Source organism: Eurosta solidaginis, chromosome 1 (assembly GCF_040869045.1).
Source record: "Eurosta solidaginis isolate ZX-2024a chromosome 1, ASM4086904v1, whole genome shotgun sequence".
NCBI classification, from domain to species: domain Eukaryota; kingdom Metazoa; phylum Arthropoda; class Insecta; order Diptera; family Tephritidae; genus Eurosta; species Eurosta solidaginis.
This window is the reverse complement of record NC_090319.1, coordinates 66,691,573-67,268,288: the sequence shown is the minus strand read 5'-3', so window position 1 is coordinate 67,268,288 and position 576,716 is coordinate 66,691,573. Positions and strand designations below refer to the sequence as shown.

At 35.8% G+C, this 576,716-nt stretch overlaps 6 protein-coding genes across 15 annotated transcripts in view; 1 reads left to right on the top strand and 5 right to left on the bottom strand.

The window, feature by feature from the left end:
* The window catches only part of LOC137236828 (maternal protein pumilio-like), a 278,454-nt gene extending 39,940 nt beyond the window's left edge, over positions 1-238,514 (bottom strand). The window contains exons 1-8 of the mRNA XM_067759860.1: positions 238,439-238,514; positions 215,457-216,049; positions 202,372-203,307; positions 107,622-107,854; positions 105,373-105,508; positions 105,066-105,184; positions 74,946-75,186; positions 74,753-74,845 (exon numbers count right to left, since the gene is read on the bottom strand). Coding sequence (XP_067615961.1) covers positions 74,753-74,845; positions 74,946-75,186; positions 105,066-105,184; positions 105,373-105,508; positions 107,622-107,854; positions 202,372-203,307; positions 215,457-216,049; positions 238,439-238,514 — 2,427 coding nt within the window. The remainder of the gene's footprint in view (positions 1-74,752; positions 74,846-74,945; positions 75,187-105,065; positions 105,185-105,372; positions 105,509-107,621; positions 107,855-202,371; positions 203,308-215,456; positions 216,050-238,438) is intronic.
* LOC137243312 (collagenase-like) lies at positions 46,025-47,458 on the top strand. Its single transcript, XM_067770955.1, has 2 exons — positions 46,025-46,326; positions 46,458-47,458. The coding sequence occupies exons 1-2, from the start codon at positions 46,058-46,060 to the stop codon at positions 47,017-47,019; spliced, it is 831 nt and encodes a 276-aa protein (XP_067627056.1). The 5' UTR covers positions 46,025-46,057; the 3' UTR covers positions 47,020-47,458.
* A 6,042-nt stretch (positions 238,515-244,556) lies between the features above and the next one.
* On the bottom strand, positions 244,557-251,197 carry LOC137243265 (chromosomal protein D1-like). Its single transcript, XM_067770813.1, has 3 exons — positions 250,830-251,197; positions 245,148-245,445; positions 244,557-245,090 (listed from the first exon to the last, which is right to left on the bottom strand). The coding sequence occupies exons 1-3, from the start codon at positions 251,100-251,102 to the stop codon at positions 244,735-244,737; spliced, it is 927 nt and encodes a 308-aa protein (XP_067626914.1). The 5' UTR covers positions 251,103-251,197; the 3' UTR covers positions 244,557-244,734.
* A 3,218-nt stretch (positions 251,198-254,415) lies between these two features.
* LOC137234262 (nucleolin-like) lies at positions 254,416-256,409 on the bottom strand. Of its 2 annotated transcripts, none has more exons than XM_067757869.1 (3): positions 256,274-256,409; positions 255,551-256,211; positions 254,416-255,460 (listed from the first exon to the last, which is right to left on the bottom strand). In XM_067757869.1, exons 2-3 carry the CDS (start codon positions 256,020-256,022, stop codon positions 255,156-255,158), a joined length of 777 nt encoding a protein of 258 aa, XP_067613970.1. In that variant the 5' UTR covers positions 256,023-256,211; positions 256,274-256,409; the 3' UTR covers positions 254,416-255,155. The 2 variants fall into 2 exon arrangements, with proteins under 2 accessions (XP_067613970.1, XP_067613979.1); XM_067757878.1 differs by having other exon boundaries at positions 255,551-256,228; positions 256,274-256,395.
* Positions 256,410-281,144: 24,735 nt separating this feature from the next.
* Positions 281,145-551,026, bottom strand: E2f1 (E2F transcription factor 1). 9 transcript variants are annotated; one of them, XM_067757839.1, is made up of 10 exons: positions 550,284-550,618; positions 529,428-530,078; positions 525,555-525,754; positions 473,636-473,668; positions 381,254-381,281; positions 301,350-302,807; positions 300,348-301,244; positions 290,359-290,572; positions 289,351-290,274; positions 281,145-282,055 (listed from the first exon to the last, which is right to left on the bottom strand). In XM_067757839.1, the coding sequence occupies exons 6-10, from the start codon at positions 301,917-301,919 to the stop codon at positions 281,943-281,945; spliced, it is 2,718 nt and encodes a 905-aa protein (XP_067613940.1). In that variant the 5' UTR covers positions 301,920-302,807; positions 381,254-381,281; positions 473,636-473,668; positions 525,555-525,754; positions 529,428-530,078; positions 550,284-550,618; the 3' UTR covers positions 281,145-281,942. The 9 variants fall into 9 exon arrangements, with proteins under 9 accessions (XP_067613940.1, XP_067613944.1, XP_067613924.1 ...); XM_067757843.1 differs by lacking the exons at positions 525,555-525,754; positions 550,284-550,618 and adding an exon at positions 550,877-551,026; XM_067757823.1 differs by lacking the exon at positions 525,555-525,754.
* A 21,853-nt stretch (positions 551,027-572,879) lies between these two features.
* Positions 572,880-573,814, bottom strand: Archease (protein archease). Its single transcript, XM_067757862.1, has 3 exons — positions 573,614-573,814; positions 573,510-573,534; positions 572,880-573,451 (listed from the first exon to the last, which is right to left on the bottom strand). The coding sequence occupies exons 1-3, from the start codon at positions 573,666-573,668 to the stop codon at positions 573,061-573,063; spliced, it is 471 nt and encodes a 156-aa protein (XP_067613963.1). The 5' UTR covers positions 573,669-573,814; the 3' UTR covers positions 572,880-573,060.
* Between the last annotated feature and the right edge of the window lie 2,902 nt (positions 573,815-576,716).

Genomic DNA, 576,716 nt, shown 5'->3' with positions numbered 1-576,716 from the left:
TGACAGTTTCTAAAGCGAATACGAAAAAAGCAGTGGCAATTTTTAACAAAAAATTTTTTTATTTTGAATAATTTAAGAAAAAACTTCTCATTTAATTCAAACTATAAAAATAATACCAAAAACGTTTTCAAGAAAATTCGAAAAAAAAATTTTGCGAAAGTTTCGAAATTTTTTTTAAAGGTTTCCGAAGCTTTTTGAGAATTAAGTTTTTTAGATCAATCAATTTTAGGCTAACTAGGTCTCTCAAAATTACCATTAATTTTTGACAATAGCTTTTCGCACTCGATTTTCTTCTTATCTTTTTCTTGTTCAGTTATTTTTTAATATATTTCTTTTATATGTATTTAATTAGCGAGATTTGTTCATATTGCTTTATACAATGGTTTTTGTAATTGATATTAGAGAAAAATTGTAAGTTTACAAACGGCGATGGTTACTAGGACATGTTTCTGAATTTCACTTCTTCATCAGCTAGCTTTTCGGGAGCTGAGCGTTGAACTCGAATCTCCAACATTCATATCAGTGCAAGCCTTTAGCTGCTAAGCCATATGAATGTCCCGTTGTTCGCTGTACAATTGGTCTCTAAGAGTTGCCTTTTTTGTTTATATTCCTTTTGATCACCATGCAGGCACCTACACTCTGTATGTAGTTTATTCCTAATGGTGTGGATATGATTTTTAGGCGCGCTTTTGTAAGCTTAGGAACATTTGTTCGGATTTTTACAGTATTTGTTTTTAATACTTCCGCTGTTACTATTATATCAATATGATCATATGTATTTAATTAGCGAGCTTTGCTCATATTGCTTTATACAATGGTTTTTATAATTGATATTAGAGAAAAATTGTAAGTTTACAAACGGCGATGGTTACTAGGACATGTTTCCATGCTAGCTGATGAAGAAGTGAAATTTAGAAACATGTCCTAGTAACCATCGCCGTTTGTAAACTTACAATTTTTCTATATTTCTTTTATTTAGTGTATTTTCTCGTATTTTTTTTTTTTTTTTTGTATTAAATTATTTTTTTTTTTTTTTATTATATTTAATTTTTTTTATATTTTATTTATTTCTCCAATTTTTTTTATTACTAAAAATTTTACATTTATTGTAATTTTTTACTTATTCTTTTTTTGTTATTCTTATATACATTTCTAAATCTATTTTATTTAGTTTCTTTCTTTTTTATTTTATTATTATTATTATTTTATTTTTCCTTTTATTATTGACTAGCAAACCTTCCCTCCTTCTGTTGTTTAGTATAAAATAAAAATATTTTAGATATAAGCGCAACAATTTCTCGCTTTCTACATCATTCTCTTCTTTTTTCTTTTCCTCTTGCACGTACTGTCACTGTTTCTCTTTTACCTTTCATAGCCCTATGCTTTGGGCGCTTTTTAACCCCTTGCTTTTCCGATTTGCTTTTCCGGTATGCTTGTTGAATGGCGTCCAACCTGCGGAAGTGAGCATTGTGTGCTATGAGGAGGAATATTGTTCTTGTTGTAACGATAAGGACGCTTCCGAAGGTTTTGGGGAGAGCTATCAATGTCATTTAGATAAAATAAATAATAGTAAATAATAAGAAAATAAAAACAAAATACAATTTTTCAAATTGAGAAAAATTAAAAATAACAATAATTATCATTAGAAAAAAATTCTTGTTCTGGCCTTGAGCTCGAATCGAACCTTGAATCAGTAAATAATATATAAAAAAATATAGATCCGGCACGTTCCGGTAACAAGCATTATTAAGGTACTAGCCCGAACATTTCGGGAACGATTAATATGACCCCATTGAAGCTTTTGGGCCATCCTGCCCCTCACCCCCTAGTTTCATGAGGAAGTTGGGGTCGCCCGAGTCGCGCCTGCTACATAAGTGTATGATACCTGCATGTTTGTAACAGGAGTCGCCTAGCGTAGGTGAGGTTGGCAATTGAGTTTGGAAGCTGTGAATTGCTATTATCAAACCCCTTAATTACAACTTAAATCTCTTCGGTTTACACTTCCGGTACAATATCAATCTATAAGCATCTTTAAAAGATAGGAGAATATATTTTTCGTCACCGGCCTGGAATATGGGTATCACTTAATGCATTCTGGGCGATATTGAAGGTTCCATTGAATTCATACCCTATATTATCTTATATTGGACTACGGCATTTGTAACGCTGGTTTTTAGAATAGCAACCACGAGTCGCTGACATGTACTGTCCTGTACTACTGGTACTGTTAGTACTACACTCCACTACGGTGCAAAACAGTATAGTACAGTATGATACAGTACATTATATTACAGAACAGTGAAGTACAGTATATTGCGGTACAGTACAGTTCATTATAGTGCCGAGCGGTATTTTAAAGGGCATTATGATACAGTTCAGTACATTACAATATAGTATAGTACGGTACTGACAATACAGCACGGAACATTAGAGTACATAACAATATGAACCCATACAGTACAATACATTATATTGCAGTACGGCACAATCGAAAATAGAACAGTACGGTGCAGTATATTGCGATACACTGCAGGATAGTAAAGTATATTTTATTAAAATGAACGAAATAAGGCGGGAAAATACGATACGACGGCAGTGCCTCCAACTGAACGATCTAGTCACTCAATCACTCAGCGGAAAAAAATATAACTCGAATATGAGTATATTGCATTAAAAACCACCCTATGAAAAACACATTATTTGGATCTTGTTGGTGTAAATTAAGGTCAATATCTCTTGTAAATGTAAGATTTTTGAAACATAAATCACCCACCCTTTTCGGTAACCTTTTCGTTTGTTACCTATATCGTAAAAACATATTTAGGCGTAACCCTAAATCCACATTTTAGCTTATATCCCGTAAGTATAATGTTTGTTAAAACCCTCATTAGCATCGTTCGCCCCATACGCTAGACTTAGTTATATCGGATTAGGTACCTACATAGGTGCTCGGGACTCAGTGAGTGTTAGCTGACAATATTCATATTCCAAACTTAATATCGAATTATAATAGCAGCATATTTCAAAATACTGCAACCGCATTTACTTTATCTATTGAAATCAAACTTTATTTATGCAAGACTCTCGTACCTACATTTATTAAGAATTTCCCTTGAAATACATAATAACTTAAACATTACTTAACCAAAAAGCGTCCATAATAATACAAACATTGAAACACAGATATTTCAAAATATCTATAGCTCATTTGCTCAATTTGAAACGAAAATTGATTTCGATTTCGCAAAATTGATTTAATGTATTACAAATATACTTAAATTATGATATCCAGCCAAATGTAACTAACTTTGTACAAAAAGGTACAAAATAATTCCATTAAAGCTATGCAACAGTAAACATTTTTTCTCGAACATAACAAATTTGCTAATTTTATTCATTAAAATGTTTTTTATAACAAAATTTATGCTCTATTAAACTAATCCATAAAAAAAAACATGTATAGCACTCGGGCGGCGGTAGCGCACCACTACCACACGACTTTGTCTAATAAAAAGCAGGCGGAAAAAATTGGATTTAAAGCTGAAAAAACCAATGCAATTCAAACATAAAAAGACATAATAACAACAAAAATAGCAAATAAATAAATAGCAAAAGCAAATACATATATAAAAACATAATTGCACATCGAACCAGATTAAACACGAGCACAATTTATTTAAAATAATTTTTTTTTTCAGGGAGCGTAATTGTTAGGAGTTCTTAAGTTATTTAAGTATAATTTTCAATTAAAAAGCCAAACCAAAAATATATGTATAGTCTTAACTTAAACAAAAAAAACTGAATTTAAATTTTTTTATTTTCGAAAATACAACCGTTTTCGAAAAAACTTAAAAATTCTAGAAAATTTAATGAAGATTTCGAACTCATAAAATTTTGCCAATTTAATCCTCTTTTTTTGTTTATTTTCGATAATTAAAGAAAAAACAGCTACGTATTTCGCAACTCCAAACTATTCAAAAAAAAAAGTTTCAAAACCGCGCTCGAAAAATTTTGAAAAGTCGAAAGAATTTTACGAAAATTTCCAACTTTTTATTTGAAGTTTTCTGAATTTTTTTTTAGTATTCAAGTTTATAGCCGAATAAATAGCCGTATTTTTTAAACATACATATATACATCTACATTTGCGGGTAAAAAATGCCTATCATCGCTTAGATAATGTTTAGGAGACACATCTAGCGGCAATTATTGAAGCCTCGCGGCAGTGGTTTAACAACTCGCTACAAAACGGGTTGTGCTTAATAGCGAAGACACGCACCTTTGTTGTTCATAGTGTATAACCAATAGCTGAATCCGTTGCGATCGTGGACGCATATACATACTTTTTGGTAATATAAGTGGAGAATAGTGTAAAGATAAAATGGAGAGACACAATTCAGTTGCAACTGAGTATAATGCATACGGAAATTTAGCAGTACTTATTTTTTTGCGCTACAATTTCATAAGTGTAGATAAAGTTATGTACTTAGCAATCCATATAAAGCTTAAGTGCATATATATATACATGTAAAAAAAAAAAACACAGCTAATATTAGTCTAAAATACTGCATGGTCAGAAAAATTCAGAAAACTGTTAATAAAGGGATGGGACTCTGCCAATTACCTAGGAGTAATGTTGGATCGGAAACTATCGTGGAAGGAAAACGCTCAGGAGCGTTTGAGGAAAGCAACGGTGGCGCTGTACAGCTGTAGGGGAGCTGTTGCACGAAGATGGGGACTATCGTTGGATATTACCCTGTGGCTGTACACTGCTGTGGTTAGACCAATCCTTCTATACGGGGCTTTGGTCTGATGGACGAGCTTAGATACAAAATCGAACCTACGAGTATTACAGAAGGTACAAAGAAGTGCTCTACTCTGCGTGGCGGGCGCTCTACGCACCACCACTGCGGAGGCTCTGGATACTCTTTTTAATGTGTTGCCAACAGATTTAATGGCCAAGCAATGTCCGGCCTTTTCTGCTCTACGGCTGCGGGAGATATCCGGCTGGAGAGATAATGTGGTTGGCCATGCAACCATCCTTAAGAATCTGGATTCGCCTTCGTCGGACTATTGCGATCCGACTGCATTTTTCGATATGAAGTACGAGGTTGTTATCCCGGATAGGGATTATTGGTCAAAGGAGCCGCCGGACCTGAGCGATAGGCTGCAGATTTATACTGACGGCTCCAAAGTGGATAAAAAGGTGAGCAGCGGGGTCTTGCACCTCAACTACGGTGAAACATATCCTTTAGCCTACCCGATCATTGCAGCGTCTTCCAGGCGGAGGTGGCTGATATAAAGGAACCGTTGATCACCAGAGGAATGCTGTTCCGGGCTGTAATAAAATTTGTATTTACTCTGACAGCCAGGCCTCTTGGATCGGTCACATGTAAGTCCAGGACAGTGGAGAAGTGCCGCAAATCTCTTAACGATATCGCGGAGCAAACTTCCCTCAGTCTGGTATGGGTGCCTGGACACTCGGAAATACCGGGTAATAAGATGGCTGACGAACTTGCAAGAGGAGTCACATCCGTTCCGTTTTCGTCGTCCTGGAAGGGATTGAGCATGCCACTCACTACCTGTAAACTCACTTTGAAAGGAATTTTCCTTAGGGAAGCGGGTGTGAGATGGATCAATCACGTATTCTGCTACCACACTATATCTCTGGTGATTGGACTTATAACTGGCCACAGGAAGCATGCACAACGGCTGGTTGCTCCTTATAATGATTACTGCAGGAGCTGCAAATACGAAGAGGAAATAGAAACAGTCAAGCATTTTGTGTACGACTGTCCTGCGCTTTGGCGCAAGAGGAACGAATCTCTGGGATTTCCCTTCTTTGACGATCTTTGTGATCTGGATAAGTTGGAACCTAAGAAATTCCTGACATTTGCTGAATCGACCTGTTGGTTTAAGTAGGGAAGAGATCCACGTAGGGAAGAGATCCACGTAGTGTTACAATGGGACTTTTTGGGCGTAAGTGCACTGGTGCTCGCACCGGTGGCCACTCTAACCTAACCTAAAAAGGGATCGACATTTTCTCGAATTTTTTATTTTTTTGAAAAAGTTTTTGAGATTGGTTTTTATAAGATTTGCTACGAAATTCATAGAACTTTCTCACTAAATTGCCGAAAATAAATAAGAACTTAATTGACGAAATTTGGTCAAACTTACTACTGAGATTTTCGTCTTCGTGTTATTTCTAAAGTAAAATCAGCACATCGCACAAATTGTCGAAGCAGCCCTTCAATATTTCGAAGTCTGTAACTTTTTCATTGGAACTATACAAACAATCAATATTAACGATCCCTGCTTTTTTCCATTGCATATTTTTCTAATCCAGACAGCGTGGCGTTAATGTAAAAACAATCAAATGCACTCAACGATGTGATATACAACGAGGAGTGTATCGATGCCTCAACGACAGACTAACCAAATGCATTTGATGGTCTGCCTATAGTTTTGTTGTTTTATTATTTTTTTTTTTTGTAACTTTTTTTGTAGTTATTGAATTTTTTAATTATCTTGCAAGTGAAACCAATAATTAAAACAAATATTGCATTGAAACTACATTTAAAAGAGCTACAAATGGTGATTTGATTATGAAAACAAAAAATTGGCAATTCGTTTGGTTTTGAAGTGAAATTTGTTGTGATTTTGGTTTGAGTGCGGTCAATTGGAGATATAAAAACATATCAGCATTGATTGCAATTGGTGTTGAGCGGATTAGAGCTATTGTTTATAACAATTGAACAGTGATATGATGGAAAAAAATTTAAACAAATTTCAAATTGTATTTATACAATAATTTGTTCGTACGTATTCAATAACTCGCCGAGCTATACACTAACTAGACTGCAGCAAAACTTCATAAACTTATTGCTTGCACCTGAGGAAAGGATATAGGCATAGTTAAATTATTTTAAAATATGGAGAAATTATATTTCGCATTTCCATTTCCCAAAACTATCCAATATGCCTAATTTGAGAACATATTCTTTATTAATTTGTATAGCATAACTTGAATTGCCCTAACCGCAATATCTTTCGGGGAACTTTTCCTCCGAATACTGCATGGCTAATGAAACAAACGAAAGAAAAATGTTCATAGTGTAAGTCACTTAAACAGATACTTTTTAGACTTTTTTGAACCGAGCTTTTTTAAACAGGTAATTTTTCAGAGCCAGGTACTGTTTAGAAGTGGTAACTTTTTTGAACCAGGTTCCTTTCTAGAACCGGGTACTTTTTTGAAACATGTCCTTTTTCGAGCCTAGCACTTTTTGGAACAAGGTACTTATTTAGAACCGGGTCCTTCTTTACCGGAGGCTTCTTTACAACCGGGAACTTCTTTAGAACCGGATACTTTTTTGAACCAGGTAGTATTGGCCAATAATCTTTGGTCACCGTTTCGAATAAATACGGGATTTGGTGAAAACATGCGGAATACCAATTATCAATAATGTGACGAATATTAGTAAGACTAAGTGATACTCACATCACTCATCTGATACTAAGTAAATAAAATTTAAGAGAAAAATGAAACATCGCGACAGTTACGAGCACAGACTTGAACATGATATTGGCTGCAATATCTGCACAAACATCGACAGTAACATCAATGTCGTCGCAAATTGGAAGAACAGAAGACATATATCTTGGATGATGGAATCACAGGAGACACGTATTGCAATGTCGTCAGAAATAACATCGAAGATTGAAGCACAAGAAACGCGTATTTCAGAAATGTCGACACAGATTACATCTAAGATGGAAACACAGAAGAACAGAAGACATATATGGCTGAGCAGTTGAAAGTATAAGAAACTCACATATCCTCGCAACTGTCAGAAAAGGAAGCAAGGGTATCATCAAAAATGGAAGCGCAGGATTCAAAAATCGCTCAATTTCAGGCAGAAGTCGATGATTTGAAGGGTCGTATGGAACAGTTACAACTAAATCGCCCAGCTGTTTCAGCGAGTAATCCAAAGGTAAAGACACCATCCTTTGACGGTTCTGTTCCTTTTCAAGTCTTTAAGCTACAGTTTGAGAAGACCGCAGCAGTGAGCCACTGGAATGCTGAAGATAAAGTTGCAGCTCTGTTCGTGGCATTGATAGGGCCTGCCGCGGAAATCTTACAGACTATTCCAGAGTATGAACTGAACAGTTATGACGCATTGATGACTGCTGTATAACGAAGGTACGGAAGCGAACACAGGAAACAGATATATCAAATAGAACTGCAAAACCGCTACCAAAAAGCTAATGAGACTTTGCAAGAGTTTGCTGCGGATGTTGAAAGGTTGGCTCATTTGGCAAATGCGGACGCACCCGTGGAGTACACCGAGAGGGTAAAAATCCAGAATTTTATAAATGGCATACGGGACGTAGAACCGAGGCGAGCGACATATGCAAACCCAAAACCCACATTCGCAGAAACGGTATTCAATGCACTGACTCAGGAAACAGCGTCACTTTTGACTAAGCCCGCATACAAAGCTTTTCGCGTGGAAGTGGAAAGGCCAGACTGGGTAGACACAATTTTGGAAGCATTAAAAGGAACGCAGCAGAAAAACGATGGTGCCGTCAAATGCTTTAAATATGGCAAGCCACGGCACATTGCACGTTATTGCAGTACCAATCCTAACAGTTCCAGCAATGTGGGTGGCCGTATACGCAGAGCTGAAGGAGATGAGCAAATCTCCAAATCCACTCAATCGTTAAACTAAAGCGAGTCAGCCGCAAGGGGCGACAGCTGGCTCCCTCAATTGAATGCCCCATAATCTCTATCTCGCAAATTGGAAGAAGGTTAAGCAGTCCTCCGAAACCGGTTTTTCTTTAAAGCAACTTTGACAAGGGATGACGGTAAATCGACCCAACGCACATCCTATCATATACTGTCGAAAAATCAACCGAGTAATTTTTCAGAAGCGGGTACTTTTTTACTTTTTTGGCCGTTTTTTTTTTTAACAGTAACTTTTTCAGAACCAGGTAATTTTTCAGAACTGCATACTTTTTAGAAGTGGAACTTTTTTGAACCAGGTTAATTTTTAGAACCGGGTACTTTTTTGAAACATGTACTTTTTTTGAGCCTAGTACTTTTTGGAACAAAGTAATTATTTAGAACCGGGTACTTTTTTTTAACAGGTACCTTTTTATAACCGTGAACTTCTTCAGAATCGGATACTTTTTTGAACCGGGTAGTATTGGTCATTAAGGGAAAACATGCGGCATACCAATTATTTATAACATTTTAAAGTTTGTTACTCGTTTCAGAAATCAGATGACAGAACGAAAAATTACACTGAGGATGGCACAACGTCGACACCGGTTTGTATTTAAACCAAATTTGACAAGGGATGACGGAAAATCGACCCAACATACATACATCACTTATCTATCCTGTCGGAAAATCAGCAAAAGAAAATTAATCAGTTAAAAAAGCATCGAAACGCGTAGGAGTATAAAAAATCTGTGGTTTTTGTATTCTGTATGTCTTCCAAAAATCGCCTTTAAAAAATTATTATAATTTTTTTTTTTTTTTCAAGCGAATAACAATCAAATCAAAATAGAATAATTGAAAGCAAACTTTCAGGAAAATAGAGGGGTCAGTTTTGATCCGATCTGTTGAGATATTAGCTGGATAGTGAGGGAGATAAGGGGAGAGGTAGAAATATAAGTCGAGAAAGGGACAAAAGTAAGATTAATTTCAGAGATAAAGGTGCCGGCAAAGGTTAAAGTAGACACAGAGTTAAAGGTAAAGATATTTGTGTATTAGGTTGTACAAAAACAATAAAATTTCATAAAATTTAGTTCTATTCTATTGACATTATTATGTTTTCTCTCTTAACTCTTCGCTATTTATCCAAGTAAGTGTAAATGATTAATTGAATAATTTGTAAATAATTTCAAAAGTGCATTCATTATGCTGAAGTTGTGTTTGCTAACAACAAACAAAAACAAAACAAATTTGTTGTCATTTATTTATTATCTTACGAAATTGTTTTAGTTTGTATTTACTTTAAATCGCGTTAAGCAGAGCAAACAACTTCAGCTTTAGCGCTCCCGACTCAACTACTGTGGTGGTGCTCTCCTGAATGCAAGCCAGCGCGATCCTGCGAAAGGCAATAATAATTGCTTCATTAAAAAGTTTTTAGTGCACAAAATTTGTTTGTAAATAAAAGTGGGCAAATGACAAAAAAGTGAAGAATAATGCGATGACAGAAAAGTAAGCGAAATGATTGAAGAAGTAATGCAAAAATTTGTATTGCCGCGTCGGGTATTTGTGGGGGGCAAAGCTCAGCTGGTGTCGGTGGTGTCATATACAATTGAAATACAAATTAATTAAAACATTTCCGTGCATTAAGGTTAAGCGTTTGCGATTACTGAATAAAGTGCCGTTTCGAATTGCTGATGACAAACAAAATAAAGTTGGTTAATGATTTTGGGAATGGCTTAACTGAAAGGCGGTGCGGGTGAGGCGAGGGGTAAGACGAGCGACAAGCAAGTTGTGGGTGACAGTTGCTAAGTAATTCTTTAACCTGATTTGTAGTAACGCAAGTGATAAGCGGAGGCACGTGTTGGTGATGAGCACCGAAGTTTAAAAAAACCAAGTATTTGTAGACAATACCAGCCGAACGAGGGTTGCGTGTTTTAGGCTGAAATAAGCAAAGAACTCAAAACTTGATGTTGACCTGGAAAATAGCGAGCTTTTACTTTCCATACGACACTACCATTTGGCTGTTGTATATCCTAAAGTAGGCTTTTGCAAATAATGTCAATAATCTGATATATTAATGCAAAATAAAGTTGCAATGATGAAGGAAGATCAAAAGTATCAGTGGTAGTTAGGATCGTAAGCTATTTTTTGCCGCTATCGAATTTTGGAAAGAAATTGGCGGAAAATTCGAAAGGTAGGTTAGACGCGTTCTTGGAGAGCCTCTAGACGCCTTAAGGCGGACAACAAAACGATTAAGGTGAACATTCGCTAGGAGCAGGCAACTTGTTATTAGTGCGAGGAAAAGGGCACGAAGTAGAGAGAATAAAAGCGTCCTCTCACTCAATACGGAAGCAGGCGGGCCTGCAAGGCTCTATATACTAGGTCGAAGACAGTTCGCTGACAAAAACCGGCAACCGGCTAGCGAATGAAAGAACTTTGGGGCGAAATGAAACCTGCAAGTCAGAAAAAGGGAAATAGCGGTGATATGCCAATAACAGAGGCGATGTATGAAGTGGATGATACGCCAAAAGGAAGTAATATCAATACTTCGGCATTCTCGGTGAAGTCAGTGAAAGGCCCGGCTGTCCCCCAGAGGATGGATGGTGTGGTGAAATATTCCCTGACTGTAGGGCTCATTAATCATATCAATTATTTTGAGTAGATATCAACAAGATGTAGATCTGTAGAAAATAAGCATGATAGCTTCACCTTCGGGATGTTGTGGAGCGAACTGAGTAAACCGCCGTCATCTTTCAATTTAGTGAGGTGGTACCATTGGGTTAAGCTGATAGGATGCAACAATGTTGCGCGCTTCAGATTTTGTTGTAGCGAAAAAATACCCCCTAATATAAGGATTTTATGTGCTTTTTGCGGCAGGCATGCCTACTGCAATAATAATCCCAGTATCTTCACCCACTATGGGGATAATGGCTAGATGGAGTAGCTCTAAACCTACTACGACAAACGTACAAGGTACCATATGTGGTGATGTTGGAGAATGCCCTGCTACCGATATGCCGCGACGCGATAGGAAGGTACTTAGCATAGCACGGCCTACGGAGGATGATCAGAACTTCAAATTCCGACATTAAGTCGAGGAGGCAAGTAGGCGGCGTAGGCGCAACGACGAATGTGTTGGAGGGGCAAACAGTTCAATGAAGCTGTGGATCGCTCAAATAAATTTTCAAATCACAGCTCTTCAGAAGGATACGTTTGACTCTATCGCAAAAAGGGAGTGCGCAAAATAAAGTTTTTCGCTATTTTCTTCCACTAACATGTCTGGTAATTTCAAAGAAGCTTTTCCTGTATTGGGAGCGCGGCGAACTGAGAATCAGGATTTTAACCATTTCATTGTGTTGGAACAGGCGTTTTTGGTTATGGGGTTATCAGATAATCGATAACTCAACCCGTTGTTGTTATTGTAGCGATAAGGTTGCTCCCCGAAGGCTTTGGGGAGTGTTATCGATGTGATGGTCCTTTGCCGGATACAGATCCGGTACGCTCCGGTACCACAGCACCATTAAGGTGCTGGCCCGACCATCTCGGGAACGATTTATGTGGCCACATTAAACCTTCAGGCCATACCCTCCCTCCCCAACCCCCAGTTCCATAAGGAGCTTAGCGTCGCCAGAGCCTCGTCTGTTAGTGAAACAGGATTCGCCGCGGATAGGTGAGGTTGACAATTGGGTTTGGAGAAGCTATATGTTGCGCTGGCAACCTGCAGGGTTGCGCTACACAGCCCCTTGAATCTGGTATTTTAGTCGCCTCTTACGACAGGCATACCTACCGCGGGTATATTCTGACCCCCTAACCCGCTGGGGGAACCCGTTCATTGTACATAGTAGGAACTTTTCTGATAACTTTTCGTTCGAGATCTCAGCAAGCAAATGGTCTACAACTCGTCAGGTAAGTAAAAATAAACGCAGTTTCTACTGTTGGTTGATACCTGATCGAGTTGTTGAGAAGCTAAAGTGAGACCAACAAATAGCTTTACACTTGTATATTATAATGCATATTTCATTCGTTTCCAACATTCTCAACTGGTTTATGAAATTTACGATATACAAAGTTTTTCGATGACAAGCTGAACCCGACAAAGCTCTAGACCTACTTCGGTTTGAGAAATATTTTGGGTTTTTCATTGCAGAAATCCTCTTTGGGGGTTACAAAAACTAAGTAACCGAAAACTACTTAAAGCTTAATATTTCTTCTTATTCTTTTTGTAGGGATAAAGACACTACCCGAAGGAGAGTCTTGTTGATGTTTATGGTGCTTTGCCGAATGTAGATCGAGTACGTTGCAGTGTAACAAGCACCCTTTGGGTACACGACCGACCATCTCGGTGACGGTTTAATATAACTACGTTGAACTTTCTAGGTCATCCCACCCATGAGGAACTTGGTCGCCAGAGCCTATTTGTTATAGGATTCGCCTCGGGTAAGCAAGGTCACCAAAAATCAAATGTAGTTTTTCATAGCCACGATTTGTTAAAAAAGAAAAAAAGTATGAGTACTTGCTTTAATTCATATTGATTATGTTCCATTAGAATATTTTTTTATTGTTCTCCCAATTTGCAAACATCGTAATATGAATTTAATTAAGATAGAAAGTGCGATTTAACGAATTTAAGGGTGTGTTAACACTATTATGCAGCAAAAATAAAAGACAATTTTGAAAGTTTAAATATCCGCATAAAGTTTGTAGACTGTTTAAGTGTAAAAATGGCGTTGCTACATTGAAACTTTGGTGACACACAACTGTCACGCTGACTTTTTTTTTAGTGCAGTTGATGGCTTAAAACTATTTCGTACTGCCGCATTTTATTACCTAGAAAATTGCTATTGAGAACACCCAGTTGGAAATTTTGTAGAAAACTGGTATAACGCTCTAATTTTGGGAGCCACTTTTTATTTTTCAACCATACGACTGGGAAAGAGATGGGGAAGCTTTCTGGTGCGGACACTGTAGCATTGACAAACTATAAAAGGCGGCGTTCCAGCCAGGCACGATGTTCTATTTATAGTAGATGCATCGTATGCATGAATTTGTACACTGAAAGAAATGGTGCTAATAAAATCAACAAATCGGTTATGTTGTTCTTGACTTAACGGAGATTCGGTGAAATTGATCAAATTACGGTTAATTCGACCGAGTTCTTTTTCAAACGAACAAATTAGTTTAGTCATTTCAACAGAAGAGAAATTGTCGCTCTTAAGATAACAAAATTCTGTAAAATTGACAGATTCCTGGTCAATCTATTTGATTTTTCTGTTAACACAACTGATCTCACTGGTCATTTCAACAGCGATAAAGTCAATACATGAGCGAATTTCAAAGAGAATTTTACGCTCACTGCGCTCTATACTTTGTACTTATGACGATGGTGCCACTTGTTTAAAAAAAAATACCAAAATAAGAAAACCACCACATCGAAAAAACACACAAAATGGGAAAACAACAAAAAATTAGTTTTTCAGTTATCAATACAAAACGAAAAACCCTTTTTTGAATTTACTGTGCAAAAAATTATGAGATACCGGGACACCTATTTATAGGGTACAATTTCGCAACTTCTCCTCCAAGCGAAATGCAGAACTGCACCCTCTTGTTGCAAAAGTTTTGTTTGAACGAACAGGAACAGTTTTTACGAATTTTATCTCACGCAAACGAATTGAATAATATATAAAAAAAAACTTTTTTAATGTTGATGTTTCCGACAACATAAAAGTTTGAGTTGTTTTGGAATCGTTACAACTTAAAGTGTTACGAAAATTAAACTTGCCGAATTATATGTAAAGTTACTCCAGTGGTGAATTACCTTCTAGCGATTTAATTCTTTACTTTTCTACAACTTACAAGTTCTCTATTTAAAATGTTATGTCAAACATTTATACAAGTTTTGTTCGAAAGAATCAAGTGTGGCAACTAAATGCGCAAGAAGAAATTGAGAATGAGCTGAGCTCCAGCTGAAAGAATTTCTATTTCTATTTGCAAAGCGAAGTACAAAACTATAAATTAAATAAATTATAAAATATTGTTACGAATGTTGGCGGCACTAAGGGGTACTGTCCTCTCTAGGCCGATGCTAAGCAGTGACGTGAATTCACATCAATAAGTCAATCATTATGTCTACACATACGCGTGCACGCGGCGCAGAAGCAACGCACAAGCACATGCATATATCTTATCTGAAATGCTCCTAAAGGTATGCAATTGTGATTGTGGAAGTGTCCCTCACACATACAAGCGCATGCTGCTGTTATACAACCCACAACGTAAAAAAGGTTTGTCCCCGAAATTGCAGTGTAATTGGGAAGGCCCATACAAAGTTGTAAAACGGATCAACGATGTAGTGTACCGCATACAATCCATCGGTAAACCACGAACCAAAATGAAAGTGGTCCATTTGGAAAGGCTGGCAACGTTTAGGTCGAGAGATTTGTCTGATCGGGACGATCAGACTTAGGTGGAGGGCAGTGTTACGAATGTTGGCGGCACTAAGGGGTACTGCCATCTCTAGGCCGATGCTAACCAGTAACGTGAATTCACATCAATAAGTCAATCATTATGTCTACACATGCGCGTGCACGCGGCGGAGAAGCAACGCACAAGCACATGCAGATATCTTAACTGAAATGCTCCTAAAGGTATGCAATTGTGATTGTGGAAGTGTCGCTCACACATACAAGCGCATGGGATATGAGAGAAGCTATAAAAATTATACATCTGTAGTTGTAGCTGATAAATTTATAACTAGTAAGTTCTAGAATTAGAAAAGCCTAGAAATATGCAACGAAGAGGTCGGACAGTATAAAAGGGCGACAACAGTGGAGGCTAGAGATCAGTTTCATTTAAGCTATCAGTCAGTTTGGTTATTAAGCAAGCTAGTTACAAAGTATAGGTGTTATTGTGAAGTACTTTAATAAAGGCCATTTTTCCATTATTCAATATTGGAGTTATTTATTCAACAGTTTAGCGATACGAACGTTAGCAGAAGATTGCAAATAAGGGGAATTGCAGTAAATTCGTTACAATATAAAATTTGGTGAAAGTGCGTTTAATAAAACAAAATAATAGTGTATAATGTTTAACATGTGCCAGCATATTTGATGTAAGCCCAATTAACGTTCGGTTAGTAAGTGCCACCGTGGTGTGATGGTAGCGTTCTCCTCCTGCCACACCGTAAGCAACATCAAAATTTTAGAAATTTTTAAATTAGAAGAAATTTTTTCTAAGCGGGGTCGCCCCTCGGCAGTGTTTGGCAAGCGCTCCGAGAGTATTTCTGCCATGAAAAGCTCTCAGTAAAAACTCATCTGCCGTGCAGTTGTAGGTCTCGTCGGCCAATTTGTAGGGAAAATCAAGAGGAACACGACGTAAATTGGAAGAGAAGCTGTCGTACAAAGCTGTCGCAACAACTTTTTTTTTTTTTTTTGTTCATTTGACTACTAAAACGGTCAACTACGAATCAGTGCAATGCGCAGTTGATTCAACATTTGTTGAGGTGCATAAAAATTAACAGAAATTTCGGTTGAATTGACCCGTATTTCGGTTGACTTTACCAGTCTTTTTCTTTCAGTGTAGTAGTATTGCTGACGCAACATGTTGTTCTTTGACAGATGAGTGGAACGAACCGATGATAATAAATCGACAAAATTTCATGTTCTGTGCCGTACACATCCTAAAAGTATGCAGCACTTTTGAGCGTTGCGTTATTCTTTCATATTATTTGTATCAATTATTTTTTACTTTTCAATTTTAGGGCATATTGTGAATTAAAGCTAAAAAAAAATCCTTTTACTCTCAAATACGGCCACCTAAAGGTTTAATGAAATTTTTCCTTTTGGGTATATTGCTTTTTTAAGTTTCGCAAAGGCAATTTTGTAACATATTGTTCGGCGTTAAATGTAGCGCGAAAATAGTATTTTAGCGCCGGAATTGTTTCAATACTGGCAATAAATGCATGTGTAAAATGTAGACTTTTTTATTTTTTTATTTTGAATATTAAAAGGGTAGTGCTTTATGGCGTGTGACATGCTTTTTTTTTATAACATGTTTAGGCCCTTTTATGGTAGGGGAACGCAGGAAAGGCTAGGCGGAAATATGTTTTATACTTCTATTTTATGTTTCGCAAAAAGAGTTGGAGAGCTTAAACAGAGGATTTGCTAAATTTGATAAATGCTGTAGTCACGTTGAAACACTACTTGGATATAAGTAAAGAGAGAAAGTTTCCTTAGGTGGCAATCGATCCGCGATTGGAATCGAGGAAGCGTAATTCATACCGACTAAGAGTACAACTGACATTTTAAGTTTATTTAATGTTCCTTGTTATGGTTTAAAATTTACTTTTTAGTAATTTATTTTTTAGCCCCTTTCTTGTGAATTTCGCCATGAGCTTTTTTTAAATCAAATTTTTTTCTTTTTAATTCAATTTATTTTTTTAAATTTGTTTTCTTTTTAATTTTATTTATTTTTTATATTTTTTTATTAATTTAATTTTTTTATATTTAATTTTTTAAATTTAATTTTTATTTAACTTTATTTTTGTTTATAATTAAATTTTTTTATAAATTTATTTTTTTTTTATGTTTTTTTATAATTTCATTTTTTTATGTTTTTTTTATTATTTTTTTATAAAATTTACTTTTTATTTTTTTTTTTTCATTTCATGTATTTTTTAAAATTTTTTTTTCCTTGACTTGTTTCTGAAATTAAAAAAAAATATTTAAGAAATATTCTTTTTTTTATATATAAAGAAATGTTTCCTTTTAATTTCGGAAGCTTCAAAATATTTTAGTTATTCGCTTTTTTCATTCTGTTTACTTTTTTGTATTTTTGCGTTACTTAAGTTTTTTTTTTTTAATTTTTTTGCAAATTTTTTTCCATTTCAATTTAATTTAATTTTTGTTTTTTTTTTTAATTAATAATTTTGTTTTATTTTTATTTTTTTTACTTCGTTTATATTAGTTTCGTTTGTGGTTTTTCCAGCAATTTCCATACAAAATTGGAGAATCTTGCAAGCCATTTTTGAGCAACTTCCCGGGGAGGTAGAGTCATGAAACTTGGAACACATATCACAGAACCCGATGACAATTAACCATAAGGGAAAACAATTTTCGCTAGATGGTCCAGGTATCGTGAAAATTCTAAAACAAAAAAAAAAACATCCCAACTTCAAAATTTTGCTTTCGAGTTCCGAACTTTCCGATAACCTAGTGAACTGAAACTTTGAACATAGCTTCGGGGGTTTTGCTACGTTGTAATATTTAGGATATACGAGTTTTCTAGATGTGACCGATCGATATATTTAGAAAGCCCATTTTCAAAATGTGGAATCTTGAGAAAGAGTTATTTGAGTAGCTTCCCGTAGAGCCAGATCCTTGAAACTAATAACGTACTTCAGAACCCGATGACAATGCGGAAAAATTCAAAAAATCTTTTGCTTTTGAGTTTTCAGGAACTTATTTGGTTGAATCACTTAGTATAAAATAGTTTTCTAGATGAAACAGGGATCGAGATTTTTAGAAATATTTAGAAAGTCTGCAAAGCCCTTACTCGAGTCTATTATAAATTGAACATGAGTGAATGACTTTTGTATTTATATATTCTCAACCAATTTAAATTAGTTATGAAAACAAATTTGTTTTTCCAATTAAGTTGAATTTTCATATAACAATAAGATCCGCATAGTCCTTCTTTAGCTAATAGAAGACGAAACCTTCCAAACACACGCTTTGCATAAAGGCATGCTAATTTTGATAAAAGCAACTTAGTACTTATATTTAGTAAGCATACACTTAGCCCCAAAAGTATCTGCACGTGTGTTGATTGTTTATGCTTGTTTCAAACGAATCTAGACAAATAACTGCATTTACAACGGAAATGAATAAGAAAATAGGTTCTTAGCAATTTTAACGCCCTTTGATTGTACTAAGAAAATTGGGCTTGTGCTAGTTCACATAAAGATGGTTGCCACTTTGTATCATTTTGAACCAAATTGGTACTTTTAGCAAATATGCAAATGGTTCTTTTTGGGAAGTAATATCTTTTGCGAAAGAAAAATATTAAACTGCGGCAAACGTTGTCGAAAAGTAGAAGAGAAGTCGCCATTAAATAATGGTAGCTTCTCTGTGCAAAATGTTTGCCACTTTGTATAATTTTGACGAAGTTTGGTTCTTCTTGCGAAATAGGAGAAATATTGAACTGTGAGGAATGTTGTTGAATAATGCGAAAGAGGTCGCTATTAGGGCAAGGGAACAAACGAACGACGATCGTGAGCCAACTATAAGAAGCTGCTGTAGCAGCCATAAAACGCCAACCTTTTCTAGTTTCTATTAGTAGCCACATTGTTTTCTTTTTCTGAAGCTTTATTGGAACCTTCTGATTTCATTTCTGTAAATGTTAAAATGACATTACTCTAGTTAAGAACTAATGGTCTCCGGTGCTGTTAATCGGAATGCTCATGAATGAGCAAGAATTGTTGGTGCACCCGCATAGAAAAAAGTTTTGCAAAAAGAGTCCGAAATTACTCCGAGTCTGTATTTCGTGATTCTTTATTCAAACGAATTTTGATCGCTTTTGGAGCTGTTTGTTTTTTGGTTAGCCGAGTGGACACCTTCGGAATCCTAAATGAGTAAAAAAAAATTTCAACGCGGACGCACTGTGAGTGGCCATAAAGAGTTCGAAACTACTCCGAAACCTGTGCATTTGGTGTTATGTGACACTGTTGAAATGAACTTTGGAGACATTTTGGAGTCATATTGCAACCCTTTTCTAGACATCGATTCAAAACTTTTCGGACTCTTTTTATACTCTATTGTGATAGTTTTTGGAGTCTTTTTAGAGCCATTATGGTTTTCAACCTTTAAATCGTTGACAAACGTTCAAAGTAAAGAGAATCTGTTTACGCTACATTAGGCTCAACAATAAATAAAAAACAAGTAAGGAAGGTTAAGTTCGGGTGTAACCGAACATTACATACTCAGTTGAGAGCTATGGTGACAACATAAGGGAAAATAACCATGTAGGAAAATGAACGGAGGGAAACCCTGGAATGTGTTTGTATGACATGCGTATCAAATGAAAGGCATTAAAGAGTATTTTATGAGGGAGTGGGCCATAGTTCTATAGGTGGACGCCATTTAGGGATATAGCCATAAAGGTGGATCAGGGTTGACTCTAGAATGCGTTTGTACGATATGGGTATCAAATGAAAGGTGTTAATGAGTATTTTAAAAGGGAGTAATCCTTAGTTCCATAGGTGGACGCCGTTTCGAGATATCGCCATAAAGGTGGACCAGGGGTGACCCTAGAATTTGTTTGTACAATATGGGCATCAAACGAATGGTGTTAATGAGTATTTTAAAAGGGAGTGGGCCTTAGTTCTATAGGTGGATGCTGTTTCGAAATATCGCCATAAAAGTGGACCAGGGGTGACTCTAGAATGTGTTTGTACGATATGGGTATCAAATTAAAGGTATTAATGAGGGTTTTAAAAGCGAGTGGTGGTTGTTGTATAGGTGGTCGCCTTTTCGAGATATCGCCATAAAGGTGGACCAGGGGTGACTCTAGAATGCTTATGTACGATATGGGTATCAAATGAAAGGTGTTAATGAGTATTTAAAAGGGAGTAATCCTTAGTTCCATAGGTGGACGCCGTTTCGAGATATCGCCATAAAGGTGGAGCAGGGGTGACCCTAGAATTTGTTTGTACAATATGGGTATCAAAAGAAAGGTGTTAATGAGTATTTTAAAAGGGAGTAATTCTTAGTTCCATAGGTGGACGCCGTTTCGAGATATCGCCATAAAGGTGGACCAGGATGACCCTAGAATTTGTTTGTACAATATGGGTATCAAAAGAAAGGTGTTAATGAGTATTTTAAAAGGGAGTAATCCTTAGTTCCATAGGTGGACGCCGTTTCGAGATATCGCAATAAAGGTGGACCAGGGGTGACCCTAGAATTTGTTTGTACAATACGGGTATCAAAAGAAAGGTGTTAATGAGTATTTTAAAAGGGAGTAATTCTTAGTTCTATAGGTGGACGCCGTTTCGAAATATCGCCAAAAACGTGGACCAGGGGTGACTCTAGAATGTGTTTGTACGATATGGGTATCAAATTAAAGGTATTAATGAGGGTTTTAAAAGGGAGTGGTGGTTGTTGTATAGGTGGTCGCATTTTCGAGATATCGCCATAAAGGTGGACCAGGGGTGACCCTAGAATTTCTTTGTACAATATGGGTATCAAAAGAAAAGTGTTAATGAGTATTTTAAAAGGTAGTAATCCTTAGTTCCATAGGTGGACGCCGTTTCGAGATATCGCCATAAAAGTGGAGCAGGGGTGACCCTAGAATTTGTTTGTGCGATATGGGTATCAAATGAAAGGTGTTAATGAGTATTTTTAAAAGGGAGTGGGCCTTCGTTCTATAGGTGTTCGCCTTTTCGAGATATCGCCATAAAGGTGGACCAGGAGTGACTCTAGAATTTGTCTGTACGATACGGGCATCAAATGAAAGGTGTTAATGAGTAGTTTAAAAGGGAGTGGGCCTTAGTTCTATAGGTGGACGCCTTTTCGAGATATCGCTATAAAGGTGGACCAGGGGTGACTCTAGAATGAGTTTGTACGATATGGGTATCAAATTAAAGGCATTAATGAGAGTTTTAAAAGGGAGTGGTGGTAGTTGTATATGTGAAGGCGTTTTCCAGATATCGACCAAAATGTGGACCAGGGTGACCCAGAACATTATCTGTTGGATACCGCTAATTTATTTATATATGTAATACCTGCCAAGATTTTAAGGGTTTTTTATTTCGCCCTGCAGAACTTTTTCATTTTCTGCTACATAATATGGTAGGTGTCACAACCATTTTATAAAGTTTTTTCTAAAGTTATATTTCGCGTCAATAAAACAATCCAATTACCTTACCATGTTTCATCCCTTTTTTCATATTTGGTATAGAATTATGGCATTTTTTTCATTTTTCGTAATTTTCGATATCGAAAAAGTGGGCGTGGTCATAGTCGGATTTCGTTCGTTTTTCATACCAAGATAAAGTGAGTTCTAGTAAACACGTGAACTAAGTTCATTAAAGATATGTCGATTTTTGCTCAAGTTATCGTGTTAACGGCCATGCGGAAGGACAGACGGACGACTGTGTATAAAAACTGGGCGTGGCATCAACCGATTCCGCCCATTTTCACAGAAAACAGTTAACGTCATAAAATCTATGCCCGTACCAAATTTCAAAAGGATTGGTTAATTTTTGTTCGACTTATGGCGTTAAAAGTATCCCAGACAAATTAAATGAAAAAGGGCGGAGCCACGCCCATTTTGAAATTTTCTTTTATTTTTGTTTTTTGTTGCACCACATCATTACTGGAGTTGAATCTTGACATAATTTACTTATATACTGTAAAGATATTAAATTTTTTGTTAAAATTTTACTTTAAAAAAAAATTTTTTTAAAGTGGGCGTGGTCCTTCTTCGATTTTGCTAATTTTTTTTAAGCGTACATATAGTAATAGGAGTAACGTTCCTGCCAAATTTCATCATGATATCTTCAACGACTGCCAAATTACAGCTTGCAAAAGTTTTAAATTACCTTCTTTTAAAAGTGGGCGGTGCCACGCCCATTGTCCAAAATTTTACTAATTTTCTATTCTGCGTCATAAGTTCAACTCATCTACCAAGTTTCGTCGCTTTATCTGTCTTTTGTAATGAATTATCGCACTTTTTCGGTTTTTCGAAATTTTCGATATCGAAAAAGTGGGCGTTGTTATAGTCCGATATCGTTCATTTTAAATAGCGATCTGAGATGAGTGCTCAGGAACCGACATACCAAATTTCATCAAGGTACCTCAAAATTTACTCAAGTTATCGTGTTAACGGACGGACGGACGGACATGGCTCAATCAAATTTTTTTTCGATCCTGATTATTTTGATATATGGAAGTCTATATCTATCTCTGCTCAACTGAGTATAATAAAATAAAAAGGGGATCGAAAATGGGTCTAAATCATTTCCATAACAAGACTCTGTAAACCCTCATAATGAATGTCTTTACGAAATAGCACTCCAAAGTAGCTCATATAAAAATCTTTTTTTTGTTAATATATTTATTTCAGAGCACTCCGGTTTTTAGTTAGTCGGGAATAGATACGTCAAAATGGGGCTAATTTCAATCATTTTGTTTCTTGTTACCAACATTTTGGTCCAAATAATTTTTTGGTATGGCAACCTTGCTCTTTTATACATCCTTTGCTTGTGCTAACCTATGGTTTTTAGACATATGTATTTGCTTTTCTCGACTTTGTGGTTATTATTACATTATACAATAGCGTCATTTATGTGCACTTTTCTCAGACCTAAGAAACAACATTGGCATGCTTTTCAATAAAAACATATATTTACATACATACAGCAGCGAACAAGATAATAGCAGTGGCGATTTTGATCAAATTTCGTCAATTAAATTCTGCTTCTGAAGGTATATTATTAGGCCAATAAACAAATACCCCTGATGATGCTAAAGAGTTATTAGCGAAAGGTTGGGTTAGAAAAGTGGAATAATATTTTATTTCGCACTTTAATAAAAATTTGGACCGGAAAAGCCTAATAATATACCTTCATATTCAAAAAGAACTGGTCGGAAATACATAAAATTCTGCTTTTTTTAAGTCTTCGGTATTTTAAGAAAAATACTTCTATTAATTGTAAAACTGGAACAATGCAAATCCAGTCTCTAAAATGTTTTCGAAATATTACGAAAATTTTCTGAAAATTTCAATTTCTTGTTTGGAATTCTCGGAATTTTTTGAGTAGATAGTTTTGTAGACCAATCAATTTTCGTCCTACAAAGTACAACTTATACGTCTCTCAAAATTCGAATTGATTTCGGAGATTTTTTTTTCGGAAGGGTGTTTGTCCTCCATACAAAGTCTGAACTTTTTTTTATAAAAATAAGAAAATCGGAAATACCCTTCGGAATAAAAATGTCAAAAACCAGTGCGAGTTTTAATAGATCTAAAACTAGTACTTTGTTAGTCTAAAATAGATTGGGGTACAAAACGGCATACTCGAAAAAATGCAGAAAACTCTAAATGGGAAGTTCGAAATTTTCATAAAAATATTACGAATTTTGGAAATTTTTCGAAAACGTTTTTGATATTGGTTTGCATAGTTTCAGGTAAAAAATTTACTCAAGTTTCTTTTTAAATTATGGAAAATAAAAATCAGTCATTTAATTGACAATATTTGATCAAAATTGCAACCGTTATTTTCGTGCTCGCTGCTGTATGTGCCTTTATCTAGAAATCTTTCTATGCTTAAACTGTTTTTTCTCATGCGCTCAATGTCCTAGTAGGCGTTAGCAAATCTTTTTTTCTTGTTTTTCTTAAACATCTTTTTCTTTATCCATATTATTTTTGCACCCTCGTTAGCGTTATTATTATGAACATTGATATGTATTTTTTGTGACTTGAATGTGCGGTGACAAGTGACATATTCGCGATAGATAATACTTTTTCGTCGTCAACAATATGCTCGTGGTTTTCATTAAAATTTTGCTTGATATTTTTCATAGAAAAAAAACGAATGAATGATACTTGCTACGTGTACTTCGTATAACTAAGAAGAATGACAATTTATAAAGGAATCCTTTTTTTCACATTGTGTTTATGTAATGCACGTTTTTTATACTTTTCGTTTTCAATATTGTAATGTGAGCGTGCTGAATGAATAAAGTAGGACCTTTTTAATATTTGGGTTGTCGCGAAGCTTAATAAGCCTTTTCATCAGCCAAAGAAATAAATTGTGCAACGTGCTGCTGTTTGACACTTTTCAATCAAAGTTATGACTTTTTATTGCTATTGTTGTGGCTATCCCTTTGAAATTTGTGGGAAGTCTTACAAATTGACGCTTTTATTACAAAATTTTAATTTGAGCAGCATATTTAATATTTTTCTTTTTTCTCAAGCTTTTTCAGATAACTTGAGTGGATGATAAACCTTTTGTTATAATTTCCTTTATTTTAATATGACATAACTATTTTGAAAATAGGTCGCGACCTGTTATCTGTAGGAGCTTGAAGAAGTTTGTGTCGTATTAGATGCCTAACTTAGGGAAGATTTTCGATGTTAACCTCGTCAGGAATGGTAATCATGTTATCTTTATAAAAAAAACCACTAAAAACAAGCAATTTAAACAGAAAACAAAAAACTAAACACACATAAAAACAAATACAAAAAATATAAAAACAAACAAATAAAAACAAAAAACTAAAAGCAACAAAAAAAAAAAAACAAATCAAAAAACTAAAAACAAAAAACTAAAACTCAAAAAATAATTAAAACTAAAAACTAAAAACAAAAAAGCTAAGACAAAAAAATAAAAAAAAAAAAAAAAACTAAAAACAAAAAACTAACAGCAAAAAAGCCAAACAAAAATCTAAAAACAAACTAACTAATATACAAAAAAACAAACAGCTAAAACAAAAAACTAAAAACAAATAAGAAACTAAAAACTAAAAAAATTAAAAACAAAAAGCCCAAAACAAAAAAAAACTTAAAACAGCACAAAAATATAATAAATTACTAACAAAAAAAATAAAAACGAAAAACAGTAAAAAATAGAATAAAACAACTAAAAACAAAGAACTAAAAGCAAAAAACTATAAACCAAAAAAATAAATAAAAATTGTTTAAGAAACAAATATAAAAAAAATCAATTTCGCTCTGGGTACCTCAAACCGACACCATCATTTTCTAGAAAACAAAAACGAAGACAAAAATTGGTGCCCTGTCGAAGGTGGAGAAGTTGGCTTTAGCTTTAAATTACTAATTAACTTAAAGAGAACGCGCACCCTCCGCTGGGAAAAAAAGTGTAGGTGTGGCGACCATGTTTTGCCCATTCAATAGGAAGGAGATATGTTGTCCTGCTGTCGACGTTGAACCCTTTCTATTAGACTAGATAAAAAATATCATAACTGCATTCGCCATGGCATCAAAATTATGCTTGGCGACTTTAAAGCCCGCGTGGGCAAGGAACGCGGTATTTGGTCCTACAGTCGAGAAATTCAGTCTCACGGCCATAAAATTCCCCAACTGGTTGAGATTAATCGACATCACCGCGAGTTATGAAAAAAAATGCACCAAGCTGATTCTTGATCGAAGAACACGAAACCAAAATGATAACTTGGTCAACGACGGAAGACATAGCACCTGTGCGCAGGAAGTGCGTGATCCATATATTGACTCGGAGTACTGTGGAGTAGAAAATGCGCGCAGTGACACAGGGAAAGTTTGCCGTAGACACGCTCACGAAGTAGACAGCTAATGATTGCTCCACTTGGGTCTCACACTTGCACACTGAGAGCAATGTTCGACCTGACGATGTAACCGAGCAGAATGAGCTTATTTCTCTCCAGCAAGTGCAGGGGCTTAGATTATTCCTGCCGTTAGGCTTGTCAGTCGTAATACGCGACTAAAGTCGACAGACCCGAAGGCCCTTGTCAAAGGGCCACCCACATTCGTAACACTCCCTAAGCCAACGTACCGCCGCTGCGAAATTACAGAATTCCAGTGAGCTGAAAAAAAAATAACTGATATGATGAAAAGTTGCACAAAAGGGTTCACGCCTCGTACGAATGCTACAGTGTATTGTTGTGATGCGAAGAAGGCACCCAACCCGACTTTTCCTCCTTCGTAGAGAGAAATACCGAAAGTGAGACCAAACGGCCTCTTAGTCGCCTCTTACGACAGGCATACCTACCGCGGGTATATTCTAACCCCCTAACCCGCTAGGGGAGTCAGGCACTCGCAAGTAAGAGTGGAGCACTTTTCTCACAGTCAGCTCGCCGAGGCATGTAGCTTCTGCACAACTTTAGCATGGCTGGGAGTCTCTTCGTGTTCCCGATTGATCTCAGCTATCACTAAAAGCCTGCTTTGCTATGCAAAGCTACAAGGTTCACGTTTTCAAGCGCAGCTTCCAAGACGATTATTAAAAAACGCAATCTTTGTAATCTCGTCGGTATAGTTTCCCTCCTATCGCACTGTCCTGTTTTGCTTAGAACTTAGTACTTTTTCACTTCAAGTTGCCTTCAGAACTACTTACTGCATTTAAATCCCACTTGTTATGTGCTCAGTCTGGTTAACCTGATATTGTTTTTCTTTTCATATCCACTTTTAGTGACTTTTAGATGAAGTGTAGATGTGTTTATGGTCAAAAACTGTTTTAGTACTAAAATTTGTTGGATTTCTTAGCTTTCTTTAGTCTTCTTCAGACTAAGAGTTAATATCAAAATTGAGCAAAAAATGTCTAGGTTATTTGCAATTGAGCCGAGTCGTCATCGTCTAACAACAACAAAAATAAACAGTAAAGTTTCAATAACTTTAGCAAACTTATGACCAAACACACATGGATTCGCTTCCCTGTGTATGTTTGTTTGTATGTTGATGTTTGCAAGTTTTGAGTTTCCTTTCGGCACTTTGCTTTAGCCATGAATGCACTTAAATACTAAGCGACTTTAGTTAAAGTAAATCTGTATGTACAAAAGTTCAAATTGTTGCTAATGATAAAGTTGTGCGTGTTGAAAGCTTAGGAAGAGTGAACAGCGTTAAGAAAGTTTTTTAATAGTTTGAAATATAAACTCGTTAAAATTTCTAGGGGCTAATATAAGTTATATTGGCTTCCGGGCGTTTAGTGGTCTGTTTGTATGTGTTTGTATGGTTTGAAATACAGCTATTAATAAAAACATTACAAACATTGCGGTATACAATATTTTCGAAGGAGCGGAGAAAGCTCTAAGCGCTCAAGCAAAGTAGACTCGTGTGCGGGAAAACACCTTGCGAATAAAATTATTGAGACAACTGGGGTCTGGGATACAAAATATTAGTAACTTGAAGGAAGGGAAAAATAACAAAAAAAAAAAAAAAACATTGTAGGTCTTTTTTTTAACCAACTATTCCGTGAGGATGAGTACAGCAGCGAACTCGAAAATTGCAGTGGAAATTTTCGTCAATTAAAAAAAAATTTTTGTATTTTCAATAATTTAAGAAAAACTTTCTATGAATTTTGTAACTGAAACTATCTCAAAAACGTTTTCGAAAAATTCGAAATTTCGAGATTACGAAATTTCCACTGTTATTTTTTTGATCGCAACTGTACGAGAAGGCCACAATATAGAACCATTTACCGTTTCGAGTCTGTTTCCTTTCCCGGTTTTGGTTTTAGTTCCCATCTCTAGTTCGGTTCCGATTTCGGTTATAGTTCCACTCCCGGCCCGGTTTTGCTTTCATTTTAGACCGATTATGATTTGGGCTTGGATGCGGTTTTTGCCCACTGGGCACGCTCTACCCTGTCGGAAAACTCATGAACCTCCTTCAGAAGCAAGTTCTCATGGCAACCATATTAAAAGTGAGAGAGACGTCACCTCTACTGTATAGTTTCATCCAAAATATATGCCAAAGCTGAGGTTTTAGACACAGTGAATAAGCAGAGACAGCATACCACGCAAAGTCGATAAATATGCGGATGAAAAATGATTTGAACTCAGCCAGGTAGGACTATATATTTGGCGCAGTAAAACGTTCCTTCAAGCTTTCAAGACAAACCAATATTTGTTATACATATTGAGGGACTACCAGGAAGCCCGTAACTAACATAAGTAACAACGCTCTGTGAAAGGAGGGTGAAGATAAAAGGTCACCTTCTCAGAAAACCTTCGAGGAGCCAACGAAAACGCTACAAATTGCCGGGAGGGGACTTACTTGTTTTATCCGACTCTGAACGGCATCTGCAAGGCAGAAGAATTTTCACTGAGAGCTTTGCATGACACTCGGAGTGCTTGCCAAACACTGCCCAAGGGCGACCGCGCTTAGGAAAATATTTCTTCTAATTCAAAAAACGTGTTTCTAAAATTTTGATGTTGCTTTGTCCACCGCGGCCGCCGAATCGCATGATTATTCCAGCATATATCAGCTGGGACATAGAATGGTAAAAGAAGAAGACTCAAACTGCGTTTCCATGCACATTTAGTAGTAGTAGTTCCATCGAGGGATATCACTTTGTTTAACAGCAAATAAGGATAGAAGAGATGCATGACGATCTACCCTCGGCCAGTTTCATCCATTAGATGACCTGCGGAAGCCAGAAGTGGGATACGCTCAGAAAATACATGAGGCACATACTTCTCACCAAACGATAAGATGTTTGCTTAGGTAATTAACATGCCAATTGCTGTCGCAGTCGCAGAAAATTTAAAGGGTGTGGAAATTTAGTGTTAAATGGACACGCTTTCAAAAGAGAAGAGAGTCATAAAAAGGGAGAGTCTGGCTGCAAAATCCTCTCTAACCGACGCTTAGCATACCTGTTTATACATGAAGCATTTCAGCATTTTTGGTATCCCCACCTTTATCTCAGACAGGACAGACAAGCCGTAAGCTTAAGTTGCCTGCTCACCGCAGCGTCTTCGAAGCGGAGGTTGACGCGACTAAGGATGCCTTAAATGGAATGCTGTCGGCGGCTACTGCGGTTAGAAAATATAACATTTACTATGAAATCTGAGCGGTCATTAAAGCCCCATTTTTTAATAGTGGTGCGATCGAGCATGCTGCTGGAGTGCCTGACTTTGCTTGCTGTGGCGTCGAACTATTTGAATATTATAATAATCTGAGATCCGTGACATAGCAATGTACCTGGAAACTGGCATGCGGATCTCCTAGCGCGCATGACAACAAGTGAATATAGATCGCTGTAAAAAAACGGTGTGCCTGTGGCCTGCTACTCTATAGATATGCCTCGAGTCAACTTAGCAAAGGCTAGATAGACAGTACCTCTTACAGGGTAGCGAAATCCTTTTAACCGGAAGTGAATAGCAAATGTTCAACTGAAATTATTGGGTTCACCCAAGAGTCATCCAGTCCAATACGTACGTACTGAGGCGCCCTCTTGCTTTAGCTGCATAGAGAAAGACTACTGAAGTTCATCGAGACAGTTCATGCTTGACTATCCAGCTTTTGCTAGAACTAGGCGGAAGTATTTCGGCTAAGATCACTAGGATTTCCGAAGGGCTTATCCAACTATTTCGTTGACACGTGATGGTTCTCTAAATATCTTTAGCTTACGTGACCATCTTAATATATAAAAATATAAAAAGCACGTGCCACTATGTTTGTTCCCGATGGACTCCTAAACTACTGAACCGATTTTGAATTTGTTTTACACCCCGTGTGTAGTACTATCTAACTTGAAATATAGGGTAGGGTCTGAGTTTATAATCGCAATATTATTTTATTACAAATTTTTTTATTTGTATATACGTAATAATAAAATGTTACGTATACGCACCGGCACTCACATTTTCAGGTGGTGCGGATATACTTCCATGTAATTGGTTGGTGTTTAATTAAACAACGTGCTTATCAATAAAAAATATTATAGCGAATGATATCAAGTATAGCACATCACCAGACCCGCCGAGAAGGTGGGAGGATTAGGCCCGGGCCCGGGGTTTCTGAGGGAGCCCGCGATTTAGAGGTACTATGACATTTTAATTCAGGAGAGTCTTTAGTTGTTCCTGTGCAATTTTTAAGCCGAATTTCAAAAGCAACGAAAATCTGCATTTCGTTTTAATATTATAGTGAAGTGTGCAAAATAAAAATCTATATATATAAAAAGAAAAGCTCAAACGTGTGTCAGTTGGTCGCCGGTGTTTGAAGAGATGCGTCGGTCGCTTTTGTTCAAACTTTCATACAAGTTGCGTAAACCTCACGCGGTGGTTACTACATAGGTTTGGTTGCGATCGACGTACAGGGTCTCGAGATATAGGCCAAAACGTGGGCCAGTGAATGCTTAGACAGTGTTTATACAATATGGATATCAAATGAAAGCTGTTGATGAGTGCTTTAGTACAGAGTAATATATTATCCAGAGACGGACTGGGACTGGGATTAGGACTAGGACTGGGACTGAGACTCGGAGTGGGACTGGGACTGGAATAAAATACATACCACCCTCTGGGACAGGCAATAAGGGAAGAATGAGAAGAAATTGAGAGAAGAGAAAAGAGAAGGAGAAGGAGATTGAGAAAGAGATAGAATGAGACGAAGATGGAGATAGATGAAGCGAAAAAGACGGAGGGAGGAGTGAATAAAAGGATTAGGAAAAAGTGAAGAGGGGGGAGGGCAGAGTCAGACGGAAAAAGCTTATTAAAATGTATGCAGATAGGCCAAATTTAGGGCAAAACAACGTCTGCCGGGTCTTCTAGTTATCTTATGTGATATCACAACGGATCTTCATGTTGAACGAAGTGAGCTTACCCGCCGGAATGGCTACAATTCAATCTAACTTAACCTACATAAAGCATTGCCTCCTGTCACAGCACCTATAAATAAGTTGTATAGCCTTCATTTTGAAAGATTGAAATAATGGAGCACAGTAAGAGAAATGTAATTTAATATACACTCCATCCATTTTCCATCTTTAATGGCGATCGGAATATCATAAACCTAGTCGAATTCATTGTCCTACTTGTCTTTATGTCTCCTCTTGCCACTTTAACAAAAGCCGTTTTCTATCCTTTTATTCTTTAAATTTTTTATTACTTTTCCTGTTTTTCTCATATTGTCTCGTTAATGTAGAATTTTTTTTTTATCACTTAACATTGCCTCTTCCGCATTGCATTAACACTCCGTGCTAAGCGAGGGAGAGCTGCCTAATTGTATTATCAAACACTATTAAAATGGCTATAAAAGCTTTTTCTAAATGCCATAAATGACATTTTTTCTCGGTACTTTTTTCACAATTTTATGTAGGTGTATGTTTAATAGTTTATCGGTAACCCATTAGAGCTTTGCCAGTTATTGTATGTAGTTGCGCCTGAAAGGAATTCGAGTATGCTTTGTATGTGCTTTTTGGCGCTAAAGTGGATGTGTGAAGTGTGGAATAATGACTATCGTAAGAAATGGTTGACAAGTTGTTGGAGGCGAAGGAAAAATTCTTTGATATGAAAGATTGCGAACTACTTCAACAATGACAACACGACATAGAGGCTTGCTCTCAGCAACCTCAGTCCTTTTTTTTGCACGTATATACATATGCACTTAAACTTTATATGGATGTAGATGTGTATACATGTTTAAAAAACCCGGCTATCATTTACAAGTTAGAAGCTAATACAATATTTCTAAGTACTCGATAGTTACGCATAACCCAGGAAATCTTAAATGCCTTTCAATATTGGCATTATCATATTTCAGCAATCTTTGATTAGCTCTGCTCCAAAGGAGCGCTCACAAATATTTTATTTTATTAATAGTTTGCATAGGGTGAATGGTATATTAATGAAATTTGTGTCTGTAAAAACAGGCTTTGGCTGCCCGTGTACTTTTCCCTGTGCTTTAGAAAAGATATGTAGTACATTCCGGTTAGAACCAGTTTCCAATTAACGTACAGGACAAAGCTGACTTCATTACTTGACTGCCGCTTAATATATACATACCTAAAGATAAATGTCTGTTTACAGATTTTTCTTTTACTTCCCGAGATTATCTAAAAGCCATCACGAAATAGTCCAGAAATGATGCTGGGATATCTCCAAAATAATACCGAAAACAATCCAGTGATATTAAAATAGTTACCAATTGATCATGAAAAATATCCCGAAACGATCTCGAACTTTGCCCCCAAGAAGGTCTGTGACTCATCCCAAAACGATCCCGAAATAATCTCGAAAATCATACCATAATGGCCAAGCGATAGTTGCGAAAAGATTAAAAACAATTACGGATTCATACGAGATTTTCAAAGAATGATACCGAACACGTACCAGACACTATCTCGAAAATAATCTTGAAATTATGCTAAAAACAGTTCTATAACTATTCAGAAATTATCACAAGTAGTTCCCAAGAAATCCTTAAACAATCCCGATATAATGTCTAAGTTATCTCGAAAGGATCCCGTAATAGTCAAAAATTATAGAAATAGTCACTGCTTGATCCAAATATCTTTTGAAACAAAATCCAGAAAAGTACTACAGTGATATCGAAACGACCGGAATTCGTCCAAAAATTATCCCGAAAACCTTCCAGAAATAGTGCCTGATTGATCCCAAAACTATCCCGAATAAAATCCAGAAATGGTTCCAAAATAGTCCCAAAGTTATCGTGAAAACAGCTCCGAAATAGTACAAAAATTATTCCAAAATCAATCACGAAACAACCTCCAGCTGATCGAAGAACCATTCCTGAAGTAATCCTTAAAGGACATGAAAATATTCCCAAAATAGTACAGAAATTATCCTGATATCGAAACGAGCGGAAATATTCCAAAAAGTCCCTGATTGTTTCAAAAATAGTACCGAACAAAGCCAGAAAAGGTTCCGAGATAGTTCCAAAATGATCCGTAAAATAAACCAGAAACTCTCTAAGAAATGGTCACGAAACCTTCCTAAAGTTATCCGGAAATTACATAAGGATAGTCACAAAATTATACAGAAATGATAGCGAAATAACATCAATAACAATGATCTCGAAAAAAATTCCGAATTCATCCTAAAATTATCAAATTTAAAAAAAAAATTTCCCAAAAACAGTGTTGATGTGCTGTCGAAATAGTCTCGAAATCATCACTAAAATATAACGTAATTATTTCGAAGTCTGCCAGTAATCAAATGATTCCGAAATAGTTTCCATATATCTAGTAACGGAATGATGCTTAAACAATACCGCAATGGTGTCACTGCTAACTTTTCAAACAAAAATTAACCAATTACAAGCAAAAATGTTCCTGAAAATACGGGTACCGTTGCGCATACGCAACATCATTTTTTTTTTTTCTCTTTTTTTCATTATTTGGTATAAAAGAAGTTGCATACATCCAATCATACAAGTGAAGCTAACATTTGCGAGTTAAAAAGACTCAAGAGCTATAACGACTTACCCACGGCTTTTCTGGGTAGGGGGAAAGTTTAGAGTTTCACTCCTCACTTTATTTAAAATTTGTCTGTCCCCTTTTCAAAAATTGCCACTGAATTAGTTTAATATGAGCAATATTTTTAATCAAAACCAATATTCTTTGTTTTAAAAGTAAAAATACTACTTTCCAAAGGCATAGGACTGGTCCCTATTATAAAAATATATAGGTTGTAGATCCGAGGAGTCGGAGGAACTGGAGGAGTCGAATTAATTCCTAACAAGGACGCTTATGACTGCGTATAACAAAGCTTGCCCTCTAAGAAGATTCAGAGGAAAAGCAAAGCCGCCATGGTGGAGCAATGAGCTGAGTCTTCTAAGAAGACAGGTAAAATAAATGTTTAAACTCGCAAAGACCGCGGAAAGCGAAGCGTGTCGGGACGAGTACAGGGATCTACTGAGGATCTACAAGCGTGAAATTACCAGGGCGAAGAGAAACTCATGGAAAAGTTTCTGTACGGACATAGAGTGCTCCAGTGAAACAGCACGGTTGAAAAAAGTCCTAGCAAAGGGAAACATAGTCCAGGGACTAATAAAGAAAGAGAACGGGGAATGGTCACGTGATAGTGAGGAATCCCTTGAGGTGCTTCTCGATACACATTTCCCATCGGGAGACGGTTTAGAAGAACCAGCAGACATCACTCACACTTCGATCACGGAGCTAGTGGTGCCGGGCTTGGTGACCGATACCAAGATCGAGTGGGCAGTGAAGACGTTTTCTAAGTTTAAATCGCCGGGCCCAGATGGTATATTCCCGGCCATGCTACAAGTCTCAAGTAGGGCGGTCGTGGAATGGCTTAAAATAATATTCGATGGGTGCATAAGACTGAATCATGTACCGCACTCTTGGAGAACTGCTCGTGTAGCTTTTCTACCAAAGGCGGGGAAGATCGATCACGTGTATCCCAAAGACTATAGACCCATCAGCTTAACATCATTTCTGCTCAAAACCTTTGAGAGGCTGATAGATGTGTACATAAAGTCCAACGTGGATGAAAAGCTGCTCTCCACAACACAGCATGCGTACACCAAAGGCAAGTCGGTAGACACCGCATTGCATAGGGTGGTAATAAGCATAGAGAAATCCCTGGAATATAAGGAGTATGCTCTAGGAGTCTTCTTGGACATTGCCGGGGATTTCAATAATGTTGCAAAATGGGCGATTATGGATGGTCTTAATTACATTAAAGTACATCCTGCCTTAATCAGATGGATCGGCTGCATGTTAAATTGCAGAAAGATTACATCACAATGGGGATTGTACGAGGCCACGAAATCAGTGCACAGGGGCACGCCGCAGGGAGGGGTGCTATCACCTCTGCTGTGGACACTGGTCATCAACCAACTGCTCAGGCAATTCGATGAGGGACCCGTAAAACTTACGGCTTACGCAGATGACGTTGCAATTGTCATAAGTGAAAAATGCCTTCCAACGATTAGTTCTTTGATGGATCGGGCGCTTCGGGATATTCATACCTGGGCATCTAATGTCGGGCTGAAAGTCAATGCGGAGAAGACGGATATGGTCTTGTTTACAAAGAGGTACAATGTCCCAAATTGGACCAGGCCTAAGTTAGGAGCGGTGACCTTACAGGAGAAACCTTGCACAAAATATCTAGGAATCATCCTAGACAGTAAGCTGTCATGGAAGCTCAACGTGGAGGAGAGGGTCAAGAAGGCCTCAACGGCACTCTATGCATGTAAAAGAATGCTGGGGTGTACGTGGGGCCTATCGCCCTCTCTTTCTCATTGGGTTTTTACAGCGATTGTAAGCCCTATTATATACTATGGAGTTCTTGTTTGGTGGAAAGCCACACAAAAAACAACATACCTCAAAAAATTAGAGGGGGTATGCAGACTATCGATGCTTTGCATTACGGGAGCCCTGAAAACAACCCCGACGGCTGCACTGTATGCCATTCTGCACATTCCACCTGTAGACCTGGTAGCAAAGAACAAAGCGTTAACGACCGCAACCAGGCTCGATGCTTCGGGGCAGCTTGAGCGCCGACCATATGGCCATAGTAGTATAGCGTCCTCAGTCACAAGACGAACAGACTACATGATTCCCTACCTGCACTTTGAGGGAGATCTTAAGGCCACAATAGAGGTGGACGGTTGGCGCAAGGGTGCGCAAATGGCGGACGAGGCGATACATGTGTACACCGATGGTTCCAAAATAGTGGAAGGAGTAGGGTCTGCGGTATACTGCGCTGATCCGGAATTAAGCAGATCCTACAGGCTGCCGGATTACTGTAGCGTTTTCCAAGCGGAAATATTAGCCGTAACCAAAGCAGTAGAAACCCTGGAAGAGAATAGCTTAAGCTGCAACCGTGTTAACTTTTATATTGACAGTCAAGCAGCAATTAAGGCAATAATCTCGCATAGCACAGCATCTAAATGCGTGTTAGAGTGCAAGCAGTCTCTGGAGAGAATCGGGACAGGGAGAAGCATACATCTATATTGGGTCCCAGGGCATATGGGAATAGATGGGAATGAAAAAGCGGACGAATTAGCTAAAAAGGGCGCATCCCTTGAAGCTTGCTCCGTAGACGTCCCAATTAGATTGGGCGAGATTAAGCGAAGGCGAGAGGTGCACATGATCGACCAAGCAGAAAAGGCGTGGGTTCAAGCGCGGGGATGTTAAGTGTCGAAGATTATGTGTGGGTCTTACAACCTTAGACTAACACAGTTGCTTCTATCATTAAAAAGAGAGGACTGTAGCCTCATGACGGGTATTCTGACTGGACACTGCCTTCTGGCGTCACATACCTTTAAATTAGGATTGGTCAGTGATAGCAGGTGTAGGAAGTGCGGGTTCGAGGAGGAAACGATTGAGCACGTTCTGTGCTCGTGCCCTGCACTTGCCAGGCTAAGACTCCAGCTATTAGGAGTGATACAGCTGTCAGATCTAGAAGCAGCAAGTGGCTTAAGTCCTAGGAAGCTTCTAGTATTTGCCAAGAGGACGGAGTTATTTTATAACATAGGTCCTGGTTTTTGATAGGGTTTTTCAGTTTGGTCGTTAAAACAAACTTCTGGTAACACTACGGACTCAATCAGTCTATGTGAGGTCCTCATGGACCGGCCAGTTAAACCTACCTACCTAGATCCGAACAACCGTTCTAAGGTACTTGAGTACCATAAACGGTACAAACAAAAAATTTAAAAACAACTGAGTGGTTTAGCCACCCCCTTTTCTAAACATGTATGTATAACCAGTAAATTTCTTCAGCCTATTGCCGATCAGTTTGCCAAATTCCATTCAAATTCATCCAGCCGTTCTGCGGTGATTGAGTACAGACAACTCAAGATCCTCTCAGCATTAATTTGAAACTTAGAAGCGTACTTTTACAACCTTTTTTCGACACAGTCTACTATAGTCATCATTATTTGTCGGTTAACCGCCTATGCCATTTTGGCCCTTTCGTAATAAGTCACGCCATCTAAGCCTATTTCGCGGTATATAATGCCAATTGAAATTTCACACTTAATTCAGAGGTCGATGACACGATACAAAAAGATTCGCAAGGGGGCGAACGGGATGTGATATTTAGAAAATCGTACGAAACGGAGGTAATTGTGGGATTTATTTTTATGTATGTTCTCATTGAGCTACAACTGTAAAACTTCACAGATAGGATAAGACGCCGAGAAAATTTAAGAAAAGGAGAGAAAAATTCCGTTAGGTTCCGCACAGAGCGACATATTTAGATACGAATTTGGAAATTTGGTGTTTTGATTTTAAAGTAACTTTTCATTGAGCTACAAACATGAAACCTCAGAGACAGGTTAAGACACAGTGGCAAAGGAACACGAGGAAAAAATGCTGTTAGGTGGCGCACTGATCAAAAAAATTAGATAATAATCTGGAAATTTGAAACCGAGTTTTAAGTAACTTCTCGATGAGCTAGAGGCTAAAAATTTAGAGCTTAATTCAGAGGTCGATGACAGCCGATGACACAATACAAAAAGTTTTGCTAGGGGGCGCACGGACGATATTTAGAAAAATCAAACGTGTGACGCCTACCATATTTATTAGAAGAAAATGAAAAAGTTCTGCAGGGTGAAATCAAAAGCCCTTGGAATCATAGCAGGAATACTGTTCGTGGTATTACATATATAAATAGATTAGCGGTACCCGACAGATGATGATCTAGGTCACCCCGGTCCACATTTTGGTCGATATCTCGAAAACGCCTTCACGTATACAACTCTCCCATTAAAAACCATCATTAATACCTTTAATTTGATACCCATATCGTACAAACACATTCTAGGGTCACCCCTGATCCACTTTTATGGCGATATCTCTAAAAGGCGTCCATCTATAGAACTATGGCCCACTCCCTTTTAAAATACTCTTTAATACCTTCCATTTGATACCCATGTCATACAAACACATTCTAGGGTTACCCTAAGTTCATTTTCCTACATGGTGATTTTCCCTTATTTTGTCTCTAAAGCGCTCAGCTGAGTATGTAATGTTCGGTTACACCCGAACTTAGCCTTCCTTACTTGTTGATTGGTATCTTTGGACCACACCAATGCTGGGCTTACTTGAAGTGCCCCAGATTTGGATGCCATGTGACCAAACGGGTTTTAGCATTGTTTTATAAAGCAGAATTTTATTTTGCAGACTACATTGAGATTTTGGGCCAAGCAACCAGTACATCTTTCTTGTTTTAATTTTGAGCTGTAAACTCTTGGCTTTGATGTGTTCACGCCAAGTAAGTCTCTTATCTAAGGGCAGACCCAAGTACTTATGACTAGTTGATCGAGGAATTATCGTTTGATTAAGGCTGACAGTGGAGCAATCTTCTTTCCTCAGTGTGACGGTAACTTGGACTGATTTCGAAGCATTTACTGAAATGTTCCAATTTGTAAGCCAGGATTGTAATTTGTTTAACTGCGTTTGTGCAATTTCGGCAGCTTCGATATCAGAGTGAGAGGAAGATAGTATAGCTGCGTCATCTGCGTAAGTGGCAACTGTTAGAATAGTTTCGTCTTTTATTGGCATATCTGCGGTGAATATTGTGTAGTGTTGGACCCTATACACTACCTTGCGGAACTCCATCATTTATCTCATAAATCTCTGAAACCGCATCTTGAATTTTAACATATAAATGTCTGTAACTTATGTAGGATCTGAGAAAGAGATAGAGCAGGGTGGTCAATATCTTTTTAATTTTGTACAACAGTCCAGAGTGCCAAACCCTGTCAAAGGCTTGGTGAATGTCTAGAAAGATACCACAACAATAGTTCTTTTTTCTCCAATGCTACTAAGAATAGTTTTAGCCACACAATGGCATTGTTCTGGAGTTCCGTGCATCTGTCTAAAGCCAAATTGATGATCTGGTAAAATTGATTGACGTTCCAATTCTGGCATTAATCTTCGAAGAAATATTCTTTCGAGTATTTTCGAGAAAATTGACAGCAAACTTATTGGTCTGTACGAGAATAACTCGTTTTCAGGCTTATTTGGCTTTGGTATCATTATTATTTCAGCACATTTCCACTGTGTTGGGAAATGGCTAAGCCTAAAGCTACAGTTAAAGGTTAATACTAAGAACAGTATGCATTTTTTTGGAAGTTGTTTGATTGTCGATGTATCAATATTATCATGGCTTGGAGATTTTGAACTTTTTTCCTTGAAATTTCTGCCTGAACCTCCGAGACTTTTACGGAGGGTATGGGTGTATCCATTGGACACGGGCAGGGGATGAACGCTTCGACACTCCGACGGTGGCTGTTACTGTTAAGACCAAATGGCTTGTGCTTTCCTTTCGTTTGATCTGCACCATACATTGTTGACGTCTTTTACGGGGATATGTCTCACGTGAGGTCGTTTTAAGTATTTAGTGGCCTTCCAGATGCTGTACTCATCGTTTTTTTTTGTATCAACATTCCTCAGATATTCTCCAATAGCCTCATCTTTCACCGCAGCCAATTTGGATTTAAGTTCTTTGGTTGCTTTGATAAGAGCTGTTTTGTCATTTGGGTTCCCAGTATTTTGCCAGATTCTCCGAAGCCTTCTTTTATTTTTTACCAGCTCAGATACTATATCTGAGTAGGGTAGCTTGTTTCTCGATGGTTGGAAAATTTTATTGCTATCATGAGTGAAGCTAAGAAAGCGGCTTTATGTATTTTATTGGTAAAGTTCTCTACAGCATCATCTAAGTCTCTTTTTGAGTTTATTTCCATATTAAGGTTTATGTGCGATCCTAGCCAAGTTTTGAACAAATTTATGTTAGATCCTTTATGTAAAATACGTTGCTTCCGACTACTGACTAAAGCAGGCATGTTGAAATTTATGATGAGAGCAAAGTGGTCTGAGCTGAGGTCATCAGTGTTGTCTATCTCGAGAAGACGATTCCAGAATATACCGCAAAGTCAATTATTCATTCTTATTATTCTTCATATCTTATTGCCAGCCCCAGAGGGTGGTATGTATTTTGTTCCAGTCCCATTCCGAGTCTCAGTCCCAGTCCCACTCCGAGTCTCAGTCTCAGTCCCAGTCCTAATCCCAGTCCCAGTCCGTCTCTGGTTTACTTCCCGGAAAAAAGCATCGTAAATACTAATATAGGCAAATTTATATACCAAATTTCAGGCAAATCGAATAGGACGTATGTAAATATGTATGTGGGTATTATTAATTCATGACTTTATTTCGGATTCGCATGCATATTTATCAGTTTTGCCAGATTGATGAGACTAAATCGAATATCACAATGAAAATTACTTAAAAGCTCTCAGCAACAGCTTTCATTTGATATCCAAAATACACACACATTCTAGGTGTATCCGGGTCCATGTTTTGGCCTATATCTCGAGACCCTAGTGACCCGGTATCAAAGTACTCATTATATAAACCATCCCCGTGGAAAAATTCATATATATACCAATTTTCATAATAATCGGTCCAGTAGTTTTTGAGTTAATCGATGACATACATACAAACATTCATTTTTATATATATAGATATATGGCTAAACCGATTTGGGATTTCAAAATCAACTAACCAACATCTCTCCTTCCTGTATCTTTCCTAAAAATTTCATGGCAATCTTTCTATCCGTTCTCGAGTTATGGAGTGACAATCAAAATGTACACTTATTTTTATATATATAGATAGATATGACCGGTCTCTACGATTTTTTCAGAAATAGTATGTCCCATATATAAAAGCATCTAGTAAATTTTGAGCTTCTGTCAGATAAATTCAGGAAGATATTAATACAAAACATCTTTTCTGAAAAATCGGTTATATGGAGGATATATGCTATAGTGGTCCGAAGGGCTCGGTTCCGACAAATGTCTGATCGGAATGAAATACAAACCCACTCACTAAATTTCATCAAGATATCTCAAATCAACTTAGGTCGTCATCCTGATCATTTCGGTACACTTATTGGTGGGTCCATCTCTTCTCCTTTATGGACTTACAATTTTGATATTCGTGACAAACTAAATATACCATTGCATGAAAGCTAGAATAATAAAGAATAAACTTTTAAGTTGACTCGGCCGGGACTTAAACTTATGACATTCGGTGCGAAAGGGGGATAACTCTACCACCACACCACTGCGACTTGCTGCTCACATCTACCGAAAAGTGTGAACACTGCATTAAATTTTTGTGTGTGCATATACATGTACATATATGTTATGAAAATAATTGCCTGCTATATTCAAATCTGACATAAATATTTGCAAAAAAAACCTTTAAAAATTATTTTACGAGTATGTTCAGATCTTAAAAATTTGACGCAGAATTGAAAAAATTGCAATTTTATTTTTTGTTGGAGGAAATTTGTACAAGGTACCATTGTCTAATTTTCAGCTGTGCTTAAGTAAATATTTCCCGAGTTCAAGTGACTGTTATTAATTGTTGAATTTATGTCTACATTGCAAGTTTCATGAGTTAAGATATTATAAACCTTATATTTGACGTTTTTATACCTTTCATGAATATGAATTGGTATATTTAGTGTCACGAATCTCAAAATTGTAAGTATTTACAAATGACGCGATAGACCCATCAATAAGTATACCGAAATGATCAGGATGACGAGCTGAGTTAATTTAGCCATGTACATCTGTGCGTCCGTCCGTTTGTTTGTGTTTGAATGCAAACTAGTCCCTCAGTTTTTGAGATATCTCAATGAAATTTGGCGAGCTAGTATATTTGGGTGGCCCATTAGTCATTTGTCGAAACTTACCAGATCGGACCACTATAGCATATATCCAGCATACACTATAGCATATATCCCATATTCAAATAATAGGGTTTTTGTCATTTGTTTCTCTTTTTAACTGCTAGAAGGCTGAAGCTTCACAGGATGTTTACATATAAGGCATACATTGTTTTTTTTAATGTGTTAGATCGGTCATATATATAATATATATCTCATACAACCGATTGTTCAGACAGGAGGTTTAACAAAATTTCTTCTTCATGTTAACCGCTAAAAGCTTCAAATTTTCCCAGACGCTCACAAAATACAGCATATGTTATTGCCTGAAAAAATCATTAATATCGTTCATATTGTAACGAATTTAGTGCAATTCCGCTTATTTGCAACCTTCTGCTAACGTTCGAAAAACTAAACTGTTGAATAAATAACTCCAATATTCAATAATGCAAAATGGTCTTTATTAGACTACTTTCACAATAACACTTCTACTGCTCAACAGATAGCGTGCTTAAATCAAACTAATTACTGCTTACTCAGCTTTAAGTCCTTTTATACTCTGTGATGTCTCGTTCGTATACTTCTAGGCGTTTCTATTTCTAAACTTTACTACTTGTTTACCAGCTATAAATTTCTCAGCTATAACTACAGATGCGCGATTACTATAGCTTCTCCCATAGTCACATGCGCGTGTATATGTGACTGATACTTCCACCGATGATTGCCTACTTTTGGGAGTATCTCAGATATATGCATGTGTTTGTGCGTTTCTCTCCGCAGCTTGTATGGACATATGTACAGACATAATGATTGATTTGTTGATGTGCATACACGTCACTGCTTAGTATCGGCTTAGAGATGATATTATCCCTTAGTGTTGCTAATATTCGTCACAATATATATATTATACATACAATAAAACCGATTGTGCAGATAAAGGTTTTAACGTAATTTCTTCCCCATTTTAACAGCTAGAAGCTTGAAATTTCCCAGCATGTTTACAATAAGGCATACATTGAAAAAATCACTGAAAAAAAATCACACTGAAAAAATCGTTAAAATCAGTCCTATATATAGTATATATCGCATACAACTGATTGTGATTTTGTGAATTTTTTAAAATGCAACACATTGTTGTTCAGCTCCATTCATCAAAGTTATGGCACAGCCGAATACAGTTTCGTCCTTACATGTTTTTTATTAATATAGAAAGAGATATTAAGACCACGTCAGTAGTTTAAACTGTTTATAAATATTTTAAACATACAAAAAGCTTCGAAAGTAACACGTATATTTTCACATGTTTCACAAAGCAAACACATTTCCCAGTCGTGTGAACACTGGCAAGATACCCAGATCATTTTACCACGTCACTTATGAAGTCTTTCGGGCGAGTTTTCTCAAGGCATTTAGTTTATAATGTTGGGGATATTGAGAAAAAGTATACCCTAAAGTCTGCACTGTGTGACTGGATGCCATTGTTGTAAGCGCAAGGCGTGATATTTCTTAAGGTCTTTAGTTTGGAGCGTGTGGCTGAACGCCACCTCCAGTAACAGGTCAATATAGAAAGGGCATATAATGTGTATAGACGGGGATCGCCCCTGCTATATCGGATATCAGAATTCTCATCCCTAGCGGCAGACCTCCAAGGCTACAGGATTCTGAATATCCTTTTTGATTATTTTTATACTCAGTTGAGAAAAGCTTTCAGAGCATAAAAATTTTGTCCCTATAATGGTACCTTCTGATGGCAGTAACTTATCGAGATAGATGAGTGATGAGCACACATACACATTTACAAAATGAGAATGTGGTAAAATCTTCGACATACCTGAAAAAAATTTTATTCTTAATACCGAAGTGTTTTGGGATTTGAAATAACGACTTTAGCTTTACCATTTAAGACTGAAAAGGTAAGTTCGAAACAAGAACAAAAACATCACTAGGCGCCCACATAAACAACTATCCAGCGATTAAAGCAGCAACAACAACGTAATTTCTGACTTAGATGCTGGCTGAGTTTGGTTGAACTGGCCGGTCAATAAAAACTCCTCATAGTTTGAAAGTGTCCATAGTGTTACCAGAATTTGTTTGACGACCAAACGGAAAAAACCCCAAGTAGGCAACAGGACTTATGCTAAGATATAACTCCGTCCCTTTGGCAAATACTCAAAGTTTCTACAATCCAGCTTAATAGCTGCTTTGAGATCTGGCGATTCTGTCGCCTCTAGTAACTGGAGCCTTGACCTCTCGAGCGCATGACACACAGAACGTGCTCAATTGTTTCTTCCTGCAGTTCGCCCTTCCTACATCTGCTTTTAGTGACGAAGCCTAACTTATATGCTTAGTATGCCAGTCGAGAGCATTAAGTCTTGTCTCCTTAGAGATATGAGCAACATTGCGAGTCTAACGTCGTATGATCTGGACATGATATTAGATATTTTGAGGCCCATGTTTCAGTCCACGCTTTTCCTGCTTGGTTAGATGGTCAACGTCGAACAAATTATTAAACCAAATGCAATAATATCGTGTTCAAGTATATGTGATAAAGTGGATTCAGATGATGTAGAACGATTTGGTTCATCCATTTTAAATTTAAATACAAAAAGCTGTAAAGAAAAAATGTATTTCCATAAGAAATTTGTTAAAAATGATAATATATCAGTTAAAATTTCATTTTAGGCTAATTTCTCATAATTTAAGCCTGATATCTCTACTAAAATTCAAAAACACTATAGATATTAATACAGATTCTGAAATGTACGTAAAATACCTTTAAAGTAAGCCCAATATGATATTTTTCCTATAATTCCATCAGAAGCTATGAAGATTTTTTGGCCAAACCCTACATTCATATGACAAAATATTGTTACGAATATTAGCAAAACTAAGGAGTTCTGCCATCTCTAGGCCGATGCTAAGCAGTGACGTGAATTCACATCAATAATTCAATCATTATGTATCTACATAAACGAATCAATAATGGCGTCTACACATATGTACGTATACGAGCAGCGGAGATGCAATGCACAAACACATGCATATATCTTATCTGAGTTGTCACAAGAGAGGGCAATAATTTGTGCAAGTATTACTCAAATGAGAAATTATACATCTGTAGTTGTAGCTGAGAAATTTATAACTAAGTAAAATTCTGGAAGCGCCTAGAAGATGCCACGAGGAAATCACAGCGGAAGCATCAGCGGTAGAGGCGCTACGGGCAGTTTCGATTAAGACGCTATCTAGCAGTATTATTTTGAAAGTCAGTTTCATTTAAGCTATCAGTTTGGTTATTAAGCCAGCTAGTTGCAAAGTATAAGTGTTATTGTGAAGTACTTTAATAAAGGCCATTTTTCCATTATTCAATATTTGAGTTATTTATTCAACAGTTTAGTGATACGAACTTAGCAAAAGGGCAAATAAGAGGATTTGCAAGTAAATTCGTTACAATATCTATTTTGCCAAACGGGGGGACTCTAAATCGGACTTAGAGCTATGGTGTCTTCAGCAATTTTTCTTAGAATCGTCTGTAGATTGCGTTTTTGCTATACTCCTGATGGAAAAAAAATTTTACCAGCTCTAATGCTAGATAACTTGCAGCTCCAAGTGAATAGATCTCTCACACACACATGTAGTCATACGCCGTAGTTGTTACTCACACATACACACGCATATAGCTCAATTACCAAGCAGGAGATATAACTGTTCTAGAAATCGAAACGTCTAGACCTTAGTAGAAATATGCGGACGAGGCAACAGAGAGACTAAAAGCAGCGAAAGCCGAGGAATAAGCAGTTTGATTTAAACACGCTGTTGTGAAGTACGTGATATTGAAGTATAATTGTACTATTCCCAAATTAGACTAAATAAACACCATATCGCAATACTGAATATTAGAGTAATTTATTCGGAATTTCGCAAAATTCGTTACAATATATAAGATCAATATTCTGTTAAGAGTTAAGTTGAAAAGTTAAAATCTATCCGAAGTATCCATAATCGATAGAAGATAAAGATCTCGCTTGTTGCGCAGCCAAATACCCATATAATGTGAATTGCCGAAATATATACATTTATGACAAAATATTGCAAACTATCCCATAGTACGCTATTGAACTATACTACAAATAAACCAAAACAGCCTATGCTTTAGTCAGTATAGATTTGCTTGAGCAGCAGCAATATGAAATTGGTGATAGCTTTGTCGCTCCTACTATGTATCGCCTCGGCGTTTGAAAATCGGGCATCTAGAAGTACACTACGTGAACGCTTGGGGTCTATGGTGCAAAAGGTAGATGTAAGTCCACGTATAACAAATGGTCAAACGGCTGCTGCTAATGAAATTCCTTATCAAGCTGGTTTGGCGTTATTTGATGGTGAAAATGAGTACTTTTGTGGTGGATCTCTAATAAGCAAAATATGGGTGCTGACTGCTGCTCATTGTACCTTAAAGTAAGTTTTGAATATATGTACTGTATGTTTTAAGGTATGAGGCAATTGGCGAAAAGAAAAATTAATAAGTTAATCACCCAACAACGTACTGTCCATACGCAATTAAATCTAGTCAATCCTTTCAATTTCAGTGCTGTTCGTGGGATCGTATACTTAGGCAGCATCTATCCTTCACATTCCATTGTAGAGCTGCATGTGAACGAACGTGACATTAATTGTCATCCGCAATACAATGTGGAAGCTCCTATAAATGATATAGCTTTGATCAAAATTCCATCTGTAACATATTCAGCTGCCATTCAACGGGTGCGCCTACCAAAATGTGCTTCAAGCTATTCCAATTACGTTGATGAAACTGTAGTGGCTTCTGGATGGGGTGATACCTCTGATACATCCTCATCGGATTCACCTGTATTACAGTTTGGCAGTATGAAAGTGATCTCGAACGAAGAATGTGCTAGAGAATATCCTGATATTAATACCGGAATATTGTGTACTTCCACTGTCAATCGTATTGGAAACTGTGATGGTGATTCTGGTGGTCCATTGGTGTTGGCATCTTCAAACATACAAATTGGTATTATAGGTTTTCATTCACAGCAGGGATGTGAAGCTGGTTTACCAGCTGGACATACTCGTATCACTTCCTACTTGGGTTGGATTCAAGGAATTACGCGGCTTAGGTTTAATTAAAAAAAGTGCTTTTGTTTCTAAAACATATTGACCTCAAATTATTAATTATAAGGATGAGTCAACACGGCATCCTTGCATATATATCTGCATTCTCGGCACAACTAAAAAAGTCAAATTTTTCTCGAAATTGAAGCACTTAGTGCGCGATAGCTTCTAAAACAAGTGACCAGTCCTCAACATAATGCGGACGTCGATTAGAACGTTTTATATTTTAATGGTATCATTCATACTTTATATGAATGGTATGTGTCCGAACGTAATTGTTCATACGATCAATCAATGCAAGCCTGGATCCCCATAAAGAACCAAAGCCTTTGCATAACAAAATGTCATGTTACTTCAAATTATATAAGAAGATTGGTTTACATTCGGATTACCTTCCTTATGCTAAACTGCATCATAAGTATTTTGAACTTAATAAAAAGTGCTTTTAAGCTTACTTCTGTAAAATGAGAACGAAAATTATTTGCAACACGTTTTATGGTTTGTAAATTCTAAAGGAGGACGAAGGGTTTTCCTTACGCTATGAAATTTCAAGATAACATCTCTTACTATTCCGTTTAGGCTGCTTCACCTGGGAAATATCCTTATAAACTGCATTCAAATAACTCAATCTCTGCACCACATATACGACCTTAAGACATTTTATTGCAACTTCGTTATATCCGAATATAAGATAAGATTGTATAAAATGTGTAATATATAGAGAAGAGATGTGCGTAAGCCTAATTTTCGATAAATATAAAATAAAAAATCGCTAATCTACGTTTTTTTGTTGTGTACATACGATAGCTATGACCATGAATCACCACTTATCTATACAATATATGACGCAAGTATTTGATTAAATTTGAAGCTTGTTAAGTGGGGCAGAATTTACGAAACTTCTCGTTTGAACAATCAGTTGTATTGGATATATATATATCACCGGTCTCTACGATTTTTTAAGAAAACAGTATGTCCCATATATAAAAGCATTTAGTAAATTTTGAGCTTCTGTCTGATAAATTCAGGAAGATATTACAAAAAGCCTCTTTTCTGAAAAATCGGTTATATGGATGTTATATGCTATAGTGGTCCGATCGGCTCGGTTCCGACAAATGTCTGAGCGGAATGAAATACAAACCCGCTCACCAAATTTCATCAAGATATCTCAAATCAACTTAGATCGTCATCCTGATCATCTCGGTATACTTATTGATGGACTTACAATTTTGATATTCGTGACAAACTAAATATACCATTGCATGAAAGCTAGAATAATAAAGAAAAAACTTTTAAGTTGACTCGGCCGGGACTTAAACTTAGGACATTCGGTGCGAAAGGCGGATAACGCTTCCACCACGCCACTGCGACTTGCTGCTCACATCTACCGAAAAGTGTGAACACTGCATTAAATTTTTGTGTGTGCATATACATGTACATATATGTTATGAAAATAATTGCCTGCTATATTCAAATCTGACATAAGTATTTACAAAAAAAAGCCTTTAAAAGTTATTTTACGAGTATGTTCAGATCTTAAAAATTTAACGCAGAATTGAAAAAATTGCAATTTTAATTTTTGTTAAAGGCAAATTTGTACAAGATACCATTGTCTAATTTCCAGCTGTGCTTAAATAAATATTTTCACGAGTTCAAGTGATGGTTATTAATTGTTGAATTTATGTCTACATAGCAAGTTTCATGAGTTATGATATTTTAAACCTTATAATTGACGTTTTTATACCTTTCATGAAAATGAATTGGTGTATTTAGTTTGTCGCGAATCTCAAAATTGTAAGTCTTTACAAATGACGCGATAGACCCATCAATAAGTATACCGAAATGAACAGGATGGCGAGCTGAGTTAATTTAGCCATGTCCGTCTGTCCGTCCGTCTGTCTGTCTGTTTGTTTGAATGCAAACTAGTCCCTCATTTTTTGAGATATCTCGATGAAATTTGGTGAGCTGGTATATTTGGGTGACCAATTAATCATTTGTCAGATCGGACGACTATAGCATATATCCAACATACACTATATCATATATCCCACATTGAAATAATAGGGTTTTTGTCATTTATTTCACTTTTTAACTGCTAGAAGACTGAAGCTTCACAAGATGTTTACATATAAGGCATATATTGTTTTTGTTTTAATGTGTTGGTCATATATATCATATTGTAATGAGTTTACTGCTATTTCCCTTATTTGCAATCTTCTGCTAACGTTCGAATCACTGAACTGTTGAATAAATAACTCCACTATTCAATAATGCAAAATGGGTTTTAATAAAGTACTTCCAAAATAACACTACTATTTCTCGCCAGATAGCGTCTTACATCAAACTGATTGTCGTGCTTCTACTGTTGCTGCCTTTTATACTCTGTGGTTTCTCGTTTGCATACTTCTAGGCTCTTCCAGAATTTACTTACTTACTGCTATATTATTATAACTACAGATGCACGTGTATAGCTTCTCATATGCGCGTGTATTTGTGAGCGACACTTCCACAATTATAATTGCATACTTTTGGGAGCATCTCAGATAAGATATATGAATCGATTTGTGCGTCTCTTCTCCGCTGCTCGTATGGACATATGGGTAGACATAATGATTGATGTAATGATGTGCATACAAGTCACTACTTAGCATCGGCTTAGAGATGATAGTTTCCTTTAGTGTTGCTAATATTCGTCACAATATATATCTCATACAACCGATTGTTCAGACAGGAGGTTTAACAAAATTTCTTCTCCATGTTAACCGCTAAAAGCTTCAAATTTTCCCAGACGCTCACAAATACAGCATATGTTACTGCCTGAAAAAAATCATTAATATCGATCATATATATATTATACATACAGTAAAACCGATTGTTCAGATGAAGGGTGTAACGTAATTTCTTCCCCATTTTAACAGCTAGAAGCTTGAAATTTCCCAGCATGTTTAGAATAAGGCATACATTGTTGTCTGTAAAATAGTTAAGATCGGTCCTATATATAGTATATATCCCATACAACTGTTTGTTCAGATTTTGTGAATTTTTTAAAATTCAACACATTATTGTTCAGCTCCATTCATCAAAGTTATAGCGCAGCCGAACACATTTCCGCCCTTACATGTTTTTTATTAATATAGAAAGAAATATTAAGTAAGACCACGTCAGTAGTTTGAACTTTTTATCAATTTTTTAAACATACAAAAAGCTTCGAAAGTAACACGTTTCACATGTTTCACAAAGCAAACACATTTCCCAGTCGTGTGAACACTGGCAAGGTACCCAGATCATTTTACCACGCCACTTATGAAGTCTTTCTGGCGAGTTTTCTCAAGGCACTTACGGTATAATGTTGGGGATATTGAGAAAAAGTATACCCTAAAGTCTGCACTGTGTGACTGGATGCCATTGTTGTAAGCGCAAGGCGTGATATTTCTTAAGGTCTTTAGTTTGAAACGTGTGGCTGGACCAGTAACAGGTCAATATACAATGTGTATAGACGGGGATCGCCCCTGCTATATCGGATATCAGAATTCTCATCCCTAGCGGCAGACCTGCAAGGCTACAGGATTCTGAATATCCTTTTTGATTATTTTTATACTCAGTTGAGAAAAGCTTTCAGAGTATAAAAATTGTTTCCCTATAATGGTACCTTCTGATGGCAGTAACTTATCGAGATAGATGAGTGATGAGCACACATATACATTTACAATATGATAATGTGGTAAAATCTTCGCCATGCCTGAAAAAAATTTGAATTCTTGATACCGAAGTGTTTTGGCATTTGAAATAACGACTTTAGCTTTACCATTTAAGACTGAAAAGGTAAGTTCGAAACAAGAACCAAAAACATCACTAGGCGGACACATAAACAACTATTCAGCGATTAAAGCAGCAACAACAACGTAATTTCTGACTTAGATGCTGGTTGGGTTAGGTTGAACTGGCCGGTCAATAAAGACTCCCCATAGTTTGAAAGTGTTCATAGTGTTACCAGAATTTGTTTGACGACCAAAAGGAAAACCCTCAAGTAGGCAACAGGACTTATGCTAAGGAATAACTTCGTCCCTTTGGCAAATACTCAAAGTTTCTACAACCCAGCTTAATTGCTGCTTCGAGATATAGCAATTCTGTAGCCTCTAGTAGCTGGAGCCTTGACCTCTCCAGCGCATGACACACAGAACGTGCTCAATTGTTTCTTCCTGCAGTTCGCCCTTCCTACATCTGCTTTTACTGACGAAGCCTAACTTATATGCTTAGTATGCCAGTCGTGAGCATTAAGTCTTGTCTTCTTAGAGATATGCGCAACTTTGTGAGTCCAACGCCGTAGGATTTGCACATGATATTAGATATTTTGATAATGTACCAAATATTTCAATGTAGTAGCAACGTACTTTGGGGAAGCGAAATGTTCCAAAAAAAGTTCAAATGTACCATGATTTTCATCACTGAGGTACATACATACATGACAAAATGATCAGAGTGAAAAAAATTCACTAAGCCACGTCCATCCGTCTATCCAACAAAGAACAAAATCGGTAATGCGGCAAGCGAGCCCCTTTTGCCGCCAATTTGTAATGCATCTTTTAGTCGACAAGGTTAGACGTAGTGCCAACAGATGGGTACATCAACACAAATAACGACGTGCCAGCCCCCGCAGAGGTTGAAGAAGTCATTTAAAAGGCCAAGTCCACTGAATAAATAAGCCAAGACGATTTAGCCATGCCAGTGCTGAAACGTCTTAGCGATAACGGAGTAAGCTATCTAACGCACGTTTCCAACATTTCGTTGGAGACCTTTATCATTCCGGAACAATGGAAAATTGCAAGGATAGTTCCACTAGTAAAGCCTGGAAAACCACCTATCGAAGGTGAGTCATATCATCCGATAGCACTCCTATCGCCAGTAATAAAGGCGAAACCGCCCTTTTCCGCCATTTCACTGCGAATCTTCGCTTAGCGGCCCATCAGCATGGCTTCCGCAAAATTCATAGCGCTACCACAGAGCTAAACGCCATAAACACTCAAATAAATTACGGATTGAACCAGGGAAAAAGCTCATCAGTTCGTCTGCGCAGTTTGTGTTCATAAAAAAATTTAAATTTCATAAAAATGAAAATTAGGAATAAATAAAAATAAAATATAAAAATTTTTAAGCAATTCCTTTATATATGTAAATGGACAAAAATCAGCGCAAAATGTCTCCTTATATAAAGACATATTCTTGCTAAACTTTCATTTTTAAAATTTGGCATAAAAATTGCAAAAATGTTTATGAGAAGTAAAAATAAAATGGATTGCAAAGTTGGTAGGAAAGGAGATATTATTAGTCAATCAATTGCGCTCCACCTTTATATTGTGACGAATATTAGCAACACTAAGGGATACTATCATCTCTAAGCCGATACTAAGCAGTCACTTGTATCTACATAAACGAATCAACATATGTACGTACACGCACAGGAGAGAAACGCACAAACGCATGCATATATCTTATCTGAGATGCTCACAAAAGCAGGCAATCATTTGTGCAAGTATCGCTCACATATTCACGCGTATATGAGAAGCTATAACGTGCATCTGTAGTTATAGCTGGTAATTTTATAGCTGGTAACTAAGTTAAATTCTAGAAACGCCTAGAAGTATGCGAACGAGGAAATCGAAGAGTATAAAAGAGCGCAAGCTGAGCAATCATGGATTCAGTTTGATTTGAGCACGCTATCCGTTGAGAAGTAGAAGTGTTATTGTGAATGTGGTCTAATAAAGATCATTTTTCATTACTGAATATTGGAGTTATTTATTCAACAGCTTAGTGATTCGAAGGTTAGCAGAAGGTTGCAAATAAGCAGAATTTCCCTAAATTCGTTACAATATTATTACTTCTCATAAATATTTTTGCAATTTCTATGTCAAAATTTAAAAATCAAGTTTAGCAAGAATATGGGTTTATATAATGAGACGTTTTTCGCTGATTTTTGTCCATTTATATAAAGGAAGTGCTTAAAATTTTTTTTATTTTTTTTTTTATTTTACTTTCGAAAAGCTAGTGCTGAAATAAAACCTAATACGATTTACATAACAATCCACAATGCATGCATGACTAAAACTACAAACCGATTATGAAATTATTAAAATTGTAGATTAACTAAATTATTGCAATTCCAACTACAATAACTACGAAGATATATTTACATTTTAGTAAATATTTGTGTATAAAGTTTAAATATTACTTCTGCTTACTGCCAGGGCTGCCGGAATTGGTACCTTCGTACCAAAACTGTTACTTTAAAAACGATTTGGTACGTTGGTACGTTGTTTTTGATTTTGGTACTTTTCCCTAGAAAGTGATTATTTACTTATTTTAATCTATTTTTTCATATACTACTTTTATTAGTCAATTAGAAGTACTGAGATGTAAACCGGAACGTCAACCATTTAAATCGGCAACACTGTCAAAGTTATCGCAAAGCATATTTGAGAACATACAAAGTTTTTTCTTGTTTGTTGATACATAAAAATAACCAAATAAAATTAAAATAAAATAAGAAAATAAGAAATACATAAATAAATAATTCTAACCTGTATACAAGTTTCGTTATGTTACGGCTAAATTACTTCAACACTTCTAACATCACTTATTTTCTAACATCACATATGTATGTGTGTATGTATGTATATACCCAAAAAACATATTGGTCAATTCTCAGTTTGAGATACATTTGAGAATCAGTCCATTTCTTACATTACAGATGTTAATTTTCAAATGTTAATTTTCAAACGCATTTCAAATAAGCGTTGATAGCATTCTCAAGCTGAAATTGAGAACTTTTGGATTCTCAACGTTTTCTCAAACGAGAATAAAGCGGAACGAAATGGAATTCACTGTTGTGCCACTTTCGGTAAGCAAATTTATTATTTGCCTCACTTCACTTTTAACTCGTTTAGATATATGCAGAATGTAGTACAATATCACTTAATATTATTAAAATGTATAAATACTTCCTTATTTTTTCACTTTATGTCCCACTTCACCCAATAAAATCGCTTGTATACATTTCCAACTAAAGTATGCAAATTATAGAATGGGGTTCATGAACACTTATTATGTACTTAAAAATTTAGACACATTGATGCAAAAAGTATTCACATTATTATTAATGAAAATATTCCATGATATCGAGGGCTTTCAACCAGAATGGAACGAAATGCATGTATATCTCAAACCATTCTCAAGTTGAAGAACAACGTTTAAGAAAAATTTGAGAGAATGTTTAGCTTCAAATGATTAATAGTGCTGAATATTAAACTTAGAGTTAATATATTCTCAAACATTTGAGAGAAACAAATTTTCAAGTAAGTCTCAAATTATTCTCAAGTTGAAGATCGACGTTTGAGAATCAATGTTTTTCTCAAAGTTAGGTTAGGTTTATTTGGCCGGTCCATGAGGACCTCACATAGACTGATTGAGTCCGTAGTGTTACCAAAAGTTTGTTTTAACGACCAAACTGAAAACCCCTATGAAAACCCAGGACCTATTTTATAAAATAACTCCGCCCTCTTGGCAAATACTAGAAGCTTCCTAGGACTTAAACCACTTTCTGCTTCTGTATCTGACAGCTGTATCACTCCTAATAGCTGGAGTCTTAGCCTGGCACGTGCAGGGCACGAGCCCAGGACGTGCTCGATCGTTTCCTCCTCCTACCCGCACTTCCTACATCTGCTATCACTGACCAAGCCTAATTTAAAGGCATGTGACGCCAGAAGGCAGTGTCCAGTCAGAATACCCGTCATGAGTCTACAGTCCTCTCTTTTTAATAATAGAAGCAACTTTGTTAGTCTAAGGTTGTAAGACCTACACATAATCTTCGACACTTTACAGCCCCGCGCTTGAACCCACGCCTTTCCCGCTTGGTCGATCATGTGCACCTCTCTCCTTCGCTTAATCTCGCCCAGTCTAATTGGAACGTCTTCGTCCGCTTTTTCATTCCCATCTATTCCCATATACCCTGGGACCCAATATAGATGGATGCTTCTCCCTGTCCCAATTCTCTCCAGAGACATATTACACTCTAACACGCATTTAGATGCTGTGCTATGTGAGATTATTGCCTTAATTGCTGCTTGACTGTAAATATAAAAGTTTAATGTTTTTCTCAAACATTTGAGATTTTTGTTTTCAGTGTTTGTTGGGTATGTTTGTGCATAATACACACTCTTACTTTTATATCATTCACTCGCTTTGATAAATATGTATTTCACTTTATTCTAACCACAATGTACACATATTTTCGTTTAATAAACCAAGTTCCTTTAGCCAAATTGCTAACTAATCCCATCTTATTTTTTTTTTTGTGGTTGCAGAAACATATTTGCAAATCTGTGTACGAGTTTGTGGTCTTTTACAGAATTATTGCAGCTGCTGCACAGTTGAAAGCTCATGCTTCACAAATTGTGGTACTCGAATTAAAGTTTTGTACACATTTCTTGAAGTGCTGCTTATTTACTTTATACTTACATGTGTGCATTTTTTTAATACAGGTTCACCCCTTCAAATGGTAATAGAATTATAAAAAGCATGACATTTAAATTTTGGTAGCGACAGTTGTATCGCAGAGGTTCAGCTTACACTATAAAGACCAAATCAGGACCAAAATTTACGTGCAATATCTCCGATAAAGATAGGAAGTAGTTTTATATTTCTTGATTCTTCGTGTCGAAATCTGAACGTTGACCCATTTGCGCCACATCACATCACATTCACACTTGCCATTACGCAATACAATGAGCAACAGCGTTAACTCAAAAATTTGTTACGATATTATTCCGCAAAGTATCAGGTTAGGTTGAAATGGCCGGTCCATTAGGACCTCACATAGACCGAATGAGTCCGTAGTGTTATCAGAAGTTTTTTTTAACGACCAAATTAAAAACCCCTATCAGGGCCAGGGTGTATGTTATAAAATAACTCAGCCTCTTGGCAAATATAATCTTTCTAGAATCTATCTACGCTTCTAGATCTGACAGCTGTATCACTCCTAATGGCTGGAGTATTAGCATGGCAAGCACAAAACGTGTTCGATCGCTTCCTCCACCAACCCGCACTTCCTACATCTGCTATCACTGACCAAGCCTAATTTAAAGGCATGTGAAGCCCGAAGGCAGTGTCCAGTCAGAATACCCATCATGAATCCACAGTCGTATATTTTTAATGATAGCAATAACTTTGTTAGTCCAAGGTTGTGTGTGAGACCTCCAAATGATCTTCGACAACCCCAAGTACACCCCAGCATTCTTTTACATCCAGCCGTCGAAGAGAGAGTGAATCTTCCACATTGAAAACTTACTGTCTAGAATTATTCCTAGATATTTTGTGCAAGGTTTCTACTGCAGGGTCCAATTCGGGACCTTGTACCTCTTAGTAAACAAGACCATATCCGTATTCTCTGTAGAGGCTGTCAACCGGACACTAGATTCCCAGGTATGTATATCCCGATGCGCCCGATCCATTAATGAGCTAATCGTCGGAAGGCACTTTCCACTTGTGACAATTGCAACGTTCTCTGCGTGAGCCGTAAGTTAGACGAGTCTCTCATCGAACCACCTGAGCAACTGGTTGATCGCAGAAATGTATTGACATTAAAATTTCTAAAAGGCAGTAAGTCTACTTTACCGCCAATGTGTGAAAAAATTAAAAGGAGCACAATGCAAATTAGAAGAGCAGCTCGGCTTAAAATCTCTTCGGATGTTATCGCGCCTTGTATTTATCTATTTTCACATATGTCCTGAAACTTCTTTATTTCAATTTTTATTTTTATTCTTTTTTAAATTTTTTATTTTCTTTTCTATTCTTCCTTTATTTCTATTTCGTTATTTTTTGTTACTTTCTAAACTTGCTTTGGGCTTTCTTTTAATTTATTTTACTTTTTGAATTTTAAATTACAATTTTTTATTTTCTTCGATTTTTTTAGTATTTTTTTAGGGAAGTTTTATGTTTTCTTATAGATATTTCTAATTTTTCTGTTTTTTTTTTTATTTAGTTTATTTTTCATTATATTTTTAGTTTTTTGATATTTTTAATTCTTTTTTTTATTTTTTTGAACTTTATTTAACTTCTTTTTGATTTTTGAATTTTTATTTTATTTTTTACTTTTTTTATTTACTAAAGAAATGTCAGTCAAAATGAGTTTATTTTTATTATTTGCCATCATTTTTTCTGTTCTAATAATTTTCAACAATTTATAAATTTTGCAGTTTTTATTTTTATTCTTTTTAATTTTTTATACTTTTTTATTTTCTTTTCTATTCTTGTTTCATTTCCATTTCATTATTTTTTGTTACTTTCTAAAATTTTTTGGGGTTTCTTTTATTTATTTTATGTTTTTTTTTTTGAAGTTTTTGTTTTCTTATATCTATTTCTAATTTTTCTGTTTTTTATTTAGTTTATTTTTCATAGTTTTATTTTTTGTAAATTTTTTTATTATTCTCGCTATTTTTTCTACTTTTTTTAACTCCTTTTTGATTTTTGAATTTTTTATATTCTTTTTTACTTTTTTTTATTTACTAAAGCACTTTGTTCCATTTCATAGGCACGCATGCCAAATTTTTCTCTTCTGCTTTGAAACGTATAGTACGAAAACCGCGCTGCTCCACACACACATTACCGCTTTGTATGAAGCATTGTTGCCAATGCTTTCTGTCTCGCTGTGATCGCAGAAGAGTTTTTCTCCTCATTCAATGCGCAACTTTCTAGTAGACAGACAAGTCGTGGCAAGTCGCATTAAAAATGTTTAATATCAAATGTTAGTTGTTGATAATAAAAAGGGGAGGAGCAAAATGCATGGTGCGCCGTACAGAAATTGCGCGTGCAACAAAATTTTTTGGCAAACGCCATTATAATACATGCCATGCTAATTAATTTAATGAGCTCGGTAGTAAGGAGAGGGAAAATTTTGTTCTAAGGCTCAAGAGCAAGTTTAACCTAATAGGTCCCAATAATGAAAGGAACAGGAGTAGGGAAATTAAGGCAGCATCGTATATGGTCGCTATAACTTTATCAAAAAAATGCCGTCCATATTCAGACGGAATATTTTTTAAAGACCTCTGTAACAATATTTTTCAATTATTTGGCAAATAAGGAGAAGAGTTTGGAAAATTATTTGATAAGATTTCACTTTCGAAGCAAAGTATGATTCGCAGAATGGAAAAAGTAAGTAGGTATATTTATTCCAGTGTTATGAGGAAATTGCAGGATAGCTTATATTTTTCTATATGTATGGACGAAACTACCGACATTTCAAGTACAAGCCAACTTGCAATTTATGTGAAGACAGTACATAAAAATTTTGAAATTCATGAGGATTTTCTATGTCTTGTTTCAATGCACAGCCACATAAATGGTAACACCTTGTGGGAAGCAGTAAATACCTAAGTATTCAATAACGTGGACAAAAATAAAAATAAATAAACTGAGTGCAGTATGTACTGACGGTGCTAAAAGGTTATGACAGGGAGGGATAAAAGGTTTGTTGGGTTTTTACGAAAAAAAATAATGTTAATGCTCCTGACTTCCATTGCGTAATACATCAACACGCTTTATTTTCGAAGCATCTTAATATGATGAATGCAATGGACTTTGCAATAAAAGTAATTAATAGAATAAAGGGAGGACACAACGCATTGACGAACAGAAAATTTAAAGAATTTTTAGCAGAGGTTGAAGTAGATTACGCAGATTTGCTTTTGTTTACTAACGTTCGCTGGCTAAGTCGCGGGCGAAGTTTGCAACGACTTTTCGATTTACGGGAAGAAGTTATTCAATATTTGCAACAAAGCCTAGCAGAAAACTGCGCAGAAATGATTTCACACTTGAAGAACTACAGTTATGCTTAATGAATTTAATGTAATTTTACAAGGTAAAACAAACATATTTTGGTCTGGTTTCTGCAACAAATCAATTTGGTCATAAGCTCAGACTGTTAAAAAAATTAAATTCTTAACAAAAGTTTTACATTTTTACCAAGAGCATCAAAAGTATTTGCGGAACTTCTAATTCAAAATAAATTAACAGAGTTTGTAGAAATTATTGATACCTTGATTCAAAAATTTTCTGAAACATTTATTAATTTCTATATTATCAAAAATGCAATAGATCTTCACGACAATCCATTAACATGCAATATTGAAAATTACAGTCAAGAAATTCAACAAGAACTGGACTAAACAAGAACACAGGACTAAAGTTTTGGAAAAAAGTAAGCGATGTGTCTTATTCAAAAATAAGGTCTGAAATACTAAAACTATATTCAATGTTTGGTACCACGTATAATTGCGAAGTCCTTTTTTCTTTTTTAAAAATAATGAAGTCTAAATATAGACATAATTTAATGGATAACCACTTAGAAGATATCTTAGGAATTAATAGATACGAAAATGATATAAATAATGAAGAACTTAAAATGAATTAAAAAATATTTAAATAAAAAAAATGTAAGGCGCGTTAACCTCCGAAGAGATCTAAGGCCGAGCTTCTCTTTAAATAAGAATTAATTTTTTATTTTCCTTAATTGCAAAAAATTTATTTAACGAATTTAGTTCCTAAAAATGAACAACTTTAACTCCAAAAGGCCGTTTAAACTTCGGTAAATATTTATTTCTTTATTATTAACTTGTTGTTGTTTTTTTGTTGATTCTCAAAGCTAAAAATAACAAAACGGGTTTATCGATTGCTTGTTGACAGTTGGCTCAGCGTATCGTTTCCCCAGAACACTCAACTGACGTTCCAAATTCCACTCAACTGTTTGCAACATATAAAAATCCCTTTGTAATCAATTCAAATTCAAATATTAGGCTATTAATCAATAAAATTTCACCATTACTACTAATATTTAAAAGCCCATTTTTCCTTCCACAATTAAACCATCACTTTTTCGATTTCAATACGTTGGCAACATTGATTTTTTAGACGCGTGAGCGACTTGTTCTCTTCAGTCTCGCATTGTCCAGCATAACCGCAATATGTGATTGTATGTATTTTGGCCGTAGCTGTACTAAAGGAATGCCAGTCAAAATGTGTTTATTTTTTTATTATTGGACATCATTTTTTCTGTTTCGTTGACATTTTGAATTTTTGATCGTCATATTTAGGTTCTTGAACATTCGTTAATTTTTTTCCAAAGCAGAAAAAATTTTGAAGCTGTAGAAAAAGAACCCCTAGTATTTTGTTATTTGTATTATTTTTCTTATTTTTTATTTATTTATTGATTTTTTTTTATTGGTTTTTTATTTATTTTTTTTATATTTGTTTTTTATTTATTTTTTAATTGTTTTTTATTGATGTATTTACTTATTTTTTTTTTTTTTTGTATTCTTGAAAATATATTGCTTTTAATTATTTAAAAAAAAAGTTTTCATTACTTATCACCCTATTTCCAAATATTTTATTTTATTTTTTTTTATTTTAAATGATGTATTGTTATTAAAACCTAACTTTATTTTTACATATTTCTTTATGTGAAATCGTTATTTAGCTTTCGCCACCAATAACAAATCAGACATAATTTCAATAAGAGAGTGCTTTGCTAGCCTGAGGCCTCTGGAAGTCGCCCCGAACGGCGTTTTTTGTATGCTTTGTGATATTTGAGAGCCACATTAAGGAAAACACTTCGTGTTTCGCACATATCCGAAGTCGCCTGAGAAAAAGTTAGCTTGCACGATGATAGCTTTCCTTTGCAATTTAAAGCCGTTTAACTTTCAAATCGTTTCCTGGCTTTCTACGGCTAAGAAGTAATGACTTTTGTCCATTGAGAGAAATCTATAAATTGCACGCATTTACTTTAGTGAATTTAAGCATTTGAAGGTTGAATGCGATCATAATGAGCTGGGATGATACAAATATTTTCCCTTTTATCCTCACGTATAAAATATTTCTGGCACTAAAAACGAATTTGACTTTTAACAATATTTATATCTTAATTTGTTATTGATGACATTAGCAAATCGCGTTTGACTGCCCACCATTTATTATTGGCCAAATTTATGAGCGTCTGAGGCTAAACAAGCAAACTGTTGCATACTTAGAGGCGTTGATCATATGTGAAGCTCCAAGCAGACTTCGACACGGAGTTAGTAAGTAGCCAGAAGGCAGGCTGCTGAACAAACACTTTCACGCTTGCTGTCGTGATAAATTGGCAAGCGAAAAATGGAAGAATTTGCCAAACCTTACAAAATCACATCACATTACAAGTCAAAGTGTAGAGAATGTAAAAATGAGGATAACTTCAATACAACAAGTTGTGGAAAAAGAGGATAAATACATATGAATGTAGTTTGCAAACAAACAAGTCAAATGGACGACTGCCAAGATCAGAGTGGGGGTAGATTATAGTAAATACGATATGCTTGCTGCAATAGACAATTGGCTTTGTTGTGCTGGAATCAAAATATTGATTTTCAATTTATGAATACAACGCACAGAGAAGTTCATATGCAAGAGACAATAAACAGAAAAATAAGTTCTGTTGAACAGTGTGTCTCAAACTTTTCTTAGTCTGCGGGCATTACTGAGTTTGAGAAAGTCTGCACAGCAACTCATCCACGCTGACGCTCTCCGAAAATTGGATATTCCTCAAAAATTTCACATTTCAGGAGAGCTATCCATGAAACATCCCTTAGGTTAGGTAACAGAAAATAGTACATTAAATTACTGTCGAATTTCGTCAATTAAATTTTTTTTTTTTTCGATATTTGAAGAAAAAATTGCTATGAATTTCGTAGCTCAGTAAGCAGATCGATTCCAAAAAATTTAATTTTTTTATTTTCGATTTTTAAGAAAATTCTATTATGAATTTTGTAACAAGAACTATGGAAACACTTTCCAGAACTTTTTCGAAAAAATTCGAAAATTCTAGAAAATTTCGAACTTTTTATTAGGAGTTCTCTAAATTTTATTTTTTTTGGTATGCAGTTTTTAGCGTAATCAGTTATAGTCCAAAAAAGTACAAGTTATACGTCTCTCAAAATTCGCGTTGATTTTGAAAAAAAAAATTTTTTGGGTAGGTGTTTTAGATTTTTCTCCATACAAAGTGTGAACTTTTTTGAAGAAAATCTGAAACACCCTCCGGAATAAAATTATCACAAATCAGAGACCTACAACTTTTACTTTGTTAGACTAAAATTAATTGGGCGACGAAACTGGATACTCAAAAAAATTCAGAAAACTCCAAATAAAAAGTTCGAAGTTTTCCTAAAATGTTCTAGAATTTTCTATTTTTTCGATAACGTTTTGAAAAGCGTTTTCCATAGTTTTGGTTACAAAATTCATAAAAGATTTTTCTTAAAAAAATTACAGTTTGATTGCCGTAGTTTGACAAAACGTGCCACTGCTACTTTTCTATTCGCTGCTGCAGATATATTTTCAGCCACCGACATCACCGAAAGGACCATCTAAGCAACAATTGGGAAACCCTGCACTAATGTATTTATGTTGAACTCCAAAATCTAAAATTTGGCAAAAGTACAAAAATGCATTGCCAAAGGCAAAAAGAACGGACCCAATAAGTATGCAAGTGTGGAGAATATTGAATCGGCGCCAAATAAATGTTTAAAGGACCTAAAGGTGGCATACAGGCGGGCTGAAAATTTGTAATGAAAGAGTGTGAGCTAAAAGTACACATACAATTTGAAGTATGTTGCATTTAAATAGAAAGGAAAGGAAAACTAGAAAACTAAAAGGCATTGAAAAGCAATTTTGCGGTTAATAAATCCGATTTCCACTGGTAATAAATTGTGCAAAGGCGTCATGCAGCATACATTTACGGACCAAAAAGATGCAAACATGACAAATGGAAAGGTTCAAGAATTTCAAACACTGAATGGAACAGGCTTAATGCACATCGAAAAGAAATATGCTTATGCAGATGCTTATGTCTTTGCGTGTATGTGCATATGTGTTAGAGGAAAAAGAAATTTAAATGGGAAATTTGGAAAACGAAATGAATTGCCTGAACATAGAACACAACAAAAAACTGAATACATTTCAACTAAAGCAATGACCAAACACTTGCCTAATGATGTCAAGCCAGTGCGTTTGACGCCAGTGCGTTTAACGTTTGTGCATTTCTAAATAAAAGGCAAAGTTCTCACGAGAATATCACAATGAAAGGAAAGCAACCTGGTGTCGATTGTATCAGACACTTTTCTTTTCGAACTGGATAGAGTACGGAAATTTTTTGCATTCGAATTAAAGGATAATGCGAGAGTAATGACAAAAACGGCGGCCACCGTGGTGTGATGGTAGCTTGCTCCGCCTACCACACCGTATACCCCGGGCAAAGCAACATCAAAATTTTAGAAATAAGGTTTTTCAATTAGAAGAAAATTTTTCTAAGCGGGTTCGCCCCTCGGCAGTGTTTGGCAAGCGCTCCGGGTGTATTTCTGCCATGAAAAGCTCTCAGTGAAAACTCATCTGCCTTGCAGATGCCGTTCGGAGTCGGCATAAAACATGTAGGTCCCGTCCGGCCGATTTGTAGGGAAAATCAAGAGGAGCACGACGCAAATTGGAAGAGAAGTTCGGCCTTAGATCTCTTCGGAGGTTATCGCGCCTTACATTTATTTTTTTTTTAATGGTAAAAAACCAAGGCTGTTCAAAAATTTGTATATTGAAGTGCAAATCACAATACATTTAAAATTTATATGTACACTGAAACTTTTTTAAATTGAAAAAAAAAATTATTTTAAATATTTAAAGAATTTTGATGGTTCCCTTAATGAATAAATTTTGGATTAAAATTTTTCTAAGTGCTACAATATTTTTGAAACATTTTTTGTTGCAAATTTGTTAGTGTTAATTTGAATATCAATCATACCGAAGTGCTTTTCCTTTGCACTTGTATATGAAATTCAGGCACTTTCATATGAATCGAATTTATGTATATGTGAGGACAAATGGGAGTGCTATGAAAGTTTTTTTATACCTTTCATGAAAATGAAATGGTATATTAATTTCGTCACGAAACCCAAAATTGTAAGTCCTTAAAGGAAAATAGATAGACCCACCATTAAGTATACCGAAATAATCAGGATGAAGAGCTGAGTTGATTTAGCCATGCCCGTCTGTCAGTATGTCTGTTTGTATGCAAACTAGTCCCTCAATGTTTGAGATATCTTGATAAAATTTGGTGAGCGGGTGTATTTGAGTGTCCGATTAGACATTTATCGGAACCGGCCGGATCGGACCACTATAGCATATATCCTCCATACAACCGATTTTTCAAAAAAAAAAAAAGAGGATTTTTGTCATATCTTACTCAATTTAACAGATTGAAGCTTCAAACATCACCACATAATTTCGTATATTGCACATATTGTTGCCTGAAAAAATTGATGAGATCGGGTCGTATATATAGTATGGGGGATATACCGATTGTTCAGATAAGAAACTTTTCGTAATTACTGCCCTATTTTAAGAGCTAGAGGGTTCAAATTTCACCAAATGCTTACGTATGTAGCATATATTGTTGTCTGAAAAAATCATTGAGATCGGTGGTATACATAGTATATATCTCATACAACCGATTGTTCAGATAAGAAACTTTGCGCAATTTCTGCCCCGTTTTAACAGTTAGAAGCTTCAAATTTCACCAAATGCTGACGTATATAGCATATATTGTTGTCTGAAAAAATCATAGAGATCGGTGGTATATATATTATATACCCCATATAAACTGTAATTTTTGCCCTTTTTTTACGGCTAGAAGCTTCAAAATTCATCAAATTTCATCAAATAGTTTCGTTTACGTCATATATTGTTGAAATACGTGATTCGTAGTCATAGTTTTTACACGCAGACCACAAAAAACCTGAAACTATGCATCCTCACACAAAGTACCTACCTGTTTTTTATTTTATATTTATCTTAAAAATCGTTTAGATATGTTCAAATTTCACCAAATGCTTACGTGTATAGCATATATTGTTGTCTGAGAAAATCATAGATACCGGTGGTATATATAGTATATATCCCATACAACCGATTGTTCAGATAAGAAACTTTGCGCAACTTCTGCCCCGTTTTAACAGTTAGAAGCTTCAAATTTCACCAAATGCTGACGTATATAGCATATATTGTTGTCTGAAAAAATCATAGAGATCGGTGGTATATATAGTATATACCCCATATAAACTGTAATTTTTGCCCTTTTTTTACGGCTAGAAGCTTCAAAATTCATCAAATTTCATCAAATAGTTTCGTTTACGTCATATATTGTTGAAATACGTGATTCGTAGTCATAGTTTTTACACGCAGACCACAAAAAACCTGAAACTTTGCATCCTCACACAAAGTACCTACCTGGTTTTTATTTTATATTTATCTTAAAAATCGTTTAGGTATGTAGATCTGTTCACTATATATTTCTTATCTTATACATCCGATTATTCGGAGAATACGAACGGGATAAGATTATTGTTCAGCCCCATTCATGAAGGGTATGAAGTCTTCGGCACAGCCGAAGACAGTCCCGTTCTTACTTGTTTTATATTCAAAGTGTGAATTTGTATATGTATCTTTTCTTTAGGGCAAAACAAAAACATAAGTGCTATAAATGTATAGGTGGTGAGCAGCTCTCGTAAAAACAAACAGAAATCCGTAAAATTTAAAACTCAACGCAAAATTTGTATTACAATTAAAATCTTTGAAAGTTTTTCGACATCAAAATGTCAATCTTCGAAAAATTACAAAATATTTTTAACATTTCTTTGAGTTCTTATGCGGTCTACACATAATTCATTTTCTAGAAATTTTTCCAATTTCGAAGATTTTCAAATTTTGTAAAGCCTCGAAGCGTACTAAGAAATAATTTCGAGTTCTTTCGATATGACATTTATATATTTTGAATTGCGGAAAATCTCAATACGTTCTTATTAAATCACCTTGTAGTAAAATTAACCTAGGGTAACCCTGGAATGTGTTTGTATAACATGTGTATCAAATGGAAGGTATTAAAAAGTATTTTAAGAGGGAGTGGGCCATAGTTCTATAGATGGACGCCATTTAGGGATATCGCCATAACGGTGGACCAGGCCTGACTCTAGAATTTGTTTGTACGATATTGGTATCAAATGAAAAGTCTTAATGAGTATTTTAAAAGGAAGTGGGCCCTAGTTCTATAGGTGGACATCTTTTCGGAATATCGTTATAAAGGTGGACCAGGGAATCTAGAATGCGTTTGTACAATATTGGTATCAAAGGAAAGGTGTTAATGAGTATTTTAAAAGGGAGTGGTGGTAGTTGTATATGTGAAGGCGGTTTCGAGATATCGACCAAAATGTGGACCAGGGTGACCCAGAACATCATCTGTCGGGTACCGCTAATTTATTTATATATGTAATACCACGAACAGTTATCCTTCCAAGATTCCAAGGGCTTTTGATTTCGCCCTGCAAAACTTTTTCATTTTCTTCTACTTAATATGGTAGGTATCACACCAATTTAACAAAGTATTTTTCTGAAGTTGAGTCAATAAACCAATCAAATTACCATGTTTCATCCCTTTTTTCATATTTGGTATAGAATTATGGCATTTTTTTCATTTTTAGTAATTTTCGATATCGAAAAAGTGGGCGTGGTCATAGTCGGATTTCGGCCATTTTTTACACCAATATAAAGTGAGTTCAGATAAGTACGTGAACTGAGTTTAGTAAAGATATATCGATTTTTGCTCAAGTTATCGTGTTAACGGCCGAGCGGAAGGACAGACGGTCGACTGTGTATAAAAACTGGGCGTGGCTTCAACTGATTTCGCCCTTTTTCACAGAAAACAGTTATCGTCCTAGAATCTAAGCCTCTACCAAATTTCAAAAGGATTGGTAATGTTTTGTTCAACTTATGGCATTAAAAGTATCCTAGATAAATTAAATGAAAAAGGGCGGAGCCACGCCCATTTTGAAAATTTCTTTTATTTTTGTATTTGTTGCACCATATCATTACTGGAGTTGAATGTTGACATAATTTACTTATATACTGTAAAGATATTAAATTGTCTATTAAAATTTGACTTTAAAAATTTTTGTTTTAAAAAGTGGGCGTGGTCGTTCTCCGATTTTGCTAATTTTTATTAAGCATGCATATAGTAATAAGAGTAACGTTCCTGATGATTTTGATATATGGAAGTCTATATCTATCTCGATTCCTTTATACCTGTACAACCAACCGTTATCAAAGTTAATATACTCTGTGAGCTCTGCTTAACTGAGTATAAAAATTGTTTAATCCGATTTTAGAGAAAATCTGTTGTACATAAATCTTTTCGAACGCTGCCAAAACTCAGGGAAAACTTAAAAAAATGCTAAACAAAACTTGTTCGGTATCAACTTTTTTTCTACTTTTCGATATTGAATGTTTTAAAAATTTAACCTTATCAGCATTTGAATTCTCATAAATTATCTAAACGAAACTCTTTCGCTATCAAATGTTTCCAAAATTCAAAAAACTTTAAGTAATTTTTATTAAAATATTTGTTTCCTTCCTGTGCACCAGAACCTATTTAAGAGAAACTTTTTCGATATCGAATTTTTCGAAAATTCAGAAAAATTCAAGACATGCCTATTCAAGTTTTGTAGCTCTTTTGGAGTACCAGAATCTATTTACAGAAGATTTTTCGAAATCTAATGTTTTTTCAACAAATTCAGAGCCCAAACTATTATTACAGATTTTTAATAAAGAGCAGAACGATATTCTCCAGAATATTAAAAAAAAAATTTTTGATATCGAATATATCCAAAATTTATTCAGAAAACCTCAAAAAGTTTTTAATGAAATTTTTGACCTCTCCCTTTGCACAAAAAACCCCTTTTCAAAATTTTTTTAAATTATCGAATGATACGAAAACTTTAACATTTTTTGAATTTGAATTAATCATTTATGAATTTCTAAAAAAAAATCAGCAAAACTAAATATATTTATTAAAATTTTTTAATCATCGATTTAATCGCATTTGCGCAAATTTCTTTAACGAACACTTTTCGATATCGAAACTTTCGAACATTTAAAAGCCCAAAACTATCTTATTTTATTGTTTTTTGTTTTTAGAAAAAAAAATCTATTTTCATAAACCGTTTTCAATTCGAAAGTTTAAAAAAATTAAAAAATCTACTCCCTATGCTTCACAATTGTTTTTTCTCTATATATTTCTTTCCTCCATCTCTCTCTATTTCTCCATCTTTATCTTTCATTGTTTGTTTGTTCTCGCTACTTTTTTTCTCTTCATCTATCTATATTTCGCCTGTTTTGTATTTCCCTATTTCTTTCTCTCTCCCTCTTTGTTTTTTCTTTTCCTTCACCCCTTCTTTACCTATTTATTTATCCATACCTTCTTTTTTTTCTCTCTCCCTTTTAAATCTATATCTCTTGCTCCCTTTTCTCCTTATCTCTACCCCTCTGTCTATGTGTTTGTTATTGCTGTTGTAGCGATAGACACTCCCCGAAGGTTTTGAGGAGTGTTATCGAGGTTGGTAGTCCTTTGATCCGGTACGTTCCGGTAACAAGCACCATTAAGGTACCAGCCCGAGCATCTCGGGAACGATTTAATATGACCACATAGAACCTTCTAGGAACTAGGAGCTGCCATAGCCCCGGCTGCTAAAGAAACAGGATTCGCGACGGCTAGGTGAGGTTGACTATTGGGTTGGAAAAGCTATAAATTGCGCTGGTAATTCTTTGAAAGGGTTGCGGTACAAAACCCCTTGAATCATTCGGATATTTTGGTCGCCTCTAACGACAGACATATTTACCTGCCGCGGGTATATTCTTAGCTCCCTCTGTCTATAATTTTCCCTCGTTTTCTGCTATTTTTTTTTCGGCGGCCACCGTGGTGTGATGGTAGCGTGCTCCGCCTACCACACCGTATGCCCTGGGTTCACACCCCGGGCAAAGCAACATCAAAAATTTTAGAAATAAGGTTTTTCAATTAGAAGAAAATTTTTCTAAGCGGCGACAGTGTTTGGCAAGCGCTCCGAGTGTATTTCTGCCATGAAAAGCTCTCAGTGAAAACTCATCTGCCTTGCAGATGCCGTTCGGAGTCGGCATAAAACATGCAGGTCCCGTCCGGCCAATTTGTAGGGAAAACCAAGAGGAGCACGACGACAAATAGGAAGAGAAGCTCGGCCTCAGATCTCTTCGGAGGTTATCGCGCCTTACATTTATTTTATTTAAATTTTTTTTATCTTTCTCTGTTATACTATCTCCTTTTTATTATTATCCTTTGTCTCTATCTCCCTTTTACTTTTTTCTCTCCTTCGTCCCTTTTTTACCCAACTCTCTTTCACTATAATTCCTCCGTCGACCTTTCTTTCTCCACATTATCCTTTTTTCTATCACTCTCCCTTTTCAGTCGTTATATCGTACTCCCCTTCTTTCTCTACCTCGCTACCTCTTCGTCTCTTAATTTATCGTCCCTTGCCATTCCCCATCATTTTATTTAATTTTTTTCTCTTTAAATATTTTTGTCGATATCTCTTTCCATCATACAAACTTTGAAGGCGATGTGACTTCGCTTTTCTCTTACTCTTACTCAAACCACTCTGTTAAAAAAAAAAACCGACTCGTTCTCCTTCTCCCTCCGTTTGCACAGCTTTCTGTTTTCTATTTCCAGCCTATATATGCCCTCTCTATCAGTTCCTGGATTTCCTATTTGCATCTGTGTTATGTGCTTTGAACAGCTGAGTTGAATGGATTTCCTAGCACCACCTTTTATTAAAGCTTGCAAATTTTTTAAGTTCAAATTTATTGCTGCTCTGATCCCTGAGAGAAAAATTAAACAAAAAAGTATAGACCTTCACACTATCACATTGAATGAGCATTGCATTTGCGATACAAACAATTAAATTTCTGAACCAGAAACAAAATTGACATTAACGGAGAAATACTAGTGGGGAACGCACAAACAGCAATGAAGGAGTATTACCAACAATTAAGCTACCAAACGAACCAAAGCAGTTTGGTACTCGTCTGTTGGGATGTATGGGGACATACACACATATGTAATGAATGGCAGCGCAACTGGTTGACCTAAAAAGTCCAAAAGTTAGAAGGATGTACAAAGTATACAAATACATAATTTGCAAAGGCTCCCAATGAAAGAGCTAGATATGTATGTATGTAATCGCTGCAATGCATTAAAGTACCGTCATTTGTTGGACATTAACAGAAATAGGCAGCACTTGTAATGCACACAAACTTCAGTCGACATTTAACTTACTTACTTGCATAAGCAGAAGGACTTCACTCTCTTCAAATATGCACTTAACCATTCAGGGAATGGGTGGCCGGTCAACCCATTGCTATTGACTGAAATAAATGTTTAAGTGCAAGAAGAAATTAAAGATAAATTTGTTTGGCCGAATTAAGCTCACAATTACCTACTTCTACTCTTCTACTAATTTCAGTAATAGGCTATTATGGAGGAGTGGCGAAAAAGTAATAAAGCAAAGCGCCTAAAAGTATACCTCTTTACAGCTTTTTGCTAGATACAATGGGATGTTTTTAAATTAGTCCCTTTGATCGATGGAGCCGATAATAATTGACTTACTGCGGGAAACCTTACCTACAAAGGCCGTCAAGAAAGGAGAAAACCACTATTACCGAATCACAACTTGTCCCAACCTCCTTACTCTTATGGCAAGACTCGTTGCAGTTACGCATGTGTGTATGGTTAGCGGTAACCGCGCTCAAAGTTAAAATTTAGTGCGTATATTGGGTACGACCTAAGTTTTCTTGTTTCGTCTTATCAGGCATCTTGCTGGATCTTATTTAGTTGCAGTATATCCTGGACAGTGTATCGACGACGTAGACCCCACATACTCCCAACTTTACTTCATTCCTATTTAGATCAAGCAGCACATTACTTAGTGCATTTTTGGCCCATCCCGCAAATGTTGCGGTGTACTCCAGGCCTTTGGAAAGAATTGGATCCGTTTTTATTTTTTTTTATGTGGATATCTATTAGGCTTTCCACAATCTTTATTAATGTAAAGAATGTGAGACTTTTGGCTTTAAAGTGTTCGCTGTCCTCCTCCGGTTTTATGGAATATAAGTCAGAGTGATTATCGCATTTTAGTCACTTAGCAGCCATAAGATCACGCAGTTCCGCAGCATCACCGATATGATGCGGTCAGGGCCTGATGATTGAGATGCAGTTAGATGTTGTTGGCTACAAATCTTAAATTCTCACGAAAAACAATTGGATCCATGATACCCTCCGGGTGCTGGGAGTAACTCAAAAAGTTCAAATTACGTGACCTGCTGCTGTATCCGCGTTGTTGGTGTTGTAGCAATTAACGCACTTTCTGATGTACATAGCTCTACTGCATTGCGAACGATTGAATATGACCACTTCGACCTTTAAATCCATCCACCATTTCTTAAGTAATGATCTCGGTTGATAATTGCCTTCGGAAAAGCTGTGAAGTTATAAAACTACATATTGTGTCTCAAAACCCCTTGAGACCCTCTGGGTTTGTCTTCTCACAAAGTGGCTGTTGTAGTATTTTTTGAACTCAATTTTACTCAATGTTGAGGACTATCGGATGTTCTCTGTTAATGAGCAGCAGGACTGCCAAGATATAGTCTCCGACTTTCTTACTTTTCTTTTGTAATATTAAAGCGCATCTTTGAATGTCTGTCTTACTATCATTCTAAGCTCTCTAGATTTTGCGTTCCACCAAGCAGGGAATTTCTTCTTAAGAATGCTTGACGGGGTGGAGGTTGTTAGGGCTTGCTTAAATTTTCCCACTATACAGTCTAGCCTTTGAGGGCTGTGATAGCAGAGTTGGAGTCACTTATCAGTGTAGACAGTTTCATCAGTCTAACGAATTTGTATTGATTAGTTCTCCTTAAGTTTCTGTAGCGATGAAACTGGCCAATGCTAAAATATTTTCTGTAAGATTTTGTACTTCCTCCCATCCTTAAAAGCCAGTACTACCTTGTGAAATATTTTGGGAAAATTTTGAGCAACGTAACATCCAGACGGGAAGGCGACAGCTGTTTAGATGATACCTTATGTAAATAGTTGCAAAACTTTTTCTCTAGAGGATGGGACTCGAAAGCCCCACTTCTGCGGTTATCGATCTATTTACAAAAGTACTCCACCAAAGCCACCTAGTATTGTTGGTCAACTTTATCTCTATTGACTTCTGTTACATATATTTGTACCTAGTCGAAATGATGCGTAGAGAGAAGTTTATTTGAAACAAGGGAGGAGGAGGTAAACAGTGTGTAAGGAAGGGGCTTGCATACTGGGAAAGATAGCGAGATGAAGGGGGCTCAAGGAAGAACGAAGACGATTAAGTAGCATAACGGGGAGCGAGAGAAGCAATCAATAGCGAGAGAAAACTTAAAAAGGAGAGGGGGATGGTAAGGAGGAGAATCAAAAACACCCTTCGGAAAACCAATTGTCAAGAATCATTGCGGGTTGCGGGAGGCCTACCACTTGAACTTCGTAAGACTAAGACTCGTTGGACTCAAAAACTGCTTACTCAAAAAACTCAAAATAATAAGTTTGAAAGTTTTATAAAGTTTGCTTGAATTTTCTAATTTTTTTCGAAACGTTTTTGAGATTGGTTTGCATAGTTTCAATTATACACATTTAGCATAAGAATTTAATTAACCTGATTCGATAAATTGTCCCTGCTATTTTTCTGTTCGCGCCTAGTTACTAAAAATCACATGAAACAGAGAAGTTAATTCGACTATAGAGAGAATGGAGTTAGAGGCGTAGGTTTCACATGTAAATTGAAAAGATGGTTGGTGTCATGTGGGAACACGCCGCATGCAGGACATACATTACATATGGCGGAGTGTATTCTGGCCAAGTAAGAGTTTAACCTGCTACAGTATCCAGAAAGACATTGGACTCGCGTCTTCCGTGGTAGTGTGCTTTCTTCTTCTGCAAGAGTAGGATATTGTATATCGATAACAGGATTCACCGGGCGCGCCATGGCAAATGTGTTTACCGATTCGGTGTGAATTGTGCCGAGCGCCTCCTTACTCTTGTGTGGATCAAACGGCCGTGTTCGCAGGTGCCGGATCTCATCCAAGTGATTATGAAGATGTTCTCTTAACCTTCTTGGAGGCGGGGCTAGATCGAGCAGTTGTTTGCTAGTGTCCCGATTTGTGACAATTCAGCCAAAACTGCCGGTTCCGCATTTCGTTATACTCTTTAATGTCCGCCGCCCGATTATGACGAAGTTAGAATAGCAATAACCAGATTGAAAAACAAGGCCGTGGGCGCTGATGGATTGCCTGCGGAGCTATTCAAGTACGACGGCGAGGAGTTGGTAAGGCGCATGCAGCAGCTTCTTAGCAAAATATGGGCGGACGAGTGCATACCCGACGATTGGAACCTAAGTGTTCTTTGCCCAGTCCACAAGAAGGGGGATACTGCAAAATGCACCAACTATAGTGGAATCAGCCTTCTTAATATCACATATAAGTTTCTTTCAAGTGTATTGTGCGAAATATTGAAGCCCACCGTGAACCGGCTGATTGGAACTTATCAGTGCGGCTTCAGACCTGGTAAATCTACCATCGACCAGATTTTCACATTGCGCCAAATCTTGAAAAAAAAAAAAAACGTGAAAAGAGAATCGACTTTAAAGACGTCTTCCACAGCACGAAAAGCAGCTGCCTATATGCGGCTATGTCTGAATTTGGTTTCCCCGCAAAAATTATACGGCTGTGCAAAATGACGTTGAGCAACACCATCAGCTTAGTCAGAATTGGAAAGGACCTCTCCGAGCCGTTCGAAACTAAACGAGTTTTCAGACAGGGTGACCCCCTATCGTGCGATTTCTTTAATTTGATGCGTACGCGTCCTGCTATATGGGGCAGAAGCATGGACCATGACAACAGCAGATGAAGCGGCTTTGGGAGGGTTCGAGAGAAAAGTTCTTCGAAAAATGTATGGACCTCTGCGCGTTGGCGATGGCGAGTACCGAAGAAGATTTAATGATGAGCTGTGCGAGCTATACGCAGACATCAACATAGTCCAGCGAATTAAAACGCAGCGGCCGCGTTGGCTAGGCCATGTTATGCGAATGAAAGATGATGATCCGGCCAAGAAAGTGTTTCTATTGGAACCCGCCTATGGAAGCAGAGGTAGAGGGCGGCCCCCACTCCTTTGGAAGGACCAGGTGGTGTGACCAATTGGCGCCGGTTGGCGGAGCGAAGGAGCAACTGGCGCGCCTTGTTGGATGGCCATAGTCGTTTAGACGGTTAAGCGCCAATTAAGTAAGTAAGTACTTTAATTTTGAGATCTTTGTCCTCACTATGTAGGTGATTTTCAGGGGTTATAAGGAGACAACCCATGGCAGTTCTGATTGCAGCATTTTGACAGGCCTGCAGCCTTTTCCAGTACGTTTTTTAAGGCCAGGTGATCAAACTGTTGACGGGTAGCATATGAGCGGCCGGCCAATTGCTTTGTACGTGGTTAGGAACGTTTCTTAATCTTTTCCGCAATTGCTGCCGGCAAGCGGCTTTGTACTTTAGATACAATTTCGGTGGCATGCGTCTTGCAGGTGAGAGTATTATCGAAAGTTACCCCTAAGATCTATGTACCGGAACGACTCGGGATTTTTTTTTATCGACAATGGCCTACCATTTCAGTGTAACTCCATTTAATTTCTTGCGTCCCTTACACAAATCAATTCTTCTAGTTTACATTGACATTTTTATTTTTAATATACTAAATATCGACACTTACCTGTACATCAAAATTTGGTGGTTGTTGCTGCAATAAATTACCAGGAGATTCAATCTGATTTGGTCCTTGTTGCTGATGATTCATCATGGGACTCTAAATAATAGAGAAAACGGTATGTAATTAAATTTCGTTAAGACTTTTAATTTTCTATATGTTTTAAATAAAATTTTAATTTTAAGCGTTTTTTATTTACCTGCGCCATTTGCATGCCTCCAACCCCGTTCATTACTGGTGGTTGTAGTTGACCCATTTGCATTTGATGCGGCGGATACGAATTCATTTGATTGCCCGGTCCACCTTGATGGTCCATGGAACCGAGCATATGATTAAAAGGATGTGTTGGGAAACCACCATGTTGATTTGGGTCGAGTAGTGTGGGTGGACGTGGCAGCGTTTCTTCGGCTGGTGATGGTTGACGTGAGCCAGGTGTACGACTAGAAAAACAAAATGGGAATGATTTAAAAGGTTTATCTTAATCAAAATTTTAAAAAATTAAGACATTCAAATTTTTATGCAGCCCAATTAAGTGGTGAAAAAGTATAATTTTTCACCATATCTCAATCAAGTTATATAGCATTAGACCAGTTACCAGTTATCAATTGAGTTTTGAAGCCAACGAACAAATTTTTACATTAAATCAGTTTGATAGCCACTGCAAAGCAATCGTAATGAAAATTTAGCGATGACTTAAACCGTTAGTACTAAACTGCATTTATTTGGGACGATTTGCTGTTGGCTGTTGTGTTCCACTCTTCCAGCAGCTTCCAAACCGTGTTTGGGACAAAGCAACAATTTGTGCCATGGCTTTTGAACTGCAATTTGTTTTTTGGTATGGTGTATTAAATTGTTTGTGACTTTAGACTAAAGCAGAAATGGATATGGTGGATAAACTCAATGAACAGTAAAGCAAAGGTGTTTATTCTCAGCACAAACTCAAAAGCTATCCAACAAAGAGTTCTGAAGGAAGAAAGCTAAAAGTTTTAACTGATTCTAGACGTTATCTCCATACCCATAAACCTGTCCGTCCATCTTCCTGAGTAGGCTAGTATCTTCCAAGCGGTCGTTCTGGGTATAGAGGTCCTCTCGGAGGGCTCGATGAAATGAAGCAAGGTTTGCATTTTTGCAGTTAGTCAAGCTGCCGACGTGACGCTTAACTCCCCACTCACTTCGGCTAAGAGCGTCAGCAGCTACGAGCGGTCGCTTCATGTCGCGGGTTACTTCTAAATCATCACGCAAATATGGGTTCCAAGATAGAGGGTTTATTGACAACGAGAAGGCAGACGAACTTGTAAAGGCAATAGCGCTGCTAGATGTAGCGGAGGTGGTCGAGATGCACCATTCACTCACAACAATCAAACAAACGAACAAAAAAATAGCAGATACTAGGAGGTAGCGGTCTCCAATTGGTACTCCTCGGTTAATTGCATGGTAACCAAGCAATCTTGGCCAACTTACGATAGTAGGAGAACTGAGGAATTGCTAAATAGTTCAAGGAATATTGCTCGCTTGTCATACATTCTAAGAAAAGGCACAGCTCTAGCACACACTTTAAAACCATAGGCAGTTATGTACTGTCGGAACTTTAGAAAGTTGCTAAAAGCTCCGTAAAAGATATCATCAGATTCATTGACTGAACGAAATGGTTTGAACGGAGGTCGAACTAGCCCTTGCTTAAATCAGCAGCGACTGGTTCCAGGTGAAAGAGCATCATAATAGCGCTCCGTGCGCTTGTTCTTATGGATTTACCGAGTTTTTTAGACCCAATGTCGGACATCATCACTTCAAACCTCTTAAGGTTGAAATGAAACTCCATAGTTTTCTTATAAACTCTTAGAAATTTAGATATCAACACAACCGACACGATGCTTTCGAAAAACCTTTCCTATTAAACTGATTGAAGCAAAATAAAGTTCTAACGGTCGAAACTTCTCCTAATTGAGTATCTTCTGGTTAAAACATCGTACGCACTCTCCTTGCTCTAGCTCAAATTTCTCATCAGGTGTCCATGACGCCTAAAAACGACTCGTACATATTCACACTCTGTTTATTAACCAATTTTCCTTCAAAACCCCAAACGCACATCTCCTTCGGTTGGCTGAAGTTCCACTCAGGAGGAAATGCATTAAGAAGTCTACTAGCTGTTAGCTATAAATTCAGACTAATATTTGATCTGCAAACAAGATTTTCTGGCACAAACATACGTGCCTGACATACTAGAACGCCATTCGTCTGTTTGGAGTATTGTCTAACGACAGTTGGGTTTACAAACGACAGGGACTAGATTTCGCTTCCTCAGCATAATTTAGTAAGGTGAAACTATATGTGTCCATAATGTTTCCAGAATATTGTTTCCCGACCACATTGGAAAGCACCATCAAGAACCAGGGTTTATATATGTTCTGAAACAACTCCGATATCATGGCCAACACTTAAAGATTTCATGGAACTACCCTTGGAGATCTGATAGCTGGTAGGTACTTCACTGGCGAGACCTGTACATGAACACATATCGTTCCCAACCATTTTTTCCTGCAGCCCGCACACACGCTGTCACTATCGGGATATAATTTATAAGTAATTACGCCCTTCCTGAGCCGGCAATCACACCTTTAGTGATAAGAGTAACTTTGTTAGTCTAATATTGTAAGACTTGCATTGCGCTTTATTACACGTCTTTTCTGGTTGATTCATCTTGAGCAGCTCGTGCCTCCTTTTTATCTCCGTCATTTTGGATGGGTGGCCGACGGTCAATCTCTCTTTCATTTACACCTATTCCCATGTTACCGACCACCCAGTATTGATGTAAGTTAACATTACAGTACACCTCCACTACTTTGGTCACGTCTGACTCCTGAAGGACACTACAGTGATCTGGCAGCACATACCCACACCCTGTCCTTTCGGAAACATCGCTGTTGTTGCCTTAAGAATTAGTTTGGGGAGGGCTTTGGGTATTTATGGTCTTTTATCGGATATAGTCCGGTATGATCAGGTAAGAACTAAGCCGACCGTCCCTGGAACGATTTGATATGACGCTATACTAACCATGGATGCAAGGTCTTAGGGTTGAGAATTATTCTAGATATTTTGAACTATGTGCTCCCTTGTCCAAATTGAGAAGTCGGATCCCAGGTATTTATATCCCTAAGCGCCCTATTCATCAGACAGCTAATTGATGACAGGGATTTGCTACATGCCGTGAATTTGACCGATGCATCGTCGAACCGCCCTAAGAGTTGACGGACGACCAGTGTACACAGCAGTGGCGACTGTAACTCTTGCGCCCAATCAAATGCGTCATATTGACCCCATTTCGAAGTTATCTTTCGGGAACTCAACATGCAGACGATCCAACTCTTCAAAGAGGGATGTGCTATAATGAAATTAAGGCTTTAGTTTATCACACGTTTGATTGTAAGCCCCAGAAAAATCTTAGAAGATACCTAAGGCGTACGCCTTGTTGTCCAGGGCTCTCTACAGTACAGAGTATATCGACTTGCTTTTGGGTGTACGTGTGCTGTTCTGATGAAAACAGTCTTTGTCTATATACGATTTTATAGGCACATATATTGGACTCTTAAGGGTTTTGAGTAGTAACATATTATATGATCATTTTCACCATTATTTGTACCATGACAGGGAATATGCCATCTGGACGCGGTGCTTTAGACCTGGCAGAAGTTTTACCGACCATTCGAGTTTGCTATTCGTAGTCAACACTGGCAATAATCGTTCCGAGATCGGAATGTAAGCACTATCTGTCGACTCCTTCGCATCATTTCCTAGTGGATAACGTGCATCTAAAAACGCCTTAATGGACTTCTACTGATGCCCATTCCTCATTCTTCTTCTTTATCTGTCCATCATCTATTTCGTTCCCAGATAGGAATTTCCCAAATCTTGCTATTCCCCAAGAGCATTCGATGTTTGCACCGATATTTTAAAATAAGAATCCCTTTCCTATGCCTTTTTTTTAGATGCTCAGCAGATCTATATTCGTTCTACCGCTCCTCGTAGTGCACGAACTTTGTCAGTTTTTTAACAATTTTCGTTGCTTGAGCATATCTACTGTTAAGTAGAATATCACCCTATTTGTTCTAGTTGTTGTATTAACGATAGACACTCCTCGAAGGTTTTGGGGAGTGTTATCGAAGTTGGTAGTCGGTGGTTGCCGGATATACATAGATCCGGTACGATCCGGTACAACGCAGTTGAGCCACTTCCCCAACCCTCTCGGGAACGATTAATATGACCACGTTAAACCCTCTAGGCCATACATCCCCCCACCCCTAGTTCCATGAGGAACTTGGGGTCGCCAGAGCCTCGCCTGCTATATATGTGGTTGATACATTCATATTTGTAACAGAATTCCCCTCGCGTAGGTGAGGTTGACAATTGGGTTGCCGAAGCTGTGAAGCTTTTGTATTGCTCTTATCAACCCCTTGATAATCACCATAGTTTTTTCTTTTCATGGCGTTTGATCAACATTTTCTCACTGACATATGAATTTTACATTCAGCGCTCGTTCAGCAAAACAATATGCCCAATACTTTACAGAATCGAATGAAAATTTAAAGTGTAAATTTTGTGTGCAAATGAGTTTTCAATAAGTGTACATTTTTCAGTTTTTCATAGTTAGGGAATTGACACCCAGATTCTATATAATCGGCGTTCAAGCAAGTCACTAAATCCTTTCCAGCATTTTTGAATTAATAACATCAGACATTCTCAAAAAGGAAAAAATTTCGACAGCAAACCCCATGAAGTGTATTGCAGCATGTAAAGCTGGTTGCATACTTGGGACTCAATCATCAAGTCACGTGCCAACCGTTTGACAATCTAAAGTCATCAAACCATTTTGGACTTAGTGATGCATGTGTACACAGATGGTTCCGAAGTAGTGGAAGGAGTAGGGTCTGCGGTATACTGTGCTGATCCGGAACCAAAGTAGTAGAAACACTGGAAGAGAATAGCTTAAACTGCAACCGTATTAACTGTTATATTGACAGTCAAGCAGGAATTACGGCAATAATCTCGCATAGCACAGCATCTAAAAGTGTGTTAGAGTGTAAGCAATCTCTGGAAAGAATCGGAAGAATCGGAGAAGCATACATCTATATTGAGTCCCAGGGCATATGGGAATAGATGGGAATGACAAAGCAGATGAACTAGCTAAAAAGGGCGCATCCCTTGAAGCTTGCTCCGTAGACGTCCCAATTAGATTGGGCGAGATTGAGAGAAGGCAAGAGTTGCAATGATCGACCAAGGCGTGGATCCAAGCGCTGGGCTGCAAAGTGTCGAAAATCATGTGTAGGTCTTACAACCTTAGACTAACAAAGTTACTGCTATCATTAAAGGGAGAGGACTGTAGACTCATGACAGGTATTCTGACTGGACGCTCTGGCGTCACATGCCTTTAAATTAGGTTTGGACAGTGATAGCAGATGTAGGAAGTGCGGGTTGGAGGCGGAAACGAAAGAGCACATTCTGTGCTCGTGCCCTGCGCTTGCCAGACTAAGAATCCAGCTATTAGGAGTGATACAGCTGTCAGATCTAGAAGCAGCCAGTGGCTGAAGTCCGAGAAAGCTTCTGGTGTTTGAAAAGAGGAAGGAGTTATTTTATAACATAGGTCCTGGTTTTTATAGGGTTTTTCAGTTTGGTCGTTAAAACAAACTTCTGGTAACACTACCGACCCATTCAGTCTATGTAAGGTCCTCATGGAACGCAGTTCAACCTAACCTAACCTAACGTTTGTACCATTTTTGTAAGATATAACTGACCTAACCTAAGCATTTGCAAATTGAAAAGTTACTTATTAATGACATTCAAAATAGATTTGTCTTTGTTGTGTGAGAACACTCGCTGCACACGTTTGTATGGTAATTTATCATTTATTGAGCTGACACTCAACGTGTGCTTAGTAACCGCAGCGTCACGAATGTGCGCTATTCACATTACATGTGTAATGTATTAGAGCAACAAGCGACGACAGTAAAACATTACTTTTATTTACTTTCAAATTAGAAAACTTGAATCCCTCCTCTAATTATGACGAAGTCAGAATAGCAATAACCAGATTAAAAAACAACAAGGCCGTGGGCGCTGATATATTGCCTGTGGAGCTACTCAAATACAGTGGCGAGGAGTGATAAGGCGCATGCATCAGCTTCTTTGCAAAATATGGTCGGACGAGTGCATGCCCGACGATTGGAATCTAAGTATTCTTTGCCCCGTGAATCGGCTCATTGGACCTTGTGGCTTCAGGCCTGGTAAATCTACCATCGACCAGATTTTCACAATGCGCCAAATCTTGTGGAAAAAAAGGCGAAAAAAGAATTGGCACACATCGCCTCTTCGTCGATTTTAAAGCCGCCTTCGACAGCACGAAAAGGAGCTGCCTATATGGCGCTATGTCTGAGTTTGGTTTCCCTGCAAAACTATACATCAGTGCAAAATAACGTTGAGCAACACCATCAGCTCAGACAGAATTGGAAAGGACCTCTCCGAGCCGTTGGAAACTAAACGAGGTTTCAGACAGGGTAACTCTCTATCGTGCGATTCTTTAATTTGAAGCTAAAGAAAATCAAAATGCAGAACTAAACCGCGCTAGAACAATATACTATAAAAGCGTGCAATTATTGGCGTATGCTGATGACATTTATATCGTCGGCGTGAACACCCGCGCCGAAAGTTCTGCTCACTCCAAATTGGAAAAAGAAGCAGAAAATATGTGTTTGATGGTGAATGAGGGCAAAACGAAATACCTGCTGTCATCGAGCAAAGAGTCAGCGCATATGCGCCTTGGCAATCACGCTACTGTTGGCAGCCATAATTTAAAAATAGTAAAAGACTTCGTTTATTTGGTTACCAGCATTTGCACTAACAACAACATCAGCTCTGAAATCCAGCGAAGAATCACTCTTGCCAATAAATGCTACTTTGGACTAGGTAGGCAATTGAAAAGTGAAGTCCTCTCTCGGCAAACGAAAATCATGCTTTACAAGTCACTTATCATACCCGTCCTGCCATATGGTGCAGGGGCATGCAGACAGAGAGCGGAGAGCGACTTAAACTCCCTTGGTGTGACCAATTGGCGCCAGTTGACGAGGCGACGGACGCGCCTTGTTTGATGGCCATAACCGTTTAAACGTTTAAGTAAGTAATATGCGGTATCGACAACATGTGAAACTCAGCGCTCGCGACAGAAAGGGAACGACCTACGATTATATTGAACGGTATAAAAATTATATCCGAATTTCCCCACTCTTTGCATAAAGTTTTTAAACTTGTTAACATGAAGTTGTCCCCGATATTATCAAAAAAAAAAGAATATTATAAATATATTACATATATTTGGCAGAAAAAAAACACACTGCATTTACTACGCCAGCACACAATAGACTTAAGAAACAAACTTGCTGCTGCTGACCAAGCGCTTTTATTTCAGCAAACAAAAACATTGCATTGCTTCACCAACGCAAAAATAGCCACAATATGAAAAACGTACGCAATAAATACTAAATTTTGAAAAATTCAATTAGTAAGTATGCACAACACTGGAAACAATTTTGAGTAAATTTATAAAGCATTTGAAATTTGTATTTAAATGCCAAAGCAACAAACGCCGCACTACGACAAGGTAATAGTGGCGTCAATCATTCATTCATTATTTTACTTTAGCCTTAAAGTAAATAAAAAACAACACAAATCAGCTATGACTAAGTACACTGAGACAAACATACATACATACATACATTTAGATATCTACCCACAACCGCTGCAATTGTCTGCTCTAGCGCGTTACATTCACTTTGATGTTTATTTTTACTCCTATTTGTTTATTTATTATATTTTTGCATTCGTTTTCTCTCATTTATTTGCTTTCTTCCTACTCTTGCTTGTCTGTCATCTGCGCTGTTAGACGTTGTTTTGGACTCGTTTTTTCTTCCCGCCTTTTTTATCGCAATTAATGCGGGCTGGTGCAGCAAACTTTTGTGTGTTTTACTTTCCATGCACTGTGGTCAATTTGTCTTCGATTGCGGCACGAAATTTAATGTTTAAATTAAATAGAGCGGGTTTTTTGTTATTTCGTATCGAATGAGATCTCTAATTCAATTGAAATTGATTTTTCTTTTTCTAAATCTATTTTCCTTAACTTACTTAGCTCTGTTTTGTAGTAATATTTTTGAATTTCTTTTAGTTTTGAATTTGTTGTTTCTGATTTTCGAAATAAATAAATAAATACAATTCGTGAAAGTCTATTAGATGGGACGCAGCACCATTAACACAACAACAGCAATTATATATAAACAGCCGGTACTATCCGCTAATTTATTGCACCTTTTAGGACCACCTCTTTCAAAAAAATTACTAAATGTACAAAATTACCTGGAAAAAATGTTATTAAATAAAAATTTAAATATAATAATTAACTTTGAAAAGTAATTATCAAAAAAGGAAATTAAAAAGAATAAAACAAAATTAAAAAAAGTAGTAATAAAAAAATAGTAGTAATAAAAATAATACTAACACTAATATCAAAAATTATAAATGGGAAAAAACAAAAATAATTTCATTTAATTAATAGAACATAAAAATTTTAAAATTTAAATAAAGTAAAAGAAATAATAACTAAAATATTAAAGCACTTAATATAAATATAAAGAAAAAAATCTAAAATTTATTTTAAAAAAATCAGTCTAAAAAAATTAATAAAAAAGAAACATAATAAATATGTAAATAATAATATAAAAGAAATAACAACAAAATTATAAGAACAACAAAAAAATTATATTAAAATAATAATAAATAACATATCAAAAGCTCCATTAATAGACAATAAAAAAAGAAAATAATAATAAGCAGTTAAAAAAATAAATGTAAGACGCGATAACCTCCGAAGAGATCTAAGGCCGAGCTTCTCTTCCAATTTGCGTCGTGCTGCTCTTGATTTTCCCTACAAATCGGCCGGACGGGACCTACATGTTTTATGCCGACTCCGAACGGCATCTGCAAGGCAGATGAGTTTTCACTGAGAGCAGAAATACACCCGAAGCGCTTGCCAAACACTGCCGAGGGGCGACCCCGCTTAGGAAAATTTTCTTCTAATTGAAAAAACTTGTTTCTAAATTTTTGATGGTGCTTTGCCCAGGGTGTGAACCCAGGGCATACGGTGTGGTAGGCGGAGCACGCTACCATCACACCACGGTGGCCGCCAATAATAAGCAGTTAATAATATTATAAATAAGTACAAAAAAACATATCAATAATACTAAAAAACTTAAAGAAAAAATTAAGAACAAAAACAATTGTAAAAAAATTTAAATAACAAACATTTATAAATGAACAAGTGAAGGTGTCTAAGTTCGGGTGTAACCGAACATTATATACTCAGTGTGAGCTTCTATTGCACATTTAATTTCAGATAAATTACTTTTCTACATAACACGTGGCACCGCCCGTTTAAAAAAAACGTCTCCCCATTTCCTCTTACAATTATAACTTGATAAGTGAAATATCATTGATTCAAAACTTTTTTTTGTTAAGTTATAGCTAAATATTCTAGTCTACGACCCTTTTAAACTTCTTTTATATCTAAGTTGCCGTGGTCTTTAACCGATCCCGTCCATTTTTACTAGAAACATTTTCTGCTATAAGGAAAATATGTGTACACAATTTCATTACGATCCGTTAATTTTTCTTCGAGTTATGACACCCTATTCGTAATAGAGTTAACTTAATCATCAATCTGATTTAATTGCTTAGCAGCTGATGAGTGACTTTTATCATTATTTAAACTTTTCAACACTTTTCAAGGTTTTGGCTTAATTAGTCGCATAAACTTTAAGAACTAAGAGCCCAAGTGTAAAGGTATGTTGACCTTCAAATCGTGTTAAAAATGTGATTAAAAAAATATGTTAAAATAAGATCTTTGGAAATCATAAATTTAATAGCATACCAACAACAACAATAAAAAACGTAAAAAAGGCGACCTAAACCGCAGTATTGGTCATTATCTGATAGCAGTCAAAGGCATAAATGAAATTGTATAACAAGAAAACGAAATAAGATAGTAATAATAAGGTGTATCTAGCAAAAAAAAAAGGTGAAGCGTAAAAGCAGCATAAAATAGGTCGCCTGAAAATAAAAGTTGATATACAAAAATCAAAAGTTGAAAAAAAAGACATAAAAAGGCCAAAAGAAGTCCAAAACAAAAAAGTTTAAATTCAAAGAAAAAAAAGCGTAGTTCACAGCACACACAAAAGTAGTTTCACTTTTTGATAGACAATAAAGGCACAAATCGTGAGGATAAAAGCGCACAGTAGCAGACGGAAGAAATTGGCAACAGAAGAGTTGGTTGGTATGTAGTTGAGTTGATTTACTTTGGTTGCCGAGCCTATTGAGGCGAAAACGCGCGCCAACACACGCACATATTCACACAAACACCTTTAAACGGTGACCCAATAAAAGCCCCAACCAGCTAAAAAGCAAATTAACAAAGAAATTTGAATCAAGCTCGTACGTGGGTCAGGCTCAAAGAGCAAAAAAGAAGACGAAGTAAAAATTGCAGGAAATAAAATTTAAGCTAAAACTTGAAATCGAAATTTTTGAAACTAGAGCAATAAAGAAAAAAGAAGGCATAAATTAAATGTATTGATTTTTTTTTGAAATGGTATTCATCCACTGGAAAATTGCTATTTCGAAATGATCTACGATTAATGTTGAAGATATTTGTAAAAAAAAAAATCACAGAAACTCTATTTGGACACGATTTTCTATGCTCTAAGAAATTCAGGTTAATATTTCAATTGGTCGAAAAACTTATGAAATATCCTAGCAATAAATAACAAAAAAAGTATTTGCATAACACAGCATTGAAAGAAAGTCCATAAAGGCCGAAACACAGTACCGACGAAGAACGAATTTTTCCCCGTGTAACGGCAGCCAAATTAGCTAATGTTCTAATAACGATTTATTCGTTCAACAGATTTGTATTAATAAACAGAGGGATGATGTATCCTAGTATTTTATGTAAAAAGAGAGTGGGCCTCTTCTTCACTTTGTTAATGTTTTCTTTTTTTCGGTTTTTTATTATTAGCTTAATGTGGAAATGTGCTAAGTCAACTTTTACAAATTTTACAGGAGACGAAAAAAATGAATAACTTTTGAAATAACCTTTTTTCAAAACTGTGAATGAGGATACCTTAATTGCAATGCTTTTGAGTGTAGAGGCTTTGAAAAAGATAAATAAAAATCATGTATGCCAACGCAGCTACTATTTTATGACTTAGCACAATTTCCGCACTCATAACAAATTTTTTCTCCTGAATTAGCACTTGATTGAAATAAAACACTAAAACTATATATTTCACAAAAAAATACTATTTATTTGCCAAACTATTTCTAACGGTTCTGATCTGGACTCTTTTTGCCGGATGGTGCGCAGACAATAATTTATATTTAAATTCAAAAAAATGCTGTGTTGTGTCTTATTCCAAAAAGACAACTGCCACATACTTTATCTACTAACTAAATACTAAATCTCTTAATCGTTGTCAAAGGAGTAAATACTTGAGTGTAATTTTTAACCCCAAACTCTCTTTTTCTAGTACCATTGACTTCGCTGTTTCAAAATTTGTTGCAATGGTTGGGTTCAGTAGACGTAACACCAATGACTTTAAGGAGCCTATGACGTTGAAGGCACTTTATATATCCTTGGTCAGAAGTCATCTTGAATATTGCTCAATAATATGGAGTTCCTTTCTATGAATATAACTGCTATAAAATTGAGAAAGTTCAAATTTTTTTTTACAAAAATTGCTTTACGTATGCTTCACTGGTCAGACGGCCTCCCATCATATACCAGCAGGTGCAAATTGCTTGGTCCTCAGGCTTTGCGTGACAGAACAACTTGAATCTCACTCATGCTTGCCTATAGTGTAATAAACGTTAGCACGAATTGCTCTGATTTATCTAATTTATTCATTCCATATATTCCAATGCGTGATCTTCGGCATAATAGATTATTTATCTAAATAACTAATAAAACGAATTATGCTATGAATGAACCCATAACTAGGACTATACATCTAGCAAATCGATTCAGTAGTGTTCTTAATTTTAATAACAGCTTATATAAGTTTAAGCTTGAATTGTTTTCTCTTTTTAACTAGTCTGTAAGAAAGCATGTAGTTATCGACATGTAAGAATTGAAGTAGATTATGGTCAGCGCAAAGCATTTATTTATGGTTGAATCCAATTTCAAGGGGTTGTGTAGGCAACCCTCTCATGGCGTTCCTAGGTCAATATATATGTAGCTTCTCCAACCCAATTGCCAACCCCACCTACCCGTGGCGAATTCTGTTTCATTGACAGCCGAGGCTCTGGCGATCCCAAGTTCCTCATGGAACTAGGGGGTGGTGAGGACGGGATGGCCTAGAAGGTTTAATGTAGTCATACAAATCGTTCCCGAGATGGTCGGACTAGTACCTTAATAGTGCTTTGTTACCGGAACGTGCCGGATCTATATGCAGCAAAGGACCATCAACATCGTCCCAAAGCCTTCGGGGAGTGTCTTTATCGTTAATAAAACAACAACAACAAAGCATGTACTTTTAGACGGAATGAATTAAATAAGTAAATAAAATGCGCGCACAAAGAAATGCCTAGTAATTCAGATTGATATTATTGACTGGTTGACTTGGCACATTTTTTTTGAACAGTGGACGACTTATCACATTTACACATCACTACAAACGGCACGTAAAAATTGAAAATTAAAATATTTTTTCTTGTGATATAAAATATAATTTTTCAAAAAAAGTGACTTAGCACATTTTCACATTAAGCTAACGTTATATTTTTTTGTTAACTTTTTTATTTCATCGAAATTTTAAATTTCTTTTTTATTATTTATTTTTTTTTTTTAATTTTTGGTATTTTTTTTTCTTATATTTTTTTATTCTTGATATATTTTTTTCTTACAATATTTTTCAATTTGAGCTATATTTTTTCAATTTGAGCTTTATTTTTTTAATTTCAGTAATATTTTTTTTTTCACTTTTTTAAAGATTTTTTAATAAGCGGTGAGTGCCTTTATTGCTTATTATTAATGTATGAAAAAAATTCTTTAAGTCAATTTCTCTGTCCGTCGCAAATTATTAAACATTTTAAGAAGTTTTTAATTTTTGTGATAGTTTTTTAATTTTTTTAATAATTTTATATTTTTAATGTACATTATATATATATGTTTTATTTTTAATGTACATTTATTATTGTTTTTGTTATTTTCCCTGTGGTTTCGTTAGTTTATGACGTTAATGTTGCTTTTATATACCTTTTTGTTTTATTTACTATAATTTTTTTTTATTTAGTTATTATAAAATAAAAAAAAAATGTAAGGCGCGATAACCTCCGAAGAGATCTAAGGCCGAGCTTCTCTTCCAATTTGCGTCGTGCTCCTCTTGATTCTCCCTACAAATTGGCCGGACGGGACCTACATGTTTCATGCCGACTCCGAGCGGTATCTGCAAGGCAGATGAGTTTTCACTGAGAGCTTTTCATGGCAGAAATATACCCGGAGCGCTTGCCAAACACTGCCGAGGGGCGACCCCGCTTAGCAAAATTTTCTTCTAATTGAAAACCTTATTTCTAAAATTTTGATGTTGCTTTGCCCGGGGCGTGAACCCAGGGCATACGGTGTGGTAGGCGGAGCACGCTACCATCACACCACGGTGGCCGCCATTATTATAATTTCTTTTTATTATTTTTTAATATTATTTATTTTGTTTGTTTTTAATTAGTCGTAATCTTTATTTATAGAATAAACTTTAGCTGTTTAATAAATTTAGTTTTTATATTTCTTTTTAATTTTTGATTAAATTTTTTTTTTACTGTTTTTTGATTTTTTTTAAACAAATTTATTTTTTGTATCATTATTTGATTTTTTTATATTATTATTTAATTTTTTATTTTTTATATTTTCTTCATATGACTTTTTGTTTCTTTATTTATTTATTATTTTCAATTACTTCCTAATACATTTTTTCTTAATATTTTTACATCCTTTTTAACTGAGTCACATCTTTGTACTCTTTTAAATTTATTTCCGTATTTATTTCCATTTTTTAATTTATTGCTTATTTGAAAACTTTTACTTATATTATTTTTTTAATAAAATATATTTATATATTCCGCTTAATATCTTTTTTTTATTAACTTCATATTCACTTTTTATTTGTTTTTCATTAAATATATTTTTTTTTATCATTTAATTTTTTCTTATCTTTTAATTAATTTCATCTTTTTTATTTTTAATTCATTTCATTTTTTAATGTTTATATATTTTCTCAATATTTTATTTTTAAAAATATTTGCTAAGCTTTATTTAATTTTCCCTATTTTTTCATATTTTTAATTTTTGTTTTGCTATCGTCATGATTTTATTTCTCAAATTTTTCTTTATTGGGTTTCTAAGCGCATTTACATACAAGTTTTTTTATTAGTGTTTAGGAATAGTTAAACTTTTGTTTCTATTGAAATATTTTTTTTTTGGATATTCGTCGGTAATTTTTTCTTATTATTTATTTGTCTCAAAAAAGTTGGTCCAGTCAATCACTGAGCACATATGTGTTGTCACAAGCAATAATCGCCTAATCGATACCAATGGATTCTACGCTCTATCTCCGACTCTTACGATGGACCGTTAAATGATTGGGTTAAGAATGGAGGTGAAAAGTACGAAGCAAACATTAACATCAATTACTGCCAGTCGATTTCAATTTTCGTTAACTCTGCCAACTTTATAAAAAAGAAGTTCTCCAAACTCATAATTTCTCGCCAATTCAGTCCCCTCAAAATCGCATATAAGGTTCGTCGTTATTATGTTTCGGCCTTTAGAAAAAAGCATATGCATACCAACGAAATTAACTGTAGCAATAAATCCGGCAACAAGTATGTAAATGCTGAGCTGGTGGCAAATGCGGTTAAACTTTTGTGACCAAACTGCAAAATTATATATGTATGTATCTATATAAAACATTCATATAAATTATATGGCCAACAAAATACATATAAATTGAAATGAATGGATAAAAGCAGTCAACCGGTTCTGAAATTACATTTAACATTGAATTATGTGGATGCAATGATGAAATGCAATCACAAAATGACCGCAACTTAGCGACGTAAATATTAATGATGAATGAGTTGAATAAAACTTTATTGTTGCAATTGGTGTTGAAGTTGACACAATTTGCAAACGAGCTGTCATTTACATGAATTTAAATTATATTAAATAAATAATTAGATGAAATGTTTTGATTACGCTTTTTCTTTGTATGCAGTCTATGAAACCATGTTATTTAGACCTATGAGAAAAATGTTGTCATATCGTCTTAATGGAGTACATACTTAATAAAATAAAAACCTTCGTTTAACATGTCATCGCCATATTGCCAGAAGCATGAATGTTTATTTTTACAAAATATTCAATATTGCATTAAAAGCCCCAGTACAATGAAATGAAATTTTTTACGAATTTTTCAAAAAGATTTTTTTTTTTTGGTTTTTGTTTTTTTTTTTTTTTTTTTTTTGTGTGACATATTGACGCTTCTGGTAGGTCACGTATAGCCACATGCTGTTTAATACCTTTTCCGTTTTCTTGTTTTTCTTTTTTTAATTATTTATTTTTTATTTTTTTGTTTTTATTTTACTTTTTAAGTTTTTTTTTAATTGGTTTTACTGTTTTGTTTTTGCATTCTTTCCTAATTTCAGTTTCACCCTATTATCACACTCTCGCACAATTTGAGACATTCCGTCTTTACGTTAGTTTGTACAAATTGTGCTTTTTGTTATTGTACCACTTTTCTTCACCGCAGAAAATTTTTTTGTCTACTATATTTAGTTTTTGTTTACTTTTCTTGCTTTAATTTTTTTTATTTTACTTTTTTTATTTATCTTTTTTTATTTGACATTTTTTAAACATTTATTAAATTTTTTTTATTTTGCATTTTTTATTTTACTTATTTTAACTAACTTTTATTTACTTTTTTCATTTTACATTTTTTATTTTACTTATTTTATTTTACCTTTTTTTATTTTACCTTTTTTTATTTTACTTATTTTATTTCACCTTTTTTATTTTTACTTTTTTCTCCTTTTGTTTTACTTTTTTATACCTTTTTAATTTTACTTTTTTAAGCTTTTTTAATTCTTTTCATATCACTTTTTTATTTTTTTACTAATTCCTATTTTTATTTTTATATTTTTTTTATTTTCTATTTTAATTCATTGTGTTTTTATTTATTTTCAATTTTTACTAATTTTATTTTTTATTTAACTTTTCCTTTTGTTTCACTTTTTTATTTTTATTTTTTATTCAATTTTTAATTTTTTTATTTAATTTTTAATTTTTTATTTAATTTTTAATTTTTTATTTAATTTTTAATTTTTTTATTTTCATTTTTGTTTGTTTATTTAGTGTTTTTTATTTTTTGATTTAACCTTTTTATTTAGTTTTTTATTTTCTTACTTGACCTTTTATTTTTTTTTTTATTTTTTATTTTGGATTTAACTTTTTTATTTTTTTTTTATTTACTTTTTCCATTTTTTTTATTTACTTTTTTTCTATTTTTTTTTTTTTTTTTGTTATTTTATTATAATTTATTTATTTTCTGTTTTTATATATTACCTACTTTTATTTTTATTTATTTTTTATTTATTTTCATTCTATTTTCATTTTACTTTTGTATTTTATTTTATATTTCTTATTATTACTTTTTTTCTAATTTTTAAATTTTATTTTTTATTTTACTTTTGCTTCGTTTTCATTTTACTTTTAATTTTGGTCATTCGAAAATTCGACGCCCTACAGCTTGTGAACCTACATTAAAAGACTGGCTCTTACGATGCATGCTCTTTAGCTAGACATTCAGTTCAACAACTTAGGCTAGTAGGCAAAAAGGGGGATGTAATTTAGTTCAAAAGCGCCCATGTTTACATTTTGCATTTTTTGATAACTTTAACATTTTTTAATATTTTTTTTATTTCACTTGTTTTAGTTTTTCTTGATTGCATATTTCTTCTTAATTTTTTCTCCACTTTCAGTTTTTTTATTTGTTTTTTAACTTTTTTTTCATAATTTTTGTTATTATTATATTTTTATTACTATTATTTTTTATTTATTATATTTTTACTTATGTTATTAATTTTTTATTTTTTTTTTATATGATTATTTTTTTTATTATTATTATTTTATTATTATTATTTTATTATTACTATTTTTTCTATTATTGTTATTTCTAATGTTTTGTTTTTGTATGTGTTGAAACTTTTCTCATTTTTTTATTTTTGGTTTTCCTTAATACATTTTTTTCTAGTTTATTTTTCGAATTTGCTAAAATTTTTATTTTTTTCCTTAAATCTTTTTTGTTCCTTTTTATTAATTTTATATACTTCTAAATTACATTTAATTTGTATTTCGGCTTTTATTGTTAAATCCTCAATATTTGACTTTTGAATGTTCTCGAACTAGAAATAAGTCTTAGGAATTTTCTGAGAAAATAGTTACTCGCTCCCTTACTTATACCAAAATCCTTCGGCAAACATATATTTCGGCGCGCAAACATACTTTTTAATATAAAGAGTGCCACAGAAAGAACTCGCTGTTATACCCTTTGCCCCTCACTAGGGTAGGCACCTTGTCGTTGGTGTGAGGGCTTAGCCGAACTCCATAGCGCCCGACTATGAGGCGGAGCTGTTTAGGACTGACATCTACGCCGTTTCGCCTCATAGGAGGGCGGCGGGATGTCGGTGACCAAGAACTGCCAACCCACTAATCCAGGGTGTTATGCGGACCGTGCCTATTGGACGATTTGCAGCCAGGGGATAAATTCGGCTGTATTCGAACGGAGCCTTCCCGATACCGGGCCATCTCGGGAAGTATTTATGGCCTTACCGCAGTAAGGGGCGCTGCTGTGGCGGACGGTTCTTTCCCCGTATATAATACTGGACCGCTGAGCCCGCCTTGTCGGGCAGGTGGTCGTACGACCAAGATGAACAACTCATTACCTGAATGTAATAAGGAGGATGTAAAGAGGAGGACTGAGCCGCAATCCAAGGACGACAAATACGAATTAAGCGATGCGTCGGACTCGGGGAGCGAGAGTAGTGCTGATTCAATGAACTCCGTGTTGGAGAAGCACACAAATGAAAACGGAGTAGAAGAGTGGAGAAGGGTACGGAGCAGAGGAAGTAAAAGAGCTCTCTCGCAGTACCGTGCAGCACTAAGAATTGTACAACGCTTGGGAGCAGTGGTCGACCCAACAGAAGTGGAGATCGAGCGCTTGGAATGGGCCCATGAAGCGGTAGAAGTAGGTCGAAGGCAGTTCAAAAGGTTTTGCTGCGAGAAACCCTCGGTTCTGCAACCGGTACGAGGAGGAAGAAGCGTCGAATGGCAGAATGAAGAGGCAACGTTCGGCAGAAGGCGACAAGCCTGCTTTCAAGAGGCAGAAAGGACCCAGTCCTAGAGCCGCGAGGCAGGGCAGTCGCATAGACAAGACAAGTAGGCCCAAAGCTGTAAGACAGATGGGTTCCAATAGCGAGGTAGCAACTACCTCGAAAGCTGCCAGTCAGAGGGAAGTTCCAACTACGGAAGTAGGAGATAAGCCAAAGGGAGATAACGCTAAGACTCCGGCTTTCTCGGAGGCGCTAAAGGGAGTTAACGCGAAGACTCCGGTGTTCTCGGAGGTTCTAAAGGGAGATAACACTAAGACTCCTGCTTTTCCCGAGAAGATGAGTGATGTGGCAAAGCAGTCACTGACTGTGGCGCTGGTTGATCGTAGCAGTCCGTTCGGACAAATGACTACTGAAAGGTGGAGATCTGTGGAAAGGGAGCTTATTAGCTTAATGCTTAAGATGATGCGGGAACAACCAAGTAAGCCCTTTCCAACCTTTGATTCGGGGGGATGGTATAATGGTGTGAAGATGATAGCGTGCGACAACAATGCGAGCTTGCGGTGGCTGGAGGAAGTCGTTCCAAACCTCCAAAGGCAAGGCACGAACGCGCGGTTTGAGGTGGTGGATAAAGCGCAAATCCCCACGGTACCAAAAGTTAAGGTATGGATACCATGCGTGATGAAGTCGGAGGATACACTGCGACTTCTGCAGAATCAGAATCCGAACATACCGACACAGGATTGGAAGGTACTTACTGTATCTCGGCCTACCGAGGATGGTCAGTTCTACATCTTCCAAATAAACAAGCAGGCGGAGGATATTTTGTACACGCAGCTTGGCAAAATGTCCTTTGGCACTGGCAAAATTTACATGCGACTCAGGAAAAGAAGTCCCGAGGATAAAAATCCTAACACGCTGGAAGTGGGCGAAGTCGAAAAGGACCTCAGAAGCCTAAGGGAAAAAAGACAGGTGGAGGTCCCCGACGTCACCACGAACGTGCTAGAAGAGGACCAACCGCTAAATGGTGCTGTGACTCGCACAGAGGAACACACGGCACAACATTCACGAGGGGCTGAAGGGGGCCTCGAATACTCTAAACCAAAAGGGCAAGAGGAGGACGACGACGTCAAGACGAAGGTGCTGGAGGGGGACAAACAGCCCAATGGTGCTGCGAGTCCTACAGATAAACCTCCAACACAGTAAAGTGGCGTCGAGCGAACTCCTCCTAACCCTTGAGGAGGGTTCGTTTGACGTGGCGCTGATCCAGGAGCCGTGGCTCTCATCGGGAGGAAAGGTTTCTGGACTTAGCGCGCGCGGGTTTGGCGTTTACTACGCACAAACGGAAGGACGGGTGCGAGCTGTAGTAATGGTAAGGAAACAGCTGCATTCATATATGCTGCCTAATTACACCACCGAGGATCTCGTAGCGGTGGCCGTTGAGCAAAAGAATAAGCAGGCATTTATCCTGGCGTCCTGCTACATGGCCCATGCTGCGGAGGTTCCACCGATGGAGTGCAAAAGGCTAGTACAGGAGGAAGGGCGCAAAGGGCGGTTGGTCATAGGCGCAGATGCAAATGCGCACCACAATGCGTGGGGAGGAGCAGATACGAACGAGAGAGGCGAATCTCTATTTTGTTACATCCTGCAAACCAATTTGCAGATAGCCAACAGGGGAAATGTTCCTACATACATTGGTCCAACATCCAGCAATGTTCTGGATATTACATTGAGCTCCGAGCGTGATATATCAAGGTATGATTGGATGGTTCTCGATAGACCATCCTTCTCCGACCATGCGTATATAAGCTTCAGCATCCCACTAAAGAGGGTAGAGAAGGGAGGAACCTTTAGAAACCCTAGGGCAACGAATTGGACTAAATTCCAGAAACATGTAGAAACGAAACTGGGATAACCCAAAGAGGTTGCTAATGTAGAGGAACTGGAGGAGTCGAATGAATTCCTAACAAGGACGCTTATGACTGCGTATAACAAAGCTTGCCCTCTAAGAAGATTCAGAGGAAAAACAAAGCCGCCATGGTGGAGCAATGAGCTGAGTCTTCTAAGAAGACAGGTAAAAGAAATGTTTAAACTCGCAAAGACCGCGGAAAGCGAAGCGTGTCGGGACGAGTACAGGGATCTACTGAGGATCTACAAGCGTGAAATTACCAGGGCGAAGAGAAACTCATGGAAAAGTTTCTGTACGGACATAGAGTGCTCCAGTGAAACAGCACGGTTGAAAAAAGTCCTAGCAAAGGGAAACATAGTCCAGGGACTAATAAAGAAAGAGAACGGGGAATGGTCACGTGATAGTGAGGAATCCCTTGAGGTGCTTCTCGATACACATTTCCCATCGGGAGACGGTTTAGAAGAACCAGCAGACATCACTCACACTTCGATCACGGAGCTTGTGGTGCCGGGCTTGGTGACCGATACCAAGATCGAGTGGGCAGTGAAGACGTTTTCTAAGTTTAAATCGCCGGGCCCAGATGGTATATTCCCGGCCATGCTACAATTCTCAAGCAGGGCGGTCGTGGAATGGCTTAAAATAATATTCGATGGGTGCATAAGACTGAATCATGTTCCGCACTCTTGGAGAACTGCTCGTGTAGCTTTTCTACCAAAGGCGGGGAAGATCGGTCACGTGTATCCCAAAGACTATAGACCCATTAGCTTAACATCATTTCTGCTCAAAACCTTTGAGAGGCTGATAGATGTGTACATAAAGTCCAACGTGGATGGAAAGCTGCTCTCCACAACACAGCATGCGTACACCAAAGGCAAGTCGGTAGACACCGCATTGCATAGGGTGGTAATAAGCATAGAGAAATCCCTGGAATATAAGGAGTATGCTCTAGGAGTATTCTTGGACATTGCCGGGGCTTTCAATAATGTTGCAAAATGGGCGATTATGGATGGTCTTAATTACATTAAAGTACATCCTGCCTTAATCAGATGGATCGGCTGCATGTTAAATTGCAGAAAGATTACATCACAATGGGGATTGTACGAGGCCACGAAATCAGTGGACAGGGGCACGCCGCAGGGAGGGGTGCTATCACCTCTGCTGTGGACACTGGTCATCAACCAACTGCTCAGGCAATTCGATGAGGGACCCGTAAAACTTACGGCTTACGCAGATGACGTTGCAATTGTCATAAGTGGAAAATGCCTTCCAACGATTAGTTCTTTGATGGATCGGGCGCTTCGGGATATTCATACCTGGGCATCTAATGTCGGGCTGAAAGTCAATGCGGAGAAGACGGATATGGTCTTGTTTACAAAGAGGTACAAGGTCCCAAATGGGCCAGGCCTAAGTTAGGAGCGGTGACCTTACAGGAGAAACCTTGCACAAAATATCTAGGAATCATCCTAGACAGTAAGCTGTCATGGAAGCTCAACGTGGAGGAGAGGGTCAAGAAGGCCTCAACGGCACTCTATGCATGTAAAAGAATGCTGGGGTGTACGTGGGGCCTATCGCCCTCTCTTTCTCATTGGGTTTTTACAGCGATTGTAAGCCCTATTCTATACTATGGAGTTCTTGTTTGGTGGAAAGCCACACAAAAAACAACATACCTCAAAAAATTAGAGGGGGTATGCAGACTATCGATGCTTTGCATTACGGGAGCCCTGAAAACAACCCCGACGGCTGCACTGTATGCCATTCTGCACATTCCACCTGTAGACCTGGTAGCAAAGAACAAAGCATTAACGACCGCAACCAGGCTCGGTGCTTCGGGGCAGCTTGAGCGCCGACCATATGGCCATAGTAGTATAGCGTCCTCAGTCACAAGACGAACAGACTACATGATTCCCTACCTGCACTTTGAGGGAGATCTTAAGGCCACAATAGAGATGGACGGTTGGCGCAAGGGTGCGCAAATGGCGGACGAGGCGATACATGTGTACACCGATGGTTCCAAAATAGTGGAAGGAGTAGGGTCTGCGGTATACTGCGCTGATCCGGAATTAAGCAGATCCTACAGGCTGCCGGATTACTGTAGCGTTTTCCAAGCGGAAATATTAGCCGTAACCAAAGCAGTAGAAACCCTGGAAGAGAATAGCTTAAGCTGCAACCGTGTTAACTTTTATATTGACAGTCAAGCAGCAATTAAGGCAATAATCTCGCATAGCACAGCATCTAAATGCGTGTTAGAGTGTAAGCAGTCTCTGGAGAGAATCGGGACAGGGAGAAGCATACATCTATATTGGGTCCCAGGGCATATGGGAATAGATGGGAATGAAAAAGCGGACGAATTAGCTAAAAAGGGCGCATCCCTTGAAGCTTGCTCCGTAGACGTCCCAATTAGATTGGGCAAGATTAAGCGAAGGCGAGAGGTGCACATGATCGACCAAGCAGAAAAGGCGTGGGTTCAAGCGCGGGGCTGTAAAGTGTCGAAGATTATGTGTAGGTCTTACAACCTTAGACTAACACAGTTGCTTCTATCATTAAAAAGAGAGGACTGTAGACTCATGACGGGTATTCTGACTGGACACTGCCTTCTGGCGTCACATGCCTTTAAATTAGGCTTGGTCGGTGATAGCAGGTGTAGGAAGTGCGGGTTGGAGGAGGAAACGATCGAGCACGTTCTGTGCTCGTGCCCTGCACTTGCCAGGCTAAGACTCCAGCTATTAGGAGTGATACAGCTGTCAGATCTAGAAGCAGCAAGTGGCTTAAGTCCTAGGAAGCTTCTAGTATTTGCCAAGAGGACGGAGTTATTTTATAACATAGGTCCTGGTTTTTGATAGGGTTTTTCAGTTTGGTCGTTAAAACAAACTTCTGGTAACACTACGGACTCAATCAGTCTATGTGAGGTCCTCATGGACCGGCCAGTTCAACCTACCTATACCCTTTGCATTTATTGATGTTGTTTTGGTCCATTTAGCATTACGAACTCATTTTTATAGCTAAAACACACTCAGCAGTCGCTAGGCCAAGTTCAGGCAAACATTAATTTGGCGGCAATGAAAATAAGGGTAATTACATGGGTAACAAAAAATTTAATTGAGACCAAGTCAAAAAGTAAAAATAAAAGAAATAAAAAATGAAATAATTATGTATAGCAGTGTACTAAAAAGTCATGTATCGACACAGTGAAAAACTGCTGGGAAAACAAAAGCATGTGGTGCAGCTGAAAAAATAATGTATGTAATACTGCGCCGACGTAGTAACACAAACAATAACAAAAACAACGAAAGCACATAATCGCAAAACTAGCTACATAAGTTGACAACAACAAAATCGCAAACGATAATAAACAGTCACAGCGAGAAGCTGGACAGCAGACAAACAAAAGCACAGCCGAACAAACAAATTGACACACAACTACAATAAATGCTACACAGGCAACTATAAACGCCTATTTGCTTTACTTACAAAGCTACCAACCGTTGTGCAACGCTGCACGTTTAATTTTTGTATACCCAGTTGTACTAGATGTTCCTTTCGTTCTCGAAAATGACAAAGTGTGCAGTGCAAGTTGCTAAGGGCGAGTGTCTGTATATATTGCGGTGATTTTTGAGACGGAAATCTGTGACTGTGATATCTCAGTTGTAGTGATTTTTATCTTTTGCTGGATCTGAACAGTGATACATGAGCAATATGATATAAATCGCTGTTTACAAACATGTTTACCAATAGGCCCAATTAGCATGGGTAGTAGACCGACTTTGAAGCCGCAAACGGTGCAGTCGCAATTTACAGCTCCATCTATTACTATTTATCTCCAAGGGTTAACGGGCTTAGAATATAGCCGCAGCAGGTATGCCTGTCGTTGGAGGCGACTAAAATACCCAAATGATTCAAGGGGTTGTCAGCGCAATTTATAGCTCATCCAAACCATTTTTCAACCTCACCTAACCATGACGAGTCTTGTTTCCTTCGCAGCCGAGGCTCTGGCAAGGGTCATGGCACTGGGGGGGTGGGTTCGTTTACCAAACTACTTGAGAGGGTAGACAGAGTATCAATGATTGTGATGATGCCCTGCAACAAGGCTTAAGGCCTCGGGCTAGGGAGCTAAGAATATACCGGCAACAGGTATGCCTGTCGTAGGAGGCGACCAAACTGAGTAGCCAAGTGATTCAAGGGGTTGTGTAGCGCAACCCTTTCAGCTTCTCCAACCCAATTGCCAACCTCACCTATCAATGGTGAATCCTGTTTCTTTAGCAGCCGAGGTTCTGGCGACCCCAAGTTCCTCATGGATCTAGGGGGAGAAGCGCGCAATGACCTAGGAGGTTTCATGTGGTTATACTAAATCGTTCCGGAGATGGCCGGGCCTTAATGATGCTTGTTACCGAACGAGGCGCATATGATATCACAGTCATTGAGTCGCGGCCATATCTTCAAAGCTGTTGCTGCTACTAATTATAATGTGCCAGTCACTGTGACGAATCCGCAAATTCCTTAAAATATTGCCAGCTCTAAAGCGCAATCTTTTGTATTGTCAGCCAGCCCCGTGAATGCAGAACTTATGGCGTTAATCAATGAATACCAGGGATTTTACGCCTATGCGGCTGAGTTCTGCTTCTCGAACTATCATTTTTGGTAACAAAGGAATTGGAGCAACTTTACGAAGTTATCTAATCAGAACATGTCGCTTCTCTTTTTTTAGTCCTCTGCAAGAATTGGCGCATATTGCCAAATCCTGTCGATTGTGGTGCAGTCAGCTTATTGAAGGCAACGCTGTTATTCCCGTAAAACGCTTCATTGAACGTTGAGTGTGAGATTAGAAAGACTGTTTCCACAATTTTTTGCAGTGGGAAGTTATGGATTGCTCAAAGCATTCTCAATATTTCGGCGGCTAACACTTATTTCCCCCTTGTCTTATAATTGTTGAGCTGGGATATTGCCATTCTTACTTCGTCTTAGACGGGTGGTGGAATGTATCTTACGTTGTCGCCGATTGAGGTAGCTGGTACTTTTTCATAAAATTTCGGGGCATAATTTTTGTCAGCCAACATCTGAAGTTTCGCGTGATCCAATTAGGAACATTTTTCCCCTCTTGCGTCACGACACGAAAATTTTTCCGTAAACAGCGTTTTCCGAGGCGGAGCGACATTTCTCACCATAATACTTCTTCTTCCGGGCTCACTCGCACCATACATTTTGGAGAAAAAATCGCTCTCAGAGAGCTGAGTAGGAATATTGTCAGCTGTCTGTACTATTACGCATTACGTATGGTAGGCATTTTGTAAGAGCTAATCGTGTTGGGATCTAAAAAGCAATATGCTTTGGAGTTTTTTTTTTTTTAATAACTCGACAAATCGCTTCAAAAAAGAAGTTGACTCATAACGCACTACTGGGTATATAAAGTTCAATATCAATAATAGTTGTTATTGTTTTTCTTTTATATACATATGTAGCGATTGTTATTACAACATCAGCAATGGGTAAATGGATGTAATAGTCGTATGGTCGGAATTGCAACTAAAACTGGTTCGTTTGCATGTTTGTAGGCTTGAAAACTTATTCAATAGCTGGGCGGTTGGGAAAGTGGTGGTGTGTTGAAAACTCTGTATTGCGACATCAACAGCTACAACAATAACAACCATAATTATAGAGCAGACCGATAGTGCATTTAGCGCCTTTGTGAGAGCGATTGTTGCATGTATTGCAAAATGTGGCTGACTGTCTGGACTAGATGAGAGACAGTACCAAGAACCTTGAAGAAACCAGTTTGCAGTTCTAATGTCAATGCCATTGCTTTGCGCACCAACCCGGTAGACGATGATGTAGTAACAACAACAGCATCAGCAGTAAAAAGTTAACGTGTGGCAATTGCAGTGAAGCAAGTCGAATAAGACAGGTAAAATAAGTAAGAACAAAAACATTAGAAAAATACCAAAGACTTGAAGACAATAAAGACAGTCAGTGCTGCAAAAGAAAAGCAACGAATTGCAGTAAAAAAAAACTAAAAATAAAAAAATGAATGCATAATGCAAACATTTTGCGATGATTTGTGAAAATTGCGAGAAGCAATCTTAAGCAGTCAGTCAGTCAGTCAGTCAATCATGCAGTGAAGCTGACAGTTTTAGTACCTGTCAGATTATAGATTTCTACACAGCCGTCACTGGCTATATTGCCGTTACACAAGTAAAACGCATGTGTTGGTATTTTCAGGTAAATATGTGTAAACAAACTATCAAGCACATGAATTTGAAAACTTGGGAAATTAAAAGAAATCCAATACTTTTTACATTGTTAAAAAAAAACAAGTTCATGATAACATTTGGGTTTTTATACACTTGAAACTTTAAATTTTTTTATTTTTTACTTAAGTTTCTTTTATTTTATTTTATAATTTTTTTACTATAATTTTTAATTTATTTTTTAATATTTTATTTTTTTTTATTATTTTTGTTTTTTTTTTTTTTTTATCTTGTACTTTTGCAAATTTTTTAATTGAATCTTTTATTTTTTTTTTTATCTTTTATTTTTTGTTAATTTTTACAACAAAGTTTTTTTTTACTTTTTGCTAATTTTTAAAGTCGGTATTTTTTATTTTTTTTCTGCGTTTATATTCTTTTTTCTCAAACATTTCTTGCTTTTTTCAATTTTTTTTTATGTTACATACCATTTTTATTGTTTTACTTGCGTTTATTTCAGTAATATATTAGATTTACTTTATTTTGATTAAATTGTACTATCGGAAATATTATTATTCTATTCCTATTTTTAATTATGCCTTATATTTGTTTTTACTTTAGATTTTTTTATTTACTTTATTTCATTTCATTTAATTTTTTTCCATTTATTAACTTTTGTTGTTTTGTCAAATTTTTTGTTATTTTTTGTTTTTGTGTTACGTTTTTCTTTATTTATTTATATATTTTTTTAAATATATATATTTTTTCATTTTATCGAAGCTTTTATTTTAAATTTTTTTCAATGTCTTTTAGTGTGGAATTCCAGATTTTTATTGTAAAAAAATTTCGGGCGAATAATTTTTTCTTAATCATCCGGAAGATTTATTTTGATGTTATTCTACTTGTCTTCTTTGTTTTATTATTGTTGTTGGCGTTTTTTTTTTTTTTTTTGTGGAGAATTATTTAGCATATATCTTTTTAATTTTTGTATTTCTTTTTTTATTTTACTTTTATTTAAAAAAAAAATTTATTTAATCTTTTCACTTTTTTTTAGTTTTTTTTTTACTTTATGTTAATCATTTTTATTTTCTTTTACTGTTTTGTTAATTAACTTTAAACTAGTTTTTAATACCTAAATTTTTTTAGTACAATTAATGTAAGAAAACAGTTTGGTAATTTTTTTAAATTGTATTTATTTTGTATACTTTTACCGCTTTATTCATAAAATTGGCTTAAAAAAAGGTGTACAACTAAAAATTTATATAGAAGTAATTTTAAAAAGCATTACGAACATTTTGTATTTTTTATAAATATATGCATTATTTTAAATTTTTATCATTTGAAACTTATTTTATATAGTTTTCTTAAATTTATTTTTTATTACTGGTTATTTTATATTGTTTTTTATTTCAGTTTTTTTTTTAACCCTTTTTAATGTAAATTTTTTTTATCTAGCTATTGTTTTATTTTATGTTCTTTTAATAATAAACAACTATATTTTTTTATTTTTCTTCACTTCAAATTTTTTTACTATTTTATATATATTTTTTTTTTTTACTTTTTATACTCAGCGTGCTTTTCAAAATGGGCGTGGCACCGCCCACTTGTGATAAAATCAAAACCTATCGTTACAACATTCGGCAGAGAGGTTGCCTTTACGATAAGGAATGCTTTGAAGAAAAATTAACGAAATCGGTTAAGGACCACGCCCAATTTTATATAAAAGATTTTTAAAAGGGTCGTGGACGAATAAAATAAGCTATATATTTACAAAAACAATAAAGCTTTCGTTCAACAAAATCGATGGACTAATACAAAAGTTATAAGCATTCAAGTAAATATATCCATTTAATACTTCAGTACCCTACTGGTACATATGTGTTAGTATTCGCTAACTAACTGATATACGAATACTAACTACCAGCAGGGTACTTAAGTATTAAATGGATATATTTACTTGAATGCTTATAACTTTTGTATTACTCCACCGATTTTGTTGAATGAAAGCTTTTTTTTTTTTTTGTAATAAAACAGAGCTTCTAGAAAAAAATAAATATGCAAAAAAATAAAAAGTTTTCGAGATCCTTCATCGCAAAGTACACATTTTTTTATATTTTCACAAAAAAAAAATTGAAAAAATCCGTAATGATTGTTCGTTATCTTTGAATCTGCAGGGTCTAGCAAAAAGTGTTGTATGCACAGGTTATAGCAAATTTTATTACCTTTTAAAAGCTTCAACCCGTTTTGGAATTGCTCAATTCTTTCTTGAGATAATATATGATTAAGTGGAGCCATTTTTTTTTTTTTTTTTTTTTTTTTTTGGAAAAACGGTAATTCGTAAATATCTCAAAAACTTTACCATAGAATTAAAAATAACCTTGATTTTCGGGATGAGGAGGTGATTTTACATAGGAGATATATAACTTAGCAAAAAATAGTTTTGAATCACTGATATTTCACTTATCAAGTTTTATTGTAAGAGGAAATGGGGAGACATTTGTTTTTAAACGGGCGGTGCCACGTGTTATCTAGAAAAGTAATTTATCTTAAAAGAAATGTACAATTGAAGCTCACGATGAGTATGTAATGTTCGGTTGCACCCGAACTTAGACACCTTTACTTGTTTTATTTTATTTTACCTAAATCTTTTTAATCTTTTTTAATTTTTTGCTTCTATTTCATAAGTTTTGTTTTTCAATTTTTTGTTATTCTATTTAAATTCTTTTATTTCTATTTTTATTTCCTTTTCCTATTCTTTTTATTTAATTTTTTTTTTTTTTTTAATTTTATAATTTTTGGTTATTTTGTTTCGTATTTAATTTTTTCATTTCAATTAACATTTTTGTTTTTAACTTTCTATTTTACATCCTTTATTTTATTTGATTTTGCTCTATTTTTATTTTTTAGTATAAATTTCGTTTCTAAATTCTTTGTTGTAATTCTTGACTAATTACAAAATTTCACACAATATTCACAACATTCTCGCAAAACTTTGAAGAGGCACATTAGCATTCAGCACATTAAAATGAAAATTGAATATGTATTGTAGCAGACACATGCAATAAAAATCAAAAGTAAACAGACTACAGCAGCTGTCAAATTAAAATGCAACATAGCAAATAGATTCAAAAACAAAATAACAATACGAAAACAAAACACAAAGTCAGTAAACAAAAACAAGAGAAAACGGATATTATAGCAACAAACAACCGCAAAGGGAATCTGGCATCGCTGTTTTGTTCGGTTGTTAAGGTCTTCTCATTTCTCCGACGTCATCCATCCCCGACTTCCTATTCAACATTTACAGACAATCGCACCCTTTCACACATATTGCATATTTGTAAATTTGCACGCATAAACCTATTTACATGCGTATTACATTGTATTGCTTCCTGATCCATTTAAGGTGAATCTTACAACAACACAAAATAACCACGAGACGAACAAAAGTAACCACAAAAACTACTTTGTTACGGTTGTGTGTGAAAGAAAAAACAATTTGAAATTTAAACCTAGGTGGCTTTAGTTTGTTTCTCAAATTATAATAGCATCTGACATGGATGTGAAATGTGAAAGCAATCAGTGACAAAAAACTACTTTAGTGATATTTTCTTTTTCACTCTAAAAGTATGAAATATCGTTGTACACCCCTATCATGTATCAATCAAAGCACTATTGGGAATATCACTGTAATTTAATTTAAGCATACTCCCTTAAACGGAGTATAGCATATTTAAATAAAATATAGTATATCTGTGTTTTAATGAGTACTCACTTAAATCCTTTGTCATCATCAATGCCATTGACGACACCATTTGTATTTGAAACTTGGTCATCTTTCTTTAAACCGTTTGTGTCAAACGGAGAATTGGCTTTTTCCTTTTCGTCATGTGGCTGAAAGAATGAAAAAAAAAATTAGTTTTAAAAGTTTTGAAGTTGTTATCAAAAATACAAGCGGGACAGAACGAAACTAGGAAACCGTTGCAGGAAAAATATGAGAAAAGAGGGGAAAAAGAGAATGAGTTCCAAAATCGGCAATTCAAGTTTCATTATATTTTTCTGAGTGTACTTTCCAAACATACCTTATCATTGTCGTCAAATTTCAGACTTCGCAAACGTGGCTCCAAACTGGAAAGTGGGCTCTCTTTGTTGGTCGGTGAGCCTCCCAAAACATATTCAACCATTTTAACACCCAAACCACTGGTGGAATCACGTGGGCTGAAATGAAAGACATAAAAGTAAGTATACAGATTCCATAGTTCATTTTAAGTGAAAAAATAGCAGTAGTAGTTAATATATTTCATCAATACTTTTCATTTTTTATTTCATTTCAATTTTTAATTTTTTTAATTTTATTTAAATTATTTTTTAGTTTATTTGTTTTATAATTCTCTTATAAACTTTTTTTGGGGTTCTAAAGTCTCGTAACAACAGTGTGAGGATCCCTTCTGCTCTTGAAGGACTACGTTATAAACCCTCACTGGTCTAGGCAACAGTCTTTTCGTATAGCGAGAAGACTACTCACAATATCATATCTGTTCCTTGCGCAGGTCATCACGTGAATGAGTCTATATTTCATCAAATGTATATCCAACTCTTCTAAGTTGTACCATGGCGTTGTTGTTGTTGTTACTGTAGTGTCCTGAATGTGGGCAGTCCTTTGTCGGAAATGAACCCGGTAAGCTTCAATAATAGCACTTTCTCGTACTCCCACTACTGTCGCGAACACGGGTTTTAACCACTCGAGTCTTCGGACCATTGGATTTTAGTCGGCAATATTCTTAACTTCGTAATCCGCTGTGACATGCAGTTTTCTATTTTCATTGACACCTTTTACTGTTTAGCTGCAGCAGTCGGCATACTAAATAGTACTCGAAAGGGTCACCTTTACTTCCCCCCTAGGTACTGCAACGCTAAGTGGGACCTAGTTTCGGCAGGGTGTGCCTGGACCTTGTTCTGTTGTTTCTTCCCTGGCCGCATTGGCGGGGGCTTTACCACCGGTGATCCCAGCACCTTTGAACTCATTTCTCTTCTCGCTCCAAGCCGCTGCACCGCACGATTTCCATTCGCCGTTTTAGATGCCGTGTTTAACTTTACATGAGAAAGGAGGTTACTCGAGGGTGAAGTCCTTTGAGAGTCTGTGTACAGAGCTAGAGTCCAGTCTGAGTCAGGAGCTACCTCTACTGAGCCTAAACCAACTTAATGGTGATGTCACTTCGACGTATTTGAGAACCTGCTAAGGTTATTTAGACTTTCAACCGTTTCGATAAGGTGTCACCCCTGACCTATAAGATGGTAGAACACGCCAAATCAATGCCAGCTAATAGCAATCTTTTATAAACAGATTTCCTATCTGGATTTTACTGGACGCGATTCTGGGGACGCACAGTGCAAGTGCAGTCTTAGTGTTTATGCCCCTAGATTTGTCATTCGGGTTATTATTTAACATCCTTTTATAAGTTTTAGTTTTTTATGATAAACTTTACAGCTTAAATTTTTAAACTTAGCTAGGTATATTAAACTAAATTCCTTTTAGTTTTTGTTTCAATTTCCTTATAGTATTTTTTAGTTTTATTTTATTTTAAAATTTTTTTCCCCATTTTTATAATTTTATTTTTATTTTTTTAATTTCTTATTCTTTTGTAATTATGTATTTGTGTTTTCCAACTCTTTTTTGTTATTTTTTTAATTTGTAACTGTTTATATTATTTATCCACATTTATTTCTTTATTTTATTTTTTACGTTTTTATTTTTTATTTCTTTATTTTTTTTTTATATATCTTACTTTTTTATTTATTTATTTCAATTATAGTCCCCCCTTTTTATTTTAATTTTAATTTTTTTAGTCCTTTATTTTCATTTTTATTTTTTTAATACTTTATTTTTACTTCTATAATTCATAATTTTTAAGATTTTTTTTATTTTTAAGTTCGTCAAAAATTTTATTTACATTTTTGCCATTTTAATTCCTCTTCTATTCTTTTTTCTTAATTCTGAATATTTTCTTACTCATTTTCTTTATAGTGTAATACTTAAAATTTTTTTTTTGTTCATTTGTTTTGTTTGTGGTTCACTTCATGTTTTATTTTATTTTATAATTTTGTTGTCCTTTTATTTTTTTTTTTATTATTATTATTGTATTTAAATTTTTTAAATTTCATTCAATTATTTATTTTAATTTATTTTCTTATATTTATTTATTGTAATTTAAAATACATAAAAATCTTAATATTTTAAACATGATTTTAGTAACAGTATTTTTGGTATATTTAAATTTTTTTTTCTCTGCTCAAATCTAAGTTTTCTTAAATAAACGTCGCTTTTACTCACCTAAGTATGCCCGCGTTGTTGTTGGCATTCATATCTGGTGCTTGCGGAAAGGTGCGTGGGCGTGGTGGTGCCAATATATTTTCGCCTTGTGTTGACCATGTTGAATCTTTCCAAACTGGATGATCTCCTACACCGGGTATATGTAATGGATTTAGTGGACCACCGGTAACGCCCGATGTGGTACCCTTGCCATCGGATTTCTCCCATAGCTTTTTGGCAGTGGATGTGGTGATCTGAAAAAGACAAAATAATAAAAGAAATAAATTAGTTAGATTTTTGAGAGAGTGTGCATAACAATTACTGAATACAAAAGGTCATTTTTTAATAAGGTCACACCCAAACGAACTTGTTATTTAAAAATACATATTGAAATTTGTATTATAACACACCCTGTATATACAGTTGAACTATTTTATACTTTTTCCGCTTTTCCGGCATTTTTACATCCATTATAATCGTCATCGGCCCTAATCGTTATTTGCTTTGGAAAGACCAACAATATCTAATGCACTTAATATTTGATTTCCCTTTGCCGGATGCATCCAGCTTTTGCATGCAGCACATTCAGTCGGTTCGGTAGGTCGGTCAGTCAGTCAATTCGTACATCCATTGATAAAGTTATTCAATTCATGGAAGTTCCGCCCTTTTGCTCTACAAAATTAAAGTATTTGCAACTACACAAAAGTGCATACAAACATACACACAAACATAGAATTTCATTCTCAAATCTATTTCGATTTAATTGTTGTACTACTTCTTCTTTTAACTTTTTATTTTATTTATTTTTGTTGATCTCAAAGCTTGACCCGCTTGCAATTTATGGCGCATAGAATGACAGTTAAAGTAGAATTGGTGAAAAGAAAACGTTTCAATATTAAACGTAGAACTTTCGCAAAGCCCATCAGCATACAATAAAAAATGCTTTCGTAGGCATGAGAGCCTCGCAATGCATTTGAAGAATAAAAAAATTTTAGTTTTCGAAATTTGCAAAATATACAAAGAACAAATGTAAAGACTAATTACGCGTTGTTTGTTAGTTGTTTTCATCCCCTGTTTCGTGTTTTGCTAACTTCTATCATCTTCATTGCTAGCGATTGTACGCGTAATGTGTGCAATGACCCCCATCTAAAGTGGAAGTTGTTGAAATAATTAAGATAGTATTTTGGATAGCCTATTAAGTAAACGTAAAGGGTTATTTAGTTCCCAGACTAGAGGGTTAAAATTTGATAGAGATGAGGCTTTGCTTGATGTTTCTAACTAGATATTTTTTTTCATACAGCTCCTCAGAACTTGCATTCGTTATATCTTTCAAACAAAACTGAAAAATATTTTTCAAAGTTTTGGGAACTACAAGCTGAGCATTATTTTTATGTCACTTCTTTGTACAGATGTATGTAGAGTTGAAATCCTAGTGCTCGCGCTTAGTTGTAAAATCAGAAAAGCTTGTAGGATTATGCAAGATGATGCTGGGAGGTTTTGAGGTACATTTTTTAAGTATCACACCTTAATTAAAACAAATTAAAAACTTGCCGAAGTTTACAAGATATTTATATATGTATTTTGAAATATCCGGAATCTCAATATCCGGGCAGATAACCCAACATATGGTTGATAAAAGTACCTACCGAAGGCAACTTGCAATGCAGAACCTCTTTGTGAGAAATGAAATATCAAATCATTGTCCATGATCATGGCTTTTTCACGTTTTTATACTCAGCGTGCTTTGCACACAGAGTATATTAACTTTGATTGGATAACGGTTGATTGTACAGGTATAAAGGAATCGAGATAGATAAAGACTTCCATATATCAAAATCATCAGTATCGAAAAAAAAATTGATTGAGCCATGTCCGCCCGTCCGTTAGCATGATAACTTGAGTAAATATTGAGATATCTTCACCAAATTTGGTACACTAGCTTATCTGGACCCAGGATGGATTGGTATTAAAAATGAGTGAAATCGGATGATAACCGCGCCCACTTTTTATATATGTGACCCGGTCTATGAAAAGGTGGCTTATGACTCAAAAAAGGAATTGCGAGAAACAGCTGTTAAAGATAAACCATGCATTTCTTCAGGACGTTTGTGCTCCTCTTTTTTTTTGAGTCATAAGCCACCTTTTCATAGACCGGGTCACATATATAGAATTTTGGAAAACATAAAAACCTGATAATTTAGTAAATAAAACTTTTTTTAAAATGGGCGTGGCACCGCCCACTTGTGATAAAATCAATTTTACAAATATTATTAATCATAAATCAAAAACCGTTAAGCCTATCGTAACAAAATTCGGCGAAGCGGTTGCCTTTACTATAAGGAATGCCTTGAAGAAAAATTAACGAAATCGGTTAAGGACCACGCCCACTTTTATATAAAAGATTTTTAAAAAGGGCGTGGACGAATAAAATAAGCTATATCTTTGCTTGCAAAAAAGAGCTTTATATCAATGGTATTTCATTTCCCAACTGGAGTTATAACAGTAAATAGGAAAAACTACAAATTTTAAAAAATGGGCGTGGCACCGCCCCTTTTATGACTAAGCAATTTTCTATGTTTCGGGAGCCATAACTCGAAGAAAAATTAACGGATCATAATGAAATTGTGTACACACATTTTCCTTATAGCAGAAAATATTTCCATGAAAAATGGACGAGATCGGTTAAAGACCACGCCCACTTTTATATAAAAGATTTTTAAAAGGGTCGTAGACGAATAAAATAAGCTATATCATAGCGAAAAAGAGCTTTGTGTCAATAGAATTTTACTATCTAAATTGAATTATAACATTAAATTGGAAAACACTAAAATTTTTGAAAATGGGTGTGGCACCGCCCCTTTTATGACTAAGCAATTTTCTATGTTTCGGGAGCCATAACTCGAAGAAAAATTAACACATCGTAATGAAATTGTGTACACACATTTTCCTTATAGCAGAAAATATTTCTAGTAAAAATGGACGGGATCGGTTAAAGACCACGGCAAATTAGATATAAAACAAGTTTAAAAGGGTCGTAGACTAGAATAATTAGCTATAACTTAGCAAGAAATAGTTTTTAATCAATGATATTTCACTTATCAAGTTTTGCCGTAAGAGGAAATGGGGAGAAGTTCACGCTGAGTATATAATGTTCGGTTACACCCGAACTTGGGCCGAACTTAGACACCTTTACTTGTTTTTTATTGTTTTACTATTCGTCTGGAAATGTCGGTACAAAAATTTCCGAATTTAGTATCAATTAATTTTTCTGTTTTTCTTTATTTTCTTTTTTGTCTAATTTTTAAATTTTTTCTTATATTTTCTTTTTTATATTTTCTGTTTTATATTTTCTGTTTTATATTTTCTTAATTTAAAATTTGTTTAGATATATATATTTTTCGGATTTTGTGGTATTTTTTATATTTATTTTGTTTTATATTTCTTGTAATATTTTCCTTTTTTTATTATATCTTTTTTTTTTGTTTTTTTTTTTTTTGAATTTTGAATTTTTTAAATTTTTTCTTTATTATTTATTTATTGTTTGTTTCCTTTCCTTTATGGAAATATATATGTATTTATTTCTGATTATATATATATTTTTTAATTCTTTTTATTAATTTCTTATTTCCTGACTACTATTTTTTGCTTCCATTTTATTTTTTCTTATTTTTTATTTCACAACTTTTAACATTTTATTTCTTCTCTTAAATTTTTTTATTTGTTCTCTTTACTATTTTTTATATTATTTGTTTATTTTATTTTTATTCCCGATTTAAATTTAATTTTCCCCCTTTTTAGTTTTTCCTTTCCTTTTTCATTTATTCATTCTCTTTTTTCCTTTTCCTATTTTTTTATTAATTAAATTTGTTGAGCTGAAAGGCCGCGGTTAATGAATAAAACTTTCTTTTTGGTTTGTTTTATATTCATATATTTTTTATTTTGGTCGATATTTCGACTTCAATCTAGAGTCATTATCAAGGACATATGGACATGTATGATCGACATGTCTCTAATGAACTGCAATAGTTAAGGCTATTAAATTTTATCAAAAAAAAAATCATTTTATTTTTTTTGTCCTTGTTTTTTGTAATTTTTCATTTCTTATTTCTTTTTATTTTTATTTTTTCTATTTCCATTTCTCTTTTATTCTCCACGTGTTTCTTTTTTTGTATATTTATATTTTTTATATCCATTTCTTATATTTTTATTTCCTTTTTTTTGTTTTTGGTTTTTTATGAATTTTTTTAATTTTATTCTTAACTTTTACAAGAACAAAATAAATTTTTTTAGTTTTTTTCGAATTCCTTGGTTTTAATTTTTTATTAAATCTTTTGTTTTATATTTTTTTTACCTTACTGTTTTGTTTTTATTCTTTTATGTATATTTTTTTTTTCTTAAAATCTGGTTTTTTGGTTTGTTTTCTTTTTATCTTCCATTTCAGTTTTTGCTTAATTATTCTTTTCTTTTTTTAATTTGTTTAAAATGTCATTAGTACAGTGTATTTATTTATATAATTCAATTCCTTTTTACATAACAGTTCGGTTTGTTTTTTTTTTTTTTTCAGCTTTTTATTCTTATATTTTAAATAATTTAATTGCATCTAATACCAACTTTTTTTTGGATTTAATTCTATGTTCAATTCAAGTTTTTATAATTGCTGACAATTCTTAGGAACAAAAAGCGAGGTAAACATTGGGGTTGATACTGCAAAAATGTGTAACTATTTGCCAATATCATTAAATATCTGTAACCATTTTATATTTCCTGTTATTTTTCCAAAAAAAAAAAAAAAAAAAAAACAAAAAGTTACGTTTAGCAGTTTAAGAGATAAGCGCTTTGTTGGGCATGGACAATTTTGTACAAACTAGGGATGTTATGGAACTTCGTTTTTGATACCGAAAGATCGGAAGTTACAATTGATTCAGACTACTGATTTCGATTTTAATGTCGGTAGTTAGATTTGGTAGGGCAGGCATATTAGGCTTGAATTAGGACGCACGGTGTGAATGAAGAGGCGAAATTAAATGTAAATCGACTACTTAATAGAATACGTTTGACGTTTTGATGTTAGGGTGTTCTTGAACCGAAGTCTGAGATGGGGCGTTTGTGAAATAAATTCGCAGATAAGGAGTTATTCAAAGACTTTATGAGATAGGGCGTTTTCGAAACAGCAGCCAAGATAGGCTGATACCAGCAGTCCAAACGGAAAGGTTTGGCCTTCCAGGGAGTCTTCTAAGTGGGCTTTATACTGCTTGATCTCTTACGTATGGAAACGCGACTGAGAAATCGACCAGAAAATTCAATGGAATAAACGGAACTTTCGACGCATACGAAAAATGACCGATTCCTGTAAATTCCGTAATATCCCTAGTACCTACATAGTACATAAGTACTAGACGAACTACCTGACAAAAGGACAGAACAAGCATCATAGATAACTGAAAAGCACAGAGCAAACACAATGGTACCACAGTAACTTCAGCGCATAGTAACCGCGTCGGGAGACAATCAAATTTTAATCTCGAAAGTTAAGTTGTTAAAACAGCAAAAAATTTAACAAAAACAGAGGCATAGCATAGCATGTAATGAGTCCGTCGTGACACAATGCATGCGCAGGAACTACGCTGAATGTCGCTCTCTCTGCTCAGGTGCTACGAGGCGGTAGGTATGGAGTGGAGGGTAAAAAAAATGTGGTAAGATTCTTTTACTATATACGCCGAAAAGACTTTTGTTGAAATGTTAATCGGTATATGTATTGCACTGTTGGTTGCTGCCCAGTCAGCCCAAGCAACTACCATTTAAGCCATCAAATCATCTGCCACCACAAGCCCATCAACAACGCTGGTTAGTAAATCACATTTACTTATCGTCATGCTGGGCGAGTGACCGAACTACGATACATATACAAAGATATTTCTTGGTGTGTGTATGTGTGTGTTAAGACGTTAAACCCCTCACTAAAACAGTAAGAACAACAGATGTGAAAATGTACATTTACGCGGATTGCGGAAGAAGTTGAAGTGACAAATGTGATAAGTGTGTGCGAGTTAGGCGAGGTGAGAAGAATCCAAATCAGTGTAAAAACAACAAAACTTTCAATTGAGGTACGAGCGCCAAATGGAATAGAAATGTAAATGTTGTTGCATGCCACATGACAATAATCGAGTTTTAAAAGGTTTGGTTGATATTTCGCCGTGCCATTTCAACATAAATGAAGAAAAATATCTCCAGTCCGCAATGTGTACGGAAATAAATGGAGATTCGTAGAAGTTTTTTTGTTGAGTTGGTATTTGCCGTCTTTCAGTGAGTTTTACAGCTCCGGCTCGCGCTCAATTCTCACAGGAATGCTCTGGATCATTGAGAGACTTGAGAAGCAGATGTCGTGAAATTTTCGCACACGTGAAATGTGATAGGCAGATGTCGCCGCTGTTTTTCATTTAACTCATACGGCGAAAGGCTAAGCAGCGACATCTATTTTTGAAATAGTATGTATATTAAAGGCCGCGTTCCCAGCCTAAAAAGAAGTAATTAACAAATTATCTGGCTCACAAATTGAACCAGACTTCTATCTGGATTTATCTGGCTCAAATCGTTGTTGTTGCATTTATATGCAAAATTATTTATCTGGCTCAGGATTTTGCCACCGGATGATAGCTATTATGTCCGTGTAGGAAGATGCAATTTATTGAGGTTAATGTTAATGGTTTTTATACTCAGCTGAGCAGAGCTCACAGAGTAAATTAACTTTGATCGCACAACGGTAATCCAACGGCATAAACTAATCGAGATAGATATAGACTTCTATATATCAAAATGATCTGGGCGAAAAAAGAAATTCATTTAGCCATGTCAGTCCGTCCATCCGTACGTCCGTCCGTCCGTCCGTAAACACGATAACTTGAGTAAATTTTGAGCTATCTTCATAAAATTTGGTATGTAGGTTCCTGGGATATCGAAAATTTCGAAAAACCGAAAAAGTGCGATAATTTATTACCAAAGATGCCTAAAGCGATGAAACTTGGTAGGTGGGTTGAACTTATGACGCAGAATAGGAAATTCGTAAAATTTTGGACAAACGGTGTGGCACCGCCCACTTTTAAAAGAAGGTAATTTCAAAGTTTTGCAAGCTGTAATTTGGCAGTCGTTGAATATATCATGATGAAATTAGGCAGGAACGTTACTCCTATTACTATATGTGTGCTAAGTAAAAATTAGCAAAACCGGATTACGAAGACGCCCACTTTTAAAAAAAAAAATTGTTTAAGTCAAATTTTAACAAAAAATTTAATATCTTTACAGTATATAAGTAAATTATGTCAACATTCAACTCCAGTAATGATACGGTGCAACAGAATACAAAAATAAAAGAAAATTTCAAAATGGGCGTGGCTACGCCCTTTTTCATTTAATTCGTCTAGAATACTTTTAATGCCATAAGTCGAACAAAAATTTACCAATCCTTGTGAAATTTGGTAGGGACATAGATTCTATGACGATAACTGTTTTCTGTGAAAATGGGCGAAATTGGTTGAAGCCACGCCCAGTTTTTATACACATTCGTCCGCCTGTCCTTCCGCTCGGCCGTTAACACGATAACTTGAGCAAAAATTGATATATCTTTACTAAACTCAGTTCACGTAATTATCTGAACTCACTTTATCTTGGTATAAAAAATGGCCGCAATCGGACTGTGAGCACGCCCACTTTTTCGATATCGAAAATTACGAAAAATTAAAAAAATGTCATAATTCTATACCAAATACGAAAAAAGGGATGAGACATGGTAATTGGATTGGTTTATTGACGCAAAATATAACTTTAGAAAAGACTTTGTAAAATGGGTGTGTATTAAGTAGAAGAAAATGAAAAAGTTTTGCAGGGAGAAATCAAACGCCCTTAATCTTGGCAAGAATACTGTTCGTGGTATTACATATATAAATAAATTAGCGGTACCCGACAGATGATGTTCTGGGTCACCCTGGTCCACATTTTGGTTGATATTTCGAAAACGCCTTCACATATACAACTAAGGGCCACTCCCTTTTAAAACCCTCATTAATACCTTTAATTTGATACCCATATCGTACAAACGCATTCTAGTGTCACCTCCGGTCCCCCTTATGGCGATATCCCGAAAAGGCGTCCACCTATAGAACTAAGGCCCACTCCCTTTTAAAATACTCATTAACACCTTTCGTTTGATACCCATATCGTACAAACACATTCTAGAGTCACCCCTGGTCCACTTTTATGGCGATATCTCGAAAAGGCGCCCACCTATAGCACTAAGGCCCAGTCCCTTTTAAAATACTCATTAGCACCTTTCATTTGATACCCATATCGTACAAACACATTCTAGTGTCACCTCTGGTCCACCTTTATGGCGATATCTCGAAAAGGCGTCCACCTATAGCACTAAGGCCCACTCCCTTTTAAAATACTCATTAGCACCTTTCATTTGATACCCATATCGTACAACACACATTCTAGAGTCACCTCTGGTCCACCTTTATGAGGATATCCTGAAATGGCGTCCAGCTATAAAACTATGGCCCACTCCCTTTTAAAATACTCTTTAATACCTTTCATTTGAAACCCATGTCATACAAACACATTCCAGGGTTACCCTAGGTTAATTTTGCTAAATGGTGATTTTCCCTTATTTTGTCTCCAAAGCTCTCAGCTGAGTATGTAATGTTCGTTTACACCCGAACTTAGCCTTCCTTACTTGTTTTTTTTTTGTTTTTGGATTTTCTGTCAAAGTTGGAAAGATTTCGTCATTCCTTTTCAAATTTGGTTTGGTGACTTATTGGTTTAAGTGTTGTGCCATCTTCAGTGACATATTGTCTCAACACGAGGATGGCATAACGCAGAAACCAGCTTTTCTTTAAAAAAAAAAATGTAAAGTGATGCCGGTTATTGATCCAGCATTCCAGCAGCGAAAAGAAAAAAGGCGGTTTTTATCAGGTTTCCTCAATTAAATTTTTTTGTGTTATTTTATAAAAAAAAATTAATGAAGTCCTTCGTATGCATGAAAATCTGAAACACACTTCGGGGAAAAAATCAGTGTAAATTTTGAGAGACTTATAAGCTATAAATTAGCTGCGTTTTTTATTACGTGCATATACGTCTGCACTTAAACTTTGTATAGACTGGTAAGTGCACAACTTTATCCACACTTATGAAATAGGCTTTAAAAAATCAGTACTTCCAAGTTTCATTATGCAGTTTTTATCGACTTTATTAATGTTTTGCCATCCCTAATAAAAAAACGAAATGTCAACAGAGGAAATGTAAGTAGTTCTATTGTTTTGGCATTTGCGGGGCAGTGCGGACAAATGTTTTATTGGGCTATGCGCAATTGTTGATGAGCGTTTTTTTAGTCGCAAATGTAGATGTACATATATACATGTAAAAAAAAAACACGCCTATTGTTAGACTAAAACTAATCGAGCTAGTAAACTTTAACTCTCGAAAAATAAAAATAAAAGTAAAACTGGCGAAAACTGATACACATATATGCATGGAGGACAACAGAAAATATGACGGCAATAAAGAGTGCATACGACCTTATATAAACCTCAGATATATATGTATGTAGCCAAATCCAATAAGAGATACAAAAACGAAAAATAAATAAGCAACTGTTTGAGAAAGCAGCAGTACCGCCGTGGTGTGATGGTAGCGCGTTCCGCCATCCACACCGAAGATCCTGGGTTCACACCCCGGGCAAAGTAACATCAAAATTTTAGAAACAACATTGGTCCCGTCCCACCAATTTGTAGGAAAAATCAAGGGGAACACGACGCAAATGGGAAGAGAAGCTCGGCCTAAAATATCTTCGGAGGTTATCGCGCCTTACATTTATTTGTTTTTGTTTGAGAAAGCAGAAGCCAAATCGTAACGTCCGTAATCGTATAACTCGTTACATAAAAACATGATTTTCGGATTATGACATACGTGAACGTACTACTTCGGTCGTAATTTTGGATCGCAACATATGTGACGAGTGATTGAACGTACACGTCACGTTCCACTTTCATTCGAACACAAACTGGCGAACGTATACATACAAATTTCATTGAAAATGTTAGAAAATTGTTAAAATAGACGAATAAATAAAATATAATAACAAATTTCAAACTCTTATTATTAACAAAGGTTGAATTCGAACAAGCTTAATCCAAGCCAAAAGGAAATATCGGCGGAATTCATGGCGAGACACCCGCTTTGGTATCGGCTTTCTTAAATTTTAACTTCTCCAGAAAGTAACTAAAAGCTTCTCAAGGTAGGCGAAATCTCTTCAAGGAACTGCAATAATTTTTTGTTACAAGGAAATAATACCTAAATGTTATGATTACGCTTTGTTCTATAAGTCCATAGGGTGTCTGCACTCTCTTAACCGCTTTCGGACTATCTTTTCATCGCCTTCGCTATTACTGGATCTAAAAAAAAACACAATAAAATTGGATCCATCGCAGTTACTTACTTTATTTTTTATATTTTTGGAAACTTATATGACAGTTCAAAATCTATTGTGAGCTAAAAATACAATCCAACCTAATGCGGATCGGAAAATTTATTGTGAACTGAAAATAAATAACGTTTCGTTTCTTATCGTATGTTATAACCCCATTTTGTTTATACGTAATTTTCTTTCGTATGGTTGCCGATCCGTGATCGTATGATACGATTCGAGCCCTGTTCGTGAAAAATCTAGACCATAAGTCTCCAAAAATTTAAAGTGAAAGCGCTTTCGCATGCGCAACGCCACAAAAATTGTGCTATAGAATTTAGACCTCTGGTCTAAATAGAAACAGGCGCTCCAGGCGACTGAGTATAAAAGCAGCGCATGCTAAAGAATAATCAATCACGCTATAAGTGAAGTATGCGAGTAATTTAATTGTGTTGTACTACTACCATAGTAGTGTTGTAAATAAGGAACATGTTGTTGTAATGAATATTTGAATTTCCTGAAATTCTCTACAGTATTCAACGAACGTGACTGTTGTTGTTTGACACTAATCTCATTTTTATGTTTTTATTGGCGGAAAACTGAAGAAGCAAACATTTATATATTAAGTAAAATTGAACACACCATTAAACCTACAAAAATATGAATTATATTCGAGGAAATTCCAGGAATATAAATATTTGCATCAAATTAATATCCTTGCTTTCTAGATAATATTTTTGTAGAGTTTTTATTACCATGCAAATGTTTTCCCTGATTCATAATTTTTTATTTAATCATTTCCGTTTGCATGTTTTCCATTTTCATTGATCAATTCCTATTAATGGCAAGCCATACTTCGTCGTTCTCTTTCTTAACAAATTGATTTCCATGCGAACAATTCACGTACAAATGCGCTGATTTAAACTTATAAATATTTATGAGTGCATGTCATTTTGTTATTGTTTATGTCATGCAGAGTTTATAGTTTTATTGACACTAATTGCATTTTGAGAATTTATAGAAAAAAGTGATGACTTGGAAACAACACCGACATAAGAATATATATATCGGTGCTATGCAAATAAAGACTTACATTGAGAAATGTTTTAATTTTGTGCATACTTCTCTTAAATGCAAAATCATATGCAAATTAGGGGTGTTACACAAAAGGCGAATGAAGTCAGTAAGATCATCGAATCGGGCTTGTTGTTCCGGAATTAAGACACATGAGGTAAAAATTATCACATTATGGTTAATTGAACCGAGTTTTTTGTCAAGAGAACAAATTTGTTATAGCAACTGTTGGTATAATCAAGTTTACAATATTCTGTAAAAATTAATTAAAATTTAATCAAGCTGCTTTTCTGTTGACCAAACTGATTTCATTGGTAACTTCAAGTGACGCGCATGGCGCTCACTACATTTTGCTCTTATAGGCATAGTGCTGCAGAAATCTCCCTCAAATCATCAGTCTTCACTGTTATTGATATCTTTACGAAAATCTGTTATTTTAACAGTTTTCATTTGTGCGATGGATAAAAATTGAAAGACATTTCGGTTGATTTGACCAGCTTTTTTCATTCAGTGTACGAATGTCACCGTGGTGTGATGGTAGCGTGCTCCGCCTACACACCGTATGCCCTGGGTTCACACCCCGGGCAAAGCAACATCAAACTTTTAGAAATAAGGTTTTTCAATTAGAAGAAAATTTGTCTAAGCGGGGTCGCCCCTCGGCAGTGTTGGCAAGCGCTCCGAGTGTATTTCTGCCATGAAAAGCTCTCAGTGAAAACTCATCTGCCTTGCAGATGCCGTTCGGAGTCGGCATAAAACATGTAGGTCCCGTCCGGCCAATTTGTAGGGAAAATCAAGAGGAGCACGACGCAAATTGGAAGAGAAGCTCGGCCTAAAATCTCTTCGGAGGTTATCGCGCCTTACATTTATTAAGTAAGTACGAATGTCACATTTTTAATTTTTGTATTTATCAAGTTTCAACCGCTCATTGAGAGGGATCGTGTTTGGAAGAAATTTTTTTAATAGAACGGTGATATGGCTTCGAAATAGAAACTTAATTTTACCTTTGTTATTTCCACAGATTCTATTCCATTTTATCAAGAAGATTTTAACATTTCTGCTGGACTACTATTTATAGTACTCAACCAGAAGCTCAACGCCAATCATTTTCACTAGAATTAGAGCCGGTTCAATTAAATGAGCGACGTGAATCATAGGCATCATTCCTAATACACATTTCTTATTTTTTCTCGTATAAATTACACGCGGCGTTTAGCGGCTTAACTGATTACAAAGCTTGCTGACTATTACCATACAATTTCGTAATATTGAATTAGCTAAACTAGCTTGAATTCTACACAGAAGGGTGGAAATATAATTGATTATCTGAACTACTCTGAGACTTGCTATTTTGTGCCTTAATTCGATTAATCGATTAAATTAATAATGTCCTTCGGTTAATTGATAACTTTATTAATCAAAGCCGAAATCTACATGCGTAGTTCCCAATTGGTTAATTAAAAGTATCTCCTCTTCCTCAGACAGTTTTATGTTGTCTGTGAAAAAATAATTTAAAAATCACATACAAAGTATTCACAAAAATCGTAATCAAAAGTATAAAGAAAATTTTCAAAATAATGCTGACATGAGAGCTGACTGCGAATAATCAAATATAGAAGGTAATGTAATGTGAGTGATCAATTTATTTAACAGTGAGTAATCGAAAAGGCGATTACTCAAATTAGTTTGCGTTTTGATTAATCATAAATTAGAATTAATCGATTGGGTAATTAAGGTTTGTGATTAACCAAATTTTGAGCAAACAATTAATGGTACAGCACAATTTTTTTTTTTTAAAGTATTTAATGGCATTTTTTTTTTAAATTTAACTACTATGGTGTTATGTTTCAGTTTTTGTCACCCCAAACCCATTTTACTTACGTCGGTTTTTTTTCAAAACAACATAAATCTCATTCAACAAAATGGGGCTTACGTTGTTTTTAAAACAATCAAGTCGATTTTTTAATCTACTTACAGTGGCAAACACAAAAGTAGCAGTGGCAATTTTTATAAAATTTTGTCAGTTAAATTCTTCTTTCGTTATTTTCAATAATTTTAGAAAAATTTTCTTTTAGTTTTGCAACCGAAACCTTGAAATCCCAGAGAAAATGTTTAGAAAATTTCGAACATTTTTGATAATTTTATAAAAGACTATTTTGCAACCGAAACCGGCGATTTGAACGCTTTCTTAACTGGTTCAGTTATAGGCGGTTCTGAAATAGTCGCTGCCTTTGAGTAATTAATTTCAATTCAAACAGCCTAGACCATTCCAATCTAATTTAGTCTAACAAAGCACAAATTATAGGTCTCTAAATTCGCATTGATTTTTGACAAATTTTCTCCCGAAGATTGTTTCAGATTTTCACCCATCTAAAAAAAAATAAAGACATGCGCCCTCCTTATGGAAGAAAATATAAAACACCCTTCGAAAAGAAAATTGTCAAAAATCAATGCGAATTTGGAGTGACCTATAATTTGTACATTTTTTTACTTTAATTGGTTCGGTTTCAAAACTACAGACTCAAAAAAATTCAGAAAACTCTAAATAAGAAGTTCGAAACTTTCGTAACATTTTTTTCACATTCTCGAAATTCTTCGAAAACGTTTTTGAGATTCATTTGTAAAGTTTCAATAACAAAACTAATGAAAGTTTTTCCTTAAATTATGGAAAATAACAAAGAATAATTCAGGTGTCTAAATTTTATTTAAAAAAATTTTCACTGCTATTTTTCTGCTCGCTGCTGTATGTACAAGATAAAATTATGCGCCGTAGTAAATCATGTCAAACAATTTTCAAGTGAGAATAAGTAGTCAAGCGCAGAAAAATGCTGGAATAAGTTACAAACCAAATATCATAAAAGTAGAGCCGACGATTGAGACAAGAGCACTTTGGAGTACTGCCGTTGAAACGATTCAATTGAAGTTGACTTCAAAAGTACTGCAGTGTCTACTACTTAATGCAAAAAAAGAAAGTAAGATTAAAAAACAAAAAGGGAAATACAAAATATTCAAAAGTTAAATTTATGCAACAGCCATAGGAGAACAAGCTACAACAAGAACAACACAAAAAGTGAAAATTGTAAGCATGGAATGAAATTGAATGGATACGCAGCGGCATCCATGACACAGAAGGCACGACGAAGATAAGGCAAAGAAGGTACACACATTTTGAAATGAAACTATCACAGACAGGCATCAAAACAACTCACAGAAATTTCTATTACTTACATGGTTCTATGCTTTCGTCAAGCTGAAAATGTAATCCAGGGATACACTTGATATATGGAACTAACAAATGGTGTGTGCAAGGGAAACAGGATTAAAATACACACAAGTAAGGATAACATAACACAATAACTTTCGAAAGAATTGAGGGGAAGCAATAGGACCGTAGTGGTATGGTGATGGAGCTGGTGCGAACCAAAGATGCGAGATTAAGGTGTCGGTACAACTAACATCACCAGGATAGAAAAATTGTCTAAATGAAATAAATTTTCAGCATAAATTCATCTACCATATCAGAAGAGGCCGTTTGGTGTAGATCAATCTGAAAATCAGCACACAACGATCATAAAAAAAAGTACGGCCTAAGTCTACTTCGGAAAGAGCACTTTAATAAACACACAAAAACCAAAAAAAAAAAGAGCTCCAATAAGAAAATCGAAAAAAAGTTACAATAGGAAAATCCAAAAAAAGCTACAATAAGAAAATCGAACTATAGTTGCGAGAAAATACCAGTATAGCTCTCCATGAACTGTGGAGTTTCATAAGAGTTCTTTTAAGGAGAGAAAATACCAGTATAGCTCTCCATGAACTGTGGAGTTTCATAAGAGTTCTTTTATGGAGAGATATAGTAAATAAGAGTTAACATTTTTGAAATAATTTTTCGCTTTTCTAATATTAGATACTAGCAGACCCGGCAGATGTTGTTCTGCCCTAAATTTGGTCTATCTGCCTACATTTTAATAAGATTTTTCCGTCTAACTCTGCCCTATACCTCTACACTTTTTCCTAATCGTTTTATTCACTCCTCCCTCCGTCTTTTTCGCGTCATCTATATCCATCTTCGTCTCATTCTCTCTTTCTCAGCCTCTTTCTCTCTTTTCTCTTCTCTCAATTTTTTCTCATTCTTCTTCACCTCTTATTGCCAGTCCCAGGGGGTGGTATGTATTTTGTTCCAGTTCCATTCCGAGTCTAAGTCTCATTCCTAGTCCTAATCCCAGTCCCAGTCCGTCTCTGGTATAGGACGTATGTAAATAGGTATGTGGGTGTTATTAATTCTTGTCTTTATTTCGACTTCGCATGCATATTTATCAGTTTTGCCAGATTGATGCGACTAAATCGAATATCACAATGAACTTTAGAGCTCTCAGCAACATCTTTCATTTGATATCCATAATACACATACATTCTTGGGGTATCCGGGTCCATGTTTTGGCCTATATCTCGAGACGCTAGTCACTCAGCGGTGTAAAACTTGCTCTGTATTATAGCACATATCAACAGCTTCAATTTGATACCCATAATATAAAAACACATTCTAGGTGTATCCGGGTCCATGTTTTGGCCTATATCTCGAGACCGAAGTCACCCAGCGGTGTAAAACTTACTCTGTACTAAAGCATACATCAAAAGCTTCAATTTGATACCCATAATGTAAAAACACATTCTAGGTGTATCCGGGTCCATGTTTTGGCCTATATCTCGAGACCCTAGTCACTCAGCGGTGTAAAACTTACTCTGTATTATAGCACAATCAAAAGCTTCAATTTGATACCCATAATGTAAAAACACATTCTAGGTGTATCCGGGTCCACGTTTTGGGCTATATCTCGCGACCTGAGCCTCCCAGTTGTATGAAAATTATCCTGTACTATAGCACTCATCAACAGCTTTCATTTGATATCCATATTGTATAAACACATTCTAGGGGTACCCGGGTCCACGTATTTGGGCTATATCTCGAGACCCCAGCCTCCCAGTTGTATGAAAATTATTCTGTACTATAGCACTCACCAACAGCTTTCATTTGATATCCATATTGTATAAACACATTCTAGGGGTACCGGGGTCCACGTTTTAGGCTATATCTCGAGACCCTAGCCTCCCAGTTGTATGAAAATTATCCTCTACTATAGCACTCATCAACAGTTTTCATTCGATATCCATATTGTATAAACACATTCTAGGGGTACCGGGGTCCACGTTTTAGGCTATATCTCGAGACCCTAGCCTCCCAGTTGTATGCAAATTATTCTGTACTATAGCACTCACCAACAGCTTTCATTTGATATCCATATTGTATAAACACATTCTAGGGGTACCGGGGTCCACGTTTTAGGCTATATCTCGAGACCCTAGCCTCCCAGTTGTATGAAAATTATCCTCTACTATAGCACTCACCAACAGCTTTCATTTGATATCCATATTGTATAAACACATTCTAGGGGTACCGGGGTCCACGTTTTAGGCTATATCTCGAGACCCTAGCCTCCCAGTTGTATGAAAATTATCCTCTACTATAGCACTCATCAACAGTTTTCATTCGATATCCATATTGTATAAACACATTCTAGGGGTACCGGGGTCCACGTTTTAGGCTATATCTCGAGACCCCAGCCTCCCAGTTGTATGAAAATTATTCTGTACTATAGCACTCACCAACAGCTTTCATTTGATATCCATATTGTATAAACACATTCTAGGGGTACCGGGGTCCACGTTTTAGGCTATATCTCGAGACCCTAGCCTCCCAGTTGTATGAAAATTATCCTGTACTATAGCACTCATCAACAGCTTTCATTTGATATCCATATTGTATAAACACATTCTAGGGGTACCCGGGTCCACGTATTTGGGCTATATCTCGAGACCCCAGCCTCCCAGTTGTATGCAAATTATTCTGTACTATAGCACTCACCAACAGCTTTCATTTGATATCCATATTGTATAAACACATTCTAGGGGTACCGGGGTCCACGTTTTAGGCTATATCTCGAGACCCTAGCCTCCCAGTTGTATGAAAATTATCCTCTACTATAGCACTCATCAACAGCTTTCATTTTATATCCATATTGTATAAACACATTCTAGGGGTACCCGGGTCCACGTTTTGGGCTATATACCGAGACCCTAGTCTCCCAGTTGTATGAAAATTATCCTGTACTATAGCACTCATCAACAGCTTTCATTTGATATCCATATTGTATAAACACATTCCAGGGGTATATCTCGTTTTGGCCTACATCTCGATACCCTAGTCACCCAGCTGCATAAAACTAACTCTGTACTAAAGCACACATCAACAGCTTCAATTTGATACCCATAATGTAAAAACACATCGTAGTGTTACGCTGATCCACGTTTTGCCTATATCTCGAGACCCTAGTCACCTAGGGGTATGAAAATTATCCTGACCTATAGCACTCACCAACAGCTTTCATTTGATATCCATATTGTATAAACACATTCTAGGGGTACCCGGTTCCACGTTTTGGGGTATATCTCGAGACCCTAGCCTCCCAGTTGTATGAAAATTATCCTGTACTATAGCACTCATCAACAGTTTTCATTTGATATCCATATTGTATAAACACATTCTAGGGGTACCGGGGTCCACGTTTTAGGCTATATCTCGAGACCCTAGCCTCCCAGTTGTATGAAAATTATCCTGTACTATAGCACTTATCAACAGCTTTCATTTGATATCCATATTGTATAAACACATTCTAGGGATACCCGGGTCCACGTTTTGGGCTATATATCGAGACCCTAGTATCCCAGTTGTATGAAAATTATCCTGTACTATAGCACTCATCAACAGTTTTCATTTGATATCCATATTGTATAAACACATTCTAGGGATACCCGGGTCCACGTTTTGGGCTATATATCGAGACCCTAGTCTCCCAGTTGTATGAAAATTATCCTGTACTATAGCACTCATCAACAGTTTTCGTTTGATATCCATATTGTATAAACACATTCTAGGGATACCCGGGTCCACGTTTTGGGCTATATATCGAGACCCTAGTCTCCCAGTTGTATGAAAATTATCCTGTACTATAGCACTTATCAACAGTTTTCATTTGATATCCATATTGTATAAACACATTCTAGGGATACCCGGGTCCACGTTTTGGGCTATATATCGAGACCCTAGTCTCCCAGTTGTATGAAAATTATCCTGTACTATAGCACTCATCAACAGTTTTCATTTGATATCCATATTGTATAAACACATTCTAGGGGTACCCGGGTCCACGTTTTGGGCTATATCTCGCGACCTGAGCCTCCCAGTTGTATGAAAATTATCCTGTACTATAGCACTCATCAACAGTTTTCATTTGATATCCATATTGTATAAACACATTCTAGGGGTACCCGGGTCCACATTTTGGGCTATATATCGCGACCTGAGCCTCCCAGTTGTATGAAAATTATCCTGTACTATAGCACTCATCAACAGTTTTCATTTGGTATCCATATTGTCTAAACACATTCTAGGGATACCCGGGTCCACGTTTTGGGCTATATATCGAGACCCTAGTCTCCCAGTTGTATGAAAATTATCCTGTACTATAGCACTCATCAACAGTTTTCATTTGATGTCCATATTGTATAAACACATTCTAGAGGTACCGGTTTTCCCGGTTTAGGCTATATCTCGAGACCCTAGTCTCCCAGTGGTATGAAAATTATCCTGTACTATAGCACTCATCAGCAGTTTTCATTTGATATCCATATTGTATAAACACATTCTAGGGGTACCCGGGTCCACGTTTTGGGCTATATCTCGCGACCTGAGCCTCCCAGTTGTATGAAAATTATCCTGTACTATAGCACTCATCAACAGTTTTCATTTGGTATCCATATTGTGTAAACACATTCTAGGGGTACCGGGGTCCACGTTGTAGGCTATATCTCGAGACCCTAGCCTCCCAGTTGTATGAAAATTATCCTGTACTATAGCACTTATCAACAGCTTTCATTTGATATCCATATTGTATAAACACATTCTAGAGGTACCCGGGTCCACGTTTTGGGTTATATATCGAGACCCTAGTCTCCCAGTGGTATGAAAATTATCCTGTACTATAGCACTCATCAACAGTTTTCATTTGATATCCATATTGTATAAACACATTCTAGGGGTACCCGGGTCCACGTTTTGGGCTATATCTCGCGACCTGAGCCTCCCAGTTGTATGAAAATTATCCTGTACTATAGCACTCATCAACAGTTTTCATTTGATATCCATATTGTATAAGCACATTCTAGGAGTACCCGGGTCCACGTTTTGGGCTATATCTCGCGACCTGAGCCTCCCAGTTGTATGAAAATTATCCTGTACTATAGCACTCATCAACAGTTTTCATTTGATATCCATATTGTATAAACACATTCTATGGGTACCCGGGTCCACGTTTTGGCCTATATCTCGAGACCCTAGTCACCCAGGGGTATGAAGATTATCCTGTACTCTAGCACTCATCAACAGCTTTAATTTGATATCCATATTGTATAAACACATTCTAGGGGTACCCGGGTCCACGTTTTGATCTCAAGACCCTAGGCACGTAGCAAAAAAAAAGGTAGACGTTGGCCGATTCTCAGACCGACCCAATATACCCATCAAATTTCATGAGGATTGGTTCAGCCGTTTCGGAGGAGTTCAGCCTCTAAAACCGTGACAGAAGAATTTTATATATTAGATATGTTTTCATATTATTGACAAACTTGGTATGGTTTGTCCAAAAGCCGGTTTATGCATTGTGCTATCTTCAGTGTAATTTTTCAAACCAAATTTGAAGTGAAAATTCATGTACGGTATATGTACATCAACAACAACATTAACAAAATTTAACCTGAACATTTGCCTTCATATATGTATATTGGGTAGGGTCGATTTTTATGGACGAAAGTTAACCAATATCGCGCCATCGATTTTTCGATAGGATTTGGGCTCAGAAAAAAAGTTCCACTACGCATACCCAAAAAATAATAATTTTCGAGCCTGCGAAATTTAATTTTTTTTTGTTTTACTTTTCTTGACTTTGATTTTTAAGTTTTTTTTCATGACCTTCTAAAAAAATTTTCATATGTATACCCTGTCCGACCCAAAAAAAAACAGTTATCGCCAACGTTTTTTGCGAACTTTTTTGGGTCGGACAGGGTATATATGAAAATTTTACAATCAAATGGCAATTTTTTTAGTAGGTCATGAAAAAAATCTTAAAAATCAAAGTCGAAAAAAAGTCAAAAAAATGAAATTTCGCAGGCTCGAAAATGCGTAGTGGAACTTTTATTTCCTGAGCCCAAATCATATCGAAAATTCGATGGCGCGATATTGGTTAATAAATCGACCCATATATATATATATATATATATAAAAATTCTGAGACTCTACGTTTTCCCCTTCCTGTTAATTCCACGCACATTGGGATTAAGGAAATAAACTATCAAATACAGCATTTATGAAAAACTAGCTGCAGAACTTAGACGCTCTGAAACAATATTCTATAAAAGTAAGTTCTACTTACTCCAAACTGGAAGAAGAAGCGAAAAATATGGATTTGATGGTGAATGAGGATAAACGAAGTACCTGCTGTCATCGAGCCAAGAGTCAGCGCATTTGCGCCTTGGCAACCTCGCGACTGTTGGCAACCATAATTTCGAAATAGTAAAAGACTTCGTCTGTTTGGGAACCAGCATTAACACAGACAACAACATCAGCTCTGTAATCAAGCGAAGAATCACTCTCACTAAATGCTACTTCGGACTAGATAGGCAATTGAAAAGTAAAGTGCTCTACAAGTCACTTATCGTACCCGGCCTGCTTTATGGTGCAGAAGCAATAACAACATCAGATGAAGCGGCTTTGGTAGTGTTCGAGAGAAAATTTGTTCGAAAGATTTACGGACCTTTACGCATTGGCGACGGCGAGCTTTACGCAGACATCAACATAGTGCCGATTGAAAATTCAGCGGCTACGCTGACTGGGGCATGCTATGCGAATGAAAGATCATGCTCTGGCTAATAAGATATTTTGGAAAAGGTGGAAAACGATTTAAACTCCATTGGTAAGACCAATTGGCGCCAGTTAACACAGCTAAGAAGCGACTGGAAAGCCGTAACTGTTTACACGGTTTTTAAGTAATTAGGCAAAACTGATGAGACACAACGCCTTCCATATTACCAGATGTGTGCTCCAAGCCATATTAGTACAATCACTTTTTATTCATAACAAAGATTCCTCCCAGTGATTTTTCAATTAACTCTTATTTTGGAACCCTGGTTGATATTAAATTGTCGTGTGTTGAAAGTAGCAAACGGAGCGCAGTGAACTTGTTTTAATTTAATGTTTACAGATACTTTTATGTATTGTGAAATAATTCACTCGAACGAAGCGTAATATAGGAGATGGATTATTGCAAAATTTATTTGATAGATGCACCAGTGACAGTGAGAACTCCCAGAGGTTGATGCGGCACAACTGCATGGGTAGAAGTGTGAGTGGTAGTGGGTATTTAGTATTTGAACGTAAATGGATTCTGTTTAAAATAGGAAGGGTATTTTTGCATTTTCCTTTGATATTTGTTCAGTGAATTGAGTGGGTGAGTGCGTAGCACCTTTTATCTCTTGTTGAGCTCTGGGCTACGAGTTAGGCCTTCTCATTTTGCTGTGAAAAAACAAGATTTGGGATGACGAGCCTACGCTGTCTTTAGAAGGTTTCATACGCCACAACTGGCGTATAAAAAGAACAGAGCTCCATCACTGCTTATTGCGGAAAAAGGAACGAGTTTGCCGTATTTAGGTTGAATGAAGTTAAGAGAGGTTTAACCTTCCCTAGCAACCACCGAAGGGTATGAAACATAAATAATAATAACCTTTTACCAAACCAACCAAATGTACAAAATTAGTGTTACTCGATTGATTGTTATCAGTTTGCGCCACTGAACTGCCAAATAAATACTCCACACCACTGTATGTAAATAATTCGCCTTATTCACCACTAGCAATAGTACCTAAATAGTACAGTTTTACATCTTAGTGTATTTCCACGCAGTTAATGAGTTACAACCAAACTAAATCACCATAACTTGCATTGCACTGCCTTTTATTGGGCTGGAGTGCCATTATATCTACATATCAATCTCTATCCACGCGTCTTGATTATTCCCGTATCAAATTCTCTAGTCTTAGATCTCTCATTCCTCTGTGCCTCATACTTGTTTCCGCTGCTGACTTCGCTCCTTCATAAACAGCAATGAAAAATGTGAAAAATTTTTTCAAATTTCCTTTTATTTTTTATTTCAAAAAAACTTTAATGAATTTTTTAGCTGGAACAATGCAAACAATTCGAAAGTTCGAGAAAATTTACAAATATGTTTAATACCAATTCCAAACAGGGGGTTAATGAAATAATTAGTCAAATTTTCTACATTAAATCCTTTATTGAACTCAATTTTGCATACAAAATACAAATTCCTAAATGGAGTCAAAAATCAATTAGTTAAGGAGGAAACGGCTGCTATAGAGCTGGATTCGATTCCATTTTTTGAAAAATCGATTTAATCGATTAAATCGAGTCGAAAAAAGTTGATTGCTGTTTAATTGTTCACACGGTTTTGCCGTTCGACAGTTTCTTCCTCTTTCGCTAACTCGCAAATCAAGGAGTACCACCTGGTTCTCCACTTGGTCCTCCCATAGAAGTGGGATTATTAGTGTATTTGATACTGAAATATCATTATTTATTGTGATTTTTCAAATTAATTTATAGCAGTAGTAGATAAACAAACCTCGGGTACCAAAGAGCATGAACAATTTTTGTTTAGGATATTCCATTTTGTACGCAGAAATTTCTTCACTAAATTCTGCCTTCTCTGCAATGCTAGCTTAGAAATCAAACAGAGATAAACTCTTGTCATTAACGCTCTATAAGTCTCTCATCGTATCTCTTCTAATGTATGGATCGGAATCATGGACCGTGTCGACATACAATGGGATGGCCCAGGGAAGTCCTGGCGACGATTTATGGTCCTCGCCGAGATGCCAACCGCTACGTTGGGGAATGCACGAAGACGCTCTGGCACAGATAGTATACCTATCGGCACCCGTATTTGGAAGCAGACGAATGGGGAGACCTCCAGTAAGAAGACTTGATCTCCCTTGGTGTCAGTTATGTTGAAACAGGGATGCTGGCGTGATTTGTTATGCAACGCCAAAACCGTCTAGACGGTTGAGCTCTAATCGCAGTCACCAACACAATGGCGCAGTCATGATGTATGATTCTAAAAAAAGTCGAAACTATTTTATTTTGACTATGAATATGAGCCGGTGAAGGTAGATTTTATAAAAAAATACAATAAATATATTTTCTGCCCATTTTGATGAATCAATATTAAATTGTACCTACTATAACTGTAAGATTATCAAAACTTCGAAGGCTAAAAAAATCGAGCGATTATAGAAAAAAAAAATGGATTCTTCGAAAAAAATCGACTCGAAAAGCACTAGGCCAAACAAAACAATTTAAATTTGGGAATTATGTGCTCAATAGTGCCAAAAAGAATTCGGGGTTTTGACAACTTTTAATGATTTTTTTAAAACTTCAAAAGTGGGATAAGCACTATGTCAAATAAAAAATTTAAATGTGGGAATTATGTGCTATTTACGTGCTCAATAGAATTCTTTTTGGCACTATTGAGAACATAAATAGCACACAATTCCCACATTTAAATTGTTTTGTTTGGAACAGTGCTTATGAGGGGGGGTCTAGCTGGACGTCCAGCTGGACCCCCCACTTTTGAAGTTTTAAAAAAATCATTAAAAGTTGTCAAAAAACCGAATTCTTTTTGGCACTATTGAGAACGTAAATAGCACATAATTCCCACATTTAAATTGTTTTGTTTGGCCCAGTGCTTACGAGGGGGGGGGGGGGGGGGGGGTCTAGCTGGACGTCCCGCTGGCCCCCCACATTTGAAGTTTTAAAAAAATCATTAAAACTTGTCAAAAACCCGAATTCTTTTTGGCACTATTGAGCACGTAAATAGCACATAATTCCCACATTTAAATTGTTTTGTTTGGCCTAGTGCTTACGATGGGGGGTCTAGCTGGACCCACCACTTTTGATGTTTTAAAAAGACATTAAAAGTTGTCAAAAAAACGAATCGTTTTGAACTAACGAGCCCATAAATAGCACAAAATTCTGCACCTATCCCGTTTCGATTTTTCCGTCTGGGGTTATATGCCTCCGCTCCCCCCTTGTCATCCCTCTGTTTTTCTGGACAGACCGTAGCTTATGTTGGAGCACATAAATAGCACATAATTCCCACATTTTAATTTTTTTGTTTGATCTAGTGCTTATGAGGGAGGGGTCTAGCTGGACGTCCAGCTGGGCCCCCCCCCCCCCCCCCTTTGAGGTTAAAAAACACAAATTTTTTTATTTTGGGAATAAATTAGCACATAAATAGCACTGGCCTACCAAATTTCGAATCCAACGTGGGGGGGTCCAGCTTGACGGACCTGCTCTAGGCTGCTATCCATGTTAACTATTTTTCAAAAAAGCGTGACCTTTTTTAGGGCTGCGGACAGATGTTCGCTTAATGAAGCAAGTGGCCCTATGTGAAAAGGAAAACAAAGTTGTGATTCGATTTAGTTTCTGGGTGAAATCGGTATAACTTTTTGTTTAGAGTTTTCTGAATTTTTGTGAGTGTGCAGTTTTGTAGTCCATACAATTTTAGACTAACGTCCTACAAAATATGAATTGGTTTTCAACTATTTTTTCTTATATATAAAAAAAGCTTCACGCCCTTCATATGGAAGGAAATATAAAACGCCGTTCGGAAATCATATTTGCAAAAATCAGTAAGTATTTTGAGAGACCTACAACTTGTTATCTGTTAAATTAAAATTGATTGCGCTACAAAACTACATACTTAAAAATTTTCAGAAAACTCTAAATAAAAAGTTTGTAAAATTATCTAGAATTTTCAAAGTTTTTCGAAAACCTTTTTGAGATTGGTTTGCATAGTTTGAATAAAAAAATTCATGGAACTTTTAAACAATTTTGAGAAATTTATAGTTCTCAAGTTGATATCCAGCATTTTCTTCAAATTTGTATTTTCCAACCTTTGAAAAATGTATAGTTCTCAAGTTTATTTCCAACGTAAGTTTCCAACTACGCTCCAACCTTTGATAAAATTTTGAGAAATTTAGAGATCTCAAGTTGAAATTCAGCTTATTTTTTAATTTTCCTTCCAACCTTTGAGAAATCTATAAAAATAACTTTAAAAATTAGTGAATACAAAAATTTTTTTGCATTTTTCTTATGAGTTGGATTTTTCCTACAAGTTGATATTCAGCATTTTCTTCAAATATGTATTTTCCAACCTTTGAGAAATTTATAGTTCTCAAATTTATTTCCAACGTAAAATAACAAAATTCTCCAACCTTTGATAAATTTATAGAAATTCAACTAATTTTTCAATTATTCTCCAACCTTTGAGAAATCTATTAAAACAACTTTAAAAATTAGTAAATACAAAATTTTTTTGGATTTTTCTTATAAATTTAGCAGCTGCCTCTTACGGAATCGCTCCACATGAACTCATATTTTCCCAGCTTTTGTCATTAGCCTTTTATAGAAGTCAAAACATGTATGACAATTTTTTTAATGGCTAAATGTGTTCATGAGATATATTTTAGCAGCAATTAGTAGATGACTAGCCAAAAAGATTTAGCATGAAAAGTTTATTGTTTTTTTTTTTAGCAATGTCTGACGACTTTGATTTCTGCGCGACTTTAGTTTCACGTTCGAAATCAATACTAATTCCACTACTTTGACTGTCAAACGATTGGGTGGCTTGAATATTGATTGTGTGGTGTGTCTTGGCAAGTTGCTGCACTTGCAACATGTTGCCACCTTCCCTCTGCATGAAGTGCACCTGCCTCCTTCGATCTTTTTTTCCAATTTTTTTTTTGTTGGTTTTTGTTTCTATTTTTCTACTAGCTGCCTTCTATAAATCCACAGCTACAAGAGCTTTTTGAGCGTTAAACTTGACACAGATTTATGATGACGTATAGCCGCCGCCAAATGATTGCCACAAGCACGAGTTTAACGATTATGAGTCTATTTTTTTTTCTCCTATTACGTTTTGTATTGTGTGATCAATGGCTTTATATTTATTGACTCGGCTGCGTGAACTCTGCATATGAAGCATGTTATTGTTTTTGTCAATTTTTATGAGTATGTGTTAACATTAAACAGCAGCTTGTGTTTGCAGTTAAGTGGTTATAAATGTAGTCAATTATCAGATTTTAATACTTGACTTGTTATATCGAGCTCTTTATGATTTATTTTAAATTTTGTTGTTGTAATTTGTCTTTTTGGCGAAAACATAGAAATGTGAATCATTTTATTACAATTTTTGAAAATACAAAGTACAATCTGTTTGCAATCAGACTTCATAAGTTTTTTTTCAATGATTTTTGAATCATTGATTGCAGTCCTTTAGGTAGCAGACACTTTCGTTGGCAATCAATTTTATTTCAATCAATTTAGATACGCATTCCATTCAGACATGCATACAAACACTAAGATTGTAGACGCAAAATATACAATCAATTATTTAGATTAAAATTTGGACATCCCAGAGGTCAGTGAATAAGTATTATTTAAGGAAAATAGCGTCCTGTACTGGAGATTGTACTTGTTATACTTTCAATGATAGTACAAGAGACGTGATTGCAATCGAATATTTGCTTAAATTAACTATAATTTTTACAATCGACATAGAAGCAATCAATTTTATCGATTCTTTACTCATTTCAAAGGGGTTGGTAAGCTTTATAGCCTCAAGGCTTCCGCAACCCAATTGTCAACCTCACCTACACGAGGGGAATGCTGTTACAAAAATTAATGTATCATACACATATTTAGCAGGCGAGGCTCTGGCGACCTCAAGTTCCGCACGGAAGTAGGGGGTGGAAGGCGGAATGGCCTGGAAGGTTTAAGGTGGTCATATCAATCGTTCCTGAGATAGTCGGGCTAGTACCTTAATGGTGCTTTGTTACCGAAACGTACCGGCTCCATATCCGGCAAAGGACCATCAACATCGATAACACTCCCGAAACCTTCGGGGAGTGTCCTTTATCGTTAATACAACAACAAAAACAAGCAATCAATTTTAATTGTAGTAATCTAAGCATGCAAGTCTTTACATATTTTGTGATCGCAATCAAATTTTTGGACGTTTTGCCGGTTATAATTAATCATACTTCTATTGATTTCTTCAATTAAATTAAAATATTCAAACAGGTGGCAACTCTTATAAAGTTAAGTTTTATTGAATTTCTTCTGCAACATTCCATCTGGCTTAAGAGTTAAATTTTTTTCAAACAATCACAAAAGGCTCTCCAAATTTTTATCAGATTTCTTTTACCTGAGAGAACGATAAAGAGTTATAAGCATCAAGATGGGGAGTTGGTTAGGGCGACTCCAACATTGCCTGTTTGAGTTATAGACAAAATACTTCGCCAACTCAGCAGGGATGCATTTTATGTGGCCCATGCGGATGACCTCGTAGTATCTGCTCTGTTACTCAGTGAAGAAGATGCCTTAATGAGTGAATAATTCAAAGACAGCGCTATTACCCATCACCATTAGAAGTAAATTTAAAAGCATTAACTTAACGACCAATGAATAAGAGGGCATGCGGAGCATAGGCCTCGTCTATAAGCTCGCAAAAGAGTATCGCTTAAAAAGTTTGGTGCGACGCCAGAGCTCAAGGCATGAACGTATTGATCTCACTATCGAAGCACTGGTAGCACAGAGACCATTAGATTTTGTACTTTGAGACCTCTGGACGTAACATGGAACATGCCACCTATTGATGTTTTTATGAAATAAAAGCTTTCAAGGTGGCGTCAAGCTCTGGAGGCTGGGACTGTAAAGTTAGTGACTCCTATACGAAACATATACAGACCGCATCAGTCCTAAATACGTTTTCAATACAAACTGTTGTCGTTCACAAATTCGGCATTACAATTCTCGCGGAAGGATTATATATGGCCAATGGAGTAGTTATGCACGTATTTGAAACACTTCCGGCTACGTACATATCTATATGGATTTTGGGTTCAGCTAGTGTGTTTTATTTTTAAGTCTTAGCCTGGCACGAGACATGCAATACATTAGATTAGACAATGTGAGAAGAAGGTCTGAACTTAGCCCCTTGGTCTTATCATGCGGTACGGCTGGGGTTGTAAAGCAAATTCTGATTAATTTTATTTTGTTGGAATAGAAAGTCGATGTCATAAGGCTCACCTATCAATGGTCATTGGGGTTTTGACGGGGCACTGTCCCATGGGTATCCATGCGGTACGTCTCAATATACTGGAAACTCCATCCTGCTGCAGCTGTATGGAGGATGATGAGGTGGAATCACCAAATCACTTTATGCTTGATTGTCCAGCTTTTGCCAGAACTAGGCGAAAGTACTTCGGTCGCGACTCACTTGGATCTCCCGAGGATATATCCAAAGTTCAGATCGGTATCATTCGGAGCTTTATCGTTGCTACCCAACGATTCTCTAAGTAGCTAGATCTAAGTCACCGTTATTTTTGGTGTATGTGGTATCACAACGGACCTTCGTGTTGTCCAAGTGAGCTATCCTTATCAGGGCAGCTACCACCTAACCTATCCTAAGTCGATGTAAAACTTTGAAGTGATTTTCCGTCTCCTTACGTTGGGTATAAAACTGGTATCGGCATTGTGCCATCTTCAGTCTAATTCCTATGGAAGCTTTTAAATTTTCGATACTTTTTATTGTGGAACTAAACAACACATTAACCCTAGGTGGAGTCAGTGGGAATCTAAACACCAACCAACGTGATTCTCTAAAATATAATACTCGTCGACGTTGAACTTTGTGGCAAGTTAACATTCAAATCCTCTTTCGACGAAGAAAAATGGCACTCAGTAAGTCTCCCAACATATCTGTCTGTATGTATGGCTCGTAATAATGGACGGTATCAAAAGTTTGGTCGTAGATCATTGGAGATAAAAGTGCTCGGGAAAAGTTAAGGCAATGACGTGCATCGGGAGGAAATTTAATCATGAGATTCAAGGGACTTTGGCAGATCAAAAATGAATTTGATATAATTTTCTCGTCTTAAAGCTATCTACAATGCGTTATAAACTTGTTGCCCTCATTGAGAATATCAAAAGCAAAAATAGCATAGCAGACAGAGACGCGTGCGCGCGAAATCCACAGCTTTTATTCTACATTTAACCAACAAGATACATAACGAAATTTCTGAACCGCTATTGTTTCGCGGAAAATTGGATTTTCTCAAGCATACAAAACTTGTTGAATTATTAAAACATTAATTTCTGTTGTTGAAATTTACCGAAAATTTTTAATTCAGCCAACAAAAATATGCTGCGAGCAAATCGATTAAAAATAGCGCTCATTGTCAGGCAACGTCATTTTCATCATTTTTATTGTTGGAGGAGAAGGTAGGTAACAATAACTTTCAACATAAACTTTATAATTTTAATGGCACATACATATGTACATCTGCAACACGAAAATAGCAGTGTACATTTTTGGCAAATTTCCTCAATTACATTTTTCTTTTTTTATTTTCGTTAGTTTAAGAAAACATTCCATGAATTCCGTAACTGAAAGTATACAAACCAGGCTCTAAAACTTACTTTACTTAATTGGCGCTTAACCGTCTAAACGGTTATGGCCGTCCAACAAGGCGCGCCAGTCGCTCCTTCGCTCCGCCAACCGGCACCAATTGGTCACACCAAGGGAGTTTAAATCGTTTTCCACCTGGTCCTTCCAACGGAGTGGGGGCCGTCCTCTACCTCTGCTTCCATAGGCGAGTTCCGATAGAAACACTTTCTTGGCCGGAGCATCATCTTTCATTCGCATAACATGGCCTAGCCAGCGCAGCCGCTGCGTTTTAATTCGCTGGACAATGTGGATATCTGCGTATAGCCCGTACAGCTCGTCATTAAATCTTCTAAAACGTTTTCGAAAAATTTCGAGAAAATTTTACGAAAATTTCGAAATTTTTAGTTGGAATTTTTAGAATGGTTTTGGGTACTCAGTTCTGTAGCCCAATCACTTTTAGTCTAACAAAATACAAGTTATAAGCCTTTCAAAATTCGTATTGATTTAAGAACAAATTTTTTCCGAAAGTTGCTTTGGATTTTGTTCCTTACGAAGGGCCAATAGCTTTATTTTATATATGGAGGAATATATGCAACACCCTTCGGAAAAAATTTTCAAAAATCAGTGCGAATATTCAGAGACATTTAACTTGTACTTTGCTAGACTAAAATTGATTGGGTTACAAAACTGCGTATTTAAAGAAGTTCAGAAAAATCGAAATAAAAAGTTGAAATTTTTCGTAAAATTTTTTATATTTTTCCGAAACTATTTTTAAGATTGGTTCGCGTATCTTCTGTTGCACAATTCATGCAATTTTCTTCTGAAATTATCACACAGTGCAAAATAATATTATTGATGAAATTTGTTTAAAATCGACACAGCTTTTTTTTCGCAACTATACATACTCTCTTTTGTCCTTCTTTTCCCCAATGCTGAAAAATTGTACCTGTATCAACAACTTCATTCACTTGGAAGTGCGCTAAATTTTCATTCATATAAATTTTTAAAATGTATTATCAGATGACAAAATGTCGATTCAACTTAAGTGCCACAGAGCGTGACGGAATTATGCGTGGCAACGCAGTTAAAAGGAAGATTAAAGTAGAAGTGGCATATTGCAGAATGAAAGAATGACAAGGAATAGGGATAAAGGGGCTGATAACAAATAAGATGATGATGTTGAATTAAACTTTATACCGGTTTAAGTTATGTTGGCAATTATTCCACCGGCATAAAAAGTTTTTGATTGTTGGAAAGCACTCGAAATAGTCAAGATAAAACTTGTAAGTATTGACAGTAAAAAATACTAATAACCAGAGCTCCGGAACAACAGTTAACCATAAGCTCCTTTTGAGTTCCCTTTAAAAGAGATATATTTGTATATAATAAGTAGCTGTGCTTTTTTTTACATGTATACACATATGCACTTAAACTTTGTATGGACTGCTTAGGGCATATTTTTATCTACACTTATGAAATTACTGCGCAGAAAATAAGAACTGCTCATTTTCAGTATGCGTTATAGTCAGTTGCAACTGAAATTTGTCTTTCCATTTTATCTCTCCACTTCTATGGCCGAGAAGTGAGAGCGTCCACGATTCATCGCAACCGATTCAGCTATAGGTTAAACACTATGACCAACAGAGGCGTATGTCTCCGCTATTAAGCACAACCCGTTTTGTAGCGAGTTGTTTAACCACTGCCGCGAGTCTTCAATAATTGCCGCTAGATGGGTCTCCTAAACATTATCTAAGTGATGATAAGCGTTTTTTTACCCGCAATTGTAGATGTATATACATGAAAAGAAAACGGCTTGTATTTAAAAAAGGTTTATCCCTGAGGTTTAGTTATTTCTGTGACTAACTAGATAATTGTAATTTAAAGAGAAAAATAAAAAAATCGATTTCTTTGCCATATGATCCTTAGAAGAATCACCCACAGATTACCGAGAGAAATCTAAGTAGCTAAGTGTGCACTCTAATTTGTGAAAAAATACAAGGGGCTTGTTTAGGTCTCTTAAGCCAACCTTTTCAGCCCAATCAAAAAACGAGACCGTACTAAAATGCACAATATTTAATGCTAATTTAATACGGGTTAATTAAATTTATTACACTTGCTTTTTAAAAAATAAAGGTTCTTATATTGCTTAAGTTTAAGCTAGCCCGACCCATATGCACTAGGGCGGGTCGATTTAAAAATCACTCATTGCTCTGTGAAAATCGTATTCTAGGGATCAAAATAAGAAACTTTGCCGAAGGAACCATACATCTAAAACGAATTCTGAAAAGGTTGGGCTAGCTTAAGAGACCTGGCTTGTTTTAGGTTTGGAAGTAACATGCGTCCTATCAAATTTTCGACGATTTATCCCAATCGAACTGCTTTCTTTCCTAAGTAAACTTGATAAGAAGCAAAAAAAAATCATGTTCACAGACCTCGAACAGTCTGTCGAGAGAAATCTATATAATCTAGGCCGACAGCTCACAACATTGAAAAGAAAGTGATAGCTCCTTTTTCAGCCTGCCAACTTCCGCAGACAGAAACTTTTGGTGTTCGCCATAATCATAAAACGTGCGATCTGACTGTAGGTACCCAGTCGCAGTAATTTTTATTCGTCACTGTGACCAAACAGCAATATGATCTAGAGTAGTTAACAATCACGTAACCAATACTAGCAATCACAAACTCAATCACTGTTTTCGTCACAACGAAACTATTAGCTACGGCAACATGAGTCAATAAATCCGTGATTTGTACTGCGATCTGCTGCTAGATTCCGTAGTAAGCTGCATTTGCTATCGTATTGCGTTGACTATTTAGAAAATATGCCTCTATACACATTTAGTCGTCAGGGGCGTGGCTGCGATGTACTGTGATATTTCTGTTCCTGTGTAAAATCACCGGTACATGAATATTTGCGAACACTACTAACCATTCAGAGAAAGGAAAAATGTTCTCCAATCTAATATGGTAATCGGACCTTTGGACTTCGCAATTATGCCGCTTTTTCTATAGCGATTTCTTTACACAAAGTAAGACCAGGAGTTGTTTGACCCATTTATATGCTCTTACGAATCTGAGAATATCTAAGCAGTGAAATCGGCCCCATCAAAGAGCAATGATAATGTTCTAAAGATTCCCAACTCAGCTCCACACCAGCGTAACTTCTCTGAATTTATAACTTATCTTTCCAAGGTGTTTAAAGTATATTGCCTGTCAATAAAGGTTCTTATATTGCTTTCTGGAACTGTTTCGAACAATACCATTTAGAAATACACTGAATCACAGCATAGGGCTCTCAGATTTGAGTCGCTGGTTTAGATTGTAGCTTCCCTTTAGCCATTTTAACCTTTCTCTATACGTGTTTTGAAGAGTACTCTACATCCTATATCTGCAAAACACAATCACAACAAAACAAAGTCCGTGCATAGTAATCTTCACATGTTCGACGTCCAAAGAGTACTCTTTCTGTCAGCTTCGTTTAATCTACATCCTGAATAAAGCCACGCATTGGCACTAAATAACAAATAACGTTCTTCCTGAGGTGCGTTGCCTACTAGATCTGACATACCAAGAGTCAGTATAGTCTCACTATTGCTGTTTCCAAACTCTTATGAAATTCGGCTATCAACACTTGCAAAATCCTAAGAGACATGTGAAAAAAGGTACACCAATGTATGTATATGATTTACATACATATAAATGCTTTATCATCAACTTAACCCCCAACAGAATTTTGGTTGATAAATTACGTTTCATGCGGTTAAATGAAAACTAACCAAGAAAATAAAAAAAATTTAAAGTTTTGCGCTGAAAACCAATTGAGTGGATAGGAGGTGTGTATGAAGAAAATCATGTGATAAGCATTCAAATGTGTACACGATGTAGATATTCACACATGAGAGCATATGCACAAGCAGTTTGAGTTTCCACCGAAGTAGTGCAGGTTGATAGTAAAACCAAGAAACTATTTTAATGTAAATGCGCTTAACTTAAAATTTGCACACACTTAATATGGTAAAATGGTTTTATCAGTAGGAAATTAAGGTAACCAGCATAAAGCATTGAATAACATTACAAGCGTGGTATGTGGGGTCGCTCGTTAGTATTTTTTATTGAACTCGCTTTTAAAGCGGAAAAAATACTGGGTTACTGGGGAGGATACTTCTACGATGATTTCAGTTCCGCAAATATGTAGAAGCTACGCCTTTTTCGACAGACTTAATTTCGAAAATGTGAATTCATAAAAGTTGATATCCAGAAGAATCAATTGAAATCGAGAAAACGACGAATGAGATACGTAAAATGTTAAATTAAATTCAGAAAATAATAAATGGAGCTTAGAAAATTTCAAATGAAATTCAGAAAAAGTAAAATCATGATTCAACCACAAGAGGTTTGCTCGACAGACGAATTTTTTGAAAATTGTAGCCATTTTGCTCCCAAATCGAATTGACATCCGTTAACTGTGTTGTTTCTTTGCAATTTTTCAAAAAATATTAGTAGTAGGAATGGGAAGCAATCAGTTTACAAATCCCCGATAAGTACTGAACTGCATAATTCCTTAGAACATTTATTTTAATTTCATGATGAATTTATTAACTATGCCATGATCTATTAGTGTGGCTGAACATAGGTAATTTTTTGAAAAGTACGGACACCAAGGAATCGTGCACTTTCGTAAACCTATGAACATACGAAACCCAAACCACTTCAAAATTCATCGTTCAACGTCAAAAACTCGACTAGTAAATCGATTTACGTAAATATCGGAGATGCCATAACGAAATGTACTCATTGAGCATGTTAACTTATTCATTCCGTATGTTCGGAAAATTCGTCCCCATTTAAGAATTTGGGGAATCGATTTATATTTGGAATATTATGTAGTATATACTTATTTGATATATTAAGACCTCGTGAGGTAGTATGAAAAGAACGTGTTCCGAATATTCTAAATTAACGGAAGACTTCCATGAATACTCAACGTAAAGGAGCTTTCCAAAATTTCAGAATAAAAAGGTGAATACTCCCTGTGTAGCAGGACCGCATAAAAGCTGAACTCTTCTGTCAAAGTCAAGACCGGAATATAAAGTTCTAAGACAATAAGCCATTTTCTTTTACATTTTTTTTTGGCAGACCATGTCGGCTGCCATCTCAATATCGTCCTATCTCAAAATATTTTTCAAAATCTTCCCATTTCCACGCCTCGGAATGCTTTCCATTAACTCTCTCTTATGTCAAAATGCATTGAACTTATGCTCATATAGGGAGTCTTTGAAACAAATTTTAATAGTGTATTTTTGAATAAAATTCTAAACCAACATAGATCTTTATAAATTCACGAAATATTTAGTAGAAAATGAATTATTTCCTCCAAAACCTGTTGGCATTTACAAATTTATTATCTCTACGAATATACTACTAAAGGTGCTCTTCTACTACAATTTTCGCTAAAGGGGATTGAATTATTCCCCGTTTTCCTTTCTTCGTAAAAGCAACCCGTCCAGATTTTTCAATTTGGGAGTGTCAAAGATCTGTCATCATTGAAGAACAAACGTCTAGTAATTGAATCATGACGTAAAATGAAATTCAGAAATTTTTAAATAAAATTCAACACTCTTTAGGAAAAATAATATGAGAATATAGCAAATTTAATTTAGAAAATATGAATTGAAATTCAGAGTTGTCAAAAAAATTCAGAAAAATCGAAATCCGAATGACCTCGATAACAATAATTCGAGGGCGGAAATAAAAATTTTAGCTCGTTCAAAAGATATTGACGAAAAACCGAAAAATGACCCCGGGTTGCGTTGGCGGCCTTCAGCCGAGCTTATAAAAAATTACCCTGGCCGGTCCACCAATGAGGTCGGATCAAAATTAAATGCGTGCAAAATCCCTTTGTACACTAAACCTTTTTCAGTGCACAAAAACATTACAACAAACACATGAAAATTGCCAACTTCAACTGCACATATCTCCGGACAGAGATACAATTTCTCTTTTCCGCCTTAGGATTATTGTTGTCGAGGTCATCTATATCGATATTTTTGGACGCGTATTAGCAGTAGACTCCTGTTCTAGACTTTTACCTGAATAAGTTAACATGCCCAATGAGTACATTTCGTTATGGCATCTCCATTATTTACTAATGACATTTTTACGTGAATCGATTTAATAGTCGAGGTTTTGACGTTGAACGATGAATTTTGAATTGGTTTAGGTTTCGTATGTTCATAGGTTTACGAAAGTGCACGATTCCTTGGTGTCCGTACTTTTCATAAAACCTATGTTCAGCCACACTAATAGATCATGGCATAGTTAATAAATTCATCATAAAATTAAAATAAATATTCTAATGTTAATGTTATGCAGTTAAGAACTTATCGGGTATTTGTAAACTGATTGCTTCCTATTTCTATTACTAATATTTTTCGAAAAATTGCAAAGAAACAGTTAACGGATGTCAATTCGATTTGGGAGCAAAATGGCTGCAATTGTCAAAAAATGTGTCTGTCGAGCAAACCTCTTGTGATTGAATCATGAATCAAATGAGGTTCAGAAAATGTCAAATGAAAGTCGGAAATTTTCGGATGAAATTCTGTAAGTTTCCAATGAAATTCAGAAAACTTTCAAGAGCACAACGCAAATAGGAAGAGAAGCTGGAGGAGGTTATCGCGCCTTGCATTTATTTATTGAAATGCTTTTGTGAAAAGGACAAATGTATTTGAGAATAGGCCAAGGTTCCAAGAGGGACAAATGCATTGCAAAAAAGAAGAACAATATTTCAGAAGTATGCATTGTAATGCATTGCATATGAGAAGAAATATTTTTCAGAAAACCACAGCTGCTTTTTTATACTTCGACTGCTTAATGTAGTCGTTATGTGAACGAATGTTATCAGAGAGCAGATGCTGATGACTGTTTAAACATGGGGTATTCCATCTCATTTCGACCAATTTTGAACCCGACCCCTTTAGAATTGGCTGAAAGTTTTTCTTGTTTTTCTAGCTTACGAAAGACGTTTTTCAGAAGTTTTTCAAATTTTTTCATCCAACTCAAAAAAGTTATGAATTTTAAAAAAAAACACCGTTGTTGTTTTCAAAATGCTATAACTTTTTCAAAAATTGACCGTTTGGGATCTTTTTTTTTTTTAATTTGTTTTTAAATGTACTTTTCAGAAAAAATTCAAAAAAATTTTTATATTTTTTTTTGTAATTTTTCAGTTTTTCGAGATTTTTCGAATTTCGCCCTTTTTTGTTTTTTTCTCATAAAAAACTTCAATCAATTCTGCAATCATCCCCACTAATCCCGGAGTGGGCCGAGAATTTTTTTTTTTTTTTTATTTAATTGGAAAAAAACTTTAAAATTTTTTTTGTATTTTTTCCGAAAAGTACATTTAAAAACATATTTAAAAAAAATCATCCCAAACGGTACATTTTTGAAAAAGTTATAGCATTTTGAAAAAAAACACCGTTTTCCAACTCAAAATAAGTTTTAAATATTTTGAAAAAAAACGGTGTTTTTTTCAAATTGCTATAACTTTTTCAAAAACTGACCGTTTGGGATCATTTTTTTTTTTTTTTTTAATATGTTTTTAAATGTACTTTTCGGAAAAAATACAAAAAAAATTTTTAAGTTTTTTTTTTTAATTAAATAAAACAAAATTCTCAGCCCACTCCGGGATTAGTGGGGATGATTGCAGAATTGATTGAAGTTTTTTATGAGAAAAAACAAAGAAAAAGGGCGAAATTCGAAAAATCTCGAAAAACTGAAAAATTACAAAAAAAAAGCTTTAAAAATTTTTTGAATTTTTTCCGAAATATACATTTAAAAACAAATTTAAAAAAAAAAAGATCCCAACGGTCAATTTTTGAAAAAGTTATAGCATTATGAAAACAAAAACGGTGTTTTTTTTTAAATTCATAACTTTTTTTGAGTTGGATGAAAAAATTTGAAAAACTTCTGAAAAACGTCTTTCGTAAGCTAGAAATAGAAGAAAAACTTTCAGCCAATTCTAAAGGGGTTGGGTTCAAAATTGGTCGAAATGGGATGGAATACCCCAGATATATTTAGTTGTCGAGGCAGCATATCGACGTCGAACTTTCTGCGCGTGTGCGAATCTTGGTTATGAGTGTACGAATTGACTTCGAGAACGCTGGAGCTATGTCTGCTATCGATCTATTGGTTTCGGTCATTGACAGATAAAGCTATACCCTTGCTTTCAGTTAAACATTTGGTATAATTGAATTTTTTGTTAAAGCCAAGGATTGATCTAGGTATATAAAAATAAATTATGCGTTAGTCTAAATCTCAAAAACGGCTTGACCGATTCTGATATATTTTTTTTGTTTCCTTAGGTATGGTTTACGGATAGTTTAGTGGAAAAAAAAAATTTGAAAGAGGGCGGTGCTACGCCCCTATTAAGAAACACTTAAATTTCGTCATTCTCGCAATTATTTGAAGCAGTTATTCAATATTTGGTATAGATATTTCATATAAGGTAGAGGTGTAGGGGCGGAAATATATTATATTAAATTAAATATTTTTTCAAATATAGCGAAACCAGTTTTTTGGCAGAACAAAGTCTGTCAGTATATATGTATATATAGCAGTATATATTAAACCTCTTCAAGATGTTCTCATCATCGCGCCAGAATTAAGATGACTGTACTAATAAACTTTTTATCGAACTTAAGCGATATACATATATTGGATTATAAATAAATCAAATCTTCACTAATGATAATAATGATAGATAACAAAAAATTACTCTAATTGAAACGGATACAATTTCATTCAACCGAAAAACCAGTTTAATTTATGTAAAAAAAAAATTATTGACAAAAAAGGCTCAAAAAAAAAAAAAATTGCAGCCAAACAAACTTTTAAACCTGCTCGTCGTCTGGTGAAGCATATCGACGACGTCATAGCAAATAAACCAGTTTGCCAACAATTGCGCTACATATTTTATCGAACTCTCCCATTAAAAAAAAAATACGAAAACAAACCTTCATTCGCGCGCGTTTCTGTCCTTGACTGAGACACAGAAAAATTCGCAAGTGATTGCCAGTAATAGTAGGCTTATTTTAAATATAAATTTATTTCTGTACAATTCAATCGCTTATCTTTTATCTTTCAATAGCTGTCTAAGTATTAAGCTAATTTGGTTGCGGCTACATTCATGGCCGCTGAGATATTTGATGAATGCAAAATATGTAGAGCTAGGCGAGAAGCCTGCGGTGGGCCACAAGGAGTGCACACGCAAAAAACTCAAACAGCTCGTTTTTAAGGAAACGCATGTGCGAAAAAAAGCCAATTCGCTTTGTAAATTGACTAGTTAAAATGCAAAGCGCAACAACTCAATTTTATTTTATGTATTGGTTGGTTTCCCACCTATTGTACATAGATATGTAACTTTGGTATGCAACGATTTCATCGCTAAATAATTTGCGATATTCTGACTTAATTGCAAATGCATTTTTAGTCCAATTTTGTACATTGTTTTAGTCAAGTTTAACATTATTTTAGTTATTTTTATGTCACTTATATTTCTATTCAAAACAAAAAAAAATTTTTTTTTAATTTGCTAAGTTAAGCAACTTGTAATTTTTTGATATATTTATTTATTTTTTACCACAAAGTTTTTTTATTTCAAAGCTTTTTATTTTATTTTATTTTTGCATTTTCAAATGGTTAATTATGTCTAGTACCAACTGAACCTTTTTTTCAGGTTTTTTTTTTTTAATTTTTCAAAATCGTTTTAAACTCCTTAACTTTTTAAAGCGTATGGGTTTTTATTTGTCCTAGCATTTAAATTTTTAATAAGTTTTTTTTCTTGCATTTTATAAATCATTATTTTCACATATGTACATATCTTTTAAAAATTCAAATTTACTTGTTCTCTTTTATTATTATTATTTTTTTGTTTAATAATTTTGTATTTAAGTTATTAAATGGTTTTCTGTTTGTTTTTATAATTTTTTCTGTTACCAAATTTATTTATGATACGTATTGCACAATAATTTCTTTATTAAATTATGGTAATTTTTTATTTTCCTTTAATTCTTTCTTATTTTTTAATTCTTTTATTATACTTTTTATTTCTATTTTTTTATTATTTGAATTTTTTTCTATTTATTTTTTGATATTTTTGCTTGTTTTTTTTTTAGTTTTTATATTTTTTTCTTTTGTTTTCTTATTTTATTTGTTTTTTCTTAATACATTTTTTTTGTTTTTTTTTCAATTTTTTTATTTATTTTTTTTTTGTTATTCTTTTTTATTTCTGTTATTTTTTTATTTCTGTTATTTTTTTATTTCTGTTATTTTTTATTTTTATTTTGTTTTATTTTTATTTTGTTTTATTTTTATTTTTTTATGTTATTTCTTTATTTTTCTTATTTTTATTTATATTTTTTGTTTTTCCTTTATTTCTCTTATTTTTATTTTAATGTTTTTTTTTTATTTTTCTTATTTTCATTTTAATGTTTTTTATTTTTTTATATATTTTTGTTTTTATTCTAACGTTTTTTAACATTTCTTTTATGTTTCATGTAATTTTTTTATTGCATTTAATTTTTTTGTCACTGAATTTCTTTTATTATTTATTGAAATTTTTCTTCGAACTCACTTTTTTTGTTTTTTTGCCATGTTTTTTATCAATTGTTTTTTATTTTTTATACTTTTTATTTCACGTTTATTTTTATTATCGTTATAACTTGTTTTCATTCTATTCTTTTAACATTTGGAACATTATAAATGTAGTATTTTTTTATGGAAACTTTTTTATTTTAATTTTTTATCAATATTTATTCTTTTTTTTTTTTTAGTTTTTTTCATATTCGATGTTTTCTTTTAGTTTTTATTTTCGACATTTTTTATACTCTATTATCAGCAATTACCTTACTGTAATATATAAATTGGTTATTCCTTTTTTCTTTCCTTCCAATTAAATTTATCTCATTTGAATAATTCAATAATTTCTATTTGGTATGCGACTTTTTCTCAAGTTTTCGTTTTGTGGGCATTTTCAAGTTACCACAAACAATAAATACCACGCAAGAATTTCTTCATTTTCATATTCTGCTAACAAGTGTATGACAATAATCACGATTTCGCCAAACTTTTTAAATCTTCACATTTGTGAATCAAAATCACACGTCAAACGTGAAAACTGAGTATTTACTGAAACTTTTGTTGGCGTACAACTAAAACTACACGCACATATTCTCCCTTGCATTTTTACCAGAACATTTTTCATGTTGTTTGCTTTGAATGCTTTTGAATGCGATGGCAGATTGATAAACCGCTTGTCGTCCCTTTAAGTACCCAACCAACATAAGTGTTGAGTTTGAAAACTTTTGATACGAATAGAGATAAAAATTGGAAGCAAAGCTACAAACTTACATGGGCACCACAGATTAAATATGTGAGGTATGATGTACATACATACATATGTAGATATACTACATTCTAATAGAAGTTTGTCAACAACTTTTATCGTTTTTTGTTGATTGAATGATGGAGATGAATATTTAGTTTTCATAATGAATGCTTTCGCCTTTAAAGAAATATTAATTTTGTTTGTTGGAATCTTTCGTTGTGGTTTTTTTTACAATATATATTTTTTTTTTATTGCTAACTTTTTTAACTACGATAGTTGCTCTTTGAAATTAATCTGTTCAGTCGTTTCGTCCTTTTTGCCAACAAGCAACAACTTAAGCCTATTAAAACCCATATGGTAACATTTAATTTCGTTCGTTGTCACTTTTTTGACCTACATTTGAAAGAAATTGAAGAATTTTTGATATGTGGCTGGGTAATCATGCTATTTTTTATGCGTTGATACCTTGGCGCAAGCGCAATCTCGCTAACATAGGTTAGTATGACGACCTTAGATAAAGTTGTAATGCAAGTATCATCTAAATACAATCTCTCTTTTGCAGATATCATATCTTGACCAAGACAAATAAAATAATTGAAATTGAAATACTTTGTTGAAGTCCCAGAAAATTGTGCACTTCATCAGACGGACTAAATGATTCGCCATCTGCTCATTAAATGGTGACCCAAAGTGACTAGACGGTTAGACGAAAGAAGAAGCAACAAAAAAAAAACATAAAAACTAAATAAAGCATACAACAAAGCACCTGAAATCAACAATAAGTTAAGGTATGCAAATATGTGCATTCGTAAATATTTTTTCTGAATCACTAAAATTAACGAACACTGAAAAAACGTACAAATGTGACGAAAAGGTTATGCCAAAAGCCGGTTACAAGCACATAAACAAAAAATGGTGGGATAAATAAAAACAAAACGTTAGAAATTTGCAGTGTTGGCATTCTTATACAATTAACTAAACACGCAGCCATGCCAATAAAAGTTTTTTGTTCGAAGGCGTAAGTATGTATGTCTTTGGTTGATTCAAATTAATGGCGGTAGGAGGAATTTCACGCAGCTTGAAAGGTGACACGTATTTGAGCATTAAATTAGCAGCAATATTACAAATATTATAATTTATTGCATTTCTATGTTGAAATTTATTCTGACTTACAGTTAATGGTTTCAAATTTAGAATCCTCAGAGCAATAAGAAATAAGTGCAAGCTTTGAAAGTATTTTTTTTAAGTAATAAGAAAAATTAAAAGAATAAAAAAGAACAAAGCAAACAAATTTTTAAATAAAAAAATTATTTTAAATTTGTTCATAAATAAATTTAAAAAAAGTTGAGAATAAAAATATTTTGATATTCTAGTAACCATCGTCGTTTGTAAACTTTGTAATTTTTCTCTAATATAAATAACAAAACAATTGTATAAAGCAATTTGAGCATGTCTCGCTAATTAATTTTTTTGATTTTCTAGTAACCATCGCCGTTTGTAAACTTTGTAATTTTTCTCTAATATCAATAACAAAAACAATTGTATAAAGCAATTTGAGCATGTCTCGCTAATTAAATACAGAAATTTTTTTACATAAAAAATTAAATGTAAAAACAGTTAACTAAAATTTAATGCACGACAACAAAAAAAATTTGCAAAAAACGAAAATAAGAAATATATAATAACTAACAATAACAATAAAACAAAAAAAAGATAAGATTAAAAAGGAAAAAGAACAAAGCAAAAATACAAAATGACAACCCACATAAAAAAAATTTTACCAATTCAAAAACTTAAAAATAAATAAAAAGTAAAAATATATATTTTGCTACGAGAAATTTTAAGACAAAAATTATTTAAAAAATTATGACAGTAAACATAAAGAATAAAAAGTAATAAGCTTTCAAAATAAAAAAAAAGTAATAAAATATCAAAATAAAAAAAAAATTATAAAATATCAAAATAAAACAGAAACTTTGCAGCTTAAATAAAACTTAGCTCTATAAAAATAAAAGGGTTATAAAATAAATTTTTAAATAAAAACATATGTTTAAGTGGAAAAGTTAAAGTAAACTAATTTTGATACATTATAACAAAACAAAATAAAAAACAAACAAAAAATATAAAATTTAAAAAATATATATGAAATGAAAATAAAAAAATTTATAAAAATAAAAATTAAATTATAGGAAAAAAAATTTGGCAATCCATTTGAAACGAAAAAAAATTAAAGTTAAAAAATTTATCAGAAATAAAAATACAAATGTTTAGTTGAAAAATAATAGAAAGAAAAAAACGACAGTAAATTTAAGATATAATAAACTATAATAATTTATCAAAAATAAAATTTTACAACTAAATTAAAACTAAGCTATTAATAAAGGATGAAAAAATATACAAAAAAATAACAATTTTGACTAAATTATTAAAAAAAAACAAGCAAGGAAGGCTAAGTTCGGGTGCAACCGAACATTACATACTCAGCTGTCAAATTACAGCTCGCAAAACTTTTAAATTACCTTCTTTTAAAAGTCGGCGGTGCCACACCCATTGTCCAAAATTTTACTAATTTTTTATTCTGCGTCATAAGGTCAACCCACCTACAAGTTTCATCGCATTATCCGTCTTGGGTAATGAATTATCGCACTTTTTCGGTTTTTCGAAATTTTCGATATCGAAAAAGTGGGCGTGGTTATTGTCCAATTTCATTCATTTTAAATAGCGATGAGATGAGTGTCCAGGAACTTACGTACCAAATTTCATTAAGATACCTCAAAATTTACTCAAGTTATCGTGTTCACGGACAGACGGACGGACATGGCTAAATGAATTTCTTTTTTCGACCGATCATTTTGATATATAGAAGTCTATATCTATCTCGATTAGTTTATGCCGTTACGGGGTACCGTTATGCGAACAAAATTAATATACGCTGTGAGCTCTGCTCAGATGAGTATAAAAATGTGAAACGACCTTTAAAAAATTATTATAAAAGCGCATAAGGAAATTACGTTTAAAACGTTTTGAAAACCTTCATACCAATTTTAAAGGTTTTAATCTGTAATTTTCAAAAGCTTTTGTAACATGCAGTATTGTCATTCCATCAATTTTATTTTAACATGGTATTATCCAATCGCATTCATTTTTGACAATTTCTCCCCAAAAATACTTTAGATGTTCTTCCATTAAAAGTTTGAATATTTTTTGTTTTGTACGGATGAAGATCTGAAACACACTGGTAGAATTAAAAAATTGCGGAATCTACAAGTATAAATTCAAATAAATATTTATGCAATATGTTGCAATGCAATTTTATTGCACATCACTGTAGATGTTTGAACACGTGCTACATAGTTGCGATAGGTAATGATGTGACAACTTACTTATTTAATGCTTAGCTAAGCTGGTAGTAATTTATTAACGTAGTAGCAACCATAAAAAAATAAAATACAGTCGTGCTGTAGTACCCACAAAAATGGAAGTACACATACAGCAGCACACGCGCAAATAGCAGTGACAATTTTATCAAATTTCGCCAATTAAATTCTTTTTTATATTTTTAATCATTTAATAAAAACTCCATGAATTTTATAACTGAAACAAGCACTGGACGCACTAAGCCAATTTCAAATTCGAAAAATTTTTTATTTAGTTTTCTATATTTTTTTTCCGTATGCAGTTTTGTAGCACAAACAGTTTTAGTCCAACAAAGTACAAGTTATAAGTCTCGCGTCTCGCAAAATTCATATTGATTTTTGATCATTTTCTACCAAAGAGTTAGTTCGAATTTCGAAGTTCAAAATTTTCTTGAATTTTCGAAAAGTTTCATAATCGCCACTGCTATTTTTGTGTTAGCTGCTGTACATATGAACTTTTCTTGCAACACGTTGTTGCCTGTGCAAAATGCTTGTGTGTTTGTCTACATAGTGAAGTAATCGATATTCGTTGAATGAAAACAAAGACAGAAAATAAAATACTTAGTAGACAAACATAGAAAGCATTAACCAAGTCGGAAGTGCAGAAAACTGTTGCAAAAGGCAAGGAAGTTTATTGCACTATTTCTCTGCGAAACAAAGAGATGGATTACATATGAAATAGTGCAATAAATTGTTTTAAAAAACTGAAATTCCATTGAGGATTTCTACTGAAATGAGCAGGATGAAAGAAAATTGGCTGATGTGCGAGAACTAATAATCTCGTTGCACAAAATAAATAAATCGGCGAACTAACGTAGCAACTAAATACGAGCATATTCGTGATAGCTGTTCAGTAAAATTCGCGGTAAGCTGAAGGCTAAAAAATTTGCACGTAGTACAGAATGCGATGTGAATGCTAAAAACTCATAAGGACCACCAAAATTTTCCCAACCTCAATCGGGTTTTATCAGATTCATATCCAACGTCGGTAATCCCCCTAGGTCTAGAACGTATCCGCGTCAGGCATGCCAGGCATAAGAAGCGGCCTTAAATGCACGGGTATCCGATCCGGTTAACGTGTCTTTACTCAAAGGTTGCAATTTGCGACGTTGTGAACTTCTTGCGAGACCCAACGTGGTCTATAAAAACGGGTGCCGCCGGTAACTGGGATCCCAGTTGTTATCTGTATATATATTGCATCATTGCATGCATGTATGCAGTTCTCATCTCTAGTTTGTGGGAGCGGAAGTTTCGCAGTGGCTGTGGTAACCTCATATGCGGGGAGAGTTCACCGATAGATCTGCTCTGAGTAGACTATAAAGTTTTTGCCTGGGTTAAGCCTCTCCCAGGGTAATTCGATGCTTGTCTCAAAAACTTCAATCATTGAAAACTGACCCTGAGAGGCAGATAAAAAGGTTGGTGACATCCTAAATTTCTCACAGCGGGTTAGGGGGTTTAGAATATAGCCGCGGCGGGATGCCTGTTGTAAGATGCGACTAAAATACCCAAATGATTCAAGGGGCAAACCCCAAAGGACAACTCTTAGCGCAACATTCAAGGGGTTGCCAGTGCAACTGATAGCTTCTCCAACCCAATTGTATACTTCACCTACCAGTGGCGAATCCTGTTTCTTTAACATCCGATCCTCGGGCGACCCCAAGTTCCTCATGGAACTAGGACTTGGGGGCCGGAATGAGGTGCCGAAGAAAGGTTCAATGTGATCATATTAATTCCTTTCTAAGATGGTCGGGTTTTTACCTTAATGGTGCTTGTTATTGGAACGTTCCGAATCTATATCCGGCAAAGGACCATCAGCATCAATAACACTCCCCAAAAACTTCGAGGAATGTCTTTGTCGCTACAACGACAACATCCCTAAATTATGACAAAATGATGCTAACCATAAATAAACGGTGTAAAGTATGCCTATCGTCAGCCGAAGACAATCGATAATTGTATGAGTGATGCAGTGCTAATCTTTTTCACCCCCCCCCCCCCCCCCCACCCTGAAAATTTCTGAAAATTAAAAAATATACGACTGTACTATAATAATTACTCTATTCACTTTTAAAACCCCTGTTAATAAAATATCATTCATATCTATCATCAAAGCATAAAATTAAATAATATTTCACACTGAGAGAAGTTATTGGTAGTCGCTCCTTTTAAAATATCGAATTTTACATTATTTTCATGCTCAGTCATCTCATTTTCGTATGTTTCACCTGAGTAAAGACACGTCAAAACCTCCAATGTAATTTAATTGAACTCTGGGATTTCAACAAAGACTGCAAAGATATGTAGGAAATGTCGATACAAAAATACACTTGAGCGATTTTTCGAGATTCCGCTTCGGTTGCAAGATAATAGTGTTTAAAAAAAAAAATAAGGAATATTTTAATGAAAAGTTAATAACTCACAGGCTTTTTGCAATAAATCTATACAATTTTTTTAGAGAGTAGGCAAATGTTTTGTCTACAAAAAGAATATACAGGCGAGTTATTAACTTTTCACTAAAATGTTCCATTAAAAAAAAATGTTTTCTTGCAAACGAAGAGGAGTCTCGAAAAGTTAATTTTGTATCGACATTACCTTTACATTTTTGTTTCGTTGTTGAAATTCTAGAGATTAATTAAAAAAACATGTGCGGTTTTGACGCGGCTTTACCCACCTCTCAATAAAAATGCAATGAAAGAAATATCTCATCAAGTAAATCAAATGACAATATGATCAAGAATATTTTTTTGTATTACGCCATAATAAAAAACATAGCAAAACTTTTTCAGGCATTGTTTGACAATCCGAAAGGAGGAGCGACCAAGCACGTTGATTGATGCATTAAATAATTGTTCCATGTCTTTTTTCCCTACGGTACATCGATATATAAAAATTGCTGTGACGCTTCCAGTTTCCGTTGCTCCTAGCGAAAGCTGTTTCTCTTCCCTTCGAAAGTTAAAAACTTATCTAAGAAATACAATGGGCCAGGAGAGGATGAATGGGCTTGGCTCTAATCAACATCCACTCTACTATTGAAGTAACTCATGAAGAAATCCTAAACAAAATGGCAAAACAAACAAGAAAAATAAATATTGTTTTGTAGATAATATGTAAAAATATAAATATGTGTATATTTACAGGTAATTATTATTTACTGACACTTTGTCCAAAGCCTCCCCCCGAAATTTTTTTCTGACTACGCGCCTGAACTATATAAATGTTATAATAATAGTAAGCATGCAACAACACTTTGTTGCGGCTATCCCATAAAATTGTTTAAACTATGTTATTCTCCCTACGCTAAATAAATAGGCTGTCTAAACTTCGCTCGGTCTATCTCACTTGACTATGAAAATAACTATAAAGCATACATCAACCCATCTAAAATTTACACTTTTAATACCAGCATTTAACTTTAGGTGTAAATATTTTTAAATTGAAACAAACACTTTCCGGTTTCAATTAGATAACACTAGAAGGGGACAAATAAAAAATGTAATAGTTTGACATGAGTTTTACATCATATGAATACTGAAAACAGTCACAGACAATCAAAATGGTACACATTTTTTTAGAATTGTAACAATAAATACAGTGCACTCGCGAAAACACGAACACACGATAACTCGAACATTCGGAAACTTGAACATTTTTTTTCTCCATTGACTACTTTAAAACTCGAAGAATTATTTTCTTTCTTCAAGGAAAAACATGTGAGAAACTGTCGTTTTGCATGTGCTGTAACGGCCGATATTCAAATTTTTGTCGTTATGTGCGTCTTTTGTTTCATTCTAAGGCGCCGCACTGGCTAGGTTTCTTGCTAATTACGGAATTTTTCTTTTAAATTGATTGATATTTGTCAGTGATATGTACACGGGATTTTGCGCGGTTAAGATCAAATTTATTTGCGTTTTATAATGGGACTAAAACTAAATATTTTGAGTTTAGCAAAAAAGGCTGAAATAATTAACGAGGCCAAGAATGGCGTTAGTATCACAGCTCTATCCAAACAATATAACACTGCCAAGTCCACAATTTGTGGAATTGTGAAAAATTAAAACAAAATTTTGGAATGCGTTAATAACACGCTGTCGGGCCCTGGAGAACGTAAAACGCTTCGCGCTTCAGAATTGCCAAAAATGGAAAAAAAGCTTTACAAGTGGTTTTTATTACAACGCAGCAAGAATTATCCTATAAATGGATTAATTTTGAAAGAGAAAGCTAAGGATTTACATGCCAAATATAGCGAGAATGGCTCAACCTTCTTTGCCAGCGATGGATGGCTACAAAATTTATAAAAACGGCATGGTATGCGATTGATTTCAATCTCAGGGGAAAAACTATCCTCGCGACCAGAGTTAGTGGAGCCTTTCAAAACTCAGTTACAAGCTAAAATTCAGGAGCTTGAACTATGCCCAGAACAAATTTACAACGCAGATGAATGCGGGTTATATTGGAAGCTCCTTCCGGGAAAATCATACGTTTCTAGAATGGAAAAGCAGGCACCGGGAAACAAATATGAAAAACAGCGCATTCTATTTCTGGCGTGTGCGAATGCTACTGGGAAACACAAGGTTAAAATGTTTGTCATTGGAAAAGCCAAAAATCCGCGTGCATTTAGGCATTTTAACTGCCCAGTGGAGTACCGAAGCTCAAAATCAGCCTGGATGACATCAACTCTGTTCCAAAATTGGTTTCACTTTACGTTCCTACCACAGGCAAGTTCATATTTTTTTTTTTTTTCGAAATTATATAATATGCCACTTATCTACGGCAAATTCGTGTGCAAGAATTATTTTCCTAGCTGGTCTCTAAGGTGGTTTTCTGCCACCTGCTGCCAAAATTCTCGAACACTTAAATCCTGAGGTAGTTATGGTTTTGATGTAAATAAAAAAACACACGATAACAATAGTAAATATTTATTAGGCTACTTTCACAGAAAAAGAAATAAGAGACTGGAATAACGACGACTTGATTGAAGAGGATCATATTGAAGCTATAGAAGAAAGCGATTCCGAAGATGAAGTTGAAGCTACAGGTGGAAATGAACAAGAACGCATAAGTTCATCCGAAGCCGTAACAATTTTCAACAAAACTATAGCATGGGCAACTGCTGAAAAAATTAGCCCGAGAAAAGTTAATGTGCTACAATCACTGCGCGAAAAGGCTGTATTGAATGCGATAGAAAATAAGAAATATCAAACCAAGATCACTGCTTTTTTTCTAATAATTTGTAAACAACATTCATATTTGCTAACATTTTTTATTAAATAAACTGGCAATGAACTACAAAACATGAAACCAGAGAATCTCTTTGATTAACTATGCCATAAAAATGGACAGGGTATAAAAACTGTTAAAACGAATACATAGATACATATATCGCACACTAACTACAAAAGAGTCACAACTTAAAATTTTTCAAAATCGGTTTTTTTCAATAAACCAATTCACAGTACACATCTCTAACTGCTCCTTAAATTTCGTTGTCATTATTTTCTTCTTTAACTGGAAAATTACCTTTATGCCAGTTTTGGTGTTGATTGCATCGCTTGCGCTCTATCAACTAAAGAGTAATATTTTTAGTTGTGTCAATGTGCAAAAGTGAACAGTTTTTTTACGCATAAAGTGTATTATTTTAAATTCTGACTATCTTGTTGCAAAAACTTTTAACTTTGTTGTGTATTAATTAAAATTGTGTATTTTTATACGTAAATAGTGAGTAAAGTTGCTTGTATTATTGTGAAATATGCCTTTTTTGATGAAATAATTGTGAATGTGCGAGTAGTAAGTTTTCTTAGAAGTAGTCATAATTCAAAATTGCTATATATTTTGTCAGTAAACAAAGAATTACACCAAAATTTCGTCAATTCATTTTATAACGAAGGTATCCTTCGGACGTTTTCACATTAACCGTTTTTCTTCTCTCCTGAACATTTACATTTTTTCAAGTTGTGACTCTTTTGTAGTTAGTGTACGATGTATTAAAAATACATAACGTTCGAAAACTCGCACATTTTGATAACTCGGATAGGGCTGGTTTTCATTAGTTCGAGTTTTCGGGAGTGCACTGTATTTCATGGATGTGCACTAGTTGAAAGAACTTTACTAACTTTACTAAAAAATTACTTGATTATAATATAATTATTATGCATATTAAATTAATTATTGTATTATTTACCATTTCGCGTGAGAGCTCAGCTTCATCTTCATTATTTGAATCAAATATAAATTCCTGCAGCAATTTCATCATTGGTTGTGTTTTTGTTTTACACACTATTTGTTTTATTTTCACAAGCTATTTTAAATATTTATATATATATATATATATATATATATATATTACTTCTCTGTATGCATAAAACTTTTAAGCATTTAATTTTAAATTTGCACTCATATTTTCATTTATTTTCTATAAACATTCCAATCTTGTGTAGCGAAGTAGTTAGATAGCAAATTTTGAGAAGAAAAACTGTATTGAATTTTTATTAAAAAAAAACAACGACAGCTTCGAATTTCTCGCGAACGCATGAATTTACATTTAAGTGGTGCGCTAAATAATGAAATGGGCTTAAAGTGAAGTGAATTTAGCACCTTGATTTTTTCTTATTATTTGCCTCAGTGTGTTTTAATTTTTATTAAAAGTTAATTTTTTAAAAACTGGAAATTTTTTATTTTTATTATTTTATCTTTTTACTGTGTTCTAAATTTTGTTTTCTTTAAAAAATATATTTTAAATTTTTTTCTTATGCTTCTGTATAATTTTTTCAACATCACATTTTTTTTATTCAACCCATTTATTTAATTGAACACCAAATTTTTCAATAAAAATTTTTTTTATTTAAAATATTTTTTTTTTATTTAAAATTTTTTTTTTAGTTTTAAATTTATTTTTAGTTTCACAAGCTTTTTTTTTCATTTTACAAAGTTGTCTTAGTCGTACAGATTTTTCTTTAATTTCACGCATATTTTTATTTTAAACATATTTTCAGAAATTACATATTTTTTAGTTTAAAACATTCATTTTATTTACAAGATTATTTTAATTTGACATTAGTTTACAAAACTATTTTTTCATATCTCTATTTTTTTCTTTCTTTTCTGTTATTTTTTTTTTAATCTTTTCTGTTAATTGTTTATTTTATTTTTTATTATTTTTCTTATGGGTTTTCAATGTTTTTTTTTTACTGTTTGGATTTTTTCGAATGATTCTATTTTCGGAAACTTGATTACTTTTTCTTAATTTTTTACTAAGAATCAATTTTTGATCTATAACAAAAATGTGATATCCCACACCCATTTTTATTTTTTTATTTTTTTATTTTTTAATATTTAGCAAAATGTATACTTTAATTATTTCACTCTTTTAATCAAGCAGTCTATTATTTCCATTTCTTCTTACTTTTATTTATAAATTTCTACTTTTTATTTAATTTTTTATTTATTTTTTTTTTTTCTCTTTATTTCTCATTTCACTTTCATTGACAAAATGTTCATATGTGATGCTCAGGTTCGGTCCTTAATAGCAAATTTAAACTGCAGCTAAAGCTGACTAGAGTTGCCACTTTGTGAAATTTTTTGTTATCGACCAGAGAACTGCAAAAATCACAATTTTCTAGATTTAATCAAGCACTAAAACTTGCATTCACATTCAATCATGCTAATAAACTCATAATTGAATAAACTCAGCATCTGTCTTTACTAGACTCCGTTAGCATGATTGCGATGGTATTACCGAACAGGTTTTGCGTACGATTGTATTGATCAAACGAAGGCAAGCGTAGAATAAAATCAAAGCTCAGAATTAGTATCGTTTAGTTCGGCAAACAAACATAATCGTAAGCAATGTTTATATGTATGTTTATATGCAGCTTGTCGCCGTGACGTAAGGGCAGAATAATCATGCAAATATTCAGACGCATGGATTTTTCATATTTGCATTTTCATTCCGATGGATGTAATCGCTGTTGAGGCAAATGAGCAAACGCATGAGTTGATATATTCACGCATGCAATAAGTTGGTTGATTTTAAATCAATGTCGATTATGTTCGTTTAAACAAGTTGGATCATTGAACACGATCATGTTGCCGAATGTAATCGCATGTTGTTGTGTTCGATTTTTGCTGTTCTCTGTTATCGACCAAAGTGAGCACTAGTCAAATTTAACTGAACAAGACTGGCACTAAAAACTGCCATGGCCCAGTTATGTTATTATTAGTTTATTCGGGATTATTTTTCTTATTGTATTTAACTTTTTAATTTTTTTTTATTTTTTCAATAGCATGGTTTAAAATCTAACTTTTTTAATTTTGTACATACACTCAGCTGTTTGGCATGCAACAGTTGAAAATTTAAAAGAAGCCAGTAATTTTTTATAAATTTCTGTTAGTGAAACATTGCAAATTGAAGGGAGCACATAAGAAAATTATATTATCTTGGTAAAGATGCCCTTTTTCCACTTTTTGTTTTTATTCTTTGCGCTATTATTTTTTTTTTCTAATGCAATAATAAATAAATAATCTTTCTTTGGAACTTTTTAATACACTTGAATCCAGGCATTAATTTCTTAAAACACTTCGTTATTAATTCTACACATTTCTCCACTTTTTCTATAAGCTTCGATTCATTCTTATTGTTGTTGTTGCTTCAAAGTTTTTGTTGTTATTAAACTGCGAAGCAGCTGCTTTTAAACGGCAGGAACACAGGTTAAATATGCCGGGTTTGCAAGAGGAATAAGCAAAATTTAAACTCATACATGCGCACAAATAAAATAAAGCCGGAAGCCGATGACATAGATAATTTTATATTGGAATTTATTATAGCACCACAACACATTCTTGAGCGCAAATTCAGTGAAAGAGCTCAAGTGATTTACAATAAAGGATATTACATTTTATTTACTTGCAGTAGAATTCTGTGAGTGTGGCGCTTATGTATTTGTATGTTTGAGGTACATATGAAAGATAAAAGGAATTGAACTGAGAGCTTGTGGACTAATTTTTATACTCAGCTGAGCAGAGCTCACAGAGTATATTAACTTTGCTCGCATAACGGTAATCCGTAATGGCATAAACTAATCGAGATAGATATAGACTTCTATATATCAAAATGATCTTGGCGAAAAAAGAAATTCATTTAGCCTGTCCGTCCGTCCGTCCGTCCGTAAACACGATAACTTGAGTAAATTTTGAGGTATCTTGATGAAATTTGGTATGTAGGTTCCTGGGTGCTCATCTCAGATCGCTATTTAAAATGAACGAAATCGGACTACAACCACGCCCACTTTTTCGATATCGAAAATTTCGAAAAACCGAAAAAGTGCGATAATTCATTACAAAAGACCGATAAAGCGACGAAACTTGGTAGATGAGTTGAACTTATGACGCAAAATAGAAAATTAGTAAAATTTTGGACAATGGGCGTGGCACCGCCCACCTTTAAAAGAAGGTAATTTAAAATTTTTGCAAACTGTAATTTGGCAGTCGTTGAAGATATCATGATGAAATTTGGCAGGAACGTTACTCTTATTACTATATGTATGCTTAATAAAAATTTGCAAAATCGGAGAAGGACCACGCCCACTTTTAAAAAAAAAATTTTTTTAAAGTAAAATTTTAACAAAAAATTTTATATCTTTACAGTATATAAGTAAATTATGTCAAAATTCAACTCCAGTAATGATATGGTGCAACAAAATACAGAAATAAAAGAAAATTTCAAAATGGGCGGCCTTTTTCATTTAATTCGTTTAGAATATTTTCAATGCCATAAGTCGAAGAAAAATTTACCAATTCTTGTGAAATTTAGTAGGTGCATAGATTCTATGACGATAACTGCTGTCTGTGAAAATGGGCGAAATCGGTTGAAGCCACGCCCTGTTTCTATACACAGTCGACACTTGAGCAAAAATCGACATATCTTTACTAAACTTAGTTCACGTACTTATCTGAACTCACTTTATCTTGGTATAAAAAATTGCCGAAATCCGACTATGACCACGCCCACTTTTCGATATCGAAAATTACGAAAAATGAAAAAATTCCATAATTCTATACCAAATATGAAAAAAGAGATGAAACATGGTAATTGGATTGGATTGTTGACGCAAAATATAACTTCAGAAAAAACTTTGTAAAATGGGTGTGACACCTACCATATTAAGTAGAAGAAAATGAAAAAGTTCTGCAGGGCGAAAGCAAAAGCCCTTGGAATCTTGGCAGAAATACTGTTCGTGGTATGACATATATAAATAAATTAGGGGTACCCGACAGATGATGTTCTGGGTCACCCTGGTCCACATTTTGGTCGATATCTCGAAAACGCCTTCACATATACAACTAAGGGCCACTCCCTTTTAAAACTCTCATTAATACCTTTAATTGGATATCCATATCGTACAAACACATTCTAGAGTCACCCCCGGTCCACCTTTATGGGGATATCTCGAAAAGGCGTCCACATATAGAACTAAGGCCCACTCCCTATTAAAATACTCATTAACACCTTTCATTTGATACCCATATCGTACAAACAAATTCCAGTGTTACCCTTCGCTCATTTTGCTAAATGGTGATTTTCCCTTATTTTGTCTCCAAAGCTCTCAGCTGATTATGTAATGTTCGGTTACACCCGAACTTAGCCTTCCTTACTTTTTATTTTAGACGGTTTCTCCAGCTCTTGAGGACTGTAGCTGGCACTGAATTACGCCACTTTTCGCTGTTTAATATTTTTTTTAATATTTTTCTATGAATTTAATTTAATTTAAAATTTGTATATATTAATTTCCCTTATTTTTTTCTTTATTTATTTTTTATACATTTTTTTTATTTATTTATTTTTTTTTTTTATTATTTTTTATTTTTTTAATTATTTTTTTAACTATTTTATTGTTTTTTTGTATTCTATTTTTTTATTTTATTTTTGTTTTTTTTTTTTTGTTTTTTTTTTTTTGTTTTTTTGTTTTTGTATTTTTTTTTTATAAAAATGTTTTTAGTGGATACCAGATTTCAATTTTACATGAATTTCTGCGTAGCAACATAAACAAGAAAGCTACAGAAAGCACATACAATATTCCGAGAAGTCGATAAAAACGCCAATATTAAATTTTATTCGTAAAGAATAAATGTCGTTTCGATTTGTTTATAGACCGAATCATTCGAACAAAAACGAAAAACACCGCTCGGTCTTCGTTAAAAAGTTCAAAAAACCAAGACAAAAATTCAAGCAAAACTAATTCTTACAAACCGTCACTAACAAAGCAAGACTGAAACTGGCTGATTGTCTGCTCGAAACCCTAAATGCCGGAAAACTTGGTAGGCATTTGAATGAGAGCCAGAAACAAGAAGCAGATGTAAAATTTATTTATTGAGCAGCAACGAGTTGAACATAGAAATACTCTCAATTACAAAAAAAAATTTTAAATAAATTAAGCAAACTAAACCTCCAATTGTGTATAAACATTAGAAAAGAAATAGAGAGCAATAGAAAATAATACTCAACTACAAAAGTCATGGAGCGCAACAAAAAAAATTGGGGAGCGTATAGAAACACAGCAAACAGTTGATCAACAAACACAACAAAAAACTTGTTTATTGCAGACAAAAAAAAATTGCGATAATTCAAGTGCTAAATCAAGCACGTGTTGAATATAATCACAATATGCGAAAAGAGCGGAACGAGCGAACAAAACAAACGAAAAATATAATTTTGTATGTTAATAAAAAAAAATTTACAAAAAAACTGATACAAACGCTAGCAGATGATAGAAGTGGTAGCACGTTTTTATCTAAGCGGTAAATAACATAAGAGCGCTGTGATTTCGATAATAGCGGAGCGTTTGGCGAGATAATACAAACAAATTTTAGGGTTTAGCGCTAAAGAAAAGACAGTAAAAACAAATTAAAAAATTTAACTAAATGGTTTTCTAACACACATCGCCTTATAAGTACCCAACGTTTAAGTTGTTTCATCATGATACACCGTCGATTACAAATTTCATTAGAAAGGTAGAATCGAAACATGCGTGAACGTTCAACTCAATACACGATTAAAAGTTCGAGCCTTAACTTTAGACCATGCATTGGTTTAAGCAATTTTTCAAACTTCTTTGGTCTAAATTCAAAACCTCTCAATTTACTACTACGTTTTTATACCTTTCATAAACATGAAATGGTATATTAACTTTGGTCCGATGTTTGTAACGTTGAGAAATATAGAAGATAGGCTCACCATTAAGTATACTGAATTGAGCAGGGCAACGAACTGAGTTGATATAGCCATGTCCGTCTGTCCGTCCGTCCGTCTGTCTGTTTCACCGCAAACTAGTCCTTAAAATTTTGAGATATCTCAATGAAATTTGGCACAAGGATGTATTTTTGTATTATATTAGACATTTGTCGGATCCGGTAGGATCGGACCACTATAACATATATCTCCCATACACCCGATCGTTCAGATAAGACGATTTTGGTCATTCCTGCCGCAATTTAGAAAGTATAAACGTGAAACTCGGTGATATATATTCTAATATATCATAGAAGATATCCTGAAAAAATCACTTTGATCGGAGCTATATATAGTTATATCACATACAACCGATCGTTCAGATAGAACGATTTTTGGCCATTTCTCTCTTAATTTAGAAAGTATAGACGTGAAACTCGGTGATATATATTTTAATATATCATAGAAGATTTTCTGAAAAAATCACTTTGATCGGAGCTATATATAGTATATATCCCATACAACCGATCGTTCAGATAGAAAGACTTTTGGCAATTTCTCCCTTAATTTCCAATATAAAAACGTTAAACTTGGTGATATTTATTCTAATATACATAGAAGATTTCATGAAAAAATCATTTCGATCGGAGCTATATATAATATATATCCCATACAACCGATCGTTCAGATAGAAAGATTTTTGGCCATTTCTCCCTTAGTTTCCAATATAAAAACGTGAAACTTAGTGATATATATTCTAATATATCATAGAAGATTTCCTGTAAAAATCATTTCGATCGGAGCTATATATAATATATATCCCATACAACCGATCGTTCAGATAAGGGGGTTTTTTGCCATTTTTTATATTTATCTTAAAATCGTTTAGGTATGTACATCTGTTCACTATATATTTCTTATATTATACAGCGCATTATTTGGAGATTACGAATGGGAAAGATTATTGTTCAGCCCCATTCATGAAATGTATGAAGTCTTCGGCACAGCCGAAGACAGTCCCGTCTTTACTTGTTTCAATTTTATTCGGTTTAAATATTGGGCTCCACTGTACAATAAGTCATAATTCTCAAAAAAAAAAAATTTAAACAATTTGTTAAAAAAATCTAGAAATAGAAACTTGAATACACTTTCGGTTTTAAAACTAAACCAAAAAGTTTATATTACCGAAAATCTAAAAATAAAGAAATTCCATTTGTGAAAAATTCTGCATGTCTTACATTCTTTTTCGGAACATTTTTTTAGGTCTCTTAAGCTAGCCCAATCAAAAAACGAGACCATACTAAATTGCACTATATTTAATGATCATTTAATACCGGTTAATTAAATTTATTACACTTGTGTTTTAAAAAATTAAGGTAGCCCAACCCTCGATATTTTTTAAAATACAAGTGTAATAAATTTACTTAACCCGTATTAAATTAGCATTAAAAAACTATTGTGCAATTTAGTACGGTCTCGTTTTTTGATTGGGCTGGAAAGGTTGGGAAAGGTTGGGCTAGTTTAAGGGACCTAATTTTTTTATACATATAAAGTGCTATTATATGTATGTTCTATTACACAGATGTAATAGGTCAGTGGATTCACGGTTAGAAATTTGAGCTTATATTTTAAAACATTCAACGGTTTAAGCAACTTTTCAAACTTTTTTCGGTCTAAATTCAAAACCACTCAATTTGTTTTTTAATTGTATTCGGTTTAAATTTTAAACTTGCTTGAACAATAAGTCTTAGATCTTAAAAGTATTTTAAAACAAACCCGAAATTCTTTTAAAACTCTAACCAAAAACACAACCAAAAAGTTTCAAAAATCTAAACATATAAACTTGTATGCTGCAAGTCATATAGACAGGGTCTCATATTCGCCGTATGTGCTATGCTTTAATCAATATTTATATGGAAAAACTCAGATCTTAAAATTGTATATGAATATGACCCTCTGTGAACTGCCCAATAGATTCTTTTTTGAAACATTTCGTTAGACATATAAGGTATTATGATATGTTTTCTTCTAAAGATGTGATAGCTCAGTAGGTACATCAAGCTACTGGAATCCGTGGCACCTTGGTTCGAAACCAGACCACCATCATTCGATTCTGCAAGTGTAGACTGATGTTATTTCAAATTGAATACCCAGACAGGTATAACCTATGTTTGAAACCAAACTTGGTTCCGTCATTTGTATATGTAGTACAAAAAAGTTTCAGATTAAGGCTCACAGTTATAAACGTTTAGAGCGCACGTCTCTGATCCAGAGCACTTCGGCGCTAACCTATCGACGTACCGTAAAGTTTTTTTTTTTTTTTTTTTTTAATACAAGTTTAAAATTGAAACCAATATCTGTGCACTCTTATTCTAAAATAAATAAATTTTAACTCAAATTTTGGTTGTACAATAAGTTTCAGGCTCAAGCTTTCAACCGTGTACACCATCCTGTGACTTTAAAATTGAGTGCCTAAAGAGTTTTATACATTCGAAATAAATCACAAATAGTGATTTGTTTGATATCGCATTTAATAATCCTGACGTAACATGTATCAAATTGTTTCGCATGGCTGCCGATCCGTGATCATATGTTACGAATCGATTTCAGGTCTTGTGATTTGCGGGTTGAAATTCGAGGTATAAATGGCAACAAGCAAGTATCTCTCTGAAACATACTCTACTTATATCTAAGTATTCATGTAATTTAAATCCTTTTGATCCACTTGATCGCTCGAGATAGGCCACCAATTACCGGCGTCAGAATTCCGACCTAGTGCTTTGCCAACTTTACGTTTCTGTGGAAGAATAGGTGCAAGAAGATATAACCGGTTAAAAAGCGCCTAATATTTTATTTGCCTTAAATATTAGCTAAATTTTGCTTCGTTTTAGGCAAAGCTATCCAATTTAAACTTGACAGCTTTACCAAGATAAATTTTACAGCTTTTCTAAGTTAAATTTGACAGTTTCTCCCTCTCAATGTTGCTCTTAATAGCCCGATAGCCAAAGAAAAGAACACAGAAGACAACGGTTTGAGTAACAAGATAACTCCGTTGAATTTATAGGCCTGCGAGCTTGTATCTGTCGTCCGGCGAACTGCCAAGATATTGCTATTCCCTCTTTGTCACAGTCTGGCGTTTTAATTAAGATTAACATTATTTCGCACGTGAATTTTGTGCAAATTTCGCAAATAAATAATAAATCGGCGCGATTGACCGCTTTAGAACAAACATAATTATAATTGCTTGCTTTTGGTATGTTATAGTTCGAAAAAAAAACAATAAGCCAAAGAAACTTTGCCTTCAAAACAGAATGATGCATTTCACACTGGTTCTTGCACGTCGAGGCCGAAGTCCAGCACAGAATTCTTTCAGAGATGGTCCGAGGTAACCCACGTCAGACTAGGCATTGAGCGCCGACCCGCAACTATACAACAATATTCCGTCCTCAGTGATTGAGGTGTCGGTAAAATCTTACTGGCTATCTAAAAATTAAGAAAAGTTATCTCTCCATAGCTTGAGTATTCTCTGTGCGTCGTTTATCAGCTCACTATAGAAATATTCTTAGGCTTTAAAACCTTCCAACAACCATCGTATTTTCTGTTAGAATTTTCTGTCAAACACATCCGATATAATTAGGTACGCAATGTTCCCACTGTCATGCATTACATACACTCTGCTTTCAAAGCAAAGAACAACCGTTTCTCCTTCTTCTTACCCAATATTTCTCCATTCACATTGTACGCTAATGACACTCATCACTTGATTTGCTATTTTTATGTCATGAGCTGTTTCTAATGATCACTCAACACGCCTTTTGGCAGATATGATGTACGTATAGGTTGAATATACTATACACTTACATATACTAACACATACATGATAAACAAAATCATTCTTGCTAATACTACATATTGCTTAGCAATATTATTCGCAATCATTTGTAGCTAAGTTGCAAAAAAAGCACTTGGTAGAATACTGAAAGGCATGTAAGGCAACAACTCAAGAAAGCAAGTCGTGTGGAATTAACGTCGTACTTAATTAAGAAAATCAGATTTAATAAACTGTTCTGTACTGTGCAATTCTTTGTCTCTGAATCAGAACCATTGCCTTTATCAGAACAGATGAGGCCCTCTAGTGGCGAATTTTGAAGGTCTTAAGATCTGTTAGGTTACCTAACCTAACCTAACAAGATCTGTTGGTGAATATATGTATATAGCAGCGAACACGAAAATAACAGTGGCAATTTTTATCAAATTTCATCGATTTTCTTCTTTTTTTATTTCAGATAATTTAAGTAAAAACTTCAAGAGTTTTGTAGGTCAAACCAACCAAACCAATCTAAGAAACGTTTTCACACAAAAATTCGAAAATTGGAGAAAATTTTACGACTTTGAAATTTTGAACTTATTTTCGACTTTTTCGAATCTTTTCTATTATTTTTTTTTGAGTATGCAATTTCGGAGCCCGATCAATAATATTCGTAACGTAACAAAGTACAGTTTTTCTTCCATATTAAAAATAAGCCATAGGCCCTGCATGTGGAAGAAAATATAAAACACCCTTCAGAATAGGTCCGTCAAGCTGGACACCCCCCCCCACACGATGGATTCGAAATTTAGTAGGCCAGGTATTATGTGCTATTTATGTGCTAATTTGTTCCCAAAATAAAAAATTTTGTGCTCAAAATTTAAGTACTTTTTTTAACCTCAAAATGGACGTCCAGCTAGACCCTCCCCCTCCCCCCCCCCCCCCCCTTTGGTAAGCACTAGGTCAAACAGAACAATTTAAATGTGACAATTATGTGCTATTTATGTGCTCAGTAGCGCCAAAAAGAATTCGGTCTATTGACAACTTTTAATGATTTTTTTAAAACATCAAAAGTGGGGGGGGGGGGGGGGGTCCATCTGGAATTTAATGTTCTGGACGCCCCCCCCCCTCATAAGCACTAGGCCAAAGAAAAAAAATTTAAATGTGGGAATTATGTGCTATTTATGTGCTCCAACATAAGCTACGGTCTGACCAGAAAAACAAAGGGGTGGCAAGGGGGGCGGGGGCATATAACCACATACGGCAAAATCGAAACGGGATAGGTGCAGAATTTTGTGCTATTTATTGGCTCAATAGTTCCAAAAACGATTCGTTTTTTGACAACTTCTAATGTTTTTTTAAAACCCCAAAAGTGGGGTGTCCAGCTGGAATTTAATGTTCTGGACGTCGCCCCCCCCCCCTCATAAGCACTAGGCCAAACAAAAAAATTTCAATTTTTATGGGCTCAATAGTTCCAAAAATGATTCGTTTTTTTTTTACAACTTTTAATGTTTTTTTAAAACATCAAAAGTGGGGGTCCAGCTAGACCGCCCTCATAAGCACTAGGCCAAACAAAAAAATTTAAATGTGGGAATTATGTGCTATTTATGTGCTCCAACATAAGCTACGGCCTGTCCAAAAAAACAAAGGGGTGGCAAGGGGGGAGCGGGGCATATAACCCCAGATGGCAAAATCGAAATGGGATAGGTGCAGAATTTTCTGCTATTTATGGGCTCAAAAGTTCCAAAACGATTCGTTTTCGGACAACTTTTCATGTTTTTTTTAAAACATCAAAAGTGGAGGTCCAGCTGGAATTTTATGTGCTGGACGTTCAGCTAGCCAAACAAAAAAAAATTTAATTTTTATGGGCTCAATAGTTCCAAAAAAGGTTCGTTTTTTTGACAACTTTTAATGTTTTTCTTTTACATCAAAAGTGGGAGGTCCAGCTGGACGTCCAGCTAGACCCCCCCCCCCCCCCTCTAAATGTGGGAATTGTCTGATCTTTATGTGCTCAATAGCGCCAAAACTAATTCGGTTTTCTGACAACTTTTAAAGTCAGCTTGACGGACCTCTTCAGAATAATGTATCATTACGAATTTCAGAAACCTATAACTTGATTTTTTGGAGTAAAATTGATTTCGCAACAAAACTGCATACGAAAATCGAGTTACAAGTTTCGAAATTTCCTCAATTTATTTAATTTCTTCGAAAAAAAAATTTTGTGATTGGTTAGATAAGTTTCAGTAATAAAATTCATAGATTTTTCTTAAATCATTGAATAGATTTTACAAAATTTAATAAATATTGCCACCCCAATTTTCGTGTTCGCTGCTGTATATTTCTTAGAAATAGTTCTTTACAACTCTATTACAAAAGATTACGCCCATTGTCATTCTCCTGCAAGCTAACTAAATCCGTGATGAGATTTTCTGAGTGCTGGTGTGCCTTTTAAAATAACAAAAAGAATAATAAAAAAATATTCACGCATAATAATAAAAAAGAAACAACGGAAAACGTGCTTTAAGACCGCTTTTGCATTGGATCATCGAAGAAACGAATGTAACAAGTTAAAAGCTGGAAACATACAAAGGAAAAGAATATTGAGAAGCAAAAATATTACAATAATAATGAAAAAAAAGTCTGCAAAGTTCATTGTACTTATTGATGTGACGGCTTTTCATAATTTAAATTGTCACATAATTATTTTTACTAACAAATGAATTGTAGTTGTTTGCAGTTCAATTTTAGCATATTGTCGAGAGAATTTTCAGCGGTGGAGAATAAAACAAATTTAGAATTATCGACACCGTATTATTGTAGCATAGCGGCAACCTTGAAATTGTTTTCGTTGTTTTCTTAGATCGCCGTGAACTTGAATTTGTTTCGTATTAAATATTTTTAGCTCAGACTTTGAGTTTCCTTTTTTTCTCAAACAAAATTAATACGCTACTTAAGCTTAGCAAATACGTATTTTGGTTATGATTTAGTGTTTAAATTTTTAGCTTGTTGAAGCTCTTGGAATAATATTAGTTTACGTCGAGACATTTTCTAGGTTGCATAAGAGAATATTTGAAAATATTGAAGAAATATTGCATATATGATAGGAGAAATTGAAGTTGAATGTCAGCAAAGACCACACCAATAGACTTGTACTAAGTCGACTTATCTACATATGTATTATAAATATCAGATGCCTAGCGATACCCAACCATTAGACATGGAAGCCATATTTCTCAAAAGAAGAATAAAGATTGAGCCCCGAACCCGATAAAAATTCAGTTTTGGGGCCACTGGTCAACGGATAATACTAAGTTCACCTCGCTGTAGCTCTAGAATATTTGAAATACCTATCCTGAAATGCGCCTACAATTGGGAGTTCTTTCATATCGATATGATGATAGGGTTCTTATATTCGAAACTTGCAAAATAACGTTGAAAAGGGATTGGTATGGTATCGCATCGTATAGAAAACGGTTCGATTATTGTGGGCATTCTAATAAGTTGTGTAAGTGGTTTAATGTTACCATAAAAAAGCTTATGATTTCCGTTCTAAAAAAATGTGTTTAATTATTCCCAAACAACTTTTAAAAGTGGCAAGAGTTTAAATATTTTGACATTTTTGACTAAATATTATAATTGTCTGATTTTTTAATAAACTAAATGCAAGCTCCTTCAGGATGGCGCAAAAAGGATCGAAACGCGTACGAGAACAAAGGCAATCGTCGTTTTTAGTTAGTCCCGCCCGAAAAAGGCTTGTATAAACATACATAAAAACTGACTTTCTTTCTTAAGTAAATTTGAACGATTTTGGACCACTCTGATATTGCAATTTCTCAGATGTGGTTCATAAACCTTTCAAACTAATTAATGAGTTAGAGAGCTCCCATTTCCTTCCTAGCTATAGGTATAATTCAAAGTAAAGGATCCCAAAATTTAAATTTAGGAATAGTTAAGGAAGAGAAGCAGGGCCCGTAATATGTGTTACGATCCGTGATCGAAACTCATTTTTTAAATCAATAGCTCTGAAATGGTAGATCGGATTAATGGAGGTCTCTTAAGCTAGCCCAACCTTTTCAGCCCAATCAAAAAACGAGACCGTACTAAATTGCACAACATTTATTACTAATTTAGTACCGATTAATTAAATTTATTACCCTTGTATTTTAAAAAATATCGAGGGTTGGGCTAGCTTAAGTTTAAGCCAGCCCAACCCATATGCACAATCAAAAAACGGGACCGTACTAAACTGCAAAACATTTATTACTAATTTAGTACCGGTTAATTAAAGTTATTACGCTTGTATTTTAAAAAATATCGAGGGTTGGGCTAGCTTAAATTTAAGCCAACCCAACCCATATGCACAATCAAAAAACGAGACCGTACTAAACTGCAAAACATTTATTACTAATTTAGTACCGGTTGATTAAATTTATTACCCTTGTATTTTAAAAAATATCGAGGGTTGGGCTAGCTTAAGTTTAAGCCAACCCAACCCATATGCACAATCAAAAAACGAGACCGTACTAAACTGCAAAACATTTATTACTAATTTAGTACCGGTTAATTAAATGTATTACCCTTGTATTTTAAAAAATATCGAGGGTTGGGCTAGCTTAAATTTAAGCCAACCCAACCATATGCACAATCAAAAAACGAGACCGTACTAAACTGCAAAACATTTATTACTAATTTAGTACCGGTTGATTAAATTTATTACCCTTGTATTTTAAAAAATATCGAGGGTTGGGCTAGCTTAAGTTTAAGCCAACCCAACCCATATGCACAATCAAAAAACGAGACCGTACTAAACTACAAAACATTTATTACTAATTTAGTACCGGTTAATTAAATTTATTAGCCTTGTATTTTAAGAAATATCGAGGGTTGGGCTAGCTTAAGTTTAAGCCAACCCAACCCATATGCACAATCAAAAAACGGGACCGTACTAAACTGCAAAACATTTATTACTAATTTAGTACCGGTTAATGAAATTTATTACCCTTGTATTTAAAAAAAATATCGAGGGTTGGGCTAGCTTAAGTTTAAGCCAACCCAACCCATATGCACAATGCAAAACATTTATTAATAATTTAGTACTGATTAATTAAATTTATTACCCTTGTATTTTAAAAAATATCGAGGGTTGGGCTAGCTTAATTTTAAGCCAACCCAACCCATATGCACAATCAAAAAACGAGACCATACTAAATTGCACAACATTTATTACTAATTTAGTACCGGTTAATTAAATTTATTACCCTTGTATTTTAAAAAATATCGAGGGTTGGGCTAGCTTAAGTTTACCCAGCATTTGTGCATATGGGTTAGGTTGGCTTAAATTTAAGCTAGCCCAACCCTCGATATGTTTTAAAATACAAGGGTAATAAATTTAATTAACCGGTACTAAATTAGTAATAAATGTTTTGCAGTTTAGTACGGTCTCGTTTCTTGATTGTGCATATGGGTTGGGTTGGCTTAAACTTAAGCTAGCCCAACCCTCGATATTTTTTAAAATACAAGGGTAATAAATTTAATTAACCGGTACTAAATTAGTAATAAATGTTTTGCAGTTTAGTACGGTCTCGTTTTTTGATTGTGCATATGGGTTGGGCTGGCTTAAACTTAAGCTAGCCCAACCCTCGATATTTTTTAAAATACAAGGGTAATAAATTTAATTAACCGGTACTAAATTAGTAATAAATGTTTTGCAGTTTAGTACGGTCTCGTTTTTTGATTGCGCATATGGGTTGGGTTGGCTTAAAATTAAGCTAGCCCAACCCTCGATATTTTTTAAAATAAAAGAGTAATAAATTTCATTAACCGGTACTAAATTAGTAATAAATGTTTTGCAGTTTAATACGGTCTCGTTTTTTGATTGTGCATATGGGTTGGGTTGGCTTAAATTTAAGCTAGCCCAACCCTCGATATTTTTTAAAATACAAGGGTAATAAATTTAATTAACCGGTACTAAATTAGTAATAAATGTTTTGCAGCTTAGTACGGTCTCGTTTTTTGATTGTGCATATGGGTTGGGCTGGCTTAAACTTAAGCTAGCCCAACCCTCGATATTTTTTAAAATACAAGGGTAATAAATTTAATTAACCGGTACTAAATTAGTAATAAATGTTTTGCAGTTTAGTACGGTCTCGTTTTTTGATTGTGCATATGGGTTGGGTTGGCTTAAACTTAAGCTAGCCCAACCCTTGATATTTTTTTAAATAAAAGAGTAATAAATTTCATTAACCGGTACTAAATTAGTAATAAATGTTTTGCAGTTTAGTACGGTCTCGTTTTTTGATTGCGCATATTGGTTGGGTTGGCTTAAAATTAAGCTAGCCCAACCCTCGATATTTTTAAAAATACAAGGGTAATAAATTTAATTAACCGGTACTAAATTAGTAATAAATGTTTTGCAGTTTAGTACGGTCTCGTTTTTTGGTTGCGCATATGGGTTGGGTTGGCTTAAATTTAAGCTAGCCCACCCTCGATGTTTTTTAAAATACAAGGGTAATAAATTTAATTAACCGGTACTAAATTAGTAATAAATGTTTTGCAGTTTAGTACGGTCTCGTTTTTTGATTGTGCATATGGGTTGGGCTGGCTTAAACTTAAGCTAGCCCAACCCTCGATATTTTTTAAAATACAAGGGTAATAAATTTAATTAATCGGTACTAAATTAGTAATAAATGTTTTGCAGTTTAGTACGGTCTCGTTTTTTGATTGTGCATATGGGTTGGGCTGGCTTAAACTTAAGCTAGCCCAACCCTCGATATTTTTTAAAATCCAAGGGTAATAAATTTAATTAACCGGTACTAAATTAGTAATAAATGTTTTGCAGTTTAGTACGGTCTCGTTTTTTGATTGTGCATATGGGTTGGGCTGGCTTAAACTTAAGCTAGCCCAACCCTCGATATTTTTTAAAATACAAGGGTAATAAATTTAATTAATCGGTACTAAATTAGTAATAAATGTTTTGCAGTTTAGTACGGTCTCGTTTTTTGATTGTGCATATGGGTTGGGCTGGCTTAAACTTAAGCTAGCCCAACCCTCGATATTTTTTAAAATACAAGGGTAATAAATTTAATTAACCGGTACTAAATTAGTAATAAATGTTTTGCAGTTTAGTACGGTCTCGTTTTTTGATTGTGCATATGGGTTGGGTTGGCTTAAACTTAAGCTAGCCCAACCCTCGATATTTTTTAAAATACAAGGGTAATAAATTTAATTAACCGGTACTAAATTAGTAATAAATGTTTTGCAGTTTAGTACGGTCTCGTTTTTTGATTGTGCATATGGGTTGGGTTGGCTTAAACTTAAGCTAGCCCAAACCTCGATATTTTTTAAAATACAAGGGTAATAAATTTAATTAACCGGTACTAAATTAGTAATAAATGTTTTGCAGTTTAGTACGGTCTCGTTTTTTGATTGTGCATATGGGTTGGGTTGGCTTAAACTTAAGCTAGCCCAAACCTCGATATTTTTTAAAATACAAGGGTAATAAATTTAATTAACCGGTACTAAATTAGTAATAAATGTTTTGCAGTTTAGTACGGTCTCGTTTTTTGATTGTGCATATGGGTTGGGCTGGCTTAAACTTAAGCTAGCCCAAACCTCGATATTTTTTAAAATACAAGGGTAATAAATTTAATTAATCGGTACTAAATTAGTAATAAATGTTTTGCAGTTTAGTACGGTCTCGTTTTTTGATTGTGCATATGGGTTGGGTTGGCTTAAACTTAAGCTAGCCCAACCCTCGATATTTTTTAAAATACAAGGGTAATAAATTTAATTCACCGGTACTAAATTAGTAATAAATGTTTTGCAGTTTAGTACGGTCTCGTTTTTTGATTGTGCATATGGGTTGGGTTGGCTTAAACTTAAGCTAGCCCAACCCTCGATATTTTTTAAAATACAAGGGTAATCAATTTAATTAACCGGTACTAAATTAGTAATAAATGTTTTGCAGTTTAGTACGGTCTCGTTTTTTGATTGTGCATATGGGTTGGGTTGGCTTAAACTTAAGCTAGCCCAAACCTCGATATTTTTTAAAATACAAGGGTAATAAATTTAATTAACCGGTACTAAATTAGTAATAAATGTTTTGCAGTTTAGTACGGTCTCGTTTTTTGATTGTGCATATGGGTTGGGTTGGCTTAAATTTAAGCTAGCCCAACCCTCGATATTTTTTAAAATACAAGGGTAATAAATTTAATTAACCGGTACTAAATTAGTAATAAATGTTTTGCAGTTTAGTACGGTCTCGTTTTTTGATTGTGCATATGGGCTGGGTTGGCTTAAACTTAAGCTAGCCCAACCCTCGATATTTTTTAAAATACAAGGGTAATAAATTTAATTAACCGGTACTAAATTAGTAATAAATGTTTTGCAGTTTAGTACGGTCTCGTTTTTTGATTGTGCATATGGGCTGGGTTGGCTTAAACTTAAGCTAGCCCAACCCTCGATATTTTTTAAAATACAAGGGTAATAAATTTAATTAATCGGTACTAAATTAGTAATAAATGTTGTGCAATTTAGTACGGTCTCGTTTTTTGATTGGGCTGAAAAGGTTGGGCTAGCTTAAGAGACCTGATTAATGGCATATTTGAACTAGCTACAAATAGTACTCGTTAGATCCATATTTTATTATAATATTTAGAAAAAGTTTGACAGTTATATAGTTATCGCTTGAGTGAAAATGGTTTTCAGTCTCTGATCGTAACACGTAATACGGGCCCTGGATTGAGGGGGCATGCAACATCTGGGATTAGTTTTCAAATGTTTGTTGAACTATGAAAGATTTCCGGGTGGGATGAAGAGGGTTTTAAAAATCAAAGGTTAAAAAATAAGTAGGATGAAACCTCAAGCTCCCTAAGAAAGAGCGACGCCTTCGAGTAATGTGATATGACACATTCTTAATATTATAGGCTTTAACAATACCCGTAGTAAGTGTTGTTCTAGCATTAGCAAGATATTCAATTCGACAACACTTTCTCATGGCCTTATTACTATGCCCATTACCAAGATTCTTTGCTTGATATTTCTCAGGGCATTTAGTTTACAACGTTGGGTATGTTTAGAAAAAGTTCAACCTTAAGTCTGCAGTGTGTTGTAGGATGATCTTGTTGTAAAGACAAGAATGTGATATTTTCCAAGGCATTTATTTTGTTACGTCTAGAAGGGCCCCATCTCCATTGACATGCCAATATTAAAAAAGCATAAAACGTGTATGGGAGGGGGTTGGCCCTGCTTCAAATTTTCCATCTTCAGAGGTAAACATGTCTCGCTGTTGGAAAAGTCTTTCATAATCGATAAACAATTATGCGCAAGTCACATATGGTACTAATTCAACAGCACGATTGTCCATTGTCATTGGAAAACATAACCTGAAGTTTGGGGGAAATTTCGCCGAAGTGTTTGTTTTTGGCTGGATATGTCCTTGTTCTGAGACGATACGAAAATGGGAGCCCCAAATATCCGCTTGGTATCCCCTCATTGAAGTTCTGAAACTTTGGGAGCATAGTCCGTTGGCGTAGCCAAAAAGGTTGTTCTTAGGAGAGACGAACTTACATTTCATAATATACTAGTAAATAAACAACAAAATCAACTCATTTATATATCACATGAATATCAAAATTTCACTTGAACAAACTATGGCACAATCATTAAAAATTAACTATTATTTAATTTGTAAACGACTTAACATAGCAATTAACTGTCAATTTAACTTAATTAATTACCGGCAAATATTAGATGAGCAACTGAGTTAACAAAGAAAAGTAGAAGCCAAAAAACCAACAAATTAAAAAAAAAAATGTAAATAACAACAAAAGATAAGCAAGCAACGAAGTAATAACGAATACAACGAGTTTATTTAGACAAAAAGAGGCCGGCACTGTGTAGACAAAACCAACGAGCAAAAATCAAGAGAAATAGAGAGACCCCACATTAAAAAAAAAAATAATAATTGTGAACAAGCAAACAAAGGCAAAAAACAACTGAGAAGATTGAGAGAGCTGCACGATCTACAGTGCGATCGTGGTCTGGCGCTCTCATTGCGATCGAGGCATAAAGAATAAACGAATGAAAAATTGTTGTAATTATGAGTAGAAATATAAAATAGCAACATTTGGAGTGCAGCCAACGTTATATGATGATGCCTTGCTGTGGGCCTAGGGCACTAATTATGAAATCAGAGACAACAAAGATTACGTTGAATTTTTTCTTTTCTTTGGATTTTTTTATAATCTTTGGATCTTTTTGTTTTATTTGATTTTCTGCTTCAACAAAGGTATACTCTTAAACATTAAAACAAGCGGACTAAGTAACACACAAAGCCATTTGTAAGTAAAAAAAAATACTGAGGGAAATCCAAATTGAAATAAACGCATATATGTATGTAAATATCAAACTTAAGAGTACTTAAAATCAAACCCGTACAGAAAATCTTAGGTATAGACTAAAATAAAAAGAAAAATAGAAAACATGAAACGCAGAACAGATCCATATATTAAGTAATCGAATGGTTGGAAAATGTTAGAACTTTTTTTTTGCTAGGCGCGACAAATGTTTTGAATTCTATGCCTGTGAGAGGAGAAGCAGATTCGTTTGTAAATTTCATTTAAAAGTATTAGAAAATATAGATAAGATTTCAGAAAATTGTAAGTATTTAGTTTACAGCCCATTTTATTTTAGTATTACCAGTGGCCGCCGTGATGTGGTGGTAGCGTGCTCCGCTTACTAGACCGAAGATCCTGGGCTCACGCACCGGGAAAGTTATTCTAAGCAGATCCGCTTCTCGGCAGTGATTTGGCAAACACTCCGAGTGTATTTATCATTTATTAATTTTTGAAATGTTCGAGTTTTCTGAATCTTAAAAGAAAGTTAAAAAAAAAATATTTTAGACAAAAATTGGGTTAGAAATTATTTTAAAGAAAAAATTCAAAAAAAAAATGTCAAAACCGAAGATCATACATACTTTGTGTAGAAGAAAATCTAAAAAACGCTGCGCAAAAACAACTAATCAAAATTTAACTGAATTGGTCTTCAAAACTGCACATTCAATCTTAAGATTGTTTTAGTAAAAGATTGTAAGGTTTTACAGAAATTAAAAAAAAATTTATTTTCGTAAAAAAAGGGGAAAAAGTTAAAAATAAAAGTTTTCTGCCAAAGAAATTAAAAAAAATAAAGAACATTTTTTTTTAAATATTTTGGAAATATAAAAGTTTTGATTAAAAAATGCGAAATAACTATATAAACAGCGAAAAAAAATAAGAAAATTTTTTAAACGTATTAGAAAATAATATTTTTATACTAATAAGAAACTTTCAAAAAAAATATTTTCAAGGAAACCTAAAAAAATGTATACACTTTTCATATAAAATAAACTAAAATATAAAATATATAATGACTTAATAAAAACTTTAAAGAAGTATTTCGTACCTATTTTATATAACTTTTTTTTTACGAGTTACTTTGTGGAAATTTAAAAAAAAAATAAAAAATTTAACTTATATTTAAGAATTCATGAGCTTAACACCGGCTTATAATAATTGAATTTCAATTATTATTTCTAGTGTAGAAATGAGAAAAATCTAATTAAGCATGAAAACAAATACCAGCAGGATGGCCTAGTGGTTAAAGGCTACTGCAGTTTCACCATGTGATTCACGGTTCGAATCCCGGTGAAACCTTTGATAACATTGCAAAATTGCCTGATGATGATTACGTTGGCGGTTTTCGAAATGGGTCCATCGCAATATGCCAGTAAATGTTTCTTTCTTTTCAGTTTTTCTTAGAAAACATAATAATTGAAATTCAATTATTATAAGCCGGTGTTAAGCTTATGAATTCTTAAATATAAGTATAAACTGAACACACCATTAAACAAACATACATAAAAATTTTAAATTAGTAAAATATTTATTTAAAGAAAAAATAAATAAAACTGTCGAAACTTTCAAAAACCAAAACAAGAGTTTCCAAAAATTCTAAAAAAAAAAACAAATATAAAATAAAATTAATTGAAAAAAAAAATTTTCACTATAAAAACTTTTAAGAAAGTATTTGAATTTTTTTTAATTTTCTAAAAATTTTATATCTACAAATTTTTAAACAAAAATTTTTATAAGTTAGGCCTCAGCAAGTGTGTGGAAATTAAAAAAAAAATTAAAATTAAAAAAAAATATTTTGAAAAAATGTATTTTAAAAAACTTTCACAAAAGTGTTTGAGAATTATTGCTAGCAAATATTTTTAGAAAAAAATGTTGATATTTAATATTAAACTTTCATAAACAAAAACAAGATTTTTCAAAAATTCTAAACAATAAATAAAGATAGGTATAGCACAAAAAAAAATCTCACTATAAAAACTTAAGAAAGTATTTAACAATAATTTTACAATTTTTTTTTTTTTTTTCATTTCCAAAATTTCAACATCTATAAATTTGTAAACAAAGATTTTTCAAGAGTCAACAGATATCACTGCATTTTTATAAATTTTTTTGAACATTTAATTTTTTTTAATCTTATAAGAATTTTGAAGATTTAGGTTTTGAGAAAATAAATATTATGAATAAAACTTTGTATAAGACATTGTGGAAAAAGTATTGAATGCGAAATTTTTCAATAAATACTTTTTGAGATAATTTTCTAAATAATATTGTTAAACAAATATTTTCTTATATTTAATAAGAAACTTTCATATACTACAATAAACACAATAATTATTAAAAGAATTCTAAAAAAAATAGACATTTGTATATAGGAAAACATAAAAAATAAGAGAAAAAATGTCACTATACAAATTTTTAAGGAAGTATTTAATTACATTAAATAATAAATAGAATTTTCTAAAAAACATACAAATTGTTGTTATAGGCCTTGAGCTCGCACACGAAAAGAAAAATAATAAATACCCATATGTATATGGGGTATTCCATCCCATTTCGACCAATTTTGAACGCGACCCCTTTAGAATTGTCTGAAAGTTTTTCTTCTTTTTCTAGCTTACGAAAGACGTTTTTCAGAATTTTTTCAAATTTTTTCATCCAACTCAAAAAAAGTTATGAATTTTTAAAAAACACCGTTTTTGTTTTCAAAATGCTATAACTTATCAAAAATTGACCGTTTGGGATCTTTTTTTTTTTAATTTGTTTTTAAATGGACTTTTCGGAAAAAATACAAAAAAATTTTTAGTTTGTTTTTTTTTTAATTTTTCAGTTTTTCGAGATTTTTCGAATTTCGCCATTTTTTTTTTTTTTTTTTTTCTCATAAAAAACTACTTCAATCAATTCGGCAATCATCCCCACTAATCCCGGAGTGGGCCGATTTTTTTTTGTTTTTTTTATTTAATTGAAAAAAAAAAAATTTCAAAAAAAATTTTTTTTATCAATTTTATTTATATAACAAAAAAATGTAAGAAAATGATTTTTAAGTATATATTATGGTTATTTGTTACTTAATTTTTAAAAAAATTACATGTTTACTGTGTCGGTCATTAATCCTGGTTATTTTAATCGTAGATTACCATAATATATAAAGAAAAGAATACTTAAAAATCATTTTCTTACATTTTTTTGTTATATAAATAAAATTGATAAAAAAAAATTTTTATTTTTGAAAATTTTTTTGAATTAAATAAAAAAAAATATAAAAAAAATCGGCCCACTTCGGGATTAGTGGGGATGATTGCAGAATTGATTGAAGTTTTTTATGAGAAAAAAAAATGGCGAAATTCGAAAAATCTCGAAAAACTGAAAAATTAAAAAAAAAAACTTTAAAAATTTTTTTGTATTTTTTTCGAAAAGTCCATTTAAAAACAAATCTTAAAAAAAAAAAAGATCCCAAACGGTCAATTTTTGAAAAAGTTATAGCATTTTGAAAACAAAAACGGTGTTTTTTTTTTTAAATTCATAACTTTTTTTGAGTTGGAGGAAAAAATTTGAAAAAATTCTGAAAAACTTCTTTCGTAAGCTAAAAAAAAAGATCCCAAACGGTCAATTTTTGAAAAAGTTATAGCATTTTGAAAACAAAAACGGTGTTTTTTTAAAAATTCATAACTTTTTTTGAGTTGGATGAAAAAATTTGAAAAAATTCTGAAAAACGTATTTCGTAAGCTAAAAAAAAAGATCCCAAACGGTCAATTTTTGAAAAAGTTACAGCATTTTGAAAACAAAAACGGTGTTTTTTTTAAATTCATAACTTTTTTTAAGTTGGATGAAAAAATTTGAAAAAATTCTGAAAAACGTCTTTCGTAAGCTAGAAAAAGAAGAAAAAGTTTCAGCCAATTCTAAAGAGGTCGAGTTCAAAATTGGTCGAAATGGGATGGAATACCCCATATACAAACGATGAATTATTTTGTTGCATTGTATACATAAAAGCCGGCCGGTATGTGATCTGATCTGGTCTAACGCTCTTTTAAACAGCTGCTTGTCGGTCAACAATCTCACCATGCGCACAAAACATGTGCAATCAGCAATATGTGTTCATGGCATGAGAGACCAATACATACAAATATGCTATTACAGGGGGAGTCGGTCTATGAAAAAAAAAAAAGCAACTTTCTTAGAAGAATATAAATGTCTGGCGAATGGATGGAGAAGGAGCAAAATTTGTAAATTCAGTAGAGCAAATGGCTCTGTATAAAATATATGCAAAAATGTACAGAACCATGCTCAGCAAAATAATATGAGCATATGCATACATATATGCACTTATGTAAATAAGAAAAATAAATCTTGATGCGTTTATATATAAAACAGACATGCTGTTTTCAGTAGAGACAGCTATCGACGAACATATGTAGATATCAGTTATCATATTATGCAAAAGAAAAACAAAAAAGACGAATGGCATTGTGCAAATTTTATTACCTATACACATTTTCAAGTCAATTACAAATAACTAACAAAGTGGCGTTGTGGGAAAAAAGTTGACTTCCATGAGCGTTTCGCGGGTTTCTAAATCATGCATGGCTACCTTAATTCTGGTGGATTTAAGGGAATGGGTTCGGCCCAACCAGAGTATAGGTACAAAAAATTGTATCAGAGAAGGACTAAAATTTTCATCTTACTTCAAATAGATGTTAAGATCCTTTATTTCAACAGGGTTGCCACTGTTGAGAAAATTTATATACATGAAACTAGGACATGTTTGTGAATATGGTTGCCACTTAGTTAAGAACAAATGTATATAAATTTTAGTTTACATATTACTATATGGGCGTCAAAAAACAGTTTCCATGCAAACTTAAACTTATAGCCTGATTCTAATGTGGTAACAACTTTCTTCACCACGGCAACTTTCTTCATGTGGCAACCTTTGCACCCTTTTGGTATTCTGCCCACGAAAGTAGCCGGATAATTGTTTACCCACTAAAATAGGTGGTAACATCGATGTAACCACACAAAAGCTGCTGTTTAGAAAAAGACAATACTGAAAAATAAAGAATTGTAAGCGCAAATAAGTAAACATAATAGTAAAAGTGTTGCCTCTTGCTATACATATTTGTTTACATATGTACTTTCACAGTATATATTACAATATAGCTATGTAAAAACTTATCATGCATAATATGCATATACACATCGTCCCGTTTATTCGTTAACCTCGTATCTACGAGTGACACATTTTCGGTAAAGCCATGGCGCAACCATATATGGTGGCAGCATGGTGACATACCTACAAACATAAATAATAAAAATTCCATGTACTTTGTTTTTGTAAATTCGATGGACAAATGTCAAAATCGTAATGCGCCGGAAGTTGATGTATCAATTAAAATAAAAAAAGTTTATATTCAACTGTCCCATGCTGCCAGCTTGTATCGTTCCGCCATGGGTAAAGCGAAGAAAACGAACTTTTAAATCTCAACACAGACACTGGTGAGTTTTTCGGTGATAACAGCTTTACCCCACTTTGGCCAGAATCGCGAATAAAAGAACTGGTAACGATTTTCGGTTACATAATGTTCTGGGTACTATTTTACCGGTAACGCTCAGAATCGGGCCGTTAGACACATTTTTGAGTAGAGCGGCCATCTATTTAGAAATGGAGGTTACTTTTAAGTTAGCGTTGCGTTTTGAAATTGAAATGAACTTCTTAGGATAAGAAAATAAAATAATACAAAATGGGTACAGAGTTCGTAGAGTTGCCATTCTAAAATTAAATACGACAAAACAGATAAAAGCTTTTTTTCTGAAAGGTTAGTTGAAGTATTGACAAATTGTTTTGCTTTGCAAAAAGCAACTAGAGCTTTTGCAACAACTGCCTTATTTATTATATTTATTTAAAATATTAATATAAAATGTATCAATAATTTCTCAATTTTTTATTTTTATTTCCAAGAAATATTTTAACTAAATTTTAAGTTATTTTTATTTCGTACATTTTTTTATAAATTTGTATTTTTAAATTTTTTAGAAATGTTTTAATATTCGACTTATCTTATTTTGTTGATTTTCCGACAGGGTGGATAAATGATGTATATTGGAACGATTTTCCGTCATCCCTTCTCAAATTTGGTTTTGAGACAAACCGGTTTCGGCGTTGTGCCATCATCAGTGTCGATTTTCGTTCAAAATTTCTTTAAAATTTCTAACTTAAAAACAATTTGAAAAAAAAAATTATATTTAATTTCTTTTTAGTTTTTAGTTACTTTCTTTGTTTTTTGTGTTCCTTTGTTGGTTTACTTTTCATTATGTTTTTTTTATAGCTCATAAACTTTTTGTTTCTATTTCTTTTTAGTTAATTTTGTATTATGTTTATTTTAAAACTATTTATTGCATATTATTTTTTCAGTTTCATTTCGTTTTCCCTTTTTAAGAAAAATTTACCGTTTTTATATTTTTTTTTTCATATTTCCTTTATTCTTTAATTGCAAGGTTGTCATCAACCAATATGTATTAAACGAAAGGTATTTTACGTCGCATTTAAATTTTTTATAAGTGGAGTTGCCACCTATCTATAATTATTTCTTTGTATACCCACTTCTTACTCAATACACTGAAAGAAAAAGACTGGTAAAATCAACCGAAATACGGGTCAATTCAGCCGAAATTTCTGTCAATTTTTATCCACCGCATCAAGATGTTGAATCCACTACGCACAAATCGTTGATTCGTACTTGACTTTTTCAGTAGTCAAATGAACAAAAAAAAAGTTGTTGCGACAGCTTTGTACGAAAAAGTACCTATGTTGCGGCATTTGCAAGGTAGATGAGTTTTCACTGAGATCTTTTCATGGCAGAAATATACTCGGAGTGCTTGCCGAACAGTGCCGAGGTGCGACCTTGCTTAGGAAAATTTTCTTCTAATTGAAAAACCTTATTTCTAAAATTTGTATGTTGCTTTGCCTGGGGTGTGAACCCAGGGTCTTCGGTGTGGTAGGGGGAGCACGCTACCATCACACCACGGCGGCCTCCATATACCTACGTAAATATGTGCATACATATAGTACACAGCATACATAAGTACAAAGTAGAGAGCGCAGTGAGCGTAAAATTCTCTTTGAAATTTGCTCATGTATTGACTGTTGATCGCTGTTGCGAAATGACCACTGAGATCAGTTGGATTGATTAGGAATCTGTCAATTTTACAGAATTTTGTTTACTTAAGAGCGACAATTTCTCTTCTGTTGAAATGACTAAACTAATTTGTTCGCTTGACAAAGAACTCGGTCGAATTAGCCATAATTCGATCAATTTCACCGAGTCTCCGTTAAGTCAAGAACAAAAGAACCGATTTTTTGATTTTACTAGCACCATTTCTTTCAGTGTAGCCACTTGACTCATTACGATGAAATTTAGATATGCTTACATGAAGCGTTTATGCAAGGATTCCACGTTTTTTTAAATTTTATTTTTTTTTAATTAAATCTGAGACGACAATATACATAGAAATCAAACAAAAAACATTTAGTGTCTTTCAAAAGAAATGCTTACCCATTTTATTGAAATTTTGTTTACAGGCAACAAGCTACATACTGAGCTCCCGTATTGAGATGATACTATTTAGAATGGTTCTACAATATTTCAATGTTTTTTTTTTCGTATATAGGCAGCAGTCTACATTCTACTCTCTCTTATTTAGACGTTGATAGTTAGAATGTTTTTACATGGTTGCCACCTTTTTCAAAATTTTTTAAAATTTGATATGCCAAAATTGATATCAAACAAAAGGTATTCTACGTCATATTACAATAGAGATATTTCTTAGTAGGGTTAGAACCTATAGTTGCCACCTAATCTTACAATATTTATTGCTTTGTATATGTGTTACTATCTTGAAAACGTCAGCCCTATTTCGATGAAATGTTCATATATACTGTTACGAATATTAGCAAAACTAAGGAGTGCTACCGTCTCTAAGCCGATGCTAAGCAGTGACGTGAATACACATCAATAATTCAATCATTATGTATCTACATAAACGAAACAATAACTGCGTCTACATACATGTACCATGTACGTATACGAGCAGCGGAGAGTCAATGCACTAACACATGCATATATCTGAGATACTCCTATAAGTATGCAATGAGAAAAACTATAAAATTGTGCAATTATAGTTACAGCTGAGAAGTTTGAGAGCTACTGGACTAGTAGATTCTGGAAGCGCCTAGAAGATGTATAAAATTGTGCAATTGTAGTTACAGCTGAGAAGTTTGAGAGCTAGGCTAGTAGATTCTGGAAGCGCCTAGAAGATGCGAAGGTTGAAATCAAAGAGTATAAAAGGCGACAATTGTAGAGGCGCTGGAATAGTTTGATTTGAGTTGTCAAGCAATTACGACTAAGACGATATCTAGCGAGCAATAGCAGTATTATTTTGAAAGTCAGTTTCATTTAAGCTATCAGTTTGGTTATTAAGCTATTCGTTGCACAGTTTGAGTGTTAGTGTGAAGTATTTTAATAAAGGCCATTTTTCCATTATTCAATATTGGAGTTATTTATTCAACAGTTTAGCGATACGAAACTAGCAAAAGGGCAAATAAGAGGATTTGCAGAAAATTCGTTACAATACTATAGAGCGTTAACTATTGCCACTTAGGAGTTGTTTTGCCAAAGTTACCTGTTACCATGTTTTTTTGTTTTTTTAATAAAATGAAGTTTGCAAAAAGAGTATCAAAAAAAAGATATTTCATTTAGTTTCGGTAAAAAAAATGTGTAGGACTGCCACGTGCCGCGATCTCTCAGCTACTTGACTGATCAGCCCCATAAGTCAAATATTATTTGATATAACGTCTCTTACGATAGCCCAACCTTTCAAGCTCAATCGAAAAACGAGAGCATACTAAATTGCACAAAATTTATTGCTCATTTAATACGGGTTAATTAAATGTATTACACTTGACTTTTAAAAAATATCGCGGGTTTGGCTAGCTTAATTTCAAACAACAAGTGTAATAAATTGAATTAACACGTAACTTAATTTTTGTTTTTTTATTGGGGTGGAAAGGTTGGGTTAGCTTAAAATACTTCTATATACTGTTTTCTTACAATAACAAAATTTCTTATTTCATGAACAATCACTCATCAGCCGCAAACAAATAAAAGCTCAAAAGCCCTTATCATTCCCATAAAAAGCCGTCCATTGCTCCCTCCGCTAGCGATAATAATAACTAATTAACTTAACAATTAATTTACTGCTTATCAACGAGTTGAATGATGTACGTTAGTAACTGCCCTATCCCACAGATTTTTTTTTTTTTAGTTTTTTCACACACATGTTTGTTTTTTGCAGATTGCAAAGGTTTGTTACCATTTCAACATACAAACTCAGTAACGCATCTGCTAAAGTACGAAGAACTTAATAGAATAAGATAAAATAAGAAGAGTATAAAGAAGAGGTAACAAAATTTGTTTAGGCTATCTTTATATAAATGGACCAAAAAGCAGCAGACAACTTTTCTTTCAACTAAGGAAAAGTTTTGATAATTTATATTGAAATTGGAAATGGTGGCATTTTTTTACATTTAACTACGTTGCAAGTTTCAATTATCCAATCGTTCACAAAAGTGACTAATTTTGACCAAATTTTAATTGATTTTGACCATTGCGCCACCTAGTGGAATTGTTTTATCGATGTGTTATCGTCGTGTTCCGAACTATGTCCAAGTAATCGGAAAGTTATGCACTTGCAAATCGATCTCAAAATATCCCAATGTATACAGTAAAATTGGCGCACAAACAATCGTAAAGGTAGTAATAATATAGGCACTAGTTACCTAGTGAAGAATACTTCTATCCACATATGTACATATGTATGTATGTTTCAAACATTTTCCCAGTCACAACTTGTTATTGTGCGGAAGACCGGTTGGCACCTTCTCTATGGCTTAATTGTTACATATTACTTTCTGCTTGGCTGGAGCTTGAGTTTTTTCTTGTTGTTGTTATTGTTTGCTGACTTTTTATGCAAGTGCTTCGTCGAATGTTCCATTGCCTAGTACACTGACGGCTGTAATAATGTCGTAGGTCATTGAATTGCTTTCTATTTTTTTTTTCTTTACCACAACTAACCATCTCGCCTACAGACAAATATGTTTCATTGTTCTTTCTAGACTGGTTTTATTAGCAAACTCTCGTCATGACTGAGAAGTTAAAGTGAAGGATAGAATTTCTACGCTTGTTCGCTGGTTGGCCACGTTGAGACTTGAAAAAATAGCTGAAGGTTAAGGGGACATTTTTACTTACATGGCGGCCTTGATAGATGAACGATCTTACGCACAGTTTGAACAGAGCAGCTTCAACAAAGAATACGTATTTTAAACAGGTTAAATAAAAAAATCTCTAGAATCACAGTCGAAATTACAATACCCTAACTGTTGGGCTAACAAGCGAATCTAGGGAATGTAATAATCTAATATATATTATAAATGGGAAAGTTTGGATGTTAAGATGTTTGGATGTTTGGATGTTTGGATGTTTGGATGTTTGGATGTTTGTCCAGACGTTTGTCTTTGTGACTCAATAACGCAAGAACGGCTGGACCGATTTGTATGAAATTTTGCACACATATAGCCAATAGTCTAGAAGGATCTACTAGCTATATATTTTTCAAAAGGGGCGTGGTCCCCGCCCCCTAGGAACAGCTATAATTTAATAATTATATTTTTTCGTCTTTGCGACTGAATCACGCCAGAATGGCTACACGGATTTTGATGAAATTTGGGACACAGACAGTAGTCTACTAGCGAAATTTTTTTCGAACATGGAAAGAGGGGTGGGGGTCCCACGACCCCTTCGAGAAATTATTTTTCATAATTTTTACACATTATAACTTTACGTATACTGGCCTTCACCAATATCACAGACTCAAGGGGTCAAATAAGTGGAGGGCTTACAAAGTAAGCAGTGACACCCTCCGCCCGCCCCTTTATCTCCCCCTCTGGTGTAAAATCCATAAATTGTTATAACTCAATCTAAATTTTCTCCTAAATCAATAGTTTTTGGTATCTGGTACATACAGAACAAGATCTAGACAATTTTGGAGGAACGATCAGTGGTCCTCTCCTCTACTCCCGCCATCCGCCCTCCATCTATTGTTTTTATTAGCACGCTTTTATTAGCTTTACCTGTATGTTTCTATCTAACTTTTTATTCGCTCCAATGCGCCTGCTGCCTTATTAACATGGTTTTATAATTAGCTTCACCTTATTTGTAATCCCGTAAGGGTCATATCGAGACCCTTCCGGGATCATTTCTGGATGGTTTTCGGGATCGGTCCGGGATTACGCAGGGGTAATTTCGGGACTTTTTCGGGACTATTTCGGGATCATTTTGGGACCCTTCCGGGATCATTTCTGTATAGTTTACGGGATCCGTCCGGGATCCCGTCGGGGTTATTTTGGAACATTTTCGGGACTATTCCGGAATCATTTCGGGACTATTTCGCGATCATTTGGTGACCCTTCCGGCATCATTTCTGGATGGTTTTCGGGATCCGTGCGGGATCTCGTCGGGGTCATATGGGGACTTTTTCGGGATCATTTGGGGGCTCTTCCGGCATCATTTCTGTATGATTTTCGGGATCCGTCCGGGATATCGTCGGGGTCATTTGGGGACTTTTTCGGGATCATTTGGGGGCTCTTCCGGCATCATTTCTGGATGGTTTTCGGGATCCGTCCGGGATCTCGTCGGGGTCATTTGGGGACTTTTTCGGAATCATTTTGGGGCTCATCCGGCATCATTTCTGGATGGTTTTCGGGATCCGTCCGGGATCCCGTCGGGGTCATTTCGGGACTTTTTCGCGACTAATACGGGATCATTTGGGAACCCTTTCGGCATCATTTCTGGATGGTTTTCGGGATCCGTCCGGGATCCCGTCGGGGTCATTTCGGGACTTTTTCGCGACTAATACGGGATCATTTGGGAACCCTTTCGGCATCATTTCTGGATGGTTTTCGGGATCCGTCCGGGATCCCATTAGGGTAATTTCGGGACTATTAGGGGATCATTTGGGAACCTTTCCGGCATCATTTCTGGATAATTTTCGGGATCCGTCCGGGATGCCGACGAGGTCATTTCGGGACTATTTCGGGATCATTTGGGATACCTACCGGCATCATTTCTGGATGGTTTTTGGGATTCGTCCGGGATCCCGTCGTGGTCCTTTCGGGACTTTTTTTCGTCTAATACGGGATCATTTGCGGACCCTTTCGGCATCATTTCTGGATAGTTGTCGGGATCCCGTCACGGTCATTTCGGGAGTATTAGGGGATCATTTGAGGACCTTTCCGGCATCATTCCTGTATTGTTTTCGGGATCCCGTCAGGGTCATTTTGGGACCATTTTGGGATCATTTGGGGACCCTTCCGAGATCATTTCTGGATCCGTCCGGGATGCCGTAGGAGCCATTTCGGGATTTTTTGTTACTTTTCCGGGATAGTGTTTGGACCCTTCCGGGATCATTTCTGGATCTGTGCGGGATCCCATCTGGGTCATTTCCGGACTATTTCGGGATCATTTTGGGATCCTTCCGGAATCATTTCTGTATGGTTTTCGCGATCCGTCGTTGATTCCCTCGGAGCCATTTCGGAACCTTTTCTGGAGTATGTCGGGGTCATTTGGGGACTTTTTCGGGATCATTTGGGGCTCTTCCGGCATCATTTCTGGATGGTTTTCGGGATCCGTGCGGGATCTCGTCGGGTTCATTTGGGGACTTTTTCGGGATCATTTGGGGGCTCTTCCGGCATCATTTCTGGATGGTTTTCGGTATCCGTCCGGGATATCGTCGGGGTCATTTGGGGACTTTTTCGGGATCATTTGGGGGCTCTTCCGGCATCATTTCTGGATGGTTTTCGGGATCCGTCCGGGATCCCATCAGGGTAATTTCGGGACTATTAGGGGATCATTTGTGGACCTTTGCGGCATCATTTCTGGATAATTTTCGGTATCCGTCCGGGATGCCGACGAGATCATTTCGGGATTATTTCGGGATCATTTGGGATACCTACCGGCATCATTTCTGGATGGTTTTTGGGATTCGTCCGGGATCCCGTCGGGGTCATTTCGGGACTTTTTCTCGACTAATACGGGATCATTTGCGGACCCTTTCGGCATAATTTCTGGATAGTTGTCGGGATCAGTTCGGGATCTCGTCACGGTCATTTCGGAACTATTAGGGGATCATTTGAGGACCTTTCCGGCATCATTTCTGGATAGTTTTTGGAATCCTTTCGGGATCCCGTCAGGGTCATTTCGGGGCTTTTTCGGGATCATTTAAGGATGGCTTTCAGGATTCGTTCGGGAACGCGTCAGGGTAATTTCTGGACTTTTCCGAGACTATTTCGGGATCATTTTGGGACCTTCCCAAGATCATTTCTGGATGGATTTCGGGATTTGTCCGGGATGCCCTCAGGGTCATTTTGAGACTATTAGGTGAGCATTTGAGGACCGTTCCGTCATCACTTCTGGATGGTTTTCGGTATCCGTTCAGATTCCCGTCGGAATAATTGCGGGACTTTTTCGGGATCATTGGGGTCCCTTCCGACATCATTTCTGGATGGTTTTTGGGATTCGTCCGGCATCCCGTCGGGGTCATTTCGGGACTTTTTCTCGACTAATACGGGATCATTTGCGGGCCATTTCGGTATCATTTCTGGATAGATGTCGGGATCCGTTCGGGATCCCGTCAGGGTCTTTTCGGAACTATTGGGAGATCATTTGAGGACCTTTCCGGCATCATTTCTGGTTAGTTTTCGGGATCCTTTCCGGGTCCCATCAGGGTCATTTCGGGACTTTTTCGGCATCATTTAAGATTGGTTTTCAGGATTCGTCCGGGATCCGTCAGGGTAATTTCTGGACTTTTCCCAGACTATTTCGGGATAATTTTGGGACCCTCCCAAGATCATTTCTGGATGGATTTCGGGATCTGTCCGGGATGCCGTCAGGGTCATTTTGGGACTATTAGGTGATCATTTGAGGACCTTTTCGGCATCACTTCTGGATGGTTTTCGGTATCCCCTCAGGATCCCGTCGGAATTATTGCGGGACTTTTTCGGGATCATTTGGTGTCCCTTCCGGCATCATTTCTGAATGGTTTTTGGGATTCGTCCGGCGTCCCGTCGTGTTCATTTCGGGACTTTTTCTCGACTAATACGGGATCATTTCTAAATAGTTGTCGGGATCCGTTCGGGATCCCGTCAGGGTCTTTTCGGAACTATTAGGTGATCATTTGAGGACATTTCCGGCATCATTTCTGGATAGTTTTCGGGATCCTTTCGGGGTCCAGTCAGGGTCATTTCGGGACTTTTTCGGGATCATTTAGAGATGGCTTTCAGGATTCGTCTGGGAACCCGTCAGGGTAATTTCTGAACTTTTCCGAGACTATTTCGGGATAATTTTGGGACCTTCCCAAGATCATTTCTGGATGGATTTTGGGATCAGTCCGGGATGCCGTCAGGGTCATTTTGGTATTAGGTGATCATTTGAGGACCTTTCCGGCATCACTTCTGGATGGTTTTCGGTATCCGATCAGGATCCCCTCGGAATCATTGCGGGACTTTTTCGGAATCATTTGGGGTCCCTCCCAAGATCATTTCTGGATGGATTTCGGGATCTTTCCGGGATTCCGTCAGGGTCATTTAGGGGTGCGTTCGAGATCCCGTCAGGGTCATTTCGGGATTTCTTCGGGACTATATCGGGATCATTTCTGGATGGTTTATGGGATCCGTCCATGACCCCTTAAGGGTCATTTCGGGACTATTAGGTGATCATTTGAGGACCTTTCCGGCATCACTTCTGGATGATTTTCGGTATCCGTTCGGGATCCCGTCGGAATCAATGCGGGACTTTTACGGAATCATTTGGGATTCCTTCCGGCATCATTTCTGGATGGTTTTCGGGATTTGTCCGGGATCCCGTCGGGGTTATTTCGGGACCTTTTCGGGCTAATACGGGATCATTTGGGGATCCTCTAGGGGTCGTTTCGTGACTTTTTCTGTATTATTTCGGGATCATTTTGGGACCCTTTCGGCATAATTTCTTGATGGTTTGCCGGATCCATCAGGGTCATTTCGGGACCATTTTGGGATCATTTGGGGACCCTTCCGAGATCATTTCTGGATCCGTCCGGGATGCCGTAGGAGCCATTTCGGGATTTTTTGTTACTTTTCCGGGATAGTTTTTGCACCCTTCCGGGATCATTTCTGGATCTGTGCGGGATCCCATCTGGGTCAATTTCGGACTATTTCGGGATCATTTTGGAATTCTTCCGGAATCATTTCTGTATGGTTTTCGCGATCCATCGTGGATCCCCTCGGAGCCATTTCGGAACTTTTTCTGGAGTTAGTCGGGATAATTTAGGGAACCTTCCTGGATATTTTCTGGATGGTTTTTGAGATCCGCCCGGGAGTCAGGGTCATTTCGGAACCTTTTCGGGATCATTTTGGAACACCTTCAGGGATCATTTCTGTGTGGTTCTCTACATACGTCTAGAATCGTGTCGCTCTCATTTCGGGTTTTTTTGGGACTATTCGGGGAACTTTTGGAGACCCTTTCGGGGCATTTCTGGATGGTTTTCGGGATCCGTCCGCGATAGCGTTGGGGTCATTTCGTAGCTTTTTCTGGATAATTTCGGGATCATTTGGGATGCTATCAGGTTATCAGCTCATTTAGTTCTTTTTTTTTACTCAATTACAAAAATAAAATGCATTAGACAGAAAACAAAATTGTAAACAGATAATAAGCAGGCTAACGCGAATAGCCCATATATTTAAAATTTTCCTTGCGGACGGGGCCGCGGGTAAAGGCTAGTATTACATATACATAAGCCCACGCTACAGTAGAGCCCTAGAATGAATACATATGTCAACCAGCCAATACCAAGCAATGACGTTTCATTCGTTTAAATGAGTTATGAAGCAAGCATTTTAATTCAAATTCGCTTCATAATTGATTGCATGTAAATATGCGGACTTACAATAGAAGCAACCGATGCCGCTTCCTCTGACAACGAAAATTGACCGCTCTGTTAACCTGTCGACACTTCTAATGTGCAGCCCAGCAACCAACCAGACGTATCCAGCAAAGTATTAAGACATCTTCATCGTGGCATCTTCAATCTGGTCCCTGAAGCGGGCCTCTAAAGAACACGAATACAATCTCGAGAAGAACCAAAGTTTCACGAAATGTGTCGAAGGAATGCCGCCGTCGGAATTTAAATGGTCCCGAAATGACACAGTTATCGTAAGGAATATGGAAGAAAGGGAAAATTATGTAAATAAAGACAATTTCGTAATGCTGTGCACTGCTAGAGTTCTTTCACAAGTGCGTAAACATCAAACAAGTTTACAATAACTATAGATATTTCTTTCAGCAGGTGCGATATATTATTCGCCCATTAAAAACACCATCCATAAACTGCAGATTCTTTTCACTGGAAATACAATATTTTCTGGTTTATACCCCATATAAGGTAGTGCAAGAGCATACAAAGGGTTGAGGAACTCAATGTTACATACAAACAAGCACATATAGGTGCAGTATGTATGCTTTGTATCTCTTTCAAAGCACGCTTGAAATCACCAGGGAAAACATTGCTTCCATACATTTTTTCTCAGAGCTCTGTGTACCTCAATCAAACATTAATAAGTGTGGCCATCGTCCGGAAAAAAATGCGAAATTCCTATTGTAGGAATGTGAATTAAGCAAATATGGGCATACGATGATGTGTAGTTGATATCTCATAGTATATACAACAAATCGCCTAATAACAGCAAAAACAACAACAATTTGTTAAATATACTGCAGAAACATATGGCTGAAATGCACATATACTTAAAAAAAATAACAACAAAAATGTATGGAAAAAGAGGTTGCAGAATTAAATTTCCTTAGACGGTCGAAAATGAAAACAAGAACTAAACTAGAAGAATAGATTCATATTGCACAGCAAGTGAAGCAGCTAGAATACGAACACACTTAACATGAAAAAAAATTATGAGAATAAGACTAAATTGCAGGCCGAAAGGGCTTGTTCTGAACTTGACTTCACTAAAAACGTTGAATTCAAATTAAAATGGAGTCAACATTCAGAGACTGGCCAAAAGAAACATTTACATAATTTTTTCATTGCTTTTTCTAATCGACCTTTTTTTTTAATAAATTAATTTATTATTCCTTAATTTCATATACATATATTCATATATATCAATGTACATTTTTCGTTGTTAAGTTTTTTCTTTGTGCTTTTTTTTAATATTTTTTATTGCTTCTTAATTTTGTAATTTGTTTAGTTAAATTTTTTAGTTTGTTTGCTTTTCTTCTTTTAATTTTCATAATTTTTTTTTTGGCTATAAATTTTGTGCTGCTTTAATTTATGTGGACATTCTTTGCTTAGCGTTTTTTCTTAAATTTTTTATTGTTAACATTTTAATTTTGTTTTTATACTTAAATTTTTTATTTTTTTTATCCTCAAATTTTAAATTTTTTTTTATTTTTAAATTTTTTTGTATGAGTTTAAGCGGGGATTGTCCTAGTGCTTTAAATGTATGAAAAGGCTTTGAAGAGATTTACAAGGTAAAATCGAAACAGCTGTCGCCTTGTCCATCCTGATCTCACGTTGTTAAAATTTTTTCCAAATTATTAAATAAATTATAAATTAAAAATTGCTTCAAATAAATGTTTTCATACATTTAAAGCAATAGGGCAATCCCCGCTTAAACCCATACAAATATGCAACATTGGTTAATTCGTTGTAGTTCTATAAATAGAACAAATAAAGAAACAACACCAGTTTCTTTGAAAACGTCTTACCAACGCATAACTTTAAACACATGATTACATACGAAGTATGTACAGTGCATAAAGAAGAAAATATGCAAAGAAGGCAATTGGGATGAGGTTTACAACAACTAAGGTCTGACGTGGCTGAATGCGTTTGTAACACTTCAACGATTGTAGGAGTGCGGGTTCAAATCCCACTCGCGGGAGAAAAGACTTTGAAGAGATTTACAAGGTATAATCGAACAGCTGTCGCCTTGTCCATCCTGATGTCACGATGTTTAAATTTTTCTCAAATTAAATAAATCTAAAATTTTTTATTTTATTTTTGTTCTTGAATTTTTTATTTTTTTTCCTAAATTTTTCATTTTTTATTTAAAAATACATATATTATTGTTTTATTATTTTTTTGTTCTTGAATTTTTTATTTTTTTATTCCTAAATTTTTCATTTTTTTTTTATTTTAAAATATATTATTGTTTGTTTATTTTTAAATTCGTTATTATTTTTGTTCTTAAATTGTTTATATTTTTGTATTCTTATATTTTAATGTTTTTGTGTTCTTAAAATTTTTCTTATTTATTTTACAATTTTTTTTAATTATTTGTTTCCAATTTTGTATATTATTTAGTTTTACACATATAATTTTAAAATTATTATTTCCTTTACGATAAAAACTATTTTTTTAAATTACAAAAAAAAATTTATTTTTATTTTTTCAGCAATTTTTTGTTATATATTTAATTTTTTTATTTTTGTTCCTGTTTTAATTTTTTTTTGGTAAATTTTAAATTTTTTTTGTATGAGTTAAGCGGGGGTTGCCCTTATTGCTTTTAAATGTATGAAAACATTTATTTGAAGCAATTTTTAATTTATAATTTATTTAATAATTTGGGAAAATTTAAACAATGTGACATCAAAACGGACAAGGCGACAGCTGTTTCGATAATAACTTGTAAATCTCTTCAAAGCCCTTATAAGGGCAACCCCCGCTTAATTCATACAAATATAAAACATTGGTTAATTCTTTGTAGTTCTATAAATACAACAAAAGCAAAAATAATACCAGTTTCTTTGAAACCGCCTTACCAACAAGCATAACTTTAACACTTGATTGCATACAAAGTATGTAATGCACAAAATAAAATATGCAAAGAAGGCAATTGGGATAAAGTTTACAACAACTAAGGCATGACGTGGCTGAATGCGTCTGTAACACTTCAACCATCGTAGGAGTGCGGGTTCAAATCCCACTCCCGGGAGAAAAGGCATTGAAGAGATTTACAAGGTATAATCGAAACAGCTGTCTCCTTGTCCGTCCTGATGTCACGTTGTTTAAATTTTTCCCAAATTATTAAACTAATATTTTTTATTTGAAAAACATTTCTGTAATATATTTTTTTCCCTTCTGTTTTATTATTCTTTTTTTTTAATTTAATCTATTTAAAATTAATTAATTAATTTTTTTTGTTATATAACGTTTTTATTTTATTTTTATTCTTTAACACATTTTGTATTAATATATGTTCTTTTTACTAAATTTTATTTTTATTATTAATTTACAATTTTTTATTAATAAAAAAAATAAAAATATGTGTAAGGCGCGATAACCTCCGAAGAGATTTTAGGCCGAGCTTCTCTTCCAATTTGCGTCGTGCTCCTTTTCAATCTTTCCTACAAATTGGCGGGACGGGACCTACTTGTTTTATGCCTACTCCGAACGGCATCTGCGAAGCAGATGAGTTTTCACTGAGAGCTTTTCATGGCAGAAACGCACTCAGAGTGCTTGCCAAACACTGCCGAGGGGCGACCCCGCTTAGAAAAATTGTCTTCTAATTGAAAAACCTTATTTCTAAAATTATTGATTTTGCTTTGCCCTGGGTATGAACCCAGGGCATTCGGTGTGTTAGGCGGAGCACGCTACCATCACACCACGGTGGTTATTAATACTGTACTTATTTTTCTCTATTTAAAACTTTCTTTAGTATAAAAACAATTTTTTTCGTTTAAAATTTTAATTTTTTATTTATTTATTTTCATCCACTTTTTATATCTTTCATGAACATGAAATGGTGTATTAACTTTGGTCCGATGTTAGTAACGTTGAGAAATATAGAAGATAGACTCACCATTAAGTATACCGAATTGATCAGGGCGACGAACTGAGTTGATAGAGCCATGTCCGTCTGTCCGTCCGTCTGTTTGTTTGAACGCAAACTAGTCCCTCAAATTTTGAGATATCTCAATGAAATTTGGCACAAGGATGTATTTTTGTATTATATTAGACATTTGTCGGATTCGGTAGGATCGGACCACTATAACATATATCTCCCTTACAACCGGTCGTTCAGATAAGACGATTTTGGTCATTCCTGCCGCAATTTAGAAAGTATAAACGTGAAACTCGGTGATATATATTTTAATATATCATAGAAGATTTCATGAAAAAATAATTTCGATCGGAGCTTTATGTAATATATATCCCATTCAACCGATCGTTCAGATAAGGGGGTTTTTTGCCATTTCTCCCTTAGTTTCCAATATAAAAACGTGAAACTTGGTGATATATATTCTAATATATCATAGATTTCCTGTAAAAATCATTTCGATCGGAGCTATATATAATATATATCCCATACAACCGATCTTTTAGATAAGGGGGTTGTTTGCCATTTTTTATTTTATATTTATCTTAAAAATCGTTTAGGTATGTACATCTGTTCACTATATATTTCTTATCTTATACATCCGATTATTTGGAGATTACGAACGGGATAAGATTATTGTTCAGCCCCATTAATGAAAGGTATGAAGTCTTCGGCACAGCCGAGAACAGTCCCGTCCTTACTTGTTTTTATTTGAGATTTATAAAAATACTATTTTTTACTTTTTTTTATTATAATTCTTATTATCTGGACTCGTTTTGAATAATGACATTGTTGAAGAAAATGTTTTTAATTATTATAATTTACTTCGTTGGTATTGAGGTTTAACCGTGTTTTAAACTCCAATTATTATTTGATTAAGTGCTTAGTGCATCAGATAGTTGACTTTGGATAATGAGCAAATCGAATGGATTGGCATCACGCCTTAAGATGTTTCTAGCCAATGCAGAGAAACAACGCTGTGTTGAACAACGGTTTTCTTAAGTATTTTATTGTAACGACACTCTGGACTTTATACTAGGATCTTCGGTATGGAAGGCCCTCCATAATGTATGCTATATGAAAAATTAAGCACAACTTAAAAGTGAGCCTAACACCAGAAATGATTTGCACAACCCCTCCTTTCCTCAAACCATATTTCAAAAACCAACTAAGAATTTCTGAAGTTCACTTAAGACCATCCTTTCTCATAATTCTTTTGAAGAACGCCCTCCATAAGACCTGTTTGAAAAACGGCCAGTCTCAACATAGTATTAGTAGCCGTTTCAAGCGCTGGTGGCTTGAGCTGTATTTTCCCCACCCTGACTAGGGTTGCATTCTCGACTTATTATGATCAGTACATTCGTTCGTCCACTGATATGTGCAAACCCAGTATGTCTTGATGGTTCGCACGATTTTCTTGAGAAAATCCATATTTTCCTATAGAAATTAATGAAGTGAGTAGGGAAGAACTTTCCTTCCTGTTGAAAAGAAGCCCTCAATGGTGACTATGTTTGTGGTATTAGTAAATTTATAATTTGTTGAATAAAAAAAAGCCGAAAACATACGTTGCCCATATGTAATTCTGAGATCATAACTGTAAATTGAAAATTTACACGCCAATACACACACAGAGCGCACAGTCATGGGAAGTAAGCAAATGCAGCGTAACAATGGAACTTTAGCAATTCCATGTGCAAGCAATGATGAAGACTCCACTTGTATGGTGGCAAGTGCGTGCATCATTAAATTGCGTTGCAACAATGTAATGACACCATCAGAGGCAACAAGAGCAACAAGTAATATTGTCGCCGTGACGACAGCAAACACCAAAGTAGAAATCACAATGAAATATAATAAAATGTTAAAGGAAGTTGAGAAATTTTCTTGTTTTTATTCTTTTTGCGTAGGGCTTAAGTGATGCTGATGCAGTTATGAGAAGAGCTATGCAACATGCAGACAAAATATTTCGCATGTTTTTTTTTTAGCTGAGCATCTATTGCTTGCAGGAGCTTACACAAACCGCAACGTGTAATGCGAAATAAGTTCCATATGAGATTCATTAAGCACACCAACGTTGGCTGTAGGTTGGTTGGGTAAGATTTTGGATTTTTTTAGGAATAATTTTATTTCTTTAATCAGTAGATTATTTTTGTAGAAATGATGTCAATTTTTATCTTTATACAAATGAACGACAAATGAAAAATAACTTCAAATAGATGAAGTGGATTGTTCTTTTGATTGAAAGCATAGTAGGGATTTTATGAAAATGAAGTTAGCGGTGCACCTTCGGCGGTGTCGTTTGAAATACTTTCTTGCCCGGATCGTCTTAGTCCATTCGAATAACATGAGCTAGTCAACGAAGCCTTTGGACTTTTATTCGTTGCACTGTCTTCATATCTGCGTCAAGCTCATATATGTAGCTCATCATTATGCCTTCTTCGATATCGCAGTCGGCACAACAGACATCGCCATAAATCTTCCAGGGAAATTTTATCTCGAATAATCCCAAAATCCATTTCATCTTCTTCCGACACCTTCTAGGCTTTTGTTTTCGCTGTTAAACCTGGTGCCCGGGTAGGCAGAATCCTTCACAATCTCGAGCTTATATTCGGCAACAGTGACGTGGTTACCAAGGCGCGAATGCGCCGATTATAGCGACTATTTCGTCGCATTTTCATTTAGTGGGACTAATACGCAACAAAATACCAACGAACTCGCATTTCAATCAGAGAATGGTAAGTCAGTTTTTACATGGGTGATACGATATTTCACATCTACTTAGCAAAAAAGTACATAAAAGAGAGTGACAAAATTTATCTTTTCTCAACTAGTTAGCGCCTAATAAGCGACAAAATACCAGCTAAATCCCCTTTTCGATCAGTGTAGGCGAAAAATTTACGACAGATCACGACCTATAATTTCTTTGATGCGCTGAAGGTGCTTCGCTAAAATTTGTGTGGAGCTTAAGGCTGATGGCAGAGTGCTCGCTAAAAGCTGTGCCAAGCGAGAACCAATTTTTATTTTCACATATTTTGTAGGCTTGAAACGTTTCTGGCGTCATGAGAACTTTTTCAATTTTCCATAAGAAATAATTTTCATAGCTCCCTATTTTTGTATAAAAGCAGGAAGCTTCCACTCCGTTGCCGGCCTCACATTTTTCAAAAAAAAAATCTCAAACACCGAATTTTAAAAGTTTGCCTAACAGTTTTTAAAAGCTTATACTTGTAAACAAAAAGTTTAATGTATCATATAAGATGCTAAGTGCCCATCTATGAAACACACGCATGTAAAAATTATCTAATTCCTCCTTCGTTAGAAATTTATGAAAATCAATAAATTATTTAGTAATCAAATTCTTCACTTACCGCTGCTGCATTGCGATTGGCGGCTGCAGCAGCCGCGGCAGCATTATTCATAAAAGGATTTTGCGGCAACATGCCCATGGCGGCGGCAGCAGCAGCTGCAGCTGCATTTGGTGGTTGGCCGCCAAAGTAAACTAACTCTCCAGGTCCACCCGGTGGTCCGGGTGGCTTAGGTACACCATTCATACCAACACCAGGATGTACACCTGGATGATCGTACATATTGCAGTTGCCTGCTTGCATAGCATTTGGCATTTGCATATGAGGTGGTTGCATGCTTGCGGCAATAGCAGCAGCTGCTGCGGCAGCTGCTGGATTATTCATAGCATGATTTAATAAGTTCGAACCAAATTGTTGATGTGATGTCATTTGAGAGGGATGTGGCGGTCCATGTTGTTGCTGCTGTTGTTGTTGTTGTTGTTGTTGTTGCTGTTGTTGTTGCTGTGCATGTGAAAGTGACATTTGTTGTCCACCTACACCGCCGCCAAGTTGTTGGGCTTGTTGTTGCTGTTGCTGTGGCTGCTGCTGTTGTTGTTGTTGTTGCTGCTGCTGCTGAGGTCCTCCTGGCTGTTGATGTGCTGGATGTGGCGGCTGTTGTTGTTGTTGCTGCTGCTGCTGTTGTTGTTGTTGTTGCTGTTGTGCGGCTACCACTTGTGACATCATATGATTATGTTTAGCCACAGCTGCAGCATTATGCATAGCTGCCATACCAGCGGCGGCTGCCGCAGCGCTACCACCACCCATACCCATTTGTCCAACACCCATTTGCGATGGTGCATTCATTGAAGGATGTAGACCACCATTTGTACCGATGCTACCAATGCCGGCGCCCATGCCGATGGGTCCAATAGTGCCTGGACCACTGCCAGGTGGCGCACCAGGAGCAGCATTACCCGGATTCATTTGCGGTGGTGGATTATACTTCCATTTGTCGGGATTCTGAAAATAAAAAGAGATGAAACATGTTAGGTTTTTTTGTACAATTATTTTTTTATGAAATTTACTATGCATACAAATTTCAAAGAAATTAGTTTAACATTTAACAAGGGGAAGTTTTGTGATTGGAAATGAATTGTGAAATCTCTACGATACAGTCAACCGTTGTGCGGCAGTTTGAAAAAAGAAGCCAAAGTAGATTTTAGTTATTCATTTAATGTATTTTTTTAGTGTTTTATTCTTCAATTGTTTTAATTTTCTTTACATAATCCCCTTGTTAATATTAGTGTGGTTGTTGAAAATCTTAACAGAGATATAGACTCCATTTCTCGCTGGGCTACTCAGAATTATCTTAGCCTAAATGCAGCAAAATCATATGACCTGCCCATGCATAGTCGGAAAGTGATGGGTGAAGATATTCCAGCTGTTACTCTGAACAATTCTGCACTAAAGCTGGTCAGTAAAGTTACCAACTTGGGATTCGTTATCAACTCTTCTCTTAGCTGCATAGATCATATCACCTCGACCATGCGCAAAGTTTATGCCACTCTGAGGAACCTGAGACTATCTGCACATTTCACCCCGCTTACTATTAGGCGTAATCTGGCGCTATAGTTTTTTTGCCTATTATTACATACTCTGAGTTAGTATATAGTAGACTTGATTCTAGTTCTTCTCACAAAATAGACGTTCTATTTAACCACGTTTCCCGATATGTTTATTGATTGCGTAAATTTGACCATATTTCTGCGTGGAGAACCTCTCTCCTGGGATGTGAGATTTCCGAATATATGAAATCCAGAAACTGTATTTTCTTATATCAGCTTATTCACTGCAAAACACCTCGGTATCTATATGATAAACTCACATTCCCCAGATCGGAGCGCTCCTTGGAGTTAATACTTCCCACATTTAAATTTAAAAATTCGGAAAGGCTGTTTTTCATTAACGCCGTTCGTCTTTGGAATTCAATTCCTTATTCTGTAAAAAGCCAGTTTAACAAAGGCAACTTCAAAAAACTGATCTACAGTCACTTCTCACTCTAAGAGTGACTTAATTTCAATCTGTAATGTTTGTCATACACATTTTAGTCTTAACATAATTATAATTATTTTATTTATGAAATTTTATTTTATTTTTAATTATATATTTTATCGGTCCTAGCAAGCCAAGATTAGTGGGGTTGCTGATTTGCATTACTTTTAAGATATGATGTATCCGATATCTCTATTTTATTGTTTCCCCAAGCATTCATATTTTGATAATTTTGCTGTTGTACTATAAAAGACTAAGTCTTATTGTACTAATGTTTAATTACTAAATAAATACAAATACAAATAAATTAATTTTTAGCTTTTTATAGTTTCGGTTTCATATTTTTTTGTTCGTGTATAAATATTTAAATATTTAAAAATTTGTTATATTTTTTATTTAAATCTAAGGTTTTGTAAGATTTCATTATACATTTTCAAACATCTTGATGTTTTATTTCTTATTCTTATTTCTTTTTATAGATCTCATATTTTTTAATCATCCTTATTTATTTTTTCCTGCTTTTCTCATTTTTTATTTTACTTCTCATTTGCCATTTCTTTTCTTTCCTTTCTTTTTTGGCTTTTCTTATCTTTGGTTTTTCTTTTCTTATATTTTCTTTTTTTATTTCTTTTTATTTTTTCACATTTTATAATTTTTTTATTTTCATCTTTTGGTATGCTTTTTTAATTTTTTTGGTTTTCATATTTTGTTATGTTTTTCTATTTTTCAGTTTTTAGTTTCTTATATATTTTTATTTTTCTCATTTTTATTGCAATTTTTGTTTTGCTAACTTTATTTAAACAAATTTATAATTTTTTTTTTGTATACATTATTTGTTTCAATACTTTGCTATTTATTTTTTACTTCGTAAACTTGATTATTTTTTTATTTCGATTATTTTTAAATTTGTTTATTTCGATTATTTTATTATTTCGATTATTTTTTATTTCGATTTTTTTTTTTTATATTTTTTGGTTTTTTATTTTAAGATATATTTTTTAAAAATTTACTACTAAGAAAAAAAACTGGAATGTTGTTAAACTTTTTACATTTTTTCAGCTATTTTATTTTACTTAAAAATTTTCTCCGGTATTTTATTTTTAATCGTTTTAAGTTCTACATAGATCGTTATGGATTTAATTTAATATTTTTCATTCATTAAACATTGCTTGCTTTTTTAAGTTGTGTATATTTTTTACTATATAGAGCATGCACGCCTTTATTTTATGTTTTAATCCCTTAATTTTTCGATAGATAACATATATAAAAATTTTTGTATTTTTTTTTAATTCTAATTTATTTAATTTTATATTCATTCAGACATAAAAAAACTTTAAGCTTTGTTTTTTTTTTTTTTTGTTTGTTTAAATTGGCTCCAAGAACTGCAAGTTTTTTATTTAATTTTGAATTAATTTAGATACCAAAAATCGTTTAGTTAATTTTTTTTTTTTATTATTTATTGGCTTCCAAGTATTTGAATTTTTATGCTATTTCTGTTTTTTTTTAATTAATTATTTGTTTATTAAGTTTTCTCTTATTTTTATCTTTATACATTTTGCTTTTTTTTTACTTTTCTATTCTAGTGTTTTTAATTTTTTATTGTTTATTTTATTTCTTGTTTTTTTAGTTGTTCTTTAATACATTTTTTTTATACTTCTTTATTTTTTCTTCTTTTTTATTGTTTATTTTAATATTTAAAAAAAAAATTTTTTAATTTTTCAGTTGGTTATTTTATTTTTTCCTTCTTTTTTTAATTTTCTTTTTCCTTCTTTTTTGCAAATTTTTTTTTTCTCTTTTATTTAGGCTTTTTACTTCTTTTATTTATTTTTGCTCATTTTTTCTTTTTTTATATCTAATATTTTTTAAATTTTTTTTTTATTTTCTGTTATTATTTTTTTTTTAGTTTCTTTTATTCCTTTTTTTGGTTTCTTTTATTTTTTTTTATAATTTTTTTATTTTCTTTTATTATTATTTTTTATTTTCTTCTATTACTTTTTTTATAGCTTTTGTTTAAATTTTACCGAATTTTCCGTTTTCTTTGCTTTCAATGTGTTTAATATATTTATGCATCAGTTTTTTGTATTGTTATTTTCATAATTTTAAACTATTTAACTTTCTTTTGGGCCGGAAAACTTTTTTTATACTTGCTACTAGTCTATCTATCCTACCTAGAGTTCTCGCCATCTTGTCTACAACAAACTATAACACATATGTATATCTACATACATATATATTATCCAGTGCTTGTAGATACTACATATGTGGGAGTAATTATCAAGTTCTGTATTAAGAAAATGTTTGAATAGTCGCGTCATTTGTTGCGAATCAAATCACTTACGAGAGCAGACTTTATGGCAGACAAAGAAAAATTTGCTTATACCTACAAACACAACATGTTAGGTATCCACATATTTCTCTGAGCATATTATCTGAATATTTACTTGTTACAAAACTTTATATAAAGCGGCGGAAACAATTCCATACAAAGGGGTAGTAACATGCACGCACAAACAAAACATAGAGGTAAACATCAAATTATGTAATGAGCCATTGGGAATCTTCATATTCAATTGCCCCGTATTGACAGTCAAATCATTGATATGTTTCTAACCAGCAGATGGGCTATTCAAGCTTTTTAGATGAGTACCTACTAAATATTTACTTGAGCCATGAGCTTGTAGCCAAATATTATTGTCATAGCGCAGAGGGGTTTTAAAGTGTCACACTTACACAGAATACCCATAGTTGTGCACAAGGCTTGGGAGGATTAGGGGATATTCTTGATGACAACACAGACGTAATTCGGCGTTTATTGTGCCATACCTTTACAATTTTTTTTTGATCTCTATAATTTTTTTCTTCGTTTGTTTTTTTGTTTAATTTTTTTGTTCCATCCGTTTTGCTTTTTTTGCTTAAGTTTTTAATTAAGTCTTTCTTATTTTCTTTTTTTATTATTGTGAATTTAATAAAAATAAAATTTTTTTTTTGTTTTTAATTCAGTTAATTTTTTTTTTGTTTCTTTAGCGTTTAGTAAATTTCTTATACCACCGTGGTGTGGTGGTAGCGTGCTTGCCTTTGTCTTTATTTTATTTTGTTTTTTTTTTTTTTTTTAATTCAAATAGTTATTTTAATGGTTATTATGTTTTGGAATTTTTTTATTGTTAACTTGATTTTTTTATGTTTTTTAAGCATTGTCAATTAAATATTTAAAAATTTTCTACGCTAGTCTAATATTGCTTTTTTACTTCGCTTCAGCATGCAGACTAAAATACAAATCTGACAAGGGGCTAAAAATCCTTCAAGCAGGACGTGACTAGGAAAATTGCAGTTTTTCAGACCAACTTGTTTCGCGCTCACTGAACAATAATAAATAAAAAAATAAATGTAAGGCGCGATAACCTCCGAAGAGATCTAAGGCCGAGCTTCTCTTCCAATTTGCGTCGTGCTCCTCTTGATTTTCCCTACAAATTGGCCGGACGGGACCTACATGTTTTATGCCGACTCCGAACGGCATCTGCAAAGCAGATGAGTTTTCACTGAGAGCTTTTCATGGCAGAAATACACCCGGAGTGCTTGCCAAACACTGCCGAGGGGCGACCCCGCTTAGACAAATTTTCTTCTAATTGAAAAATCTTATTTCTAAAATTTTGATGTTGCTCTGCCCGGGAGTTGAACACAGGGCATACGGTGTGATAGGCGGAGCACGCTACCATCACACCACGGTGGCCGCTGAACAATAATAACAACCAAAAAAAACCGCAAACAATGAACTTTTTACTTTCGCCAATTAGAGGGCTGGGGGCAACAACAGTTGACTGCTTCTACTAGGCTACAAGTATATAAACATTTGCACCAGACATACTGACTCAGTAAACTGTCTGACTGGTCGCCGGTGTGGCGTGGATGTTCCTGTCTACATTTAAATAACCACCTTCTGAACAAAAAAACGTTAACTGAAGTATACATGTAAGTATGTTAACATAGGGATGTGCATAATTATTGCCAAGCATTCGAAACGTGTTTACATAAGTTGTTGGCGCTTCTCCACTTCCGCTATCATCTGGTCAACCCACCCTACCTAAAACGCTTTTTGACTCTTGCAACCACCGTTGACAATTTTTCTCTTGTCCTCTCGACTTCCTATTCGGCAATTGAGCAAATTACTGCGACGAAATGAGTGAATCAAAACACATTACTGTCGTTGATGGCGTTGTTGTCATCGAAAACAAACGCTTTGGAATTTAGTAACTTTTCTCTAATAAAACGCTTTAATCCGTTACTGTAATAAGTCTTGAGTGGGCTCATGAATGCTCTGTCTAGCGGTTGCATTTTATGAGTGGAATGCGGAGGCAAATATATCATCACCACTCCGCCGTTTTCACTAGCTAAGTTCTTGGTGTTTAAATATTTAAAATAAATCTTTCATATAAGGCAGGCTTAAATCGTCATGTTTCTTAACAGAACCGTCCAAGCGTCATTCTAGTTGAAAATCGTCAAAATGACGACGGCGTCGTCAATCTGTCAACGCTGCTGATAACAACAGAATTCCACCTCGGATCATAACAACAAAAGTCCACCTCGTTTGTCAGCTACTTAATTTGCACAGCTGAGAATCGTGGTGAAATTCGCATAGGCCTGAAAGTCTCTTGACTAGCGCGCCACCTAGTGGAACTTTGTTTTCTATAAATGGTATTGTCACCGGGTCTCGAACTATGTGCTAAGTTACAAGTCTCTAGGTAACCGGGAAGTTAGTTAAAAATGGATTGAAAGATTTCCAAATTAAAATTAATTTTCCTAATATCTCGATCCATGCGCCACCTAGCGGAATTTGTTTGATAAAATATTGCATTGTCACCGGGTTCTGACTTACGGATCAAGTTTCATATCTCCAGCTCACTGGGAAGTTACCCAAAAATCGATTGCAAGATTCCCTGCGTTTTTTCAGGGATTTTCAGAGATTTTCGTTTATCTCGATTCGTCTGCCACCTGGCAGCATTTTGTTTTCCACGAATCGTAATGCCATCGACTCGCAACTTATGTGCTAAGTTTCAAGTCTCTGGATCACCGAGAAGTTAGTTAAAAGTCGATCGCAAAATTTTCATTTTAAAATTAATTTTCTGTATATCTCGATCCGTGCGCCACCTAGCGGATTTTTTTCACTTGCATTGTAATGCCTCTCAGATCTGAACTTTGTTCTAAGTATGAAGTGTCTAGCTCAACGAAAAAGACTTTTCCGTGGGTCAAAAATTCGCATGAAAATGAGGGGACAAGCATGAAAGCGACTTAATATAAAGCTAAAAAAAAGGAAAATAAGTAAATATCACACAGCTTCAAGGACAACTCCAAGCAGCCCTGCATTTAAAAAAAGTCGTCCAGTTAAGAGTACTAAAAGCCTAAGACACTTTAGCATACCAAGCAATGATAGCTTTCTTCGTCGAAGCACATACCACTATACGATTACAACATTTGCGAACAGCAACTTTATGGTTAAGATTCTAAGCAAAAATGATTTCCATATACATTGAAGGTTCTAAGTTAAACGGTAGGACTGGGAGAGGGGTATATTCGAAATACCGATACCTCCAACTCTCTTTCAGGCAAACTACTGATCACTGTAGTGTCTTCCAGGCGGAAATATCAGCTATCATGATGTCTTTTTGTGGTCTCAAAATGGCTGTCATGCCACTGGCCTATGTGTGTCTCCGCGCCAACCACTTCAACCTAATCTAAGTATGATATATGTTATTTCCTGAGCCAGTCATATAAAGCAGTAATATGATGTCCGACCGACAAAGTATCCCCAAATACTCCCGACGAGAGAGCCATTACAGCACAAGTTACGAAATTTCTAAATGAAAAATGGGTCAAAACCATAGAATAACGGTCTTACAATGAGTTAATAACAAAAACCTAGTGGATGAAAAACAATTCTTGAGGTACGGCTGCTGCCTCCAAAAAGATCCCACAGAGCCTCTGTTCCGATGTTGTCAATGAACGATTAATGAACTTCTACGTTTGGATCATGCGACCGTTGCTTAATATTCGTGAGTTCTGAGAATTCCTTGTAAGTTTTTAGAGGAATTGCATGCTAATGCGGTAGTGTGTTGAAAGTCGCCCTATAGCTAGCCTACGATTGAAACACTTTGCTGAATACAGGAGCTACATAAACTGAACGACACCGGAAGTGTGGCAATGATTCGCGATATGAATAATAAGACCCGAATTCAAAGTAAGCCAATACGTCCACCAGAAACATTGAGAAATTAACCTCGACTAAGATGGAGAAGATGTACGTATGTATATTGGAAAAAACTTCCGTCATCCCTTGTCTTATATATTATATTGGTTTGACATACAAACAAGCCATGCCATTACTGCTGCTCAAGATCCCAAATATACCCAAACCAAAAAAGGTAGCTAAAGCGAGAGTGCAACCATACTAAAGAAACTTGAAAACAAAACTTTGAATCAAAAATTAAGTAGGTGTTAAAACATTCACACTCACACAAGGCATACAAAGGAAGGAAAAAGTTTAAGGTACAAACCGCATGAAGGACAAGAAAGAAGGGAACCTCGCTCATTTGGCGCCATTATGCCTATCAAAGTCACAATCAGTGCGCGGTAGATTACTTTTCCTGTGGTGCAGAAAGTCCAGACGAACATACAACGGCGTAGACTGATGGTTATGACGACTGTAGACGACAATGCCGATGGCAGTCGCTTACATCGAAATTCGTATGAACAGCCAAATGTATGTACATTAAGCTGAATCGATTTATTAACCTATATCGCGCCATCGATTTTTCGATAGGTTTTAGGCTCAGGAAAAAAAGTTCCACTAAGCATACCCAAAAAAATAATTTTCGAGCCTGCAAAATTTGAGTTTTTTGACTTTTCTTCTTTGATTTTTAGGTTTTTTTCATGACCTACTTAAAAAATTTTCAATTGATTTTAAAATGTTCATGTATACCCTGTCCGACTCAAAATTGTCCGCTAAAAACTTTGGCGATAAGAGTTTTTAAAAAAAAAATATTTTTTTGGTTTTGAGGAGTGTTTTGGTGAAATAATTTATTTTTTTTCATTTTTAAGGCTCCAAATAATTTTTTATGTATATCGCACACTAACTACAAAAGAGTCACAACTTAAAATTTTTCAAAATCGGTTTTTTCCATAAACCAATTCACAGTACACATCTCTAACTGCCCCTTAAATTTCGTTGCCATTATTTTCTTATTTAACTGGAAAATTACCGTTATGCCAGTTTTGGCGTTGATTGCATCGCTTGCGCTCTATCAACTAAAGAGTACTATTTTTAGTTGTGTCAATGTGCTTAAGAACAAGTGAACAGTTTTTTTATGTATAAAGTGTATTATTTTAAATTCTGACTATCTTGTCGCAAAAAACTTTTAACTTTGTTGTGTATTAATTAAAATTGTGTCTTTTTATACGTAAATAGTGAGTAAAGTTGCTTGTATTATTGTGAAATATGCCTTTTTTGATGAAATAATTGTGAATGTACGAGTATTGAGTTTTCTTAGAAATAGTCATAATTCAAAATTGCTATATATTTTGTCAGTAAACAAATAATTACAACAAAATTTCGTCAATTCATTTTATAATGGAGGTATCCTTCTTTGTAAAACTGGATTTCAGTATAACACTACAGGCGTTTTCACATAAACCGTTTTTCTTCTCTCCTGAACATTTACATTTTTTCAAGTTGTGACTCTTTTGTAGTTAGTGTGCGATATGTTTCCGTTAGACCCACCAAAAAGTATACCAAAATGATCAGGGGACGAGCTGAATTGATTTAGCCATGTCCGTCTGTCCGTTTGTTTGAACGCAAACTAGTCCCTCAATTTTTGAGATATCTTGATGAAATTTGGTAAGCAGGCATATTTTGATGGGGGATTTGACATTTGTCGGAATCGACCGGATCGGACCACTATAGCATATACCTCCCATACAACCGATTGTTCAATAAGAGGGTTTTCGCCATTTCTGCACCATTTCTGCATCATTTTAACAGCTAGCAACATCAAATTTTACCACAAGCTTACGTATTGGGCGTGGATGATTGTCTGAAAAAATCGTCTAAATCGGACTAAAAATCGATTTCGACAAAAATTATGAAAATCCTCTGAACAGTCGGTTGTATGGGATATATATTATAAATATGTCCAATCTTTTTAAAAACTGTTAATGCCAACGTTTTTATCGCATAATTTCTGGGTACGCTTAGTGGAACTTTTTTTTTTTTCCTGAGCCCAAAACCTATCGAAAAAACGATGGCACGATATGGGTTAACTTTCGTCCATGCAAATCAACCCAGCTCAATGTACATACATATAATGCACACTTGATTTAGTTTTAGCTTTCCTTTTTTTTGTTGAAACTAATCTAATGTTCGCAAAGGAGACACATCTCTACATTTGTACTCATTACCGAAGAAGGGGAGAAAGGAGAAAGCCATTAGAAACTGGGCAACTCATATGCGAGGACGCCAGCGCTGACGTGCAACACCCGCCAATTTCGCTGATTACTCTAATACAGTGAAAAACGCTGAAATGGGATGAAAATTCTGAAAAAAAAAATTATCTGCCATGCAAAATTCTAAAAATAATTCCAAATTGAAAAACTAGCAGTGCTTCCTATGCCATTTTTTAAAAAAATTCCTGTTTTTCTTTTCTATGCGCGTCGCCGGTTGTTTTCCTCAGAGTTCAATTAAGTCAGTGTGTTTTGTTTTTATTTCTTGCTTTTACACTAATTTTTCTGGCACATTTCCAGCCGTCGCAAAATGCTGTGAAAATTTATGATTTCTTTTCGTAAAGCATAACAAACAAAATAAAAATTAAAAAAAAACAAGTAAAAGTAGCTTCTAAATAAATATAAACACGAAGTACGGGGTGGTGAGTGGAGCAGAGCGGGTATGAGTAAGAGTAAATGAAAAACAAAAAACAAAGGAAGAAAGAGCATTGTACTACAACAACTATTGCACTAATGGAGAATAAAATGTTATGAAATGGAAGAGAACAAGAAAAACGAATAAAAAGATAAAATTAGTTATATAAATACAATTCGACTTATTTATAATGAATTCAAGACTATAAATTAAAATAATTAAGTGGGAGGAATTAAAATGAAACGAAATGAAAAGGTATGGTATGAAATGAAACGAAATTTAGTAACAATGAAACGAATCGCTAGCTTCGATGGGAGGCATCATAACTCAGCAAAAATGTAGTGATCAAAAATGTCGGCCAACAACAAAAAAAATCCCACTTTGTTCCCCAAAAAAGTTGTACGAACAGTACAGCCCTACAGTTTGTGTACATTATATGTGTGTGCTATATGTGTGAGCAGTATGAGCAATCACATACATAAATAGGTACGATACGGAATGGAATGGTCACAAAAGTTCCCGATGCTCTTAAAAAATTTTGCTGACGATTTTACCTGATTCATCGTTACATATAGGGCCATTTTACTAGCCAATTTATGGGTACACTTTTTGCTGGGAAGACATAGTGAAACGAAATGAAAAGGAAAGAACACCGTGATATGAAGTGAAACAATATGAGAACGCAATGAAATAAAGCGAAGATAGAAAAATGGAAAAAAGAATGGGAGGCATGAAACATTGTAAGAGGTATTGAAACTTAATTGAATAAGAAATTAAAAAAAATTAATAAAACTGAAGAAAGCTATGTAAAGGAGTTGATGTATGAAACACTTGTGGCTCCGAGTAAAGGAATAGGGATAGGGATAATGATAGAGGTAGGGATAGTGATAGAGATAGAGATGGGGATAGTGATAAAGATAGGGATATGAATATGAATATAAAATAATTAAACATTAATAAATAGGAATATAGATAGGTATAAGTTTGGGAAAGGGATATGGATAGGGATAAAGATAGAAATAAGTAAATGAATAGAAACAAAAAGGGTATAATAATAGATAGGGAGCAAGTAAGGATAAGAATAGATTAGGATGAGACTAAAGACAAAAAAAGTTAGATATGCAAATAAAGATAAGATCCAAATAGCGGCAAATTAAAACCATTTTATAAACGTTTCTATGTTGAGTTTGTTCTTAACAGAGATCTAAAAGGGTTTAAATCTTTTAAACACTGCACTTATCAACCTAATTTGTTCTTGAGGCAAGTATTATGAGCTATTGGTTTTAATATAAAACAAGTAAGGAAGGCTAAGTTCGTGTGTAACCGAACATTACATACTCAGCTGCCAAATTACAGCTTGCAAAACTTTTAAATTACCTTCTTTTAAAAGTGGGCGGTGCCACGCCCATTGACCAAAATTTTACTAATTTTCTATTCTGCGTCACAAAGTCAACTCACCTACCAAGTTTCTCCCCTTTTCCGTCTTCGGTAATGAATTATCGCACTTTTTCGATTTTTCGAAATTTTCGATATCCAAAAAGTGGGCGGGGTTATAGTCCGATTTGTTCATTTTAAATAGCGATCTGAGATGGGTGCCCAGGAACTTACATACGAAATTTCATTAAGATACCTCAAAATTTACTCAAGTTATCGTCTTCGCGGACAGACAGACAAACGGACATGGCTAAATGAATTTCTTTTTTCGCCCAGATCATTTTGATATATAAAAGTCTATATCTTTCTCGGTTGTTGTTGTTGTTGTTGTTCGGTTAGTTTATGCCGTTACGGGGTACTGTTATGCGAACTCTGTGAGCTCTGCTCAGCTGAGTATAAAAATTAAGTCTGCTTTCGGAATGAATAAGGTGAATAAAAAAGGGGGCAATCGTTCCTTACATGGCTGTCCTTCACAGAGCGCAGTATCCAAGTGGGTTCTTGAGTTACAGAGATGAGATAGGTCAAGGATAAAGCACAGATTGACCGTGCAGGGGATTCTATGAAAACTAAGGTATGTATATCGGGGTACTTTCTCCGTACTTGCAGTCGAAAAAAATTGTACTCGAAAAACTTACTATTAAGCAATAGTTATTTAAATCCGAACAAATTTTTAATGGAAGCTTATTATTAATTAAATGTAACCAGGTTTTTGGAACTACTTAGAGGATGTGCATATGTTCGTAATATATGTTTTTTCTCATTTAAAAATTTTTGTACTCACATCAATTGGATGCTCATCACCGCAAGCCCAGCGTTTTTGTGCAAATTGTGCAGCATACTCAGCAGCGGCCAAATCATGCATGGACGTGCCGGGCGGTTGAAAAATGAATCCGCCACCAATTGCTTCCTCTTGAACGCGCGGTATACTTTGATCGCCACGCCCATTACGACCATCATCGTTGCCACCCAATAACTTCATGTGTTGTTGTTGTTGCTGATTAAGCGACTGTTGTTGTTGTTGTTGGTGGTGTTGTTGTTGCAGCTGTGACTGTGTTGTTGTTGGCAATGGCGGTGTTAGTAAAAAATTGGGTTGCTGTTGTTGCTGTTGTTGTTGCTGTTGCTGTTGCTGCTGTTGATGAGGCAGCAATGGCGGAAAGGGGTGATGAAATCCACCACCAAATGGTTGATGATGTTGTTGTTGTTGCTGCTGCTGAAAGGATTGCTGTTGTTGTTGTTGCTGTTGCTGCTGTTGCTGTTGTTGTTGCAAATGATGATGATGGTGCTGATGTTGCGGATGATGGTGGGGTGATAGCGTTGACGGTGCAACCGTGGATATGGAAATCGTGGGCGCTGGTAACAGCTCTATTTTGACGGCTTTTATTTAACACACGCGCAGCGGCCAAAAAAGTTGCGTAAAGCAAATTCGAATTTAAACGCACAAGCAGTAATAGCTTGATTTCGTTTAGCAAGCTTTTATTTTTTGATTTTCTTTTATAGCAACAAAAATGCTTCAAATATAAAGATTAATAACTTTTAGAGCTTTTCTTGCTCTCTACGCACGCACAATAATCACTTTTTTTCTTTTCTTAAGATATGAAATATCTACTAAATGCTAGACTTTTTTCACAATTTTCCTCAGATTCGCTTTGTTGTATTGATAAAAAATGCAATATTTATTTAAGATACACTTTAAAGGACTTAAAATTTTTTTAAATTATTATTATTTATTTGTAAGGATATAGCGCCCTTTTTTTTAAAATGCTACTTTTCTTTTTTTTTTTTTTTTTCTACTTCTGATTAAAATATTAATTTTTTGCAACAGCAAAATTTCATGCAAATTTAAAGAAACCGTTGAGCTACTTTGAGATCTCAAAATTTTGACTTTCCACTTTTTTGTGATTATTTTTTTTAATGATTTTTATGTAATTTATACAGATGTATCGATGATAAGAGGAGTCACAGTTAGTAAAACTACACTAATTATTTATATATGAATGTTTACAAGTAAAAATTCGATATTTCATGTATTTACACGCAGACAAACTATTTTAGAAGAGCTGTTTCACAATACAAATGCGATTTCCAATTCTATTTTGATTACCGAATGAAGGCAACATTTAAACTGAAATGAAATAGAGAAAAGTGTAAAGTTATTAAATGTTTCATATTAAATATGTTTATGAATTAAAATACGACAGGATTAAATATTTACATAAGGAATTCAAAAAGGACTCTAATCTCCCTGAGGAAGGTACTAAATGTACTGAAACGCCCACGACAAAAAAAGTTTCGGTTTCATTACACTGTGGAACAAATGCAAAGTTCGAAGGTCGATTAAAAAAAATTTGAACTAACATAAACAAACGCCGCGATACGGGTCCTCTAATTTAGCCTCTATTTTCACCCCTCACTCTCAGAATCTACCTAAATTTTGCTAACCTGAATTTGTTCCACAATGTTATTAGATACCAACAATGTTCAAATTTAACATGAGAGGCAAAACAGATTCTAATCTAGGCCAATTCTGATAAAATTAAAAACTATTATTACTTTTAGGTCGTAAAGCCAGCATGTTGAACGAAACTTGAAAATACATATTTTGGCGAATATTCCCAGCAAAAACTGGCATTAGCGGTTGTAAGCAATAACGAATAAAAGTTTCACTCCTCATAGATTTACCTTAGAATAAAGTAAAAAATGCACATCATACACCTTTTAATAACACATTATTTCAGGCTTATTTACGCTACAAATAAGCCTTGTTCCTAAGGTAAATAAAAATAGAAAATAAACGTTGCCTTAACTTAAACGGGATACATGATAAATAAAACCCAACTAAAGTCAATAAATTTTTGTAATATTTTTAAGGAAACTGGATTTTCTGGAAATCTATTTCCGGTTTTTTTGTGTACTGCTTTTTTATCTTTCCTTCACACTGGCGGAAGCTACGTGTTTTATGCCCATTCATAATGTTTTTATGTTTGTGAGTATTAAATGTAATTAATTTAATAATTTTGTTATCACCGAAACATATCGAAATTGCTTTCGTCACTATTCCGCAACTATATCATGATTACTTCAGAACTGTTTTAAGGGCCGTTTCGGAATTATTTGAAGATAATTTTCGAACTATTTCGGCACGGTTTGCGGACAAATACTCCTTCTCTGCAATAGAGCTGCAAAAGTATCGATATAAATATCGTTGCATCGAGTACTAGGTTCATGCTGCGATTATCGCTGTTTTTTCTGAATATCGAGCACTGTATTCCCATTTCTTATTCCTTTTTCTAGCGGCAGAATTACCAGCGTCCAAAACTTTGGTAAGACAAATAAAACATGAATAAATAAAATTAAATACATTATGTTGGTGGCTCTGAATATTGAAAAATTCTGACAAAAGTTCAATGTGAAAAGTACGTTATTTTTTCGTATTTTATATACACATACATATATACATGTATTCATATATGTATCCATTTTGATAAAATCAGTAATTCTTTTGCAATATGCCACTATTGCAAAAAATGTTATAAAACTAGTGGTAATACGTCCAATTTATTTCACCATCTAGAACGATCGCATAAAACTGCAAATTTAGATTCACATAGCTCGCCAAATAAGATTGATTTTTACATTAAAAAAAAATATATATGAAGATCCATCATCACGTAAAAAGACTTTTGACAGCACCCTACTTGGGTTTAGTCACCGCAGACGTTCGATCTTTTCCCATAGTGGATGACAAAGGGTGTTGTAACTTTGTATATACCCTCGTTTCGCTGTATAAGCTACCATCGCGGACAACTTTGCAGAATGTGTTTTATGATAGTTTCGAAGTTATGAAGACAATATTACATATATATATATATATATATATATATACATGTACATATTGTATTTACATAAATGTCTGATATATACCTGACATTGCTTTTAAATTGAGTAAGCGCCTTTCACTATAAAAAAAATTCGATATACATCGCGATATATCGATACCCTCCCTCTTAAATATCGAGTAAGCCGAATATCGATAGTTTTGCAGCTCTACTCTGCAAGCCACTTTTAAAACTTTTCCTAGTAAGGACCGAGCAGGCAGTAAATGATGACATAAACTATTTCAACAAGTTTATATCGCTTTTTCTTACTCTGCCATCTTTCTTCCAATTCTTCTCAGTATTCTCCACATTTAGCCTTTTACCCCATTTCCCTCATTCACCCCTGTTGTTGTTGTTTTAACAATAAAGACAGTCCCCGAAGGTTTTGGGGAGTGTTGTCGATGTTGATCCTTTGCAGTTTATAGATCCGATACGTTCCGGTAACAAAGCACCATTAAGGTACTAGCCCGACCATCTTGGGAACGATTAATATGACCATATTAAACCTTCTAGGTGGTTTTCTCCTAGTTCCATGAAGAACTTGGCGTCGCCAGAGCATCGCCTGCTGAATATGTGTATGATACATTCATATTTGTAACTGGATTCCTCTCGCGTAGGTGAGGTTGATAATTGGGTTGCGGAAGCTGTGAAGCTATAAAGCTTTGTTTTGCGCTTATGAGCCCCTTGAATCCGCCCATCCACCCCTGGTAACGTTATCTGTTTTGGGTACTTTTGTTTCAAAAATGTGGCTTTAAGTCATAATTTGCAATTACGTTGATACTCCGTTATTATATCTAGCATTGCATAATTGAAAGATGAGTTAAGTGCGCGAAAACGAAATGAGCACAAGAGACAAAAGTAAAAATCCATTAAAAACTAGCAATTACAAGGGTATGCATGTTGAGCGGTGGAGGAAGTCATGAACAGCACCGTACATAAAAACAATAACTTTGAAAACACTTCTGAAAAGATAGAGTTGCTTTCTAGATTGCAGTCTTTGAAATCAGTGTTTCAAAACGTATTGCTGGATTGGATTTTTTGTGGCGATATTCAGTAGCTCGCAATCCCATCTCATGAGTTGTCACTTCCAATCATGGGATGGACAACATATAGCAGCCAGGGCAAGGATACACTTTGATAGTTAGGATTCAAGGGGTTGAGAAGCGCAACTCAAAGCTTTAAAACTTCATAGCTTCCGCAACACAATTGTCAACCTCACCAAAGCGAGGGGAACCCTGTAACAAATGTGAATGTAACATACACACATCTAGTAGGCAAGGCTCTGGCGACCCCAGGTTCCTCATGGAAGTAGAGGGCGGGGGCGATTGCCTAGAAAGTTCAGATGGTTCGAGATGGTCGCGCTAGTGTCTAAATGGTGCTTATTATTGGAACGTATCGGATCTACATCTGGTAAAGGACCATCAACATCGATAACACATAGTTGGGAAATTTATGGAGCATAAATAATGTGAGTGGGATATCGAACAGTAGGTGCTTCAACTTTTTAGCACGACAGGAAAATGCAGCTAGTCAGAAAATATTGAACTTTATGTACGACCCTCCAGTAGAACCAGAACGAAAGAACTTGCGCAGGATTAGCGATATCAAAAAATGTGAGCTAAATCGCGCCAGCGCGTCCGTCATTTTCCATGCAGGTTACGGCGACCCTTCTCTAAAACGTTAAACCAAACTCCCTCTGTCTCTGTTAATCCGAAATGTTAAAGGGCTTACTGATGGGTATCCTATAATCGGTGATTAGTAATTTCTCCTTGGTACTCTTATATTACACAGCACTGTACATATGTATAACTATAGTCGCGAAAGTATAAAAATAAACCAAATCAAACCCTTAAACAACTTAGCAAAGGAGTCAACGGACAACGTAACGCAACAAAAACAATGAATTACTGCAACAAGGAGACCACGAATTAGGAGATGAACACAAAAGGAACAGCAACAGAAAATGCTATGCAAAGGGAAAACGTGTAAAGAAATATGCACATATACAACCATACGCGTATTTATGTACAAAGGTGTGTATATAATTGTGCATACCGTAGCCAAAAGAAGTGAGGTAGAACCAGTAATGCATGGAACAGGAGAACTAGGAGCAAACTAGAAGAAATACATGCATGCGTACATTCAAGCATACAATCGTATGTATGACATAGGAGTACTTGTATTTAATGAGCGAAAAACCCAGTGCTGCAGCCGGCTACATTGGAACTGAAAGCAATCCAATACATAGGTACACAAAGTAAAAGTACTTGATGAACGTCTCCGCACAGTGTAGCGAGCTCGAATAAGTTGAAAAAAGTTAACTGTCTTCATCAAAAAAAATTATACCTAGCAATGCAATATGGAAATAAGATTTTTCGATCCCTTCCACCTTAAGAATCTAACAATTTCTTTTTGCGGTACTGTGACAGTAGCCGTTTTTTTTTACACGCGTATACGTTTACGTTTGCGCGTAAAAAAAACGCTTATCCTCGCTTAGATAATGCTTAGGAGACCCATCTAGCGGGAGTGGCTACAGCGCAGGTTGTACCGAAAAGCGAAGACACAATCCTCTGATGGCCATAGTGTATAACTATAGTTGAATCAGTTGCAATGAACTGTGGACATAGAATTAGTATAGAGGTGAAACATAGACACATATTTCAGTTACATCTGAGTATAATGCGTATTGAAATTTAGTAGTACTAATTTTATGCGCAGCAACTTCAGAGGTGTAATTAAAGTTTGACGCTTAGCAGTCCATATAAAGTTTAAGCGTAAACGTCTATAGAAGTAAAACAAGTAAGGAAGGCTAAGTTCGGGTGTAACCGAACATTACATACTCAGCTGAGAGCTTTGGAGACAAAATAAGGGAAAATCACCATTTAGCAAAATGAACCTGGGGTAACCCTGGAATGTGTTTGTATGACATGGGTTTCAAATCGAAGGTATTAAAGTGTATTTTAAAAGGGAGTGCTCCATAGTTCTATAGGTGGACGCCATTTCGGGATATCGCCATAAAGGTGGACCAGGGGTGACTCTAGAATGTGTGTTGTACGATATGGGTATCAAATGAAAGGTGTTACTGAGTATTTTAATAGGGAGTGGGCCTTAGTTCTATGGGTGGACGCCTTTTCAAGATATCGCCATAAAGGTGGACCAGAGGTGACTCTAGAATGCGTTTGTACGGTATGGGTATCAAATGAAAGGTGTTAATGAGTATTTTAAGTTCTATAGGTGGACGCCTTTTCGAGATATCACCATAAAGGAGCACCAGGGGTGACTCTAGAATGTATTTGTACGATATGGGTATCAAATTAATGGTATTAATGAGGGTTTTAAAAGGGAGTGGCCCTTAGTTGTATATGTGAAGGCGTTTTCGAGATATCGACCAAAATATATGTCATACCACGAACAGTATCCCTGCCAAGATTCCAAGGGCTTTTGATTTCGTCCTGCAGAACTTTTTCATTTTCTTCCACTTAATATGATAGGTGTCACATAACCAATCCAATTACCATGTTTCATCTCTTTTTTCATATTTGGTACAGAATTACGGCATTTTTTTTTTTTTTCATTTTTCGTAATTTTCGATATCGAAAAAGTGGGCGTGGTCATAGTCGGATTTCGGCCACGATAAAGTGAGTTCAGATAAGTACGTGAACTAAGTTTAGTAAAGATATATCGATTTTTGCTCAAGTTATCGTGTTAAGGGCGGAGCGGAAGGACAGACGGTCGACTGTGTATAAAAACTGGGCGTGGCTTCAACCGATTTCGCCCATTTTCACAGAAAACAGTTATCGTGATAGAATCTATGTCCTTACCAAATTTCACAAGGATTGGTAAATTTTTGTTCGACTTATGGCATTAAAAGTATTCTAGACGAATTAAATGAAAAAGGGCGGAGTTACGCCCATTTTGAAATTTTCTTTTATCTTTGTATTTTGTTGCACCATATCATTACTGGAGTTGAATGTTGACATAATTCACTTATATACTGTAAAGATATTAAATTTTATGTAAAAATTTTACTTTAAAAAAAAATTTTTTAAAGTGGGCGTGTTCGTCATCCGATTTTGCTAATTTTTATTTAGCACACATATAGTAATAGGAGTAACGTACCTGCCAAATTTCATCATGATATCTTCAACGACTGCGAAATTACAGCTTGCAAAACTTTTAAATTACCTTCTTTTAAAAGTGGGCGGTGCCACGCCCATTGTCCAAAATTTTACCAATTTTCTATTTTGTGTCATAAGGTCAACGCACCTACCAAGTTTCATTGCTTTATCTGTCTTTGGTAGCGAATTATCGCACTTTTTCGGTTTTCCGAAATTTTCGATATCGAAAAAGTGGGCGTGGTTGTAGTCCGATTTCGTTCATTTTAAATAGCGATCTGAGATGAGCGCCCAGGAACCTACATACCAAATTTCATCAAGATACCTCAAAATTTACTCAAGTTATCGTGTTAACGGACGGACGGACAGACGGACGGACGGACATGTCTAAATGAATTTCTTTTTTCGGCCAGATCATTTTGATATATAGAAGTCTATATCTATCTCGATTAGTTTATGCCGTTACGGATTACCGTTATGCGAACAAAGTTAATATACTCTGTGAGCTCTGCTCAGCTGAGTATAAAAAAACACAGCTAATGATTGAAGCTTCGAGCAAATCGTTCTTCGTGTTATCCCTACAAGAAAAAAATATTCCGTAAACTGAGGAATTTAGTATCTAAGTAAATTAGGGAAATTATTTAAGTGATTTTCTGTCATAGAAATGCTGTTTCAATCAAGACAAGTAATTAAGATAAATATTTCCTTGGTTCTGGGTATATTTTGAATTAAACAGTCACGTAAGAAAGCTTCGAACTTTTGAGCCGCATATGTAGATACCAACAGTTAGTGTGAAATATCCTTGACTTGATTTGAATCTCAAAATATGTAACAATACACAAACTTTTGCACGGAACAACCGCGTGGATAAAAGGGATCCGAGCGTACTTTATTGCGAGTACGAAATTTCTCTCCAATACCTTTTATACTTCAGTGTTCTGGACCACTATGCATTTGTCACCCCTTCTAGAATTCTGTACTGAGCTTTTGCAACATTTTTGGACGTGTATAAGCAGTCAACCCTAATTAAGTTGTTAAACCTTTTTTCCATAATTTTTTTCAAAAAGTCAAAATAAAAATAATAAATTCGTCCTCATATGTCTAGATATTTAGATCTTGAAGCGCCCTTACTCAGACTAAACTCTGTTACCTACTTTAATAAAACATTTTTAGGTTTTGTCAATCGAATCTATGAACTCACAACACTGTGCGGCTCCGCATCTGCAGAAAATCAATCGAACTAACTGGAAGGTTGAATTACATGTACATTTACTTACATTTGTATGTATGTACTTGTTGTAGGGACAACAGTACCTACATAAGTTATGCTTAGTAGCGAGTTTTACAAGAACTCCTAACTATATTTTTTGATTTATGTGGGGGCTGAGTTGGTTTCCTATCACATACTGCCGTTATTGTATACACTTGTATGTGGAAGAGGATCATATGTGAGACCAAGGCAATGCTACTAACGAAGAAGCGACTGTTAAACGACGAAGGTTTACACATATACATATTTGAATCCAAGTACACTGAACGGAAAAAGAAATCGTACACGTGAAGAAAAAACCTGACACTGAATTTAGATGAAGACAAGATAACTTGTCCCATCGGAGAAGCAGTTCTCAAACAAAATTGGTCCTAATAGAGAAAAAGGTTCAAGCCCATTTAAATTTTATTCCTAATCAGTTTAGAGACTACGAATGCTGCAGAAATATCCAGTTAGCTAACTTTGGTCATTTACACACACAAATGTCTCTGAGCAAAATTTTTACATTCATTGTCTGTTAGTGCGTTAAATGAGTAAGTATTCGTCGATAGTATAGTGGTTAGTATCATAGCCTGTGGAAAACCCTTCGTTGTGGCAGAGATCAACCAATCAATCGGCCATTTCTGTACTAAAACTTGTTTCTCGTAAAAACAACCCTCACAATAAGTTTCGTAATGAAGAAACGTATAATACTGTTTTCACACAGAAACTTAATTATCTCATTTCACCTGCTAATGAAATCGTAAATTTTTTGCTTTCACACAGAAGTAACTGCTCGATTAGTATAAAGGATGAGACAGACAATCATGGCGGAACGATACAAGGTGGGAGCATGGTGACATACCTACAAACAAAAAAAATTCCATGTACTTGTAAATTCGATGGACAAATGTCAAAATCGTACTGCGCCGGTAGTTGATGTATCAAATCAAATAAAAAAGGTTATAATCAGCTGTTCGATGCGGCCACCTTGTATCGTTCCGCCATGCAGACAATGACATTTGCTTTGACAAATGACATTTTTAAGCACTGAACACACCAAAAACTAAGAAGCGGAAACGGAAGCGGAACGCTGCCAACAGAGTTGTATTGTGCTTTTGACTTCATTAGGCATTCGATTAGCTACTAATGAAATAATAATAGATTCGAATTTTGTAGGGAAGATTGAGCTCAATAAGCGTCTTAATGTAGAAAACTGCCTTTATTATTCAATAAGCCGTCTGTGTGAAAACAGTATAAGAGAGCCCTCAGCAAGCCTTCTGGATACAGAAAATCATCAACCAAATGAGTAGTATAACGGATTTGGGGTTCTAGTTTTCTGTTACGTCCGTTCGTTACATCAGGAGTACCACAAGGTAGTCATTTCGGCCATTTACTTTTTTTTTTCTTTATTTATAAATGGCATCTGCCAATGTTTAAAATTTTGTAGTTGCTTGATGTACGCCGATGATCTAAAACTTTAGTACAGAGTTAAACACATTAGCGACTGCATAGAGCTACAGCAAGACATCTTGGAATTGATAAAATGGTGTAATAGTAACGGTATTTTCTTGAACTTCACCAAGTGTAATATTATCACATTCACTCGGAGAAACACATGCATAATGAACAGCTATTACTTTAACGATAGCGACTCATTCAATCGTACAACTACTGTTAAGGATTTAGGAGTATACTTAGACTCGAAGCTTAGATTGGACTTTCATAGGGAGTACATAATCAGTGCTGCTAATTCAAAACTCGGCTTTCTCAAACGTAATTCCAAAGACTTTTTTGATCCGCTAACGCTGAAAAGTGTTTACATTAGCCTTGTAAGATCCATTTTGGAATATGCCTGCATCATTTGGGACTTAGACTTTGTCACACATTCCAGCCGATTAGAAAGAGTTCAAAGGAGATTCACCAAATTCGCCCTTCGACGAATGTTCACTTTTGAATCGATGCCATCTTATGAACTAAGATGTAGAATTTTAAATATTCAGTGACTTAATATTCGAAGGAAAATGTGTGGTATTTTCTTTATCAAAGACATTTACAACAACAAATCGATTCTCCGGGACTACTTTTTCTTCTCCCCTTCTATGCACCTGAAAGGTGTCTAAGGGACAAATACATTTTCTACGTTCAAACGCGTAGAACGAATTTTGCAAATAATGAACCTATTCACAGAATGATCTCCTTATGTAACTCTGTTTGCAATCATGTTGATTTTAACTCATGTAAAGAACATTTTAAAGCTGATGTTATTGATTACTTTCTTCTCAATAATTATGTTCCAGTATTCCTATTAATATATAAATGTTTGTACAAGTGTATTTATTTAAGCCGTAGCGAATTTTTAAAAAAAAATGTGTGCTATGTCATTGTAATTATAAATTGTTACCATATATTTTTCTAGTTCGATAATTTTTATCTAAGTTGTTACATATCTGTGAGGACTATGTCCGGTAGATAATAATAATAAATAAATTATATAAATAAAAAAATGTCAAAAGACGTGTGTGAGCTTAATGTCTTGACAATTTTAGATAGTGAAAAGGTTAGTCTCCCGTCTGTGTTGAATGAAAAAAATTTTGTCGTAGAAAAAACTCTTGTATATCCTTAGTTAAATTCACAAAGGCTCTAACAGACAGATTTTTCGAAGCTACGTTTTTCATAGATTTGGATATTATATAATAAAATATACTCCTAGTAAAAATTTGGAAGTGTTAAATCCAAAAACAACAGAGTTGGTATTTTTTAACCCGCCAATGGTGACCTACTGGTCTGTGAGACCGGTTGTGTAAAAAAATCGTATAACTTTCTTCTCCATTATTCTTTTTTGCTGCGGTTTCGAGTAGCTGCCGCATTGCATGTCCCCCACCATCAGTTCACGACGAAACTGCTTAGCGAGCACAATTTCTGTACTTTTTTTTACTAACCTGGTGTGTGAGACCGTGAGTCACCGTATATGTAAGTAAAATAATCAAGGATTAATTTTATATTATTTAAAATTTTTATTATTATATACCAATTTTTGTTCATTTTATAAAAGTTCCAATTATCGAAAGACTAATTAACGTTATTTTCCTTAATGAATATGTGATTTTTTTTTTCTTAATATTAAAAAATGGATTGCCAAAACATTGTTATTTTTAATGCTCTAGTTAAAAACATTTGTGAATTTTAATATTGAAATAAAAGAGCTTAAATTGATTAAATATCTGTTTTATTGTGAACGTGCCCAAATAAAAAAAAAAAAACACGAACTATTAGTAAAACGTTTCGAAAAATCTTTAGTTGAAAACCCCGGTGCATGAGACCGGCGTCACCATTAATCAAAGTCAAATTTGCGTCACCATTGGCGGGTTAAGAGACTGATATGGCTCTGATTGAGTGATTGTGAAAATATAAATTGTTTGCTGCTACTGCAAAATGTTAAATACATATGTTGGTTGGCTTGTGTGCTAAGCTAACGATATACAGAAAAAAAAATATTTTCAAAACACCAGTATTTACTTTGGGTTTGACAATCCTCGATAGTATAGTGGTTAGTATCGCCGTCTGTAGTTAACGTTTTGGACTGATGAATAGTTTTTATAGTGCTTATATTCGCATAATTATTTGACCAGAATATTCAGACTTGCTGATTTTTCGACAAAGTGGAGAGTTGATGTATATTGACGGAATTTTCGATCATCTCTTGCCAAATTCAGGCCGGAGATAAACCGATTTCGGCTTTGTCAGATTCTGGGAGATTTGTGAAAAATGGCGCAGCTTCAAAAAAGGATTGTCTCCTAACAAAATTTGATGATAAAATATTGCTCGGTTGTTTTTATCAGTTCTGTCGTAGCAGGAGTTCTTGACATGCTCTAAAAACGTATGTTAGTAAGGTTAGCTCATTAGACAAAACATTCTGTTGAATTTACCATCAAAAGTTTACCTTCCACTAATGTACGAATACTTTTTGTGGGAAGTATACGTATATGAGGATAATTGCGCTTATGCACATGAAACAACGTGTTTGTACTTGATTATTAAACTTTATTCTTCTTCGATACTTTTTGGAAGTAAAAAAGCACATCCAATCACTTAAAAATGCGAACAACATTCGATCGCCGTTGGCTTAAATATAATTTTTTTTTAACGAAACATTCGATTGATTTTTACCTTTTTCTGTTATGTTTTTTATTCTGTTTTGCTTCGCATAGCTTAAGGATTTTCGGTGGTATGTGCATACATTTGTATATAGACGTACATATATATAAAATTGCGAATGTGAGCGCGTTGAAAATTTATCCAGTGTATAGGTAGGCGACGGTGTTATTTTTTTTTTTTTTTGCTTTTAAGTGCTCGGCTCCAACCGCGTGCTAGCTACTACATACAGCTAGGGCCTCGCAATTATTCAATGTATTTTTTTAGCAATTTTTTTTTTTTTTTACAAATTCTGGGAGTTGCCGGAACTCGTTTTGGAAATCACCATATAAACTTTTGCTTTTTATTGGTAGTCGAAATTTTTGTGTACATTTACTTAATTCATCGATTTATGTGATACAAGCTCAAATATTAAAATTTCTTCAATTACACAAGTGATATTTAAATCAGCACAAATATTCTTGTACATAAATTTACAGATAATTTGTTGGCTTTATCCAAAATATTACACTTTACACATTATAATTATTACAAGACATGTTTGACGGTCGGTGCTGATTTTGTTTGTTTCACACATACATAGGTAGGATACATATAGAACGGGTATGGCAAGGGCACATACACAAACGAACAGGCGACAAAACAACGCAGCGGCGTTAGCTTCTTTTGCGCTATACGTTTTTATTTTTTTTTTGTTTATTTTACAGTTTTCCCTTAAACAATTACTTATAAATAAACATGCCCGGCGACATGGTATAAAAACACGACAAATATTTTATTAAATTCAATTGATTATTTTATATATGAAAAAGAAATACATGTGAATATTTTGCATACATTTAAATTTTTTCTATGCGTTTCTGCATTAATTACAAATTATTTACACAGGATGAAGTTGAACACGTCGCGAGAACACACACAAATCGCTTCTGTTTCACTTGGCCTGTGCCTATGCGGTTTATTGCGACAACACCAGCGATATCGGTCTTCACTTCTTAATTCGTTTGTTTGCTGCTCGCTCGTTTCCTTCTTCGTTGATGATTGGCAATTTTTTCCTCTTAATCTCTCATATTCTCAATAATTTTTTTCCTTATTGTGCGCTCTCCGTTTTGTTTTTTTTTGCATACATTTTTGACTTTGTCCTCAACTCGTTCGATTCGCTGCGCAGCTGAGTCCACATATGTAAAACACAAACAATGTAGTTTTGTATTGAATTAGAATTGTATGCCTGTAAATATGTATGTTGTGTATACATAAATTGGTAATGTTAACTTGGGACCCATATATGTAATACTCCTATATTGCTACAAAAGGCCAGGTACATTCTCAAACATCAGAGTGCCGATATATTGCTGTTTAAACGTTTTTGTTTTTGTATTCAATAATCGAATGTACCGAAATTTAAATATTTTCTTGTCACACTTATGCTGCTACAATCACAAAAATTGTATAGGCTGTCTTGTTTTGATTTCGAATTCAAAACACATTGCGAGCATTTTCTATTAGCAATATAGGAGTATTACATATACATATGTTGGGACCGATTTTATACAATTCTGGGAGAGAGCATAAGATTAACATAAAAGAGCTGTATGATCCCACCAGGAAATCATGGAATGAATTCTGTGGCTTCCGTTCGTAACCGAAAAATTCATTTTTTTTTTTTTTTTTTTTTTTTTTTTTTTTTTTTGACTTGGTGCGTGTTTCGATATCTATAAATGTTATACTGTTTTCTAACAGACGGCTTATTGAATAAGAAAGGCAGTTTTCTTCATGAAGACGCTTATTGAGCTCAATCTTCCCTACAAAATTCGAATCTATAATTATTTCATTAGTAGCTAATCGACTGCCTAATGAAGTCAAAAGCACAATGCAACTCTGTTGGCAGCGTTCCGTTTCTTAGTTTTTGGTGTGTTCAGTGCTTAAAAATGTCATTTGTCAAAGTAAATGTCATTGTCTGCATGGCGGAACGATACAAGGTGGCCGCATCGAACAGCTGATTATAACCTTTTTTATTTGATTTGATACATCAACTACCGGCGCAGTACGATTTTGACATTTGTCCATCCATTTTACAAGTACATGGAATTTTTTTTATGTTTGTTACTAATCAAGCAGTTACTTCTGTGTGAAAGCAAAAAATTTACGATTTCATTAGAAGGTGAAATGAGATCATTAAGTTTCTGTGTGAAAACAGTATTAATCTATCCAGAAAATATCAATTTACACTGTAATGTCCAACACTCAATTGCATTCTAAGTCGATGCGATCTTTACAGGTTTTGCAGACTTAGTCCCACATAAGATCTTGATTTCAAAACTGAAGAGCTTATTTTTTTTCGACTTTTCCTGGGTGACTTGTAGTTAGACTCTAAAACGTTCCATTGACAATATCTCCTGCTTCACTTCTACTGCAACATCCGGTGTCTCCCAAATCGAAATCGTCGTTGTTCATCATTTTTATTAATGATATCGGATCCTGCTTTCAAAGCTCTAAATTTCTTCTCTTCGCTGATAACCTTCAGATATACTCCGTAAATCGAGATTGGGCGACTCTTTCCCTACAAGCCGAACTTGATACGACTTTACTCCTTAAATCATACCTCTTAAAATGTCAAAAAGTTTTCCCATGCTACATATAAGATGCTATTACATTTCTGGTGTAATTCTTATCTCGAATTCCGAATTCAAGGATTTGGGTATTTATTTTGAAATAAAAACAAGTAAAGGTGTCTAAGTTCGGGTGTAGCCGGACATTATATACTCAGCGTGAGCTTCAATTGTACATTTCATTTCAGATAAATTGCTTTTCTACATAACCTACATAACACGTGGCACCGCCCTTGATAAAATCATTGATTGAATAAATTTTTTTTCAGTTAAATAAATTAAAAAAATGTTGTCTTTAGCTTTAACATTAAAGTACGTGTATTTAGATTGATATGAAAAACGTTACATTAAAAGCTCAAGCGAATGCGTCGGCTTTTCTTTGCCATTTCATCTGAAACTTCATCAACGGTAACAATTTGATCACGGTGGATGCTTAGTGATGCACAGCCATTCAATCGATTTTCACTCATCGTATTTCTCAAATAGTTTTTAATCAGCCTACGAGTTGAAAAAGATCTCTTGTTCGTTGCCGTTGTTACTGGAAGCGTACACATGATTTTCAACACCATGTGAACATTAGGAAAAGCTACAGAATCGCATTCCTGTAATTTTAATCATAGATAAATTGATAAAAAACACCGAAGTACCTTCTTCACGAATAAGTAGAATTCATGCCTTTTGAGCCTATGCATGAGGTCTTGCGTATACGTATATAAAATTCAAAAGAAAGAAACTGATCGAAAAGAAAAAATTTTATTTAAAAAAGTCATATCTACACGGAAAAAACACTAATGTGTTGTTTACATTTTAAAATGTGAAAAACACATTATTTTTTCATTTATCAAATAATTTGAATTCTACATTTTTGAAATGTGTTTTTGACATAAAAAAAATGTAGATATTACATTATAATAATGTGTTTTCCTCATGGAAAATAATGTCAAATTTGCATTATATTTCAAAATAAGAATTGTGTGCTTCAAAAAAATGCTGTAAATTTAACATTATTTAAATTTAAAATTTGCATCAAATTTTTTGATAGTGAGTTCTTTGACTCAAATCTTTTCAATGCCTATCGCAAGGATCGGGATGCTGGGAAAACTGGTTGCATTCGCGGTGGTGGTGTTTTAATTGCTGTCAAGCGCCAGCTGCGTTCATTTTTATTTCCGCTCTACAATGATGACTCGCTACTTGACCAAATCTGCGTGTGTAAAAATGGTTCTGGTTCTGGTGCACAAGGCTCCCTATATCTGCTTGCCTCGTATGTTCCACCAGTCAGCGCATTTGATGTATACAAAGCACATGCTGATAACATAATCTCTCTTGTTTTACGAAACCTTACTGATGACCACCTCTGCGTGCTTGGAGACTTCAACCTTTGTAATATTCACTGGTCAACAAATGTTTCTAGTTATGGTCTCACACCTAATAATCTTTGAATCACGAACTGTATTTCATTGATAATTTATTGAGTCTCAATTTAAAGCAAATTAGTAAAAGTGTTAATGCCCTAAATAGATTATTGGATCTAGTATTTATAAGTGACAACATTAATTGTGAAGTCAGCGAATGCTTTAATGCAGTTATTCCCAAGGATAGGCGTCACCTACCCCTGGTCATTACTTGTAGTTTTTATTATTATGCGTCGGATACTTCAGATAGCAGATTAACGTTCAATTTCAATTCGTGCGATTTTCCTAGATTTAACGATTTTTTAATGGAAATAAACTGGGACGAATTACTGGAGGGACTTGATACCTTTATCTGCTTCGCCACGTTCAAATCCATTCTATTTAGTCACTGTTTGGATACAATTCCGGTAAAGCGAAAGAGGCCGTATAAACTTCCGTGGTATTCGAAAGAATTAAAAAAACTGAAGAATATAAAAAATAAATATTTGCGTAACTTCAAACGCTCAAAGAATCATATATTCTTTACTAAGCACAAGCACTATTTAAAGATATTTAATCATTTAGATGTTTCTGTACAATAACTATATTTATAATATTGAGTCGAATATTAAATCGAATCCTAAAACTTTTTGGAACTATATAAAGTCAAAAAAAAGGTGGCTCCAGCGTACCCTCTGGAGTTTTCCTTGATGATCAGCCTGCGCGATCTCTAAGTGAGGCAGCGAACTTATTTGCTGAGTTTTTTAAGTCAAATTTTTCTCAGGATGATAATAATAAAGCGGTTGATTTTTCATTGGATGCCGTTAGTATCCTGAACTTCGGTACGCTTACTCTCTCCTGTGAGGATGTTAGTAAGGCTATTATTATACTTAAATCCTCATCCCAAACTGACGTTGATGGGTTTTTTCTGTCTTGTTAAAAAACTGTCCAGCCTTGGTCTATCCGTTGACTCTAATTTTCAATGAATCGTTATCATCTGGGACGTTCATCGATGATTGGAAGCTCACCTCGATTACGCCCGTTTTCAAATGTGGAAATAAGAACGATGTGCGTAACTATAGACCAATATCCAAGCTGTCCACAATCTCTAAAATTTTTGAGCATGCTGTGAATGCCAAGTTGAGATTTGCTGTTAAATCCCTTATATCACCCCACCAGCACGGGTTTGTTGCTGATAGGTCCACGGTTTCAAATCTTGCTGTTTTTAGCGAATACTGTGTAGATTCTTTCTCTGCTGGACTACAGGTTGATTGCATTTACACTGCTTTTCCAAAGCTTTTGATAGAGTTCCTCACACAGTTCTGATAAAAAAATTAAGCTGTATCGGTTTTCATTCAACGTTTCTTTTTGGATTCGTTCTTATTTAAGTAATATACACTGCGTTGTTACCATTGATGGGAAAATGTCTAGTCCGTTCGTTGCGACTTCTGGCGTTCCCCAGGGAAGTATACTAGGCCCACTTTAATTATATTATTTATTAATGACATCAGCAGTTGTTTTTCGTTTGCAAAGTGTTTACTTTATGCAGATGACTTAAAAATATTCTCAGCTATTAAATCGCAAGAAGATGCCATAAAGCTGCAGGATGATATAAATAAGCTTCACCAATGGTGCCTGAATTCCTGTCTCTCTTTAAATACGCAAAAATGCTTCCAAATAGTTTATTCAAAATCAACTAAAAATTTGTCTACAAAATACAGTATATCTAACTGTGAACTTCAATGTGTTGATGAGATTACAGACCTGGGTGTCGTTTTTGACAAAAGGTTTTCCTTCATTAATCACATTAACTACGTAACATCGAAAGCATATCCTTGCTCGGATTTGTACGGCGCAATGCTTCAAAATTCTCAGACCCCTATACCTTTAAGCTGCTCTACACGTCATACGTTAGATCTCATATTGAATATGCTGTCTTCATTTGGAGACCAAGCAACCAAACGACCATTTGCAGAATTGAGAGAATTCAAAAAATTTTCCTTAAATATGCCCTTCGGCCGTTAAACTTTTCGGAGCCGATTCCTTCCTACTCTGCACGTCTTTTACTTTTAAGCCTCAAGTCTTTGGAAAATCGTAGATCTATACTGTGCTTGTCATTCATGTATAATGTTATTAATGGCTACATTGATTGCCCTTATTTGCTGGAAAGGATTCGATTTAATGTTCCCCAAAGATCTCTCAGAAATTCCTTTCCATTTTATTGCGATTATTTCAGAACGAATTACGCTGGTAATGCTCCCATTACGCGTGCTATTCGGGAGCTTAACTCAATAAGTAATTCCGCTGCTCTTGATTTTTCTATACAAAGAGCTGAATTTATGAATATTTTGAAGTCTGCTTTCTAAGTAAACCGATTACTTTTAGGGATAAGTATTTTTTAAATTTTCATTGTATCATAGTCTGTAAGGATTAAAATTCATAGACTTAAACAAATAAATAAATAAATAAAAAGATGCTATATTTACAGGAAAAATAATGTAAAATTTGCATTTTTTTTTCAATGTAAATTTCACATTCAAAATAATTTGAAGTTTACATGAAAAAATAAACTGAATATTACATTTTTTTAAATGTAAAAAACACATTAGTGTTTTTTCCGTGTAGCCCCGGACTGTGTTGTTAATGTACCAACTTACCTCCAACAAATCGTGAACATTCCAGCTTTTTTCTGATTTTTGGGCATAAAGAGATTTAAGAAGGCGGTGCCAAAGTTTTATTTCAGGCATGCCAATATTTTCATTACCACGACAATGCAAAACTTTTGCATATCGAGAAATTAAATGTTTTGCTTGAACGTCGTTGACATCATTTGAGCCGTTTATTTTGAAAGTGGCATAAGTCATTTCCAACTCATGGTCTTAAATGCATTGTTATTTTTGAATGAATGCATATATAGATGGTTCTACAATTATAAAATAATAATAAGAATTGCATCTTTTGGCTATTGGACTCTAACAAACTGGAGGCGAGGAGAGAGAGATACAAACAAATTATCACTGAACCTAAACGTCATGAAATGACTTATGCCACTTTCAAAATAAACGGCTCATTTGAAAGCAATGCGTCAAAAGACATCAGAAGTTCTTTGTGGTTCAAAAATTTTGTAATTCCAAATTCTGAATTGCTGAGTCTAGAAATGGGATAAAAATTTGTATACGGTAGTGAGCCTCCGCGTTTGTTTGAGCACTTTTTCTAGGCAAAATAATAGGGATTTCATTAGAAGAGCATACTACTTCAACTGTCTGGTACATATTCTTGAACTTCTCGCCAGCTGATCTACGCATATCGTTGAGCAAGATCATGACGAAGTAATCCAGAAAAAACCGAAGAACCAGAAAATAGCCCCCATAGCAGTTGTTGTTGTTGTTGTAGCAATGCTTCGCCCCACCTAACAGCCGCGACCGATCACAAATTGTCGTCAATGTTCTCTAACGGGAGTCCAAGAAAACTTGCTGTTTCAACAGGGGTGGACCATAAGGAAAGGGGTGTTAGAGGCGTTGGTTCCACATTACAATTAAAGAGATGGTTGGTGTCATGTGGGGACACATTGCAAGCGGGGCATACATTTTGTATGTCGGGGTTGATTCTGGATAGGTAAGAGTTTATTAACCTGTTACAGTATCCAGAACGAAGTTGAGCAAGAGTGAAACGCGTTTCCCTGGGGAGTACGCGTTCCTCTTCCGCGAGTTTTGGATACTTTTCTTTGAGTACTGGATTCACTGGGCAATTCCAGGCATAAAGGTCCGACGCCTGTTTATGGAGTTCACCAAGGACTTGCTTGTGTTTTTTCGCTTCATACGGCTGGGTTCTCAGGTGCCGTATTTCCTTAAAATGCTTACGGAGATGACTCCTTAAGCTCCTAGGCGGTGCTGGTTCATCAATCAGATGTCTGTTGGGATGCTCAGGTTTCTGGGTATTCAACAGGAACTGTTTGGTCAGCATCTCATTTCTCTCCCTGATGGAGAGTATTCTCGCCTCATTATGCAGATGGTGTTCTGGGGACATAAGAACACAACCCGTGGCAATTCTGAGAGCAGTATTTTGGCAGGCCTGTAGCTTCTTCCAATGGGTAAGTTTTAGGCTTGGCGCCCATATGGGTGACGCGTAGCACGTAATCGGTTGGCTAATTGCTTTGTATGTAGTCATGAGCGTTTCTTTATCTTATCCCCAGGTACTGCCAGCGAGGGATTTGAGGATTTTGTTGCGGCTCTGAATTCTCGGAACAATTGCGGCTGCGTGCTCACCAAAATGTAGATCCTGATCAAACGTCACACCCAAGATTTTGGGGTGTAGGACAGTCGGTAGCGTAGTGCCATCGACGTGGATGTTCAAAATGGACGACATTCATAGCCGTCTGCCTGTATAGCTACTTTGCTGTATACACTGTTCTTATTCAGAGATGGAGAAGTAACAGAGCACATTATTCGATGCTGCACTTGAGAAGTAAATACCAGGTTAGGTTAGGTTGAGGTGGCTGCCCGAGGGCACACTTAGGCCAGTGATATTAGGCCCGTTGTGATACCATGAATAAATACCATTACCTTTCCTCTTCGAACCATTTTGAGGACCTGATAAAAGCTACCAGGTCCTTAACGTTAGACTCCACAACCTGGCTCAGATTATCTAAAAATGGAGCACCCAGAAAGCGCTGCCGTGCTCCGCTTAGTGCCGGGTAGTTGCAGATGAGGTGAATCACCGTGTCCTCCTCATCATTCTCTTTAAAACTCCTACGGCATCGACGATAAGGCGCTCCTAACCATTCTGCATGCTTACCTATAAAGGCAATTGTAGGGTTTATTAAATCTAAAAATACAAATTAGAATCTATAAATAAGTACCCCACAGCAATGACCAGTTAGTACCCCCACAAGTGTGGAAATTGTATCCCTACTTAGGTTGTACACGTGACGGGATCTTTTAGAATCCCATTTTGGCCAGGGTTCCTTCGATATTCGACACCCTGGTGTTTGTAGCCATCTTTCGTCGGCTTGACGGTGGGTGTGTTCTTTTAGCATTAGCTTGCATGTGGCCAGGGGAAGTTAATACCAACACTGGTTTAAAATTAAAAATATAAAATTTGTATGCATTCAAGTTTACATATGTGTATTTAGCCATTCGAGTAATCGTTTAGCAGTGATTATTTGAATAATCGACAACGAGCATTTATTCGAATAATCGGATATGATTTGATGGCAATGGAATGCAAGGAGTTAATAAGCGCATACACAACCCCTTGAATACATTTGGTATTTAGACGCCTCTTACGACAAAAATACCTGCCGCGGGTATATTCTAAGCCCCCTAACCTTTCGGGTAACTGCCTTTAACGTCAGGCATGCCTTTACCGCGACAATATTCAAACCCGCTGAGGTTGGAGTACAAATCGTCTTCAATGTCGATAATACTTTGGACGGAAATTTTTTACTTTAGTTCACAACTGCTAAAACTGGTCCAAAAATATCGGGAGAGACAACTAAGTGCGTCTGAACAACATCAATATGAACATTAATAATAAAGAATATTTTACTTACCTTTAAGTTGTATGACCTGCTTCAATTGTTTTTCTCAGTGCAAAATTGAGTTATTTTCGTAAAGAGTTTTTTGTCGTTTTTTCTCAAAGCACGCAACTATTTTATTAGTATTTAACTCTAACTTATTAATACGTTTTACTTATTTTTTTTTTTTTTTGTTTTATTTAGTCTTCCAATGAAATGCGTCTACTTTTAATTTCAAATTATACCTGCTACTCTTTTTGTCCTGTGCCGGAACCAATTTTCTTTTGATCCTGATTTTCAGCTTTATTTGCTGAGTACTCGGCTGAAGAAATCCAAAGAAATAGCCGCAAAGGAACGGTCACTGTTTTATATTTATGTATTTAATTTTACTTTCTGCAAATTTAAACTACCGTACACCGTACCGCTTCTTCGGGGAATTGTATTAGTTTTTCCTTTCCCAAACAAAATTCAATAAACGCTTGGTTTTGCTTCTTTCACGGTTTCGCAATTTTCGGCGTTTCGGCTTTAGCTTCTTTTTTCTTATATTTTAAGTTTTTAATTCTTATTGACATTTGCAAAAACAGCAACTATGAGAGCGACAAAAGCAACACAATGCGCGCTCTCCTATAATATTGAGTATACAAACAACACAACACACTCAAAGCAATACAGAAAATTACACAAAGTTCTAAATCGCGAAACTATTTCTTTTTACAATTTTTACAAAATACAATACTATTTATATACACTCCATTAATGAAATATTGATTATTTGTATGAATTTTCAATTAAATTGATTGATGAAATTTACAATACAAGAATTTTCTGCTGCTGCTTGGAAAACTTCTTTCTACTCGTGTTGCGAAAATTCTTTTTGCTGCTCAATTCGTGAGCACTCTGTGCTTCTTTGTTTGGCAGTGCTGCCACCATTGTGCGTATAAATGAAACAATCAATGTTGCCAGCTGATATATTCGGCAGACTAATATTACATTTTCACTGAGTCAAAAGCGGTCTTCCAAATGAATGATTTGAAAGCGTTTACATTGGATTGATTCACACCTTCCCTGCAAGACTCGAATGCGACAAAATTGATTAAACCATAATTCGATAAGAAATGAGAACAGAAAAGCAGAGCAGTCTCTGATAGAATTGCCAGTTTGGCTTAAAAGAAAAAAACTAGTGGAAACTGCTTGTTATAACTCTCGTCCAGCAATATGGTTACGACACGTCGTTTAACCATTGTTACTGCCGGGTTTCTTTTAGTAAGAAAATGTCAAAAGTGCGTGTGGATTACCTTCGCAGACCGAATGCGATAAAATTAAATCAAATGAGCAATTTGGGAAATGCGATTTGGTGCTGTGTAAATGTGATATAATTTAACAAGGCTGGGAATTTTTGGTTTGAATTTGTATACATTGGAAATATTTTTCAGGAAACAGCTGCATTAGTCGATGTTCTGGAGGACTTTTTGACGTACAAGTTGAACGACAAAAACTGGCTCGTGCAAAAAAATCCCTTATGTCGGGTTTATATAGCGCATAGTGTTTTGCATTAATACTACACAATTTTTACGCTTTGACAGCACCATAAGTTAGCGATAATTTTTTTCGCTTTTTATCATACAAGCAAAAAAGTGTCTCTTGTTATAGTTGTTGTAGCGATAAGGACACTCCTCGAAAGCTTTGGGGACTGTTATCGATGTTGATGGTCCTATGCTGGATGCAGATCCGGTACGTTCCGGTACCAAGCCCGACCATCTCTAGCATAATAATACTTTTTCCTCGGCCGATATACCTACCGTTTTCAGCGGCACAGTTAAATTGGAAACAACGAGCAGTTACGGAAGACGATTTGCAAAATTTAATTTTGCAGTTTTTGATGTTTTTTAATGTTTCCCTTAAATAAACGTAAAAGAAAAAAATTATAATTCACAATTTTTGTTTTTTATAAATAATTTCAATTATTTGACAAAATGTTCACTGGTTTGACAAAAGCGGTGGCAAAAAACGATGATGAACGAGTTTCTACCGACATGATAGCCGTAACATTTTGTGCCCTCCCTCTATGTTACGTTACGGTTAACTTCGCCGTCTTGTTAGTTTCCACATGATTAATTTTACATGGCAACATTTTTGACAATGTACTCTACCGCTATATAGCGGCACCGCTTTTGAGGAAACCAAGCCTTTACACTGGCATCAAATGCGTACTTCCTTTTCAAAGCGTTTACGCTGGCCTCATTCTCGCTTAAGCTTACTGCTTTTAAAAAGCGAGTGGAAGCTGCTCTTTATGACACTATTTCTAGCACTGCACTGAGATAATGGAACGTGGTTGTTTTGTCGAATTTTTGATTGTTTTTAATAAGAAAATGTCAAAATCGTATAGGGATCGGATATGTGTATTGTATTGGCACGCCAAACGCTACGAGATACGCTGAAATGAATCATTGCGGAATTTTCACTCAAAATGATGCATTTACTGCTATTACTCAAACTTAAATATGGCAGCACTGAAAAAAAATATTGCTAAAGCCGAATGCGGCAGTTACTCACGAACGTACGTACCAAAAACGTGTCAGCTGACACGACCTATCTTATGAGTGTGCAATGTAAACGAAAACTCACCGACGTGCAACGGCCGTACGTACGTAGCCCGGAACGTAGAAATCAAAACAATTTTGATTTTTTCCGTAAGAACGTGTCAGCTGATCGCTCTCTCACTAGACAGAGTTGCCAAGTAAACTTTTGTGCGCTAATTTTTGACCGTTTGCACTTTTATGCAAAAACACCTAATTAAAGTTTGAAAAATTGTGAAAATAATTCGAAATAATTATGTAAAAGTGAAGATTATAAATATGTAATCTATTTATACTTATTTAATATTTATTCCAGCCTTTTACAATATCAAAAATCTAATTGGAAAAAGTTGATGTTTCCATAAGCATGCATGCAAACTGGCCAATGGCAACAGTGCTTTGTTGTAAACAATACACACACAAATATGTTATGTACATGTACACAGACGCACACATTGATTCCTACGGGCTTGAGAATTCGGTCAAACGTGCTTCGTACGACAAACGTCCGTACGTACGGCACACGTCGGTGGGTAACTGCCGCAGAAGTCATTGGTGCCGTATGTCGTATCGCTGTATCCGTATCCCTAACGTAATCAGCTGTTTATCGTTACGACGGTAAACCAAAACCCAATTGGTTGGCTACGATACGGTTACGACCTTAGCGGCACCAATAATCGATTGCATTGATTCTCATAAGGTTGGTCGAATCAGCTGTTACAAGGTTACCGATAAAGCACCTATGTCTGCAGCTTTATCCAGAGGCCCTATTCAGTAACTATGAGTTTTGAAATGAACATTTTTCTCTCATACAAATTATATGAAGAAAAAGTGTACATTTTAAAACTCACAGTTACTGAATAGGGCCTCAGACCAGGCATGCTTAACCAACGAACCGATATCATTTCGTTGCGATAATTAACGTTAATAAACGAAACAAAGTCATTTCGTTTCGTTTATTAACGTTAAGAACGTCAAATTAACGAAATGATTTTGTTTCGTTTTCTGCCCTATCAAAACGATATCAATTCGTTTATGTTGATTATTAATTTCAAACTATGCTGGCAAAGCTGATTGATGGCGGAGTCATTAAAGGTGAAAGCATTAGCCAAGCTGATTGCAACTTTTCTCATGAATTTTGACAGTACGAACATTTCTCAGAGTATTTTTGACATTACCACCAACGAATTACACAAACAAATTACATGGAGTTTGTGTGTGTATGTCCGCTCGCTGTTACCTCCTTACGGCTTCACCATGGCTATAGCATTGCCAGCACAATTCAAACATAAAGTATCACGTTTTTGTTAACGTTTTTAACGTTAACGAAAGCTTTTCGTTTCGGTTAAAAACGACATACAATTTATCTTGATAATTTCTTTATCGATAATATTTCGAAGTGTTTCAACAGAAACGGTGGAATTTTTTTGATAAACGATTAGCTTAACGTTAAGGTGCATCCCTGATCCAGACATCAATAGTCCGACGTATGGAAGCACAGTGGCTACATTGGCTAAGTCATTCTTGTGGGAACCTGCCTATGGGAGCAAATGAAGAGGGCGGCGATTTAAATTCCCTTGGTGTTAACAGTTAGCACATCGAAGAAGCGACTAGCGCGCCTTGTTGTCCTGTTTATATTTGAAAGCTGATAACATAATATCAGATGTTTTATTCATATCAAAGACCCATAGAACGGAGGTTTAGATATGTATGTCCGTCAAAGCCATTGGTGCGCCCGACGTGCTCCGATGTTGGCGTATCAAATAGAATAAACGACGTTCTGCACAATAAACGGAAACGCCCCACACGTATGGTAGGAAGCTGTTACAGTTCGCCGGATATTTCAATCGTGAGGGCAGAACTCGTAAACTGCGTCAACTGGCAGCCGATAGTAACATTGGCATCCGACCACCTGCCTATACTTATTTCGCTCGAGCGTACCACCGACTTCATCGTCACAGAAAAACGAACTTTCATAAACTTTAAAAAAGGAAAGTGGGACGAATACAAATCCTTTACAGACAACCGCTTTGCTGCCCTCCTTATCCCGACTGATGACCGAAATTCGGCCCCACTTGCCGGCGGAGGCCGCAAATTTAGCGAGAGAACGTGACCATATAAGACAGCTCGATCACGGCGACCCCCAAATAAGGGAAATAAAGCAACGCATCAGATTGCTTGTGGATGAACACAAGCGGGCGAAATGGGAGGAGCACCTATGCCGTTGTAACCTCTCTGCCGGTGTAGGTAAACTTTGGTCCACCGTAAAGTCCCTATCGAATCCGTCCAGGGACAATAACAAAGTTTCCATCGCCTTTGGTGATAAAGTGCTGTCGGATGCGAAAAAATGCGCGAGCGCTTTCTGCCGACAATATATAATGCATTCTACGGTCGACAAAGATAGACGGAGGGCCAACAGACACGCACATAAACATAAATGCAGCGCGTCACCAATTACCATCACCGCCAAAGAGGTTGTGGATGCCATCGGTCATGCTAAACCATCCAAAGCAGTGGGCCCAGATGGCATAGCAATGCCGATGCTTAAAAGCCTAGGAAAAGAGGGTTTCAAATATTTAGCACATGTCTTCAACCTGTCTCTTTCCACCTTAGTAATATCTGAAAAATGGAAAATGGCCAAGGTGATCCCGCTACTAAAGCCTGGCAAACCAGGTAACATGGGAGGGTCGTATCGCCCAATATCTCTCCTATCGCCAGTAGCAAAGACGCTTGAAACCATTTTGCTCCCCTATTTCAAAGCAAATTTGCAGCTAGCCTGTCATCAGCATGGCTTCAGAAAACTCCATAGCACCACCACCGCGCTAAATGCCATCAGCACCCAGATAAATTGCGGTTTAATCATTCTACATATCTCAGCTACCTTCGCCACCAGAAAGAGTTACTATCGTTTCCTACGCCGATGACTGCACAATAATGGCCACAGGCCCAGGCCCACATATCGATGAGCTTTGCAACAGAATAAACGGCTACCTCCCTGACATTACTTACTTACTTAATTGGCGCTTAACCGTCTAAACGGTTATGGCCGTCCACCAAGGCGCGCCAGTCGCTCCTTCGCTGCGCCAACCGGCGCCAATTGGTCACACCAAGGGAGTTTAAATCGTTTTCCACCTGGTCCTTCCAACGGAGTGGGGGCCGCCCTCTACCTCTGCTTCCATAGGCGGGTTCCGATAGAAACACTTTCTTGGCCGGAGCATCATTTTTCATTCGCATAACATGGCCTAGCCAGCGCAGCCGCTGCCTTTTAATTCGCTGGACTATGTTGATGTCTGCGTATAGCTCGTACAGCTCATCATTAAATCTTCTTCGGTACTCGCCATCGCCAACGCGTAGAGGTCCATAAATCTTTCGAAGAACTTTTCTCTCGAACACTCCTAAAGCCGCTTCATCTGCTGTTGTCATGGTCCATGCTTCTGCCCCATATAGCAGGACGGGTACGATAAGTGACTTGTAGAGTATGATTTTCGTTCGCCGAGATAGGACTTTACTTTTCAATTGCCTACCTAGTCCAAAGTAGCATTTATTGGCAAGATTGATTCTTCGCTGGATTTCAGTGCTGATGTTGTTGCTAGTGTTGATGCTGGTTCCCAAATAAACGAAGTCTTTTACTATTTCGAAATTATGGCTGCCAACAGTAGCGTGGTTGCCAAGGCGCATATGCGCAGACTCTTTGCTCGATGACAGCAGGTACTTCGTTTTGTCCACATTCACCATCAAACCCATCTTTACCGCTTCTTTTTCCAGCTTGGAGTAAGCAGAACTAACAGCGCGGGTGTTTAGGCCGATGAAATCAATGTCATCAGCATATGCCAGTAATTGCACGCTTTTATAGTATATTGTTCCAGTGCGGTTAAGTTCTGCAGCTAGTATAATTTTCTCCCTGACATTATCACCGCCTAAATCCTCCGCGACCTTATTTACAACATTGACGTCCCAAATGTCGACCATTTTGAACATCCACGTCGATGGCACTACGCTACCGATTGTCCTACGCGGGTCACTTTAGCTCAACTTCGTTCTGGATACTGTAACAGGTTAAACTCTTACCTATCCAGAATCAACCCCGACATACAAAATGTATGCCCCACTTGCAATGTGTCCCATATGACACCAACCATCTCTTTAATTGTAATGTGGAACCAACGCCTCTAACACCCGTTAGAGGATATTGATGACAATTTGTGATCGGTTGCAACTATTAGGTGGGGCGAAGCACTGCTACAACAACAACAACGTGCTCCGTCAATTTGTACAAAAGTACTTGTACCCAGTGCGGTGAGCAAAACTCAGGCAGCTAAGTAGCTGATTCCCTCGAAATCATTGCGGGGTTTTGCAAGCTGGCGATATACAAAAAGAATTTAAATTTATACAATGATTGTCTTCTTTGGAAAAATTAATATGTAATACATATAAACATAAAATAATTGAAATCAATCATACGGGTATACCGCTAAGCTACATAAATTAATAATAAATATATAACACTTATGAATTTATTATGCTTGAATGAGAAATTTTTAATCTGATACTAAGCATCATACTTAGTATCTGTACTAGTTTTTCATATTATCTGTGGCTGAAGTTTCAGCTGCATCCAGCGCTTCTGTTTCGCCCTCACTTTGTTCTTTCTCTTCTTGATCATCACTATTAGCTGTGGTAGCTTCCTTTTTCTTCTTGGGCCGACCGCGCGGTTTACCTGTAGGTTTATAGGGTACACCACCGGTGCTTGGTCTTCCAGGTTTTCTCTTAGCTCCGTTTTTATGCGGCGACTGTGTTTTAGATACCGCACGCTTATCGGAAACTTTCAATTTTCTTGGTCGCCCTTGTCCAAGTCCTGTTCGTACAATATTTAAATTTATAGCACCAGTAGGCGGTCTACCAACGGGACGTGGTGGCTCAATTTCATCCTCTGATAAAATTAAATTGATAGTATAATAAATGCAAAATTTAGTCAAACAAATATTACCATTTTCACAATCACTCGATAGTATCTCTTTTTTTGGCCGGCCAACTTTTCCACTTGCGTCTTTTGATTTTCTTGGTTGCTTAGTTTTGACAATCACTTCACCTCTAGCAATTATATCTTTCAATTCCTGTAGAGATGGTAGCGCCTTTTTGGGTCGTCCACGTCCTTTGCCAGTTGATATAATGGTGTGTGTAACTTTCAACTTGCCCAGTTTTCGCGGTCTACCAACGTGAGCCTTCGGTGGGCTGTCACCATCGTTCGTATTTGTGTCAGACTCAATCGAAGTGTTTTGTTGTTCCTTTGTAGGCGGCATTTTTGTTTAATAAAAGTACGTTTCATTAAAATTATAAATTTTAGGGTTTAATCATATATATGTGTTATACTAAATATATGCATTTAATAAATGATTTATTTTGGTGAACGATGGTAGATAAATTACCGGTTGTTTTTATTTACAAAAAAACGAACAGCTGACGAAATGCTGCGGTTGCCACCTTTATAATATATGACCGAAATACTGTAAAAAATTACTATAGGTACGAGTTTTTGAATTCTTGTTTAATCTGCACATTTTTTTAACTTTACAGTCAAATAAATATCTGAAATATTCAGTGCAGAACATTACAACAACCACATGAAAATTGCCAACTTCAACTGCAAATATATCCGGACAGAGATACAAGTTTTTTTCTTTTTTGACACCTCAATATTTTTGGACGCACAATTTTATTACTCAGGTACTTCGCTTACAACGTTTAAGCTTGCGCTGCTTTTATGCTCTCAGTTTCCACATTCGCCGCTTTCTCCTAGGGTCTAGACTTTTCATAAACAGCCCTCTTGAATGGTTGCTTATATATTCCTCGTTTCTGTATGACATAGTTGGTTATTTAGCTATATAAATGTACATATATACGTGAATAATTGCCGTTTTTTACCCGCGTATACGTTTACGTTTGCGCGTAAAAAAACGCTTATCCTCGCTTAGATAATGCTTCGCGATACCCATCTAGCGGCAGTGGTTAAATAACTAGCTACAGGACAGGGTGTACCGAAAAACGGAGACACACCCTCTGATGGCCATAGTCTATAACATATAGCTGAATCAGTTGTGATTAATTGTGGGCACACACTATTTTAAGAGGTGGTACATAGAATTAGTGTAGAGGTGAACCCCAGTGGGTTAGGGAGTCAGAATATACCCACGGTAGGTATGCCTGTCGTAAGAGGCGACTAAAATACCAAATTCAAGGGGCTGTGTAGCGCAACCCTTCAGGTTGCCAGCGCAATATATAGCTTCTCCAAACCCAATTGTCAACCTCACCTATCCGTGGCGAATCCTGTTTCACTAGCAGACGGGGCTCTGGCGACCACAAGCTCCTCATGGAACTTGGGGGTGGGGAGGGAGGGATGGCCGGGAGGTTTAATGTGGCCATATAAATCGTTCCCGAGATGGTCGGGCTAGCACCTTAATGGTGCTGTGTTACCGGAGCGTACCGGATCTGTATCCAGCAAAAGACCATCACATCGATAACACTCTCCAAAGCTTTCGGGGAGTAACCTTATCGCTACAACAACAACAACAAGTGTAGAGGTGAAACATAGACACATATTTCAGTTGAAGCTGAGTATAATGCATAATGAAGATTAGTAGTACTAATTTTATGCGCGGCGATTTCAGAAGAGTAGATAAAGTTTGACGCTTAGCAGTCCACATAAAGTTTAAGCCTAAACGTAAATAGATGTAAAAAACATAGCTTGTTGTTGTTGTTGTAGCGATAAGGTTGCTCCCCGAAGGCTTTGGGGAGTGTTATCGATGTGATGGTCCTTTGCCGGGTACAGATCCGGCACGCTCCGCTAACACAGCACCATTAAGGTGCTAGCCGGACCATCTCGGGAGCGATTTATATGGCCACGTTAAACCTTCAGGCCATCCCTCCCTCCCCACCCTCAAGTTCCATGAGGAGCTTGGGGTCGCCACAGCCTCGTCTGTTAGTGAAACAGGATTCGCCGCGGATAGGTGAGGTTGACGATTGTTTGGAGAAGCTATATATTGCGCTGGCAACCTGAAGGGTTGCGCTACACAGCTCCTTGAATCTGGTATTTTAGTCGCCTCTTACGACAGGCATACCTACCGCGGGTATATTCTGACCCCCTAACCACGCTCTTATCTGATTATATGTATGCGTGACTGTTTCTCTTTCTTCTTCGTTCTTAGCTGCTGATTACATGTATGTGAAAAATTGTCTTGTTCTTGTAGCAGTGCTTCGCCCCATCCATTAGGTGCGACCGATCACAAATTGTTGTTGTTGTTGTTGCGATAAGGTTGCTCCTCGAAGGCTTTGGGGAGTGTTATCGATGTAATGGTCCTTTGCCGGATACAGATCCGGTACGCTCCGGTACCACAGCACCATTAAGGTGCTAGCCCGACCATCTCGGGAACGATTTATGTGGCCACATTAAACCTTCAGGCCATCCCCTCCCTCCCCACCCCAAGTTCCATGAGGAGCTTGGGGTTGGCAGAGCCTCGTCTGTTAGTGAGACAGGATTCGCCGCGGATAGGTGAGGTTGACGATTGTTTGGAGAAGCTATATATTGCGCTGGCAACCTGAAGGGTTGCGCTACACAGCCCCTTGGGTCTGGTATTTTCGTCGCCTCTTACGACGACAGGCATACCTACCGCGGGTATATTTTGACCCCCTAAACCGCTGGGGGAATCACAAATTGTCATCAATATCCTCTAACGGGAGTCCAAGGAAACTTGTTGTTTCAACAGGGGTGGACTATAATGAGAGGGGTGTTAGAGGCGATGGTTCTTCGGTCTTAGCTTTGCTTCATCAATGGCTTTGCTGTTTAGATGAATGTGCTGCTTTCTTTGCTGTTGTGCATTTATTTGCTAGCAGCATAGTGGCGTATCGAAACTGCTAATATTCGCCTATTTTTTGCTCTTACTTGCAGCCATGCTGGAACCATAGTCTTAGGAAGTGATTAGATACGGTACGTTGCGATAGCAACCACCATTAATTCTATCCATTCTAGCCATCCCGCTCCGACACCACTTGAGGTTGCCAGAGCCTCGTCTGCTAAATATTTGTTTGATATATTCCTATTTGTAACTGGGTTCGTCACGCGTAGGAGAGGTCGACAATTGGGTTGCGGAAGTTGTGAATAACGCTTATGTACCGTTTGTAACTCGTCGTAGGGTGCGGCATGAGTGTAAGTTGCACTTCAGCCCTAGCCTTGGGGTTTCGGTTCGGAGTAGATAGATGTTTGGCTGGTAGTAGGTGTAGACTGTAGACTGTAAAGTTCGTTGACACTTGAAAGCTGACAACAATGACTATCGGAGCTACTATCCTCCTCATAGAAGGGCCCTTGCGGAACACTAGTTGTTGTTGTTGTAGCGATAAGGTTGCTCCCCGAAGGCTTTGGGGGGTGTTATCGATGTGATGGTCCTTTGCCGGATACAGATCCGGTACACTCCGGTACCATAGTACAATTAAGGCTCTAGCCCGACCATCTCGGGAACGATTTATGTGGCCACATTAAACCTTCAGGCCATTCTCTCCCTCCCCACCCCCAAGTTCCATGAGGAGCTTGGGGCGCCAGAGCCTCGTCTGTTAGTAAAACAGGATTCGCCGCGGATAGGTGAGGCTGACAATTGGGTGTGGAGAAGCTATATATTGCGCTGGCAACCTGAAGGGTTGCGCTACACAGCCCCTTGAATCTGGTATTTTAGTCGCCTCTTACGACAGGCATACCTACCGCGGGTATATTCTGATCCCCTAACCCGCTGGGGGACGGAACACTAGTAGTGACAGCTTGTTATTATTCCTATCAAAGACCCATAAAACAAAATAGAGGTTTAAGGGCCAATTAATGGTGACTTATAACCATATAACTATAACCAGATAAAACAGCTGATCGAACCTACCTTATGGAAATCAATGTAATCGATTAATGGTGTTATACCATCACGCTAATTGCGCTATGGTATGGTATAGCTGATGGTCAACTAGTAGATTGTGGAAATGGAAGCGCCTAGAAGATGCGAACGAGAAATCACAGAGTATAAAAGGCAGCAACAGTAGAGGCACGACAATCAGTTTGATTAAGCAAGCTATCAATCAGTTGCGAAGTATAAGAGCCTCCTGCGATTTACAACCAGATTGACTGAATTTTGTGTGTGTTAGTGCAGTCGGGTGGCTTCGTGACATACGTATTTGTTGTCGGCTACACGTTGATGAAAATCAAAAATTCTTGATTTTTTCATATGACGCTTGCTTATTTGATAGTCGCGGGATGTGATTGACAAAAGAGCAGTGTTGTATTTAGTTTGTGTCGACATTCAAAATGAACAAGTGCGCGGAAGAATAGCAATTCATATTAAAATTTATTGAAAATTATCAATGTTTAGCAGCTTTATGGAAAGTAAAGCTTTTATTATTATGTAATAAAATGTTTATTACTTTTTTTATTATTTAATAAAGCTGCTGTAGTTGCAAGTAAAAAAAAGTTATCATATGACGGCATATTCACGTCCCAACGCTACGGTTTCTCAATGCAAATGTTGATTGATGGCTTTTTATTTGATAGTCGCGGGGCAAGCGTCAAATACCCGACACGCACACATACAAAAATTCAGTCAATCTGGTTGTAAATCGCAGGAGGCTCTAAGTGTTTATTGTGCAGTGCTTTAATAAAGGCCATTTTGCTTTATTGAATAGTGGAGTTATTTATTCAACAGTTTAGTGATTCGAACGTTAGTAGATTTGGAATAAGTGAAATTTCAGTAAATTCGTTACAATATCATAGCCAACCAATTGCTTTTTGGTTTCTCGCCATATCCATAACCTAAAAATATTTGAGTTGGTGAATTTATTAACTTTTTGTATATTTTATTCATCGTTTTGGATACGTTATGACTAAGAGACTTAATTCTTGTGGAATGTTTACAATTTTTTGCGTTTTCTTTATTTTTATGAAAATTTCACTATTTTTAGGTTAAAGCACCATTAACCGATCACATTGGAGATAGTTATGGATGTGGTATTGGTTATGACTATGGCGTTAGGGTTAAGGAAGTTTAATTAGCCCTTTAGATAAGTCCACCAATGCGATTGGTGCGCCCACCGTTCTACCAAAGTGCTTGGACCCTGTGCGCTGAGCAAAAATTGTTATTTATCACTTATGTGTTTGAGCAATGCAAGTTTAGGTTGATATTAACGTAACCACGTATGACTGAGCGTATTCATGGTTGAAATTAGGTAGGAACTTAACTAAAAACCTTCAAATCCGCGGTTGGGGTCCATAGGATTTTTTAGCGCATAACAACTTTCTGCATTGGCGGGCATCGGCCGCGCTTGTATAAAATCAACCTGGCCGGTCCATCAATACTGTGGAATTAAAATTACATCCATGCCAATTCCCTTTGTATAATGTTTGTCTACAACTGCAATTTTTTCTGACAGAAATAAAATTGATCTCCTCTGCCCTCGGATTATTGTTGCCGAAGTCAATTGCGTCTTTTTCCCCAACTTTTTCACATAACTTTCAAAGGTGTAATTTTGACAACTACATTAACTGTATTTTAACTCAGACGGAAAAACCAGGCCTTAATATTTATACTAGAATTTTATACCTGCTGCGGCACAAGTTTAATTAATAAATTTTTATATAAAATCTTACCATTTTCGTAATCACTTGATAGATATTTTTCTTTGGCCGGCCGCGTTTTCCAGTTGGAGCCGATTTTTTTGGACGTCCACGTCTTTTGCCAGTTGATATAATGGTGTGTGTAACTTTCAATTTGCCCAGTTTTCGCGGCCTACCAACACGAGCCTTCGGTGGGCTGTCACCATCGTTCGTATTTGTGTAAGAAACAATCGTAGTGTTTTGCTGTTCCTTTTTAGGCGTCATTACTGGCCATTTAATAAAAATACGTTTCATGTCTTTAATCATATATGTACTACTAAATATGTGGATATAATAAAGATTTATTTAAAAAACCTTTGGCGGTTAGTTTAGCGGCTCTTTGCTCGTTTTATGTGCATAAAATCAATCAGCTGACGAAATGTTGTGAAGAGGATGCCACCTTTTTATTTCAATTGTTATGACCGAACACCTGTCGAAAATGTTTTTTCGTGTGGCGATGAAAAGACTCGCGAAGATTTAGGGGAGTTTTATTTTATTTTGTGGAGCGCAGCCCTTTTAAGGGGATGCCAATGCAATTTATAGCTTCTCTCAACAAAATGATGGTAATAGTCTAGTTGAGGGGTCGACTGCTAATACGCTACAAATAATATCGAGTGAGGTGTCAAAAGACGCGTATTAATCTCGAGAACAATAATCCGAAGGCGGAAAAGAAAAATTTTATCTCTGTCCGGAGATATTTCCAGTTGGCGATTTCCATGTGGTTGTTGTTGTGTTTGTACCCACAAAAAAAACTGTGCATCACCGTGGCGGTAGCCACGGTTATACCACACACCCGGACTTGGCATGGCGTAGCCCAGGGCCGCCAACGCAGAAAGGTGTTCTGCCCAAAAATACTATGGATCCGACCCCCGGTTTCAAAGGTAGCCGCGGGTCTTTTTTCGGTTTTTCATTAATATCTTTTGAACGCGTCAAAATTTTTATTTTCCGCCTTCGGATTATTAATACTGATGTCAAGACGCGTCGTTTGACACCTCTCTCGATATTTTTGGTAGCGTATTAGCAGTCGACCTCTCAACTAGACTATTACCAAAATGATTAACTTCGCCTACCTGTGTCGAATCCTGTTTCTTTAGCAGCCGCGACCACAAGTTCCTAATCGAACTAGAGATTAGGGATGGCATAGGTGATTCAAAGTGCCCAAATTAAATCGTTCCCGAGATGGTTCGATTTAAAGCTTAATGATGCTTACTACCGGAACCTTCGTCTTTACCGCTACAACAACAACAGCGGTCGACTGCAAATTAATACACGGACAGAAATGTGGGGAGAGGTGTCAAAAGACAGTTCTTGAGCTCGGTAACAATATTTCCAAGGCGAAAAGAAAATATTTAAACTCGGCCAAGAGATCTTTGAAAGAAAAGTGGAAAAAAGATTGTGCAGAAAGGTGTTTTGCGCGAATATAGCTTTAATCTCCAAACAGGTGTCGGACCGATCCAGAGATATAATTCAAAAAGTGTTCAGTGTAAAAATACCATGGATTGCATCCCCGGATTCGGAGCGGTCCTGAGTCGTTTTTTGGTTTTGCGTCACAACTCTTGATAGACACACCATTTTTTCCTTCTGATATCGAGGTTAAATCTCGTCTTTTGCCACCTCTCTCCAATTTTTTGGACGCGCATTCGCAGTCAACCGCTATACAAAACTTACCACGAATAATCGCACTCTTGCCCTCTAAATAAACCGTATCCGCCACGAATTAGAGAAGTAGACGATTGGGTTGGAGAAGTTTAAAATTGCGCTGCTACACTTTGAATCTCTTCTGGCTTTGAGTCTCTCTGATAGAAGATTTAGGAAGTGCGGGTCAGAGGAAGAAGCGTGCCCTGCTTTTGCCAGGTTAAGACTCGATCTGTAAGTAGCCCAGCTATCAGATCTAGAAGCAGCAGGTAGCAGATGTCCTAGAAAGCTTCTAATATTTCCCAAGAAGGCGGAGTTATTTTATTGCATAGGCCCTGGTTCTGAAAGGATTTTTCAATTTGATCGTTTGGCAAACTTCTGGTAACACTATGGACTCATTCAGTCCATGTTAGGTTGTGGTTGTTGTAGCGATAAATTTACTCCCCGAAGGCTTTGAGGAGTGTTGTCGATGTGATGGTCCTTTGCCGGATACACATCAGGCCCATCCATCTCGGGAACGATTTATATGGCCACATTAAACCTTCAGGCCATCCCTCCCTCCCCACCCCCCAAGTTCCAGCTTGGGGTAGCCAGAGCCTCGTCTGTTAGTGAAACGGGACTCGCCGCTCGAAGGTGAGGTTTACAATTGGGTTTGGAGAAGCTATATATTGCGCTGGCAACCTGAAAAGGTTGTGCTACACAAACCCTTGAATCTGGCATTTTAGTCGCCTGTTACGACAGGCATATCTACCGCGGGATTAAACTCGCTGGGGGTCCATGTCAGGTCTTATCCTTGAATCCCTAAAAATGATGCTAGGGCTTTTGACTTACCCTTTGGTTTCAGTCGATCCAGCAGTCCGCTCCGGCTATCACGACATCAATTTCGGGTAATACCGTATATAAAATTTCAACTAGTGCCATGTTTGAACGACTGAAGACGAAGGTGAACGAACTGGTTACATGATATCCATATAATCTTCATAATTATCTAAATGCTCTGATGTTATGGGACTTTGACCCTGCTATCGTGGAAACGAGAATCCTATTTTACTATTCTACAAGTCCCATGCCGCAGAGTGGATGGAAATTAGCACAGACAACCAATAAAAGAAAGCAAATTTTTAGCATAAAGGGCTAATATTAAGGGAAGAGTTAGGGACAACAGTTTCGAGGGAATCGGTCTAGAAATTCTTCAAAATTCACAGGCCCAGACGGCATTTCCATGCCGATTATCTGTTAAAGATTGATCGCTAAGAGATACTTACGTGTTGTACGATAATTCTATACTAAAACAGGACACTCTTAATACAATGTCCAAAAATATCGGGAGGGGCGTCAAATGACGAGTTTTGAATCCGAAAACGTAAGACAAAAGTTTTGTGTCTATTAAAAGATATTATAAAAGATTAAATTACCCCGGAGCGCCCCTGGGATACATATATAAAAATTACAACCACATGAACATTTTCAATTTTCTTTTCCAAAATTGTTTACCTGTTTTCGGATTTGCCATCCTGGGACCAAAACGCGTCTTTTGGCACGCCTCCCAAAATATTTGGACGTGTATTAAGAGTGTCATGCTGTCTTATAGAATTACCTTCGTCGATCCTCTAAAATTAAGAACTCTCGAGAATTCCTAGCCATATGTGGACTTTAAGGGCATAGGACCATCAACATCGACAACTACCCAAAAGCTTCGGGGAGTGTCGTTATCGCTACAACATACATAGGTCTAAACATCGAAAATTTTTTGCAAAGATTTTACTGGCAGAAGTGTTTGCCAAACAACAATCATATTGACTTGAAAATTGTCCAGCGAATGCACATAACGCCAACTCACTTTGAAATTTGTTTAGGAAAACTATAACTGCATGTTGAGAAAAATCAGAGAACGCCTATTTATACAACCAATTTATAAAACGGTAGTCATAAAAGACTGAAGTGCTTAAAGATACACATGGAATTTTTATTTAAAAACGTTTACACACTTTGGGGACGTTTTTACTAAATTACATATTTTTATAGATGTTTATTTATACAGCGATCTATATCAATTAAAATAAAAATTAACCAAATCCAAACTTATCGTTGTTAATGGCAAGTTAACTCAAACTTTTAAACAAAAATAAGAGAACACCAAAACATAAAAATGTGATTATTTGTTGGTGATGTTTCCATTAATGAATTTGCAAAGTGGGGATAAAATGGTATATGTATGTACTTTATATGTAAATTTTTAATGAACTCAAATGACTTGTTTCTCAAATCTACAATTTATTGGTTTATTATTAAAGGAGCTTATGTTCACCTGTGGGCTAAAAGGACGCTTTGGTTGAAATGTGTGCTTTTTTTATCAACACCTTTTTATTTTGAAACCCCACATATTCGCATTTAGCTTATACAATTTTATAGGCGATGGAATTTTGCGTTTCATTTCGAAATTGGCTCTTTTAATAATAAACGAATCAATTGTTATCAAGTTTTGCATGTTAATCTTCTGAAACTTATACTAAACAATTTTTTGAAATATTATTTAATAAATGCAGATGAGTTTTTCATTCTTTTATATATGTATGTTTGTAAATACTATTTAATGATTTGCTTAATATAACTTACATAAACATATTTCCATCATGTTCTTTTAACTTGAAACTATGCTTAGAGGCGTATTGGCTTTTAAGCGGCTTAATCATCAGCCACATCATCATCCTCCTCGTCATCGTTACTATTTGCTCCAGCATCGTCCTTCTTATCATCTTCAGAAAATTCATCGTCATTATCATCCTCATCTTCGTCCTCAGAATCGGCCTCTTTGGCTGGCTTACGACCTGTTTTACCTGCTGAAGCCTTTTTAACTACACCTGATGGGCGACCACGTTTTTTCGGCACACCACCGCCATTAGCTGCTGCTGCTGCTGGACGTTTTTCGGCTACTGCTGCTTTTTTTGGGCGTCCTCGTCCAGCAACAACACGTTTTTCTTCGCCAGATTCTAAAAAAAAATATATATCACATTTTAAATGTTAGGGAAATATCATATAATTTATGCTATAAACATAATAGCTAAATATGCAACACTTACCCTCATCTTGCTCTTCATCGCTTTTTGCCTTTTTTGGTTTTCCTACTTTTTTCGGTGATTTTGATTTTCGTCCTACCTTTTTAGCACTTGATTTATGATCCTCTTCCTCTTCATCAACAGCTTCCTCTTCATCTTCTTCAGATGCATGTGGTTGCTTCTTAGGACGACCACGGCCTTTAGCTTTCACAGGGCGTCCACGACCATTAGAAGTTGGTGTTGGCGCTTCATCTTCAGAATCCGGTTCAGCGGCTGCGGCGCTCTTTTTGCCGGTTGCTGTACCTGTCGAACTTTTAGCTGGCCTACCACGTCCTCGGCCACTTGGTATAATTGGTGTCTTCACTTTATCTGGATTTGATGGACGACCGCGCTTTTTGGGTATGGTCGGAGTACCATTAGTTCCATTGGAAGCGACAGCATCTTCCTCTCCACTTTCTATTTCTTCATCGTGAGTACGCTTCTTTACATCTTCCATTTTTTCTTGCAGTTATATATATGTAATTTGCACCTTCCGCCTTTTGTTCTTTACTGTGCTTGTGCCGACTGCCGCCGTTTCTTTTGTGTGTATGTGAGGGTGTGCAAAACTTTTCAATGCAAAATTTTCTTTGAATCTTTTCTCTATACAAATTTTAATTTTCCGCAAAGCTTTCAATCAATAGTTGTTCTAAATAATACAATACACTATTTTTCGCTATTATATAATTAACATTCAAAATTTTTTCTTACCTTTAATGCAGTTTGCGAATTAATTAACAGCAAGCACGAAGTCGGCGTCGGTCCTTTTTGTTACCTTTTTTCGAATTGAAGGAAGTGCTGACCAAAAAGCGGATATAATTTGCGTACAAGCTCGCATTCTACCACACTTCAATCATACATTCGGCGTTGCCGTATTGAGATTTCGAAATTCACAAAAAACAATTGAAACTCACCCATTTTTTTAATCCGTAAAATAAATTGCATATACAGTTATTCACATAAATAAGTACACACTTGGTTTATGCTGAAAGAAACTCAAACGCAGTTTCTCAGAGCTTAATTTATAATTTTCATCGAAAATATTGCAAATTCCCAAACAGAAACTACATTCAAAAAAATGTCAAAGGTTATTCAAAGGTAAGGAGAATTAATCAAAATTTCAAGAATTAACATTAAAATTTTCAAATTTTTTTTTCAGAGTTTCTAGAAAATTTTTGAGTATGCAGTTTTGTAACCCATTAAATTTAACATGCAAATTATAAATAGCTCAAAATTTGTCCTGTATTTTCAGAATTTTTTTTCGGTTTCCCTAGTTTCTGTTAGGGAATTTGCGATATTTAAGATGAAAATTATAAATTAAGCTGTGAGCCACTGCATTTGAGTTTTTTTCAACATAAACCAAGTGTGTACTTATTTTTGTGAGTAACCATACCTCGAATATTCTTTCTATGTGCATAGAGTTTATACGAAAAATTTTATTTATTTATATATTTAGTCTAGTAACAAATGTTTATTACAGACACTTATGACTAAATTACAGAGACCAGCTTATATTAAGCTATGGAGAACACTAGCAAAGAGAATTTATATTATTACATATTAAGTAATTTTTTAGTTTAAGTTGAAAAGCGCATTTTGAGTCGGAGAAATCAATATCCAAAACACTTGAGAAGCAATTAATTTCTGATAGGGCTCTGTTAATAGGCGCTTTTGAGTTATAAACAGTTCTACTCAGCCCTATGAAAAAGATTTCAAAGTGGCGGAGGTTTCTACAGGGAGTATTTAAGCATAGTCTTTCAAGAAGCAGCGCGCAGTCAATTTTGCCCGTGAAAAGATCGAAAATGAACAACGAGGCCAAAAGAATTCTGCGACTGTTTAGGGATAGTAAGGATATTAGTTGGCATCGAGACTCATAAGACGGGATCGGTTCAGAGAAACGTAATGAAATAAGCGCGAAGCGCATAAAGATTTTTTGAACCCGCTCCAAGCGGTTGATGTGAACTGCGTTGTAGGGCCGCCAAATGAAAGCCGCATACTCAAGCTTGGACCGCACAAAGGACGTATATAAAACTTTGAGTGTGTAGGGGTCAGAGAAGTTTGCGGAATGGCGTCTGACAAAAGCAAGCATTGAAAGCGCCTTAGAAATTGTGAAGCTGACGTGAGTGTTAAAATTAAACTTTAAGTCGAAGTATACCCCCAAGTCTTTAACTTCAGGAGTCGTACGAAGAAAGGTTTCTGCAATATGATAGGAGGTATGAAGTGGCCTCAGCAGTTTACCATACGTCACAGTGTGGCACTTACTTATATTAAGGAAAAGACGGTTCTTAACACACCAGATATAAAGCTTATTAATCTCAGATTGAAGAACAACGACATCATTATAACAACTGATCTAAGAATAGATCTTGAGATCATCAGCATAAAGCAGAAATTTGGTAGATGAGAAGCAAGAGCTAATGTCATTAATGAACAAGATAAATAGTAAAGTGCCCAGAATGCTGCCCTGGGGCACTCCAGAGGTGGCCCGAAATGGTTTCGAATAAACACCGTCAATATTTACAACATTACTTCTGTTGTGCAGGTAAGATTTAATCCACTGTAGGAACGTATAGTGGAACCCATAACAAGCTAATTTCGCAATTCAAATTTTATGAGAAATTTTATCGAATGCCTTGGGGAAGTCTAGGTATATTGTATCAACCTGAAAACCCCGCCTAAATGCCGCGTAGCAATCCTCAGAAAACACAGCGAGGTTCGTTAATGTGGATCTGGCCGGGACAAAACCATGTTGATTGGCGCAAATCAGGTGTTTAATACTAAAATAAAGCTTGTCATTGACAACACATTCGAAAAGCTTCGAAGTTGTAGACAATTTGGAAATAGGCCTGTAATTAGAACAGTTACTTTTGTTGCCAGACTTAAAAATGGGAGTGACGGATGCTTGCTTCCAGTCATCAATAAAAATACCCGATGCCAATGATTTATTGAATATAATCATTAACGGTCGTACTAGCGAAGGACAATTTTTCAATAGGATAACTGAAAGATTGTCAACATCAGTTCTGGAGGAATTTTTAAGTTTTTTAATCCCCTCAACTATGTCTGCCTCAGTGAGAGTAAGTGACCCAAAATTATTAGCGGAGGGAGACTTAATTAACTTGTGTATGTTATCTGTATCTTCCACAGTTAAATTATTATCTGTGATAAAATTCGCCGAGAAGAAGTCAGCAAAGAGATTAGCAGCCTCATTAACAGAGTTGGCAGTAATATTATTGTAGCTTACTGATTTCGGTATGCTAGATACGCTCTTCATGGAGTTAATGTAATTCCAAAAGTTTTTCGGATTGCTCTTGATGTTTACCTCAAAATTTCTGACGTACTTAGCATATAAAGACTTATTAAGATTGTTAAATTTTTTCTTATAAACAATAAACAAATCATAAAATCGACGCTAATTAGTAAACTTATATTTTTTAAAGAACTTGTTTCTCAAATTTTTTAGATGTTTGAGCTCACTATTGTGCCAGGGAGATTTATAAATTTTATTTTTATATACCGGCACGATTTTTTCGCAAATCTTATGAATTTCATTTTTAAATACGTTGAAAGACTTTCCAACTTCACTTTCGCCAAGCATAGCATCCCAATCAACTCCGCGTAAAGCAGAATTTAAACGATTAAAATCACATCTTCGAAAATTGAACGATGTTTTCATATTTGATGTAGGAATACAGAAATACTCAAAGAACTGAATTTCAAGCTTTAAGGGCAGGTGATGCAAGTTTGGTGGCGAAATTGAAGACGCAGGTTCCGATATAACAAAACTAATATTATTAGTTACAAAAATTAAATCAAGAGTGCGATGTAAAGAATTATGGAAACTATTAATTTGAGATAAACCAACCCCTCCAAAATTATCAATAAGATACGATTCATAAGAGCTGTTAATATTAGTAGGGGTTAAATAGAGATTGTTTTCAAGAGAGATCCAGCTAACATTACTTAAATTAAAATCCCCCAGTACACATAACTGCGTTTCTCCTAAACTTCGCTTAATATTTAAGATATTATTTACATGAGCCTTATAAATACTTTCTGGGCTGGACGGCGGAATGTATGAAGCACAAATGAGCAGTTGACCCAGAGAGCCATGAATCCGCACACAAAGTTGATCAAGAAGCGTGTCACTAACAGTTAAAGAAATAAGCGAGGCCTGGAGACCGACCCGGGCGGCAATCAGCACGCCACCTCCTCTATTTAGGCCAGTCTGTGTTGCATCTCTATCCTTACGGAAAACATGATAAAGCTTAGGATCAAAAAATTCAGCATCTAAGAAATTACTATTCAGCCAAGTCTCAATGATGACAAATACATCATACTCCAATAAAGAACTAAATAGGCGCACATTTTCGGTCTTGCTTCTAAGGCCAGAAACATTTTGAAAAAAGATATTGATATATTTGCATGGCATGTGATTGACACTATGAACTAAGTCCGCTGTTGTAGTTTTGCGTCCTTTTGAAAAAAACGGAAGTGGCTGATCGTCACATTGACTGGCCACAACTCAGGCTTCATAACTTTATCAAAGTGTAATTCATCTACACCAAGTTTAAAATTTACATATTTACGGTTAATCGACTCCGACTCCTTAGCAAGCTTGAAACACTGCAGTTGATGCTTATTTAGATTAGTGTGTTTAATCACATACTCAATAATATCCTCAGGTTTGACCGAGGGTAAAAAAGAAGAAAGATGAAACCATCTGAAACGAGCAGCTACCCCAAGTTCAGTAAACAATTTACAACAGCCAATAGACGTGCAAAAATTGTGAATAGTTAAAAGATTATGTAATTGATATTAGAGAAAAATTGTAAGTTTACAAACGGCGATGGTTACTAAGACATGTTTCTGGCAACTCTTAGAGACCAATTATACAGCGAACAACGGGACATTCATATGGCTTAGCAGCTAAAAAAAGGCTTGCACTGATATGAATGTTGGTGATTCCAGTTCAACGCTCAGCTCCCGAAAAGCTAGCTGATGAAGAAGTGAAATTCAGAAACATGTCCTAGTAACCATCGCCGTTTGTAAACTTACAATTTTTCTCTAATATCAATTACAAAAACCATTGCATAAAGCAATATGAGCAAAGCTCGCTAATTAAATACATATGGTTAAAAGTTTATCTTGACCTCGGTAACAATAATCCTAAGGTGGAGAATAAACGTTTTAATTCTGTAAAGCGATGAATGGCAGATTTATTTTGCGTGTGGTTTTATTAATTTTAATAATTTTGTTGTACGCACACACAATTATACAGACATTTTTGTGTAGAAATAATTTTTATCCTCAAACCGGTGTTTGACCCTTACCAGTACAATTTTTTTATAGGCGCTGCCGCCCAGGTTGGGCAAGGTTTGGTTAGGTTGAACTGGCTAGTCCGTCCAAAAGTTTGCTCAACGACCAAATTGAAAACTCTATCCGAAAACAGGATCTATGTTATAAAAGATCTCCGTCCTCGTGGCAAATACTAGAAGCTTTCTAAGACCTGAGCTACGTGCTGGAGTCTATGCCTAGCGTGCGCAGGGCACAAGCACAATTTGTTTCTGGAAAGAAATCGATCAATGCTATTCCCGATTTCAAAGCGGTACGAGGTCATTTCCGCCATCAGAATATTGATAAAAAGTGGAATACGCGTCTTTCGACAACTCTTCCTATATTTTTAGACGGACGTGCATTAACAGTTGACCACTGTTGTAAATTAATACCATAAATTATCATATTTACACACGAGAACTCCATTCATGAGGGCTTGAAATGCGTATTCCGCTATCGAAACGCCATACGTAAGAAAAAAGATTACGTGACTAATCCTACGCATGTCAATATTGACAGTCTGCAAGATCTTGATGCCGGATTGTAATAGAAACTTTTGAAGCAAAAGCGTTCCAATATATTTTGGCAAAGGCATGAAATTGTGTGACATTGACAATTGGTACTTATAATATTTAATTACAATAGCAGCGGTACGTTCATGTAATACCGAAAAAAAAAACTTTCAACACTTTTAATTCGTCTGAAAAACAAATTGATTGATGCGGATTTAAATAAACGCATTGCGTTTTTTCGCTTTGACGCTCTGACACGCCATTAGATTTTAATGAATCGTTCTGCCGTTTTCTTCACTTTAAAGAAACCAAGTTTTCAGAGATGGATAAAGGCAGAAAGCTGTGAAAACAACTTCTTATAAAACATTTTAGAATCTGTCACAGTACCAGCAAAGTTTCGAGTTTGAAAAGTATATCAAAAAGATGGTAACGTTTTACCAGACGGTGCACTACCTAATTTTTATCGAAAATTATCAAAGGTGGTATCAAAAGACGCGTCTCGTTTTAAGAATCCGAAAGCGGAAATCAATAATTTTCTTTCTGTCGAAAGTTATTTTCAAACAACCGTTAAATGACCACTAGAGGGTCTGAAATATGGGACCCGATCCATAGTTTTTTTGCATACAACACCTATCTGCGTTGGCGCCCTTCGGACGCGCTGATAAAAAATTACCCTGGGTGGGTCCGACACCGGTTGGGGATCAAAACTAAATACGCGCAGAACACGTTTCTGCATTAGTATGTGTGTGTGTACAACAAATCTGCCAAAAAACAACAACCACATGAAAATTTCAACCGATTTTTTGCTTATATCTTTTGGCACAAATAAAAATTTACATTTCCGCTTTCGGATTCTAAAAACGGAGGTCGAGACGCGTCTTTTGATACCACCTCTGATAATTTTCGATATTAGGTGGTGCACCGTCTTGTAAAACATTACCAAAAAGATAGCCTCACGCCCAGCATATCTCACAGCAAGCACTCAACCCTAGTTAGACCAGCATTAAGTATTTCGGAAACTGAACCCTCGAAAGCTATAACTTTTTTAAAATGTACTTATTCTGGGTTTTAAGTAAGACAAAAAATCACAATTATGTAAGACAAAAATTACCGGCAACTGCAGGTCCTTAAAAACTGTGGTATATACATATATAGCGAACACAAAAAACTTTTTTACACAACTTATATGGAAGCTCTGCGTAATTTTAAAGTTATGAAATTCTTCGGAACATAGTGTTGTTCTTCATCTTATATGAGTCATACATAACCGACAATCGTTCAAAATTCCCACATTTGGAGAAATACCCACAACACGGCAACGCTGAGCAATCTACTGCACTTCAATCTCGTATTCACACACACACTTAAAACAGAAACAAAAAAGGGCCCTAGTTCCCTTTGTTTATTTAAAACAAATAGTACAACTTGAATTAAAAGAAAATTCTCGAAAGACTTCTACTCTTATTTTTTGATGAATGATTGTAATTGTAGATCACGAGATTAAAGTGGTAGACTGTAATATTCGTATGATTGATCGGTTGCTTTAAAAAAAAAAAATAAAAAGTGCTGCCAATTGCATTTCGGCTTGCTTAACGCTTGGCTGGTGAAATGAAATACAGGAACGAACACAGATGATTTTCGGACGCCCATTACGGGAATAATGCCGACCAGGGGCGAATTCAGAGGGTGCAGCGGCACTAAATACACAAGATATACTTACCATTTGTATGAAAACTGTACATTTTGCTTTCCAACATCTTTGTATTCTGTTTTGTTGATATTCCGACAGGGTGGATAAATGATGTATATTGGAACAATTTTCCGTCATCCCTTGTCAAATTTGGTTTTGAGACAAACCGGTTTCGGGGTTGTACCATCATCAGTGTCGATTTTCGTTCTCTCGAGAAACCGATTTGTATCAAAACCAAATTTGACAAGGGATGACGGAAAATCGTTCCCATATACATCATCTTTGGATTCATTCACTGCAATCAATGATAGCTTTAGATTTGGATATCGTTTGGCCTGGGATATACTAGCTTTTATAGCAGTCAAATTGAGGTCGAAACACTGATATATCAAAAACAACATTTAGCATTTTAAGTCCTTTTTCATTCACTAACTAAACTCTATGCAAAGTGCGAGATATTCCGAGCATGCTTTGAACAGTTTCTTAAGAGAATAATTTCTTTTGTAGGATGCAATCCAAAAGCACCGGTATAGAAAAACATACGATTGAAATTGTCTCAGACCATGTTTACACCTCCTCTAGTCTTCAATAAATACAATTTGTGACACTTGCTTGAAAGAACGTGCGCGAAAGAACGTAACGCCGATTTAAAAACCTTGCCACACATAGACCACTCCGGCAAAGGACACTCCTTCGCAATGGCTAAGCTTGCTAGGCCATGTTATGCGAATGGGATAAAACGCTTTAAGACGGAGCTCGCAAATGGAAGCAGGGGAAGAGGGCGGCCGCACTCCGCTGAAGTGATCAGGTAGAAAATTATTTCAGTTCGTTTGGTTTGGCATTGCATTTCCATAGTCGAATCAATTTTCATACCTATCTTCACTTTTTATCTCCTGCACCATCGACTTTCCCATCGCCATTTTAGTCTACATGAGAAGCTACCTCTGAGTTGAAAAGATACTTACTTACTTAATTGGCGCTTAACCGTCTAAACGGTTATGGCCGTCCAAGATAACCCGTTGAAAAGATAACTCAGTGGAATAGTAGGTAGAGTTAGAGTAGTACACTGAAATGACGATGGGAATGTAGATGGTGCCAGAGTTGTGAGGGAAAGAAGAGACAGAGATAGAGCTGAAAATGGGTATTGATTTAATTGAATAGCCATGGAATTGCAGATGGAAATATTGAGATAAAGAAAAGATGGAAAACATTTTAAGGCAATCTAGATTGGAGACTTCGCAGTAAAAAGATATCGAAGTTAATTATTGCCGCCGTGGTAACATGCTCGCTTACCACAACGAAGGTCCTAATGCACGGCCAGGGAAAAAACACAAAAATCTTTAGAAAAAAATTCTTTCGGTTTCTCTTAAAAATTGACCGCCTCGATCAGATCTTCTACCGAAATTTTTTTTGTGATCGGTTTTCTTTTTCCTTTGGCCTCTGAAATAAATTTAAAATTTCAAGAGTCTAGCTTACGGGGAAGCTACATAAAAAGAGACCGCACGATTTCGACCTGTGCTCCAAATAGCGGACCTTTTCCAGCATTTTGTTTCATTGTTTCAACCATGTGTGGAGTTTCCAGTTTGTAGCTCAGTGTCTTAAAAATTGCTCCGAAGATTCTCCATCCCTCAGTACGATTTTTCTAAATACTTCGATTGTTCCGAATATTCCAAATTACCGGTTTATTCGGAACGATTCAATGAGTACTTTAACCGAAAAGAGCTTTCTGAAGTTTCAGAATCAATAGCAGCAGCAAAACCACACATAGGCTTAAGTCTTCTGTCAAAGCAAAGGACGTAAAGTTCTAAGCTATTTTTCTTTTTTTGTGTGTTCATTGCGAGTGCTGAGGACAGTATCACCCTATATCGGCTACCAGTTCGAAACCATTGTTTCAAAAGCGCTGTATACCAGAATTAGGTTGAAGAATACCCTATCTCAGCATGTTGACGTGTTAACAGTGCTTCGCCCCATTCAATGGGCACGACCACTCACAAATTGTTATCAAAGTCTCTAACGAGAGTTCAAGGAAACTGGCAGTTTCAACAGGGGCGGGCCACAGGGAGATTGGTGTTAGATGGGTGATAACGGGAGGAAAAGATGGTTGGTGTCTTGTCGAATGCAGGACATACATTACGTATGTCGGGGTTGATTATAGACAGGTAAGAGCTTAACCTGTTACAATATCTAGAACGAAGTTAGGCCAGGGTGATTCATGTCTCCCCTTTGTAGTGTGCTTTCTTCTTTTGCAAGAGTAGGATATTGTATATTGATACCGGGCACGTTCTGGCAAATGCGTTCACCGATTTTGTGTGGAGTTTGCTTAGGGCCTCCTAATGCTTGTTCTGGGTGCCGGATCCCATCATAGTGCTTCGGGAGATGTTCCCTTAGCCCCCGCGGAGGCGACAAGGCGACCAAACTGGTCACGCGGCCGGCCAATTGCTTTGTAAGTGGCTAGCACCGTTTCTTAATCTTTTCCCCAGGTGCTGCCAGCAAGAGACTCGAGGATTTTGTTACGGCTTTGTACTTTAGATACAATTGTAGTGGCATGCGCCTTGAAGGTCAGAGTATTATCAAACGTTGCCCCACACAGTCGATAGCGTAGTACCATCGACGTGAAAGCCCCATATTTGCGTCATCTGTTCCTCCTACGTCGTAAACAGAGTGGCCGTGGATTTTGTACGTGAGCGAGGTGAAGAATCTAGAAAGACCCTTATTGAAGGGCAAGGTCCCGTTGCCATAATCGTGCAGTTGTTGATGTAGGAAATGATTGTAACTCCTTCTGGTGGGGAAGGGAGCTTTGATATGTAAAAATTCAGATAACTTGCGGTCCATATTTTTAGACAAGGGGATAGGTGTGAGCCTTCTATGTATTGGAGTAGCGTGGCGTGATTGACTGTGTCAAAAGCTTTTGACAGGTCGAGTGCCACGAGCACCATCCCGTGATGGGGGTTTTCCTGATTTAGTCCGTAATTTATCTGAGTGTTTATGGCGTTTAGCACGGGGGAAGTGCTATACATTTTGCGGAAGCCATGTTGTTGGGTGGCTAGGCGAAGATTTACCGTGAAATGAGGGTGCAGGACGGTTTCCAATGTCTTCGCTACAGGCGAAAGAAGTGGATATCGGTCGATATGACCCGCATTCGTTAGCTATTTTCCCAGGCGTTAGTACTGGTAGTATCCTTGCCATTTTTATTGTTCGGAATGACTTCAATGGCAGGTTGAAAACGTGCGTTAGGTATTCCGTCTGGGCCTATTGATTTAGAAGGCTTGTCATTTTGGATGCCTTCTTTTAGATCTGTGGGAGTGATGTTTGTCGTGTCGTCGTTTGTTTATGTGTCCGTCTGTTTGCACGACGTCTGACTTTGTTTACTGAAGGATGCATTACAAATTGTCGGCAAAAGGCGCTCGCGCATTTCTTTGAATCCGATAAAATTTTATCGCCGAAGGCGATGGATACTTTATAAGGGGTAAACCCATTTAACTCCTATCTCAGCATGATTTTCACAAATGCCCTACCTTATATCAAAATGTGTTGGATTTATGCCCAGATAGAGGGTTTTTTAACAAATTTTGATATCGTGTATTTTTGAATAAAATTCTGATGTTTGGCGTTCTTCAAACTAATTATAAAAGAATGACCAAAGCAATATAATTCTTTACTATTTCACGAAATATTTAGTAATAAATGATTTATATCCCCAAAAACTGTTGGGTACTTTTTTACTAAAATATTCGATGAAGGGGGTTGCATATTAATTTTGTAAATAATAATAGTTTAAAAAAACTAAAAAACACGCTTTTATAGCTAACCGAACTAAAAAATAGAAAATAACTTTCAATTAAAAAGATTTTATATAACAGTAGTGGAATGTCAAACAATCATTTGTAGTTAACCACCTCAAAATAAAATTATAATAAAATTTAAGTTATTAACAGAATAATTTAATTCACAGTAAAAAGTGTGGGGTGCTTGATATTGAATGTTACAATCATTTTATTGGCAACTATCTGAGAGGAACGATATGAAATGTAGTCAAATGCACCCCACGCTTTTTACTCTGAATTAAATTATTCTGTTAATAACTTAAATTTTATTATAATTTTATTTTGAGGTGGTTAACTACAAATGATTGGTGTGGTGGTTGCGTGCTCCGCCTACCACACCGTATCCCCTGGGTTCACACCCCGGGCAAGCAACATCAAAATTTTAGAAATAAGGTTTTTCAATTAGAAGAAGATTTTTCTAAGCGGGGTCGCCCCTCGGCAGTGTTTTTTGAAAGCGCTCCGGGTGTATTTCTGCCATGAAAAGCTCTCAGTGAAAACTCATCTGCCTTGCAGATGCCGTTCGGAGTCGGCATAAAACATGTAGGTCCCGTCCGGCCTATTTGTAGGGAAACTCAAGAGGAGCATGACGCAAATTGGAAGAGAAGCTCGGCCTTAGATCTCTTCGGAGGTTATCGCGCCTTACATTTATTTATTTAACTATAAATGATTGTTTGACCTTCTACTACTGTTATATAAACTCTTTTTAATTGAAAATTATTTTCTACTTTTTAGTTCGGTTAGCTATAAAAGCGTGTTTTTTTAGTTTTTTTAAACTATTATTTCTTTTTACTTTTTTAGTTCAAGTAATTTTAAAAGTTTTAGTCGAGAGTGATGAAACCTTGAAACGCGAGCGGTCCATGGAAGAATCCAACCCCACGGCACCGAAAAGGGCCAAGACGCAGGGAGGCTGGACGCGGTCTTTCGCCAAAATTGCAAACGGTCGACAGATCATTGGCATTATAGACGAGAGCAGCGAAGATGGCAGGATCCCGTAACAACAGTGGAAGTGGATCGAGGCCGCGCTCGCTACGGTGGCCGTTAAGGTCCACCGCCATCTTACACCGATGCAGGGTGGTTCTTGGGCAATGTCAAGATAATTGCCTTTGACGACGCCAGGTCGGTAAACCTCTATAGGGCCGCCGTCACGCTGATTAGGGTGGTATATCCGGGCGCGCGCCTCAAGGTTGTAGAGGCGCGTGATATCCCCTCACGATCAAGGGCTAGAGCCTGGGTTCCAGTGACGCCAATGGACCCAGCTGACATCCTGGAGCTGCTCTAGGAGTACAACCCGCTACAGGTTTAGAAGTCAACCCGGATAAAACCGAGATTGTCCTCTTCACGAGGAGGTACAACGTACCAAATCTTACACCGCCAAGAATTGGGGGTACGTTCTTAGCGTTTAGCGATCAAGTATTTGGGAGTCATTCTGGATAGGAAGCTATTATGGAATGACCATATAGTGGAGCGATCCAAGAAGGCACCAGCAGAGCTGTTCACCTGCAAGAGGGCAATCGGCACCTCCTGGGGATTCTCCCCTAAGGTGACCTACTGGATTTACACAGCCATTGTGCGCCCGATTCTTCTTTATGGTGCCTTGGTCTGGTGGCCTGCACTAGATAAAAGCACCTATCTTAAAATGCTTCAAAAGGTGCAACGGAGTTCGGAGCTCTGCATTACCGGGGCTCTCGGCTCCACTCCAGATTCCGTTACATACATACATGGATACATAGATAGATATAGGCCAAGCTAATAAAAGCGTGCTAAAAAGGGCTACAGTATGCTCTTTCGTAGATGTGCCATGCATCCACTTCTATTATTAATAAAGGAATGCGTTTTTCGCATTATGTGCAAGGTTTCAAATCTATGGCCATTTGGGCTGGTCATAAGTTCAACTGACCTTATGTCCGTTAACCTTATGTCACCCCACCATCACATTATCATTGTCATCGAGCCTTGATACGTGTGCAAAGTTTCAATCAAACTTATGGCCATTAAAAGTGGTAATAAGGCCAATTGACCTTATGGCCGTTGACCTCATGACACCACACCATCACTTTAATGCATTGTCATCGGTCCTTGATACGTATGCACAGTTTAAATTAATCAGACTTCTAGAAACCGGTGAAAATTAAGCTCAAAGATTCCGTTACATAGATACAGGCCAAGCTAATAAAAGCGTGTTAAAAAAGAACCCTAAGATTCCGAAATAGATATTAATTCTGTAAAATTTGATTGTAATTATTATGATCTATTAGAATTATTCTCCGCTTTCCTTACATCGTAAAAGCAACCCATCCTGATTTATTAAATTTGGGAGTGTCAATTGAATCATGGTAAAAAGCGAAGCAGAAGCATAGACCATGACAACATCAGATGAAACGGCTCTGGAAGTGTTCGAGAGAAAAGTTCTTCGAAAGTTTTATGGACCTCTAGGCGTTGGCGAGTACCGAAGAAGATTTAACGATGAGCTGTACGAGCTCTACACAGACGTCAACATAGTCCACGAATTAAAACGCAGCGGCTGCGCTGGCTAGGCCATGGTATGCGAATGAAAGATGACGCTTCGCCAAGAAGGTGTTTCTATCGGAACCAGCCTATGGAAGCAGAGGTAGAGCTCCCACTCTCCTCGAAGGACCAAGTGGAAAATGATTTATATTCCCTTGTTGTGACCAATTGGTGCCGGTTGGTAGAGACAAGAAGCGACTGGCGCGCCTTGTTGGACGGCCATAACCGTTTAAACGGTTAAGCGCCAATTAAGTAAGTAAAAAGCGAAGTAAGACAGTTTTTCACCAAATAATTAAAAACAAATTTCGAAAATACAAAATATACGCGTTTACCGAATTGCTGAAGAAACTTATTTTTTTAAATATATAAATTTTAATCACGGTGGAAGCATACCAGGTGGCAGCACGATGACATACCTACAAACATAAATACAAGTTCCATGTACTTCGTTTTTGTAAATCGAAGGACTAATGTCAAGGTCGTACTGCGCCAAAGTTGAAGTGTCAAATCATATTACATAAGTACCAATCATTTGATTTCCGACAGCCAGCTATTACGATTTCCGCCACGATTTAAATCATACAAACCCTTTTCATTGCTGGCCATGTGAGATTTCGAAGTCGAATAAAATAAATTTCTGAAAAAAGTATCACCTGGTTGCAGCATTTATGTTCAAAGTAGGCGAAATCTTTCAAAAACCACGCTAATTTTTATGTGAAAAAAAAATAATAATTCAAGGTTCGATTCGAGCTCAAGGCCAGAACAATAATTTTTTTCTAATGATAATTATTGTTATTTTTTAATTTTTCTAAATTTGAAAAATTGTATTTTGTTTTTGGAATAGTAAGTAGAAAATTTTTCAGACAACCTGCCATAGCTGCGCAGATATATCCATTTCGAAGGATGATAAGCCTTCATCATCAGTACGCTTTAGGCATGCTGCGCTAACCATTTAGCTATACAGCGGTGGTTTGTTTGACTGGCAAATTTGCTACTTCTATTCCTTTTTACCAACTATATTTATTCAGTGTTGCGCCATCTGGTGCAAATCACTGATAATGCTGGATTTTTGTTTATTGTCAATTACTTTGTTTGACATTCCCAAGTGCTCATAATTTTATTAACAAAAACAATTGTTGAAAAAAAAATATATTGAAGCCCAACTTGAAAAAATTCTTAAAAAGAAACTGATTCCATTGCTTTTCTTTCTGAACATTTACGAATTATTATTTAATTCTTTTTCTTTAAAGAAACATTTTATTTTTGGATAAACAAGTTTTTTTGTTTTATAAAAACACATACATACCTATCTAGATAAATAAATTCAACAGAAGTCTATTAATAATCAAAAATAAAATATTATTTATATACATTAACACGTTAGCTCCCAGCGCCTTTTTAGAATTTTGATTGTTCAGGGGCAATGTCATTTAAAATGTTGGTCACCTGAGGCCAACAATTTATTTTTTTTCTTTTTGTTTCTTAGTGCCTAAAAATAAGTTTTGACTACTCGCGACTTTATTTTGGTCCCTAATTTTGCAGTTACAACGGTTTTTTTGTGTCGCACATTTTCGTGCGACGTGGCCCCACAATATGTTTTATGTTCTCCCATGCCATGTCGCACGAAAATGTGCGACACAAAAAAACCGTTATAGTTGCAAAACTAGGCATCAAAATAAAGTCGAGAGTAGTCAAAACTGATTTTTAGGCACTAAGAAACAAAGAGAACAAAAATAATAAAAATACATAAATAAACATAGACACCCTTTTGAGCTTACAAAAAGAATTGTCCGACTGAAGTTATGAAAGCTAAATTGAAAAGAGGCGAGATGGTAGCTCGTGATAAGGAAAATGGAGTGGTTGTGTTAAAGTGGGAGGACACCAGAGATGTTACGATTCTTTCGACAAAACACCCCCCTGTAATGGCAGCCACGTCGAGCCATACAAATGTAGACAGTAACGAACCATACACCAGTCCCAACAATCCACCAGGAAGCGAAGGCAACGAGCTATTGAAAAACCCCTTGCTGTTATTAATTACAATGAAGCCAAATTAGGTGTTGATATGTATATCCGATCAAATAACCTCCTACCCCCACAGTCAGAATAGGTGTTAAGTGGTACCGCAAATAGGCTTTTGAACTGTTACTTGGAATGTCTGTCGTAAATGCCTTTATAATATTGTGACGAATATTAGTGACACTAAGTGATACTCACATCACTAGTCTGATGCTAAGTAAATGAAGCCCCAACAACAATAAAGCAGGCAGTCACTTGTATCTACATAAACGAATCAATCATTATGTCTACACATATGTACGTACACACAGCTGAGAAGAGACGCACATACACATGCATATATCTCATATGAGATGCGCTCAAAAGTAGGCAATAATTTGTGCAAGTATCACTCACATATACACGCGCATATGCGAAGCTATAAGGGTAGTTATAGTTGGTAATTTTATAGCTTATAACTAGTAAATTCTAGAATTAGAAAAGGCTAGAAATATGCAACGGGGAATAGTATAAAAGCAGCAACAGTCGAGGCACGACAAGTCAGGTAGTAGGTTGCAAATAAGAGGAATTGCACTATATTCGTTACAATATATAAAAAGGCTACAAACAAACAAATTTTAATTACCAAATTTCGGCAGAAGATTTCAAGTGCTTTGTTGGACTGCATGTCTCCAGAATCCATAACAAAAGGAAAACATAGAAAAACAAGTAAGGAAGGCTAAGTTCGGTTATAACCGAACATTACATACTCAGCTGAGAGCTTTAAAGACAAAATAAGGGAAAATCACCATGTAGGAAAATGAAGCTAGGGTAACCCTGGAATGTGTTTGTATGACATGTGTATCAATTGGAAGGTATTAAAGAGTATTTCAATAGCGAGTGGGCCATAGTTCTATAGGTGGACACCATTTCGGGATATCACCATAAAGGTACACCAGGGGTGACTCTAGAATGTATTTGTACGATATGGGTATCAAATTAAAGGTATTAATGTGGGTTTTAAAAGGAAGTGGCCCTTAGTAGTATATGTGAAGGCGTTTTCGAGATATCGACCAAAATGTGGACCAGGTGACCCAGAACATCATCTGGCGGGTACCGCTAATTTATTTATATATGTAATACCATGAACAATATTCCTGCCAAAATTCCAAAGGGCTTTTGATTTCGCCCTGCAGAACTTTTTCATTTTCTTCTACTTAATATGGTAGGTGTCACACCCATTTTACAAAGTTTTTTTTTTAAGTTATATTTTGCGTCAATAAACCAATCCAATTACCATGTTTCATCCCTTTTTTTCGTATTTGGTATAGAATTATGGCATTTTTTTCATTTTTCGTAATTTTCGATATCGAAAAAGTGGGCGTGGTCATAGTGGGATTTCGGAAATTTTTTATACCAAGATAAAGTGAGTTCAGATAAGTACGTGAACTTAGTTTAGTAGAGATATATCGATTTTTGCTCAAGTTTTCGTGTTAACGGCCGTGCAAAGCACGCTGAGTATAAAAAAAGGACGATAACGGAAAAACAATAAGGTGCAATATCAAAAAAATCTGCTGATAGGGTAACAGCCAGGAAGAGCTTAAAAAGGGCCACCACCTATTGCCCAATATGCCCCAATAAACCGCAACTATGTGTAGAATGTTTGCTTAAATATTCCCACCAGAAGAATTAATTTTGCTATATTAACAAATCGAGTTTCTACTTTTAAGTTTATTATTTTTCTAGTTAATTTGAATTTACATACATACACCAGCCTTTACTTTTCGAAAAGCAACGTTTAATTTTCAATAGAAATAATTTTTTCTCTGGGCTACGAGGTAACTTCAGCCGATTGAAATAAGCAGGGACCCAAACCGTTATTCCTTTTATAATAAAAGTCCTTCAAAAAAAGCATTTTCGGATTTTTAATTTTTAGTCCGAAGGAAATCATTAAATCCGGAATTTTATAAGTTCGAAAATAAAAGTTATATCCCGACTTTTATTTTTCAAGGACAGAATAAAAGCACAGCCCTATAACTATGCAGTGGCTCAGCCGAATCAGACGATTTTTTTCATACAGAATTCTCCTTGTTTTTGGAGTGGCTCAGCCGAATCAGACGATTTTTTTCATACAGAATTCTCCTTGTTTTTGCAGAAAGCGGTGAACAAATATTAAGGCAATATCTCAATTGGCAAAAAAAAAAAACAAAAACAGGTGCAACTTTACTATGGTAACGTATATGTACATTTCCATTAGAGTGGGTTTTACTTTTACTATGACACATTTCTGGTGTTAGTAACGAAAACATTCAATTGACAATATAGATTTCAAATCTAGAAATTTAGAAGACTCTATCGGAAAAAAATGTGTTTCATTGGAATGAGCCGTTCCATAGTTATAGGGCCGGTTGTCCTTAAAAAATAAAAGTCCGCATTTAACTTTTATTTTCGTATTTGTAAAATAAAAGTCCGGATTTTTTATTTATTTGTAGATTTTTGTGATAAAAGTTCGAAAAGTAAAAAGGATGCAGGATTCGAAATGAAAATGTGTTGGGTATTCCCGAGACCCCATAAACATCCATCTATGACAATTTTTTGACCCGCACTTTTTCGACTTAAAGAGTAAAACAACATTTAAAATGGGTCCCTGAAATTAAGGACACACAATCGAATGAAAAGGTTGACCCTATTCAATGAACGCCATAGAAGTGGTTAGTGGACAGAAAATTTTCAGCCGTATCGTTCTCATTAAGATAAGAAGCGTAGATGAGGTTGCAGGCTCAGCCATGTTTTTATGGCATGCGAATCTTTTTCTAAGGCGTCTATAAGCATCACAGAAACTTAGAATGACCTTTTTATACTGGTGTTACCGATCTACAGCAAGTAATTTCCAAGTTATTAATAATCTTGATTCTTACAGCGTATATAGGGCTATTTGACTCTTAAAGCTGGCCAAAATTCGAAACTACAAAATTCAATTAAAAGATTAACTGAATAGTTTCTATATATAAGAAAAGCCCCCTTCATATTACTGGAGAATATTTTATCAAAGGTACTTTCGGATCCCCTTCACATGAGTTCAAACTTGTAAGTTGTACTTTCGGAAATATACATATGTATATTTTTTAGACATAATAGAAAAAACCTTTATGTGGAAGCTGTCGGGTTTTTGCTTTAGGGAACAGGAATTACATCAAGTTTTTCTGAAGTTAAAGGTCAAGAGGATGACGAATATGATTCAGAATAAGTTGAATGACACAAATAAAGAAATCTATATATTTAAAAAGAAGTGTACATTTTGATTGTCACTCCATAACTCGAGAACGGATAGAAATATTGCCATGAAATTTTTAGGAAAGATACAGGAAGGAGAGATGATGGTTAGTTGATCTTGAAATCCCAAATCGGTTTAGCCATTCTTGAGTTATGATTTTTTTTTAGAAAAAATTCAAAATTTGAAAAAAATAAAAATAAAAAGAAGTGTACATTTTGATTGTTTGCGTGAGGCTTATAGAATCAAAAACTATCCCGTCGATTTTGTTCAAACTTTCACATAAGTTGCGTATACCTCACGCGGTGGTTTGCACATAGGTTTGGTTGCGATCGACGCACAGGGTCTCGAGATATAGGCCAAAACGTGGACCCGGGTACCCCTAGAATGTGTTTATAGAATATGGATAACAAATGAAAGCTGTTGATGAGTGCTTTAGTAGGGGGTAATTTTCCTACCCCTGGGTGACTAGGGTCTCGAGATATAGGCCAAAATGTGGACCCGGGCACCCCTAGAATGTGTTTATAGAATATGGATAACAAATGAAAGCTGTTGATGAGTGCTTTAGTGGAGGGTAATTTCCATACCCCTGGGTGACTAGGGTCTCGAGATATAGGCCAAAACATGGAGCAGGATACACCTAGAATGTGTTTATAGAATATGGATATCAAATGAAAGCTGTTGATGAGTGATTTAGTAGAGGGTAATTTTCCTACCCCTGGGTGACTAGGGTATCGAGATATAGGCCAAAAAGTGGATCCGGGCACCCCTAGAATGTGTTTGTAGAATATGGATAACAAATGAAAGATGTTGATGAGTACTTTAGTAGAGGGTAATTTCCATACCCCTGGGTGACTGGGGTCTCGAGATATAGGCCAAAACGTGGACCCGGGCACCCCTAGAATGTGTTTATACAATATGGATAACAAATGAAAGCTGTTGATGAGTGCTTTAGTAGAGGGTAATTTCCATACTCCTGGGTGACTAGGGTCTCGAGATATAGGCCAAAACATGGAGCCGGATACACCTAGAATGTGTTTTTACATTATGGGTATCAAACTGAAGCTGTTGACGTATGCTTTAGTACAGAGCAAATTCTACACCGCTGGATGACTTGGGTCTCGAGATATAGGCCAAAACGTGGACCCGGGTACCCCTAGAATATGTTTATAGAATATGGATATCAAATGAAAGCTGTTGATGAGTGCTTTAGTAGAGGGTAATTTTCCTACCCCTGGGTGACTGGGGTCTCGAGATATAGGCCAAAACGTGGACCCGGGCACCCCTAGAATGTGTTTATACAATATGGATAACAAATGAAAGCTGTTGATGGGTGCTTTAGTAGAGGGTAATTTCCATACTCCTGGGTGACTAGGGTCTCGAGATATAGGCCAAAACATGGAGCCGGATACACCTAGAATGTGTTTTTACATTATGGGTATCAAACTGAAGCCGTTGATGTATGCTTTAGTACAGAGCAAATTATACACCTCTGGGTGACTTGGGTCTCGAGATATAGGCCAAAACGTGGACCCGGGTACCCCTAGAATATTTTTATAGAATATGGATAACAAATGAAAGCTGTTGATGAGTGCTTTAGTAGAGGGTAATTTCCATACTCCTGGGTACCCTAGTCACCCCGATATAGGGCAAAACATGGAGCCGGATACCCCTAGCATGTGTGTGTATTATGGATATCAAATGAAAGCTGTTGCTGAGAGCTTTAAAGTAATTTTCATTGTCATTTTCGAGTTAGTCGCATCAACCTGGCAAAACAGTTAAATATGCATGCGAAGCCGAAATAGAGACATGAATTAATAATACCTACATATCTATTTACATACATACATCCTATTCGATTGGCCTGAAATTTATATGGTATATAAATTTGCCTATATTAGTATTTACGATGCTTTTTTCCGGGAGGTAGACCAGTGACGGACTGGAACTGGGATTGGGACAAGGACTGGGAATGACACTGTGACTGAGACTCGGAATGGGACTGGGACTGTGACTCGGAATGGGTCTGGAACAAAATACATACCACCCTCTGGGACTGGCAATAAAAGATGAAGAAGAATGAGAAAAACTTGAAAGAAGAGAAGGAGACTGAGAAAGAAATAGAATGAGACGAAGATGGAGATAGATGAAGCGAAAAATACGGAGGGAGGAGTGAATACAAAGATTAGGAAAAAGTGTAGAGGGGGGGGGGGGGGGGGTGGGCAGAGCTAGACTGAAAAAGCTTGTTAAAATGTATGCAGATAGACCAAATTTAGGGCAGAACAACGTCTGCCGGGTCTGCTAGTTTCTTATAAAAAAAACATATATGTATACAAAAGAGTTTTTCTTCTATAATTTTTTAACAGAGTTTTTAATTGGTCAAACTTTATGTACCTACCACTTTAAAGTCATGCTAGATTCCACATTATAAGTTCAAAAGATATTTTATTATTTATATTTAACACAAAGCCGTTAAAAAAGTAGGTTAACTATTTTGGCCAGCTTTTGAATGCCAATACCCCAATGTGCAGCGACTCCAATGGAGGTATTAAAGAGAGTTGCAGACGATCTTATGCCAAAGGTTGTGTGTTTCAAAAATACCATAATCTTTCGAAATCCGCAACAAAATTAACATTAAAATTGGCATGTTATTTAGAATTGTTTAGTACCTTAAATATTAACTACAGAGAGCCTTTGTAATGGTTTTAAATCCCATTGGCTATTAGCTGCAATATTAAGCTTTATCGTTTCACAGCGCTTTTTCTCCAATCCAACTTTCAAATATGAATGTATCGTACACTTATTTTGCAGGAGGTAATGGCAACCCCAAAATCTTCACGGAACGGGTGCTATGACCTAGAAGGTTGAATGTGATTATATCAAATCATTCCCGCGATACCGGGTTAGCGGATCTATATCCGGCAATGGATCATCAACGGTGGTAGCACACCCCAAACGTATCAAGGAGTGTCTTTATCGTAAAAAAAAACAACCAAATTATTTGGAATTAATGAATAGCTTTATGATCATTAAAAACAGTTTTATTAAAATTAATTAGAACAACTATTTTTTGGTTTAGGCAGGCAATTTTGTAGAAGAAATTTTTAGACAAAACAAATGTTGGCTTTTATTATTTAGCGGCTTCAAATACGACTAGTATCAAGGCCAATTCAGTACCAGGTGTTGTTATCTCAACAGCTGATTGCTTCTTCTTGATTAATTTCCATACAGCGCCTTGATCTTTAATATGTCAGTTAATCGGAATCAATGAAAATTTTCCTTTTGACTTGATATTCTTCTGCACGGCGAATTGGTTGAATTCGCTTTGGCACCACCTGGTTTGGATTCGCCTTGACTAGTATGAAGCAAATGACATTGATAACAAAATGAAAAAAAAAAGAAACAAAATGGAAAAAAGTTTAAATAAAGAAAAAAATTTGCAAATATATTTAAGTTTATTTATATGTTCACAGCAGTCTAGCCATTTCCCAGCAAACACAGTTTCTAACGTTAGAGAAATATTGTAATTTTACATTAGAATTCTAATGCAGTTCTCTAATGCATTTCGAATCGAAAACTAGGTTAGAGAACTAGATTAGAATTCGACTGTGAAACGATTTGAATGGCACTAGAATGTTATATTATTGTCACAGTTATCGATTATTTGCATGACATTATCACTCATTCTCAGTGTTATACAAACAAAATAAAATTAGTGAAAAGTTGTGTGGAAATATTATAAGTTGCGAAATAAGTTTTTTTATTTATAATAATAAATACTAGTAAATGAAAATGAATCAAAAAAAGTTAAAAAAGGAAAGCGAGCAGATTATTGATGTCCTATGTGAATGGCATGAAGAAAACGCTTCCTCATCCGTACTTCAAACCCACGCTGAGCTCAATCTTTAAGTACGGTTTTAATTTATGATAATAGAAAAAGCCTTTGAAATATGTTCATTCTTAATACATAAGCTTATAACCAAATAAAAGTATTTGTATAAGTATTTTATAATGAAACAAAGAAAATTGAACTTAATTGGGCATCACTTCAAAATTCTCATTAGAAACTCATCAGAAATTGTCGTTAGAATTCGATTAGAATTCTACCTTAGAGAAATACATTAGAATTTGATTCGTCTTCTAATCGTTTTCTAACCTAAATGTTTGTTGGGTTATATGAATGAGTTACAGCGGCCTAATTTTTTTCTAGTTTTTCTAACCCAATTATTTAAGTTTTATTTCACAAATGTTTTTACACAGCTTGAATATTTGATTCAAAAAACTTTTTTTTTTTCAAAATGAGCTACAAACAACTTAATGAAAATACTTAAAAAAAAGTAAAAAAAAATGACTGTCTCAATTCGTTCCATTAAAACAAAATTTATTTTTGTTTTGTTTTTTATGTCCTTTTGAGCGACTGTTTTTATCACGCACAAATATAGCATGTCGGGCGTGTGGAATAACACACAGCCTTGGATTTGAAAACAACTTAGCACCACAGCAGTGGCTATTTTTGTTAAATTTCGCCAGTTAAGTTCTATTGTTGCTTTCCATAATTCAAGAAAAAATGTTGTAACTGAAACTATGCAAACCAATATCAAAAATGTTTTCGAAAAAATTTGAAAGTTCCAGAATATTTTACGAAAGTTTCTAACTTTTTATTTAGAGTTTTATTTAATATTTTATAATTTATGAGCCGGCAAAAAACATAGATTTAATATTTTATATATGTATATAGATTTATATATGGAGGAAAATTTCATGCACCCTTAGGGGAAAAAAATTGTTAAAAATCAATGCGGGTTCCGAGAGACTTACAACTTGTACTTTGTTAGACTAAGCTCGTTTTTTTTCTGTGAAAAATGTTAAACTTATTTTGGACTTTTAAATTCTAACTTTTGACCTAGATCACCTGGTACTCTGCAAAATAACTGAATTTGTAGGTACTGATATGCCTTTTCTTATTTAGTTAGGAATATTTTGCGAAAGGAACATACAAATTAGCAAGAGAGCTGAGAAGAACCAACAGGGCGATATTATTTTCAGAAAAGACGTAAAACGCCGTAAAATTGATTTCTCTATAAAACTGCATATTAACTCTGAAAACTGTAATACAAATTTCTCGAATTTTTTAAAAATTTTTTAAAAACGTTTTTGAGATTGGTTTGCACGGTTTCAGTTACCAAATTCATGGAAGTTTTTTCTTAAATTAACAAATACAAAAAAAGAAGAATTTAGTTGATGAAAATTTGCAATCGACTTAATGGCGTAAGAATTGCTTTCGAATTTTAGAATTTTTTCTAAAGTCATCTATATAAAAAAAAAAAAAGAATTTAATGTGTGGAATAAAAAAAAACGGCAGCGAAAAAAATTCCGAAAAAAAATTGATTTATCACTAAAACTGCATATTAATTCTCAAAACTGTAATACAACTTTCTAGAATTTTTTAAAAACGTTTTTGAGATTGGTTTGCACAGTTTCAGTTACCAAATTCATGGAAGTTTTTTCTTAAATTAACGAATACAAAAAAGAAGAATTTAGCTGATGAAAATTTGCAATCGACTTAATGGCGTAAGAATTGCTTTCGAATTTTAGAATTTTTTCTAAAGTCATCTATATAAAAAAAATATTAATTCTCAAAACTGTAATACAACTTTCTAGAATTTTTTTAATAACGTTTTTGAGATTGGTTTGCACAGTTTCAGTTACCAAATTCATGGAAGTTTTTTCTTAAATTAACGAATACAAAAAAAGAAGAATTTAGTTGATCAAAATTTGCAATCGACTTAATGGCGTAAGAATTGCTTTCGAATTTTAGAATTTTTTCTAAAGTCATTTATATAAAAAAAAAGAATTTAAGGTGTGGAATAGAAAAAACGGCAGCGAAAAAAATTCCAAAAAAAATTTTTTTTTTTAGCAGTTGAGAATTGTATTTTTAAATTATTTGTTATCCAACTATTTGAAAAATTTTCCGAAAATTCTTTTGAAATTTTAAAAGCTATGCAAAAAATGTGTAGCCCAAAATAATTCCCTTCTAAAATGAGATTTATAAAAAAAAAATATTGAAATTAATAAAAAATTATTTAAATGGTTTAAACATATTTCTTTACCAAGTTTGGTCTAGACTGCTATTAATTTTTAAAATTTTTTTTTCTATTTTTAATTTGTTTGCTTTACAGAAATCAGTTTCTTTTAGTTTTTATATATATGTATATTTTTGTTGCTTTTTTATTTCAAAGTATTTATTTATTTATTTATTTTTTTTGTATATTTTTTTTTTATTAAAAACATTACTATACACCACCTCCTTAATTTCCTTGCTTTTAGTTACAAAGTTTTGGTCTTTTACGGCTTAATAAAAAGTGTTTTTTTTTTTTTATATGATGTTGCCTAAAGCTTCGGTATGTTTGTGTGGTGTTGTGTTGGAGTTTGACAAGTCTCTGTATTTTAAATTTTTCATACATTTTTCATTTATTTAATTACAATTACTAATATCTATTATACTTTGTATAAATATTTTTTTGTATTTTATTAAATATATACACGTGCTTGTATATGTATGTATGTATAAAGAAATAATAATTAACTTTAAATAAGAATGAACGTTTTTACGGTATGATGCTATGGTGTATTTTGTTTTTATGTGTGTGTTTGGGTGTGCACTTTCCCTCCGACCAAATGCAACACTTTTGTTGAATTTGTTTTTATTTCTTGTTAACAATCATTTTTTTTTTTTAATTTTGTTTTATTGTACATTTAGCGGTTCGTGGGCGTGCATGTTTTTGTTGCATTTTTTTTTATTTTAATTTTAATTTTAAATTTAGTTTTTTTACCACTTCTTTCTCTCCTCATTCTCATTCCATATGTATGTATTAACAATTATTAATATCTATATAAATGTATGTATATATATATATAAAGTATATGAATTTATATAAAGAATATATATACTTATAATAAATTTAAATTAGATTAATAACTAATTAATAATAATAATAATAATTAGTTTTTTTGTTTTGTTTTATCCATTCAGTAGTAGCATACAGAAGTTTAAAGTTTGTTTAAATTATTTGCAATTTCTTTTTTTTTTTTAATTATTGATGGTTTTAATAATTTCTACACATATACATTGAATTTTTATATATGTATTTTTTAAATTGCTCAAACAACTAATTTTCAGTTAGTTTTGCTTTTGAATTTTTAAAATGGTTTTCATTTCTATTTCTTAAAAAAAAAAATTTTTTTAGGCAAAGTCATTAAACAGCTCTATAAGACCCTCCGTTTGATCCAGTGAAAAGTTGTAGTCAACATCGAGCGGCGGTTCGATTGGTAGGAACGGTGGCAAATCATCGAAATCTATTGATTGTTTATTTTTTGTTTTTGTTTGTCGGTTGATATGAATTTTGATTGGTCGGCAAACGAAAAGACGGTGGGTGATAGTACACGGTTGGTAGAGTTGCAATGAAAATACAGAAAGAAGAGCAAAAAAAGGTTATGATTTAAGAATGGAAACCGATTTCGTAAATAAAACTTAAAGTAGCTATAAGATATATATGTATGTAATAAGCTATTGTAACTCGCATGCTCATTACGGACTGGCACCTTTTTACATTATTTTATTAATTTGACCATTTTTTCTTCAATTAACTTTTACTAATTTAAGAAAACCCTTTAAAGCATTGTATAACGAAACCTATGTCCACCAATTTTGAAAACGTTTTCGAAAAAATTCGAAATTTTAAAAACTTACTGAAAATTTCCAAAATTATAGGTACTTAGAAATTTATGAAACTTTTTGCGTATACAGTTTTAAATTTTTTCGGAGAAGCAACATTTCAGAAAAAAAAAAATTCCCAAAAATAAATTCAACCTTCGACAAATTTAAACTTCGTAAAACGAATTCGACTGCAAAACTACATACTCAAATAGTTTTGTTAAAGTATAAATAAAAAATTGCAGATTTTTTTGAAGGTTTTCGAAAACATTTCGAATTTGTTCGAAAACGTTTTCGAAATCGGTTTACATAGTTTTCGTTACACAATTAGTTGAAATTTATTAAGTTAACATAACGAAAACAAAGTGGAAAATAACTAATGCAACTTGCAAATCGTTTTTGCTGCCAATTTTTTTCAACGCATGTACACGGACCTGCGCGAGCACAAAAATAGCAGTGTCAACTTTAATAAAATTTCATCAATTAAATTATTTCGTTAATTGAGGAAACAAGTCCATGAATTTTGTAACTGCAACTTTGCAAAGCAATCTTAAGAACGTTTTCGGCAAAAATCGAAAATTCGAGAAAAATTTGGAACGTTTTATTTGGAATGCTCTGCGTTTTTTTTGAGTACCCAGTTTTGTAGCCCAATTTTAGTTAAACAAAGTACAAGTTATAATTCTTTCAAAATTTGCAATGATTTTTTAGAAGGCTGTTTCAGATATTCTTCCTTCCATATAAACAAAAATTTGATGGCACTTTGATGAAATGATGGCACAACGCCGAAACCGGTTTGTCTCAAAACCAAATTTGACAAGGGATGACGGAAAATCGTTCCAATATATATCAAAAATTTCCCACTTTGTGTACTCAAAAAATTTTAAAGAACTCTAAATAAAAACTTCAAATTTTTCATTAATTTTTCTCGTATTTCCGAATTTTCGCAAACGTTTTTAAGATTTTTTTTCAAAAAGCTGGGATCACTCTTATTGCTTATAATCTATAAAATCTTTTTTTTTCAAGCAATTTTAATTTATTTAATAATTTGGGAAAAGTTGTAACAACGTGACATCGCCACGGACAAGGCGACAGCTGTTTCGATTAAACGTTCTAAATCTCTTCTAATCATTTTCTTCGGGATTGGAATGCGCACTCCTGGATGGTTGAACCGTTACAAACACATTCAGCTAAAGACATGCCTTTGTTGTTGTACAACTTCTCCCAATTGTCTTCTTTTGCTTAGATTTATGCTTAGGACGGTCATACTTTGCATGTACCAAAGTTAAGCTTTGTTGTTGGCAAGTTCATTGTATGAAACTCAAAGAATTAACGAATGTATGTTTATTTGTGTGTTTATATTCTTTTGAGATTGGCTCGCATAGTTACAGATGCAAAATTCATGGAAGGTCTTTTTTTTATGTTCGAAAATAAAAAAGTAGCATTTCGTTGACGACGTTTGATAAAAATTGCCACTGCTATTTTCGTATTCGCAACTGTACGAGCAAATCTATGTTGCTTGCAACTGGACTTAAATGGCGGTTAGTACTGTTGTTAATTAGATATTTGACGAGAAGGGGTAATTCTCGTTTGCCCATTGCGAAAACGATTAATATCAGAGTTTTTATTTTATATTTACTCTACTTTGCGAAAAGCAACATACTTCCAAAACCACAGCTATGTACACACTGACTTATTTTGTTTTGTTGATTTTCCGACAGGGTGGATAAATGATGTATATTGGAACGATTTTCCGTTATCCCTTGGGAAATTTGGTTTGGAGACAAACCGGTTTCGGCGTTGTGCCATCATCAGTGTCGATTTTCGTTCTTTTTTGTCTCCAAACCAAATCTGGCAAGGGATGACGGAAAATCGTTCCATTATACATCATATGTACACACTTTTCGTATTGTGACGAATATTAGCAACACTAAGGGATACTATCATCTCTAAGCCGATACTAAGCAGTGATTTGTATCTACATAAACAAATCAATCATTATGTCTACACATATGTACATACAGCAGCGGAGAGATACTCACAAAAGTATGCAATCATTAGCAAAGTAGTTCTCACGCATACACATGCATATATCTGACATTCTCGCAAAAGTATGCAATCATCGGTGGAGGTGTCACTCACATATACACGCGCATATGAGAAGCTATAAACGTGCATCTGTAGTTTATAGCTGGTAAACAAGTAGTAAATTCTAGAAGAAGAAATGCCTAGAAGTATGCGAACGAGGAAACCGAAGAGTATAAAGGCAACACCAGCTGAGGCATGAGCAATCAGTTTGATTTAATCACGCTATTGGTTGTGAGGTGTTATTGTGAAGTACTTTCAAGTAGTCTAATAAAGATCATTTTTGCATTATTGAATATTGGAGTTATTTATTCAACAGTTTAGTGATTCGAACGTTAGAAGAAGGTTGCAAATAAGCGGAATTGCACAGTATGTTGCTCGCGATATCAAATCTGAGTAAATACTCAATTCGTTTGCATGAGGCCTTTTGGTTGTCTTAACACAACAAAATTATGATTTGCTTTATTCAACTAGTATGAGTGTAGACATCCTCAAAGTTTAAACACGTGTTTGGCATTTTTAGTTGTGTAATTTTTAAATTGATATTTTAGCGCTATATTTCACTTTTTTGAAATTTTTTTAATGGCCTGCAATGCTTCTTGAGAATACCTATCAATTTTCTATACCTTATATTTGTAGTTTGGCCGTTAATAACTAGGGCACAAAGTTTTCAACTTGCCTACTTAAATTGACACTAGCACAAGAACATTTGCCTCAGTGTATGTATATGTGGATGATTGCGATTATATAATGTAAACGAGTTATAAGTGCGATACGTTTTGAAATTCACGCCAGAGCTGAATCTCATGGTGCTACAAAATTTCGATTACAATACGTTTACCTCAATATGGTATGCAATGCAGACCCACGAGAATTCAGTTCCAAAATGAATTTTTTTCAATTTTTTTTTATATATATTTTTAATGAGTGCTAGTATTATCTATTTTTTTTTTATTTAGGCACAAGTATTTGCACTATATCAATAACAAAACTTTTAAATTTTTTTAGAATAATCAGGACACCAACACAGATTTCAGTATTAGTTGTTTTTTAGAAAATTTTTAAATTATAGGAAAGTACCAACAATTTTTTTTTAAATTAGAACTTTCAGTAAAGTAAAAACAACAATAAAACAAGAGAAAAATTTCAAATTGTGTATCGATTTAGCTAGATAATTTTAAAATAAAATAATATGTATCCTGGTCTGAGTAAAAGAACAAAAAATAAAGTTACCACTGTGCCAAATATATTAAAATAAAGAGACGGCAAATTAAACGTCTTATATAATATAAAACTGTGATTAAAAATAATCAACAAATTGATTAATAGTAAACATGGATGACTACTATTTGAAATAATCTTTTTATCATGTGATAATTATTGATTTTTTTACTTAAGTGCACACTTTTAATTTCCTAGCAATTGAAAATATGATCAACATAAATTTTAAATAATCAATATCAATGTGCTAACAATTATGGATTTTTATGTTATTTTATTTATTACTCAAGAACATTTCGCTAGATGATTAATCAAATATTGAAACTAATCAATAAATCTAATTAATCGCAATTTTAAATAACCAATTAAATGCACAAGTTTTATGATTATTATTTTTTTCCTTATTAGCATATTTATTGATTCAAAAATCAATCATTCGAGAATTTTAGTTACTGATTAATCATACATTGTAACTAATAGATAAACTAAAATAACCTATAAATTGATTAATGGTAGAGCCCGAATGAATATTGTTTATTTTGATTTTCCAACAAATGTTGTTTGATTAGACGAAATACTGATTACTGAAGTAAATTTTTATTTCATTTTATTAATTTTATTAAATAAGCATAATTTATAAATAAAACCAATTAATTTGTTTTTGATTAATCAAAATATTGTTTACACAGCAATATTCATTCTTGTTGTTGTTGTTGTAGCCATAAGGTTGCTCCCCGAAGGCTTTGGGGAGTGTTATCGATGTGATGGTCCTTTGCCGGATACAGATCCGGTACGCTCCGGTACCACAGCACCATTAAGGTGCTGGCCCGACCATCTCGGGAACGATTTATGTGGCCACATTAAACCTTCAGGCCATCCCCTCCCTCCCCAACCCAAAGTTCCATAAGGAGCTTAGGGTCGCCAGAGCCTCGTCTGTTAGTGAAACAGGATTTGCCGCGGATAGGTGAGGTTGACAATTCGGTTTGGAGAAGCTATATGTTGCGCTGGCAACCTGCAGGGTTGCGCTACACAGCCCCTTGAATCTGGTATTTTAGTCGCCTCTTACGACAGGCATACCTACCGCGGGTATATTCTGACCCCCCCCTAACCCGCTGGGGGAAATATTCATTCTTGATAATCTACAGTTAAGGCTATTCAATTGACTAAATAATTTAAAACCTGATTAATCACAATCTTAAACAAAAAATTACTTTTCCAATGAATTACTGTTTTAATTAAATAAAAAATTTAGTGCACCAGAAAATATCGTCACTGATTGAAAACTTGATTAATCAAAATGTATTTAATAAATTAACAACACATTCTATATATGAATGTATTGTCGTTTAAATTTTCCAATTATTTTGCTTCTTCATTAAACAAAAAAATTTTTTACACATAAAATTGGTTTTTGACATAACCTAAATTAGTAATTTACTCGAATAGTTTAAAATTTGATTAACCACAGTGTTAAACAAAAAATAAATGAAAACATTGAATTTTCTAGCCTAAGTGTACATCTTATAGTGTTAATTTTCCATTTAACTTGATTCTTGATTAAACAAAATATTATAACACAAAAAATTGTTATTTTGAAATAACTTAAATGAGTACCTTAATTGAATAGTTTAAACCCTGATTTAAATACAATATTAAACAAACAATAATTTTCACATGAATTCACATCTTTATTTAACAAAAAGTTGAACGCACCGAAAATTTCGTTATTTAATAATAAATAATTGAAACTAATGGGATAATTGAAGACCTGTTATCACAACTTTAAATTATTAATTAATGCCATGGGTCTTGTGACTAGTTTTTAGGTCTAGTGTATAGTTTTTAATTAAATTTTCCAACTAATTTTCATTTTATTTAGCCAAAAAAAATTTACATTTATTATTCGATACACTGAATTGTATAAATAATCAATTAATCACTGTAATTTTAATTAATTGTTTAGCTTTATTGTGCACTTTTTTTTATTCTCCAATTAATTTGCTTTTTGATTCACCGGCAACTTCATTCCTTGTTTGTTTTATCAAATTTCAAAACTAATCGACTAATTCGGGATTTGAAAGTTTGGTTAATCAAAACTTGAGTCAATAAATAAATTTTAGTGTGCACTTTTTATTTAAACTTTTAAATTATTTTTAAACCTTAAGTTTTTATTAAATCAAAAATAAAATATTTTTATTTTTTATTTTAGCTGAAATAAATGTTTCGTTGTTTTCTTTACTTAACCTGTTCGTAGTTTGAACAAAAATCCAAATTTTGAACTGAGTTCTCGTTGAAAAAAATAAAAATTATATAAAGAATACTTGATTAAAAATAAATCATGATTAACATATTATATAAAAGAAATATTTTATAATAAATGTATATATAACAAAATTGATAACAAAAAAATAAAAATTCACCACCACAATGTGTTGTAAAATACCACTTTTTTCTACAAAATGTTTATGAATGTGTGAATGTTGTGTGTTTGTGCATATTTTATTTGCAGTGTAACTAAAATGTCATGGAAATAAATATAGGTGCAGTTATTCAGAACAGCGCAGCTAGAAATTTATTGTTTTTTTTACTTTATTTTGGTTTTTTTTATTTCATTTGAAATTTTTTCGAATCACAAATTTTTGTACATTTTATAATCAATTTCGTCTTCAAAATTTCAGGCTCGTTGTTGAATTTTGAAAAAGCGCTCAGCAAGAACTCAGACTGTGATGCGAAATAAATTTTTATGGTAAACGCAAATCACAGCCAGAGCTCCCGTCAAGAGGTTTTCTCGTTGATGATGATGATGATGAGTTTAATGATGAAATATGAACGCCGACAAGATGCACACACAAAATACATATATTAAGTCAGACAAATGAGAGGTCGTGTTTTGTGATTAAAGGCAAGGCATTTCAGTCAACTATTTTTTATATATATTGGACAAAAATTACAAAGGTTGCATGCGGCGATTGATGGCTTTACCGGAGCTGTGTTTAGAACTTGAAATGCCAACTTTCATATTTCATACTGGTGTAAAAAAGGCAATGTCTCTATCCACGCGGTCATATGAATGCCTTTTTCGGTATTGCCTTTTTGTTGCTTTTACTTTTATACACAATTAGGTACATACATATATACTCTATGCTTTTTAATATCGATTGTGTGGAATAATTTTAGGCTCGCTCAACGGAACTTGTTCAGTGACGTTGGATTTTCTAGCAGTGCATTATTAGCAATGCTTCCGCTTTTACTTCCCGCTTACGTTTAAAAAATATTTATTTCAAAGGCAATTAAAAGAAAAACTTATATATAGTAAACTACATCTTTATTGAGTTGTTTTTTTTTGTATCTCGTTTTTACGGATATGTTTAGTAGTTTTCCTTTTAATCAATTTTTAATTGAAATAAATATTTTTTTTAAAGTTATCGTGTAATTTGATGTTTATTAAAAATAATTCTTTATTTAAAAAATTTTCAATAGAAGTATTAAAGTAAAATAAGATTTTTAAAACGAAAAACTGCATAAACAATCAGCAACACAAATCGATAAAATGATGTTATAACAAAGCCACTACCATCACTGTATTAAAAATAAATAAATGTTAATATAATTAAAGCGTTAAACAATTGCTTACAATTTTGCACGCCTGGCAATGGCCCTGGACTCAATAGATTCAATGAATTCGAAATAAGCGCGTTCCGGACGCCTGTGCTGCCATTCGATTCGTTCATATGCGCCAAATGCGAGTCCAAACGGCCAATATTGTTGCTATTATTATCGCTATTGGAATGTCGGCTGCCAACAATGCCACAACTACCAAACATTGACGGAGTATGCATTATCGGCATTGGCATTGACGTCGAGGCTGCCACCGTCGCCGCCGTTGAGGAAGATGACGAGGACGTTGCTGTTGTTGTACCATCAGCATTATGATGCCTACTATGCGCTGCAACATTCGTAGCGCTATCTGCACCCATATCTTCCCTTTTCACTACCACACCAGATATTGACTCAACTGTTGGATTTTGCTCATCTTCCATTGCACTATTTACCATGGATACATCATTTTTAAGACCTGCTGACTTTTTATTATTACTACAACTATTAAGCGTATGGTTTGTTGAATCACTGTTATGTTGCTGCTGCTGTTCCTGTTGCACATATTTACGCCTACCACCAAACATTTCACAATCGAAATCTTGCTCATAAATGCGTTCGGCTTCTGCTTGCGTTAGTACAGGTCGCGTTAAAGTTGGTTGTATATTATAATCACCGCTGCCAGAATGTTGTTGCTGTTGTCGTGTATTATGTTGTGTATGGTAGCTGCCAACGATATCACAATTATAATCGGTTGCACCTCCACTGCCAGTAGACGCACTACCACCAGCAGCAGCTGCATTGTTTTGACGTGCGGCATCTTCCATTGATTTACTGAGATTTCTTTGTGCTGAACGTATGGCGGGAGCAGCAGAGATGCCGGCACTGCCGGCAGGATATGTATTGCCATCCGTGGACGTTGTTGTTGTGGATGCACTTGACGCTGAGAGTGGGGGTAGACCTATAGCAAAGAAGTATTAAAGTACATATGTATGTATATATAAATCATATAAGAATTTATTACAAAAAATATTGGTGCATTTACCTAGGCGCATACGTTTGTCATCATCAAGATTGGGTGAAATCCGTCCGATATCGTTGAATAGCGGATCGTTGTATTGTTGGCGGTATGGTGGCGCGGCGGGTGAGGAGAATGTGGGCGTACTTTCGGGTGAATTGTCGTGACAGAGGAATACGTTGATTTCGCCATTATTTTCGGCTTTAACGTAAATTTCACGTGGACAAAGCGTATCAGGTAACTGCAAAGACAAAAAGAAATTCAAGAAATTAATTAATTTGCTTTTAGAATTTGCAAAAATTTTATTCAGTGTTAGCAAATTTTTATATTTAGCTATAAACGTCAGCTTCCAGTCAAATCATTTACTTCACACACCACAGCTCGTATCCAAATGATGAATACAAAAATAGCCGGCGACTATTTCAGGTCTATACGCGTGTAAATTTTTGCGCGCCACTACTAACGACTTGGCCAAATGCCGACCGACCGACTATTCGCTGTTGCTTCTTATTATTTTGACTGTCTGGTTTGGGACAAACACACCAACATAAGTATATAGTAAGCATTCTAATTCTAGACGCATAGATACACTAGCTGACAGTAAAATAATCACGATTTTTATTTTAGTTTGTAAAAATTTGTAAGAAAAAGGATTTTAATTTTTTTTTTAAATAAACAACATTGAAACGAAGATTTAAAGAATTTACATAAAAAATTATTGCAGTTTTGCAAAAAAATTTTGAAGTTTTGAAAAAAAGTTAACTTTGAAACAAAATTGTTTAAATATTTTCGTTTTCTTTAGTAATATAAATAAAAAATTTCAAAAATTTGATTAAACACTTTCTAACGTTTTGGAAATTTATTCCAAACAATTTTAATAATATTTGTATTCATAAAATTTCAAGTTTAAATAAAAAAAATATATATATAAAACTTTGGGATATTCGAACAAAAATATTAAGATTTTCTGATTTTGTAAAATGTGCATAACATATCTATTAATTATGCGAAAATCCAAACAAAGCAAATTTAATATTTTTTCGAACTTTTTGATTTTTTTAAATTTCAAAAACCTCAATTTTTTTATAATATAATAGAATTTGCAGTATTTCTTAAAGTTCTAAAACTTAATTGAAAATCGCAATATATATTTTCCAAATCTTCCTTATTTTTTGTACAAACTTAAAAATTTTGTGAAAAAAAGTTTAAAAATTAGATACTTCGTTTCGGACTAACGTATGTATGTACATATGTAGTTTTTATAATTTAAAAGAAAAAATTTTTCGTTACGAAAATTTTAACGTTAAAGTGGTTTAGAAAATTTGAACAAAATTGTCCAAATTTTGCCAGTATCGTCCAGAAAGAAATAAAACGAAGAAAAACATCACAAAAAAAAAAAATAATAATAAAAGAAATAATAATTTCAGAAATTTTGGTTCTAAATTTTCATGATGAATAGGGACAGCCAATAATAAATTGAAAACATTTTCGTTTCTATAAAAGAGTTTAAACATTTTTGTGAAAAGTTTTGAGTTTGTAAAACTATGTAAAATAATTGAGCTAGCTTCCTAAGTGTTATTAAAAAAATTTTAAGTTTAAAATAATGTAGTATTGAACATATTTTAGAACTTATGAAAAAATGTACAACTTTCCATGTTTTATTAAAAAAATTGTAAAGTTCAAACTACAAAAGTATAAAAAAATTTTAGAAATTCAAAAAAAAAAAATATAGTTCCATTATTTTATAACAAACTTAGAAGAACATTATAACATCAAAATACACAGCTTTTGACAGTTTTTTATTAATTTATTTTAAATTATTATTATTTTTTAAAAATTTATTTTAAATGACAAAATCTTAAATTTTTTTTATAATAATTTGAATTTATTTAAAAATTTACGAATATGTTATCATTTTTTAAATCTATATTCATAAAAATGAATTTGTGTACGAAGGTACGCTCAAAACTTAAAACGGGCTATAGCGTTTTTAATAAAGTTGTCTCTGTTATTTTCGATCTAATTCAGGGATCATTAACGGGATTTTTTTTTAAACCGCAATTGAAAAATACTTAAAAACGGTTTGACTGATTTCAATAATTTTTCTTTTCCTTTATTCAATCGGACTAAGTGTACATTTATAGCAAAAAAACATTTTGAAAATGCTCAGTTTATAAATATTTTTGCTAATACAACTAATTTGGCTGTTATCAATGCTGCTACTTTCGCGGTTTTTATAGCTTTTTAAATTTACATTTTTCCACACAACCAGTGTTGCCGCTCACATATTTTTCTTTGTACCAAAAAACCGACCAAAACGCTTTTGAGAGTACCCAAATAAACGGTTTCCCAATTGTGATCTTTTATGTATATATAGGTTAGGCGATGGACTCTTAAGCTAATTAATCGATTTCAATCAAATTTGCACACCGTGTTCAGTTTGATCCAACTTGAAGATAGAATAGCGTTCCTAAGAAGTTTCTTTCCAGGAAGTGGACCAGGGATCGATCTATTCGAATAAATTCTATTCACGGTTCGATATGCCTGAAATTTGGTATATAGATAGCCCTTTGCCTAGATTAGTATTTATGCCACTCTTTTTCAGGAAATGGAGCAGAGACTGACTGGGAGTGACACTGAGACTGGGACTGAGATTGGAACTGGGACTTGGGGTGGGACTGGGGCTGCGAAAAAGGGATGGAGAAGAACTAGAGAGAAGAGAAAAGAGGGAAGGAGAAAGAGATAGAGTTAGAGGTAGGCGAAAATAGAGATATGGATAGATGGAGCGCAAAAGAAGTGAGGGAAAAAACGGAGAGGGCGAAAGAGATGCAGAAAAAGCGAAAGGTAGAGGGAAGAGTGAATAAAAATATAAGGAAAAGGGGGAGAGAAGCGAAGGGAGAATAAGAGGTAAAAACTGTTTAAAAGTTATGCAGATCGACCAATGCTAGGGCAGAGTAACGTCTGTAACGTTAGTCTTAAATATAAAAAATAATTTCAAGCTTTTTACACGGCAATTGCAAATCAAGCAAAATTTCGAAAAATTAAAAACTTTGTTTATAAAATTTTCAAAAATGCTTAATTAATTTTTTTTGTTAATAAGTTCTATAGTGTTTAAGGTAAACTAAAAAAAGGTTTTGCAAATTTAATAAAATTTCCTAAAGTAAAGGTCTATATATGATAATTTTTGAATAAAAGTTCTAAACTTTTAAAACTGCAATGCACTCTGGAGAAATGTTCAAAAATGTGTTTTGTTCACAAAATCTTCAACATTTTGATAAAAAGTAAAGTTTTTTTTAAATTTGTAGACTGTGCAATTAAGAAAAAAAATTGTTTCTATATATTTTCACATTCTTACAAAAAAGTTAAATTATTTGTTTATTTTATTTAAATGTTCTACACCTTTTCCAGTTTAAGTTCAGAGATTTACAATTCTGAGCTTGAATTGTAATTTACAAAGCTTAAACTGAAAAACGTGGGGACCTTTTTTCGTCAAACTAAAAATTTTTATGGAAAAAATTCGGTTTACATATTTTGAAAAATTCGATAAAATTTCGCAATAATTTCAAAAATGGTTTAAACATTTTACAAAAGGACAAAATTTGAACCTTTTTGAAAAAAAAAAGCTCTAAAACATCAATAGACTCATAGTGAATACAGTTTGCCAATACATGAAGTCTGAACAAATTTCTAATATCTCTTGCTATTGCATTACCCAACACTGTACAAATGTGCATGAACTTTCGTACTTAGATATATACACCCCACGACGTACGATAAATCGACATGTTCTATAAACGTTCGACAAACGCATAGTAGCAAAAAGGCAGTGGCGTAGTTGGATTAGCTACTTCATGGGAGTACATAAATTTGGTGTGAAAAGAGAATTCAGTTTTTCTGATAATTTAACTGTTTAAGTCATATAAAAATATACATAATATACATTGAATCAAAACTTTATTTTTTTTTAATTTAAATGTTGTAATGTAAATTAAGCGACAGCTGTTATCTTGTAAATCTTTTAATAAGTCTTTTCCCCCGGGGGTGGCTTTTATTTTGGCTGGACGCTTAAATAACAAACGAACTAGCAATGCAAAAAACTATTGATAAACTTAGTTCTTGAATTAAACATATGTGTTATTACTCGTTAAACGACCTCATTATTTGGCACAAATATGTATGTCATTCTGAAATTAGAACAACAAAAATTTAGACCAGTGGATATACTATTTTGCTCTAAGAACTAAAGAGGCTTTTAATTTTTTTGGGATTGAATATTTAATCACGCTTCTATCTCTATTTTGTATTATGTCTGTTCGATACTTCGCTGGGAAATTAGAAAATTCAGTAGTAGAAACAGCGATTTTCCACATAATTTCCAAACAAGCAGAATGACCGAACTTTTAATAATTTAAATTGTATAAACGCATATTTGAAAAATTTACTTTCACACCTAAAAAACATAGCTTTCAATCCGCTTAAGAAGCAAAAAGTATGTTTTTTGAAACGGTCTAAAGTATGCTCATATATAAACGTATTTTTAGAAATGATATGTCGGCTCTTGGCCAAAGCATCTAACTCTCCACTCGATACCTGCACGTTTTTGCCTTTGATTGCATTTTAATTTTATTTGCGGTGCTGTCACTGGCCGCCACTGTGAGTGATAAAATATTTGCAGATAAATGTATGAAGGGTGTGCGAAAATCGGTACACCGAAGGAACATTATTGAATGTTAATATCCTTGAAAAGCTATTGATTACACTGTAAGAATGAAAAAATTTTCACACGAGAGCGCAGACAGGTAGATTTAGCTCATGGGAGTAGAATACGAATCTGCCTTTCATTTCTCTTGTCTATATTAGCTAAATTTTGCAAAAGATTATTGAAAGTTTCTCTTATTACTATTTTGTTCGTGTACTTTTATCGTGAGTAACTCTCTTCTCTGGAAATGGAGCAGGTAGTTTGAAAGTTTGGCATTTTTTAGCATAAATTTAGTACAAGCAGATATGGATATGGAACAAGGCCGCGGGCGCTGATGGATTGCCTGTGGAGCTATTCAAATACGGCGGCGAGGAGTTGGTAAGGCGCATGCATCAGCTTCTTTGCAAAATATGGGCGGACGAGTGCATGCCCGACGATTGGAATCTAAGTGTTCTTTGTTCAGTTCACAAGAAAGGGGATACTGTAAACTGCGCCAACTATCGCGGAATCAGCCTTCTTAATATCGTATATAAGGTCCTGTTAAGTGTATTGTTCGAAAGATTGAAGCCCACCGTGAATCAGCTGATTGGACCTCATCAGTGCAGCTTCAGATCTGGCAAATCTTCGAAAAAGCAGCGAAAAAAGAATCGACACACATCACCTCTTCGTCGATTTTAAAGCCGCCTTCGACAGCACGAATGGGAGCTGCCTATATGCGGCTATGTCTGAATTTGGTTTCCCCGCAAAAATTATACGGCTGTGCAAAATGACGTTGAGCAACACCATCAGCTCAGTCAGAATTGGAAAGGATCTCTCCGTGCCGTTCGAAACTAAACGAGGTTTCAGACAGGGTGACCCCCTATGCGATTTCTGTAATTTGATGCTGGAGAAAATTATACTAGCTGCAGAACTTAACCGCTCTCGAGCAATATTCTATAAAAGCATGCAATTACTGGCATATGCTGATGACATTTATATCATTGGCCTAAACACCCGCGCCGTTACTTCTGCTTACTCCATACTGGAAAAAGAAGTGGTAAAGATGGGTTTGATGGTGAATGGGGACAAAACGAAGTACCTGCTGTCATCGAGCAAAGAGTCAGCGCATACGCCCCTTGGCAACCACGCTACTGTTGGCAGCCATAATTTCGAAATAGTAAAAGACTTCGTTTATTTGAGAACCAGCATCAACACTAACAACAACATCAGCTCTGAAATCCAGCGAAGAATCACTCTTGCCAATAAATGCTACTTTGGACTAGGTAGGCAATTGAAAAGTAAAGTCCTCTCTCGGCAAACGAAAATCATACTCTACAAGTCACTTATCGTACCCGTCCCGCTATATGGTGCAGAAGCATGGACCATGACATCAGATGAAGCGGCTATGGGAGTGTTCGAGAGAAAAGTTCTTCGAAAGATTTATGGACCTCTACGCGTTGGCGTTGGCGAGTACCGAAGAAGATTTAACGATGAGCTGTACAAGCTCTACGCAGACATCAATAGTCCAGCGAATTAAAACGCAGCGGCTGCGCTGACTAGGCCATGTTATGCGAATGAAAGATGACGCTCCGGCCAAGAAAGTGTTTCTATCGGAACCCGCCTATGGAAGCAGAGGTAGAGGGCGGCCCCCACTCCGTTGGAAGGACTAGGTGGAAAACGATTTAAACTCCCTTGGTGTGACCGATTGGCGCCGGATGGCGGAGCGACTGGCGCGCCTTGTTGGACGGCCATAACCGTTTAGACGGTTAAGCGCCAATTAAGTAAGTAAGATATGGAATCGTAACATACGATCACGGATCGAAAACTATTTCCACTCAAGCGATAAAAGTTGGGCTATCTAACTATTAAAAAAATAATATATTGTGGATCTAGTGAGTACGCGTTGTCCCTAGTTCACATATTTCATTAACCCGATACACCATTTCGGAGCTATTGTGTTTTAAAAAACGGTATTCGATCCCGGATCATATGTTACGATTCGGCCCCAGGTTTCTATTTTATGCTTTCATATTTTTCAATGAAAAGGCTCCCTGATGAAGATGCAAAGTTGCATCGAAACGCGTAGAAAAAAAAAACAAACAATTGTTTGTTTAATAAGATCGACCTTAAAGCTCCATAAACAACAATAATAAATTCGCAACTCTGGCCTAGCAAAAAAATTGAACATATTGGAATCAAAGTTTAGATCATAATCATCACTGATTCATGTAAAAGTGGCATACAAATTCAAAAAGGCATGATGCCACCCTAATGTAGATGTATGCTAGTACACATATATATATTTGGGGACTTGAAATAGAGTTAATTTAATATCTCTTTCAGTCGTGTATTTTATTATGACGAGAAATACTAAATATAAATTGTCAAAGCAAAAAGGAGTGCTGCGCTTTAATGTACTACAAATATGTTGCTTTTCTTTTGACAAACGTATCAAAAATATATTTCAATTTTGTTTGACGCATGTTTTGTGATGCTTTTGCATATTTCAATATGTCTGGGTCGACAGATTTTATTTTTTGCATGCCGTTGTAAGGAGGCGAAAAATTGAATTGAGTTTTGTTCAAATTGTGGGAAATTCACGCGCGGCTGGTTTCTAATACTAAGACAGAGGTTCACGCTACTAAACAATGTCCACGAAATGTAAACATTTATGTGTTTGATGCTCACAGTGGGTTCTAACCCACGACACCTAACGCAGCAAACACAAAAATAAAAGTGGCAATTTTTTATCAAATTGGAAATTGTAACTATGCAAACCAGTCTACAAAACGTCTTCGAATAATATCAAAAAATCGAGAAATTTTCGAACATTTTGTTTGGTTTTCTGAAATTTTTGAGTATGCAGTTTTGTAGCCCAATCAATATTAGTCTACGAAAGCACAAGTTATAGATCTCTCAAAAATCACATTGATTTTTAAAAATTTTATTTCCGAAGGTTGTTTCAGATTTTCTTCATATAAAAAATAAAACGAAGTAAACATAAAGCACCCTTCGAAAAAAAAATTTCAAAAATCAATGCGATTTTTGAGAGATCTATAATTGGTATTTTATTACAACACTGCATGCTCAAAAAATTCAGAGAACTCCAGAGAAAAAAAAACCGTAATTTTCGTAAAATTGTCACTCATTTTCGAATTTTTCGCAAATCGTATTTGAGATTGGCTTGCATAGTTTCAGCTAACAAATTCATGTAAGTTTTTCCTTAAAATATTGCAAAAAAAAATTTAATTGACAATATTTGATCAAAATTGCCACTGCTATTTTTCTGTTCGCTGCTGTAAGTACTTCGGTTGGTTCTAGGCGTATGTGTAACTTTTTAGAATTTCTTTGCAAGATTTCCATTGTATTCTATTTATAAATGTGTAATTACTTAATAATCCCGTGTCCGAACTCTCCACTGGCCTTGGGACGAGCCAGATGAAAATTAACTTCCAATGAAAAGCAAAAGCAAACCTCAGATCGGAATAAAATTTTCTAATGACGACCACGGCAACTTGTTTATCGACACTTTTTGTGAGAAACCTGAAAAGATGTACGATGACTGTCCCCGCCCCCGCCATAACATAAAAATCATACTTGGCGATAGTAACGTTCAAGGATGGGGTTTTTGGTCATGCAGCCAGAAAATTCAACCTCCCAAGTTCCGGATACACCAAGCTACCTGGTTGTCTTTATATCTGTGCAGCGAAGAAATTGCACGCAGTGACACAGATGGAACGATTACTCGCTTAGCGCAAGTTTCGTCGTGACGATGTAATCAAACAGTGGGAGCATATTTCAAAAATATTACGTGCCGCCGCTGCGGCTATCACAGAGTCCAAGCGAGTTCGGCAAAACGACTGTAAGGAGTGTTAAGAAGAGTTATTGTGCTGGCTGATAAGAATAATATCTAAAAAATATTTACCAGAAAATTCGACAAATGGTAAACGACGAACAGGGCGTATTTAAGTTATGAATGACATTATTCTCCTCATTGATAGATAGCGAAGGAGTGGACGTATCCGATACCCCGATTTCTGACAATGGAATATATTTTCCACCACCCAACTGGGAGACGACGAACTAACGCCCGAGTTGCTCGAAGACGGAGCGGAGGAGTTAGAAAAGACCGCTTCATACATCAGACTGTTATATGTACATAAAAACGCTGGATGCTCCCCTACCAAGGGCTATCATTTCAGCTTCTCCAACCCAATTGTGAACCTCACCTACCCCTGGCGAATCCTGTTATTTTAACAACTGAGGCTCTGGCGGCCCCAAGTTCCTCATGGATCTAGGGGATGGGAGGGCGGTTTGGCCTTGAAGTTTTCATGAGTTCGTACGTAATCGTTCCCGAGATGGTTGGGCTGGTGCCTTGATGGTGCTTGTTCCCCGCAAAGTAGCATCAACATCGAGGCCTTCGGGGAGTGTCCTTATCACTACAACAACAAAATTTCAGTGTCATTGCTACAAGAGGAAGAAGACCATGCGTCAACTTTTACGTAAAGTATAGCCATACAAAGCGTTTCCTCCAACCGCGATTATATCGCATATAAGTTTCTATATACCCAAGCCGACGATCTATTGGATCTTATGTTTGTGGTTTTAGACTTGGTAGTTCTACCATCGATACATCAACTCCTGTAGAATATCTACGATATGGGAGTCGACACGCACAGTACCTTTATCGACTTCCAGAGGACAGCGCGAAAAGGAGTTGCTTGGATGACGCTATTTCTGAACTTAAGTTCCCTGCAAGGCTAATAAGGCTTTGTCGAAGAACTTTGCAGAGCGATTCGCAATCAAACGAGACAAAAGATAAGGCGACATCATAACGTGCAATTTTTCTAAATTGATGCTGAAGATGATAATTCTATATAGAGGCCAAAAGTTGGGTCTAGTGGTAAGCTAGGGGAAGGCGATGTAAACTTAATCTGGGAACGCGCATTAATAATGGAAGCAAAGTCAGCTTAGCGGTCAACACACTCACTCTTGCTAATAAGTGCTTTGTTAACTGAGGTTTTGTCTGGAGCATGACATGCGGATGAATGCGACCGGAATGACCGAGAAAATACTTCAATCCAAAGAAGCACTTGGTGGCAAAAGTGATTCCACTTGGGTCTCCGGTGATGTTTTGCAATGGCGTTTATTTTAATTATAAAGGGATGACTTGATTGAAGTTGTCTTGTTTTACCATGAAGGCAAATTGGACATGAGCTAGCTTCGTTCTGTTGGTTACACCTTAAATAATGGGATGTTAAAAACGTTCTTAAACTAAATATTTTCTCTATATTACATTATTCAAACCTAATACGAAAAAACATAAACGAAAACTCACCACAAGTTTGGCTTCTGGTGGCGCCTTTATTACAATTATTATTTGATCCTTAAACAGATCGACACTCTTCAAATCGGTATGCGTCACATATGCCAGCTGATTGTTATTCGATATTTCCGTGCTTAACTCTTCACGTATTTGATCGATTAACATATTTAAATGATTCTCCTTTTGTTCGAGCCTTTCATTTTCCAATTGCATGTCACGCGTACGATCCGAACTCACCAATGAATTGCCACATTTCCATTGAATATTATTTTTCGATTTCTTTTCCAATATGCCAATGCCTTCCAATACATTCGTGATATCATAAATGCGTCGTTTTTGCACTAACAACTTTGCGGACGCATCATTTAGATCTACCACACCGTCCGGTGAGCCTTGCAGCAAATCAACAAATTTTTTCGTTAATATGCCAAGTGAGGTATCGGCTCGATTACCTTCTGGTGTACGTTTTGAGGCGGGTAATAAAGAGGAGACGGATGATGAGTTTGTGCCCGTTTTATATGCAATCGATGATGAGGTCGATGACGCAGACGATGGCGGACGTGGTGGTGGTTGTGGTGAGGGTGCAGGTGTAATAAAATGCAAATTAGACGCTGTCGACGTCGCTGAGGTGGCAACACGATGTTGTTGTTGTTGTGATTGCGAGTGCTGCTGCTGTTGTTGTGAGCTAGTTATGTTGTTGCTGTTACTATTGTTGTTGCTGCTGGCGGAACGCGCCACCAATTGTTGCTGTTTAGTGGATTTATGTTGGAATTGTTGTGAACGTGGTGGCTGTTGTTGCACCACAACAACATTACTTGCAAATTCACCACTTCCACTTGACTGTTTGGCTTGTTTCTTAGGATGACTGCTTTGTTCGGCAACAGTTGTGGGATTGCGTCGTTTCACTTGCTGCAATTGTTGCAGCGAGAATATAAATAATACGAGAGCGAGAAAAAGAGAAGTAGATAAGTTAAATACATTTTAATTGGAAAGTATGTATCATAGCCCACATACCTTGTAGTATTCCGTTATGTGTGGTGTGGAATCTGTTGGATTTCTACTCGCTACCGTTGACGTATATTTGCCGGTGAATTGTGGCATACCCGTCGTCCCCGCCGCCGCCGCTGCACCAGTTGTTGAAGAGTTTGCATTAGACGATACTGATGAGGAAGTTGAGGGCGCTTGCTTCAACGTCACGCCATAGCCATGATCCAGCAGATGTGTTGCTGTTGACGCTAAAGCCGCGCTACTGATCACTTGTGTCTTTTGTTGCCGTTGTTGGTGTTCCACACCCGGCAACATCATCATCGATACTGGCGATGACGAACCGGAAGATGATGACATCGCCACAAATGCTGAATTGGAATTGCGTTTGAGGTTGTTGTTGCTGTTGTTGCCACTAGGTGTGGTGTCGACCATATCGTAGGAGAGTTGACGCACAGCTGATTTGATGACGACATGTGGGATAGCATTGTTATTGTTAGTGCTATTGTTGCTGCTGTTATTGCTATTGTTGTTAAACGCTGTGCCGGTTGCTGCTGATGTCGTGGCTGTGGCTGCTGCAGCTATAAAATATTTGGGCATTTTTGTGCAGTCAGACCTTTTTAGGGGGTACGCGGCAGCGCGTGTTTGTCTGTGAAGACTAGATGCAGCGAGTGCACGCACGCGTTTCAGATGTGGATGTGTGATTTCTTGTAAGTTTATGCTCTGCTGCTTGAGTGCCAAGAAAATTCGGTTGTTGTTGTTTATTAATTTTTTAAGTTCTTAAAGTAGCTAGACTTGTTATTTCGTTTACTTGTGCCGAATTCAGGGTAGACTATATTTTTTTTTACTAAATTTTATAATTTTTTTTAAATAATTTAATTGATTTTTTTATTTTGTTAATAATTACTTTTTTTTAGGTTTTGTTTTCAAATTTTATTTTTCTCTTTGTTTTGCTTGCTCTTCACATTAGTTTTAGAAACTCTTTACTTAAAAAAAAAATATATATATGTATGTATGCATGTAGATATTCTATTTTAATTGTGATATTTCCTTCCTACTTTCCGACTCATGTGTTCTGCTTCTTCTTACTTATTTTGGCTTTGTTGGATTAGGGTTTTAATTTATTTTCTATTTCCTATTACATATTTATCTTCAGTGCTTAGTGCTCTCAATTCTCTTTTTTAAGCGGGCGGTTGTGTTGCTCTTAATGTGCGCGGTTCTTTTGTATGCTTTAGCTTTTTCCGCTTATTCTTATCATCATTGTTATAGCGTGATTTGAATTTATTTGATTTCTAAATAAAAACTTTAAGCTTCTTCTTTATCTTAGTACTTGCTTCTTCGTGCTCTCTTTACTTTACTTTTTACTTCTTTTCCATTGAGTTACTTGTAGATACTAGTTTTGTTGTTGTTGTAGTTGCAATTGATTTTTGTATTATTGTACTTAAAATTTTCTTATCCACTAATTTAGCACCTAAGGATTCTTTACATCTGAAATGAAACCAAGGAGAGGAGGAAAAATTTGTTTAAATATCATTTTGATGTTTAAGTTAAAAAAAAGCTTATAAAAGTGGATAACTTAATATGTTTAGATAAAACGCCATTATATGAATTCATCGATTCGATGAATACATCGATTTGTTGAATATGTTCATTAGGTGACTAGAAAAACGTCGAATTATTAAATTTTAAATTGTTTATGTTCGTTATTTGAGAAAATTATAAAGTTTTTGCGAAGAAAAATTTGATGAAATTTATTCATCGTACCAATGTAAGTATTAAAAATGGTTCATTTGAATAGTAAAGATTTGCGTTAATGCCTATAAAAGTTTTTTTATTCATTAGCGCCTATAAAACTTTGTTACAATGTATACATCGATTCGATTAATATATCGAATTACTTTAAACAGCAATTCAAAGAAATTTATTCATCACACCTCATGTACAGCTTTTACGCGCAATTTATGTTTATGTATCCATTTTTTATTATTAACACAAAATTACTTTTAGGATCAGGCAAATTCGAGCACACGGAAATGTTGTTATAATGCATCGATAAGAAGAACCGGAAGATTCATTGCATCGTTTTCATATTTAAATAAAAAAATTTTACGTTCGTCATTATGATGAATACATCGAATAGATGAAAACATAATTCAATTAATTCAAATTTATGTTAGTTATTGGTGAATATTTTCATATAGTTGAAATAAGAGTAAGGGTATCCAAACTGTAATTCAAAAACACGTATTCATCATATCAACATACATTTTTTTGTGCAACTTTGATTTGTCAACAGTGTTACTTCACTATGATGAATACAGTGATTATATCAATACGTCAATTCAATGAATTTTAATTTATTTACGCTAATTATTTGTGAATATTTTAACTTGAGCGAAGTAGTAACATGATTAACTTTGTTTAAACAGTAAATTAATTAAATTTATACATCTTGTAAGCGATTATGCATAAATTCCATGAATACGTCCCCTCAACGTACACATCGATGGATTAGAAGGATTCGTCGAATCCACGAATATTAATTGATTACAATGGATACATCGATTAGGTGAGTATATATACGTCGAATTTGTATTTAGGCTCGTTATTTCCTGATGTCAATATGAAAACTTGTTTTGGTTAATTTTATATACATAAAAAAAATGTAGTGCTAAAGAAAAGTATACCAAATTTGAATTTTATAATTCAAGGAAAAATTTATAAATTTAGTCAAAATCCTTTAACATTTCTGAACGAAGCTTTTAATAAATTTCTGTACATGCAGTTGGCTTCCCTATGTATATAATTCTAGCACATCATACTTAAACGCATTTACGGTTTAAATGTCAAATGACAATTAACATGGGAAAATATTTTCTCATCTGTTTTTTTTATATTTGGCTTTACTCAGTAATTATTTTTGATTTTTTTGTGTTCATTTATTGTGTTGCTATTTTTTTTACTCATATGCATTTTTATTTTTATTTCCTCTTTTGAACTCACTTCATTTTGCTTTCATTTGCATGGCGAAATTAGCAACGAAATTTCTACATACATGCGAACATTAGGGTACGCCTTATTTGATGGTGAGAACAATTTTTTGTTGAGCTACAAAACACGATATTGTTACAATGTCATCTTTTATTTCGGCCCAAGATCGTATAATTTTGAAAACATGTACGACATTGAGGGGACATTTTGAGATTATGACGGGATTCCTTCGAAATAGTTTTCCATCTTAGTTATAGATCACTTAAGAAGCATTTCAATTTCATTTCGGAATCAGCTTTCAGTACCATTGCTGAACAAAATTTTGTTTCTCCTGTGGATACTTGTCCTTCTTTGGAAAAAGTCTTGTTTCAGCATATATATTTTTTTGGACGATGTTGGGACACTTTTTGGAATATTTTAGGACCATTTTTAGAAAGTATTAATTTCAGTATTACTTTACATTGTTTCTGCCATCATTTTGGGACCATTTCTGGACTGTAAGAGAATCGTTTCGGGATAATTTAAGAGTATTTCAAGTTCATTTGTGGCTCTTTCGCACACAATTACCATTGAATTTAGGATTTATACGGATTCACTTCGGAATGGCTTTCGGCGTCAATAAGGGGTGCATTTCTGCAACGCTTGGAACAGTTTTCGGGATTATTATGTAATTAAATAATTAGGTTCATCTTTCGCGATGAAATTTTTTGCTTTTTCCCGGTCATATCATCTTTTGCCTATTTCGAAATCGCCACGGGATCACGTCTAGACCACTTTGGGTGCACTTAAAACTATTTCGGCAAAATTTTCGAAACTATTTTGGGAACATGTTCTTCCAAAGTGTTTAGACCAATTAGTCTGTTGCCAGCCTTGTCTAAGGTTTATGAGAAGCTATTAGCTAAGCAGATAATTGATTATATACATATATAATAATAACTTACTATCTGAGGTCCAGTCGGGATTCAGGAGAGGACATAGTTGCGCTACTGCCATGCTTAAGATTATTGAAGACATACACCCTGCCTATCACCGTAATGTACAGTACTTGTACTGTTAGATTTATCACAAGCTTTTGATACAGTTGACTTCAGAATACTTCTTCATAAGCTGGAAATAAACTATAACTTCAGCTCTTATGCTATAAAGCTAATCCAAAACTACCTCACAGCTCGATTTCAGCAAGTTCAATGCGATGATAATGTCTCAAACTTAAAGCTTATAACATCTGGTGCCCCACAAGGATCTATTTTGGGTCCAATAATATTGTTTACACTTTTTATTAACGACATAGTTCCTTGTTGCCAAAATACACCTTTACGCAGACGACACACAAATATACTTGTCACGCCCTATTGGGCTTACCGAAGACTTATTCGTCAGGCTGAATGAAGACTTATCACGCATAGGACATTGGATGCAACAAAAGCTAAGGTGCTAGCAATATCGAGCGCAACATGTGACGTGAACAGCCTTCCTGAAGTTATACTTAATGAAGACCAAATATTATTCCAAGACGTGGCCACCAATTTAGGCTTCAGAATTAACTCTAAATTAACTTGTGTTGACCATGTTAACCTTATGGTCGGTGAAAAATATAATACCCTTCGAAATTTGTACAGAACTGCCTATTTACTACCACGTGAAACAAAAATGAAGCTGGTCAAATCTCTTATAATTCCTCAAATTTCGTATGGGGAATTATATTCGGTAATCTTGATTCGTCTTCACATAATAAATTGCAACTTGCCTTAAAAAATGCTGCCCGTTTCGTTTTTTCTAAAAAGAAATTTAATCATATCTCTTCATATGCCGTACAAATTCTCGGAAGTGATGTTAATAACTTCTTAAAACATAGAAATCTATGCTTTTTGCATAAGCTACTTCATTCCAAAAATTCCCCTTACTTATTTGAAAAACGAAATTTGTGTCAGTCCACTCGGACCCTAAATCTATTGGTCCCTAATTTTAAATACACAACATCCATCCAACCATCAAGACTGTTCTTTGTCAGTACAATCTGTCTATGGACCTCACTTCCCTCCAAAACAAAAACTATTAAAAATGCAGGATGTTTCAAACTAGCAGCATTTTCTTTTCTTAACTCTTAAGTTACTCTAAATCTTTAAAGTTTTAAGTGAACGTATGATAATTTATACTATTGAAAATTTGTATGTATTTAACTTTTCTGTATTTATATATGTTATGTTATATCTTTAGATGAATAAGTAAATCTTTTTTGTAACATTTCCGTATAATAACTTAATCGGATTGATGTACTGCCTAAAAGACTAAGTCTTCCTTGTACAAACTCTAAATAAATAAAAAAAATGAATAAATAAACATTGTAGGATTAGTTCAGGATAGCTACGGTATTGCTTTCAAGGTCACTTCGAGATCATTTCGACATCGCTTCAGGATCGAAATCGATATCTAACGTTGAGCTTTTTCATATTTTATCGAGCGCTCTAGTAAAATGTTTAAAGTTTGCTTTAAAAGGATATAAGAAGAAGGTGTGGGGTTTATAATTCTGCTTAACTTATTTTAACTTTGTTAAATTAGAAAAATATAGATTTAAGTTATTTTTGAATTATAACATCAGAAAGAAATTATTAATGTATGTAATTTGAAAATATAGATTTATAATAAAAATCGGAATAATTACAATTTAAAAATTACATATAAAAATATTAAAATATATTAACCGGACAATATGGCGATCCTGCCTATTTAAAAAAAAACTGAAAAACGCAAAAAGTGCATGTGTAAACTTTTCAACGTTTTGTGTCTTCCGCAGATTTTTTTCTGAAATTTTGTGCTGGAATTTTTAATTCAAATTTTATATTTCCTTACTAAATTTTCTAGCTGTACTCTTGATTCATAGCACAAAACTTCTAAAACAAGGCGCACTCTAATGTACACACATAAATTAACTATATGTAGGTGAAAACGTAAAATGGCTAAAGTAAAAATTAAAAAAAAAACATATTTAAAAATTATACTCATGCAAATAGAATAATGATTATTGATTCATATATAGCAAGCAGCAAGATTTAAGTGCAACAGCAACAGAAGGAAAAGCTGGGCTCATAATAACAATCAAAGCAAGTAGAAGAGGAGTGTGAAAAAGCCTTAAAAACGACACACTGAAGTTAGCAACTATTAAGTGACTAGAAGTCAGTATGAATTTTTAAAACACTAGTTACGTTCCAATGACGCGTAAACCAGATACCGATAAAAATTTAACATGCAAATGCAACAACAACGTTGTGATCCTGATATTTATCTGGTTCAATTTCTGATCCGCATAGCAGTTCTGTTCGTTTCGTTTTCTGTAGTAGATTTTTTGACAGCTAACCACTTTTGAGTAGGTATCACTCATGGCTCAACTATATGGTTGGCTCATCTCTAAAGCAACAACATACCTTTGTTTAGATTGTCAAAATCAGCGTGTAGGTGTTAGAAGAATGGAAACATAAAACTTAGCAGCTTTTGTGTGTAGTAAGAAAATGTTGTCAATGTGTTGGTATCATTTGGAGTTTGCCATCTCCTTCTGACAATCCCTACTCCAGTGAAATAAAAAAGTAAAATCAGCTGATGAGATGAGCCAACCATATAGTTGAGCCATGATAGCAATGAAATAAATGTGTACATATGTGTATACATAAAAGATTTCGCCATATTTAAAAGCAAAAACACGGAAAGAGTAGACAACTTGAAGAAAATGTAAGGAAAATAAATAATTTGTTTACGTGCGAAACTATTTAAATGTTAATAATTCTATGAGTATCTTCATCTTTTGTGTACGCTTCTTCTTCTTATTTTCAACAAAGCAGATTTTTTATATTAGTGCTACCAGCTCTCATTAAGTTGATACATATCGTTCCAATGAGATTTTAGCGTGAGCCAGAGCTCGATAACTCCATGGAACGCTCCAAATATTACTCTATTTTACTATGTGTATATATATATATTTTAGAGGTCAGCCAACTTGGACACACAGTTTCAGTTAATAACACGATGAGATATGTTTCAAATATGAGTAAGCTTGTATGTAGTTAGCACATAAGACGTTGATATGTTAAGTGTTTAAGAACATATGCATAAAGTACATACATACTATGTTCTAGCAAAGAACAAGGCGAAGGTGGAGGAAGACATCCAAATGCTATCATTCGCATGTTAATTAGCAGAAAGGAAAGTATAAATTTTATTAAAAGCTATGCTCTCCCATACACGTACATATTAGGGCTGTGAACTGCATTCGGATTTTTCAACTATCCGTATAAACCGGATATTCGAATAACCGGATAACTAAGCAAAAAATCCGGCTATCCGGATATCCGCTGTTCGGCTATCCGGATACGTAAACGGAAAATCCGGATATCCGCATGTCCGGAATATAAAAGTTGAATATCTGCATATCAGAATTGAACGAAGCAAACGTCGAAAAATTATTCACAAAATATGTTTGTAGATTATTAAATTAACGTCAAAAACTAAAACGCTACAATTTTACAAACAAGTGAAAATAAGAACTGTGCCATTTGTTTATATATTGAAAAAACGCTGGTAATTGATTTAAATGCCCCACGAATTTATTGCTATTAATGTTAAATAAACATATATGGAACATCAATTTGCTGCTTTCACTGGATATCCAAAAATACGGTTATTAACCGGATCTTCATAAATCCGGATAGTTTCACAAACGAATATTATTTTATCCGTGCCAACGGATATCCGTATGGATATCCGGATATTCGAATATGCGGATAGTCTCAGCCCAAGTACATACATAAGTCAACAACAATGGTACAAGCATAATAAATTAATAGTTCCAAAGAAGAGAAATAAAGACACTTTATAAAAAAAATTGCTAACCTTATATGGTACAGCGGCTCTCAAAATTAAGTGTATGTAGCCCATAGACTCTGAAACTACTGGGTCGATTTTGTCCAAATTTGCACGACAGCTACATAAAACCTTGGAGAGTGTTCTTGTGAATGATTTTTTGCTTCAGAGAAAGGTATTTTCGAAACAAATTATTTTATTACGCGAATTGCTTGAAAATTGGTATGCGAAATTTTGATTTCTCAGCAAAAAAATTTGTTGGAGGAAAAAATGTTTTTACAAAAAAAAATTACTTTTAAAAACATTTTATGAATTTTCAGTTTTATGAAATTTGTATTTTTATTTTTTGTTATTTTTTAAGAAAGATTGAATATTATAATTTATATAAAGCTATGAAAAAAAGACATGAAAAATATTCACTTATCAGAAGCAAACAAAAAAACCTTTTTTGCTAAAAACATAGCAAAAATTGATTTTTGATTTGTCAGAAAAAATTGTTTTTTAATTTAAAAAGGAATTTATATTTCATCTAAGAAAAACTTATTACAAATCTTAATTTTTTAGTTTTGAAATTTAAAAAAAAATCAATTGAAGATTTCTTATGTATTAATTATGAAAGTTTATGAAAAACCCCTAAGGAAAACTTGGATTTGTCCGAAGCAATTTTTTTTAATATTTTTATTTTTTAAACCGTTTTTTAATTCTTCGATAGTTTTTTTACTTTTGATTGAAGATATCTATCTAGTTTATGAAAGAATATGAAGAAAAAAGGATCAGGAAATTTTTGACTTCTCTGAATACAAAATTCATTTTTATTGAAAACAAAATTAAACAAATAAAAAATATTATTTTATATTTGTTAGAAAAAATTGTTTATTGAACAAAATAAATATTTTTATTTTTAATTTTTAAATTTTTCTCTGAATAAGAAGTTGAATGACCATGAAAAAGAAAAAAATGTTTCGTTTTTGAATAAAAACCAAAGTTACTATTTTAGATGTTTTGTCAAAGAAAAATTTTGTTTCCAAAACAAATCGTTTTTTTTTTATAAAAATTTTTTTATTTTTTTGAAATTTTAAATATTTTCATGAAATTTTAAGATTTTTAAGATAGATGTGTAGTTTTTCAATATGAGAGAATATGAAAAAGAGTATGGATAAATTTTATTTTTGAGAAGAAAAAAATTGAGGTTTATTGAAAAGAAGCAAAATTATTTTTAGTAACATTTTCTTTATTCTAAGATTTTTCCCGAATTTTAAATGTTTATTTAAAAGAAATACTATTTACTTTAAGAAATAGTATATGAAATTCTTAGATTTTGTTTCGAATTCTGTCAAAAAAAGGATTCATTTTTAATTTTTTAAAAACAATTTTTGACATTTTGATTTCTTCCGTATTTGAAAAAAAAAAAAAAAAAACAATTTAAGATACGTGTGTAATTTTTACAATATAAGAAAGAGTATCGGGAAATTTCAGAAGAAAAAAGATTTTTTTTCGAATTATGTCAAAAACAAAAAGATTTCTTTTCAGAAAAAACAATTTTTATTTTTTGAAAAAAAAAAAAACAATTTAAGATATGCCTAAGTTTTATAATATAAGAGAGTATAAAAAAGTAGTATGGAGTGATTTATTTGTCAGAAGAAAACATTTTTTAATTTATGTAGTTTCGAAATTAAATCGATTGAAGATATAGTTTAGAATTATGAAACGTGACAAAATTCGATTACTCAAAAAACCAATTTTTGATAATGTTTACTTATATCAATATCATGTAAAAATTAAACAAAAAAAACCGTTCATTAAGAAAATAGCTGCGGAAAATAAAAAAAAACATTAAGAAAAAAATTGTTTTCATTAAAAAAACTATTTTTTTTTCATTGGGAAAAATATTTTTATTCTTTAAAAACTTTTTATTAATTCTTTTCAGAAATTCAAAGAAATTGATAATTTACTTAATGGGTCTTCCCTTCAAGGGGATAGAACGTAGTAAAGTAATTTTTGGCAAAACTTCGTTTATTTTTTTTTTTTTAATTCATTTAATTTTTGGTAGTATTGTGCATGTTTCTAAGTCGGATTCTGAAATAATCCTAGATTTCTATCATATGTCATATACAATTTTAAACTCCAGCGCGCTATTTGACTTGACATTTACATGACCTCAACAATTTCTTTATGACCTAATTTCGAATTTTGTTGAAATTATATTACAATGAATTAACTAATTAAACTTCGATTTCAGCAAACCATTAAAAATAAATTGAAATAAGTAATTTGGTCTTAATCTGAAATTAAAACCAAAAATTATGATACGCTTTATTCGAATGTAGCTAAAACAGATTTGACACAAAAACGACGTGTTCAAGTCAGGCTTGAAAAGAATTTTAGGCTCTAACAGATTGACAGCACTATTTTAAGAGTTATAATACCTTATCAGTAGGATAATTAAACACACTTTTATGTATTCGAGGAACCCATTATAATAATTTTTTTTGTTTCAATTCACTTCTCGATTCAGCTGCTCTACTTTCAATACAAAATTTGATATGTAACGAGGTGAGTTAACTCATCAAAGCGTAAATGTTATTCATTTATAAGCATTTTTAATTTCTCAGTCCGTTTGGTCTTTAAAATAAATAACGTAACATACGGAAAAGCACTAAAGATGTTTTTTTTTGTTCTTACGGTTTTTTGCTTTTTATCGATGATAATCTCCTCTCACACTCTCTACTCAAACTTTTAGCATACTTTTTTAAGAACTTCGAGTCAGTGCGCGGACTTTTAAAAAGAGAATGTTGGTAGACGAAAAATGAAAATAGTAGTAGAAGTTGGTAGATTTTTTTCAAAGAAAACAATAGCTACAGTTTATATTTGTACAAAACAAATCATAATTTATTGTAAAACAAATAAAGCACATTTTACGGAAATAACACTTTAAAAAAAACGTGTAAATTTGTATATACATATTTCACATATATTTCATAAACAAATTTATTTCTATATGTTTGCATGTTTAATGGTGTGTTCAATTTTACTTAAGGTTTTTAAGAATTAATGAGCTTAACACCGGTACATAATAATTGTTATTCAATTATTATTTTGGTTTTATTGGGAAAAACTGAAAAGAAGGAAACATTTACTGGCATATTGCGATGGTACCATTTCGACCGCGGTTCGATCCCGGTGAAACCTGTTGAAATAAATAAACATTACGGAATTGCTTGACTATGATGACGTGGCGGTTTTCGGTTAAGCTCATTAATTCTTAAAAATCTTAAGCAAATTTATTTCTTGTTTGAATTTGTGCACTAATTTTCGAAATTGGTTAGTTTGGTCACCTCTTAATATTCTTTGGGTGTGCTTGGAAATTAAATACGTTAACCTAATGATCGCAGTATTTGGTTTCAATGCGAATATATATTATAATGTTGGTGGTTTTTTGGGCTTTGGTGGTAGAAGTGGGAGAAAATGAAAATGGGTCAAAAAGTTGGTAGACTTACAAATAAATTGGTAAAGTCCGTGCACTGCTTCGAGTTTATTGACATGAACATAATAGCTTAGCAAATGATAGGAACGCAAAAAAAATAGGCAAGTGGCAGCAGTAGGAAACGGAAAATATGTAGTTTTACGAAGAAGAAACGCAGAAAAAACAAGCGAAAAAAAAAAAAAAACTATACGAAAAAATGACTAATTCAAAAGCACTGACATAGTATAATTTTAAAAAATAAAAAATGGATTGTCAGCAAAAAGTGGGCGTCAACAAATTAACGCGGAGAGTAATGGCTTTGTAAAAAGCATACATTTTTGTAATCAATTATTTTTATTCACAAATTCTAGGTAACATGTGCTTTGAAGGGTAGTAACTTACATATATTCGATTCACTCTAGCGTAATCTTATTTTTGCAAAATTTTCATATAAACTACGTAATTTCGCTTGTATTTTCTATCTCGATAACTCAGTTTCATTGTAATAGAGTGTAAGCAATCCTTGGAACAAATGGCGATAGGGAGAAGCATATATCTATATTGGCTCCCAGGGCATATGGGAATGAAAAAAAAAAACGGGTGAACTAGCTAAAAAGGGTGCATCCCACGAAGCTTGCTCCTTAGACGTCCCAATAATGTGTAGGTGATACAACCTTAGACTAAGAAAGTTACTCCCATCATTAAAAAGAGAGAAATTTAGACTCATGGCAGGTACTCTGACAGGACACTGCCTTCTGGCCGCATATGCCTTTAAATAAGGCATGGTCAGTGAAAGCATATGCAGGAAGTGAGTGTTGGATGAGGAAACGATCGCGCATATTTTGCGCACGTGCCCTGAGCTTGCCAGGCTAAGACTCCAGCTATTACCTTGCAAAAATTGCGAGTACTCCATGCATGCATGTATGGAGTACTCGCTATGGACCAACCGAGTGCTCCAAAATTAACCACAATTCATACAAAAAATATGGTCCAATTAACATTGCGATGTCCTAGGACTAGACTATATACTTTAGCTCCGCATTACATCAGAGTAATCCATGGAGTACCCACAGCCCAATAAACATCGTGTAGTGATTACAATCGTTAAAAACGAGCAATGATCGGCTTACAATATGTTCGTGTAGAAACATAAGTTGGTCCATTGCTGCATTACAGTGGAGTATAATGGTAAATACTCCAGTTGACCACATGATCCAACGATTTTTGCAGGGTAGGAGCGATACAGCTGTCAGATCTAGGAGCAGCAAGTCGCATAGGTCCTAGGAAGTTTTTGCCAAGAGGACGGAGTTATTTTATAACAGACGTCCTGGTTTTTGATAGGGTTTTTCAGTTTGGTCGTTAAACTTCTGGTAACACTACGGACTCATTCAGTCTATGTGAGGTCCTCATGGACCAGCTAGTTCAACCTAACCTATGTATATCAGCCATGCGTAAATTTTAAATGTTCGTATGTAGAACACGATATCAAATAAAAATTATGCAGTATCTAATAATATCCAAATAAAGACTAGATCTGAAGCACCCTTCGGAAAGAACATTATTAAAAATCAATGGGAAGTTTGAGAGGCTTGTAACTTGTACATTGTGGGACTGGGATTGATTGAACTACAAAACTGCATATTAAAAAAAATTCTAAAAATTTTAAATAAAAAGTTCGAAATTTTCGAACCCAAGATCCTGGGTTCACGCCCCTGGCAAAACAACATCAAAATTTTTGAAATAAGGTGTTTCAATTAGAAGAGAGCGGGGTCGCCCCTCCGCAGTGTTTGGCAAGCACTTCGAGTGTATTTCTGCCATGATAAGCTCTCAGTGAAAACTCATCGTCTTGCAGATGCCGTTCGGAGTCGGCATAAAACAAGTAGGTCCCGTCTCGCCAATTTGTAGGAAAAATTAAAATGGAGCACGACGCAAATTGTAAGAGAAGCTCGGCCTAAAATCTGTTCGGAGGTTATCGCGCCTTACACTTATTATTTATTTTATTTTCGTTTTCACTGCTGTACATACACAGAAGGTCAGCAACCAAAAAACACTCCGTTAAAGAGTAGAATTTGCTGATGTTACAGAAACTCCAAATAAGTTTTGGGAAATTGATAGCGCGCTGTGAATTACAAAACTCGCCCCTTCTCCCTCCCACTCATACAAATATAAAAAGATCACCATAGAAATGAAAAAACAACTCTTCCTAACGAGCAGGCAACATGATTAAAGTCTCATATAAAGCAAACAAAAACGAAAAAAAGAAGACAAGCGGATGAGCCAACGGTATCTCTTTTCGCATGAATGAAACTTTAGGCGAAAACATGACGAAATATGATACGAAAATATGTGTATATCATACACGGGCGGTATAGAGAACAGTGATTTGGGAAGGATTTGAGTAACTGACGGAGATCACCAACAGAGACACGTACCCAATTAAAGAAAGATTAAAAAAAAAAATTCCGAAAAGATTTTCGTTTCAAATGTCACTACTATTAAGTTGTGAATGTATGCAATTTAGTAAAGTCACATTCCAGTGCGTTGTGTGGCCAAAAATTGCAAATGAAATGGACTGAAAAATTACGAAAATGAAAGCTACCAAAAAAAAAAAAAAAAACAAGTAAGGAAGGCTAAGTTAGGGTGTAACCGAACATTATATACTCAGCTGAGAGCTTTGGAGACAAAATAAGGGAAAATCACCATGTAGGAAAATGAACCTAGGGTAACCCTGGAATGTCGGCGGCCGCCGTGGTGTGATGGTAGCGTGCTCCGCCTCCCACACCGTATGCCCTGGGTTCGCACCCCGGGCAAAGCAACATCAAAAATTTTAGAAATAAGGTTTTTAAATTAGAAGAAAATTTTTCTAAGCGGGGTCGCCCCTCGGCAGTGTTTGGCAAGCGCTCCGGGTGTATTTATGCCATGAAAAGCTCTCAGTGAAAACTCATCTGCCTTGCAGATGCCGTTCGGAGTCGGCATAAAACATGTAGGTCCCGTCCGGCCAATTTGTAGGGCAAATCAAGAGGAGCACGATGCAAATTGGAAGAGAAGCTCGGCCTTAGATCTCTTCGGAGGTTATCGCGCCTTACATTTATTTTTTTTTAACCCTGGAATGTGTTTGTATGATATGGGTATCAAATGGAAGGTGTTAATGAGTATTTTAAAAGGGAGTGGGCCTTAGTTCTATGGGTGGACCAGGGGTGACTCTAGAATGTGTTTGTACGATATGGGTATCAAATGAAAGGTGGTAATGAGTATTATAAAAGGGAGGGGCCTTAGTTCCATAGGTAGACGCCTTTTCGAAATATCGCCATAAAGGTGAACCAGGGGTGATCTAGAATGTGTTTGTACGATATGGGTATCAAATGAAAGTTGTTAGTGAGTATTTTAAAAGGGAGTGATCCTAAGTTCCATAGGTGGACGCCGTTTCGAGACATCGCCATAAAGGTGGACCAGGGGTGACTCTAGAATGTGTTTGTACGATATGGGTATCAAATGAAAGGTGTTAATGAGTATTTTAAAAGGGAGTGGGCCTTAGTTCTATGGGTGGACGCCTTTTCGAGATATCGCCATAAATGTGGACCAGGGGTGACTCTATAATGTGTTTGTACGATATGGGTATCAAATTAAAGGTATTAATGAGGGTTTTAAAAGGGAGTAGCCCTTAGTTGTATATGTGAAGGCGTTTTCGAGATATCGACCAAAATGTGGACCAGGGTGACCCAGAACATCATCTGTCGGGTACCGTTAATTTATTTATATATGTAATACCACGAATAGTATTCCTGCCAAGATTCCAAGGGCTTTTGATTTCGCCCTGCAGACATTTTTCATTTTCTTCTACTTAATATGGTAGGTGGCACACCCTATTTTACAAAGTTTTTTTCTAAAGTTATATTTTACGTCAATAAACCAATCCAATTACCATGTTTCATCCCTTTTTCGTATTTGGTATAGAATTATGGCATTTTTTTCATTTTTCGTAATTTTCGATATCGAAAAAGTGGTCGTGGTCATAGTCGGATTTCGGCCATTTTTAATACCAATACAAAGTAACTTCAGATAAGTACGTGAACTGAGTTTAGTAAAGATATACTGATTTTTGCTCAAGTTATCGTGTTAACGGCCGAGCGGAAGGACAGACGGTCGACTGTGTATAAAAACTGGGCGTGGCCTCAACCGATTTCGGCCTTTTTCACAGAAAACAGTTATCGTCCTAGAGTCTAAGCCCCTACCAAATTTCAAAAGGATTGGTAAATTTTTTTTCGACTTATGGCAATAAAAGTATCCTAGACAAATGAAATGAAAAAGGGCGGAGCCACGCCCATTTTGAACTTTTCTTTTATTTTTGTATTTTGTCGCACCATATCATTACTGGAGTTGAATGTTGACATAATTTACTTATATACTGTAAAGATATTAAATTTTTTGTTAAAATTTGACTTAAAAAAATTTTTTTTTTTAATGTGGGCGTGGTCGTTCTCCGATTTTGCTAATTTTTATTAAGCATACATATAGTAATAGTAGTAATGGTCCTGCCAAATTTCATTATGATATCTTCAACGACTGCCAAATTACAGCTTGCAAAACTTTTAAATCACCTTCTTTTAAAAGTTGGCGGTGCCACGCCCATTGTCCAAAATTTTACCAAATTTCTATTCTGCGTCATAAGTTCAACTCACCTACCAAGTTTCATCGCTTTATCCGTCTTTGGTAATGAATTATCGCACTTTTCCGGTTTTTCGAAATTTTCGATATCGAAAAAGTGGGCGTGGTTATAGTCCGATATTGTTCATTTTAAATAGCGATCTGAGATGAGTGCCCAGGAACCTACGTACCAAATTTCATCAAGATACCTCCAAATTTACTGAAGTTATTGTGTTAACGGACGGACGGACGGACGGACATGGCTCAATCAAATTTTTTTTCGATACTGATGATTTTGATATATGGAAGTCTATATCTATCTCGATTCCTTTATACCTGTACAACCAACCGTTATCCAACAAAGTTAATATACTCTGTGAGCTCTGTTCAACTGAGTATAAAAATAGTAGAAACAATTTGTTGTTTAGTTAGTAGCAGGATAATATATTAAATTACTTATGTGGTTTATAATTTCATGTAGCTTGTAATGCAAAATAATATTTTTTTCACTCATTTTTTGTGTGGCAAGAAATTTTGTTGAAGAAGAGGGACACGCAGTTAAAATTTTCAGGATATGTAACATTTAAGTTCTTTTCGTATAAGTTAGATGGATTTTCAAGTAAAAAAGAACCAAACAAAAATGTTGGAATTACAAATGAGCTTTAGTCTGTTACAGGGCACTGCCAGTTTCTGAGCGTGATCAAAATAATAAATATACACCGCGGAAATTTCTAAGAACAGCTTCAACATCCGAACCGAATTGCTTGCTATGATATCTAAATATCATTTAGATCAAGGCTGCTCACTCAATTGCTCTCTATGGCTCACAACAGCAATTTGGCTCTATTTCGCTCGCAACAACAAACAAATCGATTTTGGTAAAATTCCGATTGTGTTGACTTCGCCATGGCGCATACTCAAAAGCTAGCGGTATAACAATTGGCATTCATTCACTCCAACAGTGCTTAATTTTTATTCTGTTAGTTAAATCTTGTAAGATGTGTCATTGATTCGCTGCTCTCAAGTTAGTTTCGAATTAGCAAGTTAATTCGGATTAACGTTTTGTCTGTCGAAGCTATAAAAAATGCTAAAAACTTCGTTAACACAAACTAATGTTTGGAGTTCAAAATGCCTTAAATTTTTGCCACTTTTTCTCAATAGTGAATATGTACAAATAGTGGGAGAGTGTCATAAGCAAATTGGGTAGGGAAAGTGGCAAACCTATCAATACTTATCTAAAGCACATATAATGCGCTTGTTCAAATATATGTTAATACAATAAATAAATATTGACAAATGTTAATGTGATGATTTATTTATTTGAGCAAACAAGCACAAATCCTGAGGCATTTATAGAAAATATCAAAAGTTATGTGGTTTTTGTTTATTTATTTGATAGCGATGGCGGAAGAAAATGCCAAGTGGTAAAACTTAAGAAAAAAGGGTGAAAAACTTATAGAAGACACGCAAGGCAAAGTGCAGACAGAAATTAATTTAAAGTACATACTTCTAAACATAGTATGCGGGGGGATTAACAAAAGTTCGTTAATTGCAAAATATTTACATTTCATTATAAGATATTTAAAGAAGAAAATGAAATTTAGACTAAAATTAGCATGGGCCTTTATTTTCGTATTAAATAATTTTCGAGGGTTTATGGAATTAACTTAAAAAATTCGAAATTGTGCCATAGACTGGGTCGAAAAAAAAGTTGCTAATGTCCGCCCCTAAATTTGAAGGTTATGTTGAGAGGGTTTCGGACATTTTTTTAAAATTTTTTTTGATCCTTCGAAATACAGCCGAAAAGGTTTTTTCGTTGTAACTTGGTTATTTGACGTCCAATTTTTAAAATTGATATGTCATTATTTTGGCCTTGAGTCGTTTTCACCTGATTAGGTCAGCTAACAAAATCAACTTTTTTTCTAGGTATTGGACAAAACCCACTTTTTTGTAGAGATTGAGGCTTAAGTAAACAAAGTACAATCTCCGTTTTTCGAAGTTAGCCTCCAAAAAATAGATATCGACTTTCGAAGTTTGAAATTCTACATTTTGAATTTTTTTTTTTGTTAACTCGTTCAGCAAATTGAAAAAGTAGAAATGTGGTCGTGGTTCGCTCCATTCCCTTATTTGAAGGGCTGAATTCATTTTTTGAGAAATTTAGTATAACAGCTGTTATACGAGGTGAAAAGTCAGATGTCAGAGTCTGACTGCAGTAAATTTCTCAAAAAGAGAATTCAGCCCTTCAAATAAGGGAAAAGACCACGCCCACATTTTTACTTTTTCAATTTGCTGAACGCGTTAACAAAAAAATAAAATTTCTAAATGTAGAATTTCGAACTTCGTAAGCCGATATCTATTTTTTGGAGGCTAAGTTCGAAAAACGGAGATAGTACTTTGTTTACTTAAACCTCAATCTCTACAAAAAAGTGGGTTTTGTCCAATACCCAGAAAAAAAGTTGATTTTGTCTCAAAGCGTTATTATTACAAATACGAAACAACATGTTTGACTCACATATATACTTTGACTTCCCCTATTCATGATATTTGGCATATCTTTATTAACTTTTCAATGCAAACCCTCCAATTTTCCTCCAAAAATATCATGAGTTTCAGGTCTAAGTATAATAAGAATCAGGTAAAATAACAGTTGCAATAAATATTGAAAGTGCTATAGCTTCTTTGTTTTTTATTTTAGTAATATGGTTTCAAAGCAACATTTTCTTGAATTTTTAAGTTGTTTCGTTTGGTAAGGAAAAAAGCATACATTAGGGGGGTAAAATTTTGTTAGCTGACCTAATCATGTGAAAACGACTTCATAGCTGAAAAGCACATTAAACGGAAATGTGAAGCTTCTCAAGGCCAAAATAATGACATATCAATTTTAAAAATCGGACGTCAAATAACCAAGTTACAACGAAAAACCTTTTCGGCTGTATTTCGAAGGATCAAAAAAATAAAAAAAAATTTTTCCGAAACCCTCTCAACATAATCTTTAAATTTAGGGGCGGTCATTAGCAACTTTTTTTTTGTATGGGGACCAACCCAGTCTATTGTGCCACATATTTTTCGAAGCTCAATTCAAATAAGCTTAAAAATAAATTTTGAAATAGTTTTTTGTGAATTTAAAAAAACCCGGTGTTGAACTTTTGTGAAATTGCAAAAAAAAAGGAATTCATCATTTAAATTTTGAAATTGACTTTTTTGAATTTGAAAAAAAAAGTGAAATTCTTAATTAACATTTTTTTCGAAGCTTAATTCGAACTAAGTTAAAAAAAATTTTAGCTTTTAGAGGCTTCGAAATAAGCTTACATCAATCAAATAAAGCTTAAACAATTTTTCGAATTTGATTTTTTGGTGAATTTTAGAGCAAATGAATTTTTGGAATTAACAAAAAAAAACTAAATTTTTGCAGCTTTTTTTTTGAAGCTTTGTTCGAATTAGCTGATAAGAATTTCAAAATTGAGTATTTTTGTTCATCGGAAAACAAAAAATCGATGCTGAGTTTTCGCAAATCAGCAATAAATTTAAAGCAAGCTGAATTTAACCAGCATATTTTTTGGAAGTTTAACTCGAATTAACTAAAAAAATTTCAATTTGAAAAAAATTAGTGGCTAAATTTTAGTAAATAAAAAAAATAAACAATTATTGAGTTTGAATAAAAAATAAAGAGGCCGAATTTCAGCAAAAAATAACAAATCAAGCAGAATTTTTCAAGCTTAGGCTACGTTTACACATTCCCTAATCTACAATAAATCGATAGATAATCTACGCATTTACATATGTTCCATCCCTATGAACTAGATTATTTTCTGTAAAATTTTCACGTTTCTCTTTTATTTTGTGCTTCCAATTAGAGATGTCTTTCTAGAGGTGGAACTTTTTCTAAGAAAACAAAAAAAGCCGCATCCCTGAAATTATCGATGAGAAAAACTTATGGGAAGTCTAGTTATATAATTAACGATTGGGAGTTAAGTACGAAAATGAAGATAATATCCTTATATGTAAACTACGTCTTAGTCGAAATCTTAATATTAAATTTTTAATATTCAGTGAATCAGATCGATATTGAATTTCATTTCAATCGGCGAAACATAACAAAATTTTTTCCAAATAATTTTTTTACTTAATTAAAGATTTACTTTTCGATAATGAACTTTCGTGAAGCCGCAAGGAATAAGAAACCAAGTTCTAGCTTAGATAATATTTTTAAGCTTAATTCGAACCAACTGATAAATATTTCGAAATTGAGGTTTTTTACAAATCAAGCAGATTTTTGCAGCTTAACGTTTTTGAAGTTTAATTCGAATTAACTTAGTACAAATTTTGAAATCGATTTGTTTTGGCAATATGAATTGTTTAAGCAAATTTTTTCGAAGCTTCTTCTGTATAAATTAAACAAAATTTTTGGTAAATCTAAAATTAATTTTGAAACAAAACTTTCATTTTTTTCATCGAAAAATAAAAGACATAACTTCGAAAGCATTCGAAGTTTGGAAAATAGGTTTGAAATTTAACACGAAGTTCCCCATTTTTCTATAATATTGTGGGCCCGAAGAAAAATACACACAAGCTACAAAAAATAGCTAGTTAGAAATAGGTTTCTAAATTTAATTAAAATTTCGAAGTTGATTTCGCATTTAAGTTCGAACTTTTACTCAACTTTCGTAAATTTATAAATAATTAAAAAAACATTTTTTTTACAAATTTTGATCACTTTTTTCGTCTCCATTATTTTCGGATTATAACAGAAACAACACAGCCAACATTTTTAAATTTCGACACAATTTTCATATATAAACTTGATTGAAATAGCCTTAGTTGAATTTTTGTTAGTCCGAGAAAAACGATGCTAAAAATTCAGCAGGAATCTGAAAATGTAGCATACAGCTTCGAAACAAATAGCAGTTTCAAACATGGTTTCTAAATTTAGTTCGAATTTCGAAAATTCCATATTTTGTCCTCATCAATACTTAAAAAAAAAGAAATAATTTCGAAATTGTTTTCGAACTTAAATTTGAGTTTAAACATTTTACACAACTCTCATAACTTTTTTGTATTATTACGGAATTTTTAAAGAATAAATTTTGAATTTAGTAACTCGAAAACGTAACATGGCTTCGAAAACGGTTCCTAAGTTTAATTCGGACTTCGAAAATTTCCGCATTTTGTCTACATCAATAACTTTAAGAGACACGAATTATTTTGAAATGGCTTACGAACTTCAGTGTGGATTTGATAACTCGAAAATATAATACGCAACTTCGAAAAAAATTGTAATTTCGAAAACGATTTCAATGTCGAATTCGTATTTCGAAATTTTTTATTTTGCCATCAAAAATTACTTAAAAAACAAATGTAAAATTTATTTCGAACTTCTATTCGAATACGAGTTTAAGGTATGAATTCTGAATGTACATACATATATACATATAACGAACTTTTATCCGTTGACTACATTGTATGTGGACATATGCATATACTGATAAGTGTAAATAAAACCAGCATATCCATATCGTCGTAACTGCAGTCTTTAACAAGCAAAACGGGTTAAGTTATTAAAACAAACGTTTCAATGGGGTGCATTATAATCAGTTAAATTACAAAATTAACACACAAAAAGAGTGTAATACGTACAACGGCAAAGTAGAGGACTAAAATAAAACAAGAAAAAAATACAACAAAAAATTCTGCTTTTTTTTATAACAAGAGAAATTTCATTGCTGAACATTGAACTTGATCAGCACTTGTGTACATACACCCAACACATACACAAAATGACACATACACATATAAAAAAGATACTTATAATAAATATAATTTTATTTATTAGCTGATTAAACAGTTGCAAGTAATTCAAGTATTGGCATATGTAAATGTGTCTAACCGAGCGATGGTAAAGGCGTAATTAAATCAATGGAGTTGGTTGTAGAACTGAGCGGGCCAATTATGTAACGTATTTAACTGGATATATTTACATACAATATATGAAAGCATGTATTCTTATATAAATAAATACAATGAATTTGTACAATTATGTACGTAAATTCATTAAGTGTTGAAAACACAGAAAATCAAATGAGTACTTTCGTGGTTGGAGTAAAAAAATTACAGTAGAATTGATTTGAAAATTGTATTACCTGTTTTATACTTCTTTTACTTTTATTAATTAAATAATAGAAGTTGTATAAATTGTATAAATATGCAAATCAAATTTGAAAATGTTTCATATGCTACCTGAAACGGAAATCCCTCGCATATGTAGGTGTGAATCAGCTAAATCAGACAAAGCGGAAGGAACATCTACTGACCGCCAACTTCTTTACTGGAGTGGTTTAACTAAAGTTTTTTTGTCCTCAAAGTTACTTGGCCGTCCTCTGTTCGAGCACAAAGGCACCGAATCAGCAATTAATATCGACAAATGTTTGTAACTTTTGTTGGCCTGTTAAATTATTGTATGAGTTCAAGCCAGGTATTTACTTATGTATATCTCTTTTTTAACTTCTTTCGATATTGAAACTGAACACTTAAGACTTACTAAATTCCATATACATATTCCCCAGATTTGTTTCGTTAAATGTTTCTCTTGTACTCCTCTTCGGCTTCCGATTTTGTTATCGATTCCGCTTCCGGTAAACCGTAACACTCCTACTTTCTCTAAAGTTGCACCACAAGAAAACACCCACGAGCTCTTTTACGACAATTTTTCTGTCTAGGTTTGTAGACTCCCTCAAACTGCTAACCATAACAGTTTCACTTTCTTTTTCTCACCATAGTAAGTTTGTGCGCAAAAGCGTTTTCTGAAACGCCCTGTTATTCCTTTTTTTATTTGTTATTTTTATAAAGTATTTTTCTTGCAATTTTTTGTTGTTCTTCATACTTCCGAGTATTTTGTTATCCTTAAAAATTCAACACTAAATGTTTTTTTTTTAACAAAATAAATAAAATTTTGTGAAAATAAATAACGATTCGCTGCAACACGTACAGAGGTGTGAGCGAGTGCGCTTAAGTTGTAGAGAGTCGAGAAAGCAACTACAGCGAACAAAGGCAAGATTGCCACTTCGGACCATTTGAACCAAACATTTTCTGGCTTGACACTTTGGCAGGCACGTGGTGGGTTTGGCAAACTTGTATTTTGAATGGATAGATTTTGCAAAAACATGTCTGCTTTAGCAGATGCCATTTGGTGTCATATTCAGGAAGCTTAGCCATAATGGCGTACTAGAGCTCGTCTTAACAGCGCATTCGACAGGTCGAGGCAAGAGCTACTAATGGCTGCCGGCAAAAAAACCCTTGTTTGGCACCCGCAAAACATCTGAACCATTGTTTACTATATAGTTTGGCAGCTTAATTCGGGGTTATGTTGCGAATAGAGTGGAAGGCACTCGCAGGCCGTGAAAATAGGCACTCGAATGGAGTGGAATGAAGAACAGTAGGAAGACTAGAGTTGCATTGGATCAATCATTGCATCAATATTAAAGATAAATTTAGAAAAAATAATTAAATACTTGAGTATAAGCAAACATTTTCTTTCAATTACTGCAACTAAGGTGTCCTAGATGCTATATATTCCAAAATTATAACATTTTATGTCTGTTTAAAAATTTAACTTCAATTTCCCTAAGATTTCCGTAATATGGCCATTAGTGATGTTTGAGTGTGTGTGCAAATTTTGAGCGATCAGCTGTTAGCTGCGCTACTTGGTAAAGTTTACAATGATCTGAACTGAGTTTATGTTTCACCAACTCATTGACAGTGACTCCGAAAGCAGTCTTTGTCTAATTGATTTTCACATTGGAGTCTAAGGATTTCAGAACAACATATAAAATATTTAATTTTGAAAGATTCTTTATGCTGAAATAGTAAGCAGGAAATTTTAAAGGCCTTACTATGGTAAGATTTATAGATTCAATACTTAACAAAACTGTGAATATCAATTGGCACGAACCAGAATAGAAGTAGGAGTAATGAAGACAAACAAAAAACCGCTGTGATGGCTGAATGGTTCTAGCAGCGGCGCCTAAACGTTGCCGATGAAGTAATTTATCAGTTCCCGAAATGGATCTATACAACGAGCTTTGGCAGTTGTCTAAATTTTTTCTTTCTTCTATTCTAATTTAAAAATTTTTTCAATTAAGAAAAAATTTATCATAACAATAATAATGATAAAAAATTATTGTTAGGCCTTGAGCTCGATTCGAACCGGCGATCTTACAAATCAGTAGGCCGATATAACAACAAAAATTGTTAATACATCCCAGAGCACGGGGAAAAAAGTGTCAATAAAATATGAAACTATGGCAGCATTGCCATCAAACAAGTCCAATTTTCACATCCATTCTGCAACAGATGTCGCAGTGTTGTGAATATCAATTGATACGAACCAGAATAGAAGTAGGATTAATGAAGACAAACAAAAAACCGCTGTGATGGCTGAATGGTTATAGCAGCGGCGCCTAAACGTTGCCGATGAAGGAATTTAGCAGTTCCCGAAATGGATCTATACAACGAGCTTTGGCAGTTGTCTAAATTTTTTCTTTCTTCTAATTTAAAAATTTTTTCAATTAATAAAAAATTTATCATAACAATAATAATGATTGGCTCATATTTGAAACACATAATACATACAAGAATAGAAAGCGACCTATGAAAAAAATCTCCGCTAGGTGACGCAAATATCGAGATATTTAAAAACATCGTATTTGTGGTCTGATTTGGTCCATATTTGGAACACATAATACATACATGAATAGAAAGCGACCTATGATGTCCGATTTGGCTCATATTTGGAACAAATATTACATACAGTCCGGTAGAAGTGGCATCAAAATATTTTGGAGTTCGAGGTGGGACAAGCATACGTGCCGCAGAGTCGAGTAAAGTCTTTGCAAAGATTATGTATTGAGGACTTGTATTGTAAAAAATGTTTACTAAATGAACTAACTAGAATGAGAAATAATAGGCAGTTAAATAAAAACTAAAAACTTGAAAATAAAATAATTAAAAAAAATTTTCAAGTTAAACGGTTTTATTGAAAACAATACATACATGAAGTATTAATAATACTAAAAGCTAGAAAATAATTAGGTGGGTACTAGGTACTAGTCATCACACTCCTCATCAATCTAGTGCGTTGATCAGACAATTAAATAAAAGCGTTGGACGCGTCAAATTTCTATTGATAGTCATATATAAGACCAACTGAACCTTAATCAGGTAATGCTACGCATCACATTTTTAGAAATTTCACGCGCCCAACGCTTTTATTTAATTGTCTGATCAACGCCCTAGATTGATGAGGAGTGTGATGACTAGTACCTAGAATTTACCTAATTATTTTCTAGCTTTTAGTATTATTAATACTTCTTGTAAGTATTGTTTTCAATTAAACAGTTTAACTTAAAATTTTTTTTAATTATTTTATTTTAATGATTTTTTTAAATTTGAGCTGTGCAATGTGCCAAAAAAAGCACAATTTTTTTTAACTAGATAACGATTAGAGATCAGCTGAAAGTATACAGTGATAAGAGGCTAGTAAAATCGAAAGCACCGAAGGTTCGAGAGGTCAAAAAGCGCTCGTTTGGCAGTCGCTCTAATGTCAGGAGGTTGTAGTACCGGAACGTATCGGGTTAATATCCGACAAAGGGATGACCACTGCTGTTAAACCAAGAAGTAGTAATCTACCACATAACTAGGATGAATGCTAAGACCGACTACTCAACCAACCCCCTTCCTCTGCTTCCAAATAACGGTGTCGATTGTAATAATTTCGTGGCCGAGATAAGTGAATATAAGCTCTGTTTAAATGGAGGGATTCTACATTTTTTAACAACCCCGAACATTTTCATATTTTGCAAAACTTTGGGATGTAGTTGATGAAATAATTATGTTTTTTTGCACTAGCTCAATCTCGGAAAAACTTCTAGGTGTAAGCTGGTGTAGTTTCTTGTCTATGCGTAGCCAGATGTATCGAGGCCACCACCATATACGGCTCACAAAAACTTGTTTGTGTTTTAGGTTGAGCTTCTCTTCTAATTTGCGCCGTGCTCTTTTTAATTTTTCCTACAAACTGGCGGGACGGGACCTACATGTTTTATACCAACTCCGACCGGCATTTGCAAGACAGATGAGTTTTCAATGAGAAGCTTTTCATGGCAGAAATACACTCGGAGTGCTTGCCAAATCACTGCCGAGTGGCGACCCCGCTTAGAAAAACTTTTTTCTAATTGAAAAAACTTGTTTCTAAATTTTTGATGGTGCTTTACCAGGTGATTGAACCTAGGATCTTCGATGTGGTATGGGGAGCACGCTACAACATCACGGCGGTCGCCAACTATTTTAAACATTTGGAACTACATTTGACCTTTTTGTACAATTTTGGTCCTTTTCGTGGCAAATTTTGGTCCCAAAAAATATATTTCAGTGGCAGCCATGACAACAAAGAATAGACAAGTGGAGCGATGTGACGCGCCAAAAACATCAGGAATCACAAATACAGTGGGAAAGATGGAAAACAGTAAAATTTATCTGTTCATCAGATGGGGTAGTGAGAGTGGAGTTGTAGTTTGAAGATAGTGACTGGGTGATGTAAAGTTGGCGATTACAACTAAAAACAACACCAACAACATTCACACATTCACATATACCCAAGCACGCAATGTAAGCGCAATAAAAAAAACTTTTTGATGAAGAAAAACGTGTTCGCCTGCTTTGTCAGCGAGTCAAGTGTTGTTGCAAAGGACAGAGATGATGACCGAAAGAGAGAGAATAAACAGATTTTTTTTAGAAATCCCAAATCTGATCCCAAATGCGCATGTGGGCAATCGTGAGCATGTTGCCAGGAAAAAAATTTCTTTGTGGCTAGAATCTAGAAAAAAAGGGCTAGAAGGAGCTAAATTTCTTGAAGAAAATCCAAAACTCGTTGCAAAAAGAGCTTAAGGTATATGTATATTTTTCAATGCAAATTTTCAAATTTATTTCGACTCAAACTTAAACAAAGTTATAAAAAAGGTACAGTAAAAAAACAAAAAAAAAAATAAGATACAAGAGAGGTACATAAATAATACTGTTTGTATAGTTCATTTTAAATTTTTTACTAACAAAAATATATTTTTTTCCACTACTACAATGACGGCACGGCTATAGGTTCGCCAAAAATACGTTTGGCCAAAATGTTGACCGATGAAAATTAATTTTAATTTTTTGGAATTTTTTTATTAAATTTTTAACGTCCTACGGGTACGAATCACCATTATAATATACGTGTGCGATATTCAAGTTTATGTTGGGACGAGATATGTTTGAGGGCCTTAGACTTCAAAATCTATGATTTCGTCCTCGGAAGATGAATTATTATTATTGCTACATTCATAAATATGTTTTGTGTTCATTAATTTTGAGAGATCGTTGTTTATTTCAAAGTCATGACAGCATTTATTCAGCCGGTTAAGACCACTTCTTATTGTCAGAAGCGAAATCAACATAACTAAATTCATTTTGTTTCTGTGTTTGCTTTTAATTAAACTCACGTTTGAAAACGTTCTTTCAACTCCAGCATTATTTATTGGCAGCAAAAGAAATGTAAGCACAAAATCGACAAGCTCTTTGAAAGGGTTTTAATTTAACGCGTTCTTAGACTCTTTAACCACAAACCAAAAACTTAAAGTTGAAGTTACATTTTTCCAATTTTGGAGATAGATATACTTCCACTGCATTTGTAATATCGTTATTTCATCTGTGATATACTTGTTTTTTTAATTTGTGAAATAAGAAAACAATTGAGGTTCACAATTCTATATTTTGCGGCAAGCGTTGCCTTAATTGCTCTATTAATTTAAGAAGTACGACATATATTAAGTATTTTTCTTTCAATAAATTCGTCTATACATTTATCTTCTTTTTTAGTTCGTATATATTTTTCAAAGATATAATGAAAATAAGGTACGGGAGACAAAAACTTATTATAATCTGAAGTTAAAGGGTCGAAACTCTTAGAAGGTGACAATATGCTGTTGCACAAGCTGGAAAAGCAAATGTACAACCTCATGACACAGTTTATCGATTCAAGTTTTTGTTACCAGTTCAGTACCGAGTTGCAACATCATACATAACGAAACAAATAAAACAGAACTTCGACACACATAAAACACATTACAAATTTCACAATACGTATTGCCGAAATAGATTTGGAGCCAAAAAGGGGCAAACACTTTTAAAAAGGTCCAAAAAAAGAGCTAGGAGCTACACCGGAAATTTTGGAGCTAAACGCAAAAAAAGGGCCAGATCTGGCCCATAAGCACCAAAATGGCAACACGATTCGTGAGTGGGACGTACAAAAATTGAGTACCCCAAATAACAACAAAGTGTCAGAAATTGCAGTATTGAGAGCAATTGAGCATCACTGGGGGTATGCAGACAACAAACAGTCGAACAAGTGGAGCGCTTGAGATAGCGAGAGAGCAAATAAAAAAAAACACAGGCAATTTATATGAACTGCACATGATTATTTATTCAACGTTCGGATGTGTGTGGGAGGGCAATGACAAACGGTGCTCTGGGTGGGTCCCATAAATAGCGGGATGAGAGGCTTTTAATGGTAAACACTCCCACCAACAGCTACAGCTGATTTGCTTTTTCATTCAATAAAAAATCTGAAAAACAACAGCGAGAAACGTTAACAAAAGAAAAAGACAAAAAAGAAGAAATTTGTATGTATGTGTATGAAAATATATGTACATATAATGTAGGGCTATGAAAGCCGGTTGATTTGGGGCATTGATGGTTGAGATGTACACAAATGCATGCACATATGCGTATATGTATAATTTTATAATCACTTCTGCCACTCTTGTATTTAAGTAAGCATTAGCGCAAAATGTGATAGCATAAGATTGCACACCGCTGGTTTACAAATCAATGATGATTGTTACAAATGACTGTGAGAGGAGTTTGCCGAACTTTGAAAATCATTACGTTTGATTACGCTCAAATCGATTGTTGCCAACAGTGACGCAAAGAATCGTGTACCGGGTCTTGAGCATAGAGTCTTTTAAAAATCTAAGGAACTTTCCACATTGTTCAATTCATTTTTTTGATGTTGAAAATAATACAGCTGCGAACACGAAGTCAGCAGTGTCAATTTTAACCAATTTTATCAATATATATTTTATCATTATATATATTCTCATTTTTTATTTTCCATAATTGAAGAAAAAAAAATCATTAATTATATTACTGAAACTATGCGAACCAATTTCAAAAATATTTTCGAAAATTCGAGAAGTTTTCATGAAAATTTTGAAATTATAATTTGTATTTTCAGAATTTCGTTTGAGTATGTATTTTTGATCGAATTTTTATAAATTGTTTTTTGTTTTTTCTACATTGAAGGAGAACAAAAAAAAAAAACAATGAATATTTCGGAATTTTTTGTAAGCAATAGGGACAGCAGTAAGCAGTTTTATTCCATTTTTTTCTTATTCGTCCGAAAAATTGATGTCATATTATTCGCAGCAAAAAAAAAAAACGTAATAAAAAAAAAACCAGAAGAAATGGGTCTAAGTAAATCGAAATATAATTAAAAGCAGATCTATAGACAAAATGTGATCAACCTGCTGTCTTCGAACTGGCATCACACTCAAGCGCTTCACCCAACTAAGCCACAACACAAAACAAAATGTTTTTGAAAATATTAAAATATATGTATATTTTAAAAATATATCAGAAATTAAGTTTCATGAAAGAAACTTACCTAAATGAAAATTTTGTTTTTGACATAACACTTTGGATAAATTCAGTCTATGTGAGGTCTTTACCAACCACTCAGTTCAATCTAACCTAGCTTTGCTTTCATGGACCTTAATGTGTGTATATTTTCAAAAAAAAAAAATTAAACTTTAAAATGTTTTATGTATATGTAATTTAGTTGGGCCAAGGAAAAATTGTTTTTATTGCTTTTTTAACGGCTAGGTATTTTACAACAGCGAATTTATTTGATCTCTAGTGTTTGTTTGTAATTTATGGTTGTTGGTAATATCAAATAAAATAGACCCTGATGAAGACGCAAATATGTGTCGAAACGCATAGGATCATAAATGTGTGGTTTTAATTAAATAACCGGCCCCAAAGCTTGAAAAAATATTTTTTTTTTCTCAATCGACTGAAAGTTTTTCTATTAAGAGTTTATCTCATTTAGCGTATGCTCTTGTTGTTGTTGCTCTTTGCGCTTTGCAGTGTGTTATAGTCGCAAAAAACCAAAAATTGACAAAACGGCTTGTTTTACAAATCACTTTCAGTCCCAGTATTATCAAAGAATATTTTTGAACCAAAGTTTGAATAAGCGAATCGTTAGAGGTAAAAAAATGTCGTTAATCAAAAATTTTTCAGTTCAAAGTCTTGAAACTATCAAATTACAGTTATTTTATTTTACTTAACCAAGATGTGTACAGAAGAGGGAGAAGCATTCCGCCCGTAATAAATTGTGGACGATGTAACAGTTGTTGCCTGGATATGGGCGGCAGCAGTCAGATACTTGTCTGGTGGCCTTGTAAACGATTTGCTTTGAACCTTCAAGGTCAGTTTACCATGCTTAAAATGTTCGCCAAACAATTGTTAGGAGTTAACAGTGCCACCTAAAGGGCTAATTAAACTTCCTTAACCCTAACGCCATAGTCGTAACCATACCCATATCCATAACCATCTCCAATGTGATCTATTAATGGTGCCTTAACCTAAAAATCGTGAAAATTTCATAAAAATGAAGAAAACCCAGAAAATTACAAACATATTCCATAAAAAATAAGTCTCTTAGTCATAACGAATCCAAAAAAAAAAAATGAATAAAATCTACAAAAAGTTATTAAATTCACCAACTCAAATATTTTTACGTTACGAATATGGCGAGAAACCCAAAACCAATTGTTTGGCTATGGTATGGTTATGGCGTTAGCGTTATGGTATGGCACCATTAATCGATTACATTGATTTTCATAAGGTAGGTATTAATTGGCCCTTAACGTAAATTAAAAGAAGTTGAATGATATTGAGAGGCTAATCACGGCATGGTCGTAGATCAGCAAACGCGTTCCATACAACAATCATTTGCAGTACCAAGAAACTGGGAACGAAGATTCGGGTTTTTAATACAAATAACCGCACATCACTAGCACATATGCCAACATATGTAGCTCTTACTCATGGGTGCAATCAAAGGCGCAGTTGTGGTAAGGCAACCAAACAACATAAAAAGTAAACGAATAATATTAGCGAAATCAAAATGTTTAAAGTTCATAATTAGCCACTCTAATTCAATGAGGAATAATTTAATTGTAAAATAAAGTGCGAAAATAATTAAAAATTTCTTTACACTTACGCGCTTATACATACATTCAAGGTCGATTAAATACAGTTGTGTGCACAAAAATAGTAGTTGTTACTTATTTATTTATTTATTTTAGAAAGAACTTTAATGCATAGAAAAATTTCGAAATATTGAAAATTAAAAAATTGGAAAAACGCCAGTGTACAAATTTTTTACCGCCTTGTTTTCGTATTCAAATCAATTTTATGCGAATAAAGTACAATTTGGAAATCTTTCCAAATTCGCATTGAATTTTCTTTTTCTGAGCAGTTTTTAATTTTATTCTAGACGAAGTACATACATACATATGTATAGTTTTATTTTTCATACGGTAAAAAATCTGAAACTAACTCTGGAAAAAAATCTCTTAAATTAATGTGATTTTGCAGAGCTTCACATTGTACTTTGTTGGACAAGTGGACCACAAAACTACATAATCAAAAAGCTGCCGAAAATTTTTAAATTGAATTTAAGATTTAACATTTTTTTAAAATGTTTTTAAAAATATAAAATGTTTTTGAAAATTTTCGAATATGTTTTTGAAGCTTTTCGAAAATATTTTTTAAAAATCGAAAATATTTTTTCACATTGTACTTTGTTGGACAAGTGGACCACAAAACTACATAATCAAAACGCTGCCGAAAATTCTTTAAATTGATTTTAAAATTTAACATTTTTTTTAAAATATAAAATGTTTTTGAAAATTTTCGAATATGTTTTTGAAGCTTTTCGAAAATATTTATTAAAAATTTGGATTTTTTTTGAAAATTTTCGAAAGTGAATATGAATTTTTTTAGAAATACTATCTATGAAATCAATTTGCATAGCTTATACAAAAACTTCGCGTTTTAAAAATTTTTTAAACATGTTTTTGAATCCTATCGAATATCTTTTTGAAACTTGATTTTAAAAACATTTTTAAAAAATTTGGAAATTTTTTTTCATTTTCGAAAATGGTTGAAAATTTACTAAATTGGTTTGAATAGCTTATAGTCTTTAAGCAATAATAATTGAAAATTAAAAATAAAACGGAAATCAGAAAAATAAAAAATAACTGAGAAAACTTGTGGATAATTATTGAATAATTATATATTGATATACAAACATACATACAGTTATTTATAGGTACATATTGCAGTACATACATACTATGTAATGTGATATTTTTTTATCGGTCAAACAATCAATTTAATTCATACAATTCATATATTTACATTACGTGAGCAAAGAGGCGTGCATTTATCTATACATATGAATAAGTCTTCATATACACACAAGTATTTTACATATGTGTGCTTTACATAATACAAGTAAGTAGATCGAACCAGCTGTCAATAAGTTCATTATTTTTGAACAAAGCGTTTCATCTTTGCGGTACTTAATAATAATCATTTAACGGAAACCCCAATGCACAATAATACCAATTATTTTTTTAAATTTGCGAAAAAATTAAAAAAAAAACTTTAATATGTACACATGTATTCAGGACTTTGAACCAGTGGGCCAGGGAAAGTAAAGTTTCTGAAAACAAAAATTCGAAGATTTCGTAAAGTTTTTTCTAATTTCCGAAAACGTTTTTGAGATTGGTACGCATAGTTACAGTTACAAAATTCATGGAAGTTATTATCTAAATTTTCGAAAATAAAAATTGAAGATTTTAATTGACGAAATTTGATAATAACTTCTGCTGCTGCTTTCCTGTTCGCTGCTGTATGGTCTCGTGCCTAACTTCGAAAAACTGTAAAATTACATTTTTGCTCCCTATAAAAAAATGGTTTGGTTCATACGCGGGCTTTTAAAAATGAACTTAAAACTTAAAATGGACTTAAAAAAAAAATGTTTGTTTCGGGTAAGCCTTTTCTTTCTTATCAAGCGGGATTTTAATTTTGGCCTTAAAAAATAAAAGTCCGGATTTAACTTTTATTTCCGGACTTTTGTTTTTAAAAGTCCGAGTTTAACTAGTTCTATCGGACTCAAAAAATAAAAATCCGAAAATAATTTTTATCTTGATCCAAATATATTAAAAAACCAAAATTAATAGTTTTGCAAAGAATTATATTATAAAAGGAATAACAGTTTCGGCCCCTGGTTTAGACGGTTAAGCGCCAATTAAGTAAGTTATACTACAGGACAGGGGTAGACTGCTAATACCCGTTCAAAACTGTCAGGAGCGTGTTCAAAAGACACGTTTTGGCCCCGGTATTCAAATGAGCAATGACCCTCAACCGCTCCAAGACCAGGAGTACGATCTTTTTCATAGTCTTTTGTCGCAGAACCCTTTCAGCCTAAAATTTAAATAGTTTTTTTTGCATACATCTTTTGACATTAGTAAAGTCTTTACTTTCAGGTTTTAATATCGAGGTTAAAACATGTCTTTTGAAACGCTTTTCCGATATTTTTGGCAGTGTATTAGCAGTCGACCTCTGTTCTAGAGTATTACCAACAACATCGAAAGGCTGCAAACGTTTCAAAAATCAATAAAGCAAACTTAATTTCATAGTTTTTATCATAAAATTGCATTAAAATCAAGGTACATCTATATTCCATAATTATTTAAAAAGTATTAATTTATGTAAGTACTATTTGAAAAGGGGCCTTTTTTATGCTCACATTCTCGTGTGCTTCCAAAATACAACCTAGAGCTCACTGGAGCTAAGGGCGTTCGATATGACAGCTGTCAAATCTTCCGCCACCTTCTATCATTACATTATGGTTTGGTTCCAGTCATGGTGGAATCACCAGATGAAGTAAATAAAAAAGGACAGAAGATGTGCGCTATCTGAAACGGTAGTGATGTATTTTCGTTGGTCAGAAGAGGGTACAATTTTTAACCGTTTTGAAAAATTATGAGTAAAAAATAAATACCTTGCTACGAAAGCCATTACAGAAATTGCTTTTTTCAACGTATCAGTGCCACCTAACGCCAATGCAAAATTGAATACAAAGGAGCAGTCCGAGTTAACATTACTTTTAGGATCGAATAAAAATAAAAAATTCAATTTGGCCACTCTAACTGACCTCAATTTCAACTTCAGTTAAAAATTTCATTGAAAAACCGGACATAAAAGAAACATGTGTTATTAATATAAAGTACATATGTACGCCAGTTATTTAGTTGAACTATTCTGCCTTTGGCGGAACTTAAATGGGTTTCGGGTTCGATGAAAAGTTTTACAGTCACACTTGGAAGTGATCGTGATAGTCTTAAATGTGTTTCCGTCCCTTAAAATGCATTGACATGCTCATCTGCTTTATTGCTTTGTCATTGAGAGTCGGGATTAAAACATATGCTCTTCTGATATATAATAGCAAACTTAATCAGAAGATCCCCCAAAAATTCTTGACAGTTGAATTCATGATGCATTACTAATGTTACCAAGCTATTATTTACCAAAATATATCAGGGGATAGACTAGCCCAGCTGCATTCGGCCTAGAACCATATTATGCTGATCCGAAGCGAGATGGATTCATAGTACACATAGTACATATTGTTAATTAATGCAATAATATTTTTAAGTGTTGATCTAGGCTCTAAGAGTCGTAATAAAAGTCGAAAAAGTTATTTTGTTATATAGGGTAGGTGCACCGAATGCGTTAGAAGAAAAGAGATAGCAATAGAGCATACAAAAAAGGTAAAAACGAATGAATGAATGTTAAATAGATGAACGATGATTCGGAAGCTATATAAAGCTTTCTAGATGAGGGAAGTAATGCCTAGCCAGGCTATAAAAGGCAATTACTTATCAAAGGATAAGTTCCCCAGCGGGTTACGGGGCTTGGAATATACCCCCGATGGGTATGCCTATAGTAAGAGGCGAATAAAATACCCAAATAATTCAAGGGGTTGTGTAGCGCAACCCTTTCAAGGCAATTCAGCAATCAGTTTTACTTATATCGCCATAGAGCGATTTTAATGGTGTCAATACACATTTAGCAATTTCTGGGATAGGATTGGAAAAAGTGGTCATGCTGTCCGCATTCAGCAAATGCGCTCGAATCATGTCTTTTTTGTTAACAAACTTTCGAACCCTGTGCTTTTGGTTTACTTAACAACTTTTTTAAAATATTTTTTTTTTATTAATTAGTTTTGTTTCAATAAACAAATAACAATAATACCATCATAAATTTAATAAAAAGTTGAACACACAAAATACACAAACAAATGATCCACCAACGCACGACTGGTTGTACAAAGATGGCCAGCACTGTATGCAGCAGCTTCTGATTATATTAATTGTTTTAAATACAAAATTATTGTAGAAAAATAAACATTCGTGCGTATTTGCAAATACATTGAATTTGTAAACAAATGAAAAATGAGTGAGAATGGAGAAAATGTGAAGATAAGTATATATGTACATATATTAAGCATTGCCACCCTTTTCATAAAATGTTTCGATGTATACAGGGTTGATGGACAGCATATGACGATGAGGTTACCTATAGCGTTATACAAATTTGTCTAATGCAGCCAAGAATGTGTACTTTTGGGTATTATTATTAGGCCTCGATGCACTGCGGCATTTATTAAGATGCAAATTGGGTATTTTTCCGCTAATTTTAAGCGGATTATAGTGGATATAATTTAGCGAGTTAAAAACACGTCTTTCTTCTTTTTATGCCCAAACCGGAAGTGTCCCCATTTCCTTTTTTTCTTTTTGTTATCTTTTCTTACATACATATACATGGTTGTGTTCATTGTTTAAATACCAAATAAATACAGAGTTGCATTCGTTATAATAGATTATACATTCCTTATATTAAGTTCACACCGTGTTTCATTATACCGCTTACGTTACATTACAACTCGGCCAACCTGATACATGATCGACCTCGATCAAACGCAACAAGGAAGCCTAACCTATTTCTAGTGGATCCTTCTCTGTATTCTCGACGCAAACCTCGGAGGGTTGCCGCCACATTTTCATTCGGTGGCTCTCTACGACGCCATTATATGGGATTTGGGTAAAATGGCAATTATCTATGTCGCGTATGACGTACCTGTCGTTCCCTAGCACCTTATGCACTTTGTATGGCGCTTTGTACAAATGTATACATTTTTTGATACGTCCAGGAATGGTGTCAACATTTCTAACTACCATAAAGTCTCCTACGTCATAGGTTCTGCTCTGAGCCTTATTTATGGAAGCCCGCGTGGTATCGTACTCTTTGACGGACAGCAATGAACTCGGATGCATTCTTGCGTATGCGGTCCAAGTCTCGTTCTTTGCCTGAGCAAGTCTTCTCTTAGAAATACTCAGTGAACTCGTCAATCACCACTCCTCGTTGTTCGACTCCAAATAGAAGTCGACTCGGGGTATCCCGGCAGGTGCTATGTACAGAGTTATTAATTGCGTATTCGACCTCGAGCAACTTTTTAACCCAGTCATCATGGTTGATAGGATCGGTTAACTTTCCCAACATGGTTTTTAATACTCTATTCACTCTTTCCACTTGACCATTAGCTTGTGGGAAAGCCACTGCGACCTGCACATGGCCAATATTTCGCTTCGACAAAAATGAACTAAATTCAAGAGATGTGAAGCAAGTGCCTCGGTCACTAATTATCCGCCGTGGCCTACTGTAATAACTGAAGTACTTGTCTAATGCCACAGTGACCTCTTGAGTGCTAGTTGAGTTAGTTGGGTAGAGTTTTACATATTTAGTGAATGCATCAATGACAACCAAAATATGCTTTCTCTTTGACTTAAGTGACGGAAGTGGTCCAAAATGATCCACATGAATCGTATCAAACGGCAGTGGAGTTTTGGGGATGACATGTAAAGTCATTCCTTTGGCCTGTGGTGGTGTCGCATACATAATGCACTTCAAGCAATTCCTAACACACTTTTCTACCTTTTGTCGCATGTTTGGGAACCAGTAATACAATTTTAACTTTCCGAGAGTCTTTTCCGCCGATAGGTGACCTAGTTTCCAATGTATCAGCTGTATAATGTTATGTTCCATCTCACTGGGTACATAAAAAGCCTTTTTACCGTCCGGCCCTACTATGTAAACGAGTCCATCCACTAAATTATAGTCGTTATCATCCTCGTTTTCTAGTCGGCGCCGTATAGAACTAATATCTTTGTCTCGCTCTTGTGCAATCTGTATCTGGAACTCCACATCGTCAGTGTGCTATCAATGCTACCTGTCTCCTACTGAGGGCGTCAACGTGCCCCATGGATGATCCTTTTCTGTGCTTTATCTTATACTCGTAATTTTCGAGCTCAAGTGCCCATCTGGCAATCCGAGAATTCAATTGTCTTTTCTCAAGAGTCATAATCAATGAGTTGCAGTCTGTTATTATAGTGAAGGGTATACCCTCTAAATAAGTCCTAAATCTCCTAAGTGCGTATATGATGGATAGTGTTTCCAGCTCAAAGCTGTGATATCTTGATTCGGCACTTGACGCTGTTTTCGAAAAATATGATATAGGGTGGAACTTATTATCGTCTTGCCGTTGCAACAACACTGCGCCAAATCCTATACTACTGGCATCACAGTGAAGCTCCGTTTCCTTAGACGGATTAAATATTGCCAATACTGGGCTCTTGACTAATCTTGATTTGAGTTCGGCAAAGGCATCGAGGCATTTTTCGTCAAGGTTATATGGTGAGTTTCTCTTAAGAAGATTCTGCAACGGTTTAGTTGGGAAAAGGCACAAAGCGGCGAAAATATGAAAAGGGACCTATACACGATTGTAACTGCTTTGTATTTGTCGGAACTGGAAAATTTTGTATACTTCTAATGTGGGAGTCATTGGGCAATATTCCTGACCGTGTCACAACATATCCTAAATAATTAACTTCATCGTATCCAAATTGGCATTTATCCAAATTGATCTTCAGACGCCGTAAGGTCAGTCGTTCCAATACTAATTTCAGCAGAGTTATGTGTTCGTCAAAGTTTCCTTTAGCTATGATAATGTTGTCCATGTAAATAATAATTTTTCTTGTGTCTAACATGTCCCTAAAAATAGTATTTATGAATCGTTGAAAGCAGCAGCGGCAGGGGCATTCCTAAGTCCAAATGGCATCTTTAAATACTCATATTGCCCGTTAGGTGTTACGAAAGAAGTTAGGGGTATTGACTCAGGAGCCATTTGCACTTGGTGAAACCCGTTTTTTAAATCTATTACCGAATAGAAGTGTTTGTTTTCCAGGTATTCTATGCAATCATCGATTAGGGGCAATGGGCAATTATCTCTGACAGTCATTTTGTGCAATGTCCGATAATCCACACACATGCGTATTTTACCACTCTTCTTCTTAACTAGTACTATTGCCGAAGCGTAAGGCGAATTACTAGGTCTTATGATTCCATCTCGGCAGAGTTCGTTAACTATGGTTTGCACTTGTGTTCTTTCGGCGTACGAGAGCCTTCGGGGAGCACAATGGAAAGGTACATCACTCGTCAGATGTATCTTCATTTCCTATTTTAATGTTTCGGGTTGTGTACCCGAGGCCAAGTATGCATCTCTAATAAGCCGTTCTAAATCATTTTGCTGCTGCTTAGTTAACTTAGTACTTATGTGTAGGTTCTTTTCGTCATGTGGAATTTCGATACAGAATATGTTAACATCATCTCTCATTTTCAATAACTCATCTCTGGTGTATCTATTGCGATCACTAATCAGACTAATATTGAACTTGCTAAGAAAGTCACGTCCCAGAATAACCGGCATACTCATACTTCGATCTTCAATGACATTTAATTCAATTTCTCTTAACTTGTTTATAAATTTAATATTACATTTTATTTTATAAAGAATTTTAATTTTGTTCCCCCCCATGCCTTTATAATTAGGCCCCGTCCTAATCGAATGGTTTTTCTTAGCTGTTCTGGGACCAGTGACCGTCTCATCAAACTGATTGGGCTGCCGGTGTCAAAAAGAGAAAGTACACTATAAGAAATTGGACTCCTGATTGTCTTAAAAACTATACTTACAATATTGAAAACACCTATCTCGTCTGCTAAGTCGTCTTCTTATTCAGCAACTCTATCTCTCGCTTCTTTAGAACTTTGGCTGGATTTGGACAGGAGCGGTGGTCATGCCCCATCTTCCAGCATCGAAAGCAGGATCCGTCTGGTCGTATCGGGAATGGCCAATTTGGTTTTATGTGCCCGTTTCTTGAGCAGTTGAAACATTTAACTTTTGCCTCCTCCTTTGGCTTCGTCACGGTTTGCCGTTGGTTGTTGGTTTGCGTCAACTGTGTCCCACCAGCCTCGAAGGGCAAGCAGCCGGAAATGTTGATCCGCCCCTGAGGCCTCCATGATCTCTTCAAGATAATGTAAAAATTGGCGAACGGGATATGGTATGTCGTCGCCGTTGAACTTAGGGAGAGAGTGTTCAATATCTTCAAGTTTCAGGCGGCTCTGGCTTTTGTACTTTGGAGACAATTCTCGTTCCTCAATCTCCTGGATCTGCCTGCGCAGCGACAGTATTTCGAGACGCCTTTTTAGAGCTTCTACTTCCTACTCTAAATCGTTGATAGCAGCAGCCTGCTTGACGGCGGTGGCATTAGTAATGTCAATACTAGCGGCAGTGATATTATTGATGGTAGAAAAGGCGGTGGTATTTGTAGCGGCAGCGGCGTCGGCATCGATGTTAGCGATATTATTGGTGGCATCAAAGGCAGTGTTATGGATTTCAGCAGCGTCAATGACGTCGATGGCGGCAGTGACGTCGGTAGCAGCAGTGGCGTTAATATTAGTACCAGCCGTGGTAATATCAGGTATTAGCGGCGGTGTTATTGGCGGAAGCGCCGGCGGTATTAGAATTGTTAGTGATAACTGAATTAGGAGCGGCTATGGCAAGATCAGTTCTAGGAATCGAATCCATATTATCACCTATAACGCTTTTGAGCAATTTACGTAATTGCTGTACTGTGGCCGTTGGTGGAAATTGCACCCCAGCCTGTTGTAGAGCCTTGGTGACGTCTTCCTTGGAAGTGGCCTTATTAATCGGCGTTTTCTCCGTTGTTCCTTGAAAATAATGTTGTTTATCGTTGATTTGGGTATTCATCCCACACCTGAACTACAAATTGGGTATTTTTCCACTTATTTTAAGCGGATTATAGTGGATATAATTTAGCGAGTTAAAAACACGTCTTTCTTCTTTTTATGCCCAAACCCGAAGTGTCCCCATTTCCTTTTTTCTTTTTGTTATATTTTCATACATACATACACATGGTTGTGTTCATTGTTTAAATACCAAGTAAATACAGAGTTGCATTCGTTATAATAAATTATGCATTCTTTATATTAAGTTCACACCGTGTTTCGTTACACCGCTTCCGTTACATTTACAAAGACCTATTGTATTCTAAGTTACAAATTTATGACAAAAATGTTAAAACAGTTTGCTATATGAAACTTTATTCAGAGATTTTAGCAAATATACACTATTTAAGAGACTCAACCCAATCTTGGCGCCAGTGCCTCTCAATTCTGGGTCCGCCCCTGTATCCATACATGTCAAATGTATTTCTAGAACAAAAAACATCAATCATACATAGTAAGGTTTCACACGCAATTTTTTACCAATTTTTTACCATACAATTTTTTTTTTTTCATTTTCATGTTCCACTTTGGTGCACTTAAGACATTTAAAAAAAAAAAAAAAAATAAATGTAAGGCGCGATAACCTCCGAAGAGATCTAAGGCCGAGCTTCTCTTCCAATTTGCGTCGTGCTCCTCTTGATTTTCCCTACAAATTGGCCGGACGGGACCTACATGCTTTATGCCGACTCCGAACGGCATCTGCAAAGCAGTTGAGTTTTCACTGAGAGCTTTTCATGGCAGAAATACACCCGGAGCGCTTGCCAAACACTGCCGAGGGGCGACCTCGCTTAGAAATTTTGTCTTCTAATTGAAAAACCTTATTTCTAAAATTTTGATGTTGCTTTGCCCGGGAGTTGAACCCAGGGCATACGGTGTGATAGGCGGAGCACGCTACCATCACACCACGGTGGCCGCCAAGACATTTGCACTACTTATTTATGCGAATACTAGCAATTATGTACACATATAGTTCAATTTAGCAAAAAAAACCCCTAAAAAAAAAAGCGCACATTGTATGTGTTGATTTATTTATTGGCAGCACTGAAAACTCGAATGCATCATTAGGTGCAAAACATGTGCTAATGACTCTAACTAGAAGATGTAAAGTAAAAGCAAATGTATCTATTGCTTGATTAATTGTTTGAGGGAATTTTGAAAAAGAGATTTCATAGGGACTAGAGCTGAGCTGGCCGTTTTCTTTCACAGAATTCGATGGGCTCTGATTTAGAGCTGTGAGATTTTCAAAGATTTTAGTGTAGATATGTGGCAACTCTGTTTTTTAGTATACAGTTCGAAATTCTAAATGAACTTTTACAAAATTATTAATTTTGAAATTGATTCGAATAAATACAACTAAAGGTGTCTAAGTTCGGGTGTAACCGAACATTATATACTCAGCGTGAGCTTCAATTGTACATTTCATTTCAGATAAATTACTTTTCTATACAACACATGGCACCGCCCGTTTAAAAAAACCGATCTCGTCCATTTTTCCTGCTATAGGGAAAATTTGTATACCCAATTTTATTACGATCCGTTAATTTTTCTTCGAGTTATGGCTCCCGAGACAAAGAAAATTGCTTAGTCATAAAAGGTGGTGCCACGCCCTTTTTTTAAATTTGGAGTTTTACCTATTTATTGTTATAAATACACTTGAGAAATGAAATACCATTGATATAAAGTTCTTTTTTGCAAAGATAGGTATAGCATATTTTATTTGTCCACGACCCTTTTAAAAATCTTTTATATAAAAGTGGGCGTGGTCCTTAACCGATTTCGTTAATTTTTCTTCAAAGCATTCCTTATAGTAAAGGCAACCTCTCTGCCGAATTTTGTTACGATAGGGTTAACAGTTTTTGATTTACGATTAATAATATTTGTAAAATTGATTTTATCACAAGTGGGCGGCGCCACGCCCATTTTAAAAAATGTTTTCAAATTTTTATCAGTCCACAATATCAGTCAACATTCTAGGTGTATTATTTACTAAATTATCAGGTTTTTTGTGTTTTCCAAAATTTTATATATACAAAAAGTGGGCGTGGTTATCATCCGATTTCGCCTATTTTCAATACCAATCTATTCTGGGTCCAGATAAGCTCGTGTACCAAATTTGGTGTAGATATCTCAATATTTACTCAAGTTATCGTGCTAACGGACGGACATGGCTCAATCAAATTTTTTTTCGATACTGATGATTTTGATATATTATACTCTTTGTGCAAAGCACGCTGAGTATAAAAATTAGTTCAGGCTCCCTGAAGAAGATGCAAAAAAGCAATAAAACGCGTAGCAGAACAAAGAAAACGCAATTTTTGTCTTTACTTCGAAGACACACGGATCATAAATAACTTTTAATAATCTTTAAATATATTGATGCAATCTAAAAGATATTAAAACGTTATATGCAAATATAACTTAAGTAATTTCAAAAATATTGTAAGATTTCTTTTGTCACAAAGCATTCATACTTTTGAATAAGGTGCTCTTTGTACTGGAAAGGGTGTGTTAACTAATCAGCAATGTTTTAACATTAATAAATTTGCATTTATATTTGCATAAAACGTAAAGTTAAACAATGAGCTAACTTATTGCAGTTTAGCTGGGAATTCATACAGTAAGGGTGAAACAGTCAGGGCCAGAGAGTTCGAAACAAATTATGGTTGGCTTTGTGCTGAATAAAGCAGTTCTCCCCTTAATAATTCCGGTGCAGCGTACAAAGGTTCGCCTAGATTCTGGAAAAATTGCGATGTTTTTACAGATAAAATAATTATAATTCTAACACCATTCTAGGCGAGATATGAAGCATAAGAAACGTAAATGTTTTTCCTCCAACTGACTTCAGTTAACAAACAATGATATTCACACTTCTTTACAGGATATAAAACATGATGAAGCAGTTTCTATGATTTGTCTAATCTAAAGACTTAATCGGATCCAAATTCAATTATATACTGTTTTATATACTGTTCGGACCTAAATACGAAGAAATAAAACAATAAATAAACGGCTGCGCGAAGTTGCAAACTCAAAAAACAAGCACCACATCAAACTTGTTTTCGTAACAAAAACGTGAAATTAGTCCGCAGAAGGCATACAAATTAAAATAATTGAAATATAACTGCCACAATATTGCGTACCGCCATAAACCAAATACCGACAAGAAGTACAGCAGTGAACAGCAAAATAGGAGTGGCAATTTTTATCAATTTTCTAAATTCCATTAATCTTTTTTTCATTTATACTATTTTAGGAAAAAACTTCGATGAATTTTGTGATCGAAACTATACAAACCAATCCCCAAAATGTTTCAAAATAGTGCTGTTCACAATTCGAGAAAATTTTACGAAAACTTCGAACTTTTTTTTGGAGTGAACTGGTCTAACGTGCTCCGCCTACCACACCGTATGCCCTGGGTTCACACCACGGGCAAAGCAACATCAAAATTTTAGAAATAAGGTTTTTCAATTAGAAGAAAATTTTTCTAAGCGGGGTCGCCCCTCGGCAGTGTTTGGCAAGCGCTCCGGGTGTATTTCTGCCATGAAAAGCTCTCAGTGAAAACTCATCTGCCTTACGGATGCCGTTCGGAGTCGGCATAAAACATGTAGGTCCCGTCCGGCCGATTTGTAGGGAAAATCAATAGGAGCACGACGGAAATTGGAAGAGAAGCTCGGCCTTAGATCTCTTCGGAGGTTATCGCGCCTTACATTGTTTTTTTTTTTTTATATCACTTGTGCCGAAAAAACAAAACCCATAAACAAAGAAACTTATACCATGTTTACACTGTCGGTCAGACTCATGTTTGTGTTTGTTTTTACGTTTCCATTTTGTTTCGTACTTCCATATAGGAATCACATCCTAGAGATGGTTCTAGGGAAAACAATCGGAATATCTAGAAATTGGTCATAAATACCGAAAAATTTATATGAAAAATCTAGTTATTTAAATACGGATTAGAAGTTAAGAACGGAAATGAAGATAATCGCGTTATATGTAAGCTTGGTTTTACAGTGAGGAAAAATTTCAAGCAAACTGAGTTCAGGCACACCCTGCATATATTGAGAAGTGATATTCACCCTTATCGCGAGTTTTATTTTCACCCGAAAATATTCAGTTTCTGTTAACCCTATTACAAAGGATGGCGAAACAAATTTTCGTGTTCGAAAAAGTTTTCGCCTTATTGGCAACTCTTTGTTCGGGCGAAATGAACAGCGGGGAAACCCAAATTTACTTATGTATGCATATTTTATAGGCAAACGAGAGAAAAACAAAATGTAATTAATTTTTTGTTTTGAAATTTGATATTCTTATAATTATCTGTATTTTTATTATTAAGAATAAATCAATAAATAATGTACAATCGGAAATGCTGATTGACAAGATGATCGGGAAAAAGTGTCGGACTTCTGGAATCAGCTTACTTTATTTTTAAATATAGCCTTGGTCTACTTGTTAAGAGTGAAGCTGAGAGGAAAAAGGTACAATTCCTTTATTGCTAAGTATGCAAATTCTATTTTTTATGACAACGTATCTTTTTCTATGTATGGAATGACCAACAAAGATATGTACGAAAGAAGGCGTCCACGAAAGCAATTTATGCGAAGGGGACAGAAGGCGGGCTCAACATACTACAACTCCTGGTATTCCGAAATTTGTATAAAAATCGTGTGCAGTTTGACGTTGCTCTTCTGAAGTCGACCAAGTTATCCATTGTAGACAAAGCAACGGTTCCAAAATGTTCAGCACCTCTGAAAGTACCTCACTGAAACAAAATTGGCTAAGACCCACCTCATGGTCCTTTCCAACGAATTTTTGTTGTCCTCCCTCTGCGAAATAACGAAGACATGCGCTCAACTTTACAATTGGTGAAACTCCAAATTTGTGGTAAGAATATCTAGCAAATATTTGAATATCTTGCAGTGAATCACTTAGCTCCAAAGGGTTAAAACTGTCCCTTAATTGCCTCCGAATCGCTTTCACATTTACATTCTCCTCGCGCTGAATCAATACCTATCTAAGTTCAATACTAAACATTTTTTTATAAATTGTGTATCTCTATTTTTGCTGTATTTTAAGGAAATATATGCTTGATTACAAAATTTACACAATTGCAAGTAAATTATTTGTTCACTGCTAATTCACAATAGAGCATCAACTGTTTCGAAGTGAACTTTTGTTCGCCCGAAATTGCCGATAGGCGAAAAAAGTTCACCCGAACAAAAAAGCGAAGGCGAATACTTTTCCGTGTGAACTTCGCGATAAGGGTGATTAACAAATTATTAAAATGCAAAATATAAAGTAAAATTCAGTGAAGTATAAAGAAGAAGAAAATTTGTCTAATGCGGGGTCGTGCCTCGGCAGTGATTGACAGACAAGCACTCCGAGTGTATTCTGCCATGAAAAGCTCTCAGTGAAAACTCATCTGCCTTGCAGATGCCGCTCGGAGTCGGCATAAAACAAGTAGGTCCCATCCCGCCAATTTGTGGGAAAAATTAAAAGGAGCACGACGTAAATTAGAAGAGAAGCTCGGCCTAAAATCACTTCGAAAGTTATCGCGCCTTACATTTATTTATGTTCTATAAATTTGTTATTGGTTACAAAAATAAAAAAAAATTACAAATTATACATATTTCATTTTTCCAAAAAATTATTAAACTCAAGAAATCAAAGAAAATTCACATAAATTCAAAACTTAGGCTGGGCGCGAGTTCGCCTAAATTTTAGGTACCTAAACTAATATTCCACTGGAACTTTCCAGCACTGCAATAATTTGGGAAAAAGCTGTCAAAACTGTGCGAGTTGATTTGAAAACCTAAATTGTTTATTTCTGCTTTTTCATGCTTAAAAAAAAAACAGAGGACAATAAGGGTCCGCGGTAAGTACCTATCCCAAGATAGCAGTATAAGAAATTGCAGTGGCTCCGTTTTATAAGGCTTTATTTCCGGACATAGTGGAGAACATGTACAATGACCTTTTCCACAATCTCGAATTCAAAACTGTGATGTTGGTACTCCTTCAATTACGTCTTTAGGCCAATTATTATTATTATTATTAATAGGTCTGGAAGCACTGCGCCCTTTGTGCAGATCTATTGTGCAAGACCTTTCAGCCTAATTTTGTATCTGTAGGCTCTTGATGTATCTAAGTACCTCTTCAGGCTTTTTACTCCATATCACATAGGGATTAAGAGTTCCACCACCTAGATGGGATAGTATCTGCCTAGCTAGAGCGACGCATTCGCAGAGAATGTGAACCGGCGTTTCATCATCCAGTTCACAGAAACGACAAATATGGGTATCAGATATATTTAATTTACTTAGGTGATATCGTAGACCGCAGTGTCCCGTGTAGTACCCAGAAAGAGTTCTTAGGTCCTCCCTGCTTAGGTTAATGAATTTGGCTGATACTTTCGTTGTCGGAAGTATAAACAGTTTGGCCTGCCTTTGCCCTGGGCAATCAATCCAGTCACGTCTGAGTTGCTTAGTTTCCCAGTTACTTATAGTTTCCCTGGTGTGTGCTTTTGTGAGTCCACAAAAGGGCTCTGGACCATGGAATGCTGATGTAGCACCCTGCTTTGCTAGGTAATCTGCATGTTCATTACCTTCATGTCCCTGATGTCCGGGAACCCATCCCAAAAAAACCTTGTTTTTGGCTCCCAGGGCATTAAGGATTTCAGTGTATTCATCCACTAGCTTAGACGTAACTGTGTAGGATTGCAAGGTACGCAGTGCCGCCTGGCTGTCCGACATAATGTAGATGCTCTTCGATGTTGAGCCTCTCCGCAGACATTCTCTACCACAGACCTCTATTGCATGAATTTCTGCCTGAAATATGGTGGGGTAACATCCCATTGGTATCGATTTTTTGAAGTTTGGCCCATAGATGCCACCTGCCGTTCTTCCGTCATCGAATTTCGATCCATCCGTGTACCAGACCTCTGAGTCAGGGTCGTTATAAGGATTCCCTATTTCCCAGTGGGTGCTGTCCACAATGGACACTTCAAAGTTCCGTGAGTTTCTGAGCTTAGGGGACATTACGTCACGCAGTTGTAATGAGAGATTTCCTATGCATTTTTTTATTACTTTCATATGCCCTATCATATTTCCTTCCTTCAACTCAGAAATATTTGGAAGTCTTAGTGCACCTAGTGTTGCCTCTTTCTCTATCAGAATAGGGAAGGGAGGTATTCCCACTAAAGCATTAAGTGCGTCAGCGGGGGCGGTTCCCATCGCATCCGTTATGCCGACGCAAACTAATCGATGCAGTTTGCTTAGTTTAGCCGTTGCCTTTCTTTGCGTGGGCCAATTAGTCCACTTGGTGGTAACCAAGATGTTCAGATTGTGGTCCATATTTGAGAAGGATCCAATTCTTGTGTCGCCAACATCAGCTTGAATAAATTTGAGCTCACCATCACGTAGGTACAATCGATCGGGCCTTAATCGCAGCAGGGATCATCGCTCTATAATCAATGATTTACTTAAATTTATTGGACAAGATCCATTTACATACATATTTGCATATACAATGTTGAAAAATCAATAGCGAGACTCCTGTAACCTCATAAATGCCTTATAAAGTGTGTAAACGTATAAATTTATCTAGTGCGTAAACGAGCTGTCAAATTTTGTATGAAAAATCATTTACACAATTTGTATAAATTTACGCGCACATTTCATTGTGTAAACGCGGTAAACGCGGTAAACTCAAAGGAATGCAACCTTGAAGACATTACAGCAGGCATTTTCATCAGAAATCTCCAACATCAGCAAGTCATTTACAAGAATATCTTAGTAAAGACGTTTTCGTTTTGATTTTTCACTTAATCTTGGCATTTTTTTTTGTATAACAATCAAAAAAATTTTTTATGCCAATAATACAGCTGATAAACAATTAAGTTTATCAAGAATATTACTAGGTGCGTTCATATAACAGCGTGTGTAAATTGATATAATTTTACACCTTATAAGTTTATATGCTTTCATGAGTCCCCCTAATATTTTTGTTTTTGAAATTTGACATTTGAATTTAGGTTGAAAAGTATGCTCATAAAAATTCAAAATTTTTATTCTGCACTACCTTACCGACAGTTTCCAGTGATTTAGGTTTTTTCCATATTTAGGTAGAAATTTAGGTCAACTCGCACACAGCCTTAAAATATAAATTGAAATGCAATCACTCTTAATGTTTTATCAATCGTCAAATAAACTCATTAATCTGATTTCGCGCTTTATGATCTTTTATTCCTTTGCTACAAATGGCTTTTATGAATATGCAAATAGTTTAGCATGTAAATAGCTATTTAAAAATAAATAAATACAAGTGTATATTTAATCGGCCCTATTCTGCATTTCGACTTGGATTGGAATTTTGTCGATTTGGCAATTTTGGTATTCTGTGTTCCAATCTCTTTCGATCCAACTTCGAATCGTTCGATTTTGTGTATTCTGCATTTCGATCGTAGTTCCGTTTTTCTAAGTTGCAAATTAGTTGGCGGAAAAATATTTTCTTTTTATTTTTTTATTAATTTAGAACAGAATTTTAACAAAAATGTAAGTAAAACTTGTTAAGAAACGTAGAAGGCTCGATAATGATTGATTTTTATATGTTTACAGGTCAAAAATAATATGTCGATGTCGGAAGTCCTTGGACGTATTTGCCCGCAAAAGTATCTAACACTTCGAGCATCCTTATTAAGTCGAAAGTTTTTTTTGAACCTAAATAAGAAAATAAGTCATTAAACTTTACCACTTTTAATTTCTTACAATTCGTCACTCATCTCAAATGGATTAGACAAATCTCGCAATATTTGTCTTTCCATTTTCGCCCGGCCATTTTCGTATGCGTTGCTTTCCAACTACACAAATAATTCCGCGGCTATTGATTCCATTATAATAGACAGCTATAATTTCTGTCTGTTCGTTGGGTCTAGTTATATGCCAAAGCAAGCAGCCGGAGTAGAGGAAGGTGAAGCGAAAACGTAAACAATCCTTGCGGAAAGAATAAATAAATCTTCACAAAGTATTTTAGGCCAGTGCAATGAAATCAGCATTCATAAAATTCAGAAAATGTCAACTATATTCGTGCAAGAATCCTTTTTAACAAAACTTGGTGGGCACGGCGGGGAATTGGCCAAAAGAACGACAAAAACACACTTACAATTATGAAAACACTTCACTCAAAAAAATATAACACGGCGGCAATATATTCTATTGCTTTTTTTGTACAAAATGGCCCGGATAATAAAATATAAACGTTTTTCAGTGTTTTTTTTTACAAATTTTCTTTAATTTATTTTGTTCCAATGTTCACACATTCCGTACAAACAGCTGATTTCGAAAAATCATTTGCACTTCCTCTTCTCGTTACGATTCCGTCGTAATGCAGAATACCCAAGTTCGATTAAAGCGGAGCGTAGAACGGGAACATAATCGAAATGCAGAATAGGGGTGAATATATTGGCGGCATCAGTGTTAATGAATTTATATATTCAATGATTTACTTTTGTAGAAAACATTTTTATAAGCGTTTAGGTAGGCGTTGGACTCTTTGTCTTGTCCTTCATAGATAATAGAAAGTTTGTGCGCATGTATGGAGAAAGATACGTTTGTATGTGTGTATGTGTCATACTAAATGACAATCGCAATGGAACATAACAGTTTTATATTTTTCGGGTATTTCTTTTTTATATGAGTGTTTTGCAAATACCAGGTGTATATATACAGCAGCGAGCATGAAAATAGAAGTGGCAATTTTTATCAAGCTTGGAAAATCAAATTTTTCATTTTCTTTTTTCGATAATTTAAGAAAAAAACTTGTTGTTGCTGAAACTATGCAAATCAGTCTCAGAATTTCGAGAAAATTTTACGAAAATTTAAAAGTTTTGCAATTAAATGCGTATGTAGTTTTGTAGACTTAGACTAATCAATATTACTTGTACCTTTTTAAGCCTAAAATGCGAGGTTCGAAATTTTCGTAAATTTTTTAGAATTTTCGATTTTTTTCGAAAACGTTTGGAGCTTCGTTTGCATAGTTTCAATAACAAAATTCAATTTAATTGCAAAAAAATTTGCTATAAAATCGCTACAGTGTAATTAAAAGCGTAATTGAGACACCCTTTACATATTTAAATAAGTAGGGCGCTAGGTAGGCGGGCAAATTATCACTGTTATTGCATTGTAAAGTTTTTATAATTTAAAATATGCATATTTATGTATAAGACGGTAGCATTTGAATGGCGTAACAATAACTTTTTAAGCAACAACAAAAAATTTAAAAAAGGCGGTAGCAATAACAAGTAAATACAAACATATTTATGTATGTTATGAACCAACAAACGCCTAACTGCTATATTTTATCTAAGTGGAGCGTATTAAATAAATATATGCATATAAAAATGAGTAAAAACACATTCCCAGCAACAAACAATCCATAGATACACAAATTCATGCCATTTGCAAATTACACTAATAAAATACAAAAACACCTAAGGTAATAACGAATATTTGAAGTCAATAACCAAGAGGGAAGCAGAAGTTTAAAATTGTGAAAAAATTAGATGACAGAGAAACAAAAAAAAAAAAATTTACCTTCGTTATGTATGGGTGGGTACAGTGCAGCGCAATAAAATAGCACAACATTATATAGCGAACCTACTAAACCCCCCTAAATTCGCATTGGTTTTTGGTAATTTTTTTCCCTAAGGGCGTTTCAGATTTTTATTTCCATACAAAACTTTCTTCAGAAAAAGGAATTCCCAAAACTCAATACGTTTTTCAGAGACTTTTAACTTGTACTTTGTAAGACTAAAATTGCAAAAACTGCATGCTCAATAAATTAAGAAAGATATAAATAGAAAGTGTGAAACTTTTGTAAAATTTTCTCGAATTTTCGAAAACATTTTTGAGATTGGTTTGCATTGTTTTAGTTACGAAATTGATCAACGATTTTTCTCAGACTATCGAAAATAAAAATTTAATTGACGAAATTTCGTGTTCGCTTCGAAAAAAAAAATGTTGTCTGAGCTTCGGTTACAAGGTTAAAATTTTTAATTTATTTCTTAAACCTGCTGAGTTTAAGCATTTTATACTACTTTTAAAACCACTAAATAATAAAAACAATTAAAAAAAAATCTTGGTTTTAATATAGTTTTCGATGAAAAGTTTTAAAAGTTTACCGAGAGGATAAACCAAATTTTTAATATATTTGGGTTTAAAATTTTAGTCCAGAAGTTTGAAAAATGGAAATTTTCAGGGCTGAAATTTAAACCAAAATGTTTCAATTTACAGACAGTCATATGAGCTTGGTGGCCGCCGTGGTGTGATGGTAACGTGCTCCGTCTACCATACCGAAGATTTACCCCCCCGGGCAAAGTAACATCAAAATTTTAGAAACAAGTTTTTTCAATTAGAAGCACATTTTTCTAAGCGGGGTCGCCCCTCACCAGTGTTTGGCAAGCACTCCAAGTGGTTTTCTGCCATGAAAAGCTTGCAGATGCCGTTCGGGGTCGGCATAAAACAAGTAGGTCCCATCTCGCAAATTGGTAGGAAGGTTATCGCGTCTTACATTTTTGTTCGTTTTGTTTAAACTTTGCAAGGTGTGCATTTAAAACCAACAAAAGTTTGGTCATATATGTAGATAAAAAAAGTTTAGGATTCAACCCAAAATGTTCAACCTTGTAGTCTTATCATAATTTTTCTCAAATATCCATAGAATAAGTACACCTTATTACAATTTTATTCGAAGCATATATTTTAAAACTAATTGCAAAATTTTTAAATGTTTTCGTATTTTTTAAATGATTGATGTTGCTTTTGCACTGCACACCACTGCAAATACAAGCATGCTTAAAAAAAAGTTTGAACGCGATTTGGTTTTACCGGCGCCTCTACTGTTTATTTTTTTTTCCATGCAGTTTGTTTGTGTGTATTAGATTTATTTTTTTATTGTTTGAGATGTTGAGTGGCACTTTTTTAGGTGTTTTACGTGCGTGTAACACATTTAAACCTATAAATACAGTCACTTGATTACAAAAATGGGACAATCGGTCTTCGAAATAAAAATTTTATTAAATAGAATATCTAATTTTTTTACACTTTGAAAATTTGAGTTTCGTTTAATAAAAAATATAAATAAAAGAAGTTTTATTCTGTTGAATTTTGCAAATATTGGGAAAATGGTTGATATACATTTCCTGCAGATGTTAAGAATAAAAAAAAAAAATTCTGTCAAAAATATGTTTTGCAAAATTTTTTATTAGAAAACATTTTTTACGTTTCAACAAAGTTTGGAATCTTTTATTCATAACTACACAAATTTTTAACCGTAAACTAAAAACCTTTATCATAAAAATATTGTAAAAATTAAAAAGACTAAACAATAAAAAAAAATATAGATTTTAGAAAATATTAAAAAAATTCTCAATTTTTATAAACATTTTTTATAAAAAATTTTAATGAAATAAATTTATTTTTATATACAACTGCAAAAGAAATTCCGTAAATGTTAGAGAAAAGAAATGCTTGATTTCAATATTTGCTTATTTTAAAATTGTACTGACTTTTTTTAGTTTAAATATTTTTTTAATTTCTTTTAATTATTTCTTTTTATTTCTTTTAAATTATTTTGAAACAAAAAAAAAAAAAAAAATAATAAAACAATAAAAAATTTTTTTTTTAAATTTCTTAATATAAAACTTACATTTCTTGAAGTTGTTTGCTAAACAAACAAACACGCTTTTGTTTAAAATATTTGATTTTTGAAAGTTTTTTTTAGGTTAAGCATTATTTTTATTAATTTTTTATGTTTTTACAAAGTTTCGAATTTTTTATACATAACTGCACAAATTTTTAAACATGAATTCGCAACATCAATCAGTAAAATATTTTAAAAATTAAAACGAATAAATGTTTAAAAAAAATTTTAGATTTTAGTTTCTTTTTTTTGTAGTTTATTCACAGAAAAAAACAACAAAATATAGATTAACAAATTTTTGTTTATAAAAAATTTCGTTTGATTAAAATGTTTTTTAAAATGTGACCCGGCCTATATGAAAAGGTGGCTTATGACTAAAAAAAAAAAAAAAAATAGAAAACTACTAAGAAACTGAAGAAATGCATTGTTTATCTTTAACAGCTGTTTCTCGCAATTTCTTTTTTGAGTCATAAGCCACCTTTTCATAGGCCGGGTCACATATATATAGTTGTAAAACATGTTGTTTGAGACATGAACTAAAAATCTAGTCGGAGAAATTAATTTTGTAAAAATAAAAATGACTATTTTTTAGCAAACATTTTTATTAACTTTTTTTAAGAAAAATTTTTAGTGTCAAATTAAGAGTTGTACAGTTTTCAAAACTTTTTGTATATAGTTATAAACCAATATTTCTTACAAATTCCAGTTTAAAATATTAAAAGAGTTCTTAACATTTTTTTTAATATTTAGATATTTGTTTCCAGATTTTAACAAGTATTTAATTCCTAATTAAACATAATTTCTTAACTTTTCAGCTCAAATTTCTGACACTGAAACTTGAAAAACTCCAGATATCGTTATGCATTTTAAACAAAAAGAGAAAAAATGTGGTTAGAACAAAATAAAAAAAAAAAAAAATTGTCCCACTATCGTTGTGAGTTACTGTAGATATTCATAATTATACCGGCTATTATACGCTTGCTGTCAATGTCATCGTCATAAATACGTTGCTGCATAAACATACATATATACACATGTACCAATGTATGTAAGAACGTACCTAAAAAAACCTAACAAAGCTCCAAGCACGCCTCGGTAACCTTTTTGTTCTATTGGTTCCAATAAATGGAACAACCAATAACAGCTGATAAAATATTTTTTAATATCATTGATATGCTGGTTATATTTGAGTTATGTACTGCTTTATAGAACGTTCTTTCAAATATATTAGAGTGGGACGTAGAATGCAACCCAATTTTTTTTTTAAACCGCGAAAATAGACGAAATGCAATCGTTAAAACCAGCCGAGAAATTACCACTGGAGTTGGCACCATGTTCCCGTGATTTTTTTTTACAGCGATTGAAAGATCACAGTAAAACGCAGCGACCGCTTCGAAGAAAGTGCGGCGACAAACTGTTGTATCTTGAAAATCATGTAGTGTCTTGAAAATCACGGGACTTGCCAACTTTAGTTTATACCTACTGTGCCAATTTTCTGGCTCGGTGTAAGGTATTATTTTTCCTATGAAGACTGGACCAGTCTAATACACATACGTAAGTATCTATTTGAAACAACTTTCAGCAGATAGGGTCAAGACAAAAATATAGAGCTGAGCACTCACCCTTTTCAAAGTATACTGGAACACTGGATATCCTACATATTTCACGAAATTTCTGAGACTAGGTAAGATGACGTGAAATTTTTTGCAAAGACTGCTATTGCCAAAACGAAAACAACTTTTTTTTATTAATCTCAGGGCTTTAGCAGATTTTTAACTTGTTTTAGCACATCTTTTTGCACCATTGTTCTATACCGACTACGTACATACATACATACGTGTATTTAAATCCTGGTGTACTTTATGATTATTTTAATCGACAACGATTACAGCGTGGTGGCTGTTTCCGTTCTCAACGAGTTGAATTGACAAGAAGCGAAAAAACGACAAAAATTAGCGGCTACCATAACTTCGTTTAAACGACAGGGTTGGGTTTTTCGATACAATTGTACTTTTTTGATACAATTTGATTCCAGAAAGTACTGAAGTACTACGCTGCCATTTTTGGTACAATTTTGCCTACAGCTAATATTCCAATTTAAGTAATGTATTTTGACGCTATGGCAACCTTCTTTCGAACAAACGACAACGTTGCTTTCATCTGTGTACTTGCACTAGTAGTTCGATTAGCACTGTCTGTCTTTATCACATACGATTTTTCAAGCAATAATTAGTTTCAAATAATATGTACCTACATACAAATGTATGAAACCCACCTGTTTTTCACTGAAATCAAAAAGAATATTTGGATAACACTGCTATTTCTAAAATAGTAAACAAAAACTATATGGATATTGATAGTATATATTGCGACGCTGAAGTAGATCTATTCATTTGTAAAAATTTATTGGAAAAATTTTAAACTAAACGTCAAACTATTTTAGATGGAGTTTTGTAAAAACCTACAGACGAAAATTGACTTTGATAATGAAATTTTGAATTGGGTCACAAAGCTTGCTCGTGAAACTGTTTTATCAGGAGAAGTAACTAGCATTGTTCCACTGGTTGCTAAATTATTTCCTACATGTGAAATTGTAAAATCGAGAAAATTAATTGGGAATATCGAGTCCTGTCAGAACACGAAGAATTGCGTGCTCTTAAAAATCATTCCATTTCTGAGTTTTGGGCAAAGGTGCTATTATTGAAAAATGAACTGAACGAGCCGTTTTTTGCAAATATATACAGAATTGCACAGGGGGTTTTATCAATTTCACATTCTTCAGCGAATTTTGGTAATAAAAAGTAAAAAAAGTAAATGAGTAATAGTGCAATATGTGTAAATCCAAACACAAAAAAATTCAGTACAATTTGAACGAAAAAAGTACGATTTTTGAGTGGATTTAGTACAATTCATGAAATGTCATTTCCCAACCCTGTTAAACGAACGAAGAAGACGCACATACAATCACAACCGTTATTTCAAATACATATTTAAATATGTATGTAAACAAAGTTTGGCGAGAAATGCTCAACTGCGTCTACATTATAGAATAAAAATGCTACAGAAACTGGGAATTAAGGGGTAAAAGGCGTGAGTACCAAAGTACTCGTTAAGTTCAGTGTGAAAACTTACAAGTGTACATCTAGAAAACTAACCACAATAGATGTAACTTTACAAGAAACAAGTAATTTCGGGCTTTTTGAGAAGACCTTGTCGGCCCCGATAACCGAAAAGTTATTGTTTTATTATGGCCTTATTATCGATTGTAAATCATTATCATTATCGGTTTGTTGTCGCCGAGTTATCAGCTTCTTAGTGCTATCGGCTTGTTATCGAAGAGTTACAGATATATATGTCACCGATTTTATATCGAAGTTTAATCGGTATCTGTTTCACGTTGATGACAAATTGGTAACTTTTGGAAGACACGTTAACCTTTTGATAACAAACCGACCACTTTTTGATAATATATCGGTAACATTTCGATAAATAACCGATAAATATTCGATATCTCCTCGATAAGCTTTGTTATGGATAGAAAATTTATAACACTACGATAAAATATCTATAACTCATCTGTACCTCATCGATAACACACCTATAACAAAACCTCTCCTCCACGTTCGTTCCTTGCCTTGCTGCATGCCATAGATTGCACAAAAGTCACCGTTACCGGCTGACTGTGACAGAAAACTGCGTCCCGTTCGCAAGCACGCTTCGACAAAGTTTACTGCGTCATCTATTTCCGTAGCACAAGTGGCTTACTGTACAACCTACTATTACTTAGTCACAGTACATTTCACAGGTTATATGATTGATAGTGTCGCAGGTAACTCTTCGCTGTGATTTCGATTATGAGCGGTGGTTTAATAAGTATAGCTCTCCCATCTCTGCTTAGTCTTGGAAAAAAATTGCTGCGGCAGAGAACTCAGTGACAAATCACATTGTTTCTCACAAACCGCAGCACCTCCCAATCTAGCAAATTCATACTCATTTTCAAGATGCGGTTACCAACTTATTAGGAGAAATAAATTACCGCAGAACGAGAGGAAACTTTAGTGTAGCCAATCTTACATACTCGGTTTAAAGGCTCCCTGAAGATGACAAAGCCTGAGCGGGGGTCAAAGGCGGCAAATGTTTCTCCAACAATTCTGTAGCCCGTTTGTGTAATTGGTTTGGTACCAAGGACTATGGTTTCCAACATGCAATGTCTAAAGCTTAAGGTGGGTGCCCTTCCATGGCTGATTAATGAGGGAAAAATCTAAAATCACCGCTCTGCAATAAATGTGATAGATGAAATATGGACTATGAGATCTTGCGATGACAATATAGCAGTCTCGTAAAGAGAATGCCAGTTGCATGTTTGGGTTTGTGGCTTCTTCTGTGGCAGCTTATAAGGCTATCGCCGCAAAGATAAATTCTTTCAACGCAAAATGGTGACAATGAAGGATTTTTAAGTGAGCTTCGTAATTACCCGGCTGAAAACGAGGCGTCAAAAAGAGGGTTTCAGAGATGGTCAGCCTAGTACCTTAATGGTGCTTGTTAACGGAACGTACTAGGCCTTTATCCGGGAAAGGACCATCAACATCTATCATATTCCCCACACCTTCGAGGAGTTTCTTTACCGCTACAACAAGAAGAAGGGGTTCCCGCCGAACTATTCAATTAGTTTGAAGTTGAGCAAAAAGGAGGCTGCAAGACGATTGGGTTTAATTTCATTTGCAACCACATAGTACTTAATACACACGGTATAAAAACATGTCTTGGCTTAGCTTACAATCTTAGTGAGGCCAGATTCTTTTGCTGTATTTTCGGGGGTCCCCCCAACTTCCTAGAGATAGATATTCGATATGATTTAATAACATGACTTTTGCGTAAAACATTTTTTTCTGAAGATACTGTAAAGTTCAGTGCACTGCATGCGTTCCAGAGCTTATCGCAATTGGCGTAAGGCGGGATATACTTTGTACATAAGCACAAACCGCACTGAGACTAAGGGAATCTGGGTGCTGGAAGAATACTCAGAAAGAGCACAGTAGTATCCTAAATACTAATCTGCCAAGTAGGATGATATAAAGAGAATGATTTACAAATCCACACAGACGTCTCCACGACAGATTTCGTGTGGAGGCGGGAATCACTTGGATTTCTATGTCGTTAAAAGGCTCGTCATATTATAGTGTTTTTAAAACTAGGAAGTTACAGCGGTCTGCACCGTTCACTGGAATAGGCCTTAAGGACTTATCGACCACGGAGATTGTAGACCCCCAGCGGGTTAGGGGGTTAGAATATACCCGCGGTAGGTATGCCTGTCGGAGGAGGCGACTAAAATACCAGGTTCAAGGGGTTGTGTAGCGCAACCTTTTTACGTTGCCAGCGCAATATATAGCTTCTCCAAACCCAATTGTCAACCTCACCTTCGAGCGGCAAATCTAGTTTCACCAACAGACGAGGCTCTGGGGACCCGAAGCTCCTCATGGTACTTTGGGGGGGGATGGCCTGAAGGTTTAATGTGGCCATACAAATCGTTCCCGAGATGTTCGGCCTAGCACCTTAATGGAGCTGTGTTATCGGAGCGTACCGGATCTGTATCCGGCAAAGGACCATCACATCGATAACACCCCCCAAAGCCTTCGGGGAGCAACCTTATCGTTACAACAACAACAACATTGTAGAGCGTTTCCGTGTTAATGCCTGACTTCAGCTAGATCCTTCGGAAGTCCTTTTTGAAAAATCTTGTGGGCTATGGGAATTCGAGATTCAAAATATTATTGATTTTATAAACAGCTGGTGGGTTCAGACAAGATTTGTGGTATTAAACCGGCTTCTAAATAGCTACATTTCTAACTACCTACCTATGTTCGGATTCTCTGGAGATTGAGGATGTATGTCGTATATAAACAGTCGACCATACGGATTCTTTGCTCACTTCTTGTCGCTACTTTTTCCAGCTCATTGGCACAGATTTGATTTCATTGCACATCACTGTATTATTTTGCGACTACTTTCTCAATATATGTATGAACATTGATTACAACAACTCCGACGAAAAGCGCGCCGCCATCGCAACACGGTAGTGGGCGTCTGATTTAAGAATCTGGCATACCACACTCTTTTTCTTTTTTTCGTTCTGTCAGTCACTCATGTCAGCTTCCGTCAGTACGTGAATTAGGCATCCAGCGCAGATATGTAAGTATGGTATGTATGTAATTCCAATAGGGTTGTTTTTACTACAATTTTAACAAACTCACTTTCTTTTCTCTTTGAATTTTCGAACTACCCTTGAATTACTGAAAAATGGCGGCGACTGCAAACAAAAAAAGTTCTTCAAAATAATGCAATTCTTGCTGTGCTGTGTCACTTTCTCACAAATTTTGCGCAAGTTAAGAATAAAGTAAAATTAACAACAAAAAATAAAACAAAACCACAATGCGGACACCATTTTTTTTGACGCCAATGACAAGGCCGCTTACTCTAAGATATTTGTTGAATTATATTATTTTCATTTTATTTATGATTTACACACATTTGGAGAGATTTATTTTTTGTACGAACATCGGTGTGGTGTGCGTTATAAGTACATATGTCTGTATGTTTGAATATATTTAGACAGGTATCCCGTATATGGTTTTACTACTATTTATCTGCTTTGTATTGCTGTTGGCTGTCAGCTGAATACTGAATTCAAAAGTGCTCTTGTGCTCCGGCGAATTGTGTCTGACTTTGGTGTAAGGCGAGAAAATAATAATTCAATCGCAATTAGCGTTGCCAGAGGAAGTGGTTTCAAACTCTTAATTCAAAAAGAAAAAAACTTCAATTGAAACTCTGATACTTCTTCAGAACATGAAATTGTTCATCATCTCTTTAGTGAAGACATGCCAAAGTACCCAACAGATTAAAATTTTACTAAAATAACACGGCATCGCAGAAAAAAAAATTTAGGCTGGGTGCGAGTTCGCCTAAATTTTAGGTACTTAAACTAATATTCCACTGGAACTTTCCAGCACTGCATTATTTAGGAAAAAGCTGTCAAAACTGTGCGAGTTGATTTGAAAACTTAATTTGTTTATTTCTTCTAAGAAAATAATAACAAAAGGGGAAATTTGGTATTTTTGATGCGTTTTCATGCTTAAAAAGAACAGAGGTCAATTAGGGCGAGCGGTAAGTACCTATCCAAAGATAGCAGTTCAAAAAAATGCAGTGGCTCCGTTTTATATGGCTTTTTTTTTGGATATAGTGGAGCACGTGCACAATGACCTTTTCCACAATTTCGAATTCAATACTGTGATGTTAGTACGCCTCCAATAACTTCTTTAGGCCAATTAGTGCACTTGGCTGCCAAATATGTACAGATTGCGGTCCATATTTGAGAAGGATCCAATTCTTGTGTCGCCAACATCAGCTTGAACAAAATTGAGCTCACCATACAACCATACGTACAATCGATCGGACCTTAATCGCAGCAGGGATCGTCGCTCTATGATCTATGATTTACTTAAATTGAATGGACAAGAGCCATTTATTTGCATTGCTCCACACGGAACTTGGAGGTGGGTAGGGAGGAATGGCCTGAAGGTTTAATGTGGCCATATAAATCGTTTCCAAGATGGTCGGGCTAGCTCCTTAATGGTGCTGTGTTACCGGAGCGTACCGGATCTGTATCCGGCAAAGGACCATCACATCGATAACCCTCTCCAATTTAGGTAGAAATTTAGTTCAACTCGCACACAGCCTCAATGTTCAGCGGACTACAGCTCTTGTTTTCTTTCTAACATCAAAAAGAAATGCTTAAATTGTTGAGGTTAGAAAGAAAATAAGAGTTACCATTCAATTTCTTACCACGGATTCCTTTGCAGCGACCCAAAATCCATAAGAGTTGAATGCCTAATCTATTGAACAAACCAATCAAATTGCTCGATTAAATATTTTGATTTATTTTGACAGTTGCCACAGCGTATTGTTTCTGTTACTCAAAATAACTTTCTCAATAAAGATAACAGTATCACATAACAGTTGCGCGTTCGAAACGCAACCGAGGTTGCTGTCGTTTGAAAATGTTTAAACTTGAAACTACATCCCGATAGGTGGCGTTAAACTCGATATATCTGTGGCAACATGATCACTTTTCTGCATGACGGCAACCCGTTTTGGGCTAATGACAGATACTTAAACTCAACGAATGACGCGGAAGGATTAGTAGAAGAACAGCGTTTACACAGAAACATCCAAATTTTATTATTATTAGTTTTAAGAGTATTATATATTAAATGTTACGTTTGATCAATAAACATATTATCTAACGTGACTACAGTAGAATCGATATGATCAAGTACACTACATATTTATGTATTCGTGTTTATGTTCCGGTTGGAATCGAATTCTAACCAAAAGTTATTTAAAAGAGAAATTTATATCTACAAAGTTTACAAAATAGCTACCGCTTGCTGCAAGATATATCTGAAACTCGTAGTTATGGTCTGATTATGTTCAAATTCGAAGACTTATATTTTATTTTGGCTCGATAAACCAATTTTGAATATTTAATGGTGCCTATTATCCCGAGAAGAAATAGGTGAATATGTTACTATTAGTATTAAGGTTCTCAACCTGGTGGTATCAGGCAACATATCGCAAAAGATCGAAAATATGACAGGACTTATGAATAGAATCAGAAAATGCATAGCTAATAGCAACCTACTATTCTTAGTTTTGTGGTCTCAGGCAACATATAGCAAATGATATGGAAATAGGAAGAGAATAAAAAAAATTCTAAGCTACTAATATTTGGGAAGCCAATAGTAACCTATAGTTCCCAACCTGCTGGTATTGGGCAACAGATGGCTACGAGATATTAATAGAATAAGAAAGTCCCTAGATGGCAAAAGTTGTGAAGCCAATAGTAACAAAATGTTCTGGTGGTCTCAGGAAACATAACGCTTTAGATCGAAAATATGACGGGACCAATAGTAACCTACTTTTCTCAGAACGGTGGTGTCAGGCAACATATGGAAAAGCGACAGACTTGACATATGAATCTAATCAGAATACTCCTAAATAATTCAAGTTTGCAGTTACGTGGTCTAATAGTTTTCATGCTCTGAATGTCCCAAACTATCCCATTGTTGACCGAGTGCTCTAGGGAACAGGAAATACTAATATTGCATCAGCGGTCTGGTATACGGATTTATCAAAAATGGATACTCATAGAAAGTCAATCTGACCCAGCAGGCATCCTTACAGTCTTACACAACTTAAACGAAGCTGATTGAGTAATGTTTTACTGTCTTTAACTAGGTGGTAGTTAAAAAACAAGGTTGGAATGCGTTTTCTGGGTATGCAGGTTTTTTTTTTTAATTTTCAAACTAAGTTCTCGCTTATGGCAACACTGTTTGGCAGCCACATGTACTATACTACTTAAATGTATGAATATGTTTTTGTGTTGAGCGATTTCGTTTTATATGGTTCCGGCGAATTCGATGCAACAACACTTAATTGCTAGATGATGCGTGGCAGATGAGTGGTATAAATCGACTACGGGGCGAACGCCATCACCAACAGCACACATAATCATTATTCAAAAGGAAGCAACGAAAGGACTTGAGTGATGTACCGGATGTTGACTTGAAAATTATAGTTGGTTTTAACATATTCAGAAAGTTGTAATTTTTGGTTATGTACATGTGGAGAATGTATGCATGCATGAGTTGTGACTTCTTAATATCTTTATTAACATTTCTATGTAAGCTATCCATACTTTTTTGGTATCGTTTTCATATATTTCGCGATTCTTCATAACGTAATTTTTGATGAAAAAAACAAAAGAATTTTTTTCAAATATCCAGTTTTCATAAAATTTTTAGTGGTTATATTTGTATTTTTGTACATATGTACATCTATCTTTTTGTTTTCTTGTTAGGTAATAAAGTTACCTGAAACAAACGTTCGTAACGCAGGATATGCCTTCTGCATTTAATTTTTTAATTTAAAATTTTTACAAATTTTTCACGAATGCAATTTTAGTTTTTTCTTTTAGTTTAAATTGGTGATTTTTTTATACTTCAGTTCAGGCATTATAACAATTTTTAGCCTCATTTTACTTTTACTTTTTTTATATTTAGATTTATTTTATTTATTAACATCTATTTTTGACTTGTTCTATTCAATTTTGTTTTAAATTTGTTGTTCATACATTTAAAATTTTTGTATTAAAAAATATATTTTAAGATCTTCTGATTTACAATTTTTTTTTTAATTCTTATGATTTTAAGTAAAACAAATTTTGAAAAAATGAACATATATTTTTAGTTATTTTGGATGGTATTTTTTTGGCAATTTGTATTTGGCTGCAAATGTGTTTTTCTTTTTAATTTGATCTTAAATTTATTCTAATTTTTTAAATTTTTTTTCCATAAATTTTTTTTTTATTTTTAACTAAAAATATTTGTTTTCAAACTATCCATTTTTAATTTTTAATAGTATAAATCGTTTTAATCGTTTTTAAACTTTTTTGGTTGATTTTTTCAGTTTTTTTTTTGATTTTCTTTGTTTTCTTATTCACTTTTTTTCAATCTTAGATGTTATAAATTTTTTTGTAAATAAGAAATTAAAAAAAATATATTTTTTTAAATATCTTATTTTTTTTAATAATAGCGACACTAAATGTTTTATTTTTATACCCAGCTGTACTTGTACACAGGGTATTATAACTTTGATTGGATAACGGTTGGTTGTACAGGTATAAAGGAATGGTATAAGGTATAAAAAAATATATAAAAATCATGAGTATCGAAAAAAATTTGATTGAGCCATGTCCGTCCGTCTGCCCGTCTGCCCGTTTACACGATAACTTGAGTAAATATTGAGATATTTTCACCAAATTTGGTATCTGGACCCAAAATAGATTGCTACTGAAAATCGAAATCGGATGATAACCCACTTTTTATATATATAACATTTTGGAAAACACAAAAAACCTGATTATTTAGTAAATAAAATTTTTTTTAAATGGGCCTGGCACCGTCCACTTGTGATAAAATAAATTTTACAAATATTATTAATCATATATCAAAAATCGTTAAACCTATCGTAAAAAAATTCGGCAGAGATGTTGCCTTTTTTATAAGGAATGCTCTGAAGAAAAATTAACGAAATCGGTTAAGGACCACGGCCACTTTATATAAAGGATTTTTAAAAGGATCATGGACGAATAAAATAAGCTATATCTTATTTAATTTCCCAAGTGTATTTATAGCAATAAATAGGAAAAACTTCAAACTAAAAAAATGGGTGTGGTACCGCCCCATTTATGAATAAGCAGTTTTCGGGAGCCTCAACTCGAAGAAAAATTAGTTCAGAATATAACCATATGTATATGTATTATTGCACAGCCTTGTAACACTATTAAGCACACAAAACAAACAGCAACACCATTTCAAGTGTACATTTCGGTTTCACTCGAAATTAGACTTCCTTACTTGTTTTACTTTATTTCGGATTAAAAATTTGTTTGCTTGATTTTGTTTTTCAAGTTAAGTTTTAGATTTGTCTTGTTGTTAGACCTATTCTATTCTTCTAGACCCTCTTCTATCTCACCTGACCACGAGCCAGCTAAAGCAAACTTTTTTGTCTTGTTTTATTAATTTTTATAATCTTTTGGTCTCATGTTTAAAATTTTTATAATGAATATTTAAATTTCATTTATGAAATTGAAAGTGTTTGTTGAGAAAATTTCATATCGGAAAAGATATTTAAACTCGGCACACGAAAACAAAAAATTGTTTTGACGATTAAAATTTAATATATTTTAAATACGTTATTTGAATTTTATGGTTTTCATATTTTTAATTTCTTAAATTAATACATTTTTTTTTTTTAATTTTTTATTTTTCTCTATTTTTGAGTAATATCGACACTGCTTTATTTGTATTTTACTTTATTTCAGTTTAAACATTTTTTGCTTGATTTTATTGTTAAATTTTTAGACTTCCTTTTATTTCTTAAAATTTGTGATCTTTTATACATACGTTTTTTTAATCTTTTGCTCTCATATTTAAAAATGTTTAATAAATATTTGGATTTTATAGACAAAATTAAATAAAATTCGTTTATTGAACTTCAAAGGATATCTCCAGAAAGTTTTATATGTCAAAAGATATTCAAAATCAGAATATATATATTTATTTTTTATTTTAAAACATAAAATAAACAAATTTTATTTTAAAATTTTAATTATATAGTTTACACGTTTCTTATTTCGTAAACGGAGAACAATTTTTTTAAACTTTTTTATTCTTCCTTTTTTGTAATTTTTTTGCTTTGTTTTTATTTTCTATTAAAATTTTTGATTTATTTTTATTTATTAATATTTGTTGACCTGTTTTATAACTTTTTTTTTAATCATTTGGTCTCATATTTACATTTTTTGTAATAAATACTTGAATTTTATGGATAACAAAACAAAATTAAAAACCATGTTTTTTTTCGATATTTCAAAGATGAGGCATTTTTAGAGAAAATTTTCTACAAAAAAAAAAAAAATTAAATAATCCAAATCGGAAGAAGAGCCCACGGCGTTAAAGCTTTTAAATTGTTGAAATAATTTGTTTTTTTTTTACTTAACTAAAACTAAAAAAAAAATTGGTAAAGAGAAGTTTAGCATAGCAAAGAATTTATATTCATAAATAGAAGGTCATCGAGCTCTATTTCGATACCACAAGCTTGTAAAATTCCAGGCCGACAACAAAATTGTAATTTAACTAATATTTTTTAAGATCTCAATTTTACAGTTTAAATTTTTAATTCAATATCAAATCAATATATTAAACATGAAAATTTAAATTTTAAACGTAAAAAATTTGTTAATTTTTTTTGTATGTATTAATTTTAACATTGAATTTTGTTAAAATTTAACTTTGTTAATATGTGTATTTTCGGTAAACATTTTTTTGTTTCAACTTTTACTTGTACATATTTATTGTTGGACTCTAAATTTTAATTTTTACAAATATTTTTGTGTAAATTTTTCTTTTCATTTCATTTTCTGCTAGCTTTTACATTTTCACTGTGTTTTTTTTTTCTTTCCATTTTTTGTTTGTTCTTAAATATGTAGAGCTAATTTGGACACTTTTATATCAAATTTCACACACATTTTAATCACCGTATAAATATGATGGGGTAAAGCTCCACTTCCATTGTTTTTGTTTTCTAGCGCCGCAAGGCATTCAGACAAGAACGCCGCCCGCCGTCTTAGCAGATAACAGAAATACATTATATACAGACTGCATACATATATACAAGTATATATAAAATTATACATATATACACACAACATCCACTTTTACGTACTTATGTATGAAGAAAACAAAAAAAAAAAAAAAAATCGGAAAACTCTGAAAAACGCGTCTTTAAATATTGCAAAGAACAACTTAATATCGACAATTGTCTACTCCGGACACGAGCATGACCATGATTCCGACGTTATTTGACAACACAACCAACAATCAAAACGGCATGCAAAGCACTGTTATAGTCAAATCGAATCACTGAGCATATGAGTACATAACCCCAAAGATATGGAGAAGATTCTATATGCATGAAAATATCTCCCAACACGCTCACTAATATGTGGTGGTGGCAGTGATGTGACGCTTAAACGCCTCAGAGGATGCACTCAATAAATGAACCAACACAGCTGAGCGCCAAGAAATGAATGAATGGTTGAGCTGATATGAAATTGTTTTTTCTTTTTATTTTTCCGAGATAAGCCCCAAACATTTCAGCTGATTCTCAAACTACTACTACTACTACGCATAAAACGTCATAAGCGGAGACAATCTCCAGCTGGTTGGCTTCAACTGATTTAATACATATCTACATACATACCACTCACATACATAAAGCGGGTTCTACTATATTGTTTTTGTTTTCTTTTCACTATGCCTCGTCCGCATTCAGAGCGCAACCATGTGTTTGCTAAGCAGAAAGCGAAATTAAAATATTTGTGCTCTTATGTCTTCTCCTAGATTTGCGCTCTCGATTTGTTGAGACTGAGGTTCTTGGACAGTGCGCAGAGTTTTAAGAAGAGAATGTTGGTAGACGAAAAATGAAAATAGTGGTAGAAGTTGGTAGATTTTTTTTCCAAGAAAACAATAGCTACAATTTATATTTGTACAAAACAATTCATAATTTATTGTAAAACAAATAAAGCACATTTCACGGAAATGACACTTTTAAAAAAACATGTAAACAAGGCAAAAAAATATTTATAAATTTATATATACATAGCTTTTGCCTATATGATACTTGCTTTTTTCCTAAACTTGAAATACTGACGAAAATATAGATAAGTCTAATTACCACAACAATTTTCCAATGTACCAAAAATAAAAAAAAATAAAAATAAACGTAAGGCGCGATAACCTCCGAAGAGATCTAAGGCCGAGCTTCTCTTCCAATTTGTCGTGCTCCTCTTGATTTTCCCTACAAATTGGCCGGACGGGACCTACATGTTTTATGCCGACTCCGAACGGCATCTGTAAGGCAGATGAGTTTTCACTGAGAGCTTTTCATGGCAGAAATACATCCGGAGCGCTTGCCAAACACTGCCGAGGGGCGACCCCGCTTAGAAAAATTGTCTTCTAATTTAAAAACCTTATTTCTAAATTTTTGATGTTGCTTTGCCCGGGGTGCGAACCCAGGGCATAGGGTGTGGTAGGCGGAGCACGCTACCATAACCGACTTCGGTATGTTATCGTTTACTTAAATTTTTTTTTTTATTTTCGTTCAAAATCATTTCGTTCACAAAAAACTTATGAAAATAGCGCAGGAAAATATTTGCATGCTCATTTACTACATTTATTTGATAAAAAAATTTATTTCTTGTCTGAATTTGTGCACAAATTTTTCAAAATTGGTTAGTGGGTGACCTCTTAATGTTATTTGGGTGTGCTCGGCAATTGAATACGTTTACGTAATGATCGCAGTATTTGGTTTCAATGCGAACATATTAAAATGTTGGTAGATTTTTGCGCTTTGGTGGTAGAAGTGGTAGAAAATGAAAATGGGTCAAAGAGTTGGTAGATCTACCAATAAAGTGGTAAAGTCCGTGCACTGTTCTTGGCACATTTGTATGCATGTGTTATGTTTCTATGTATGCATATGTCAAACAGCTGAAACGAATTAGAAGTTAAAAGACAAATGCTGTAGTGAACCAAAGCACTGGCATGCCTTGGTATACCACTTAACATGGCAAATGACAGTTGGAACGGAGGGATATAGAAATTTGACGTAGCATGGAATGCTAGTTTGTGTATTACAAAAAAGTGCGAAGGAAAGTTGATATTGCAAAAGTTCAGGTGGTTAGTGAACCTCTTCATGTTAAGGACTACCCTCTTACAAACTGACTTGTTGTTGTTGTTGTAGCGATAAGGACACTCCCCGATGACCTTGGGGAGTGTTATCGATGTTGATGGTCCTTTGCTGGATGCAAATCCGATACGTTCCGGTAACAAGCCCCATTAAGGTACTACCCCGACCATCTCGGGAACGATTTAGTATGACCACATGAAACCTTCTTGACCATCCCACCACCTAGATCCATCGAGGACTTGGGGTCACCAGAGCCTCGGCTGTTAAAAGAAACAGCATTCGCCAAGGGTAGATGAGGTTGACAATTGGGTTGGAGAAGTTATATACATACATATTGCGCTGGAAACTCCTTCAAAGGGTTGCGCTAGACAACCCCTTGAATCTACTTGGTATTTTAGTCGCCTCTTATGACAGGCGTGCCTGCCACGGGTATATTATAAACCCCCTAACCCGCTGGGTAAAACTGGCTTGTTAAAAAACTCTTCCCTGGGAAGGTGCATATGTGTTTCTTAGCTTTACCGTCAGATGACCTCGGACTTTTCATCTTGGGATTTCCGTATGAATATGGAAAGCATATTTTTTATTTCAGGAAGTTTCTTTTAACTCGGTCTTCCTCTTTGGACTTTATCGCTTTCCCTTATTTGCTCTTGATCTCTTAACATCCTTCTCTTACTCGCTACCGTGCTCTTTTCCTCTTACCAACTCATCCTTAGCTTTAAATCTCCCACCACTTGAACTGGTACGACCCCAAGATTACAACGAGCGGGCTTTGGATGTTCGATCACAAATCGAATTTTTGTTTCAGTTAGCCTTCTGACAATCGCTGCTAGATGAAAGGTCATAAAGGAAACCTTCCACCTACGTGGTGATAGGTGCAAAATCTGTATATACAATGGAACGTAGATAGGCAAGAAACGAGTAAAAGGGCGAAAGCATACAAGTGAAGGTTTGGAAGAAGACTCCTGGGAACAAGGGAACATAATAGTAATGAAAAAAAAGTCCGTCCGCCGAACGTGCTATAGAATATGGACAGTATAAGAATAGGTTGTAGATAATCTGTATTTCAACCCAAATATTCAAAGAGGATCAGCACGTTAAATTGTAAAGACCTCAAATAATCCACGAAGTTCAGCTCAAAACAGTCTTTCATAATATGCAGTCTAAGACTAGCCAGCTATGATGGAATACTAGCGAAAAAGATTTGGCTTACTATAAATAACTGCCCAGAGATATTTCCTAAGGTATTTGGTTTAATCCGCCTCGAGTTCTATATGTTTGTATGGTGCAGAAACTGCGACGGATTCAATGAGCGGCTTTCATATCGCACTTATCATAAAAAAGGAATTTACGACCTCGGCGTAGTAGCAAGTATAGATGTTGGCTCCCTACAGACGTGAAAAGAATCGGTTCGATCTGGCAAGAGCACGGAAACAGCAGAAAGTGGATAAGGGAATTCCTTACCGAGCCAGACCCATGCTTGAAGCGATGACATGGGAAAGTTTGAAGCTCCAAAATGCCTCCATTGTGGTGATATAATAAAAGACGTGTACCTCACCGTCTTCGAGAGCCTTGGCATACAAAGGCACAAAAGTCTATCTCACCAGGAGAAAACATGGTTGCCTACTACAGACCACACGTAGAACGCTACCGTACGCCGAAGAAAACAAGGTCACTAGTGCGGCAAATGCTAGTTTAGGTTATAGGAAATTGCATTTAGTTACAGCCTTCGAGAGACGCTACAAGACTGCAATCGTTGCCACTAAGAAGTGACTGAAATCCATAGACCCCAAGGAGCTCAAAACTGCGTTCCATATTTGGTTTGAAGACAAGTAGGTTTCGGCATTCCGCCATTATCAGTGTCATTTATTGTCTCCAAACCAAATTTGGCAAAGGATGTCGGAAAATCGTTATAATATACAACAACAAATTTCCTTAAACACAATTGCCTTGTCTCCTAGATAGAGAAGATCTCTGAAACATTTGCGGTAGATGCATGAGCTTTACAAAGATTTTAGATCCGTAAGGAAAGTTTATATACCTGAGTGAGTTCATCATCTTTCCAATCTTTTGTGGTAGGAAAGATTGTCCTATGGTTTGTAATGAAAAGGAGTCGTTTACATTAATCGGTTCGCTCCGTCCTCTTCCTCTTCTTGTAGCGATAAATACACTCCCCGCAGGTTTAAGGAGTATTATCGATGATGAGCCCCTTTTCCAGATTTTGATACGTTACGTTCCGGAAATGAGCACCAATAAAATACCAGCCCATTCATCTCGGGGACGATTTGATATGACCACTTCGAACCTTCGGAGTAGATCTTCCAGAGTGTTAACTCCTCTTCCTTCATAAAAAAATCTATGGATAGCTCGTGACATGCCATGTTTTAGCACTTGCAGAATCTCGCCCCAGCGATTGCTGAGCGTTTAGGGTCTTCCCATCAAGTCTCGTTATGTCGGCCTCTAGCATCTGTTTAGAAAAAAACTTTATAGTGAAAAGCTCTTGCATGATAGATGACAAACCGTAAAGTTGGCCCGTGCCGGCTGCTGTTAAGATTTACTTTGGCTATCGAATCAGAAACTACTTAAGACGTGCACCCAACTAAATTTTGTGTTTAAATATTTTGCAAAATAGAGTTTATCTTCATTACCACAATAACAACAACAATTTTTCTAGTAACTTAGTCACCTCAAAAATGCAACTAACCAAAAGCAACAAGCAAGCAAGGGGCACCTGAAATGCGGGGGGGGGGGGGGGGGGGGGTTAATTGACAACCGCTATGTTGTTTGCTTAGTAAGCTCGCTGGTTCTGCACGCTATAAAAGTATGCACCTACATACATACATGCCCAGCTTATGAAATGCGGTGAAGAAAAATTTAGCAAGCAAACTTAAAAAAATTAACAGCACTGCAGTTCATATTAAAAAAGTATAATTTCCGTTAAACAATTGAATGCGGAGCGTAAGGGAGAATTGTGTGGATCCACCCAAAATAAGATGAAAAATGGGATAGATGAAAACCGTTTTGGCAAACGTTGAAGAATATACACCTAATAGAAAAAAAAATATATCACGTTTAGAATTTACCTGCAACGCACTTTGAGACGAGACGAGCAGCCAGCCGACCGACCTACACACACCGGCTTTTTTCTGCTTTTTATTACAAAGAAAGAATTGCCACGCTGCGCCCGTTTCACTAGCGCCAATGCTGTTGATATTGCCAGAATATATATATTTTGTTTTACATATGAAAATTTCTAAATATTTAGTTGAAGCCTAGTGAACCCGACCCGTGTGCCAGTAAAATTGGTACTAAACGTATGCAGCTCTGCAAAAATTCGAACAAGTCCCGAAAAATAGAGGCAAACATACTGAAAATCAGATAGAGACGATTTGGGATGGAGAATACGAGTATTTGTATTACGAGGGTTGGTATGCAAATCTTAAGCTAGGTAATCCAATGCAGGCCAATATTTGTGAAGGAAAATTATCACCAAAATTGGATTGGAGTTAAGTTTGACCAGAAAACCCTAACTCGGATTCGGCTTTTGTCAAAACAAGAATTTGATGAACGTACTTATATTACGAAGTGGAATTGCGTTTTCTTATAAAAATCTGAAATTTTAAGAATGCTTTTATTTCCCATTTAGTGCGTTCTTTTTTTCGCTCGATTTCGTCCAAGATTGTATATTCTACGTTCCTTTCTCTGGCTCTCGGATTGTCAGAAGATATTTTCAGAAAGTAGATGTTTGTCTTACTAGATGAAAATTATTTCAAGAAGTTGAACGCTGACAAATTTATAGGAGAAGAAGAGCAACCAAGCATTTATGTTGATTTTTACGTTGATGAAGTCGGAATGAAAGGTCTCTTGAACAGTTTGTTTACAGGTTCTATAGGTATAATTTATAACTCCTATCTAGTAGTTGAAAATTCTCAGCATGCAAGCTATATTATGCATCATTTATTTTTATAATCGAATGGAAGCGACTCTGCCCAACGCTGAATCATAATTAATTGATTAATACTCGTACTGCTTTCGGAATGGACGCGATTTCGTGCAGCAAATGAACAACTACAACAATTAGGAATGTGCTAACTGGAAGATAGAAAAGCACGCAATTATTATTTAAATAAGCTCTCATCTTACTGTTGATGGATATAAATTCGAGGCTTTGAAGGACTTCGCCTATCTGGAAACCAGCGTTAAGAGCGAAAACAATGTTAGCTTAAAAATCAAACCGAGCATAAGTCTTGCCTATAAATGCTACTTTGGACTAAGTAGGCTATTGAACAGTAAAGTCCTCTCTGGACGAAGTGTTTCAAACGAAACCGCAGTTTGTAAGTAGAGGAAGGGAGAAAGCTCTACTGAGTTGGAAAAGCAGGTGGAGGAAAACTTGACCTCCCTTGCTGCTACCAATTAGCATCATTTATTGGGACGCAGGGATAGATGGCGTGACTTTTACAGACTGGTTAGAATCGCTTAGGGGCTTAAGCGCCAATTAATGACGATAATGACGTATATGCTGTATATTGGAACGATTTTCCGTCATCCCTTGTCAAATTTGGTTTTGAGACAAACCGGTTTCGGCGTTGTGCCATCATCAGTGTCGATTTTCGTTCTCGAACGAGAACGAAAATCGACACTGATGATGGCACAACGCCGAAACCGGTTTGTCTCAAAACCAAATTTGACAAGGGATGACGGAAAATCGTTCCAATATACATCATTTATCCACCCTGTCGGAAAATCAACCAAACAAGATAAGACGTATATGCTCTTTAGATAGAGAAAATCAGAGGTATCAAAATATGCAATCCAATTTGATTTAAATGTGATTAAGGGAAGTGAATGATTAAGTCTGGAGGGCCTGTCACCAAAAAAACAGGACAGTCTAGCATGCTTCTGTTGATTTATTCTCAATGAATAATGTAGCAAGCATTTCCATTCGGCACCGTAACTTTGGTAGGTGGTGCAGTTTCAGACGACTAAAGTAAAGAGGAAGATTCCGTCCTGTATCCCGTGGTAAATCCCAGAATGCAAAGAGCAGGCATTCTTTTTTAACAGATACTAATATGGGTTCCTTATCATTGAGGCATACTCCAAAATAGGTAAAATGGTTCTGGTAGTATGGGGGTCATTGAGTTCTTTAGCTTATCAAAGTTAAGGAACGTTTAGCCTATGCATCCAGCTTCCAATATGTGATTTGAAGTCAAGTTTAACGTCTATGGCATGGCCATAGGCATCAACAACGGTTTAGAATGACTTAAGATACAATGTCAAATTTGGTTTGGAGACGAACCGGTTGTTGAGCGTTGTACCGCCTTCAGTGTCATTTTTGGGGTGTTTAAAATTCATATAAAAATCTAGACAGGAGTATTTTCTGGACGGAAACTGCGCCACTACCGGAGGAAAGTGTTTAGCTTATACTTTTAAATGTTAAAATGTGATAGACAATTTAAAACACCCACTGGTAAAAATTTGTCAAAAACCAAAGCGAATTTTACGGGCCGCCATGGTATGACGGTAGCTTGCTCCGCCTAACACACAAAGATCCTGGGTTCACTCCCCGGGCAAAGCAACATACAAAAAATTTTAGAAACAAGTGTTTTCATTTAGAAGAAAGTTGTGCTAAGCGGGGTCGCCCCTCGCTACTGATTCAGCAAGCACTCCAAGTGTATTTCTGCCAAGGAAAGTTCTTCAGAGAAAACCCATCTGCCTTGCAGATGGCTTTCGGTGAAGGCATAAAATGTGTAGGTCCCGTCCCACCAATTTGTAGGAGAAATTAAAAGAAGCACGACGCAAATTGGAAGAGAAGCTCGGCCCAAAATCTCTTCGGAGGTTATAGCGCCTTTTATTTATATGTGTATGTATTGCACTTTAACTTGGTTAGACTAAAATTGAAAATCGAAACTTTCATAAGATTTTATCGAATTGTTTCGAAAACAATTTTTCGATTGGTTTCATAGTTTCAGTTTCATATCAAATATCGAGAATAAAAAAAGCAAATAATTGACGAAATTTAATAACAATTGCAACTGCAATTTTTCTGATCACAGCTGTATGTATGTAGGAAGTTAAGTTTGAAACTTTACGATGATGATGTCAGAATCGAACTTTTGTATTGGATTACATAACTCATGATCAGCGGTGGGCACCACTACATATACACGGTTAAAAAATTGAGAGTGTGTTAGTATACACGAACGCTTACTGAGCACGAAAGCAAAATTAGCCGTGTTTTTTAACACGCGCGTATACGTTTCGTTTGCGCGTGTTAAAAAACGCCTATCTTCGCTTAGATAATGCTTAGGAGACCCATCTAGCGGCTGTGGTAAAACAACTAGCTACAGCAACAGGGTGTAGCGAAAAGCGGAGACGCAACGCTCTGATGGCCATAGGGTATAACATATAGCTGAATCAGTTGCGATGAATTGTGGACACACATATAATACATAGAATTAGTGTACAGGGTGAAACAAAGACACATATTTCAGTTACATCTGAGTATAATGCGTATTGAAATTTAGTAGGACAAAATTTATGCGCAGCAATTTCAGAGGTGTATTTATAGTTTGTCTCTTAGCAGTCAATATAAAGTTTAAGCGTAAACGGATATACGCGTGTTAAAAAACACGGCTATTAATTATCTATTTAGTTGCATTGTGAATGATAACTAAGTGTGATATCTTATCTGCCAAATGCCTGACAGGGTGTTCAATATGGCTACTTTTTAGCGTTTTGACAGGGTGTTCAATATGGCGGCGCTTATCTTCAGCGGGTGATAGAAAGAGATACAAAATGAGACAGCGATAGTTAAATACAAATCAGGTGATCCACTCACTTTGGAATTTTGACGTCTATGCAGAAGATATCACACTTAGTTATCTTTCACAATGTTTAGTTGGATTTCAGCACTGGTACAGTGAGCACTTGTCACAGCGGGTTTGCGACACGTCCTTACCGTAGGAGATTCAAAATCAAACTAAATGAGCTGTCGTTGATTTTGACGAAGTAGCCGTTGTGCTGCCGATCATCGTATACGTCGCTTAGCAGGTGCTAAGTTTGTGCCCACCCTTGCTCATGATTTACTTAGCAGACCTCGTAAGTGTAGAATAACGTGAGGTACAATACAGCAACAGAAAAATGTTTGTTGTTATTTGACGTTATTTATTTGCGGGCTACCAAAAGGGAATTGTTGCTTTAATCTTAATTTTATATTCGTACAAACATATGCTTCGGCAATAAATGAGCAAGCAAAAATGGATAAAAAAATGTTAAAAATTAAAAAAAAAAAATGTATTTCCTAAATACCGAAAATACTAGGTAACAAATTAAATATCTATAAAAAGTCTAGTAGATACTTTTTTAGTACAACTTAAAAAACAAACAATAAAATTTTCGTTAAAATGACGCTTGGGCGCTAGTCGTTTGGTCGTTGAGCAAACTTCTGGTAATACTATGGACTCATTCAAATCAAATCCTGAGAAGGCAGTAAAGTTTGTGAATTTTCATTCTTTCTACATAGAAAAATTCATAAAAAAATAAAAAAAAAAAAAAAAAAATTTGCCTATGTGGTTAACAGTGTTGCCAAGTTAGCCTTTTCGAGGCTAGATTTAGCCTTTTTTTTTGCCTTTAGCCTCGAAATTTTGTGTTTAGCTTCGTGACTTTTTTCTAGCCTTTTTTACTCCGAATATATTTTTAAAAATTTCTAAAATACAATAATTTCAATAGTTCCTGTGAACACCTAATACCTAATAATATGAGTTCTCTACAAAAGATTAATTCTTTTTCTGCTGAAAATTCGTTGAAAATTTCAAAGCCAGATGTATTTTCTTACTTTGAAAAAGAGAAGTATAGTTATTCTTCAAGTCAAATAGCATTAATAGAGCTGCAGTGGCGAAAACTTGTAAATATACAATGGAAAAATGTACACTCCACCATGGAATTTTGGTCGGAAGTCCGAGAACATAAAAATGCATTAAACGAACCTCCTTTTTTAGAACTGGTCGAATTCATATTTAGTTTTTTAGTATTACCACTCAGTAACGCGGAGGTTGAAAGAGTTTTTAGTGGCATGAAAATTCTGAAAACTAAACTAAGGAACAAACTAAAAATTAAAATGCTTAATGCGCTGCTTAATATTAGATGCTCGTTAAAACGCTTATCTAAATGTTGTAATGACTTTGAAATTACCTATGATCTCATATCTATGGTAAATAGCCAAACTTTATACCCAGACATAAGCTCTTCTGATTCTTCAGACGGGGAATATTTTATATAAATAATTAGTTTGTAATATTTTTTTTATGTATATACACATATGCAATCATTTAAAGTAATTCCATGTGATAGTCAAAGAGGTCAAACAGGAAGTTATGCTTAAGTTATGTTTATAAGTTTTTATATAAAAAAATATAATGAATTAACCAAAAAATTTCTGGCCTTTTTTTAGCTTCTTTTTTTCTAAATTTAGCCTTTGCTAACCTTTTTTTTTGCCAATCTATCTTCTTTTTTTTGCATCACCTGGCAACACTGGTGGTTAAACGAAACAACAATTCAAAATGAGAGAAATTCTGTCGAGTAAGAAATATGTGTGAGCAAAAATGCAACAGCGAGTTGTAACGAAAGATACTAGTAGATATAGCAGAATCGTAGAGTGTGCTCAGCGTTACCAGATATACAGACAGCGAATTTGACGTTTATCAGATTTTCATACCAATAATTTGTATGAGGGATGAAGGTGCCAGAGATTTTAAACAGTTAAGCATTTTCACTGGTAAAACAAACCAAATTACGGGACAATTTTACCCAAATTTTTTTTCAAATTTTTTCCATCTCCAATATGTAGCTGTTAAATCAACATCGCGCAAACATAAAAAATTCATTCTACGTAAGCTCGCTTAACTTAAGAGCTATTACTGTTACCCTAAAATATACCAATGAAAACTGTTAAAATAAGAGATTTTCGTCAAGATTAGAATAACAGTGAAGGGGTTTGAAAGCAGATATTTCTGCAGCACCATGCCTCGCGTTCCAATGGTCAGTGATCCAAATCCGGATAGAAATTAACCATGCAAACGTAACAACAATGTGATCCAAATAGATCAATTTAATGTTGCATTTGCCTGTTAAATTGTTATCAGTATCTGTATCACTGTCCGTTGGAACGTGGAGATGGTCAAAAGTACAAAACAGTGAGCGCTGTCAGCGTAAGTTTCTCCGTGCAGTTACCCGATGTATTTACATAATATTGACAGTTGTTCACTGTTGAAATGACCAACGAAATCAGTTCTTTTAACTGTCATTTTTAGAGAATATTATTGAGACCACAACTCCTCTGTTGAAATGGACAAGTTCGTTGTCTTCATGAACAACTTGGTTTAATTTTATCGAATGTTCGTTAATTCAAGAACAACAAACCAAATTTGTTTATTACTAGCGTTATTTCTTTCGGTGTTCTTAAAGCGCATTCATCAGCTTCTTTGCAAAATATGGTCGGACGAGGGCATGCCCGACGATTGTAATCTAAGTGTTCTTTGCACAGTTCACAAGGGATGCTGCAAACTGCGCCAACTATCTCGAATCAGCTTCCTTAATAACGCATAAAAGGTCCTGTCAAGCGTATTGTGCTCCAGACTAAATCTAGTATCGATCAGACTTTCACTACGCGCCAAATCTTTTAGAACCCTGCGAAAAAAGAACTGACACACATCACTTTTTCGTCAATTTTAAAGCCGCCTTCGACAGGCCGAAAAAGAGCTGCCGCTATATCTGAATTTTATTTCCCCGAAAAACTTATATGGCTCTGCAAAACGACGTTGAGCAACACCATCAGTTCAGTCAAAATCGGAGAGGACCTCTTCGAACCGTACGAAACTAAACGAGGTTTTATACAGGGTGACCCCCTATCGTGCTATTAAATTAATTTGATGCTGCAGAACTTAACCACTCTGGAACAATATTCTGTAACAGCGTGCAATCACTACCTGTGCACATTGCACATTGATAACATCGACCTGAACACCCACGCCGTAAGTTCTGCTTACTCCAAACTGGAAAAAGAAGCGTATAAGATGGGCTTTATGGTTAAAGAGGAAAAACGAAGTATCTGCTGTTATCAAGCAAAGAGTCACCGCGTATTTTCGAAATAGTAAAATACTTTATTTACTTGGGAACCAGCATAAGAATCGCTCTTGCAAAGTAAAGTCTTTTCTCGGCAAACGAAAATCATGATCTACAAGTCACTTATCGTACCCGTCCTGCTATATGGTGTAGAAGCATGGATCATGACAAAATCAGATGAAGCGGCTCTAGGAGTGTTCGAGAGATAAGTTCCTCGAAAGATTTACGGACCTTTACGCGTTGGCGACAGCGAGTACCGAAGAAGTTTTAATGATGAGCTGTACAAGCTTTACGCAGACATCAATATAGTCCAGCGAATTGAAAGGCAGCGGCTACGCTGGCTAGGCCATGTTATGCGAATGAAAGATGCGGCTAAGAAAGTATTTTTATCGGAACCCGCCTATGGAAGCAGAGGACGAGGGCGGGTCCCACTCCGCTGGAAGGACCAAGTGCCAAGAACCAATTAAGTTAGTAAGTAAAGAACATTTTATTGCATATCGTGACGCGGTAGATAGAACACACGAATTGAAACCGAACAACGACTTTAAATAAAAACACATTTTAAGGCACTCTTTTGTGAAAACATAAAAGGAGTTCCGAATTTTGTATATTTGATGTTGGAAACGTTGCTATAGCAAATTAAAGCTACGGATCGTGAACAACTTTTTTCATTTTCGATTTTTTCTTTGCATATTTTGTTTCGTTTTGACATTTGTTGGTTTACTATTGAAAATTAAAAAAGAAATAAACTACGGGTTTTGATGTTGCGTATTTGCTATGAGGTAGCAAATGCATAGCCGTGTGTTTTGTTAGTGTATTGTAAAAAATATGCTACACAAGTTTGCAATGCTATGATGCTAGACCATTGCACAAGATCCCGAACTCCCTTATAAAAGTTTAAACATTTTATAAAAATTTAAAATTTTAACCAAATTTGTATTTGCAAAAGAGTTCTTTGTCCATATATACACGTCATTGAATTGAACATTAATGAGTTTATATATATTTTTTTACTAAATGGTTAGCAAAAAATTAAACAACGTGACATCAGGACGGACAATGCGGCAGCTGTTTCTTTATACCACTTCTTAGGTGATCGACCTGTTGACAAACACACTCGAGAAAAGCCACGTTCGGTTGTTCTACAACTTCTTTCCAATTGCCTTCTGCTTCAATTATTTATACTTTTATATGGAACATAATTTTTGTTTGTTTGCTTGTATGAAAGAAATCAGATATTGTTCTTATACCTTTTTTAACAAAAATTAATTATATAAATGTTTATGTTATTATTAATATGTATATTAGAAAAACAACTATAGTAAAACTTTAAATAAAAGGAATTCCTCAAAGAGCTAATCCAACTGTTGTAGGCAATCCGCATACTTACTTGTATCTAGCATCTTTTTCAAATCGATCTGGAAAAGAGAGAGGAAACTAAATAAATATTGGTTATCAAATTAAAGTTTTTCTGTATAACAATTAATTTAATAGTGGCCATTTAAAAAATATAAACTAATTTTTATTAAGAAAGATCTAGATTGGCAACTTTAATATTTCGGCGGCTCTATCTCGGAGGAGAGGAACGCTATCTCAGAATTTTTGTTCAAAAACGTGCTACATCACTCTTATCCAGCTGACACTTCCTGAAACAAATTATGTCATAGCGCTTTCCACAATCGTTTGCTAAGGTAAGGTGTTTTCAACCGACTGCAGCGATAGGGCGGTCGATCTTCCAGCCAGCCGATGATTTGCTCCGATAAAGAAAATTTTATTTTCTATCTTTGGTTGCCCATCTTTGACATGTATGTACATATGTAGCCGAAATATTGAGCATTTATGAGACGATCAGCTCAAAAGTAATGTAACCAGACTAAGAAACGTGATAAGTAGCTCCCCGACGGTTTTAGAGAGTTTTAACGATGTTGATCCTTCGCGGGATATTTATCTGGTATGTTACGAAAAATAGTACCAATCACCCTTATCGCGAGTTTTATTTTCACCCGAAAATATTCACAGTTTTTGTTCACCCTATCGCAGAGAGTGGCGAAACAATTCTTCGTGTTCGAAAAAGATTTCGCCTTATTGGCAACTCTTTGTTCGGGCGAAATGAACAGCGGGGAAATCCAAATTAATTCACTTATATTTTACGGGCGAACATGAGAAAAACAAAATGTAAGTAATTTTTTGTTTTGAAATTTGATATTCTTATAATTATTTGTACTTTTATTATTAGGAGTAAATCAATATATAATGCACAATCGGAAATGCTGCTTGACAAGATGATCGGGAAAAAGTGCCGACTTCTGGCGCAGCTTACTTTATGTTTAAGTAGCCTTAGTCCACCTATTAAGAGTGAAGCTGAGAAAAAAGTAAAATTTCTTTATTGTTAAGTATGTAAATTCCATTTATTATGACAACGTAACTTTTTCTAGGTATGGAATGACCAAAAAGATATGTACGAAAGAAGGCATCCAAAAATGCAATTTATGCGAAGGGGACAGGACGTGGGCCCAACATCCTACAACTCATGGTATTTCGAACTTTGTATAAAAATCGTATGCAGTTTTACGCTGCTCTTCTAAAGTCAGCCAAGTTATCCATTGTAGACAAAGCAACGATTCCAAAATGTTCAGTACCTCACTGAAACAAGATTGGCTAAGGGCCACCTCATGGTCCTTTCCAACGGCTTTTTGATGTCCTCCCTCTGCGAAACGAAGACATGCGCTCAACTTTACAATTGGTGGAACTCCAAAAATTTGCTTCAATGGTGGCAAGGAGTTGGTAAGAATACCTTGCAAATATTTGAATGCCGGCTTGTTTAGCCGGTTAAATTTCAATAACAAAAACGTGCTGAAAACAGTAATTTTTAACTTACAGTGAATCACTTAGCGCCAAAGGGTTAGAACTGTCCCTTAATTGCCTCCGAATCGCTTTGACATTTATATTCTCCTCGCGATCAAACAATACCAACCTAAATGCAATACTAAACATTTTTTTATACATTTTTTATCTCTATTTTTCCAGTGTTTTAAGGAAATATATGCTTGTTTACAAAATTTACTCAATTGCAAGTAAATTATTTGTTCACTGCTAATTCACAATAGAGCATAAGCTATTTCGAAGTTAATTTTTGTTCGCCCGAAATTACCGATAGGCGACAAAAGTTCACCCGAAAAAAAAGTGAAAGCGAACACTTTTCCGTGTGAGATTCGCGATAAGGGTAAATAAGACACAAAACGACCATACGACCACGTTGAACCCTCTTATCCCTTTGTTATCAAAACTTATGGGTTTGTTACCAATTTGTTATCGGCATGTTATCGATTTCGTATTGAAAAGTTATCAATAACGAACTCTAAGAGAATTTGGTACTTGAATTTGGTACGAAATTTTTTTTTTTTAACACGCCTTGCATTTAATGTAACTGTAAGGATCATTCAATTTTGAAAAGCTACTTTTAATGAAATAAATGCAAATCTGTTTTTTTTCTTAAAACGGAAATATACGTAGGGCTAAATTTCCCTGCACGTAGCCTCTTTTTCCTACTATTGGCATCACTGGCATCAGAGGCATTCTGTCACGTTTCAACTTCCATACATAGTTCCGTATCCAACACATTCCTAAGCGCCACAGAGAGAGCACAAAATTATAAGCAGAGCGCAACAGTTAAGAACTCGTTTATTGAATGACTCGCCGGCCGGCCAATCTGTTTTCTTGCTCTTAATTTTTTTTTTTTTGGATAGCTAGACAATTGGAGACTCGAGTCACAGCAGACGCATGCAAATGTATAGGTGCATATCTGTGTGAGCGCATGAGTGCATTGAGTTTGTGTGTGTTTGAGTGCAGCCGGTTACCAATACATACACAAAATAAGTAATCGCTGAGTAAAAGAAAAGTAAAAACACAACTGTTAAACGGAAGTGACGTCGTGATAGCTGGTACATACATAGATTTGGTATTTAGCTGCTGTTGTATTGTTTATCTTTTTTGTAGTTTTGCTGCAGCTTTTTCATTCACATTTTTTATTCCTCTCAATTAAGGGCCCCCAACTGATAAAAGCAAACTTGTCGTTTGTATGTTTGTTAGTTTTTTTTTGTCGTGTTGTTATTATTGCTCCGTTGTAGTCTTTCGTCGCAAAACATTTTACAAGAATGTAAACAACTTGACAGTTGCAGCCAATTTAATTTTGTGTCGATAACAGCAGAATGTAGTGTTGCCAACTTTTGTGAATTACTTAAACGCCGTTTAGAGACATTCACATAAATATGTGTTTATTTGTGGGATTTATCTGGGTCAGGTGCATACAAACACCATGTCGAAGAGCTGTTACTAGCCGGGATTAAGGGGAGATGAGTGGTAGTTGACTAAGTTGCCAGTTCAAGGTAAGAGGAGAAGCAGAACGGGTAATGGTGAACTTGGTGGACGATGCCAAAGACGTCTCTAGAATCGCTAAACGATGAATAGGTGACGGAAGGCAGAATCCAAAAAAGACCGGTGAAGTGCTAAATCGGTTGATGGATACGCAAAATTACAGGTGAAATCGGTTGACGGTTAAGAAATTAGAAGAGTCCGTGGATTGTTTTCCAAACCTACTGACGGAGTAAGGAAATGATAAATGGTTAATGATGTATTGATAAGTGGCTGATAGGGATCAAAGTCACCAATATACATATGTAGAAGGGCAGAGCTCGGAAAAGATGAACCGGGTGATAGTACATAGTCGGTTGGTAATTGTTGGATGGTTTATAGAGGCTGATCGGTGCCATAGTTAGAATGGAGGAAGATGTGGAATGGCGGAAGTGGTGAACGATGAACGGGCTGGTGCCACATGAAGCGGCAAATGCGCCAAAACTACTAGTCTATCGAAGTAACCGGTGAATCGATGAGTTTATGTCACAATAAAAAATATATTCGGTAGCTAAATACTTACATACCGTGGCAGCGGACGCAGCAGTGTTTTGGAGACAAGGAGGTAGCGAAACGTAAGGTTACAGCTGCTCGCAGTGCCTTAACGCACCTTAAGAAGTTGGTACCAGGGTTACTAACAGAAATAAATATTGAGATATGGATAATGTGGGAAGAAGCCTACTCGTACAGACCGGTGCCACATGAAGCGGCAAATGCGCCAAAACTATTAGTCTATCAAAGTGACCGGTGAATCGATGAGTTTATGTCACAATAAAAAATATATTCGGTAGCTAAATACTTACATACCGTGGCAGCGGACGCAGCAGTGTTTTGGAGACAAGGAGGTAGCGAAACGTAAGGTTACAGCTGCTCGCAGTGCCCTAACACACCTTCAGAAGTTGGTACCAGGGTTACTAACAGAAATAAATATTGAGATATGGATAATGTGGGAAGAAGCCTACTCGTACAGACCTCCCTCATCGAAAACGCAAATCGGTACATTTAAATATAAGTCATGATAAAACCTTTAAGAAATTAATGTAATCGAACTAAGTGACCGAAATTTATAAATCAGAATGTCTTTAAAGCGTTTGAGGTGCATCCGGCTTTATTGGGAAGAAATGTACCCACCCTGGTATAGGTCCTCTAAGCAATCATTGATAACCGTGACGACCAGCCTTCACCCTGAAAACCGACTCCAGAATAAAAATCACTTTTAGCTCCTGAAATTGTGGGATTACTAAACGAAAAGTCCATATTGAGCTTTTTACGGCGACCGCCTTGGTAAAGAGGTGGTCTGCTGGCCTAACTAACCAAAAGTCCTCGGCCGTTGTTGTTGTTGTATTAACGATAAAAACACTCCCCGAAGGCTTTGGGAAGTGTTATCGATGTTGATGGTCCTTTTCCGGTTATAGATCAGGTACGTTCCGGTAACAAAGCACAATTAAGTTACTAGTCCATCATTTCGGAAAGGATTCATATGACATATGACGCCCTCCCCACCCCCTGCTAAATATGCGTATGATACATTCATATTTGTAACAGGATTCCCCTCGCGTAGGTGAGGTTGACAATTGGGTTGCGGAAGCTTTGAAGCTATAAAGCTTTGTATTGCGCTTATACACACCTTGAATCCCAAAAGTCCTCCACTCAGACGGCTTGACGCTCCTCGGCAGTAGTATTGAAAGCTCTTCGAGTATATTTCTGCTATGAAAAGCTTCTCAGCAAAATACATCTGCTATAGGAGATATCTTTCAAAATCGTCATAAAACATGTAGGCACGCCAATTTGTAGGGAAAATTACAAACCAGCACACCACAAATAGAAAAAAATATTTACTGCTGTTTTTCTACACTGAAGGTATTACTTCATGAAACTTAATAAAAGATGATTGTCTGAGATTCCTTCAGTTCCTCATTACATTTGTTGCATACACAAGATAACGGGTGAGATCCCAGTATTGATAATGTGTTCACAAACTCCAGACACTTCACTAGAAGATCCGTACTGAAGCTGGTTCGTCAAACTATGGTGTTGAAATTTCATTTCAATACTAAAAAAATATAACTCGGAATTGTATGCTTAATTATACAGAATGAGTGGAGCCACCATAATTTTTTTTTTTTTAATTTCAGATGGCGTTGCAGCTCCCGTAATACTACGATTAGCTAAGCCGCTGTCCCCAATACAATGGATCGGTGTTAACCTAATATTAAAAGCTCATCAGAAAAAAGCCATCTGTTTTAGCGGGTGGATTTGGAAAGAAGGTGGAGTGGAGGAGCGTAGATGCCGTCGCCAGGCATTGAGGTATCACATAATCTCCCTTGCAAGGAGAAGTGTTGGCTCTATAACTTTAGCACACTCAGTACGTTAGTTACTAGAACGCCAGTACCACTCCAGCAGTTAACACATATTATGACTAGTTTGAAAGTCCCTTAAGACGAACTATACTCGCTTCGTACGAGCTCTAAACAATTCGTCTTTCCTAAAATGTGCTGGTATGCGAGAGCCGAGTTGCTTAAGTCGCACAATAGTGTGCGCGATGATTTCTAAATACAGTAGCGAACACCAAAATAGCATTTGCAACGTTTATACAATTTTGTTAACTAAATTCTTCTTTTTTTCATTTTCGATGATTTAAAAAGAAACTTTTATAAATTCTGTAACTGAAACTATGCAAAATAAATCATGAAAATCTTTTGGAAAAAATTCCAAAAACACATTTATTTAGAGTTTATGTTTTTTTTTTTGAGTATGTAGTTTTATAGCCCAATCAATTTTAGTCCAACAAACAACAAGTTATAGAACCCTCAAAATTCCTATTGATTTTCTAAAACTTTTTTACGGGGGATGCTTCAAATTTTCCTCCGTACAAAGTGTGGAAAAAACTTTTTTTGATACGATGCAGGGATGTTCAAAAATTTTTATATTGGAGTGCAAATCACAATACATATACAAAGCTATATTTACACTGAAACTTTTTTTAATTAAAAAAAAAAAATTTTTTTTAAAGTTTAAAGAATTTTGATGGTCCCCTTAATGAATAAATTTTGAATTAAAATTTTTCTCAGTGCTACAATATTTAAGAAAACCCGATTATTATTCACCTTCTGCTAACGTTCGAATCGCTAAACTGTCGAATAAATAACTCCAATATTCAGTATTGCAATATGTTCTTTATTTAGTCTATTTTGGGAGTAGGTCAATTATATGTACTTCAATATCACGTACTTCACAACTAATGCGTGTTTAAATCAAACTGATCAGTATTACTCAGCTTGCGCTGTTTTTATACTCTCGGTTTCCTCGTTCACCCATTTCTCCTAAAGTCTAGTAATTTTGCGAACAGTTGTATCTCATGCTTGGTTACCAGCTATATACATGTATATTTGTAGTTTATAGCCATATGTGTGTATGTGTGAGAAACTACTTCGGCTGATGACTACATGTGTGTGTGTGTGATATCTCTTCGTCGTCTTCTATATATGTGTATAAATGATTATTGAAGTGTTCATGTACACAAGTGTAGCTTCCTTGAATGTTTTTGTTGTTGTGCCTTTATTTACTATCAACTTAGTGATGATAAAATTCCCCCACAATATCAAACCGAAGTGCCTTGGTTTTATATGTAAGTGCTTTTTCTTTGCACTTTCATATGAAATTGAGGCACTTTCATATGAATCGAATTTATATGTGAAGGCATATGGGAGTGCTATGAATTTTTTTTTTTATATTGAAAGTGTGAATTTGTATCTGTGCCTATTCTTCAGGGCAAAACAAAAAAAGTGCTACAAGTGTATAGGGTTGAGCAGCTCTGGACGTATGTGTAACTTGTACTTTGTTAGACAAAAAAAGTCAGTCAAAGTTTGATTTGGAGTTCAATCAAAAGTTCGAAATTTCTGAAAAATTTCGAAATCGTTTTTGAGATTGATTTGTATAGTCTAAGTTACAAAATTCAAGAATTTTTCCTTAAATTATCGAAAAAAAAATTCGTTAATACATAATTGCCACTGCTATGTTTCTGTTCGCTGCTGTACATATTGATTGCCTCGATGAGATTTCTACAAATGCTACCAGCATTTAAAACCATAAAACCCAAGTTCACCCCTTTTCGCGGTGTCGCAGCACCACAATTGCATGTGTGAAATTTTCAATTTCTAGAATTTTTCTTTTTGGTTTCTTTCTTTTTTTGCAGTTTTTGTTATATGAAATTCATTTTTTTCTGTTTATTTATTTTTATACCTATTATAAACATGAAATGGTATATTAACTTTGGTCCGATGTTTGTAACGTTGAGAAATATAGAAGATAGACTCACCATTAAGTATACCGAATTGATCTGGGCGACGAACTGAGTTGATATAGCGATGTCCGTCTGTCTGTTTGAACGCAAAATAGTCCCTCAAATTTTGAGATATCTCATTGAAATTTGGCACAAGGATGTATTTTTGTATTATATTAGACATTTGTCGGATTCGGTAGGATCGGACCACTATAACATATATCTCCCATACAACCGATCGTTCAGATAGAAATATTTTTGGCCATTTATCCCTTAATTTAGAAAGTATAAACGTGAAACTCGGTGATATATATTTTAATATATCATAGAAGATTTTCTGAAAAAATCACTTTGAACGGAGCTATATATAGTATATATCCCATACAACCGATCGTTCAGATAAAAAGATTTTTGGCAATTTCTCCCTTATTTTCCAATATAAAAATGTTAAACTTGGTGATGTTTATTCTAATATATCATAGAAGATTTCATGAAAAAATCATTTCGATCGGAGCTATATATAATATATATCCCATACAACCGATCGTTCGGATAGAAAGCATTTTAGCAGTTTCTCCCTTAATTTCCAATATAAAAACGTTAAACTTGGTGATATTTATTCTAATATATCATAGATTTCCTGAAAAAATCACTTTGAGCGGAGTTATATATAATATATATCCCATACAACCGATCGTTCAGATAAAAAGATTTTTGGCCATTTCTCCCTTAATTTCCAATATAAAAATGTTAAACTTGGTGATATTTATTCTAATATATCATAGAAGATTTCATGAAAAAATCATTTCGATCGGAGCTATATATAATATATATCCCATACAACCGATCGTTCGGATAGAAAGATTTTTAGCAATTTCTCCCTTAATTTCCAATATAAAAACGTGAAACTTGGTGATATTTATTCTAATATATCATAGAAAATTTCCTGTAAAATTCATTTCGATCGGAGCTATATATAATATATATCCCATACAACCGATCGTTCAGATAAGAGGGTTTTTTGCCATTTTTTTATATTTATCTTAAAACCGTTTAGGTATGTACATCTGTTCACTATATATTTCTTATATTATACAGCGCATTATTTGGAGATTACGAGTGGGATTAGATTATTGTTCAGCCCCATTCATGAAAGGTATGAAGTGTTCGGCACAGCCGAAGACAGTCCCGTCCTTACTTGTTTTTTTAGTTTTGTGTTATCCTTCAGTTTTTTTCCTCAACGTTGCCTAAAAGTGTGCATAGGCTTTAGTTTTTATTTTCATTTTTTATGATTGCTTCTGCTTGATTTTTTTTTTGTGTATGTCTGTGCAGTTTGTTTGGCTTCTTGCAAAGACCTCACCCTGATTTTGACAGACAGCGTGAGTAAAACTTTTTTTGCAATGACACTTTTTTCTTCAACTTGCTTAGTATTTTATATTAAATATTTCAATTTTTTTTTTGTTGAGTGTCGCATCCTTTACGTTTGCGTTGCTGCTACGTTCATCAACAATTAGAATCCCTATTAGCTATGCAGCATTGCAAACCGCAACCCCCTTGAATTATGCCAACTTGAAGGCCGTCGTGCAATCAGCATATGCGTCTCATATATTCAACATTTTTGCTTTTTATTTCTTGCCAGTAGTCAAGAGAGCTCATTATTGTCAGACAGTTTCTCGACTTTATATGCTTGTTTTTTTTTTTTTTCATTTAAAAAATCCAGTGTGCTTGGAAAAAAAAAATAATAATAAAAACAATATGTATGTATCTGTTCATTTGTGTTCTTTGTACTATTTTAATTTTTTTTTCAGTGTCTCTCAGCATCGCAGATTTTGTTGTGTATCTTTCTGTTGTTATGGATATGAATTTTATGGCTGCGGAAAAACTTCCCACGATCCTTGCGCTAAGTCGTAGAATATTGCGCGGCGCATCCATTTTATGTTCATACTTTTCTTTTATACAAACATACTTCGTTACTTTGCGTTTGTTTAATGAGCTGAGTCTGTTTGATGGGAAGTCGCACTATTTTATTTGTAGTTTCATTTGATTTTTCTAGCTCCTTTTTTTATATCTCATCAGTTTATTTACTTGCCTAACTAAGCATCCTACCCACAAAGGGGCCTTTTAAATGGTGCTCAACGCGTATTAACACTTGCTGCTTAGCACAGACAAGAGCTCCGACTATTCCACATGGCTACATACATACGTCAATATGTAGCGACAATTAAATTCAGTAAGATCCATGATAATTAAAACGAAATTGAAGCAGAAGGCAATTGGGAAATTGTTGGCCAACAACAAGGCGTGGCTTTGGTCGAGTCTGCTGGTAAACAGCTCGATCATCGCAGGATTGAGGGTTCGAAGTCCACTCCCTGGAGAAAAGGTATTGAAAAGATTTACATGGTATGGTTGGTTGGTTGCTGTGCTGCCCGACTGAGGTGGCCTGGCCTAAGTAGCGTTTGAGTCGTCATTATGAATGCTTGTTTTACTCAAACAATTTGCTACTACTGTTGTTTTTTATGGGGCATTTCGAAACCGTCATCAAATCAAGCATCTCAAAACTGCCGAAAGTGCGGGGCTTAATATTCACCAGAGCTTGACACACAGGGGAAATGTGACAATGTTTTCTTAGAACCCTCCTCTCTACGGCTCATACACCGGTCGTTGAAGGGGATACCTATTCATTACGCATGTTGGCCGAATGGCCAATGGCCTGTAATTGTAGCCGTTCTAAATATTTCTTTCCTAGCCCTATTTTGTAAATTGGCGCTTCTTTTCTCGTTGAAGTCAGGCCAAGTTAGTTTGATGACTTTACAGATGTACGTAGCATACTAATTATTGCGGGATCTTTGAGGCATTCACTCATTAAGTTATTCATTCATTTGTACAAACATATATTTCAACCCTTTTTGGAATGTCTTAAAATAAATTGACTCTTACATACATACATATTAATACATTGGTACATACATACATTTTGGCTCGCTTTGGTACGGCCTGAGATTCAATTGACACATTCATTCATTTGTGCAAACATATATTTTGTACACCGTGCATCATCTGGTAACTTGAACCTTTGTATGCTACTGTTCAAAGCTTGCCCGCCACAAGCCTTTACCTGTATACAAATTATTAACATGATTTACTTATGCTTGCTTTGCTTATGCTTACAGTAATATTTGACTGCTTTTCACATTTATTTTCTGATCATATTCGTGAATATATTTCAATCGTTTTGGTTGACATTTTTGAATAATTTTTGAATGCCATTATAATGCATTTATTCTTCATATCTCATTCAAAATACGATACTACATAATAATCTTATTTCATCAGGGGAAGAAAGCATGCGAAAGTGAGCTATTCGAACCACAGCTAACTCGCAAACAAACTTGACCGATATACACCTGCGACTACAACATCCTATAGATTGTCCAATAATTATGTATTTTCTGGGAAGCTGAAGGGGAGAAATGGTTGGGGAAATATTCGTTCAATAGCAGAATTACATTATTTTTGTCTTGAAGAATATCTTTTGCATAAATAATAAACTTTTTATATATTTTTTCTTAGCTTCATGATTAAAAAAATAAAATTTTTAATTAAAAGTAAAATTTCAGCAAGTATAAAATTCATTATTCAGTCAACAAATATATTCATAAAAGATTCAGAAAGCTGAATGAAAAATGATTATAAATTTTTGATCACCTAAAGTAAACACATTTGATTCAAATATGATTCCAAAATGAGATTGAAAAACTATATTGAGTTTTTAATCATCAAAGGTAACCATATTTGATTATTCTTTTTGTTGGTTTTTATGAAATATTAAAATTTAGTCATTAAAGGACTTCAAAAATGATTCCAAAAGCGAAAAATGCTTTTTAGTTTTTCATCATCAAAAGTATTCATGTTTGATTATTTCTTTTGTTCAATTGTTTAGGCAGATCAATGAACATGAAGAAAAAGAAAAAAAAATATGAAGCCCAAATTGGCATAGAAAATTAAATAAAAATGAAAATAGTAGAGAAATAAATTTTCAAATTCCAATATTCTGCAAAGAGAGTTAAGTTAAAAAAATAAATTATATTTTGAAAAAAAAAAAAAAAAAATTAATAATAATATTAAAAAAAAAGAAAAATTTTTACAAACAAGAAAGTTGTAAAATAAAATTTTAAGTAATAATAAAGAACAAAATCAACAATTTTATTAGGCCTAAATTAGTCCTTTTTCATATTATTAGTCCTTTTTTTAAAAACAAAAACCTTATTACCTTACTATTAAAAACCCATTTCCAAAAATGAACTCTCAAAATGCTTCAATTAACAGAATATTTGCTTGAGACAAGCTTTATCAGCACTGTCTAAGTTCGATAGCAAACCAAAAATTTGAGTAAACTTTTCGGATGCTCATGACATCTTCGCAAAAGTTTTGATGGGCAATCTTTTAAAAATGCATGTACTTAACATTCTTCTAATCACATACCCATTATAAAAATAACGAATTTGATATTTATATCAAAATTAATGCTTCAAAGAGTACATAGCTGAATGTCAGTGGAAGCATGCAACACACCAAAAAATACCACAAGAGAAAAGAACTATTTACACCAGTAATAACAGTAGAAATGAAAAAAAAGTCACAAAGAGAACCTTATTATAAATAAAGCGCTTAATAAATAAATAAATAAATTTGCAATTAGACCTGTCGCGCTCGTTTTCATCCCAAAGGATAGAAAATTAGTAGCATAATACAAGCAACCAGATTGTTGAGGAAAAGATTGACTTAGGACAATACTTGACCAGGCTGAAAAATGCGGGCAATATAGGACTTGTAAAGAAATAAAAAGACAGTCGTCCCTTAGGAGACAAATTGGTCAATAATAATAGATACTCGAGTAGGCAAATTTAAAAATATAAAATAGGTACCCAAGTTCTCAAAGATCTAATATTTGCATTAACCCCAGAAGTTATGCATGCGACAAATGTCGACAGAAATTAAAGAAATTCTTCATAAATATCATGACGATCGCATCTGGGAAGGCCACCCAGAAAATCGCTTGACACACAAGATCTAATAAAAATAATGCTGGAAATATGAAAAATGATATAAGAAAAGATACGAAAAATATTTGCATCCACTGTACCCATTGGTTTAACCACTTATCACTATATAACTACTTCTTGCTCTAGCAGCAACTGAATTTACCCAATCTACTGTATATCATACGCTCAGAAATCCCGCTTTAGACAGTAGACATACATATAGGGCCCTGCAGAATATAAAATATCGATAAGAAAAAAAATTTTAACCTTTAGAATAGGAAAAATAATTTTAACCTATAAGGTAGAAAAAATCGATAAAAATAATAATTTTACTATAATTCCATTTAGAGTAGTAAAGATCGATAAAAACAATGTAGAAAATAGAAGCATAGAAAACATAAATCAAAATAATAAAAATAAGAAAATTGTAATACATAAAAATAGACTTAAACTCATAGAATAAGAGCACTTTAATTTTGTAAACACAAAGAAAATTTTTATTGTGTGCAAAAGAAAAATACAATAATAATAAAAAAAAAACAAGTGTAAACTATTCTTTACATACATTTTGGCTCGCTTTGGTACGGCCTGAGATTCAATTGACACATTCATTCATTTGTGCAAACATATATTTTGTACACCGTGCATCATCTGGTAACTTGAACCTTGTTATGCTACTGTTCAAAGCTTGCTCGCCACAAGCCTCTACCTGTATACAAATTATTAACATGATTTACTTATGCTTGCGTTGCAGATTCCACAGCTAATTTTATTTATGCTTAGAATGCAGTTGCCAGGGAACTGAACTGGATGTATATGTATGTAATACACTTAGTTTGTAAGTATTAGTGTAAGTAGGTATTTTAGCTTATAGAAATTTTGTGTAAAAGAAACAGCTTTTTAATAAAGAACTCAATTCTATCTGGTGCCGCTAAATGGGCACTACAACCGAATTTAATTTATTTTTATTCCCCAATCATTATATCTTGTATTTGGTCACAATATCAACCATAATTCATATAAGTAGTCGGTGTACCGTGCCGGCCTCTGTAATGTCTAACGATGCAACGGCCTGGGCTAGTTAATCGGCTTTTGCATTGTCGTCAATATACCTGTGAGCACGCACCAAATGAGTGTGATGGTCAACAATTTTTGCCAATGGTCAACAATTTTTGCCAATTTTCGCGCAGCACCTTCTTTCAGCTATCAACAGCATTAGGTGAATGGTGATTTTAACGCTTTGAGTACAGTGTGGTTGTCGGGGTATATCAATACCCTAAACCCGCTTACATGTTCCTCCAACAGGTATTAACAGACTCACTCTATTCCTTGTAGGTCTGCTAGGAGGATGCTGGATTAATTTGGAATACAGATTTACCTGCTTACGAGATATTATCAAAATAGCCATCGATTTGTCCATCCTGAAGTCGCTTTATTTAAAATTTTTCCAAAATATTTTACGAAATTAAAATGAACTCCTATCCGAGTCAGTGTAACGAGCTGCTCTATAAGGCATATTGAAGGGATGACTAGAGCTACAAGCTTCTCCAGCCTCATTGTCGGTACTGAAATCCACAATAAAGCTGATTAGATATTTGAACAATTTTCAGTCTTTCATTGCCAAATTTAATTTAATGACAACCCGAATATGTTTACGTTTTCTGAGAACGAAGATGGTACAACGCCGAAACCGGCTGGCCCCAAAAACAATTTTATGGCGGAAAATTACTAGAATTTACATAACTACACTGAAATCAATTGACGGATGGAGGATATACAAATGGGGATATACAAACCTGACAACAACATTTTCTGTCATCACTTGTACCATCTTCAGTATAAGTTTTTATTCTCCGAGAATATAGATCAACGTTCCACTGAGCGGAAAAATCATCAAACCAAATAAGATTCCATTCCACCGAAATTTCCGTTAATTTGATCATTTGGGTCTCTTAACACTGTAAACATACCGCCTTAAGACAGAAGAAGCCGTGGCATCTCTGAAGATCTTCGGAGGTGGCATGTAAAAATATTGGCATTAAAAAACTTTTTGTACATGAGTCTGTCATAGTTTGCGGCTTTATAGCAAAATATTGTCTTTACAAAAAGGTATTTAATGGCAGCATTTTATTATTAACATTAACTAGGAAATCTGGTGCTCGAATAAGCACCGTAAAGTGCTCACATAGTGTGAACAGCGTTACCAGAAGTTAGTTCGACGACCAAACTGAAGAAATTGTCTCTTGGATAAGACTACCAGCTTTCTAGAACCTATCCTACTTGTTGCTTCTAAAACTGATAGCGCAATCTCCCAAGGCTGATTGAGAAGCTAGTATTTCGGGACTACCTCTAAATTTTTGGCGCTTTGTATATGTATATGTAAGGAAGCCATTCACCACACAGCCAATGAATTTTCGTGAGACGTTTATTTCTAGTTCCTCTTTTGTTTCTACAGAAACAATTTGTCTTGGTAGGTAGTGTTGTCTGGATGTAGTTTCCTTGGTATTTTGTTATGTATGGATTGTATTTCGTTTGAGTTCCAGAAAATTGAAAATTGCCGGCATGATGGCTTGTTGGGATTGTAAAAATCAGGATTATGAGGTGCACCCTTTCACAGATCCCAGAATCCGTAAATCTTAAAAAAAATGGAATTTTTGAGAATATAGAAGGTGCGAGCACATTCAAAACTCCTTAGAAATGATTATTCCTAGCACATGTTGTTGTTATTGTAGCAGTGCTTCGTCCCATCCAATAGGAGCGACCAATCAAAAATTGTCATCAATGTCCTCTAACGAGTGTCCAAGGAAACTTGCTGTATCAAGAGGCGTTGCTTCCACATTCTTAGCACATGAAGGCTTGATGTTACGGAGGTGAAGATGGTTTCTGACGCCACTCCAATGCTAGCCAAAATGCGCGAAAAGCTGAAGATTGATAGTATGAGGCATCATATCCGTGAATCAGCCTTCATATGACACATCACACATTCACTTTTAGCCAACTTTTCAAGAGTTTAAACATCCAAAGAACCCTGAGGACGCACTTTAATTGCGAATAAAAATAACGCAGACAAGCTTTAGTTTGTAAATAATTGATTTCACTGCAAAACACACGGCTAGGACTAGACCGAATCAAATTTTTGGAAGAGAGTAGCCATTTAAGTAAAAATTAGCTCTTCCGTTTTTCGTAGCCTACAAAACACAAATATTGGTTTTTGAAGTTCGAAATTAAACCGATCTTTATATGTGTATATTTCTTACATGCGTGTGTATGTCACTGAACTGCTTCTAAGCTACTGGATGGATTTTGATGAAATTTTTTGGTTGTCTTCAAGCGGGTTTGACAATACCTTAAATTTAGTCCAGTGGAAAATGTTTTTTGGATCAGATATCCAATATTTGGTATAGATATTCTATAAATAAGGAAATGGTGGTGGGAGAGGTAGAGAGAGCGGCAGTAAACGGGAGTGGCGTGTCAGTGGGAGTGGGAGTTGGCGTCAGAGGGGAGCAAATTCGAATGAGAAGGCAATGGAGATAAAGGGAACAATGGATGGACAGGAATAGAAGGAGAAATGGGTGGTAAAATAGATGAGGATCGAATAAGGAGTGATAAGAGGAAGGGAGGAACACTTATTAAATGTAGGTAAACAAATTTTCGGGCTGGAAAACATCTGCTCGGTACGCTAGTCATAAATGTATTATTTTTTTACTTATTTTACTTAAAATATTAAAAAAAAGTAGAAATGTGATCTACCTTTTTTTTTATTTAAACTGTGTTAGTTTTTCCTTTTACAGCTTATACAACAGGTATTACAATATGAATTTCATAAGCAATATTTTTGTGTAACCTTTCGAAAGCGTGCCCTTATTTTTTTGACTGTAATAATGAAATGATGCGGTGGAGGACGCTACAGGGTTAAAATATTCAGCGAAGACTTTTACTACTTTACTTTACTACTCGCGGACGAAATCTTTGTAAAAAGGACGTGAAAAGATAGGGAGTGTGAAAAAGTCAATTTGCGCCTTGAAATATGCAACATATTTTTAAATCATCCTCGTATTGACATTTTGTTTTCTACAAAGGTGCAATAATGATTAAATATTCCTTACACTAACAAACCAGTAGTACTCGTTTGTACAGAAAATGTAAATTAAATACAGTTTACAAAATTGTTGCATACTTTAAGGCGGGCATTTAACTTTTCTCTCGCCATGGTTTTCACGTAATTTTTACAAAGATTTTCTGTGAGAGCAACCCTTGTGAAATTTTCAAGCGAATAATTTTCAAATAAGTGCTAATGGTTGCGAAATTTCTAAAAAAAACGAGTCAAAAAGCTTAACGGGTTAAAAATTTTACCACAAAAACGTTAAGTTTTACTTTACAATAGCGAATGCGACATTTCGTTAACTAAATATTTATTTTTTTTTATTTCCGATAATTGATTAAAGGAAAAACTTAAAACAATTTTGCAACTGAAACTATGCAAACCTATCTTCAAATTGGGATAAAGTTTACAACAACTAAGGCATGACGTGGCTGAATGCATATGTAAAACCTCAACCATAGCAGGAGTGCGGGTTCAAATTCCACTCCCGGGAGAAAAGACTTTGAAGAGATTTACAAGGTATAATCGAAACAGCTGTCGCCTTGTTCGTCCTGATTTCACGTTGTCAAAATTTTTCCTAAATTATTAAATAATCTTCAAAACGTTTTCGGAAAAATTCGAAAATTCGAGATACGAAGCATGCATAACTGAAACACCCTTCGGAAAAAAATGATAACAATCAGTACGAATTCCGAGAGACCCATGTATAACTTGCACTTTGATTGATTCAAATTGATTGGGCGATTCAAAAAATTCCAGTAAACTCTGAATAAAAAATTCTAAATTTTCGAAAAAATTTCTGGAATTTTCGAATTTCTTCGAAAACGTTTTTGAGAATGGTTTGCATAGTAACAAAATTGATAGACGATTTTCCTTAAATGTTCAAAAATTGAAACAGAATAATTTAATTGACAGAATTTGATAAAAATCGTCACTGCTATTTTCCTGCTCGCTGCTGTACATTCGTTCAAGCGGGCTGAAAATATAAACATCGAAGTGAGCTCAAACAAACCGTTTTAAATTCTATTGAATATGTTAATACCGATAATTGAACGTGTAATACAATTTAGTAAAAAAGAATATGGCAAGAAAAGACCAAAATTAGAAATGCGGGCAAAAAGATATTGAGAAAAAGTATATACGTAAGTCGGCATATGCATTGGCAGAACACAGTTAAAATAAAAAAATGCCAACAAAAAATAACCCTATAGAAAAATGTGAAAGACCGAAAAATTGTGAGCTCGTTGCTCGTTTACAATTCAACAAAAAACAGAAAAAAAATGATGAAAAAAATATTCGTAGTCTCGTTGCCATAATCGTTCTTGGTCGTCTCGTCTGGTCTGGTCGAATACGAAATCGAATTTGTGAAACGGTGAATGTTGGAACAAAAATAATATGGATGGAATGGATGTATGTATGAATTATTCCCGCCATTTTGTAGAGAAAATACAAAATAAAAGTTGTTGCTGCTATTTTATATTTATATTTTGTTATTGCCCATATCTACAAAAAGAACTCAACGTTATTTTGCTGTTACTTAAACGCAAAAATATATAACAACAAATATAGGCACATAAGTATATGAATTGCCATGGGCTGATAGTAGATCGGTTGTGGTGGTTGGTTCATTTGTAGTTGATGATAATGATGAAGTTCTTTTTGAAGGCGAAGGTAAATGTTGCCAATAATGCCAATTACAGATATTACCAGCTTTTTCACTTACGCAGCGCACGCAGGGATCGAAAATAATAGGCAATTTCAACTACAAATAGTTTTTTGTTTTTGTTTTTGGGGTTTAGGAAAACTGAAAAAAATTTGATGTCCAAAACATTTCAAGCCGTTTGAAAAATTGATAAAAGAGTTGCGTAGAACTGTTTCAATGAATCAACAAATGTCAAAACAAGTAAGGAAGGCTATGTTCGGGTGTAACCGAACATTACATTCTCAGCTGACAAATTACAGCTTGCAAAACTTTTAAATTAAAAAAAAAAATAAATAAATGCAAGGCGCGATAACCTCCGAAGAGATCTAAGGCCGAGCTTCTCTTCCAATTTGCGCCGTGCTCCTCTTGCTTTTCCCTACAAATTGGCCGGACGGGACCTACATGTTTTATGCCGACTCCGAACGGCATCTGCAAGGCAGATGAGTTTTCACTGAGAGCTTTTCATGGCAGAAATACACCCGGAGCGCTTGCCAAACACTGCCGAGGGGCGACCCCGCTTAGAAAAATTTTCTCCTAATTGAAAAACTTTATTTCAAAAATTTTGATGTTGCTTTGCCCGGGGTGTGAACCCAGGGCATACGGTGTGGTAGGCGGAGCACGCTACCATTACACCACGATGGCCGCTTTTAAATTACCTTCTTTTAAAAGTGGGCGATGCCACACCCATTGTCCAAAGTTTTACTAATTTTCTATTCTGCGTCATAAGGTCAACCCACCTACCAAGTTTCATCGCTTTATCCGTCTTTGGTAATGCATTTTTGCACTTTTTCGGGTTTTCGAAATTTTCGATATCGAAAAAGTGGGCGTGGTTATAGTCCGTCTTCGTTCTTTTTAAATAGCGATCTGTGATGAGTGCAGAGGAACTTACATACCAAATTTCATTAAGATGCCTCAAAATTTACTCAAGTTATCGTATTTACGGACGGACGGACATGGCTAAATGCATTCCTTTTTCGCCCAGATCATTTTGATATAAAGAAGTCTATGTCTATTTCGATTAGTTTATACCGTTACGGGGTACCGTTATGCGAACAAAATTAATATACTCTGTCAGCTCTGCTCAGCGCAGTATAAAAATTAAGAGGACTGCAAGGAACAAAAAAACAGGTGAGTGTATAACATAATCCTGACTTAAACGATACTGTATACATAATCCCGAAACACAATCCATATTCAACGAAATCCCGATCAATCATAATCCAGTCACGACAATATTACGACAGGACAAAAAATCCCTACCAAGTACGCACATTATTCGGCATAATAGTAACCGAAGGTCACCGATTCAAGTGACGGGATAACCAAAACCCCAGCGGGTTACGGGCTTGGAATATACCCGCGATAGTTATGCCTGTCGTAACAGGCGACTAAAATACCAAATTGATTCAAGGGGTTGTGTAGCGCAACCCTCTCAAGGAGTTGCCAGCGCAATACATAGCTACTGCAATCCAATTGTCAACCAACCTCACCTGCCCGTGGCGAATCCCGTTTCATTAACAGCCAAGGTTCTGGCGACCCCGAACTACTAATGGATCTAGGGGGTGGGAGGGCGGTATGGCCTAGAAGGTTTCATGTGGTCATACCAAATCGTTCCCGAGATGGTCGGGCTAGTACCCTTATGGTGCTTGTTACCGGAACTTACCTGATCTGCATCCGGAAAAGGACCATGAACATCGATAACACACCCCAAGGCCTTCGGGGAGTGTCCTTATCGCTACAGCAACAACTACAACAACGGGATAACCAATATTAACATTGTTTAAATAATTTTTCTAAAATTGGGTCGCCCCTTAGCAGTGATTTAGCAATAACTCCGCGTGTATTTCTGCCATGGAAGGATTCTGATCAAAAAAATGCATCGCAAATGCCGTTCGGATGCAGCATAAAAATCATGCCGATTTGTATGAAAAATAAAAAACCGACACACCACCAATTGAAAGAGAAGACCGAACTTAATTTCATCGGAAGGAATATCACGCCAAATTATTATTATTATTTTCCCCATTAAGAAACTCCGGCGGCCAGGTTAGCAGATGAGCGCCTCCTAGGCATCACAAACAACATGGGTGGCCACAAGGGGGTATCTACCTGAAAACAAAGGAAACGAACAGTTAACAAAACACTCAAAATACACTGCCATCAATAAGGTTCTGATTAGGGCAAACTGGAATATACTACTACATGGCTAGTGAAGTCTTCAAGTACATTCTAAGACACGTTGCCAATAGCGTGGATAGCTGACATACTATTGTTTAGCACCCGTTCTCGTTGCTCTGTATACAATATCCCATAAGGACTTAAAATGCGGCTCCCGCGACTAAGCGATCCTTAAACTTCTTGTAGCGATAACAATACTCCCCGCTTGTTTTGGAGATTATTGTCGATGACGATGGTCCTTCGCTTGATTGACGTTCCGGAAATTAGCTCCATAAACGTACAAGCCCTCTATCTCCGGAACGATTTGATATGACTATCGAACATTCTAGGTCTGTGTGATTTATTTCCCTCTCACAAGAAGCATGCATACCACGGGATTTGCCTTTACGCTAGTATAAAGTATGAATGTTGGAGATTGAGTTCAATATTCAGCTCCCGAGAAGCTAACTGCCGAAATGAAACTCAGAGACATGTCCCAGTAACCATCGCCGACTTTGTAATTTTTCTCTAACATCAATAACAAAAAAAATACTATTTTCATCGTTTATTTAGGGTTCAAAGCTGATAATAACACATGGATATTGGATAAAACCGTTTTACCGAATAGCACAATCGTTAAGATTAACGTTAAGATAATGTCGACTGCGACGTAGTAAAAATATTTGGTGAATCCCACTATTGTAGGGGTTGAACTGGCCGTTCAATAAAAACCTCACGTAGACTGAATTTTTTCATTGTGTTAAATTACGATTTTTTACTTGCGATAGCGACTTTGCTCAGTAATGGAATTCACCAACTTTTTTTAAACAATTTTCGTGATAGATATATTGGAAAATCGATAAATATAACGATTTTGGTATTCAGCAACCACTTTTTGTCAATATTCGTAAGTAAAAGATCGTTAGCTGGAATTCTGTAACTTTTTTCTTCGCAAATTTTGCGGCTATTATCGGAAAGTAATGTCAGTAGGGGAATCCACTAACTTTTTTAACGAATTTCGCTGTCGCTATGTAACGAACCGTTTCATATGCCGATTTCAGTAGTGGAATTCACTAACTTTTTTACCACATTTGCCATCGCTTTATTTGCGAATCGATAACTATAACGATTTCGTTATTCAGTAACTATCCTCATGTTCCAATGACACATGTACCAGATACGGATAGAGATTTAACCTGCAAATGCAACAACAATGTGAACCATATGGTTAAATCTCTATCCGTATCTGGTTCATGTGTCATTGGAACACGAGGTATTTTGTGTCGGTATTTGTTTATCGACGATTAGCTGTGTTGTTAAATAAACGGCATGTAAATTGGCTGCGAAATTAATATTTCTGTAAATTTTAGTTAAAAAAGAAAATCTGAACTTTAACTAAATACTTTCCAATACGAAAAGCTGCTTTATTTATAAATCAAAACGCATTTGAGTACTTGGCTTACGTTTTATCACAAGATGAAGAATTATAGGTAAAAAGTAGGTAAAAACTTGCACAATAATGACTTTTCAGAGTAGTTACTATACGGAATTTATTTATTTTTGGCATCCCTTTTGTGCTTTTCGCATTTTTTGGGTTTCGTTAAGTTGTGCTGCCACCTTTCTACTATTAAAACGAAATTTAAATGTCAACTATTTCGAGTCGTTAAAACTAAGTTAGTGAATAGTACAATCGATAAGGCAAGCGACAAAATCGTTAATTAAAATGTCGACAAATCGCATCGTTATAAGTTAGTGAATTCCGATTATCGAATGTACTATTCACTAACTTAGTTTTAACGACTCGAAATAAATTACACTTAAATTTCGTTTTAATAGTTGAAAGGTGGCAGCACAGCTTAACGAAACCTAAAAAATGCTAAAAGCACAAAAGGAATGCCAAAAACATATAAATTCCGAATACTAACTGCTTTTAAAAGTCATTATTGTGCAAGTAAATGCGGTATTAATTTCTTTTTTTCTCTGTTGATTTCGCAGTTATTCTTGTACCCCTTAATTGACCATCAAGTTTAGAAATAATATCATGAGCCAAATCTGGGGTTAGTCGTTACAGCTTTCGAAACTCCCTTGCATTCAAGTGGAAAGGGTTATCTACTTCTCTAAGAAGGTGTCTGTCCACTGGCGATGGACTTAGTAATTCTTCTTCTTGTGATAAAACGTACGCCAAGTACTCAAATGCCATTTGATTTATAAATAAAGCAGCTTTTCGTGCTTGAAAGTATTTAATTAAAGTTCCAATTTTCTTTTTTAACTAAAATTGCCAGAAATATTAATTCCGTGATTTTTAACGCAACCAATTTACTTGCCGTTTATTTAACAACAAAGCTGATCGTCGATAAACAAATATCGGTACAAAATAGTTACTGAATAACGAAATCGTTATAGTTATCGATTCGCAAATAAAGCGATGACAAATGTGGTTAAAAAATTTTGTGAATTCCACTACAGGTTTACTGTCACTCACTGAGGTGAATGAATGATACGAATTCTGGTTCACGCGAGAAAATATGACTCGGTGCGTTACGCATAAGCCCCTAAATTTCAACAAGTCGCATCGTTAAAACTCAGTGCATTCGCCAAATAGCAGCTGTAGGCGAATTCACTACCTTTTAACGATACGAATTGTCGAAATTTTAAGTAACGATTTTTCGCTTGCGATAACGACTTTGCTATTCACTAACTCAGTTTAGACATCGCTAATGTGATGACAATTTTATTTCCTTCAACTGGAAGAAAAATGGCTGAACAGATAATGCTGTTAAAAAATGTTAAACATTCTTCAACAATTTAGCAATAATATCGATAACAGGTTGTTACTGACAGTCGAAATAGATATATTTATCGATTCGTTATATATATATATAGATGGCGAATGTCGTTAAAAAGTTACAGAATTTCAGCACTGATGACAGATTACCGAATATCGACAAAAAATTTATATTGAAAATGGAATTCGTTACATAGTGATAGAGAATTTTGTTAAAAGTTAGTGAATTTATTTCCCTGTTGACATTATTCATAAAAATCTCAAATTCACAACTCTGGATCTAAGGATCGTCGACTTCTTTTTATCAACATTGAAAGTTGGTTTATTTCGTTACGATTATTGGAAGTTTCCAGATATTCACAAACCTTCCGAGTATTGACGAATCACATTTTTCGTTGATGTTCGTTTTTTTGGTGTTTAAATACTTTTTCTCACGCCTGGCTGGCTATGTAGTTGTAATTAGAGTAATTCCGGGATACGAAGTCAGTGTTGTTGTAATTGTTGCTGTTACTTTACATATGTAGGTATGTCAATATGGTGGCACGACAGTCAAAAATGAACGATGCACAAATACAAAAAACAAGAATAACAAAGTTAGCAACAATTGTGTGCGAGTTAATACGAAACACTCGATAAATACGCAGCAACAAATATATATTAATAATAGCACATTGTTTAAAGTAAACAAATAACATTTTAAAAATTTTGAAATTTTTTAATTTTAGATTTGTCGTAGAGAACCACAATTTTTCGCATGAATACAAATTTAGAAAATTTTCACAAAAAAAAAGTTAACAAAAAACTGGATATTCAACAGAGTTTAGTTCAACGATTGATTACAAAAACAATAACAATAATTAACTGAGCACATTTTAACGACAAAAAGTTTTTTTTTTATTTCTTTTTTTGGGCAACACATTGCACACACCACTGGGTGGGTGGGTGGTTGGTAAGCGAGCGGTGTGTATGTAGATGGTGGGTGATTGGGTGTGTTGTTTAGCTTTTGCACATAATTTATTGTTGTTTTGCAAATTTTTTCTACGCATTTATGCCACAAACGCAAGGTAGAAACAGATTTGCTGCGTTGTAGCATGCGCAGCGTTCGGCATTTTGTAAAATCACTACACCGCCTGGCGCCGCCATCATGTCTCAGTGGGTTGATGAATTTTCGGTATCTTTGTTAGATACTGAATTTCGAAATTAAATTTGAATATTTTCAATATTTTTTTTTACATTTTAGTCTAATTAACTTAAATTCCCAAAAACAAATATTCAGAATTTTGTTGCTGTAATTTTGCACATTTTCCCGAAATAAATAAAGTTCACGGCGAATTAATTCAATTCCCGCAACAAATTTTTTTTATTTATATTTTTCCAAAAACGGCTTTCGACGAAACATGTAAAACGCGCACACGCCAAAAAGTCATTGTTTTGCTTACGTTTGCAATGGGAAACTAAAGCATTGCTCAATCCGGTGCGTCGTTTTCACTGTCAATCACGAATACAACCAAAGCATTACAGTGGCAACAAACTGCGCACAGAAGGGATGAAAGAGCGTAAGAGCTGGGAGGACACACAACATGAAATGCAACCACCAGGAATTACCAATTCTTATTTCAAGTATTTCTTGGTATTGAATTTATATGTAATAGTTTGGTTAGCAGGATTTGGAGCGAATGTGAGCGCGGTAGCGGGAGAGTGTATAAATATTTGAACAAAAGCATCAGAGAAAGGACGTATGCAACTCAGCATAGAAAAAAATAGACGAATAATACAATTAAAGTATATAAACTGCATGAAAATTGGTAGAATCTCAGTGGAGGGCATACAAGTTCGGTCGGTTAGGTTGAACTGACTGGTCAATAAAGACCTCACATAGGCTGAATGTGTCCATTTTTTTGTATAGCAGGAGTGATAATATGCAGTCCGGGTATGCCGCACCCTATTTACGGATTCTGCGATCTTACATAGACCCATTTGGAAATAATTTTGCTGGAGCCCAGTATGCAGCCAATCCTATTTGTTAAGGCTGGATATAGTTCCCTCACATTATGACCATTCATAATTGCTCGTTTCGAAACATTGTCGAAAGATCCGATATTGTCGAAAGATCCGACATCGTCTAGGAAAATACCTAAGGCGCATTCCTTTTGCTGTATGGCTTAATCTATAATTTTAACACCCTATACAGTGCAGTATCTACCGACTTACCTCGGTCACCAACCCTAGCTTAAATTTTGTATCCAGAATCGCCACGAGGGATTCTTTACTGTAACGTGACCGCTTAGCGTTCTAATTCTTTATTATTTCCGTAGCTACATACATATCCTTTGATAGGACTTTCCTCAACCTTGCATTATTCGCTGTAACATTCTATCTCCTAATTTATTTCCCACGTTTATAGATCCTCAACACATCCCTATACTTGTCGCAGCATGCACAACCCTGTTGTAAGGATACTTTTACGTATAAGACATAATGCTATTGGATACCACCAAACTCTTCTACAGTGGGAACCGAATCATTACGCTAACATGTTCAAAAGCCAATTCAGACTCTAACTTTCGGCACAGAAGACTCATTGTGATACTTAAATCCAGTAAATACTGCAACGTCTTTCAAGTGGAAGTTAAAACCATGAAGAAAGCAGCAGAAATTATGTAGGAAGCGATAGTCAGGCGGCAATTAAGGCAACAATTTCTTACGGTACTTCATCAAGAGGTGTTCTAGAAGGCAAAGAAGCATTGGAAAAACTTCTCTCAGGCTGGACCATATCCCGGTCACAAAGGGATAGAAGGTAACGAAAAGACCGACGAGTTGGCAAAGCAGGGCGCAAAACTTGCTAAATCGACGATAGATGTCCCAATCAGTGGGAGAAATATGATCCATCAAGCAGGAAAGGTGTGGACAAAAGCGCGGGGCTGCAAAATTTCTAAGATCATGTGCAAAGCCTACGATATTAGACTCACAAAGTTACTCATACATATATCTGAAGAAAGAATACTTAAGGCTTACGATGGGCATATAACTGGTCACTGCCCTCTGGCGTCCCAGGCTTAAAGTGAAGCCTCGTCAGTAAAAGCAAGTGTAGGGAATGCGAGCTGCAGGAAGAAACGGGTGAGCATGTTCAGTGTTCGTGTCCTGCGCTCGCCAGGTTAAGGCTCCGGCTATTAAGGGCGGAAGAGTTGCCAGATCTCGGGGCAACAATGTAGTTATGTCCTAGAAAATTTCTAGTATTTGCCAAGAGAACGGAGTTATTCTATAACATGAGGCCTGGCGCCTGATTGGGGTTCTTTCGTTTGGTGGTCAAACTAATTCTGCTAACAGTATGGACATATGCAGTCTATGTGAGGTCTTTATTGACCGGTCAGTTCAACCTAACCTAATGGAAGGCTAGCAAGCCACTGGCTCCCAAGAAATCAACTTTTAATGGTAAAAAAAACTGAGCTCACGGTAGTGAGTTTTCTTGTATCTCACCACTTATTCCATTCACTGCGTTGGAAAATAGGCAAGAGTGGTGAGAAGTGATATCGATCAATGAATTCTCTTTTTACAATCCTCGAGTCCAAGGCTCGTCTGGCACAAGCATGAATTTCGTAAAAAGAAATGGCACCACCAACGCGTAAAACTGTTTCACGAAATGGATTGTTGAAAGAGCCGTGGCGTTAGCGGGTTTAGGAGTATAGAATATTCCCGCTGAATGGGATCTCTGTAATAAGACGCGACTAAAACCCACGGACACGAAGGATCGAGACGTTGAACAAATCGTTTCCAGGGCACTCCTTCTAGTAGAATGAGGTTCGTATACGGAATTGAATGGCCTATATCCGCAAAACTTCCCTAAACCCTGGGAAGTATTTTTTTTTGGATACATAGCAACAACAAGCCAATCTTCTAAATATACTGCAAATGAGTTCAACACTTGAGTCGTTCCTACAGAAATGAATATTTAAAAATAATTAAAAAGAGATTATTTTTCTTAAGTTGGCCTTTAAAATCTTTTAATTAACCATCAAAAATTGAATTTTGCGTATATAGATTTTTGATATCGAATTATCATATGGCTTCGTGTGTCCGCATATTATTGAAGATACAACAAAAAATACTAGTGCAATATGTATGAGGTAAGAAGGTACCTACATTTGGCAATACTAGGGATGTTACGGAACTTGACTTTATTTGAATCCGAAATAACAAGGTACAAGGAGCCCACATAAGTGGATGTCAAATGAAATCGTAGTTCAAATAAAATTCTTCATGTCGAAAGTTTCTTTAAGTTATTATTAAGTTATTGACTGGCCACTATACAATCTTCCGTTCGATTTCTCAATCGGTTTTCCAAAATGAACCTCTCGCTTCGTTCTTTATATCTCTGATTCCAAACAGTAGGTGGCGAAATCGAAATTAGACGTCGAAATCGATCGGATATTTCGACACTTCGGAATCGGAGTAGAATCACCGTAACATCCCTAGTGTATACGATATTAGGTATCCACAGTAGCTTCTTAGGTATCTTCTTCACAACAACAATAGTCAATTCGAATTGCAAACAATGAGCATTGGAAAAAAAGATCAAAGAGAGATTGAGAGTGAGAGCGAGGGATAGAGAGCTGGATAATGATCGTGTAGGAATGCAGTATGACGACAAAAAGAAAAACAGAAAAATCAAAACAAGAAATCGATGTTATTGCCTTAGCGCCTAATATGAAAAACACCAACAACATTTACCTACTCCAATGCTTTGTAGGTATGTGGCTTATGAAAGATTTTAAAAATATTTGGTCAAAAAATATGAAGAAGAACCACAAGATCAGGCAAAGAACAAAGTGTTACAATAAGACAATTTGAAATAAGAGTCAATAAGTCGAAACAGGTACCTTTGAAGCAAATTTATGAAAGCATAAATCAAAGTTGAGCAACAGTGACAAAATTAAAAAAAGAAAACAAAGAAAAGGCGAAATTTAAAATTACTAAATAAAACATAAAATAGCTAACCTCTTCAAAATTTGACCGGAGACTGAAATCCAAAGTTCCTGATCGGAGCATACAGACTTTAACTAGTCACATAGCTTGCAGTCGCATAGGTGCAGGCAATGACCCGGAATCGAGGTGAACGATTGTACATCTCTAACTGTATTTGAGAAGGTCAAATATATTTCGGAGAAGAGCAAATCGAATTCAAAAAAAAAAAAAATAAATAAATCGAATTCAGAAAAGTGCCAAAAATTTGAGAAAAGGGTAAATATATTACTGAAAGTGGCTAATCGAATTTGGAAATGAGCAAAATTGGAAAACGTCAAATCTGTTCTAGAAACGGGCAAATGTATTTCAGAAAGGAGAAAGTATATTTTAGAAAAGGTCAAATTAAATTCAGAAAAGGCAAAAGAATTTGAGAAAACGGCTAATGGAGTTCAGAAGAGGGTGGAGCCGTGTGTAGAAGTCCACGAAAGTGGGGAAAGCTTCTGACCGCCATTCACCTGGGAATGGCCAGAACGATTCTCACGCCTTTCTGCTTCTGCTTGTTTCTTCCTGAAAAGGCGTCTCGGTTCCCTTTTCAGCTCACGACAGCGTCTTTTCTTTCGGTTGCAACGCGGCATTCTTCATCGTACCAGTTGTTTTTTCGTGGTCGCCGGTAACCAATTTTTTCCTCGGCGGCAGTACGAAGTGCTTTGGAGATATGCTCCCACTTCTCCTGTATTCCGTCAGGATGAGTTGTGCTCTCAGAGAGCAGGTGTGAGAGTCGAGTTGCGAAATCATTGGCAGTCTGTTGTGATTGAAGCTTTTCGACGTCTAGCTTTCCTTGTGTTTTTTGTTCCTTGGTTTTAGCCGCGTTTATTTTAGAGTGGCCTAGCCAGGTTGTCGCCTTCTCACATTAGCTCACATCCGTTTAGCGGCTACCCAGAGGATACTTGGCCGCAAGCGACCGGCAGTAGTGAGCTGCTTGGTGCAGATGCCAGTCTGGTTGATGTCCTCGTCAAAGCAAAATCTGACATCACCGCCATCCAAGAAATGCGTTGGACGAAGCAAGGAAGAAAGAAGATCAAAAATTGTGGCATCTATTGGAGTGGCCATACGAATAAGCGCAGTTTCGGCGTCGGATTCGTGGTGGGAGAGAGACTTTGTCGCCAAGTGCTGGCGTTCACGCCTGTGAACGAGCGTCTCGCCGCTATCCGAATAAAAGCAAAATTTTTTAATATATCATTCATCTGCGCCCATGCGCCGACAGAGGACAAAGAGGATGAGGTGAAAGACACTTTTTATGAACAATTAGAACGCACATACGAGCGCTGCCCCCGTCATGATATAAAAGTCGTGCTTGGCGACTTTAACGCCAGGGTGGGCAAAGAAGGTGTTTTTGGCCATACAGTCGGAAAGTTCAGCCTACATAATGAAACTTCTCCTAATGGACTGAGGCTGATTGACTTTGCCGGTGCTCGAAACATGGTCATATCCAGCACGAGGTTTATGCATAAAAAGATACATCAAGCTACATGGCTGTCTCCTGATCAAAAGACTCGCAATCAGATCGATCACGTTGTGATAGACGGACGGCATGCCTCCAGTGTTTTAGATGTGCGCACGATCCGAGGACCTAACATCGACTCGGACCATTATCTCGTTGCAGCCAAAATACGCACCCGCCTCAACGCGGCTAAAACCAAGGAACAAAAAACACAAGGAAAGCTAGACGTCGAAAAGCTTCAATCACAACAGACTGCCAATGATTTCGCAACTCGACTCTCACACCTGCTCTCTGAGAGCACAACTCATCCTGAAGGAATACAGGAGCAGTGGGAGCATATCTCCAAAGCACTTCGTACTGCCGCCGAGGAAAAAATTGGTTACCGGCGGCCCCGAAAAAACAATTGGTACGATGAAGAATGCCGCGTTGCAACCGAAAGAAAAGACGCTATCGTGAGTTGAAAAGGGAAGCGAGACACCTTTTCAGGAAGAAAAAAGCAGAAGCAGAAAGGCGTGAGTGCGAGGAGCTTGAGCTGCTAACCACCAGGAATAACGCCCGAAAATTCTTCCAAAAAATACGGCGACAGACGGAAGGTTTTAAGACCGGGGCAAACTCCTGTAGGAATGAAAACGGCGACCTTGTAACTGATGTCCAGAGAGTGCTTAGAGTGGTCTCCTAAATGGAGGCAGCAATTCACCGCACAGAGATGAAGAACCCGATCCCGCAATCGATGATGATTGAATATATGTCCCCCCGCCCGATTATGACGAAGTTAGAATAGCAATAACCAGATTGAAAAACAACAAGGCCGTGGGCGCTGATGGATTGCCTGCGGATCTATTTAAGTACGACGGGGAGGAGTTGGTAAGGCGCATGCAGCAGCTTCTTAGCAAAATATGGGCGGACGAGTGCATGCCCGAAGGTTGGAATCTAAGTGTTCTATGCCCAGTCCACAAGAAACGGGATACTGCAAAATGCACCAACTGGCGGCCACCGTGGTGTGATGGTAGCGTGCTCCGCCTATCACACCGTATGCCCTGGGTTCAACTCCCGGGCAAAGCAACATCAAAATTTTAGAAATAAGATTTTTCAATTAGAAGAAAATTTTTCTAAGCGGGGTCGCCCCTCGGCAGTGTCTGGCAAGCGCTCCGATTGTATTTCTGCCATGAAAAGCTCTCAGTGAAAACTCATCTGCCTTGCAGATGCCGTTCGGAGTCGGCATAAAACATGTAGGTCCCGTCCGGCCAATTTGTTGGGAAAAATCAAGAGGAGCACGACGCAAATTGGAAGAGAAGCTCGGCCTTAGATCTCTTCGGAGGTTATCGCGCCTTTAATTAATTTTTTTATTTTTTTATAGTGGAATCAGAGTTCTTAATATCGCATATAAGGTCCTTTCAAGTGTATTGTGCGAAAGATTGAAGCCCACCGTTAACCGGCTGATTGGACCTTATCAGTGCGGCTTCAGACCTGGTAAATCTACCATCGACCAGATTTTCACAATGCGCCAAATCTTGGAAAAAACTTGTGAAAAGAGAATCGACACACATCACCTCTTCGTCGACTTTAAAGCCGCCTTCGACAGCACGAAAAGGAGCTGCCTATATGCCGCTATGTCTGAATTTGGTTTCCCCGCAAAACTTAAACGGCTGTGCAAAATGACGTTGAGCAACACCATCAGCTCAGCCAGAATTGGGAAGGACCTCTCCGAGCCGTTCGAAACTAAACGAGGTTTCAGACAGGGTGACCCCCTATCGTACGATTTCTTTAATTTGATGCTGGAGAAAATTATACTAGCTGCAGAACTTAACCGCACTGGAACAATATACTATAAAAGCGTGCAATTACTGGCATATGCTGATGACATTGATATCATCGGCCTAAACACCCGCGCCGTTAGTTCTGCTTACTCCAAACTGGAAAAAGAAGCGGTAAAGATGGGTTTGATGGTGAATGAGGACAAAACGAAGTACCTGCTGTCATTCAGCAAAGAGTAAGCGCATACGCGCCTTGGCAACCACGCTACTGTTGGCAGCCATAATTTCGAAATAGTAAAAGACTTCGTTTATTTGGGAACCAGCATCAACACTAGCAACAACATCAGCACTGAAATCCAGCGAAGAATCAATTCTGCCAATAAATGCTACTTTGGACTAGGTAGGCAATTGAAAAGTAAAGTCCTCTCTCGGCGAACGAAAATCATACTCTACAAGTCACTTATCGTACCCGTCCTGCTATATGGGGCAGAAGCATGGACCATGACAACAGCAGAAGAAGCGGCTTTGGGAGTGTTCGAGAGAAAAGTTCTTCGAAAGATTTATGGACCTCTACGCGTTGGCGAGTACCGAAGAAGATTTAATGATGAGCTGTACGAGCTATACGCAGACATCAACATAGTCCAGCGAATTAAAACGCAGCGGCTGCGCTGGCTAGGCCATGTTATGCGAATGAAAGATGATGATCCGGCCAAGAAAGTGTTTCTATCGGAACCCGCCTATGGAAGCAGAGGTAGAGGGCGGCCCCCACTCCGTTGGAAGGGCCAGGTGGAAAACGATTTTAACTCCCATGGTGTGACCAACTGGCGCCGGTTGGCGGAGCGAAGGGGCGACTGGCGCGTCTTGTTGGACGGCCATAATCGTTTAGACGGTTAAGCGCCAATTAAGTAAGTAAGAGTTCAGAAGAGGGAAAACGATTTGGAGATAAAGGTTAAAACTTCGTTAGAAACGGGCAAATGTATTTCAGATAGAAGTATATGACGTTGAGAAAGGTGAAATGTATTTCAAAATGAATTTCTGAATGAATTCAGAAAAAGGCAAAATTGAATTCGGAAATGAGCCATTGGAAAAACGTCAAACCTATTTTAGAAACGCGCAAATGTATTTTAGAAAAAGGCATAATCGAATTCGGAAATGAGCGAATGGAAAAACGTCTAATCTATTTCAGAAACGCGCAAATGTATTCCAGAAAGGAGCAAAGTATAGTTTTGAGAAAAGGTTTAATTGAGTTCAGAAGGGGGAAAGCGAGTTTGAGATAAAGGTAAATCTACTTTAGAAACGGGCAAATGTATATTAGAAAGGAGTAAATGAATTTGAGAAAGGTCGAATGTTTTTTAGTCTATCGAATTCAGCAAAGGGCAAAAGAAATTGAGAAAGAAGTAAACTTACTTTAGAAACGGGAAAACGTATTTCAGAAAGGAGTAGATGAACTTAAGGTAAACAAAATGTATTTCAAAAGTCAAATTCAGAAAAGAGCAACAGAATTTGAGAAAAAAGCAAATCGAATTGAGAAAAGGGCTAACCAAATCAAAAGTATTACAGAAAAGAGTAAATGTTTTGAAAATCGGTAAATGAATTTGAGAAGACACATAAATTTTAGTAAAGGGCAAATCTAATTCAGAAAATAGCAAATGAATCTGGGAAAAACTAAACCTACTTGAGGAACGGGCAAATGTGCATATTTCAGAAAGAAATAAATGAATTTGAGAAAGGTCAAACGTATTTCAGAAATTTCAAATCCAATTCAGAAAATGGCAAAAGAATTTGAGATAAAATCAAACAGAGTTGAGAAAAGGGCTAATGAAAACAAAAGTATTACAGAAAAAGGAAAATAAATTTGACAAAGGTTAATTGTGCTCCAAAAAAGGGCAAATGTATATCAAAGGGTCACATTGTATTCGGGAAGGGGAAAATTAAAAAAGGGAAATGGAGGGAAAGGGTATTTTAGAAAAAAAACCATTTTGGGAAAATATATTTGAAAAAAAGCTAAAGTGGTATACAGGCGATATGACGATGATGTTGGGAACGAGATTTTTTCGCCTGCCCGTTAGACGATAGGGGATGAGAGAAGATGCATGTGAAACCAAACCCCAGAAAGTTTAGCTAAAATTGGTTAACGCGGCTTTTTACCTAAGTTTACGCTCAACAGCCTAAAAATATTTCCCCATAAACAATTAGTTGATCCGTCGCATTTTAGTACTAAATTAAATAATTTTTTTTTCCAGTGGGCGTGGTTATAGTCCGATTTCGTTCATTTTAAATAGCGATCAGAGATGAGTTCCCAGGAGCTTACATACCAAATTTCATTAAGATTCCTCAAAATTTACTCAAGATATGGTGTTTACGGACAGATGTGGACGGACGGACGGACATGATGAATGAAATAGATGAATTTCTTTTTTCGCCCAGATCATTTTGATATATAGAAGTCTATATCTATCTCGATTAGTTTATGTCGTTACGGGATACCGTTATGCGAACAGAATTAATATCCTCTGTGAGCTCTGCTCAGCTGAGTATAAAAAAGCCAGCTTATATTTCCCTTTGTTGCTGTAATCGTTTTCATTTCTGTTGTTGTTCTTCTTCAGCAAGCCATTGTCCTATTCATAGCCTAATATTCTTCGCATACCAAACGTGTTGCAAATAATTATCACCTGTTTTGTATTGGTATTTGATGTCTTCCTATACTTACCTGCATGACAGACATATTTTGGTCGTCTCACTCAGACATGCCTTTTATTGCATTGGAACGCAGACGCCACTTTCCAGGAATTGTTGCATATTCAACAACTTGCAGACACTTGTCACACAAATACTCTGATATGCGCCTACTTGCAGTATGGGCCACAGATCTTTCCATTCAATTTTCTTTTTGCTTTAGCCAACCGCAGTATGTGCACCAATGTTGCCTTTCCATTTAAAGAACGTTAGTATTTAGTAGTAGATAAAAATAGTTCATCGGTTAAACGTCTCAGGTGTATAAATGTTCTTGAAATGCGGCGCGTCAGTGATTTTGTTTATCTGCCCATTTGCAGCTTTTTTCCAGTGAGGGTAAATATGTAGAGTCAAGAAATAACAGACAAAATAGAAGTTGAACTAGGAAAAAGGGATCCACTGTTCGAACGAACGCTTGTGATGCAAAAGGTATACACGCCTTTCTTTCGTCGTCCTCGTAGTGGGTCCGTATACACCAGTCTCATTGCAATTAGATCAGTTATCATTATTTCTGATTGCATCTATCTATCGAGTTTTATCGTTGGATCTATTCATGCTTTTTTCTGATAATAATGAACATTCTAATACTAATTTCACACATACGGCTTATTGAATAATAAAGGCAATTTTCTACATTAAGACGCTTATTGAGCTCAATCTTCCCTACAAAATTCGAATCTATAATTATTTCATTAGTAGCTAATCGAATGCCTAATGAAGTCAAAAGCACAATGCAACTCTGTTGGCTGCGTTCCGTTTTCCGCGTTCCGCGTTTTTGGTGTGTTCAGTGCTTAAAAATGTCATTTGTCAAAGTAAATGTCATTGTCTGCATGGCGGAACGATACAAGGTGGACGCATCGAACAGCTGATTATAAACTGTTTTATTTGATTTGATACATCAACTACCGCCGCAGTACGATTTTGACATTTGTCCATCGAATTTACAAGTACATGGAATTTTGTTTGTTTGTAGGTATGTCACCATGCTGCCACCTTGTATCGTTCCGCCATGATTGTCTGTCATATGCATTGTCATTTTATTCGCTTGAAATTTCATCCTTCATACTAATCGAGCAGTTACTTCTGTGTGAAAGCAAAAAATTTACGATTTCATTAGAAGGTGAAATGAGATTATTAAGTTTCTGTGTGAAAACAGTATAAAGCATGAAACCAAAATCTCTATAAAAGTTAAAGAAAGCAATATATCCAAGAAGGACTTAGCAATAAGAAAGTCAAATTAAAACAAGTAAGAACGGGACTGTCTTCGGCTGTGCCGAAGACTTCATACCTTTCATGAATGGGGCTGAACAATAATCTTATCCCGTTCGTAATCTCCGAATAATCGGATGTATAAGATAAGAAATATATAGTGAACAGATCTACATACATACCTTAACGATTTTTAAGATAAATATAAAATAAAAAACAGGTAGGTAATTTGTGCGAGGATGCAAATTTTCAGGTTTTTTGTGGTCTGCGTGTAAAAACTATGACTACGAATCACGTATTTCAACAATATATGACGTAAACGTAACTATTTGATGAAATTTGATGAATTTTGAAGCTTCTAGCCGTAAAAAGGGGGCAAAAATTAGAGTTTATATGGGGTATATAATATATATACCACCGATCTCTATGATTTTTTCAGACAACAATATATGCTATACACGTAAGCATTTGGTGAAATTTGAAGCTTCTAGCTGTTAAAATGGGGAAGAAATTGCGCAAAGTTTCTTATCTGAACAGTCGGTTGTATGGGATATATACTATATATACCACCGGTATCTATGATTTTCTCAGACAACAATATATGCTATACACGTAAGCATTTGGTGAAATTTGAACATATCTAAACGATTTTTAAGATAAATATAAAATAAACAAGTAAGAACGGGACTTCATACCTTTCATGAATGGGGCTGAACAATAATCTTATCCCGTTCGTAATCTCCGAATAATCGGATGTATAAGATAAGAAATATATAGTGAATAGATCTACATACCTTAACGATTTTTAAGATAAATATAAAATAAAAAACAGGTAGGTAATTTGTGCGAGGATGCAAATTTTCAGGTTTTTTGTGGTCTGCGTGTAAAACTATGACTACGAATCACGTATTTAAACAATATATGACGTAAACGTAACTATTTGATGAAATTTGATGAATTTTGAAGCTTCTAGCCGTAAAAAGGGGGCAAAAATTAGAGTTTATATGGGGTATATAATATATATACCACCGATCTCTATGATTTTTTCAGACAACAATATATGCTATACACGTAAGCATTTGGTGAAATTTGAAGCTTCTAGCTGTTAAAATGGGGAAGAAATTGCGCAGTTTCTTATCTGAACAATCGGTTGTATGGGATATATACTATATATACCACCGGTATCTATGATTTTCTCAGACAACAATATATGCTATACACGTAAGCATTTGGGGAAATTTGAACATATCTAAACGATTTTTAAGATATATATAAAATAAAAAATAGGTAGGTAATCTGTGTGAGGATGCAAAGCTTCACGTTTTTTGTGGTCTGCATGTAAAAACTATGACTACGAATCACGTATTTCAAAAATATATGACGTAAACGTAACTATTTGATGAAATTTGATGAATTTTGAAGCTTCTAGCCGTAAAAAAGGGGTCAAAATGACAGTTTATATGAAGTATATAATATATATACCACCGATCTCTATGATTTTTTCAGACAACAATATATGCTATATACGTAAGCATTTTGTGAAATTTGAAGCTTCTAGCTGTTAAAACGGGGCAGAAATTGCGCAAAGTTTCTTATCTCAACAATCGATTGTATGAGATATATACTATGTATACCACCGATCTCAATGATTTTTTCAGACATCAATATATGCTATACACGTAAGCATTTGGTGAAATTAGAAGCTTCTAGCTGTTAAAATGGGGCCGAAATCGTAAAAAAAAAATATATATACTATATATACCATCATATATATATTATATATATCACCGATCTCTATGATTTTTTGACAAAACAATACATACTATATACGTAAGCAATCGGTGAAATTTGAAGCTTATAGCTGTTAAAATGGGGTAGAAATTGCGAAAAGTTTCTTATCTGAACAATCGGTTGTATGAGATATATACTATATATACAACCGATCTCTATGATTTTTTCAGACAACAATATATGCTATATACGTAAGTATTCGGTGAAATTTGAAGCTTATAGCTGTTAAAATGGGGCTAAAATTTGCAAAAATATATATATATATATACTATATATATATACTATATATACCACCATATATATACTATATATACCACCGATCTTTATGATTTTTTCAGACAACAATATATGCTATATATGTAAGCATTCGTTGAAATTTGAAGCCTCTAGCTCTTAAAATAGGGCAGTAATTACGAAAAGTTCCTTATCTGAACAATCGGTTGTGGGGGATATATACTATATATACGACCGATCTCATAAATTTTTTCAGGCAACAATATGTGCAATATACGAAAGTATATGGTGAAGTTTGAAGCTTCGATCTGTTAAATTGGGTAAGATATTACAAAAATCCTCTTTTTCTGAAAAATCGGTTGTATGGAGGATATATGCTATAGTGGTCCGATCCGGTCGGTTCCGACAAATGTCTAATCGGACACCCAAATACACCCGCTCACCAAATTTAATCAAGATATCTCAAAAATTGAGGGACTAGTTTGCATACAAACAGACAGACGGACAGACGGACATGGCTAAATCAACTCAGCTCTTCAACCTGATTATTTCGGTATACTTAATGGTGGGTCTATCTATTTTCCTTTAAGGACTTACAATTTTCGGTTTCGTGACGAAATTAATATACCATTTCATTTTCATGAAAGGTATAAAAATAGGTAGGTAATCTGTGTGAGGATGCAAAGCTTCACGTTTTTTGTGGTCTGCATGTAAAAACTATGACTACGAATCACGTATTTCAAAAATATATGACGTAAACGTAACTATTTGATGAAATTTGATGAATTTTGAAGCTTCTAGCCGTAAAAAAGGGGTCAAAATGACAGTTTATATGAAGTATATAATATATATACCACCGATCTCTATGATTTTTTCAGGCATCAATATATGCTATACACGTAAGCATTTGGTGAAATTTGAAGCTTCTAGCTGTTAAAATGGGGCCGAAATCGTAAAAAGAATATATATATACTATATATATCATCATATATATATTATATATATCACCGATCTCTATGAGTTTTTGACAAAACAATACATACTATATACGTAAGCAATCGGTGAAAGTTGAAGCTTATAGCTGTTAAAATGGGGTAGAAATTGCGAAAAGTTTCTATCTGAACAATCGGTTGTATGAGATATATACTATATATACAACCGATGTCTATGATTTTTTCAGACAAAAATATATGCTATATACGTAAGCAATCAGTGAAATTTGAAGCTTATAGCTGTTAAAATGGGGTAGAAATTGCGAAAAGTTTCTTATCTGAACAATCGGTTGTATGAGATATATACTATATATACAACCGATCTCTATGATTTTTTTCAGACAACAATATATGCTATATACGTAAGCAATCGGTGAAATTTGAAGCTTATAGATGTTAAAATGGGGTAGAAATTGCGAAAAGTTTCTTATCTGAAAAATCGGTTGTATGAGATATATACTATATATACAACCGATCTCTATGATTTTTTCAGACAACAATATATGCTATATACGTAAGTATTCGGTGAAATTTGAAGCTTCTAGCTGTTAAAATGGGGCTAAAATTTGCGAAAATATATATATATATACTATATATATATACTATATATACCACCATATATATACTATATATACCACCGATCTTTATGATTTTTTCAGACAACAATATATGCTATATATGTAAGCATTCGTTGAAATTTGAAGCCTCTAGCTCTTAAAATAGGGCAGTAATTACGAAAAGTTCCTTATCTGAACAATCGGTTGTGGGGGATATATACTATATATACGACCGATCTCATAAATTTTTTCAGGCAACAATATGTGCAATATATGAAAGTATATGGTGAAGTTTGAAGCTTCAATCTGTTAAATTGGGTAAGATATTACAAAAATCCTCTTTTTCTGAAAAATCGGTTGTATGGAGGATATATGCTATAGTGGTCCGATCCGGTCGGTTCCGACAAATGTCTAATCGGACACCCAAATACACCCGCTCACCAAATTTTATCAAGATATCTCAAAAATTGAGGGACTAGTTTGCATACAAACAGACAGACGGACAGACGGACATGGCTAAATCAACTCAGCTCTTCAACCTGATTATTTCTGTATACTTAATGGTGGGTCTATCTATTTTCCTTTAAGGACTTACAATTTTCGGTTTCGTGACGAAATTAATATACCATTTCATTTTCATGAAAGGTATAATGAAAAGATAGGGTACTTATATGTAGGTGCCAAATTACTTAAATAGTTCCTATACGATCCCGAAAACTATATTAAAATAAATTATCCTGGATATAAAACCAAAATGATCTCGAAATAGTGCTGAAATAGATCCGAAAATAGCCGCGAAGTTTCGTGAAATGATCTTCAACCTAGTAGTAGTAGTGATTTATTTATTTTCTCTCAACTAGTAATTACAAAAGTAAAGCAAAATGAATTAAACTATAAATATATAAAAATAAATAAATAAAGATTCCAGACAATAACAATAAATGTTGTGTGTCTTAATATCACTTATTACTAAACAACTCATTTATGAAAATTCGTTGACAATAAGTTCTCTATACTTAAGGCAATATCTTATATAAACAAAGAGTGAATTATAGTTATAACCCTTAAGGATATTTACCACCTTCTGCAGATCTAAAACTTTCTCACCAAAACAATTAAACCACATGTCTTTATATATAAGACATATCCCAATGAAGTGATAGGTGTCTTCAGCTACACATAAATTGCACATAGAACAGTTTTTGGAAAAAATATTTTTAAAACATCGAGCATTAAGATTTAGCAAGCCACCCCTTGCTTGGAAAATCAGACTTATGGCGTATGAAGAATACTCATCGTTAAAATAGGTAAGTAGAGTACATAGGGAGCAAGTCGGAGTAAAGATCATGTGACGACTGAAAAGAACTATCGGCATAGTCTGCAAACTCTTTTAAAATCAATTTTCTCTAGTAAAATTGGTATTCTCATTAGACTGGGTCGATTTATTAACCGATATCGCGCCATTGATTTTTCGATAGGATTTGGGGAAAAAAGTTCCACTACGCATACCCAAAAAAAAAATTTTCGAGCCTGCAAAAAAAAATGACGAAAGGGTAAATTTTTCGACCAAAACACTTCTCAAAACCCAAAAACTTTTTTCAAAAAACTGGTATCGCCAACGTTTTTACAACAGTTTTTTGAAGAAAAAAAAACTTGTACTTTGATAGACTAAAATTGATTGGGCAATAAAATTGCATACGCATTGAAAATTCAGAGAACTCCGAATAAAAAGTTCGAAATATTCGTAAAATGTTCTCGAATAGTCGAATTTTTTCGAAAACGTTTATAATATTGGTTTGCATAGTTTCAGTTATAAAAATCATGGAAGTTTTTTCGAAAATTATCGTAAATAAAAAAAACCATTTAATTGGCGAATTTTGAAAAGAAGTGCCACTGCTATTTTTCTGCTTGCTGCTGTATATTTAAGTACTCGCATAGAACAAGGAATATGTACAGTGCACACTAATTAATATTCCTACATAAGCTATACATATCTTATCTTTACAATAAAGTAAAAGTACCCATTTCCTTTTCAATTTTCCATTCATAGAATGCATTAATTACACATCAACCTTCCAAGAACTGTATGAAAAAAGAACGCGATAATCAAAATTTCCAAGATTTCCTTGACAATATCGATATAAACGGAGTTATCTAGGTGAGGAGAAATATTTATTTATGTACAATGATACTGAAATTTTTATTATATTGAAGTGCAAATCACAATACATGTACAAAATTGTATATACACTGACAAAAAAATGTTTTTAAAAAACAAAATTCAAATTTTTAAATGTTTAAAAAGCTCAACAGTTTTAATGTAGTGATTCCATACAAGATTACGTAAATCGCGATATCATCTCAATACTCAAGAGCTGCTGGCGACCCAAATGTTAATACAATTTAGACCGAGCTCGCTTCAGTAATATGTATATGAACTAGGTAGATGCAAAGTTTCAGCAACTGCTCGAGCCTTAACTCAGAAATGTTTGAGACCACGAAAGAGTACTTCAGGCTGGACCTGTGGAGAATTTCATGATGTTCAACTTCGAACTGAGCGCAAAACTCGAGCAAGACATAGGAAGCGAGATATTTGCGAAGTACTACGTTTTGCGAGCTCGGGTCTCGAACATCTCAAGACGCGCACATGCGACTTATAATGATTTTTAATACCATTAAGATAATGTCAAAATAAAGGCGTATGCATGTTTCCAGTCTTATATCAAATTCCGAGGTCAAAGCATCAAATAAATGGAGGTTTTTTAATCTTCTTAATAAATAAATTTTTAATCAACATTTTCAGACCTGCTCAACCCCTATACACTTGTAGCACTTTTGTTTTTGTTTTGCCCTGAAGAATAGGCACATATACAAATTCACACTTTGATATAAAAACAAAAATCATAGCACTCCCATATGCCCTCACATATAAATTCGATTCATATGAAAGTGCAAAGAAAAGGCACTTCCATATGAAGCCAAGGCACTTCGGTATGATATTCACATTTACACTAACAAATTCACAACAAAAAATGTTTCAAAAATATTGTAACACTGAAAACAATTTTAATTCAAAATTCTTCGAACATTTAAAATAATTTTTTTTTTTCCAATTTAAAAAAGTTTTAGTGTACATATAATTTTGTATATGTATTAGGGTGGTCCTTATTTTTGAACTTTAAAAAAATGGTCGGGGCACCCTGTCATATGATTCTCCTCAGAAAAAAAATTAATACGTATTTTTTATTTTAGTTTTAGAAGCATTTTAGAGGTCGCTACCATGCATCAAAGTTTTGGAAATCGACTTTTGAAGAGACAAAATACCTATGAATCCGTAATATTATCTAATGGCATGCTTTAATTAGTATATGTATTAGAGTGATTCAAAAAAATTGCCACCCCTTAGGGTTAAGTTAGAGCACTAATTTTTTCCAAGGCTAATATTTTCCAAGGCCTAAAGTTTCAGGGGGTAAGACCGAAAAAACAAATTTTTTTTAATTTGAATCACCCTAATGTAAATATCCAGATACAAAAAATCAACTCTTCTTAATAATAGGTTATCTGCTTAATTATTAAAAGTATTTTTATTTTGAAATTGTTACTTTTGCGAATCCTTTATAATACTAAATAAAAGTTTATACTTAACATTTTTATAAAAGTTCAAACTCTGGTAACGACCTCTAAATATTTTAGAATTTTTTTTGTTTTACTGAAAAATTAGTTTCTCGGGATAGAGAATCGAATGAAAGGGTGCCCCGAAAGAAATAAAAAAAAAATTTTTTTTTTACCCATATAAGGACCACCCTAATATGTATTGTGATTTTTACTTCAATACAAACATTTTGAACAGCTCTACAAATTTTTGTCAGTGCCATAATGTTAACACGCTTATATTAGCTAACCTAACCTGTATGTATGTTTGTTTGGAACTCTCTAGACTAGGCGCGCAAAGGAGAGTTACAAACAAATAAATATAGTTTAAAAAAGCTATAAAACCCGCTTTTAAATAATATCGAACTAAAAATACAAAAATAGTTTTCAAAATAAGTTTAAAACAATAATTAACGAAAAAATACTAGTATTATTTGAAAAAAAGCGTGGGCGCTTTGTGCCACAATAATACTAGTATTTTTTCGTTCATTATTGTTTTAAACTTATTTTGAAAAATATTTTTGAATTTTTAGTTCGATGTTATTGTAACGAATTTACTGCAATTCCGCTTATTTAAATCTTCTACTAAGGTTCGAATCACTAAACTGTTGAATAAATAACACCACTATTCAGTAATGCAAAATGGCCTTTATTAAATTAACACTTCTTTGCTCGACAGATAGCGTGCTTAATCAAAACTGATTTTATCGCCTCTACTGTTGCTGCTTTTATACTGTGTGATTTCCACGTTGCATCTTCTAGGCGCTTCCAGAATTTACTTAGTTACTGGTATATAATTATAACTACTGATCGATCTCAAGCCCATTTCTTTTGAACGAAGTAAACTTGAATGTTCCATGCCGATTTTCAGGGCATTATAAACTTATAATTCTTAAACAATGCAGAAGCAATTTCCAACTAAACGAACCTTTTCTATGTTTGTGTGAAGATTATAACTCTCACTGGAGAATAATTGATGTTTCGGACTCGCTCTTTGCCATAAAAAAACGGTTCTATCTTCTCTTAATAATTAAAAAATTATATTTATACTTTTAATGTATTGTATTTTGTGAATCTATATTTCTCAGCTGATGAGTTTGTCTGTAGCTGAGCGGTTTTAGATCTCGGCGCTTAAGAAGCCACTTCCTCTCAAAAACTCTGTAACAATATAAATTGTAAATAAAACATAAATAAGAATTAGGATACAAAAACCAAAAAAAAAACTATGTATGAATTAAAAAACAAAAACAAAAAAAAAAAAAAACAAGTAAGGAAGGTTAAGTTCGGGTGTAACCGAACATTACATACTCAGTTGAGAGCTATGGTGAAACATAAGGGAAACTAACCATGTAGGAAAGTGCACCGACGGAAACCGTGAAATGTGTTTGTATGACATGTGTATCAAATGAAAGGCATTTAAGAGTATTTTATGAGGGAGTGGGCCATAGTTCTATAGGTGGACGCCATTTAGGGATATCGCCATAAAGGTCGATTAGGGTTGACTCTAGAATTTGTCTGTACGATATGGGTATCAAATGAAAGGTGTTAATGAGTATTTTAAAAGGGAGTAATCCCTAGTTCCATAGGTGGACGCCGTTTCGAGATATCTCCATAAAGGTGGACCAGGGGTGACCCTAGAATTTGTTTGTACAATATGGGCATCAAAAGAAAGGTGTTAATGAATATTTTAAAAGGGAGTGATCCTTAGTTCCATAGGTGTACGCCGTTTCGATATATCGCCATAAAGGTGGACCAGGGGTGACCCTAGAATTTGTTTGTACGATATGGGTATCAAATTAAAGGTATTAATGAGGGTTTTAAAAAGGGGGTGGGCCTTCGTTCTATAGGTGGTCGCCTTTTCGAGATATCGCCATAAAGGTGGACCAGGGGTGACTCTAGAATATGTTTGTACGATATGGGTATCAAATAAAAGGTGTTAATGAGTATTTTAAAAGGGCGTGGGGCTTATTTCTATAGGTGGACGCCTTTTCGAGATATCGCCATAAAGGTGGACCAGGGGTGACTCTAGAATGTGTTTGTACGATATTGGTATCAAATTAAAGGTATTAATGAGAGTTTTAAAAGGGAGTGGTGGTAGTTGTATATGTGAAGTCGTTTTCCAGATATCGACCAAAATGTGGACCAGGGTGACCCAGAACATCATCTGTTGGATACCACTAATTTATTTATATATGTAACACCTGCCAAGATTTTAAGGGTGTTTTATTTTGCCCTGCAGAACTTTTTCATTTTCTTCTACTTAATATGGTAGGTGTCACAACCATTTTACAAAGTTTTTTCTAAAGTTATATTTCGCGTCAATAAACCAATCCAATTACCATGTTTCATTCCTTTTTTCGTATTTGGTATAGAGTTATGGCATTTTTTCATTTTTCGTAATTTTCGATATCGAAAAAGTGGGCGTGGTCATAGTCGGATTTCCTTCATTTTTTATACCAAGATAAAGTGAGTTCAGATAAGTACGTGAACTAAGTTCAGTAAAGATATGTCGATTTTTGCTCAAGTTATCGTGTTAACGGCCATGCGGAAGGACAGACGGACGACTGTGTATAAAAACTGGGCGTGACTTCAACCAATTTCGCCCATTTTCACAGAAAACAGTTAGCGTCATAAAATCTATTCCCCTACCAAATTTCAAAAGGATTGGGAAATTTTTGTTCGACTTATGGCATTAAAAGTATCCTAGACAAACTAAATGAAAAAGGGCGGTGCCACGCCCATTGTCAAAAATTTTACTAATTTTCTATTCTTCGTCATAAGTTCAACTCACCTACCAAGTTTCATCGCTTTATCTGCCTTTGGTAATGAATTATTGCACTTTTCCGGTTTTTCGAAATTTTCGATATCGAAAAAATGGGCGTGGTTATAGTCCGATATCGTTCATTTTAAATAGCGATCTGAGATGAGTGCTCAGGAACCTACGTACCAAATTTCATTAAGATACCTCAAAATTTACTCAAGTTATCGTGTTAACGGACGGACGGACGGACGGACATGGCTCAATCAAATTTTTTTTCGATCCTGATGATTTTGATATATGGAAGTCTATATCTATCTCGATTCCTTTATACCTGTACAACCAATCGTTATCCAATCAAACTTAATATACTCTGTGAGCTCTGCTCAACTGAGTATAATAACAGGATTAGCCTGGTTTCATCGGGCCACTTGAGCGCAGTGCGCTGCCAAAACGTCCGAGAAAAAGTCATATCTCATCCAAGAAAATTCTATAAAAATATATAGCGCTTATTATAAATACAAATTGCATACTTTTGGGAGCATCTCAGATAAGATATCTGCATGTGTTTGTGCGTTGCTTCTCCGCTGCGTGTACGTACATATGTGTAGACATAATGATTGATTCGTTTATGTAGATACATAATGATTGATTTATGGATGTGCATACAAGTCACTCTTAGCATCGGCTTAGAGATGACAGTACCCCTTAGTGTTGCTAATATTCGTAACATTATTTAAAAGCGTGTTTTTTAGTTTTTTTTTTTAAATATATTTATTTTTAATACTTTTTTGTTGTCAATTTGTTAGTGTAAATTAGTTTTTTACACCGAAGTGCTCGCTCATCATATGGAAGTGCCTTTGATTTGCACTTACATATGAAAATCAAAAACGTCCATATGAATTTTATTTATATGTGAGGGGATACGGGAGTGCTTTGAAAAAACATTTTTCATACATATTTGAAGTGTAAATTTGTATCTGTGCCTATGATCAGGGCAAAACAAAAATAAAAATGCTTTAAGTGTATAGGGGTCTCAACCCCCAGCTCTGTTTATGTAGCACAGAAAAAACAGATATTTTACGCATCAATAATAGAAAAAGCTGCTTAAATGTAAATTATGAAAGAATTTTAGAACAAATGAAAATCTTCAGTACAAATTTTTATTAAAAAACGAAAATTTTAGCACATAAGGAAGATATAAGAAATTAATAGCCGGAAATTGTATTAAAATAAAGGGACGCATGTGTTGCAAAAATTTACGCAAATAAAATGATATTCAAATTACATGAACAAATATTAAATTTGTAAATGGGTGTGACGAATGGATTTTTTCTACAAACATACATACAAAAATTTGTTCTTACATGGGACTCACGAATGAAATAGAAAGCCAAAACGCATTAGAGATAATTAAAACCCACATTGACATACATAAAAGATTACAAAACTAGCGCTTGGGTTGCCAAACAAATCAAAAACAGATGTAAAGCATATGTGGAGACAGAGTTGCAATAAGAAAGAAGTATGCATTGTAACTTTTTGTTTTGTTGTGTTTTTGGTTTTGCGCTGAATGCAGTTTTTACTACTTTTTATTTTAAATTTACATGTACAGCATTGAACAGAAAAATAGCAGTGGACATTTTTTTTTTCAAATTTCGTTAAATTAATACTACCTTTTTTTGTTCGATATTTTGAGAAAAAACTTCTAGGAATTTTGTAAATGAAATTGTATTCTCAAACCCGTTTTCGAAAAAATTTAAAATTCGAGAAAACTTCAAATTATTATCTAGTTTTCTGAACTTTTTTGACTATGTAGTTTTGCAGCCTAATAAATTGTTTGTGGGACTGGGGCTTTGACTGGGAATTAGACTGGGACTGGGACCTTTGCGAATGTAACTGGAACTGGAACAAGGACTGGGGAAAATGGATGGAGAAGAAAAAGAACTTGACGGAAGAGAAACGAGGGAAGGAGAAAGAGATGGAGTTAAACGAAGATCGGGAGAGATGGATCGGGAAAGAAGTGCGAAAAAAGGCGGAGAGGGAGAAAGGGACGCACGAAAAGAAAAAGGCAAGAGGATGTGTGAATAAAAGGGCAAGGAAAAGGGGGAGGGGGCGGGGAGGGAAAGCAAGAGGGAAAAACTTCTTAATACTAAGACAGGTATACCCGAGTTAGGGTAGAACAACGTCTGGCGGGTCTGCTAGTAAAATTATAGAGAATGAACTTGAGAAAGCTACTGGCCCTATGAACCACCAAAAGCTAAGACAATCATTACAATGGTATCTGAGACTATTGTTCTGCAGCAGAGTGCTTTTTGCATAGCAGATCCGAATTGATTCCTAATGATTTGTATTTGAAACTGAAATGTTTATGTCATGATCATCATGGTAGTGGACTAAGTCGATGAAAGAGTAATAATACATGAAGTGAAGAAATAAATAGTTTCGAACCTAACAGCCATCAACTACGGACAAGCCTCGCCACTCACTTGACAGCAAGAATATCCAACACTTCGCTGAGACATTGCACTGAGTACAAGAAATTCTGCTTACTGATGAATTGAATAACAATTTTCTCTTTCACAGGACATACCGATACTCCAAAAGGGTTTAATTTCTTTCGAAAATTGTTTGTATGCAGCCAAAAAAGCATTTCAACTGAGCTTTTTTCAAGGGTTGAAAAATCGCTTTCAAAATTATTCTAAAACAATTTTACACAAAATAACATGCCACCACCATTATAAGTGCACATACAGAGCAGGAAGTATATAAAGCAATGAAAGAAAAAAAAAAACTCGATTGGTAATAATATTACAAAAACACGCGAATAACTGCAGTTATCAAAAAGTAATTAAATACACGAAATGTTTATATGGAAAATTGTACAAATGAAAAGCAAATATGAGAGACACACGCTAAATAAATAAAACCAACGAGCAACCAACCAACCACCATTGGGCTCCTTCTACACGACTTTAGGGTGCAGTCAACAATCAAAAAATAAAGGCACACGATATCCTTGCAGGAACAACAATTTTAAGATATATAATTTTGTATGTTACTGCTAAGAAAAATTTGAAAAGTTAAACATGAAAAGAGTTATGTAGACGTACATTCAAAGATCGCACAATATGACTGCACATACCGAATGGATGGATGGTTGAATGACTATACCTATTCATGTATGGGGAGTTTGTATATATGTATGTATTGTGCATTAAAAAAGCGTTTTGTATTAAAAACCAAAGCAGCCGGCGCGAGGCGTTATAATGCAACTGACTGACGTAATGCTGATGGTTGACAAACCTCTCTTAAAGGACAGCGAATGCAAAAGAACGGCTGTGGCGACAAAAGGTAAGGTTATTTTATGTGTGTCGATTACTCTTAACTTTTTTTTTTTTACTTTAGACTTAAAAATTTATGGTGGTTGTAAGTGCAGCTGTCATCGTCGTCGTCAGCCTCATACTGTTGCTTGTTATGTCAATTGGTTGATATGCAGGCGAGAACAGTCGATAGTTTCGAATTTCGCTTATCGAAGGACTAAACTGAATGATTGCTTTTTGGTAATTTATATATTTTGAAAATCAAGTGTCTTATCTGTTGTTGTTTAAGTGAACAACTGCTGATCGTATGTCGATACACTTCACTATGAGTTACGGCTGCCAACTAGTTATAGAAGTTTTGGAAAATTACGGCAAACATTTGTAATTTTCCCAAAAAAACAAAAAAAACTGAACAGAGCTTCATAAAAAGGGAGGAACCAAAATTTGCAAAGTTAAGCAACATTTGCAAAATTTAACAAAATTTTTTAAAAAATTTTGAAAAAAACACATTTTTTTTAGCAGAGTTGATGTAATGGAGAAAAGAAATTTGCAAAGATTGCTTTTTCATAGTTTTAGAGTTCCCGAATAGAACAAAAAGTTCTGGAAAATAACGAACATTTTTTTTATTTTTCCAAAAATAAAATCTATTCAAAAATATATACATACATATATTAAAAGAAGAAGAAAAAACTTAAAGCGGTTTTGAGCAGTTAAAAAAACTTCCGGACAATTAGAAACAAAAAAAATTTACAAATAAAAGTTTTAAATATAATATATATAACAACTTCAAAAAAAAAAATTACAGAACAGGATTAGCCTAGTTTCATTGGGCCACTTGTGGGCAGTGCGCTGTCACAACGTCCATCCATTAAAAAACAAAAAAAAACGCAAAAAATTTGAAATTCAAAAAATATAAAAAAAATTGTCTGGATATCTTTTCAGTAGTGTTACAAAATTAGGTAAAAAAAGAAAACATTTTGGAAAGTAGGAAAATTAAAAGAAAATTGTTTTGAGTAGCGGAGAATAAAGTTTTGCAAAGTTACGTAAAATATTGAAAAATATTAAAATTAACAAGTAAGGAAGCCTAAGTTCGGGTGTAACCGAACATTACATACTCAGCTGAGAGCTTTGGAGACAAAATAAGTGAAAATCACAATGTAGGAAAATGAATCTAGGGTAACCCTGGAATATTGTTTGTACGATATGGGTCTCAAATGAAAGGTGTTAGTGAGGGTTTTAAAAGGGCGTGGGCCTTAGTTCTATATGTGAAGGCGTTTTCGAAATATCGACCAAAATGTGGACCAGGTGACCCAGGACATCATTTGTCGGCTACCGCTAATTTATTTATATATGTAATACCACGAACAGTATTCCTGCCAAGATTCTAAGGGCTTTTGATTTCGCTCTGCAGAACTTTTTCATTTTCTTCTACTTAATATGGTAGGTGTCACACCCATTTTGCAAAGTTTTTTCTAAAGTTATATTTTGCGTCAAAAAACCAATTTAGTCACCATGTTTCATCCCTTTTTTCGTATTTGGTATCGAATTATGCCATTTTTTCATTTTTCGGAATTTTCGATATCGAAAAAGTGGACGTGTTCATAGTCGGATTTCGCCCATTTTTAATACCAAGATAAAGTGACTTCAGATAATTACGTGAACTAAGTTTAGTAAAGATATATCGATTTTTGCTCAGGTTATCGTGTTAACGGCCGAGCGGAATGACAGACGGCCGACTGTGTATAAAAACTGGGCGTGGCTTCAACCGATTTCGCCCATTTTCACAGGAAACAGTTATCGTCATAGAAGCTATGCCATTACCAAATTTTACAAGGATTGGTTCGACTTATGGCATTAAAAGTATTCAAGACAAATTAAATTAAAAAGGGCGGAGTCACGCCCATTTTGAAATTTCATTTAATTTTTGTATTTTGCTGCACCATATCATTACTGGAGTTGAATGTTGACATATTTTACTTATGTATATACTGTAAAGATATTAAATTTTTTGTTAAAATTAAAAAAAAAAACGATTTTGCTAATTTTTATTTAGCACACATTTAGTAATAGGAGTAACGTTCCTGCCAAATTTCATCATGATATCTTCAACGACTGCCAAATTACAACTTGCAAAACTTTTAAATTACCTTCTTTTAAAAGTAGGCGGTGCCACGCCCATTGTCCAAAATTTTACTAGTTTTCTATTCTGCATCATATGGTCAACCCACCCACCAAGTTTCATCGCTTTCCGTCTTTGGTAATGAATTATACCAGTTTTTCGGTTTTTCGAAATTTTCGAAAAAAATGGAAAAATTTTAAACTAAAAATATTATAAAAAAAAATGTTCTGGATATATTTTCAGTAGTTCTATGGTTCTGGATAAAAGGTTTAAAAATTACGTTAAAAAAAAATTTTTTTGGAAAGTAGGAAAATTAAAAAAAAATGAGTTTTGAGTAGCTTTTTAAAAGTTCTAAAGTTGCTGAAAACGATAATAAAGTTTTGGGAAGCTACATACGTAAAATTTTTATAATTTTCAAAAAGTTGAAAATTTGTAAAATTTAATAAAAAAAAGTTTTAAGTAGTTTTTTTATACCTCCCGAATGGGAAAAAAACAAATCTGCACAATAAATCAAAGCTTTTAAATTTTTCGAAAGAAAAATCGAAATATTTTGATTTTAATAATTAAAAAAGTTCTGAGCAGATAAAAAAAATTCCTGAAAATTAGAAGAAAGGAAATGCTTATTTTTGTATTTCTCCAAAGGGTCGAAGTATCTTAATATTTGGACAAAAAAATAAAAAAAGTTGGTCTAGAGTTCTGTAAAAAAACTTAAGATTTGAGAAACAAAAAAAAAATTTAAATAAATGTTCTGAATAACCTTTCAATACTGGTCCTACAACAAAATGGGTTTGCAAAATTATGCCAAATTTTTTTACTTATCCAAAAAAGTTTAAAAATAAAGAGAAAAAATAAAAAAGTTCTCGATTTTCTAGCTTCGCAAAAGGTAAAAAAAATTCATGTTTTGAAAAACAAAAAATTAAAAAAAAGGTCAAATTTGTGGGGCTAGAAAAAAGCGTTTAAGTATTGCAAAAAGTAAATAAAAAATTCTAAAAGTAAAAAAAAGTTAAAATTGACAACAAACAAAAAAAAAAAAATGTTCTAAGAAACCTTTCAATAGTGATCCGGGAAAAAGGAATTTTTGCATTTGTTGAAAAATATAACAAAAAAATATATATACAATTCTAGAGTTCATAAAAGGCAGAAAAGAAATGTTTTTGAATGTTTTGAGTAGGAAAAAAATTCCGGAATTACTATGGTTTTTGCATTTTTCCAAAAAAGTTCAAAAATTAAAAAAAAAAATGTATATAAAAAATTGTAGAGTTCCGGAAAAAGCTCTGCAAAGTAAAGCCAAATATTATTTCTCCGAAACAAGCAAAATTTAAAATCTGCACTTTGACTGCGAACAGTACGGCTTGAAGCACTGCAGGACATGCAAGAGGGTGAGATTATGAGACAACGGAACATATTCAATATTTTCTCTAGCTTAAGAAGCGCGGGGATGGAATTCACATTACATAGCAATCAATAAAGAGCTTTTAATCACATGCCGATGACAATTTTATGGTACAACAACAAACACCTCTAAATCGAGATAGCTCTAGATTTTATGGCCTTAAATTGACTGCAATAGGAATTCAACTATGCAGCAAAAACAACAACAGTAAAATACTAACTATTTTCCATCGTATACAACATGCATACAAACAGCGACGTAATAATAACCAGCGAAAGAAAAAGAGCAAAACGTCTTCAACTAAACAAATGTCGCTCGGTCTTACCTGAGATACCGGTTTCTAAATTTGGGATGCATCATGAATGTCTGTCCGGACATAACTTACTTGCATTTTCTTGACAAACCGGCAAACATTACACAGCTATCATTACTGCAAGGCAAACAACAATAATACAGCAATAACAAAAATAGTGGAAAGTAAAATAAGAACTAATAACCCAGTTTGCCATGGAAGGGGAACAAGTTCGAAAGGACGTTGGGCTATTGAAATCGTTTAGGTAAACTCGAAACTAAGCAGTTTTATCATACAAACGACTGATTTTTCTTTGGGTGGCCAAAGCGGAATTGACGACATGAATGTACAAGGCAGTTGTGTTGAACTGCAGCAATGCATGCTACGGAAAGTATAAGTCCTTCAGAGGCTTTAAACGTGATACACACACATCGCTTTTTTTTTACCAAGTAAACGGATTCTCAGGACGGCTTTAAGTTTTAGAAGTTGGGCTCTGGTAAGAGCATATACAATGAGGATGGTCGTATCCTACTGAAGGTATTACATCACAACAAAAATGGACCTTTGACAGACTTCGATATAAACTACAGGATCCTACTTCTTACAAGGATATATTTTAAAGATTAAGAACTCACTCAGACGAATCAGTTTTCTGGACGGATCATAAAGGGCTTATGGCAAGCTAGTGTGCTCCAATCTGAGATTTTCGCTATACGGAAGGCATTTCAAGCATTAATGAATACAACTGGTACCGGCAACAGGGTAGGCAATTTCTCCGATAGCCAGGCGGCTCTTCAGGCTATAAGGTCAACGACGATAAGAATTACTCTAGTTGGTCCGCGCAGGGAATGAGTCATGAATCTGGCAAGTCGACATGGCGTTTCTTTGATTTGAGTGCAGGGGCTCGAGATTCGGTTGCTTATGGACCTTGCACTCCTGCGTCTCATAAAAGATTACATCTTTTAGTACTGGCTTAGCGACGCTTATAAAGTAAAGTTTCAAGAGCATGTCGTCAACATGCAGTGAAAAACGCAGATGTTCTTAAGATGAATACAAATAACATATTCAGATAAGTTGTGGTACGCATGTTATCGGAATATAATACCTCATGTTGCAGCTGCAATCTTACATTCGGAAACTGATTGCTCAGCGCACGCTCGAAGGAGAGTTAAGTTAATTCAAACCCCCTTTCCGAGAGACTCTCAGAACTTAAGGGTGTTATGACGATCTCAAAGTTATGAACTCAACAACCTGGCTCTTGAACATTCTTCAGTCTTACTATATTTTCCAAAGAGAATAATAACTCTGCATAAGCCAGCAAGTCCACTATCCTGACTTGTACTACACACGAGGACATAAAATCCAGTGAGATTTGACCAGCGCATATCATGACCAAAAGGTTATCGGGGGAACAGAATTCCGGAGTGGCCGCTTAGGTTGTCGTGCACTTGCGGCATCTCTGACAACCTGATTAAAATGACGCCTTACTATTTCATACTTATATTCGTGGCCTTGTACGTTCTTCTTCACAGAAACATTTCTGCCCGATTCTATTTGCCTGGCGTTGAGAGAAGACGAATGTTCCTTGCAGGGAAGACGCGTATCCAAGTTGAGCTCTGTCAAATAAGACAGCGGAGTTCTGTAAAGATTCGTTATTTTCAAAATATTGCCGTCACCGTCTTTGCCAGTGGAATGTTGGATAGGGAGTCCATTGTGTCCGATGTCGCTATCTTCTTCATTTCAAGGCAAGGCTGCCTTCGAGGACAGCAAGAGAGAGGAATGGAATGAAAACGAAGGAACGGAATGGGAGGAAAAGAAAAGGAAAGAAAAAATAATAGAAGAGAAGCCTGAACCGAAACCTGACTGCGTCTTATCAATTGGTTATCAAAGTGTTAACGGCTTGTTATAGGTGAGCTATGGGCGGTCGCCGTGGTGTGATGGTAGCGTGCTCCGCCATCCACACCGAAGATCCTAGGTTCACGCCCCGGGCAAAGCAACATCAAAATTTTAGAAACAAACTTTTTCAATTAGAAGAAAATTTTTCTAAGTGGGGTTGCCCCTCGGCAGTATTTGGCAAGCACTCTGAGTGTATTTCTGCCATGAAAAGCTCTCAGTGAAAACTCACCTGCCTTGCAGATGCCGCTCGGAGTTGGCATAAAACAAGTAGATCCCGTCCCGCCAATTTGTAGGAAAAAATCAAGTGCACGACGCAAATTGAAAGAGAAGCTCGGCCTAAAATCTCTTCGGAGTTTAGCGCGCCTTACATTTTTCTTATTGTTATGGTCGTGTTTTCCACTTCTTATCCGTCGATTATAGGTGTTGTCGACGAGGTATAGACGAGTTGGTGCCGCTTTGTTATCGAAAAGTTGTCGATATGTTACCAAAAAGCAAAAGCGGTTTACTCGGAACAACATCGACTATTTATCGGCATGTTATCGAGTCATCGGTCGATGATACATCTGTAACCCGTCGATAAAAAACCGATAACTCGACTATGACAATTCGGTATCGAGAATAAGCCGACAATAAAACGACATCTTGTCGGTATCGATTATTTCCAATAAGAAACCGAATCAGCTCTTTTCAAAGACCCGAAATTATTTGTTTCTGGTAAAATTACTGCTCTTGTGGTAAACTTCAACCCCTGGGCCGAGCTCTTAAAAACATAAGTTTTGTAGACGTACACCTGTATGTCTACACATCGAACTTCACGTACTTGGTACCTCACCCTTTTTTTGTCATCAGCGTAACATGGCCGTTTTTCACTAAAGCTTGGATTGCAGGCGAATGAGATATTTCTGCCCTTTGGCGGAACATCTTACGCCTTCCAAAATCGTTTACCAAAACGAGACGGAACTGATTGCGATACAGAGTCGAGTCAGTCGGAATATGAGGTAGCATAAGTTTTTTAGCCCTTTGAAGTATGTACATATGTCTTACTCTAAACAAGTCTTTATTGAACTCATTTAAGCATTGATGACCCCGATTACAAGTCTTCTTCCACGGAACTGTGAACTAAAGATTTATTTTAAGGACTGTAGAACGGATATACTATAAGGAAAGGCCTGATTTCGTTTGCTTTTAGTGGTAGTCAGAAACGAGTGCCATTTTATTTGACGAAGGAGACTTCGCAAAACAATTTGAAATACTAACTGGGAAATACATACATATTTGTGTATGAATGTGTGAATGTATTAGGCGCAGGAATGCTGAGAAGCCAAAGTTGAAAACAACAACAAAACATATGTTTACAGACTATTTATTTTAGTTGCACTTCCAAGAATCCTGCTAAGATCGGTAAATCTTTAGACGAGCGGCAAGCCAAAAAGGCATTGGATCAAGGAGACAAGAGTTCATGGCGACGAGCTGATTGTGTTACAGGGAGCATGCGCAGCAGCAATAGCAGCAGTGAAGACATGAGAGAAGACCCCAGCTATTTATAAGGACATATGTATGTATGCGCAGAGACAAACAGAATGGCTATAAGTGATAAACTAACGATGAAGACAATCAAACAAACGGACAAACATACATACAGGGAAACTATGTGCCCAAATACGAATTCAAATGCGGACTAACGTCAAGTTAGTGAAATGGAATTATGAATGGATTTGGTAGAAGCGAGGCTGACATCGAAATTCAAAAATAAATACACAAAAAAACAAAAAAACTTAAACAAACTCTCTCACGGCTTAACTAAAGCAGATAATGGAAATTTTTAATTTTTTTTTTTTGGCTGAGAGTAGCAAGATCTTGTGGAGTACAGGATATCTTTATCTTCTTTGATTTACTCTTTTCCTGCCAAATATTAGAATATAAAAATGATAAGACCAAACACCGTCAAGTGATTATGATGAGTGCGGATGGCGTGTAATGGGAATTTTGAAAAGGACAAAAAAAAGTGCAAGAGCAGCTCGTTTATGCAGGAAATTAAAATTATAATATGAAAGGGATCAAAAATCACACGCAGCGTAGTAATTAGAGGAAGATGGTTTCATAAGACGCTGTTGCACAGCTGGGAAAATATGCATGCGTATAAGTAATTATCTTCCAAGGCTAAAAGGTTTCTTATTTGATATGTACATAAATACCTGCGTGACTGAACTTAGCGCGGCGTGGATCAACTCCGCCTGAGAATCTCTATAGCTATGCGCTATACATACTAATAACCAAATAAATACACATTGAGGGTGAGGTGGCAACCTTACTCTAAATGTAATATCCATTTCGGGCTTTTCGAGATGAGTTTCGTATCGAATTCGTATGTGTAAAGACTGATACCGACAAGTTATTTTTTTATTATAGGCTTATCCCGATAAAGAATCGATAACACGCCAATGACAAATTGGAAACACACCCACACCGATAAGAAATCGATAAAAATTGGTAACGCTTCGATAAAAATTCGATTAGTTCTTGATAAGATTTATAATCGATAACTTTTTAATAACAAGTCGATAACTTTTCGACAACAGATAGCACGTTGAAAATTTGGTTACACTACCATAACTCCGATACATTTTCAATGAAAATTCGATAACTCTTTGACAACATATCGATAACAAATCGATTAATTTTCGCAAAATAATCAAAAACTTTTCTTTAAAACATCGAAAACGTTCGACGAAACCACCGATAACACGTCGGTAAGGAATGAATAACAAGCCCATATTCCGACGAAAACAAGCCGGTAATAAACAGTTGATAAGATGCCGTCCGGTTTCGGTTGAGGATGCGGTTTCGACTCTAATGTTCCCTTGGAATTGCGGTTAACAGGTCAGACAGAAAACCTCCGCCAACAGGTTTTCACAACTTCGGTCAGTTCATGAGCCAGTTCCCCCCCACTGCCACAACCCGCTTCGAGGGGACAGTTACCGGCAGTATCGTTGGGGCTGCGGGCAGTGCTGGATATGTCGAAAGCCAAATGGACATTGCCCACATTACATAGTCTCATCCAATGGATAGCGGATGTATGTTCAGTATAACAATAAGAGCCAAATTAAGTGTTGTTCTAAGAGAACCGCTAATAAGTAGTTAACCTTTTTGCAGTGTTTGCCGTGTCCAGTGCGTCACCAGACAAGCACCTTCTAGAAGGGTATCCGGGTGGTTGGTTGCTGTCCTAGGTACTAAAAACACATCGTATGTAGCCCACGAGGTGCCATTTTTATGCAATTTCTCCTGGAGCCGATAGCAAAGCTGCAGCTGCTGACGGCATACCAAAAAGTTATGGGGGAGTTAAACGCCATGAGCGCTGCTTGACTATCTGAGGAAACGCATACTTCGCGCCCTCTCACTGAGTCCACCGACAAGACCGTATATCTACCCTCTATATCCAGAACTTCCATTGCAAAATACTAACCGAATCAGAAATCCCTAAAGCGACACCTTAAGTTGCTCAAGGACGACAGTATCTTCCACCGAATTCCATTTTGGAGCGAAATTGCGCCCTCATTTATACCTCGGCCCTCTTCAGTCCGTTCTTGAAGGAAACTTCATCTTATGATTCCCGACAAAGTTTAGCGATGCCGTGTAACGGCCTTATGATGGGCAAAAGGTAAGCCTTCTGAGGAGGCTGCTATGAGTATACTGCCTCAAATTCCACGAAGGTCGTATATAGCCACATTACGAGTTTGCGGTTTAACCCACAGTGTTTGCTGACACTCCTTTACATGAGAGGAAGGCTGTGTAGTAGACTGGGTCGATTAATTAACCGATATAGCGCCATCGATTTTTCGATAGGATTTGGGCTCAGGAAAAAAATTTCCACTACGCATACCCAAAAAAATAAATTTGGAGCCTGCGAAATTTAATTTTTTTGACTTTTTTCGACTTTAATTTTTAAGGTTTTTTCATGACCTACTAAAAATGCATCATTTGATTGTACAATTTTCATGTATACCTTGGCTGACCCAAAAATGTCCGCTAAAAACGTTGGCGATAACAGTTAAAAAAAAATAATATTTTTATACATATGAAAATTTTTTAGTAGGTCATACAAAAAATATTAAAAATCAAAGTCGAAAAGAAGTAAAAAAAAAAAATGAAATTTCGCAGGCTCGAAAATTAGTTTTCTGGATATGCATAGTGGAACTTTTTTCCTGAGCCCAAATCCTATCGAAAAATCGATGGCGCGATATCGGTTAACTTTCGTCCATACAAATGGACCCACCCTACTGTGTAGGCCTTTTTAACCCAACGTTGAATATTAGTTCTCCAGTCAAACTTAATGTTAAGGCCGCTTTTGGTTTCCCAGACATGAAGCCTGATAAACGCCTTCTCTAGTCTTTCACTTAAAGTCTAGGTGAGTGGACCTGATTCAGCGTCTACGACGTCGTCTGCATAAGTGACTAACTTCACTCCATTTTTATTGAGCTTCTGTATGATCGCGTTCAGTTCGACGACCCAAGAGGTTTGAGTATTCCCCCCTGGGTAATTCCCCCACTCACGAGCAACCGAGCCTATATTAGCTTGTATTACCCTATTTTACAGCATTGATTGCCTTCGTTTGCAGACAAAGTTGTCTCTGCCAGCTCTATCTAGGACGTTAGTAACCGGCTGATTTCCATATTGTTAAAAGCTCCACTATATCTTACACCCAGAATATATTCTTTGCAGTGTAGGAATCTCTCCCTGTTTCCTATGAGCTCATGGAGGGCAGTTTAGGAAGATCTGTATGCATGTTGTGTCATCGAAAACAAATTTTACAAGCTATGACGGACAATCGGTCCAATACTTCTACATCACTATCCACACTGTCGGATAAAAAACAAAACAAAAGGAACCAATATACGACTGATGGCAACTGAGAACCTCTTAGACCTGTCATCCACGTTGAGTTTCGAAGAGAGTTTCTTATTCAGTACCGGTGGTCATAAAAGCAAACGTCTATCTTAACGTATAACCACTCTGTCGGAACATCAACAAAACAAAACGAATCATCTTATATCTTCTTGTAAAAATACCTAGTTGCGTTTTGCCAGGACTATGGCTCTGCCTTCCTAATTATCATTTTTAAATAGATATGCAGAACATCGAGCAGGTTGCCTAGAGGTATATCCGTGGCAAGTATTGCCAGTGCATCTGCAGGATATTCAGGCTTCACAGAGTTGTAGGGTTTGTATGAAGTTGGCTTTGCGGCCGAGGGATGGCTGATATGCCAACAGAGCCAAAAAATGGAACATGGGGTGGGCAGGCATTGTCCATCAGAAACGTCAATGATTGCTAGCAGTACATAGCTGATCCACCAATGGGAGCGTGATACCTCGCGCGAGTTTTTTCATAAGCATCGCCGATTCAATTGCAATTTAGCATGTCTTCGCAGAAGCTTCTTCATGAACGTCGGTCGGTTTTCTTCATTTCATAGGGCTAAAGATCAATTTATTTGGTTAGCCATAATGGCACATTTTTGTTCCATCAATTTCTTATTCGATAACGCTCAAAATTGCTGCACCATCCCCCTAATCGTTTTGGTTTTGACTAAGCCCATGCATATGCCGGTTTATCAGTTGAACTTATCGTGAGTGATGGGATAACAAGCCCTGTTAAGTCTATAAATCTGCATGTAAATCAAACCAAAGTAAAGCATTGCTAAGAACGAAAAAATTTCCCACCCTACTACAGCACACTCCAACCCAAAATGTATCAATTGCACACTCGCCAATTTCCCTTATACGATTTTGCGGCGTGTGAAAAATTATTTTACTTAATTATGGGGCTTATTTACAGTCCCTACGCAAAAAAAAAATATCAAATTATACTGAAGCAGAAAATCAAATAAGTAGGTCCTAAGCGCAGATACAAACAAAAATATTCAGAAAAAATTGAGCAGCAGCTGCATGCGTGCAAATATCCCAAATAGAGTTAGTTTCAAGATGAGAAAAAAAAAATGTTGCCAATGAATATATTTTGCTGCAGCGGCTTAAATTAGAACACCAAACCAACAATGAAAAAAAAACTAATTCAAAAAGGAAAAAAAAAAATCATCACACCTGGATAAATGCCGGCTGGCTGAGTGAGTGACTGACTGCCTGCGTCTTGCATGGGTGTCGCGCAATAATAAACACCCTTAACGAATATCTTAAGCGTTTGGCCTGCATATCCTTGCCAGAGGAGTTTTCTTGCTTTCTTCTTTACTTCTTGCATTTAACAGTAGCTCCTGTGTAACACCCTCTGACCGCCGTCTGATCGAGTAGAGCGAGCTACCAAAGGGGCGCTAAAGTGTGCGCTCTTATTGGCAATTGTTGCTTAGCTACTTTCTACTTATGCTAAACAAATGCTCAATGTTTAAAGCAAAAAATATTTAAAAATAAAATACTCCAAAACGACAGATTGGAAACGCGCGGTTAAAAATATGAGTTTAAATTAAAACTTTTTTGAATTTGATTCCAATACTTTTCAGTTTAAATATGAAATTTCTAGGTTTCAAATTCAAACCTTTTTGTTTAAATATAAAACTAAATAGGTTTAAATATTTGTTTCTCAAATTTTCAGATCTGTTACAATTGTGTTAAAAAAAAGTGTACTAAACCGATCTAAAAAAACATGGGAAATAATTCAAATTAAATCCGAAAAGTATTGAAGGTTGGAAACATGACAGAAAACAATTAAAATCCAAAGAAGTTTTAAGCTCGCATCAATTAGTTTTAAATAGAACCCAGACATTTTCAAATAAAAACCAGAAAGTTCATGTTTTTAATCTTTTAAGACCAGTAAAAGTGATTGAAGACTACTCAAATTTCGTCAATTACGTTATCTTATATATTATTTCTAATTGCTGCTTTTATGTACGGGTCCCTTTTTCGCTCTTATTTGGAATCCAAATCTATAAATAAAGTTTTGGTGGTTGTAAAGATGGGGATTCGTGCTATTAGCGAGCTTTGGGCATTATTAGTCGTAGTGCTTTTGTTTAGCTAGTTCTAGGCTAGGCGCGCAAAGAGACCCATCTAGCAGGAATTATTGAAGACTCGCTGCAGTTGTAAATAACTCGCTACAAAACGAGTTGTGCTTAATAGCGGAGACACGAACCTCTGTGCTCTTGCGCTATCAACATCAAATATCTAAGTCGTTTGTAGACCCCAAAACGGCACCATATTTGCGTGCTTTTTAGTTTTTTTAAACTATATTTGTTATTTATTCTACATTGGTTAGGTTCGTACGCGGTTGAAAGTTTAGGTTTAAATTTAAAACCATGCAGACTAAAGTCTTTTAACTTTTGGCAAAATTTAAATCTGTCTACATACTACAGGACTTTTAAATAAAATTTGGCTTGCATGTAAAAAATAAAAGAAAGATGTATGAGAGATAATTATTTAAATCCCATTTAGATTCAAATTAAAACGAAAAAAGTCGCAATTGAAAACCTTAAAATTTAAAATTAAAACCGAAAAGTTTTGAGGAAGGGAAACATGACAGAAGCATTTTAATCAGAAGTGAAAAAAATATGAGAGCAAATTATTAAAACTCCAATTTGTTTCAAATAAAACAGAAAAAGTTTCAAATTAAAACCGAAAAGGATCGAAGGAGGGAGAGATAAAGAAACATTTTAAGTAGTATCCCATTCAGTTTTAAATTAAAACGAAAAAGTTTCAAATGAAAACCTAGAAATAATTTCAAATTAAAACCGAAAAGTCTTGAGGAAAGGAAACATGACAGAAGCATTTTAATCAGAACTGAAAAAAATATGAGAGCAAATTATTAAAACTCTAATTTGTTTTAAATAAAACCGAAAAAGTTCAAATTAAAACCGAAAAGCGGGAGGGAAAGATGAGAGAAACGTTTTAAGGAGAAGTAAAAGAAATAGTAGGCAAAATTATTTATATCCTACACTGAAAGAAATGGTGCTAGTAAAATCAACAAATCGGTTCTGTTGTTCTTGACTTAACGGAGATTCGATGAAATTCTTTGTCAAACGAACAAATTAGTTTAGTCATTTCAACAGAAGAGAAATTGTCGCTCTTAAGTTAACAAAATTCTGTAAAATTGACGACTCCTGGTCAATCTAATTTATTTTTCTGTTAATACAACTGATCTCACTGGTCATTTCAACAGCGATCAACAGTCAATACATGAGCAAATTTCAAAGAGAATTTTACGCTCACTGCGCTCTCTACTTTCTACTTATGATGATGGTGCCACTTGTTTAAAGAAAATACCAAAATAAGAAAACCACAAAATCAAAAAAAACACACAAAATGGGAAAACAACAAAAAACTAGTTTTTCAGTTATCAATACAAAACGAAAAACCCTTTTTTGAATTTACTGTGCAAAAAATTATGAGATACCGGGAAACCTATTTATCGGGTACAATTTTGCAACTTCTCCTCCAAGCGAAATGCAAAATTGCGCCCTTTTATTGCAAATGTTTTGTTTGAACGAACAGGATTTTTCCAAACTTAGTAACATTTTGTTCAAGTTTTTACGAATTTTCACTCACGCGAACGAATTTAATAAGATAATAAAAAAACATCCTTTTTTAATGTTGATGTTTCCGACAACATAAAAGTTTGAGTTGTTTTGGAATTGTTTCAACTTAAAGTGTTACGAAAATTAAACTTGCCGAATTACATGTAAAGTTACTCCAGTGGTGAATTACCTTCTAGCGATTTGATTCTTTACTTTTCTATAACTTACAAGGTGTCTATTTAAAATGATATGTCAAACATTTATATGTACAAGTTTTGTTCGAAACAATCAAGTGTGGCAACTACACGCGAGAGAAGAAATTGACAATGAGCTGAGCTGCAACTGAAAGAATTGAGAATCAGTTTTGTAACTACTATTTTCATTTCTATTTGCAAAGCGAAGTTCAAAACTATAAATTAAATAAATTATAAAATATAAAATTTGGTGAAAGTGCATTTAATAAAACAGAATAATAAAGTGTATAATGTGTAATATGCGCCAGCAAGCGCTCCGAGTGTATTTCTGCCATGAAAAGCTCTCAGTGAAAACTCATCTGCTTTGCAGATGCCGTTCGGAGTCCGCATAAAACATGTAGGTCCCGTCCGGCCAATTTGTAGCGAACATCAAGAGGAGCACGACGCAAATTGGAAGAGAAGCTCGGCCTTAGATCTCTTCGAAGGTTATCGCGCCTTACATTTATTTATTTATATGGCAACATAGGTACTTTCGTACAAAGCTGTCGCAAAAACTTTTTTTGTTCATTTGACTACTAAAACGGTCAATTACGGATCAACGATTTGTTCGCAGTCGATTCAACATCTTGTTGCTATGGATAAAAATAACCAGAAATTTGGGTTGAATTGACCCGTATTTCGGTTGATTTTATCAGTTTTTTTTCTTTCAGTGTATTCGGTTTTAAATTAAAACGAAAAAGTTTCAAATGAAAATCTAGAAAGTAATACCAAAAAGTTTTGATGGAGGAAATCATGACAAAACAAGTAAGGAAGGCTAAGTTCGGGTGTAACCGAACATTACATACTCAGTTGAGAGCTGTGGAGACAAAGTAAGGGAAAATCACCATGTTGTAAAAAGAACCTAGGGTAACTCTGGAATGTGTTTGTATGACATGCGTACCAAATGGAAGGTATTAAAGAGTATTTTAATAGGAAGTGGGCCATAGTTCTATAGATGGACGCCATTTAGGGATATCGCCATAAAGGTGGACCAGGCCTGACTCTAGAATTTGTTTGTACGATATGGGTATCAAATGAAATGTGTTAATGATAATTTTAAAAGGGAGTGGGCCTAAGTTCTATAGGTGGACGCCTTTTCGAGATATCGCCATAAAGGTGGACCAAGGGTGACTCTAGAATTTATTTTGTACGATATGGGTATCAAATGAAAGGTGGTAATGACTATTTCAAAAGGGAATGGGCCTTAGTTCTATAGATGGACGCCGTTTCGAGATATCGCCATAAAGATGGACCAGGGGTGACTCTAGAATGCGTTTGTACAATATGGGTATCAAGTGAAAGGTGTTAATGAGTATTTTAAAAGGGCGTGGGTCTTAGTTCTATAGGTGGATGCCTTTTCGAGATATCGCCATAAACGTGGACCAGGGGTGACTCTAGAATTTGTTTGTACGATATGGGTATCAAATGAAAGGTGTTAATGAGTATTTTAAAAGGGCGTAGGCCTTAGTTCTATAGGTGGATGCCTTTTCGAGATATCGCCATAAACGTGGACCAGGGGTGTCTCTAGAATTTGTTTGTACGATATGGGTATCAAATGAAAGGTGTTAATGAGTATCTTAAAAGGACGTGGGCCTTAGTTCTATAGGTGGACGCCTTTTCGAAATATCGCCATAAAGGTGGACCAGGGGCGACTCTAGAATTTGTTTGTACGATATGGGTATCAAATGAAAGATGTTAATGAGTATCTTAAAAGGACGTGGGTCTTAGTTCTATAGGTGGACGCCTTTTCGAAATATCGCCATAAAGGTGGACCAGGGGCGACTCTAGAATTTGTTTTTACGATATGGGTATCAAATGAAAGGTGTTAATGAGTATCTTAAAAGGACGTGGGCCTTAGTTCTATAGGTGGACGCCTTTTCGAAATATCGCCATAAAGGTCGACCAGGGGCGACTCTAGAATTTGTTTGTACGATATGGGTATCAAATGAAAGGTGTTAATGAGTATCTTAAAAGGACGTGGGCCTTAGTTCTATAGGTGGACGCCTTTTCGAAATATCGCCATAAAGGTGGACCAGGGGCGACTCTAGAATTTGTTTGTACGATATGGTTATCAAATGAAAGGTGTTAATGAGTATTTTAAAAAGGAGTGGGCCTTAGTTATATAGGTGTACGCCTTTTCGAAATATCGCCATAAAGGTGGACCAGGGGTGACTCTAGAATTTGTTTGTACTATATGTGTAGCAAATGAAAGGTGTTAATGAGCATTTTAAAAGGGAGTTGGCCTTAGTTCTATAGGTGGACGTCTTTTCGGAATATCGTTATAAAAGTGGACCAGGGTTGAGTGTAGAATGCGTTTGTACAATATGGGTATCAAATGAAAGGTGTTAATGAGTATCTTAAAAGGACGTGGGCTTTAGTTCTATAGGTGGACGCCTTTTCGAAATATCGCCATAAAGGTGGACCAGGGGTGACTCTAGAATTTGTTTGTACTATATGGGTATCAAATGAAAGGTGTTAATGAGTATTTTAAAAGGGAGTGGGCCTTAGTTCTATAGGTGGACGCCTTTTCGGAATATCGTTATAAAAGTGGACCAGGGGTGACTCTAGAATGCGTTTGTACAATATGGGTATCAAATGAAAGGTGTTAATGAGTATTTTAAAAAGGAGTGGGCCTTAGTTCTATGTGTGGACGCCTTTTCGAGATATCGCCATAAACGTGGACCAGGGGTGACTCTAGAATTTGTTTGTACGATATGGGTATCAAATGAAAGGTGTTAATGAGTATTTTAAAAGGGCGTGGGCTTTAGTTCTATAGGTGGACGCCTTTTCGAAATATCGCCATAAAGGTGGACCAAGGGCGACTCTAGAATTTGTTTGTACGATATGGGTATCAAATGAAAGGTGTTAATGAGTATTTTAAAAAGGAGTGGGCCTTAGTTCTATGTGTGGACGCCTTTTCGAGATATCGCCATAAACGTGGACCAGGGGTGACTCTAGAATTTGTTTGTACGATATGGGTATCAAATGAGAGGTGTTAATTAGTATCTTAAAAGGGCGTGGACCTTAGTTCTATAGGTGGACGCCTTTTCGAAATATCGCCATAAAGGTGGACCAGGGGTGACTCTAGAATTTGTTTGTACGATATGGGTATCAAATGAAAGGTGTTAATGAGTATTTTAAAAGGGCGTGGACCTTAGTTCTATAGGTGGACGCCTTTTTGAAATATCGCCATAAAGGTGGGCCAGGGGTGACTCTAGAATTTTTTCGTACGATATGGGTATCAAATGAAAGGTGTTAATGAGTATTTTAAAAAGAAGTGGGCCTTAGTTCTATATGTGGACGCCTTTTCGAGATATCGCCATAAACGTGGACCAGGGGAGACTCTAGAATGCGTTTGTATGATATGGGTATCAAATTAAAGGTATTAATGAGGGTTTTAAAAGGGAGTGGCCCTTAGTTGTATATGTGAAGGCGTTTTCGAGATATCTACCAAAATGTGGACCAGTGTGATCCAGAACATCATCTGTCGGGTACCGCTAATTTATTTATATATGTAATACCACGTACAGTATTCCTTCCAAGATTCCAAGGGCTTTTGATTTCGCCCTGCAAAACTTTTTCATTTTATTCTACTTAATATGGTAGGTGTCACACCCATTTTACCAAGTTTTTTCTAAAGTTATATTTTGCGTCAATAGACCAATACAATTACCATGTTTCGTTCCTTTTTTCGTATTTGGTATATAATTATGGCATTTTTTTCATTTTTCGTAATTTTCGATATCGAAAAAATAGGCGTGGTCATAGTCGGATTTCGGCCATTTTTTACACCAATACAAAGTGAGTTCAGATAAGTACGTGAACTGAGTTTAGTAAAGATATATCTATTTTTGCTCAAGTTATCGTGTTAAAGGCCGAGCGGAAGGACAGACGGTCGACTGTGTATAAAAACTCGGCGTGGCTTCAACCGATTTCGCCCTTTTTCACAGAAAACAGTTATCGTCCTAGGAGCTAAGCCTCTACCAAATTTCACAATGATTGGTTAATTTTTGTTCGACTTATGGCATTAAAAGCATCCTAGACAAATTAAATGAAAAAGGGCGGGGCCACGCCCATTTTGAAATTTTCTTTTATTTTTGTATTTTGTTGCACCATATCATTACTGGAGTTGAATTTTGGCATAATTTACTTATATGCTGTAAAGATATTAACTTTTCTTTTAAAATTTGAATTAAAAAAATTTTTTTTTTAAAAGTGGGCGTGGTCGTTCTCTGATTTTGCTAATTTTTATTAAGCAGACATAAAGTAATAAGAGTAACGTTCCTGCCAAACTTCATCATGATATCTTCAACGACTGCCAAATTACAGCTTGCAAAACTTCTAAATTACCTTCATCTAAAAGTGGGCGGTGCCACGCCCATTGTCCAAAATTTTACTAGTTTTCTATTCTGCGTCATAAGCTCAACTCACCTACCAAGTTTCATCGCTTAATGCGTATTTGGTAATGAATTATCGCACTATTTCGATTTTTCGAAATTTTCGATATCGAAAAAGTGGGCGTGGTTATTGTCCGATATCGTTCATTTTAAATAGCCATCTGAGATGAGTGCCCAGGAACCTACATACCAAATTTCATCAAGATACTTAAAAATTTACTCGAGTTATCGTGTTAACGGACAGACGGACGGACGGACGGACATGGCTCAATCGAATTTTTTTCGATACTGATGATTTTGATATATGGAAGTCTATATCTATCTCGATTCCTTTATACCTGTACAACCAACCGTTATGCAATCAAAGTTAATATACTCTGTGAGCTCTGCTCAACTGAGTATAAAAATGTTAAACAAAACTTAAACATATATGAGAGCAAATTATTTAAATCCTATTTCGTCTTAAATAAAAAAAAGTTTGAAATGAAAACCTGGAAATTTTGAATAAAAACTGAAAAGTATTGTATAATTTAAACCTATAATTTAATACTACAAGACTTTTAAACATAATTTGGTACGCATTTCAAACAAAACTCAAATATAAATAAATGAGCGAAAATTATTTAAATCTAATTTAGTTTCAAATTAAAACCAAAAAGTTTCAAACGAAAGCCTAAAAATTTCAAAATAAAATCGAAAAGTCTTGAGGGGAAAAAACATGACAAAAACGTGTTAAGTAAAACTGAAGCAAATATGAGAGCAAATTATTTAAATCTCATTTCGTTTTTAATAAAAAAAGTTTGAAATGAAAACCTGGAAATTATAAATAAAAACCGAAAAGTATTGTAAAGTTTAAACCTTACTACATACTATACACCTTAAGCGAAATTTGTTGAGAAGCATGATTGAAAAAAAAATTGTTTTTGGTTTTAATTTGAAATTATATGGGTTCCATTTAAAACTAATTCATTTGGATTTCAAATCCAAATAAGTTTTAAATTCAAATGAATTAGTTTTAAATAGAACCCACGTAGTTTCAAATTAAAACCAAAAATTATAATTATTTTTTATTTTAAAATCAGTAAAATAAGTCAGTAAAGACTTTCCAAATTTCGTTAGTTAAGTTCCTCTTTTCTTAACTTTTTTGTTTAGGTAAAATTTAATCCTTTCGAAGTATATTCATTTCGATACGAAGAGCGCATAGCTTAGTTTTGAATTGAAACACCTTTGGGAAATAGTTTTCAAAAATTAATTTGAATTTCGAGAAACTTCTAACTGGTACTTTGTCAAATTAAAATTGATTGGGCTACAAAATGTTTTTGGCAAAATTCAGAAAACTCAAAACGAAAGGTTCGAAATTTTCTCGAATTTTCGGATTTTTGGTAAATGTTTTTGAGCTTGATTTTAGTTACAAAATTCAAAGAAGTTTTTTCTTAAATTATCAAAAACACAATTTTTGAGTTGAAACGTCACGAACCTTTCATATATATATATATTTGCCTTATCAATTCAGACTAATGTTTACAAAATCAAGTTTTTTTTTTTTAATTTTAAAACTTAAAAGTTTTTCTTTAAAACTTAACAGGTTTTATTTTAAAACTGGACAAATTTAAAGTCCCACAAGGCGCGCAGGCGCTTCTTCGCCCTACCAACTGGCGTCAATTGGTCACACCAAGGGGGAGTTAAAATCGTTTTCCACCTAGTCCTTCCAGCGGAGTGGGGCCGCCCTCTTCCTCTGCTTTCATAAGTGGAAAAAACTATGTGGTTTTATTTTAAAACCTGACAAGTTTTAAATGTAAAATTTATTCTTATTAAAATTTTAAACCGTAAAGTACACCAACCGAATACAAAAGCCGAATCTCCATGAGTTCTTGTAAAATGTTTTAGTTTTAAACTGATTATGGTTTGGCCCTATGTGTATGTAGTAGGAAAAAGTTTAAAACTTAGTGTTAAATATTTAACAGTGTAAAAATTGCCAAAAATATGCGCAAAGCACACAATGAAACAATACATTCGAAAAGCATAAAGAATACAGAATAATATCGACAATTGAAAAACATAAATCGAAACGAAACGCAAATGCATTAGTAATGCTTACGAACCGTGCCAAAGCCATTGGCATTGCATTGAGCTCAGCAAGGGTGCTAATGTCTGGCGCATATTGCATTCAAGGACAAGGAATGAATGTAGTACATATGCACATTTTTTTTTGTACATATGCATTAATATTCCAATAGCCCTGCAGGAAAAACGCTGGTCGCATATTTACTTTGAACTTATGTACTTATGTATGAACAGGCCTTAACGATAGTACGAAGTCAACTTTTGGGGAAAAATTTGTTAGTATCCTCCAATCCCCACTCCGTAATACTCGGCTTAACGACAAACGTTTTACGATATTTGATTTGAGGGTATGTACCAGAATAAGGTAAAACTGTCCGGCTTTTTTAGTCCACGTGAATGCAAAGGCTGACATCACCACCATACAGGGGATGAGGGACTGAATAGGTTAGTGGTTTTGTGGTGCAGAAAAAGACTTCGCGCTCATGTACTATCGTTTACGGTCTCTCCCCGATTCGCATCAAGGCAAGGTATGTACTTTACCATAACAATTATCTCGACTAAGGCACCCATACGAGGCAGCGAACGTGGACAAGGACGCCTTTTATAAGAAGACATCCGATCATGAAATAAAAATCACGCCAGGGTGTGTCAGGAAGTGGTTTTTGGTCATAAAGTCGGAAAATTCAGTCTTCATGTAACATCTTCCATCGAGTTGAGGTTTCGAATCGAAATAAGGCAATCTTCTGATTAAACAGCATGAAAGCCATTGTAAACGTCATGATCAACGGCGTGAATGCCTCTCTGCACCACAGTTGACCCGAAACAAACAGCTGTTGATTGCTGCACTCGCCTTTCACGCTTGCTCACTGAGCGCAATCTTCTACCTGACTATGTAACCGTGAAATGGGAGAATAATTTTCGCTCACTACGTACCGCCGCTGCGGACATATTTGAAGAAAGGGAGTATGGAATAACAACTTTTACGATGAATCATGATGCGTTGCCTCGGAAAAGTACGACGTTGTCTACACGACAACGCTACATACGGGCAAAGTAACACCCGAAATATGGGGGTGCAATCATGACGCGAAGATAAAAGAAATACGCCTAGGTTAGGTTAGATTAGGTTGAACTGGCCGGTCCATGAGGACCTCACATAGACTGATTGAGACGGTAGTGTTACCAGAAGTTTGTTTTAACGACCAAATGAAAAACCCTATCAAAAACCAGGACCTATCTTATAAAATAACTCCGTCCTCTTGGCAAATACTAGAAGCTTCCTAGCACTTAAGCCACTTGCTGCTTCTAGATCTGACAGCTGTATCACTCCTAATAGCTGGAGTCTTAGCGTGGCAAGTGCAGGGCACGAGCACAGAACGTGCTCGATGGTTTCCTCCTCCAACCCGCACTTCCTACATCTGCTATCACTGACCAAGCCTAATTTAAAGGCACCTGACGCCAGAAGGCAGTGTCCAGTCAGAATACCTGTCATGAGTCTACAGTCCTCTATTTTTAATGATAGAAGCAACTGTGTTAGTCTAAGGTTGTAAGACCTACACATAATCTTCGACACTTTACAGCCCCGCGCTTGAACCCACGCCTTTCCTGCTTGGTCGATCATGTGCACCTCTCGCCTTCGCATAATCTCGCCCAATCTAATTGGGACGTCTACGGAGCAAGCTTCAATGGATGCGCCCTTTTTAGCTAGTTCGTCCGCTTTTTCATTCCCATCTATTCCCATATGCCCTGGGACCCAATATAGATGTATGCTTCTCCCTGTCCCGATTCTCTCCAGAAACTGCTTACACTCTAACACGCATTTAGATGCTGTGCTATGCGAGATTATTGCCTTAATTGCTGCCTGACTGTCAATATAAAAGTTAACACGGTTGCAGCTTAAGCTATTCTCTTCAGGGTTTCTACTGCTTTGGTTACGGCTAATATTTCCGCTTGGAAAACGCTACAGTAATCTGGCAGCCTGTAGGATCTGATTATTTCCGGATCAGCGCAGTATACCGCAGACCCTACTCCTTTCACTACCTTGGAACCATCGATGTACACATGTATCGCCTCGTCCGCCATTTGCGCACCCTTGCGCCAACCGTCCACCTCTTTTGTGGCCATAAGATCTCCCTCGAAGCGCAGATAGGGAATCAGATAGTCTGTTCGTCTTGTGATTGATGACGCTATACTACTATGGCCATATGGTCGGCGCTCAAGCTGCCCCGAAGCACCGAGCCTGGTTGCGGTCGTTAATGCTTTGTTCTTTGCTACCAGGTCTACAGGTGGAATGTGCAGAATGGCATACAGTGCAGCCGTCGGGGTTGTTTTCAGGGCTCCCGTAATGCTAAGCATCGATAGTCTGCATACCCCCTCTAATTTTTTGAGGTATGTTGTATTTTGTGTGGCTTTCCACCAAACAAGAACTCCATAGTACAGAATAGGGCTTACAATCGCTGTAAAAACCCAGTGAGAAAGAGAGGGCGATAGGCTCCACGTACACCCCAGCATTCTTTTACATGCATAGAGTGCCGTTGAGGGCTTCTTGACCCTCTCCTCCACGTTGAGCTTCCATGACAGCTTACTGTCTAGGATGATTCCTAGATATTTTGTGCAAGGTTTCTCCTGTAAGGCACCCCTCCTAACTTAGGCCTGGTCCAATTTGGGACCTTGTACCTCTTTGTAAACAAGACCATATCCGTCTTCTCGTCTTCTCTGCATTGACTTTCAACCCGACATTAGATGCCCAGGTATGAATATCCCGCAGCGTCCGATCCATCAAAGAACTAATCGTTGGAAGGCATTTTCCACTTATGACAATTGCAACGTCATCTGCGTAAGCCGAAAGTTTTACGGGTCCCTCATCGAATTGCCTGAGCAGTTGGTTGATGACCAGCATCCACAGCAGAGGTGATAGCACCCCTCCCTGCGGCGTTCCCCTGTCCACTGATTTCGTGGCCTAGTACAATCCCCATTGTGATGTAATCTTTCTGCAATTTAACATGCAGCCGATCCATCTGATTAAGGCAGGATGTACTTTAATTAATTAAGACCATCCATAATCGCCGATTTTGCAACATTATTGAAGGCCCCGGCAATGTCCAAGAAGACTCCTAGAGCATACTCCTTATATTCCAGGTATTTCTCTATGCTTATTACCACCCTATGCAATGCGGTGTCTACCGACTTGCCTTTGGTGTACGCATGCTGTGTTGTGGAGAGCAGCTTTTCATCCACGTTGGACTTTATGTACACATCTATCAGCCTATCAAAGGTTTTGAGCAGAAATGATGTTAAGCTGATGGGTCTATAGTCTTTGGGATACACGTGACCCGTCTTCCCCGCCTTTGGTAGAAAAGCTACACGAGCAGTTCTCCAAGAGTGCGGTACATGATTCAGTCTTATGCACCAATCGAATATTATTTTAATATTAAATACGCCTACTAAGATGAAAAAAAGTGAGGCCGAGCAGCTTGAAGGTGAGAAGCTTCAGATGCTGGCGATACGTCTACTTATGGAGAAAAGGAAACTCCCTTGAAGGTTTGAGGAGTTTCTTCTAGGTCATTCGCCCCTCCTTCTGTGAGCGACCTGGCGTTGCCAGACCCCCTCTACCGGTAGATAAGATTGACTGTTGAATTGTGCTAGTAATCCTTGGAAAGGGTCAATCCACACAACCCATTGGAAACCGATTTTGACAGCGTGAAAATAGTTGCCTGTTTTCTGCTATGTTCCCTGCATAGCTTAGTCAAGGAACAACTCTTCTCTTTTGACCAGACGAAACTTAGTTTCACCCCGCGTCTGAAGCGGTGAACTGCAAATTACCTGAATGATACACAGGCGTTCATGAAATTATGAAGCAAAACTTTCAAGAGAAGGTATTTCATAGGGTAGTTTTTTTTTCCCCACTACTGTTTAATATAGATATCACAACTAGACAGTTCCTTCTGAGTTGGTATAAGCTAACTGTTGGTAGGTCAACTGTTCCACCCAAATTCTCTTTCCAAACATACTGTAACGAATTTAGGAAAATTCCGCTTATTTGAAATCTTCTGCTAACGTTCGAATCGCTAAAGTGTTGAATGAATCACTCTAATATTCAGTATTACAAACTGGACTTTATTTAGATTACTTTGGGGTACTTCAAAACTATACTCCACTTCACAACTAATAGCGTGTTTAAATCAAACTGATTACTGACTACTCAGATTGTGATGCTTTTATACTCTCCGTGGCTTTATTCGCATATTTCTACTAAAGTCTAGACGTTTCGCCTTCTAGAACTGCTGTATCTCACGCTTGGTAATTGAGCTTCATATATGCGTGTGTATGTGTGAGTAACAACTTCGGCTGATGACTACACATGTGAGTGTGAGATATCTCTTCGTTGCCTTCTACATAAGTGTTGCTAGCTTTAATGTGTATATGTACATAAGAGTGGCTGCTTCATGTTTTTGTTGTTGCGTGATTATTTACTAACAGCTTAGTGATGCTTATATACCTTATGTATGCCCTGCATGTGAATATTTCAAAAGCCTCGTTGTGGCTGCTAGTTTCCTGGGACTTACGCTAGAAGTTCTTGATGGCAGTTCTCCGACTACATTCTACATTACATTTCTGATATATTTCTCATGTTGCACTTACCCAAAAAGATCTTGTACAGATTTTTAATCAACTCTATATAAGTCACCCAAATTTTCTTTATAAAAGTATGAATATCTAAATTTATGCAGATGATTTGGTTGGTTATCAAAAGGTACGGGTATGCAAAACTAAGTAAACATAAGTCCAATAAAAAAATATGAGTAGGCAAATGCGTGTAACACATACGAAGTTGCATATGTTTACATACCGACATACCTACGTCCACATCTACGTGCAAATGTCTATAAAAAAATGTTAAAAACGCTTGCATTTTTATACCTTTCATGAAAATGAAATGGTATATTAATTTCGTCACGAAACCGAAAATTGTAAGTCCTTAAAGGAAAATAGATAGACCCACCATTAAGTATACCGAAATAATCAGGTTGAAGAGCTGAGTTGATTTAGCCATGTCCGTCTGTCCGTCTGTCTGTTTGTATGCAAACTAGTCCCTCAATTTTTGAGATATCTTGATAAAATTTGGTGAGCGGGTGTATTTGGGTGTCCGATTAGACATTTGTCGGAACCGACCAGATCGGACCACTATAGCATATATCCTCCATACAACCGATTTTTCAGAAAAAGAGGATTTTTGTAATATCTTACTCAATTTAACGGATTGAAGCTTCAAACTTCACCATATACTTTCGTATATTGCACATATTGTTGCCTGAAAAAATTGATGAGATCGGTCGTATATATAGTATATATCTCATACAACCGATTGTTCAGTTAAGATACTTTGCGCAATTTCTGCCCCTTTTCAACAGCTAGACGCTTCAAATTTCACTATATGCTTACGTATATAGCATATATTATTGTCTGAAAAAATCATAGAGATCGGTGGTATATATATTATATACCCCATATAAACTCTAATTTTTGCCCCCTTTTTACGGCTACAAGCTTCAAAATTCATCAAATTTCATCAAATAGTTACGTTTACGTCATATATTGTTGAAATACGTGATTCGTAGTCATAGTTTTTACACGCAGATCACAAAAAACCTGAAACTTTGCATCCTCACACAAAGTACCTACCTGTTTTTTATTTTATATTTATCTTAAAAATCGTTAAGGTATGTAGATCTGTTCACTATATATTTCTTATCTTATACATCCGATTATTCGGAGATTACGAACGGGATAAGATTATTGTTCAGCCCCATACATGAAAGGTATGAAGTATTCGGCACAGCCGAAGACAGTCCCGTTCTTACTTGTTTTTTTCTGTTTTTGCAAGGAGTTAGTCAAGTATGCTGGCAGACAGATAGCGATTCATCCATCCCTTGCAAATGCTTTGATGAACTTGATTATGTTGCGAAGGGAATGAATGACCCGTTAGCGACAGCAATATGGGTTCAAAGTGTATATAAACATTAGGCCGGGTCGATTTGTGGGGATGCAAAAAAATCGCCCATTGCTCTTTGAAAATCATATTCTAGGGATCAAAATAAGAAACTTTGCCGAAGGAACCATACCTCTTAAACGAATTCTGATGTCCCCCCTTTGGGTCGTAGGGGCAAATTTTCAAAAATCCCACTTTGAAATGCCTATGTTTTTTCTTTTTGGAGTTTATTTTTCTCTTTAGAAATTTATTTAGTCAGAACATATGTAAATGAAAAAATGAATTTAACTTAGTAATAGAAAAGAAATTAAAAAAAAATTATTAGAAATTAGCGTTTTTACAACCCCCTTTTAAAACCGAGGCATCACTGTGATGCATTTGCATGTCGTAAACATAGTTATGTGGGTTTTTTATTCAACCGTTTTAAAAAATGAAGGTATCACTGTGACACAATTGCAGATCGTAAAATTGCTTGTGTTGTTTTTTTTAAGCCACTACAAGACACAGCATATAGAATTGAAATTGCCCCTACCCAAAAGTTCGACCCAAAGGGGGGGACATCAGAATTCGTTTTAGAGGTATGGTTCCTTCGGCAAAGTTTCTTATTTAGATCCCTAGAATACGATTTTCACAGAGCAATGAGCGATTTTTAAATCGACCCGCCCTAATAAACACATAACTACATGCATGCCTATATACGTACATAGTGTGTCAGGCTATTAGGGATGCAAATTTTAAGGATCCGCGATAATAACGAGCTTTTGTATTGAAATGTCATAAAAACATCATATGACATATACTTTTAGGCGCTAGTAAACTAAACCGCCAAGATCTCGAAATCTTCCATGTAGAATTGCAAGTTTAAATTAAACTTAAGTTAACATAGCTAGTTTGACGTCTCCAACCGATTAACTCATTTTAAAAGCGCATATTGGGAGATTTTTAAATACTTCGAGGGGCCTAAATGCATACCACATTTAGTACAACGACTATTATGTATTCAGCATATTTTTTGGCGCAGCTAACCGTGTACCTTAAACGTTTACTGCCTAAATCAATTGCATTGTAGATATAGAAAGTAGGAAAGCTTTTCCGCATCCCCTGTAAATTTTGTATAGAGACATCTAAAAATGGTACTGAAGATGGCACATTTTGGCAAAATTAACTAAATAAAATGGAAAACTCAGGATACTTCGGTTCAATTATACTTAAAATTAGCTCAACGATTTCTGGCATTAAGTGACCACACTATTTAGCGAGCTATTGAGCTTAGAATATATTCGCGACAAGGCATGCCTCAAGGGGTAGTGATACCCAACCAGATATACCGAAAGTCCTGGGTTCAAGTGCCGGCAAAGCAACATCATTCACCCCTATTCTGCATTTCGATTAAGTTCCCGTTCTACGCTCCGCTTTGGTCGAAGTTGGGTATTCTGCATTACGACGGAATTGTAACGAGAAGAGGAAGAGCAAATGATTTTTCGAAATCAGCTGTTTGTACGGAATGTGTGAACATTGGAACAAAATAAATTAAAGAAAATTTGTAAAAAAACACTGAAAAACGTTTACATTTTATTATCCACTCCATTTTGTACAAAGAAAAAGCGATAGAATATATTGCCGCAGTGTTATATTTTTTTGAGTGAAGTGCTTTCATTCATAATTGTAAGTGTGTTTTTGTCGTTCTTTTGGCCAATTCCCTGCCGTGGCCACCAAATTTTGTTAAAACGTATTCCTGCACGAATATATTTGATATTTTCTGAATTTTATGGATGCTAATTTCACTGCACTGGCCTAAAATACATTATAAAGATTTAATTTATTCTTTCCGCAAGGACTGTTTACGTTTTCGCTTCACCTTCCTCTACTCCGGCAGCTTGCTTTGGCATATAACTGGACCCAACGAACAGACACAAATTATAACTGTCGATTATAATGGAATCAATAGCCGCGGCATTATTTGTGGAGTTAGAAAGCAACGCATACGGAAATGGCCAGGCGAGAATGGAAAGGCAAATGTTGCGAGATTTATGTAATCCATTTGAGATGAATGAATTTGTAAGAAATTGAACTTAAAAGTGGTAAAGTTTGATGACTTATTTTCTTATTTAGGTTCAAAAAAAATCTTTCGACTTAATAAGTATGCTTTCAAGTATGGGTAAGATAATTTTGCGGGGCAAATTCGTCCATGGACTTCGGCATCGACATCTGCCCTTAATATTGCAGTAGCTGCTTTGAGATTTTTTGCAGAAGGCAGTTACCAGCATGGAATAGGGGCGGATTATAATGTAGGAATGGGGTCAACAGTGTCAAAGTCACTGTCTACGTTTCTGGATGTAATGCAACCAAAATTATGCCCTCAGTGGCTAACATTTGAACAAAGTGAAGAGGAGAAAATACAAGCGAAGCAAGAATTTTATGCGAAGGCTGGCTTCCCAGGAGTCATCATATCCCGCTGTGTTGCCATTGAATTAGCCAACGTCTCACACTGTACTTGTGTTGGAAACATATATGTAAAAAACAATCACCATCAAGCCTTTTACGTTTATCAACAAGTTTTACTTACATTTTTGTTAAAATTCTGTTATAAATTAATAAAAAAAAAATTTAAATTAAATATTTTCCGCCATCAAATTTGCAACTTAGAAAAACGGAACAACGATCGAAATGCAGAATACACAAAATCGAACGATTCGAAGTTGGATCGAAAGAAATTGGAACACAGAATACAAAAGTTGCCAAATCGAAAAAATTCCAATCCAACTCGAAATGCAGAATAGGGGTGAATATTTAGAAAGAAGTTTCATCAATTAGAGAATTTATTTTCTATGCCAAATTACACCTCGGCACTGGTTTGGCAAACAGTCCGAGTGTATATTTGCAATTAAAAGCTTCTCAGTGAAATGCATTGTAGCTGCCGTTCGGAGTCTCCGCATAAAACATGTAGGTTCCGTCCCCCCAATTTGTAAGAAAAATTTCAAAGGAGCACGACTCAAATCGTAAGAAAAGCTCGACCTATTCTTCTTGGAGGTAAATCGCACCAAGCTTTGATTATATTTTTATCGGCATGCTATTGCCAAGTCATTGGCGTTTTATTAGTTACTTATCGGCTTGTTACCGACCGATTACAGATGAGTCCACGATTTTATAATGAAGTTTTATCAGTATCCATTATATAATAAACCGATGTGCTGTTGATAAGATAAGAAAGTATTTCAATCGGAAACCGCCTATGGAAGCAGAAGAATATGGCAGCCCCCAATCCGTTGGAAGGAGTAGGTGGAAAACGATTTAAGTTCCCTTTGTGTGACCAATTGGCGCCAGTTAACCCGACAAAGAAACAACAGGCGTGCCTTGTTGGACGGCCATAACCGTTTAAACGGTTAAGCGCCAATTAAGTATGCAGGTAAGTTGTCGATAACGAATCGATGGCAACACTGCGATAGGACAGCCATCACATTTTAATAACGAATCGATAGCAAATTGATAACTTTTACTCTTTTTTATCAAATCGATAACTTTTCTATAACAAATTGATGACTTTTCGAAAAGAAATCAATAACAGGCCGACAACAAATTTAAAGCACCATGATAACAAATCCATAACTTTTAGACAGTAAACCGATAACTTTCCGATTACAAACTGATATCTCGTAGATATGAAATCTATAAGTCATGTATTAAATTTTTTATCGATAGCAAATTTACAACACTTCAATAGCAAATCGATAATAGGTCGTCGATACGAAATGAATAATACGTCGATAACAAACTGATACTCGGCGATAACAAACTGTTAATACTTCGACAACAAATTGATAACACGCCTACATACTAAGCTTCTTAACTTCTAGAACCCTAAAAACACTATCGAACTGAATATATCGATATTCAGTATAGTTTAGAGAGGCGTCGGCCTTACTTGACCCCGTGGACAGGTTTTCGATATCAAAATGTACACGTTTTACTCCAAAGCTTCTATAAAATACTGAAAGCACAAAAAACAAGTATACGGTATTATAATCTCTAAAAATGTTATATGTATGACAGAAATTGTGTAAACATTCGATAATTGCTCGCAGTTCTTGTAGAATGAGGGCTGTAAATACATACATCTAAAGACTTGCAATAGAGGTAGATTTAAAGCGTGGTTCATATAGCGATTTATTTGAAAACTCAAAAGTTAAAAGGAAATTCATTAATTGAGCTAAGTATCTCAGCCGGTGTAGCAGTAGCGCATCTTTTTATTCCAGTGCTCCAATATATAGGTGACCCATTGTAGCTATGCAACGTGATGGCTGATAACACGATTATTGAACTTGGAGAGCAATGCATGATACATTTTGTATGACACGAAACAACATACAGCTCACTTTAAAGATCTTTTATTTCTAATCATAGGGAACTCTCATGAGCTTAGCCCACAAGTGTTTAACTCAGCGGGAAGGAGCTACATTTTCCAAATAATATATCGCTTCCCCGGTTCAATAATGACGCAAATGTCAATTTTAAAGTTTCGAGATAACGCACACAAAAGCTTTAAAGAGTACTAATCTTTGCTGTGTATAAATTTTATAATTGTATTACAAATAGTTTCCGTGCTAGACCACTTGCGTCGTTATTGCATTCGCACATTTTTCTAGTTGATGCAAATGTTTAAACTTGCTTCGCCAAAACTTAATATTTTACAATTGCGTCATTATTGAACCGGGGAAGCGATATGTTACCACAACACACTGCATGGACCACCCTGCATAATATATTCGCAGCCTAAATTTAAGCGGCTACGGTTAGCAAAACAGCTAGGGTGATTGTCGGTTAAAACTATTGATGTGTAATTGCGAACAGTTAAAGAACCGAAGAGTCTACTTCCATGTGCACCCGGTTATTTTTACATTTTGTGGGAAAGCGACTAAAGGAAGGACAAGGGGAGAGAAAATAAGGAAGATGGAAGAGAAGCTAGTTTTTCTTCATGGCGAGAGCAATGATCAAGCTATGGTTGGGTGATTGATGACGATGAAGTCATAGAATACGCAGCTGACAACAAAAATGGAATTCGCACCGGACATTTGAGGTAAGAATGTGGCATCTACTACGTGAATACGAACGCTAAACGAATGTCAGGCCAAAGTCGTAGGTAAAATTTAAGAACCAGACGGCGAATTCAGACATGTTTAGGGTGAATGAAAGTCTCACGCAAAATAATCGGCGAATGAGACAGAATGCGAAGCAGCAAACTAATTTAAAGAGAATATTGATTTTGGTCAAATTGGAAAACAATAAAAATTTAAGAAAAACAGGTTATTATAAAGATTAATGTGGCAATGCTGATCATGACAGTGAAAGGTTTGAGCGTATAAGCTCATAAGGTTCAGTACCATGTGTTGTTATTCTAACAGCTGATTGCTTCTTCTTGATTATTTTTCGGAAACCGCCTTGTACAACAATATGCCAGTTAATCCAAATCAATGAAACGTTTCTTTTGACTTGACATTCATCTGCAACGCGAACTGGTTGAATTCGCTTTGACATCACCTTGTATTGATTCGCCTTGGGTCAAACTCGAAAGCAAATTTTAATGACGACTACTGGCGAATTTCGCGATAAAATCACAAGCGAATGAAATTCGGTTAAGGCAAGTTTTTGGGCCAATTGATTGGTCACGAATTTTTATATGCAACTGAAATCGAATAATAGAGTAAGTACATGAAAATTCCCAATCGAATTTTAGAACGAATTTGCAAGCGATTTTTTGGTAAATTTAATGAAAGAGAGGAAGAAGAACAAAAAAGGCGTGAGTACCAAGCTCGATGTGTTAGCATAAAGATGTACATGTAGAAAAGTAAAGTTTTTAAATTAACTAGAGCTCGCCCAAGGATTGAATTTAAACCATAACAGCGGTAACTTAACCAAAAACAAATAATTTTGGGGTTTTTTAGCTTAGTCCGCTTGTTATCGCCGAGTTATTGGCTTGTTATCGACGCGAAACCGATTTGTCATCGATTTTATATTGAAGTTTTATTTACAACGGTTTCATAATCCGATAACATTTCGCTACAGGTGGAAAACGATTTAAACTCCCTTGGTGTGACCAACTGGCGCCTGTTGGCAGAGAGAAGAAGCGACTGGCGCGTCTTGTTGGAAAACGATAACCGTTTAAACGGTTAAGCGGCAATTAAGTAAGTAACTTTTCGCTACAAAATCCACAACTTTATGACAACAAATCAATAAATTTTGGGATAACGAATCGATAAATTTTCGATAACAAATATAATAATTAATAATAGATAGATTTTTGATAACAAATCGATAACTTTCGCTAACTCTTCGATGAATAATCGATAAATATTCCATAACTTTTCGATTATAAATATAGAACTTTCCGATAAAATATCAAAAAAATTTTGATAACAAATCGATAACTTTTTGATAACATAACGATAACTTTTCGATAAATAATGGATAATTTTTCGATAACAAACAGACAAATCGTCGATAAAAAATCGTTAACTCCTTGATATCGATTGCAAATTTACAAAATTTCGATAACAAATCGATAACTCGTCTATGCTCATCGACAATACACTTGTCTATTTCTCGGTATTTGCGCCTTTTTTATACGCGAAGGATTTCTTTCAGACAATTTTATATAAAGGAGCGTGTGACTAGAAAAATATCAACTATTCTGAGAGGATGAACGCTGGTAATGGCTGTGTTTCGATATTTTAGACCCGATTTTTCCTAATCTTGGTAACTTAAGACTAATTTCATTCGGATGCATTGGAAACCGGTTATCCGATTCTGATTCATCACACTTTAATAAAAACACAAATATTGGTAAGGCGAATAATTGGGGTGTGTCGATTGTAAAAATTGTAAATTACAACAACATGTATGCAATGTTCGTACATATGTAGATCAAACAAGAGCGCAGTAGTTAACGCAACACATTAATTACCGACGTAACCGACACTTCTTTCGAATGTATGCATGAAAGGAGAGGCATTTACTATGTAGAATGTAAAAATTGGGTTGCGCATGCGTAAACGGCAGATGTGACATTTATGCATGGGCCAAACTCTTTATTGAATATACCGACATACATATATATGTATAGATTATGCTTAACCGCCCTGCAAAAATTGTTGGATTACGTGTTCCATTTTCTTCATGTTGGAGTACTCTAACAATACTCCTTTGCAATGCGTTTGCGGACCACCATGCGGACCACCATCCAGCCGATCATTGCTCGTTTTTTAACGACAGTGATCACGACACGTTGACGATCGAACAGAGTTGCCAAAAGTAAAATATTGCATGCAAATAACTAATAATAAAATTTTACTTCGGCAACTCTGATAAAATGCAACAGCGCACTGGTTTTATGTATACATATTATATTAGTTTCTTTATTCACGCAAATGCTAAATAACATAAGAATATTCGTAGTATAAAATATAAAAGTTGTATTACCCCTCTTCATTTACTTTCATTTTAAATTAAATTCACTTCGATAATTCTTTCCGACACAAAGGAGTATTCCTTACATTGTTTATAGAGTACTCGCGTTTTTTGAAGGGTGTTGCTTTGGTATTTAGTTTCAAATTTAACATTTTTTTCACTACAAAGTTGGGCAACTAATTTAAAGTGCAGCAAAATAAAATGTAGAAAGTTTAGAATTGGTAATGCGTATGAATATTTTTGTTCGATGTAACCCGTTTAGATTAAAACCAGTTTACGCTTATATCTGTTTCTAATTTAAACTGTCAATATTAATCGCAATATGACAAGCAAATTGTTATGTGTAAGGATGTAGAAGGATGCATTATATATCCTCTGACGGCCTGCGAAAGGGTTGTAGGGTACCAAAGCTTCACGACAGCACCAGACACCGCACACATTCGCTCGCGTTGTAATGCAATTAACGAAATGTAGAGCACAATAAAGAGTGAGCGACCTCACAATTAGGAAGGGTTGTATAATATCAAATATTTATTATAGATGAATCATCAGCATTGGTACCATTTTTTTTAGTTTTGTTAATAAATCCTCAATTACACGCCCGTGAGATAAAAATCTGAGCATGAAAGTAATAAACGGTTAGAAAAAAACGAAAGTAGTTCACATAGTGGTGAAAAAATGAAAATTAACAGGTAAGGGTGTCTAAGTTCGGGTGTAAGTGAACATTATATAATAACACATGGCACCGCCCTTTAAAAAAAATGTCTCCCAATAAAACTTGGTAAGTGAAATATCTTTGACACAATACTATTTTTCGATAAGATATAGCGTATTGTTCTAGTATATGACCCTTTTAAATATCTTTTATATAAAGAGGGCGTGGGTCTTAACCATTTTTACTAGAAATATTTCCTGCTATACGGAAAATATGTGTACCCAATCTTATTACGATCTGGTAATTTTTCTTCGGGTTATGGCTCACGAAACATAGAAAATTGCTTAGTCATAAAAGGGGTGCCACGCCCATTTTCAAAAATTAGCAATTTTTCCTCTTTCTTGTTACATATAATTCCACTTGGAAAAAGAAATATATTTAATATAAAGCTCTTTTTTGCAAAGGTATGCTTATTTTATTCGTCCACAACCCTTTTAAAAATCTTTTATAAAAAGTGGGCGTTGTCCCTAACCGATTTTGTTAACTTTACTTCGAATCATTCCTTATAGTGAATGCAACATCTCTCCTCCAAGTTTTGCTATGATAGGTTTAACGGTTTTATTTATGATAAATAATATTTGTAAAATTGATTTTATCCCAAGTGGGCGTTGGCACGCCCATTTTAAAATTTTCATCAGCAGTCTCAATATCGGTCCACACATAAAATTTCAACATTCTACAGTACAGTCGGAAAGTATTAGAACAAGAAAAAAATAGTTGTTTTTGTCAGTTTATCGTATCATTTATTAAAATATTATTCACATATTAGCAGTAGTTTTGTACATTCAACGTAGTTCTATGATCCAAAGACATTTTTAATGAATTTTAGTAAAAGTTCCATCAAAATTTATAAGAAAACAGTGAGTATGTTACTTTAAGCGATTTTCTCGAAAATGGCCACCTTTTGTTTTGATAATTGCAGCGCATAATTTCGGCATTCTTTCGATAAGCTTTTGTAGTGTTTGATGTCGAATATTCCAAGCTTCGTTCAAACAATCCCAGAATCAGGAAGGCTTGTTGGCTTTAGATCTCTCTCACGTCGATCCAATAGCTCGATGGGATTTAAAACGGGGGGTGGCCACTCCATTCTATCAAGGTCACCTGCGTCTTTTTTCGTTCCAAATAAGAAGTACAATGTTTCGATGTATGTTTCGGATCGTTATCTTGTTGGTGAATGAATCCACAACCAATCAAATTAATGCCAGATGGTATTGCATGGCGTTGGAATATGCTGTGATACTGCTCTTTTTTCATAATTCCCTAAATTTTTTTTTAGTTGACCAACACCAGAGAAGCTGAAACAGCCCCAAACCATCACTGAGCCACCGCCATGTTTCACAATTGGCACAATGCAAGCTTTGAATCTTTAATTTACCGAAAAGTTCGAATTTTGATTCGTCTGACCATACAACTGATTTCCACTAATCAATCGTGCAGTCAATATGTTCTTGAGCGAACTTCAGTTTTTTCTGTTTATTTACTGCCTGTAGAAGTGGCTATCTGACAGCAATGCGTGCAATCATGCCTTTTTCTTTAAGCCGGCCTTTGACTGTCGTGAGCGATATTGGTGAATCCAAGTCTTCATTGATTTCAGCACGAATTTATGATGCATATTGCCGTCGATTGGCCTTACTTATTGCATATGTTTTGTTGTCGATTCTTTGATTTGTCTTTCATGGTCGACCAGATCGTTTTCTGTTAGAATTTTGTCCAATTTCCCGATATCTTCTAATGACCGTATGAACTGAACACAGAGATATTTTCAAAAGTTTGGCTATTTCTCGATAGGTTTTCCCTATTTTTTGCAACATAACAATTTGAGCTCGTATTTCGACGGATATTTCCTTTCGCTTGACCATTTTCAATCTGGAACAATACAATTCTGAGGCTATTTCAACTTCAACATATTTTTGTATCTTGCTCTAATACTATCCGACTGTACTGTAGGTGTATTATTTACTAAATAATCACGTATTTTGTATTTTCCAAAATGTTATATATATAAAACGTGGGCGTGGTTATCAACCGATTTCGTTCATTTTAAATAGAGATGGGAGATGAGTGCCAAGAAACCCATATACTCAATCTCAATAAGATATCTCAATATTTACTCAAGTTATCGTGAGCACAGATAGATGGACGAATGGACGGACATGGCTAAAGCTGCAGACATTGGTGCGTTATCGGTAACCGTATCGGTAACCTTATAACAGCTGATTCGACCAACCTTATGGGAATCAATGTAAATGATTATTGGTGCCATATCGTAACGCCAAGGTCGTAACCGTATCGTAGCCAACCAATTGGGTTTTGGTTTTTCGCCATATCCATAACCTAAAAATATTTGAGTTGGTGAATTTAATAACTTTTTGTAGATTTTATTCATTGTTTTGGATACGTTAGGACTAGGAGACTTACTTTTTGTGGATTATGTCCTCTCTAACAAAGTGCTTTCTAGAAAACGCGCCCATATTTCAGTTTAAAAGTATGGAATTTTTTTGAAGCGAATCATATTTCATCAAAGCCTACAACTGGTTCAACCATTTTTCTAGTATTTTTTTTTTAATTCCACTAAACAGCACCCTTTTTTATTACATACTGCAAATATTTACATAAAATTGACCTCTGTGTAATGAAATTTTTTTTTTCTATATCTGGCTGTTCTTGTTACAATTGTCCAATAGTCAATAAAGAGTTTTACGACTTTTTGAAGACCATTTTAACTTCCTTCTTGGCTGATTTTATGATATTCTGTTGAAGGGGAGAAAAATGTGAAAACATGTCATTTTGGCATATGGCCATGTGAAAATCTCAAAATGAAAAGGGAAAATGCGAATGAATGCACGTTTTTTATGCAGTTGACATTTCAACTTGACACATGAGCTTAGAAGCACATTTACACATGAAAAACAAAAACAAGAACATAAAATAGTGAAATGTGTAAAAATACAAACGAAAAATATTTGTTTTGCTCTTGCTCTATTTATAAGCTATTAAAAAAGGGTATTAAAAAGGGGTGGACGGTTAAGTGAAAGGATTTTTATTGCTTTTGTTTATTTTTAATTTTATTGAATTAGTGCGATTAGGTTTTTATTGTTTTCCTTAAACTTATTTGTCTTGGCCTCATAATAGAGGATTAACTGTAATAGGACTTCAGTCTTTAAACAAATGAATTGGTTCCAGAAATGTCTTGAGTGTATAGTTGCTTCTTTTTTGTGTGGCACTTAGGCTTATCTCTCTATCAGTTTTTACATTTTTTTTTAAATTGACTAATTAATCCATAGTAAATGTATTTCTATTCTTTCCTAAAACCCCCATACCGCGAGCAAGGATGTTTTTATATCTAAAGTCCGACATTCACAAACTTTGGTCTTTCCGACAGATGTCGCAGCTCTATAAAAATTGGGCGGCAATTGACATTAAGTACACAAATCGGCGTTGAGATAGCCGAATGCTTAACACAGCAGCGCATAAAGATTACTTAGAAGCTTTGTAGTATAGCAGTCCCCGGAATAGATCTACATATGTATATAACCAGTTACATATAACAAGGTCGGGTAATGGCGGACTACCCGCCGAACTATTCGAACACTGAGACGTATAGTTGATGAAGAGTATGCAGCAACTTGTATGATAAATAAGGCGGATATCACAGATATTGGATAAAATATACTTAGTCTAAAACCTAAATCTTTGATCTTTGTAGTTCGAGAAAATGCTTTAGACGGCTCTATTTGTTATTCCATATGTTATAGATTTGTTATTGATAATATATCGATTTGTTATCAAAAAGTTGTTATAGATAACAAGCGTATAAGAAACCAAGAAGAAGCCGACAACAAACTAACTGATAACTCGACAATAATAAGCCGAAACTAAAACCATAACATGTCGGTATTGATTGTTACCGAAAAACAATATTGTTTTAATAGAAAATATTGTGTTTTAGTAGGGCTGGAACTATCCGCATATTCGAATATCCGGATATCCGTTGACACGGATAAAATCAGGACGGCATGGATATCCGGTTAATATTCGTTTGTGAAACTATCCGGATTTATGAAGATCCGGTTAATAACCGTATTTTTGGATATCCAGTGAAAGCAAGAAATTGATGTACCATATATAGAGATGGGAAATGGGTAAATACCCAAATGGTAAATACCCGGTAAATTGGGTATATATGGTAAAAATGGGTAAATACCCAAATATTTACCCAAAAAATTTAAGTTTACCCAGTAAACATTTTAAGTCAAACAAGAGTCGGAAAAATATCTAAATAGGAACGTTTACAGTCGGTATGTGCTCATTTGGGATGCCGTAACCAATGTATTTCCTATAAGTCATAAGTAAGTCTTAAAAGGCGTTTAAACAGCTCATATTATACTCTACTGGAACTCTCCGACGTCATTTTTAACTCTAATAAACTCTGATTATCTGAGACCTATATGGCCTATTTATTAGGCATCGTCAGCGCGTATTGGGGTCATATATAGTTCGACACACCTGAACAGAGCGTGGCAGCTTTGAGGTCACATTAAAGATGTCGAGAAGCATCCTTGAGCGGAAAAACGTCGATGCTTATGCAAAAAAAGAATAGCAAGGGTAACCATAATGTACAAATGTAATTCATTTTGTATTAAAATGAAAAATTCTCGTAACAAAGTTTCAAAATTTGTTCCAAACTCGCTGTGACAAACATAAATAGTCGATAAATGATAATTTTTGCATGCTAGGTTAGTAGACTTTAGGCCGTTAAATAAAAGGCAAAAATAAAATTTTCTTTTGCCCTCCTACCGGTTTCGACGCTTTTCTGATTCCTACATTGCCCACTTAATTTGGATTCGTTTCGGATTCTTAAATTATGAGCGTCGTGAGCATGTTTGAGGGGTAGCTTTGTTTGCGTAAATATGTGTACCCTATAAACATTCTCTTACAGTTCTGGAGTTTAATATGGGTCCGAAAAATATCAGCTTCAAAAATGCTATCACCTTAGAGCCTTTTATTACTCCAATTTGATGAAATTATGAACAAACGAAAAATATTAAAATCAGTAAACTAGGCAGCTCCGGAATAAAAACTCAGAAATTTTTCTGCGAGAATTTATTCTAAACAAATAATTAATTCAACTAATACTTATTCCATTTCTATCTTATCCTCATGGGAGTTTTATCACAACAATTTTCTCCCCTATGTTTTCCTTTTCGGACATATGTCAAAAATTCTTCCTAAACGCCCTGAAGTAGTGTCATTAAAAGACTCAAAATTAGCAGTATGTGACGCCAATAAGGCTCATATATGATATCGGAAGGAGACCTGTATAAGACTGTTTGCTGGGTTGTTTGTCTAAAATCAAAACGAAAATGTTTTAATTTCAAATGACGTATACATTTAATTGCTGAATTGTTATTCCAAGCAGCCTCGATTCAAATGATTTTTAAATACCCAAAAAAAGATACAAAAAAGGAATATTCCGGGTATTTTCCTGGTATTTACCCATAAAAATGGTAAATACCCGGTAGAATCCCAACTCTAACCATATATCGCTAGCTTAATGTGAAAATGTGCGAAGTCACTTTTTTTGAAAAATTGTATTTTAATACAGTTTTAAAACTGAATTCAAAATACATCGATCACAAAAAACAAATATTTATATTTTTCATGTTAAAAAGAATGTGCTAAGTCAACCTGTCAATAATATCAATCTGAATTACTAGTCATTTCTTTGTGCGCGCATGCTTTGTTGTTGTTGTATTAACGATGAAGACACTACCCGAAGGCTTTGGGTAGTGTTACCGATGTTGATGGCCCTTTGCCGGATGTACATAGATCCGGTACGTCCCTGTAACACGGTAGGTGATGTTGACAATTGTGTTGGAGAAGCTATATATTGCGCTGGCATCCCTTTGAGAGGGTTGCGCAACACAACCCCTTGAAATTGGATTCACCTCACTGAGATATGCCTTTGGTGTCTGATAAATGCTTTGCACTGACCTTAATCTACTTCAATTCTTACATGTCGACAACTACATGCTTTCTTACAGACTAGATAAAAATAGAAAATAATTCAAGCTTAAACTTATGTAAGCTGTTATTAAGATAAATAACCCTACTGAATCGATATGCTAGATGTATAGTAAGCTGGGTTGATTTTAGGTTAATAAATCGACCCAGCTTAATGTATAGTCCTAGTTAGAGGTTCATTCATAGCATAAATCGTTTTATGAGTTATTTCAATAAATAATCTATTATGCCAAAGATCATGCAGTGGAATATATGGAATGAACAAATGAGATAAATCAGAGAAATTCGTGCTAAAGTTTATTAAATTATAGGCAAGCATGAGTGAGATTCAAGTTGTTCTGTCATGCAAAGCCTGAAGACCAAGCAATTTGCACCTGCTGGTATATGATGGGAGGCCGTCTGACCAGTGAAACATACGTAAAGCAATTTTTGTAAACATTTTTTGAACTTTCTCAATTTTATAGGAGTTAAGATTCATAGAAAGGATTCCATATTATTGACCAATATTCAAGACGACTTCTGACCAAGGATATATAAAGTGCCTTCAACGTCATAGGGTCCTTAAAGTCACTGGTGTTACGTCTACGGAACCAAACCATTGCAACAAATTTTGAAGCAACGATGTGAATGTGACTAGAAAAAGAGAGTTTGGAGTCAAAAATTAAAGTCTTTACTCTCTTGACAACGATTAAGAGATTTAGCATTTAGTTTGTAGATAAAGTATGTGACAGTTGGTTGGTTTTTGGAATAAGACACAACACAGCATTTGTTTGAACTTAAAAATAAATTATTGTCTGCGCACCATCCGGCAAAAGAGTCCAGATCAGAACCGTTAAAAATAGTTTGCCAAATAAATAGTATTTTTTGTGAAATATATAGTTTTAGTGTTATATTTGAATCATTAAAGGGGAGGAGTGATGGGGAAACATATTGAGTAAAAAGTGCTAAGTCAGGAGAAAAAATTTGTTTTGAGTGCGGAAATTGTGCTAAGTCATAAAATAGCTGCTGGGTTAGCATACATGATTTTTATTTATCTTTTTTAAAAGCTTCTACACTCAAAAGTATTGCAACTAAGGTATCCTCATTCACAGTTTTGTAAAAAAGGCTATTTCAAAAATTATTCATTTTTTTCGTCTCCTGTAAAATTCGTAAAAAGTGACTTAGCACATTTTCACACTAAGCTAACGATATGTTTATTTAACATTAATAACAATATATTCGTGGGGCATTTAAATCAATCAACAGCGTTTTTTTCACAAACAAATGGCACTGTTCTTATTTTCACTTGTTTGTAAAATTGTAGCTTTTTAATTTTTGACGTTAATTTAATAATCTACAAACATATTTTGTGAATAATTTTTCGATGTTTACTTCGTTCAATTCTGATATGCAGATATTCAACTTTTATATTCCAGTATCCGGACATACGGATATCCGGATTTTCCGTTTACGTATCCGGATAGCCGAACAGCGGATATCCGGATTTCCCATTTGTGAATCCGGATATGCGGATAGCCGGATTTTTTGCTTAGCTATCCGGTTATTCGAATATCCGGTTTATCCGGATAGTTGAAAAATCCGGATGCAGTTCACAGCCCTATTTTTTAGGAACAAACAATACCGACATATAATGGTTTTAGTTTCGGCTTATTTAATGATGGTTTCTCACAAATAACGACGGCTTTGCAAGTAAAATAATGGCAATGGTTAATAAAAAATTATCAATGTACTAACGAAAAGTTATCGAATTGTTATCAATGACAAATCAATATTTTGCGATAACGAATCGATATTCTTTCGATAACAAATCGATCACTTCTCGGTAATAAACCGACATCATGTCATTAATTCACCAAAAAAATACCGATTACAATCCGATGTTATCATAACAGCCGATAACTTTATGCATTCATAAATTAATTTCTCCGACCCTTGCTATATGATTCCGAAATAGTCCAGAAATAGGCGCTAATATAATTCCGAAATTATCTCTAAATGACTACGGAATAATCTCAAGATGATCCCATAACGATCTCAAAATAGTCCAATAGACATAATTCCAAAATGTTCCCTAACAAAATGAACCCAAATCCCCGCACACTCCAGCAATGATTTCAATTTGGTCCTGAAAATAGTCCCTGTATGACTATCGGGAGGTAGTATGACTTTTCTGAAAAATCATTTACAGACCCTAATAGTAACGTAATATAGAGTTTACATTAAGTTAATTCTAACATAACAAACGAGTTTCATCATTCTCGAAAACTAGTTCGTTCGCAAAATAACAGTTGTAAAAAAAAAAAACTTTATATAAGTTTCGTGCCACGTTGTTCGTCCGCGGTGGATTCCTAAGCTACTTAACCGATTTCCTTCAAATTTGCACACCGTGTACAGTTTGTTCCAACGTGAAAGATAGGATAGCGGTCCTGTGAAGTTTCTTTCCGGGATGTGAAGCAGGTACCGATCTATTCGAATCAATTCTATTCACGGTTCGATTTGCCTGAAATTTGGTATATAGGTAGCCCTTTGCCTAGGTAAGTATTTACGATACTTTTTTTTTCGGGAAGAGTACCAGGGACTGATCTTTTCGAACAAATTCTGTTCTTGGTCCGATTTGCCTGAAATTTAGTATATAGGTAGCCCTTTGCCCTAATTGGTATTTATGACACTTTTTTTCGGAGCTCGCCAAAAAAAGGAACAAACACATTTCTATTGAAAGTATGTATGTATGTACTTACAAAAATATGTAACTGATGCAACAGCTAGGTAATCTGTAAATAAAAAAAGAAGATGCAAAATTTAATAAAGTATAAATTCATGTTTATAAAGTTAAATAAAATAAAAAAACAATATTTTTTAATGACTCTAACAAATAGTTTGCAGACTTCCTTGGCTGCTATTAAAATTTTTTATATCGCCTCTATCAAATATCAGCCAACCACTAATGTAATTATACTCAGCGTGCTTTGTACACAGAGTATATTCACTTTGGTATACAGAAAATCGAGATAGATATAGAGTTCCATATATCAAAATCATCAGTATAGTACAAAATTTGATTAAGTCATGTCCGTCCGTCCGTCCGTCCGCCCGTTAACACGATAACTTGAGCAAATATTGAGATATCTTCACCAAATTCGGTATACGGACTTATCTGGACCGAGAATAGATTGGTATAGCAAATGAGTGGAATCGGATGATAGCCACGCCCACTTTTTATGTATATAACATTTTGGAAAACACAAAAAATCTGATTATTTAGTAAATAATACACCTAGAATGTTGAAATTTGATGTGTGGACTGATATTGAGACTCTTCATAAAAGCTATTGAAAATAGGCGTGTCAATGCCCAATTGTGATAAAATCAATTTTACAAATATTATTAATCATAACTCAAAAATCGTTAAACCTATCGTAACAAAATTCGGCAGAGGTTGCCTTTACTATAAGGAATGCTTTGAAATTAACGAAATCGGTTAAGGACCACGCCCACTTTTATATAAGGGATTTTTAAAAGGGTCGTGGACGAATAAAATAAGCTATATATATCTTTGCAAAAAAGAGCTTTATATCAATGGTATTTCATTTCCCAAGTGGATTTATAACAATAAATAGGAAAAACTTCAAATTTTCAAAAATGGGCGTGGCCCCGCCCCTTTTACGACTAAGCAATTTTCTATGTTTCGGGAGCCATAACTCGAAGAAAAATTAACGGATCGTAATAAAATTGGGTACACAAATTTTCCCTATATTAGAAAATATTTCTAGTAAAAATTGATGGGATCGTTAAAGACTACGGGCAACTTAGATATAAACCAAGTTTAAAAGGGTCGTAGACTAGAATAATAAGCTATAACTTAGCAAAAAATAGTTTTGAATCTATGATATTCCACTTATCAAGTTTTATTGTAAGAGGAAATGGGGAGACATTTTTTTTTAAACGGGCGGTGCCACGTTTTATGTAGAAAAGTAATTTATCTGAAATGAAATGTGCAATTGAAGCTCACGCTGAGTATATAATGTTCGGTTACACCCGAACTTAGACACCTTTACTTGTTTTAAACTATTTTCAGCTTGGCAGCTTGGCACTTGACACAACGTATGCCCATAAACGCTTCGAGCAATTTTACAAACAATTTAAAGTTAATAATTTCAATAATGTTCAACTATTTATTAAATAACCAAGATACTCTTGACCATTAAAAGATTTGAGCTGCCAAGTGATACCAGGAATCAAGCGAAAGACGGATATACGCACAGAGTCATAACATAAACATGGTGAGAAATGCATTAAGGAAGCTTATATATAAAAAGAAAAAACAATAAAGCAGATAAAAACTAATAAAAACCAGTAAAGAGAAATAAATAGCAAAGCTCATACAACTGACCAATACCATGAGTACCAAACTCAGTGGGGAACAAAGCAAGCAAATGCCTTCATTGGGAAGAGAAATCAAATGAAAGAAACTGGAAAAACTAAATAATGAAACTATTAAAAAATAAATATAAATAGTAACATGACTGAGAATTTTAATAAATACTTTTTTTAGCACATACTTCAGATTATTTTATATTATAGCATTATGATAGCCAGCCAATTGGTGTGTAAGTGGCAACAACAAAAATCAAAACGCATAGGCACAACATTTTCCTCAAAAGGCCAGTATCCTTTGTGGAATGTTGTGGTGTGGCTTTTGGTTTGAAGTGAGCAAGTGGTTATTGGTTAAATATGTAGAAGGTATATATATGTATGTATAACTGTATGAGCAGAGGGCGTTGGTCAATGCGATAAGAACGAATTGAGAAGAAAAAGAAAAGTTACTGCAGCCATAGATGGTATTAAGTACCAAATATATAAATAAACTAGCAGACCCGGCAGACGTTGTTCTGCCCTAAATTTGGCCTGTCTCCATACATTTTAATAAGCTTTTTCCGTCTAACTCTGCCCTACCCCTCTACACTTTTTCCAAATCTTTTTATTCTCCCTCCGTCTTTTTCGCTTCATCTCCATCTTCGTCTCATTCTATCTCTTTCTCAGTCTCCTCTCTTTTCTCTTCTCTCAAGTTTTTCTCCTTCTTCTTCATCTCTTATTGCCAGTCCCAGAGGGTGGTATGTATTTTGTTCCAGTTCCATTCCGAGTCTTAGTCCCAGTCCCACTCGGAGTCTTAGTCTCAGTCCCAGTCCTAGTCATAATCCCAGTCCCAGTCCGTCTCTGGTATACTTCCCGGAAAAAAGCATCGTAAATACTAATATAGGCAAATTTATATACGAAATTTCAGGCAAATCGAATAGGACGTATGTAAATAGGTATGTGGGTATTATTAATTCTTGTCTTTATTTCGGCTTCGCATGCATATTTATTTGTTTTGCCAGGTTGATGCGACTAAATCGAATACCACAATGAACTTTAGAGCTCTCAGCAACACCTTTCATTTGATATCCATAATACACACATTCTAGGTGTATCCTCCATGTTTTGGCCTATATCTCGAGACCGTAGTCACCCAGCGGTGCAAAACTTACTCTGTACTAAAGCATACATCAACAGCTTCAATTTGATACCCATAATGTAAAAACACATTCTAGGTGTATCCGAGTCCACGTTTTGGGCTATATATCGAGCCCTAGCCTCCCAGTTGTAAGAAAATTATCCCTATACTATAGCACTCATCAACAGCTTTCATTTGATATCCATATTGTATAAACACATTCTAGGGGTACCCGGGTCCACGTTTTGATCTCAAGACCCTAGGCACGCAGCGAAGAAAAAGGTAGACGTTGGCCGATTCTCAGACCTACCCAATATGCTCACAATATTTCATGAGAATCGGTTCAGCCGTTTCAGAGGAGTTAAGCCTCTAACACCGTGACAGAAGAATTTTATATAGTAGATAAAGGTATCGATCGTGTCATTGTGAAAGTTTTTTTCAAACGCCTTTGAAATGATATAGAACTTTGATCAGCTATATCAGCACGATGTCTAACCACCGGAACGGCTTATATGATGTCAACTAGACTGAGCGCATAAATATGAAACTTATGTTGAGAGGACCTCGGAGAGATAAACAAATTTCTTTGATACCGAAATTGTTTTTTGTTGTGTCTTTATTTAAAATCACATTTTCAAAGTTGATGTCATTATTTAAGAATCTCTCTAGTTCCTTTGTCCTTTTGAGCTCTGCAACCATTTCATATACTCGTTGTTACATAGTTTGGTGAAAAGAATATCATATTTTAAAAGGCTACAACCGTTTTAGCAGAAAAAACTCTAAGAAAACTACTGCGAAACTCAAAAGGACATTGGACGGAATTATAGAGATTCTCAAAACACAATTCATGACATTTCAAGAATTAAATAACCAAGTAACACCGAAAAAGCCATTTCGGATGTATTGCAAGGATGAAAAATAAATAAAATTTTTTTCCGAGACCCTCTTTACATAAGCTTCAAATTTAGGGGCGGACTTAGCAACGTTTTTTTTTTCGACTCAGTCTAATGTCCACACGGCTCTTTGTTGGTCGATTTGCTCCCAAAATAAAAAATTGGTACCCAATATAATCGCGAAATGGAACCAAAATGGTCCCCAAATGATATAAAACTGATCTCGAAAGCAATCCCGATTATTATCTTGAATATTATGCAGGAATGATGCATGATAGGCTGAAATATAGCCGAAACGATTCCGAAAACAACCTCAAAGTTATTCCAAAATTATCCTTAAACAATCCCCAAATAGTACTAAAGTGATGCCGAGACCCCGTAAGGAGTCCCAATATATTAGAACAATTCCCAAATAGTCTGGAACTATCCCATCACGAAAACCAACCCAAAAGGTACGAAAACAAAACAGATTTGATCCGTAGATAGTACCAAAATAGTTCAGATTTCATCCCGAAGTATCCCCAAAATAAATAAAATAGCCTCAAATTATTACCGAAAACAATCGCAAATGGTTCTTAAAATAATGCCGGAATAATTGACTATAACGTAATCGTCCCGACATTATTCTTAAACAATTTCGAAATACTACCGAAATGATCAGAAGGCAGGCTCGAAATTATCCAAAAACAGTGTCGAAATAATGATAGTCCAAATTATATACCGGAAACGATCCCGAAACTTATTCCGGAATCGTCCCGAAATTATCCTTAAACATTTCCGACAAAGTCCGAACGGCCCCGAAAGAGTAGTAGTTTCGAAACCATTCCAAAATTATCGGAAAATGTTCCCATTCCGAAAACAATGCTGTAACGATCCAAAGACGTTCCCGAAAGAGCCCAAAAAATAAGTTCGAAATTCTATCGAAAAAGTTCCGAATTCATCTCTAAACGGTACCGGAATCGACCTGTTTTAAAAAATGTATGTGATCCATATCTTTCGTTCTCAGCCCCTATCTATTCATTCCGAAATTATCCGAAGATGGTTCCGAAAAAGTACAGATTTCATATCAAGAAACACTATCTCGAAATGGTCATGAAATAATTACGAAAACAGTTTCGGAATTATCCCCAAAATAATCACATCATTCCGAAAACAATGCCGAAATGATCCGTAAAGTCCCGAAAATAGCTCCAAATGTATCCGAAACACAATCCCGATATGGTCACGAAAGTCAAAAAAAAAAAACAAAAAAAGCTCCAAAAATGGTCCCGAAATCGTCCCGCACTGCCGGTTTTCGAAAATGTATATGAATTTTCTGTGTAGAGCACCTATCCATCCCTTTTAATCCAGCAGGTGCAGTAGTGAACAGGAAGGCTGGGGTTGTGCCGAAGTCCATGCTCTTCTTTCAGATACTGTTCGAGCATCTCACTATTTCGCAACGGTTGAGCTTAAGCGTCCTCAGAGTAGCCCCTAAATGTTGTTGTGGTTTTGAGCTAGAGTGTTTACCATGAAGTGTGAATACAAGCGAAGTTTATGTGTTGGACTTGGGGACCAGTTAAAACACATTCCAATGAAAACCAATTATAAAACTAGGATAATTCCGAGCTGATCAGATCTTTATCATGCCAAGGGTTATCAATAACTTTATCGATCCTGTAAACACTTCCGTTCAGCGAAATGACCGAAAAACCACCTTCCACTTCTTTAAAGATGATCGCCCTAATGTTTAAGTGTAAACTTAAGTAAAGTAGTTGCATAACTACCCACGTATTCGCATTTGCGGTTCACTTAGCAATTGAATGGCTTTACGTTTGCGGTTTTCGCCTTGAATTCATTAGTTTTGTCGAAGACATGTCCTTCTTTACTTGACCGCTGTCCTGCTTTTGCCAAATGTTGGTATGTCGAGCCTAAGTCATCTCAAAAAAAAAAAAAACAAGTAACGGTTTGTTTGGTTAGAGTGAACCCCTGCTATGATGAACACTTCGATATAGTGAACACCGAAAAAAGTGAAAAATCAATTTCAGAACGATTTCAAAAAAACTAATAGTATAAATCGACCGGTGAATCTAGGGAACATCCTAACCCGGAACTTCATTGAAAAAACTCCGAATCTGACAAGTTTTTGAAAAAAAAATAAATAAAAATAACATAGGGGGTTTTTGAAAAAAAATTTTCTAATATGGGGCGTTTTCTTGACGGCGGCCAAGATAGGGGAATATTTCACTCAGCTGTCGATTTCTACGATTGTCAAAAGTGTACTTGGGGCCACAAAGGTTAGCCAGTTTACAGTTTCAGACGCTAATCACATCCGGTGTCTTTAAGCGTCCACGTACCATATAAGCCTTCTTTTAAGTTTTTTACCACTCACTTTTTCTGCGTTGTGAAACGAGATTTAGTACGAAATATCGCAGGATTGTTCTTAATTTTCACTCATGCACACATAGCCTAGTACTCCGCAGGAGGGACGACAACATATATCGCCTTTCGAACATCTTCTGTCCATCAGTTGTACCGTGTTGTTCCCAATTGAGTTGACCAAAGTAGAGCATCTAGGTTTGTATATACAGCGTAATGAGACGGACACAAAATTAGGCCGCCTGTAACCGAATCTGGATGTCATATAGGCGGAAGATAATCTTACTGCCTTGAGAATCATGAAAGCCTTCAAACGGCCTTGAGTTAACAATTTTCCGTCACAACTTCATCCCTCCAGAGGTAGAAGAAACAGCGGATAGGTTGCTGTTCAATTGTGAAGCATACGGTAAAAAGCAACTTAAATTTTAAGATAGAAACAAAGAAATATTTAAGGCTTTATCTGATTAAAAGAGGAACATTAATCATAATTTCACTGAAATGCTTTTTGCTTTTAGGTTTATTATATGTTCCCGAAAAATAAACGAATTTGTGTTACATACCGACGATGCCGATGCGCGGCGAACATGTTGCATATGGGTTCGTGATTATTAACACTGTTACTTTTTTCCAAATTTTTTGTTGCTTTGTCGGGGACTTAAACGCAAGACCTCCGGTTTGGTAGGTGTAGCACGCTACCACCACGGCACGGCGGTTAACGGGATCGAATCGGTTCCATTGTGGGATCGTTTTTTCCTTAAAGATCCCGAAATCATGTTGACAATCTCAAAGTGTTCTCAACTGGTCAATCAATGGCCCCAGAGTGATGCTGAAATTGTGTCGAAATGAGCCCAGAAACCATTGCGGAGTATTCCCGTTATGGCCCCGAACTGCACGCGGAGCTATTTGAAAAATAATCATATGATCTAAAAATGGACGTAAAACGGTACAAACATAATTTCCAAAGCAATTGATCGCGCGTCCAAAATACCACATAAAGTTGTGCTAACTTACATTTAGTCCAGCAATGCCCTACTTTCGCACTACCAGCTTATCAATTATTTTATGAATACGCCTAGTACTAGCTTTGAGATACCTGACGGCAATTTATAGTGCCAACCGAGATCAAGTCTTCCTCTTCATATCCCTCCCAAGTAATTGGGGGTGTGCCTTTTGTCTGTCGCCAAATTCCGGGACCGATAAAAATACTTCTGGGGTGGTGTGAATTCGCATAACATGGCCTGGTCAGTGAGCCATTGGTGTTTTACCTCTCACGAGATTTACTCTGAGCTTCTGTTAAAGTTTGCGTCGTGCTACTTTGTAATTTTTCCTACAAATTTGCGGGATGGAACCTACATATTTTATGCTGACCCCGAGCAGCATCTGCAAGCAAACGAATTTTAGCTGAGAAGTGTTTGCTAAACCATTGGCGAGCCGTTGAGAGTATTATACTTATTCCGTCGAACGTGTCTCTCGAATACTGCAAGGACCATCCACTGATCTTAAAAACACATACTGGAAAAGGCTGCAGACCTTCCTCCTCCTCCTTATGACCTCTGAACATCACCTACATAGCGAGCTAAAGGGCTCAACATTACAGAACATAACGAAATGCTGAACAGATTGTTTTTGCTTAATTTTCACAAACCGGGACACCATAACAAAAAGTGCTTGATCTAGCCCCTCCTCCAAGAGGTTTAAGAGAACATCTCCATAAGCACTGTGATGATATCCCGCACCTGCCAACGCAGCCGTGTGATCCAGACGAGCATAAGAAGGCAAAATCTACAAAGAATCGGTAAACGCCTTTGCCAGGACTACCCTACTCTTACAGAAGAAGGAAGCACGCCAAGGGAGACACGAGTCACCCTGACACAACTTCGTTCTAGATACTGTAACAGGTTAATCTCTATCTTGTACAGAATGGACCCCGACATACGCAATGTATCCCTCGCATGCGATGAGTCCCCGCATGACACCAACCATCTTTTCATATGTAATGTGGAACCTACGCCTCTATTACCAACTTCCCTATGGTCCACCCCTGTTGAAACTGCTAGTTTCCTTGGACTCCCGTTAGAGGACTGTGATGACAATTTGTGAGTGGTCGCATCCATTAAATGAGGCGAAGCACTGTTAACACAACAACAACAACCATCCTCTTTGTTCTCGAAAACATCCAAGATTCCGAGAGCTTTATAGAACTTGGTTCTCTTTCGAACTGTACTTTTCAGGCCATGGTAGCCCTACATTGGATTGCTAGGGATTACAAAAATAAAATGTTGTTGTTTTGCTACTAACACCAACATCTTACAAACCTATGTGTTGGGAATTCATTCCCTCAAAAAATGTATTGAAGAGAGCCGACCAACAGTGAATTAGTGTCGATCGACTATTGTGCCTTTTGCTTTAAGTATGCCACATAGCAAAGCTAAGGCAACTCAAGGCATGATATGAAAATTTCCTATGTTATTTTATGTCGATTGTTTTTTGTTGGTAGCCAATAGGAGCCAGTTGATGTTGCTGTGAGCCATAGAGAGCCATCGCGTAGGCTCCCTTGCTTTACGATTCAGTTTTGCTAATCGTACGATGCTACGATGTCGATACTCCAAATAACTATGAAATTGCACATCGTAACATACTCGTACGATATCTGAAGTACTCGGGCCGTCCCCTCGCAGGTACTTACTTTGCCTATGAGCAAAAAAAATTTGTGCAAATCATTCATTCACAACAAAAACTTGAATTCATTAATTCATTGCAATAAAGAGGCTGTGATTTCCAGTCACTATCCAACTAACCAGCACAAAACCAATAAACACCAACACTTCGGCAGCGATTCTGGTAGACGCGTGTGATAATAACAACAACAATTGTAGTGGTATTTAAGTTCATCCTTACATCGTGTCTGCTATGCAGATGCGATTTGCAGACTCTTGGCATGCAAAATACTTGACAACAACAACAGCATACAAACGAAAGACATCAACAACAACCAGCGCCAGTAATGTAAATAGCAATAAAAACAACAGCAACAATAATTTGAAATAGTGCCGGCTTCCGTTGCAATTGCCGGCAAAACGAAAGAGGTGGAAGCTCGGTACAGCAGCAGCCGACATTGAAATGAAAGGAAAACGAAGTCGTGATTGCCAGACCAACAGATAAATGAACGAACCTATGGATGGAAGTATGAAAGGACGTACGGTTTTGGCTGCATAGATGAGCAATTCAAAGAACTCATGGACAGACATAAAAATAGAGAGAAGCGCAGACGGTAAACCGACAGTCTGGCAGCCAACCCACAACGTGGGGGCAACAAAATAGCTAGTTGAAGACATGTGCAAAGCCGACCAACGTCGCATCAGTGTGGAGGGATGACATTGTTGTGCTCTTTATGTGGTGTGTACTGGTTTGAAATAATGGTTATTTAGTTGATGTTGTTGTTGATTGCAACAATTGCCTTGGCGCTAGACTTCTGTGCAATACGTTTAAAAATATTTTTTGTTGTCAGAGTTCTGGGATAACTTTCAAAAAAGGAAAAAGGCTGCAATTAATCCGAGAAACTCAGAAAAAATCTCTCGATAAATCTTGCGTCTTCAGGGTTTTAAAGGTGACTGCACAATAAGTAGCGAGGTAACCCTGAGACTTGCTGAATAATCATTTTCCTAATGTTCTGGGTACAAAAGAACTGCTACACCTCCAGCGACAACATGGCAACATGTGTGAGCTATTAGTTCTTTCAAGACCTACACATATCTGCGTGCGGATGACATTAACCGGTGTAGCTTCAAAGAACGTTCCACATTTCCTGGGCTACATACAGAAGTCTTGGAACATAGTCAAAGCTAACTTCATTCCAAGGTCTGACATATTTCTATGTGAGGGACAGGATTGCTTGGAGTTACTATCGTGAGGAACATTACTGCCTTCAGGAACGATCTGTCAATGAAAAATGTTCTCCATTCGATGGTGAAAGATATACACAGGGGCACCGCAAGGGCTCAAGGGTTCTGATTGGATGTTGAGTCGCTAGGGGTCTGGTTGAATTCAATAACAAACTCCTGTGCAACAAAACTGCGGCAACGGTGGTTAGGTGGGCTGATTCATCCGACTTTCAATCCAGACAAAACGAAACTGTTTTTTTTACGAGGAGATACATGGTTTCCAATTAATTAATATAAAACAAGTAAGGAAGGTTAAGTTCGGGTGTAACCGAACATTACATACTCAGTTGAGAGCTATGGTGACAACATAAGTGAAAATAACCATGTAGGAAAATGAACCGATTGTAACCCTGGAATGTGTTTGTATGACATGTGTATCAAATGAAAGGTATTAAAGAGTATTTTATGAGGGAGTTGGCCATAGTTCTATAGGTGGACGCCATTTAGGGATATCGCCATAAAGGTGAACCAGGGGTGACTCTAGAATGTGTTTGTACGATATGGGTATCAAATGAAAGGTGTTAGTGAGTATTTTAAAAGGGAGTGATCCTAAGTTCCATAGGTGGACGCCGTTTCGAGACGTCGCCATAAAGGTGGACCAGGGGTGACTCTAGAATGTGTTTGTACGATATGGGTATCAAATGAAAGGTGTTAATGAGTATTTTAAAAGGGAGTGATCCTTAGTTCCATAGGTGGACGTCGTGTCGAGATATCGCCACAAAGGTGGACCAGGGTGACTCTAGAATGTGTTTGTACGATATGGGTATCAAATGAAAGGGGTTAATGAGAATTTTAAAAGACGTGGGCTTGGTTCTATATGTGTACGCCTTTTCGAGATATCGCACATAAAGGTGGATCAGGATTCACTCTAGAATTTGTTTGTACGATATAGGTATCAAATGAAAGGTGTTAATGAGTATTTTAAAAGTGAGTGATCCTTAGTTCCATAGGTGGACGCCGTGTCGAGATATCGCCATAAAGGTGAACCAGGGGTGACACTAAAATGTGTTTGTACGATATGGGTATCAAATTAAACGTATTAATGAGGGTTTTAAAAGGGAGTGGTGGTAGATGTATAGGTGGTTGCCTTTTCGAGATATCGCCATAAAGGCGGATCGGGGGTGACCCTAGAATTTGTTTGTACGATATGGGTATCAAATGAAAGGGGTTAATGAGAATTTTAAGAGACGTGGGCTTGGTTCTATAGGTGGACGCCTTTTCGAGATATCGCACATAAAGGTGGATCAGGATTCACTCTAGAATTTGTTTGTACGATATGGGTATCAAATTAAAGGTATTAATGAGGGTTTTAAAAGGGAGTGGTGGTAGTTGCATATGTGAAGGCGTTTTCCAGATATCGACCAAAATGTGGACCATGGTGACCCAGAACATCATCTGTTGGATACCGCTAATTTATTTATATATGTAATACCCCGAACAGTATTCCTGCCAAGATTTCAAGGGTTTTTTATTTCGCCCTGCAGAACTTTTTCATTTTCTTCTACTTAATATGGTAGGTGTCACACCCATTTTACAAGGTTTTTTCTAAAGTTATATTTTACGTCAATAAACCAATCCAATTACCATGTTTCATCCCTTTTTTCGTATTTGGTATAGAATTATGGCATTTTTTTTTTTAATTTTCGTAATTTTTAATATCGAAAAAGTGGGCGTGGTAGTCGGATTTCGGCAATTTTTTATACCAATACCAAGTGAGTTCAGATAAATACCTGAACTAAGTTTAGTAAAGATATATCGATTTTTGGTCAAGTTATCGTGTTAACGGCAGAGCGGAAGGACAGACGGTCGACTGTGTATAAAAACTGGATCAACCGATTTCGCCCTTTTTCACAGAAATAAGTTATCGTCCTAGAATCTAAGCCCCTACCAAATTTCACAAGGAGTGGTAAATTTTGTGCGACTTATGGCATTAAAAGTATCCTAGACAAATTAAATAAAAAAGGGCGGAGCCACGCCCATTTTGAAATTTTCTTTTATTTTTGTATTTTGTTGCACCATATCATTACTGGAGTTGAATATTGACATAATTTACTTATATACTGTGAAGATATTACATTTTTTGTTAAAATTTGACTTAAAAAAAATTTTTTTTTTTAAAGTGGGCGTGATCGTTGTCCGATTTTGCTAATTTTTATTAAGCATACATATAGTAATAGGAGTAACGTTTCTGCCAAATTTCATCATGATATCTTCAACGACTGCCAAATAACAGCTTGCAAAAGTTTTAAATCACCTTCTTTTAAAAGTGGGCGGTGCCACGCCCATTGTCCAAAATTTTACTAATTTTCTATTCTGCGTCATAAGATCAACTCACCTACCTAGTTTCATCGCTTTATCCGTCTTTAGTAATGAATTATCGCACTTTTTCGGTTTTTCGAAATATTCGATATCGAAAAAGTGGGCGTGGTTATGGTCCGATATCGTTCATTTTAAATAGCGATCTGAGATGAGTGCTCAGGAACCTACATACCAAATTTCATCAAGATACCTCAAAATTTACTCAAGTTATCGTGTTAACGGACGGACGGACGGACGGACATGGCTCAATCCAATGTTTTGTCGATCCTGATGATTTTGATATATGGAAGTCTATATCTATCTCTATTACTTTATACCTGTACAACCAACCGTTATCCAATCAAAGTTAATATTATCTGTGAGCTCTGCTCAACTGAGTATAAAAATAAAAGGGTTAAATATCTAAAAAGGCCTTGATCGCCTTTTACTGTTGCAGGGATCATCGATAGCAGCTCGTGACTCTCCTTAAGGGGTTGCACATTGGCTTTAGGGAATGGTGGGGGTGCTGATCTTCTATATTCCTTCTCCTCTTCATTCATAGGTCGAGGCCTACAAATTTAACTTTAATTTGTTGCAAAAAACAAGTTATTTCGGTGAGGTAATGATATATAATTTAACTCTATGAACTCATTCAGTCTATCTAAGGTCCTCAAGGATCAGCTAGTTCAACCAAACTTTTATTCTGGAGCCATGGTTGTCGTCGCTTAGCTATAGACTTAGTATCAATTGTATAGTCCATGCTGTTGTATTGCACAATTATTGTTGAAGTTATTTACTAAGGAGGTGTTGTTGCAAATGTCGACAACGATGGTTATCCCACACAAAAGAGTGGTATTCAACTACAAAAACAAAACTAAATAATATCAAAGAACTATGAGAATATGGACTTTTAACCGTGATCGCAAAGTTATGAGTGGATAAAATACTCGATGTACATGCATGAGGTCTCCAACACGCATATCGAACGGGGATCGAAAAACCTTCTGGTATAATTTTTTTTTTCGTGAAAAGAAATTCCATTGGTTTAAAACTTTTGGGTCTTCAAGAGCTCAACTGATATGAAAAGTAATCTCAGAAATATTCGATGAAACTAAGTGGTTAAAAACTTCAGGTGGCTAATTTTGCAATACTACAATAGAGTGCATAAGAGTTTACCACATTTCCGTTACGAGACATTTGTCCATTTTGAATGCCTTCGGTGAGTGCCGGCACATTCGTTCAACCATATACTTTTCAAAAAGGCTCTCAGGAGCTTATAGGAGCGTAAGATCCGCTCTTTCACCTTTCCTTGCGACTGAGTGATCTTAACTGCAGTTCTGAACATCAGCGAAAAAAGTGATGAATTGACTTCTCTTTGACCGCATACTGACCGCTTCTACAGTGGGAGACATTAAGATGGCCTACAGCAGTCACGGAGTCATGGCATTTTCGTACGATGTCCGATTTTGTAAAGTTAGATTCTAATGTATTTAAGGCAAACTAGCAGCTAACGATTGTTTTATTGGTATCTGAGGCTGTCAGTCCATCCTGGAGAAGTCAAGGTGCGGTTTCTATGGCTTATAGTACGTCCGCCTGGAAGAAACTGCAATAGTTATAAAGTTGGTACGATTAGTTTGTGTAGACTGTCCAAAACGATCATCGTTCGTCTGTTTATAGTACCATTAGGGATACGACAGGCAAAGTGATAACAGCCGACTCTTACGTTATATCAGCTGCTGTGATAGCGAAAACGAAGTGTCGGAAGCAAAGTACGAAAACAAATTTGACAATTGCTTTCATGCAGTTGACGAACGACAACGAAAGCTTCAGCGTGCCATTAGCGTACAATAACGCCAACACAAAAAAGGACCAATTTGCCCCGGAACATATTCCGAAAATCCCAAAGTTTTTTTCTTTAATATTTTCGAAATAATCCCGATAAGGACACGAACTGGTAAAATGATCCCTTTCATTAGAGAAGACTCAGCTCATTACTTCATTCATTAAGGTGGCTTTGGTTTGTTTCCGGTCCCATTAGAGAGCAAGCTCTGTTATAAAGATTTATTAGCGTCTTTCCTCGAGCTCTTCTATAGTGCCCCATTATTTAGGTTATCGCATGCGCGTCTTTCTCATCCACCAGTCTCTTCAACTCGTGCAGTTGGGCTTCCAAGAGCCTTCTCTTTCTCCCGCTTGGTGGCCACAGCCGTTAGGTTGTTATCGGACAATGACTGCAGTTCTGAACCGCGCGTAGCAAACGCCGAATTCACTTACGCTGAAATGAGAAGCCTTTCTTACAGATTAAGACTATGACTGCTGTATTAGCGCTACGTCAAATAAACCTTCCTAATGAGTTGAGAAAAGTTAGCGTACGAAGCTACTTTATGTCCTTGGATGTATATTGGTATGATCCGCATCACCTTCGGCGCTACACTGTAAACAAATTCTAGCCCCATATGATTTCAGGTTTTCGAGATCTCTGTCTACATTTGCTACTTGTAGGGTGCTGTCACGTTGTCTTGAAGACTTGCTCTTCTTGAAGCGCAGGTAAATTCTTCCCATACGCTGAACAATTTTCAATATCCTTCGCCTGCTTGCCTCATGGAAAATGCAGTGCCGACCCTCTTCCTCAAGCCGATATATATATGCGAAGTACCGTTCAATACTGTGTCATTACATAAGGGTTCTGGCCTTGCAGAAAGTGCAGTGTAGCACCTCGTGTTGGGAAGTGATGGATAACAAGTTCGGTATTATTATTATTATAGTACGACTTTACCACACATGGGATCCACACCTTGACGTTTGGTATCGTGGATGTCAGCGTTCTACATATCTTCAAGCTTAAATCCGGCATTTGTGTTTGAGTATAAAGGCTTTCGAATTGCGTAGCAAACGTGGATCACCGAGCGCCTCTCCTGAAGATAAGAGTTTATTTCCCACCAGCGGGTTAGAGGGCTTAGAATATACCCGCGGCAGGTATGCCTGTCATAGGAGGCGACTAACATACCACATTTATTCAAGGGGTTGTGTAGCGCAATCCTCTCAAGGGGTTGCCAGCGCAATATATAGCTTCTCCAACCCAATTGTCAACCTCACCTATCCGTGGCGAATCCTCCTACTTTAACAGCGGAGGCTCTGGCGGCCCCAAGTTCCTCATGGATCTAGATGGTGGGAGGACGGGCCTTGACGGTTTCATGTGCTATTCATATGCTCCAACATAAGCTACGGTCTGTCCAGAAAAACAGAGGGGTGACAAGGGGGGAGCGGGGGCATATAACCCCAGACGGAAAAATCGAAACGAGATAGGTGCAGAATTTTGTGCTATTTATGGACCCGATAGTTCCAAAAACGATTCGATTTTTTGACAACTTTTAATGTTTTTTTAAAACATCAAAAGTGGTGGGTCCAGCTAGTAAGCACTAGGCCAAACAAAACAATTTGAATGTGGGAATTATGTGCTCAATAGTGCCAAAAAGAATTCGGTTTTTTGAGAACTGGACGTCCAGCTAGACCCCCCCCCCCCTCCCCCCCCCCCCCTCATAAGCACTAGGTCAAACAAAAAAATTTAAATGTGGGAATTATGTGCTATTTATGTGCTCAATAGTGCCAAAAAGAATTAGGTTTTTTTTACAACTTTTAATGATTTTTTTTAAACTTCAAAAGTGGGGGGTTAGCCCCCCCCCCCTCATAAGCACTAGGTCAAACAAAAACATTTAAATGTGGGAATTATGTGCTATTTATGTGCTCAATAGTGCATAAAAGAATTCGGTTTTTTGACAAATTTTAATGATTTTTTTAAAACTTCTTTTTGGCACTATTGAGCACGTAAATAGCACATAATTCCCACATTTAAATTTTTTTATTTGACCTAGTGCTTATGAGGGGGACGTCCAGCTAGACCCCCTACTTTTGAAGTTTTAAAAAAATCATTAAAAGTTGTCAAAAAACCGAATTCTTTTATGCACTATTGAGCACATAAATAGCACATACTTCCCACATTTAATTTTTTTTGTTTGATCTAGTGCTTATGAGGGGGGGGGGGGGGGGGGGGGGGGGGGTGGTCTAGCTGGACCCCGGACTTTTGAAGTTTTAAAAAAATCATTAAAAGTTGTCAAAAAACCGAATTTTTTGGCACTATTGAGCACATAAATAGCACATAATTCCCACATTTAAATTGTTTTGTTTGGCCTAGTGCTTACGAGGGGGGTCTAGCTGGACGTCCAGCTGGACCCCCCACTTTTGAAGTTTTAAAAAAATCATTAAAAGTTGTCAAAAAACCGAATATTTTTTGGCACTATTGAGCACGTAAATAGCACATAATTCCCACATTTAAATTGTTTTGTTTTGCCTAGTGCTTACGAGGAGGGGTCTAGCTGGACCCACCACTTTTGATGTTTTAAAAAAAACATTAAAAGTTGTCAAAAAAACCAATCGTTTTTGGAACTATCGATCCCATAAATAGCACAAAATTCTGCACCTATCCCTTTTCGATTTTGCCGTCTGGGTTATATACCCCGCTTCCCCCTTGCCAACCCTTTGTTTTTCTGGACAGACCGTAGTTTATGTTGGAGCACATAAAAAGCACATAATTCCCACATTTAAATTTTTTTGTTTGACCTAGTGCTTATGAGGGGGGGGGGGGTCTAGCTGGACGTCCAGCTGGACCCCCCACTTTTAAAGTTTTAAAAAAATCGTTAAAAGTTGTCAAAAAAACAGAATTCTTTTTGGCACTATTGAGCACGTAGATAGCACATAATTCCCACATTTACATTTTTTTGTTTGACCTAGTGCTTATGAGGGGGGGTCTAGCTGGACGTCCAGCTGGACCCCCCACTTTTGAAGTTTTAAAAAATCATTAACAGTTGTCAAAAAACCGAATTCTTGTATGCACTATTTAGCACGTAAATAGCACATAATTCCCACATTTAAATTTTTTTGTTTGACCTAGTGCTTAAGAGGGGGGGGGGGGGGAGGGTCAAGCTGGACGTCCAGCTGGACCCCCCACTTTTGAAGTTTTAAAAAAATCATTAAAAGTTGTCAAAAAACCGAATTCTTTTTGGCACTATTGAGCACGTAAATAGCACATAATTCCCACATTTAAATTGCTTTGTTTGGCCCAGTGCATACGAGAGGGGGGGGGGGGTCTAGCTGGACATCCAGCTGGACCCACTACTTTTGAAGTTTTAAACAAATCATTAAAAGTTGTCAAAAAACCGAATTCTTTTTGGCACTATTGAGCACGTAAATAGCACATAATTCCCACATTTAAATTGTTTTGTTTGGCGTAGTGGTTACGAGGGGGGGGGGGGGAGGTCTAGCTGGACGTCCAGCTGGACCCACCACTGTTGATGTTTTAAAAAAACATTAAAAGTTGTCAAAAAAACGAATCCTTTTTGGAACTATCGAGCCCATAAATAGCACAAAATTCTGCACCTATCCCGTTTCGATTTTTCCGTCTGGGGTTATATGCCCCCGCTCCCCCCTTGTCACCCTCTGTTTTTCTGGACAGACCGTAGCTTATGTTGGAGCACATAAATAGCACTTAATTCCCACATTTAAATTTTTTTGTTTGACCTAGTGCTTACCTGGACGTCCAGCTGGACCCCCCATTTTGAGGTTAAAAAAAAAGTACTTAAATTTTGAGCACAATTTTTTTTATTTTGGGCACAAATTAGCACATAATACCTGGCCTACCAAATTTCGAATCCATCGTGGGGCGGGGGGGGGGGGGGGGGAGGTCCAGCTTGACGGACCTTAATAAGTTTCATATAATTTTAAAAAGTAAGTAATAATACATAAGCACAGAGTATTAAAGACAACCATAACAACAATAACAACACAATCAACATTTACAACAACAACAAAGAATTTAAAACAGCAACAAAAACTCATCAATTGGCGGCTTATTTTGCAATGTCTGTGTACGCCAACAGCCGCACCTTCACCATTTTCATCTTCGCACTTGCTAACTCCACAAAATGCACTCTCAATCAACTCTGCCTCCCCTGCACTTGATTACCAATGCTTGTATGCAGCAAGTTACTGCAGCGAGATGCCGCGCAGCAGCCACGGGCAACAATTTTAGTATTTGTAGAAGCAACAGTCCAAAGAACGTCATCAACAACAAGTAGGCGACGTGATGTGGAGCTTCTCAAAGGGAACCAAATAACTCAATGAGAGACAAATTCAAGAAAAACCAGATTGACTTTGAGAGCATACGAGAGAGAAAAATAAAAACTATGAATGGAATTTTCAAGTTTGCAGTTCGTTTAGTCGTTATAGCATGTTTACTTCATTGCCTCGCTCTTTGTTGTTGCGCATCAGCTTGATAATGTTGCAGAACTTCACGATGATAAATTGCAATGTTTTGAGTAGCCCGAGTTGCCACTGGAATCATTTCTGGATCATTTTAAAATTGGAAATTCTTCTAACGAAATTGCTTGAAACGAGATATTGATTACTAATTTTGTAATATATGTATATCATATAGAAAAAGTAAAGAAGGCTAAGTTCGGGTGTAACCGAACATTACATATTCAGCTGCCAAATTACAGCTTGCAAAACTTTTCAATTACCTTCTTTTAAAAGTGAGCGGTGCACAATGGGCGTGTCCAAAAATTTTACTAATTTTCTATTCTGCGTCATAAGGTCAACCCACCTACCAAGTTTCACCGCTTTATCCGTCTTTGGTAATGGATTATCGCACTTTTTCGGTTTTTCGAAATTTTCGATATCAAAAAAGTGGGCGTGGTTATAGTCAGATTTTGTTCATTTTAAATAGCGATCTGAGATGAGTGCCCATGAACTTACATACCAAATCTCATTAAGATATCTCAAAATTTACTCAAGTTATCATGTTTACACGTACAGACGGGCATGGCTAAATTAATTTCTTCTTTCGCCCAGATCATTTTGATATATAGAAAGAAGTCTATATCTATCTCGATTAGTTTATGCCGTTACGGGGTACCGTTATATGAACAAAATTAATATACTCTGTGAGCTCTGCTCAGCTGAGTATAAAAATATATAGCAACCGATTCCATAATTTGATTACTAGCTATTTTTGGAATGGACTTATTGATATTTTTTTTGAGAATCCAAAATTTATAAGAAAATGTGCAAACCCTACGATATTAGACTGGCAAAGATTCTCATATCTCTAAAGATAAAATACTTAAGGTTCATGATGGGCGTACTAACTGGACACGGTTTTTCTCGCGTCACTTGCTTCGACAGTAACAGCAGAACAAGAAACGGTTGAGCACGTTCTGTAAGCGCGTCCGGTGCTCGTGAGGTCAATATGTTTGCTACTAGGTCGGGCAGCGTTGCCAGATTTCCGGTAACACTATGTGAGGACCCAATTGACCGGTCTGTTCAAAAAAAACCTAAGCCATTGTTTTATATTTCCCTCGAGCGATCGCTCTACATCATCCTCTTTCTTTTTTTCGCAACGTTACTCTTGATTTAACCCTTCACCCTCTTCGTTTTCCTTTCCGCCGCCTTCTCCTACGCTCCCTTGCGGTCATCACCTATCCTTGCTCTACATGTTTACCCGCTCCCTTAATTTTTCTGCTCCTCCCAACTTGTCCTTCCTTTCTCCTTTTTTCGTCTTCTTACTCTTCACCTTACTTTTTGCCTTTCCCTCCCTATTGCTTTCCGGCTTCTCGTCTATTTTCCTCTTCCACACCAGTTCTATTGCCTTTAACTCATTAACATTCCCCCATTCTTTGAACGCATAGCTTCCATCAACTTTACTAACACCTTTATTTTTAATCAGCTTTCACTTTCTTTCCCTTCATCTCTTTCATCTTCTACTTCTTACACACCGTCCACAGCCTCTCTCGCCCATTCCTCTTTTCTTCCCATTTCCCCATTCCTTAGCTCCTTCTGTGGGGAAATAAAATAATCTGCGGCAGTGGAATTGTGAACTGGTTCACGGATGGACCATCAAAGTTGAATGTTAAGGTTGGAGAGGGGATTTTTTGTCAAGAGCTCTATGGAAGCCACAAATTAATGCCCCTATTACCGTTTACAACTCAGCTTAGTTGGGTTGTAATTAAAATAACTCAACTTTAAGACAACTCAACTCCGGTTTGGTATTACGAATTACAACTTATTTCAGTTGAAGTTGAATTGGTGTTGCCAACCTAAGAAAGTGATGATTTGACAGATAAATGAACAGCTGATCAATTTGTGGCGGAAATTTAAGCATTTGCAAAAGTGATTTTGTTATTAAAAGCATAACGGATATTATATGAAATCTATTTTACAATGGCGAAAATGTTGGTGATTGACATATCGCGAATACGGAAAACATTCGCGTGATCATTCCTATCCCTTGGAACTACCAAGCACCAAGTAAGAAAATGTTTAAGTGACAAAGGATGAGCTTCAAATGAAGTTATTTTGCAGATTTGAAAGGAAGCATTTTGTCCATTACTAAACACAATTAAGGACCATTTCCGCAAACGCGTTCGAGGGAAGGCTTTATCCCTATTTTAAAATTATGCGCCACACTCAGATTCCTTGCTGATGTCAGCTATCAAAAATGCTGCGGAAATGATTTTGGTGTTGGACTGGTTTTAGATATTATTGAGGAGCATATTTATGCGAAGTGGATTAAAACCCAAACAGCAAAAATTGTATTTTACTCTAAAACAGGATTCCCAAGGAGTAGTGATTAGTATCAATGGGACTCACGTTCGCATAATTTCACCTAGTTTGGCTGCATCCGAACTGTGCCTTGCCTCGTCCAACTTCGGAATGTCGCTCCATAAATTCAAAAAGTTATTCAATGTAATCCTTCATTTAAACGTTGTTTTTTCTATAAATGTGTACAAAATTGTTGATTATTGTTTGATTAAAAAAAGTTTAACCACCGGCTGCCATTTTTTTGTTTTTATTCGATAACGTTTTATGAGACCGTGCACCATCTAACTCTTATCAAAGGTGGTACCAAAAGATGTGTTTCGATCTCCGTTTTTAGGATTCGAAAGCGGAAATTAAAAATTTTATTTCTGTCTAAAAATATTTACAAAAACCCATAAAATGGCCCGAGAGGATCTGAAATATGAGGCCCTATCCATAGTTTTTTTGCACAGAACATCTTTCTGCGTTGGCGGCCTTCGGCCGCAATTTTCAAAAATAACCCTGGGTGGATCTAACGCCTTTCTGCATTAGTGTGTACAAAAAATCCGGCAAAATACAACAACCACATGAAAATTTGAACCGCAATGATATGACAGAAATTAAATTTTTAATTTTTGTTTTCGGATTCTAAAATCGGAGGTCAAAACATGTCTTTTGATACCAATTTTGAAAATTTTTGTTAAAAATTAAGTGGTGAACCGTCTTGTAAAACGTTACATTTTTTCAAAACAACTGCAAAATTGTATGAGACAACTGCTAGTAATCAGTTGTAAGATTTTGACGTCTTTGACAACTACATTAACACAAGGTTGTAAACGGTAATGCCACAAATAGTTGTTACACTAGACAACTCAAACGACATTTTTTTTGACAGGTTGAGTTGTAATCTGTAATACCAAATTTCGAAATTTCAACCCAACCAGAGTGGAGTTGTAAAAGGTAATAGGGGCATAAAGTTGCCCGATCACTGTAGTGTCTTCCAATCGGAATTTTCTGATATTAAGGATGCTTAGATGAATGCTTTCCAATGCTACTACAATTTCATAAATCAACTCCGATTATTAAAGCCCCAAGTTCACCTGAGGTGCGATCCAGGGTTTCGCAGGGTGGCATGCCGAACTATTTTAAGATTAATATGATTTGGGTTCACCAAGGCTCATCTACCAATGATGATTGGGGCTTTGACGTGTCACTGTCCAATAGGAGTCCATGCAGTACGTCTGAACAAACTGGAAAATTCCTCTTGCTGAAGCTGCATGGAGAAGGAGGAGTTGGAAACATCAAGACACTGAATGCTTGACTGTCCAACATTCGCCAGAATTTGGCGACAGTATTTTCATATCGGCCTTGTAACAACGGACCTTCATGTTGTCGAAAAGAGCTTCCCTTGCCGGGATGACTACCACCACTTAACCTTGCGTTACCTAATCCTTTCTCTCTCTTTTTCTCAACTAATCTTCATCTTTTTCTCCCCCTACCACGTCTATCCCATCCAATCTCCATTATCTTCTTCCTCTCTCTACCTCATATATAGGATTGGTAGAGCAAGTATTGGTTAGATGCTTAAATTTTACAATTTTATAGCGAATTAAGACTTTTTTGAAATTTTATACTGCTTTATCTTGTTTTGTCTATGCCAAGTTTCAAGTCCTCGACTAAGATGGGAAAATATCAGTTTTTGCAATGGACTGGATTATCAAACTTAAATCTCTGACGAGAAGACGATGGAAGGTAGGCGAAATTTGGCTGTGGCTTCGTTGTACATCATGCTAAGTTGATAGCCATGCTCCATGCTTTGAAGTCCAGAACTCTTGCCGACCATTGGTTGAGGTCTATGAAACTGGTAGCCCTAACAGAATTTGATGGAAGAATGGATTATCTCAGAATTTGAAATCAGGCCGGTAGGCAAAGGAGTTGCATATTATCCATCAAGCAGGAAAGGCGTGGACAAAAGCGCGGGAATGCACAATTTCTAAGATCATGTGCAAAGTCTGCAATATTAGACACACAAAGTGGCTCATATCTCTGAAGAGAGAAAACTTAAGCCTCACGATGTGCATACTAACTGGACACTGCCTTCTGGCTTAACAGGCTTATAAGTTAGGCCTTGTCAGTAACAACTGGTGTAGGAAGTACAAGCTGCAGGAAGAAACGGTTGAGCATGTTCTGTGTTCGTGTCCTGCGCTCACCAGGTCAGGGCTCCAGTTATTGGGAGCGGCAGAGTTGCCAGATCTCGATTCAGCAATTTAGCCAGGTCCTAGAAAACTTCTAGTATTTGCCAAAAAGATGGAGTTATTCTATAACTTATGTAAGTCCTGGTACCTAATTGGGGTTCTTCCGTTTGGTCGTCAAACAAATTCTGTTAACACTATGGACACATTCTGTCTATGTGAGGTCTTTATTGACCGGCCGGTTCAACCTTACCTAGGCCGGTAAGCGAACCTGGCTGGCTTCGATGTACATTGGGCCCGAGTAGAAAGCCAAGCTTACTTAAAATCATTCTCTTTAGACCAAGGATGACTACGCAATTATTTTTGCATTCAGTTCGAAGAAGAACGCCCTATTTCAGAGTTTGTTTATATTTAGGACGTTATTCAATAAAACTCTGAGACAAGGCGTTAAAAAAGATTCGGAGGATGCGCATTCTTTAATTAAGTTCTAATACTTAGTCGTGTTTTCAAAAATATGTTGAAGAAGGGTAAAACTCCGCAGATAGTGTGATCTTCCACTCAGCCTTTGATATGCTTCATTTATATGGTTCCTGTATTTATGATTTCTTTGTTTCAAAACGCATCTGGCAACTTCACGCAAAACATTGCAGACTGTGAAATTCATCGTCTTCCCGTTTTGTCTGTCAATTATAAGTGAGCTACCAACAACAAGCTGCGAAAGGAAAAACAGTCAAATAATGATGCAAGTTGTACTACCTCTTTCCCTGCGATGCTAAAGCGGAGTTTTTACTAAACGTTGTAGTTGTTAATTCACTCGCCCCATTTGATGCTCCGACAAACCATTTCGCTCCCCCTCATGGATGTTCGCATTGCCTTGAAGCTAGCACGTTTATGTCGTGCTGGTTGTTATTTAATACGGAGGACACAAGTGCATGCAGAAGTAAACATTAAAACTGGATTTTATAAAAAAAAAGAATTAAATTTACTTTTTTGCCACACAGTGCATTGGTGTAGATTATGGTTGTTTCTGTTGTTGCTGATTTGCTGTTCAATAAATTCCTGTGCATAACTTCGTCTCATGTACGTTTATTGAACCATGCTTTATATATTTGTCGAAAGCCCATAGAGCAACAGATTTTTCCTAGCTCATAACTAGCAAGACTCTCACCCCAGATCTGCAGTTTTGCTGGTGTTCATAGATAATTCTCCCTCATCTCTAACATATTCACCGATAAGTTGATAGGTTGAGTATATGTATACCACACCAACTTTGGCCCTAACTTAAGTCATATATAACTTCTATTAAGAAGAAGATGAAGAGTTATCAAAAGCGATGAGATGCATTCCCAACTCAATGGAATCAGTTCAATGACTGCTATGCTCACGAAGAGCTAATACATAATACATAATAATACATAAAATGAGAAGGGTGACTGTGGTTTGGAAGACGCTGACCTAGGCTAACACATCTGCATTCCTGTCAAAGTACATAACTCCTAAAACTGCCACGTGATGTCTCCTCGTGATGTCTGAATATCACCTTAATACCGACAGATGTCCGTCATCACAAACGTAGTTAAGATCTTTATGGTTAGAACAATCAGATATGGTGAGGCAGACGTGGTAATCAGTAGTTGCCCTCCCAGGTTATTTAAACAGGCACAATCTATTTGGTATAATAAACCTAAGCTATGCCATCAAAATATTTCATAAGCCGGTTGCGAATTACCACCGCATGCAAAAGCTAACGAAAGAAATCTCATAGCTCAAATCATTAACAGTAGGCGCTGCCAAAGTACACTGCGAAACCCTTGTCATTGGAAGTTTTTGGGTACTCTACTTACGTAACGTTCTGCAGGAATACTATGACTAAGCACTCCGATTTTAGTGGAGTGGTTGTCAACCCAATTATAATAAGAGTAGTTCATTTAACTCCTTCATTAATCTCAATAGAGGGACTACCGCTCTTACTGTATGATAGCGGATTATACTTAATAACTTGATATCATGGAAGGTTAAAGCAAGTACTCGTATAGGCAATAGTTTCGGTTTCCACGTCTTGCTGTCGTGGGATATTAACGAAAGCTAGGTGTTCTTTCCAATGGTAGCACATTTGCTGCATAATATAGTCGTCAAGCACATTCACCTCTGAGAGGTACAGGTCTGGTGGTGCACACTAGGCTTGTAATGTCAAAAAGTTGAGAGGCGTGCATGGAAGTAGTCTGGTTAGAATTAATCTGGCGACTCAACCCGCTGGCGGTTACATCGAACTAGGTAGGGAAATAGATGGAATCGGTGCGATCCAGGTCGCTCAATTTGCTATTAAAAGGCCGTGTTGATGCCGTAATACAGGCCTATGTAGGCTCTGCACCTGCTCAAAAGACTTTCAGTCGTCTCTTTCACTGCAGTTTCCCCCCTTAGCCACTAGGTAGCCTAATTCACGATAGTTCTCTCGTCATCTCTTTCTGCTGAGCCCTTGTGTCCCAGCTCATCAGTGTTCGCATTGCTCTCTCGATTTCTTTCATACCAGGTACAATGGACTTTTCCACAGTGTTCATTAAGGTACCTAAAAAGGCTCACTAACGACTCTGAAATTATCTTCGTAAGGCGTATGGATCTTTTCCTTCCCTCATTGGGGCCCGTTACTCGTGAAAATTACTCTTAGGTAGTGGTCGAAGCCAATTCCTTTTTAAACAAATCACGAAAGCTACCCCTGTTTCGTGATAACTGCCAATTGGGAGCACAAAGGCAGGTCAAAACTCTCTTCACCAACCTCTTCAAAATCAGAGACCTCCGTCACCCCTTCCTCTGCTTACAGATGCGGGTGTCGGTTGAAAAAATTTCTTGACGGGAGCGGCTTTGTCCACTCACATGACACGTTCTAGTTAGCGAACAGTTTGGGCTTTTATTCATTGGACTAGCTTCAGGATCATCATTATACTGCTACAGTAACAACAAATACCTCTTTCGATACTCGCCGCCGGCATCACGGACAATACCATAAATCTTACGGAGAGCCTTTCGCTCGAACACTCCATGAGCCATATCATTTTTTCTCCGCATCGTCCATGATTCCTTGAGTAGGAGTTGGTGTCAAACTTGATTGGGTTGAGTACTTCGGCAGACCTTTTGTTTGTTTGTACTTCAGAGTACCTTTTTTCTAGAGGTTAAACTCAATAGTACCATACTCGTATTGCTTGAAATTTGAATGGGTGTCTTTTTGCTACAAGTCCAGAGTCAGTAGAATACATACACTGTCGTATGGGCTGCTCCAAATGTTTGTCTTGGGTTTTTATGCGACGGAATAATCTCTCTCTCCCAGTCTATATCAATGATCAATGACAGGACAATCTCTAGAGCGATTTTTTACTACAAGACCATGGGAGTTAGTTGCCTTTTTTCCGTTTCTGAGAAGCTCTCTGAACACAGTATAAGAAAAGAAGGATATTTACTCTTATTGTATGAACATATATTATTTGCCATTATGCATCACATCCCAGGAAAAGCATCTGCTGACTGGTTATTGATTAACGATTGCTACACCTACCCGGGTAGTGCGGGGCTTTGCTAAGAGGTGAGTCATGTGCGTCGGAGCATTCGTTAAACTTCGACCGCTTCGAGACTCGACTCAACAACAGGTATTCCAAGGGGGAGTACACCTTATCTATTGTAGTACAGAATCTCCGAAAGCGAAACGGGTGATAAAACTTGGGCGAAACGGAGCAATCGTCCGATGCATTGGCTCTTTGTATGTACGCTCCAAATTGGTTTAGAATTTACGTCTATGTTTTTTATCTCTGTTGCTGTACATAAGGTTCGTTTGAGAAGTTATCTGTAATTTTTTAGCCTTTCTTGATCTGCCACTACCATTTAGAGTAATGTAATTTTTCCTCCATCCCGTCTTAGCCTTGTCTCTACTCTTGATTGTTACAATCGGCGCTGCGGCTTCGCAGGGAGCTGCAGCCGCCGAATCTTCGCAGTGTGGAGTTTTCTTTTCATTCACTCTGTACAAGTTTTTCACTTTTACGTCTGGAATGACAGGCGAGTGTCTAAGGATACTTCTATTTTTATACGAACTGAACTGGCACATAACTTTTGAGATTTAGATTGTTTTTGCTCATATGCAATACATCACACAAGCTCATACAATGTATATAAATGAATATGAGAACTAGGTACTTGCAAACAATGCAACTACATTAAGGCGGATCGTCAACACAAAAAGCAGAAGCAGGTTCCCAGCTTTTTCGGTGGTGGTTCATTTTAATGCAAATTTTTACTGGGTTGAATACTTCTGAGCTAGGAGGATATATTTCCAGCAAAGAAAGACACAAACATCCAAGAGCTCTGGATATGTTGTACGGAGTAGGGGTAGGTAAGCCAATATCATGAATTTTATTCCAAAGAGGTGAAAAAGTATTCATATGATGCAATTACTAGCAGACAGTGACACACGAGAGGTCGGCTTCAGCTACCAACCTCAAAAAAAGTTTTATCTTGAGGAGCACAAAAGATGTACCTTCTACTTCTTAAGCTGTAATTTTAATTTATGCATTAAAGGGAATTATGCCAAATTTCACCTTCCCCCAGTTCAGACAGGTTTCAAAGCGGTAAGGAGGTGTTTGGCCTCACTCTACCAACGGAAAACGGAGCAGTTTGTAGAAAACTAGTGGGTTTCTGATAAAGCCTCCTCAACAGGCCCCTTCAGGCTATTTTTCGACATACTGTACTGTTTCGGTTGGTCTTACAACGCGTTGCAACGCATTCGATAAAGTTCAGAGAGTCAAACACTGTCATCACCAGCCGACAAAAGCTGGATGAGGCTGGGCAAACTGGAGCAGGTCCTGTTAGTATTCCCAAGAAAAATATCCTATTTGGTGGCACGAGAAGGAAGTTTAGGACAGACGTAGAAAACGCATACAAAATTGCTGTTAGTTTAACAAAGAGTGAGAGCCATACAGAGCTGCGCTCAAGAGTCATAATAAAACAGTAGGAAATGCTAACAAAACCTCCTTCTCTTACTGGATAATATCCGCGAGCCCTCAAATCTGAGCAAGATCCTGTCCAAAGGTAATTCTCCAGAAACTAGGTGAACCAATGGCGCGCTAGGGAGAAGGGTCTACAAAGCGAGTGATGAGCGACCTACATCGCGCAGAGCTTTTGGAAAGTTAAATATTCCTACCCAAAGCGGGTAGGCGAGCGCACAACAGCAGCAAGGACTAAAGTCGTATAACTTGCATACTTCCTCAATGCTGGAAAAGAAGATACAGTTGAGCCCAGCGGGTTAGGGGGCTTAGAATATACCCGCGGTAGGTATGCCTATCGTAAGAGGCGATTAAAATACCAAATTGATTCAAGGGGTTGCCAGCGCAATATATAGCTTTTCCAACGCAATTATCAACCTCACCGACCCGTGGCGAATCCTGTTTCATTAACAGCCGAGGCTCTAGCGCACCCGAACTCCTGATGGATCTAGGGGGTGGGAGGGCGGTATGGCCTAGAAGGTTGCATGTTGTCATACCAAATAGTTCGCGAGGAGGTCGGGCTGGCACCTTTATGGTGCTTGTTACCGGAACTTACCGGATCTGCATCCGGCAAAGGACCATCAACATCGATAACACTCCCCAAGGCCTTCGGGGAGTGTCCTTATCGCTACATCAACAACACCAACAGACGGAAGTTTAGGACAGACGTAGGAAACACAACAAAATTGCTGTTAATTTAACAAAGAGTGAGCCAAACAGAGCTGCGCTCAAGAGCCATAATAAAACAGTAGGAAATGCTAACTAAACCTCCTTCTCTTACTGGATAATATACGCGAGGCCTCAAAACTGAGCAAGATCCTGTCCAAAGATAATGCTCCAGAAACTAACTGAACCAGGTGGCCCGTTGGGAAGAAGGGTTCTACAAAGCGTGTGATGAGTGATCTACATCGCGCAGAGCTTGTGGAGAGTTAAATATTCCTACCCTAAGCGGGTAGGCGAGCGCACAACAACAGTAAGGGCTAAAGTCGCATAAGCCTTACCTACTTCATCAATGATGGAGAAGAAGATACAGTTGACACGCGCTCGGTGACAAAAACCCGTATGGTAGGAAGTAGTACATCACAGGTGGTTGTTCTTTTGAAGGTTGCATTCGCTCTATGTTAACACGCGTCTTCTGCTCGCCTGAAGCTCTTGTGTTGCATGCAACTTTTTAAAGCAACCTCTCTTCAACTGCCTCTCTTGGTCCACGGCAGCCTATTGTTTGTAGACAGGTAGCCTACCTAGGTATACCGCCGTTCACTATCTGTCAGTACCGCCCGCTTTTGGAAGTTTCGAATCCGGCTTCCATACGAATGAACAAATATTCCCAATTTTTAACACCGGTCTCCTTAATAAAACAATACTCATTGTAAATTCAATTAAAATTGTTTGATTCCTTACTGTGAACCGTCTAGTCAACAAAGGGTGAGAATGCGAACCCTCCATTCAACGGAGCAAAATCACGCCTCAGCTAATTCCGCTGTTTCTTATTTTGCATTTAAGGTAAAAAAAACAATCAAAGGCAAATAGTAATTTCTTTGCATTTGATTCGGTTGCAATGCCAATCCTCCAAGCGCTTCGCTGTCTAACTGCCTACATCCTGATTGTACCTACATACACACATACAGACGCACATTGCAATGGTACCGTCTGCGGACTCGCCGAGATTATTTCATACTTACTTAAAATGCCAACCCATCTTATGTCGTCATGCAAAAATAAAAAATCGAAATAAATCGTAGCATCGTAGCAAAATAATTGCAACATGCTGCAGGAAAAGTATTCGCCGCGGTGGCACATTGTATTTAGTATGACTTTGACTGGGCCAAAGTCAGCTGAAATGTGCAGCATCATGTCTCCGATAGACATATAAGCTTTGAATGAATGTGCAACCCAGGCAACCATAGGGAAGCTTTAAGATATCGAAGGAGATGGTTTCGAAGAGAGTCCCAAAAACGGACAATGTAAAGTGTATCTTTGGGACTACGATTTCTTGATATGTTTTTATCTCAAATAACTCAAAACGCTTCGTACTTCATCCCTCTTTTATTCGATTCTAATCTAGAGCAGCGCTGTCGAGCCTCTATCAATCAGGGCCAAAAAAGTGAAGGGTGAGTTCTAAAACATGGGGGCTTATCCGCTTCATAAAAGAAACAAAGATTCATTCCTTCAGCTTATTGAAACTGAACGGCACAACGATAAATTTCTCTTCTGAACTCAAATATTATGTCATAATGCTCGATTATAATCTTGATCTTAAGATCACAGAAAGCTATGGCAGCGTATTATACCTGCAAGGAGGCCTTCTGAAGGTAGGTATAGGTGAGTGTCGCCGTATATCATTCGTGGTAAGTACAAAACTGTCAATTGCTCGATACTCAGGAGATAAGATATATGGATTGATATGGAATTGGGAATTGGAGCTGGGCTGTACACGAAGCACTTGCGAGACAACCAGTTTTACAGACTTCCTGATTCTTGGAGGGTGGAGCCGTGTGTAGAACTCCACGAAAGTGGGGAAAGCTGCTGATCGCCATTCACCTGGGAACGGCCAGAGCGATTCTTTTGCATGCGGTTCAAGCAGCTCACTACTTCCGGTCGCTTACGGCCAAGTATACCCCGGGTAGCCACTAAACATCCGTTTAGTGGTGAGCTAATGTGAGAAGGCGACGATCTGACTAGGCCACTCTGACATAATCGGTGTAAGGCCTAGCCAGGGGATCTTTCATCAGCAGCGTCTGTCCACCACAACGTGCGGCTGCAAGCGGGCGTCTGTCTTGGATCAAGCGGCTCGCTATATAAACGTGCAATAATATTTCCACCCCCGCTGAGCGGGTTGTGCGGTGGGCTTGGGACCCGCCACACCAAACCACACTCCAATGAAAAGCATCAACAAGCCTCGCGGCCATAACCGGTTAAGCACCAATAAGTAAGTAAGCGATTCTTGCAGTGAATTAAAAGCGACGATCTCTGCCAAAGGGAGAGCAGCTAGACTCCTACAGGAGAGTTGAGAGCCACATCGTTTTAAAAATAAAAACAAAAAACATTGTTTTAAGAACATTATAATCTAACTTGCCGGCGTGCATACCTAAGGAAATGAATTTGATGATAAGTCCACCAGTAAAATTGGATAAAATTGGATGCAAAAAAACGAAGAGAACAACTCCTTTAAACCACCAAAGTTATTTCAAATCACAGAGAATATTTACGGGTGTCATCACACGTCCAAGGCTCATCCGTCCAGGACTGCAAACCAAACGACCATTGATAATCGATAAAAATGTCCCTACATAGAAGTGGGGGACCCTCACATGCACGCCTTCTCAACCTAATCTAACGTATATTTGGCGACATAAAATCAAAACATAAAGATAGAGTCGCTTTAATTCCTACCTGGGAGCGCTATACATTTGGTTGACTGGGATATTAGTATGTATTCATATATTTCTGCATAAATGTGTTTTTGCGTTGTTGGTATTGTACTTCCACCCCTTACAGGCGCCCGCATATACGACATCGTTTGCGAAAAATTCCGGGAATTTCGTGATATTTCGCACACATTTATTTACAAAGCAATACGAACGTACAGTCACTCACCATCAAAATGGAAAAGTCAAAAGTTTTTCATCTGAATTTTTAGTTTTAACAGCAAAAACGCTAACCGAAGCTGTAAGAGAATGTTACGAAAAAGAGCAGCAATTTTCTGGATACTAATTCGGAACGCTATGGTTCTAACACTATTTGGCATTGAAGAGTTTTGAGAAGAAAGACAGGAGAAAGGAAGAGGAAGCGAAAATAAAAAGATTGCCACCTAACCATAATTATTATTATGATATAAAATTCTAACTAAGTGTTGCCACTTACAAAACTGTCTCAACATTGGCACCAATTTGAAAATTTTTAACATCAAATAAAATATGGAAATATGGTTATCAATAGAGAGGTAAATTATCGCGTATTTAAAATAAAACATTTTAAAGCATGGTTGGCACCCAATCATAACTATATTACATACAATATTTATTTCTTTGTATATCTGCTACACTATTAAGAACAGCTTAACTGATTTAGATGTTGAGAGTTTACATCGCTTTTCAAAAAAAAATTGTCATAAATGGTTGCCACTTAACAATAATTATATCGCATATTATATTTATTTTTTCTTATATGTATCCGTAATGGTCTCAACCGATTTAAATGAAATGTTGTACTCTACGGTACTCAAAGCTTTTAAACTAAGGGGTTGAGTTGAACTGGTCAGTGAGGACCGCACATAGACTGAATGAATCCGTAGTGTATTCAGAAAAACTTCACATGGTTGCCACCTGTTTGAAATTGCGAAAGCAAGATCGGTGACAAGCGAAATGTAATTTAAAAAAAAAATTTGTTTATGTAGGGTTACAAATATTTTTTGTTGAGACGCTTAATATGACAGAAAGTCACTTAGAGGTTTGGCCATCACTTTCTAGAGGCAACCCTGCCACCATATTCGTATTTTGTCACGTGGGTAGTATTGGACTTCGTAACTATGCCGTAAATGCTAGCAGAGATGGCGACGCACAATATTTTCGTGATTTTATCAATTTCTAGAGTAGAACAGGTTTTTTTAATAAAAATATTTAAAAAAAAACAAGGAAGAAAGGCTAAGTGAGGGTGTAACCAAACATTACATATTACAGCTTGCAAAACTTTTAAATCACCTTCTTTTAAAAGTGGGCGGTGCCACGCCCATTGTCCAAAATTTTACAAATTTTATATTCTGCATCATAAGGTCAACCCACCTACCAAGTTTCATCGCTTTATCCGTCTTTGGTAATGAATTATCGCACTTTTTCGGTTTTCGATATCGAAAAAGTGGGCGTGGTTATAGTCCGATTTCGTTCATTTTAAATAGCGATCTGAGATGAGTGCCCGGGAACTTACACACCAAATTTCATTAAGATACCTCAAAATTTAATTAAGTTATCGTGTTTACGGACAGACGGACGAACGGACGGACGGATATGGCTAAATTAAATTCTTTTTTCGACCAGATCATTTTGATATATAGAAGTCTATATCTATCTAGATTAGTTTATGCCGTTACGGGGTACCGTTATGCGAACCAAATTAATATACTCTGTGAGCTCTGCTCAGCTGAGTATAACAAGCGTGAGTACCAATTACTCGAGAAATTTAAGGTGTAAACATCCAAGTTTATGTCAGGGAGGTACTGGTACTGGAGCTCGCCCAAAAGTTGAGTTAAACAACTACAGAGGTAAATTTTCGAGAAGCAAATAGTTTCTGGCATTTTGAGAAGAGCTTGATCGGCTTCCTATCGGTAATAACCGATACGGAGAAGTTATTGTTTTTTATCGATAGCGAATTAGTATCGTCGAGTTATCGGGTTGTTATTGATAACACTGCGATAACAAATAGAAAATTTGTAGATAGATATTCGATTGCTCTTCGATAATCAAAAAATAACATATCCATAACTTTTTGATAACAAATCGGTAAGTTTTCGATCATTTTTGATAACAAATCGATAGCTTTTCAACAACATATCAATAATATGATAACTTATAGATGAATTTTGTTATCGAACGTAAGTTTATAACACTTTGATAAAAAAGCCTTTCGATAATAAATCGATAACTTATGCAGATAATTTATAACACATCTGTAACTCGTTTATACCTCGTCGGTTAGCATACTTATAACAAACCGATCTCTCGATAACGCGTCGATAAAAAATGGATAACACGCCCATAACCCGACTATAAAAAACCGTTAATACTTCACTAACATATTGATAGCACGCTGTCGAACGAAAGCTCAAAACCTAGGGGAATTAAATGGGAGGTGCCAGAGGGTGTCCTATCCCCAATTCTGTTTCATTTCTACAAATCAAAGCTGCATCCCTCATCAGAAGGAGGCATTATCATTTCAATAGGCGAATGAGGTTCTATAATAAACAGCTATCTCTCCAGTCTTTATTTTTTCTTCACTTCGTCTGGTACTATCAACGTCCAAATCCACCGAAGCTCTGTTTACGACGTCGAAGGAACAGATGATGCAAATATTGCACGTTCACGTCAATGGTGTTACGCTACCGACTGTCAGTCACCGAAAGATATTAGGGCTAAAGTTCGATAACGCTCTCACCTTCAAGGCGAATGTCTCCGATATTCTATCCAAAGTACAAAGCCGCATCAAAATCCTCAATTTGCCTGCCGGCAGCACGCGTCCCCAGCATGGTCATCTGGTATTAAAGACACACACTGCTGCACTCGGAACTGCCACGGGATATCTTCTTATGACCCCTGAACATCAACTGCATAGTAAGGCAAAATAGCTCAACATTAAATAGCATAACGAAATGCTGAACAGACAGTATTTGCTAAATTGTCACACACAGGGACACCCAATCAAACAACTGCTTGATTTAGCCCGGCCTCCAAGAGGTATATGGAATCATCTCCGTAAGCACTATGATGAGATCTGGCACCTGCCTACGCAGCTGTTTGATTCAGATAAGCATAAGGCGGTCCTGAGCCTAACCCACACAGAATTGGGAAACACATTGCAACCCTTGAAGAAGATGAAAGCAGCCTACCTAGGTGGACACGAGTCACTTTGGACCACCTTCGTTCTACATATTGTACCAGGTTAAACTCTTACTTGTCCAAAATCAACCCACATCAAAAATATTGGGTATCTCATTGTATTTTTGAGCTACTGTACCTGCGAACAGCGATTTGCAAAATATTGTACGTACATACATATAACTGTGTGTTGTAGTGGCACTGCAACAAAAAAAATTTGCATGAACCCGCGCACTCACAATACCACTCAGAGTCTACAAAGCCTTGGAAACAACAAAAATCAAATAACTCTTCTTTCGCCTTCTTGTAATTACTAAACGTCGCCCACCGACAACGGTCTCCTCCGTTTTCTTTCGATGCGTTCGTTTATTATTGGTTCATTCATTTCGTTCATACGGTCATTATCCTTTTGTTGTACGTGCTGATTTCTATTTATTCTTATTACTATTCGCACATCCTGCGCATTTGAATATACATCCGTGCAACTTGCATTTGCTTTGTATGCAGTTGTTGTTGTTGTGAGTGTTTAGTATGATTTTTCTCATTTCATATTTATAGGACAACTCTGTACAATTTTTTTTAGTTTCGCAAATCGTACCATGTCAATTGCGCAAACTGTCGGAAGGGGCGTTGAAACTGAGCGACTAAATCGAGTTGCCTTAGTTTCCCACACTTGGCTGAAAAAAATGTTTTTTTTTTTTGTGGTTTTCTGGTGATAAAAACACATACTTCTTGTTCAATATTCACATGTGACTATAGAAATGTCACAGGAAATAGCATATCAAAAGTATATATTTGACAAAGTTTAGATTTATATTGACTTAGACCTAGAATTGCAACGAAAGTTTATACTGAGTTGGAATCTAAGTAAGTGTATTTTATTAAATGGAAGATTAGGTTGAACTGGCCAATCAATAAATACTTCACATAGTCTGAATGTGTCGATAGCGTTAGCAGAATTTGTTTGACGACCAAACGGAAAAACCCTTATTAGGCATCTGTACTTATGTTTTAGAGTAACTCCGTCCTCTTTGCATTCTAATATTTTGTAGGATCTAGCTTAGTTGCTGCCTCCAAATCTGGTAACCCTGCTGCCCCTAGCATCTGGAGCCTTGAACTCGCGCGCATAGGACGCGAACAAAGAACGTACTCGAACCGTTTCTTTCTGCAGCTCGCATTTGCCACATGTGCTGTTACTGACGAGGCCTAACTTATAAGCATGTGACGCCAGAAGTCCAGTTAGTATGCCCATCGTGAGCTTTGTTTCTTAAGCGATATTAGCAACTTTGTGAAATCTTAGAAATTTTGCAGCTCCACTCCTCTTGTGCTTGATGGATCTTATGAAACTGAAAGGGAGGCACTTTGATTTCTCCCAAACGTATTGGGACACTTATAGTCGATTCATTCTTTTCCAATTCATGGGCCCAGTATATATGAACGGTCGGTCCTGAGCGACGCCTCTGCAATGCTTCTTTACATTCTAGGACACTACTTGATGAGAGATTATTGCCTTGATCGCCCCCAAACTATCAATATATGTATAAATATTGCAGCTTAAGCACGCAATTTCCGCATGAAAGACACTGCAGTGATTAGCCTGTAGGATGTGCTTATTTCTGGATCAACACAGTAAACAGCAGAGCTGAGCCCTTCCGTTAATTGTGGAGCCATCGATATACACGTGTATAGTATGTTTTGTCATTTCCGCATCCTTGCGCCAACCCTCCGGCTCTATTGTGGTCCCATAATCTCTTTCGAAGTTTAGGGGCGCGATCTGGTAGTCTTCGCTATATATTTAATGGCGCTATACTGCGGTGGCCATATAGCCTGCACTCCAGCTGACTCGAGGACTTAAGCCTTGTTGTAATTGTTAGCGCCACATTCCTGGCCGTTAGGTCTGCAAATGGGATGTGCAGAATGACATACAATGCTGCTGCCGGGGTAGTTTTTAGTGTTCCCGTTATGCTAACCATTAACAATCTGTATACCCGCTCAAGTTTTTTAGTTAACGGACCTTTTTTGTGTGACTGTCCACCAAACTAGGGCCGCATAGTTCAGTACGGCTTTCTTCGCTCTCTCTCTTCCACATGGAGTTTCCACGGCAACTTACTATCTAATATAATCCTAGATATTTTATGCTCTACTCTTCCTGGGGGCTGGGCTTAATGTAATTAGGGATATTATTTTCATATTTTCTAGTAAATATTACTAGATTGACTTTTGATGTACATCCCAAAGCGCCCGATGCATAAGAGAGCTGATTATTTGTAGACATCTGCCGCTTATGATGACTGAGACGTAATTTGCATATGCCATAAGTTTGGTTCTCCGTCAAACCGCCTAAGCATTTGGTTGATGTCCAGCGTCTACAGCATTGGTGATAAAACCCTACCCTGCCGCGTTCCTCTATTTACAGATTTTGTTGCCTCGAATAGACGGCCATCACGACATGATCATTGTGCAGCTTGACATGGAGCCGATCCAATTTGTTAAGGCCGGATGAGCTTCAATCGAGTTGAGACTATCTATGATTGCTCGTTTCGAAACATTGTTGAAAGCCCCGGGAATGTTTGGAAAAACACCTATGACATATTCCTGGTGTTCTAGCGCTTTCTCTATATTCATGATCCCAATGCAAAGCATTATCGACTGACCTGCCTATGATGTAAGCATATTGTGCTGAATATAATACATCTTCATTCATATTTCACGTTATATACACATTTATTAATCTCTCTAGAGTTTTGAGCAGAAAAATGTCCCTGTAGTATTTTGGGTGCAGATGACCCGTTTTCGGTATGAAGACTACTAGAGCCATTCGCCAAGATTGCGAGACGTGGTTCAGTTTTATGCAACCCTCAAAGATTATTTTAAGCCATTCTGCAATCGTTCCATCTGCAGTTTAACACGGAATATCCCATCTAAACACGGCGATTTAAACTTTGTATTGTCCATTCAACTTTGGTATTTGTCACCAATCCTTGTACCTCTCGCTCCGTATTAGGAGTATAGACGTTGTTACATAACTATTTCGTATCATCTCCTGATGTTAAGTGTGTGTTAAGAACCTCAAGTGTGCCTCATGGTACTATTTACTACTGTATTCTATTTACTACTATTTATTACTGTATTCCCTGTTGTACTTTTTTATCAGTCCCTGGATTGCATATCCCTTAAGGGCCAATTAATGGAGACTTATCCATCACCAGATAACACAGCTGATCGAACCAACCTTATGGAAATCAATGTAATCAATTAATGGTGCCGTACCATAACGTTAAAGCCATAACCATATCATAGCCAACCAATTGGTTTTTGGTTCCTCGCCATATCCGTAACCTAAAAATATTTGAGTTGTATTACAAAATTCTGCTTGAACAAAACTCTGCTTTTTTCAAATTCTGCATTCTAATATTCTGCTTTTTCAAAATTCTGCATATTTAATGCGAAAAATTGTGCTTTATGCAAGTTTTGTGATTTTCGTCATACGCAGAAGGGTGTACTACGCAGAAGGACATGACCGTGGCGGTAGCCACGGTTATACCACACACCCGGACTTGGCATGGCGTAGCCCATGGTTATTTTTTATAAGCGCAGCCGAAGGCCGCCTATGCCGAAAGGTGTTCTACGCAGAATTACTGTGCATGGCGCAGCCGGTGTTGCATCGGCTTTTTCCAGAATATTGACTCCCATAATATTGATTTCCGGTGTTTCGACTTCCGGAATTATGAATGCATGACCTCTTTAACATTGTTAACATTATATTTTAATACAGAATTTTGTAATACAGAATTTTGAAAGCAGAATTTTAGAGAGCAGAATTTTAAAAAAGCAGAATTTTGTTTTTAGAATTTTGTACATACAAAATTTCGACACCAACCCTAAATTTTTTGTAGATTTGATTCATTGTTTTTGATACGTTATGACTAAGATACTTATTTTTTGTGGAATATGTTTGTAACATTTTGCGTATTCTTCATTTTTATGAAATTTTCACGATTTTTAGGTTAAGGCACCATTAATCGATCACAATGGAGATGGTTAGGGATGGTTACGACCATGGCGTTAGGGTTAAGAAAGTTTAATTGGCTCTTTAGATAGGACTTTGCTCAGTCTCGCCGTTTCACTGGAGCATTCTATGACCGCACAGACATTTTTCCAAGAACCCCTCTTCGAGCTGTTGATTTAACAGATCTCTATATTCGTCCCAGCCCTCCTCGATTTCCCACTGAATCTTATCAGAGGAAAATCTCTGTCGTACGCAGTTGTCAGCGCCTTTGATCAGAAGTTGTTGCACTCCTCCGACTCCTCTACGGTGGTTACATCTTTAGACTGCCTCATTCTTCCTGCTATACTTTCTTGGTAAACTGAATATCGGCAAAATTTCCCTTATAACATGAACGGCTCAGGCATCCAAAAATATGTAGTAAAAAATGAAAAGTACCATCTGAAATGCCTTGAAGACAATGCATATTTAACGACTAATTAATAAGTAATTTAAGTCAAGACACCTGTTGAAATAATATTCAGAAATTGTATAAGAAGATCAATAATATAATAAAATAGTTACAGGCAACAACAACACGACAAAATACAAAACATATTCAAACTTCTTGTCGTTGTTGTCGAAAAACTAAACAAACCAGTTAATTACACTCGTAGAAGAAGAAAACAACAACAACTTAGCCTGCGCAAGGATAATAGTTATGGGGCAAATATGACCAGCCGTCGCATATTACAAGGAAGAAGGACTGAATGCTGCTGCTGCACCCGCTGTAAAGGAAGAATAAATGACGACGGCGCATGATGCACGTAACCACAAGCCAAAAGGCAGATGTTATAAGCAAACAGTGACAAGACAACTGGCAAACCAAAAACGGGTACCACTTACTTAAAGCAGTAAACGGAAACAAAATAAAAAAGGAGGGTCGTCACTATTGTAAGGAAATCAACAGCCGTTGAGCCACTGAAGAAAGCAATTACAACGTGGCAATCCAAGTGGCGGTGGCACAAAATAGGAGGCAGGTGTGGAGCAATAGAAAATAAAGTGAAGAAACTTGGAAGCCAACAAACTGTACTTAAAATCTAAAATATGCTAGTAATGATAAGTAAGTAGCAGAAGTTCTAGCTGAGTTCTTAGATGAGTTGTGTGGTTAAAGGATCAACACCTTTTCTGAGCTATCCTAACATGCACAACTGTACTTTTGCATTAGAATTTATTGTGAATAAATATTTCGTAAGGAAGACAATAAAAGGTAAAAACAATGCTGAATGTTGTAATAATTGAATGTTCGTGTGTGTGTGCGTGTGTGTGTGTGTGTGTAAGGAGCGTGTCAATATTGTAATGTTACAAAATCCTTAAGGGATTCCATGGCATAAGGTCACCAAATTTGAACAAAGCAAAGCAAAACAAAAATGGTAAAAACAAAATTTGCGAGCATTAATGTTTTTGTTTTATAATCAGACAAATTTATGAGGGAAACTCGTATAGATATCAAAATTGGGGTTGAAGAAAGTTTGAGAAAGTTGTTGGAAAGATGTGCATAAAATATTGCGCAAAATTTTTTTAGAAAAAATTGTAATTTACGGCATTTATGCGAGTTGATTTTTGTTATTGCTCAGCCCAGCAGCTGTTTGCTTGTAATATCTTGCGAAAAAAGGTCAAATGGGTCATGTAAAATGTGGGCATATTTGGTATGTAAAATATACTGTACAGCAACGATCTTCTAAGAAATTGCAAATAAGTGACAGCTGCTAAGGAAAAATAAAAAAAAATTTGAATCTTTCAAAGCAAGGCTTTGTTACAAGGAAATACCATGTTACTTTCATGCCAAATATCTGCTTGTTGTTCCTCATAATATAACTATCGGCAGACCAGGCAGATGTTAGTTAAGCTCGCTCTGGGTTGCCAATATAGTTTCATAAGAACCCAATTTTTCTTTTCCTTTCGTCTTCCACATCCACTTACCCTCAGCCTAAATCTACTTGTCCTCCCCCCCCCCCCCCCCCTCTCTATCTAGCCCCTCCTGCCTCCTTTTTTTCTTCTTTACTTTACTACATATTCATGTCCCTAAAAATATCGCTATCAATGTAACTTGTCCTGTATCTATACAAATCAATATCCTTATCCCTATCAATATCCCTCATCCTCAAACTTTCAATAACCCTCTCCCTATACGTGTAACTATCAATATTGCTCTCTCTAACTTTCAGTATCCCCCTTCCTATCCCTATGTCTGTCAATATCCCTCTCTTTCTCCCTTTTGCTATGCCTACCAATATCCCACTCCCTATAACTTTCAATATCCCTCTTCTTATACCTGTGATTATCAATATCCCTCCCCCTATTCTTGAAACTATTATATCTACGTCCCTTTGTCGCTATAACTATTAATACCTTCCTCCTTCCCTCCTCCTATCCCTTTAGCTTTCAATATCCATCTTCCTTTAACTTTCAATATTCCTCTTCCAGTTCATGTTACTATTCATATCCCTCTCCCTACAATTATCAATATCCCACTCCTAATCGATATAACCATCAATAACGCCCTCCTCGCGCCTAATCCTATCGATGACCCCCTATCTGTTGCTATCAATATTCGTCTCCCTATCTCTATAACTATCAATATATCCTCCGGATGCTAATTAGTTATCTTCATATTTGGATTGCACATGAACCTTCTTGTCGGCTCTTTAGGAATTACTGTCATCTCCTTGAGGCAAAGTTATAATAATTAATATTAATAATTTCTTTCAGCCCTACACGTAGCTCGACTCGTCTGATATTATTCCAGTGCAGCTCCAATTATGCCCCAATCAACCGCCAATGCCGAACTCATGGGAGACGGTAAAAGTCACATTCCATCCAAAGGCAGGCAAGAGCTTAGACGCTATTTTCATGAATAGCAGACCAATTAGTCTGCGGTCAGTAAGTAAATATAAAATCAATAAGTACAATGGAAAGTGCTACGCGATTATAAAACAAACAAGATGATTTTCCCCAGCGCATAAAGCACTCGCATTTGGCGCTTTTCTGGATACCGAATGTTCGTTTAACAAAGTACTGATGTGACTAACGAAAGGTTGGTTTAGGAGAAACGAGGCTCACAGGAGAGTATGTAGGGTATGCGGTTCCAAGAAACTCTACTCAAGTTTTAGTTGTAAACCGGGTCTTTTATTACTTTGAATCGAGGTTTCGTCGGGTAGTTACCAACGCTGAAGAACTTTGTCATAGCTTAATTTCTGGGCGTCTCCTTCGATTTTTTAATAGGGCTACTTGGAGATGGTGATCAGGTGGGCCGAGTCATAAGCACTGTCTGTCAAGTTTACCACAACGGGATCTTTTTAAGAGACGATATAAAATCACAGCTTGGCACACTTTTGGGAGTACCTTTGGTATTGGGTGATATCGTTATACTCGTATATATCGGGATTATATTGAACAGACAGCTGTCTTGGAAATTTGGATATGGCTAGTAAGGGCTTGGTCGCTAGGCCTGTGTAGGGGGCAATGGGCACAACCAGCATTGCTAAAATGCTGGAATCTGTTTAACGAACAGTTAGTTGGCATCATCGAAGCTCTGCCAAGAAAACCCACTTCAGAATTGAATGTAAGGATCGCGCTTTATAAGACTTGGAGATATGAGCCATAGACATGCGTAATAAGAACACTCTAGCATGTCTACCACATTTTACCAGTAACTTAAGATTACTGTGAGCCGGTATCTGCACCTTCTCATCTGGCGCAGTGGAGTGGGGTTTGCGGAAGGACAAATGCAATAGATAAGAGATATTTAGCATATTTTGAAGATGTTGGTACATACTTCCTGTGAACCCATAATTACTTAGGGCAAGAGCAGACGGACGGATATTTAATATATTTATCAAGTTGGATTGTGAAAAAAGAACTAATTTCGGTTGAGGATGTGAGAGCAATAAAACAATGAACGACGGGCACCAGCTCCTAGCAAATCGGTGCGACATCACGACGTCGCCACAGTACCGCCGCAAAGAACCTAATAAGTGCGAGTACACCAACTGTGACACCTCTCCCTCCACATGTTCTAGCAGCAGAAGAATAGGACCTGCAAAGTGTGCTCCCCCATGAATGGCAGCGCAAATTGCGGGACCAGTAATTCCTTCTTACGCGGGGCTCATTTAGCCAGGTCAGAGACAACAACTGTCCAATAGCCTATCAACAGCGGACACACAACAATCCTGTCTCCAGTGGAAATCAACACAACCTGCGAGCATTAAACCGAGCTATCAAGTATTCTCTACAGAAAAAACTTGGAAAAATAGCATTTAATGAAGCAGTTGAACTTCTTAAATGACCATCATCATTGAGAGGAGGCTACCTCGAGATATTGTCCAACAGGCACGATACAAAGAGTGTGAGAAGACCTCAACCACGTCGTACTGGTAGAAACCCCAACACTAACGAGGGCTAATTAGGTTCTGAATTGAAAAATTATCAGGCGAAACAATCCGCTGATCTCATGGCCTACTCTACTTTAACCTGCGGAGAGTCCAATCTGAAGGCTCCTCATATTCTCTTGCTTTTCGCAAAGGCAATGTAAATGATGTGAAAAACTCGAGATATACATACGCGGAGCACATGGTGTCTAAATTATTTGACGCGGCTCTAGCCGAGTGAATTATTAGATGCAATATATAAACGAGATTAAAAGCGCCACACAAAAGGGGTGTTTGGAATTCTAGAGTTGCTTCAACAGATGCTGCAAGTAAGAATTGATTGCGTTGGTTAATAGCGTTTACTGGATCTTCAGATGATCTCGGGCCACATCTCGAAGACTTTCACTTCTGCGATGCACTGCCGGATCTTCAAAACATCGCTAGCTCACCTAACAGATATGCTTACTGTGGCTCATGCTGAGTTCAAAAGATCTTACTCTAAGCACACTATCTCCATCATCATTAGAAAAGGCCAGAGGCAGAGAAAGCTAGCTATCCAGTTAGATATATCAGCCTTGCTCAAACTCCAAATAGTGTGTACATTGTGACCGCTCGAAAGTGCCTAACATCACCGTTGTCAAGCCCTGGGGATGGAGGGGAGGGCGAGCGAATCATTTCGATAGTACAACGTCACCCAACACGGTGATGGAACACTGCTGAAAAAAACTTTCAAGCGGAGTGTATGAAATTTCTACGAAATCCCCGCTTCTAAGTAGTAAGTCCACCCGCTGCTGCGGCTACAGCGCTGTCATGTACGAATGTCGACGATATCTGTAGTCTTTCCTCTACGAACTCGAGCAACAACTGTGCGTGACATTGTTATAGGCGACGATGACAGCCGGCGCATGACTTTTGTCGACGTAGACACTGCACATGGAAATATAAAGGAATATATCCCAGGAGGTCCGTTAGTAATAATCACAATAATATTAGAGCGCGATATACTCCGAGAGAGATTAATGTAGAGCTTTTCCTCTAATTCATAGTGTGGTGATCTTTCCTTACAAACTAGCGAACCTATCACATGGTTTATGCCGAATTCGGACTGCAGCGCCAAGGCTGATGAGTTTTGTCTAAGAAGCTTTTCTTGGCAGAAGAAATATTTTCTAAAGTATTTTGATGTTGGTTTTCCCATCATTTGAGTCGCAGAGGTTTGGCTTCTTTGGCTAACACAATTCCTCTAGTCTGGAATTGAATATCAAGCTCTAGCAGACCAGCTGAAGGTACTTGGCTACGAAGCTGGAGTGAAGGCGTTCATGACGGGTCATGATCGTTTTCGGAAACTTTCACTATTACGCGCGTCTAAAGAGAAGGCTCAAAGTCAAAGTCGACGCAACTCATGAGGTGTAGCAAGAAAGGAATTCACCTGTGGTTGGTGGTACTTAATTATAATGTTTGGCTCTAGCTGCCAATAAGTATTACCGGAATTCGACTCGTGCTAGCTTTTCGCAAATTACCGAAATTTTTATAAAATGTTCTTTCGACATCTTTGAATTGCTGCTCTTCTATTGCACATCAGTGTACATACACACATGCACAGTCGAACTTAATAGCAGGAAACATATAGAAATGAACCCGTAATGTTTTTGATTGTGAGTAAATGGAACAAGTAGCCGACGACTAGTGGATCTGTCTGACCCATATGATGAGTGGAGGCGCGTCTTCAAGTGACAGTGTGTCAGCATCAACATCAACTCTCTTATTTGGAGTAAACACATTTCATATACATATTTGGGAGGGAAGCAGGATGGTAGAGGATGTGAGCCTAACCGAGTAAATGAGCCGTCACCAATGCAAATTACACTCGCAGCTCAACTCCAGCAATAACAACAAACACTTCACAATAACAACAATTAAAGGAAGGAAAATTCGAAAGCCCGCAGCCGGCCGGCAGCTGCTAAAAGTGCGCCACATAGTGCGGGCGGTTGTTGTGATGTTATCATCATCAACCAAATTGGACAGACGCAAACAACAGTCACGTTTATTCTAAGCTATTTTAGTGCACGCGAACAACAAGCAACGGCCATTCAAGGAATGCAAAGTGCAAAAGCGCCAACGAATCGTAAACTGCAAAAAAATAATGGAGTCAAAGTTCGGGTGTAATCGAATATTGTATACCCAGTTCTAGATTTTTTATAAATACAGTTACCTAATTTGTGTGATTTATATATATTTATTTTGCTAAGCCTAATATCAAAAAATATTCATATAGTTGAGTTTTATATTTGAAATTGCTTACTACCGGACCCGGGAGACTTTGTTCTCAATTTTCCATACTCCAAACTCCAATGAGAGTTCGCACAGAGAATCTCGCACATCTTTGTCTTTCCAACCGCGTCCACCCGTATTCCCACTAATACTAACAGTCACAGTCTATTTTCAACTTTCACTCCCAATCCCGTCGACATTTCCAATTCCACTACCGCTCTCACAGGTCCAGCCCTAATATTACATTCACATTGCGCCATAAACTCGCGTTTATGGGGCATTTTAGTGTATAACGCCTACTTTTAAGCTCAACAATTGCCCACAAACTCGAGCTAATGGCGCAATGTGAATCTAATATAACTCTAACTCCCACTCCTACTGTCACTATCACTACCATTCCCATACCTAGTCAAAGCCTAGCTCACATTCCCATATAAACTCCCGCTCGCAAAACTTCATGTAACTTTTAACCAATTTTAAAATGTCTACCATCAATACTTCTCGAGATTTTCACTATAAAAATGTTAATTGTATGGGAGTTGCCACGCCCTGGATATTCCGAAGATATTTTTAGTCCATAGCCACTCATGGCAGGTTTAAGTAAATATGTTGTGTGAAATTTGATTGTGATCGGTCGATAATTTTAGGACGCAAGACTTAGGACTGATAAGGCACTTGTATAATTCGTGAATCAATTTCTAATGAGGACTATTCAATCAAGTCTCGAAGACTCTTCTATAGCACGATACGGGTGCAGAAGCACTCGAAAGGAGGTGTTTTATGGCTTCTACGGTGGAATCGAACGATGAACACCTTGCTACTGAAATTAGGCTGATCGCTAAATCATCGCATTTGTGAATAACAGAACGAATTAAACCTCGTAGAGAACTGGAGGGAAAGTAGCCTCGAAGTCACTCTTCCAATACCTGAAATGGTTTTGTTAACCAAGCGCTACAATCAGCCATCTCTAAGGCTGCCGTTCTTAAACGAAGTATGCCTCAACGCTCTGGAAGTTATGCTCAGCCTCCTTCCGACAGACTTTTCTGGTAAAATCCAAGCAAATTTTAATGCAGTTAGACTGAATGCAGTTCTGCACGAGAGCGACATCTGAATTGACGATGCCAGCATTCTGGGGATTATTCCGGAAAACCGAAAACTTACATTAACTAGCTTATACTATACCGACTCTCTCTATAGACTACAAGTACTTCTTTAGAATCCTAGAGAAGAACGAATGGAAAGATATCTCTGCTTTAAACCCTGAATATATATCCTTCTTCACGTATGGCTCTAAACTTGCTGATATTATGCACAGCGGTATTTACCCAGAGGATCCCTCGTTCTAGGGAGCTAGGGGAGCAGCGCCTTTCAATCGGAACTAACAGCCATAAAGGAGGGTTATGTAGCGCAACCTTCTGATTTTTTTAGCTTTGCCAACACAAATGTAAACCTCGCCGCGTATAACATCCTGTTCATTTAGTCCGCGAGGCTCTAGCGACCCTAAGTTTCTTGAAGGTTCAACGTGGTCATATCAAATTGTTTCCGAGATGATCGGGCTATTACTTTAATCGTGCTGTTTTCGAAACTTCAGGACCTTCAACATCGCTCGTTATCTACTATCTATGAATCTTACTTCCATGCCAATTGCGTCTGACATTTAAGTAGCAACGAATTGCAATTGGTTGCTAAACAAACTGGTCCATCGGTGCGTCACAGCGATGAACTGAACTGAACATATCGTACTAAACCAGAGTTGTGACATTGCTCCTGCTCTAGCTCCGTCTAAGTACCGGCTTGTGTCTGTTTTGTGGCGAAAAAGGTTCCTGATTTATCTGAATGGTTTCTCCATGGGTTCATTCTTTGGGACATTGGCGATCCATTTTGTAATGTACGTACATGGCGAGCACATTGGTATCCCAGTATCCCCGATTTCTGTCAGCGCTGCAGGGACGAAGAGGAGACAGATGGGGAGCACCTTCTCCGTAGATGTCCTAGTCTGCCCAGGACACGTATGAAATACCTTAAATGGCATTTCATTGGTTTCAATTCCTAGGTATTTCATATTTGAGTCTGTCGGCCTAAATGCACCACTCTGCTTTGGTGTGGGTAACCACTTTTACTTAACCTTTGGCTTTAAAAGTATTTGGCTAAGATCAACCAAAAAGAGGCATGGTTACACCCATTTGAATTTTCTGTCATTTGGAAGAAAATAAAAGAGGACGTGCTCTTAACACTTCTGATGAGTTCCAGAAATATATCCGCAACGGTTTTTGATTTTAGCTTGTAAGTGTAGTGCCACGTTCACTCGGTATTCGTTAAGGAATTTTCAAATTTTACCTAATTTCGAAACTTTTGACATATAAAAAGTGGGCGTGGTCATTTTCCATTTTAAAAAGCAATCTATTGTTGGTCCAAACAACGTCGTGGGCCAAATTTGGTAACGATTTTTGCTCCAGTTGTTGTAGACCTGACTTAATCGACATATTTTTCAACTGTGGCAATTTTTATCTTTGAACGTCTATATCTATCAATACCATTACAAAACCCCGTTATAAGCTTTAAGTTACAATACTCTGCTTTCAAGCACAACTGGGTATAAAAATATTGAGCGAAAAACAGAGAGAAGCGTGTAGGCTATGCAACACACACGAGGCATAAATTATTGGACCGCGGTAATGAGATGGAATAAATAGTGCGCAAAATCGCGGCGAGAGCCACGGCAGAGTATACACCAACAACGAGCCCACAGCGTCCAAACCGCCAACAACAAGCAGCAGCAGCATTCCAAGTACAATTCCACGGCGTGTACGAATTTTTTTCTGAGCTCATTAATACTAACAAAATCTATTCGTATCAAAAGAAACTTATCAGACCGTCTCGTGCAGTTTTGGGTGCGTCCCCAAACGATAACGGCTGAGTTCAAATCAGCACTTGCCGTGTGGATTGTCCAGAGTACACTTAAATTCCAATCTGGTGGAGTAATCACTTGTTTGAACTTATTTTGCATAAGGGTTGATGCAAACTTTTTATCAACTTTTCATCTCTGTGTTTAAATACTTCGGGGGATATTCCAACGCGTTTTTAAATTTTAGACGTCTGTTGCTTCTTAAATCATAGTCGAGCAGTAGAAATGAGCTCACAACTAGATTAAATATTGATGTTTCTGCGTCCAGAGATGATTCCCCTCACTAGGGTAGGCAGCTTGTCATTGGTGTGAAGTCTTAGCCGAACACCATAGCACCCGACCCGACTATGAGACGGAGCGGTTTATGACTGGCATCCACACTGTTTTGCCTCATAGTAGGGGGCGGGATGTCGGTGACCAAGAACTGCCAACCCCTTATCCAGGGCGTTAGGCGGACCGTGCCTATTGCGACGATTTGCAGCCAGGGGATACATTCGGCCACAGTAAAGGAAGCTGTTGCGGCGGCGGGTTCTTTCCCCGTATATAATTCTGGACCGCTGAGCCCGCCATGTCGGTCAGGTGGTCGTACGAACAAGATGAACGACTCATTGTCTAATTGTAATAAGGACGATGATTAGGGGAGGACTGAGTCGCAAGCCAAGGCCGACAAAAACGCGAGTCAGAGGGAGGACATCAAAAGTGGCGAAGTGCCAACTACGGAAGTAGGAGATGCTGGTATAATGGCGAGAGGATGATAGCGTGCGACAACATCACGAGCTTGCGGTGGCTGGAGGAAGTGGTTCCAAACCTCTAAAGGCAAGGCGTCCAGAGATATATTCAAGCATTCCATTGATTTACTCTTTACATAATGTACCTACTGTGTATGTTTAATGTTATTGCATCTAGTCTGTAAGATTTTTGATCATAGACTGAATAAACTAAACTAAGAGAACTTATCATATGGAATTCGGATATCGTATTCAACCCTCCTCCCTAATAAAGAAAACTGTACATAACTGAAGTATGCTTTGTACGTCGGTTATAAAACATCGCCCTTATCGTTCCTGCAGGAACTTTTCGCTGCCGGATTTTTTGGGAAAATCCCATCAGCCAGCAAGTCACGTCTTTCGGCCTTACGTTTCTTTTTCCTCACTAACAGGTAGAATCCTTTTGTTTAAATATTTCTGAATAGTTTGTGCAACTAGACCGAATCAAGAGCTTTGATTCAATCTTCTGTCTCTAAAATTTAGTAGCCAACACTTCCCTTGTTTTTTTTCCATTTTTTAAGTCTTTAAACTCTAGTTTGATAAGTTATATATTCATTTATTGTAATTGTATGCTTCGAGAATGATGTACAGCACGAAGTTAATAAGATTGCAAAACTATACACAAATTTATAAACAGTGTCGTGCAAAACTAGAGCACCAGAAGTAGCTGTGAATAACATAAAGGAGAGATTCCCACGCTTCCCTACGATTTTCTTGATACCTGGATCGCTGCGCCCCCTAGCGGAGCTTTTAGCGATAGGTATTTAACTTCCTTTGGTCTCTGAAATATTTTTTATGTCTGAAGTTTTTAGCACAACAGGAAACTACTTAAAAATATATTGAAGGAATGGTAATTTTCTCAAAGCTTTATCGCAGATTAGGTTAGGTTGAATATAGACTGAATGAGTCCGTAGAAGTTTGTTTAACGACCAAACTGAACTTAAAAACCAGAACAATGTTTTATTAAATAACTCCGTCGTTTTGACAAATACTAGAAGCTTTCTAGGACCTATGCTAATTGCTGCTTCAACATCTGATAGCTGTATCACCTCTAATGCTGGAGTCTTAGTCTGGCAAACGCAGCTCACGACCACAAAACGTACTCGATCGTTTCCTTCTTCAACCCGCGCTTTCTACATCTACTATCACTGACTAAGCCTAATTGAAAAGCATGTGACGCCGAAGGCAGAGTCCAGTCAGAATACTCGTCATGAGTCTATAGACCTCTCTGTTTAATGATAAGAGTGACTTTTTTAGTCTAAGGTTGTAAGACCTACACATGATCTTCGACGCCTTTTCTCGCTTGATCGATCATGTGCAACTCCCACCTTCTCTTAATCTCGCCGATTCTAATTGGGACATGTATGTACGTAGCAAGCTTCGATATATGTGTCCTTTTTAGCTAGCTCTACCGCTTTTTCGTTCCTATCTATTCCCATATGCCCTTGGACCCAATATGCCAGTATGCTTCTCCCTATTTCGATTCTTTGCAGAGATTGCTTACACTCTAACACTAACCTGAGAACTACTCCATTTGCTTTGAAATTTCTTAATGTCTTGCCCTGTGCGCCTATCGTAATTTTTCCCCTGAATTAATGCATTGTCATTGGTTATTACGTCTGAGTTATTAAGTCTGTAGTTTAATGGGAAGGTTCTCAGTTTATCGCAAGATTTCATCCATTTCATACGATTTTTTGAAATATCTAGATCCGTGCGACACCTAGCGAAACTTTTTTGTCATATGTGCTAAACTGTAATGTAAGTCTCAACCATATTTTAAATTTCAGGTGTCAAGCTCACAAGGCAGTTAAAAACCGATATCATTATTGCAAATCTCGTATGAATTTTCTATTTAACTCGACCATTCAGCGGAAATTTTGCCTAATAATAATAAAATAATGTTTTTTTTTTTTAATTTTAAGTGAGGCCTACAGTTGATATGCTGACTCCAAGACATGTTTTGAGTCGCTTTGTAGGTTTCAATGTTAATTCTCCAAATCATCAAAAAAAAAAAAAAAATCGTGGCTCTTTACCACTCCTCCGTTGCTTGTTTAGAAGGAAACAACCGATTTTGTTTCAACATATTGCTAGCTGAACAAACATTTTCTTTAACCAAAAGAAATAACGCTTGTAAAGTCAACAAATCGGGTTTGTTGTTTTTAAATTAAAAGATATTCGGTAAAATTTATCGGATTGTGATTAATTGAACTGAGTTTTTTGGCCTTTATTAAGTCATTTCAACAGAAGATAAACGGTCTAACTTATTTTTCTGTTAAAAAAACTGATTTCATTGGTCATTTCAACAGCGAACAAATGTCAATATTATGCAAATTTTATCAGCTAATTTTAAAGAGAAGCTTACGCTCAATTCGCTCACTACTTTGTTCTTATGACTATGATGCATGATGAAATCTCTGTGATATAAACACCCATCACAGTTATTCTAATGCTAACCCAAATCTGTTATTTTAACAGTTTTCATTACTATTCTAAGGGTGACAGTAATAAATGTTAAGTCAATCTTAGTTAAAACGAATTCAGAATCAACAATTTGCGCATAAATTTCGGTTGAACTAACCAGTAATTCGATTGAGCTTTTTCTTCCAGTGTTACGACTCTTCTGCCTAGAACAAATGTGAGGGCACAAAATTACTTGCCTGAGTATATGGAGTGATAAGTATATGGAGTGAAGCGAAGTTATAACATACTCGCAAGAAAATATTCCGAAAGTTCTCCAACAATACTTCCACACTCTATGTGGATTAAACAAAATACAAAATTATAAAGTGTTTACTCATTCCATAGAAATTTTCTACAATTCAATCAAAATTTGTTTAGCATTTAAAGTGTTTTTTTTTTCTAAGTGTGAATAAAGAGAACTTAATATACATACGAGTATACTGCTAAAACTTATACTGAGAGTTATTTATCAAAATGTCTAATGTCATGCTTAAATTTTTTCCAACACTGTTTTCACTAGTTATGTATGTCCCGAGTGTAACCGTATCTCAGCTAAGGAGGAAGATTATGTAGCAAAACCATCATGCTTTATGGAATGCATGAAGCAAAAGAAACGTGCGAACAAATTTTGATCTGAAAAAATTTTATATTTTAAGTAATGTTTGTGAAAAATTAACGGTGTATATACATAAGTGGGTATGTAAACATAAGTATGCAAGTACATACAAGTATGTAGTTATATAAATATGTATGTACATAAATATAAATTGAAGCCATAGCCTTTCCAAAAGTTGATTATTTTCTAGAACCAGTTTCAGAATATTGAAACAACCAACATTATTTGAGTTCAATGACATTTATGCTGTGCGATTATGACAACATACATTTGTACGTCTAAAGCCGAAACGCGAGAAATGTAGAAAGATATTTTCTACTTTTGCAAGGTGGAAAACTAATAAGTTATGTTTTCATTAATGAATATGTTTCAAGGTTAAATGTACGTATTAATGTTTTTTTTTTGTTTCATTTATACAGGGATGTTCAAAAATTTGTATATTGAAGTGCAAATCACAATACATAACGTTAGCTTAATGTGAAAATGTGCTAAGTCACTTTTTTGAAAAATTTTATTTTAATGCAGTTTTAAAACTGAATTCAAAATACATCGATCACAAAAAAAATTATTTTAATTTTTCATTTTTACGTGCTGTGGACAATGATGTGTAAATCTGCTAAGTCGTCAGCCGTTAAAAAGAATGTGCTAAGTCAACCTGTCAATAATATTGCAACGAATTTACTGTAATCCTCTTATTTGCAACCTTCTACTAATGTTCGAATCACTAAACTGTTGAATAAATAACTCCAATATTGAATAATGCAAAAATGGCCTTTATTAAAGTAATTCACAATGACACTTATAATTCGCAACTGATAGCTTGCTTAAACCAAACTGATTGTCGTGCCTCTACTGTTGCTGCCTTTCATACTGTCTGGTTTCCTCTAGGCTTTTCTATTCTATAATTTACTAGTTAGTTATCAGCTACAAAATCATCAGCCACAATTACGTTTATAGCTTCTCATATGGTATTTTTTGTGAAATATATAGCTTTAGTGTTATATTTCAATCATTAAAGTGATGGGGAAACATATTGACTAAAAAGTGCTAAGTCAGGAGAAAACATTTGTTTTGAGTACGGGAATTGTGCTAAGTCATAAAATAGCTGTTGGGTTAGCATACATGAGCTTTATTTATCTTCTTCAAAGTTTCTACACCCAAAAATATTGGTTATTTCAAAACTTATTAATTTTTTTTCGTCTCCTGTAAAATTCGTAAAAAGTGACTTATGACGATATACACTGTAACCCTTTCAAGGGGTTGTCAGCGCAATATATAGCTTCTCCAGCTCAATTGTTAACCTCACCCATCCGTGGCGAATCCTGTTTCATTAACAGCCGAGGCTCTGGCGACCCCGAACTCCTCATGGATCTAGGGGGTGGGAGGGCGGGATGGCCTAGAAGGTCGCATGTGGTCATAACAAATCGTTCCCGAGATGGTCGCGCTTTGTACCGGAACGTACCGGATCTGCATCCGGCAAAGGACCATCAACATCGATAACACTCCACAAGGTCTGCGGGGAGTGTCCTTATCGCTACAACAACAACAACCACAACAACAAGAGTTCTAATAACGACAATAAAAAAGTATACCTAAATATTGGCCCCAAAAAAATAGTATACATAATAAAAATAAATGCAATTGATATAGCCTTCGAAGAGATTCTAAGTCGAGCTTCTCTTACAATTTGCTTCGTGCTTCTTTTAACTTTTCCTACAAGACGGATCCTACATGTTTTACGCCGACTCCGAACGGCTTCTGCAAGCAGATGGGGTTTCGCTGAGAAGCTTTTCATGGTAAATATAAGTGCTTGCCAAGTCCCTGCCGAGGGGCAACTCCGCTTAGAAAAATGTTTTTTTATTGAAAAAACTCGTTTCTAAATTTTTGACGTTGCTTTGTCCAGGGCTTGAACCGGGGCCGGATTAACCCTCAACTGGGCCCTAGACAACCAACAATTTGGGGGCCCTTTTTTCACATCGGTTCCCTTCTTTTTTCGTTTAAAAAATACAAAATTATATCTTTCATAAAAATGTTAGTCGCAATGTATAATATCAATAAAATTACTACATATCTACATTTTAAACATGTCGTTTTCTATATTTGTTTTCGGCAAATTCATCAATTATATCATCAATATCGATTTTGTTCAATAAATCTGACTCAATGCAAAGTATAACTAACATCTTGAGTCGCTCTTGTCGCATTGTAGCTCTTTCAGCAGCTTTGATTCTTTTTCGAGAAGGATCGTTCGGCAGAACAATTTGTAATCATTCCTGTTAAAAAAAATTCGAAGAGCTATTTCTGTGTTAGGAAATACATCGGCTAATAGATCTCACATTAGAATCTTATACAAATGACTATGAGTTTTTTGTGCATCAGTGTATCTGGAGTTCGCGTAACATGGCGGTGGCTTAGTGATGGTTTGGGGCTGTTTCAGCTACGCTGGCGTTGGTCAAATAAAAAAAATTGAGGGAATTATGAAAAAGGAGCAGTATCACAGCATATTCCAACGCCATGCAATACCATCTGGCAATAATTTGATTGGTCGTGGATTCATTCACCAACAAGATAACGAACCGAAACATACATCAAAACTGTACTTCTTATTTATGTAGAACGAAAGTCGCAGGTGACCTTGATACAATGGAGTTGCCAACAAACTCCCCGCATTTAAATCCCTTCGAGCTATTGTGTGAAGAATTGGATCGACGTGTGAGAGATCTAAAGCCAAAAAGCCTTCCTGACCTCTGAGATTGTTTGAACGAAGCGTGGAATAATATTCCACATCAAACACTTCAAAAACTCATCGAAAGAATGCCGAAATTATGCGCTGCAATTATCAAAACAAAAGGTGGCCATTTTCGAGAAAATCGCTTAAAGTAACATACTCACTGTTTTCTTATAAATTTTGATGGAACTTTCAGTAAAATTCATTAAAAATGTCTTCGGATCATAGAACTACGTTGAATGTACAAAACTACTGCGAATATGTGAATAATATTTAAATAAATGATACGATAAACTGATAACCTTGTTCTACTACTTTCCGACTGTACTTTCCGACTTTTTCTTTTGGAAAGTGGACCAAGGACCCGAACAAATTCTATTCATGTTTCCAATTTAACTGAAATTTGGTATAATCTTAGGTTAGTACTTACGACACCTTTTCCGGGAAAGTCCGTTGGTAGGATCGCCATTATAGAAAATAATAATTTTCTATTTAATTTTGATTAATATATTTAAAACTTTATTTTTTTAAAAGATATTATTGATTACTTCAAATATTTTCATTTTTTGATAATTAAAAATAAATAATCTAATAAGTATAAATTTAAAATATAACAAGTATATTTGTTACAAGTACATAACTCTACACTGGGAATAAGAGATGGGAGAATTACAACTAGAGAGATGAGGGACGGAGAAAGAGATTGGGAAAGTGATAGAGTTTGACGAAGATAGAGCGGAAAAGAAGTGACGGAAAAGACGGGGAGTGATAAAGAGACGCTTAAAAAGAGAAAGGCAGAGGTAGGAGTGAATAAAAGAATAAAAAGAAAAAAAAAGGGGGGGTGGGGGGGATAAGAGGTAAAACTTCTTAAAACGTATGCACATAGACCAAAGTTAAAATCTAAGATTATCATCAATCGTTGGAAAATTTTTCTTTTAATTTCGAAATTGTAAGAAAATTACCTTGTTATTCGACGCAATCCAATTGTTCTTGATGAAGCTTTTGCTGTTTTCAATAATTTTTTTTACGAAAAGTATTTTTACTATTGTTTTCTTTAAATATTAAAAACTGTTAAGTGACAAATATGAAATTTCGTTTTCAATTTCATTAAGTAAACACTGACTTGTGAAATTCCTTGCAGGAGTTTTTATTAAAATCACATAAAAATAGAATTTGAAATTTGATTTTTTAGCAATTAAAATCGTAATTAGACACTTTCACTATTTTGCACAGATTTTTTTTTTTTTGTTATTTTACTATTAATTTTAAAATATTCCTTGCACAAAATATATCAATGAAATTTTTTTAAGTAAATTAGTCTTTACGTTTGTGTATGTCAATGAATAATTTTTGTTATAGCAATATGAAGGAAAACATTGAAATTTAATAATATCTACATATATACACTTGTTGGCAAAAAATGTGCATTCGATGGAATTCAATTTCTACTTTGTTCACATGTGCTTAGATGCATTGACTCGTACGTACATATGTATCTAGTTTTATTTATGTATTAAGGTAGAAGACGTTGCAATTTTTAAATGTTTATGCGAGCGCTTTTTTAAATTTATTAAAACACTTATTCACGTGTAGTGCTCTTCTTGCGCGAGTATCTGAAGTTCAAAGAGAAAAGAGAATAATAATATATTAATAATCAAAATATGTATGTTCATATATAAATTTAGTTTTAAACAAGTAAGGAAGGCTAAGTTCGGGTGTAACCGAACATTACATACTCAGCTGAGAGCTTTGGAGACAAAATAAGGGAAAATCACCATGTAGGCAATGAACCTTGGGTTAGCCTGGAATGTGTTTGTACGATATGGGTATTAAATGAAAGGTGTTAATGAGTATTTTAAAAGGGAGTGGGCCTTAGTTCTATAGGTGGACGCCTTTTCAAGATATCACCATAAAGGTGGACCAGGGGTGACTCTAGAATGTGTTTGTACGATATGGGTACAAAGTTAAAGGTATTAATGGGGGTTTTAAAAAGGAGTATCCATTAGTTGTATATGTGAAGGCGTTTTCAAGATATCGAACAAAATGTGGACCAGGGTGACCCAGAACATCATCTGTCGGGTACCGCTAATTTATTTATATAGTATGTATTACCACGAACAGTATTCCCGCCAAGATTCCAGGGGCTTTTTATTTCGCCCTGCAGAACTTTTTCATTTTCTTCTTCTTAATATGGTAGGTGTCACAACCATTTTAAAAAGTTTTTTCCAAAGTTATATTTTCATCCCTTTTTTCGTATTTGGTATAGAATTATGGCATTTTTTCCATTTTCGAAAATTTCGATATCGAAAAAGTGGGCGTTGTCATAATACGATTTCGCTCATTTTTAATACCAAGATAAAGTGAGTTCAGATAAGTACGTGAACTAAGTTTAGTAGAGATATATCGATTTTTGCTCAAGTTATCGTGTTAACGGCCGAGCGGAAGGACAGACAGTCGACTGTGTATAAAAACTGGGCGTTGTTTCAACCGATTTCGCTCATTTTCACAGAAAACAGTTACCGGGATAGAAGCTATGCCCTCACCAAGCATTGGTAAATTATTGTTCGACTATTAAAAGTATTCTAGACCACTTAAATGAAAAAGGGCGGGGCCAAGCCCATTTTGAAATTTTCTTTTGTTTTTGTATTTTGTTGGACCATATCATTACTGGAGTTGAATGTTGACATAACTTACTTATATACTGTAAAGATATTAAATTTTTTGTTAAAATTTGTCTTTTAAATTTTTTTTAAAGTGGGTGTGTTCGTTATCCGATTTTGCTAATTTTTATTTAGCACACATATAGTAATAGGAGTAATGTTCCTGCCAAATTTCATCATGATACCTTCAAATTACAGTTTACTTACTTACTTAATTGGCGCTTAACCGTTTGAACGGTTATGGCCGTCCAACAAGGCGCGCCAGTCGCTCCTTCGCTCCGCCAACTGGCGCCAATTGGTCACACCAAGGGAGTTTAAATCGTTTTCCACCTGGTCCTTCCAACGGAGTGGGGGCCGCCCTCTACCTCTGCTTCCATAGGCGGGTTCCGATAAAAAACACTTTCTTGGCCGGAGCATCATCTTTCATTCGCATAACATGACCTAGCCAGCGCAGCCGCTGCGTTTTAATTCGCTGGACTATGTTGATGTCTGCGTATAGCTCATACAGCTCATCATTAAATCTTCTTCGGTACTCGCCATCGCCAACGCGAAATTACATTTTGCAAAACCTTTAAATTACTTTATTTTAAAAGTGGGCGGTGCCACGCCGATTGTGCAAAATTTTACTTGTTATCTATTCTGCGGGTTAAGGACAACCCACCTACCAAGTTTCATCGCTTTTTCCGTCTTTGGTAATGAATTATCCCACTTTTTCAGTTTTTCGAAATTTTCGATATCGAAAAAGTGGGCGTGGTTATAGTCCGATTTCGTTCATTTTTAATAGCGATCTGAGATGAGTGCCCAGGAACCTACATACCAAATTTCATTAAGACACATCAAAATTTAATCAAGTTATCGTGTTTACGGATGGACGAGCATGGCTAAAAGAAATTCTTTTTCGCCCAGATCATTTTGATATATAGAAGTCTATATCTATCTCGATTAGTTTATGTCATTACAGATTACCGTTATGCGAAGAGTGAGCTCTGCTCAGCTGAGTATAAAAAGTACAGAGTTAAAATGTCACATTCTTTTACTAAAAGATTTGATACAAAATATTCCTTAATCCAGATTAACTAAGCACTTGATTTGATCTATATTAACCTTTGTGTCAATAGGAAATTTTACAACGTCATTCCAATATGAAGCATACCCGGGTATGCACATACAATTCGCACGGTAAGAAGGTGTGCGATATAAAATTTTCATTTCATGGGAACACTAATGCCTTTTTCCCCAGTAATTAAAGTTTTTTCAAAGGTTTTTATTAAAAATATATTTATTGACAGTTATTACATTTCGAAATATCAATACTGTGCTCAGCACAAACGAGTTTCTTACATATAGAGCAGAATTTTCTTGTTGAACGCCGTTTAATACAGAAGGAGCAATTCCCCTTGTGCTTACGTCGTCCACTATTATCACTGCTGAGATCTTCACGGTTATTACCGGAACTTGATGGCATCTCATTAAAATTCAATTCTTGTTGAATCATGGCTTCGATTCCATTTTTTGTGCTAAAATTGCGATATATAGTTGGTGAATTTGACCGTGAAAGAAAGGAGAAAGAACTATTGATGCTGCGTAATTGGTACGTAACTGTTTATTTCAAAGGCTGCTTATCTTTTGGAGTTCAAATTCAAATTCAAAATTTGGATGCAGAGCTAATTTAGATGTACATACCCGGGTAGGTACGCATTGGGAATAAGGTTTTAAGTCAAAAAATGCCTGCCACACCCTCAAAAATTGTCCAAATAAGAATTTTTTTTTTAATTATAGCTATTGAATTTTCCACAGTAATTAGAAAAGTTTTCATACGTATTTTAAATGTGATAAACATACCCTGGTATGTCGTATTGACATAAAGGTTAAGCACATTGATACAAGGCAGTACAAAGAACTAACTTTCTTCACAGATTTCCTTCATTTAAATGATTTTTAAACGGTTTTATTTAGTTTGACTTGACAGGCAGGCCGGCCCCACGGCCGTTGTGAACGAATTTTGTAATTAAAGTTTAAGTAACTTCCCGATAAGCTACAAGCTTGAAACCTGGAATATAGTTCAGAACCCGATAACAATGCAATAATAAGAAAAAAACTTCGATAGGTGACGCAAGGATCGAGATATTAAAAAAAAATCGTATTTGTGGCCCGATTTAGCTCACATTTGAAACACATAATACATACAAGGATAGAAAGATACGTATGAAGAAAAATCGCACCTAGGTGGCGCAAGGATCGAGATATTCAAAAAAGTCTTATTTGTGGTCCGATTTGGCTCATATTTGGAACACATAATACATACATGAATAGAAAGCGACCTATGATGTCCGTTTTGGCTCATATTTGGAACAAATATTATATACATCCGGTAGAAGTGGCATCAAAATATTTTGGAGTTCGAGGAGGGACAAGCATACGTGGCGCAGAGTCGAGTAAAGTCTTTGGAAGGATTATGTATTGAGGACTTAGATTGTAACATCTTGTCAGGAAAGAGTCCTTGTGTTAATGAGTCACTACATGAACTAAATAGAATGAGAAATAATAGGCAATTAAATAGAGACTAAGAACTTGAAAATAAAATAACTACAAACAATTTTTTAAGTTAAACGGTTTCATTGAAAACAATACTTACATGAAGTAATAATAATACTAAAAGCTAGAAAATAATTAGGATGTACGTCCTAGGCACTAGTAGTCACACTCCTCAATCTAGGGCCTCGATCAGGCAATTAAATAAAAGCGTTGGACGCGTAAAGTTTCTATTGATAGTCATATATAAGACCAACTGAACCTTAATCAGGTTATGCTACGCCTCACATTTTTGAAAATTTCACGCGTCCAACGCTTTTATTACAAGGACTCTTTCCTGACAATTTGTTACAATCTAAGTCCTCAATACATAATCCTTCCAAAGACTTTACTCGACTCTGCGCCACGTATGCTTGTCCTTCCTCGAACTCCAAAATATTTTGATGCCACTTCTACCGGATGTATGTAATATTTGTTCCAAATATGAGCCAAATCGGACATCATAGGTCGCTTTCTATTCATGTATGTATTATGTGTTCCAAATATAAGCCAAATCGGACCACAAATAAGACTTTTTTGAATACCTCGATCCATGCGCCACGTAGCGGCGATTTTTCTTCATAGGTCGCTTTCTATTCTTGTATGTATTATGTGTTTCAAATATGAGCCAAATCGGACCACAAATACGATTTTTTGAATAGCTCGATCTTGCGCCACCTGGCGGCGATTTTTCTTCATAGGTCTATTTCTATTGTTGTATTTATTATGCGTTCGAAATATGAGCCAAATCGGACCACAAATACGATTTTTTTGAATATATCGATCCTTGCGCCACCTAGCGGCGATTTTTCTGCATATGTCGCTTTCTATTCATGTATGTATTATTCGTTCCAAATATGAACCAAATCGGAGCACAAATACGCGTTTCTGTAATATTTCGATCCATGCGCCACCTATCGGAGTTTTTTTCTTATTGCTTTGTCATCGGGTTCTGAACTATATTCCAAGTTTCAAGCTTGTAGCTTATCGGCAAGTTACATAAATTTTAATTACAAAATTCGTTCACAACGGCGTGCGGCCGGCCGGCTTGTCAAGTCAAGCTAAATAAAACCTTTTAAAAATGGGTCATCGGTTGAATACTATGGGAGTACTCCATTGTGAGTATGAAATTTCTCTTCCCTCCTTTTGTGTTGAACCAGGCATGCTTAACCAACGAAACGATATCATTTCGTTACGATAATCAACGTTAATAAACGAAACGAAGTCATTTCGTTTCGTTTATTAACGTTAAGATCGTCAAATTAACGAAATGATTTCGTTTCGTTTTCTGCCATATCATAACGAAATCAAATCGTTTATGTTGATTATTAATTTCAAACTATGCTGGTAAAGCTGATTGATGGCGGAGTCATTAAAGGTGAAAGCATTATCCAAGCTGATTGCAACTTTTCTCATGAATTTTGACAGTACGAACATTTCTCAGAGTATTTTTGACATTACCACCAACGAATTACACAAACAAATTACATAGAGTTTGTGTGTGTATGTGCGCTCGTTGTTGCCACCTTACGGCTTCACCATGGCTATAGCATTGCCAGCACAATTCAAACATAAAGTATCACGTTTTCGTTAACGTTTTTAACGTTAACGAAAGCTTTTCGTTTCGGTTAAAAACGAGATACAATTTATCTTGATAATTTGTTTATCGATAATATTTCGAAGTGTTTCAACGGAAACGGTGGAAATTTTTTGATAAACGATTAGCTTAACGTTAAGGTGCATCCCTGTGTTGAACCATGCCCAGTCATAGTACCCAAGCATATTTAAAGTTTACTGGCTTTTGATGAATTTTCTGAAAAATTACGAAAAAAAAGTTGAATAAAAGTATTTTTGTTTTATTTTTTATTTGAAAGTTAAAATATTAAATATCTTTTTTTTTTATACTTCGACTTATTTATTGTTTTGATAGTGAGGGCACGAAAGGCATACCTGTAGGTCATGACCTAGAAACCCCATTTGATTCAATTACTACAGGCTTGTTCTCCAATGATACCGAGCCTTGACACTCCCAAGTTTAAAAATTTGGACGGGTTGCTTTTACGAAGTAATGAAAAAGGGGAATAATTAAATCCCCTTCAGCGAAAATTTTTGTAGAAAGGTACCTTTATACTAGGTTCAAACACACACCAAATTGGCAATTTATACTATTTGGGCAATTTATTACGCAATTTGTCATATAATAAATTGTAATAATAAATTGCCAATTTAAAAAAAATTGCGTAATAAATTGTTTCAAACTACAAATGCAACATTGTAAAGTGTGTTTATTGAGTATATTTAAAAGTCACTTACGCATGGCTGAACTATATGGTTGGCTCATCTCATCAGCTGATTTTATGTCTTTCATTTCACTGGAGTAGGGATTGTCAAAAGAAGATGGCAAACTCAAAATGAAACCAAAACATTGAACACATTTTTTACAACACACAAAAATTTCAAAGTTTTATGTTTTCATTCCATATCATTCGCCTAATACCAACACGCACATTTTGACAGTCTGAACAAAGGTATGCTCTTGCTGTAGAGATGAGCCAACCAGCTATCAAATTACTATTGTGTAAGCTAAATCGAGTTGTATGAACAGCACTCAATTCAAATCGAAATTTCCTCAATTTATTTTTCTGTTTGAACATAGTATTAGTAGTAGTGATAATAAATTTGTAAATGCCAAAAGGCTTTTGGGGTAAATAATTCATTTTCTACTAAATATTTCGTGGATTGATATAGAGTTATGTTGGTTTGGTCATTCTTTCAGAACTTCTTTGAAGGATGCCGTACGTCAGAATTTTATTCAAAAATACAATATCTCAAAATGTGTCCCAAAAACTCCCTATCTGAGCAAAAGTTCAATGCATTTTGACGTAAGAGGGAGGTAAGGAGATGAGGCGTTTTTCAGCCTAATTCTTATATAGGGCGTTTTTATGGCAAACCCTGAAACGGAAATTTTTTTAAAAGTATTTTGATTAGGACAATTTCGAACTGGCAGCCGGGAAGGGATGATGCTCTAATCAGTAGCCGCTATGAACTGACAAAAAAATGTAAGAAAATGTTTATTGTCTTAGAACTTTATATTCCGGCCTTGACTTTGATAGAAGAGGTAAGCTTTTGTGCGGTCCTGCTATACAGGGAGTATATACCTTTCTATTCTGAAATTTCGGAAAGCTCTTTCCGTTTAAGTATTCATGGAAGTGTACCGGATAAACCGTTAATTTAGAAGTATATACATAATATTCCAAATACAAAACGATTCCACAAATTCTTAAATGCAGAGAAATGTTCCGAACATACGGAACAAATAAGTTAACACGCTCAATTAGTACATTTCCTTATTGTATCTCCATTATTTACTAATTACATTTTTACGTGAATCGATTCACTAGTCGAGTTTTAACCGTTAAACGATAAATTTTAAATTGGTTTAGGTTTCTTAAATTCATAGGTTTACGAAGGTGCACGATTTCTTGATGTCCTTTTCATAAAATTATCTTTGTTCAGCCACACTATAGATCATGACATGGTTAATAAATTCCTCATAAAATTAAAAAAAAGAATTGTTTTAAGGAATTATGCAGTTCAGTACTTATCGGGTATTTGTAAACTAATTGCTCGCTATTTCTACTACTGCAATTGTCAAAAAATTTGTCAGCCGAGCAAACCTCTTGTGATTCAATCATGCCTGTAGTTCAAGTGGAGCGAATTAGACCCTGATCGTAAGGCAGTACTCCGAGACTACTCTAACGATGGAACTTGGACATGTTCTACAGGGATTAAATGAAATCGATTGAAAATTTTTATACAGAAATATTTTTTTGAAAATTTTTTTTTCAAACTAACACAATAATAAAAATCGCGATTTAACATTTTTTAATTAGAGACGTCAGTTTGGACTTTTTGTGAAATCCATTTGTTATGTACAACTTGCGGGGTAATTTTAAGTTGCTTCTATACATTATCATGAGATATTTTTGTTCATTTTAATGTACTGTATTAATTAAACAATTCATTCTCTTCCAACAATCACTATATGTGACCAGGCCTATGAAAAGGTGGCTTACGACTAAAAAAAATAATGCAAAAGAAAACTACTAAGAAACTGAAGAAATACATTGTTTATCTTTAACAGCTGTTTCTGTTTTGAGTCATAAGCCACCTTTTCATAGGCCGGGTCACATATATTATACATATAATATAAATTTCTTAGGCAAGGTTTTTCAGTATTTGGTTAAGCTAAGCTTAAACTAAGTTTGCTTAAACTCTACTCAAATTTAAACTCTAGTTATACTACTGAGCAGGTTTCAGTCACAGTTTAAGGCCGTCTTTGGGTAGGCTTTTTTTTACGGCAACATTGGTTTTTTATTATGTAGATAATTTAAAGACACGGCAACCGCTGGATTTTTTTTACCCAACAAACATGGAAACAAATTTCTCCAGCGAAATATATCTAGTTCCGGAGGTGATATCCAACATCATTATTTAGCTATTTTTAAATCAGTTAACTCTCTAGTTGATATCCAACTACATTCTCCAATCACTACTAATCAACCTTTGAGAAATTTTGTAAAATGTATAGTTCTCGAGAAATGTACAGTTCTCAAATGAATATTCAACACATTTCTCCAGTTGATATCCTACATTGGATATCGAGTTGAGGTGGAGTTGAAAACAAAATCACCAACGAGGTAACACCAAAACCAAGAGCTGTTTATTGTGAGAAATAAACACTTGGTTGACAGCAATAATGAAGCGTAATTAATCAAAAATAAATCTATATATATAAAAATCAAATTCTGTGTGTGTGTTACCTATGGAAACGTATTTCCCACACTTCAATCATCAACAAATTTTGGCTATAGATTCCTTCGATCAACGGATATATAAAAGGGATGGATATATAAAAGGGGCGTGGTAGCTCCCATACAAATGAAATCTTTGGTACGGCATAACTCTGAAGGTATAAATCCCAGAACATTGAAATTCAGAAAGGAGTTATAAGAGGCAAATCCCTAACAACACCAATAAAATGTGGAATTGGGGAAAAGGGGGCGTGGCACCTCCCATACAAATGGAATATATCATACTGCATATCTCTGGATGTAGTAATGGTAGGATAGTGAAAATTGGTAAGGAGCTATAGGACGTTAAGCCCTAACACCTCCTGTAAAATGTGGAATTGGGGAAAAAAGGGCGTGGAACCATCCCTACAAATGGGATTTTTTCAGAACTGTGGCTGCCGTATAAACTTAGGTTATTTTAACACTTAAAGTTTGACTTTTTTGTTGAGTTTGGCCAGAGAGGATAGATAGAATAAGAGACCTCAATTAAATTTTTATTTGTAATGTACCTGATTGGCGGGTATTGGAAAATTGACTTCCACAGATTTTTAAGAAGTTTATATTAATATATATTGTGATTGTTGGAAAGAGGATGAACTGCTTAATTAATACGATCGTTTAAAACAATCAAAAATACCTCATGAAAATGTGTAGAGCAATTTAAAATTACCCCTCAGATGGGACATTACAAATAAATTTCGCAAAAAGTATAAAATGTCGTCTGTTATTCTATCTATCCTCTCTGGTTTGGCTGTTATTCCTTTTGGACGTTTAGTAATCTGCCGCCGCTAAAAAAAATTTGGTAGCTTCAGTCTATCTACATCTTCTATAAAAATCAAATTCTGTGTGTGTGTTCCCTATGGAAATGTATTTCCCACACTTCATTCATCACCAAATATTGGCTATAGGTTCCTTCTATAAAGACGAAGGTTTTTCATATTTCAGAATTAGGAATTTTAAATTTATATTTTTTTTTGCTATGCGAACGAGCAATCTTAGCTCCCAAAAAGATCATGTTAACAAAATCAATGATCGCATTCAAAACCGAATTCCTGGTGAAAGTAACGAAATATAAATTTTGAATTATCCAATTGAATTTCTAAACTCTTTAGAACCACCTGGAATGCCTGCGCATATATTAACTTTGAAAATTGGCTCACCAATCATGCTTCTTCGGAATTTAGACCCACCAAAATTGTGCAATGGAACCAGACTTTGCGTTAAGAAATTAATGCCGAATGTAATCGAAGCAACATTCATCAGCGGTAAAAGCAAAGGTCAAGATGTGCTCATACCGCGGATCCCAATAATTGCAACACATTTGCCATTCAATTTTAAGCGCTTACAGTTTCCTGTACGCCTTGCTTTTGCAATTACAATCAACGAAGCACAAGGACAATCCCTTACTGTTGCAGGATTAAATTTAGAGAGTCCGTGCTTTTTCCATGGCCAGCTATATGTTGCATGCTCTAGAGTTGGAACGCCAAAAAAATTGTTTATCTTTGCACCGAACGAAAAAACCCAAAAATTGTGTACCCACTTGCATTACAATAAGATACAATAATAAAATGTTTTAAACGAAAATTTCACCAAATATGCATACAAAATTCAATTCAATTTACAGAACAATAAACTAAATTATCAACAAACGAAACAAAAAAATAATGCAATTCGATCTCGGGCGTTACAACGTACGCCGGCTAAAGTTAGTGATATATATTTTTGATTTTATTTTCGTGAAAATACTGTGGTATGGAAACTTACATTCGAGTTCAGTTAGAGAAACACAAGTTGGGAATTACATTTTTTCAACTTAAGTAAAAGCATTTTTTGCTTTATAAAAAATTCTGTCGTTTGCTGAGTACGCTATGATTCTCAAGTTGAGCAAATGTTTCGAAACAACTCTTGACATTTTAGAAGTATGGTATTAGTCAACATGAGCTCCAACGGTACTCAAGCCCAAATGCTTATTGGGTATATTCGACGCCATTTCGAACGAACGCAAATAACTGATACGTTAACTAGAGTTTAACCCTGTCATATCGGCCGCTTAACCTCAGCGTAAACTTCTGCCATGAAGCTCTTCTCAATGAAAATTAATCTGCAACTGCAAGGCAGTTCGGAGTCGGAGTCGGAGCACGACGAAAGTTGGCCTAAATCTCCTCCGAATAAAAGATTATTTGTTACGAATGTAGTTTCAACGTAGCGGGTTGTTGTTTTAACCTTGATGGTTTAGGGAGTGTTACGGATATGGACAGTCCTCTGCCGAATATTTACACTGTACGCTTTGCTACCATCTGGTAATAGCCCGGCTGCCGCGCGAAGGGCATTTTCGATACCAGGAACCTTTGAGGGTCTGTGGGTTTTAATCGCCTCTTACGATCGGCATGCCGAGTCCATCGCTCAACCCCAAATACGGGATTAACACACCATTACACATTTATGGAGCGATCAGGAGGATAAAAGACAGACTCCGTTTTCCGTTTGCCAGCACTCCCGTTGCAACTGAATCTCATGGTGAACAGACGCTAGCAGTTCTTCACCCCACCCAATATGTGCGATCACTCACAAGTTGTGAGTCACAACGTGTCATCAATATGCTCTAACGAGAGTCCGATGAAACTTGCAGTCTCAACAGGGTTGGGAGAGATAAGGGTGATCTTTGATGCTCCCAATTGGCGTCAGTTATGGCAAAACAGGGTTAACTAGCATAACTTGTAATGCAACGGTCAAAACGCAAAAGCCGGGCCTGCCCACATCCGAAAATGTGTCGGAACTGTTGTAAGGTTGGGCAGTTTATCGATTATGGCGGGTTTTTTTTCGAATATTGATCCGATACGTTCGAGTAACTATTTCCTCGGTAGACATGCCTGTCGTGAGACGATTGAGGCTTAAGGGGTTATGTGGCGGAAACCTTTCATGGCGTTACCACCGCAGTTTACAACTTCTTCAACCCAATTGTTAACATTCAAAGGACCATCATCATTGATACTACTCCACAAAACCTTCTGTGTGGCTTTATCGCTATAAGATGTAGGTACCCACCGGATCACATAGATAAAGATTTTATGTAACCACGTTAAACCTTATAGGTAATCCCACTACCAAGTCCGTAGGATTGGGACCGTATATGTATGGAGAGTTGTTGCATTGCCGTCTATACCCTTGAAAATATAAAAAATATTCTATATGGTAAGAACCCTTGCCTACCCGACTAAACAACACCCACACTAATGAGTTTGTTAATCTTTTTTTGTGCCAAAATATAAATAAGTACGTATTGGATGATACACGTTTTGATAGCCAATATTAAGCTTAATGGCCCACTGAGCACTTTTAAATTGATTGTTTTTTTCGATAAGCAAATTTACTTATTGATATTAAACAACAACAAACAACTGATGAGCTGTCTATATCTCCGCCACGTGTAATTTTATAGTAAATTCACATTTTTTCACCTACTTGCTACTTGCACTAACGCTGATGAGTGGTATTTAATTGAAAATTTTAGTGTGCAAAATATTCTATTCTGGTTTTCGACTACAGAGGATGATGTATGCTTTCGACACTTTTCGAACGATGATGGTTGACAAACGGCGCATTTTGTTGACTGCTTGGCTGTCTTTGCAGTTGGCGGTGAATGGCTTGTGTGGGCCAAGACGTTAGCTACAGCGGCCAATTTGACTTCGTCGCCAACGATAACAGAAACAATTTCGAATGTGGCTGCTGCCTCAACATTGTCGCTTTTTGTGTTTTGCGAAGAGAAAAACAAGCGCCCGATGGGGGCTACCCCATGTTAAAACGAAATGAGATGAATAAACCGAATAAGCACTTGCAGGAAAAGAAAAATGAAATAAAGCAAGGAATGAGCAATGAAGCAGTTGGTACGGTGGGATAATTTGAAGAATTGGGGGAGAAAATGTAAACTTTATCGGAAATGAAGATATGGGTATGAACGTGCAGCTGTTGTTGTGTAACTTAATGGCCGATGTTGTTGTCGGAAGCTATATAGTGTTATCGGCATTAATATTTCTTCGTACAATATATACCCTTACGCTCCGAAATTAGCACCTTACTAGAGAGGACTGCGATGTTTAGAAAGTTGGTCATATCAAATCGTTAGCGTAACAGTCGGTCTAGTACTTTAAACGACTGTCACAACATGCAACAGTTTTCACTCTTATCGTTTGAAGTAATTATATGAATACGGATTTGTGGAGATATTTTGGAACGGGAATTCTTCGTTGAAAGATGAATTCAGTACTCAACTGACAGCTACATTAGTTCAATTAGCAGTAATGATTACATGCAGATTCCCAGACAGATTATTTTGCTGGTTTGAACCCGTGGACTTAGTTTGGTCCTCTTCTTCATTTTGTAGCGATAAGCACACTCCCGGAAGGTTTTGGTCCTTTGCTCGATATTGATCCGGATTGTTCTGGGGTAATTGGCTAAATTAAGGTACTAGCTTAAAAATGTCGGGAACGACAAGCACTTGGTTCTGTTCTCGGCCATCGTCAGACATGTTAGTATATGCGCTTCCTTTTAAAGTAAAGAAAAAACAGAGCAACTCAATCGAAGGAGCGGCGCTATCTTTTCATATTTGAAGACAAACTTATTATGATCGCTCCCAGGGGAGTAGGGAGTTAGAATTACACATTAATTTAAATACAAACACCGACGCAGATTAGCGGAGTTCGCCTGTATCAGTAACACTAACCCAAAATTCGAGAGGTGTTTGTGCGCTTACAACGACAACTAGTTTATAGATGGGTTAGCTCTGGACGATAAGGCCCACTTGCAGAACGGCTATTAACATTTTTAGCACATATCAGAAGCAATTTAACCCCCAGCGGGTTAGGGGTCAAATATACCCGCGGTAGGTATGCCTGTCGTAAGACGCGATTAAAACACCAGATTCAAGGCGCTGTGTAGCGCAACCCTTTCAGGCGCAATATATAGCTTCTCCAAACCCAATTGTCAACCTCACCTATCCGTTGTTGTTGTTGTAGCAGTGCTTCACCTATCCGTGGCGAATCCTGTTTCATTAACAGACGAGGCTCTGGCGACCCCAAACTCCTCATGGAACTTGGGGGTGGTGAGGGAGGGATGGACTGAAGGTTTAATGTGGCCATATAGATAAATCTTTCCCGAGATGGTCGGGCTAGCACCTTAATGGTGCTGTGTTACCGGAGCGTACCGGATCTGTATCCGACAAAGGACCATCACATCGATAACACTCCCCAAAGACTTCGGGGAGAAACCTTATCGCTACAACAACAACAACAGGGGTTAAACTCATTTTGAAAAATCTTAAAGATAACTCCGAGTTAAAATGATAACACTAATAGTCATTATCAAGTATCAAGAACCCTTTCTACTACGCGATGTGAAATCTCCAGTTGCACGCCAGGCTTCATTATCATCGGGAAAACTATTCATGGGACTAGGATTTAGAAAATTTTTCCAATGTGGGAGGGTAGAGACAGCAGATTCTGAAAAACACGACCCACATCTTTCGTCCTGACTTCAAAAAAACTTTTAGACGATCCAACACCACCATACAGTTAAGATTCCTTTCCACTATTCAGAGCAATGTTCATATTTTGCTTTAACACAAAAGTGGCTTTCTCATGGGAAGCCAGCCCTTATCCTCGGTTGGGTGATGGTTTCTCCATTCCCTTTGGTAATTAATAACAAAAATATGTGTTCAAAAATATAAATTCAAATTTTGTCGCTTAATTTATTGAAAAAGCCCACTGTTCGCTACCATTGCTATTAAACTATGGTGAGACCGATATTATTATGCGAAAGCATATGGAGTATTGACACATAGGTGACCTAATGGAATATTAATACCAGGATGAATATGAAACCATGTAGAAAAACAAATATGCTAATTGCAAATTCTTCACAGCCTACTTTTCCTTGAAAGAATTGCATGCCACCTTTTGGCAAACAATTCTCACATATCATAAGCAAAGGCGCAATCGCCGGTATGCCACACGCACATGACCACCATTATATCCAGCTGCACATACAGCCATACATACCTTTGATATTCTTGGGGATTAACTACATCAGCGCAGCATTCAGAGTTAATAGCAGAAATGCTGCAAAATATGACCGTATGACAATCAGCTGTTCAATTGAACTTTTTACACATTTGCACCCCCGGCCCAACAATTTTACACAATTTTGTACGGATTGTTGTAATTAAAACTAATTTCTTCACATCGCCAGCGCAGCTTATTAAATTTCGAATCAGTTGCGCGAATAAAATCCACAGAAATTGGCTAACTAGCCGTCCGTCCGTCTGTATTCTCTTCCACTTTTGTGGACTAACCGTTCACTCACTTATTCACTCCACATGCATACGTCATTCGTGCGTGTGTATGTTAAAAGCTAACGTTGACGTCGCCGTCAAAGTCAAAGTCTGCAGCCGTTGTTGTTTCTCTGGTACTTGTTTTGTTTTTATGGGGCCGGTAGGTACATATGTAAGTACTCCTATTAAAAAAAGTTGGAATTCCACTAAGCGTTGGGGCGCAATAGCGGCCGATCTCTAATTATACTTACTATATATATTTAGTAAAATGACGACTAATTCTCACAGCAAAACGCAAACAACTTCCCTATAGAAAAAGAACGAAATTTGAACGATACTCGCATTTGTTCCATAGACGTTTTTAGTTTGGTTGTATGTAATATCTTGGTCACATTCGCGTTTCGCTTTCGGCCGTCCGTCACTTTTCGTCCATTTTTTTACGCTTAGAAAAAATGTTCCTCGTGTCCCCACCTTACAGTGGGCTGAAAATGGGAAAAAGTTTTCCTCCAATGGTTTAAGGGGCTTAGAATAATTGCGCGGTAGGCGTGCCTGCCAATGGAGCCCACTGAAATCCCGAATTATATCCGGTAAAATACTGCCATCGTCTAGTATTTTTGCAGCAACAAAAGCAAGAAAGTGACTATAACTCCATAGAGTTTTGCTGATATGGACAGTTATTTTACTTTCTTTCTGGTATTAGCTCGAATGTTTCTGAATAATATGTTTAACCCTACAGATAGTCTCATGTTGTTGTTGTTGTAGCCAAAAGCCCCGTCTAAACTTCCTTTCGGGGATATGAATCCGGTTCGACGCTCCACCAATCAGTTTAGTATATTTTAGTCGGCCCTTATGACTAGCATGTCTTAACGCGGGCGTATTCTTAGCCCCTTAACCCGCCTTATCTTGCTTATTTGTTGTATAAAAAGAGGTGGTTGTTACCGATGAGCGCACTTCTTTGCTGGATATGAATCTGGCCTTCCCATTCCTCTTATCTCTTAACCAAAATTATATGTTTTCCCGGCCGCCGTGCACTGTTGCTCCGCCTACTCCGCCGAAGGCCCTGAGTTCACATGTCGGTCAAATCAGCATAAAAAGCTTGGAAAAGGGTTGTATCAATTAGAAACAAGTTTTTCTAAAAGGGGTCTCCCCTCCACTGTTTAGCAAACACTTGTTGTTGTTGTAGCGATAAGGAAACTCCCCGAAGGCCTTGGGGAGTGCTATCGATGTTGATGGTTCTTTGCCGGATGCATATCCGGTACGTTCCGGTAACAAGCACCATAAAGGTACTAGCCTGACCATTTCGAGAACGATTTGGTATGACCACATGAAACCTAGGGCATCCCGCCCTCCCACTTCCTGCATCCATCAGGAGTTAGGGGTCGCCAGAGCCTCGGCTGTTAATGAAACAGGATTCGCCACGGGTAGGTGAGGTTGACAATTGGGTTGGAAAAGCTATATATTGCGCTGGCAAGAGGGTTGTGCTACACAACCCCTTGAATCAATTTGGTATTTTAGTCGCCTCTTATGACATGCATACCTATATTCTAAACCCCCTAACCCGCTGGGTGTAGTTCTCATCTGCCTTTGAGCTGCGTTAGGAGTAGGCATTTAACATGTACTACCCGTCTCACCAATTTGTAGGAAAAATTAAAAAAGAGCACAACTTACTCAGATAAGGCATCCTTTAATGGAGTTTTCTCTGCACCCCTCTAATGCGTTAAGGTTTTAGCCCGACATGTCTAACGTATGACATGAACCATCTATGTATTAACATGCCCTTTTAAACAAACTCATCTAACAAAAACCTTATTCAGGTAGCATGTTTTATTCGACTACCATTCGATGTTCCCGAGAATAGTAGAATCTAAAGTGAAAATTGATGACTGATCTATGGATATAACTCCTTTCATCTCAATCTGTATCAATCCCCGGGTTTCCCTTATGTTAGATTACAGTTAATTCCAAACATATCCAAGCAAGGCGAAACAACTCAAAGATTCTAGTGTTTGAAGTGTCTGATGCCGACTAACTTATCTTAATATGTTTTTTCCTAAATTAAAACTTTTCTAGCACCTTGTGGCTAAACCCTATATTAAACAAAATTTAATAGTTACCTTTGTCCATAAATTAGTAGAATGAACAGGGTAGAATTGCGGACATGAAAGCTGACAATCATTGAACACCTCAGAAAAACCTCTCTTTTAATACCCCAAGGGTCCAAGAGAAAAGAAAATTTGCTCGGAGTTCCTTTCTAGACAAGTAAGGAGTGTACAAAAATGCCCTGCCATGGACATTAAAAAGAGACCAAAATTTAGGAATTATTTGCGAAAATTGTAGCTATTAAAGATGCATACGATGAGATCTTGTCCAATGCCACTACGGTTAGAGAATTTAACATCGACTCGCATAGCGGCTATTGAAGCACAGAGCTCTATTGTGTTGCGACTGGTAATGCCTGACCACGTTTTCGAATTACATATTTAAAAAATAATTTAAAAAAATTGTTTAAGTTAAACGGTTTTATTGAAAACAATACTTACATGAAGTAATAATAATACTAAAAGCTAGAAAATAATTAGGTAGGTCGTAGGTACTAGTCATCACACTCCTCATCAATCTAGGGCGTTGATCAGACAATTAAATAAAAGCGTTGGACGCGTGAAATTTCTAAAAATGTGAGGCGTAGCATAACCTTATTTAATTGCCTATTATTTCTCATCTCTCATTTAGTGACTCATTAGCTGTGTTTTTTATTTACATCTATAGACGTTTACTGGCGGTCACCGTGGCGTGATGACAGCGTGCTCCGCCTACCACACCGTATGCCCTGGGTTCGCACCCCGGGCAAAGCAACATCAAGATTTCAGAAATAAGGTTTTTCAATTAGAAGAAAATTTTCTAAGCGGCGCCGCCCCTCGGCAGTGTTTGGCTAGCGCTCCGAGTGTATTTCTGCCATGAAAAGCTCTCAGTGAAAACTCATCTGCCTTGCAGATGCCGTTCAGAGTCGGCATAAAACATGTAGGTCCCGTCCGGCCAATTTGTAGGGAAAACCAAGAGGAGCACGACGCAAATTGGAAGAGAAGCTCGGCCTTAGATCTCTTCGGAGGTTATCGCGCCTTACATTTATTTTTATTTTTATAGACGTCTAAGCGTTAAACTTTAAATACACCTGAAATTGCTGCGCATAAACTTTGTACTACTAAATTTCAAGACGCATTATACTCAGATGCAACTGAAATATGTGTCTATGTTTCACCTCTACACTAATTCTATGTATCACCTCTTAAAATGGTGCGTGTCCACTATTCATCGCCACTGATTCAGCTATATGTTATACATTATGGCCACCAGAGAGTTTGTGTCTCCGATTTTAGGTACACCCTGTTCTGTTTCTAGTTATTTAACCACTGCCGCTAAATGGGTCTCCTAAGCATTATCTAAGCGAGAATAAGCGTTTTTGTTTACGCGCAAAGCAGCCCTCGATACATAATCCTTCCAAAGACTTTAATCGACTCTGCGCCACGTATGCTTGTCCCTCCTCGAACTTCAAACAAATATGAGTCAAATCGGACATCATAGGTCGCTTTCTATTCATGTATGTATTATGTGTTCCAAATATAGATCAAATCGGACCACAAATACGATTTTTTCGAATACCTCGATCCTTGCGCCACCTAGCGGCGATTTTTTATAGGACGGTTTCAATTCATGTATTCTAAATATGAGCCCAATCGGACCACAAATACGATTTTTTTGAATATCTCGATCCTTGCGCCACCTAGTTGCGATTTTTTTCATAGCTCGCTTTCCATTCATGTATGTACATATTTGCCGTCTTTCAGTGAGTTTTACAGCTCCGGCTCACGCCCAATTCTCACGGGAATGCTCTGGATCATTGAGAGACTTGAGAAGCAGATGTCGTGAAATTTTCGTACACGTGAAATGTGATAGGCAGATGTCGCCGCTGTTTTTCATTTAACTCATACGGCGAAAGGCTAAGCAGCGACATCTATTTTTGAAAAAGTAGGTATATTAAAGGCCGCGTTGCCAACCTAAAAAGAAGTAATTAACAAATTATCTAGCTCACAAATTGAACCAGACTTCTATCTGGATTTATCTGGCTCAAATCGTTGTTGTTGCATTGACATGCAAAATTATTTATCTGGCTCAGGATTTTGCCACCGGATGATAGCTATTATGTGTTTCAAATATGAGCCATATCGGACCACAAATACGATTTTTTTAAATATTCCGACCCACGTGCCACCTATCGGAGTTTTTTATGTTCTTGCATTGTCATCGAGTTCTGAACTGTATTCTAAGTTTCAAGCTTGTAGCTTATCGGGAAGTTACTTAAATTTTAATTGTCGGCCTGTCAAGTCAAGCTAAATAAAACCATTAAAAAACACCACGTTTCAGTTTAACTTGAATACTTTTGACGTTGCTGTTGTTGTAGCAGTTCCTGATGCAATTGTGGGTGGTAGGCGCGATGGCCTATAAGAATCAATGCTAATATTAAATCAGGTAATAGTCTAGTTGAGGGGTCGACTGCTAATACGCTACCAAGAGAGGTGTCAAACGACGCGTCTTGACATCAGTATTAATAATCCGAAGGCGGAAAATAAAAATACGAAAAACCGAAAAAAGACCCGCGGGTACCACCGAAACAGGGGGTGGGATCCATAGTATTTTTGCGCAGAACACCTTTCTGAGTTGGCGGCCTTCGGCCGCGCTTATAAAAAATAACCCTGGGCTACGCCATGCCAAGTCCGGTGTGGTATAACCGTGGCTACCACGGTGATGCACAATTTTTTCAACTAGACTATTACCTTAAATAGTTCCCGAGATGGTCGGGCTAGTACCTTAATGGTGCTTGTTACCGGAACGTGCATGATCCGGCAAAGGACCATCAAACCACTCAATAATTTTCATCAGTATCCTCTAACGAGAGTTCGAGAAAACTTTCTGTTTGAACCCGAGAGTTAAGGGTGTAAGAGGCGTTTACATCGGTAGTTTATCAAAACCGTTCGGATCAAAAATCCTACACCACACTAAAATCCTACACATCGCCATTTTTTGCATATGCCAGCCCACTGTGCGCTGCCCCAATGATTACACACACCCGCTCAAATATCTACATTTTTAATGTATTTTTTATCTTCTGATATTTGCAACATTAAATATTCTATGCTTAAATAAGTTTGCAGTATGTACCTAATAGAGTTTTAAATTACAAATATTCTCAATTGCTACCTATAAATTACATACGAACAGCTCGTGCATGTGCCGCATATCCGGAATGTAACATGGTGGTCGTCGTGGTGCGATTTTCTACACCGTTTCATAAACGCATAATTTTGCACTCCCTAAATAACCAATTTCTTAAGGAAATGGATAATTATTACACACCTTCTTAAATGGCAGCACTATCTTCCATGAATTGCAATTTTCTTTTTGATTTTCCTGGTTATTTTCTAGTCTTTTTTCACATTTCACATCTTTTCCATCAGGTCGGTCAAATACAATTCGCTTACCACGCGCTGCCTTCATAAAAACTATTCTTGCTTCTTTCTACTGCTGCGCTGCTACTGCAGCAAACATCTCTGACCGCATTGAATCTTCGAAAAAGCCCCAACAACAATGCGTGTTTGTTGTCAGGCGCGGGTTTGTTGTTGTTTACATTTTGACACTTGTCAAATGTAAATTGTTGTCGGAAAACAGCAGGGGTTATTTCTTTCCTACCGCGAATGTACGAACGAGATAAACTGTGAACACAGCGTATGCATTCCGTTCACACAGCATGTGTGGAAGAGAATACGATAAAGGATTTTCACTGTTGCTATTGACGAAACACCAACGCTACATATAAACCGGCGGTTTGTGGAACAACGAACAGCTGTTAAACGAATTGCGTGCAATGGTATAATAGCCGAAAATCAAAAAGCATGCGCTCATTTAATCACACAAATTTTAATTATTTACTTATTTTATTTTTTACTTACATCTTTAACAAAGATTTAAATCCAGCTTGCGAAGCAGCCGTTCACATTCTTCCGCATTCATCACATATGTATGTGGCAAAAAAACCCATAATATACGTTCCACACATTTTGCAATTGAATTAAGTATTTTACAAATAACGCAATAATTTTCTTGAAATTTTGTTTGCTCTCCAATTAAAAAATTATAGTGTGAAATCAAAGAACGTCGACATTTCTCGGGTGAAATGCAACTGCAATTCCATTATAACTTCGAAAAAGAACAAGCCATTTGCGAATGTAAATATTTACGAATGTTGTGCACAAAAGAGATGTAAAAGGAATGTCAACATTTGTCAGCTGACAGAAAGAACGGTGTTTCAGAGTAACCGAGTTGTAGAAAATTGAGGAATTTTATGATAAAGGCCCGCTTACATTAGACTTTGGTGTCGTTTAGGCATTATTTGGCACCAAAAGGGCACAATTCACCTACCTAGATTGCACATTCACGAGTTCAAAATTGCTTCGTCCTGCGCATCTACGTCACAGTTGACCCTTGGGCGAATGAAAAAAAGAGCGATAAAAAAGCCTAAAGGAAATGGCTCAATTCATACGTCATAAAAAACAGCTGATGCGCAATCTTTTTGTGTGATTTTTGTCAAAAGGGTAATGATGTGCACTGAAAAATATTTGGTAATAGTCTAGTTGCGTGGTCGACTGCTAATACGCTGTCAAAAATATCGAGAGAGGTGTCAAACTACGCGTCTTGAAATCAGTATTAATTATCCGAAGGCGGGAAATAAAAATTTTAACTAGTTCAAAAGATGTTAACGAAAAACCGAAAAATTACCCGCGGGTCCCTCCGAAACCGGGGGTGGTATCCATAGTATTTTTGAGCAGAACACCTATCTGCGTTGGCGGCCTTAGGCCGCGCTTATAATAAATTACCCTGGGTGGGTCCAGCACCAGTTTGGAGACCAAAACTATATCTGCGCAAAACACTTATATTCAAAATTTTTTTGTGGGTACTACATTACAACAACCACATGAAAATTGACAACTTCAACTGCAAATATATCCGGACAAAGATAAAATGTTTCTTTTCCGCCTTCGGATTATTGTTGTCGAGGTCAATACGCGTCTTTTGACACCTCTTTCGATATTTTTGGTAGCGTATTAGCAGTCGACCCCTCAACTAAACTTTTACCAAAAACTTTGTGTAAAAAGGATTTTTAACGGATTAAATTTTGTTCCCACCCCATTGGTGGACCGACCAGGCTAATTATTTTATAAGCGCGGCCGAAAGCCACCAACGCAGAATAATAATATTTTTCGAACGAGTTACAATTTTTGTTTTCCGCATTAATAATACTGATGTCAAGACGCGTCGTTTGACACCTCTCCCGATATTTTTGGAAGCGTATTAGCTGTTGACCCCTGTTCTACACTTTTGCCCAAAAACCGATCAATCTTTATGAGGGTTGGTGACAATTACCAACATTGAATAAATGTTAGAAAAGTTGTCCAAGTACAAATCGCCTGCCCTATATGAGATGTAAGACAACAGGTTGAGCGATTATAGAATGGATCAAAACAATATTCAAGGGTCGCATTAAACTGATACGGCCTCCAGTCGTATTCATACCGACTTAATGAACGGTTATCTCTATATACAGTTTTGGTCGTCCAACAAATCGCGCTGAGGTTACTGATGACAACTAGAGACACCAGGGGAGCTTCAACCGTTTTCCGACTGACTCTTCCACTTCCTCTGCTTCCATAGCCCGGATCATCTTTCACTCGCATGACATGGCCTAGCCAGTGTAGCCATCTTGTTTTAATTTGCTGGACTAAGTTGATGTTTGTATAAAGCTTGTACACTATCGAACATTCACTTTGATGGCATTACGCTGCGGAATGTCATAATAATATAAGATAATCGTCTTATCTTCCATGAGGATGGAAGCACAATTGCAGCAAAAGCATAAAATCGTAATAAAATCGTCAAGTCTCTTAGGGCAAGAAAAAAGAAACGGTGCTTACTACTCATAAATCAATTGGTACAGTGTGGTTGGAGGAAACTGCAGGCTTGCCAAGACACTGCGTTCAGAACTGACACGGAATGTCTCCTTGAGAAATCTGACAATCATTTACATAAAGAAACGAAACGGGGTCTAGGAAAAAAGCCAAACGAACCGTCTCTGTTAAATTTCAGAAATCAGGGCTTCCTAATAAACAACTCATTTATGCGGCCCCGCCTCCAGGTAAATAGGAGCACATACCCGTTAGTACCATGACAACATTCGGCATTCAAGAACTCAGCCGTTAAGTCTAGAAAAGGAGCCACCCAGCCACATCCATACAAGTTCGAAGTCGGCATAAAACATGTATGATTGGTCCGCCAAATCGTAGGAAATATAAAACACAAGCACAATAAATTGGAAGAGCAGCTCGGTTTTGATCTACTCAAACATATATCGGCCTGAAGGATTATTATTAAAACGACCCGCCTTATTTATGAAAAAAATTCTTAAGTGTTGTACTTTTGCAATACCATAGAGATATAAATTCAACTTCTTTCCTTTATATGTAGATATTTACAGTCTACTTTTTGTCTCATTGTACCTAAGGCCCCTATGAGACAAATTCGATCTTCGACTGTGGTCGAAAGAGCTGATCGAACGAATTTTCATTCGGTATTATTACGCGCGTTCGATGAAGGCAAGCGTTATTGTGAATTTCGATAAATTCAAAAGTTCACAATAACACATTTCCAATACTCTGTCAAATAAATTGTGGTTTGATGATTCGTCAGATGAAGAGGAAAGCTCACTGGAGCTAGCCAGAAGTAGAAGACGAGTGAGGGATGCTTCAAATACTTTGGAAATGAATTCCACCAAGTAAGCTTTCTAAGTAGGTTGTTAAATTGTTGAAATTATAGATTTATTGAAAACTTCAGACTGTCCAAAGAAGCGTTCATGGACTTTTTGTCCAGTACAGATGAACTGCTGCAGCAATGCACAAGAGCCTATTCCTAATATTCTAAAATTGGCAACAGTTCTCCGATTTTGTGCTCCGGGATCCTACCAACTGAGCATTGGAAACGAAAATGAACTCGGACTTGCCCAGCCGACTGTGTCTGTGGTACTATCAGAGGTGTTGAATGTCTTGGGACATTCTTTTTTGTGAAAGATGGATAAAATTCAATTACGAGGAGGCTGAGCTGCATCAAGCAAAGTTCCATTTCTATAATGTGCAAGTCCCTTTTGCTATATGGGGATTTTGTTCCATAATTGAAACTAGTCTTTCAAGCTGTTGTTTTGCACTCACGACCTTGGACCTATATAAAATTAATTCAAATAGTTTAAAATTACTACTACGTAGTAAAAAAGTAGAACATAAATACAAAAAAATTACATTTTAAACAATTCTTTTTCTATACGATACAGCGTCGACAACAAATTTCTATTCGCTTGAAAATTAAATACACAGCGAAAATTTCGACAGGGGTGAGGTGTCATAATACCAATTTCAAATTCGATTTTCGATGTTCGATAGCCAGCGAAGATCGAATAATGCTCATAATAGGGGCATAAATCTTATTTCGAAATTATATATACAAAATGATCATGCACCAACACCAATGAATTGTGGAATTCATTTTTTGCTCTTTTATTATTATATTGGAGTTGGGGAAATGGAGATGAACACTCTCATTTGGGCAAAGTTGGGTTATCAATTCAATTGAGGGCGATTCGTGACTTGTTGCATGAATGCGGTCATACCTGAAAATTGGCGGGAAAATAGAGACTTTAGCTTAGAAGTTAACATTAATATTGATAACAATAGCGGTTCGGTCCAGAGAAGTAAATTTATTTATTTATAGTTATACATACGTATCTGGTTCCGCCTATTAACCATAATTGTACTTTGTACATATGTATGTACGTGTACATCATGCATTGATATAAGTACCTACCCTGCAAAAATCGTTGGATAATATGGTCCACTGGAATACTAACCATTATACTCCACCGTAATGCAGCAATGGGCCAACTCTTGTTTCTACCCCTGCAAAAATCGTTGGATCATATAGTCCACTGGAGTACTAACCATTATACTCCAGTGTAATGCAGCAATGGACCAACTCTTGTTTCTACACGAACATATTGTAAGCCGATCAATGCTCGTTTTTAACGATTGTAATCACTACACGATGTTTATTGGACTGTGGGTACTCCATGGATTACTCTGATGTAATGCGGAGCTGGAGTATATGGTTCAGTCCTAGGACATCGCAATGTTAATTGGACCATATTTTTTGTATGAATTGTGGTTAATCTTGGAGCACTCGCTTGGTCCATAGCGAGTACTCCATACATGCATGCATGGAGTACTCGCGATTTTTGCAGGGTATTTATATACATGGTGTCTTCCAAAAAACTGTTGCACTTCCTATAGTTTTTATGCCAAGCTGTACTTGTACACAGGGCAGGCATGCTTAACGAACGAAACGATATCATTTCGTTACGATAATCAACGCTAATAAACGAAACGAAGTCACTTCGATCCGTTTATTAGCGTTGATTATCGTAACGAAATGATATCGTTTCGTTCGTTAAGCATGCCTGACACAGGGTATTATAACTTTGATTGGATAACGGTTGGTTGTACAGGTATAAAGGAATCGAGATAGATATAGACTTTCATATATCAAAATCATCAGGATCGAAAAAAAAAATGATTGAGCCATGTCCGTCCGTCCGTCTGTCTGTCCGTTAACACGATAACTTGAGTAAATATTGAGTGGGCGTGATACCGCCCACTTGCGATAAAATAATTTTACAAATATTATTAATCATAAATCAAAAATCGTTAAACCTATCGTAATAAAATTCGGCAGAGAGGTTGCCTTCACTATAAGGAATGCTTTGAAGAAAAATATACGAAATCGGTTAAGGACCACGCCCACCTTTATATAAACGATTTTTAAAAGGGTCATGGACGAATAAAATAGGCTATATCTCTGCAAAAAAGAGCTTTATATCAGGGTTTGAAAATGCTGAACTAATTTTCAGTATTACAAAATTGCTTGAATTTAAATTTGGAAAATATTTCAGCAACAGAAAAAAGCAAAGCAAAAAAATTTTTTTTTTCATTTTACTTCAGATATTATTTGAATGGATGAGAGCTGTCGTAGTCAGCAGAAAAAAAAAAACTTGAATATTTTACTGTGCTTTGAAATTATAAGTATTTCATTGTCACCTATTTTTACGTACACTCAGAAAAAAATTTCTCCCGATTGAAGAAAAATGGGAATGAGCGTTTAAGAAATTGTTTCCTCATTCGCATGGAATTTTTCCTCATTTTGAAGAAATTTTTGCCATGCGAAGAGGAAAAAATCTCTTAAGTGCCATTTCATTCAAGTTTTTCTGAGTGTAAACATTTTTCATTTTTTTAACAGCCGAAATTCTGGTTTCGCATTACTTGCTCAAAATAAGTAAAAGTAAATTTTATTTACTATTTCAGCAGAACTATTTGATTTTCAAAAGGGCATTAAACAATTGTAAGATGTATTGATCGTAATAGCCTTCATCTACGAGTAGGTATTTCCTGATTTTATGTTGTTTTAACCCCCGACACACATATATACGCATGCTTCTACTGAAAAAAAAGACAAATACACTCAGAAAAAACTTGAATGAAATGGCACTTAAGAGATTTTTTCCTCTTCGCATGGCCAAAATTTCTTCAAAATGAGGAAGAATTCCTCAATTTGAAGAATTTTTCCTCATTTTGAAGATATTTGGCCATGCGAATGAGGAAAAAATTTCTTAAGTGCCATTTCAATCCCATTTTTCTTCAATAGGGAGACATTTTTTTCTGAGTGTACGTACGTACAAAATCTGCACCTCCACCGGTAGCTTGGTATATGTACTGGAGTCAGTCGGGGTTTTTTCCGGGACCAAAGCATGGCATCTCTCGGATCCTTCAAAATTTGTCATACAATGAGTAGCTCCCTGTGGAGAGACTGTCCTTCGTTCGGTCCTAGAGACTAGCACTGCCCCATCTACCGAAGAAATACATATTTATAAAACGGGTACATATATGTCACATGCAAAACGCGATGTTTTAGGCTAATCCCTAATACTTGTCGTCGACGCGATTTCTTTAAAATATGTATGGCTTCTTTCTGTTCACAACCATGAGCGATTCACGCCACGTTTAAGCGCACCTCCGTTCCTTCCTCATCTATTAGCACCAAAACTGGTCTGATAGCAAAATTCTCGTTTGTTGCTAATTGTTGTAATGAAATTTGTCATGCCACTACTTTCGAACACGAGCAAGGTTCTTACAAGAAGTGGCAGTAATCGGTATATAGCCACGCAGAGTTTTTATATGTATATCAAATATATCCTGTAAATTGACTTTTCGATATTTTAATACATAATTGAGCTATTGCCTTCAAGTCGGGAGCAAAATCTTCAGATATTCGTATTCAAGGAAGTACTAAAAAAATACAATCGGCAGACAACTACGTCCACTTTCTTTATAAAAATACAAACATATACATATAAGATATCTCTGTAACGAAGAGCTGCAATCTTAAAAATTAGGGGGAATATCCTCGTAATGATGACTTAAATTACGTATTTTACAAATTTGAAAAACTGGCGTGGCAACTATGGCCATGTATACTATTTCACTTATTCTGACGACCATGACATAATGTCCCTTAAAAAAATTAAAAAAATCAACATAAGGCTTGGTCAGTGATAGCATATGTAGGAAGTGCGGGTTGGAGGAGGAAACGATCGAACACGTTCTGTGCTCGTGCCCTGCACTTGCAAGGCTAAGACTCCAGTTATTAGGAGTGATACAGCTGTCAGATCTAGAAGCAGCAAGTGGCTTAAGTCCTAGGAAGCTTCTAGTATTTGCCAAGAGGACGGGTCCTGGTTTTTGATAGGGTTTTTCAGTTTGGTCGTTAAAACAAACTTCTGGTAACACTACGGACTCAATCAGTCTATGTAAGGTCCTCATGGACCGGCCAGTTCAACCTAACCTAACATAAGGCACGATATACCTTCGAGGAGATTTAGGCCGAGCTTCTCTTTCAATCCGCGTTGTTTAGACCCATTCCGCACGGCATCTGCGAGGAAGATGCATTTTCGCTCAAAAGCTTTTCATAGAGGAAATACACTCTGAGTATTTGCGAGCCCACTGCTGAGGGGCTATAAAAAAATGCTATTACTTAAGTTGAAAAAATTTAATTAACAACTTGTGGTTCTCTAACTGGACTCAAATGTAAGATTTTCACGAAAGTAAAATAAAGTATATATAATTTAAATAAAAAGATGATAAAAAAATTGTAAGGACTACCTTTATATAAATAGACCAAACAATAGAAGGCAATTTTTCCTTTAATACAGATATAATCTTGTTGAATTCTGACTAAAAAACTTTAACAATAGCTCTTTTAAAAGAATTTTGGGATTCAAAACTATAAAGGTGGAGCGCAATCTTTCAATTAAAGGCAAACCATGTACTTGGGATTAACTAATTGATTATTTAAAATTTAAGCACGCAAACACGCAAAGCACCAAAACACTTTTACAAGACCTATTGTTAGGGTTTATTAGTCAAAATTCAATAATATTATATCTCTATTAAAGGAAAAATTGCCTTCTATTTTTTGGTCCATTTATATAAAGGTAGTCCTTAAAATTTTATTACCATCTTTTTATTTTCACTTTTCTAGTGCTGCCTACAAAAAGGCATTTGGAATTTTGGGTTCTGACTCACGGCCAAGTTTCTGGTACTATCTAGCTCACCGGGAAGTTACTTAAAAATCGATCGCATTATTCCCCCGTTTTTAAAGGATTTGCAGTTATCTTGACTAGCGCGTCACCTAGCGGAACCTTCTTTTATATAAGTTGTATTGTCATCAAGCCTCTAACTAAGTGCGAAGTTTCAAGTCTCTAGGTAACTGGGAAGTTAGTTAAATATGGATTGAAAGATTCCCAAATTAAAATTTCTTTTCTTACCATCTCGATCCGCGTGCGCCACCTAGCGAATTTTTTTGGATCAAATGTTGTATTGTCACCGGGTTCTGACCCACGGCCCAAGTTCCAAGTCTCTAGCTCATCGGAAAGTTACTCAAAAATCGATCGCAAGATTCCCCTCGTTTTTCAGGGATTTGTAGTTATCTCAATTAGCACGCCGCCTAGCGGCAGTTTGTTTTCTATAAATTGTATTGTCACCAAACCTCGAACAGTGTGCCTAGTTTCAAGTCTCCGGGAAGTTAGTTAAAAATGGATTGAAAGATTCCCAAATCAAAATTAATTTTCTTAATATCTCGATCCATGCGCCACCTAGCGAAATTTTTTTTGATCAAATATTGCATTGTCACCGGGTTCTGACTCACGGGTTTCAGGTCTCTAGCTCACCGGGAAGTTACTTCAAAATCGATCGCAAGATTCCCTGCGTTTTTTCAGGGATCTTCAGGGATTTTCGCTTATCTCCATTTTCCATTTTAAAATTAATTTTCTGTATATCTCGATCCGTGCGCCATCTAGCGGAATTTTTTTCACTTGCATTGTAATGTCTCCCAGATCTGAACTATGCTCTAAGTATCAAGTGTCTAGCTCAATGGGAAGTTACCGAAAAAGACTTTTCCGTGGGTCAAAAATTCGTATGGAAATGAGGGGACAAACATGAAAGCGACTTAATATAAAGGTATGAAAAATAAATAAATGTGACGCGATAACCTCCGAGGATGTTTTAGTCCGAGAAGAAGAGAAGCAATTTGCGTCGTGTTCCTTTTAATTTTTTCTACAAATTGGCGGGACGGGACATACTTGTTTTATGCAGACCCCGAATGGCATCTGCAAGGCAGATGAGTTTTCGCTGAGAGCTTTTCATGGCAAAAATACAGTCGGAGTGCTTAGCAAACACTGCCGAGGGGCGACCCCGGTAAAAAAATTTTCTTCTAGTTGAAAAACATTGTTTCTAAAATTTTGATGTTGCTTTGCCCGGGGCGTGAACCCAGGATCTTCGGTGTGGTAGACTGAGCGCGCTACCGTCACACCACCGAATTAATTCACTGAATGAATCGAAAGAACTAAAAGATTTAAAATAACATGCGAACGCCCGAGAAAAGTAATAGCAAGAATGCATGAGCTGCTTATTACAAAAAAAATTGGAACAGTTTTTAAGTTAGCAAGTAATCATTGAGGTCTATTTGCGGACAATCTGCATCGGTACCATGGTATAGTCCAAGTGGCATAGCCCAGACTTTTTTACTTGGGAGTATGTCACCCCACTGCGGTGAAGTAACTCCAAGTTTTTTACTATCATCATTTTTATACTCAGCGTGCTTTGCACACAGAGTGTATTAACTTTGATTGGATAACGGCTGGTTGAACAGATATAAAGGAATTGAGATAGATATAGACTTCCATATATCAGTATCGAAAAAAAATTTGATTGAGCCATGTCCGTCCGTCCGTCCGTTAGCACGATAACTTGAGTAAATATCGAGATATCTTCACCAAATTTGGTACATTATCTTATCTGGACCCAGAATAGATTGGTATTGAAAATGAGCGAAATCGGATGATAACCACGCCCACTTTTTATATAAATAAAATTTTGGAAAACACAAAAAACCTGATAATTTAGTAAATAATACACCTAGAATGTTGAAATTTGACATGTGGACTGATATTGAGACTCTTGATAAAAATTTGGAAACATTTTTTAAAATGGGCGTGGCACTGCCCACTTGTGATAAAATCCATTTTACAAATATTATTAATCATAAATCGAAAATCTTTAAACCTATCGTAACAAGTGGAGCTCATAGACTTGGCTTCCCTTAATCCGCAAGCTGTGGTTACATCCACTTCTAAGGTCGCGGAAAAAACCTTAGAGTCTCAAACTGTAACTTCTAAAACTGTAACTTCTTATTCAGAAGCACCGGCTAAGAAGCTGGTTGTGGTCCCGCTCAAAAAATCGATTTTTGTATCTCGCTTTGACAAAGACACTTGTTGAGGATATCAAGTCTTATGTCACTTCGAAAATTAAGGCAGACGGCATAAATTCCGAAATTTTTTGCGGCGAGTATCAGACCTATAGAAACGATCGCTTAAATAGGACCGGAGGTGATGTCTTGCTAGCTGTACATTCTTCAATTCCATCTGAAGATGTTAATTTAGGCGACGTTGATTCCATCGAGTTTAAATGCATCCGAATCTTACTAGGCCGGGGTCGTATTTACTTAGCCGTTTGCTATATTCCACCGTCTTCTGATCTATCAGTGTATATGCACCATATTTCACTGTTACAATCAGTCAATTCGATGATAAAGCCCACGGACTCAATGATTGTTTTAGGCGACTTTAACCTGCCACATATATCTTGGAATACCGTTGATCACAATATTGTCCCCGTATCATCCAAGATGCATAAGAATGACTTTTTGGATGTAATTACTGATCTTTGCCTTAATCAGATCAACTTCTTTCCGAATAAGTATGGAAAATTTTTAGACTTAGCATTTGTTGACGACATATCTAAATTCTCTATAAATCGGTGTGAACCTCTTGTTTTGCCAGAAGACGTTTACCATCCTTCTCTTGAGACAACTTACGAAATCATAAGCAACGAAGTCGGCTGCACTGACAAAATACGTGTCTCTACCAGATGCTTTCATTTTTCCAAAACTAATTTCAAAAATTTAAATAAAGAGCTTTCTGAGATAACGTGGCCTCGATATAAAGAGGATGTAGAGGAAAACGTTTTACATTTTAATAAAACCATTTATACTTTATTTGGAAAACATGTGCCCAAACGCACATGCTCGTACACTGAACCAGTGCAAGCCTGGTTTACTAAAGATTTAAAAGCTTTAAAAAATAAGAAATCATGTTTATTCAAACTATATAAGAGAACCGGTTTACATTCTCATTATGCACAGTACGCTATTTTCCGTCATAAGTATTTTGAACTTAATAAAAAGTATTATAAAGCTTACATATGTAAAATTAAAAGAAACATTATTTGCCACCAGAAGTATTTTTATGATTTCGTAAATTCTAAACGCAGAACTAACGGGTTTCCTTAGAAATAGCATTTCCAGCGACGATCAAGAGATTGCAAACTTCTTCGCTCAATTCTTTCACTCTAATTACTCTGCTGTGGTGATTCATCACCTACAAATTATCCGTATGAGCTCCATTCTAGTAACTCAATATATGCCCCACATTTGTTGCCTGAAGATGTTCTACTACATCTAAAGAACCTAAAAGAATCCTTCAAATACGGTCCCGAGTTGATCCCAACATGTTTTCTTAAAAATGTGCGGAATACATTTACCAGCCCCTTACTGATCTGTTTAACCTCTCTTTAAAAAATGGCATTTTCCCGACTGCTTGGAAGGAATCTTTTCTTATCCCACTTCATAAAAAAGGAAGCAAGTCGTCTATTGAAAACTATCGTGGAATAGCAAAGCTCTCCGCTATCCCTAAGCTTTTCGAAGCAATCGTTACTAATCACCTTACATTTTCGATTCCTGCATTGATAGATAGTTCTCAGCATGGCTTTTGTAGAGCCAAATCAACCACAACCAATTTGCTTGAATTTACAACTCACGTCTTTAATGGGTTTAGAAACAACGACGTTATATACACTGATTTCAACAAAGCATTCGACAAAGTACGCCACTCATTACTTGTTTATAAACTCGAATTGCTTGGTTTTCAACCCGGCCTAACTCGCTGGATCTCCTCCTATCTTTGCGGTAGAACTCAAAGAATCATTTTTAAAAACATTTGTTCGAATGTCATCGATGTTCCCTCCAGTGTGCCTCAGGGCAGCCATCTCGGTCCTATTCTGTTTTTGATCTTTATAAACGATGTTTCCACAACTATAAAATATTCTAAAACTTTAATGTATGCCGACGACGTAAAACTTTTTAAGTCATACGCGTCGGTTGAAGAACGTTCTGTACTCTAGGCGGATTTAAATCGTTTAGTTACTTGGTGTAATGCGAATTTTATGTCTCTCAACATAGAAAAATGTAAATCCATGTGTTTTTCACGTGGGAACATACAGCCAGCTTCCTACACAATTAATGTCCAATCTCTGGAAAGCGTTGATGTTTTTGTCGACTTGGGAGTTACAATGAATTGCAAACTTAGTTTCAACCCTCATATTAATGCCACAGTCAATAAAGCGAGAGGAGTTTTAGCATTTGTGAAAAGATGGGCAAAAGAGTTTAGTGATCCTTACGTTACAAAAACCCTTTTTACATCATTGGTGAGGCCGATATTAGAATATGGATCGATAATTTGGAATCCGCGTTATCAAGTTCATGTGGATAGACTAGAATCAATTCAAAAACAGTTTTTACTTTTCGCCTTGAGAAATCTTCAATGGGACTCTCCGTATAATCTTCCTTCTTACACTAATCGATTAAAACTAATAAATCTTCCTACCCTTGCAAGTCGTAGAGAAATGCTAGGTGTACTATTTATGGCTAGAATTTTAAATGGATCGATTTCAAGCCCATTTCTTTTGAACGAAGTAAACTTGAATGTTCCATGCCGAGTTTCAAGGCATTATAAACCTATAATTCTTAAACAATGCAGAAGCAATTTCCAACTACACGAACATTTTCTATGTTTGTGTGAAGATTATAACTTTCACTCGAGAATAATTGATGTTTCGGACTCGCTCTATGCCATAAAAAAGACGGTTCTATCTTCTCTTAATAATTAAAAAATTATATTTATACTTTTAATCTATTGTATTTTGTGAATCTTTATTTCTCAGCTGATGAGTTTCTCTGTAGCCTCTCAAAGACTAGGTAACAAAAAAATTAGAAATAACACATAAATAAGAATTAGGATACAAAAAAAAAAAAAAACAAAAAGTATGTATGAATTAAAAAAAAAACAGGATTAGCCTGGTCATCGGGCCACTTGAGGGCAGTGCGCTGCCACAACGTCCGAGAAAAAAAAATTCGGCAGAGAGGTTGCCTTTACTATAAGGAATACTTTGAAGAAAAATTTACGAAATCGGTTAAGGACCACGCCCACTTTTATATAAAAGATGTTTAAAAGGGTCGTGGACGAATAAAATAAGCTATATCTTTGCAAAAAAAAGAGCTTTATATCAATGGTATTTCATTTCCCAAGTGGATTTATAACAATAAATAGGAAAAACTTCAAATTTTAAAAAATGAGCGTGGCACCGCCCCTTTTATGACTAAGCAATTTTCAATGTTTCGGGAGCCATAACTCGAAGAAAAATTTACATATCGTAACAAAATTGGGTACACATAATTTCCTTATAGCAGAAAATATTTCTAGTAAAATGGACGGGATCGGTTAAAGACCACGGCAACTTAGATATAAAACAAGTTTAAAAGGTTCGTAGACTATAATAATAAGCTATAACTTAGCAAAAAATAGTATTGAATCAATGATATTTCACTTATCAAGTTTTATTTTAAGAGGAAATGGGGAGACATTTTTTAAACAGGCTGTACCACGTGTTATGTAGAAAAGTAATTTATCTGAAATGAAATGTACAATTAAAGTTCACGCTGAGTATATAATGTTCGGTTACACCCGAACTTAGACACCTTTATTTGTTAAATATTGTTTTAGTTTAACTAATACAATTGAAATAAATGTTTCGAACACAAACGTTGGCCTTCATTTAAAAAAAAAAAAAATTATCCAGGGACGTAGCGTAAATAAGTGCAGCGGTCACCTAAGGATTAACTATTTTCACCCGTGAGTTACGCAATGATATCCACTTAACCAGCTTATGGTTTTGAAATAGTTATTCTCTAAGGTATTAAGGTGTTTCTACGGTTATTCGCTTAATCTCTTGTAACCTACGTAGCTCGGTAGCATTGCGCCGAAGTGGGATTCAAGGGGTTGATAAGCAAAGCTTTATAGATTCAAAGCTTCCGCAACCCAATTGTCAACCTCACCTACGCGAGAGTAATCCTGTTACAAATATGAGTGTGTCATACATATATTTAACAGGCGAGGCTCTGGCTACCCCAAGTTCCTCATGGAACCAGGGGGTGGGGAGGGCGGAATGGCCTAGAAGGCTTAATGTTGTTCGGTATACATATGTATGTACACATGTACATCCGTATATGCAAAATAGAGTTATTATACACTCTTCTACCTATGATCTTCATATTGCAAATTATGTATACTTAGCTGAATACCCTGAAATAAAGTTAGTTGTGAAATAGAACTCGACATGTGCGTTTGAATAGTCGTGAGTACACTACAAATGTGGTCATATTAATCGTTCCCGAGATGGTCGGGCTTTGTTACCGGAACGTACCGGATCTATATGCGGCAAAGGACCATCAACATCGATAGCACTCCCCAAAGACTTCGGGGAGTGTCTTTATCGTTGACATACGGTGCAGACGGTGTGAGTAATCTTATGATCTTGTCTCACATGAATGTTGGTGGTCGGGCATTTCGAGCTTGTGAAATTGTATATCTTAACATCATGCGCCTTTTAGCGCAACAACAAACGAGAATTTTGTCTGGCTATCGGACCAGCTTTGGTGCTAATAGATTAGGAAGGAACGGCGTGAATCGCTCTAGGTTGTGAACAGAAAGGAGCCATACATGTTTTAAAGAAATCGCGTCGACAACAAGTATTAGGGATTAGCCTAAAACATCGCGTTTTGCATTTGACATATATGTGCCCGTTTTATAAATATGTATTTCTTCGGTAGATGGGGCAGTGCTAGTCTCTAGGACCGAACGAGGACAGTCTCTCCACAAGGAGCTACTCATTGTATGACAAATTTTGAAGGATCGGAGAGAAATTGAGCCATGCTACATTGAAATGCGATGCTTTGGTCCCGGAAAAAACCCCTACTGACTCCATTACATATACCAAGCTACCGGTGGAGGTGCAGATTTTGTACGTACGTATTTGTCTTTTTTTCAGTAGAAGCGTATATATGTGTGTCGGGGGTTAAAACAACATAAAAAGAAGAAATACCTACTCGTAGATGAAGGCTATTACGATCAATACATCGTACAATTGTTTGTATGTCCCTTTGAAAATCAAATAGTTCTGCTGAAATAGTAAAAAAAATTTACTTTTACTTATTTTCAGCAAGTAATTCGAAACCAGATTTTCGGCTATTAAAAAACTGAAAAATTTTTACTTAAAAATAGTTGATCATGAAATACTTATAGCTTCAAAGCACAGTAAAATATTCAAGTTTTTTTTCTGCTGACTACGACAGCTCTCACCCATTCAAGTAATATCTGAAGTAAAATGAAAAAAAAAATGTTTGTTTGCTTTGCTTTTTTCTGTTGCTGAAATATTTTTCAAATGCAAATGTAAGCCGTATACAAAAATTCCAAACCGACAAAAAACTCATTGCTGGTAAAGCCAAAAATTTGTAAATCTTACTATTTTTCAGTAAGCAATTCAAACCCTGCTTTATATCAATGGTATTTCATATCCCAACTGGATTTATAATAATAAATAGGAACAATTTCAAATTAAAACAAGTAAGGAAGGCTAAGTTTGAGTGTAACCGAACATTACATACTCAGCTGAGAGCTTTGGAGACAAAATAAGGGAAAATCACCATTTAGCAAAATAAACCTAGGGTAACCCTGGAATTTGTATGTTTGTATGACATGTGTATCAAATGAAAGGTTTTTTTTTTTTTTTTTGGGCTTGGTTGAATGGCACGGACGCTAGTCCATAACGCCAGGTTGTATGTCGGATTGTTCTTTTTTCAGATTGTTGTATATGTAATTTTAGCTCCACTAATACACAATGGTAGTACCAAGGTGGCCAGAACCATGTGTAGCAGCTTGCAATTTGGTATTAATTATTTTAATTCTTCGTATTTTCAATTAGGGTTGGTTTTTACTTGGCACCACGCCATGTTATATTCAATTTGATTTAATGGTTTACTCCAAGTACGATAAATTTTAAGTTTTTTAACTGTTTTATTAATTTTTTGTCAAGTCGCTTCCTTCACTATCCGCCATTTTGTTCTCAACCGCATGAATAGCGTCCTTTTATAACACGCGGTTGAGCTGTGGGGAAACGAACTTGACGCGACGACGTCAAAAAACGAAGTGAATGAAAGGTTTTAAAGAGTATTTTAAGAGGGAGTTGGCCATAGTTCTATAGGTGGACGCCTTTTCGATATATCGCAATAAGGGTGGAACAGGGCTGACTCTAGAATGTGTTTGTACGATATGGGTATCAAATTAAAAGTATTAATGAGGGTTTTAAAAGGGAGTAGCCCTTAGTTGTATATGTGAAGGCGTTTTCGAGATATCGACCAAAATGTGGACCATGGTGACCCAGAACATCTTCTGTCGGGTACCGCTAATTTATTTATATATGTCATACCACGAACAGTATTCCTGCCAAGATTCCAAGGGCTTTTGATTTCGCCCTGCAGAACTTTTTCATTTTCTTCTACTTACTATGATAGGTTTCACACCCATTTTACAAAGTTTTTTCTTAAGTTATATTTTGCGTCAATAAACCAATCCAATTACCATGTTTCATCTCTTTTTTCATATTTGGTACAGAATTATGGCAATTTTTTCATTTTTCGTAATTTTCGATATCGGAAAAGTGGGCGTGGTCATAGTCGGATTTCGGCCATATTTTATACCAAGATAAAGTGACTTCAGGTAAGTACGTGAACTAAGTTTAGTTAAGATATATGGTTTTTTGCACAAGTTATCGTGTTAACGGCCGAGCGGAAGGACAGACGGTCGACAGTGTATAAAAACTGGGCGTGGCTTCAACCGATTTCGCCCATTTTCACAGAAAACAGTTATCGTCATAGAATCTATGTCCCTACCAAATTTCACAAGGATTGGTCAATTTTTGTTCGACTTATGGCATTAAAAGTATTCTAGACGAATTAAATGAAAAAGGGCGGAGTTACACCCATTTTGAAATTTTCTTTTATCTTTGTATTTTGTTGCACCATATCATTACTGGAGTCGAATGTTGACATAATTTACTTTTATACTGTAAAGATATTAAATTTTTTGTTAAAATTTGACTTAAAAAAATTTTTTTTTAAAAGTGGGCGTGTTCGTCATCCGATTTCGCTAATTTTTATTTAGCACACATATAGTAATAGGAGTAACGTGCCTACCAAATTTCATCATGATATCTTCAAGGACTGCCAAATTACAGCTTGCAAAACTTTTAAATTACCTTCTTTTAAAAGTAGGTGCTGCCACGCCCATTGCCCAAAATTTTTCTAATTTTCTATTTTGCCTCATAAGGTTTCATCGCTTTATCCGTCTTTGGTAATGAATTATCGCACTTTTTCGGTTTTTCGAAATTTTCGATATCGAAAAAGTGGGCGCGATTGTAGTCCGATTTCGTTCATTTTAAATAGCGATATGAGATGAGCGTCCAGGAACCTACATACCAAATTTCATCAAGATACCTCAAAATTTACTCAAGTTATCGTGTTTACAGACGGACGGACGGACGTGGCCAAATGAATTTCTTTTTTCACCCAGTTCATTTTGATATATAGAAGTCTATATCTATCTCGATTAGTTTATGCCGTTACGGATTACCGTTATGCGAACAAAGTTAATATACTCTGTGAGCTCTGATCAGCTGAGTATAAAAAATGCGCGTGGCACCGCCCTTTTATGACTATGCAATTTTCTATGTTTCGAGAGCCATAACTCGAAGAAAAATTAACGGATCGTAATCTAGAAAAAATGGACGAGATCGGTTAAAGACCACGCCCCCTTTTATATAAAAGATTTTTAAAAGAGTGATAGACGAAAATAATAAGCTATATCTTGGCGAAAAAGAGCTTTGTATCAATGGAATTTTACTTTCTAAATTGAATTGGAAAACACTAAAATTTTTGAAAATGGGTGTGGCACCGTCCCTTTTTTGTCTAAGCAATTTTCAGTGTTTCGGGAGCCATAACTCGAAGAAAAATTAACGGATCGTAATAAAATTAAAATAAAACAAATTTTCCTTTTAACTGGAGTTTAAATTCGCACTAAAAAACGGGCCTTAATTTTTTACAATCTGCCATTTTAATAGCTTTAAATAAAGCGAATAATCGTTCACATGGTCATAAAAAGGTCAATGATCTTCAAAAATTTGATCCGCTATCATCGAATTACAATTACATTATAAAGGGCTGCCCATTAAGGACATTTGCGTATGATACGCAGAAAATATCCGTTAATACAAACTCAAAATAGGGGGCCAGATTTAAGTATCTTCCTATATTTGAGGGAGTTGAGTACGAGCAGATCAAGCGGGGATGATGTGAAAAAAGAGAGGAAAAGGAAAGGAAAAACCAGAGAAGGAAGTAGAGACAAGTAGGAGAATCAAGGAAAGAGGTAATGGGAATATAGAAAAATTGAGGTGGATAGAGACAAGAGAGCAGAAAAAATATTAAGGGGAGGGGAAAAATGTGAGGGACTGGAGGAAATAAAGGTTGACTAAAAGAAGGAATCAGAAAGATAGTGAGGAGCAGAATGAAGCAAATGGCTAGGAAAGAAAGTGAAATAAAGGTTGACAAAAAGAACTAATCAGAAAGATAGTGAAGAGCAGAATGAAGCGGGATTCAAGGGGTTGTGTAGCGCAACATATAGCTTTTCCAACCCAATTGTCAACCTCACCTTCGAGCGGCGAATCCCGTTTCACTAACAGACGAGGCTCTGGCGACCCCAATCTCCTCATGGAACTTGGGGGTGGGGAGGGAGGGATGGCCTGAAGGTTCAATGTGGCCATATAAATCGTTCCCGAGATGGTCGGGCCAGCACCTTAATGGTGCTGTGTTACCGGAGCGTATCGGATCTGTATCCGACAAAGGACCATCACATCGATAACACTCCCCAAAGCCTTCGGGGAGTAACCTAATCGCTACAACAACAACAACAACAACAACAGCAGAATGAAGCAAATGGCTAGGGGAAGAGAGATAATGAAAAAGGAGCAGTGAGAGAAATAAATGAAGTGGAATGCTAAGTGATAAAAACAGGAAATTCCGAATTGCGGTGGGACCTTCGTTCGATATTAAAGGCTAAGTTTGGTTGAACGGCTAGTTCGGGTTAGATATCAGGCCTCGTAAATAGCGGAAATCCATGTATCTACGACTAAGGTTCCATGGCTTCAATCTAGACCTTTTTTGTGATTGCAACCGAGGTTTATAAAAAAATTAATTTAGTTGCATATCGGTAATTCCTCATGGCTCTTAGCATGGACCCCTGTAAATTGCAGGCCCCTATTCAGCACTAAAAGTTCAGGCACACAGTCCTGTTTACCGCATATTTTAAAGTAAATATGAGCCAGATCTGTATAGTTTCATTCAGGCGGAATGTATAGTCGTGAAGAAAGCAACAGAGATCTGGAGGAAGCATTGAAGGCAACGAAAAGTCCATGAGTTGGTAAAGGAGGGTGCTGCCATCGATGAATCCACGGTAGACTTCCCAATTTTCTTGGGAGTAATCAAAAGGGGACAAAAGTTGCTTATGATCCATCAAGCAGGAAGGGTGTGGAAGATCGGGCTGTATAACTTGTAAGATCATGTGCGAACACAACGAAGTCAGACTTTTAAACTTGATCATATCTCTAAAGATAGAATACCTAATGGTCATAATAGGCATATTAAATGGACACCGCTTTCTTGCGTCACATACTTATAATTTAGGGATCGCCATTAACAGCAGATTTAAGAAGTGCGAGCTGTAGTAAGAAACGGTTGAGCACATTCTCTGTCCGTGTCCTGCGCTCAGGGGTCAAGACTCTAGGTTTTAAGAAAGGCCTACCTTAGAATGTCGTTGATGGCCAGAGTTTTCACTATGAGGTACACACTGTTGTTGTTATTGTAGGCACTTCCGCCGAGGTTCAGGATGCGGTACCTTCTAATATTCGACAGCAGCGGAAACAATTTTGTTTTTATTCTAAGCTTACTAAGCCGTTAAGAGGTAACTACATCTACCGGCTGTTTTTTGTAATACCGACCCACTCTTCATTACATTTTGCTCAATGGCGAGAGCAGATAGGGATAAACTAAGCTCAAGTTTAACTGCAGCCAGCGTAACAACGAAAACAATTCAATCTAGGAATTCTAGGAATCAGTCTTGCTAACAAGTGTTACTTTGGACTGAGTAGGCAACTGTCCTCTTTCGACGATACAAAACACGCTCTAAGTATAGCACTTAGTCGCTTCTTCGATGTGCCAACTGAAGCCAGTTGGTAACACCAAGGGAATTTAAACCGTTTTCCACCCGATCCTTTCAGTGGAGTGGGGCCGCCCTCTTCCTCTGCTTCCATAGCCCGATTCCGATAAAAATACTTTCTAGCCGGAGCATCATCTTTAATTCGTATAATATGGCCTACCGAGCATAGCTGCTGTGTTTTAATTTAAAGTTAGTGCAGCTCATCATTAAATCTTCTTTTAGTCGTCGCCAGCGCGTAGAGGTTCGTAAATCCTTTGAAGAATTTTCTTCTCTAACAAACATTCCGAGAGCCGCCTCTTCTGATGTTGTCATGGTCCATCCTTCTGTATCATACAGCAGGCCCCAGCGGGTTAGGGGGTTAGAATATACCCGCGGTAGGTATGCCTGTCGTAAGAGGCGACTAAAATACCAAATAGATTCAAGGGGTTGTGTAGCGCAACCCTTTCAAGGGGTTCCCAGCGCAATATATAGCTTCTCCAACCCAATTGTCAACCTCACTTATCCGTGTCGAATCCTGTTTCATTAACAGCCGAGGCTCTGGCGACCACGAACTCCTCATGGGTCTAGGGGTGGGAGGGCGGTATGGCCTAGAAGGTCGCATGTGGTCATACTGGATCGTTCCCGAGATGGTCGGGCTTGGTACCGGAACGTACCGAATCTTCATCCATAAAGAGTGGATCTTGGCTGGATTTCAAATCTGATGTTGTTTGTGCCATGCTGGTTCCCAAGGAAACGAAGTCTTTTACTATTCCCAAATTATTACTGCCAACAGTGGCGTGGTTGCCAAGGCGGAAATGCACATGCTTTGCTTCATCAGTACTTCGTTTCGTCTTTATCGCTTCCTTTTCCAGTTTAGAGTGAGCAGAACTTACGGCGCGGGTGTTCAGGCCGATGATATCAATGTTGTCAGCATAGGCCAGTAATAGCACGTTTTTAATAAATATTAATCTAGACCGGTTAAACTCGGCAGCTTGTCTTATTTTCTCCTGCATTAAAAAAAGGAAATCGCCGTCGAAGGGGCCTTTAAAATCGGCGAAGAGGTGATGTGTATCAATCCAATTTTCCAAGGTTTGGCGTATAGTAAAAATCTGGTTTTTGTTGTTGTATGAACGATAAAGACACTGTCCGAAGTTTGTGGAAAGTGTTATCGATTTTGATGGTTATGACCCTCTACGTTTACGGTAACAAAGCAAAATTAAGGTACTAGCCCGACCATCTCCGGAACGATTAACATGACCACACTGAACCTTCTATGCCATCCCGCCACCCACACCCTAGTTCCATGAGGAACATGGGGTCGCCAGAGCCTCGCCTGCTAAATATGTGTGATAAATTCATATTTGTAATAGGATTCCCCTCGCATAGGTGAAGCTATAAAGCTTTGTATTGCGCTTATCAACCCCTTGAGTCCCTAAAAATCTGGTCGATCATAAGATCTATAGGCTTCTCTTAATACCAATTCTGCTGTATGCACGGAATCATAGATTGTGTCAAAAGATGATGTGGTCCTTGGAGTATTCCAGCGAAAAGCTCTCCGAAGATTTAGGGTGCTTTCCGTTAAATTACGGTGTATATCGAAGAAAATTTAACGATGCACTGTATGAGATTTATGCAGATATAGATATAGAACACCGAATATAGGACCAAATGCTTCGATAGCTAGTTCGTGTTAAACAGAAGGTTTGGAAATTCGAGAATCGATTGTTAAATATAGTTAAAATGGCAACGCCGAAGAGACTTATTATAACGTGGAATTTCATAATAAACTCCGCAATAAACTTATAATCTTAACAATGTATCTAAACAAATGACTTTCATATAAGTTAACTAAGATTACATTTTCAATGGAAGCCAACGTCCATGGGATCTATGCATTATGCATAATGCTTTACAATTAAAATCTTCAAACTAACAACGAAACATCTCACCGTACCCTCAAATATCGATTATCACAAATACTTCATAGTGATTGCGTTCCGGTTCCTGTATTACTTGCATTGCTGAGTAGGTAATCGCTTTGACTTCAGTACCTTGAGGATGTTTGCCAATTTCGAATGGTTCACCATAACACCGGCATTCAATTTCAAACGTTTCCATGTCGAATTTTGTTATTTCCACACGTCTGCAAATAAGAAACGGCTCAGCGGAGAAGAGAAACAGCAGCTCATCCAGAAAGTGAAATAATAAACCTTCGATATCATCACCTTTAGCTTCGATTTGAAAACACTTTGTTACAGTCACATACTCGAGTTCAGTCATATAGCCAAACATTGCCATACCACATTGTTCGAAAGCTTCTTGTAGTGTAGATCCCCAGGCGTGCAGTCTGTGAGGAAATAATGTTTAACATATTAATTTTAATAATTAAGAGTTCATTTGCTTACTGCACATCGGCGGTGTGATCTAAATCTGCAAGAAAGTATGCACATTAAATTGGAATTTATTAGACTTGTGTTTGGTAGCTTTGCCAAGCTCTGTATGTACTTACATTCGTATTTAACTTCCGGCAGAAAGAAGTCCTCTTTACTAAATTCAACTTCCATATTTTATGCAATTTTATATCATGAAAAAATTCTTTATGTCCTTTGAATTTAATGCGAAATAATGCAATATTTATGTGGAATTAAACATAATTTACAAAAACGCGGTATTACTCACTGGTTTGTTTTGTTTTGTCAAATCAGCTGTTGAGCGCAAACTTATGTCGAATGACAGATGAGATGTTGCTAGACGACTTGTTGCCAATATAAATGTTCCATAGACATGTTGATAATAGGGTCAGTCATATGAACATAGAAAAAGTGTAGTTAGACTTACAACAATAAAGCCATAACCAGGGCCCGAATTACGTATTTCGTGAACTGAACACTCGTCTCTTAAAAGTACTTATTTGGTAATACGTGATACGTGAACGAATAGCTGCTATCGAAATTCGGTATTATGTGTTCAGTGAACGTACACAACAAATCGTAAACGTCAAAAAATTTCATACGATAGCAAAAAGACGTTCGAGTGCATTAAAAATTGGTTGTAGTTTGAAAATTAAACGAATTAATTTATAGTTCTTACGTTTTAAATTTGTTTTTAAAAAAGTAAAGTGATCTTAGCACAACTAAAAAGGAAAATTTTATCAAACATTAAAAGGAAAATTTCGAGTTTAATAATGTAAGTAAATAAATATAAAATTAGTTAAAAGTATTTATAATATAAAATGTTTGTTTCCCCAAAGGACGCATCTAAATAAGCTTAATTATAAGCAAAAGGAGATGATGGGAGAATTTATGCAGCAGCACCCCAACCTGGCCAAAAACATCATACCAAATTGTGCCCAAGGAAAGGCGACATCTCAACGATTGTGGGAGGATCTATCTAAAAAACTTAACGCTGTAGGCTCACCTATGAAAGATGCAAAAATGTGGAGAAAGGTAAATCAAACAACCGATCGGAACACTCATCTCTTGGTATGATAATTTGTAATTCTGTGATATTTATAATTTGTAGGTATATGCTGACCAAAAATACCAAGCGAAGCGAAAACTAACTTTTAACCGGAGCTCAAAGTCTCGGACTGGTGGTGGACCATACGAGGAGAAATTGATAACATCAGCGGAGGAAAATTTCATTGAAGCAAGAGGAGGAACTCTCTTCCACCTCTTTTTTATATTTATTATTAATTGTGCACTCATCACTAGAATTACCTGTGTTAATTTCTTTGTAAGCAATTCTTTTCCCCTTTTTTCCTTTACTGAACGTACCTCATAATACCAATATTGCCATTCGTACGATCAGTCACGTAATCTTTATTCGTACGATTGCCGTTTCGATCACGGAATATGTAATTCGAGCCCAGATAAAACTCTGATCGAACCTACCTGTTGTTGTTCAAAAATCACACACACAAGATTGTGCACTGCGCATGTAAACAAAAGATCAGCTGTTTTTATGGGCAATTTTTACGTCATTTTCCTTTAGCTCTTCCTTTTTTCTCTCTTGCTTTCATTCGCTGAAGCAGTCAAGTGTGACGTAGATGCGCAGAACGAAGCAATTTTGAACTCGTGAATGCGCAATCTTCTGTGTGTGATTTGTGTTGTTGTTGTTGTTGTAGCAGTGCTTTGCCCCACCAAACAGCTGCAACCGGTCACAAATTGTCATCAATATCCTCTAACGGGAGTCCAAGGAAACTTGCTGTTTCAACAGGGGTGGACCATAATGAAAGGGGTGTTAGAGGCTTTGGTTCTACATTACAATTAAAGAGATGTGGGGACACATTGCAAGCGGAGCATACATTTTGTTTGTCGGGGTTGATTCTGGCTAGAGTGACTCGCATTTCCCTGGGGAGTATGCGTTCCTCTTTCGCAAGTCTTGGGTACTGTTCTTTGAGTACTGGATTCACCGGGCAATCCCTGTTTGTGGAGTTCACTGAGGACCTGCTTGTGTTTTTTTGCTTCATACGGCTGAGTTCTCAGGTGCCGTATTTCCTCATAATGCTTACGGAGATGACTCCTTAAGCCTCTAGGCGGTGTGGGCTCATCAATCAGATGTCTGTTGGTATTTCCAGGTTTCTGGGTATTCAACAAGAACTGTTTGGTTAGCATCACATTTCTCTCCCTGATGGGGAGTATTCTCGCCCCATTATGTAGATGGTGTTCTGGGGACATAAGAAGGCAGCCCGTCAACTTGTTGCCAGGGAACCATTCAGTTAGAAAAATCTTGTTTGGTGTTGTTTATATATCAATATGTAGTAGTTAAATGTACCTAAACGCGTATCACTAAAAAGTTGAAAATGTGCCTTCGGGTTGGAATACTTACTTTTGGAAAGATTAAAAAATTAAGACAAATTGTAACGAATTTAGGGAAACTCCGCTTATTTTACACCTTCTGCTAACGGTCGTATCGCTAAATTGTTGAATAAATAACTCCAATATTCAATAATGTAAAATGGTCTTTATTAGACTACTTTGAAAGTACTTCACAATAACACGTATACCTCGCAACCAATGGCGTGCTTAAATCAAACTGATTACTGACTACTCAGCTTGCTCTGCTTTTATACTCTCTGTTTTCTTGTCCAAATGTGTAGACATTTCCTCATCTAGAATCCTCTAACTGGTCACCAGCCATACGCGTTTTATTATTTCAATATAAAACAATATCTTGTTGGATGCAAGATTATTTATTGAATGAATTTTCTATTTTTTGATATTAGAATTTTTCTTTCAAGTTCAATTGACACATAGATTTATTTTTGAAATCAGTAATTTTCCATGACATAGCTAAATTTTCATTGAACTCTAAGGGAACTTGAGTGATGATTTCATGAGTTATACTTGTTTTATTATTCAAAAATGTAAAATATTGCAACGAATTTTCTGCAAATCCTCTTATTTGCAATCCTCTGCTAAGTTCGAATCACTAAACTGTTGAATAAATAACTCCAATTTGTAATAATGCAAAATGGCCTTTATTAAAGTACTTCACAATAACACTCAAACTGTGCAACGAATAGCTTGCTTAATAACCACACTGATTGATAGCTCAATGAAACTCTACTATTCAAAATAATTCTGCTATAGCTCGCTAGATAGCGCTTA

Excerpts from the sequence above, each read along its gene's own strand:
- LOC137243265 (XM_067770813.1), bottom strand. The coding sequence starts at position 251,102 with ATGATTAAAGACATGAAACGTATTTTTATTAAATGGCCAGTAATGACG. Across the intron at positions 245,446-250,829 it reads ATCAAGTGATTACGAAAATG|GAACAACAAAACACTTCGAT; the intron begins GTAAGATTTTAT and ends CCGCCTACAAAG. Across the intron at positions 245,091-245,147 it reads ATCGAGTGATTGTGAAAATG|AGGATGAAATTGAGCCACCA; the intron begins GTAATATTTGTT and ends TAATTTTATCAG.
- LOC137234262 (XM_067757869.1), bottom strand. The coding sequence starts at position 256,022 with ATGGAAGATGTAAAGAAGCGTACTCACGATGAAGAAATAGAAAGTGGA. Across the intron at positions 255,461-255,550 it reads CGATGAAGAGCAAGATGAGG|AATCTGGCGAAGAAAAACGT; the intron begins GTAAGTGTTGCA and ends ATTTTTTTTTAG.
- LOC137243312 (XM_067770955.1), top strand. The coding sequence starts at position 46,058 with ATGAAATTGGTGATAGCTTTGTCGCTCCTACTATGTATCGCCTCGGCG. Across the intron at positions 46,327-46,457 it reads GCTGCTCATTGTACCTTAAA|TGCTGTTCGTGGGATCGTAT; the intron begins GTAAGTTTTGAA and ends TTTCAATTTCAG.
- Archease (XM_067757862.1), bottom strand. The coding sequence starts at position 573,668 with ATGGAAGTTGAATTTAGTAAAGAGGACTTCTTTCTGCCGGAAGTTAAA. Across the intron at positions 573,535-573,613 it reads GCCGGAAGTTAAATACGAAT|ATTTAGATCACACCGCCGAT; the intron begins GTAAGTACATAC and ends ACTTTCTTGCAG. Across the intron at positions 573,452-573,509 it reads GATCACACCGCCGATGTGCA|ACTGCACGCCTGGGGATCTA; the intron begins GTAAGCAAATGA and ends ATTTCCTCACAG.
- E2f1 (XM_067757843.1), bottom strand. The coding sequence starts at position 301,919 with ATGCCCAAATATTTTATAGCTGCAGCAGCCACAGCCACGACATCAGCA. Across the intron at positions 301,245-301,349 it reads ACATAACGGAATACTACAAG|CAAGTGAAACGACGCAATCC; the intron begins GTATGTGGGCTA and ends CAACAATTGCAG. Across the intron at positions 282,056-289,350 it reads ATTGCCAGGCGTGCAAAATT|ATTTCGATGATTTGCCACCG; the intron begins GTAAGCAATTGT and ends AACAATCAATAG.